Source organism: Orcinus orca, chromosome 17 (assembly GCF_937001465.1).
Source record: "Orcinus orca chromosome 17, mOrcOrc1.1, whole genome shotgun sequence".
NCBI lineage: Eukaryota > Metazoa > Chordata > Mammalia > Artiodactyla > Delphinidae > Orcinus > Orcinus orca.
Genome location: NC_064575.1, coordinates 57,481,755 through 58,058,470, shown reverse-complemented (window position 1 = coordinate 58,058,470; position 576,716 = coordinate 57,481,755). Strand labels below are relative to the sequence as shown.

General features: G+C 37.0%; 1 protein-coding gene and 1 pseudogene across 2 annotated transcripts; both read left to right on the top strand.

Annotated features, from left to right (window-relative positions):
• Positions 1-148,805: 148,805 nt before the first annotated feature.
• On the top strand, positions 148,806-150,028 carry LOC101278367 (spliceosome-associated protein CWC15 homolog; annotated as a pseudogene).
• Positions 150,029-157,556: 7,528 nt separating this feature from the next.
• ANGPT1 (angiopoietin 1) lies at positions 157,557-409,212 on the top strand. 2 transcript variants are annotated; one of them, XM_004282936.4, is made up of 9 exons: positions 157,557-158,347; positions 312,001-312,156; positions 322,884-323,005; positions 334,932-335,164; positions 353,626-353,753; positions 362,059-362,160; positions 370,376-370,542; positions 394,865-394,995; positions 406,638-409,212. In XM_004282936.4, exons 1-9 carry the CDS (start codon positions 158,051-158,053, stop codon positions 406,796-406,798), a joined length of 1,497 nt encoding a protein of 498 aa, XP_004282984.1. In that variant the 5' UTR covers positions 157,557-158,050; the 3' UTR covers positions 406,799-409,212. The 2 variants fall into 2 exon arrangements, with proteins under 2 accessions (XP_004282984.1, XP_012393293.1); XM_012537839.3 differs by having other exon boundaries at positions 157,609-158,347; positions 334,932-335,161.
• The last annotated feature ends 167,504 nt before the right edge of the window (positions 409,213-576,716 follow it).

The following is a 576,716-nucleotide window of genomic DNA, read 5'->3' as shown; positions in this document are numbered from 1 at the left end:
GCAATCTGTATATCTTCTTTGGATAAATGTCTATTTAGGTCTTCTGCCCAATTTTGGATTGGGTTGTTTGTTTTTCTGATATTGAGCTGCATGAGCTGCTTGTAAATTTTGGAGATTAATCCTTTGTCAGTTGCTTCATTTGCAAATATTTTCTCCCATTCTGAGGGTTGTCTTTTCGCTTTCTTTATGGTTTCCTTTGCTGTGCAAAAGCTTTGAAGTTTCATTAGGTCTCATTTGTTTATTTTTGTTTTTATTTCCATTTCTCTAGGAGGTGGGTCAAAAAGGATCTTGCTATGATTTATGTCATAGAGTGTTCTGCCTATGTTTTCCTCTACGAGTTTTATGGTGTCTGGCCTTACATTTAGGTCTTTAATCCATTTTGAGTTTATTTTTGTATATGGTGTTAGGGAGTGTTCTAATTTCATTGTTTTACATGTAGCTGTCCAGTTTTCCCAGCACCACTTAATGAAGAGGCTGTCCTTTCTCCATTGTATATTCTTGCCTCCTTTATCAAAGATAAGGTGACCATATGTGTTTGGGTTTATCTCTGGGCTTTCTATCCTGTTCCATTGATCTATATTTCTGTTTTTGTGCCAGTACCATACTGTCTTGATTACTGTAGCTTTGTAGTATAGTGTGAAGTCAGGGAGCCTGATTCTTCCAGCTCCATTTTTCTTTCTCAAGATTGCTTTGGCTATTCGGGGTCTTTTGTGTTTCCATACAAATTGTGCAATTTTTTGTTCTAGTTCTGTGAAAAATGCCATTGGTAGTTTGATAGGGGCTACATTTCACTTGTAGACTGCTTTGGGTAGTATAGTCATTTTCACAATGTTGATTCTTCCAATCTAAGGACATGGTATATCTCTCCATCTGTTTGTATCATCTTTAATTTCTTTCATCAGTGTCTTACAGTTTTCTGCATACAGGTCTTTTGTCTCCTTAGGTAGGTTTATTCCTAGGTATTTTATTCTTTTTGTTGCAGTGGTAAATGGGAGTGTTTCCTTAATTTCTCTTTCAGATTTTTCATCATTAGTGTATAGGACTCTACCAGAACACTACTAGAACTAATCAATGAATTTGGTAAAGTAGCAGGATACAAAATTAATGCTCAAACTTGTGTTTTTATAAAATATGAATATTTTTCTATATCTAGAATAAAAAGCTTTCCATGAATATTTTTGTTGATAAACATTGATGAGGGATTAACCCTTTGTTTGTACAGATCTTGGTTGGTTCAGTTGACTTTAGATATGCTCCATTCAAGAGCCTGAATTATTGCTCTCGATTTGCACATGAGAAAACAAAGAAGGGAGAAAATGACCAAGCTGACAGCAGGACGAAAGTCTTTCCTACAGTCCCTTTATTACTTACCATTTTGACTCTTCCACTTAGTCCGTGGAATCTGGGCGAGTTTCCTAGCTGTCTTACTCAGTTCAGGCTGCTGTAACAAAGTATCATTAACTGGGTGGCTTATAAACAACAGAAACTTCTCAGAGTTCTGGAGTTTGGAAGTCTGAGATCAGGGTGCCAGCACTGATGAGTTCTGGTGAAGGCTCTCTCTTGGGTTGCAGAAAGCTGACTTCTCGTATCGGCACTGTGGTTGACAGCAAAAAGGGGAAGCAAGCTGTCTTGTGATTCTTATAAGGCCATTCATGAGGGCTCCACCTTCATGACCTCATCTAATCCTAATTAATTCCTAAAGGCCCCACCTCCTAATACCATCACATTGGGGAGTAGCGCTCCAACATATGAATTTGGTGGTGGTGAGGGACACAAACATTCAGTCCATAACACTAGCATTCTCCTTTTGAAAAAGTTATTGTTGCTGTTGTTATTTTTAAACTAGGATAATGAAATTTTCCCCTAAGGGCTTTTGAAAAGAAAAATTAGATGATAGATATAAAATGGTTGACAGTATATTATCAATAAATAGTGGATCTTATCTGCTTATGCACATAAGGAAAAGTCAGCTTCTGCACTGCGACATCAGGTTTTGGAAAGATTTATTTGAGGAAATATTAATTACACACCTTCTATGTAGTAGGCACGATTTTAGATCCAGAGGATACAGCTATGAAAAATACAGATTAAAAACCCATGGAATCTAATTCCTCAATATAAGTGACATCAATGAACTTGCCATTTAAAAATTTTTTAAATGTTAGGCAACACAACATGAGGAGCCTCCTTGATGTCCCCAGCCACCTCTGCAACCTCAGAGAGAAGGGGTCAAGGGTACTGGTTCAGACCACAATGGCCCCTCTACTTCTGACCTTTAGACACTGTAGTATGATTTGTCACAGCACCCTTATAGAGTAGCTGATATTGATCCTGCTTGTCCCTGAAAGCCAATCCCAGGTACGCAACTTTAACTTCCCAAGGACATACTTGGAGAACAAATGTCTTCCTCATAAAGTAAATCTCATTTCCACAGTAACAAGTAGAAATAGAATTAAAGCATAACATTTCTGGCCATTCAGTGGCTATGAAAAGATGCGCAGTTACTTGAAGCAAACTAGAGATCCAATTGGAGGACACAAAGTACCTTCTGTCCGCCAGGAAAGCATTATGATTCTACAGATTTCCTAGCATGTTTCAGTTGTGCAATTCAAATTACCCTTACACAGAACCAAAGACAACAAAATGTGACTTATTCAATATTTCTTTCTTGAGACTCCTTGATATTTTGTTTTATTTAATTGACAAGGATAAATTGAGTTGGGAAAGGAGCTGTATTTCCCTACTCAGGGAGCATCTGGATGAGTTCAGGAGTACAGAAAGCACCCAACTGGGTAACAAGTGTGCATTTTCAACCTGTGCAATAAAGGAGGAATTTCTGAAACACAATATTGACATTGTCTCTGGTTATTATGCATAAAAATTCAACTTGTCCCCCACTTATTATATGATTTCAGGCATTATCAGATAAGGAGGCATTTAGATTCCCAGGGCACATCTGTAGAGCTCATTCAGGAGGAGCAAAAGACAAATATGATGGGAAAACTTCTGTCCAAACCCTAAATCCAACAATCTAAACTCAACACTTACTGAAAAGTGCTTTTCTTTTTTTTTTTTTTAAGGAGTGAGAAATAAAAACTCTGGCATAGACATGATTAGTCATATCCATTTCTAATGGTTGTACTGCCAACCCTTTCTCCTTAAGTAAATCACTCTGAGTTCTCTGTAAACAATTATAAAGATGCTTATCTTTGGTCAGAGTTTCCCTTCACTGATTCAAATTTTGTCATTGAAATGACCTCCCAGAAACCAGCAGTCTCCTATCATGAGGGTGAGATGTCTTTTATGTTGCTCTTGATCAAACCAAGAGCAAAAGCTTTCCTAAGGCCTTTGGTTACATATTAAGGTAGCATTTTCAGAAGTAAAGCTTTCCTCTTCCCTGTTCATTTCAGCTTTACACATTATAGTTAAATAACAAAATAAGGCTGGCTTAACCAGATAAAAACTGTCACTGGTCCACTAAATGAACTACAACATTTTACTCTGTACTAAGCAGAAATCTGTTCTTAAAATTGAAGGGCATCAGAGGGCCACATGATTTTTCATGTCTGAAGATTAAGCAAAAACATTAAGCATGTTCTAGAGTAAGCAAGAATACTTTGAATCTAAGGCAAATAAAGGGTAAGTGAAGAGTTGGGCAATGTTTGGGGCAAAACAAAAGGCATTTATTGATGTTTCAGTAATTATACAATCTTGTTAATATATTGATTCCTCATTCTAGTGACTGAACTCTTGAGTTGTGTGCTTGTAAGTTACATTTAAAAAGCCAAATCCAATTTGTGTAGTCAGAATGAGAAGTATTTCCTCTATTAGTGACATAGAAATATTGCCAATTAAAAGGGTACACAATAGTGCATCACCAAGTACAAGAAAGTTAGCTCTTTGACTGAATTTCTGATTCCTGCAGAAACAGTTATAATTCATTTGATCAACATACCCTACAGCATGTCATTTTACGGAACAAGTTAACCAGATCCTTTAGGCTTCACTTATAATGGAAATTCAATCCGAGAAACAAAACAAATTTATATACTCATAATCACTTTCAAAAAATTGTTATAACAGGAAGATAATGTTAAACAGACTTAAATTTATTTCTCTATATACTGATATTTACTTTTTAAAGCTCTCTTGTACCAGCACACAAAAAAAGGCTGTAGAATCATTTCATATGTTAAATAATAATAAAATTCTATCTTAATAAAAAGTTAAGAAAATAAGCTAAAAGCTCTACATATTTAGCAGTTTATAAAGACCTAATTTGTAAGGTCAGACAATAATTGAATCCAAATAGTCGTTATTATAATCATGAACATTTGTCTTGAGCATAAATAGGTCATAAAAATAGGCCATAAATATTGGGCTTCCCTGGTGGCACAGTGGTTGAGAGTCTGCCTGCCGATGCAGGGGACACGAGTTCGTGCCCTAGTCCGCAAAGATCCCACATGCCGTGGAGCGGCTGGGCCCATGAGCCATGGCCGCTGAGCCTGCGCTTCCAGAGCCTGTGCTCCGCGACGGGAGAAGCCACAACTGTGAGAGGCCCACGTATCGCAAAAAAAAGATAGGTCATAAATATTAAAATGACCTATTAAAAATAGGTCATAAAAATTTCTAGACTAATCTCTTACGTTTTCCTCACAACACATAATCACAACATGAAAACAACTTGCAGAGAAATTTTTAAAACCTCCTTTATTACACACACAGAACAAGTTATTGGATGTTAGAGAAAATGTGCAAGTAGTTATTTAAACTGAAAACCATTTCTGTAGACTTGATGATAGGACATGCTGACCAGAAATTTTAATTTGCACCTCTACTATGTATGATAGCTTTTCAAAATCTTTGAGTTGAAGACAAATAGGTGGATATTTTTATTTCAATCTGGGGGCTTTTGAGTGATATCTCAGGGTCATTTAATAATCAGTAAAATGTTTCATTAGCATATCTGTATCAATGAGTTTTCTTAAAATTATCATGATACCAATGCCTTATCTTTTTGCTGAAAGGCTTTGCAAACCTGGGCTTGGAGCAGTTTTAGCTTGTATCAAATTTACAGTGACTCAGAGCCTGGGTGTAGACATCTTAGGACACGTAGATAGCCAGATTTATCAAGGAGATGACCTTCTGTGATGCACAAGGCCAACCTGTACTTTTAAGGCAGATATTTCATTGTTTTGTTACTTTTGATGCTATGCTATCAATGCTTTTTCAGTTATATAAAATCATCAGCATAAAACATTTCTATGATACTAACCTCACCTTTATGAGATATATATGAAGGCCTATCGTTTGAAAAGAATCTTTAGAACTGTAACCAATATATTTATCATATTCTGTTGAAAACCATTTAAAAAGAACTTTAGTATTTAAAAAGAACTGTAAGTTTTTTAAAATGATCAACATGATCATTTTCTTTTGTACCAATCAATTAATACTTTCTGGGTACTCCTGAGGTTTCTTTAATATTTTTCTTTTGTAACTAAAATATGGGATTTGGAAAATGAAATTACTTGAGACAAGTGCTCTTGAGTTAATTAGTGAGTTGTGAGGGATTAGGAATTGTGGAGAGTGCAAACAGTTTTGGGAAAGGGAATTGTTAAAGCATAGTCCCTCACTAATAAGTAATATTGTAAAAAATATTTAACAACATGGGAAATATTTACAAGATAAGTGAAAAATGGATATAGAATATGTACAATACAATCTAAAAGCTGGACAAAAATAAGCTAGAATATTAACAATGATGATCTCTAGGTTATGGGAAGGGTGATTTTTATTTTCTCTATACTACATCTCATTTCCATTACCATGTAGTGATTTAAAATATGGGCTTAGAGTTACGTCTTAGTTCTACCACTTACTTTGATGAGTTAAATAACCTCTTTAAATCTTCTTTTCTTAGCATGTAAAATGGACAGTAATATCTACCTTATAGGGTTGTTGTGATGTCTCAGTGAGATATTCATAGAAATGCTTAATGCTGTGCCTTGCCTATAGTAAGTGCACAGTAAATGCTAACTGGTATTATGTACTTTACTGAAACAGATTATTACAACTACAAAATATTTACCACTTCAAAGCATCCTCAAATACAAAGAATATTTTTAATCTAGGTGATATCTAAATAGTAAAATGACCACTTTAATTCAGGAAAATTATATGTATTTTTAAATTATTCTAAGTGAATTTTGCAGACCTATTATACTATTAGTATATACAATACTAATATTGTTTTATGTTAGTATAATAATATACTAATAGTTTATACTATTTCAGAAGCATGTATGTTTGTATGTATGTGTGTTCCTTAATACTAGATATTACATAAAGTTAAAATTACTATCTAAAAATTCCAATTTTTCATTATGATATTATAAACCCAACTCTGTAAAATTTAAAAAGTAGTTATAGAAACATGTAAGTATATAAATCTTTTAAAATTTCCAAAACTTTAGAAAATCTCTATTTAGACATGAAAAACAATTATCTATGTGCTATATCAAAAATCATAAATAATTCATAAAACTAGCCATGAATTATTTATGGTCTTACTGAATACTTCTCAGGATAATAAAGGATATATTCTGATAATCTAGCTGAGTAGCCAGAATTTTAGTTTCTGTGTGAGTTGAAAATTTGAAAAGAGAATTTAAGGGACTGAACTTAGCTTTCACATTCTGCAGCCAGAATGCTCAGAAAGTTTATTCTTTTCAAAGTAGACTTAGTTACTTAGCTATTCAGAGTAGATTGGCCCACATGTGGAATGAAATATGAAATTTAAGTTCTCTTCTGCTTTTTGTTGATGGTAGAATGGGGTCTCACAGAATTAGAACCAGAAATGATGTTATAATCAGCATCCAACAATCTATCTATCACTCCTGCCACCCATCATCCATCCATTTTTTATCCATTTTTTCATTCCTTCTCTAAGTATTAGTTGAGCCCCTTTAATGTGACATGCATTTTGCTAATGTGACATGCCCCTTGTTCACAAAGGTGAATAAGAAACTCAAGGTACCTGACCCCAGGGGACTTACTATCTCTCAGAGGAATCATACAATAAACAAATGGACAAAATAAAAGCTAATAAAGAAATTAACAGGGCTTCCCTGGTGGCGCAGTGGTTGAGAGTCCGCCTGCTGATGCAGGGGACACGGGTTCGTGCCCTGGTCTGGGAAGATCCCACATGCCGCGGAGCGGCTGGGCCCGTGAGCCACGGCTGCTGAGCCTGCGCGTCCGGAGCCTGTGCTCCGCAATGGGAGAGGCCACAACAGTGAGAGGCCCGCGTACCGGAAAAAAAAAAAAAGAAATTAACAGGGTGATATAAAAAAATATATATATATAATATATATTTGTTTGGGTGGGGGCTAGGATGGAAGATACTTCAGATAGGGTTGTCTGGGAAGCTTCTTTGAGTTGTGACCTGAGGGAGGAGACAAGAGCCAGCCAGAAAGAGCTGGAGGAAGAACCTCCCAGACAGGGAAAACCACAAGGCTTGGAGAGTAATCATGATATAATATTAAGTGAAACAATAATGCTGAACTGATTTATTCATACAATGGGACATGGTCAAAAGAAATATCTTGGATTCACATGCATCAACATGGAGAAATCTCAAAAAAACAGTGAATGGAGAAAGGAAGATGCAAAATCGTGTTCCTCATGATACTATCTATGAAACTGTTAAAAGCACAAAACATGTATTTGTTTATATACCTATATATTATAAAGCTTATATACATAAATGATAGAAATATATACCAATTTCAGGATTTTGCTTACTTCTGGGGGAAAAGAGGGAAAAAATGGAGAGTAGGACTTTAAAATGTTTATTTCTTTAAAAGAAAGAAACTTGAAGCAAAAAAACTAAAGTCAAGGGATGATAACGTGTTGGACTTTTTACTCTTTTCTGTATATTTGAAAAGCTTGAGGATTAGAAAGTTTAAAACACAATACAAATTGTATAAATCTAATATTAAAACTAAATTCAAATACTGAGAGTATGATCCTAATGTTCAGAAACTGAAATGAAATATCCTCAAATGTTAATAGTCATTATCTCTGTGTTGTGGGATTGTGAGTGATTTTTGTCTTCCTTATTCTTTGCTCCAAATAGCAGTACACTGCATGGATTAAGAATGTAGGAAAAGGGACTTCCTTGGTGGTGCAGTGGTTAAGAATCCGCCTGCCAATGCAAGGGACATGGGTTCGAGTCCTGGTCCGGGAATATCCCACATGCCAGGGAGCAACTAAGTCCATGCGCCACAACTACTGAGCCTGCGCTCTACAGCCCGCAAGCCACAACTACTGAGCCCACGTGCCACAACTACTGAAGCCTGCCCACCTAGAGCCCATGCTCCGCAACAAGAGAAGCCACCGCAATGAGAAGCCTGTGCACCACAACAAAGAGTAGCCCCCGCTTGCCACAACTAGAGAAAACCCACATACAGCAACGAAGACCCAACACAGCCAAAAACAAATAAATAAATAAGTAAATTGAAAAAAAAAAAAGAATGTAGAAAAAGATACTGACCAAGAGAGAAGTGGGTAGTAAGGAGGTGTATTGCGGAGGAAGAACGAACAAGCTATAGCCATTTTGTCGTTTTGGTTAATGGGAAAATGCCTTATAGCCTTACCCTCTAGTATGTTCCACAGTCTTTTTATAAACATGTTTGTTCATTTGTTATTTTTCAACTTTATTGAGGTATAATTCATATAAAACACACTGCATATAGTCAAAGTGTACAGTTTGATACATTTTGAATTATGTATACCCCCCATAAAATCATCACCATAATCGCCTCCTAAACATATACATCAGCCCCAAACATTTCCTGATATCTCTTTGCCATCCCTCTCTCCCATTTCCTTCTCTTCCCCTCCCCAAAACCACTGATCTTTTTATAGATATATATATAACTATGTGCTCTATTTTTGTCTTGCTTCTTTTACTCAGCATCATTATTTGGAGATTCATCCATGTTACTGAATTTATTAATAGCTCATTACTTTTTATTGATGAATAGTAGTCCATTGTATGGATATACCCCAATTTGTTTATTCATTTAGCTGTTGATAGACATTGTATTGTTTTCAGTTTTTGGCTATTACAAATAAAGCTGCTAATAAACATTTATGTGCAAGTGTTTGTGTGGGCATACTTTTTCTTTTCTCTTGGGTAAATAAAATCTACTTTTTAAATGTCCAAAGTAGAATATCTTCCATCTCACTTGAGATTATCCTGTGACATTTGAGTTTCCATGCTTTACATTACAGCTTTTTAATACCTTACATTAAATTGGACCTAAATTTCCATGTCCTCAAGTCGATACTTGACAAATATCTCTTGGCTATCATCATGCCTTTGGTCACTACTTTGTTAAACAAACTTCATATTCAAGATTCTTGATTGTTTTCTTGGATGAGTTAGTCGTTTCAGTTTTTTAATCTCATGGTTATTCTGATTGATACTTATCAAAATAAATAATATTTGTTTTATCACATCGACAAAGCTGATTATAGAACATGCCTTTATATTGGCAGGAGAATGGGCTCGTTAATCCTTTATCCTATAATTAAACTTAGCTCCTACCCCCAATACTGGCAAACTAGTCAATCCTGGGCTTCCCACATGGGAACAGACTTCCAAGTGCACAGATGGAGCAGTACACAAAACACTCTCTCAGCTGCCTGGCACATCTCAGCAGGAATGAGTCCCATGGAGCATGCTGAGGTATGAGGTACATTTTTGAAACTCCCCATTCAAATATTTCATTTCTCCTTCCCCTGGGGGAAGAGTAAGAAGTGGGAGAAGACAGTGTTCATCTAGGCAGAGTCCTTCAACATAGAAACAGAAGGAATAGGGAATAAATGTCCCTTCTCCCCACAGTAAGAGTTTCCTACAGTTCATGGAGCCCACACCTTTCAGAGTCAGGGAATGATGAATTCTTGTCATATGAAGTGGTTGCATGAGTCTGTGTTCCTCCATACTATGTCCTTTGGAGTCAGGGTCCTGGTTCTTTCTCTTTTTCCCCTCTACTCTAGATAGAATACTCAGCACCACAGAGCACGGAGTGACTTTAAAGTGATTTTATCCTTGAATAAAGAGGATATGGCAAAGAATGGAGATAGAGGAATTTGTCCTTGGTTGTCCTGCCAGGAGGGAAAGCGCTAATCTTAACAAAACATTCCCCTGCTTTCAAAGCTTTCCCTTGGCACTGGAGGGAACCTTTCACTTACTTTTACATTCATTGAGAACTTCCAAGAAGAAGCATGTTTCTTTTCCCTCTGCACGTGAAGATAGCATTCCTGTTTCATATGACTCTTTTTAAACGGAGACAAGAAGATATAAAGGTTTAAAATCTGCCAATTTAATGTGTGAAGCTTTCATGAGTTTGCTCTGCTGAAGTAGTTGATATCAATGGATTGCAAGTCCACTCCATTCTGGAGAAAGGATGCTTGTCTGTTAAGAAATTGCTTCTCTGTATTGACCCATCTGACTTCAGCTTTATCTTTATCATGTTCCAACGTTGATATTCTACAAGGAAGTTTTTAATCCTAAAAAGTGCTTTAATAAGAAACAGGAAAAGAATCAGCGTTTTGACTGAGGGTTACTTGGAATTTTCCCTTGTGAAGCTATCATCTTTAAGTTTGGAAATTTTGGTAGTATCTAACATGAAAGGATAAGTATGTGGACTATTTTTATCCCTTGAGGATCAAATGAGAAAAAGATAAATATTACTGTGATCCATCAATTTGTATCAAATTGAAGAATAGGCATGTGGAGAAGAAGTTAAGTTCCAATCCTTGAGTTATAATTACAATTCATTTTACATGTTATGTAGGCAGAGAGAAAACCTGATCATTCTTACTTGAAAAGCACTTTTTCTCCTAATTTTCTTGTATAATGATTGAAATTGTTTTATCTCTGCTAATATCCTGAATTTTATTCAGTAAAGAAATATGATTTTCATGTTCATGATAACCACCATTAGGGACCAAAATAGTGCTACCAGGTTGCTGTGAGTATAAAATGGCTATTATTTTATTTACATCCACCAAAGTATTCCCCATTTTGCTTCGGAGATAAATAGTCTCAACCCTGGCTCGTAACATTCATACAAAAAAAGCTCTGCACTATGTCTCCTAATGTCACATTATGCTTTTGCTAAGGAGGAAAAACCACAACTTGATATATAGTGTTAGTTCGCTCATCAATTAAATAAGCTTCATCTAAAATGCTTCAGTAAGTTCTAATTGCTCATTTATAAAACAGTCTCTGGCAAAAGTGACATTTCAGATGACAGGCATTAATGACTTACTAGGAGTAGAAAAAAAGTATTCTGATCTTTTTCATGATTCAAAAGCAAACAAATCTCAGGTTTTCCCCAGAAAAAGAAATATGATCTGTTTTAATGTTTTCCTGTACTCACTAATTTTTTTTAACTACAGGAAAACATTGATTTGGATAATTCAGTCACTTATGTCATGGGTACTTCCCCAGGCCAATTAAGCCTGGGAATTTAGTTAGGATACAAAGTAATCAGAAGTCTTTTTTTTCTGTGGTGGTGTCCCATCTTCTCTAGGGTCTTATTTGCTTCTAGCTACCAGATGATCCTAATTAATCTTGGTTCCCAGCTCATGCCCAGAGAGACCACATGCCACAATCCCAACAACCTCCTAAACCTCGTGGCTATTAAAGAGATTCCCCTGTGTAGTTGCGAGACTTCTTCCTCTTCATTTCTACCACTGGCATTCTTGCTCTTGCCTGATGAGTACTTTCTTTTTTCTTCCCATGGAAAAAAATGTACTTTTGAGCAAGGCCATAGTAGATCTCTTAAGAGTTTTATTTGAAGTTAGATACTGATTTTAAGATCTGACAACTATATTAAATGAAGATAGATGAGTCACTTGTTAACAGGCATGTCCCAGCCCATGCAAACACATCGGTTGCTATTTGCTGTCCAGATAGATGCAGAGACTGGATGGAAACAAGGTATTTTTGTGAGGCTTGGAATTGCTATGTCTCTGACAAGGTGGAGATATTTTACGTGGTCGTTAATCCTGGATCCAGGTCATTATTTAACAGACATAGTTATGCGGGCAAACAGGAAACATTATTCTACTTTACACTTAAGTGGGTGCAACTATTATGAACTAACCTGACAAATAGTTAATATTGGTTTATGTCATGAGAGGAGAAACTTTCACTGATGTTATGTAACAAATTTACTGCGAATGCCCTTCATGAGGGCATAATGACAAAGGGTTGATCACTTCAATGGCTCCCCATGAATGTAAACTTCTCTAATCTCATCTGTCTTTCAACTATGAACCCTTTAAACATTGTTTTTACTATCTAAATCTTACAGTCAGTGCATAATCGATTTTTGTTATGGCAAATTATTTTCACTCAATTTTTACTCACTTTTTTCTGCTACTAACAATATATAAAACATTAAGCACACCATTGAAGAAAGTCATACTTCTAAATTGCTCTTTGAAGATTTGCATTGTATTGTTTCCCTTTCTCCTCTCCCTTCACATTCCTTTGTATACCTTATCTAAATATCCTTTTTTAATTGAAGTATAGTTGATGTGAATTATTTTTAATTTAAAAATTTTCTTATTGAAGTATAGTTGGTTAAAGGCTCTTAATTGCACATATAGTCAGCTTTCAGCATCCATGAATCCAAATCCATGGGTTCTACCAACTGTGGATCAAAAATATTACAAATAGGGCTTCCCTGGTGGCGCAGTGGTTGAGAGTCTGCCTGCCGATGCAGGGGACATGGGTTCGTGCCCCGGTCCGGGAAGATCCCACATACCGTGGAGCGGCTGGGCCCGTGAGCCATGGCTGCTGAGCCTATGCGTCCGGAGCCTGTGCTCCACGACGGGAGAGGCCACAACAGTGAGAGGCCTGCATACCGCAAAAAAAAAAAATATATATATATATATATATATATATATAACAAATAAAATTCCAGAAAATTCCAAAAATCAAAACTTGAAATTGCCACACTTAGGCAACCAATTACATAGTATTTACATTGTATTTATGGCTATTTACATAGCATTCACACTGTATTTGCTATTATAAGTAATCCAGAGGTGATTTTAAAGTATACGGGAGGATGTACATAGGCTATACGCAAATACTATGGCCATTTTATATAAAGGACTTGAGCATCCAGGGATTTTGGTATCCGAGGGGGTCCTGGAACCCATCCCCTACAGATACCCAAAGGCAACTACATTTCTTAAAATTTATCGAATATCAACAGTGCCCTTAAGTATGTCCCCAGCTCTTAGCACTCTGCCTGGCACACAGTTTGTGATCCATAAATATTTGCTTCATTTTATTGAAACATAATCTAAACATGCAATTAAATCCTAGCAAATTTGTAAATAGACAAAAATCAATCTCTTTTAGAAGAACATTCAAATATTTATTTAAATATACTTACTTATTGACAGCACAATTTTGGAAGTAGTTTAAGTAAATATCCCTAAACCAAAATTTAGAGACATTAACCAATTACAGTTATTCTGCCACTTTGCTTTCAATCAATGTACATGCAATACAATTTTAGGATATTCATGCTTAATGAACCTGGCTCACTTGTAGGCACACATTTGCTTAAATGAAACTTATGAGAATGTGGCTAACGTTATTTTATTTGACTTTATTTGAAACTCAGTGTGAATTCTATTTAGTTTAAAGATCAAACATTTGGAAGCTCTGATTTTTCTGTCGTGTACACATGCCGTTTTTTTATTTGCACATACCATTTTTTTTCTTAGCTAAACCCAGAAATGGAAAAGGCAAAAATACCGTGAGAACAGCGGTTTTCTTGTGGTATTTCCAGCTCATTGGAAGTGGAGTATACTGGAAATCACAGGAGACAGGCTTTTCCCAGGGGGCTCTAAGTCCAGTGACACTAATCCAAGACATTTGGTTTATTTAAAGCAGTCCTTTTAGGCTCATCTATCACTAGTCTCAAGACCCTGAATAAAACCCCTAGCAGTCCAAGCCATTATACACACGCAGCAGTCCAAGCCATTATACACACGCTCTGGCAGTCTTATTCCTCTATGTTACTTGTCCAAATACACAAACATTTTCCTTTCAACAAATATATAATAGATTTTCATAACTCTGAAAGATGGGTCTCCAAGTATGGGTTCTCTTTTCATGTGGAGGTTTGGACCACTTTTTCCAATAGCAGGATGGAAAGCAAACTACCTTTTAAACCATCAATGCTTTCATTTCTTCCTCTTTCAATTTAGTTGTTGTGATATGACACCACCACCACTAACTCTAGGCCAGGACATGCAAAATAATTTGCAACACCAGGGATGTGAACAGTACAACTGGGGTTTCTCAGTCACCAAAATTTCAATTTTTTTAAAAAAAGTATGTTTTTCTTTTGGCCAAAGAGAAGCAATTGAAGGACAAAAACATGGAGATAGTAAGAAGGAAATTCAATTTGTTTCAATAAACATTTCCTAAACACCTACTGCGTGGCAGGTTCTGAAGATTCTAAAACGAATAAGATAAAAGTAGGTGACATTTGTGAATGCCGACTGTTTGCCAGGACATCTTCTAAGCCCTATATATATATTTTTTCCTATAGATGTCTAACAACAACCCTGTAAGGTAAGTACTAGTATTGACCCTATTTTACAGAGAACATAGGGGTGCAGAGAAGTCAGTTAACCTGCTTAAAGTCACACAGGTAAAAAATGGTAGTGCTGAGATTAAACCCATGTAGACCATTTTTAGAAATTAAGCTTTTAATCATTTAGTCTCAAAATATTGACATTTTAAGGTGAAGGCAGATGTGTAAATTAATTACACAATATAATATGATATGAACAATAATTAAAGTACAATCTAGATATAAAGTAGAAGGGGTGGAGGGTAGAGGAGAGAGTAAGGGAGGCTTCAAAGAAGAAATGATATTTGGGTGGAGATAGAAAAGTGGAAATGGAGTTCACTACATAGAACAGCTTGGGCAGGGTGATAGGATGGAGAAACTTGAGAAGAACAGCACATGAAAAACACAGATACATGAAATAGTAGGGCTATGTTCTGGAAATCACAAATGATGTGGCATTTCTGAAACATAAGGCATTGATGTGGCAGGAAGTGAGTCTAGAGATACAGGCAAGTGCCAATTCACAGGGGACCTCATATGACATGCTAAGGAGACTATATTTTACCCTGTAAATCAGTATTTCTCAAGGTTCCCTTTTATATACCCTTATAGATAGAGAAATAAACTCTGAGGTTGTGGCACTGTAGTCCACGTGATCCAAAGTCCTCAAGTGGGAAAAATTTTTGAAGCCTATGGTTTCGTTTAAAATTTATGCAGATTTGCTTTTGATTATATAATACAGTTGTGCTTATTTTAATATGTAAATTATTGTTTTAAATTATTTCTCACTCAAGAATATCAATGTTTTAGAATGATTTGCATGCTTTATCTATGACAAGGTACCCTGTGGTTGAGAAGTTCAGCTGAAGATGTTGGTGGGGCAAGAGGCAAAGCAATGATATAATCGTATTTGCCTCTTTGACAATATTGAGGGGACAGAGAAGGAAGAGGAAAATACTCAGATCAGATTCGAATTGATGAGGGTGAGCCACACCAAGGCAATGACAGTGGTGATGAAGAAGAGAGAAGTGACTTTAGAAACATGTATAAGGACAATTAGTTAGTTATCAAATGGATGTAAGGGATAATGAAGAGGACCAAGATGAGGCTGTGTATCAGTTAATGACAGGGCAATCTCATCAACTGAGATGGAGAATGTAGGAGGAAGGCTTTCCAACAGTTTTCAAGAACTTCATTTTATGGAAGTCTCAAGACAGAGACCCTAAATCCATGACAATTAAGAACATGACATTCTTAAACTTTTCACATTGAACAAACTCTCACTATGCTATTTTTTATTTTCTTTTCTAGTTTTTGAAAGTCTTTCCTCCTGGAATTTGAAAATACTATATGTGTACTATAAAAAATATAAAATTCAAAGATGTTATTATCAAAAAAACCAGAAAATAATAAGTACCGGTGAGAATGTGGAGAAATTGGAACTCCTGTTCATTGTTAGTAGCAATGTAAAATGGTGCAGTCTGCATGGAAAACAGTATGGAGGGTCCTCAAAAAACTAAAAATAGAATTACCATATGGTCCAGAAATTCCACTTCTGGGTATATATCCAAAAGAATTGAAGGCAGAAACTCGAACAGATATTTGTACACTGATGTTCATAGCAGCATCATTCCCAACAGCCAAAAGGTTGAAACAACCCAAGTGTACATCAACAAATGAATAGATAGACAAAATATGGTACGTACATACAATGGAATATTATTCTGCATTAAAAAGGCTTAAGACTTAAAAAGGTTTAAAAGGTCTCACTTAAAAAGGTTTAAAAAGTGACTGGCTTATTTCATTTTTTAAACGTCTGATGTATGAGACTATGATAAAATTTTTAAAAAGTCAATTTTCCTGAAACTGTTTACTAAATGATTACTTCCCCATTAGTTGATGATGCTTCTGTAGCATGAATCAATTTCATATTTATACAAGGGAATATTTCAGGACCATGTCTTCTTTCATAAGGGCCTGTATGGATGGAGAAGCTATGTAGAGGTAAGAATATTGGCTTTGAGTGAAGTGGCCAGTGTTGAGGGCCAGATCTATACTTTCTAGCTGTGTGGACTTGGGGAAGCTATTTAATCTTTATTAGCCTTGGCCTTTCTATATAGAAAATAAAAATAACAGTATTAGCCATTTTATGGGATTATTGCCAGGCCCGGAAATGGACGCCTTGCAAAGTACTTTGCATATAGCTAGTGCTTAATCAATGTTAGCTATTATTATTGCACTGCAGTTTGGCAGATATATATATATATATATATATGTGTGTGTGTGTGTGTGTGTGTGTCACAAATCTTTCTTGACTCTGCTGTAATATATTTGGTTCCTACAATTTTCAAGCAGTTCATTATAAGGAAGTATCAAGGCTGAAACGGCATGACTGTGTAGTTTGCAGAGCTCTTTTTCATGCGTTATTGATTTTCCTTTTGAGCTACACAATAACTCTAATACAAGATGTTTATCCTCCCCTATGGAGATGTGGAAACTGTTAAAAGTCACAAAAGCTTTAAGGCCAAGACTTGGACTTCAGCTCCAAAGCATCTGACTTCCAAATTCAGTGCTTTTTCTGATTTATCATGCTGCCTTTGGGAATAGAATCTCTCATATCATATAGCTGTGTAAACTGTGAACACACAGTCGTTTTATTTAGGAAAGTCTTAAGCATGAAAAGAATCTTTCTGATGCTTGTAGGGCAGTCCACATGTCCATAACTGAAATATCCCTAACACCTAAAGCATGAACAGGAGAGATTAAAGAGACCACTGGAATGATGTATGTAATGCAACAGGTGCTTGATTTACCCCTGTATAAAATTTCAGGAGGATTAAGGAGTCTTTCTGTGAAAGTGGTGTCAAAACTAATTATAACACCTGACTCAAGACAGACATTCTTCAGACTTCTATCTGTGGGAGCTTTCTTGGCAGCCTGCTCTCATCACAAAAAGGTGTTGCAAGAGGGAGATTTTCCCTGAGCAGCCAAGTTGTACTGAAATTTCCAGAGGAGGAAAAGTGTGTTTAAAGCTTTCCTTGGTTGTTAAGAAGTAACTGGAACCTTCTTGCTGAATGTAAATTGGCCCTTTCTACTTTTCCTGCCCTGGTTTGTCATGGTAACAACTTTTTACTATAAATTAAATCTTTCAATTGAATCACATATGATAAACAAGTTATTTTATATGTTTACATAATTATTAATCATTTAGAATTGCAGTTACATAAAAAGTGCCACTTCTTGCCTCTATTACCCAGAATTAGCCATTCCTCCCAAAATGTTTTCCATATTTTCAACTTACTGAGGAAATTCAATCACCACATTTAAAATATATTGAGACTAAAAGTTTAAGTCAAAGTCTGTATAATCATAAATTCTCTTTGGAAGCTACAGCATGCAGCTTGGAAATAAGTTTCCATTTATTATGCAGAATTCTGAAAATCCGAATCAATTTCAATTTAGCTCTCAAAGAAACCTAATTTACAGGGAAAGATTAGCTAAATCATCATAACCTGCCACAGAATACGTTGATTTACACAGCCGTGAAATTTGTTTACTACAGTGGACAGCTGTTCTTGTCTGGTTTTGGTTTTGCTTCCTAGCTTGCATTAATTCTTCTTTTGGTACCAGTAACTCTATTACTTTCTGAAAAAGTGCCCCTTATACTACACATGCCTCTCTTAGCATGAACTCCATCTCTGGCTCCAGGCATGAGCATGTTATTCAAGCCCAGTTAGTCAGAGCATCTTATTCTCCTTGGCCAGAGTGATTACTTCAAGAATGGTATGTGGCCCAATCAGAGCGGAATGGCATTCAATGAGGATTTTGCTGGGACTTCAGGGACAGAAAGGCACTCTTTTCCACTGGGCTTTCGAAAATGTAGACCTTGAACTGTACACAACCATGTTTGTCAGCAGGAGCAGTCTGAGTGACACCAACATGCAAGAGAGCAGAGCTGAGGACTGGAAAGTGGCGGGGTTCTGGTGACCTCATTTGTAGCCTTGGATCAAGCCGGTACGCAAACTAGCCCTACTCCTAGACGTTAACCTTTTGACTTAATTGCTAAACACTTATTAATTAAGAGTTATTTCAAAGACCTTACAGTATGAAACATAGTACAAATTGGCAAATATAATACAATATGATAAAGATTTGGTCAAAGCAACGTGCTATAGAGGAAATTAGGAGTACCTTGGAAGGGTCAGGCAAGAAATCCAGAAGGAGGAGATCCATTCCAGCTGAGTCCTAAACGAAGAACAGAAAGTAGTGATTATTTAGGAGGTGGAAGATGGTGAACAGAGGAAGGGATAGCCGTGAATGGTCCTGATTAAGGAAATAGCCTGTGCAGAATCCTAGAGAACAGAGTAGTGATGTCAAGTAACATTGAGTAGTTCAGTATGGTACGATCAAAAATTTAAGGAGAGGAGAAAGAGTTTTGAAGTCATGAAAAATCAATCTGGTGGAGTAAGCAGGAGCAAGATGAAGGAGATCCTTATACATGATGTTTCTAAACAGAGATCTTGTGTTTTAGAAATCTGACTCATAGCTGTGTGGAGAAATGGTTTGAGAGGCAACAAAATTGAAGGTCATAAACCTTATAAGGGGAGAGATGGGCTATGTGGTCTTTTATAGTCACGTTGAGAATAAAGAGAATCAGATGGATTTCAAAGAGATTTCGGGTGGCTGAAAAATCAGATCTTCTGATTGATTGGATGTGGAAGAAACCCGGGATGTGTTAGAAGTGATTAAAATACGAGATAGAGGTTTGGTAGTTAAATTCTCCTTCCATATTAAGGTTCTGCTCTCTGTGGAAGGACTGCTCCTTCTTTTCTGACTGTTCATAATAAACCAGCCACACAACTGCTCAAGCCTTATCCCATTATTTATCTTTCTGGCCTTCTGAGTGCCTGTATTACTGTTTTCTGGTAGTCACTGTTGGGGAAATAAAGCAATCCTGACCGTAGAAGTCCTCTCTGTACCAATATACAAGAGAGAGAACACAATTTATTATTGGAAAGCTATTAACAGATTTATTTGCATTTAAGGTAGGATGAAAGTGACTACAAAGTATGGAGAGAATTCCACACAAATTTACACAGTAAAGCAGAAGAAATAACAAGAAACTTCTCTTATTGCCTCAAGAGACAAATGATGGTACCTGTGATTGTTACCTCCTGAAAGACTCCTGTGTTCATTTTGGAGATGTGTGTTTATAGTTCCAAAGTTCAGAAGGGCTGTGACCTTGCATTGCAGAATCAAAAGATTGGGCCTCTTCTTGGGCCTATTATGTTTTTAAGGCGACACCCTAAGAATGGGAGGGTGGGGAGGCAGCCACTTTCCTTTTCTTTATTAAACAAAGAAAATTTCATCACTTTACTCTTGTATCACCAAGCTCTCTCTGCCTGTTATATCCCAGCTGGTTCAGCCTGCCTCTGTGTTTTTCCCTGAATTTAATACCTGAGATTAACTTTGATATTATATAACCCAAATTTCAGGGTAAAAGACATATGAGACCTTAAGTCCCCGACAAGTTCAGAGAATAACAATGCCCCACTCAAGTGGATAGCTGACTTAGAAATTATTGGAGGTCCTATCATACTTGTTAATTGGGTACCTCCATGTGTTTGTTCCAATGTGTTTCCAATCAAGGGATAACATTCAATTCACCCAGGCCATGGATGCTTGTTTTTCCCTCTCTTCTTTTCCGTTGTCTCCTAGTGTCTTAATAAACTGCTGTAATGGCCATGTCCCAGGGAGAAGAAAGTAGCATGAGACTGAGGAATGTTTACTTTGTTCTCCTCTGGTTCATTTTACAAGTACCTTTCAAGGATGTGTATCAGAAAGGAAGGTAGAGAGGAGTGCATCCTCCTCAGGTACATAGAAATTCTTCCCCAAGTCAACAAACCTTCTCACTACAGTGAAATACGGCGGCATCAGTGATCTGCCACCTCCAATGTAGATTGGCCTTTGGGTCCCACCTGATGCCTCCTCTTAGAATCCTAATGGGGATTTTGGCTGTTTTGCAGAAGTTTCTCTGCATGATGGCTGTGGTGAGAAGCTAGGCAGCAACTGCTGCTGTCCCTTTGGGATGTTATGCTTGGCCAAATAACCCCTGGTTGGTTCTTGAGAGGAAAAAAATCCTGGCATTGGGTATTGGCAGAGGTGGTCTGTAGTAATGAATTTACAAGTAAGGACTTTTACTAATGATGTAATTGGGAGACTGAGGAAAGGATTTTATTTGACATCACATAAATATCTTCCTAAAATATTTCTTTTAGCATTCTTGCTCTTTCTCCAAAGTCTTTTGCTCATATCTCTCCTTACCTCTCCATTTCTTTCATCTTCTCTTCCCCACCTCCCTTTTGACAACCCACTTCAGCCTTCTCTCCTTTCTGTTTCCTCTGGATCCTCTATTCTTTCCTTTTCAATTCTATTTATTCCTCTTTTGTCTTCTCCAAAATATATCCTCAACAGTAACATTGCTCAGTGCCACAAAGGATCCACCTTTCTTAGAAGGCTGAAAAGAAAGAATTGTATAAACCTGTGATTTAAGCTTTTCCTATCACTTTAAAAACAAGCTATTCTTGAATCTTACTTTGAGAACCTGTATGAAACTGTTTCTGTCATTATGGAATCAACAAAGACCCAGTAAACTCTAATACCTCTCGTTGGCTTTTTAGAGGGGGGACTGATCATGCAGTGGTATGCTGACCATCTGCAGCTAGCAACTTTTTCAAAGACTGGAATTACCATTGTTAAAATTAAAAGACCTCAAAGTTAAAAAAAATATTATCGTCTTAAATATTTCAGAACATATATGTGTGTGTGTGTGTGTGTGTGTGTGTATATATATACATAATCATTTAGACTTTAGCCTTGATGAGACATGTAGTAATGAAAAATGAATTGCTTATTTTTTGAATACTAATACTTGTCAATCCTGTAGTGTCCTTTATACAAATATAGCAAAACTTTCTCCTACAAAGTTTTTTGCTATTCATCATGTATTAATCAGGCAGTAGAAGGTACCCATCAATCACAGACTGTACTGGGTTTGACTCTCAGCTTGACTTTATCTCCTAGACTCGGTCTTCTTAACTTTAAAGTGGGAGAAATGATCTTCATAGGACTGTTTATAGGACTGAATTTGTCATGAATGTTAATTTCATTTCTTTCTCTGACCTTGATTTGTGTTGTTTGAAAAAAAAAAGTAGGCATTTGGTTTTCTTTTCCCCAAAATCAATGTAAATATAATATGAAGGTAAACTTACCCCATTAGCTGCTGAAACATTTATGCTATCTAACTTCAGATGTTAGAGCTTTAGTCATTGCTGTTGGAGGAGGCGTTCTTTCTTCATAGTCATACTCTTCTCCATGAAAATTTGGATCTTTTTAACTTTATTGCAGCCATTCTGCCTAAAATAACACGATTTGTTAATCTTGCTAGCCCCAATTTATTTTATAGCTGTTTGCTTAGAGTGGATTTCATTTATAAACTCTCAAGATATCAAAGAAATAAGGAAATTTTGGCAGTGTTCTGGATTCATGTTTCAAGTCTCTTCTGAAACTAAATAAATGTTTATTTCTTTTCTTTTTGACTACACCTGTAAACTGAAGGCCTGTGATGATTAACTATTTATCATTTCAGTTTGGATTGCTGATTGTTTTGGTAATTAAAAGCAGATGGCAGAAGCTGGAGAAAAAATGTGTAGCAGCTGATTAGTGGAAGTAAATGAATTTGAAGATATTTAACTTCCAGATAATAGATGGGTCAAACACAGTTTATGCTTCACTGTGTGTACTTTTAAAGTAATTCCATACACGATGTTTGATAATGTATCAAGAAGTAGGTGTTTGTTCTTCATCTTCTTTTGCTTTCTGTCTCATGACAGAATGCTCATTTTCCTTGAACAGCATACATGCCAAACATTAATTTCAGCTCAGCTTGGTTACTTGGGTCACCGGTGGCTTCTTGATAAGGATTTGCCTTGCCTGGGGGATAGCTTGAGGCTAAGCATTATGTGTTGCTCTGATTTTTCTTTATGGAGTTTGTTACTGGTTTTCAAAGCCAGCATTCAACAAAGTTCAGCTACCCTCTAAAGTTCATCTGTCAGCCTAAAACTTTTCATTTTGCTGCTGAAAAAAAGACTTCATCAGGTAAAATTAAGTTGTTCAGCAAGTTAGACATGTTTTAAACATGTTTATGCACTGATCTCCATTCCCTCTCAGATTAATGTTCATTAAAATTCTAATTCCCACTCCCCTGGAACTGTGAAACCAATTTGAATGGTATGGGTGACTCTCTAATTTCAGTAAACCTGTGTAAGGAGTTATTTGCCATGAAGGCTAAAGGATCCAGACCTAAATGTCAACTCACTAAAGCACTGAAAATTTATGTTCAATGAATGAAAGTCACCAGAAATAACCAAGCCTGTTTATAGTTTTCAGTCATTTTCTGCGAAATGTCTGCTGAAGTGGAAAAAGTGAGAGAATCAAAAGATATGCTAGAGATTCTCCTTCGGAGGGTAATCTTCCTTTATTCAAGACTTTTATTAATGTTTTAGGAATAGTTCTACTTTTTTTTCTTTGTATATGTTTGCCTTGATAGAAAAGGGAGTACATAATATCAATTCTGTTATTTATTATTAAAGATTTCTTAAGAACCAATCTGTATGGGTTGAATTGTTCTTCCCCCCTCCCCCGCCAACACTGGCTCCCAAAATAGATGTATGTTGAAGTTCTAACCACCAATACCTCAGAATGTGATGTTATTTGGAAATAGGGTCTTTGCAGCATCAACCAAGTTAAGATGAAGTGATTAAGGTGGGCTCTAATCCAATACAACTCGTGTCCTTACAAAAGGGAAATCTGGACAAAGACACAAAGAGAGGGAAGATGATGTGAAGGTAGCCATGCGATGTCAGAGATTGTACTGATGCAACTGCAAGCCAAGGCATGCCAAAGAACTGCCCACTACCAGAAGCTAGGAAGAGGCAAGGAAGGATTCTACCGAGTCTCAGATGGAGCAAAGCTCTACCGACACCTGGATTTGGGACTTCTAGCCTGTAGATTTGTAAAAGCATACACTTGTGCCTCTTTTAAGCCACCCAGTTTGTGGTACTTTGTTATGATGGCCATAGCAAAATAATACACAATCCATTACCTGTCATGAAAACTTTTCCTTGAGAAAGACATCTGGAAGAATAGATTAATAACAGAGAATCTAATACTCTGTTTCTCATTAATACATAATCTTTCACTCTATTTTTACATGTTTTTAAGTGTAAGATTTCTATTATAATACAAAAGCCACACATGTTCATTAAGGAAAATGTTAAAAACAGAGATAGGTGGTCTGACTGGGTCCTTCCCTGCCCTATAGTGTATTCTCCACAGAGCAGCTAGGGTGAACTAATTAAAATATCGATCTTGCCTCTTCTCTCATTAAAACACTTCACTGACTTTTTCATCTCAGAGCAAATCTATAGAATTTCAGTGACCTATAATCCATATAAATCATTATAGCAATGGTTCTCAATAAACTGGGAACATTGGAAAACTGCTGCTGTTTGGGCTCCATCCTAAATTCAAACAGAATCTCTGAGGGTGCAGACTGGGCGTGGGTATTTTGAAGACCTCCCTAGGTGATTCTAACGTATTCTAAGATGAAGAACCACTCTGTCACAATTTCTCCTATTCACTCCTGAAACCCCTTCTTTTTGCTCCTGTTATTTCTTTGACCTCATGTCCTACTGCCCTCCACCTTTTTTTTTTACTACACTCTAACCACACTGGCCTCCTTGCTGTACCCTGTAACCCTCAAGCATGTTCTCACTTGCTTTGTTCTTCTTTCACTGCCGCCATCAGGTATTCATTCACATGACTGGCTCCTTCACTTCTTTCAGGTCTCTGCTCAAAGGAAACCTTACCAGTGAAGACTTTACTGACCCCTTTAAAAAATACTCTCCACATCCCATCCTCTACTCCTGCACTAGTGTTCCTTTCCCCCTTTGCCTTCTTTACTTTATGTTATTTACCAACCTCTGACACATTATACACTTGTTTACTTTTTAATTGTCTGCCGCACCCAACTCGAAAAAAGCTCCTTGAGGGCAAGAACTTTGTGTTGTTCACTGCTATATCTCCAGCATGAGCGACAAATAGTAGCCACTCAATATATATTTGTTGAGTCAAGAAATGAATTATGATAGGGTTGGTAAATATTTCCAGATGTGAATGAAATCATGTCCTAATGGATTCATGTAAGTTCTTTTTCAACTCCGGAGTTAACTTTGCCTATCAGAACTGTATTAATCATTTTATCAGAATAAAACAAAATAACACAACAAGAGAAATTCATAAACATTTTGAACTATTCTTGGTATCCTCCTGACATTTCTATTTCTACTCTTCATTTTCTTTTCTTGATATTTTAATCTGCTGCTTTTACTCCTACTTTGAAAACCTCTGGATCAGTCTTACCTACATCCTTTATTCATATCTTGAATATTGGCGTTGGCCCTGTTCTCATTACACCCATCCCTGCATGTTCTTTCCTGCTCCCAGTGGTTTCAGTGGTTCTCACTTTGGCTACCCTTTGGAATATCTAGAGAGATTAAAAAAATACAAATGAATAGTTCCCACCTTAGTCCAACTGAATAAGAATCTCTGAGTTGAGACTCAGGCGTTGGTTTAAAAAATTCCTCGGGGGGATTTCCCTGGTGGCACAGTGGTTAAGAATCCGCCTGCCAATGCAGGGGACATGGGCTTGAGTCCTGGTTCGTGAAGATCCCACATGCCATGGAACAACTAAGCCTGTGCGACACAACTACTGAGCCTGCGCTCTGGAGCCCTCAAGCCACAACTACTGAGCCCACGTGCCAGAACTACTGAAGCCTGTGTGCCTAGAGCCTGTGCTCCACAACAAGAGAAGCTACTGCATTGAGAAGCCCGTGCACTGCAACGAAGAGTAGCCCCCACTCGCCGCAACTAGAGAAAGCCTGCACGCAGTAATGAAGACGAAATGCAGCCAAAAAAAAAAAAAAAAATTCCTTGGGTAATTCTAATGGATAGCCCAAATTTAGAACCACAGATAGATGTTGAAAACTTCTCAGATCACAGTTGGAACTTTCCCTGTGTTTTTGGGGAATAATATAAACAAGATGTAAGGTAACAAGATAGATGATGGATTGTGTAAATAAAAATCAACCAGGGAGAGACTGGAGGGAAGGAAAAGAATCAGCTATTGCAATACTCTAGGCAAGCAATGAGAATGTGAATTGAGGACGTTGGTGATGGGAGAGGAAAGATAGATTGGACAGACACTAGGGAGGATGTATCAGTTATCTATCGTTGCATAACAAACTATCTCCAAATTTAATGGGTTAAAAGACCAACAATTACTGACTTCGCTTATGAATTTGCAATTTGGCTAGACCTTAGTGGGACTGGCCTGCCTGCTTCATGCGGTTTCAGCAGGATGGCCTCAAAGGGCCCTGAAGGATGTACTTTTAAGATGGGTTACATGTCTGTGTCAAACTGGTGTTGGCTGTCACTTTGAACCTTAGCAAGGGCCAAGGCTGAGAGTTTTTTGTTTTTTTTTTGCGGTACGCGGGCCTCTCACGGTTGTGGCCTCTCCTATTGCGCAGCACAGGCTCCGGACGCACAGGCTCAGCGGCCGTGGCTCACGGGCCTGGCCGCTCCACACCATGTGGAATCTTCCCAGACCGGGGCACGAACCCGTGTCCCCTGCATCGGCAGGCGGACGCTCAACCACTGCACCACCAGGGAAGCCCCTGAGAGCTTTTTAAGAAAAATGTTTTAGGGACTTGCCTGGTGCTCCAGTGGTTAAGACTCCGTACTTCCACTGCAGGTGGTATGGGTTCAATCCCTGGTCGGAGAACTAATATCCCACATGCCCTGGAGTCAAAGAAAAAAAAAACATTTAAAATGTTTTAGTTTTTTTGGCTTCACAAGTCTGACAAGGGCCTGGTGGGGTATACATTTGGGAAGATGCCCCAAACTTGGCTCTGAAGGCTCCTCCCGGGGAAGGCCAGCTCTCAGCTGCCTGCTCCTTCTGGGGTCCAAGCCCCAGGCCAGAGAGGTCATCGCCTCAGTGCAGGCAGAGTGACAGGGACAGCAGGTCGGAGGCAGGTCCGGTCCTGGCAGCCTGGTTGGGGCACGGCCTGTTCTCAGGGCTCCCTTCCTGCTGTGCTGGGCTTTGCCTCTCGGTCAGCGCTGGCTCTTGCAAGTACAACTGGCACTGGGGGCGTCTTGGAATGTTTCCTCTTTACCCTTTTGCGGCTGTGTGTGCAGCTAGGCCTCGGGAGAGGAGATCCGCTGGGAGAACGGAGGTTTGCGGGCTTCCTGGGTAAGGCTCTGGCTGGCTTCTCCAGGATGACGCCTCCTCCTCAGACTCATGTCAGGTCCAGTTACTCTGGTTGGGGCGGTCGGGGCGGTCGTGCTGCACCGACTGTCTCTCCCGGCGCAGCTCCCTTGCCGCCTCTCTGTCAGCAACGTCACGTACTCCTAACGGCGTTCCTCCGGGGGCTGCTCGGACGCTCGCTGGCAGGCCTTCTTCCGCCACTCTTTCGGCGTATGGGGAGCCCGTCAGGTGTTCCCGCCGCTTCTCGCGGTAACGAGCGGAAGCCTCGGGCCGCTGCCATTTTGTTTCTCCTCTCAGAGGGCCCCGGCGGTGAAGCCACCGCTGCACGACTCCCGCTCGCCTCTGGCGCCCGCAGGGGTCCAGGCTGAGAGATTTGATACCACTTAAGGTGAGTCTGTCCACGAGCCGCTCGGGCTTCATTAACAGCACGGAGGCTGACTTCCAGGAGCAAGCAAGCCAAGAGAACAAAAGGGGACGCGACTTGCGTTTTCGTGACTGAGCCTGAAAAGTCACAGGGCGTCACCTGTGCTCTTGGTTGAGGCAGTCGCGAAGGCCAGCTGCCATTGAAGGGAAGGGAGCCTAGACTCCAAATCTTGATAGAGGGACAGGCAAGGTTGTAGAAGAAATATGGGATAGGAGATAGTGCGTTAGGCATTTTAGGAAATGACAGTAAGCCACAATCTTGCGGACTAATTGGAAGGGGACGAAGGGAAAAAGTGAAGATGGAAGGGCAGAAGTCATTTACGCAAAAGCAACTTCGAAGGTATGCTTATTTGGATTATTACGAAAAATAAAATAATATCATTAGCTAAGGATGTGGGGAAATAGTTTGTAATATACGTTTCTAAAGGCTAGATAGTAATTGTTTCATTTGCTTGTTTGAGTACCTAGATTGGACATGGACAAAGCTTTTGTAGGGCGATGGTAGTTTTCTAAACGCTTTTGGAGACCTTTGTTACTTAGGCTGTTTTTACACGTTCATCCTGTTAAGTTATTTGAATGCACACTTCAACTCAAACAACTGGTAAGGTTAGTGAAAAAATAAAATCAAACCAAACCAAACTTAAAACCATTTACTGAAACTTGGGTGACTTTTCTTTTAAAAGGAAAAGGTCATGACTTTTTTCTTTCTTTCTTTCTTTCTTTTTTTTAAATAAAATAGGAAGCCAGTCCTTCCAACTCACTATTATTTTAAGGGATTAATACAGAGAATTTCCTGACTTAACTGTAATCCATCTTCAATTATATGCTTCCAGGGTTGATAATACAGAATGGGCCCAGTGGAATCACATCTTTGTCTTAGGTAAATTTGTCATTGGTTAGAAGGGGCAGCTAGAATCATTTTGAAAAATGACCTTCTTGTGGTAGTCCCAGGGTCAGCTGCAATAAATATTGTGTGGTAACGGTGACTGTGATGAGTGGTATCTAAGAGAACACAGAACAGTGTTTTGGGTTCCTTTTGGCTCTTTTATTCCTGTTGGCAAACGCTCCAGAAGAGAGGTTCACACCCAGCTCTGCCTTGTCCATGTGAGTTTTTGGTTCACATAGTATGTTAAGGCAGAAAAATGAAGGAAAAGGGCATTGAGAAATCTTTTTTAATGGCTTCATTGCAGAGCTAAGTGTACCACACACTTTGGTTGCATTTTTTCCCTAGAATGAACTACTCAAACTGCTGCTTAGGTTTGTTGTTTTGCCAGAGCTCAAACTGTGTGAATCATGTGAAAGGGACATAATTAAATGTATCGGATATTTTAATACTAGGAAAACAGGTGAGTGGCAAAGCATATTAATGCATTTAGGAGAGAGTTATTAAATGCCTCCTATGTGCAAAACACAGTGCTAAATGAAATTAGAACGTTGTTCTGATTTGGATGAGCTTTGGATTCAAGAGTTGATTTTTGTAGCTGTCTTTTTTGTTAGTTCAGTATTTCACTTTTACTCAGCCGAGTTTACAAAGCAGCACATTGCCTACAGTTTGACTCATCAAGTGGCAGATTTTTATTGCTGCTTTCTCTTTTCTCAGTCTTTTCATTGACTGCCTGAATACACATCATAAAATCAGCACCATTGGCTTTGACGACATTTATTATAACAATGCATTTGTGAGAGGAAATGTTATGAGACCTGTGGCTTACAAACTCCTTGATCTATTTACTCCAGATGATTGGATCCTAATCCTTGCAGGGTGGGACAGGCCCTAAAGCTTACAGGGTGGGATGAGAGAAGTTTTAAATTATCAATCACACCTGGAGTGCACTGCTCCCTCTCAGTTATTATGATCCTCATGTTTATTACTTTTGTACCTTGTTCTCGCTCTGCCCAGCAGAAAGTTAAAAGTGTGCCGTGTGTTAGGTAGTTCTCTCGGAGGAATGGCCTATAACCACTATAACTTGAAAGGTATATTTTCTAAGTTGCTAAATTTTAATGAATGTGTGTGTGTGTGTGATCTGTTTTATTCAGATAAAATGTACCAGTCAGTATTTACTAAAGAAAAAGTTGAAGAATACATCTCTCAAAGATGATAGAAGCATAGGAAGAATTTTTCTTAGGTAGTATTCTTATGTTTTGGAAGAAGGCTCAAAATAGTAACATGAATTTTTGACAGAGGAACACCTTCTGTCTGCATGCCAGGCACTGGGTAGTCACTGGAAAACTAAAGATGACCAAGATTTGTCTCATACCCTTGGGGAGGTTGCAGTGAGAGTGAAGAAGAACTTGATTCAGATGTAGAAAAGGCTAATGCCAGCTCATATGCTGTGGTATTTGGTAATCATAACAAATTTTGATTAATTAGGCAGAAAATATTTTGTTTATTTCAAGTTTCATTTCCTATAAAGAAAGAGAAGGTGTAATGGTTAAATGTATTTGCCTGCGGGAAGGATACAGGGAAGATATCCTGGAGAGGCAGATCCTTAAACTGTCTCTTGAAGCATGACTAGGGCTTTTCCAGGCAGGAAGAGCAGGACACTGTGTTCTAGGCAAAGAACAGCAGGGAAAAGGCACCGAGTAAGGAGAAGACACATGTGCAACCAAAGTGCCAAACCCCAGGAAATTTTAAGAGAGTGCTCCACAGGACAGTTGAGGGCAGCCCAGAGAACTTGGATGGTGTGAAACTTGGGGTAGAGGCTGGCAAGGTTTGAGGGTTATTAAGAGCTCTTGAAAAATAAAGAGGGAAAAGATATCAGTGGCTATTCAACAACAATGACAACAGCAGCAACAACAGCATTTCTAAGTCAGACTAGGCAGGGGCAACCTAAAATAAAATCAGAACTTTTTCCCCTTGCCTAAAAGCCCTTGCCTGGTAGGTCTCCACGTATTTTTGTAACCTCATTTCCTGCCCTTCTCCTCCTTACTCACCATGAAGTTTTGTTTTTCACATATACTAAGCCTGATCCCACCTGAAGAACTTTGCTGTAGGTCAGTGGTTCTCAGTCAGGGGTGATTTTGCCCCCCAGAAGACTTTTAGAAATGTCTAGAGACGTTTTGGCTGTAAGGACTTGGGGAGGGCTCTTGGCATCCAGCGATAACTGCTGGACATCCTACAGTGCACAGGATGATCCCCCACAATAAAGAATCATCAGTCCCAAAGTGTTAGTGGTGCCAAAGTTGAGAAACTTCTAGGTGTCCCCTTGGCATCAGGGCTCTTCATTTTGTCACATCCCTGTTTTATTGTCTAAGCAAATTATCACTACCCAGTGATTCTTGTTTATTTGTTTCAATTATTGTGCAGATCCTCTATCAGGACATAAGGTAGGGACCTAGAGTATATACCTAGCTCCTAGAACAGTACCTGGCACACTGTGGGCGCTCAATAAATATTTGTTAAACAAATAAGTGAGTGAGTGGGTTGGCCCTTACCAGCTGTTTGACTTTGGCAAGTTACTTAAATTTTCTAATGTCCTTATATGTAAAATGAATTTTTAAAATATTAATGGTTCAAAAGTGTTTGGAGAAGTAATGAGGTAATATATACTAAAGTACCTCACGTAAAGCAGGTGCTTAATAAATATTCTCTACAGTACTTGACAGTGAACCAATTATACAACATTGTAACAATATAACAAATTATGATTAATTAGGCAGAAAATATTTTGTTTATTTCAAGTTTCATCTCCTATAAAGAAAGAGAAGGTGTATTGGTTAAATGTATTGACTGGCATCAGATTCCCTGGATTCGAATCCCAGCTACACCATTTACTGCCTGTAGGACCTCGGGCAATTGATTTAATCTCTCTGTGCTTCACTTTCTTCATCTGAATTCTAGGCTAGATGGTGGGAGGGAGGGAGATGCAAGAGGAAAGAGATACGGGAACATATGTATATGTATAACTGATTCACTTTGTTATAAAGCAGAAACTAACACACCATTGTAAAGCAATTATACTCCAATAAAGATGTAAAAAAAAAAATAGTGCAACTACCTCACAACGATTTTAGCTTGGGCTCTCCCAAAATACTGAGTCTTTGAAGAAGGATTGTGTGTGGATGGTTTACTTTGGAAAGTAATTCTAGGGCTTCATTAGATCCAGAATCAGGGAGTGGAAGGGATAAAACAGGCTGGTCCAAGGGGTCATGATTGAGCCAGATCCTGATGTGGAAAATGGTCTGAGATTCTACTGGGCCCTCCTTGTGAAACTGTAAAAGGTAGCTCAGGGTCATCTCCTTGAGAAAAGGGGGATATTTATCCAATAGCTCCCTGGCACCATTGGTCAGGGTTGCCCTAGTGGATGTAACCTTGTACTTCCAATTTTGTGCAGGTGTCAGTGTAGCTAAGAGAGATGCCCCTGGCATCACATTCCGCAGAGGCACAGAGCTCTAGTAAAAAGCCAGAGACAGGTAATGTGGCTGAGGGGAGGCCAGAGAGGGAAGGTGGGCTGCAAGGATGTAAATGAGGAGCATACAGATATCTAGGGCATCTGGCTCTTGTGATCATTGAAAAATAAGTATAGTATTTACAACAATACCTGCCACACCAGTGGTGCTTTATAAGTATTATATTAGTATTTTGATGATTATTGTATATTAAAGTTCCTATTGACCTCCTCTTAAGGGTTGATGATGTTATTGTTTGGTAGAAAGAACACTAGATTGAGAATTGGGAAACTTGGATCCTATCAAGTCTACCTGATAAATCTGTTCTTTCATGTTTTTCAAATATGCTTTGGGTTCCTGCACATTGCAAGGTGCTGAACTTTTGCATTAGACTATATAAAATGATTAGACATGGTCTGCCCTTGAGGGGCTAGAAATCTGTCAGTGGAGATAAGACAAGTATGTACATAGCTCAAACACAAGTCAGAAAGTAACACCACATGTCACTTATTCTAAAATGTGTATCCCCCGTTCCTGCCTTGAATTTAATATCTCTGAAATTGAGTGTATTAATAGATGGCATCTTAATTTGATAAAATAAGGTAAGTTTCATTAGAGAGGTACCAACAAAATTCCATGGGAATCAAAAGAAGGAGGTGATTATTTCTAACTGGGGAGTTTAGGGAACTGAGGAAAGATGTAGAAAGTGACAGAAATAGTAGGCATATTAGTCAACATTAGAAAGTGCCTTTTTTTTTTTCTTTCTAAAATGACAGGCTTAGGCTAAACTAGGATTTCCTCTGTTAGTAATTTGAAGTCTTACCTGATAGATCTGGAAGCTTGTTGCAGCTGCCACAATCCCTATCCACATGTTCCTCATGAAGAGGTTTATCTGGACTTACAATTAGAAAGAGAGTCATTTGGCTGTGGGACTCCTGTGGGGCTTCTGGGTGCTCCCAGGGACTGTTAAATCCCATCATAGTTATTATCAGGCTATGGCATACCTACCAGTGTCTGTCATCTCCATGAGACTGTAAACTCTGTGGGACAGGGACTGTGTCTGTTGGGTGCAAGTTTTGCCCACTCACCAAGAACTGTGCTTGGCATGTCAGTAGACCCTCATTGGCACTAGTTGAATGAATGTCGAAAGGTAATAAATCTCTTACCAGAACCTACTAATACCTTGCTTGGATGCCCAGGTAAACATAAGCACCAGGTAAACTTAGGAAAATGGAAAGGTAGGTAGGTATTTTAGCTACTGTAGTTTGGGGTCTTTAAAACTAGATGATATAATACATTTTTTTCTGCTTTAAGAAATTATTTTTGTTGTTGGTTTTTTACTTGTGACTGACAAGTTCAAACAGACCCTTTTTTTCCTTAGAAAGCATAACTCTAGTTAAGCATTTTAGAGTAACTAAATGGTTAGACTAATTCCAGCCAAACTTGAATGCTCAGCAATGATAGAATTAGTACTAAGTCCAGTGCCAGCCATCTTGGTGACAAAGTAAGGAGAAGTAACTCATGGCTGATTCTTAAAATAATAAGTTTCACAGCTTCCATCTTGGGAAAAAGCCTTATGGATACCTCTGGTTCAGAAACAGTTTGATGAGACAGCGTTAGAGGAGAAAGAAAATGTCACATTTAACTTGTGAAAAATGTTGAGAGATAAACCAGAAAGATTCCCCATTGGTAAAACAAACAAGCAAGAGCTGGTGAACTGGCCCCAAGGAAGCCTGCCAGAGTCAAATTGCCTGAGAGACTTTGTAGACTCTTGTTCATTTCTATTTCATGTCGTTTTCCAATACCTCTATCATCTTTAATCAAGCATAAAATTAAACTGGGAAGCAATATTTTCTGATTTATATTCTATTTTTTCAATCCTCATCAGAGTTTAAAATTACAGCTTAGCAAATATTCATGTCTGCAAGATAATGTTGTGAACTCTTCTAACCATGAGGAGATTGTACATTCTTAGGAAGAATGTTTTGAACAAACCAATATTATTACTAATCTAATTTTTAATAAAATATTATCATTTGAATAAAGCAAATAGTTTGAAAATGTTTGGAGCACTTTTGAAAATCTCTGTGGTACCTGTTATATGGAGCTTGCAAATTAGTTGCCCACGGTACAAATTCGGCACCAAAGTGTTTTGTTTATGTAGCAAGGGTTTTTTTTTAATACAAAATTTAAAATTCCGTATATTTTAAATAAAAATTTAAATTTCTGCCCTTTCTTGAAAAAATACAGGAAGTCTGCTAATCTAGGACCTTTTTATCCTGCATTTTTTCATATAGCCAACAAATATTTCCTCAGTGCCTACTATTTGGCAGGCATTAAATGGAATCACCTGGAAGCTTGTGGCAGCCATCCCTTTTAATAGGCAGAGTGATGGTTATGTGTATTCTTCAGTGTGCCACAGTCCAGGCCACTTCAGTGAGGTCTACTCTCAGTAGCTATTTATTTCATTCTTGCACAGTTGATTTTCTCATAATGGAGAAAAAATGTTTGTATTGATACCTGGCAAAGATAGCTGTCCAGTAATTTTTACTCTCTCAGAGTAGCGTTGCCGTTGGAAAATGGGTTTTTAATCAGGTAATACATTTCACAGTCCCCTTTTTATCTAGGTGATATGAAAAATTCTCACCAGTGGAATGAGAGTGAAGTAATGGGTTTCATTCTTGAGAGGACTTTTTTTCCCCCAACAAATTCAAACTCATTTTATTGAAAATCATTGAGAAGCTATGAGCAGTGGTAGTAAGGAGGATGAATAAAACACAGGCTCTATCCCTTCTTCCTGTGGAGAAGACATTTAAACAACCAATTTGAAGTGATAGCAGAATGAAACCCAGGTGGATAGATAGGACAACCCCTTCTGCAGACTAGTCAGCCTCCCTCCTTCCCCAGCTGCTCCTCTCATTGTCCAAGGAGCTCATGAGCAAAGGTTTGTTTTTTTTGTTTATTTGTTTTTTTGAGAAGACTTAAGAAAAAACTTAGGCTTTCTTCACTCTCTTTTTCCCCTTTTAAAGGCTGAATTAGAATATCCGAGATCTTCAGAACCACAAGATGGAAGGAGCTCGGATCCCTGAGTTCCATGTAAAGAAAGTCAACCACTGAGCACCAACACGTGCATGGACTGATACATTGTGATATATGATACCAACTAGCATTTACTTAGGTAAGACATCATGTTTTTTACCAAAATTGAGAAAACAAAATATTATTCAAGAGGGTGATATGTTTCAAAAATGGAAGAATTACCTGCTCACATCAGTAATTTACAATACCTACCTGACTCCTGCAGTGCTTTGAGTTTGAGAACCTTTCCCTTGATGAAACTATTCAGATCATTGGTTTCCCTGTAATTTCATCTTGGTCACCTTCTCTGTTACAGAGCAAATTTGATCATAACATTCAGAAAGTTGAAAGCAAAGTCTTAAAATTTTAGACAAAATGAAACGGCTTGAGAAATCATTTTCAAGCTTTTTGTATTCATTATTTTATCTATGGAATGCTGTAATGTGTAATGAAATTAAGGATTGATAGAATTGAAGGCTTTTTTTGTGTGTGTGTGTGGTACGAGGGCCTCTCACTGCTGTGGCCTCTCCCGTTGCGGAGCACAGGCTCCGGACGCGCAGGCTCAGCGGCCATGGATCATGGGCCTAGCCGCTCCGCGGCCTGTGGGATCCTCCCAGACCGGGGCACGAACCCGTGTCCCCTGCATCGGCAGGCGGACTCTCAACCACTGTGCCACCAGGGAAGCCCTGAAGGCATTTTAGAACCATCTAACCTTGCCCTCTATATCCAATGTGTGGATTCTCCTCTCAGTTGTTATATTTGAGTCCCACTTTTTTTGTAAGTACTTACATTGATGGGAGCCTCCTTACCACACAAGACAACTTTATCTAAGTTTTTCTCGTTAGAACTTTCTTTATTGTTTTAGATAAAAATCTGTCACCAATACCTACCGCTGACTACAAGAAATTCTGTTCTCAAATGTCCGTGAAGTCACATAGGATAAGTCTGATTTCTCCTCCATGTACCCATACAATAGCTCTTTGGTTATTGGAAGATAACTGCTAAATGTCATGTCCACTACCCAATCTTAATTTTTCCAGACCAAAGATTCTGTTTTTTCCATTGTTACTCATATTTATTATGCTATCACAATCCTGGTTGGCGCCTCTAGAAATACTCCGTGAACTTGTAGGAATATTATTAATTATAGCCTATTTTTATTATCATTTTTCATTTGCTTTGGGTTATCCTCATCAGACAGTTGAAACATATTTGAACATGTTGTCAACCATATACCCTATATTATTCTGGTAAGTACAGCCCACTGTTTGCTATTTGTTGTTTGGTCAGTACAGCCCACTGTTTGCTATTTGTTGTTTCAGCCTAATTTATTAATCCTTCATCTGTCAGTTTGAAATCTTTCTGAAGCTTTCCTACTATTAATACTTAAAAGTTTACAGTTTCTGCAGTTTTGGTCTGAGGAGAAAATTGATTTGATTTCCATGGGAACTTATATGTTTATTCTTTAAGCTTAAACTGAAATTTATAAGCGATTCGGAGGCAACCTCAGATTTAGGATTTTTTTACTGCCATTTTTTGAACAGATAATTATTTTACTATTTCTTCTTCATATTTTTAAATTACCATTAGGTTCCTGCATTTCTAAGTGTAATTTCTTATGGAATTTTTAAGCTTTGTATAGTCTTAACTTTGTTCAATTTGAGGAAAAGACCATTTTGTTTTTCAAAATATCTAATAGGATGCTTCATGGTTGTGATAGTTCACAAAACTTAATGAAATTAAAAAAATGAAACTCATTTTATAACTATACAGACTTTCCTAAAAGAGAAACCTCTTGTCTTATCTAGCTCAGACAACTTATTCTAGATTAGTAGACTAATATTGAAGTTTCTTCAAACAAATATAGGTATTGTAGTCCAGTTTAAAACTCTACAGTACATATCAAGCTTCTTTTCCCTTCAAGGGTTTCCCATTCCTTCTTCGTGATTTTAATTTCTTAAGGTGCGAGAAACCTGTATGGTGTTGGTAGGAGGGGGAATGGGGGTCTGTGTATATGTGTGTATATGTGTATATGATTGCCCATTTGTTAGTACTGGGAGGTAACCCAAATAGTCCAGGAGAGCTTTATGCTGGCTCCAGCTGCTAGTGACCTGAAAGGGTTTGGTGATCAGTTTTTAATGCCCTCATAGCACAGTGACCATAGTGCTGGCTCTATAGTGTGTCATACTGGGTAGTTGGGGTGCTCAGCTGGGCCTCCATGAAATTTCATGGCATAAGTGGTCCTTTGACCTTCACCCAGAGACTCTTCCACACAATTCATGCCAAGGTCCCTCTTGGGGACTTGTGGATTGACTAATGTGCCCAGCTAACATTTGTAGCCTCTTCTAGGTTCACAGAAAATTTAGGATTCTCTTCTGTACCAAATGTAACTTCAGAGAAAACTGTGGTTGGCCCTTGCCCTTTCCACCCTAGACGTGCCTTTGCCCCATCCTTGTGATCTATCCCAGATGAATTTGCAGGTTCTACTGTTAAGCAGCTCCAGGCAAGGAGTGGTTGCTAGTTTTCTAGATTCTAAGCTCTTTCTCCAGTTTCAAGGGAGGGATTTTTTTTGTGGTTCTTTCTCTCTCCCAGTAAGCACCCAGGAAACTGCTAAGGTGAATTGCACTATTTCCCCTCCATTTCCTGTTCATTTTTTACAGCTAGAGAAACACACCAACTTTTCAAGTTTGAATATCTTTCCCCAGTCTCAGCCCGATGAGCTGTTTTTCAAGCCAGGTAGTTTATGCCACCCTCATTTATTGGTTGTATGTAGAGGAGATGGAAGGAAGTATGAGGATGTGGTCAATATATGGCACAAGTTGAAGCCACATCTATCAATCAGTTACATGCATTTATGAGACACAAGATGCTACTAAAAAACTGATGGGTCATGATGAAATCAAAGAGGAAATCAGAAAATACCTCAGGACAAATGGCAATGAAAAGAAAATCTTACAAAATCTTTGGGATGCAGCAAAAACAATTCTGAGAGAGAAGTTCATAGTGATACAGGCCTTCCTCAAGAAATAAGAAAAATCTCAAACAACCTAACCTACCACCTAAAAGAATTAGAAAAAGAACAAACAAAACACAAAGTGAGCAGAAGGAAGGAAATAATAAAGACCAGAGAGAAAATAAATAAAATAGAGTTTAAAAAAAACAATAGAAAAGATCAGTAAGACCAAGTGCTGGTTTTTTGAAAGGATGAACAAAATCTGCAAACCTCTAGCCAGGCTCACCAAGAAGAAAAGAGAGAGGTTCCAGATAAACAAAATAATTAAAAAAGGAGAAATAACAACCATTACCACAGAAATACAAAAAATCATAAGAAAATACTATGAACAATTATATGCCAGCAAATTGGACAACATAGAAGAAATGGAGAAGTTTCTAGAAACATACAGCCTGCCAAAATTGAGTCAAGAAGAAACAGATAATTTGAACAGCTGAATCACTAGAAGTGAAAAAGAATTTGTAATAAGAAAAACTTCCTGCAAACAAAAATCCAGGACCAGATAGCTTCACTGGGAAATTCTACCTAACATACAAAGAACGTATACCGATCCTTCTCAAACTCTTCCAAAAGACTGAAGAGGAGAGAACACTCCCAAAGTCATTCTATGAAGCCACCGTCACCCTGATACCAAAACCAAAGACGTTACAAAAAAAGAAGATTATAGACCAGTATCCTTGATGAATATAGATGCAAAAATCTTCAACAAAATACTAGCAAACTGAATCTGACAACACATAAAAAGGATCATACACCATGATCAAGCTGGATTCATTCCATGGATGCAGGATGGTTCAGCATACACAGATTAATCGCTGTGATATACCACATCAACAAAAGACAAAAACCACATGATCATCTCAATAGATGCACAAAAAGCATTTGATAAAATTCAACATCCATTCATGATAAAAACTCTCACTAAAGTGGGTATAGAGGGAATGTATCTCAACATAATAAAAGCCATTTATGACAAACCCCCAGCCAATGTGATACTCAGTAGTGGAAAGCTGAAAGCCTTCCTACTAAATTCTAGAACAAGACAAGGGTGGCCACTCTCACCACTTCTGTTTAGCATTGGAAGTCCTAGCCACAGCAGTCAGACAAGGAAAAGAAATTAAAGGTATACAAATTGGAAGGGAAAGGTAAAATTGTCATTATATGTAGATGACGTGATAGTCTATATAGAAAACTCTAAAGACTCCACACAAAAATTATTAGAAGTAATAAATGAATTCAGCAAGGTAGCAGGATACAATATTAATACACAGAAATTTGATACATTTTTTTCACTAACAATGAAATATCAGAAAGAGAATGTAAAAAAAAAAATCCCATTTAAAATTGCATAAAAAAATACCTAGGAATAAGCCTAACCGAGGAGGTGAAAGACTTACATGTTGAGAACTATAAAACATTGATAAAGGAAACTGAAAATGGTTCAAAGAAATGGAAAGATGTCCCATGCTCTTGGATTGGAAGCATTAATATTATTAAAATGGCCATACTACCAAAAGCAATCTACAGATTTAAGCGAGCCCTATCATATTACCCATGATATTTTTCATAGAACCAGAACATATAATCCTAAAATTTATATGGAACCAGCAAAGACCCAGAATTTTCAAAGCAATCCTGAGGAAAAAGAACAAAGCTGGAGGCATAAACTTTCCAGGCTTCAGACAGTACTACAAACCTACAGTAATCAACACGGTATTGGCACAAAAACAGACATATAGATCAATGGAACAGAATAGAGAGCCACAGAAATAAATCCACACACCTACACGCTCAGTTAATCTTCGATAAAGGAAGCAAAAATATACAATGGAGAAAAGACAGTTTCTTCAGCAAGTGGTATTGGGAAAGCTGGACAACCTCATGTAAATCAGTGAAGTTAGAACACTCCCTTACCCCATATACAAAAATAAACTCAAAATGGTTTAAAGACCTAAATATAAGACATAATAGTATAAAACTAGAAGAGAACATAGGCAAAGCATTCTCTGGCATAAATTGTAGCAGTATTTTCTTAGATCAGTCTCCCAAGGAAAAAAGAAATAAAAGCAAAAATGAACAAGTGGGGCCTAATCAAACTTAAAAGCTTTTGCACAGGTGGCCAGCAGGCATATGAAAAGGTGCTGAACATCGCTAATTATTAGAGTAATGCAAATCTAAACTACAATGAGGTATCACCTCACACCAGTCAGAGTGGCCATCATCAAAAAGTCTGCAAATACATGCCAGAGAAAGTATGGAGAAAACTCCTAAACTGTTGGTGGGAATGGAAATTGGTGCAGCCACTGTGGAAGACAGTATGGAGGTTCCTTAAAACACTAAAAATAGAGTTACTGTATGATCCAGCAATCCCACTCCTGGGCATATATCTGGAAAAGATGAGAACTCTAATTCTAAAAGATACAAGCACCCCAGTGTTCATGGCAGCACTATTTACAATGGCCAAGAAATGGAAGCAACCTAAGTGTTAATCCCCAGATGGATACAGAAAATGTGGAGTGTGTGTGTGTGTGTTTACACACACACACACACACACACACACACACACACAAAATGGAATGTTACTCAGCCATAAAAAAATAATGGAATACACTGTATTGCCATTTGCAGCAACCTGGATGGACCTAGAGATCATACTGAGTAAGGTTAAGTCAGAGAAAGACAAATATTACATTGTGGAATCTAAAAAATAATACAAATGAATTGATTTACAAAACAGAAACAGACTCACAGACAGAAGACAAACTTAAGATTCCCAAAGGAGATGGTGGGGATAGGGGGGATAAATCAGGAGTATGGGATTAACAGATAAACACCACTGTATATGAATTAGAGAAACAACAGGGGTTTACTGTATAGCACAGGGAACTATATTCACTTTCTTGTAATAGCCTATAATGGAAAAGAATCTGAAAAAAAAAGTGTAACTGAATTACTATGCTGTATACCTGAAACGAACACGGTATTATAAATCAACTATACTGCAATAAAAAGAAATAGTTTCTGTGATTCCTATATTCTGTTCATTAGCTTTTGACGACCTTCTTGCTACACAAATCTAGGCAGCTCTTCTACTCAGTTTACATACTTATTTTAGCAAGGTAGAAAAGATTGTGTAATGGCTACAGTAAAATCATCAACTTGATTTCCTCCATTTGATTCAGGCAGTATTTAGACTTTGCCTCACAGCTGCATTTAGTAAACAGTTTTACATTTTTCAAAAAAAATGTTTATTTGAATGGATTGTCATGCCATTTGCCTTAAATTTATTTCTCAATTCAGTCAAAATGTTCAATTGTAGCTAGCTAGCTAGATATGTTCCTTCATCCAGGAAAAATGTAGCATATAAAATCACTGGAGTATCCTTAAGTTGACTTACTTCTGTATTTCAACACCATCACCTTCAATTCAATGTGTTTCACTATATATTTTTAGAAAGAATTGAGTCAAAGCCTTCTAATCTAAATGTTTTCTCCGGATATTAAAGAAAAATATTATTTTAAAAATAAAAAAAAAAAAAAATCAAGTGAAACACTTTTATTAAAACCACACTTACATCTGAATTTCCTGAATTTGAAAGTTCATGAGGGATTATGCCCTTTTTAGTATGAAAGGAGTTACAATCTAGAGGTGTTTTGGTCAACTTTGTATACATAATAATTCAAACACTCCCAAAACTGGTTTGGTGCAACCCGTCTGCTTTTTTTTACTACTTGTTACTACTTGAATTATTCTAATCCCTGTCATTTATCTACTGATTATATTATTATTTTATGGCATTTATTATGCCAAAGGAATAACAATTAAAACATGTCAAATGATTTCCGTGAAGAATATTCTGGCCAGCCCCGAAGAGAACTCATACCATATTAGAATTCTCTCAGTTCCACAAACATGCCAAACTCTTTCATTCTGTGGGGACTTTTGCTACCCCTCTCTTGGGATTGCCTTTCACCAACTCTCTGCCCTGGTGATTCTCTCATATTGTACCAGAAATGTTGGATCAGTCCAAGGCATTCATGATTACTAGGATTAGATTCATCCCATTCAGTATGTAGAGGTTTCAGAGTGCTATGATATGAACCATTGGTGTATCCTTTGTCACTTTGTGGCATAAACATCTAGATCAGTTTTATGTAGAGATTTGTTTCAGATTGTCTGCTGTTTCTTTGTTCCTCTATCTTGTTTTCTAAAGTGGGAAGCATATTAAATACTCTTCCAGAAGATGAGGCTGATGAGTTCAGTGGGAACATAGACAGCTGAAAAGAAGAGTTGCTCTTTCATATGGTCATTGCCAGGAAAAAGCTCCTTAAAACCACTAAAAATAGACTCATCATATATTCCAGTCTGTGGAGTAACATCATTTTGTGATCCTGCTAAGATTAGGGAAACAGTGTAGCAGTGATTCCTTTGAAACTATTGACAGAAGAATTTGGCATAGAATATTTAAATTATATCTATGACAAGGCACTTGGTATTCATGCCTAGAATCTGAATGTGAATTGTAAATATAGTTATAATAAAATAGTGTTTACACATTTTACTGTACAACTTTTACTGATAAATAAACTATGGACTTAGTTTTGGAATCAGTTCTTTGGGTCAGGCTATTTATTGCTCATTAACAACAATAAGAGACAAAGTCTTGACTTGGAATATATGTTATTATATGTATGACTATGTTAATCTCTCTTTCTCTTTGTGTTTGTAAATATATATTTAATATCCTTTAAGCAATATTTTTGAATTAGTATTTCGCATGTGTTTTTATATCAGCCTCTTAACTATTTAAAACGCCAATACACTTATCTAGAGTTATATGACAATGTCAATAGTAGGGTAAACAAAGCCATTGCAAGTTCCTAGTGATCTGCACATTACTTTTTTTTATACTGAATTTTGCATATCTGATATCTCTTCGGCTGTTCCACCAAAATCCTAGTAATTAGACATGAACAAGGCATCTTGTTCATAAAATCACTGGCTTGATTTTATGATGAAAATTAATCAGTGATGAACGTTTGTTCAATTTCTCTCCCATATAGGGTGATTTCCTTTAGTATATTTTCTAGCGACTCAGGTTATTGCAGCTATATTATTTAAAGGAGATAGTTGCTACCATCCCCAGAAGAAAATGTTTTCTGATGCAAGGTGTGAAGTAGAAAGATCATATAATTTGAGTTGGAACTTCTGGGTTCCAATTCCAGCTTAACTGATGATTAGCAGAGTAGTCATTTAATTATCTGTGAAATGAGGATGATAACGGTATTTCACAAATTTGTAGAAGGGGCCAAATGAAATGTTGAATAAAAAAATATTTGGTAAAGTGCTAGGCATAAATTAATGTCATCAGTTATTTGGCTTATATCTTTTCTGTGTCCCATCAAATGGAATTTTATAGAATACTTCGTTAACAAGGGTGATTTTGCTACCAAAGGGGGGAAGAATTGGTTCTTGGGAGAGGTGAAAAAAATCTTACTCTTTTTTTTTATGTGTAAAACACATATATAAATACAGCACATAAATAGATATACAGTATATCTGTGTTTTTAAAATTTTATGAGGAGTGTAATTAGGGAAAAAAGTGCCTAGGAAGGCTCTTTAGGGGGTGATAATACCAAAAAGGGTGAGAAACATGACTTCATAGTGTTATACAGCAGGCATAAATCTCAGTCTAGGAATTTGGTGAGGAAGAAACATAACTTCTTGTTTCTTGTTCTCTGTGAGCAAACTTGTTCTTTGTTTTATGCTCACCTTCTGCCAGGAGGAATAAAGGTAATCTGAGAAGTTCAGGGTTTCATTTCCCTCCCTCCTTCCATTCCTGGAATCAAGTCTGTGTGCTGGGGAGCTTATGTAATAACAAGGTTTGGGGACTCTGACTCTGCCTTGAATTCTAAGATCTCTGTGGAGTTAGTTCTCTCTCTCAGCTACTTTTGCACCTCTCTAATGCACAGGTCAAAGCTGGCTGCTTCCTTGCTACTTTAGAACTGCAGAAAACTTGGTAGAGTTCTCTGAGGCCTTCTGCCTAGATCCTCCCTCCAGATATTTCTGCCCTGTTCCCCTTTTTGAACATGAGGAATTCATATATTTTGTCCATGTTTTGGGCTTTATCCAAATACAGAAGCCAAGAATTCCTATATATTTAGATTCCTCAAAACTTCACTGATTTCTCTGTTACCACTACCCCACCCCATGTTTCAGCCCAGGGGTAGATGGTAGGGTGGGGTAGGGTATACGCAGTATACATCCCTTTGGAAGAACTGTCTCAAAGCTAGTATCCCTTCCAGGTGTTTTAGAAATGTATTTTGAAGCTTAAAGGAAAAAAACTTCTTTGTATTAATACCCTTGTTGTAATAACCATATCCTGATGAAATAGCTGCGTTGTGGTATTATTTAATGGGGGGAGGGCCACGATATAAAATGGAAGTGTGTGGATAATGGCTGTATGCAGGGAACATGTTAGACTTTATTAAAAAAATATTTCAGAATGTTTCTCTCACTCTGTTCATTCATCATATAGCAAATTATTCTTTTTTAAACAACAGTATTGAGATATAATTTACATATATATAAAACTTATCCATTATGTGTACAGTTGAAAAATTTTTAGTAAATTATATTAGAGTTGTGCAACCATTCAGTTTTAGAACATTTTCATCACTCAATAAATTCTCAAAAGCCTGTTTTAAGTCTATCCTTGTGAGATTTTACTGCTAAATAGTGTTCTGTTTTATGGATATACCACATTTTATTTATCCACTGATCATTTAATAGACATTTGAATTGTTTCCAGCTTTTGGCTATGATCAGTGACTCCTGTGAACATTCACATGGAAGTCTTCATGTGGACATAAATTTTCATTTCTCTTAGGTAGATTTCTAGGAATGGATTTACTGATTCATATGTTAAGTTTATGGTTAACCTTTCAGAAAGTACCAAACTGTTTTCCAAAGAGTGGTACTATTTTACATTCCCACCAGCACATATGAGGGTTCCAGTTTCTTCACATCCTTGTCAACACTTGGTATTGTATGTCTTTTGATTATAGTCATTTTGGTGTGTCTATTGTCATATGTCATTGTGGTTTTAATTTATGGTTTTAGTTAACAACTAATGATGTTGAACATCTTTCATGTGTTTATTAGCCAGTAATATGTTTTCTTTAGTGGACTAGCTGTTCAAGTCTTTTGCTTATTTTTTAATTTTGTTGTTTGTCTTTTTTTATTATTGAGTTATATGATTCATTATATATTCTGGGTACAAGTCTTTTCTTATTTTTATTTTATTTTTTATTTTTTAATTTTTTGGGGGGTGTACAAGTCTTTTATCAGATATATAATTATCAAATACATTCTCTCTCTCTGTGGTTTGTCTTTTCAGTTTCTTAATAGTGTCTTTATAAGAATGAAAGTTTTTAATTTCAATGCAGTCCAGTTTGTCAGTGATTTTTTTAGTGGCTTGTACATCTGTTGTCCTGTCCAAGAACACTTTCCCTAACCCAAGGTCACAAAGATTTTCTCATATATTTTCTTCTAAGAGTTTTATAGTTTTAGCTCTTATATTTCAGTCTGTGGTCCATTTCGATTTAATTTTTGTATATGGTGAGATATAGGGTCTAAATTTTATTTTTATTTTATTATTTGCAAATGTATTTCCAATTGTCCTGGTACCATTTTTTTAAAAAAATTATCCTTTCTCCATTGAATTGACTTTGTGGCACCCTTGTGGAAAACCAATTGACTGTAAATGTAAGGTTTTATTTCTGGAATATCAGTTTTGTTCCATTGATCTATTCTATCTGCCTGTCATTACACCAGTACCACATTATCTTAATTATTATAGCTTTATACTAAGGTTTGAAATCAGGTAATGTAAGTTCTTCAATATTCTTCTTTTTCAAAATTATTTTGGCTATTCCAGGTTCTTTGTATTTCCATATCAATTTTAAAATCAGCTTGTCAATTTCTACAGGAAAGATTGCTGGGATTTTGATAACAATTATGATGAATCTACAGACAAATTTGGGGAGATTTTCAATCTTAATATTGAGTCTTCCAATACATGAATATTGAAATTTTCTCTTATTATTTTGACTTTCTTAATTTCTCTCTACAGTGTTTTATAGTTCTATATTTACAAAATTTTAATTACTTTTGTTAAGTTTATTTCTAAGTATTTTATTCTTTATTGCTACTATTGTATATGAAATTTTTTCTTTTATTTTCATATTGTTCACTGGTCATGTTAATTTTGATTACTCAAGACCCCTGACTCCCATCCTAAAACTCCCTATTAAAGTCTCTGGCTAGTTCACTAGTCTGTTGTTTACCTCATACAGGACTGTAACCTTAGACTAGCGGAGCTGCTGTCTGTCACTCTGCCTCCCACCAGGGTCACCGCTTTAAATGTCAACATCTCATATCAAAGGAACCCATTCTGGGGGAATGGGCAAAGCTAAATGATTGTTTTTGACAGTTTTGTCCAACTATGTAGTTAGTTTTCTGTCAGGCTCAAAGTTGGAAAAAACTTATTTTTCTATTATTTTTTCTCTACATTTATTTCAGGATTTAAAACGTTGGCTATTTTATACTTAGCAACTCTTACTTTTTGTTGTTGTTTAGAACTTTATATCAGAATCAAGTGGTTATACATATTATTTTTACTAAATAAAACCATTTCAAAAATGTGTTTTATTTCTTATATATGATTTTGGATATTTTGTAGTATTTGAAAGATGAAAGTAGTAACTAATGAATAACCAAAAGTAACTACACACCAAAGTCACTCACTATTAATTAGGTGATGTCATTATTATTTAAAAAAAATTTTTTTTATTGGGGTTTAGTTGTTTTACAATGTTGTGTTAGTTTCTACTGTAGGTGAAGTCATTATTAATATAGCTTGGGTAGTGTGGCATTTTTCAATGGTTTATTTTTCTTTCCAAAGTTTCAAATTTGCTATTCCACTTCAGTGTTTAAAAAGCTGTCATAATTTCAGTATTTATTCTAAAAATGAGGATTTTCAGGTTCTTAGCTGTATAATTGATTCATTATATGACTGTGTTCCAAAATCTACGTACATGGATACGGATACTAAGCCAGAAATATTTACACAAGTTTTAGTTTACTTCAGTATTTTCATTCATTGAGATTAACAATTTATACTATTGTATAACCTTTAGGCCAAAGTTTTGAATTCTAGGGATCATAATAAATAAAATAATTTGCTTTATTCTTGACTAAATTAAGTACTTTGAATGTAGATATCACATTCTTTTAATAATAATACTCTAATAGTATTCTTCACAATACTTTACATAAGTAAATTCAGTGTATGCATTCTCCACCCCACTCAGCCCCCCAATGTGAAAGTATCACATCGCATTATTAAAAAATTCGAAACAAAAGATAAAGTTGAAAGTACCTAGATATTAAGATAAATATATAAAACCAATAGCTTTTCCCCCATCTAATCAAAAGATATTTATTCTCTGTCTACATTGTACAACTAACTAAACTAGATGCTGGTGTGATGGTAAACAATAACAAGCATTATTCCTGTGCTCAATGGAGATAATCAACAAATAATGAACAAATAAATAATTCAAATAATTTGACTACTACAAAAGGAATTATCTGGATGAAGCAACAGAAAATAATGGGAAAAACTACTTTGATAGGATGGTTCAGAGGAAGGGCTTTTGACTTTTTCTCCCACTGTTTCACTATTTTCTATTTATTTTTTATTATTTAAAATAAGTTTAAGTAAGTTTGGAATACTTTCAAACTTACAAACATTGCAAAAATAAGTACAAAGAACACATGTATGCACTTTCTCAGATTTGTATATTGCTAATATTTTATAGCATTCTATCATGTTCTCTAAATCTGTCATCTACACCTATCTATCTATCCATCTGTATCTAACCATCTAGCTCTCTTCATCATTTGTTTTTCTGAGTCATTTAAGGCCCATTTGTCACGGGCCATTTAACCTAAATAGTTTAGTGTGTATTTCTCAAGAAGAATAATATTCTCATATATAACCATAGTACAGTTATCAACTTGAGTAAAGTTAACATTGATGAAACACTTTTATCTAAACTAGTATTTCTATTCCTATTTTGTCAATTGACCTAATACTGTCCTATGTCCTAATACTTTCCCTCTACTTCTAGTACAGGATCCTGCCTAGGCTCATATAGTATATTTAGTTGTCATGACTCTTTCACGTCTTTTTTTTTTAAAGTAAATTTATTTATTTTTGGCTGCATTGGGTCTTTGGTGCTGTGCATGGGCTTTCTCTAGTTGTGGTGAGTGGGGGCTACTTTTCATTGCAGTGCGCGGGCTTCTCATTGCAGTGGCTTCTCTTGTTGCAGAGCATGGGCTCTAGGCACACAGACTTCAGTAGTTATGGCATGAGGACTCTATAGCACAGGCTCAGTAGTTGTGGCGCACGGGCTTAGTTGCTCTGCGGCATGTGGGATCTTCGCGGACCAGGGCTTGAACCCGTGTCCCCTGCATTGGCAGGAGGACTCTTAACCACTGTGCCACCAAGGAAGTCCAGGGAAGTCCTCTCTTAACTTCTTTTAACCTGGAACATTTCCACAGGTTTTTCTTTTCTTTTATGACATTGACATTTTTGAAGAATATAGTCCCTTCCTTTTTTTTTTTAAACAATATTCCTTACTTTGAATTTGTCTGATGTCTCCTCATGATCAGATTCAGATTATGTATTCTCAGTCAGAATATGTCATAGGTGATATTGTATCTTTTACAGGCCATTGCATCTGGAGGTACCCCATGTACATCTGCCCCACATTGGTAATACTGATTTTGATCACTTGTGGAGATAATTTCTCTATTTTGCAATAACTGTTTTCCCTCCTTATAACAAATAAGCAGGGACTACCCTGGGGGTCCAGTGGTTAAGAATCCGCCTTCTAATGCAGGGGATGCGGGTTTCATCCCTGGTCAGGAAACTAAGATCCCACATGCCATGGGGCAACTAAGCCTACTGCTCTAGAGCCCACGTGCCACAACTAGAGAGACTGTGTGCTGCAACTACTGAGCCTGCACGCTCTAGAGCCCATGCACCACAAATAGAGAGAAGCCTGCACACCGCAATGAAAGATCCCGCATGCTGCAACAAAGATCCTGCGTGCCACAACTAAAACCTGACACAGCCAAATAAATAAAAATAAGTATTAAATCCCCCCCCACAAAACAAATAAGCAGTCCGTAGGACTGCTTATTTGTCTTGTGGGGGGGGATTTAATACTTATTAGACCATGCAAATATCTTTCTTCTCAGCAAAATATTTTCCTGCATTTAGCTTCCATTAACATTTCTTTCCTGGTTCAGTCTTTACTGAGATAGTTGCAAAATAATGATTTTTTTCCCCCTCCACTGCTCCCTCCATATTCTTCAGTCAGTGCTTGTCATTCTCCTATAAGCAAAACCCATCCTCCTCCTCCATTTAATTATTTATCTGATTATTATTGGTGTGGATTTGTCAATTCCTATTTTTCAATGGTTTATAATTCATTACTGAACTTAATATTGGTGCTCAGATTGTCTCAGATTTGGCAAATAGGAGCCTCTTCCATCTGGTTCCTGTGTCCTTATAACACACCCATCATTTTTTTTAAACTATTTTCTTACTGTCTGGCAGTACAGCTGTTCCAGACTCATCTAGTTACTACCCTGTTTTGTACCTAAAGTCAGTTCTTTCTCCAGAAACCATGGTCAATAGCCCTTACACAGTGAGAAACAACCAATTATAAGAAACATGGGCCATTCGACTCTAAGATCAGCATTTAGAATAAAAGTTACATGTAATCAAAATTACCCCCTGAAAATCCCTTAGGAAGACCAACATATCTTCTAAGTGCTAATTAAACCCAGGAAAACAGAGCAAAAAGACAGATTTCATCTTACCAGTTGAAAATTTGTTAAAACTTGAGACATTTATAACAACATGTTATGGTTCTAGATTCAGCAGGCATAGTACAGTAATAGGAAGGGCTAAAACAGAATAAACAGTGATTTTTTTTTAAAAAGGGTTTAAGAATCACTCATTAATTTATTATAGATTATTCATTGAGTAATGCAATATTTGACTTTTTCCTCTCATTGAACTGGATTCATTTAAATATATTAAAGAGTTAATGTCAAAAAGTAAATTTTAAAAAGAAGTTATATATGAACATTTGAACTCAGGATGACCAAGGACTTTTTAAGTGTAAAAGCAAAAGAAAAACACTCAAGTAATATTTATTGAATAGTTATTCATTTCTACAGATGTTTTACCTTTCTCTTGAATTACCTTCCAAAAGCAGATTATGTCACAAACCTTGGAATGAAAGATTCTAATAAAAAAAGAGAAAAGAATTTGTATATATCAGAAATGTCTCCATGAAGCCTGCACTTTCTGAACCTTGTTAGCTTTATATGTTCACTGTCACTTCGGCTCATTTTCCCTCTAGTGCCTAGCACAGTACCCGACACATGGTAGGGCCTGGATAAATATTTTCTGGGTGAATGAATCAACAAGATGAGGGAGTTGAAATAAATGACTTGTAAATGCCCTTCCAGCTGCTGGATTAAAATGAAGGCTTTCTGACTTCAAGCCCAGTATATTTTCTGTGTGTCATCTGAAGGTGACTTCGTTTGTATCTCTGCCCTGATATTGGCTGTGATGAGCATCTGCAAACGCATTTCATTAATTTGGGCCTTCCTTTGCTTGTCCTAGCATTAGTTTATATGCACATCCTCTAATGGACAGAATGCTAAAGTAGCCTGAGGACCAATTTATTATTTCAAAGAAAATGTGATTTTAAGCCTCCTTCAGATTTCTGAATATCTTGTGCACTCACACCCTTGGGGTGACTGAAGTCTGGAGAAAGAAAAAAGATTGGAAATTACTTTGGAACCCTGGGAGCATGAATGTTACCAGTTTCCGTTCTTTAGTAGCTGTTAGTAATGATAATGAAGAAAAAGAATAAGGCTGCCAGCTTGGGCCTGAGGAAATGCACTGGGAAGCTCCAGGCTAGCAGTGGTTCCTAAAAAGATGTTAATTTGAAGGAAACTTTATAAAATATCCACAATGAAAATATTTCACAGTTCTTTTTTGTATATGAACAGATGAATAATTACAATAATAGTTATTGACTACTATTTTTTTTAAAAATACTGTTTTCTCAGGTTAGACTAAATGTGAGAGATTCTATCTAGTATTTTTTTTTTTGCACACTGCCATATCTGGCTTATATTATTCATATATAATTTCTGTATTTGAGAGGATACCACAGGACATGTGCATAGGTGTATGTTACCTTTCCATTATAAAAGCCTAATGCTGTGAATACTAAAATAATATTGCCAGTATTATACTATTGAATTTTTACAACAAAACTGCTGGGAAGGATTGTTGTGCCCCTTTAATAAGTGAGGAACCTGGGTCACACAAAGCTCAGGCAGCTTGTCCAAGGAACACACATCTGTGAAATAGCAAAGCCAGGGTTTATATCCAGATCTGCCTGTCTTTGCAGCATGGCTGCCCTTGACTTCTCATGGGGTTATGAATTCAGGCTAATTACCCAAATGTATCGAACATGAGTAATTTTTTTTTTTAGGTATAGAAGCCCTCATCCCCACATATTCTCTGTGTGCTTGTTATTGGCCATATAATTATAAATACACACACATCCCTGAGTGGGGAAAAGAAAAGAAAGGAGGAATACTGGCTATAAAACAGTAGGATACCTAAAAAAGATATTTTTAACATGATTACCTGATGTTGCTAGAATATAGAAACTCATGAGTTATAAAATTGATTTTCAGTTAATTTTATGTTAACTCAGATCTTTCAGCTCCTGGCTTAAAACCTGAAATAGCTTCCGTTGTAGGCAGAATAGTGTCCCTCCTAAGATTCCATATCGTAATCCCTGGATCCTGTGAATATGTTACCTTATTTGGGAAAAGGGACTTTACAGATGTGATTAAGTTGAGGATCTTGAGATGGGGAAATTATCCTGGTGGGCCCAATGTAATCACTTTATAAAAGTGAAAGAGGGATATCGAAGAGTCAGAGTGAGAGAATGTGACATTGTAGTGATGGAATTTCTGTAAGGGGTGCACGTGCTAAGAAATATGAATGTGGGCAACCTCTGGAAGCTGGGAAAGAAAAGGAAATGGATTCTCTCCTAGAGTCTCCAGAAGGAACACAGCACTGATAACCAATTTTGGTCTTCTGAACTCAAGAAGTGTAAGATAATTAATTTGTGTTGTTTTAAGTTTGAGATAATTTATTAAAGCAGCAATAGGAAACTAATACAGCTTCCCACTGCAATTAGAATAAAATCCAAATTCCTCAGCCTTGTCTCTAAGCATCTTTAAGATCAAATCTTGCTCAGATCTCCTACCTTAAATCTGAACTTTGTGCTTTATGCTCTGCTCTCCACCAACACTAAACTGCTCAGAGTTGGCTTGTATAAATTCTTGCTTTCTCTGTCTTCTGGCCTTGCTTTTCTCTGCCTCAGCCTGTACCTTCTTCCCTCTTCTCTCTCACACCATCTCTTACCTACCTCAACCCCAATTCTACCCATACCACTGAAACAGGAGGGAAGTGGGCAGGGGACAACCTTTAAAAGAATGACATAGCCATAGTACATGACGAAAACTAATGAGAACAGACCAGGTCCAAGATGGTAGAAGATTCGACTTCCGGTAGACCCTGAGCCTCATTATATATGCTCATTGTAATACATTAGCATGCTAAATGACACAGCCACCAGCACTATGACAGTTTTGAGGCTAACTGTAAAAGGCCAAAAAGTGGGCAGTGGCCCAATTCCTGGAAATCTCTGCCCCTTCCCCAAAATAATTAGAATAATCCTCCCACTCAGCCTGTGAAATTACCCAGCCCATAAAAACTAACCACACCATATTTCGAGACCTCTTGCCTCTTACCTTCTGAGATGGCCCACACTGTGTGGAGTGTGTTTCTCTCTAAATCTGATTCTTACCTGTCACTTTGTCTCCGAATTCTTTTGCGACGAAGAAAGAACCTTAAATTCACCGAGAACACCTTAACTAATCAATACTTACATTCAGCTCAGGCATCATTACTGTAGGAAGCCTTCCCAGTATCTTCCTGTCTCTAAATAAGCACTCTCTTTATGCTTATGTGATTTATAAGAAATACATATTTGGTCATTCAGATGACCAAAACATATTTTTCATATATGTTTGGTCTTTGTACTTGGTTTCTGGCTCACAGCTCCTGAAACGCTTCGGATTTCCTGTGCTAAGAGCAATTAAAAATATGTTTTGTTATGTTAATGAGGTGAGTTTTGGAAAACCCCTAGGTAACTTAAAGGATGGGGGCTGGTTGCCTGGAGAACCAACCGTGCCAACCACATAATTAGAGAGTTGGAACTTTTCATTGCCTCCCCACCCCCTAAACACACAACACCTCTGGGAGAGGAGAGGGGCTAGAGATTGAGTTCAGTTGGCAGTGGCCAATGATTTAATCAATCATGCCTCCATAAAAACCCAAAAGGACAGGGTTCTGAGAGTTTCCGGGTTGGTGAACAAGTGGAGATTTGAGGAGATTGGCAAGCTCTGAGAGAGCGTGGAAGCTCTGTCCCCTTTCCCTATACCACCCTGCGTATCTCTAACATTTGGCTGTTTCTGAGTTATATCCTTTTTTTTTTTTTTTTTGAGGTACGTGGGCCTCTCAGTGTTGTGGCCTCTCCCGTTGAGGAGCACAGGCTCCGGACGCGCAGGCTCAGCGGCCATGGCTCACGGGCCTAGCCGCTCCGCGGCGTGTGGGATCTTACCAGACTGGGGCACGAACCCATGTCCCCTGCATCGGCAGGTGGACTCTCAACCACTGCCACCAGGGAAGCCCCCCTGAGTTATGTCCTTTTATAATAAATTGGTAATCTAGTGAGTAAATGCGTTTCCTGAGTTCTGTGAGCTGCTCTAGCAAATTAATCAAACCTAAGGAAGAGGGTCTTGGAAACCTCTAACTTATAGCCATTGGTCAGAAGTATAGGTAACAACCTGGGCTTGCAACTGGCCTCTAAAATTATGTGTGGGAGGGCAGTCTTGTAGGACTTGAGGGGGAGGAAAAATACTTCCCTCTAACTTTCTAGATTTTTCTGGCTGTTCTAAGAATTAAATTGACATGAGACAAATTAACAAGAGAAAATCAAATTGAATTTTGTACATCCTGGAACCCCACCCCACATATAAGAGAGGTTCAAAGACAGAAAGATCAGACCATTCTAAGCTAAGGAATGGTATAAGTTCCTGGGGCTTCCAAGGACTGGAGGGTAATTCCAGGACTATAAGAAGAAGAGCAGATGTTGGGTAATTAGATGTTTGCCCTGCCATATGGATGGGCCACTCAGAAAAAATTTATCTCTGGTAATAACTCTTTTTCTGGGAAAAACCCTCAATTAAATTCTTCTAGGTAGTTAGGGGAGGGGCAAAATTTTCCTCTTCAACTCACAGGGTCTCAGCTGCCTTTAGTTCAAAATAATCCTTATGCAAAAGTGGCACATTTGGGGGTGGCTCGTTTTGAACCCCATCAGACTGAACCCTTAACCTGTGGAAGCTAAGCTATCTCAGAGTTCATAATGTCAGAGTTGAGTTGAATTGTAGGACATGCAGTTGGTGTTGGTAGTATTGCTTGGTAGTGGTGGGGAAACCCTTCCCCCCATGAGTTGGAACTGGGATCTGGGCACTTTTACTCCCTTAATTCCACCTCCACCCAGTTGATCTTTATGATAGTATCTATCATACTGCATGAAAAAATCAATTTATACCTTTCATGGTTTTGTCCCATGGCCCAACACAGTGCTGCTGGTACATAGCCAATGCTCATGAAATGTTTTCTGAATTAATGTGCTCAAGAAGTTTGCAAACTGAAGGTAACTGAGTTATTTGTAAAGGAGGAAAGGCCTTTTTGAAACTAGTCCTGAAAAAAGCAGCTATAAATAAATAAATAGTTTGATTGTTAGCCTGTACACCTATCTGTGTCCTAGCACAACATTTATGCTCTTGATAGACATAATTTTAAGCTCTTATAAAGGGGAAGGTACAACATACCAACTCATAAGATGATCCACATTCTATAACTGTTTATACCTGAACTATGAATATATCACAACTGATGTATCCAAAATTTTCAGTATGTACAAATAACTATAGGACATTTATCACATATAGCTCTAAATTTCTTTTAAAAATTAATTTTCATTTTAGTAGTATAGACAGAGCTTGGACAGTTCCAGGAAGAAGTGAGAGCCCTTGTCTCTTCACAGTACTAGAGATGACTTCTTAAATAGGCTGGGAAATTAAGGGACCCTTAAGAAAGCTAGAATGCAATGAAAGAGAGGGTTTCACATAAGGGAAGGGTTAGGATCTGCCGGTGAAGACTTGCCATCGTCACACTTGCTACTCCAGAAAAGCCAAGGATAAAAGAAACCACATAGAAATTTTAAAAAATTAGTTTTCTGTTTGGACTGTTCAATTATACTAAGCCTATAGTTTCAGCTGGTAAGAACAATTATAATGAACAGATATACCCTGGAATTAGGGACAATTTATTTATCAGCTTTGCTTATCTGAGTCTGAGTTAGGTCCTCCAATGTTTGAAAAGCTTTGATGCCTCAACATGATGTCTGCCAAAGTGGTGTCTATAATGAGCAGCCAAATTCTGTGTATTTCAGGCACTTTCTTTTAAACTGCCTTTGAAAGAGACTGTCAAGTGTTGCATGCTGTATGTCAGTTAACACTTGGGGAGTGAAATTCACAAAGGGCACTTGTTATACCTTCACAACAAGGATATCTTTGCCAACACTTCAGAGCTATTTTAAGTTTTGGAGTTGTAAGTATCTCACTCTTAGAGGTGATAGTAGCTGACCCAGAACGCCTGGGTTTTAAGTGAGTTTGCACTTTCAAGACCTGCTGGCACACGTTGGTGTTTCAACTGCTTTGCATGCCCAAGGAATTGTGCCTTTTACTAATGTGGTTCCCTTTGTCTATGAGGTTTAATAATAATGACAACAAAATAAACAATGATAAATAACATTTATTGATTGCTTAATTACCCAGCATTGTAAGCATTTATCTCTATGATCTCACTGAATATACATTAGAACCTAGAGGTAGGTATTATTATTACTCCCGTTTACAGATGAGAAAGTTGAGGCTCAGAAAGTTTAAGTAAAATGCCTACGGAAATAGAACATAAGTGGTGAAATTGAGTTTGCTCCCAGGATCACATGACTTGAGATCCTGGACTTTATATTTCTTTATTCTTAGAATACACAAATGGCAAAGGAAGAAAAAAAAAGTGTGTGTGGTTGGCAAGGTGGGGGTAGATGATATAAAAAGTACTTAGGTGCCAATTAAGTCATTTATTTCTCAGTATTCCTTAGTGGTATATTGTGTGTGTATGTGTGTTTACTTGCGTGTTTTTTTGTGTGTGTGTATGTGCATACTGTGTATGTTTTCCTATTTTCCAGTTTTCTTGGGTCCTCAAAAAGGTTGTGAGTACTGATAATGTGTGTTTTGTTCAGGTAACTTGAGGTACTTTTATATTTCTATGTCACTCTTATAATCCATTTTGTTGCTAATATTTGAAGAAGTCTTAGCTCCTGCAGATTGGAGCTGGGAATTTGATAGACAGTTCTTTACCCCACCTTGTTGCAAGTTGACTAGAGACTCACTTTGTACATTAGTGCTTTTGAGAATAATGGAAAAATAACGAAAAATCAAGGATAAATGCGGGGGGTCTAAAGACTGGGAAAATAAGCATCAAGCTCATTTTGGAGACAGTGGTGGATTGGCCTACACATTTCCCTCTGCTTTTCATTCATGTCATCGTTAATTGCTCTCTTCATTTGCTAAACAGATGAGTAGCAAGGAAGACAATAGAATTAAACTCCAAGGATGAGGTCCCTTTTTCCCAATTCCTCAGAGTTCCTTTCAGAATAGGGACATTTAATGATGGGAGGCCTCTTCTGATTATCTGGAGCCCGAGTATTTCTACCTCAGCAGTCATTGCTTTCAGCAAAAGAAGGAAATATTTGTAAAGCGGTAAAGATCAAGTTAATTGACCACTTTGAAGAGAATTAATCTGCCACAGGAAGAGGGAACACTTCAAATTTAATCTCTTCTGTGAAGAGTTATGCGATGAAGTGCTGGCAATGCACTGCCTTGCATTATTTGGAAGACACAAACTTTCTGTGCCCTTAGAGCTTAACAGTGCCTCTACAGACTCCTTGTATATTCTCTTCAAGTACCTGACTTATCGCTCCCTTGACCTGCTTATCCATGTTATTACTTTGCAGAACTGCTGTGATGTCTACCCATTCCTCTCTTCTTGGCTTTATGTTGCTAATTAGCTACCTAGTTAATCTTCTTGAGGTACAGATCTGATTAGGATATTTTGCTGCTCAAAAAACTTGAATGACTTACCTTTGTCTAAACAACAAAAGTCTGATTTTTCTGGCTTGACCTTCAGGACTGTCAGTGTACCTATCCAAACATTTTCTCTCTCTCCTCCCCAACTTCTTTGTTTTATTTATTGATTGTTTGTCTCTGTTTCTGTCTGAAAATTTGCTTCCCTGCAATGGAGAGTAAATTCCTCAAGGACAGGATTTTTGCCTCTTTTGTTTACTGCCGTATCTCCAGCACCAACAACAGTAACTGGTTCCAGGTAGGCACAGGATAAATTTATGCTGAACTGATTGAATGACTAAATGACCTTTTTTCACATTTCCTTGACCCTGTAACTTTATCTCTGCTCTTCTCCCCAAAAAAGGTTCAGGCTTTGTTCAGAACCTGTTAATAAACTAACAGTCTTGTTAAGCAACATCAGATTAGTCAGGATAAATCTCTCCCCTTTGTGAGTTCCAGCAAGTCTTTATATTCCAGCAGTTCTCGATCACATCATTTTGTCACTTTCATCTTTTAATTGTAATTATCTAGATGTATGTCTTATATATTATATTAAACTTAAAGCTCAGTAGAATAAAAAGCTTAATATATATCTACACATATTTATATACATCTAAATTATTTTTTATCTCCCTGTCTCCTCTCCTGCAGAAGGTTCTAGGATACTGCCTTTCATGTAGACACTCAGAAAAGCACTTGGTTAAGAATTTTATATTATAGTATCACTTATTATTTCATTAAAATAGTAAAATCCTTGCAGTGAAAGATATGTCTTTTAGTGCTCTTTTGTTATATCTCCCAGTCAACTGCAGGTTTAATGAAATAAGATGGGTTTCATTAATAGTCACTGAATTATTTATGTATACTGGTAAAGGACTATTACTCAGCATATTTGGAAATAAAAATCATTTATATAAACACCCATAGAATGTACAACACCAAAAGTTAACCCTAATATAAACTGTGTACTTTGGGTGATAATGATGTGTCAATGTAGATTCATCAGTTGTAACAACTGTACCACTCTGGTGGGGGATGTTGATAATGTGGGAGTGTGTGCGTGTTGGGGGGCAGAGAGTATATGTCAACTTTCTATACTTTGCCCACAGTTTTGCTCTAAAACGTAGATGTAGAGAATGGACTTGAGGACACGGTGGGAGGGTAAGTTGGGATGAAGTGAGAGTAACATTGACATATGTACACTACCAGATGTAAAATAGATAGCTAGTGGGAAGCAGCTGCATAGCACAGGGAGATCAGCTTGGTGCTTTGTGACCACCTAGAGGGGTGGGATAGGGAGGGTGGGAGGGATATGCAAGAGGGAGGAGATATGGGGATATATGTATATGTATAGCTGATTCACTGTGTTATACAGCAGAAACTAACACAAAATTGTAAAGCAGTTATACTCCAATAAAGATGTAAAAAAAACTGCTCTAAAAAATAGTGTATTTAAAAAAACAAAACCAAAATATTTATTTATATACCTTTTCCTTTACTGCTTGAGTATAGGAGTACAGAGATTGACGACACACATACACACTCTTTCATAGGAAATCAATATTTATCATAATAATGGCTAACATTTCTGATGCTGAGGCACATACCAGTCATCTTAAACACTTACATTGTGTGATGAGTAGGTTTTCATTTTTAGATAAAGCTTAGAAAAGCTAAATAACTTGCTCATATCAGCAAGCTATTAATTGATGGGTCTGGAACCCAAATTCTGGTAATCTGACGTAGGAGCTGAGCATCGTAAGTACTAGTCTGCTTTCAGCAAGCCATACAAGAAGTTGTCTGGGATTGTGTGCCTCTGCTTTGCCCTCTAACAACAAAACCTTTCTTTTAACACAAAGCCAAGAGGAGTGGAGGATGAGAAGGTAGTAAAATATATTTTTGCCTTTGGTTTAAACTTCCTATATATTCCAGGCAACAGAACAGAGCAACATTAACACTTACTTGGCTGAGGTTAATCTCATATTTATGTATTTCTGGAGAGGTTACAAAAAGGTGTTACAGCACTATCCCAATCTACACAATTTTTTTGTTTTGTTTTGCTGCTTCTCAAGTCTACATATTTAAATATTTTACTGTTTATAGGTACGACCTCTTAGGAAAAAACAAAAAACAAGGATAAATGAAGATCAATTTCCAGCAGGCACATTTATTTAATAAAATAGATGCCTTCTAAGTTATAAGCTCCAATTCCTAAGTTGGTTATTGTCCTCAAAGGCATGCTTCTTCAGGAAGGAACATGTTTTCCTTCAGGCTCCTCTCTTTGTTCCTACCGCACAAGGTAATAATCTATGCAGCGGAATCTTGGCTTTGGTGAGACTTTTCAAGATGTAATCAATTGTAAGCAATTGAAGATTTCTGAAAATGAGATTTTCATGCAGGCTTTAGTGAGTTAAACTCAGTTTCATGGTCTTGAAAGTAAATTATTGTGAGAGTTTCAATACAAGATTGCCAAAAAGAAACTGTAGAGTTGCCAGTGCCTACGTGGTTACCCCTTTTCTCTATTTTCCTTAACTGCTCCACATGGGAATATAATTATTCCTGCTATTGACATTTTATTACTGCTGGGTTTGAAGATGGATTTTTTCCCACAAAATCTCACTCCTTCAATAGGGACTATATGGATTGCCAACAAGAGGGTTCAGCAGGACCCTGTGAGCTCAGAGACCCATATGCACAGGCACCTGTTTCTCCTGAGATGTTACCAGTATCATTGGTGATAAGGAGCATGCTGCTTCCTAAAAAACCACAAAAGAGATTTTGCTTAGATTCTCTTGTAGGAAAAGAAGTTAGAGATTAGATGTACTGAGATTTTTTCAGCTCTGGGAAATTTATTTGTGTGTGTGTGTGTGTGTGTGTGTGTGTATATATATATATATCACTGCCTTCTTAAAATATGGCATTGTCTAAATTAAGTCACTCTATTACCCAAGTGCTATCTAGTTTTCAAATCTAAGTGTAAGCAGAGAGGGGTGACAAATAGATTCAAATATCCTCTTAATTTGAGTACAGAGATTGACAACCAAATGGAGGAAAGACTGAACCTATTGTATGATCCTAAAACTAATCTAAATTCTCCATCTTTTAAATATTTAGTATTTTCAGTGGTGTCCATACCTTCCAGAAATTAAAAAACAAAACCCCCAAACCAAAACAGGACTCTAGTTCTATTTATGGTTGTTCTCACTTCTCCAGAGCCAGAAAACACTAAAAGTATTGCTAAGTCCTACTTCTTTAACACAGTTCCTATAAAATGATAAATATTTAGTTAAACACAAAAGTGCTCATTTAGGTGTTTCAAATATACTGATATTTTGTCAACATAGAAGCCAAAAACTCTAGTTTTCAGTGGTCATAGTTTTAGAAGTCAGCCACACACCAGTAAACATCCATGTAAATTGAGTTTTGCCATTCATATACTAATTTATTTATTTGGTAAAATATATATTCAATGTTTTCTGTATGACAGGTGTTGTGCTTGTTACTGTATCCTGAATAGTGAACAAAGTAGATGTGATCCCTGCCCTCTTGGGACTTATACAGCCAATTGAAGAAAGCATTCTTTAAACAAAAATAAAGAAATGTAATTACACAAGGCTAGAAAATAAATGAGCAAGATTTAAGCACCTGTCATTGTATACAGGTAGATTTAGTAGCATTTCCCCCCTACTCCTTTATTAAAAACAGATATCCATTACCCAGAGTGAACATTTTGTTATGTGGCCCCACAGTATTATAATCATAAGTCATTTTTCTGTCACCTTCATCCTCTCTATAAGCCTCCACAAGTGTTTTGTGTGTTGACCTTCCCTACTTTCCCAGATGATCAAGGAAATTCTCACTCAAACAACAAGATGTGAATAGTCAAATCAAAATGTGCTTTTGACTGGTCAAGGCTGATGTTTCTTTGACCGGCTGCCCAGTTTTCATGTTGAGTACTACATGTATCTCTGCAAATTGTCCTCCTCTATTCACCTCTTCATGGTCCACTTTGTCACCTGCCATCATCTGCTTTCTTCCCAGAGATTTTCTTCCCATCAGCTTTCCCTGCTAGTCAGTTTTTTTCCTGTTTCTAAACATATATCCCAATGTCTGGCATGATCTTCACACTTTTCCCAGTCACCTTACTCAGTTAAACCTGTCTATTTGGCAGACAAGCACTTTGGAACTTCATATCTACTCTTTCTCATGCCACTGACGTATTCTTTTTTTGGCATACAAATGTCAACAGGTAGGATCAAATGGAAAGAGGCCTGAAAGGTTAATTCTCCCGTATCAGCACCAATTATAGGAAATGTATTTACAGAGTTACAGCTAAGTGGAGCTCATCGAATGAGCTGTGGTCTGTAACAACTATTAAATGAGAACATTTCTATCACAATGAAGACAAAGTTAGGTTGTTTCAGTGTTATGAGTCGCTGGGTGAAGAGCAGAGCAAGTCAAGTCTTTGTCCCCCAATAAGAGCCCTTCAAACATGGGAGACCAACGTTACAGACTGTAAAGGTTTAACCAAAGCATGAGCAGCTGTTGTCAAAAATCAAAGGACAGTTTTTTAAACACAGTTATTGGTCTTAATCAAATCCTTATTCAGACATGGCCAATATCAGTCTGTCATGACATATGAAGAAAAATAAACATTATAAATATATAAATGGAATAGCATTGTTCATTTTATTATTCAAGAAATTATATAATCAGTGACTCTGCTTCTAGAATGGAGGCTATGTAATTTTACATTAGGGGGTCTTTTTAAAAAAGTTATAAAGGGAAAATGTCACTTGTTAGTCTAAGTTGAAAACAAAACTCTGAACTCTTTTTTTTCAAAATGGCTCCCATTCAAATTTACTCTCTTTGCAGGCCAAATTTTCAATCAGATTAATTTACAATGGGGAGAAGTTCAATTATGCATGAAGAAGATCTTTCTTAATAAAATATAAGAATTTGTTTAGTGATTGATTTACTTAAACTCATCTTCAAAAAATGATTTTAACTGGCTTATAAAAATACATATAAGTCAAGAAGATAGAAGATAAATGAGAAAAAGATTAAAGAGGGAACAAAAACATTAAAGTAAAGCTGAATCAGGGATAAAGTTAGTGTTCATCATAATGTATAGGGTTGGAGTTTCCTAGTTGCGAAAACTGCATGAGAAGATAATCCATTCATCTGTCAATGGACATTTAGATTGCTTCTAAGTCTTGGCTATTGGAAATAGTGCTGCTGTGAACATTTGGGTGTCTGTATCTTTTTGAATTAGAGTCTTCTCCAGATATATACCCACGAGTTGGATTGCAGGATCATATGATAACTCTATTTTTAGATTTTTAAGGAACCTCCGTACTGTTCTCCACAGTGGCTGTACCAATTTACATTCCAACCAACATTGTAGGAGGGTGCCTTTGTCTCCACATCTGCTCCAGCATTTATTATTTGTAGACTTTTTAATGATGGCCAGTCTGACTGGTGTGAGGTGATACCTCACTGTAGTTTTGATTTTCATTTCTCTAATAATTAGTGATATTGAGCATCTTTTCATGTGCCTGTCGGCCATCTGTATATCTTCTTTGGAGAAATGTCGATTTAGGTCTTCTGCCCATTTTTTTATTGGGTTGCTTGATTTTTGATATTGAGCTACATGAGCTGTTTATATATTTTGGAAATTAATCCCCTGTCAGTAACATCATTTGCAAATATTTTCTCCCAGTCCACAGCTTGTCTTTTTGTTTTGTTTATGGTTTCCTTTACTGTGCAAAAGCTTTTAAGTTTAATTAAGTCCTATTTGTTTGTTTGTATTTCCATTACTCTAGGAGACAGATCCAAAAAAATATTGCTGTGACTTATGTCAAAAAGTGTTCTGCCTATGTTTTCCTCTAGGAGTTTTATAGTATCCAGTCTTACATTTAGGTCTTTAATCCATTTTGAGCTTATTTTTGTGTATGGTGTTAGAGAATGTTTTAATATCATTCTTTTACGTGTAGCTGTCCAGTTTTCCCAACACCACTTATTGAAGAGGCTGTCTTTTCTCCACTGTATATTCTTGCCTCCTTTGTTGTAGTAATTGATTATAAGTGCATGAGTTTATTTCTGGGCTTTCTATCTTGTTCCATTGATCTATGTGTCTGTCTTTGTGCCAGTACCATACTGTTTTGATTACTATAGCTTTGTAGTATAGTCTGAAGTCAGGGAACCTGATTCTTCCTGCTCTGTTCTTCGTTCTCAAGATTGTTTTGGCTATTTAAGGTCTTTTGTGTTTACATACAAATTTTAGAATTTTTTCTAGTTCTGTGAAAAATACCATTGGTAATTTGATAAGATTGCATTGAATCTGTAGATTGCCTATAGTCATTTTAACAATATTGATTCTTTCAATCCAAGAACATGGTAAATCTTTTCATCTGTTTGTGTTATATTCGGTTTCTTTCATCAGCATCTTATAATTTTCAGAGTACAGGTGTTTTGCCTCCTTAGGTAGGTTTATTCCTAGGTGTTTTATTCTTTTCAATGTGATGGTAAATGGGATTGTTTCCTTAATTTCTATTTCTGATCTTTTGTCGTTAGTGTATAGAAATGCACCAGATTTCTGTATATTAATTTTGTATCCTGCAACTTTACCAGATTCATTGATGGGCTCTAGTAGTTTTCTGGTAGCATCTTTAGGATTTTCTATGTATAGTGTCATGTCATCTGCAAACAGTAACAGTTTTATTCTTCCTTCCCAAGTTGGATTCCTTTTATTTCTTTTTCTTCTCTGATTGCTGTGGCTAGGTCTTCCAAAACTATGTTGGATAAAAGTGGCATAAGTGGGCATCCTTGTCTTGTTTCTGATCTTAGACACAATCCTCTTAATTTAATGCTCTGTTTCTATTTCTTCAACCTGTGTTTGTTTGTAGCTAATTTTTTACCTAAAATTCAATAAAAACACATCCTTTGAGTAAAGAGAAGAGTCTGCTATAGATAGAAAGAGGGAGAGGCCCACATAAAAATATACTTTCTAAATATTTATTATAGCGCTGCCATTAAGCAAGGCCTTCTCTATTTTAAAATTGCTGTTATTTGTTGGTTGGTTAGTTGGTTTTCAAACAAATTAAAGTCTTCCTGTATATCATTTTTGATTTCTAACTAGTTGACTGTGAACAGTTATTCAGCCTTTTTGATGTACTTTTAGATCTGTATTCAGTCATTGAGCATGTTTTATCTCCCACTCAGATTCTTATTGACCATAAATTTAACAAGCCCATATCTTTTCCCCGGTTCAAATGCTTGATACATATACTGAACAAGGTGTATCTGTCAACAGAGTCCAGTGGGCATAGACCTTCCACCAAACTGACATTAATACATTAGCCATGACCCTTTTTAAATGTTTGCATTATTATAGATAATCCTGCCTTTTTGGATAAGATATATTTTATAATGATTCCTATATGTGAGAGAAAGTAGGCAAAACCTTGAAGGAAATTTGAACTAACCCAGTGTCATGGATATCTGTAGTTGTTTTGTTTTGTTTTAACCCCTTCCCACCTTTTCTTGGTAGCCATACCTTGTCTTATTTGAGGAAGTACACTCCATTTCTGAATCCTATGATTCCACTAGAGTCTGTCAAACAGTACTTAGCTTTTTTCTTCTTCCCTATCTGCGTCTTAATCACAGAGGGTGATTAGAAGCTTCCACCAGGATTTTTTTTTTTTTAACAGAAGCTAAAGGAAAGTGCCCCTTTCTTTTGTTGGGTTACATTTAGGCAAATAGAGCCTGAAAGTACCAGGATCTTTTTTGAGCTTCTTCTCAAAAGATTAGTTTGAGAGACAGAAGTTAAAACAGAGAGAGGGGCAATTTAGAGGTCAGTGAAAGTTCAGATGGTTTCTCAATTCCTGTTTCCAGTTTTCCTGCCTTTCCTATTATTTGCCGTCATAACTCAATAGATGAACCTTTTGACCTAAGCTAGTTGAAGATAGGTTTCTGTCACTTGCAACCAAAAGAATACTGACTAGAATTTCCAAGAACATTTCAAATAAACATTTGCATCTGAAGAAATACTTGTTGCATACACATTTTCAGAGGTGAACTTGAAAATCTGCAGTGCATGTAGCTGTATAAATGGTAGGACACTTTGAAGGTCTTTCTGATTCTCACATAAACTACCCATCTGCCTCTAGTGAGCCTTAAGTTCTGAGTGTCTATACAAATCAAGGTTCAGAGAAGCAGAACAACTAGGACGTGCGTGTGTGTGTGTGTGTGTGTGTGTGTGTGTGTGTGTATATGTGTGTGTTTTAGCCATTTTATTTCAAGGATTTGATCTAATGCAATTGTGGTTAAGTGGCCTCTGTAAAGCTGTTATTTTCACATATGATGATGAAACTTGAAGTCCTAAGGAAAGATAGTTGGAAAGGAGAGGTGGTATAAAGTGAAAGAGAGCAAGATAAAGCTGGAAACCCAAAACACATAGTGAAGGAGAACAAGAATAAGCCCATGAATTTGTACTGAAATCCTTGCCATTTCTTATTGCCTCTCACCTGGATCGTGTGGGTCTCTTACAAAAACTAGTACTCTTTTTTTGGTCATGATTATTCTTTTTTTTTGAATTTTATTTTATTTATTTTTTCATACAGCAGGTTCTTATTAGTTATCCATTTTATACATATTAGTGTATATATATCAATCCCAATCTCCCAATTCATCCCCCCCCTGCCACTTTCCCCCCTTGGTGTCCATACATTTGTTCTCTACATCTGTGTCTCTATTTCTGCCCTGCAGACCGGTTCATCTGTACCATTTATCTAGGTTCCACATATATGCGTTAATTCATCTATTCTCCCACCAGACATTTTGCAAGAGATGTTAGTAGAACAAAAGGCAGATTTTAGAGATGTTTTTCTTTGATATGCTGTAAAGGTGAAAAATCTTCAAGACAAGCTGCTATTTTGATATTTGAAAGATATCAGAAAGACTCAGGACCACAGAGATTGTAAAACTGCTAGTTTACCAGAGTATGTTTGTTAGGGGCCCACCTCCCCTCCAGGTAAATTAAATAAGGGAGGCATCTTGACTCCTCTACACCAGGAGGTCAACACCGGGGCTCCTTTAAATAGCAGTTTGCCCACAGCTTCTGGGACATGAAGATGTAGATGAGGTCCACGGTGTTCTTTATTCAGAACAGGTGATAGAGATTCAGAGAGGAGAGGAATTTCAGGTTAGTGTTTGAATTTTGTGTTTGAGAAGAGCAGATAACTAAATGCCGTAAAGTGGCAAAGTGGCTTGAACTTTAAGAATGTTCCTTTTCCTTTGTTCTCCCACTTCACCCTGCGATTTTCACATTTATATTAATGATCTCCACAATTTGTATTAGGTTATACAATAGAATCTGAATTTCAAATAAATGTCAAAATCAGAAAATAGGCCTATCATCCTTCACAGGCAGTGATGAATAAAATGGGCTTCTGTTTCTGTAGCATTTTGTCATATAAAGCACAGACCTTATTTTTCAAATACCTTGTCACCAAAATAACTAGCACATCTCATTAAAGACTCTCCAGGGTGCTGGGATTGTTGCAGGACGTGGTCATGTGGAAGAGTGAGCAGTGGACTGACTGGTGGTGCCTGGGCCTTGTCTGCCTCCTGCTGGTTCCAGGGATGACCTGTCACCTGGAAGTCTCTCCCCTAGCTGGACCCATGCTTCTCATCCAGAGAGTGAAGATATTAAACTGGCTGATCTTCAGTGTGCTTTCCAGTATTCATTTCTATCAAAGCTACAGTCATCAAAACAGTATGGTATTGGCACAAAGACAGACACATAGATCAATGGAACAGGCTAGAAAGCCCAGAAATAAACCCAAGCACTGATGGTCAATTAATCTATGACAAAGGAGGCAAGACTATACAATGGAGGAAAGACAGTCTCTTCAATAAATGGTGCGGGGAAAACTGGACAGCTACATGTAAAAAAATGAAATTAGAACAGTAACACCATAAGCAAAAATAAACTCAAAATGGGTTAAAGACCTAAACGTGGTATCGGACACTATAAAACTCCTAGAGGAAAACATAGGCAGAACACTCTCTGACATGAATCACAGCAATATCTTTTTCGATCCATCTCCCAGAGTAATGGAGATAAAAAACAAAAATAAACAAATGGGACCTAATTAAATGCAAAAGCTTTTGCACAGCAAAGGGAACCATAAACAAAACAAAAAGACAACCCACAGAATGGGAGAAAATATTTGCAAACGATGCGACCGACAAGGGATTAGTCTCCAAAATTTATGAACGACTCATGTGACTTAATATCATTGAAACAAACAACCCAATCAAAAAATGGGCAGAAGGGCTTCCCTGGTGGCGAAGTGGTTGGGAGTCCGCCTGCCGATGCAGGGGACACGGGTTCGTGCCCTGGTCCGGGAGGATCCCACGTGCCGCGGAGCGGCTGGGCCTGTGAGCCATGGCTGCTGAGCCTGCGCATCTGGAGCCTGTGCTCCGCAGCGGGAGAGGCCACAACAGTGAGAGGCCCGCGTACCACAAAATAAAAATAAAAAAATAAAAAATAAATACAAAAAATGGGCAGAAGACCTAAATAGACATTTCTGCAAAGAAGACATACAGCTGGCCAAGAGGCACATGAAAAGATGTTCAACATCAGTAATTATAAAGAGAAATGCAAATCAAAACTACAATGAGATATCACCTCACACCAGTCAGAATGGCTATCATCAAAAAATCCACGAACAGTAAATGCTGGAGAGGGTGTGAAGAGAAGGTAACCCTCCTACACTGTTGGTGGGAATGTAAGTTGGTACAGCCACTGTGGAGAACACTGTGGAGAAAACTAAAAATAGAGCTACCATATTATCCTGCATTCCCACTCCTGGGCAAATATCTGGAGAAAAACATGGTCTGAAAAGATACATATACTCAGTGTTCATTGAAGCACTGTTTACAATAGCCAAGACATGGCAGCAACCTAAATGTCCATTGACAGATGAATGGATAAAGAAGATGTGCTACATATATACAATGAAATATTACTCAGCCATTAAAAAGAATGAAATAATGCCATTTGCAGCAACATGGATGGACCTAGAGATTGTCATACTGAGTGAAGAATGGCTGAGTAAAATTTGCAGAGTGGTGCCTTCTATGTATTCTCATAGAAAAACTAATCTCTTAATCATAGAACTAAACCCAAACTCCGTCCTAGGAGTTGAAAGTGCAGAGGATAATACAAAGGAGAACAAGGAAGTACAAACCTCACTACTGCCTCATGTCCATGAGGTGAGGCAGAAGATAAGCAACAATGTGTCTGAACAACAGAATGACCAGTGCTTTACTTCTACCTTCAAAACCTCCCACAAGATCCTCTCTTGTGGACACTGTAATGAAATATGTAGGGAAAGGAATTCTAAGATACATGGATTAGTTAGCTAGGTTGACACATTACAAAGTCACCACAGCATCAAAATTATTGAAATGGTTTGGCATATTCTAAAGAAGTTAAAATGTATGTTGTGTGTGTGTATATTAGGAAGGAAGTGGTGCTGTGAGTCTAGGATAGGGAGAGCAGGAAGTAGGTGTTAATAAAAGAAAAGGCATCTTAATGAAGCAGAGTTATCACTGTATTTCATATTAGAATATCACTTTGCAGAGTGATTCCTTTTTGTATGCATAAATTACTTGATGCTTGGATGAAATATCTAAAAATGTTATAAATACAATGTATTTTTGGAAGAGGATTTCAGGATTTCCTGAAGAAGTGTATTTCACCTTCTAATAATAATTGGAGTTTCTCATGCTATTCTCTTCTGAATTGTGTATACAGAATTTTATGATCATGGTGTTTTGTTTAATTCAGGGATGGGTACTTTTGGCCACAGTTTGAGTAATTTTTACATCTTAAACCTATTGTAGTTTGTTCTAAGTTGGATAAAACGTGTAGCCTGAAGGGGTTTTCGTTTAACTTACAAGCCATGTGCTTTTGATTCGTTTATACTGAAGTCAATAACATGTTGCAGTGTAAGAATATTCTCTCTCTGTCTTTAAAATAAGGCTTTTTTTCTTTAAAAGAGAAAGCTTTGTTTTTCCAAGAGTAAATGAACTTGGAGACCAATGATCTAAACACTGTTTGAAAACTGAACTCCATGAAATTAGGGTAGGCACTTTCCCTATTCGTATTTTTTTCGTGTCAGAGCTGTCAATCTCTATGCTTATTTTTTCAGCTAATTTTATTAACGTCTCATTTTGGTGTGGGATGTCTCCATTCATATACATTTTGTTAAGGACTATCATTATATTATTGTCCTATCAGAATTCTTTTGTTAGATGTGCTACTTACTAAAATTATTATCAAAATTCTTTTATTTTTATTTGCTTTCTAATTCTAGAACACCTCATTATTGCAGAAAGTGCATTTTAAATTCTGTTTTAAAATTATTAAATTGATTGATTAAATTGATAGTATTTAATAATATCTAAATTTCTAAATAAATTTTATATAGAATTTTTTCATTGATATTTTTTCAGAAACTTTTTTTTCATACCATTGCTATAATTACAGTGGAAAATTAAAAAGCATCAAATGCTGTTCTTCCTGTTTAGATCCTGAGTTAAAGATTATATTATTATGGTATAAAATTGTCTTGAGGCAAATTGAAACAAAAAAACCCCAAAACAAACTAGAAATATTATAACAAATGACATATTTAACAATATTTAAACATTTTTATTCTTCTTTGACACACACTTATGTATTGTATATGCATATATAGGTATATATATACATACAGGTATATATACAGTGTATATATGCAGGCATACACATATTCTACTTAGTTTTTATACATGTATATGTTAATATATTACATATCTTTTATTTATATATATATGTCTATATGTGTTATACATATAAATTCTCTAAGAATTATGTATACTTGCTATTAAAAAAAATTAATGCACACACTCAGCTAAACAATTCAAACAGTAAAGAAAAGATATTCTATCTTTCAACCATCATGTGTTGAAGCAGCACCTTGTTCTATAATATTTTTCCATATACTTATGGGTGTATTTCTGGATTCTTACCTGTTCTACTGATTAGTCTATGTCCCGTACCAAAGTATGTAAAACACTGTAGCTTTATAATAAATGTTATTATCTGGCAGAGTGAGTCCCCCATCGCATATTACTTTTTCAGAATTCCTCACCTAGGCTTAGCATTATAATTATTTTTATATACAATTTAAAATAAACTTGCCATAATTTTAAAAGTTATAGTTTGAGGTTTTATTGATATTAAATTGAATTTATAGATTAATTTAGAAATAATTGACATTGGAATATTGAATCTTATCTCAATATTGAAAAATATTATTATATATCCCCTGCATATTTCTTGTTTATTCCTAGTTATTTTATTTTCTCATTTCTATCTTTAAATATATTTTTCTTCTACTTTATCTTCTGACTTTTTTGGAAATACATACAGTATTTCTCATAAGCTACTTATAATGAATATTCTTATATACATGGTTATGGTGCGAAGGAACAAATGAATTAAAATTTTGACTTTGGTTGTTTTTGTGTATGTCTTTGTTACCACAAAACCTAAAATATATACATATTGCAAACATTCTGAATGTTAACTATTATGTAGATACTTATCAGTTGAATAAATGACTTCTTTTTCAGGTGCTGTTTGGAGAATGTATACTCATTGTTAAAATTACCTCAGTTGGCTAGAGTGGATTACAATATAGATTCTCATTCTAACTTAAGGTGGTGTTTCATTCATTATAAATGCCCTAAGGACTAGAAATTTTGAAAGCTATACTTTTCAGTCATCTTGAAACAAATTTTCTTCTAGGAACCCCTTCAACATCTGTGTTATTTATCTAGATTGGAAAAGAATTACATCATCAAGAATTATACCATGTTATATTGTTGAGGTATTTAAAATTAATAAGGTCAAATGTATGAACAGGAAAAGACAATTAGCACATAGAATTCTATTTACATTGTTACTGTGAACGTTATTCTTTTAAAAAGTATGAGTTATTTATTTGAACTGCACTAGTCTTCTTTCTTCACTGAGAAATGTTTTTCCTTCTCAACTCATGACATATTTATTATATTTTTGTTTCAAAAATTGTATTTAAGAGTTTTATGTACTTCATAGTGAAACCAAGATTTAATTGCGTTTTGTATACTAAGTTTTATTGTAGAAAAATAATTTTGCATAAGTTTCTTCAAAGTGGGTTGCATTAGTCTGTTATCCTTTTGTAGCATTATAATTTACTCCTGTTTGTAAATATGCATCAGAATAAAAATACACGAAAACATATAAACATTTCAAAACCACAAAAATGACTAGCTAAAGATTAGTCGTAAAAGTAGGTCAAGACTTGAGAGGGAAAAGAAAGAGGAGTAAAATATTATAAAATAGACATAGAGTTTTCATATTCTTATGCCTGAGCGTATAAGACTAATATGACAGTGTTGATTTAAAATTTTCGTTTTGCTCTTTAGAAATGTTTTGGGAATCAGTGGAAAGAAAATCTTTGATGCTATGATACATTAAAGGAAGTAAGGACAAAACAGATTTAACACAGTAGGTAGAGAAATCAGGTAATTTTTAGTTATTTGTTATGCTTTCACATTTATCTTTCATCAACAATTAGAATTGCTTTTTAAAAGCTTAATCACTCAATCTTCAATTTTTCTTTTCCTCCAAGAAAAGAATAATTATTAGGAAGAACAAAAGAGAAGTAATGTCATGTTTTATGCAGCCATTGAATAAAGTGGGAAACTTACCAATAAATAAATCACTCAGGTTGTATTTGAGAACTTGATGGGATTATTGAAGCAGCTATTATTTTGAAAATAAAAGTACAAAACACAGTTTGTCTAATTCAAAGCACATGACAATAGGAAAATAACTATAAAAATTGCGAATATCTAGGTCAATTTAAATTTTGAAAGCTAAATACATATCAATTAGCACAGAACTACCAAGGAAACCTAAGTTAATAGTAACTAGCAATTAAAGATCATATGTCTTTTAAACCTTTATTGACAATACAAAAACTACGGATTTAATAACTAACGAGGGCAGAATTTAAACATCAGTCCATGTTGCTTTTGCTTGTTTCTCTGACTTTTTATTGTAAATTTAGCATTTGTTTCTTTATCTGATTATTAATTAAATTATACTGCTATGGAGGATTTAAAGAGGCTCCATGTTTTTCTTCTGTGGTGATCTGCAGTCATCTTCCAAAGTACAGTGGATGATCTCAGTTTTCTTTTTAATAGCGTTAAATTTTAAATAAAAATTCATATGTACTTGGGAACTGGTATAACTGCAAGAGAGGTTCTGCTTGTTTCTCTCTTAAAAAATGCTCTTAGTTATGTGTAGTAATGATTTTTCCAAAATTTAAATGCCAGAAAGTTTTAAGAATAAAACAAAATGGTATCCATAGTCCAACTGTGAATACATAATTGAGACTGTCTTCAAAGACTAAGTCTTTAAATGGGAATCTGCTTTAAGAGAACCAGAAAGAACAGTAAGATGTGATAACAATTTGAATTAAGGAGGCCTGGGTGACAGACTATTAAAGAAAAATGGAAATCTTTCACAAAAACCTAAGCTGAAAGTTTACAAGCTATATTGAAGCTGCTACAATATGTAATACATGCTGAGTGTGTTTATAAATTAATGCTCTGCTAAAATACCTTGCTGTTTACTACATAGTTTGTGCATTTTGTTGTTCTAGTCTTGTAACAAAAGTGTTGCAAAAGGCCTTTTAAATTAGTTTGGATGGGAGATAAAACATGAAGACAGGAAGGGTTAGCAGATACAAATTTACAGTCACAATAAATGTTTTTATTTACAATTTTTCCATTATCGTAAGTATAGCTAAAAACTATGATGTGGAGATCAAATATAAATCTTAGTCTCATGATTTTCATGTGCTGTCCATGTGCGGTTATGAAGTAATGCTATAGAAGCTTGAAGCTGTGAGATAAAAATAGTAAAACTCTTTCATTTTACAGATGAGATTCAGGAACTATCAATAACATCATATTTATGTCTGTGAGATAAAGTTGAATTCATGGAGTGAAAAGATGATGAGAGAGAAGTACACAGGCATCCTGTGATAAAGAGCTTTGTTTGCTAAACCAAAAGTCTTTCTCTTTGTCCTGTGATAACTTCAAATGATGGGTAGAGAACTCAGGCTACAAGACTAGAGCATTGTGTGCTATGCTCTCAGAACCTCAGATAGGAGGAAATCTTGTTCAGAGAAGAGTTTGTTGTGGGTGGAAGCAAGGATTTTATTAGTTGGATCCACTTAGTGTATATGTGTATCTTTAAAAATAATCTGAGGATACTTTAAAATTTCATACTTTACAAAGAAGAAAAAGGCTTTGACAGTGACAGACCACATTATAGGATGAGAACTATATAGATATATGGAAATGGATTAATACTATTTAAACTTTTGTATTTTCACAGTTATTTCCTTTTTTACATTGTACTATATTTATTGTGATTTCCTCTTTTATTTTCAGCAGTAATACCAGTTGTTTGTGTCTAACTTATCAACACTTTCAAATAACTATCTTAAGTTTTAACTGATAATCTGTATTTGTAAGTTATTGTTGTTTTTCTCCAGTTATTTCATTTTTTTCATTATTTTTATTATTTTGTTCCTTCTAAATTCTTTGGGTTTACACTGTTCATCTTTTTCTATCTTATTGATTTGAATACTTAGTCCATTTATTTTCAATATTCCTTGTTTTTCAATAAATGTGCAAAGCTAGTTTCCTGTAAATACTACCTTACTATATTCTATATTTTTTTACATGTAGTATTTTAATTAAGCTCTAAGTATTCAGTTACAATATTCCCACTAACCAGTGGACTGTTTTGTAGTATGTTTTTGTGTTTTCTAGACATGTGATATTTTATTTTATATCATTTTATAATTGATTTCTAATTTGCAACAAGGACCAAAATCATAGTCTTTCTGATGCTGTTTAAAATCTGTTGTGGCTTTCTTCATGCGTAGTTTCTGATCAGTTTTTCTTTATAAATTCTACAAGTTTGCTTAAAAATTTGTGTGTTCTGTATTTTTGGGGTTTGGATATGTTCTCTCTATTTATAATATATGTAGATCAGTTATATTATTCAGAACTTCAATATCCTTGTTTATTTTGGCTGCTCAATTTATTAGTTTTAAAGAGAGATGTGTTACCATCTCAAACTAAAAGTACTGTTCACTTATCTCAGTAATTCACAGTTGCTAGTTGATATATTTCAAGATCATATATTTCATGATGCATAATTATATCATGATTGTTACATCGTCTTGAGCTCTCATCCATTTTATTAGTTTGTAATGTCTCATTTTGTCTCTTATAATTTTTTGCCTTAAATATTTATTTCCCTAATATTAAGATTGCTTCCAAGGCTTTCTTTTGTTTATGCTGACCTGGTATATCTTTTTCATTATTGCATTCAACAAATATTGAATGTCTGCTGTCAGGCACTGTTCTAGGCCCTAGATATAAAGAAAGAAATAGGTGATCATCTTGCTCGTCAGGAGCTTGTATTTTAGTAGGAAAACATATAATAAGAGATTAAGAAAAACTAGAAGTAAAAACATATTGTATGTCAGGTGGTGATAAGTGCTACTGAAAAATAAAGCAGTGGAGGAGAAACAGAATTGCTGGAAGTAAGTTGAAATTCTAGACAGTGTTGTCAGGAAAGGCCTCTGTTTTATTTAGGTACCCAGAATTCCCTGCTGGATGCTGGGCAGCTGCCATCCATACCCTCTTTCAAGCATTTATGGATAATAAGAGGAAAGACACATAGGCACCAGTGAGGTAGGAAATAGAGGTTATTACTCATTGTAGTAAGCAGCAAAAGGATTCCCAAAAGAGAATTAACTGAAATTCAATTGGGAGTGAAACAAGAAAGGGACACTGGTGGCTTTGGGTTTTTATTGTGGTTAGTGGATGGAGCCAGAATGGGGGCTGGGAGTCTTGTTGCTCAGATGTGGGGCAGAGGAGTAAATGAAAGCTGGGGACTTGAAAGCTGTCAGCAATGATCAGGCATCAGAAATGGGGTCATTGTCTTTATTATAGCCTCATTGGAGGGGGTGCGGTTGAGGAGACACCTATCCTTTAAAATTTTTTATCCTTTTTGTCATGTTACTGGATTGTTTTTAATTCAAGCTGGATATGTATGTCTTGATCACATAAATTTATTCCATTTCCTATCATTATTACTTGTGTCAGATAGGACTTATTTTCATCTATTTAGTATTTTTTGTTTTCTATTGTCACATATTTTTTTCTTCCTTACAATTTTACATTGGATGTAATTTATTTCATATCTTCTGGCTGTTATCTCTATTGAAATCTTTTATTAGGATATATTTCCCTTTTTGTCTGAAATTTAACAGACTCTGTGGATTCTGTATATTCCCCCAAACAAAATGTGTACCACAGCACACTTTTAACTTCTAGTCTCTCCTGCCCTGAATGCATAGTTAACCCAAAACTACCTCCCATGCTGGTATTTGTTGTATCTTATAAATTTTAGTGCAAATTTATTAAGGATATACATTTTTAAAGATCATCATTTAATTAGAAAAAAGGCCTTATTAAATTCTACATTCACTTTATTTCCCAGATATTTTCTTCCAAGATTAATCTTTCTGACTCGTAGTAAAATCCTCCAAGAATTATTTCAGACAACATCCACATATATTAAACTTGACAGAAAGTATTTTTATTTTACTTGGTATATAAAACTATAGATCATCATGTTTTTTCCTGGCATGCAGTAGATGATAAATAAGTATATATTGACAGTTGAGTAAATGAGTATGAAAGTGTATAAGGAGAATATTTTCATACAAAGCCAGAGAAACTAATGCTTAAATTGAACGAGAATTACACAAAAAACCCAACATATCCCAGTGCTCTTTTCTTAGTTACATTAAGATCCTTAAATAGGAAAATAGATTTATTGTTCTTCATCCACTACAAGTTTCGCAGAAAAATAAAGTGGTATATTTATTTTTAGGTAAGTGTGGTGTAAATAATCTTTAATAATCCTAAATTTTACTTGTAAAGCTGTGGCATTTTTAAAATTTATTTTCTTTTTAAATAGCAGGGAAGGGATGAGTAGAAAGAGAAAGAATATATAAGTGGCCTTTCCTTACGTACCTTTTAAGATTTAATTAGAATATTTTAGGACTGTAAACTCCATGCAATTTTATGCTGCATTTTACAGTCAGAGGACCTCTCAGATTTAGCAACTCCATCTCATGTCCTCCCATTGGTCTTTTCTTATTACCTTTTAATCATTTGTTTGTATGTGTGTCTCCCTTATTAGACCACAAACTCTTTGATGAATGTGCCTTTCTCATTTACTCATTCAGCAGTTATTGAATTTTGTCTCTGTGCTAGGCACTGTCTCACGTATATTCAGAGGTCCTAGCCAGCTATGACATTGTACTCAATAAGAGTCTAAACTGAATTAATGAATCTTCTCTGCCACTTGTTTGGAACATTTCATAGCACTTGGATCATATACATCTTTATTCATACACCTTTTGCTTAGGAAAAGTTCTGCAAATTTACACTAAAAATCCAAATGCCAATTTATTCCTCTACTTCTTGAAATACCATCTACAGAAATGTCTTTTTATCAGTATTTTCCTTAATATTTTTTTTAAAAGTTTCATTCCCAAATTGGTGTATAGAGTCAATGCAATCCCAATGAAAAATCAGGGCAAAATTTTGTAACAAATTGATAAACTGATTATAAATTAACATGGAATGCAAAGGATCCAGAAAAGCCAAAGTATTATCAAAAGAGAAGAAAACGGAGGACTCATGCTACCTTGATTTCAAAACATTATGAAATAACAGTAATCAGTGCATCATAATGTTAGAAAAGTAAATCAATGGTACAGAAATAGACTTACACTTATACTGTCAATTGACATTTGACAAAACCTCCAAAACTATTCAATGGGAAAAGAATGTTTATTCTACAGAATAAGCTGATACAACTGGTATTTTATATGGAAAAAAAATTGACCTTGATTCCTAGTTCAACACAGAAACAAATTTTGAGATGGATCATAGATTTAAACATACAAGCTAAAACTGTAAAACTTCTAGAAGAAAACAAGGGAGAATATGATTGTAACCTTGGGGTAGGCAAAGATTTTTTCGGAAAAAGAAAATCTATACATAAAGAATGTTAAGCTGGATTTCATCAGTATCTAAAACTTACACTCATCAAAAGACACTATTAAGAACATAGATAAGCCCCAGGCTGAGAAAAATATTTGTAATGCATAAATCATATTTATATTTTGAATGTATAGGACTTGTATTAAGAATATGTAAAGAGCTCCTGGGCTTCCCTGGTGGTGCAGTGGTTGAGAATCTACCTGCCAATGCAGGGGACACGGGTTCGAGCCCTGGTCTGGGAAGATCCCACGTGCCACAGAGCAACTGGGCCCGTGAGCCACAACTACTGAGCCTGCGCGTCTGGAGCCTGTGCTCCACAGAGAACAAGAGAGGCAGCGATAGTGAGAGGCCCGCGCACCACGATGAAGAGTGGCCCCCGCTTGCCACAACTAGAGAAAGCCCTCGCACAGAAATGAAGACCCAACACAGCCATAAATAAATAAATAAATTTAAAAAAATTTAAAAAAAAAAGAATATGTAAAGAGCTCCTGTAAATCAAAAATAGAAATAAAAACAATTCAGTAAAACAATGGAAAAATACTTTAACAGACACTTCACAAAGATATATAAGCAGCCAAGCATATTAAAAAGTCCTCAACCTCATTAGAAAGGTGAAAATTAATATCATAATGAGATAACAGTTCACATGCACTAGAATTACTAAAATTAAAAATACTAACACCGAATTTTGACAAGAATGTGGAGGAGCCAGAGATCTCAGGTATTATTGTTGGAAATGTAAAATGGCCTAAAACATTTTGCAATACTGTCATTTTCTTTTTAACTCAGACATATGTTGATGGTCTGATTCAGCAGCTGTACTCCTAAATTTCTCAAGATAAAATAAATTTTCTCAAAACAGGCTTGTACAAGGATGTATATAGTAACCTTATTTGTAAGTGGCAAAGCCCAAAAACCGACAGGAAAATAAGTAAATAAATTGTGATATTTCATGTAATGGGATATTAAAGAATAATAGGAAAGGAATGAGGGATTAGAATTAAAGAAATAAGGAATGAAATATTAAGGAGCAATAAAAAAGGGACAAACTGCTGATATATACAACAGCATAGATACATCTGAAAAACATTCTGAGGAAAAGAAACCAGACACAAAATAATATCTTCTGTGAATCTATATATATATAGTTCTAGGGCCAGCTAAGTCTATCTCTGGTAAAATAAATTAGAATGATGGTGGCCTCTGGGGTTGGTGGTTGGGAGGTGGTTATGTGGCAGGACTGAATAGGAAGGGATATGAGGAAACATTCTAGTATGATGGAAATGAGCTATTGATACATTTGATATGGATATGGGTTACATGAGTGTATGCATTTGTCAGCATTTATCCAACATGTAATAGCTATGCATTTCACTGTATGTGAATTATATTTCAATCTTAAAACAGACATAGGGAATATCTTACTTAAAAACACTTTGAAAAAAATATGTAAGGTATTAGAAGATTTTTGTTTTGTTTTGTTGATTAGACAGATGAGGTAATAGAGGCATCAACAGTTAAATGACTTGTCCAACATGACATGATCTCTGTTAGACATTTTTATTACTGTTGCTTATTGCCAGACCCCTGGACAGATTTCTCCTCCAGGGCTTTTGAGCCCTGCACGGAAGAACTATGCAAGTAGAGAAGAGGAAGTAAAGAGAAGGAGGTTGGCTGTTTTCTTCTATTTAAAGGGAAATAGTAGACATGTAGATCTGATAAAAGGAAGAGTGATTGAGGTAACTTAAGAATTCTGTTTGATTCAAAAGAGATTGATAGCACACGTACCACCCTGGCCTAAACCCTTCAACCAGCAAGCAGAACTTGAAAGAAAATTTTCAAGAGGTTCCTCCAAGGCCGATATATTTTTCTAATGCTATGTTTTATACTCACATTTTGAGATGCATTATTTTGGCAAGATTAAGAAAGAAAACTAATATTAGGAGCTAAAGATGCAGAAAAAGAGAGAAAGGAAACATTCCTTTGCTTAGATTCAAAATGGCCTTCTAGTGGTTACCATCAATCTGAATTGGAATAGATTCTGCTATAGACAAAATGGAGCTACTTGATTGGAGGGGAGCCAGAAAGCCTGCCTGCCCCTCCCAGTGCCTGGCATGCCTATATTAGAGTAACTCTGTAGTGTTGAGAGAGTCATGATATTAAAGGCAGAGACACGATTTATACATACTTTTCCAGCTCTCCTTTTACCCTAGAGCTTTACCTGAGAGACGTTGGTTTATTCTTTGTCCCCTCAGTATTGGCATCTTCGGTCTCCATTCTGATAGGCAACATCAGGTAAGAGGGCATCTAGCAGCAGAGGAAAGGAGAAGAGACAACCTTAAATAATGTCAGAGCTAGGAAATTGTTATTTTTGTAGAGAAAGATGGTAGTAGCTTGGTTAAATTAGAAATATAGTCAGTATATAAAATTTTTATAAAATTATTCAGGTCCTGTACTCACTTATGCAGACCATCATTATTGATATACAGATTAAATAATTGTTTAGAATTCAGGTAAGCATGTTAGCTAGATACCTAACATAGGTCTGAGTCAGAAGATCTGGAAAATAATAAATGAGCTTTAAAACAATTAAACAAAAAGGATATATTTGGTAGTTACTAATTAATAGAAAAATTTTGAAACTGAAGTTATGAAATCCCTAGATTGCTAAGATAAGAATACTTGTGTAATGATACAGCTTTCATAGACTGATATCTCTTTTGATACTAATTTTATTGGCAAATTATGATTTTCAACTGAATGAACAATGAGGGAAGCGGGGTGAATTATGAAATCATAACCAGCAAAGGTCTATTTTTAAAGATTCAGTTTCAATCACCCTTTACTGACATGTATAAATGATCCTTGAAAGTGCCTCTTGCCTTTGGTGTGTGTGGCACTGTGCTAAATTAACTGACCCATCTTTGATGAAAAGAGAAGCTTAGTTTTCTATGAATCACACATACAAAAATTGTTTTTCTAAAGAAAAATGTGCCAGGAAAACTAACCCTCTGGACTTGAGAATTTAAGCCTCTTTTTTTTTTTTTTTTTTTGTAGTACACGGGCCTCTCACTGCTGTTGCCTCTCCCGTTTTGGAGCACAGGCCCCGTGGCCATGGCTCCACGGTCCTAGCCGCTCCGCAGCATGTGGGATCTTCTGGGACTGGGGCACGAACCCGTGTCCCCTGCATCGGCAGGCGGACTCTCAACCACTGCGCCACCAGGGAAGCCCTAAGCCTCTTTTTGAGTCTCAGATTCCCCCCAACATCATTGATGTACCCAAGCAGGAAAAAACGGTGGATTACAAATGCAGGTCTATTCTGAGTAGTGCCTGATGTTAAGGAGTTGGTCGTAGTATTTGATCTCATCCTTCTCTCCTCAGTGCCACGTGGACCGGGTGTTTCTTCCTTACGGATATTCTGAAATAAAAAGCAATATTGCCAACTGCCTCTTAATTAAACAAGAAGTGCAGACTTCTAAACAAAGGATAGTCGTAGTAAGAAAAATAGAATAAGGTAAGTTCTCAGCTTCTTTTTTGAGATTGTCTGGGTCTCTCTGTGTCATAGCCAAAAACTAACTATCAGAGGCAAATGATATATAGAATTTTATAGGCTTGACAGCACTGAATTTTTTGTATGGATCATTTTTATAGTTTTGGCAGGACTGGGCTTGCTGTTATTCGTAGTGACTCCTGGTCACTTATCCCTTGGTTAGTATGGCCATATACTCAACTGCTTCTGTTCTTAGCAGTTAAGGAGGGGATGGGGAGTTCAACTGTTGGTTTAATGGCACTTATTAGGCAAAATCTTGGAATGGTTTCTTCCTTTACAACCTTAGTTGTCATAACAAGCTAGTATGGGAGATACTGCAATTTGATCTCTGAGGTTCAGATCATAGGAATTGTCCAAAGAATAGAAGATAGAGGAGAAGAGTACATCTCAGTTCTTTATTGTCCTCTGAGATACCTGTTATCTCTGAAGCTGGAAATCAGGATCATATCCCTGGAAACCAAGCCTACTTACTGGGCCAGAGCAAAGGCTAGGCATGTCCATCTACATATTCAGAGTAACAAATGTCAAGCCTTATTGTGTATGTGATCCGTATATGATAATCATTGTAAGGGACTTACAGATCTCTACAGAAACAACCATAGCCAGTTAGAATGTAGACTGTGGTCTGACCATGAGGTTGAAGATCTTAGTACAGTTGGCTCCAGCAATGCTCCGACTTACTCCCTTGTGCTTCCTGCTCTATCTCCTTCAAAGGAGATTTGGCTTTAACATCTATTTATCTTTCTGGTCATTGCAACAGTCCTCTGTTCCCTGGTCAGAAATATATTTTTTAAGGTTTTCCAAGTTATTTACACACTGTAATAAAATATGCACCTTTCATTTAAAAAAGTTTTTTTGAAGAGTTAAGAGATTGGACCACATTATCTGAAGGCACTAGTGACATGCTTTGTGTGTTGAGAGTGTTGATGCCTAAGGGAGTGCTCATGCTGGGTAAATTGTTCAGTACTGCAGAATGGTCAGGGAGCCAGTCTCCCTCAGAACAAATCAGGATAACCTTGAGCAAGTTAGTTAAACTTTCTGAGTCTTCGTTTTCTTTTTTTTTTTTTTTGCGGTACGCGGGCCTCTCACCGCTGCGGCCCCTCCCATCGCGGAGCACAGGCTCCTGACGCGCAGGCTCAGCGGCCATGGCTCACGGGCCCAGCCACTCTGCTGCACGTGGGATCTTCCCGGACCGGGGCACGAACCCGTGTCCCCTGCATCGGCAGGTGGACTCTCAACCACTGTGCCACCAGGGAAGCCCTAAAAGAGTACTATTAAACTTATTTCTTGTTTCATTTCTCTCATACAAAAACTATATCCTCAAATATAAAGAAAGACTTAATTATCCTGAAATCAGAGTGCATTTTAGTTTGATTATGGCTTGTCTACATGCAAGATACAAAGTATATAATTGAGACAATCATCTAAATAATTAAGGGCAAATAATAATTTTGTCTTAAATATACAAACAATTATCCAGTTAGGGAAGCACAAAATTAGACAGCCAAATGAGATTCTTAAGTGATATTTTGATGATTTAAGTGTAAATGAATCATAAACATTAGTATTAAATTTCCTCTGAAAGAATTTTGTGTTTAAAATCTATGGAGAAGTATACTTGGCAGAGTATATTTTGAGTTTTGTTAAAACCAAAGGCACGTGAAAATAGTTTGAGATAGTTTGCTGAAACAAAATCTCGGTCTCCACATATAGAAAGCGTGCAACTAAAGCAGCTAGCTGGTGGTTTGAAGATACAAATATATTTGTCAGAAATTCCCTGACCATTACCCAGTCATTTATTCATGATTTAAGTGAATGTTGTTTGAACCCCTACTATGTGTTAGTCATTGTGCGGGGTTCTACATCTATAAAGGAGAACAAGAAAGTCTTGCCTTTCACCTGTTAGGGCTTATAGGTTCTTGAGGAAGTTAATTGGTAATAATGCCACTCCTCAACTCTCTCTGTAGTGGAGAGGGGACTTCACCTCCACTCCAAGGATAGAAAGTTTAGAAAGATCATCTGATCTTTCTTTCTGTCCTTTCTCTGGAAATCAAGGGACTGCCTCTCTTATGAATTGCATTTTATCTATTGAGAAAATAGATTAGGAGTTGAGGTGTAAGGGAGGAATGGCTTGAAGAAGGAATGGTTACTATTGCCATGTGACTCACTTGCTTCTCTCCTATTAGTAGTTAGGGAAGGAAGGAGAGAACTCAACTCTTGATTCAATGCCCAGTTGTGTGATTTACTAAATAGCATTCGCAACCTAGTTGACTTTTCTGGATGGAGATGTTTGCAAGGATAGTGTCAAGGAAGGGGAAGTTTAGAAGTGATGGATCAGAGAGTAGAGGAAAAAGAAGGAAGCAGTGGCTAATGGAGGAGGATGTATAAAGACCTGTGAGTTGGAGTCTAATGAAATTGAAAAGATCTATGGGAAAGTCAGAAAACTGTGGTCTCAAGAGTAGATAGAGGGCATTTCCAGTTTCAGAAGTGGAGCATTTCTGGGTATGTCCATGAGAAGGATAACAAGTGGAGTAAAGAAGATAAGTTCAAAGATGATTCTGTTTAGGTTTGGATGAGTCATGCAGTAGATGATGACATTACTCACAATAGCAGGAAATAAATGGTTTCAACAGGTGCCAAAGATTTTATTGAATCAAGGGAAATGACCAGGAGGATAATAGAAGATAATGTCAGAATTGAGTAAAGAGTGTATAGTCAATTGGGGGGAATACCCTGGTGGTTCAGTGATTAGGACTCTGCGCCTCCACTGCAGGGGGCATGGGTTCAATCCCTGGCCAGGGAACTAAGATCCTGCATGCCATGCAGCATGGCCAAAAAAAAAAAAAAAAAAAGAAAAAGAATGTATGGTCAATTGGCAAGAGCTTCAAGGGAACAGATGTATTATTTGTTTGTTTGTTTATATGAAGATGAGGGACTCATGAGCTGAAAGTTGTTTGGAAACCCCAAAATATGTGGTGTGTTGGAAAAAGAGATTCTACACTTTGGAAAACAGGGAGAACTTATGGAAAGAGTCGGTGTCCAGTTAAGTCAGTCTGAAAGAAATGATCAATTGGGAACAAGTGGTATAGGGGAATTTGTTTAACTAATAGGCAGAGAAGTCCATGTAATGAATGTAGGGAGTAGTAAGGTCTTTGTGGTTTGGGTCTTGAACTAGACTATTAAGTCCCAAATTTACTTTTACTTTAATATCAGGGGAATAAAATCACTAGAGCTCCTTAGCCTGTAATAACCAACATATTGCCTCAATTTACTTCATTTTATAGGTATAAATCTTGCACGAATATCCTGTTCTCAGTATATCATCTGATTTTCAAATGTCTTGGGTTTACTAAAAGCCTAAGTGCATTTTGCCAAGAAAATATCATGAGATTTTAGGCATGTTTATTTTTAGCAGAAATACAGTCCTTGTGTTTATGATTCATTTACACTTAAATAAAAATATTGCTGAGAGAAATCTGCGGTACATCCAAGTTAGTTCTTGTCATTTATGTATCTTTTTAAAAGAAGTTTTCTCTAAGTTACGTAGCTATGAAGATTAAACCATATCTAATTTGGAAAGTTAAGAGGTATGACTTGTCAGTTTAGGAAGTGACACAACCACATCGAACCTACACCACTAGAAGGGACTTTGGGAATCATTTAATCTCCTTATTATAAAAGAAGAAACTGAGACGCAGTGGGGTCACCTGACATACCTGTAATCACATGCAACTTAGGGAAGAACCAAACCAAATAATTTAGGTGGTTTCAATTAATGTTTCATTTAGAGCACATGAGCACTTAGCATAATAGGTGCCAAATGTTCAATGAACAGATCAGTGTCCCTGGGACACCACCTAGCAGATAAATGTGCTCTAGTTTGCCATTTGGCATATTTATTATCATCAAATGAGGGGCCTAATGGGCTTTGTACCAAATTGCCTTATCAGGCACAATTACTGGCCTCTAGAAAATGTGAACTCAAAAATAACAAAGTGAATGAAGTGTTCAAATGTTAAAGAGAGTTATTAGATTAATATATAAAGATATGTGTCATTTTTTGTGGCTACTAATAGGAGAATGTCTATGAATCAAAATGTATACATTACAATAAATAAGTGAAATACAACTGTTTATTACAAGTTCATGGAAAATGTTTATGGAAGAGAAGGATTTGAAAAGCTTTTTCATTAGGCAGTACTGCTCAAGGAAACATTCTGTGGAATCTTTGAGCAAACTGAAGATCTTAGAGCAAGAGGGAGAATTTAAGGAAGTGGACTTAATGAGGAGGTTTACTTCCAGGAAGCAAAGTATGGTGAAGGACCATAGGGTTACAGTGTGAAAATGAGCTAATGGCAAGAAGAAATGTTTCGGGAACTCTAGAAAAGGATTAGAACTTGAACAGAAAGATTTTAATGGTATGATACAGAGGTTTAGCTGTGTGACCTTGGACAAGTTACTTAATTTTAAATATTGTTTTTTTGAGATAATCTTAAAAATGCAGATAATCATACCTCTTTCAGAAGGATTAAATTAAATAATGTTTACTCACTCTACATACAGATCAAATTGAGCCTGGAGATGAGAAGTGCAATGAGATACTGAATTCTTGTGGGTTCTGTCCTTAGTTAAGAGGTGCTACTACAGTTCCTTTTTAACTGTAGATCTCAATCAGAGAATTTTCATACGTAATCATTTTCCTTAGGCCTTTTCGTTTCTGGGAGCAGTTTTTCTATGTGAACTATATTTCACCTGGAATGTTTTAAGGATAAAGTAAGCAAGAGTTATGCATGATAACCGTATTAGAGTGATCCTGACCACTTCCTTGGTGATACATGCTAGATTAGTAGAGTGTAGGTGAGAATGAGGCTATCCTGATGACCTGTTTCTACATGTGTGTTGTGCTAGGAAAAGCACTAGACATAGAGTTGGAAGACCTAGGTTTAAAGAAGAAGCCTGCTTCTGCCACTTGCTAGCTGCATGACTTTGAATCTAATATTTCTGAGTCCTCTATAAAATAGAGATAATAATACGAACCACAAGTGTTGTAGAAATTAGATGACATAGTATATTACAAAAAACCTAGCACAATGCCTGACATTCAGCCAAATCTTAACACATATCCCTTTTCTCCCCCTTCATCCTATTGTTTAATTAAAGCAATCCTCAGATTCTTTAAAGAAGAACATATAAAGCCAAAAAAAGGTGGAGAGGGAGAAATACTTTTCTCTTAATCATCTAAGGGAACAGGAAAAGGAAGCTCATCAAAAAACAATTCACGAAGGACTATCAGTTATTCTCATTACATGTTAAAAAATTACAAACATTTTATACTTTGTAAACTTTAAATAATCTAAAGCTGTCTGATGATGGGTGTAACACTTTGGAATGGTACTTAAAATCACATCATAATTGGGTAACAGAGTCAAGTTGAATGTTGGAAAATCAGATTCTCTTCCAGCCCTGTAATTTTGTGAAATGATACCACAGAGAAATGGAAAGAAATGAAATTTATATATGACATGGGCATGGTAATACAGCATAGTGAGTAATCAAGTATCATAACATCATAGAATATTAGAAAGACATTACTGGAATCTTTTAAATTTCTGCAGTGCCTTCTTAACCACCGAGCTGAAAGTGTCTGTCCTGTTGTCTACATCGCTTCCGTCAAATGTGGGGCTGTTTGGAAATCTAGCCTTAGGAGTGCAATCCTTTCAGATGGCTTTGCCATCATCACTTACTCACCATGTCACTTCCACTAAGTAGGGATTCAGCTCTGCATATAAGCCTGAAACTAAGTTATTGGTTGATTAATTGACAGGTAGCAGGCGAGATTTGTTTTTCAGTTAAGTAAACATCATATGGTTTCTTAGACATATGCATGACAGGATCAAAAACTTTATTTCCAACACTTGGCAAGATGTAATTTACATGTTATCTGGATAATTACAGACGAATGGCCTTTGAAGAATTAGATTGTTTTGGATGATTCAATTCTGAAGTCAAATCTCTAAGAGAACGAACAGTGTGAGGTAGTGAGCTTTTTCTTTGCACCCATAAATCCCATTGATTTAATTCGGTGCTCACTGATATGACTCTATCAAAAAGGCAAAATTCAAACAGTATGTATGCTATCTTACGTTCAAATAGAAGTGCTCCTAAACTGAAACTAGCAAATTCATAGAGAATAAGAACATGTCCAATGTTGTGTGTGTATCACATAATTACAAAAAAGAAATTAAAAAATCCCCAGTAGCTAGACTTTGCATTCCTCATAAACACTGGCCTATAAAATCCTTGCGGGAAGGATTTCTGACCCACCTTTTTTTGCATCCATTATGTAGAGTGCAAAAATTTTTATTCTAGTGTCAGATACTGCAACACTGCAGTGAAAATTGTTCTTAAGTAATTTTTCTGTCAAATATTAAGTGAAGTCTCATTTCCTTCTGATCTAACTTTAACTTAAAGTAACACTTAAATGTGGTAGGTATAATAGTCTTTCATTGGCACTTGAGGTCTATACTTTTACAGTCTCATACAAGATTCACCTTTGTTCTTTGGACATAGTCCCCATTTGAGGATAAAGCTTCATATGTTTTATAATCTGTCTATTGGTAAAGTACAAGCCTCCACTTTTTTATTCAGGTCACATTTTTTAAAAGACATGCTATTTGTTAGATATTCTGCTAGAAATCGGCAGTTCATTGGTGAGCAACCTACCTAAGGCTCTGGCCCTTAAGAGCTTAATAAGTCAGAGGGCAACTAGAAAATCCAGCAGGCTTGGAATTGTCTGAAGAAAGCAGAAATAATAATGGGTGATACTTATCAAGAGCTTCCTATGTACTAGGCACTATTTTAAGTAATTAACAGTTAACTATTTTAATCCTAACAGTAACCTTAAGTCAGTGTAATTATTATCTTCATTTTGTCTGTGAGGAAGTTGAGTCACAGAGAAGTGAAGTCCCCAGCTAGTAAGTGTTGGTTCTGGGATTTGAATCCTGGAAGCCTGGCTCCAGGGTATGTCATTTTAACAACTCATGACACTGCCTCAGAAAGAGAAAGTGATTTCATGCAGCTTATTTTTCTTATAGCTAAGGTAAGAAAGAAAAGTAGTTGGAGATATGTATATATATATTTGCGTGTGTGTGTGTGTGTGTTTGACAAGAGAAATAATATGCTGAGATATTTTTTTCCTGGAAAAAATCTTGAGTATGAATTAATAACATGAGGTTTGCCTAAAGCATATTATGTGACACACTGGAGAATGGCTCTAACTTTAATACCATAAGAGATACAGAAATGCTGTTTAACCAAATAGTTCTTATAGTAGCACTTCAAACAAGCAGAGGGCATTGTATTCAGGCACTTTGCTTCCTGAGGCTGCATAATATGAGGATAGTACTGGGACAATCTAGATTATGAGAAAACAAATACATTATTAGACTGTCTCTCTGAAATATCAGGTGTTTTAGGATTGTACAGGTGCTGGATTTCATTCCATTTACAAGCAAACCCTCTCATTAATACCTTAATTATACATATTCTATATTGCTGACTACCACGAGAACCAAGTAAGAGAGAGGCAAAAGGGACCTTCAGTGTGGGAAGTTGAACAGGTAGACTATTACCTCCTGCACAGAAAAAAGGCCAACTCCCTCAAAGATGGGAAATCAGTAGCATCCTTTGCTTCTTTCTACAAGCCTTTGTAGGCCAGGCCTTATGCTAGATGTTGGGTGTACAGAAATAAATATGATACAATTTCAAAAAGCCTCCAATATTAAGGAAAGCCAACAATCATTTTTCTAAAAAGTTTTACATTGTTTCAAACACTTACACTAGTTATTGGTTAAGAACTGAAAGTTCTTACATCACAGCACGTGACTTTACCCCAGGGTTCCTCAATCTCAGCACTAATGACATTTGGACCGGATAATTCTTCATTGTGGGGGGCTGTCCTGTGCATTATAGGATTTTTAGCAGCATTCCTGGCCTCTACCAATTAGATACCGGTACTACCGCCACCTCCAGTTGTGACAACCAAAAGTGTCTTCAGGTATTACTTGTGGTTGAGAACCACTACTTTAATCTGAAAATATTTTAATTGCAAGATGTTGGGCCCCCTAAAATGACAGTTACAATATGCAAATATAGGGAACTAAAACATATAATTTACTGTTTACTATTATTTTAGACCAACCATTTAAAACATTAGCAAATGCTTAATCCAAATATAGAAGCCAGAGTCTTTATTCAGGGTGAAATTTTCTCCTGGGAATATCATTCCTTTCTCACTAATCATGGTTATTACAAAGACCTGAAAATTCTTAATCCCAACTACTAACGTCCTGAATTATTCTTCTAGCTCCTCAATTCAGATAGATTAGAGGAGGTATAGATGGTGTCACACACCCAATATCTGATTAGACTGAGCTGGGATCACCCATTAAATACATGTTTCTGTTTCCCATAACTGTAAAACATGTGTCCAAAGGTCTAGTAAGATAGCATACCGCTTATAAACTCTTTGTAAAATATAGTAAACACTCAACGAACAATTATTTAATATTTATTTTAATTTAATCATTTACTCCTTACCTTTTTTCAAAAAAGATATAAGGCAGGTTTCAAAAAACACGTACTATAAACAGATAAAGAAAAGAAATGAGTTATTAGAAAAAGGGAAAGCAGTGCTATGAAAAATGAGTTAAACTGCAGCATGAGGTCAGCATTCAAGTTCATATTCTCTCAGTTGCCAACGAAAGGCAACAAATTTGACTTTTAGCGGACAGAGCAAAGAGGAAACCAAAACCAGTTACATGATTCAGAGTCTCAAAATAAAGACAAATTAGTTGCTCCAGAGAGGTTCAACTATTTCTGTTACTCAGCCAGAGAGAAATTTTACCTGCAGATTCTCCTAAAGGAGGCAAGGTGGTGTCCTGAACCATAGCTTCAACTATATTCACATAATAATAGATATAATAATGAGCTTTAAAAGGCAGTGTCTTATACAGGCTTTCAATGTGAGGTGATGGTGTAATGTCAAAGTTCAGCTTAGTAAAAAATTATCAGTACGGCATTAAAACAATGAGTAGTTAAATTGTTTGGTTTAACAATGCTGGCTTGGATGAAGTTAACTGCAAATAAGTTTGGAGGACTGCAGTACTGACCATCTCAGGAATTCACTATTTTTAATAATTGTTTCAACTGATTTTTGCTAAGTTGTGAGTGGCTATGAGGTAAAAGTTATACTGTCTAAGAAGTACTCGGAATGTAGGTACTTTATGTTACAAGTTATTTTCACATTTATATTCTTTTTTTTTTTTGCGGTACGCGGGCCTCTCACTGTTGTGGCCTCTCCCGTTGTGGAGCACAGGCTCCGGACGCGCAGGCTCAGCGGCCATGGCTCACGGGCCCAGCCACTCTGCGGCATGTGGGATCCTCCCGGACCGGGGCACAAACCTGTGTCCCCTGCATCGGCAGGCGGACTCTCAACCACTGCGCCACCAGGGAAGCCCCATATTTATATTCTTAACAGTTAGCCACACTGAGAGGACTAATATGCTCCTTCAGAATCTATGGCCTACCAAGGCAATGTGCCTGAAAAGAAAGTTACCTCACATCTGCCTAATATTTGGCTAAGGTGGGCCTTTGGAATGGGAAAAGAATTTTCTAAAAAGTATAACCAAAACCCAGAACAACCCCCCCCACCCCCCAAAAAAGAGCTTAAGGCTTTAAAAGTTCCATGTCATAAAAATTGGTTACACTAGTTTAAACCTGAACAGTTTTAAAGAAGACATAACTATAAACAACCATTTTTTTCCAAAAATAATATTGGTAAAGCATCAGCAGAATATGTATCTTCGAGCTATGGATCTTCCTGACATATCTTGCAATGTGAATTTGTGTGGAAGATATAAAACGGCCGCAAATTCTTTGCTACTCTTCCCACTGAAACGTGATGTCAAAGTCCTTCCTCTTGTGTCTAATCAGGTCTTCATGTCTGTTTTGACTGATAGAAGACTTGAGAAGTGACATTCTTAGACACCTGAGGTTAGGTCATAAGAAGTCTTGCAGCTTCCACCTGGGCTCCCTTGGAATGCTCCTTTTGGGATCCCTGAGCTGCCTTATATAAAAACCCTGACTACCGATAGACTCCATGCTGGAGAGGCCATGTCTAAGACTGGCCTCAGCAGACCTTAGCCTTCCAGCCATTTCTCCCAAGGAATCAGACTTGAAAGTGAAGCTGTCATGACTCTTCAGAGTAGCCCAATCTGTCAGTAACATGTGGAAGGGAGAATTATTCAGCCAATCTCTAACCGAATTCATGACTGACAAATGTGAGATATCATGAAATGGTATAGTCAAGCCACTATATTTTGAGGGAGTTAACAATAGATAACAGGAACAACTTATCAACATAAATACAAACAGGATTTGACCAGTCATGTATCTGTAAGCCAGCTGAATTCAAAGAGGTAGCATGTCTACTAAAATTGATAATTTGGGTTTTGACTCATTGATACCCTTTTATTATTGAAGAAGACTAATGTTCCCCTTTGATGGTCCCTTTTGGTTCATAGTCAGGGCTTTGATAAAAGTCCCTTCCTCCCTCCCTCCCTCCCTCCTTTCTTTCTTTCTTTTTTAAAATATTTATTTATTTATTTAATGTATTTTGGATGTGCCGGGTCTTCATTGGAGCACACGAGATCTTCGTTGCAGCGTGCGGGATCCTTAGTTGTGGCATGCGGGCTCTTAGTTGTAGCATGTGGACTCTTAGTTCTGGTGATCCAGTGGGGAAGACTCTGCGCTCCCAATATAGGGAGCCCGGGTTTGATCCCTGGTCGTTGAACTAGATCTTGCATGCATGCTGCAACTAAGAGTTCACATGTGCAAATAAGAGTCTGCATGCCGCAACTAAGAAGCCCACGTGTGTCAACTAAGAAGCCTGCATGCCACAACTAGGAGTCTTCCCTTCTTTCTTAATTAATTCTTAATTAAGAATTTCCCTCCAGGGCTTCCCTGGTGGCGCAGTGGTTAAGAATCCACCTGCCAGTGCAGAGGACACAGGTCTGATCCCTGGTCTGGCAAGATCCCACATGCCGCAGAGCAACTAAGCCCATGCGGCGCGACTACTGAGCCTGCACTGTAGAGCCCGCAAGCCACAACTACTGATTGCACATGCCCCAACTACTGAAGCCCGTGCACCTAGAGCCCATGCTCCACAACAAAGAGAAGCCACCACAATGAGAAGCCCATGCACCGCAAGGAAGACTAGCCCCCGCTTGCTGCAGCTAGAGAAAGCACACGTGCAGCAACAGACCCAGTGCAACCAAAAATTAATTAATTAAAAAAAAAAGAATTCCCCTCTTTTTCTTCCTTCCTCCCTCCCTCCCTTCCTTCCTTCTTTCCTTCTTCCTTCTTCCTTCCTTTCTTCCTTTTTTGCTAGGTTATGCTTGGAAAAAGAAATTATGCCAAATCTGACTCTTACTATTTGAGGCTTTGTAATGAAGATCATGCATATATATGATGGTCACTTTTACATAAACAAGCCTGAAGGTAGTCTAAATATAAAAATGTTAAAGAATTGAAAAATATTTATTTTTTTGTTGTTGTTTTTTTCTTTTCAACTATTTCTTTTTAAAAATTTTCATTTTTGTATTGCAATATAGTTGATTTACAATGTTGTGTTAGTTTCAGGTGTATAGGAAAGTGATTCAGTTATACATATATCTGTTCTTTTTCAGATCCTTTTCCCACATAGGTTACTACAGAATACTGAGTAGAGTTCCCTGTGCTATACAGTAGGTGCTTGTTGATTATTTTATATATAGTAGTTTGTATATGTTAATCCTAAACTCCTAATTTATCCCTCCCCCCTACCTTTCCCCATTGGTGACCATAGTTTGTTTTCAAAGTCTATAAGTCTGTTTCTGTTTTGTAAATGAGCTCATTTGTATCATTTAAAAAATGATACAAATTTCACATGTAAGTGATATAATACAATATTTGTCTTTCTCTGTGTGACTTACTTCACTTAGTATGATATTCTCTAGGTCCATCCATGTTGCTTCAAAAGGTATTATTTCATTCTTTTTTATGCCTAAGTAATATTCCATTGCATATATGTACCACATCTTTATCCATTCATCTGTTGATGGACATTTAGGTTGCTTCCATATCTTGGCTATTGTAAATAGTGATGCAGTGAACATTGGGGTGCATGTATCATTTCAAATTATGGTTTTCTCTGGATATATGCCCAGGAGTGGGATTTCTGGATGATACGGTAGTTCTATTTTTAGGTTTATAAGAAACCTCCATACTGTTCTTCATAGTGGCTGTACCAGTTTACATTCCCACCAACAGCGTAGCAGGGTTCCCTTTCCTCCACACCCTCTTCAGCATTTATTGTTTGTAGACTTTTTGATGATGACCATTCTGACCAGAGTGAGGTGATACCTCATTGTAGTTTTGATTTGCATTCTCTAATACTTAGCAGTGTTGAGCATCTTTTCATGTGCTTTTTGGCCATCTGTATGTCTTCTTTGGAGAAATGTCTATTTAGGTCTTCTGCCCATTTTTTGATTGGGTTGTTTGGTTTTTTGATATAGAGCTGCATGAGCTGTTTGTATATTTTGGAGATTAATCCCTTGTAGGTCACAGTGTTTGAAAATATTTTCTCCCATTCTGTAGGTTGCATTTCCATTTTGTTTATGGTTTCCTTCGTTGTGCAAAAGCTTTTAATTAGGTCCCATTTGTTTATTTTTTTATTTTCATTACTCTAGAAGGTGGATCCAAAAAGATATTGCTGCGATTTATGTCAGAGAGTGTTCTGCCTATGTTTTCCTGGAAGGGTTTTATAGTATCTGGTCTTACATTTAAGTTTTTAATCCATTTTGAGTTTATTTTTGTATATGGTATTAGATAGTGTTCTAATTTCATTCTTTACATGTAGCTGTCCAGTTTTTCCAGCATCACTTATTGAAAAGCCTATCTTCCCTCCATTGTATGTTCTTGTTTCCTTTGTCATAGATTAACTGACTGTAGGTGTGTGCGTTTATTTCTGGGCTCTCTGTCCTATTCCATTGATCTATAAGTCTGTATTTATGCCAGTACCATACTGTTTTGATTACTGTAGCTTTGTGGTATAGTCTGAAGTCAGGGAGCCTGATTCCTCCAGCTGTGTTCTTCTTTATCAAGATTGTTTTGGCTATTTGGGGTCTTCTGTGTTTCCATACAAATTGTGAGGTTTTTTTGTTCTGTATCTGTAAAGATTTCCATGGTAAAAAAAAAAAAAAAAAAGATTTCCATGGTAATTTGATAGGGATTGCATTGAACCTGTAGATTGCCTTGGGTAGTATAGTCATTTTGACGATATTGATTCTTTCAATCCAAGAACATGGTAAATCTTTCCATCTGTTTGTGGCATCTTCAATTTCTTTCATCAGCATTTTATACTTTTCAGAGTACAAGTTTTTTGCCTCCTTAGGTAGGTTTATTCCAAGGTATGATTTTTCTTTTTTGATGCGATCGTAAATGATATTGTTTCCTTAATTTCTCTTTCTGACCTTTCGTTGTTAGTGTATAGAAATGCAACAGATTTCTGTATATTAATTTTGTATCGTGCAACTTTACCAGATTCATTGATGACCTCTAGTAGCTTTCTGGTAGCATCTTTAGGATTTCCTATGTATAATATCATGTCATCTGCAAACAGTGACTGTTTTACATCTTCTTTTCCAATTTGGATTTCTTTTATTTCTTTTTCTTCTCTGATAGCTGTGGTTAGGACTTCCAAAATTATTTTGAATAAAAGTGGCGAGAGTAGACATCCTTGTCTTGTTTCTGATCTTAGAGGAACAATGGCTTTTCACCAATGAGTATGATATTAGCTGTAGGTTTGTCATATATGGCCTTTATTATGTTGAGGTAGGTTCCCTCTAAGCCCACTTTCTGGAGAGTTTTTATCATAGATGGGTGTTGAATTTTGTCAAAAGTTTTTTCTCCATCCTTTGAGATGATCATATGGTTTTTATTCTTCAACTTGTTAATGTGGTGTATCACATTGATTGATTTTCATATATTGGAGAATTCTTGCATCCCTGGGTTAAATCCCACTTGATCGTGGTGTATGATCCTTTTAATGTATTATTGGATTTGGTTTGCTAGTATTTGGTTGAGGATTTTTGCATCTATGTTCATCAGTGATATTGGCCTGTAATTTTCTTTTTTCTGATATCTTTGTCTGGTTTTCATATCAGGGCAGTGGTGGCCTCATAGAATGAGTTTGGGAGTGTTCCTTCCTCTGTAATTTTTTGGAATAGTTTCAGAAGGATAGGTGTTAACTCTTCTCTAAATGTTTGATAGAATTTGCCTGTGAAGCCATCTGGTCCTGGAATTTTGTTTGTTGGATGATTTTTTTTTTTTTTTTTTTTTTTTTTTTTGCGGTACGCGGGCCTCTCACTGCCGCGGCCTCTCCCGTTGCGGAGCACAGGCTCCGGACGCGCAAGCCCAGCGGCCATGGCCCACGGGCCCAGCCGCTCCGCGGCATGCGGGATCCTCCCGGACCGGGGCTCGAACCCATGTCCCCTGCATCCGCAGGCGGACTCCCAACCACTGCGCCACCAGGGAAGCCCGTTGGATGATTTTTAATCACAGTTTCAATTTCATTACCTGTGATTGGTCTGTTCACATTTTCTATTTCTTACTGGTTCAGTCTTGGAAGGTTATACCTTTCTAAGAATTTGTCCATTTCTTCCAAGTTGTCCATTTTATTGGCATACAGTTGCTTGTAGTAGTCTCTTATGATCCTTTGTATTTCTTTAGTGTCTGTTGTAACTTTTCACTTTTCATTTCTAATTTTATTGATTTGAGCCCTCTCCCTTTTTTTCTTGATGAGGCAGGCTAAAGGTTTATCAATTTTGTTTATCTTTTCAAAGAATCAGGTTTTAGTTTCATGGATCTTTTCCACTATTTTCCTGTCTATATTTCACTTACTTCTGCTCTGATCTTTATGATTTCTTCTACTAGTGTTAGGTTTTATTTGTTCTTCTTTATCTAGTTGCTTTAGCTGTAAGTTTAGGTTGTTTATTTGAGATTTTTCTTATTTCCTGACGTAAGGTTTTATTGCTATATAATTCCCTCTTAGAACCACTTTTGCTGTGTCCCATAGGTTTTGGATCATCATGTTTTCATTGTCATTTGTCTCTAGGTATTTTTTTATTTCCTATTTGATTTCTTCAGTGATCCATTGATTATTTAGTAGCATATTCTTTAGCCTCCACGTGTTTGTGTTTTTTGCAGTTTTTTTTTTTCCTGTAGTTGATTTCTGATCTCATAGCATTCTTCAGAAAAGATGCTTGATATGACTTCTGTTTTCTTAATTTTACTAAGACTTGCTTTGTGGCCCAGCATATGACCTATCCTGGAGAATATTCTTTGTGTACTTGAAAAGAATGTGTTTTCTGCTGTTTTTGGATAGAATGCTCTATAAATATCAATCAAGTCCATCTGATCTAATGTGTCATTTAAGGCCTGTGTCTCCATATTGATTTTCTGTCTGGATGATCTGTACATTGATGTAAATGGGGTATTAAAGTTCCCCATTATTATTGTGTTACTGTTGATTTCTCCTTTTTTGGCTGTTAGCATTTGCCTTATATATTGCTCCTATGTTGGGTACATATATATTTACAATTGTTATGTCAATGATCAAGGGTTGATCCATTGATCATTATATAGTGTCCTTCTTTGTCTCTTGTAACAGTCTTTATTGTAAAGTCTATTTTGTCTGATATGAGTACTGCTACTTCAGCTTTCTTTTGATTTCCATTTGCATGGAATACCTTTATCTGTCCCCTCACTTTCAGTCTGTATCTAGATCTGAAGTAGGTCTCTTGTAGACAGCATACACAGGTCTTGTTTTTGTATCCATTCAGCCAGTCTGTGTCTTGTCTTTTGTTTGGAGCATTTAATCTGTCTACGTTTAAGGGAATTATCAATATGTATGTTCTTATTGCCATTTTGTTAATTGTTTTGGATTTGTTTTCTGGTCTTTTTTCTTCCCTTCCTCTTTTATTCTCTTCTGTTGTGATTTTATGACTATCTATAGTGTTGTGTTTGGATTGCTTTTTTTGTGTGTGTGTGTGTATCTATTGTAATTTTTGGTTTGTGGTTACCGTGAGGTTTTGATATACCAGTCAATATATATACAAGATAGTTTTAAGTTGCTGGTCTCTTAATTTCAAATGCGTTTTCAATATTCTGCATTTGTACTATCCTCTTCTCACAATTGCTGGTTTTGAAATCATATGTGTGTGTATGATTTCCTACCTTTACTGTATGTTTGCCTTTACTGGTGAGTTTTCCCATTTGTAATTTTCTTGTTTGTAGCTGTGGCCTTTTCTTTTCCACCTACAGAAGTTCCTTTAGTGTGTGTTCTAAATATGGTTTGGTGTTGCTGAATTCTCTTAGCTTTTGCTTGTGTGTAAAACTTTTGATTTCTCTGTCAAATCTGAATGAGAGCCTTGCTGGATAGAGTATTGTTGGTTGTAGGTTTTTCCTTTCATCACTTTAAAATATAATGACACTCCCTTCTGACCTGCAGAGTTTTTATTGAAGAATCAGCTGATTACCTTATGGGAATTCCCTTGTATGTTATTTTTTGCTTTTCCCTTATTGCTTTTAATATTTTCTCTTTGCCTTTAATTTTTGTCAGTTTGATTAATATGTATCTCAGTGTATTCCTCCTTCATTACTCTGAATTCTTTTTCTGTAGATTGCCTATCTTCACTTCACTTAGTTGTTGTTCTGGAGTTTTATCTTACTCCTTCATCTGCAACATATTTCTCTGCTGTCTTATTTTGTCTAACCTTCTTTGTTTGTGGTCTCTGTTCCACAGGCTGCAGGGTTATAGTTCCTCTTGATTCTAGTGTCTTCCCCCTGGTGGCTGAGGCTGTCTAGAGGTTTGTGCAGGCTTCCTAGTGGGAGGGACTGGTATCTGCCTACTGGTGTTTGGAGCTGGATCTTGTCCTTCTGGTGGGCAGGGGCACGTCAAGGGGTGTGTTTAGAAGCTGCTCTGGGCTTGGAATACTTTAGTTTGCCTTTGTGCTGATTGATGGGGCTGTGTGTTCCCTCCCTGTTGGTTGTGTGGCTTGAGGCCTCCCAGCACTGGAGCCTACAGGCTGTTGAGTGGCGCCAGGTCTTGGTGTCAAGATGGCAGCCTCCAGGAGAGCTCATGTCAATGAGTACTCCCTGCTACCTCCTCCAACAGAGAACTTGTGCCCACAGTGGGCCATAGCTGCCCGCTATGTCCCTAGGAGACACTCCACGACCAACAGGTAGGTCTGGCCCAGGCTTCTATGAAGTTACAGCTTTTTCCCTGGGTCCTGATGTGCACGAGACCTTGTGTGTCCCCTATAAGAGTGGAGTTTCTGTTTCCCCCAGTCTATGGAGTTACTGCGATGAAGCCCTGCTGGCCTTCAAAGCCAAATGCTCTGGGGGCTCCTCCTTTTGATGCCAGACCCCCAGGCTGGGGAGCCTGACTTGGGGTTCAGAACTCTCACTCCTGTTGGAGCACCTCTATGATATAATTATTTTCTAGTTTGTTGGCTGCCCAGCCTGCAGGAATGGGATCTGATTATGTTGCCAGTGTGCCCCTTCTCCCATCTCATTGTGGCTTCTTTTTGTCTTCAGATGTAGAATATCTTTTTTGGTAGTTTCCAGTCTTTTTTCTGATGGCTGTTCGGCAGTTGGTTGTGATTTTGGTGTTTATGTCAGGAGGTGCTCCCAAGTCCTTCTACTCCACCATCTTTTCTCCACCTCTTCCTTATTTTCTATACATTTTTAAAATTTATGGTGGGATTATTTTCATTCCATAAAAGCAGCTGACTGCATTTAGTTTCATGATAAATTCTGTTTCAAAGTGATTGTGAAAATTGGACATAGCGATTATCTGGCTGATATTTTTCTGCATCTTAGCTTTATATATGTAATTGTGTTTATTTTGATGCTCCAGCTTGCTTTGATAACAGACTTCTCCAAAAAATAACAGAATTTAAACAGTCTATGTGAACACCTCATATGAAAAAATTAAATGTGATTCTCTTGATTCATGTCTTAAATTGCTTATATTTTAAATTAAAATTTTTTTGATGCCTCTTGAGTCCCACCAACATATTTCAAATTGGTCTTTTCTTGACCCTACTTAATTATAAAAAAATGAGGATAGAATACCAATTTTTGCTGCCCTTTGGATTATGCATATCACTCAACTCTTAAACATTTTATATTTGAGAACTTAGGCTGGAGAATCTGTTCTGTCCTTTTCTTAGTCAGGCCGAATTTTTACTCCTTAAACACATACTACTTAAATTGCTTAAATACAAACTTGCCATGTGAAATTTAATGTAATTTTAAAATAGTTTTTAATGTATGTGTGTTATATGATAACATTACAACTGGCTTTATATTAGAAGTTGAGTCAATTATAAAGACTTGAGAATTATAAATCATTCTTTACCATAGCTCATCAAATTAAATTATATCTCTACTGTGAAATAAGCTTACATGAATTAAGTTATAAATGATATTTTTGGTTTATGGGCAAGCACAATTAAAATTCCTTTCTATTAGTTATTTGTTGTGAGGTGGATGGACCTAGAGTCTGTCATACAGAGTGAAGTAAGTCAGAAAGAGAAAAACAAATACTGTATGCTAACACATATATATGGAATCCAAAAAAAAAAAGGTCATGAAGAACCTAGGGGCAAGTCGGGAATAAAGATGCAGACCTACTAGAGAATGGACTTGAGAAAACGGGGAGTGGGAAGGGTAAGCTGGGACAAAGTGAGAGAGTGGCATGGACATATATCCACTACCAAATGTAAAATAGATAGCTAGTGGGAAGCAGCCGCATAGCACAGGGAGATCAGCTCCATGCTTTGTGACCACCTAGAGGGGTGGGAGGGAGGGAGACACAAGAGGGAAGAGATATGGGGATATATGTATATGTATAGCTGATTCACTTCGTTATAAAGCAGAAACTAACACACCATTGTAAAGCAATCATACTCCAATAAAGATGTTAAAAAAACATAAACAAAAAAACCTGATACCTAAAAAAAAAATACCTTTGTAAAAGCATGTTTAATTATGCCACTATCTTTCTTCCTTTCTTTATTAGTGACTCCTTTTGAAAGGGAAAAATCAGACTGCCTGAAGTTTGAAAAAATTTAAAGTAATTCAGTTGGTTTTTGAGATGCAATTCAGTGATTCTTTTAATTGTTTATAAATCCCAAAGTAAACATATATGCACAAATGTTCACGTAACGGAATTGCACTGAGAGTATTTTTCTTGGAATAATTCAGTTGTCTGTAAATGGTTTTATAGGACTAAATATAATCTTTTAAAAATACATCATCAGAGTTTTCAAAAACAGTTACGTGTATGACTGTGCTTTCTTCCACATGTAGAGCAACTTCTTAAAACCATTTGCTTTGACACATTTCTAAATGTTTAAAATTAAAAATTTTTCACTCTTGTGAAAATATGTGTTCCCTTTTTGAAAGCTTTGCCAAGATAGCTTAGTCCAGCGTAGTGTAGGGACACAGAGATGAAAGTGTGCCAAAGGTTTAGAGACTATTGGAACCCTGGGGTTTAAATTGGTTTCAATGATACAACCAGTTGATATCAATTGGTAATTATATATTTTTGAAAAATGTCAAAGCAAAACATGTAGATAATTATATATTTTTCTGATCTACTTAAAGTGTAATATTCTAAAAAGTCAAACCTCTCCAATAAAAAATCACTTCATTATAATTACAATGGGGATTAATTTTATGAGTAAAATGATTTGAGCTTAATTAAGACTATACTCTCCTGATAACAGTCACAGAATAAATTTCTTATCTTACTTAACTTGAGAAACTTTTGAGGATTCGTTTTTGTGGTTTTAAAATCTCGCGTCTTAGTAGGACATGCCTTCCTTGCTATTAGCTGGGTAAGACAGTAACGTGGATGAAGAGGTAAATGGAATGTTTAATTAGTCTGAAGTTCAGGGCTGAGCCCTGCAAAGAGAGATAGATCTGAGTCTTGGAGCATAGTGATAGGGATTGAAATCAGAAGACTTGATGAGATGGACCAGAAACAACAGGAAAAATAAGGAAATCAGTGACCTAAAAACAGAACTTCAGATACACCAATGGCTAGGGAGTGGACAGCAGATGGACTGTAACAGGGACAAAGAAGGGTCAGAGAAGAATGAGAAGAGATTAAAAATGTATTACAATTTTTTTCTACTATTTAAGAAATTATTTGCTTTATACAGTTTGCTTTGGTTCATTTGAACTTGAGCAGACTTGGGTGAGTTTATATGAAACTCCTTTCCCTTATCTCTCCTTTTCTTCTCCATCTTCCTATCATATTCTTCCCTTAACCAAATGATTTAGTATACTTTCTTGATTAAGGTGGCAACAATTTTTTACAGAGGGCACTGAGCCCAAGGTTTTTTTACAGAGAGCACTGAGCCTAAGGTTAATGCCAAAGGAGATTCTGATTCTTTGGAATATGCACTGGGAATAATAACAACAATTTGCCCTCAAGGAGATTGTTTTCGCTACTGAAAATAATAGAGAGATTAAGGACAGAGGACCACTGAGAATTCTTTTTTCAGAAAGTAGTTCAATATTATGTTTTATGGGAGAATTTATTTTACAGAGAAACAGATCAGTATAATAGATAAAATACTGGGGTGTAAGTTAGGATTCTTCGTTGTTAGGATTACAAAAATATTAAAGGGCCAAGACTGAGAGTGAGGTAGTGGGGATAGAAAAGAAAAGAGAACCACTTTGTATGAAAACATGGCAGAAATTTTGTAATGCCCTTTGGGGGAGAGAAGGGGGAAAAAGAGCTACTTGAATATTTCAAAATCTATATGCTGTGATAATGCTGATGTGATTACTGACTAGGGACAGAGCAGCAGAAGAAAAAGTCAGTTTTCTAAAAAGGTTTAAGATGGCTTTATAGATGGTTTGTTTGAGCCAATAGTGAGATCTATGATAGAAATTTATTATGTATACCAAGATAGATACACAAGGCAAGCAGTTAGATGAGAGGGTGAAATAAGCGATAGAGATCTGAGGCATACCTAAAGAGAGGCATGATTGAAGACTTTGGCATCAAAAACACCTTCAGAGTTAGAATATCAAAGACCATTTTGGAAGCTAGAAGGAGGAAATGAAAAAAAAAGAAAAGCAGTGTTCATAGAGGTAGAAAGGGAAACAGGATTATATAGCTGGATAAAGAGTTTGTTCATCCTTTTGTACCTATATCTGTTTTCTGACAAAACAGACATGATTTAGAGTTGATGTCTCATTGTTCATTTCACATAGAATACTGAAGTTATTTCAGTTCACCAGAGGACACAGAACACAAATGTAACACCAAGAAAGGAGTGATGATAGATTTGAACATTAATTCCCACATGTCACAAGTAAATTTCCTTTTGAGTCCAAATCATGTTGTCTGGTTACTGGAGAAGATTTACTGGCAGCAGTGTAACCCCCTGGACCTAGATGGGCTCTTTCTCCTCTTGCCTTCTTGATCCCAAACAATGGAACCATCACTAATGATTATCCAAATTAGAAAACAAAGCATCATCTTTGACTTCCTCCTTCCTGCTCTTAATCAGTTCCCAAGTCCTGCTGATTTTGCTTGCCAAATATTTCTCAGATCAGTCAGCCTCTTTCCAGCCCTGCATAGTTCTAGTCCTCATCCTCTATTACCTTAGCTAACGCAGTGGCCTACCACTGGGAACAGTCTGTCAACTAGAGGGTGACTCTGGTCCTTTTTATACTCAAAATTATCCACGGAGTTTCAAGAGTGGTCTATGTAAAACATAAAACTCTCCATTGTTTCTTCTCTTCTTAAATGTTTCTGTGGCTTCTTATTGCCTATAGGATAAAATCCAAATCATTAATATGACATAAAAGATCCTTCATAGTATAACCCCTGCTCAAACACCCCTGGTTCCTTTTCTCCCACCACTCAGTGCTTTGCATCTGTGGTCTCAGTAACATAGAAATGCTTGTAGTGCACTCATCAAACCTCACTGCTTCCTGTCTATGTACTTTTAGTTATGCTGTCTCATTTGCCTAGAATGCTTTTCATTATTTTATGCCATCTGTCTTATTCTTCGATACTTAGCTCAGGCATCAATCTCCTTTAATACTTTACTTGCTTTCCTAGTTACCTGTTGCTGTCTAACAGTATTACTACAAATTTAGTGGCTTAAAAGCATACGTCCTATTATTATTATTATTATTATTATTATTATTATTAATAGTTTCTGTGGGTCAAGAATCCAGGCACTGCTGAGTTGAGTCCTTCTTCGGGGTCTCTCATGAGGTTGCAACCAAGGTGTCAACTAGGGCTGAGGTCTCATCTGAACACTCAACTTGGAAAGAATCCATTTCCAAGCTTACATAATTGTTGACAGGGTTCAATTCCTTGAGGCCTGTTGTCTGAGGGCTTTGTCAAAGTATGCAAGCTAAGACTGCAATAGAGAGAGTCTACTAGAGAGATGGAAACCATGATTTTATGAAATACAGTCATGAAAGTGAAGTCCCCTCACTTCTGCCATATTCTGTTGGTTAGAAGCAATTCACAGGTCCCACCCACACTCAGAGCTAGGGGATTACACAAAAATATGAATACCAAAGGTGAGAATAATTGGGGGTTATTTTTTAACTTGTCCACAACAACTGCCCTTCCTACCTGTGTTTCTCCCACATATGGATTAGGGATTACCTTTCTGTGCTTTAAACTCACCCAGTTATTGTATATATAAATCACATTATAATTATACACATTTTTTTCCTGCTAGCATATAAAGTCAGTGAGGGCAGAAATAATCTATCTTTGTCACTTCTGTATATTCATGTAAACTTTTATTGACTGATTGTTCCTGAGGCTATGAATAATTTACCTCTTTCCCCAGTGCTTAGTATGTTGGCTAATACATAGTAGACATTCAAGCAAAGTTTGTCAAATGACTGCTTAGATGAAAAATGCTATTATTGAGATAATTCAGGAGAATTTTATACAGTGAAAAAGAATTTCACTCTTAATTTAACATTCAGAGGCACTCCCTAAAATATCAGTAACCAGGGTTACAAATATCCACACATAAAGATAATTTAACAGACAACATTAGAATGCATGGGCAGAAAAGGATATCCCAAAGAGCAAGAGCTGTTCTGTGAATACCACGTCTCTGCCTTTTCTCATGTAGCTGAAGGTGTTCTGGATTATGGTGAGGAAATTGTACACTTGAAACTTATTAACTTCTCATTGTATGCCAAGGCCCAGCAGCTATGCCTTGTGAAGGAAAAATAAAAACTGTTTCTGCATTCTGCTTTCCATTTCTTCCCAGTCACCTGGCAGATTGCATGGCTGCAGCTGGGGAACTCTCATTTCTGGAGTGGTTATGTTCCCTTGTCCCTGTAAAATGAAGAATATAGTTTCCTGTAGAAACAATAGAATACATTTTGACTGGCTTCTTTGGCCAGCCTATAATAAAGGTCTAACTCATTAAATGACTGAAATATGATCTTTTTTGCATTCAGAGTTCTAGAATGCAATATGTGGCAAATTTGTTTATACCACTGTATTCTAACTACAGCATAGATTTAAATAGATTTCTGTAGACTAGCCTGAGGGCCCGAGCAGTAATTGTAAACCTCCATCTGAAATATGGTTCTCTGTGATATTCATTAATTAATGAACTAATAAACTTTTCTGAAGACTTTTCTATGTACAGCCAGAACATTACCAAGTATGTGGTTGTCATAGCCCTAAGTAGATGACAGTGCCACAATAAGAAGCATCTGTGTAAAGTGATTATTATTTAATGTAGAACTTGTGTCATAGAGGACATTAGCATGCAGTGCTCTGGGACACCAAAGAGGGAGTTTGCCTCATGGAGAAATTGAACCTGTCTTAAAGAATTAGGGAGAATTTATCCTAAGTAGAAGGGTATAGAGGGCATTCTAAGCCAGAGGAATACCACATGCAAAAGCTGTAAAGTTCCAAAAGGCATGTTGTTATTTAGGAATGACCAGAAGAAATCCAGTGGAGATAGACAATAAGAAATGATGGGAGATGTAGAAAATGTTGTCAGAGCCTTGATTGAAAGTTACTGTGATAGAGTTTGAAATGTTTCTAGAAGGGATTCAGTGAAGGTTATGCAGGAGAGTGACTGGATATGATTTGTAGGAGCAGAAATATCCATTAGAAAGCTCACAAAAATGTACAAGTGAGAAATAACTATAGCCTTACTTATGGCAGTGCAGCAGCAGAGTTGCAAAGGAGAATATTCATGCAGGAGACAGTCCTGAAGTAGATGTAACAAACTTTGATGGCCAACTGGGGAGGCAGTGGCAGAGGACAGGATGGCTAATGGTGCTGGAAGAAATGGGGGAAAAATAGTAGAGAATAGTACAGTGATTTGTATTTGAGGAACTTAGGAAATTATTGCTCATGAAATATGGGAGAACGAGTGGATTTGGAGTGATGGATCATGAATAGGTGATGTTTGAAGTGGAATTACAGTTTTAAAACTTAGGAGCCTACATCATTTTCTGAAAATCTCTTCCAAGCATCAGTCTCTCCTTTTACTTGTTTAATATCTTGGGGTCCAATGGAGTGATTGGTTTTCATCTTATTCTCAAATGTACCTTCTAGAGAATAGACAATGATCTCAATTTGAAATCCAAGTCAGGCAGAATGACCATCCCTGCCTTGAGCCCCCACTCTGCTCCATGCAGACAGTTATATTCCACCCATTTGTTTTAATGAAAAGTTGTCAAGACCCATATCTTATATGACATATGATTTTGGCACCTAGAATAAATGGATAAATGAATGAATAAATTGGGTTCTGGTCCAAGATGGAAGTGTAGGAAGACCTTGAACTCATCTCCTCCCAGAGAAACACCAAATCTACACCTACATAAAGAGCAATTCCTCCTGAAAAGTAACTGAAAGCTGATCGAACAACTTCTGCACAAGAAAAGATAGAGGGAGCACATAGAGATGGGTAGGAGACACAGAGAGATGGTATCAATGGGAACCCCACCTTTGACACTGCAACCTGCAGGAGGGAGGGATATCACCGAGGGCCCTGCGTGCAGACTCAGCCACCCTGAGAAACAGTGAAAAAACAGTGGTTTTAAAGGGCATCTAGACTATATGTGAAGGAAATCCATTTACTAACCCTAGAGCATCTGCCAAATGGGCAGGGAACTGCTGGAACTCTCTCCAGGGTTGGAGATGCTGCAGTTTTTGCATTCCTCCTCCACCTTGATAGCACCAGTGGGAACACAGTCCAGGCATTCTGGCCAGCTTGTCAAGGCTGCCCCAGAGTGCCCCAGGGCCCTGGCCCATACCAGCTACAGCCATCCCCCAAAGGCATCCCTGGCACAGCATCCCCTGGGTTCCCCTGCCCATCCAAGCTCCAGCTATCTTGCCAAGGCTGACCCATCAGGGCACACACTAGAATCCCAGGCTTATACCTTTTCTAACTCTAGCCATCCCACCAAGGCAGCCCCAATGCAGCATGCCCTGGGACCTCTGCCCTGGTTCACACCCATTCCGTCTCCAGCCAGCCAAATCTACCCAGAACATGCAGTCTACATGGGGGATGTACCTACACAATACCATGCCTCCAAGACTGGGAGAGGGAGGTAACTGTTTCACCTAATTCATAGAAACAAACACAGAAAATCAAACAAATTGAGGAGACAGAGGAATATGTTCTAAACAAAAGAGTAAGCTAAAACCCCAGAAAAAAACACTAATGAAATGGAGATAAGTAATTTACCTGATAAAGAGTTTAAGATAATATTCATAAAAATGCTCACCAAATTTGGGAGGAGAATGAAGGACAAAGAGTTAGAAAATATAAGAAAGAACCAATCAGAGCTGAAGACTACAATAACTAAAATGAAAAACATGTACTATAGGGAATCAACAGCAGAATAGATGATACAGAAGAATAGATCAGAGATATGGAAGACAATAGTGAAAATCACCCAATCAGAACAGCAAAAAGAAAAGGGAATTTAAAGAAAAAAGAGAATAGTTTAACAAACTTCTGGGACATGAATAAGCATAATATTTGCATTATAGGGGTCCCAAAAGGAGAAGAAAGAGAAAGGGATAGAAAACTTATTTGAAGACCAATGGCTCAAAACTTCCCTAATCTAGGGGAGGAAACAGATATCCAGGTCAAGGAAATTCAGCAAGTCCCAAACAAAATGAACCCAAAGAGATCCACACCAAGACATATAAATAAAATGGCAAAAGCTAAAGAGAGAATTTTAAAGGCAGCAAGAGAAAAGCAAAGAGTCACATACAGGGGAACCCTCATTAGGCTTTCTGCTGATTTTTCAGAAGAATTTTGCAGGCCAGAAGAGAGAGACATGATATATTTAAAGTGCTGAAGGGAAAACACTTACAGTCGAGAATACTCTACCAGGTAAGACTGTCATTAAAAATTGAAGGAGAGGTAAAGCATTTCCCAGGCAAGCAAAAACTGAAGTTCCTCACCACTAAACCAGCCTTACAATAAATGTTTAAGGGCCTTTAAGTGGAAAAGAAAAGGCCATAACTAGAAATAAGAAAATAAATGAAAAAAAGTCTCATTGGTAAAGGCAATTATATAGCAAAGGCAGGGCATCAGCCACACTTAGTATATAAGTTAAAAGACAAAAGTAGTGCAATCAGCTATAACCACAATAAGTAGTTAAGGGATACACAAAATAAAAAGATGTGAAATATGACATCAAAAACATAAACGTGGGGGAGGAAGGTAAAAATGAAGTATTTTTAGAATACATTTGAACTTAAGCCACTATTAGCTTAAAGTAACTGCTATATGTATAGGTTGATACTTATGGACCTCATGGTAACCACAAAGTAAACCATACAATAGATAAACAACAAATAACACTAAACAGATTTGTCAAACCACAAGGGAGGGACCACGAAAAAAGAGAGGGCCTAAATAAAGTCAGAAATGAAAGAGAAGTTATAGTCAATAATGCAGAAATACAAAGAATCATAGGAGACTACTATGAACAATTGTATGCTAACAGCTTGAACAACCTAGAAAAAATGGATAAAGTCCTAGAAACATACAATTTTTCAAGACTGAATCAGGAAGAATTAGAAAATCTGAACTAGACTGATTACTGGTAATGAAATTGAAAATGAATCAGTAATCAAAAAAACTCTCAACAAACAAAAGTCTAGGATCAGATGCCTTTCATTGGTGAATTCTACCAAACATTTAAAGAAGAGATGATAATTCTCAAACTATTCCAAAAAAAAGTGAAGATGAAGGAATGCTTCCAGACTCATTCTATGAGGCCAACATTACCCTGATACCAAAGTCAGACAGACACTAAAAAAAAAAAAAATTACAGGCCAATATCCCTGATGAACATAGGTGCAAAGATCCTCAACAAAATATTAGCAAATTGAATTCAACAATACATTAAAAGGATCATACACCATGATCAAGTGTGATTTATCCCAGGAATGCTGGATGGTTCAGTATTCTAAAATGAATGTGATATACTACATTAACACAATGAAGGATAAAAATTATATGATCATCTCAATAGATACAGAAAAAGCATTTAACAAAATTCAATATCCATTCATGAAAAAACTGTGAACAAAGTGGATATAGAGGGAATATTCCACAACATAGTAAAGGACACGTATGACAAACTCACAACTAACTTAATAATCAATGGTGAAAAGCTGAAGGCTTTTCCTCTAAGAGATGAGGAATAAGACGAGGAGGCCCACTCTTGTCAGTTTTATCCAGGTTAGTAATGGAAGTCCTAGCCACAGCAGTCAGACAAGAAAAAGAAATAAAAGTCATCCAAGTTGGAAAGGAAGAAGTAAAACTGCCACTATTTGTAGGTGACTTGATACTTTTTATAGAATACCCTCAAGACTCCACCAAAAAACTATTAGAACTAGTAAATGAATTCAGTAAAGTTGCATAATTAATGTACAGAATCTGTTGTATTTCTACATACTAATAACAAACTATCAGGAAGAGAAATACCAAGAAAATAATACCATTTATAATTGTATCAAAAACACCTAGGAATTCATTTAACCAAGGGAGTGAAAGACCTGTACTCTGAAAATTGCAAGACATTAATGAAAGAAACTGAAGATGACACAAATAAATGGAAATATATACAGTGTTCATAGATTGGAAGAATTAATATTGTTAAAGTGTTCATACTACCCAAAGCAATCTACAGATTCAATGCAATTTCTATTAAATACCCATGCATTTTGCACAGAACTAGAACAAAGTATCCTAAAATTTGTATGGAACCACAAAAGACCCTGGAAATCCAGAGCAGTCTTGAGGAAGAAGAATGAAGTGGGAGGTATCATGCTCCCTAATTTCAAACTATACTACAGAGCTATAGTAATCACAACAGTATGGTACTGGCACAAAAACAGACACATGATCAGTGGAACAGAATAGAAAGCCCATGAATGAATCCATGCTTACATGATCAATTGAGCTATAAGAAAGGAGGCAAAAATATATAATGGGAAAAAGACAGTCTCTTCAATATATGATGTTGGGAAAATTGTCCAGTTGTATGGTAGGACTACCATACAATTGGACAGCTATATGCAAAAGAATGAAACTAGACCAATTTCTCACACCATATACAAAAATATACTCAATGTGGATTGAGTTAAAACTTAAATGTAAGGCTTGAAATCATAAACTCCTAGAAGGAAACATGGGCAGTATGCTCTTTGACACTGGTCTTGGCAATAATCTTTTGGATGTATCTCCCCAGGCAAGGGCAACAAAAGCAAAAATAAACAAATGGAGCTATATCAAACTAAAAAGCTTTTACACAGCAAAAGAAACTTCATCAACAAAATAAAAGGGCATCCTACTGAATTGGAGAAGATGTTTGCAAATTATATCTGATAAGGGGTTAATATCCAAAATATATAAAGAACTCACTCATATAACTCAATATCAAGAAACAAACAAACAACCTGATTAAAAATTGGGCAGAAGACCTGAATAGACATTTTCGAAAGAAGACATACTGATAGCCAGAAGGCACATGAAAAGATGTTCAGTATCACTAATTATCAGGGAAATGCAAATCAAAACCACAATGAGATACCACCTCATACCTTTCAGAATGGCTATAATAAAAAAGACAAGAAATAATAGGTATTGGTGAGGATGTGGAGAAAAGGGAACCCTTGTGCACTGTTGGTGGGAAAATAAATTGGTATAGATCCTATGGAAAACAGTATGGAGGTTTCTCAAAAAATTAAAAATAGGACTACCATACAGTCCAGCAGTTCCACTTCTGAGTATTTTCCAAAAGGAATGGAAATACTAACTTGAAAAAATATATCCACTTGTTCATTGCAGTATTATTTACAAGAGCCAAGATATTGGTGCAACCTAAGTGCTGAGGCATAGATGAATGAAGAAGATGTGGTTATATAAATATACAATGGAATATTATTCAGCTGTCAGAAGAATGAAATCTTGCCATTTGCAACAAAATCGATGGACCTGGGGGTATTATGCTAAGTGAAATAAGTCACATAGAGAAAGATAAATACCTATGATTTCACTCATATGTGAAATCTAAAAAATAAAAACAAATGAACAAACAAAACAGGAACAGGCTCATAGGTATAGAGAACAAACTGGTGGTTGCCAGAGGATGTGTGCGGGGTGGGTGAAATAGTTAGAGGGGTTTAAGGGGTACAGATTTCCAGTTATAAATAAGTCAATGGGATATAATGTACAGCATGGGGAGTATAGTCAATAATATTGTAACTTTGTGTGGTGACAGATGGGAACTAGACTTATTGTGGTGATCATTCCATAATGTGTAAAAATATCAAATCACTATGTTGAACACTCAAACTTATATAATATTGTAAGTCATTTATACTTCAATTAAAAAAAGAACAGTTATAAACTGCAGGGTTTGCCATCTTCCCTAGGCTTTTAATTCTGTATCAGCCAGGATTCAACTGGAGAAGAAAGAGTAGGAATATAGATTTATTTTATTTATCTATAATACAAATCAAAGGATTAATTACAGGGAATTAGCTTGTGGGACTAGATAAACAGTTCTTGCAGGGCTGTCTTTGTGTCTGGTGCTGGCTTGACATTAACAGGATAGGCAGTCAGAAAGAGACAGTCACCAGCAGACTGGAATCCCATGAGGATGAGCTAGAACCTCATAAGGATAGACCAAAATCCATGTTTGTTCTTGCTGCTTCTGACAATGGGTAGTCTGCAGTAGCTGAGGCCCTGCCTTACAGAACTAAATACACATACCTGACCCAAGTACTGCTTCATACCAATGAGATCAGTCCCCAGACTGGAAAGTGTATATGCTACAAAATGGCTACTGCCTCTCTTTCTCCTCCCAAATCTCCCCTCTTGGCTTTGAAAGGATTTTTTATCCAATCTGGGCATCCTGTTCTACAATTTTCATTATTTTCACAGAAGCAAGAGAAGAGGCCCCTTGTTCTTCAATCACACTTACTTGGTCAATTTCTAATCTTGGTGGGTAAGCCTCATGAAACAGCTTGTTGGTGAAAGCAACATCATTGCTTTCCAAACTCCACTGGCTCTTCACTGCTCATTTCCCAATCTTTTATTATTCCATAGTGATGACATACTACTGTGTCTTTCCAAGGCTTTCTCATACTTCTCAAGCTCTCAAATTCAGCCTCAATCTTCTAACTCTCAGACTATAACCTTGTCTCTTCCATCTCAGAGAATATAGGAAATAAAATCATGTGAAATCTCTGAATTTCTTTTCCTTCCTTGTGGCCTCAGAGCAAAAGTATGCTGAATCCTTTCCTATGCAAGTTACTTTTCTAAAACTGGTAATGGGACCTTACTACCTCAGTGATCTCTTCTTCCTTTTGAATCTTTAATTTCTTCCGCTCCACTAAACTAACAAACATGTTGACATCATCCCTTTCCTTAAAAATGTATCTTGAATCCCACCCCTATTCCCTTTTTTAAACTAGCTTCCACCACAACCACTCTATGAAAAGTCCTAAAACCAAATAACCTCCTAATTGGCAAATCTAGCAGCCTCTTTTTGTTGTCTTCATCCCTGGCCTTTCTGCAACCTGTGGCCAAGTTTCTGTCTTGATACTGTCATCCTGGATCACTCCCTAGTCTCCTTTGCCATCTCCTCCTTCTTTACCCAGCACCTAAATGTAGGCTTCTCTCTAGATTCTCAAGATTCTTTCTTTGGCCTACTTTCTCTAAGCTGATCCTTCTTTGATCCCTTAAGATTTCAAAGGGCTCCCTTATGAGAATGACTAGAATAGTAATGTCCAAGAGAGATAAAATGCATGCCACATATGTGATTTTAATTTTCCTGGAGGCCACCCTACAAAAAGTAAAAGAAAAATTAATTTAACATACTATATTTAATTTGATATATCCATATTAAATATTTTAACATGTAATCAAAATTATTAATGAAATAGTTTACATCCTTTATTTGTACCATGTCTTTCAATATCCAGTGTGTACTTTACACTTAGAGCACATCTCAGTTTGGACTAGTCCCATTTTAAGCACTCAGTAGTCTCATGAGGCTAGTAGGCACTGTCTTGGACATTCCAACTCTGGAATCTACAAGCCTGTCCTGAATTCTGATTACCAGAGCTGGAATCCACCTGCTTCTAGGATCTAGCATTCATCCTTTTGTATAATCTGTCACTCAAAACGGTAGCAATTATCTGTAAAAACACAAGGCAAAGATTTTACTCCATTGCTCACATATCTTTATGGCTTTCTACTTGCCTAATGAAAGGCAGCATGATAAGCATAAATCTTGGAGTCACAGAAAATTAGATTTGAATCCAAGCTTCACCACTAACTTGCATGTAATTTAGAAGTTACTTAAACTTCATGAGATTGTTTTCTCATTTAACATGGGGAAATAATACTTCCTTCTGGGTTTGTTATAGGAAGATGTTGTTATTATTTCTCACACAGTGCACGACCCAGAGTAACATCATAATAAATGGTAACTAGGCCGTTAACATGACGTTCAAGTTTTTCCAGGCTCTGTTCCTAAATACCTTCCCAGTCTTGTGTCCTGCTCTGAGATCCAGCCCTGTACTCTCATGAATCTATGCATTCATTCCTTCATTCTTCAAAAAACATAGCCACTGTGAGCTAGGTCCCATGACTAAAACTTTCTTTAAGGAGTTCATTTATTCATTCATTTGTTCATTCAAGACAAATTGATTAAACATAGACTTTGTGCTATCTTCTTTTTAGATGCTTGTATAAATTACTGAATAAAACAGACAAAACATTTGCTCTCGAGGAATTTACATTTTATTTGGGAAGACAGAAAACAAAGAGTAAATATAATTAATTAGAAAATGATTTAGTGTGGTAGAAGCCTACAGTGCTGTGAGGAAAAATAAAGTAGAATGGAGTAAGCGAGATCGGAATGGAGAGGATTCTTTCACCCATTGTAAGTCCCTGGATACAACAGTTTCTCTTATGCATCCTCAATAGTGCATAACAAGTGTTTTGAACATAATAAGCACTAAATAGAGAACAACTGAATTCAGTGGGAATGCTTGGGGAAATGAGATCTAATTTCTAACTAAACAGTTGTAAACCTGCACTACATGAACACTTTTTAATTCAAATTGGAGCCCTTTTGGTATTTTGTAGCAGGGTTCTTGGAGCTGGCATTTTAATGGGTACCTTTGTTTCCCCACAGTTTTAGTCCTTCAGGTGGGGTATAGCAAAATAAGTATATGAGTGAGGTTACGTATCCTGTGCCAATTGGAACTGAGCACTCATGTAACTATGGATAGTTTTAGCTCCATGTTGCATTATATTAATAAGCATTATGCAAAAAAACATGGTGGGGCTGGTAGTTAGTCCAAAAATTTTGGAGTTTTGGGAGTAAGCAAAGTCGAGCAGCCTTAAATATGTGAATGTATCTTAGACCCTCCAAGAAGACTGTTGCATGTTAACTGTAGAAATCCTGATACATGGAGGAATTAGAGTTCAGGTAAATGCACATTTGGAAATGATATTCTAAAAAACAAATGGTAATGCAGTCAGAAGTGTTTAGACTATAAATAGGATGGTCATATAATTTATCTTCGAAAACAGACATTTTTGAGAATAAAATGTCACTGTTAATAATTATGTCAGGAAAACAGGCATCAACCAGGATTGTCCCCAGTAAATTGGAACATGTGGTCACTGTGTTTATAGTGCATCTTACATTCATATTTTTCCCCAAATACATTTTCCTCTTAGTTTCTCCAGCTCCCTTGGGAGGTGGGTCCAAGGGCAAACCCTGTATGAAAAGAAGTAGTAATAGCTATGCACTCCTTTTGGAGGAATATCTTTTGAAATCTTTAGTAACAAAATGTGCCATAAAAGAGAAAATTAAAACTTTGAGGAAATATGTATTAGCCTTTTCAAGCAAAATAAGGAAATGTATCATCCCTGAAGATATTAATTTAGTGAGACTTTTCAACTTAAGGAATTGTTTTGGTTACCTTTCCAGAGCTATTATAAAATAGGTAATTTTAGCTATATTGATGTATCTGTGGCTATGTTCGATATGGACATACACCACTATCATCAATACCTGTGAAGTAAGGTTTAAACTTTTTAAAAAATATTAATAATAAGAATGTAAAGTTCATGAAAGAGTAAAATAAATTTTTCTTTTCAATGAATATATCAGCACTCACTTTCATATTTACATTTTGTGCATCTCACTGTAAAAATCTACACTAGGGCTTCCCTGGTGGCTCATTGGTTGAGAGTCCGCCTGCTCATGCAGGGGACACGGTTCGTGCCCTGGTCTGGGAAGATCCCACATGCCACGGAGCGGCTGGGCCGGTGAGCCATGGCCACTGAGCCTGCACGTCCGGAGCCTGTGCTCTGCAATGGGAGAGGCCACAACAGTGAGAGGCCCGCCTACCGCAAAAAAAAAAAAAAAAACTACACTAAACTAAGGAACAGATCAAACTCCACTCTTCTGCGTCAAGTTCTATTTCTGTTCTTCATATTAACACACAAAGCCAACCAATAACTTGCCATTCTCAGAGTGGAATTCGGTATTCCTTACACTAATTATAGTCTTCTTTCAGGAAACAATTTTTAAATTCAGCATCTAAATTCAGGATCATTGAGCACTTTAAAAAAAAGAACCTTATTCAGAAGTGCTTCATAGCTAAATGGGGTAATATTTTTATAGAGTTTTGGATAAATGTTTTATGACTCTTGGAAGAGAAAAGTTCTAATTTTATTAAAGAACATTTTGTCCTCACATCTCCTTTCCAAGTTCAATAAATAGAGAAAACCCCCAGTGTAAAGGCATGAAGTGCCTATGTATTCACCAGAACATAATTATTTTAAGGAGACAGTAATATTTGTAACATTTAAGGAAATTCATTATTAAAGTAAAAACTTCTCTGAGTTGAGTTACAGGATAATCACAATGTAGTTTTTCTGAAACAGCATGAACATCATGATTTGCATTTTCTGTTTCCTTTGACCTGATAGTCTGATTGTCTCTAAATGAGGCAACTGGCCTTGACATGTATAGGCAGAGCACATGGTTACCCTGGCAACAGGTACCATGGACCACATGTGACCCCTCTCCAAAGAAAATCTATGCCTCCTTTTTAAAACATAAAACAAAACAAACAAATCTGCTGTCTCCTACTTAAAACAAAGCAAAATCACTTTTTTTAAAACACTAACAGAAAAAGATATTCCCAACCAATTTCAGCTTCTTTATTTGGCAGATTCTTTTACTGTGGATTTTGAAGTGGATCATCATCACTTCTTTGTGTTAATTTCATCACTGTGAATAATCCAGTTGATTGGGCAGATATAAAGTACTAAAACCCCTTTCTGGTATTCACAGTCCAAAGATCCAGCAGAGGGAGCCCACACATTATTGTTGTTTTGTAAATGTCAGTCTAAAATGATGATATAATTTTAAATGTTCTAGTATTAAAACTTTTGATACTTTTGGATTCTAGGATATCTACCCAGCTAAGTATAAATACTCTAATGTTATTTTGTTATTGTTGCTGTTTAAATCTACTTAAGTGCCAGTACTTCTTAACTTTTAATGTTTATGTAAGTAAACAATTTTTAGATCTGTTTTATGCACCAATTCATGATTACCCTGTGGGACAGATCTAACCTTTATTTCAGATTTCCCAAAGTTTTTAGCCATATCCACCGCTCCATACACACACATGCCCCAAAATATGTGGCTACAGACAACCGGGGCACACCCATGAAAAATATCATGGAACCGTTTTTTAACTGAGAACAAAAAGCATGAGGAATCCCTAGTTGGTTCCATAAAAAGAACACAGGTGGTTTACATGGCATTGTTTTCACGTCAAGAAAGACGTCTTTGAAATGACATGTCTTCCATAGGAAGCCATGGGATTCCAGGGCCTGCCTTGCTCCCAGAAGACACACAGAAATTCTGGGTGTTGTTCATCAACCAAGGAAAAATTATTTGCCCAATCATTCCTTCAGAGATATTAATTGATTTCCTTCTCTGTTCGAGTTACTGTTTGAAGTGTGGAGAACATAAACATATTAAAAATAGCCACCATTTATTGTGTTGTTATGATGATATAGATACTACGCTACATCCTCTCTTCTAAGCCTTGCAATAACTAATTTACAGATGAAAAACTACATCTCAGAGAACTTAAATACATTGCCTATGGTCCCAAGGTTGTAAGTACAGAGCTTGAATTTGAATGCAAGTCTATAATTCCCTGAAGTATATACTGGTAACCACTATAAAACATTGCCTTCCTAGACTGAAGAGATTCACAGCCTATCAATTTAACTCTTGCTTCTACTGAAACAAGAATTTCTTGTCCTTAATGCAAAGACTTCTAGAAAGAAAAATAGAAAGTGGATAATATTTGAGTATTTATCATGAGCCAGTTGCCATGCTAGATGCCTTATATATGTCTCATTTAATCTTTATAGCAACCTTCGTAGGTACATATTATCCCCACTTTACAGGTGAAGAAATGGAGGCCCAGGAGATTATATAATTTACCCAAGATGATACCATGAACCCTGAATTTGAATCTAGATCATTCTGATGGTAAAATCTTCATTGTCATCCTGCCTGTACTTACACAATTATTTCTTCCAAGCAGTTCCTCAAAAAAAGAAAAAAAAGGTTTCTCAAGTAGTTATTTGGAGTTAGCTCATAGTAAGAAGTATTTTTAAGGAAACTTTTTAAGCCTAAACTCAAATATTCATTCACAGTTAAGTTTTTTGTTTTTTTTGTTGTTGTTGTTTGTTTTTTTTGCGGTACGTGGGCCTCTCACTGTTGTGGCCTCTCCCGTTGTGGAACACAGGCTCCGGACGCGCAGGCTCAGCGGCCATGGCTCACGGGCCCAGCCGCTCCGTGGCATGTGGGATCTTCCCAGACCGGGGCACGAACCTGTGTCCCCTGCATCGGCAGGCAGACTCTCAACCGCTGCACCACCAGGGAAACCCTCATAGTTAAGTTTTTTGAGGTATATATACATATATATATGCTTACATTAATTTTTAAAAACATGGTTTGTTTTGCTTTCATCAGTTGATCTAAACGTTAACTATTAATTGAAACGAAGAATCATAGAGTTTAAAAACTGCATTGGGCTTTAGTACTCATTTAGTCTGATTCTCTTAGTTTATTAGTGAGAAAGCTGAGACCCAGAGAAATTGTGACTTGGTTGGTTTCCTATCATTAATCAGTGACAACACAGAACTACCATTCTAACCCAGGAAAGTACCATTTCCCTACTTTGTTACAAAAAGAATTTAAGATGAATTATATTAGAAACAGATCTAATCCTCGAGTCTTAACCTGGGTCATAACCTGATGTTGAGTTTAGAAAGTTCAAGTCATTTTTATGAGGCCAGTGCTGGATTGTACTCATAGCGTGAAAATAAAAATTAAGGTAAGTTTTTAGCTGATTCACAGCTCAAAATTTAATAAAATTAGTTTCAAAATTCTTTTAAGATCAAACTAATGAGCCAAAGACAATAAAATTTACAGAGATTTTTATTTGAGTAAAACAGCAAGTTGAGCCAGATAATTAATATTAAAACATTAAGTTCAGAAGACAGTGTGATTATGTCACTGGTTTATAATATTCCACCACTGACTTGAGCTATATATTTATGTATATTGTACGTTTTAATTAAGCATTAAATATAGTTTTTTTTGTGACTCCCTTCTGTCATTTGCAAATGGACTGTTTCCACAGGTAAGTTTCAAAGCACACAAAGAGCACATATGCACAAGTGTACACGTGCACACACATAGTTTTTAAAGCAATCCATGACACCTTTGCCATGTGCTTAGAGTCACAGTAGCAAATTTGGTAAGTGAAGACAGGACAGCAGCTAAATCCTGATGAGATCCTGACCCCTGATATCTTGAATAGTTCTGAAAAAGTCAAGTCTCTTCTGGGGTAAAGCCATCTCGTTGGAAAGACAAGTTAGTTTTTAGAGGTCTTGCTTTCATAAAGGTCCTCTAATCCTGTCAGTATATTCAGATGTCCATGATATGATCTCATGGACTAGTGATCAAGTGTAAGAAGGTCTGACTGAGCCTTAACTATGTTATTGGTTGAGTATATACCTCATAAACTTTCAGAAATCACCTGTGGCAGAGAAAAATTAGTCAACCACAAAGTAATCATTGTATGCTAGAAGCTATTCAAAAGAAATTACGGATACAGCATATAGAGTAGCCTACAAGCCATTGGAGGAAATAAGGCCAATGGAAAAATACCCAAGATCGCAGACATTAAAAAAACAAAACAAAACTTAAAAACAATGTTTTAACTGTATTGTCATCCTGCTTTTAGTTATTTTTTATTTGTTCCCCATAGCTTAGTCCCTGATAATTGTAGACTTTCCATAATTGTTGGTTGAATGGATAAAAACTAGCAGCCAATATTTGCTGAGTGCTTTCTGTGTGCCAAACATTATAGTGAGAACTTCTGTCTACATTATCACACTTAAACCACATGGTAATTCTGTGAAGTATAGTTGTGGAAACTGAGACTTCTGTTACATACTCAAGGTCACCCAGTGAGTGAGGAAGTCAGGATTTGAAGCAAGATCTGTTACCCAGGGTGATGCTTTTAATAACTAGAAATGAGTCCTTAAAGCAGATTAAAGTTGGAGGGTTTCCATCAGGAGCTAAACTGTTGGTGTACTCTCTAGTTCTGTTCACATAAACTTTATTTTTTTTTTCAATGGCAGTGATTATAGCATGATCATACTGTTGCTACAATTTTTACTGGCTTATGTAAGATATTTTATTTGGTTTTCTATAAATGCCTCCTTAAGGAACATAGGGACACTGGACTTAAATGTAATTTCAGGTCACTGGTTGACCCAGCTCCAAAAATTCCTGTGAAAATGTTGCTTCCCACGGGTAAAAGATACATTCAGGATATAGGAACTGGTGTACAACATTTTAATTCTTGCTACAAAGCCCAGAGCTTCTGTGCATAAATGGACTTTGGATCATATTATGTTATAGCAACCTATCACCTTGGCACCTGGTTATTACCTTACTGACATTTAAATTCCAGGAGAACTAGAAAAATTACTTTTTTTTTTCACTAAATAGTATTTTAAACAAAACTTAACTCCAAAGTGGGATTTGGAGTTCACCTCTGAGCTAATGGAAATGTGAAGAAGGTCTAAGACCAAGGTCAAAGTGGTCAAATAGCTTGGAATTTAGTCTGATATTTTTTCCTTGTTAATTGAAAAAGGGATTATTTTCTCTTGCCAGTGAGTGGCTCTTGGGTTGGGAATATTGTATAACCTAAGAAACCATCTTAATAAATTAGTCAGGAAACACATTGTTCGAACAATCTTATTTTTTGGCCTGTGGGGAGAATATATGGCTAAGTGATCCAGGGGGTAGGGTAGGGCAGGAAATTTACAAGATGAATATTGGAGAATTGTATTCTTTGTGCATTCAGGATTCATCATAATTTATTGCACTGATGAAATTCCTATAAAACAACTTCTAGTATGTTGGATCTATAGAAGACAATTATCACCATTTTAGAATAGCTTACTACCTCGAAAAATCATTTGTTACACAACTGGATAAATTAGTATTTCTTCCTGATTCTCCTTCCATGATGCCATACAACAAATTGGCTCTGTTTTTTATCTTGAGTTCCATTTTCTCACAGGATACAAGCTGAGACAAAATATGTCCTAACTAACTGGCTGTTTCTCTGTAGATAACCTCTTTAATTTGTTATAAATATGACTGAGTATCTTGCTTAGTCCAAGTTAGTCCTTTGAAAATAGCCTGGGTTGAATGTGATTTTCAAGAGACAGTCATTTTGAGATGGAATCTAGAAACAACTAGATTAAGCCACCTCTTTAATCACAGAATCTCCTGTTTGAAAGGTACCTCAAAGGTCACACAGTACAACCACATTAACTATAGTTTACCATTAACTACAATCAGTTAATATTCATCGAATACTTGCCAGTACCTATGCTCCAAAGTTGTTTAATTAAAAAATAAACATTTTAATTTTATGTCCTCTGCTTTTGTTGTCACTGCATAACCCCTGAAACAGTTCCTGCTCAATGCTGTTTGATGCAGCATGATAGTGGTCAGGCAGGGAACATGTCTGTGGAAAGTTTGATGGTAGTCTGGCATTGTGTAACCACTGATAAGCTGTTTTGCCTTGTAACCAAGCAAAGGGGCTTCTCAGGAGACAGGCTGTCTGGATTTAAACATGGCTCTGATGTTTGCTAGCTCTGTGATCTCCAGTGCTATACCAATGTCTCTAAGTCTTAGTGTCCTAATATATCAAAAGGGGTAGCAATGCACTGACCTCACAAGCTTGTTGTAAGGGTCAAATGCAATAATATACATACATGACTTAGCATAGCACCTTACCCATTGTATGTACTCAATTCATGCAACTATGGTTTATAGCATTATTACTGTTATTATCACACTATGGCCTTTGTGACAGCATAGTACCTGCCACATGATAGGTGCTCAGCATATATTTATCAAGTGAGTGAATGAATACATGAAGGAGATATCTTCTTTACTATGAGGTAAGTCAGTTAGCATTAGTGAATAGTCAATGCAAACGTTTGTTTTACGTTACACCTGTGGGCACAACCCGTACTCATAAGTAAGTAATAAGGCTGTCAAACTTGGTCAATAATCTCTGCTTACTCTTGGAACTCTAGATCTTGAATACAAGGAAGCTGAGGTTTAAGGGGAAATGTGGCATGAGGTCAGTTTACCCAGAAGAAAAGCTGTCGTCTTTGATGTACAGCTAAACATAGGAAGCTTGGCTCAGACCTGCTTCATGGCCCAAACAGGTTTGGTAGGTTTGAAGCAAATAAAATAAAAAAAACAGCTGTTGTTTAAATAAGGTCATGCAAAGACATGGATTCACTGTCTTTACATTGATTTTAGTTAGTGTTTATATTTCAAGACCCAAAGTGGTGTTGGCTAATTTCCACAGTAGAAAATTGCCCTGGTGAATATTTTCAAGCAGTTTCTTTTCCTTCCTCATTCTTAGTAAAGAAAAAAATATTTAAATATCTGATATGAATGATTGAAACAAGCAAATACAAATGAGAAGGAAAATTTTATTGCAAATCATCAATAACATTACTAGACAAAATGACATTAATTAAAGAAATAAGATGCATACCATAAAGTTAAAAGATGTTTTTCAAATATATTTTTGAAATATTGAGGGATTATTATATTTCATAAATTCTTTAAAACTTTATGTTATTATCTATTACTTTCATTATGTGTTGGTTTATTTCAATTCAACAACTAGTTTTTGAGCACTTACTCTGTACTAATGATTTGGTCCCTGAGGAGATTGCACAAATGGGGGAAATAAAGCTAGTTTTAGTTAAAAGATGGTAAGTGCTATGATGAGTAGGAGGACATTGTGAGAGAAACCAAACATAGGTTAGAAAGGTCAGAAGAAGTTTCCTAGAGGAGGTGAAACTTGAGACATGTTTTGAAAGATGAGTAGGAGTTAGTCAGAAGGTGGAAGTGGGTGGTGGGTTTAGAACAGGGCATTTCAGGTAATGGGAGCCAAAGACACATGGGAAGGAACATGCTGCTCTTGAGGAACGGCAAGTCATACAGGATTCTCAGGATGTGAAATGTAGGGTGGAGAGGGCAGAAAATAAGACAGGAGTAGTGGACTGGGTCACTCCACTTACTTTACTTCCTTCCTTTATTTCAAATCACAATATGCCAGCATTTTCAAACTGTGTTCCACTGCTTGTTAGTAGCGGTTACTTTGGAAAAAGATCATGAGTCAAATGCTCATGGGATATTCTGGGTTATACAATGTTATGTGTTTCTTTACTTCAGGTCTTTTCAGGACCTTTATTATGTCAGTGGCCTTTATGATGTAATAGAAGGATGTAGTATGCAGCATTTTCTAAACTTACTTGAACACAGATCATCTTGTAGGATTTGTGTTTCATGGAATGCACTTTTGACAACCACTGCTATAGACAATAGGGAGTGTGAAAATAATTTAAAATATGGGAGTATAGCTCATTCTAGTAGCAAAGCAGAAGAAGGATGTGAAAGGGGAAAAATTAGATGCATTCATTATGATGTCACTGTCATAGTCCTGGAGTGGCCCAGAGAGAGATGGGACAGGCCCGACCTTCATCAGTAGACAACAATAATGAAGAGAAGGTGATTGATTGAGAAGCACTTAGGAATCTATGGGAAACACAGATCTGATGATTGCCTTCTCCTATTTAATTAGGAGGTTAAAATCAGCAGGATTAGGCAATTGATTGCATGTAAAGGGTGAGGAGAGGATGAATGAATCTATAATGACTCAGGTTCCTGATTTGGGAAAGTTGGTGACAAGTGGTACTTTCACTGAGATCTGAAATACTAGCTAGAGGAACAACTTGGAACTAAGAGTAATGGGAAGGAGACCTTTAGACACATTAATGTGCCTAGGGAACAAGTTGAATATTTAAGTGGATGCGGGAGACATGAGTATACAGTGGTAGTGCAGTCCCTGTGAGTGGATAAGGTTACTCATCCAGGGAGGAACATGTACCATTTTACCAGAAAGCAATTTGCAAAAGCTATGCTTTTCAGGGAATTGCTTTCAGAGAATTAGCCACTTAGAAAATTGCCTTTTGGCTAATTATACATTGGCAAATTGTCTATAGGCAAATTGACCTAGAGCCACCAGGAAAACTGTAGAGCATGCAGGGACTTCAGGAAAAAATGAACCTTTGAATTAAGAGACAGCAGAGAAAAAAAAGAAGCTCATAAAAGAGAAACGAAGGGCTATGGAATGCCACCATATTTTCACCGGTGTGATAATTGGTACTGCCAAACAAATATTTATGTAAAAATGACTGCCTCAACAGAAGAATTAATACCAAACTGTTTTAAGTTGCAAGCTAGCTGGGAAGTTGTGCTTGTTCTGTAATGTGCTTAAATAAATGGTCCAAGGTCAGGATCAACTGAACTTCTTTATTTCTATCAGGAGTCCACTGTAACCCATGTCACCCATTGCTATTATGTATTTTTAACATAGCTCAAACTAAACCTAGATCTTACTGCCTATTACAGTGATGGCCATACGTAGATAGACACATTACATGCGTATAACAGCAGCCAACATGTTTCAAGATGGAAATAATATGACTATTTTATTTTTGAGATCTCTTGTTTAAATAAGAAATGATGATGATTCTTGGATTCTAATTTTGTACTCTTTAGTAAACTCATGGGTTTCTTTAGCAATGGTCAGTTATCTTTAGAATTAACTCTCATATAGCTTCTGCTGGGCTAAGACCTGTTCCTAGGATATCAGGTTATCACCAAAGAATAAGTGTGTGGCCTTGTGTGGGGGTACTGTGTGGCCAGTAGAATAAGCAGAAGACAGGGTTTCTAGTCTCAAGGTTTGCTTATTAAATTAGTTTTATGTAATGTTATTTTATTGTGATAAGAACACTTAACATGAGATCTACCTTTGTAACAAGTTTTTAAGTGTACGATACAGTATTGTTGATTATAGGGACAATGTTGTCTAGCAGACCTCTAGAACTTACTTATCTTGCATAATTGAGACTTTATGCCTGTTGATTAGAAACTCCCCATTTCCCCTTCCTTGCAGTCCTTGGCAGCTACCATTCTGGTCTCATTCTATGAGTTAGGCTATTTTAGGTTCCATGTAAAAGTGAAATCATGCAGTATTTGTCCTTCCACGACTGGCTTATTTTACTTAGTAAAATGTCTTCACAGTTTGGCCATGTTGTCACATATAACCACACACTGGATTGGTTTTAGTGAAAAGGGGGGAAAGGAGTGTATATTGAGTTACTTTTCAAATGGCTATAAAGCAGGAAGGACAAAATAGATCAGAAATCATAGGACAAAAAGCCAGGCATCAATAGTAGCTAGTCATTCTCTGAATTCCCTAAAGTTTGAGTTTCAATTATTTGGATAAATGATGAGGATCCATTCCTTAAATGAAGGTCCTGGGTTGCAAGCATCTAAAAAGATAAGACAAATACTTGGAAATCATGTTTGAATGACATTAACATCTATAAATTAAAGAAATAGTTCTAACACTTTACCTAAATCCAGGCAGCCAGACATTGGTGTCCTATACATTTATTTTGAGAGTGTGGGACTATTTCCTCCACATTGTCTATGTTATGCCGTTCCAGCCCTGGCGTCTAAGGGCATGCTGTGCCCATCCTCTTATCCATTCAAATTCTATCTGTCTTTTGTCGTTTAGCTGAAAATGTCTTTTCTCCATGAAGATTTTCTTGACTCCTCTTGTTAATATCTCATTGCTGTATCATTGGTTCATTCAAAAATATTTGTTGAGTGTCACATTTTGTGTCAAGGCTCTATTTTTGCACCAGGGTTATAGCAGTGAACAAAACCAAGCCCCCTTTCTCAAGGAACTTATTACATGAACTTACTTGACTAAGAAAATAATCTCTAGATAGATAGATGGAGAGAGAGAGAGAGAGATAAATGGATAGATGGATGGAAGGACAGATGGATAAAAAGATGGATAAATAGAGATATAGTTGATAAAGGCTATAAGGAAAAATAATAGGAGATAAATGAATAATAATAGGAGATAAATAAAATGACCGGAGAGTGATCAGCATGTGTGTGGTGGTGGGCTAATAGCCAGGATGTTATTGTTATTAGTGTTTACTGCCATAACTGTAAGCTCCTTAAAGAGAAGCACTCTATTCTACTTCTCTTATCCTCTCATCAGTGCCTGAGCACAGGGCTGGATCTGGGTAATAGGCTTAACAGATATTTGTTTATTGACATAATTTTTCACTTTTAATCCAGATATTTTGGCATCACAGAGGCACAGCTTTAGTTTCCATTGAAATATCAGATTGGTCTAAATAGGCTGGCTTAGGGGTTTGTTTGGTTTCATATTTATATGAAGAGCAATATGCTCTAAATAAATCCAAAGTGATTAAATAACAGTTTTTGGCAGCAGTTTCTCCTTCGTGCTTCTATTTTTTCTTTCTTGGTTTTTTCCCTGATGTCCTCGCATTACTGGGAGATTTCCTAGTGCAATTAGTGTGGCTCTGCCCAGTGACCTTTCACCCTTGCATTGAACAGATGAAAAAGCTAAACCAGAAAGGAAAGGAGGATCACGACAGAGGTTACTGAAGAGCACTCTTTGGGGCTGGGAGGAGTGGGAGTGCATGGGTTACGTTCTCTCATCCATTTATGCCTCACGCCCTTTAGTTCTCAGTAAACCTCTTGCAGAAGGGCACAGACTATGAACAAGAAAAACTTTTGCCCAGGGAGTTATCAGGGGCAGTGCCAGGAAGAAGAAAAACAGAGTGAGAGAGAGGGAGGAGGGACGGGAAAAAAATAAATCTCAGGGGATCAAAAATGAACCAGGCCAAAAGTTTCACCCAGCTCTTGTATCAGACATGGCATCCCCAGATAGAGTTTCTTAAACCCAGTGAACTTTCAGATGGCATTAGAAAGAATTCCATTTGGAGTTTGAGGAGAATTTATAGTATTCTTGGAAAGGGTTTTTAAACATCACTAGTCTGCAAAGAAAAACAACAATCTGATTTTCTCTGTACTGTTTGCATTTCCCCCCCTATTTATTAATGTAGTCTTACTTTATAAAAACAAATGAAAACTGCACTAATTGGGTCTCTGTGAATACAGACCTTCTGCCTGTGCTAATTTCAACCTCACCATGATCCCTGAGAGGGAGACTTCCTGTCACAAAGGAAGAAACCCAAGTTTGAAGCAATTAAGAGCCTTCCCCAAAGCACACAGCAGCTAAGTGTCAGAACAGGGATTTGAACCCAGGTCTTTGGGACCACAGTCAGAGTCCATGAATCTTTTATCTCCTTTAACAAGCATCAGATTGTTCAGGTGAGAAATTATAAGTATAGTATAGTACTGATGGCTGAAAACACTTACCATTCTCCCCGTATCAGTCATACACACAGACACACACACGCACACACACATTGGATATAGAGGGATGTAAATGGAATAAGAGGTCACATTGCCTTATGTCCTTGCCTAGCACCGTACAGGTCTTTTGCTTTATTTCTTTTTACTGCTCTGACTCCTCTTAGGCCATGGGCAAGTAGGCTGGCTTTTACAGTCACGATTATTTATAGTCATGTTTTATTTGGTTTGCCATGTAGGAAATTATCCTGAAGATCTCCAACTCCCTTAAGGTGTCAAATTACCCTACCATGGGATAAGAAGGTACTTTTAATGAAAATCGGGTAAGACTGTCAAGAAAGGGAAGGGAGAAAAGTTTCTACTAAGTAGACTTCAGAAGTAAAGATTAAAAGTGAAAAGTAAAATTTGCTTTTGGTACTTGGATACTGAAATCCTAATTTGGAGCCTGTCTTTCATGATACAAATTATGAAAGTATAGTCAAAATATTATGGTGGTGTTCAGCTGGCTTCTAGTTGAAAGCCACTGTGACCTGGGGAAAATCATTGAGTTATAGTTTCCTTATCTATACAAAATAAAGGGACTTATTTTAAATCATTCAATGCCAGAATTTTATGATCTTTTAAAATTTCCCATGTTTAAAGTTATGTGTTTTTTGAGCCTCCAAAATGACTCAAGTAATATTCTAAATATTATTTTAGAATATTTTATTTAAGAACTACCTGAATCTTAGGCTAATTGTACAAGGGGCCTTAACCTGTACATTGTGTTCATAATTCACCTAGAATTGCATGGATATAATTATCCTTACTGCCATGGCTATTTGTAGATCCATTTGGGGTTCATAAGCCTGAAGTTTGGAGATTCAGGGCAATAATATTTGCTCTCTTGCTAAGGAGATGTTGGTAACATTATGCAGTCCATCTATGTAGAAAAGCCTCCCTTAGGACCTTTACCTAGTAAAATTGACAGAGCAACCGGTCAGGAAGCCGACAGCCAGGAGTAGCAGACATACAGGAAGTGCAAGGAGAAAACATTCTGCTTCTTCTGGTGAATAAATGCAACAGCCTCAACCAGACCATTGGAACAGCTGTCATGCTGAGGTCATAGCACAAGGTTACAGGACATGCCATCCAGGAGGCGTTACAAGGACAGATAGGTAACACTTCAGCAATGACACAAGATCAGAAAGAAAAGAGATTTTTCAGCTGAGTGGAAGACAGGCGTAAGGAAATATTTATAACAATTTCCGCTGTAATCTAGAAATGTTCTGTGGAAGCCATTGAAACTTTGTAGTGAAACTACAGTAATTCTCTGGGCTCAGTTCTTAGTGGGGACTTTGGGTATGCATGAGAAACAGACATTTTTACCAAACTGAGCTCCAGATAAATAAAATTAATTCAGCAGATGACTGTGCATTTCTGAATTCTCAAGTATTTACTGAACATGGCACCCTTATATTTACATAATGTATTCCACTGGTATTAGCGATGCATGCTGTTTCTTACCATAGTGTATAGCAATCTGGTAAGATGTATATCTGTGCTTTTCCTCTTTTTAATAGAGGATTCATCAAAATAATGTATATATTTCTTTAAATTCTGCTGTTTAGAAATGTGTTTATCCTATGGTTTTTATGATCTTTCCTTTTAGAAGTTAACTTGAATAATTTTGATGTCAGAAACTTTATTTTCTTGATTTGATTTTTTAAAAATTTTATTAACATTCTTTCTCCCTTCTGAGTAACCCCATAACTGGGAAAGATACAGAATAGTGTATGTGTGGGATTTGAGGGGCATTGCCACTTTGCTTATAGTAGGTCTTAGAGTGTCACATGACAGTCATACTTAAAATGAATTAACTTTAAAAAATATTTTTAGAGGGAATTTTGGTAAATTTGGGGTTGTTGTCTTTTGGGAAATCTGATACTCATCAACCAAGGCTGGGGATTACTGTTCTAAAATTGTAATTTTGCTTAACAGTGATCTCAGAAAAGGTCTAAAGTATTTGTAGCTGTCCCAGAGTCTTCCTTTTAAATGAAGAATTGGCCAGAATCGAGAGGTGTGGCTGTAGAGAAAACCCCCACAGGCTGGTGATACTTGGGGGAGGAAAACCGGGAGGCATGGGTCCATCCACTGGGAAATTAGACTGCCCACAAGTGGGAGGGCGGGGAGGGAGTAAGGCTGGCGGGAGTGATGAGATGGGGACACCAAGCCCCCTCACTGCTAACCACAGATAAGGGAGTGGAATGATAGAAATTGCTTTCTTATGTGAAGTGCAGTTCCCTTATGGGAACAGGTGCAGGAGACCTGAAGGAAAAAAATCATACCATTCAGGCTGTGGCAAGATATAATCACAGGGTGTCTGCGCCCTACAAGTTCTGGGCTCTCCCTAGCTTCTTAGGAGGAGTTTTCCCCACTCTACACAAGGGGGACCAATGGAAGCAGGAGAAGCCGCAGCATGTGGGAGGCCAATCTGAGGAGCTGTTCCCATGACTCATTCCTGGCGCATGTACTTGGCTGCCTTCCTCAGCGGTGGGAGCCCAGAAGTAGTAAATTTGGTGGAGGAGGAGACAGCAGAGATGGCAAAAGTAGTAGACAGAAATAAGAATATGGTGCTATTGTGGATAGCAGTGGATTCTCTGGATGGCAGCAGGACAGGAGGCCAGAGGTCTCCCCACAACCACCTAGCCACCGAGAGAAGAGAGGCAACTTAGTGACACCCCAGAGGGAAGAATTTTGAGGGGCTGTTGTTCCAGTGACTCAGCTGTTTTGTCCCTACTCTTTGTTCTATAACTGTATCTAGGCCTGGAGAGAAGCTTTTATGAGTAAGACAGAATTTTAGAAAAATTAATAAAGAATTAATGGAGGGCGGCTTCCCTGGTGGCGCAGTGGTTGAGAGTCCGCCTGCCGATGCAGGGGACACGGGTTTGTGCCCCGGTCCGGGAAGATCCCACATGCCGCAGAGCGGCTGGGTCCGTGAGCTATAGCCACTGAGCCTGTGCGTCCAGAGCCTGTGCTCCGCAACGGGAGAGGCCACAACAGTGAGAGGCCCGTGTACCGCAAAAAAAAAAAAAGAATTAATGGAGAATAAGAAGAATGAATAAAGAACTTATACTGAATATTAGAGGGTTCTGTGTCCATATACTTGCTTGATTAGATTGTGCCTTGTTTTGTATGTTTGCCAGCAATTCATTTTAAGAAAACTGAAAATAAAAGGTGGTATGTCTTCCTTACATACCACTCCATGGTTCAAAAGCATTTTCACATGTTTTACATCATCTATTAAAAGGAAAAAAATTTGAGATAACCAAGGTTTGTTTTTCCAATTTCATGGACTAAGAAACCAAGCTCAAGTTAAGTACTGTTCAAGGTTACACAGTCTATAAGTGAATCAGGATTTGACTCCAGTTCTTTGCTTTTATTTTATTATATATTTTTTTGGTTTGGATACTTTATACGTTCATATGATTAAAAAAAAATCTAACTGTAACAGCATTAAGAAGTTCCTGTCCAACCCCTGTCCATGTCCACTCTAGTCACCCCTCCTTTTTTTTTATTCTTTAAATTATACATATGTATTTTATTTACAGTTTGTATTTGATATATTTCATGATAAACAATTTTTTTCCCATCTTAACCAGTTTTTAAGTGTACAGTTCAGCGGTATCAAATGCGTTCATATTGTTGTTTAAAAATCACCTCTGTTCCTCCCCATAACTGTTTTCATCTTGTGAAACTGAAGCTCTATACCCATTAAACAATAATTCCCCATTATTCATTGCTCCCAGCCCCTGGTAACCACCAGTCTGCTTTCTGTCTTTATGATTTTGACTATTCTAAGTACCTCATATAAGTGGGATCATACAGTATGTGTCTTTTTCTGACTGGCTAATTTCGTTTAGCGTAACGTCCCCAAGGTTCATCCATGTTGTAATACTGCAGAATCTCCTTCCTTTTTAAGACTGAACAATATTCCGTTGCATGTATATCGACATTTTGCTTATCCGTTCATCCACTGATGGACACTTGAGTCACTTCCATGGTTTAGTTATTACAAATAATGCTGCTATTAACATGGGTGTACAAATATCTCTTTGAGATCCACTTTCAATTCTTTGGGGTATATGCGCAGAAGTGGAATGGCTGGATCATATAGTAATTCTATCTTTAACTACTTGAGGAAACACCATACTGTTTTCCATAGTGACTGTAGCAATTTCCACCAGTAGTACACAAGGGTGTCAATTTCTCCATGTCCTAGCAAACACTAATATTCTATTTTTTTGTTAGTAGCCATCCTAATGGGTGTAAGGTGGTATCTCGTTGCAGTTTTGATTTGGATTTCCCTAATGATTGGTGATGTTGAGCATCTTTTCATGTACTTATTGGCCATTTGTATCTCTTCTTTGAGGAAATATCTATTCAAGTCTTTTATTCATTTTGAATCAGGTTATTTGGTTTTTTGTTGTTAAGTGTTTTATTTAAAATTTAATTTTATTTATTTTTTTATACAGCAGGTTCTTATTAGTCATCAGTTTTATACACATCAATGTATATATGTCAATCCCAATCGCCCAATTCATCACACTCCCACCCCCACCCCCACCCCCCGCCGCTTTCCCCCCTTGGTGTCCATACGTTTCTTCTCTACATCTGTTTCTCAATTTCTACCCTGCAAACCAGTTCATCTGTGCCATTTTTCTAGGTTCCACATATATGCGTTAATATACGATATTTGTTTTTCTCTTTCTGACTTACTTCACTCTGTGTGGCAGTCTCTAGATGCATCCACGTCTCTACAAATGACCCAATTTCATTACTTTTTATGGCTGAGTAGTATTCCATTGTATATATGTACCATATCTTCTTTATCCATTCGTCTGTTGATGGGCATTTAGGTTGCTTCCATGACCTGGCTATAGTAAATAGTGCTGCAATGAACATTGGGGTGCATGTGTCTTTTTGAATTATGGTTTCCTCTGGATAAATGCCCAGTAGTGGGATTGCTGGGTCATATGGTAATTCTATTTTTAGTTTTTAAAGGAACCTCCATAGTGTTCTCCATAGTGGCTGTTTACATTCAATTTACATTCCCGCCAACAGTGCAAGAGGGTTCCTTTTTCTCCACACCCTCTCCAGCATTCGTTGTTTGTAGATTTTCTGATGATGCCCATTCTAACTGGTGTGAGGTGATAACTCATTGTAGTTTTGATTTGCATTTCTCTAATAATTAGTGATGTTGAGCAACTTCTCATGTGCTTCTTGGCCATCTGTATGTGTTCTTTGGAGAAATGTCTGTTTAGGTCTTCTGCCCATTTTTGGATTGGATTGTTTGTTTTTTTAATATTGAGCTGCATGAGCTGTTTATATATTTTGGAGATTAATCCTTTGTCCATTGATTTGTTTGCAAATATTTTCTCCTGTTCTGAGGGTTATCTTTTCGTCTTGTTTGTAGTTTCCTTTGCTTTGCAAAAGCGTTTATGTTACATTAGGTCCCATTTGTTTATTTTTGTTTTTATTTCCATTACTCTAGGAGGTGTATCAAAAAAGATCTTGCTGTGATTTATATCAAAGAGTGTTCTTCCTATGTTTTCCTCTAAGAGTTTTATAGTGTCTGGTCTTACATTTAGGTCTCAAATCCATTTTGAGTTCATTTTTGTGTATGGTGTTAGGGAGTGTTCTAATTTCAATCTTTTACATGTAGCTGTCCAGCATTCCCAGCATCACTTATTGAAGAGACTGTCTTTTCTCCATTGTATATCCTTGCCTCCTTTGTCATAGATTAGTTGACAGTAGGTGCGTGGGTTTATCTCTGGGGTTTCTATCTCGTTCCATTGATCTATATTTTGTGCCAGTACCGTGTTGTCTTGATTACTGTAGCTTTGTAGTATAGTCTGAAGTCAGGAGTCTGATTCGTCCAGCTCCGTTTTTTTCCCTCAAGACTGCTTTGGCTATTCGGGGTCTTTTGTGTCTCAACACAAATTTTAAGATTTTTTGTTCTAGTTCTGTAAAAAATGCCCCTGGTAATTTGATAGGGATTGCATTGAATCTGTAGATTGCTTTGGGTAGTATAGTCATTTTCACAATATTGATTCTTCCAATCCAAGAACATGGTATATCTCTCTATCTGTTGGCATCATCTTTAATATCTTTCATCAGTGTCCTGTAGTTTTCTGCGTACAGGTCTTTTGTGTCCCTAGGTAGGTTTATTCCTAGATATTTTATTCTTTTTTTGTAATGGTAAATGGGAGTGTTTCCTTAATTTCTCTTTCAGATTTTTCATCATTAGTATATAGGAATGCAAGAGATTTCTGTGCATTAATTTTGTATCCTGCAACTTTACCAAGTTCATTGATTAGCTCTAGTAGTTTTCTGGTGGCATCTTTAGGATTCTGTCTATGTAGTATCATGTCATCTGCAAACAGTGACAGTTTTACTTCTTTTCCAATTTGTGTTCCTTTTATTTCTTTTACTTCTCTGATTGCCGTGGCCTGGACTTCCAAAGCTATGTTGAATAATAATGGTGAGAGTGGACATCCTTGTCTTGTTCCTGATCTTAGAGGAAATGCTTTCAGTTTTTCACCATTGAGAATGATGTTTGCTGTGGGTTTGTTGTATATGGCCTCCATTATGTTGAGGTAGGTTCCCTCTATGCCCACTTTCTGGAGACTTTTTATCATAAATGGGTGTTGAATTTTGTCAAAAGCTTTTTCTGCATTTATTGAGATGATCATATGGTTTTTCTTCTTCAGTTGTTAATATGGTGTATCACATTGATTTGCATATATTGAAGAATCCTTGCATCCCTGGGATAAATTCCACTTGATCATGGTGTATGATCCTTTTAATGTGTTGTTGGATTCTGTTTGCTCGTATTTTGTTGAGGATTTTTGCATCTATATTCATGAGTGATATTGGTCTGTAGTTTTCTTTTTTTGTAGTATCTTTGTCTGGTTTTGGTATCAGGGTGATGGTGGCCTCATAGAATGAGTTTGGGAGTTTTCCTTCCTCTGCAAATTTTTACAGGAGTTTGAGAAGGATGGGTGTTAGCTCTTCTTTAAATGTTTTATAGAATTCACCTGTGCAGCCATCTGGTCCTGGACTTTTGTTTGTTGGAAGATTTTTAATCACAGTTTCAATTTCATTACTTGTGATTGGTCTGTTCATATTTTCTGTTTCTTACTGGTTCAGTCTTGGAAGCTTATACCTTTCCAGGAATTTGTCCATTTCTTCCAGGTTGTCCATTTTATTGGCATACAGTTGCTTGTAGTAGTCTCTTAGGCTGCTTTGTATTTCTGCAGTGTCTGTTGTAACTTCTCCTTTTCATTTCTAATTTTATTGATTTGAGTCCTCTCCCTCTTTTTCTTGATGAGTCTGGCTAATGGTTTATCTATTTTGTTTATCTTCTCAAAGACCCAGCTTTTAGTTTTATTGATCTTTGCTATTGTTTTCTTTGTTTCTATTTCATTTATTTCTGTTCTGAGTTTTATGATTTCTTTCCTTCTGCTAACTTTGGGTTTTGTTTGTTTTTTGTTCTCTAGTTCCTTTAGGTGTAAAGTTAGATTGTTTATTTGAGATTTTTCTTGTTTCTTGAGGTAGGCTTGTATAGCTATAAACTTCCCTCTTAGAACTGCTTTTGCTGCATCCCATAGGTTTTGGATCATCGTGCTTTCATTGTCATTTGTCTGTAGGTCTTACTTGATTTCCTCTTGAATTTCTTCAGTGATCTCTGGGTTATTTAGTAACGTATTGTTTAACCTCCATCTGTTTGTGTTATTTACATTTTTTTCCCTGTGATTGATTTCTAATCTCATAGTGTTGTGGTCAGAAAAGGTGCTTGATATGATTTCAATTTTCTTAAATTTAATGAGGCTTGATTTGTGACCCAAGATGTGATCTGTCCTGGAGAATGTTCCGTGTGCACTTGAGAAGAAAGTGTTATCTGCTGTTTTTGGATGGCATGTCCTATAAATTTCAGTTAAATCTATCTGGTCTATTGTGTCATTTAATGCTTGTGTTTCCTTATTAATTTTCTGTTTGGTTGATCTGTCCCTTGGTGTAAGTGAGGTGTTAAAGTCCCCAATTATTAGTGTGTTACTGTCGATTTCTTCTTTTATAGCTGTTAGAAGTTGCCTTATGTATTGAGGTGCTCCTAAGTTGGTTGCTTATGTATTTATAATTGTTATATATTCTTCTTGGATTGATCCCTTGATCATTATGTAGTGTCCTTCCTTGTCTCTTGTAACATTTATTTGAAAGTTATTTTATCTGACATGAGTATTGCTACTCCAGCTTTCTTTTGATTTCCATTTTCATGGAATATCTTTTTCCATCCCCTCACTTTCAGTCTGTATGTGTCCCTAGGTCTGAAGTGGGTCTCTTGTAGACAATATATATATGGGTCTTGTTTTTGTATCCATTCAGCAAGCCTGTGTCTGTTGGTTGGAGCATTTAATCCATTCACGTTTAAGGTAACTATCCATATGTATGTTCCTATGACCATTTTCTTAATTGTTTTGGGTTTGTTTTTGTAGGTCCTTTTTTTCTCTTGTGTTTCCTACTTAGAGAAGTTCCTTTAGCATTTGTTGTAGAGCTTGTTTGGTGGTGCTGAATTCTCTTAGCTCTTGCTTGTCTGTAAAGCTTTTGATTTCTCCATCGAATCTGAATGAGATCCTTGCTGGACAGAGTCATCTTGGTTGTAGGTTCTTCCCTTTCATTACTTTAAGTATACCATGCCAGTCCCTTCTGGCTTGTCGAGTTTCTGCTGAGAAATCAGCTGTTAACCTTATGGGTGTTCCCTTTTATGTTATTTGTTGTTCTTCCCTTGCTGCTTTCAGTAATTTTTCTTTGTCTTTAATTTTTGCCAAGTTGATTACTATGTGTCTCGACGTGTTTCTCCTTGGGTTTATCCTGTATGGGAGTCTCTGAGTTTCCTGGACTTGGGTGGCTATTTCCTTTCCCATGTTAGGGAAGTTTTCAACTGTAATCTCTTCCAGTATTTTCTCGGGGCCTTTCTCTCTCTCTTCTCCTTCTGGGACCCCTATAATGCGAATGTTGTTGTGTTTAATGTTGTCCCAGAGGTCTCTTGGCCTGTCTTCATTTCTTTTCATTCTTTTTTCTTTATTCTGTTCCACAGCAGTGAATTCCACCATTCTGTCTTCCAGGTCACCTATCCATTCTTCTGCCTCAGTTTTTCTGCTATTGATTCCTTCTAGTGTATTTTTCATTTCAGTTATTGTATTGTTCATCTCTGTTTGTTTTTTAATTCTTCTAGGTCTTTGTTAAACATTTCTTGCACCTTCTCGATCTTTGCCTCCATTCTTTTTCCGAGGTCCTGGATCATCTTCACTATCATTATTCTGAATTCTTCTTCTAGAAGGTTGCCTATCTGCACTTCATTTAGTTGTTTTTCTGGGGTTTTATCTTGTTCCTTTATCTGGTACATAGCCCTCTCCCTTTTCATCTTGTCTATCCTTCTGTGAATGTGGTTTTTGTTCCATAGGCTGCAGGACTGTAGATCTTCTTGCTTCTGCTGTCTGCCACCTGGTGGATGAGGCTATCTAAGAGGCTTGTTCAAGTTTCCTGAGGGGAGGGACTGGTGGTGGGTAGAGCTAGCTGTTGCTCTCCTGGGCAGAGCTCAGTAAAACTTTAATCCACTTGTCTGCTGATGGGTGGGGCTGGGTCCCCTCCCTGTTGGTTGTTTGGCCTGAGGTGACCCAACACTGGAGCCTACTGGGGCTCTTTGGTGGGGCTAATGGTGGACTCTAGGAGGGCTCACACCAAGGCGTACTTCCCAGAACTCCTGCTGCCAGTGTCCTTGTCCTCAGGGTGAGACACAGCCACCCCTCGCCTCTGCAGGATACCCTCCAACACTAACAGGTAGGTCTGTTTCAGTCTCCCCTGAGGTCACTGCTCCTTCCCCTGCATCCTGATATGCACACTACTTTGTGTGTGCCCTCCAAGAGTGGAGTCTCTGGTTACCTCAGTCCTGTCAAAGTCCTGCAATCAAATCCCACTAGCCTTCAAAGTCTGAGTCTCTAGGAATTCCTCCTCCCATTGCCGGACCCCCAGTTTGGGAAGCCTGAGGTGTGGCTCAGAACCTTCACTCCAGTGGGTGGACTTCTGTGGTATAAGTGTTCTCCAGTTTGTGAGTCACCCACCCAGCAGTTATGGGATTTGATTTATTGTGATTGTGCCCCTCCTACTGTGGCTTCTCCTGTGTCTTTAGATGTTGGGTATCTTTTTTGGTGAGTTCCAGTGTCTTCTTGTTGATGATTGTTCAGCAGTTAGTTGTGATTCCGGTGCTCTTGCAAGAGGGAATGAGAGCATGTCCTTCTACTGTGCCATCTTGAACCAATCTCCCATCACCTCTCTTTTATAAACAAAGGATACAATACTATATACCGTATTTTATGAGGTGTTTTTTTTTTTTTAATGCAGTTTGTAATATATCCTGGAGCTCTTTTCTTGTCCATACATAGAGAATTTCCTCCTTGCTTTTTATAGCTGTATAGTACTCTCTTGGGTAGATGTTTTGCACTATATAAATTTGAGTTCGATAACATTTGGGTTTTTTTCTATTACAAACAGGGTTTTAGGGAACAGTTGAAGATACATCTTTTCATACATATGCTTCTGTAGCATAATTCCCTAAAGGAAAATCTTGGGCTATCAAAGGATAAATGCATTTATAATTAAATAAAAATTGCCAGATTTCTCTTCATGGTAGTTGTATACTATTTTTCACTTCTACGTGTAATATATAAGATTGCATTTCCCCATATACTTACCCACAAAATGGCATTGTATAACTTTTGAATTTATGCCACTATGGTTGTTTAGACTGATGACTTGATGTAGTCTTCATTTGCATTTTCCTTTTTTTTTTTGGAAATTTCTTCTTTTTTATTTTAATTTTTAATTGAAGTATAGTTGATTTATAATATATTAGTTTCAGGTATACACATAGTGATTTCAAAATTTTTATTGTTTATACTCCATTTAATGTTATCATAAACTATTGGGTATATTTCCTGTGCTGTACAATATATCCTTGTAGTGTATTTATTTTATACATAGTAGTTTGTACCTCTTAATCCCCTACTCCTAGTTTAGATTTGACATCATGATAACATACAATATTTGTCCCTCTCTGTCTGACTTATTTCACTAAGCATAATACCCTCCAGGTCCATCCATGTTGTTGCAAATGGCAAAAAAATTTTTTATGCCTGAGTAGTATTCCATTTTGTGTGTGTGTGTGTGTGTGTGTGTGTGTGTGTGTGTGTGTGTGTCTGTCTGTCTGTCTTAATCTATTGATGGACACTTAGTTGCTTCCATATCTTTGCTATTATAAATAACTCTGCTATGAATTTTGCTGTGCATGTATCTTTTCGAATTAGTGTTCTCATTTTTCTTCAGCTTTATACCCAGAAGTAGAGTTTCTGGGTCAGATGGTAGTTCTATTTTTAGTTTTCTGAGGAACTTCCGTACTGTTTTCCACAGTGCTTGCACCGATTAACAGTCCCACCAACAGTGTACAAGTGTTCCCTTTTGTCCATATCCTCACCAACATCTGTTATTTGTGGTCTTTTTGATGATAGCCATTCTGACAGGTGTAAGGTGATATCGTTTTCATTTTGTATTTCTCTGATGATTAGTGATGTTGAACATCATTTCATGTACCTGTTGGCCATCTGTGTGTCTTCTTTGGAAATATGTCTATTCAGATCTTCTGCTCATTTTTAATTGGGTTGGTTTTCTTTTTTTTTTGACATTGAGTTGTATGAGCTGCTTATATATTTTCCATATTAACCACTTATTGGTCATATCATTTGAAAATATTTTTCTCTCAGTAGGTTGTCTTATTTTGTTGATGGTTTTCTTTGCTGTGCAAAAGTTTTTAAGTTTAACTAGATCCCATTTGTTTATTTTTGCTTTTGTTTTCCTTTGCCTGAGGAGACAGATTGAAAAAAATATTTCTACAATTTATGTCAAAGAGTGTTCTGTCTGTGTTTTCTTCTAGGAGTTTTATCGTTGATGGTCTTTAGTTCATTTTGACTTTATTTTTGTTTATGGTGTGAGAAAACGTTCTAATTTCATTCTTTTACATGTAGCTGTCCATTTTACCAAGCATCATTTATTGAAGAGACTGTCTTTTCCCCATTGTATATTCTTGCCTCCTTCGTAATAGATTAATTGACCATAAGTGTGTGAGTTAATATGTAGGCTCTCTATTCTGTTCCATTGATCTGTGTGTCTGATTTTGTGCCTGAACCATACTGTCTCGATTACTGTAGCTTTGTAGTATAGTCAGAAGTCTGAGAGCATGATCCCTCCAGCTCTGTTCTTCTTTCTCAAGATTGTTTTGGCATTTGTCTTTTATGCTATGAATTGCAAATAATTTTTTCTCTGTCATATGTCTTTTTATTTTGCTTCTTGTTTTTTTTTTAAATTGGTATTCAGACTATTTATATTTTTTGGTAGTGAAAATGATTAATTAAAATAATTTTTAAAATGATTCTAGATTTTAAATTAGAAAGAGCCTTCTTTAACCTAAGGATATGTTTTCTTCTAATAATTTATTTTTAATGTAAGCTTAAATTGATATGGAGTCTATATTAGTGTATAGTATGAAGTATGAAGCCAACTTTATATTTTTCCAGATGGACACCCAGTTGTTCTAACACCATTTATTTTAAAAAGTTCTTTGCCCACTGATTTGAGATGTCACCTTGCTCATATACTAAATTTGTGTAACTATTTGAGAATATTTTTTGAAACCAGATTTTCTAAAATTTCAGGTTCAACTATGTTTCCCTTTCATCATGCTTCTCCAGGTAAAATAACCTTTTAGTTATTCATCAGTAGCTTTTTTATGCTGCATTTGAATGAAAGAATTGAGAAGGAGGTGTGATTATTTCCCGTATAAGGAAATAATTTAAGGAAAACCATGTATAAGCCCAGAAAAAATAATTCTCCAGATATTATCACTAGAAAATCCCCAAGCAACAGGATTTTTTTCTTTTTCTTTTTAAAGATGTTGCCAAGTCATTTCATACCACTCAGGAGGTCTTCTCCTACAAGTGGTCAAAGGGGGAAAGCCCACAATACTTAAGGGGAAAAAATGAAACAAAAAACATATATACCTCTCCAAGCATAAACCTCCCACTGCTAGTCACTGCCCCCTTTATTAGGAAACTATGAAGTTTTTACCGTAAAAGAGAAAAGTAATTCACTTAAAAAAATCTTATCAAGCCAAGTAAAGGGGTTATACTGCATTCATATGTATATAGTTAGACTTATTTTCTGGCAGCAATACTTAGAGTAAATCTTGCTTATTTGTGCAAGGAGAGTTTAGGATAGTTTATTGGCAAGTACAAAGATATTGTTTCAGTAACTCTACTGGCATAACAAGATATAAAAATAAGACCAAAGCCAATATCTATAAATTCAATGTGTCCAGGTTAGCATGTTTCACACCAGCACTAGTGGAGATCTAAATCTTGTGTCCTCACTTTCCCATAACGTTAGCAGAAAATGCAGTGCAAAACCTTTTTAAATGCTTTATGGGTTCTTCATTCTCCAAGACCAATGTAACTATTTGTAGCAAATCTCCTTGAGAAGGTTATCATCATTTGTTAATTCCAATTCCTCACTTTCCAGACTTTCTTAAACCAACTGTGTTTCTGGATCAGTACCACACATTCCAAGTATTCTGAAACTGCTCTTTTCAAGGGCAGCTATCACCTTCATGTTGCTGAAGCCACGGGTCAATTCTTAGTTCTCATATTACTTGATCTAAATGCTATGTTTGTCATTGATCACCCTCCTCTTTGAAACATACTTCACTTGGTTTCCAAGACATACTTTCCTGTTTTTTTTCTTACTTTATTGGCTACTTTTTCTCTTCAGGTTCTTTTTCTGATTCCTCCTTATATTCCTAATCTTCTGACCCTAGGGCCCTTCAGAGTCCAATCATTAGGCCTTTTCTCTTTCTTATCCACCCTCACTCCCTTGGTGATTGCCTCTACTCTCACAGCTTCTAATACCACCTAACTCTCCCTGATGATATCCAGATTTATATTTCCATTATGGACCATTCCCCTAACTCTATAGTCATATATCCAGCTGCCTACTAGTTGTCTCTTCAATAAATATCTCAAATTTAGCATGTCTGAAACTAAGCTCCTCTTCTCTCTCTTTCCTCAGTCTGTTCATAGTCTTCTCCATCTCAGTTAACAAAACTTAACTTTCCATTTGCTTAGGTCAAAACCTTGAGACATCTCTCACACTCAGCATTGAAGCCACCAGGAAATCCTTTTGGCCTCAGCTTCAAAATATTTACCTGACCACTTCTCATCTCCATAGCTACTGCCCTCATTGAAGCCATCATCTGGATCATTCAAAGAGCCTCCCCACTGAGCTTTAGGCTTTTGTCCTTGCCCTTCCACAGAGCAGCTATCCCTTTACGATGTAAGAGAGATCACATTCCTCTGTTTAAAAATTCACAGTGCTTCCCATCTCAGAATAAAAACTAATATTGTTACACTGGCTACCATGGCCCTTCATAATCTTTTACCTCCACCCCTCCACTCTGACCTCATCTTCTAATACTGTACTTCTCCAGACTCACTGACCTCCCCACTGCTCCTTGATTCATAAGCTCACTGTATTAGTTTTCTATTGCTGCTGTAACAGATTACCACAAACTTAGTGGTTTAAAGTAACACAAATTTTTTATCTTACAGTTTTATAGTTTACAACTTGGACACAGGTCTCACTGGGCTAAAATCAAGATGTTAAGAGATCTGCGTTCTCTTCCGGAGGCTGTAGAGGCAAATCCATTTCCTTTCCTTTTCCAGCTTCTAGAGGTCACCTACATTCATTGGCTTGTGGTACTTTTTGTCCATCTTCAAAGCAAAAAAGATTGCATCTCTCTGATCCTGCTTCCATAGTCACATATCCCCATGACCTTAGCTGGGAAAGGTGCTTTGATTTTAAGGACCCAGTGTGATTAGATTAGGCCCATGTGGATAATTTCTTCATCTCAAGGTTGGTAACCTTATTAATATCAGCAAAGTCTGTTTTGCCATGTAGAATAACACATTTAAGGTTCCAAGGATTAGGATGTGGATATCTTCAGGGGAGGGGCATTATTTTGCCTAGCATACTCATCTCCTTAAATACTTGCTCATATATCATCTTTTCAGTGAGGTCTTTCCCCACTATCCTATTTTAAATCCACCACCACTACAGTATTCCCTCTCTTAACTTTTCTATTTATTTTGTAATAACACTCATCCCCTTATAATATCCAGTGTGGTATATATTAATAATTTAGTTTGATTTTTTGATCTTCCCTCATCAGAGTATAAGCTGTGTAGTATCATGAAAGTTGGTCTGTTTGTTTTATACTCTACCCACAACATCTAGAGCAGTGCCTATCATACAGTATACTCTCAGTAGATATTTGTTGAAAGAATAGGTGAAAGAAAGAGTGGGGATTAAAACACAGGGATCCCACCTTGTTTCTAAGATAGACTTTCCAAATCAAAGGATGAATGGATATCAAATGGATATCCTCATGGATTCATCATAGAATTTAAAACTTACTTTTATCCAATGGACTTTACTATGTATTAAGTAATTGCATTTACTGGTTTTTAACATGTGTATAGTGACATAGTGGATCCTCAGCCCTTGAATGAATAGTGCCTTATTCATAACAGGGAATAGATAACACCTCCCTTGATCTAATTTGATCTATAGTTTATTGATTTCATAACTATCAAGTTGAGGATGATTCCCTCTATTCCTAGTTTTCTGAGAGTTTTTACCATGAATGGGTGTCACATTTTGTCAAATGCTGTTTTTGTAGCAGTTGATGTGATTGGGTGATTTTTCTTCTTTAACCTGTTAATATGGTGGATTATATTGATTGATTTTCAAATATGGAACCAGTCTTGTATCTTTGAAATAAACTCTACTTGTTCGTAGAGTGTAATTCTTTTTATATGTTCCTGGATTTTATTTTCTAATATTTTTTTGCTCATATATTCATGAAGGATATTTGTCTGGAGTTTTAATTTTTGTACTATCTTTGTCTTGTTTCAGTATCAGAGTAATAGTGGTTTCATGGAATGAGTTGAGAAGTGTCCCTGCTCTTCTGTTTTGTAGAAGAGATTGTGGAGAAGTTCTAGCCAGGGGAATAAGGCAAGAAAGGGAAACAAAAGACATATAAATTAGAAAAGAAGAAATAAACTGCCCCTATTTGCAGATTACATGATGGTCTATGTAAAAAAAATCGAAGGAATCTACCAAAAACTTCTAGAGCTAATAAGTGAGTTCAGGAAGTTAGCAGGATATAAAATAAACATTCAGTAATCAGTTATGTTTCTATATGCTAACAGTGAAGATGTAGAAACCAAAATTAAATAAAAATACCATTTATATTCACTCAAAAAATTAAATAGGTGTAAATTTAATAAAATATGCAGTACTTGTATGCTGAAAACTACAAAACACTGATGAAAGAAATCAAAGATCTAAAATGAGTGTAAAGCATAGTAAATATGTCAGTTCTCCCCAGATTAACATGCAGATCCTATAAATATCTCAGCAAGATTTTTTATAGACATAGACAAAGTTATTCTAAAATTATATGGAAAAGCAAAGGAACTAGAATAGCTTATACAGTTTTTAAAAAGAAGAATAAATTGGTAGGAATCAGTCCACTTGAGTTCAAGAATGATGGTATACTACAGAAACCAAGACTGTGGTGGTACTGGTGAAAGGAGAGGCACAGAGATCAATTGGATAGAATAAAGAACATAGAAATAAACCCAGACAAATATAGCCAGTTGATTTTTTTTCTAAATGTGCAAAAGCAATTCAATGGAAGATGAATAATTTTTTCAATAAATGGTGCTGGAGCAGTTGGATATCCACAAACAAAAATGCTTCAACTTAAACCTTACATGTTATATGAAAATTAACTTAAAATGGTTAGTACATTTAAATGTAAAACTATAAACATTTTGAAGATAACGTCAGAAAATCTTTAGTACCTAGGGCTTGGTGAAGATGTCTTAAAGAAGACACCAAAAGTATTATTCATAAAACAGTGATAAATTAGACTTCATCAAAATTAGAACTTTTGCTTTATGAAGACCTTACTAAGAAAATTAAAAAGACAAGCTACAGACTAGGAGAAAATATTTGCAAACCATATATCTGACAGAAGACTCATGTAGAATACATAAAGAACTTCCAAAAATCAATATAAAAAATAATCCAATTAAAAATGGGCAAAGACATGAAGAGAAATTTCACTGATGAGAGTATATTATGGCAAATGAGTGCATGAAAAGGTATTTAATATCACTAACCATTAGGGAAATACAAATTTAGATAATGATGAGATATTACTCCACACCTCTTAGAACAGCTAAAATAAGGAATAGTAACAATACTAAATCAACATTTGGCAAGGATGTGGAGAAAGTGTATCTCTCATATATTGCTGGTGGGAATATAAAATGGTATAGACACTTGACAACAGTTTGGCAGTTTCTTAAAAAATTCTAAACATATACATTTTCCATACAATCCAGCAATCGTATTCCTGGGCATCTATTAAATATTCATTGGAAATTTATGTTTACACAAAAACCTGTACACAATTGTTCATAGAAGCTTTATTTGTAATAGCCCCAAACTAGAAACAACCAAACTGTCCCTTGATAGGTGATGGTTAAACAAACTGTGGTACATCCATACCATGGAATGTTACTCAGTAATAGTAAGGAATGCACACACACAACTTGGATCTCAAGGACATTACAGTGAATGAAAAAAGTCAGTCTCAAGAGATACATACTATATAATTCCCTTTATATAACATTCTAGAGATGACAGAGTTATAGAGATGGAAAAATGGATTAGTGGCTTCCAGGGGTTAGGGTTGGTGTTGAGGAGGGAATATGAGTACAATTCTAAAGGAATAGCATGAGGGGGAGACGTTTGTGGTGGTGGAATATTTCTGTTTCTTGATTGTGGTGGTGGTTATATGAGTCTATACATGTAATAAAACAGAAAAAGCCCAGCAAAAACTTGCTTTCAGATAAGTCTATCTCTGGGATGATGGTGTAAATTGAACCATAGAGTTTGTCCCACCTGGAGAAAAGAAATAGGAGCATACCGTGGAGATATTGCAGGTTTGATTCCAGACTACCACAATAAAGTGAATATTGCAGTAAAAAATTGATATAGAACTATACACGCTCATTGTACTAATGTCCAATTCCTGATTATATTAATTATGTAAGATACGACTGGTGGGGAAACTGAATGAAGATTACATGGGTCCTCCCTATACTACCTTTGCAGTTTCCTATTTATAATTATTTCAAAATGAAAGTGAAAAAAAATTGGCATGTTTTACTTTAGTGCATCCCATGGTAATCAAAAGAAAACACAGATGCCAAATGTGCTTTTTGGAGAAGTAGTGCCAGTCATTTTAAAAATTATCTTCTATTGAGGTAAAATCACATAACATTAAAATTAACCGTTTTAAAGCATACAACTCAGTGGCTTTTAGTACATTCACAATGTTGTGCGATCATCACCACTATCTAAGTCCAAAACACTTTATCAACCTGAAAGGAGACCTTGTACTTATTAAGCAGTCACTCCCTACTCCCCCTTAACCTGCAGTCCCTGGAAAACCACTAACCTACTTACTGTCTGTACTGTGGATTTACCTATTCTGGATGTTTTATATAAGTGGAATCATACCAAACGTGACCTTTTTTGTCTGGCTTCTTAGCATAATGTTTTCAGGGTTCATCCGTGTTGTTGTATGTGTCAGTACTTCATTCTTTTTGTGGCTGAATAACATTCTATTGTAAGGATGTACCACAGTCTGTTTATCTGTTCTTCTGTTGATGGACAGTTAAGTTAGGTTGTTTCCACCTTTTGGCTATTGTGAATAGTGCTGCTATAGACATGTGGTGGCAGTTTAATACAAGAAAAAAGTTATTTCCAAAGTTCATGGTTTCCTTGTGGAAGGTGTAGAGTCCATGCAGGTTATATATCATGGGTTGCGACTAGTAACTCTAAAGCTTTTGTAATTTATTTGGGAAAGATGACTTGTCACTGCGGTTTTCCCATTCATTCATCCCAGGTGAATCAGATATTGGAGTGGTTAGAGATAACAGCACAGGCACTGACTGCTTATTTTGGGAGGAACAAATAAGAACGCTTTATGAGATCAGAGACAAAATGTCATCATAATAGCAATCATAAATTATTAGATGAAAGTCAACATTGTGCTCATCAAGTGATCGAGACATAAATATTTTATTCCTTAAAGGCTTTATAAAAAACATAAATTTAGGAGATAAAGTACTTTAACAACAACAAAACAGTATGAACCATGGAGGTGCTTAATCTCTTGGGTCCAGTTTATTTAATATGTGGTCATCTTTGTGTCCTTAAATGCTTCAGAAATTAGATATATAACACTTTAAAGGCAATAAGGTCACTGTTTTATAATCCTAGAATTCAAGAACTCTCCAGAAATGTTTTTAGGCATATCCAAGTAAGTTTATTCTTTCTCTGTACAGAACAAATCCAGCTCTTTCACAACCTTTCTTCTTGGTTAGCTCTTTCAATTTTAAGCCATTGGTTTTCAATCACACTGCACATTAGAACCACCTGATAACATTTTCTAAAATAGCATTGTCTATGCTGCCGCCCAGATCAACTGAATCAGAATCTCTAGGGACAAGCCCAAGCATCTCATTTATGTAAAGATCTCAAGTGATCCTAAGGTGCTGCCAGAGTAAGGGAGTAGTGCTTTAAACCAGTGGTTCTCAAACTTTATGAGAATCAGAATTACCTACAAGGCTTGTTAAAAAGAAGCTGGGTCCCACACTCAGGTTTCTGATTCAGTAGTTCTGGGTAGGAGCTGACATTTTGCATTATGAACAAGATCCCAGATGGTGCTGATGCTGCCAGCCCAGGATCCAATTTTGAGGATGATGAATTAATCTTGTCCTTTTCACTCAGTGAAGATGAGGACTGGTCAAAGTCCTCCATATAAATACCCTGAAAATGATTCTTTTCCCTTATTTTAGAGAATTTCCTTTAGCATGGTAAGATAATGGGCCCCATAGTCAGAATGCCTCGTTAAAATGCCACTTGTATATAACTTTGGTCAAGTTCCTTATTTTCTAAAGCCCCAGTTTCTTCATCTGTGAAATGGGTATTATATGCTTGTTTTGAGGGTTAAATTTGATAATATATGTAAAATGATTGACATACAGTAAATATATTTGTTAACTTTTCTTGATAGCTTTCATCTTCAACTATTATAACTTTCCTTTGGTCTAATTGGCTATCAAGTTCTGTGCTTCTTATTGGTGTAACAAATAAGGAAATGTATGTTAAAAATCAGGAGGATAGTTAATTTGGGAATTCAACCGAGGTTCTCAGAGAACTGACTGAGAGTTTATATATATGTAATGATTAAAAGCTTCATCTCTGGAGTCAGAGAACCCTGGGTTTGAGTTCTGTCCAAAACTTCTCTGTTTGTTTTCCTCTGAAAAATGATGGTAATAAAAGTTCCCTACATATTGGGTTATTGTGATTGTAACAGAACAGACAATGCAAGTACAATGATTAGCACAGTCCTGGACATATCTTAGGTATTCAATAAATGTTAACTATTATTAAACTGAGGGTAATTGATTCCTAACTGCTCCTTTAAATATTAACTCTCCTTTTTCCTCTTTTGAACTGGTGTGTTTTTATAGCTCTTTGAGGTATGTTAGGAAGGAATGTAAATTCTCCAAGGGGAATGCAACTATTGAAAAGAAATTTGTTTACTATTTCCTCAACACTCTTCTAAATGCAAGACCGAAAAGCAGTGAAGATTTACTTTTCAAACACTGAATAACTTCACTATTATTTCCATTGCCAGAATTAAGAGAAAAGCTGTTGAAACTCCTGGTCAATCATTAGTTTCAATTTCAGGCCTTCAGTTGGGCATTTCTGTCAGTGGACAGCCTTACAAAATAGGGCTGCTGCCAGTTCTCTGCTGTGACTTCCTGGCTGGGATGTAGGGAAGTCCTTCATACGCTCTCTGGCAGTGTAAGTGGAGAAACCTCTATTTCAAAGGCTTCTTTTTTTGTATTTTTTATTTGACTACAGAATGGAAATAATCCCCCAAATACTCTGGACATGATGCAAACTGATCTTGAGGGACTGCAATATAGTCTTTTCCATAGATATAGTGACTGGAGGTATTGTTTTATTCATTTTGCAAGAAAGGGTGACTCTGCTGTTGATAGCAGTAAGTCTTGTTTCCCAAAGTGTGGTACATATTCCACTGGGGATATGAAATATTTGATGGGTGTTGCATGGACAGATGCTTATTTTAATATTTAGTGTTTATTTTAATATACATTAGGAAAAAGCACACATGCTTGTTTTCCCAGATACTCTTGTTTAAGGTAAATCTAAAATACATAGAAAGCTTAAACTTTGAGGTAAGGAAACAGGTAAACAGTAGTATAAGGGGCATGTATGCAGTTTTGATAAATACAGTGAAGGTGAATGTGATACAGATTCAGGAAACATTTTGCAAAACATGCAGGCTGTTTGGTACCTCAGGAGCTAACAGTCCATCTGTATATATCACAAGTAGAAGGAACATTTACCGATAGAGAATGAAATGGCTATGACAATCTTTTCCATTTTCCATTTTTGTATGGTTGTCTTCTATTCTAGCCTTTCTTTCTTTGCCACAATTGTCCCCTTTAAAGATTTTTACTAAAAGTGAGCGGCAGCAGGAAAGCAGACTAAGATGACAACAGCAGCTAGGCCAACTTTTGAACCTGCAAGAGGGGGGAGAGGTAAAGGAGAAGGTGATTTGAGCCAACTCTCAAAGCAATATTCAAGCAGAGACCTACCCTCTCATACAAAGATAAAATATAGACAGACCACTCAGGATGCCCCTGAAGAAGTTCAGAACCGTGACTTCAGGAGAGAGTTGGAAGAGAGAGAGAGAGCTGCTGCAAGAGGAAAAAACAGAGACCGACCAACCTGAGAACATACAACCTCCTCTTCAGTGTCAAAGAAGCCTCGGTTGGACCAGATTCCCGCTGTCAACCTCAATGCAGGCGACCCTCTAACAGATGAGGAAGATGAAGATTTTGAAGAGGGGGGGCTTCCCTGGTGGCGCAGTGGTTGAGAGTCCGCCTGCCGATGCAGGGGACACGGGTTCATGCCCCGGTCCGGGAAGATCCCACATTCCGCGGAGCAGCTGGGCCCGTGAGCCATGGCTGCTGAGCCTGCGCGTCCGGAGCCTGTGCTCCGCGATGGGAGAGACCACAACAGTGAGAGGCCTGTGTACCACAAAAAAAAAAAAAAAAAAGATTTTGAAGAGAAGAGTGATGATGATGATACTGCAGCTCTTCTTGCGGAGCTGGAAAAAATTTAAAAAGAAAGAGCTGAAGAGCAGTCCAGGAAGGAACAAGAACAAAAGGCTGAAGAAGAAAGGATTTGTATGGAAAACATTCTGAGTAGAAACCCTCTCCTTAATCTCACTGGCCCATCCCAGCCTCAGGCCAACTTCAAAGTTAAAAGAAGGTGGGATGATGATGTTGTTTTCAAGAACTGTGCAAAAGGTGTAGATGATCAGAAGAAAGACAAAAGATTTGTAAATGATACGCTGCGATCTGAATTTCACAAAAAGTTCATGGAAAAATATATTAAATAGTACAATTTTATGTGCTTAATTAAAGGCTGTAAAATGTAAACGATATGACTTTATTTTGGTTTTTTTGTTTTTCTCTTCCCCCCCATCTAAATTGTGTATAGGCTTCCCTAATTTTAAGTTCCAAAGTATCTTTTCCTTTATTGATTCCTAACTTGATAAGGACTGGGAATTGGTTTCACCAGTTGCCGTCTCAGTATTTCCAGTCATACGTTTATCTTTTGAATATGGGAAAAGGAATCTGCTTGTAATAAATATTTTTAATAATCTGTGTCAAAAAAAATTTTTACTAATTACAAGAGAAAGATAAAGAGGAAAGAACCAACACACATGTTCAGTGAAAAATAAGGTATACATTTTTTACATTTAATGGGTGCTTCATTTAAGATTACCATTAAAATGATGTCTTTGCGTATCAATTTATGAAGTAAGAGCCTGGTTAAAGCCATTATATAATATTTTCACATGTTTTATATGCCACTGGAATTTATTTTCTAATTTAATTGCCAAATTCCTAATCTGATTAGATTCTTAGGGGAAGCAAAATTAGTATTGGAGAAAAAAATAGATAAAATAAGGTTTTCTTTACTTTTGTGCAAGTCATGCCAGGCTGTATGTTTCATGTAAGATTAATAGAGGAGTGTTTCAGTTCTCTTTCATTTTATCAGAGGCAAACACTTGCTAGTTTATCTTACCATCCCAGGAAACAGAATGGGGTGATATATGCCACAAGTCTAGTCATAAAAGAAGTTCTTGAAAATAAGGTCATCTTGTTGAATTGGCCAGAAATGAGTTGGATAACAAGTCATGCTGATGAAGCCATAAATGGCGTCCACATTGCTACCATGGTTTCCAGAGAATAAAATTCTTATCATGCTACCAAATGTGACTGGTTTATAAGTCTGACCTAATGGTGTCTCTGTGAAGTAGTATATTCTTACTAAATTGTTTCCCACTTGTTTCATTCATTCAACAAATATTTATTGAGCACCTATTATGTGTCGGGCACTAACTGTTGCAGCTGTGGGTGATGCAGCAGTGAGAAAAAACATTGAAGTCCTTGCTCTCAAGGAAACCAGAGCTGTTTATGTGAACTACCATTGCAAACATGGTCACCCTCCTATATGAAAATGTGCTTCTTAATTAAATATTCTGATTTTTAAGAGGTTCAGAAGTGATTTTAAACAATTAAAAAGATGAAATGAGGGGATATGAAGTCAGGCCGTAAGATTCAATTAAACAAGTTTAAAAGCAGGACTATTTTTGAACACAAGAAAGAGAACTCACATTTTCAAACAACAAGAACTAACATTTAGAACACTTGATATGCTCTAGACACTTTGCTCAGTACTTTATATCCATTATCTTATTTAATCTTCACATCTCCCTTATATAAGTGGTACTGTATTATCATCTTCATTTTATGGATCAGCACACTGAGCTTAGACTAATTAAATGTCTTGTCCACTGTAATCCAATATTGTTTACTAGCATAAACAAGAAATAAACAAAACTAAAGCAATCCGTCTCCTACCTTGACATCTATGGAGCAGTTTATCCAATTTGGCGGGAGGAAACAGAAAAGATTAGATTAACACAGAGTATGAATGCAAGACTAAAAATCAAAGAGTGATAGATTTTAGAAAAATTCAGGGATCTTATTTCCCTGAAATAAGTGATTGATCCTTTTTCTTCCTCTACCTCTGACGAGCAGAGGTTGTCACAACTCTCTAATCACAAATACAAAATAACATAAAGTCCTCTATGTTTAAGTCACCGCTCAATGGAGGGAATTTATCAGCCTTGGCTACAAGGATTAGCCACAATCCAAGTGCTGTTGGATATACATGAGTCTTCAAATGGTGATTCCAGCCATTCCTTTCAAATACGTGCTATTTCTTAGTTTCTGAGAACATTTAAAATACGTTTTTTCCTGAATTTGGAAAAGTTAAGACAGAGAGACCTTCATGTTTTTCTCTCATCTAGTATTCAAGACTTCTGTAGGGAAAAAAGAGAGTAAATGCAAAGTGTTTTATATGCTTTTTCCTGTAATAAAATCTCATTTTACTGGATCTTCAATGGAAATCTTTCTCCATTCTGGTATGAGGGGAATTTTGGCATCTGTATTTCTACTTGGTACAGTCTCCAGCTGTTTGTTTACTTTTCTGACTTGGGTACTTGTAGAAGTTATCTCTGTTGTAGAATTAACAAGTAATCTCACTCTGGAAAGTATTTCTGCAGTGTTTCTTGAATGGTTCTTCAACCATGGCAATGTCCATGAGTGGCTAGTAGTGTTAGGTATTATTCCACTGCCACTCCGGGGATTTGCTTTGGAATCCATGGACTCTGAGTCTCTTATGTAGCTCTCCAGAAAGTGAGGTTTGGGGGCTTAGGGAAGATCAGCACAGGAAAACCTCCAAGGGAGAGTGATTCTTCTGTGTCTTCAGATCTCATCATCAAGAATGAAAGTGAATGAGTCAGTCAGACAGTCAGCTGGATCACAAATATTTATCAGTTGCCGCCTATGTGCCAGGAAAAGGGTACAGAGTGATCAAAAAGACAGATAAAACCCTAGGGAGGCTCTAAGCTAGTATGAAAGACCAACATGAAATAAATGACTTTGGGTCAATATTAACAGTCTAAGTAAACCAGATGTTAGTCATTTCTGTATATGGAGCAAGGACCAATGATTCTTCTCACTCGCCCTAAAGAAGTCACTTGCCCAAAAGCATATATTTTACTGAAAATGATGAGAGATTTTTACCTCATAGGAAATGCCGTTTTGCTCCAGATCTCCGTACTTGATATATCTCTCCCAGTTTGTCATAGCCACACAGCCACAAGCTTCCTCTCTCTTTTGACTCTTCTCTAAACCTCTTTGGCTCCAGTCCTCCATTTCCAGATCTCTCCTTGCATCCCTTCTCTCCTTTCTTAGGTAGACAATTAATTCTGTCTCATCTCTTTCCAGCTTGCATAGCTGCAATTAAAAACTGACTTAGCAAGCAGCACACCCACTAATTACCAAGAATTTCTCTCATTAGAAGGCAGGGGAATATTTATATAATAATTTTTATTTCCTCACCTACCTATATATCTCCACCCACTGCAGTGTCTTCCTCACCCCCACCCACTGCAGTGTTTTCACCTCTTTGCAAAGTCTTCCCAAATGGTTTGAGAGTTCCCAACTGATATTTCACATGTCCCTACAAAGTGCTGTCAATCACCAGGTGATATCCTCCCTCTTTTTCTTTTTCTGTTAGCCCCCCGTGGTTTTTTCATCTGTTGTGGATACTTTTGATGCCTACACAGTCACATGAAGGGGTCTTGGCTCTCCCTCCAGGGTTTTCAGCCAAGTGCCCTCCTTTTAGACATAGCTGCCAGTACCATAGCCCCACTGATATTCTTGAGCCCTAAAAGTGCTAGGGCAGAGCCATAGAATATGGTACTCCTAGAAATAGAATATATTCTAAGAATATATTCATAGGATATGTGCTGAATGACATTGTGTTTAGTATGCAAGGAGGGGGAATGCTTTCCCACTCCTTTCTACCTTTCCCACCCCTTGCCATCACAGGGGTCATATGAATACTAGAGGAGTATCTGATGGTGTTTTTGAGAAATAAACTCTTATATTGTATAATTTTATTTTAGCACATGATAATCATGATATATAACAGGTGATATGGCACAGGACTGATCATTCAGAACGGACCCAAAATATAACTTGAACAATCAGATTGGATGTTTGTTAGCAGATAGGACAAGTATATTGGTGCATCCTAGCTTAATATTAGCTCTGTTTTGGAAGATCGTAACATGAATCCATGAAGGCTGTGGTTGGGAAGAGAAGGAGACCAGTCTTAACTATAGAAGCCATGTTATTCCTGTCTCCTAAATTAAGAAATGTTTTCTCTCTGTTTTCTAGTACTCAGGTATTGTTGGAGGCATTATAGTTCATAGGAATGTGAATATAGGCTCCAGAGTTAGATGGACTGAGGATCAAATTCCTGTTCTGCCACAAAAAGATCATGGTCTTGGGCAATTAACCTCTATATGCTATAATTTTCTTATCTGCAAAATGGGAATAAAATGCATAATTATGGGGGTGCTGTAAATATTAAATGAGGAAATTAATTTTTTTTTTTTTTTGCTGTACGCGGGCCTCTCACCACTGTGGCGTCTCCCATTGCGGAGCACAGGCTCCGGACGCGCAGGCCCAGCAGCCACGGCTCACAGGCCCAGCCGCTCCGCGGCACGCGGGATTCTCCCAGACGGGGGCACGAACCCATGTCCCCTGCATCGGCAGGCGGACTCTCAACCACTGCGTCACCAGGGAAGCCCGAGGAAATTAATTTTTTAAGGGTTAAAAAATGTTATGCATTATTATTGTACCACGTTCTTGTGTCTAACTCATTCTTTAGAATAACTTTGGCTTCATCCTGACTCTAGGCTCATCCAGTCAATGCAACAGATGTGGCCAGTCATGTAGTAATTAATTAGCTCATTCACTCATTTCTTTTTTTTTTCTTTTTTCTTTTTTTTCTTTTTTGCCGTACGCGGGCCTCTCACTGTTGTGGCCTCTCCTGTTGCGGAGCACAGGCTCCGGACGCCCAGGCTCAGCAGCCATGGCTTATGGGCCCAGCCGCTCTGCTGCACGTGGGATCTTCCCGGACCGGGGCACGAACCCGTGTCCCCTGCATCGGCAGATGGACTCTCAACCACTGGGCCACCAGTGAAGCCCCCACTCATTTCTTTAATTCTTTCATTCCTTCAACTAAAGGGCATAGTAAGCACTGGAGACCAATGATGAAAATGAGGAGATGACTTTATGAGCTCACAGTTAGAGGGGATACAGACCAAAAAAAGAAATAATTAGAAAGCAGTGTGAGAAGTGCCATTATGGAGATAAGAAGAGAAGGTTATTGAAATGCATCAGAGAAAAGCCAATTATTATGCCTGGAGAAATTAAGAAAGCCTCACAAAAGAAGTAGTAAAGACTTGTTCTTAGGACAGATTTAGGGCCATCAATTTCCCATATAAGAGGTCTTCCCTATCCTACTGGAAATTTCTGGATGAGCGTAACATTTCCTGGGACTATTGTAGATATGAGATCAGAATCTTAAAGCATATACCTCCTTATTCCAGAGCTCTGATAATGCAAATAAAATACAAAGATACAAGACTTTCAAGATTAAGCTACCTTAGTATTCAATTGAATAAAATTATTAATTCTTTAGAACATTTTTAAACTTTTTTTGAGGTATGGTAGAGGAATTTAAAAAAATATGGCTTGTTTTTCATGTTACTTCTTAAATTCTAAAGTCTTCTAAATTGCATCATTTCTGAATAATCAGCAACAACAACCAACAGTATTGCTGCTGGTTAGGTTTAGTCCCTGAAAGCATATGGTCTTTAAAGTATGTCATTAGGATCTTCTAATGCACCCAGTGTCTCCTCAGCTGAAGTCCCAAAACACATAAGTCCATTTTGCATGTTCCTGTGTTTTCCAGTTGCTTAAAATTGATCTTGAGATTTTTTTTTTGGATTGACATCAGTACTTCCAGTGTTACGTTTTTTTGTTTCGTTATTTTTCTGGAAAATAAATCAGTCTCTCTTTCTCTTACTGTTTCTCTGTCCCCTCCTTTCTTTTTTTAATTTTTATTTTTACCTTTCTTAGTTGTCTACTTTCCCCTCAGGAAGTTATGCATTCCTTCTTTTCATTTGTTCAGATTGGAAAAGTTTAAATGAACAAGCATATGTAGATACACACAGACACACACACACACACACACACACACAAGGAGGAACAGATTTTTTAACAATTGTGGCTGTTACAAAACACAGGAGCACTTAAATAGAGATCTCACTACTGCCTTGTGTGTCTTCTGTCAATTTTTGGCTGTATTTAGTTCTTCATGAAGCACTTACAGGTGTTGGTTTTGGACTCTTTTCTTTCCAGGGATAATTTTTGAAGCAAGCAATGTTGGAAAATGTTCTCAGATAATCTGTACTCTGCCAGTGCACTTTGTCCTTGTGGGCCCTTAAAAAATCAGTTTCATGTGGGTTACTTGTCACTTTGTGTGTTTGCTTTTTAGGTACGAAAAAGGATTAAATCACTTTGGTTGTATAAAATGGCTTTTAATCAGTTCTTTTTCTTCTAGGTACAATCACTTAACCTGCTTTAAGACTGTGAATCAGTGCAGCTGGAGCCGTTTTGGAAGCCTTTTGGCTATTGTTGGGTTAGAAAAATAGAGTTGGAATCAGTTGGCCAGAGTTCACATACTGGCACCATCACTTGCTAGCTATGTGACTTGTGACCGATTAGCCTTTCTTTGATTCAGTTTTCCTATTGATAAAAATAGGGTCAAAGGTAATATCCATGTCTTAGGTTTGTTGGGATAATTAAATGAGATTGTGTGTAAGGAATGTTTAGCATAGGCCTGGAAAATAGTAAGCTTTTAATAAGTGTCATTCTTATTATTGCATGTGAGTGACATAGCCAACAAGGAGACATGCAACATCAGGAAGAGGCTACAAAGGCAGTTCAAAGACTATTGCTATGTTTGGTATTACTTGCTTCCATATCTGTCAGTTCAGAAATTTGTTATTTGGTGTGGAAAGGACTGATAAGTCTTGGCACAATGTTTTCCCCCAAGTAAATCACATTTTTTCTGGAATTTGTTTTGCCCTCTCCTCTAACTTCTCTTCACACGCCAGTCTCTAACCCCTACTGCCCTTCATCCACTGCCCTGCCCCTCCATTCCAGGACATGAGAGTCAACATCTGTCGCTTCGTTTTCACACCATGACTGCAGTTGGGAAACTCCGTTCCCCAAAATCCTTCCCAGTTCTTGGTGAAAGCCCCTGGTTATAATTCATGTTTTCCACACACACTTAGTAAAGATTTCAATGCTGTAAAATTAATTCTATAATTATCACCTGTTCTTTATGTTCAAATGTTTACATGCTACATTTAAGAAATCACCTTCTGATAATTTTTATTTCTTTACTTAATAGAAGCACAGCAATTTCTCCCATACAGCACTTTGCTGCCTCATTAGCACACCTGATATGTTTGTTCTCAGATAGTTTGTCTATACATCCACAGGAGAATTTACGTAGAACTTCCATACCAGCATTAAAGATAGCCATAGCAACACCAAAGAGGGCCTTGTGAAATATATGATTACAATGTACCACGGGAATTAATAATTCTCAGGCCACTGTCTTAAATTGTAACCAGACTGTTTTTGTAAGGAAGTTGCTCAGTTTATGTACACAGAACACATAGGGCTGCATTCTAATTGGGGGACCAGTTTTATTTAAAATTTATATCTCAGAAAGTACTTAAATTATTCTATTTAATATGCCTGTGCTATATTTGAGTGATGTTATGAAATGTTTTGCTAATTTGACCCTTCTTGATAATTTCCTAAAAGTCTAAGTGAATACAATGAAAGAATACCATCTCTAAAAATGGTTTTAATATCTTTTTCCCCAGAGTAATGAATAAATTTTTTTTTAAATTAATAATTATAGAAATTTATCATTCACTATAAAAAGTAATTTTACTAGACACTATGTCAGTTTTCTTCTTCGGGTTCCCCAATTAAGTAGAACTTTAAAAACATGCTGTTAGTTTACTAGATTTTAGTAGGTCAGCATGCACACCAAAAGTGTATTAAGGTGGACTGCTCTATTGATTTGCAGTGAATATCCTAAAGGCTCAAGGCAGTTGTCTGCGGAAGGGGCGGGAGGGCCATACATGATCGAGGTCATGCGCATCTAGCCAATTTGTAAGACGATCCAGCCGCTCCAAGCCATCAGCAATTCTTAGCATAGGGGCACACTCATGCATTCTTGTCAAGTCATCTTGTGAAAGGCTGCCTGCTTCCAGCTTGGCTTGGATGTGCAACCTTAATAAAACTCACTGAGGTCTGGGAGAAAATAGCAGATCTGCAGCAGATAGGGTAGAGGAAAGGGTCTAGAATATGTACACGCAGCTGACTCAGGCAGGCTACACGCTGAACGGTTACACTGAGGAAACCATAAATCTCAGCTACTATGCAATAAATATCTCAAGTTTTAACTAAGGAAACTATCTTTACAGTGAAATTAAAAAAATAACATTTTAGAACAAAGCTAACAGATGGCTAGTTTTCTGTGATTCTTCTACAAAAGCTTTCTTTGAGAGGGGAAAAAGTCAAACAAACAAGCAGTTTTACCTGAAATAAAGAACTAGTTTAAAGGTCAGAAGAAAGGAGCAAGTTTTGCGAGAGGCACGGAAAGAGAGTGCTGGCAGTACAATGACAGTTTTCCTTTCCTTTGCTTTCCTCGCTGCTATTCTGACTCACATAGGGTGCAGCAACCAGCGCCGAAGTCCAGAAAACGGTGGGAGAAGATATAATCGGATTCAGCATGGGCAGTGTGCCTACACTTTCATTCTTCCAGAACACGACGGGAACTGTCGTGAGAGTACGACAGACCAGTACAACACAAACGCTCTGCAGAGAGATGCTCCACACGTGGAACAGGATTTCTCTTCCCAGAAACTTCAACATCTGGAGCATGTGATGGAAAATTATACTCAGTGGCTGCAAAAAGTAAGTGATTGCTTTCAGTTTCTAAATGCATGGAGCCTTTTCTGTTCTTGCAGTGCAGCTAACTTAGAGTTCCTTAGGGGAGCATGTGTGTGTTTACCTTTTGCTCCAGGGGGGCAGTGTTTGCAAATGCAAGACGGCGCTTTCCCTGTGACTTTACGGGTGAGCAAACGTTTTTTAGGCTTGTGCAAGCCTCTGAAGGTGTGGTGGCACCCCGTTTTGTATGCCTAATACTGGCACATTTTATCACATTTCTGGTTTTCCCTTATTTAAAATTTAGCTTAAGTTTTCTATCAAAATCCAACTTAAAAAATTGAATAAGTTAGTGAAAAAATAAAGTAATAATGACAATACTAGTTTAGGATCATATCGATTTTACACCAAGAAATTTTCTTCAGCTAGGACAGAAAATCATCACCAGATACTTATTTTTCAACCTCTAGTAAAGTTAATATGAAATGAGAGTAAATACAAAATATGATATTTGATTGGAGAACTTGAATAAGTATATAAAGGTAACAATTTCAGCAAGTAGTAGTATAGTAAAGGACTGATTTCTGTCATATATTTCTTCTGTCCTTGAGAAAAAATCAGGAAGATTTATTTTAATGTGAACTCATCAGGAAGAGGTTGTTTACCCACTATGAAAGGAGAAATTGAGCCAGTGGTGGCTGTTCCCGAAGATATGCACCTGCAGATTTGGGCTGAACACAACATGTAGGCTTTGGTATGTTCCTGAAGTACCTCTTTCCTCAGGACATTGGAGTTAAACACAGTGCAATATGGGAGTCTAAGTATCCAGATAAATGTTAATGTTGAGTATGCATTTAAATCCCAATTTGTAAAAATCAAATTAAACATTTTATTTAGTTATTTCTGTATAAATCATTTAAAAGTTTTTGTTGAAAATATGCCTATAAAGAAATAACATACTTTCTGCAGTTCATTCCCTCTTTACTCTCTGTTTAATTGTGTAACAGGTAAGCAGCAGATAACAAGTGTATTCAAATATATCACTGGAAAGGTGGCAATGTCAATGTCCCGTTTGTGGAAAGCTTCTCCCCCAGGGATCTTTGCTAAAAATTCAGTTGGTGTGTATGGGTAGGAACGCAAGGAGTCTAGTCTTCTTTAAGTTAGTCAGAACAAACCCTTTAAGAAGATAAAAGATAGGGAAAGGACAGATGCTCTATTTTGTTCCTGTGTGGTCACGCTCACTTAGATCATCTCCTGCTGAATCATGCCGAGTAATAGTTATTTTACTTTTTGTCCACTAGGGACTGAACTAAGATCACTGTTATTTTATTTGACAAATTAACTAAAACTTAGTAGTTTTAGAGTTTCCAAACCTGGAATTTTAGTTAATCTTTCTATTGTAGATTACAGGTGAAAAAATACATAGGCAAAATAATAGCAAGCAAGGAGAATTCTGCAGTCTTTTGATAATATAGCTTAAATTTCAGGCACTAATTACAGCAGCAGTTTATAATAGAATATATTTTTTTTCCTTTCACAGAACTTATTTCCGTCGTGAACAAGTGAATTTGGTTGAATAGCTTATTACTATTCTCAATATACCGCCCATATAGTTTTTAATGAGAATTTAATCATAAATTAGTCCGAATTCATTGAGGGAGGTGGAGAGGGAAATTTAGTTCCAAATTGTCTTCAATGAGCTATTCTACCAAAAATGTAATATTTTGTTTGCTTAAAATATACAATCAAAATGGTGATTTAAACATAGTAATGCGTATTTTTTTTGTTGCTGTGCAGTTATTAAGCAGTAGGAGGGTAAATACATGATTCTGCTGGTTTAAATCATGCCCAGGCTTCACATGTTAATGTTTGAAATAAATTTGATTTTTGTTTGCATTGTTTTTGGTCAATGATTATGAGATAGTTTTCAGATTATAGCCAGGCATAATTATGAAAATGTTCTTTGGTTATATTGACCCTTGCTAGCATGAATCAAGCCGAATATATGCTGAAAATGTCCCTGTTGGTATGAGTCAGAGCAGTTTGGCTTGACTATTGTCCGTTTAAATTTGCACGTCTTTTGTCATTGTTAATGTGATTGGTTGGAGGATCAAGAAACCAAATAAATGCATTCAGCAAAGAACTTGCTAAAGGCTTTCATAAATTTCCCTTAATTAGAGGTTTTCCATACTTCAAGTTCTAAATTTCATGTAAGGTACTTATTTTGATAATTCAAATGTAAATCTTTGTTATTGTAACCATTTGGTATGCTTAATACTATAATTTGTACTACTTCTATTTTGATTCCCAGTAGTTGTGTTAGAATAAGAAGCAATGCACTGCAGCAACTGAGGCTATCAGTGTAAGTGTAAATAATTCATCCATTTATTCAACAAAATAATTAATCAAAGCATATGATTATTATGCAGCTCATATCATCACTATCAGGAATTTTTTTGATGCTGAATGTGTATTATCAATGCTAGAAGCAGATCGATGATAATTTATATTAATCTATTACCTTCCTCGATGTTTGGTAAACTGGGTTCTTTTAAATATTCTTCAGAAAACGCTGACTGTCACTATAAGTCACCTTATGAAACTTATACTCTCCAATCTCATTCCTCAACTTTTCTGGTCTTACAACTGAATAAGATGATAAGCAAGGTGGTCAGCAGGGCATAGGATGTGTTGGTCACTGTAAGTACTGGAACTGTTATGGCACTGGTCTCTTGATGCGATGGATTTAATTCTCGGAGATCAGGTTTCCATGATAACTTGTCGATTAACACCAATGTGAGATAGGTTTATAGCATTATCCTTACTTTTCAGATAGGGAAAAGCAATATACATAATTGTTCAAAAAATCACATTTTTATTGGGTGAAACACCTGGGCTATATGTCTAGGTTTGACTCTCTTCCACCATATAGCTCTTTTCAGAATTATTAGCAAACCATACCCATTACCAGAGAGTGACCAGATCTTGGGATAGTGACAGTAAACACAAAGGCCTTTGTGTCTTCACCACTTTCTTTTCTACCTTTCTATTACACAGAAATGTCTGTTGTTTAATGTTTACTCCACATCCTGTGCTTTTTTTTTTTTTTTTTTTGCGGTATGCGGGACTCTCACTGTTGTGGCCTCTCCCCCTGCGGAGCACAGGCTCCGGACGCGCACGCTCAGTGGCCATGGGTCACAGGCCCAGCCGCTCCGCGGCATGTGGGATCTTCCTGGACCGGGGCCCGAACCCGTGTCCCCTGCATCGGCAGGCGGACTCTCAACTACTGCGCCACCAGGGAAGCCCCTGTGCTTCTTGAACTATTGTTTTCTTTCTCTCATATACCGAAAGTTCACAAATATGTGTATTTAAAACATTCGGATTTAAAATATTAGAATTTGGGGGAATGCTTAGAAAGTCTCTTTTGCCTTTGCCAAATGGTGTCTTTTCTTTTTTTGGTTGAACGTATAAATACATTGAGTTAAAAAAAAATATGCCTTGTAACAGAGAACAAGAATCTATCTACTATAAGCATTTCACACTAGCTAAAATTGACAAATTGATTGTTAGTAAGAAATGTAGTTATGAATTACGATCCAGAATATTTTAATAAATGAAATACTTTTAATGAAGTGCTTGGCTAAATTTTTCTATTGACAGCATTTTTTGACTAACAGCATCCTCTACTTGAATATTGTATTCTTTTCTTCAGAGAATTAGTATCTGGCATGCAGTTACCTGAAATATATTAATGATGATGATAATCTTTTTAAAAGCCCTTGTATTACACATATTAACTCATATTAATATCTACTCATAGAAGGTGACTTTCATGAGGCCAGTGATGTGTGTTTGTCCAGTGTCATTTCCCCAGGGCTTAGAGTAGTATATCATCCATAGCAGATAGATAATAAATGTTTGTTGATTGAATAAATGGATGCCTTGTCTATGTGTTGCAATCTACATTTTATTATGTACTGTTAACATTTTGGATATATACCTTCCTTCCCTAAGTAGATTTTAAGTTGTCTTTTAAGCAAGGACTATGTGGAGGAGGAAAAATAATTTTCTCTCTACCCTTCTGGTTCATGGCTGAGACTTTTCTATAATAAAAAACATGTTAACAAGAGAAAAACAAACAGAAGTTTAATAACATGTATACCTCCTGTATACATGGGAGATGCCCAGGAAAATTGAGTAACTCCCCCAAATGACCCAAGCTTCCACCTTAAATACCGTCTCCAGCTAAAGACAAAAGAAGATGTTGGGTAGGGAGAGCCAGGTTTTCAGGTAAAACATAGTAAACAAGAGTATGGTTGTTATGAAGATTTAAGTCCATGCCTTCTCCATTGATAGAGTTGCTAGAGGTTTAGTCATCTTCCTCTTGGAGGTACAGAGAGTGAGACACCCTTACAAATGGAGATCTCCCTTATAAATGTAAATTTCTCTTATAGAAGGCTAATTTCGACTTGGTTTTTAGAGCTTTTCCTATGTCTGCTGTTTCTTAAAAGTATCAGCCTGAAATAATCCTTATGCCAAAAATTCATAATTTGGCATGACAAATTCTGCTCCCCTTCAACTACATCATGCAATTATTTTTGTCCTAATATTAATTAAAAAGATATTGAGTCTAGAATATGTGGTATTAATTATCCAAATTGTATTCAGCCAATGGTCTAGGATCTTAAAAACTTCTATGAATTCATTTGTCTTCTTAATTATTCTTTAAGAGTCGTGTTGTTGTTGGTTTCTCCATGAAATGTACCCACACTCCACTTATCCTCAAAGGCTGAGTTCTCCAGTGTTATCACATTGCATGTATCATGTTAGCACTGCATTTCCATGTTGTGTGGCTGTTGTCATTTTCATTATTTGTTTTGAGGGCTGTTCACCTACTTAGACTGTGAGTCCGTAGAGCGTAGCAAAAGTCTCTTTATCCATCTTTATATCCCCAAAGATGTTTATTAAGTGTCTGAATAATATCTCTGTTATCATAATATAAAAATAAAAACATCACATGTTCAAGTGTGTGGTGCCATGTATAAAATAAAGCAAGTTAAGGGACCTTGCAACTGCTTTCAGATGTTAAAGTTTGCTTCTAAGTTACTTGAGGGTCATCCTGTGGGATGAAAAATAATTTTATACTTCCAGACCCATAGGCAAACAGTTACTGCATACAGGAGTGGCATATATTTACATATATTTGTAATAATAATATGTGAACATGTGAATCTAAGTAACTAACACTTACTTCTCATCTGTGCATTGTTTTTGTGGCTGGTGACTATGCAAAACTAAGCCAGAGAGGATACTCTCTGTTTTATTTGCACATGTGAGGGGATTTCTAGAGTGTGTAAAATGAGCGGACAATTGATCAGTATGTTTTTAAAAATTTGTCACTAAATTTGAAGAAAATATGCATATATGATTTATGCATAGAGATAGAAAAAAATGACAATTGCCAAGAAAGGTTAATAGGAATAATTGTCTTTTAAACTCAGTTGTAGAAATTTCTCCACCAACTTCATTTGAGAGTAACCCCTGATTTTCGAGCTAAGTAGAGCTCTTTAGTTAATGCCTCTGTATTAACTTTTCAATGAATAGTTAGGTTTTATTATTTGCTCGTTATATTGTAGAATTGAAAGATCCAAGAAGGCATAAAGACTTTCTGGGCCCCAGAAGTTGACATTTGGAGCTATAACAGCCTTTTGGATTTCTCTGCAGGAAGGAGCAAGCCTTCCCGCAAACTGTCTCCATTGGTGGATGTCAGGTTTTAGGAGCATGGCAAGTAGGTTCTTTTCTATGGGTGATTGCAGCCTTTCTTACTCCTGACTGTGAGCTTTCACATTGAGCTTTCTTTTAGTAGTACTCATTCATATGTAATTATTGGTTCAATAATTTAAAATGAATGAGAATATACCATTCTTTTCCTTAAAATCCCCCTACATTTTTCCATTACATGAGAAAAGGATCCAGATTCTTTACCATGAGGTCCTATATGATCCGCCCCCACACTCCTATCTGGATTCCTCATTTACCACCTTTCCCTCATTCCAGACACTTAAATGACTTTAGCCTTCTTGTTATATCTCCAGCAGACCAGCTCTTTGCTGTCTCAGGGACTTCACATTCTGTTTGCCTAGCTAGGAAAATTCTTGCCCCAGATCTTGGCATGAATGACTTTTTCTCTTCATTCAGGTCTTTGCTCAGAAATCTTCTCAGAAAGTCTTCACTGAGCACCATTACCTACCACTTTCCCCCACTCTGCTACGTGATTTTCTATCATAATATATGTATTATTTCTTCATGGCATTTACCACTGTGACCTTTTATTGTTTGTCATATAATTTATTCCGTCTACCTCTACTAAGAATGTAAACACAACAAGAGGTCCTTGTCCATCTTGTTGCATGCAGTACACCTTACCCCTAGAAGAGTGCATGACACATAGTAGACTTCGGTAAATATTTGCATAATATATTCTCCCAGACCCTGTATGCTATGAGATAGAGACTGTGCCTGTCTTGTTCACTAGTTCTTATTTATTATTTTATGTATTATTTTGATAGCAGATAGCAGATCTACTTTTCTTGCACAATGCCTGGAACGTAGTTGGAAAGAATACTTTCTTTTTAATGACTAGAGGAATGAATGAATTCCATGGGCATATTTTGACTAAAATTAAATATATGTATGAAAATGAGACTTAACTATGTTCTATACATTACCCTACTAGCTATGTAATGGGAGAAATTTTAATTAGTCCTGAGTTTCCATATTCTGTTACAGGGGTCAGCAAACAATGGCCCTTGGGCTAAATTGTGCCTGCTACCTATGTTTGTAAATAAAGTTTTACTGGAATACAACCACACTCATTCCTTGAGTGTTGATGGATACTGTGCATCCATTTGTAAATAAAGTTTTATTGGAACAGAGCCATACCCATTTGCTTATGTATTGTCTATGGCTGCTTTCTTCCTATAAAGGCAGACTTGAGTAGTTGCAACAGAGACCAGAAGGCCCACAGAGCTTAAAACTTGACATCCAACCCTTTACAGAAAAAGTTTGCTGACCCCTGTTCTATATCACAAAATGAATACAGTATTAACATTGAGACCATTGCAAGGTAAATTGTGAGGTTTGCTGTGTGGGAAAAAGATGACCTTCCAAGAAGCCAAATAATCTTCAGGTCCGTGCCAGTTGGCATAGAGCCTGTCTAAGCCATTTCTTGGTGTGGTATTGGGACATGCTGTGAGGTGACATTTTAGAGTACAGGCAGGGAAATTTCATGTCTTTTTTTCCCCCCCTGCCCATCTTGATGTGAACAGAGAAATAGTCCAAAAACAGACACACGTTAAAAAAGAAAAAGCACCTGAATAACAATACAAATCAGCAGCCTCTGGTTAGATGAGTCTGGGTGCCCGGGGGTCCTCTGCTTTATGTGCCTGTTTCATCCTGTTTGTTGTGGCATTAGCAAGAAGGTTGACAAAATATCAGAGGCATTCTGTTTTCATAGAAATGGGACTCTGACTCAGCCTTTTACATTCAGTCTATTTAGAAACCTTTCCTCCTTCTGTCATTTGTTTTAGATATAAATATGACAAGTGTTCCCACTTACGTAGATGATGAGAGGGGAGAAGCAACAAGTGGGATGCTCAGCTACAAAATACAGAGGTTTATCAGCCCCTGTACTATAATTTGCTAATTAAGGAGGTTTTGTTTTCTCATTCTGCATGCCTTGTCTCTGTGTGGAAACATAAACAGCCTTTTCCTGGGCCTTGTCTTCTTCTATTCTTTTTTTAGTACCACAAGCTATATTGTGTCATTTGCTTACACGCACAACCCTAATAACATTCTGAGTCAGCCTTGCCTTTTGTTCCAATACAAGATTATCGTTTGTTATGAAGTTGGGAAGTTCCAAACTCCCTTTGGTTCTAGCCCCATGGTCTGAGGGAAGGAGGGCCTCTTAGTGTTTAAATCTCTTTACAAAGTGTACAAAAGATGTGCCCCCTCCCTTATCAATGAGGTTTCTAAAGAATGAAGCACTCTGTGGATCATCTTTTCTTATATTTGGAGGCTCTGTCCCTAAACACTCTTCTCTAATTCTTACATAGAAATATTGGAAGTGAGAGGTTTTCAGCCTTGTTTAGTCTTTGTTGCCTATCCAAATGATCTGATTTCTTCCTTTAAACAAATGAAAAGGTAATATTTAACCAAGAAAGTGACGAAAAACATATAAAGCCAGATACGACCCTACTGGTAGCTAATAATTTCATCAATAATGTATTTGGGCATATGCAGATTTTTTCTTTTGGCAGTAAGTGCTGGAGAATATAGAGCAAAATAAATGTAGTAAAGTATATATACTATATGATTATACAGCTTACTTACTACAGGTCTACATTGGCATGTATTGAAGTTCGTGTTGAACTATTGAAAGTGCATGCAAATTAGCATCAAGCTGTGTCTAAAGTAACTCGGTAGCTGAACTATTAATAAAATGCAAATGAAGTGAGAATATCTTGAATTGTTAGTAATATATACATGGAAGCCATCAAACTCACTGGCATCATATCGGTAAAATTACTGTATAGTTCTGTGGAACGGCTGATGATAATTTTGGAAGGTGGTATATTTTAAAGTTTCGTTTTATGTGTAGTTTAACTTATTAGGAAGGTGCACACTTTACAGATAGTCTCTATTTTGTTTATGAAAGCTGAATGCGTTGAGTTATAAAACTAGACCTAAAGATTATTGGAGGGTTTCCCTCCTATGCTGTTGGTGGGAATATAAATGGGGGCAGTCACTGTGGAAAACCGTATAGAGGTTCTTCAGAAAACTAAAAGTAGAACTACCATATGATCCAGCAATCCCACTCCTGGGCATATACCTGGACAAAGCTATAATTCAAAAAGGTACATGCACCCCTCTGTTCATAACAGCACTATTCATAATAGCCAAGACATGGAAACAATCTAAATGTCCATTGACAGATGAATGGATAAAGAAGATGTGGTACATATATACAATGGAATACTACTCAGCCATAAAAAAGAACAAAGTAATGCCATTTGCAGCAACATGGATGCAACTGGAGATGATCATACTAAGAGAAATAAGTCAGAAAGAGAAAGATAAATAACATATGATATCACTTATATGTGGAATCTAAAATATGCACAAATGAACCTATATACAAAACAGAAACAGAGTCACAGACATAGAGAACAGACTTGTGATTGCCAAGCGGGGAGGGGAAGGAGAGGGAGGGACTGGGAGTTTGGGGTTAGTAGATGCAAACTATTACATTTAGAATGGATAAACAACAAGGTCCTACTGTATAGCACAGGGAACTATATCCAGTCTCCCAGGATAAACCATAATGAAAAGAATATAAAAAAAAGAATGTATATATGTGTATAACTGAGTCACTTTGGTGTACAGCAGAAATTAGTACAACATTGTAAATCAGCTATACTTCAATTAAAAAAAAAGGTTATTGGAGGGTTTCCATTCCCAGAGAACAAATAAATATTTTATATATTTATTTATTTACTTATTTATGGCCACGTTGGGTCTTTGTTGCTGCACGCGGGCTTTCTCTAGTTGTGGTGAGGGGGGGCTATTCTGTGTTGCGGTGCGCAGGCTTCTCATTGCAGTGGCTTCTCTTGTTGTGGAGCACGGGCTCTAGGCATGCGGGCTTCAGTAGTTGTGGCATGCAGGCTCAGTAGTTGTGGCTCGCGGGCTCTAGAGTGCAGGCTCAGTAGTTCTGGTACACGGGCTTAGTTGCTCCGCAGCAGGTGCGATCTTCCTGGACCAGGGCTCAAACCCGTGTCCCCTGCATAAGCAGGCAGATTCTTAACCACTGCACCACCAGAGAAGTCCCAAAATAAATATTTTAAAATCCCAAATTTTAATTCATTTCTAAACCTTTAAAGATAATTCCAAGATTTTATAAAATACTTTAACACTGTTCTTATCTTCACTATTACTATAGTGTTGACTAGATTAAAATGCAGTGGGTATTTACTGCAGCTAAAAATTTGATTTGCTGTACCCAGAAGACCTTACATCTACCTTACCTCAAGTGCACAGACATAAGAGGCGAAAATTGTATCTTTATTACTAATATCACCAGTCTTTTCTTTATTTTCCAATTTTACTCAGTTTTTAAATATCAAGAACAGAGCTATAATAAGCAGTAGGTTTAATATAGTATTAATGAATAATTTATTGAATAAATTGAATATTTAATAACTTTTAAATGTCAGTAATAGAGTGAAAGTTTAATATTTTTAACAAATGAGCTGATGAACTGTAAATATTTCTTAGCAGTGGAACCCAATTTCCAAACAAGTTATTAGGCAGAAGCTTAAAATGTAATCTAAATGCAAATCAAGGGGCTAGAGGAGAACTGGAGTGAGGCCCCACCATGACCCTGTTCCTCAGCCCTTTTCTCAGAGACATCCTTCAAGGAACCTTATGTGTACAAAGAAATATATGTTCAAAATAGCTGCAGTGAAACTTTCAAATAATCAAATATTAGGTCGGTAAAGTTGCCAAAACCAATCTACTGGCAGACAGAAAGAAACATAGCAGTTGAAAATTTGAATATTTATTGGCAGGCTGATGTAAGAATGTCCAAATCTGCCATATACAAAGCAGTTTAAGAAAAAACTGCAGGTTGTTCAAAAAAAATAATAAATGCAGGTTGTTCTAGACTCAGAAGTGTTGAGGCCTACCCATATTTAACATGACCCAAATATGTTAAGATAATAGACAATTCTTGGATAATTAGTGGCAAATTGTTATAACTTATCTGTTTTCTAAATTGTCCAATTTCATGATAGTTTATACTTCTCTGTTTTAAATTTAGGAACATGAATTACATTGATTACTTAATATCTCAAGCTGCAATTTTCACTAAGAACAGAATTCATTGTTAAGGATAGTGAAAGGAAATATGAATTTTAAGTAGGCATTTTAGTATTTTCAAAATTTTCAAAGATTCTTGTTAGATCTACTCAGCTAATCTTTGTTTTTATTTATAGTATGTGACACTTAACAGAATTGCCATTTTCTTTTTCATATATGCTGGCTATTTAGCATTTTTAAAGACACTCTCTGGACTGTGAAAGTTAATTCAGTTAAGAATAGATAAAAATCATTCTTGAATCCACTTTCCCCAAAACACCTAAGCTGCAACATATGACAATACGCTGAAAGAGAACAATCATATGAAGGCAATGCCTTCAATTCCATTAACTCTGTGGCACTTTTTCTCTTTCAGAGATGAATAATGCAGAGCCATTTGATATACTGATGGGGTGAAGGCTCCAAAGTCAGGCCTTATATGAATTTATTTTTTTTTTTATTTTTTTAGAAGATGTTGGGGGTAGGAGTTTATTAATTTATTTATTTATTTTTGCTGTGCTGGGTCTTCGTTTCTGTGCGAGGGCCTTCTCTAGTTGTGGCAAGCGGGGGCCACTCTTCCTTGCGGTGCGCGGGCCTCCCACTATCACGGCCTCTCCTGTTGCGGAGCACAGGCTCCAGACGCGCAGGCCCAGCAGTTGTGGCTCACGGGCCCAGCCGCTCCGTGGCATGTGGGATCCTCCCAGACCAGGGCTCGAACCCATGTCCCCTGCATTAGCAGGCAGACTCTCAACCACTGCGCCACCAGGGAAGCCCTATATGAATTTATTATTAACTTGCTTATTATATTAGAAATGAAAGTTCTAATTTTTTTTCTGGCTTCCCAGTGGCCTGCTTTTTCTCAAACACCAGTTTGCCCATTCTGCACTTTGGAGACTTCTGAGGCTTGAAAACCAAAAAAGAGAGATGGTGAGGCAGTCCTCAGCTGGACAGACAGAAGGACTCAGAGGACCTTACTCCAGGCCTGGGTCCTTCTCATTCCTCTTCTTTCCTCTGGTATTGTCTTCATTAAAGTCCTATGTGATGCTCCTTATACTGGCCTTGGAGTGGAAGTGTTAGAACGAGGATGGACAAGAGGGTGGGCGAATGAACAGGGAGACCAGAGACTGTCCCTTTATTGGTGGCTGGAGGGCGCAGTGAGGGCCCACAGGACTATAGTAGTGTCAAGAAGACTGCTTCATAAGAGATGGCAGTGAGTTCTGCCACGGGATTTTAGGATACAGGCATGAGTCATGGAGCTAAGCACCTGCCATTAACAAAGGATAGGCAGTCAGTTAGCCAGTTATCTAATCAAATATGCACTGTGTACAAGGTGGTCTGCTAGGTACTGGGCGACGGCGATAAATCCACTATAGCCCCTGTGGTTGAGAAACCTAAACCCATTGAAATAGACAGACATGAAAGCAAATGCATTGTTTGTGTCCTCTATTTCCTATGTCAAGTCTAAAGACAGTACCACACAGTGATGAAGTATGTTGTACCTCGAGCCAGACTGCCTGGATGAATCTTGACAGCACCACTTCCTTGCTATGTGACCTTAGGCAAGTTTCATAACTTCTCCGTGCCTCATTTTCATTACTGGTAAAATGAGGTAATAATAGTACGTACATTATAGGATGATTGTTAAGAGTAAGCATAAGTGGGCTTCCCTGGTGGCGCAGTGGTTGAGAGTCCGCCTGCCGATGCAGGGGACATGGGTTCGTGCCCTGATCTGGGAAGATCCCACATGCCGCGGAGCGGCTGGGCCCGTGAGCCATGGCCGCTGAGCTTGCGCGTCCGGAGCCTGTGCTCCGCAACGGGAGAGGCCACAACAGTAAGAGGCCTGCGTACCGCAAAAAAAAAAAAAGTAAGCGTAAGTCACATAAATTACTTTGCATAAGTGCGATTGCATAGTAAATGTTAAGTAAATATTAGTTATTCCTTGGGGGCAGTTCTGGGTTATAGTAATAGTTAAATGTTGAGAACTTTTACCAGCTATCAGGCCCTTTGGAAGAATTTTAAATGTATTAATTCATTGAATATTTTCGGTAGATAATATTATAATTTTCCCACATAGCAAATGAGAAAGCTGAGGCACAGAGAGGGGCAGTAACTTGCCCAGCATTGTCCAGTGACTCAATGACAGAACCAGTTCCCAATCCCAAGCAGTCTGGCTCTATGACCTATGCTCTTAACTAACTATGGAATTAGCTACAGCAACTTTTATGATATCTTCTCTTATCAATCTTCAAACCTTAAGTCTATTTAAAATGTTTTTCTGTGGTGGTGTTTGCGTCTAACCCTTAATTCTTTCACACTAAATGAGTTGCCCCTTTCTCAAGTTCTGCTTCAGACAGTCATTTGTCCTCATCCCAATTCTAAAGCTTCGTGGTTAAATTGACTGTGACATGTAGGTTATGCTGCTGATTGAAGCACAATAGCCCAATTCTCTCTGCCCTCCCACAGGTCTGTTAACAGACCAAGGAATCCCACGTCTGCAGTTCCTCCTGCCTATATCCTTAGAAGCACCATCTCTCGAAGTTACAGAGCTTAATTGAATCTGACTATTTATCTAAAAACTTCTAAAACACAAAGAAAGGCTTGCAATTGCTTTACATGGGGTGAAGCTGCCTATTCTAAATATCGTCCATTCAATTTAATGACCTCCCTCTTGGATTTTTCTGTGGGCAATCCTTCTTGGAAAAGCACATCCTGGAACTTACAATATTATTTGCATGTACTTTCTTTTGTGGGTCATTCAGAGAGTTGTAAATATGAGAAGAAAAGCCTTGTTTTCTCAGGCAACGACCTCTTATCTCACTTCCTATTTTATTTATCATTGTCCCAATTAATTAAAACATTTCTGGTATTTTGGTTCAAGATCAAAACACTGCTACTTGCAAGCAATTGTGATGACTCTTCCTCTCTGTTTCCTGATCTCAGAGGCCTGACCACTCAGATGCCTGGGCTTTGAGGGTTGCTGCCTTCATGACGGATAAATATCAATTGCATGAGGTAGAAAGGCTCCAAGTTACCCTAACTTCCCTCTGTCCATTGTTCTTCATGGAGTGCAGAAGAGGAGAGACGACAGAATGGGGTGGGGACAAAATAGAATTCAGACATACCTTTTCATCATCTACCTTTGCATAGTGGGACAGATTAAAAAACAATAAGAAAACAAAACTCACTATGTATCCCCTTGCTTGACCTGAATTCTCCAAGGAGCGCTAAGGATCACCAGTGTGTGGCATGTCGACATTGTAGGTGCCCCAAAGATACTGGTAGGGTATATACAGGAATAAATGCATGCTGTGGTGCTCAAACTATTTGGGGGCAATTTTTTGGTTAGTGAAGTGGTCTGAAGGATTACAGTGCTAATGATGACTAACAAGGACCTTTTCCCAATTCGCAGGAAAGTATTAAGTTAAGGATTACAGCTTTCTCAATTTTAAGATTTTCTTTCTTCATTCTCTCCATATTTTTCACTTTTCGTCTATTGTATCTGATACTTTTCATCTCCTCTCAAACCTAGGGGCAGGATGGGAATAAAGATGCAGACCTACCAGAGAATGGACTTGACATGGGGAGGGGGAAGGGTAAGCTGGGACAAAGCGAGAGAGTGGCATGGACATATATACACTACCAAATGTAAAATAGATAGCTAGTGGGAAGCAGCCACATAGCACAGGGAGATAAGCTCGGTGCTTTGTGACCACCTAGAGGGGTGGGATAGGGAGGGTGGGAGGGAAGGAGACGCAAGAGGGAAGAGATATGGGGATATATGTATATGTATAGCGGATTCACTTTGTTATAAAGCAGAAACTAACACACCATTGTAAAGCAATTATACTCCAATAAAGATGTTAAAAAAAAAAAAGCTGACAATATAGCAAATACCTATTAATAGAAGTTGGGAAGTGACCTCCCATATTTAGTCATATAGATTGCATTTTATCTCGACACACGATTATGGTGTGATTTATCTCATCCATACAACATAACCACATTTCCTGCCTTTGAAATTGCTATTGCTTTGTGTATGAAATAAATCAATCTATCTGCAAAGAGGGCAATGGATATTGGATGTTCTGTCCCAAAAGCAAGTATGAAAATGACATTCTATTAAGAAAGGTGTTTAGTAACAAATAGGTTGTTAATAAATCTACCTTGGTTAAGTAGTATCAACATCCAAACAGATAAGCACATATATTTTTATAAATAGTAGGTATTATATCTATTTTATCTATTTTATTTATTTTATCTATTTTATAGATAAGCAAGCTGAGGACCAATGAAATCAAATAATTTTTACAAGGTTACATATTTACTTTGAGATAGATATAGAATTTGAACCCAGGTATTCTGAGTGGTTAACTCTAAAGTTCTTCATTGTTCATGTCTCTTTCACTTCTCCTTCACAAATTAAAACAAATTTTGAATGATGGAGCATGTGGAAGAGGCTTAAATGAATGATACTTTCCTCTAAGCTTTTAGAGACTATATGCAGAATAAATAACCTTCTTTGGAGATCAGAATAATTTGCCATGCATGTATAAAAATTGCTGTAAGAAAGCTACTGTTCTTAGGAGAACTATTTCCTGGAACCACTCCTGACTGGATAAAAATTTTTATTTAATTTTAAAAATATGTCAGAGGCAAAAAATTAATTCCGGTTTTTACATTTTTCCAAGTAAGTGAGCTGCTTACACAAACTGCCTCAGTTGAGGTTACTCTGATATGACCATACAAATAAAGATAATATTTTAAACTAGTTTATCTACATTTTTGCTTATAAACACAACCTAGTGCTAGATTGTGTTTATTTCAGTTAAAGACCAAACAGGGATAAAATATTTTCAATAGAGGAGATTGCTTAATAGTTCAACACTAGTGAATTAGAGTCCTGTTTGTAGTATTTCTGGGAAAATGACCATATGCCATATGTAATTTTAATTCTAAGTTATTTTATTTTCGTTCTCAATTATATACAAGTAATCATCGATCCCAGGTTTATGCTTAGAAAAAGGAACAGAAAATTATTAAACACTCATGAAGGTGAAACACTCATTATCTCTTACTGACAGTCAAGATAAACTAGTGGACTAAAGAGACTTTGGTTCAAATAAATGATTAAAGTTGACAATAGAAGTGGAAATCCCACACTCAGCCCTCAGAAAATCTCTTAACTGAGACTTGAGTACATATTGGAGCTAAGAAGTCTCCATGTCAGAGAGAAAGGGAAACTCTTTATTTTGTGACCATTATGTTTCATAAGCGACTAAAGCTTACGTACTTCGAGTTCACAAATCAAATATGTGCAGTTTTCTGGGGAAAAGGTTACTATGGAAATTAATCATCCTGAGCATAAAATATCCCTATATATTATTCTAGTTTTTAAAAATGTCTTCCACTGTGTCTAACTTTGAAAGTCATGACCAAAAATGATATCAAGGCAACTAAAATAATTAAATAAAACTCTATAAGCATACTTTAAAATTGTTTGTTTCAAATAATTTACCAAATATTTTGAGGATTTCTCTTCTGTTCAGATACAAAATATCCCCTGTAGAAAATGAGATTAATATATGCTTAGTCTTTTTCTGATTACTGGGCAATTGAGAAATCAATGGCAAAGAGGTGATTTTCTACCATAAAGACACACCAGTCCTACCTGTCCACTTAGTGGACACTCAGAATCTTTGAGGGAGATGTAGTTGAAAAATTTTTAAATAGTTTTAAAATTTAGAACCAAAAAACTATGCAAAGAAAATGCAACTTTTTAATTTAACAAGGTGGAAAAGAGTGTAAGTTGAATAGATAGAAAACAGTTCTGGAGGGTAATTGTTGGTTGTATTTTCCAAAGATGGTTATACTATTGTATGTATGTATGTGTGTGTATATATATATATATAATATTATGTCATAAACAGTATTATGTCTTACATGACATCATTCCATAAAGAATTCTCTTCCCTTTGAATCTGTCTGAGTCATAAAAGGCAGCTCAGTTTCCATCTTGTTCATTACAGTACTCATGCTTGGAACCCTGAGCTGCCATGTTAGAACTCCAACTACCTTAAGGCCACCATATCCTAAGGAGGTCAAACCACATGGAAAGGCCACGTGTAGGTGCTCTGGTTAGAACGTCCCCATTTTTGAGTCATTCCAACCCAAGCCTTAGCCATGTGAGTAAATGAGACTTCAGATGATTCCAGCCCACACTCACTCTGTTACCTCCATATGTGGAGTTAAAGTCCTAGACATCAGGGAATAGGAACAACTCATCCTCTCTGTACCTTGTCTGAAATCCCAACCCGTTAGAGTCTGTGAGCCTAATGAGCATAATTGAATGGTTGTTACAAGCCACTAAATTTGTGGGTGATATATTAGAGAAAGTTAAACATATGTGCAGGGCTTACTATGGTACCCATCACTATGATAATACACTACAGTAATACATTAGACATGAGCTCTGCCTTCCAGAAGCTAGCCTCCCAGTAAGGCTCATGATACGGGTTGAATGTCATAAGTTTTGGTTTTTAAGCCATTACTTTTACTACCTTTCTCTACTCTTGTAAGATAAATATTTCATTTTTACATACATTAAAATTCAATAAATGTAACTTGAAGACTGTGTATATCTTTGTACTCCTTTGAGTAAAATATTGATTAGTAAGGATTTTTTTACCTTCAAAATAGTATTTGTAAAAATCCTCTGAGCCTTTCTAAACTCCAAGTCAACCAGAAGTCCATAATATCAAACTAATGTACTGTATAGTTTATGTGATTCTTAATGCCTACATTGTTTGAAAATTTTCTGATCATTTAAAAATTGTAAACATCTCAGTGAATTTTTGAGAATCAAGGCATGAAGCTATTTTATAACTATATACTACTTAACCTGTCATATTTAGACTGTAAGTTTAAATCCAGATGTTTCTGAAAGCTATTATTGAGCATGGCTGACTGGTGGTCTCCCAAATGTAAAATGAGTTAGCAGCGTTGTTCAATTCCCAGCAGTTTGGAATTTCTGCAATAAAATCCATCCAAGATTTTCCCTTTCTTAACTGATGACCATAGGATCTGGACTTGAATGAAACAGGTATAGGAACATTCTTTAAATACGTGAGGTGCTTTGCTTGTTACATTATATATTGGTTCAAACTTAGTGGAAAACAGCATAACAGTAAATACAAAGAACATAACCATTTTTTAAACCCTTTGACTCAGTAATCCTACTTCTGGGAATCATTCCCAAGTAAATAATTGAAAAGAAGGAAAAAACAATATATGAACATGTTCATTGCAGGTATTACAACAGGAATTGGAAACAATAGATATTATTATTATTTGATATTTACTATGATACTTTGCACACATGATCTCTAATATTAAAAAAAATTTGAAAGGTAAGCAATGTTATCCACAGCTTTGAATGAGGAAACCACACACAAGCTCCTACAAGCAGTAAATGGCAGAACCAGCAGACACTCCAGCCCAGGATCATGTGATCAATGACCATGTCGTCAATGACACCATGACTGTAGCTGTTAAAAATCATATTTTGACAAGGGAAAATTCCTACAAAATCTTGAGTGAACAGGTTTATATACCTGAGTAATTATAGCAATAGAAAATAATAGCTAATATTTTGAGCATTTAGTATGTACCAAGCCTAGAACAGACACTGTAAAGGTGTTATTTTATCTCATCCTCTCAACTCTGTACATAGATACTGTTATTGTTCTCATTTTAGAAAAGCTGTACATATATATTAAAGCCCTGACATAGTGTGGGGAGAGTAGGTGGTGGAGAGGTGGTTGTATATTTGTAAGTACATGCATAAGACCACTGCCAGGAGTACCTCCAAAACATTCACAGTGATTCATTTTTAATGAATGGAATGTTGGAATTGGTATTTTTTGCATTTTTTCTTTTATGCCTATTGTATTTATTGTATAATATAAGCATGTGTCATTTTTATAATCAAGGTAATATAAGCTTTTTTTTTTTTTTTTAAGAAAAATAGATATATCTAGACTGAAGCCAAACACAAATAAGCAGGAGTGAAATGAACATGATGGGGACTTGACCATGTTAAAATTTCCATCACTTTTCAAAGTGTTCTCAGGGCAAGGTAAATATGGATAGGCCTTTAGAAATAGTAATGGAATCGGCAGGTAAAGGAAACCTAGGAGAAATATTATTTTGGACCACAGTTTTTCCTTCAGTAACCACATTTTACCACCCAAGCACTTACCTTTCGATAAGACCAGTTCTGAAACGATTTTTATCATGAGGTTGTCATTTATTTATTTCATACCAATTTTTCTTTCTTACTTTTTTCTCTACTTTTGTGGATAGGTTGATATTGAAAGCTCTGATTGTGAATTACAGATAGAAATTAGGTTGGGGTAGTCCACGATCCTCAGTTGATTTTATTCTTTTTATTCAAAAGAAGAAATATATTTAAAGAATTTTATTTAAGAATTACAGAAAGGTAAGTTATAAAACAGAAGGTGAATGGGTGACCTAGTTTTGTAGAACATAAAACTAGGATTAAATTCTTCAGGATTTGATGTAGCAAAGACAACAGGAAGGCATATGGGAGAGAGATTAAGGAAGTTATATGTCACAATACATATGAAATTACTTTGCAAGATCTTAATATCTATCCCAGTGCATTTACATTGGGCAACCAGAGCTTTACAAAAGTCAAAACCTGATCATACCATTCTCCTGGTTAAAAGGCACCAATGGCCCCAAAGTACCCTCAGAATGAAGTTCAAACTCCATATCTTACTTAAGCTGCGTCTTGCTCACTGCTCTAGTTTCATCTCTCTCAATCTTCTCCGTGGTTCTCTGTGTTCTAGCCATACCTAAATCTAGCAATTCTATTACAATCATGACTTAGTCTTCTTCCTGAACTTTGTTCATTCAATGCTGCAGTAAATTCCTTGCATCTCTCCTGAATAAATGGGTGGAGAGATGGATGATTCATAAGTAAGTGTGATACAGGTCCTGCTACTCACTAGGCAATGCAATTTGATAGGAAAGGTGACAAGATGATAGAAACGTATGTCAAAATTTGAAGGATATAGACATAAACAGTAGTAATGATGAGAAAATGGTTTTGGTTTCTGCAGTTAGTTGCATTATGAGAGGGGAAATGACTAAAAGCTGGGGTGGTAGGGAGAGTGGCTCTCAGTAATTAGAGGATGGGGAAATCAGCTAGAGAATTAGGTAACAGATGAAATCCTACGGGAAAATCATAATAGCGCTTAGGCAAATAAAAATAAAACAGAAATCTTTATCAAAGATAACACTGATATTTTAGAATGGGGGACATTACAAGAGTGCTTTACTCAGGTAATAAGTATTATTGAAAAAATATAAAATTGTGACTGAAAATTTTTATATTTGTGATATCTGGAGCTGTTAACTTCAGATGACTTTAAGAGTAATTCCCAATATTACATAAGATGAGATTGACTTCATTCCCATCTTTTCAAATGAGAGGAGGAAAGGACAATCCTAAGGTGCTTTAAAATTTCTTAATTCAGATAGAGGTAAAGAGCCCCATTCTGTCTTCCATTCATTGGTATACCCCACACATTTACACGTTATATGGTACAGAATGTATTAGAGAATTGAGTCAAATTACTTATTAAGTCTAAGGCTAAGCCTTACATTGAAGCTTTCAACCACTTAAAAATATACACTTGTACTCTCAGGCAAGATGTATACTGCACTATTCTATTTGTGTTATGTACACACTTGCATAAAGGAATGATTTTGTCCTTGTAAGTCTGTTTGATTCTTGCAAATTAAGTGAATCCCACTGAATAAATTAAGCTCCATGGTTCCATTTTGAAAATAAGGCATCTCCTTGAGGAATCGATCTCCTTGAGGAATCGGTTAGGTACCAAGAGCCCTCTCTGTTCAGAGAGGCATTAGGTATATTAAATGATATTTGCTGATTTATATGTCTCATGTGGTATACTTTTTTCTTTTAAGCAACCTGAGTCTGACTTTGTGTTTTCAGTTGGGTCATCCGTAAACATGTGCATTTTGTAATAAGAAATGTGAAATGCTCTTCAGCATTTACCAGGTAGGTCCTGCCTTATCACTCATTTTGTAACTTTGTATATAGCACAGAGAGATTCCTCGTTAACATTAGGAATATATGTGTGCCCTGATAGTCATGCAAGTTTTAGATACAGTGTTTAAATGGAAATCTGGTTCTGGACATTCCATGTTTGCTGAGGAAGAATAATGGTCTTGTAACATGGAACATGTGGATATTTAAGCAAACATATTTATGCCTAGAAATAAGATCTGCTCACTGGGAAATGCACATCTTCTTAAAATATACACTCCTCTTACATTCTCATGACTTGATATATCAAGGAGTCTTATTCATGCAAATGACTATAACCCCTAGAGAACTGGACACCTCAAACCAGGTGACGACCCATTCTAGTGGTAGTGGTTATAGGGAAGCTATTTATGTTCTTTATGATGGAAAACGAATGGGGCAAAATTAGAAATCTCCAATTAGCCCATTCTTCTCTTCTTTAAAAAAAGACAAACCAGAATCTTTGACGTCTTTTCTGCCTTTATTATATATGGAAAGGTGTTATTTCATAATATATAATGACCATCTATATATGTGTATGCACTTGTGTGTATGTACATGCATCTAGTTTAGCTTTCAGTGTGTGATGGACTGCATGTGCGAATTGGGCAGGCTACTTGACCTCTCTTGAGCTTCAAATTTCCCCCGTCTATGAAATGAGAATAATAATACCTTCCTCATAAGGTTGTTATGGTGATTATGAGAAAAGATTTACTGAGCACCTAATAACAAAGTCTGACACATAGCATTATGTTTAACAGATTACAACTATTTTTAAAAAATTTTTAAACATTTTCTTTACAAACTGTACCCAGCAAAGCTCAGTGTGACTTTCTTAGGGCTGCATGGCTTGTTAGTAAACAGGTGAAGACTGTTTTAAGACTCTCATGTTCAGATCCCAGTGAATAATTCTCTTGTGTAGAAGAATTTAAAATAATTTTTATAGATGCTTCTCCCTCAAGGATGTGGAGCATAACTCTCTGCTTCTCAAGTGTGGGCTGTGCACAGTGTGTTCCTTCTAAAGAGTACAGTATTAAAAGGGGGAAAAGAGAAACCTGACAGACATTACCTCAGCCAGGTGATGAAAATGAATATCAGCGGTGATAAGTCATGTTGATGGTATGTCTGCTTATCAGTGTTATGATGATAGCACAGAATGGCACTGTCTTCTGAGGTCTTCTCAAAGCCCAGCCTAATCATGACAGAAACATCAGAAAATCTCATTTTAGGGATGGTCAGCAAAATATCTGGCAAGCACTCTTTAAGAATGTCGAGGTCATCAAAAAAAAAACAACAGGAGCCTAAGGAGACATGATGAGTAAATGTCATGTGATATCCTGGATGGGATCCTGGACCAAAAAAAAAGAATATTAGCTAAAACTAAGGAAATCTGAACAAAGTGTGGACTTTAGTTAAAAAAATGAATGGACAAACAAACATAAACAAATCCTAGTGAAAATGTGTACTGTCTTGGATTTGATAGACATGCATGATTATGTTATGCAATGGATTTCTCTAGACTTTAAGAAGACATATCAGGTAATTCTGTTATATGAATAATTCTCTCAACAAGAATCTGAGGACAGTTCTGCTGCACAGTGCCTCCTCCTTACAGAGAGTTATTTGAAAAGCAAAAACCTGCAAAATAATATATCTTAACTTCCCAGATCTGAAGAATCCTTTAAAAGTTTCCTGAAATAAGAGAGAGAAGACTTTTCCTACCTGGTATAAAAACCTGGGACACATCCTAATGTTTATGGGTGATATGATAGTTATATGCAGAAAATATTGTACTTTTGAAAAGCAAAGTCCTATGTGAACATATAGAAATGAATTTGCCAGGCCAGTGAGGATGCATTAAGTGCAACCTGATGTATTTTATTACCTTCCTACAATAAGGCAAATGAAAAAAATTAGTAAATTTGCTAATAGCACATACTTAACAAAATGTTACAGCCTCTATGACTGTCTTTCTTCCAGGCTCTTGAGGCTACAGGCTTATACCTTTAGTAAGAAAACCTAGGATATAATTTTTCTTACAGAAAGTATATTCATTTCCTTTTATCTATCATTAGAAAGGCTACGAGTTGTAAAAGAACAAGAAATCAGAGCTCTATCATTTTATTGAAATATTTACTGTAAAACAAAATGTCCAGAAAATGTTGTTATATTATATCAGATCTGTAAAGTATTCTAGTTTGTAAATATGGATATGGTTTTGACTCCTCTTTTATAACAGTTGTATGAGCATTACAGATTCTTGTAATTATAGATTGTACACAGATCAATGGTGAAATATTCCCTGCTCATTTTAGCTTACAGAAAGTGGTTAAAGGCACCACTCAAGCAAGTCGGCAAAATCTGCATCACGTTATTCTTTTGTATGCCTCGTGAAAAGGTATTTTTAAGATGTGGTATGGTGTTATCTATATTGCCTGATGTCAGATCTCATTGCTTGGTAACTCAGACAAACCTGTTGTATGTTAGCTAGGAGTGTATGAAGTATAATTTGAAAAACCAGAAATCTGACTTGACTTTCCAAAATACATTGCAGTGATACAATCACATAAAATAGGGATGGAAAAATCCCTAGACTTTGGCCAATTTAAGGCTGATTTATGGGCTGTGTTTATTGCTCTTATTTTTCAGAGATGACACAATTAATGGCAGTGTTCTCCAACAGTGTGAGAATGGTTTTGCCTTAAATTTTTCTGCAAAGCCATTCTTTGTATATAATAAGGATTGTCCTGGAGTTTGTGCAAATGGTTTATAAAGCCTGTGGTTAATCAAAACTTGTTCCCCATGGTTGCATTTATTAATTTGTTCATTCACTGAATATTTATTGACTGGTGTCACGTGTGCCAGCATTGTGCTGAAACTCTGGGGACAAAGGTGAGCAAAGATAGACATCATACCTACCCTCATAGGGGGTACAGTCTAGTGAGGAAATGGATATTAATCAAATTAATCAAATAATTTTAAGTTAATACAGTAACGAAGAGATACAGAAGAGACAAAGACAGTGAGAATATAAAATAAAGGATTGGACTTGGTCAGGATTTGACCTGTTTATCTACTGATGCACTATAGACATTACGAACATCTATCTTAAAAAAAGAAAAAAGAAAGAAAAGAACTAAATGAATGAGCGCAATTTGTCTATATGACTGTCTCTGCGTTTATATCAGGGAAACCCTAGAGTTTTGTGGTTCTACTCCCTCAAGTAGCAAGTATTTGCTCTGGGTTCTCCCAGTTTCTCTATCGTTGCTCCACGCACACAACTCGTGATTACTATTCACTTTTTTACTACCTGAATTTGACTCTGAAACAACTGACAAAAACAGGGGGGAGAGGAAGGAAACTGGTTGTGTATACAAAGCCCATGTGGGCCAATTCTGGGCAACATTCTCCCCTGAACACCTTGTAATTTGATCTCAGTTGGAAGGTTTCCCACCACTTAACCACAGGACTCATGTAAGATTTGAGGAGTTTACATGTCAAGGAGGATGCAGGTTCAAGAAATGGAATAGGACTCTTATTTTCCAATGCCAAACTTTGGCTGAGAGTTTCTTTCAGTTATGACACTAATAATATTCAGAAGTAGCTTGTTAGAGGATCGTTCCGTTCAGCAGCATCAGCCTTCTGCATATGTCTAGCATGGGCAGTGAGAGATTTTGAGGTAACTGTATTCTATAACCTGGTATATAAAGACCTTGTTATTAGTCTTGCTACTAATATGATGTATAGGTGATATTCATAAACTTGCTTTTAAAAATAGAAAACCCAAATGAAATGTGACCAGTCACAGAAATAGATTAACGGATATGTCTATACAGATTAACTGAAACAGCTATTTTAATTGAAGAAATCTGTCAGTTCAGCATAAAAACTGGTTTGAGTGACTTTTTCAGTTTGATTTAATTCGATTTGACCTACATAGTGTATAATACTAAGGCAACAAAAGTACCCCATTTCTCAGAATCACAATCATTAACTTTAATATTGGAAGGAAACCTGAAGGTCAGCTAACCGTACCTCCCATCCAGCACAGAAATGCTTTTTTCTGCAAATTCTATTCCTTACAGTTCCCCTCAGCTTGATCATATGCAGCAAAGGAGAACTTGCTAGTAGGCAGGCAGACAATTCCATTTAATGTAGTTATGAATACTGGGACTTTTTCTTTTTTATCAAGTTGTAGCTTCCATTCATTTCCCTTTGGAAAGAACAAGTCTTTCTCTCTTCTACACAAATGCCTTCAAATATTTAGTATGAAAGTAATCTTAGACAACTTACTATTTCTGAGCATCAGATTCCTCGTCTGAAAAAAGGAGCTAATAATTACCTCCTAGGATTTTTATTTATACAGGAGTCAAAGCAGGCTTGTTTCAAGTGTCTCCAGCACATAGAAAGCCCTACTTGATCAGTGTTGCAGTTGTTATAGTATTGTTGTTGTTATACTGTTTTTTTTTTTGTTTTTTTTTTTTTTTTTTTTGCGGTACGTGGGCCTCTCACTGTTGTGGCCTCTCCCATTGTGGAGCACAGGCTCCGGACGCGCAGGCTCAGCGGCCATGGCTCACAGGCCCAGCCGCTCCGCGCCACGTGGGATCTTGCCGGACCGGGGCACGAACCCGTGTCCCCTGCATTGGCAGGCGGACTCTCAACCACTGTGCCACCAGGGAAGCCCTGTACTGTTATTTTACCTCCCTAACATTTCTTTTTGCCCAGCTGTGCATTCTTTGCCCTTCATTTGTTCTTAATAGACTTCAGTCTATTTTACCTTCAATTATAGAGCTGAACACAGTACCACACGTGGTCCTAACAGTAAAGAAAACCATGGAACTGTTTTGTTCATTGATCTGGACATTCTACTTCTTTTATTTCAGCCTAAATATTACTCATTCTTAGTATCTTTATCACACCATTGGATCATACTATCCCCAATAATTCCTCAGATTTCTTTATGCAAACAATTTTATACCTGTCCTTCCTTATATATCCTTTTTTGTTTGTTTGTTTCATTTTAAGCTAAATGTAGGACTTTGAATTTATGTAAATTAAATTGTATTTTTCTTTGGGTGGGCTTTTTATTTCAGGCCACTAAGAACTTGAAGAATCTTTAACCTCTTATCCAACAAAATTATATTTTAATCATAACTTTTGATCATCTGCACATTTGACAAGTCTGTGTTCTAAATCTTCAGTCAAGCTGTGATTGTTGACTAAGACATGGGTGAGGATTAGCATTTCAACATTGTGTTTATAATCCAGCAGAGGAAATGAAGTCCTAATTTAGAGTAGTAATTGTGGGGCTGGAGAATAAGGGATTGAATATGGATATGATTCCTCAATTATAATTTTTAACAACCAGTGTTCAGGTAAATGCTTCAATCCTTTGGTTTTCCTTGGTTTTAGAAATGATTCTCTTTTCTTAATTATTTTCTCACTCTCACCTACATAGAATGTATACAACATATCAGGTCTGGCAGGTTTAGGGTTGTAGCTGAGAGGAGCAATAGATGACAATAACATTTAGTGGAGGAAAACCTTACTTTAGTAAGAAAACCAAAGAGATTATTCTTTTCAGGCATAGAATCCAGCTTGTCAGTCTCCATGGGGCTGGTTGACAGACTCCTGGAGGCATATCACTTTAAAAGGTATTAATATTCTCTGGTGACGGTGGACACTTTTGAGATTCAAGGGTGCTCTGTTAATAATTTCACCAAGTCAATAGACATAAACAAGACTGTAAAGGAAATGCTCATTTTTCTGACTCATATTTTATACTCAGGAAAATGGATATTTAAGTAATTGAATTGCACTTTAGGATTGAGTGGAAATTTAGAAGTCATTTTGTTTACCCTCTTTCTCCATACAGAAGCCGTCTCAGTCAGCATGACCTCTCAAAATCCATGTTATAACACCCCTGGATTGATGATTTTTTAGTGTGCTCAAATGAATGCTCTCAGTGCCAGGAACGGCACTGTCTGGAGGGGTAATGGAAAAGCTCCCAGAGGGTTTAGCAGTTAGCAGCATTAGAAAGTTTTCCTAGATAGAAGCCCTTTTTGGGACTTGTTCTTAGTAATTCACCTCCTAGCAATCTAAAACTTAAATTGGTGTCTACTTGGTAGCTTCCCAACGATTGGAAGACAGTTATCATGTGGGAAGAGTTAGATGAGTGATGTGACGGCATGAATACCACAATGGACCCTTGCCCAAAATTGCATTTAAAATGCTACCAGTTGGAGAGGCATTTGTGTTTAGGATCAGGTTCCCCTAGAGGAATAATATAGTTATCTGGATTGTTTTTCCCGGCATATCACTGCTATTGGCAACCTCAGTGGATGCTATATTGAATTTATTTCGAAATGGAGATGTATGTGAATGGACAAAGAGCATAAACTTAGATGCCTCAGTCAGTGTATATTGGAGTAAATTTTTAGTTACTTGCTTACCTTTCGGTGAAATTTTGTTATACTTTTAAAATATTTCATATTGAAGTACTTAACTGTGCTGTACCTTCTTCAACAGCTTCTCTTAATTCTTTAATATGAGGTCAAATATTGACTCTTCAGGAAAACTTTCCTGAGGTCTCTATACTGTTTTGCATCCTCCCTTATTTACTGTTCTAGCTCCCTGTGCACTGTGTCTTCCCACCCCTGTTATCATACTTAACTGTGTTTGTTTTCCTGTCTGACTCTCCTCCTGATAATACTAGCACTTATTGAGTACTTACTGTGTTCCAGGTTCTGTCTACAAGGTTTACCTGTATTAAGTCAGTTGATCCTCAGAACAAACTTATGAGGGTGCAACTATTATTATTCCCATTTCAAAGGAGAGGAGACTAGAGCACTGAGAGTTAAGGAAATTGTCCAAATTCATAAAGCCTTAAGTCCCAGAGAGTCTGATTCCTGAGCTTGGGCTTCTAAACATTACCTATACTGCTTCTCTAGATCAGCTCCTAGAATTCAGGAGCAGGCTTTTATCTTATTATTGTCAACATCTAGTATACTGCCTAGAACATAGTAGGGGCTTGATAAATAGTATTAAATGAATGAATAAATGAATGGCTACATGTTTTCTTCTTATTTTAAGTATTTTGAGTGATAGAAGACAAAAATCATCAAGATTTTAAGACTGTAAAGGACTTTAAATACTTGTCTTATTCAAGTTTGTATTTCGTACCTAGAAAAACCATGATGCATAGGGGTAAGTTCTATGTATAAGATCACCTTCATAGTTTAGCTGACATTTGTTTCTTTTTTTAGCTGACATTTTTTTTAACCTTCTACCATATGCCAGAAATTATTTCAAATGCCTTACATGTATTATCCTGTCTAATTCTCATCTGAGTGGATATTCTTATTATCTCCATTTTAGAGATGAGGAAACTGAGGCATAAAGAGGTTGTCCATGTCTCATAGTTAAGTGGCAAAGCAAGGAAAAGCACCCAGGTTGACTGGCTTCAGAATTCATGTTCTTGCCTACCACACTAAATTGGCTCTCATATCTAATCATTGCCAGATCTAGTCCCAAGTGAATGCTAATTTCCAGAGTATCCTGTATCCATATCATGTCCATGTATTTCAAAAAATATACTTATTATAACTTAATCTCAATCTTTACATTGTCTAAATTTTATATTGCACATATGTCTTATTTGAGCTTTTTAAGTCTCTTGATCTTTAGAATATACTTTGCATGTCTACAAATGTTATTGAGAGAAATGCTTATGTAGCTTTTAAAGCAATCCTTTAATTTATCCTAGAGAACTTTCAGTTTTTTAAAAAGGTCATTTATGAGTACCCTAAAATTGTCAGCAGCTGTACATAGAAGTTGAAATGTGTGTGTGTGTGTGTGTGTGTGTGTACACACACACACACACACACAGGTATTTGAATTTTAGAATTCAGGGAAGATAGGGATCCATCTTACAAGACTGCTAAGGGACTGAGAGGGAAACATAGCTTAATGGTAATTTTTCCTCACTCAGTATATAGCTTTCTTACTCTTTAGGTTTTACTTTGGGGGGAGGATTAGTTGATTGGTTAGTTGGTTGTGTTATGCTTGCGATTAGTTTACAGATTGTAAAAAAATAAAAGTTCATTTAAAAGTTTTTTTACCTTTTACTGGGGTTGTATTAAATGTATAGTTGAACAGCAGCTATAAATTATTTTTGCGGGTCCTCGCTTGTAATTCATAAGCCCTTTACTACAAATGAACCTCCAAACTCAAGAGTCACATTTTATTCCTTTATATGTGGAGCCCCAGGTGTGATAGTCTGGTGATCACCTGTGAGATGAGCCACGTGAGCCAATAACTTCAGCTATAAAGATCTTATGTATATAACCCCTCAATTTCTAAAGTCCCCTTTGCTATCTGCTTTAAAGACTCCCTTCTGTGAGTGCATATTTTTCATACTAACACTATGACCCAGTATTTTTTTGTGTGGCTGAACCAAATTATCTAGTCAATGTTGGCTCTTCTAAGAGAGGCTTAAGGATGTTCACATTGCCTAGAGTCAATCTGTGCTGCTTCAGAGATGGTATTGAGAAGTCCTAATAGAACCAATTTCAGTTTTGGTCTTCAGCTTTTGTCTCTATTTCCTTTCTTTCTTCACAGCATTATTGCCAAGGTCACTGTCATTGTCATTACCATCTAAAAGCATGTACTACTTATTTTCAATTAAACAATAAAGTGCTGATAGTTTACTTAACCCCCAAGAAAATGGAATTAAACATAATCTGCATCATCTGTCCTCTTGAAGGTTTGTTGTCGAAAGCAAAGTTCTCATATGGTCATTATACAGTTAGTGAATAAAACTTTTACCACATAGGTGTTCTTAACTAGCAGTTTGTTTATTAAACTGGCACTTCTTGTATTTGTTTGCTGTGTTCTTCAATAGAAAAAAAATGAATACAAATCATACATCTATTGGTTTGTTTTGAAAATAGAATGGTATCTAAAACATAGAGAAAGCACCATGTATCACCAATATACATTTATGTATGTATTTATTCATTCATTTATTTATGAAAATAGAACTATCTACAGGCAAGATAGAATTAGCATCCAGAATTTGTTGACTCCTTACAGCATACATTGGCTACAACATGTATCCCATCTGAATACAGGTTAAAAGTAACTGAATTTTGAAGGGTAGGCTTGGTAACGTTAAATCCATAATAGAGTGGGTTGTTCAAAGATTATTTTAATGTATTGACTCTAAGACACCAGTGATTGTAAGCAGTGTCATTATTTTTGGAAAAAAATACTGACAATTCAACTCTGGCACCATAATTTCTTATCACTTTGATTGTCAGAGGTATACGGACTTGAAGTTAAAATGTGATAGGATTGTATCTCAGGCTGATCAATAGCAATAATTCAGGGATTGAGAAACACAGTCTCTTTCTTTAAGTATCTATTGTGAATACTGACAAGTGTTCTGCTGCTTAGGGTTTCTAAAATTATGGTACCTTTCTCTGAAAATTTAACTTAGGTTTATCCTAGTATAATTAAACATCTGAGTTTCTCAAAGTTTCCCACTGAAATGCTCCTAAGTAGAGAGTATGAAACCCCAAGAGTTTGCAGGTATAGTCTGAAATGATCTAGCCCAACACAAAATTTATAAATATTAGTAAGATAGTAAGAAATGTGCTAAAATATCAATTTTTAAATAGATGATAGTGCTTTTATTTACACATTTTTAAATAAAATTAATTTTCAAAAAGATATTCCATATTCTTCCTGAGTCTTTGTATGTTCTAGGTTTACTGCAATATGCCTCTGAAGTTCAAGTACCCTGGGAGACTCAGGCAACAAGAGGCAATATATAGACTTAGCAAAGGATCTTCATGATTTTTGATTACCCCCCAAAATCTGACAAAAGGCCAAAATACTCATTATAGAGTATTAACATAAATTTTCTGCATTGGACTCCATTCCAGGCAATGCCTTCCTGTGAAGAGTTATGTCTATTAGGATTTAACTGAAAATTATATCTAAATGAGAGAAAAGTGGAATTGCCTTGCTTGATCATAAAAATTTCCTATAATTGAATTGAATGTTAGTTTTCCTCCCTACCCCCATGTGCATTAGTCATGCAGCGAGTTGACTAGCACATAGTGTTCTCTGCATGTCTTTCGTATGTGTGTTGCAGAAATATTTCTTTAGAAAGCCTTTCATTTTCTAGCGAGGATTTAAACTGACACTAGGTAAAAACAGTGGCATAGTTACATCAAGATCTGCAGTTGTTCATTTGTCCAACAGCAGAGAAGTGCTCACTCATCATACACAGATGTTTGAGTCGTAATTTACTTGTTCAGTCTATTTTGTGAGATATTAATCCTATTTCAGTGTTAGTTTTCTTCACAACATCCAAATAGGCAAGCAGTAACCCTTTTTTATGCATCCAAAGACATGTTCTGTACATACATCTCCTGCTTAAATTTTCTCACCCCTGATCCCACCCCCAACCTGATCCCCATTCCTCAACCTTCACATCCCCCCCTCAAAAAAAAAGTTTGGGAATATCTACATGCTGTAGAATATGCTTCTAGATACAGAATTTAAAATAAGCCCTTTACATTCCACCACATGTTGGAATTGTTGAACAAGTCTACTTAGAGGATCACTGGTGTGTTTTATCAAACTCATACTGTGAAAGGCTCAGATGTGTCCTTGTCCCTTGAATGGAAGCATAACACAGAGAGACCTGAATGTCCAAAACGAAGTAGTGAAATTATGGTGATGCTTTCTGCATGTTTTCATAGGGCAGGTCAAATGTGCTGAAAATTACTTTGATTCCATGAAATTTATGACAGAAGTTTTTAGCACTTAACAAACAGTCCTTTGTTCTTAGTTCATTTATTTCTAAAGCAAAGGGCAGAAAATTGAAAATGAGTTTTAGAGTAAATTTGCACTTTCATTCAATTCCCTGTACTGTTTATTCGATGTGTCTTTGGAGTCTGCGTTTTTTTTTTCCTACTACAATGGCATTCTGGAAAGGCAGTTGAGCATGTTTTAAAAGGTCTAAGACTATACACCAGAAATAACTTATTTGTGCAAACTGGTTTGACCATGCAACCAAACAGCCTAAAGCTCATATTAGTTAAAGTGACAGCGATCATCTTTGGGTTATGAATACCGAAGCTGTTGCAAACATTGGTAGTAGGGCACAGTGGGTTTTCTTATTCATGCCCAGTTCCCACATACTATGGGTTGAATTCTAATCAAATTTTCAAATTTTTTGTTCTACTGTCTGAAACATTTTTTACTTAATTAAAATATTTTGTACTGTATTCCCATGTAGTTGCTGGGCACATGGACAGGTTTGCTCTTTTTTTTTTTTTTTTTTGCGGCACACGGGCCTCTCACTGTTGTGGCCTCTCCCGTTGCGGAGCACAGGCTCCGGACGCGCAGGCCCAGCGGCCATGGCTCACGGGCCCAGCCGCTCCGCGGCACGTGGGATCCTCCCGGACCAGGGCACGAACCCGCGTCCCCTGCATCGGCAGGCGGACTCCCAACCGCTGCGCCACCAGGGAAGCCCTCCAGGTTTGCTCTTTGAATATGAAATGAAGCCAAAGATTACTTCATAGGAGATTTAAAAAAAGAGAGTTTGAAAAACCAGGACACAGAGATATACATATCTAGAGCTCTTAGAATAAATGCTAATAATAAATGCTTAGAATAAATGCTCTGATCATTTAAAAAAAATAGAAACTTACTGAAGAGACGGCAAATTTTCTTGGAGTTATGACCACTAGCTTTGAAGTTTGACTATCCTGGGTTTGAACTTGCTAACTATGTGATTTTCTGTTAGTTACTTCACCCTTTGGGCCCTTAATTTTGTCATATGTCATACATAAAAGGAGGATAATAAAATTTATTTCATAGGGTTATTGGGAAGATTAAGCGAGATAATACATGCAAGGCAATTAACATGATGTTCAACCTCCTGGACCCATGTTCAATGTGTTCAATATTTATTTAGTGAGAAGGCAGAGAATCTGAAATTTTATAGAAAAGAATTCACCTTCTTTTTTCAAATTTATAATAAGGGACATATTGCTGCACGAAACATAGCATTTTGATGCATTTGGATTTTTCTTTTAATACTACTTTCTCCTTTGATACAATTAGTTATTTTCACTCACCAGAATAGATATTATATACTAGATATAGTTGCAAAGTCTTGTTCAATATGTTCTAAAATTATTTTTTTGTTTTAGTTTAGAAAATATTTTATACTTTATGATATTTCTACTTTTTGATTAGAAGCATTTCTAACCTATAATTAGGTCAAAGAACTCAGACTTTCTTTTGACATGGACAATTCTAAGAACTTCTGATGAGTTTAAGTTTATTAAAGTCACAGTGCAAATTCACAAGTCAGATTTTCTATTAGCAGTTTTTCTGTAATACATTGAAACAGACAAATGGCAGTTAATGGAATTGCAAAGATAAATAAACTCATTGTTTATTCTTGTTTACATCCTGCATGTTAGAATTCAACATAAAATATTCAAGTCCAAAAGGCCAGTTAGCAGACCACTGTAATTAATGTCAAACATCAGTCAAATCTTGTTTATCAGTACATACTGGAATTTCAGCTATAGATGGACAAGAACTGTTCTAATCCCAACTTGGCCTTCAGTTGCAGAAATTTGCAAGTAATTATTGGATACAACAGAATGTTGTATTCTTCTATTTTATTTTTTGGTTTCACAATCAGTATGAACATAACTTTATATTAAAACTAGCTTTTATAGATAAAGAAGGAGCTGAAATAGATATAATTACTAATTCACTTCCACCTACAGAGTTATTGTCCTAAAAAAATTCCCGTATTTTTTCCACTATTTTGTCTGTGTCTGTGTGTGTGTGTGTATGTGTGTGTGTGTGTGTGTGTATTTGTAACTTCCTAAATCCTGAACTTCTGGGGAGGCATACTGAATGATTTAAACTTCAGACAATGACGTAGATTACTTTCTTCTGGTAAAGAGACTTATCCTCATATTAAGTTGACTAAGACTGTGAGATATAAACAACTCAGCTGGCTGCTTTTAGGTTTAGTGGTAGATCTGGCAGTTATACTTTGCAAGTTATCTCTTGGAAAAGAGAGATTGGGGTTAGCAAAAATCTGTTTATTATTTTAAATTTTGTTTACTGGAACTAATTTGGAGTAGCCTCAATTTTCACCTTAGCAACCACAAAGCAGTCTCATATGGAAATCTGAGTTAATTGATAATCATATTACAGTGTATTCCAGTGATGTTTAATTACCCTTAAAATGGCAGCTTGGTTAGTTGGTTGACTACTCCACACATTAGCATAACTTTGTTGACTATTACTATTATAGTATAGTAAATATTATGGTCATTATCATTATTTCCAAATAAGGATAAGACACATAAGCATGCATGTGACAGTTATATTCTTCTACCATCTCTACATTAGATTTTTGGAAGCATCTTAGGGATTTCAGACTTGTGAATACAAGTCTATGCATTGTTCTGTATGTACATCATTATTGTATAATATACAACCTAATATAGAATATGTATGATAAGTATTATTGAGTAGACTCTGTTATCTGTTGCACTAGTAAAGTTATGATACCAACAATATAGTTGCATTCGTAAAAATGAAATATCATCATACAACTCTATTGAGGAAAAATTATAATTTGAGGCACACCTCCCACTGCCTACAAACCAAAGTAATTTTCATCATAAAAATATTGCTTTATTAAATGCTGTCTTAATCAAACTTCTGAGAAAGTAGGATGTTCAAAATATGTATAATTCAGAGATTTGCTTTTTGTTTTTTACATTTGTATCTCTAGGTTTTATATTTCCATTTTTTAAAATTAAATGTTATATACACTTTGAGTTTTGTATTTCGGAAAAATTCCATGAAAATGGTAGGCCGCATTTAACATTTTTATTTCCAGGCCTTGAGAAAAATTATACAAGCAAGTTTGTTGTGTGTTTCACCTTCTCCTCTGCTCAGTGTTGTGTATAGTGATTTATCTTGTTTGTGGAAACTGCAAACATTTGGGAGCATTTTGGGGAAGATACTGGGTTAGATAGCTAAAAGTTCAAGTTCAGAGATTTAAGTAAATTTGTACTTTGAATCAATATATGACTTTTAGTCATCCATAAATGATTTAAAAGAGAAGTCAAAACACTTAGGACCTTCTCTATAGCTCAGTTTTTAGAACAGGACTTTTGACTTGAGATGCTTTTTATTCAGGCCTTGAACCCAGAATACCACCGAGCATAGAGTTTCTTTTTAAAGAGAAATATGCATGTGGAATGTTGTTGCTACAGAGAAGATTATGCAAACATCTCAACTTTGCTCAAGACATCCAAGTTCACAGAAAACTATTTGTGACTTCAACCGCTACCCCGCTTTCTGTTTTAATGTTGATCAAATGATGTTTGGTTGACCTAATTATAACAGCACGATAACATTTTTGAACCTAAGATTTTTTTTTTACTTCAGTTCATTTGAAGTAAAGGCATAGTGTACCCCATTTTTAATACAGTGATGCTGCTCTCCCATCAGCTGATGTGCTGATGCACACACCAGGTCTCAGGGGTACTTTCCACATGGTAGGCAGAAAACCAATGAAGATCAACTTTCTGACTTCTTGTTCTTATAAAAACATGCTTTTTATGGCTTCATTCCAATTCCAAAGTCATGAACTTTGGGTCTTTCTAAGGCTGTTTCTATGCTTGAAAATGTTGACAAAAGAAACTAATGAGGAGGGAGGTTCTCCAGATTCTTTCTTGAAGACAAAAGCCTTGATTGAGAGTTTAGTTAGGCCCCACTGCCTCTCTTATTGGAGGTATTTTATTGCAAGTTTGGCCACAAAGGTGGGTAGCGGATATTTAACAACAACCATACCCAAATTGGAAACTTTGCCCACAGTGACTCATGAGGACAGGGCAGGAATTACCATAAATGTCTGTTTTCTTATTAATGAAATCTCCTTTTGAAACACTGTGCCCCATTCAAAACATAAGTTGGTTCACCAAGGTGCATGATGCAAACACTTTTGTATTAATTTGACTTTCAATGGAAAGCCAGAGTTAAAACCACTTACGCATCACATTGCTTGGGATTTCGGTGATAGTTATTAATCATAGGATGTGGGAAAACAGGAGATACTTCCTGGAACTGTAAGCAGAGAATTCAGTTAAGACATTTAGCAAGTGACTCGATATGTTAGAGTTTGTCACTTATTAGTTGAATATATGAGACAGCTTCATGTAAAATTAGAAGAATACTGACATGTAAATTTAAACTATAAACTAAAGAAGTATGCTCCAACTTCCAAATGTTATTTATAAGTAAAGGTACAGAAAACAATTTTCTACATTCCTGAACTATTCACATAGAGACAGAGAAAGGACCTGCTCTGCAATGAACTTATTTTGAACCAAAAAAAGTCCTTTGTTAAAGCCATTCTGCTATCTTTCCTAATCATACAATCTTAGTAAAAGGGAGAGAGGCTACACAGTGCCGGTAGCAAGACATCTGGGAGCTATTTTTAGGTTGAGTAAAAGCTTCGGAGGGAGTATTTTGAGAAGGTGGGTAGAGAGAAAGACATATGGGAGCCAAAGGTCAGCGGAAGGAAGGTCAGGAAGAGTGGAACCTATTTCCAAACCACTTCATTTTACAAGCACAGGCAATGTTTTGGGAAAGTACACCTAGACATTTACACCTCTCAGATGGTCCTATTGTATGTTCTTTGCCTTCTCAACAAAAACACACAAATGTATTTTTACAGACCACTTTAACAGTAGTGTAGATGTATTTGTTTGCTTTAAAGACAGAAAAATAAATATTACGTTGAATTAAAGAGCCAGAAAATTAGGCAAGTGAGATTTGTCGGGGAAACCTGACATTTCCATCCTGAATTTGAGCCCCTCCAGAGTAATAAATTAGATACTCAGGGTTGTACACTATATCTCAATCCATTAGTGTATTGTTTAGGCTGGTTAACAAAACATGTAGTACTTACTTGGAGTAGAAAATGCACTACTTCCAACTTAGAGTGTACTTCTCTAATCTATTCCTATACATGTAGAAAGACATATATAGATATCAGTTTGCTCTAATGACTAAAAAAATAAATAGTTGAAAGTTTATATCAAGGCATCTATAACACTAACAGATACTCAGAAGTGAGGGAAAGCTGGCTCAAAACTTGCTCTAAATGACTTGTCTTGAAATTGATTTCTATTGTAACAAATAAACAGAATAGTCAGTCTTGTACAGTGGAAAAGAGGATGTAAATGGTGCTGATAGTGTCTCATAAGCCTAGTCACTCGCCACAAAACTCCTTCTCAACTATTTTATTATTTAGGCTATTTAAGGTCACTCAAGTACATCTATTAAAAAAAATAATAATAAAGGATGGGATTGTAGACCACACTGTATAAGTAACATGTTATGCTCAGTTCTTTGGAATATACCACCAGTGAAGCAAAGAGCAGAAGGGAGATGAAGGGGAGTTGGACTTTAGGCAGTTGTTTTCATTTCAGTTAATGACTCAGAGTTCATCAATGGAAAATTAGAAAGTACACATATAGGCTAAAAGAAATACATCTCATCTGCTATGTTGCAGAGATAAACAGACATTTTTCACATCTTTTAAATAAACTTCCTCAGATTCTTTTTCTTTAGAAAAGTATGAATTCCAAAAATAGGGTCATTCTATATATGGTGTTGCAAGATCTGTTTTTTTGTCACAACAGTATGTTGTGTACATCTTTTCATGTCAAGAAATGTACTTTGCCATCTCATTGTAATACCCAGTTAGAATTCAGTTATTTAAATGTACTCCACTTTACCTAATCATTTCCTGTTGAACATATAGATTTCTAACCATTTTTAATATAATAGTATTGCAGTGACCATCTTTATAAATTAATTTCTGTACCTATTCTTAATTATTTTTTGTCAACATTTTTGGAAGTTGAATTTCTGGATCAAAGGTTATATACAGAGATCCAAAGACCTCTTCAGACAATCTGTAGCAAACTAATGAATACTCACGTTAGCATTATGTGAGAGTGACCACTCCTCAAGAAGTAGAAACACACACCATACAGTTTTTCAAGCTTTGGGCACCATTATTTAAAAATGCACTAAGCCTGTGTCCTTCTGGGATATAAAGTAAAGTTACAGTAAATTTCTCCCAATGCAACCAATTCCAGTAAGAGAAAATAGGCTCATAAATTCTGTATCATAATTTATTTAGTAAACATTTTCAAAATGTCTAGTGTATGTTTAGTGAAGATTTGGTGAGTGAAGATTTCCACAAGGAAGGCTAAGAACAGAACCAGTATTTACTGGGTCTGTACTATGTATCAAATTTATTTAATCTAATTAAATTCTTACAAACACCCAACAAATAAAAAAAATATTCTCTCCATTTCTGAGATGGGAAGCTAAAGCTCTTGGAGTTTGGGGAGTTTATACAGGTTCACAGAGTTAGCCCAAGCTAAGATGGAATGGGAATCCAATCTGTTTAGCTTGATGGTCCATGATCTATCCATAAGACGTTAATTGTGAAGGATAGGAGCAAATTTCATTGCTTATTACATTGTCTTTAGTTTCATTTTTTACTTAAGGGCAAGAAAATTTGGTACACATCTCTATCCATGGGAAATAGTGGAATATATATTATATAAAATATGATGTATTATGGTAGTCATTATGTTGGAATACTTGTTGATTTTGTCTTTCTTAATGTTAATGTCCTATTTTATTCTATTCATTCTAAAAAGAACTTGATGTAGCTAAGGTATACAGACACACACACATACATATATGTATATATGTAAATATGCACATATATACATATTAAGTATAAAATAAAAATTTGGGAATTAGCTAAACAGAAAATAAAGATAGGAAGATAGAATCAGCATGGTAAAATACACACTACTATATAGTCCTTTAAAATTGCTAGTGATGAATCAAAAATTAGACTAAATTTTCTGGCAGTCAAAGATAAGGGGAAGCACACCAGGTATAAGAATTTAGGAATTCAGGAGAAACACATTTTCCCTGATACTCTCAGGTCATTGATCTAAAATCAAAGATCTTCCTTTCTTGCTTAACAATGGATGGTCATAGGCATAGGGTAAATTCCTCAATAGTATCCCTGTTATGATGAGATTTTCATGTCTATTTCCTCATTAGAATGCCCCAATCAGAACCTCTCACAAATCATTGTTCAGATGATTGATAAAATAACAAGTTCCATGTTTAAAGGAGTCACCCATTTCAGTCACTTTGAGAAAATATGAAATGAATAAATGTTACCATATATAGATCTACTTCTACAGTACTAAGGTATTTACAGTGTTGTTAACAATGAACCAGAATCTTCTATTCATAAAAGCTCTTTCCTCATTATAAAGCTCAATATCTGTTAAAGCTTAACTCTTTTAAGGCCAGGGTATACTTTGAAAGGTATTGTGTCTAATATCATAAGGTTAAAAAAATGTGTGTGTGTACTTGCAAGTGTTAAGTTTTGGGAGAACACTGTCTCATTTTTAATTTCTTTCATACACCTGTACTTTATGTACAGTCAATGCTCAATTGATATCTACTGTTGGCAATTATTAGTTTGGAAACAGATGGTAGGAAACAGTTAATGCAAATCCTAGAAGTGATTTATTTTTTTTAATTTAAGAAATACACATACAAAGACAGCTTCATTTGCCCTAATTAGAGGTAGGACCATACAAAGTGAGGACAGCAATTACATCTTGTCAGATATTTTTTACCTAAATGAGGCGTGACTTGAAATAAAAGCATCATGGTGCATTTACAGAACATTCTAGCACATATGCAAAAGGAGTCATAAATTTCCTCATCTGTAATATGATACTGACTGCATGGTGTTATTGTGGTGATTAAACAAAGTAAATCAAGGGAAAGCAATTAGCAGAGTGTCTAGCAGAGTTAGTGCTTAATAAATATGATTTATTCTACTGTTATGGGTATTACTATCACTTTAATACATTTCTATAATTTTCTGATTTAAAATAGGAGCACGTATATATCTATTCCATTTTCATGTTGGCAACACTCTTGGAAATATTTCATTTGGGTCAAGCAATTTTTCAAGGTTTTTTCTTAAAATAATATTAGACTTTGTTTTGTTTGTTTTGGGTGGTTTCACTTTCTTTTTGGATGCTCTTGGCAATTTCATGTGTGTTTATTATTCTGATCCAAACCTAGGAGGAAAATATCCCACAACACTGCATAATTTACAAGACCACACAGTGATTTATAAGGGTTCCCTCCCCCCTATAGAGCTTTTAATGGGAAAAACTCATCTATATTGCTGTGTCAAGAAATCACCACCTTTATCACATACCACAGACATAAATGAACCATATAAAAGCAAATAATCCTTAACTCCTCTACAGGAAGCTAGAGCAGAATTTGAGCTTTAGCAGATGCTTAGAATGTGTAACTAGTTGTAGAAACCATGAAATGTGGATACTAACAAGTAGTTACAGATAGTTTATCTAGTGCAGTGGATTTTAAATCACTTAAAAAATTGAGATCTTTTTAACAGTATCTAATATACCATATGATTCCTCTAAGAACTCAAGTAATTTTTATTTCTGTAACTTTACTTGGATTTAGATAGGGCACTTTTGCCAAACTCTTTTGTTTAATTTTGTGCTTTTAATCAAAACACTAATGCATTTTCATATTTTAAAGATTCTAACAGTGATTATTGGATTCACTCATAAAGCCTGTATTTTAAAATCAGATATACTTAGCTACTTATAAAATTTGTAAGTGTATCCACATTATAACAAATTAAAACAAGGGAAGCCCAACACAAGGAAAATTATTTCATGGGTAAATTTCATGTAGTCTCTACACATTATTCAGGATATACAAAGAGATACACCTAATGTCACTAGACTTAGGTGAGCTAGTACATGTAGATAACTAAGGAAAGTGCATTGTACAAACTAAGATATCAAATATTACAACATGGCCCAAATTCAAAACACTTTTTGCCTAATGCAAGAAATCACGCAAGAGTTGAAAACATGTTGATTCCAAGCTAAGGTACATCTGGTTACATGATTTGATGCAGAGGTAAAGAAATAGGACTCATTTATACTATGTGACAGGTAAAGTATATCCCCATATGAGTAAATATTGTTCAGGTACCAGTGTCTAAACACTGCTGCTTACTTGTTCTGTCATCTTTGGGCCCCATAGTCCTTTTACCAAGATACACCAATTGATTACATTTTGCTTCATTTGCTTTGTTATTCTATCTATCTGTATACAAACATATACATACATACAGATTTTTGTCCCTGAAGTTTTGGAGGGAAGTTGAAGACATCATATCCCTTTACTTCTAAATATTTCAATGTGTATTTCCTAAGAATAAAGATATTTTTAAACATAATTGCATTACAGTTATCAAAATCAGGATATAAAATATTTACACACTACTCTTATATAATCCAGAGTCCTTGTCCAAATTTCATTAGCTGTCCCAGTGATGTCCTTTATAATTTTTTTCCTGGTCCGGAATGCAATACAGGATCATGTATTGAACTTTCTTTTCAGGTTTTACTTGGCTTCTTGATCTTGACATTTTTTAGGAATTCAGGCCAATGACATTTGATTTGGATTTGTTTTGTTTCTTTTTGAGTTGAATAAGGTTATACATTTTTTTAGAGGAAAATTACTAAAATGATACTCAGTTTTTCTCAGTACTTTATATCAGGTGTCAAAAGATGTTTGCTTGTTCCACTGATGTTAGCTTTGATCTCCTGGTGGTGATCGACAAGGATTCTCCACTGTGAAGTCAAAATTTTCACTTTATAATAAGTAAGTAATTTGTAGGGAGATATTTTGAGAATATTTAAGTATCTGTTTCTCATCACACTTTCTACCACTGCTTTTCTATCTATTGATAATTTTCTAAATCTATTATTACTTCTGCATTTATTGATTGACGTTCTTCTATAAGGAAGACATTTCCCTTCTTCATTTCTTTATTTTTTCATTTGTTTATTTAAACTAGATGGTCTCATGACTTCTTACTGTATTCAATAGATATCCATTTTTATAATTATTTTTATTTACACGTGGTCCCAGATTTGGTCAGTAGGATTTCCTTCAAGCTGGCTACTGTGACCTTTTGGGACATCCCCATGGTGCCTTGAGCACTTCCTTACTTTCTGATGTATCAAAATATTCCAGTTTATCTTGTATTTTCCCTGCCTCTGCCCAGGAGTTAGCCATTTATCCAAACAGCTGTGTTTTCTTTTAGGAGAGAATGATTTGTGGAAATCAAGACGTGGGCACTAGTTGTACTTATTGTTACTGATGTAACATTGCTTCTGGGCCCTCTCAGTGAACAGTTAAGAGATCTATCTCTGTCTTATGTTTATATCTTTATTTCTGTATCTACACTGAATCTAGCTGAAAGCATGCATGAATGCACATACGTGTGTGTGTGTGTGTAAACCATTAGTTCACATTTCTGTCTCAAATTCCTTTGTAACATCAGGTGTATTTTCTATATAATCTTCCTTCTTCCCATACATGTAAGTGTCTTCTCCAAAGGAAGAAGCTTAATTTTCATTATCCATAATATATTTACTCATTTGCTTATGACTCAGATATAAAAAAAGTTTCAGAATTGATAACTGATACCACTGTAAAAAGCAAACCCACTAACTAGAATTCAGTATTTCCAATATTTGTTTACAGTTTTCCTTTTTGCAGTAAATTTATATAGTGTTACATACATATCTTAAATGCACAATTGATGAATTTTTGTCACATGTGCACGCTCATATAACACATAACCCTGTATGGTACATTTGTATGACCTCAAGTTTCCTCATGCACCATCTTTATCATCCTTGGGATGGAGGATGGACATGTTATTTATTTTGATTTTTAAAATTTAGGTTTATTGAGGCATAATTTACATACAGTAAAACTCATTTAATTGTGCAGTGTGATGATTTTTTTTGTTTTTTTTCCTCTCTTTTTTATTAACGTATAGTTGATTTACAATGTTGTGTTTCAGGTGTACAGCAAAGTGATTCAGTTATACATATACATATATATATTCTTTTTCAGATTCTTTTCCCTTATAGATTATTACAAGATATTGAGTGAGTTCCTTGTGCTATACAGTAGGTCCTTGTTGGTTATCTATTTGATATATAGTAGTGTGTATATCTTAATCCCAAACGCCCCCCTAATTTATCCCTCCCCCCTCTTCCCCTTCGGTAACCATAAGTTTGTTTTCTGTGTCTGCAAGTCTATATCTGTTTTGTAAATAAGTTCATTTGTATCATTTTTTTTTAGATTCCGCATGTAAACAGTATCATATATTTGTCTTTCTCTGCCTGGCTTACTTCACTTAGTATGATAATCTCTAGGTCCAAATGACTGCAGATGGCATTATTTCATTCTTTCTTATGTCTGAGTAATATTCCATTGTGTGTATGTACCACATCTTCTTTATCCATTCATCTGTCAGTGGACATTTAGGTTGCTTCCATGTCTTGGCTATTGTAAATAGTGCTGTAATGAACATTGGGATGCATGTATCTTTTCAAATTAGAGTTTTCTGCAGATATATGCCCAAGAGTGGAATCACTGGATCATATGGTAACTTTTCGTTTTCTGAGGAACCTCCATACTGTTCTCCAGAGTGACTGCACCCATTTACATTCCCAACAACAGTCAACAGTGTAGGATGGTTCCTTTTTCTCCACACCCTCTGCAACGTTTATCATTTGTAGACTTTTTGATGATGGCCATTATGATCGGTGTGAGGTGATAGCTCATTGTAGTTTTGATGTGCATTTCTCTAATAATTAATGATGCTGAGTACTTTTTCATGTGCCTGTTGGCCATCTGTGTGGATATGCAATTTAAATAGGCTGTCAGGATAGGCCTTATTGAGGTGGTGACATTTAACTTGGAGGAAATAGGGAGTGAGTCATATAGGTAACTAGAAGAGAAATGGTCTAGGCAAAGGGATCAGCATATGCAAAGGCCCTAAGGAAGGAACATGCTTGGTATATTTGAGGAACAACAAGGAGTCTGTAGCAGTGAAAGTAGAGTAAATGAAACAGAATAGTAGGAGAAGGGGATGAGAGATGGAGGGAGGGAATGTGTACACATCATGAGGGATCTAATTGGCCACTGTAGGGTATATTAGGCAGCTATTGCTGTAATAGTGATAAGAAACAACCTCAAAACGCAGTATCTCCAGCAACAAGCATGTATTTCTCACTCAGGAGTCAGCAGGTCAGCTGTGACTCTGCTAAGCTTGGCTTGGATTGGCTGGGCTTGGGTCCAGGTTGCAATTTGAGATAAAGTCCGTCCCATATGTCTCCTCATTCTGGGTCTAGTAGCTGTCTGGGCTATATCCTTCTCATAGTGGATGGCATAATGCAAGAGGGATGAGTGAAAACACCAGATGTCTCGTGAAGCTTTGACTCAGAACTGAAGCACTGTCTTTTCTACCTATTTCGTTGGCCAAAAAAGACATTTGTTTGCCTAGGCCCAAAGTCAGTGGCACAGGGATGTGTACTCTGTCTGCTCTTGTGAGGAATACTAAAAATTCACATGGCAAAGCACATGAGTGCATAATTCTATTATAGAAAGGAAATAATGAGTTGGGAATAGTCTAATCTGCCACATAGTCACTTTGCCTATGAACAAAATGGGGAACACTTACAGGATTTCAGGAAATAATCTGGTTTAAACTTCAAAAGTGCCATTCTGATTTCTGTACTGAAAATATACCTTAGGGGACAAGGGAAGATCAAGGAGACTATGTGGGAATTATCACAGCATTCAGTGAGGGATGCCGGTGTTTCAGACCAGGGTGGTAGCTGTAGAAGTAAAGAGGTCAGATTGTGGATATCTTTCACAACAGTCAACAGGATTTCCTGAGGTATTGGATATGGGACATGAAAAGAAAAAGGAATGAACAATAAGTTTAAATTTTTCAAGCTAAACAGCTAGACTAGACAGATAAAGGGGCATCAGCTGAGATGGGGAAGACTGTGTGTAATGGAAGATTAGGAGCTGAGTTTTCATTATTTTATGTCAGAGTTGCCTACTGTGTATCCAAACGGACAGGTCAGGTATGAAATTGTCAGGTCTGGAGGTCAGAAGAGAGATCTGGTTGAAGAGTTAAATTTGGGAGCCTTCAGCATATTGATGGTATTTAAATCCATGTCCCATATTCTTTGCAGTAGCCACATAACTGGTCTATTTGGTTCTACTCTTCCAATTTTCCAATTCATCTTCCATTCTGCTAGCATTTATATGTTGAAAGAAAAACTCTGATCCGATTACTCTCTGCCTTAAAAACCTAGCCATAGCTTAGAAGAAAATCCAAACTTAATATAGAGCTTCACAATCTGGCCACAATCTATTCTCATTTTACCTAATAAAATTCAATTTATCTTTACAGGCCAGACTCAAATGTCAGCTCTTTTGTTCAATTTTCCTGATGGCCCAGGAAGAATCAATCTTTATTTCCTTATGTTTCCCCAGAACTGTTTGTATACTTTTCCCTGCATTATTCAGTATGGTAGCCACTAGCCACATGTAACTATTGTACACTTGAAATGTGGCTAGTACAAATTGAGATGTGCTGCAAATGTGAAATCAACATCTCATTCAAAGGTTTAGTACAAAAATATATAAAATATACTATCAATAATTTACACTCTTGTGAAATGGTAATATTCTGGATATATTAGGTTAAATAAATTATTAAAATTAATTTCACTTGTTTAATTTTTACTTTTAAATGTGGCCTCCTAGAAACTTAAAAACTGCGTATGTGGGTTCTCATTTGTGGCTTGCAGTTGATTTTTATTGGACAGTGCTGCCTTAGAGCATGTATACCATTGTGTGATTACATCTCTGTTAGTCACGTCATATTTGTTCTTCTGAAAGATTCTGAGTTTTTGAAGAGAGAGATTATGTTTGATTTCTATTTCTAAGACCCAGTAGGATTATGACTAGATGCTTAATAAAAGTTAGTTGAAAGTTGATTGATTTCTGATTGATGCTTGTCTTCACACACTGATCTGTAGACAGATTGCTTATAGCATAAACATAAATAGAATTTGAAAAAGAATCAACCATAGAAGGTCCATAGTATATATTTAAGAAGCCCAAGTACTTTGGCAAAGTCAGTCACAATTCTGGCTAATCACATATTTGTATTACTATTTCAACCTGTTTCCTAAAAGTAGTGCATTTAGGATCAAACTACAAATTAAAATATTGTATTATTTGTGGTAAAGATTAATAGTGTCACATACTTTTATAGCTAAATTCTTCAATTTAATTTTTACAAAGATAGGTTTTTTTTTCTGACTTCAAATTTGTAGGTAAATTCTTATTACAATGACTTTTATTTTTAAACATTTACATATTAAGAGAATCATACTCTGTTATTCTTTTTACTCTGTTGTGAAATAAATAAAATATTATAATATATAACTTTGTATAAACTAAAAATTGTAAATTTTGAGTGAATCCTCAGGACCTAGGAACATTTTCAAGGGATAAAAATAAGGGTCAATTAAGTTTCTTCTCTTCACTTTCATTCTTTCTCTGTCGCCATTGTATCCAAATATATCCATTCTGATTTTGGAAATAAAATTAAAATGAAATATCCACTGAGCAATGAGATTCTGATGAGATCAGGATCCACCAAAATGAATAATCCTGTGAAGAAAACAGTAAAATGCTTCCTGAAGCTCTCTGCCTCTGATATGGTAGGGGATGTGATGTAACTCACATAAGGAGAACACTGTTGTAGAAAAAGCAGAGTTAGAGGGTGCAAATTAGTGTGTATTGTCAGTCCCGTTCAGGGTGAAGTGCATTGATTTGAATGACCGGTACTAGGTGTCTAGACAGAAATACCCCTGCATGGAAGAAGAAGAATATCTCATCAAATAACATGTTAATTTGATGTAAATCTCTCTTTGGCATGCTGAATTTCCCCTTTATGGTTCACTCAGCAGGGTTTTGGTTTGTCATTTGGTCTCAGGAGTGCTCTGCCTTTCAGAAAAGGAGTGGAGGCATTATTTATCTTCCATGATAAATTAATAACCATCATCTGATCTACAAATCATTATCCTATGTGCTTGGTCAGGCTAAATAACTTTTCACTCTTGTAATTGTCGTAAAGTAATAAAACTGATGCCTGCATCTGAGACTAAAGGGAGTCCCTGCTAGAACTCAAATATTTAGGAAACCCTATATGAGCATAGTCCGTCGGTCTGTATGTCTCTTTCTATTTCCTATCAGCTTGACTTAACCAAATTTTAAGGATTCTTCTAGACATTATTGGTGATAGTCTCATAAAATGTTACCTCCATATGCGAAATCTTATGTGCATACAGAGCTATTTCATTTCACTGAGAGCAAGGGGTAAGACCTAATGCTAGAATGTTAACCTCATTTGGGTGCTCAGTAATGTTGTTCAACAAACACTTGGACCAAGTGACAGCAACAGAAGAAGGTTGCTCTGTTAACCTTGACATATAAATGTGTGCTTGAAAAGTGAGTGATTTGCTTTTTCCTCATTACTATGTCTGGCTTCCATGTGAAAGATAAAGATGCTCAAGGTTCAGTTTAATCCTAAAAACCTGTCCTCTTCCCTAGGTATCCTAAGCCAAAATAAGGTGTACTTTCACTACTTTCAATGTTGCTAAATATCTTGATCAACACTTAATAGTTTGAGGTTTGGGGTTTTTTTTTGTTTTTTTTTTTTGCGGTTCTCGGGCCTCTCACTGCTGTGGCCTCTCCTGTTGCGGAGCACGGGCTCCGGGCGTGCAGGCTCAGCGGCCATGGCTCACGGGCGCAGCCGCTCTGCGGCATGTGGGATCTTCCCGGACCGGGGCACGAACCCGTGTCCCCTGCATCGGCAGGCGGACCCTCAACCACTGCGCCACCAGGGAAGCCCCGAGGTTTGGGGGTTTTATGTTTGGCATTAGGCACTGGAGCCAGTGATTCAGGCGTCACGCACCCGCACATAACCTACAGACGTGTTGAGCCAGCGTCTCTCCTCATGGAGATATTCTGAGAGCAATTTAGACAATTCTGGAAGCACATTGACTGTTCATGGGAACTGTTAATTCCATCGCCATCATGCGTAGTAAGTCATACCCAAAAAGTCTGAATCTGTACTTAAAATTTTGAAGACTTTAACCAAAGATCATTTTGTGTTCGTCTGCATGGTAACTTGCATTTTTAACAATAATACTGATGGGCTTCCCTGGTGGCGCAGTGGTTGGGAGTCCGCCTGCCGATGCAGGGGACGCGGGTTCGTGCCCCGGTCCGGGAGGATCCGGCATGCCGTGGAGCGGCTGGGCTCCTGAGTCATGGCCCCTGAGCCTGCGCGTCTGGAGCCTGTGCTCCGCAAGGGGAGAGGCCATAACAGTGAGAGGACCAAGTACCAAAAAAAAAAATAATAAATAATAATAATAATACTGTTGACTCTATCTCATTTTATCTTTTCGGTTAGAATAGTGTGCTAATATACTTTCAAAAATCTCTCATTACTCCCACTACATTATAAAGTACATGATGGGTACTTGAGTACTGGGAATCATAATTTTCAGTCCAATGAAAATGTTAAAGATGATTTAGTTCAACCACATTATTTTAGGTGCCCCTAGAAGTTAATTAACTTTCTCAGACATTGATTAATAACTGAGAGCTAGAACCAGAACTGCAACCCAGATCTCCTAAATTCTAGTCCCCATCTTTCCACTGCATAATTTTATCTTAAAAATTTGAATCTAGAAGATTCACTAGAAAAGGGAAAAGATGTTGAGCTAGGTACTGTTGCAGACCTTTGGGATGACTAGGACATTTCCCCTGCCCTCAGAAAGCTTATGGTCTAAAGAGGGAGACAGCTAACTAAATAAATTAAAGCTTTTACATTCTTTAGATATTCTGATAGACGTATATCAAGTAGAAAAAGGGAGCACAAAAAAGAAATTATCTATTATGCTGGTAGGTGATTGGAACATGCTTAATAGAGAATGACTCTTGAGAATTTTGAAAGAAAGACTGGGCTAGGCATTCCACATTAGGGGAAGAATATTTAATTCTGGTTTCTGACGTGAAGACATTGTGCAGATGTTACCAGAAATATGAGTGTAGCTGAAAGAATGTTTTCTTATTTGCCCTATGCAGAAAAAATGTGGCACCTTCTTACAGATGCTTAACAGGCTCGGTTACTAAGACTCATGGGACATAGTGATATTAGGCAAAGTTTCAGCAATACTTCTGTACTGCACGATTGTGTGTGTGAGTGCGTGTGTGTTGTGTGTGTGTGTTGAAATGCAATTATTGCCAACTTTCAAAGCAGTAGGCTGAAACGACTATATTTGAGGATAGGAGAACTAAGGAAACTAGAATATAAGGAGTAATGGTAATCATTTAAAATACGTAAAGTTTACCCAAGAGTTACCATTATCTTACAGAAGGATATCTTTTCAGAAGAGAAACAGCTCACATTATTTGACAATATTTTAAGGGGTTTGGTTTGCTTATTCTTATATGTTCTTGATAAATACGTTACCTGGCAATGAGACATGCAGTGTCAGATATGGCATTTTGTAAAACCTTTAAAATAAACATAAATTAGAATAGGAAGAAAAGTACAACCTGAAAGTAGGTTAGATGGTAACAAAAAAAAATTGAGTGCACTAACACCAGTTTGTTTTTATTGGTCTATCCTACCTTTGCCAAAATGTATTATTTTTCTTTTTCCTTTTATATTTTTGCTCATTTATATTGCCAAAGATATTCAATATGAATACATTTTGTGAAATTGCAGTCAGCATCTTTTTATGGAAGATGTGTGTGTGTGTGTGTGTGTGTGCACATGTGAAACATGCAAATATTTAAGTACATTTTTAATTCTTGGTTTCTAGATAATACATGATATCTGGTTCTAAAAAGTGATGGGACTCCTCTTTTTAACCGCAAGCATCTGACTCCTGTTAGGGTTGTGAGTTTGATGAGAGCTAGACCAGGCACTGGACCATGTATGATCTCATTTTGTTATCACAACAGGACTCTGAGGTCATTGTTCTTATTTCAAATTTGACAGATAAAAAAACTGATGCTCAGGGAGGTTAAATTGTGTACAAACAAACTGTATTAGTGATGAAGCAGAGATTCAAATAAAGATCTGTTCAACTCCTGAGTTGACTGTCCATTCTACTATGCTGTACCACATTACAGAAGGTCTCAAGTGAACAGGAGAAAATTCTGTGGAGAAAAACCAAACCAATAGAGCAAGTTGCTTAACACAATTCATAGGAGGAATGACCAGGGTACAAAGAAACTCAGAGGGAACCTGGTAACTTTCTTCAAACGTTGAAAGGATTATCATGTCAAAGAAGCTATTATGATTGATTTGCATAATCCCTAAGGGTAGAATATGAACGAGTATGCATGTGTAAGTTGCAAGGAAACATCATTTTATGAAAGAAATTTTCCAAAGAGATAAGGACAGACTGCAGTTCCTTCGAAGCTAATCAGTTTTCTGTCATTGGATACATTCAGTCATAGGGTGTGTAACCATTTCATACATAGTCTATTACCAAAAAAAAAAAAAAATCAAATGTAAAATTTGTAGTTTGACGAAGTTGGCTTTTTAAAAAATTCTGGCTGCTGTCAGTTGAGTAAACTGTGCAGTTAGGATAAGTACCAAGAAAGTGATTGAGTGATTTTCCAGATAAACAACTGAAAGTTGACAGTCTAGATTATAGCCATGCTAGGGTTTCTGCCAGATTTATTTATTTTTTTCCTTTGCTTTTACCCAAGTGTATAAAAGGTGACTTGGAAAGTGTACCTCTTTTTTCTAGTTTTGAGTATTCATATTTTACTTTTCAAGTTAAGCATATAACATGGCTGAAAGCAACTTAAGAAAAATAGTAAACTCATATGTCCTCAAATTGAGGTTTAGAAAACATCCAACTTATATAGTTATATATAGGTTATTCTGACTCCATCTAAAATGAGAAAGTGTTTCTAAATGTGAATGTTTAGATACCATCAGCCTACTGTTTTTAAAGGACATATTAATTTTTGTAGAAAACCTTTGGTTTCCCAGTTATTGTATCATATATGGCTTTGGGTATATATACTTTAACTTAGCACAAGTATGACTAAATTACAATCACAAAAGAATTGACGATTTGTAAATAGTATGCAGGTCAACATAGAATTTTAAACCATCCCATATTTGCACTCATCCATATCTGCATATTTGTACCTATTAAATGAATGAACAAATGGAAACTTATTTACTCAATAAACTTGAGCATTTCACTTCACACCTCTGAGCTTCTGCCTGTCTATAAAAGGAAGGAATTGGATCCGAAATGTCTCAAGTGTTTTCTAGTGTAAATGGGTATGTAAAATTTGGTAATGTAGCAACCCCCAGATAGAATCCAAAAATACTTAAAAAACAATCGTAATTAAAATAGGAAATGTTTTTCATAATCTTGTGGGGTTTGCAACTCATGTCCTCTGTGCAAGTCAGGATGCTTGAGCCCCAAATTTTATTTTACCACCCACCTCTATGCAGACAATTTCCAGATCTTCCTCTTCTGCCGTGACCTTTATATTCCTCCCAGTCACAGAATTCTTTCTGTTTATGAAACATCTTTACTTAGATGTTCTGCCATTACCTAAATCTAAACATGGAAAAAAAAAAAGGAATTCATGGTGTCCCCTTAGCCTATCTATTCTGCTTTTCCTGCATCTTCATTTTCAAGCAGGAACTCTGGGCTTTCCCTGCCCAGTCCCAGTCATTCACATCTGTAGGCTGGTCGCAAGTTCTGCTGATTCCTACTCAGTGTTGTTTCATTCCTGTACTTTTGCATTTTCATAGTCTCATTCTTGTCCATGCCCTGTACTTCCAGACTATTTTAGGGTTTCCAAGCAAAACTGCCTGTCTGTATTCTTTCCTTATTTTCATGGATGCTATGAAAAGCTATAGAATCCTTTTATTCAAATGCCTTTTGAGCAGCAAGACAGTTATTTCCTGACTCTAATAATTTAGCAGCTGGTGTTGCCTTTAGGGTGGTACTTATTTTTATATGTAAGTTCCAAACATAAATGTTTACTTAGGTAAGTTCTGTCTCTCATACTAAATTAAGAGTTGGTTTAAGATCAGAACTGGGTCCTTCCCTCTCTTCTTCGTTTTTTCTACAGATTTTATTGAATAGCAACTTCTGTAAGACACTCTGCCAAGCACTTCGCAGCTACAAATATGGATGGAACATGGCTTTTATCCTTAGGAAGAGAATTCCCACTTCGTAAAGGAAAGGAAACTAAAATTTGTTGACTACACTTAGGTGCTGAGTTTACGTCATGACACAAATTATCTCATTTACGTCTTCTTGAAAGCTTTTTTTCAGCTTTATTGATATATAATTGACATGTAACATTGTGCAAGTTTAAGATGTACAACATAATGATTTGATATATGTATATATTGCAAAATGATTACCTCAATAAGGTTAGTTAACACATCCATCACCTCACATAGTTACGTTTTTTTTTTTTTTGATGGTGAAAACTTTTAAGGTCTACTCTCTTAGCAATTTTCAAATAAATATTATAGTATTATTAACTATACTCTTCTTAAAACTTTGTACAATTAAATTATTATCCTCATTTTGTAGATGAAGACAAGGTTAGAAGAGGTTAAGTGGCTTACCCCAAGGTTTGGTGACTCTGAAGCCCTAGTTCTTAGTTCCATTGGCCTGTACTGGAATCTATATTTAAAGGTTTCTAAATTAATGGCATTAATTCTGGTATTATAAGAGCCTAGCTGTTTTCCAAATGGTTTCTTATAAGTTCAAGTAATTAGTATGCATCTAGACTTTCTTTTTTCTCATAAATAAGTGGCACTAGGGTTACTGACATAAAAAGTTTATTATTTAGATCATAAACACTATTGTAAGCAGTAATCCATGGAATACAAAAGACCCTATGTATGTGAGAAACTCTATAGAATAATAATGTATTATATTTCGATCTCAAAAAATTTCATTTCATTTTTGAATTCATTTAAAAACGTACATTTGTTAGTTAATTAAATATCACATGGTACTTTTTAAAAAGGATGCAGTGTAAAACCATTCTGTCAGGGGAGTCATTTTATTTATTAATCTTGTCCTTCCATAAACCTTGGTAGGGCTATTTTAGGATGCCCATTCTTAAGCCAAATAAGACTCATTTTTTTCCCTCCAAGACTACATACCACATAAAATGGATTTGTGTCTGGCCAGAGTGGTTTTTGTCAATAAATATCAAAGGAACATATCAGATAATTGCTGTGATAGCCATGGCCCAAAATCTCTATCAGGTTGTGATTTAGGTAAAATAGTAAAGATAAACACGTTTTTGTTTTTGTTTTTTTCCTGCCTGCCAATTCACTGCCTTTCAAGATTACTTTAATAAATAATTACAAAGAGCAAAGTCCCTGACCCTGAACCAAGATGGCGGAGTAGAAGGACGTGCTCTCACTCCCTCCTGTGAGAACACCAGAATCACAGCTAGCTGCTGGACAGTCATCAACAGGAAGACAGTGGAACTCACCAAAAAAGATACCCCACATCCAAAGACAAAGGAGAAGCCAAAATGAGACGGTAGGAGGGGTGCAATCACAGTAAAATCAAATCCCATAACTGCTGGGTGGACGACTCGCAGACTGGAGAACACTTATACCACAGAAGTCCACGCGCTGGAGTGAAGGTTCTGAGCCCCACGTCAGGCTTCCCAAACTGTGGGTCCGGTAACAGGAGGAGGAATTCCTGGAGAATCAGACTTTGAAGGCCAGTGGGATTTGTTTGCAGGACTTCGACAGGACTGGGGGAAACAGAGACTCCACTCTTGGAGGGCACACACAAAGTAGTGTGTGCATTGGGATCCAAGAGAAGGAGCAGTGACCCCATAGGAGACTGAACCAGACCTACCTGTTAGTGTTGGAGGGTCTCCTGCAGAGGCAGGGGTGGCTGTGGCTCAACGTGGGGACAGTGACACTGGGAGCAGAAGTTCTGGGAAGTACTTCTTGGGTTGAGCCCTCCCAGAGTCTGTCATTAGCCCCACCAAAGAGCCCAGGTAGACCCCAGTGTTGGGTTGCCTCAGGCCAAACAACCAACAGGGAGGGAACCCAGCAGTAGTCAAGCGGATTAAAGTTTTACAGAGCTCTGCCCACCAGAGCAAGAGACAGCTCTACCCACCACCAGTCCCTCCTATCAGGAAACTTGCACAAGCCTCTTAAATAGCCTCATCCACCAGAATGTGGAACAACAACCACATTCACAGAAAGATAGACAAGATGAAAACGCAGAGGGCTATGTACCAGATGAAGGAACAAGATAAAACCCCAGAAAAACAACTAAATGAATTGGAGATAGGCAACCTTCCAGAAAAAGAATTCAGAATAATGATAGCGAAGATGATCCAGGACCTCAGAAAAAGAATGGAGGCAAAGATCGAGAAGATGCAAGAAATGTTTAACAAAGACCTAGAAGAATTAAAGAACAAACAAACAGAGATGAACAATACAATAACTAAAATGAAAAATACACTAGAAGGAATCAATAGCAGAATAACTGAGGCAGAAGAACGGATAAGTGACCTGGAAGACAGAATGGTGGAATTCACTGCTGCAGAACAGAATAAAGAAAAAAGAATGAAATGAAGACAGCCTAACAGACCTCTGTGACAACATTAAATGCAACAACGTTCGCATTATAGGGGTCCCAGAAGGAGAAGAGAGAGAGAAAGGACCAGAGAAAATATTTGAAGAGATTATAGTCGAAAACTTCCCTAACATGGAAAAGGAAATAACCACCCAAGTCCAGGAAGCACAGTGAGTCCCATACAGGATAAACCCAAGGAGAAGCACGCCAAGACACATAATAATCAAATTGGCAAAAATTAAAGACAAAGAAAAATTATTGAAAGCAGCAAGGGAAAAATTACAAATAACATACAAGGGAACTCCCATAAGGTTAACAGCTGATTTCTCAGCAAAAACTCTACAAGCTAGAAGGGAGTGGCATGATATACTTAAAGTGATGAAAGGCAAGAGCCTACAACCAAGATTACTCAAGCCAGCCAGGATCTCATTCAGATTCGATGGAGAAATCAAAAGCTTTACAGACAAGCAAAAGCTAAGAGAATTCAGCACCACCAAACCAGCTCTACAACAAATGCTAAAGGAACTTCTCTAAGTGGGAAACACAAGCGAAGAAAAGGATCTACAAAAACAAACCCAAAACAATTAAGAAAATGGTAATAGGAACATACATATCAATCATACATTTAATCAATGGATTAAATGCTCCAACCAAAAGACACAGGCTTGCTGAATGGATACAAAAACAAGACCCATATATATGTTGTCTACAAGAGACCCACTTCAGACCTAGGGACACATACAGACTGAAAGTGAGGGGATGGAAAAAGATATTCCATGAAAATGGAAATCAAAAGAAAGCTTGAGTAGCAATATTCATGTCAGATAAAATAGCCTTTAAAATAAAGAATGATACAAGAGACAAGGAAGGACACTACATAATGATCAAGGGATCAATCCAAGAAGTAGATATAACAATTATAAATATATATGCACCCAACATAGGAGCACCTCAATACATAAGGCAACTGCTGACAGCTATGAAAGAGGAAATCGACAGTAACACAATAATAGTGGGGGACTTTAACACCTCACTTACACCAATGGACAGATCATCCAAAATGAACATAAAGAAACAGAAGCTTTAAATGACAAAATAGACCAGATATATTTAATTGATATTTATAGGACATTCCATCCCAAAACAGTAGGTTACACTTTCTTCTCAAGTGCGCACAGAACATTCTCCAGGATAGATCACATCTTGGGTCACAAATCAAGCCTCAGTAAATTTAAGAAAATTGAAATCATATCCAGCATCTTTTCTGACCACAACACTATGAGATTAGAAATGAATTACAGGGTAAAAAACACAAACACATGGAGGCTAAACAATAAGTTACTAAATAACCAAGAGATCACTGAAGAAATTCAAGAGGAAATCAAATAAGACCTACAGACAAATGACAATGAAAACACGATGATCCAAAACCTATGGGATGCAGCAAAAGCAGTTCTAAGAGGGAAGTTTATAGCTATACAAGCCTACCTCAAGAAACAAGAAAAATCTCAAATAAACGATCTAACCTTGAACCTAAAGGAACTAGAGAATGAAGAACAAACAAAACCCAAAGTTAGCAGAAGGAAAGAAATCATAAAGATCAGAGCAGAAATAAATGAAATAGAAACAAAGAAAACAATAGCAAAGATCAATAAAACTAAAAGCTGGTTCTTTGAGAAGATAAACAAAATTGATAAACCATTAGCCAGAGTCATCACGAAGAAGAGGGAGAGGACTCAAATCAATAAAATTAGAAATGAAAAGAAGTTATAACAGACACCGCAGAAATACAAAGCATCCTAAGAGACTACTACAAGCAACTGTATGCCAATAAAATGGACAACCTGGAAGAAATGGACAAATTCTTAGAAAGGTATAACCTTCCAAGACTGAGCCAGGAAGAAATAGAAAATATGAACAGACCAATCACAGGTAATAAAATTGAAACTGTGATTAAAAATCTTCCAACAAACAAAAGTCCAGGACCAGATGGCTTCACAGGTGAATTCTATCAAACATTTAGAGAAGAGCTAACACCCATCCTTTTCAAACTCTTCCAAAAAATTTCAGTGGAAGGAACACTCCCAAACTCATTCTCTGAGGCCACCATCACCCTGATACCAAAACCAGACAAAGATACTACAAATAAAGAAAATTACAGACCAATATCACTCATGAATATAGATGCAAAAATCCTCAACAAAATACTAGCAATCAGAATCCAGCAACACATTAAAAGGATCATACACCATGATCAAGTGGGATTTATGCCAGGGATGAAAGTATTCTTCAGTATACGCAAATCAATCAATGTGATACACCATCTTAACAAACTGAAGAAGAAAAACCATATGATCATCTCAATAAATGCAGAAAAAGCTTTTGACAAAATTCAACACCCATTTATGATAAAAAGTCTCCAGAAAGTGGGCATAGAGGGAACCTACCTCAACATAATAAAGGCCATATACGACAAACCCACAGCAAACATCATTCTCAATGGTGAAATACTGAAAGCATTTCCTCTACGATCAGGAACAAGACAAGGATGTCCACTCTCACCACTATTATTCAACATAGTTTTGGAAGTCCTAGCCCCAGCAGTCAGAGAAGAAAAAGAAATAAAAGGAATACAAATTGCAAAAGAAGAAATAAAACTGTCACTGTTTAAAGATGACATGATACTATATAGACAGAATCCTAAAGATGCCACCAGAAAGCTAGTAGCGCTAATCAATGAATTTGGTAAAGTTGCAGGATATAAAATTAATGCACAGAAATCTCTTGCATTCCTATACACTAATGATGTAAAATCTGAAAGAGAAATTAAGGGAACACTCCCATTTACCATTGCAACAAAAAAATAAAATACCTAGGAATAAACCTACCTAGGGAGACAAAAGACCTTTATGTAGAAAACTGTAAGACACTGATGAAAGAAATTAAAGATGATACCAAGAGATGGAGAGATATACCATGTTCTTGGATTGGTAGAATCAATATTGTGAAAATGACTATACTACCCAAAGCAATCTACAGATTCAATGCAATCCCTATCAAATTACCAGGGGCATTTTTTACAGAACTAGAAGAAAAAATCTTAAAATTTGTATGGAGACACAAAAGACCCTGAATAGCCAACGCAATCTTGAGGGAAAAAAACGGAGCTGGGGAAATCAGACTCCCTGACTTCAGACAATACTACAAAGCTACAGTAATCAAGACAATATGGTACTGGCACAAAAACAGAAACATAGATCAATGGAACAAGATAGAAATCCCAGAGATAAACCCATGCACCTATTGTCAACTAATCTATGACTAAGGAGGCAACAATATATAATGGAGAAAAGACAGTCTCTTCAATAAGTGGTACTGGGAAAACTGGACCGCTACATGTAAAAGAATGAAATTAGAACACTCCGTAACACCATACCCAAAAATTAACTCAAAATGGATCAGAGACCTAAATGTAAGACCGGACACTATAAAACTCTTAGAGGAAAACATAGGAAGAACACTCTTTGACATAAATCACAGCAAGATCTTTTTTGATACACCTCCTAGAGTAATGGAAATAAAAACAAAAATAAACAAATGGGACCTAATGAAACTTAAAAGCTTTCGCAAAACAAAGGAAACTACAAACAAAATGAAAAGACAACCCTCAGAATGGGAGAAAATATTTGCAAACGAATCAACGGACATAGGATTAATCTCCAAAATATATAAACAGCTCATGCAATTCAATTTAAAAAAAATAAACAACCCAATCCAAAAATGGGCAGAAGACCTAAATAGACATTTCTCCAAAGAAGACATACAGATGGCCAAGAAGCACATGAGAAGATGCTCAACACCACTAATTATTACAGAAATGGAAATCAAAACTACAATGAGGTATCACCTGACACCAGTTAGAATGGGCATCATCAGAAAATCTACAAACAACAAATACTGGAGAGGGTGTGGAGAAAAGGGAACCCTCTTGCACTGTTGGTGGGAATGTAAATTGATACAGCCACTATGGAGAACAGTATGGAGTTTCCGTAAAAATCTAAAAATAGAACTACCATACGACCCAGCAATCCCACTACTGGGCATATACCCAGAGAAAACCATAATTCAAATAGACACATGCACCCCAATGTTCATTGCAGCACTATTTACAATAGCCAGGTTATGGCAGCAACCTAAATGCCCATCGACAGACGAATGGATAAAGAAGATGTGGTACATATATATGATGGAATATTTCTCAGCCATAAAAAGGAACGAAATTGGGTCATTTGTTGAGACGTGGATGGATCTAGAGACTGTCAATACAGAGTGAAGGCAGTCAGAAAGAGAAAAACAATATCGTATATTAACGCATATATGTGGAACCTAGAAAAATGGTACAGATGAACCGGTTTGCAGGACAGAAATTGAGACACAGATGTAGAGAACAAGTGTATGGACACCAAGCGGGGAAAGCTGGAGGGGGGTGGGGGTGGTGGCGTGATGAATTGGGCAATTGGAATTGACATGTATATACTGATGTGTATAAAATTGATGACTAATAAGTACCTGCTGTATGAAAAAATAAATACAATAAAATTTAAATATTATAAATAAATAAGTAAATAATTACAGTATAAGATAAAAAATTCTTCAGTTTCCTTTTTTAGAGTAAAAACACTGCCTCTCTACTGTGACCATATTTTGTGAGAACATAACATTTTAAAATTTTACATAGAAATTATAAAATTATTTTCAATAAGTATTTTAAATGTACATGGCTGAACAATCTTTATCAGGAAATACCACTGGAAATATTTAAAATGAAATTAAGACAACCATCCCACCAAAGATGAATTAATATAGAGACAAAGTAGATGCAGATGATGACAAAGAAGAAAATGAAGAAGGAGGGTGGAGGAAAAGGAGAAGGAGGGGAAAGGAAAAGAATAATAAAGGTAAAATATGGGTTTCCACATAAGTCGTTATTGACAGAGGTTTCTGTGATTCCTTGGCCCTGCCTTGTGAAACACCTGCATTTCCTTCTCTCCTAGGCTTAGATAGGAAACCATTAGACAAATAGGAATTAGATAGGAAACTTAGACAAAACCATTATGGATGGTTAACGTTTTATATACCTATCAAGCTCATAGAGTAACTGAGTTAGGTATGGTTTAAAGGCTAAATTCCATACAATAGTTACCAGCACAGCATTTTTCTGACACCAGAGAGGACTAATCATCTACTTGGAGCAGGTCAGAGCATGCTGCAGAGGAATGCCCTCCAGCAGTTCCCTACATAGTCTCATGTCTGCTAAATAGACTTCAGTCTCCAGTACTATCAGTCATTTGCTTTTCAGAAACACTTAATTCAACTGAAATTTTTTTAGTCCATGATAAAAGGATACCTGCCTGTCCTCTTTGTGTCTGCTCTAGCCCATCTGCCATCATCTACTATGCTTGATGATTTATCTCTTCCATAGCTTGTCAATTAAAAGTTCTTACAAAGACAAAATCTGCGATAATGTTTTTAGCATGTTTAATAGAGTTCAGTTAAGTAAACATCCTCAACCAAAGCAGTAGAAGAGATCTTAAAATAAACAGAGCTACTGTGCCAAGTCCATAATTACTTACATATTTAGCACTCTGCCCATCTTCTAAGCACGGTCATTAAAACCAGATTTGTGTACTTAATATAATTGTCTTGAAACCGTAGCTGTTTAAATACTATAGGCCATCTACATACTTGAATCTTTTTTATTCTTGTATATTTCTTTTTATTGGAGTATAATTACAATGTTGTGTTAGTTTCTTCTGTACAATGAAGTGAATCAGCTATATGTATACCTATATCCCCTCCCTCTTGGACCTCCCTCTCCCCCCAACGCCCCATCCCACCCATCTAGGTCATCAGAGAGCACCGAGCTGAGCTTCCTGTGCTTTATAGCATGTTCCCGCTAGCTATCTATTTTACACATGGTAGTGTGTATATGTCAATCCTGATCTCCGAATTCAACCCACCCTCCCCTGCCCTCCCTGTGTCCACATGTCCATTCTATGTGTCTGTGTCTTCTTATTCCTGCCCTACAAATATGTTCATCTGTACCATTTTTCTAGATTCCACATATATGTGTTAATATATGATATTTGTTTTTTTCTTTCTGGCTTACTTCACTCTGTATGACAGACTCCTTGTAGAGTCTGTGTGGTCCATCCACATCTCTACAAATGACCCAATTTTGTTCCTTTTTATGGCTGAGTAATATTCCATTGTATATATGTACCACAACTTCTTTATCCATTCATCTGTTGTTGGACATTTAGGTTGTTTCCATGTCCTGGCTATTGTAAATAGTGCTGCATTGAATATTGGGGTCCATGTGTCCTTTTGACTTATGGTTTTCTCAGGGTATATGCCCAGTAGTGGGATTGCTGGGTCATATGGTAGTTCCACTTTTAGTTTTTTAAGGAACCTCCAAACCATTCTCCACAGTGGCTGTATCAATTTACATTCCCACCAGCAGTGCAAGAGGGCTCCCTTTTATCCACACCCTCTCCAGCATTTATTGTTTGTAGATTTTTTGATGATGGCCATTCTGACTGATGTGAGGTGATACCTCATTGTAGTTTTGATTTGCATTTCTCTAATAGTGATGTTGAGCATCTTTTCATGTGCCTCTTGGCCATCTGTATGTCTTCTTTGGAGAAAAAAAATTTTTTAACATCTTTATTGGAGTATAATTGCTTTACAATGGTGTGTTAGTTTCTGCTTTATAACAAAGTGAATCAGCTATACATATACATATATCCCCGTATCCTCTCCCTCTTGCATCTCCCACCCACCCTCCCTACCCCACCCCTCTAGGGGGACACAAAGCATTAAGCTGATCTCCCTGTGCTATGCGGCTGCTTCCCACTAGCTATCTGTTTTACATTTGGTAGTGTATATATGTCCATGCCACTCTCTCACTTCGTCCCAGCTTACCCTTCCCCCTCCCTGTGTCCTCAAGTCCATCCTCTACTTCTGTGTCTTTATTCCTGTCCCGCCCCTAGGTTCTTCAGACCACTGATAGTTCTTAAACACATTAAATTCGAGAAGCACTGGTCTAGAACATACCTGTCTGTAGTAATTTCTCTATAAAGTGTTATTGGATAAATGACTGCAAGTTACATATTACATTTAGCAGATTCAGCAGATATAAAATCTGCTTTCAGCAGATTTAAAACCCTTAATACATGCACATCATAATGTTCTTTATAGTTTTAATGAAGTATAATTTGCATACCATAAAATTCACCCATTTTAAGTGTAAATCCAATGACTTTTATTAAATTTACAGAGTGGTACAACCAGTACTACAATCTAATTTCAGAAATTTCCATGATTGCCAAAAGGTCCCTTGTGCCTATCTGCAGTCATTCTCCATTTCCAGCTCCAATCCCAAACCCAACCACAATAATAAGGTTATTTTAATATCCACCCGCCATTCCCTGTTTTAGATAGAAAATAACTAAAGGGAGAACAAATATATCTCTTCCATTCACACTTCAGTAAATAAAAGTGATTCTTGAATGAGTTTTACTGTGGTTTAACTTGGCATTCACCACATCTGAATGGAATTGATAAACAGCTAGGAATTCAAATACGGTTCAAAATGGATGTTTACCACTTTCAGGGAACAAAATATTTTCAAATAGAACTTATTGAGCACACATTTATAAGCAAACGTTATTAGTGTAACAAAAACAGAAGCTATAAGAGTTTAGTCTTTTTCTTTAATACGCTAGTTACAAATCATTGCCATCTAATCAGGGTGTCCTAGGCCAGTTTACAATCTTTAACTTAGGTTGCTATTTGATGTTTTGTATTTCTTTAGAAATTTGTGTTAGCTGAGACTGACCACCTTCGGAAAAGTCTCTTTACTCATTCATGTCTTCTACTGAATTCAGGTCCTTAAGCTCTTTCCCCTGGACTTTCTGAGTAGGCCGGTAAATGATCTCATTGGACCCAAACACTCTGGACTTATCCCCTGTATTCTGTTTTCCCAACTCCAAGAGGAGGTATTTCAAAACCTCTGCTTACAAACCTACCATGATTTCAAACTGCCCACAAAATGAAGTCCAAACTCCCTGTCACACATTAGTCCAGCCTATTTTTCCTGTCTCATTGCTTGCCAGTGTTACATTCCCACAGGCCTAGTAGGCATGCTGCACTTCTCACTATCTTCAAAACTTGCCAAGCACATCACACATCCTCTGTATCTTTGCTAAGGCTGTTCGCTCCCTGTTGAATGTTATCCCTTTTTCTCCATTCTTCAGCATTGAAATCATATTATTTAGACAACAGCAAATAGTTCTGTGACCCAGTTTTTAATATTCACCCCTTTCCTCAATCAGAATTGACTCTTTCCACTTGTACTCACTTAACATTATATTTTAACTCAAATTTATTATATAGAAAGATGAAGACTATGCCATAGTTAATTATGTTTTCCTTCCACCTTTCACAATATCTAGGAGCTTAATAAAGAATATATAAATTTATGAATGGCTGAGGGAATCTTTGAAATCTTGCCTTTGAAGATTATTGGACCTGAACTAGTCCTGGCATCTGGATGAAACATACACTTACAACTCTCCAGCTGAGAGTACTTTGTGCTTTTTTGTGTATGTCCTAAAACTTCCTGTTTGAGATAAGGGAAAGCATTAACAAGATGGGATTTTTGTAGAATTGGTCCTAGAAGCCTGGTTTATGATGGAAGTTAATATCCTGTTTCATCCATTTAAAATCACAGACTCTAAAGGAATTGAAAGCTCATTTTTTTCAACCCATTAACTTTCCAGATAAGGACAGTATTGCTCAGTGTCTTTATTTGTACAATTTTCTTTTTCACCTTGCATGGTTGAGGTTTGGATTATGTTTTCAATCCTTCATTCAATATCTCTTTACTAATAACCTAATTAAATGCTGTGCCTGGAAATGTCCTTTCTTTGCACAGGATTTTGAAAGCCACAAAACTATTTCATAAGGCAGATCTGGTTTTCTGGGGAAGAACTCACCACTCCAATCCACTTGCAATAGAATGTTCCTTCCTGAACATTTATTTGCCACTTGTTAGCCATTAGGCTCTGTGTATAATGAAAAAGAATTAGGGGGCTCCAAATGAAAGGTCTGAAATTTACTTCTGTCTGTTTTTTCCCTCAGTGCAACAACTTTGTATTTTGGGAATCATAAAAAAGAACACCTCAATTTCACCTACACTTCCACCAATTGGGCAGTAATCTCAGCCACTATTTAAGAAAGTTCAATGCTTAAAAAGTATTTTGAGGAAAAAAACTATTTTACATGAATGTGAAATATGAATGTTTATTAAATTGAGGGTTTTTTGAACAAATAAAGTCATTATTATTTTTATAAAACCTTTGTAAGGCAAGAATTATAAGTTGCAAATTGGAAGGAATGCATATAGAAATAAATGCCTAAGTAAAAAAGTACAGTTAAAGCTGGAGATTCTATAAAGAACATAGACAGTGAGACACAGCAATTCTCATGTTGTCATGATTACGTATTATTTGTTCAAATAAGCCAAGGTATAAACTATATATATCTCCTTTGAAATAAACATCATTAACAGCATTATGAGATATCTAATATGTATTAAACACTTTATTTAAAATCTGGCAGGTGAGTTAAACACTCCTGCAGACTTCCCTTGCTTTCCTTAGAAAACTATATTTCAGAAAATTTAGCAGGAAAGTAAATCTTATCTCACCTGACTTCCATTATAGCATCATTTTAGAATGGGCATACTCTTAACATAATTTGTTTAAAATAAGGTTTATTTATATCTTTCAACAATGTCCCTGTGGGAAAGTGAAATTGATTTCTATTTTTAAAGGATTTTATAGTTCAGTTAGTGTTTTAATTGCGTAACCTTGTTGTAAATATTTTTTAAAATAAAACCCTTCAGCATCATTACCATTATCACACAGTGGTAAAGTTTTCAATTTTAGGATGTTGCTGTAATTCATTGTGTTGTTTGAGAGGTATCAAGGACTTTTCTCATGCCAACACTGATTTGCCAACATGCTCAATTGATTCGTCAGTTTGCTTACATATGTACCAATACAATCACTTTTCTAGATTAAATTAAGATTAAAATATTGGGTGCAAGGAAGCTTATTTTAAGATGTAAATTTATTATAATTGTGTATAATTGTGGAGGGGTATATATGTTTAAAGTAACTTCAATCACTATATCATCCTCAAAGACTGATTTATCAGATGATCTACTCTTTGATTTTTGTAAGTTGTTCCTCAGTGCCTAGCATGATACTCTGAGATAAAAAAGACACAACGATTACCCTAAAGAACTGGTAGGGAGGTAGGTGCAAACTTTAAGGGGATTCTTACGAAAGTATATTAGGAGAATTGAAGAGTTAGTAACTGGGAGCTTGAAGAGGGCAGGGAAGACTTCATAGAGATTGCAGATTCTTGCTAAGGGAGAAAGGGGTTGGTAGTTGGGAGAAGGAGGAGGACATTCATGGCAGAGGGCACGTGGCATGTGCAAGGCTCGGAGGCTTGGGAGAACATGCTGTGAGAGGAGAGCTACAGGTACTCGAACACAACCAGAATAAAGCTGGATTCGTCTTGGCCTAATTCCTGGTGTTTCCTCAATCTGTCCTCAGTTACCAAATCTCTTAGAAAATTGAATACCTGGAAAATTCCTTCTCATGTATGCTTTGTGACAGTCTGAGTGTGAGACATATGTAAATGGACAAAGCAACAAGTGAGCTAAACACACACACACACACACACACACACACACACACACACACTCTTTACCTTATTTCTCAGAGGAAAAGAAAGCCTGTGATGTAAGAACTATTACTATATCCATTTTACCAACATGGAAACGGAGGTTTTGAGAAGTTAAACAATACCGAGGTCAGCTATTTAGTACGGAGCTGAGATTTGAACCTAGGAAATTTGACTTAAAAGCCCAAGTTTTCATCTTTCACATACTGCCTCTTCTAAGAACCCATGACACCATGAGGTTTATCAGAGGGAAACACAAGAAGAATAAATGATCTTAGTACACCATATAGTAACAGACTGTATCAGTTTCATGTTGCTGCTTTAGCAAATTACATCAAACATAGGATTTTGGCAGTCTGCTTCCTTTCTGGAGGCCCTGAGGGGAGAATCCATTTTCTTGCCTTTTTCAGCTTCTAGAGGCCACCTGCAATCCTTGGCTTGCTGATCACTTCTTTCATCACGCCAGCCTCTTGCTTTCATGGTCACATCTTTTCCTACTGATGTAGAACCTCCTGTCTCCTTCTTCTAAGTCTCCTTTGATTACATTGGAGCAATCCTGATAATCCAGGATAATGACTCTATCCCAAGATCCTTAATTTAATCACATTTGCAAAGTACATTTTACCATGTAAGTTAACATATTCATAGGTCCTGAGGTTTAGAATGTGTGCATATTTGGGGAGGCCATATCACAAAGAGTGATGCAATCTAGGAAAAATTATTTGTTTAAGTTCTAGGTAAGGTAAAGTGGATAGGCATGAACTCTGACCTCAAGGAGCTCAAAGTCTAGTAGGGACTCAGACATGTTAACCAAAAATGAATAAAATGGGGCAAAGTACTACTACAGGGTGCAGAGTGAGTACTTAGCCGTTAACCTGATGATGGTACAGAGAAAGCAACATAGCATTCTCCTGTATTTGGAATATTATCAGGACTCCATAAGACCACTGTCTCAAATTAAATTTCCATTGAGAAAATAATAAACTTAAGTTTAACTTATTATTATATTTATGACTTTTGTGAAATTCCCAAAACATTAAGTATTATCTTAGAAGTTAAAGTTGCTCTCAAGGATATTTTTTAATATATCCTGAAGTTAAAAATTTTAATTCTAAAAAAAAAGAAAACAGAAATCCTTTCAGCACATTCTAGAAACATTCCAGAAGATTCTAACCAAGAAGTTGATTCATATGTATGTGTCTAGCTAGCCTATTACTTTAAATGAAAACCCACATGACAAATGGATTTTTCTTCCTCAGAAATGTTTCCCAGTTATTGACCCAGGTATGTTTTTTTAAAGTTATCGCTTTATTGCTTTTACTTTTATGTGAATCATATCAAACCACCGTAATGTCAGAGTGCCCCAAAACATAAGATTTGTGAAGGCCTGCATTTCAAAAATAATATTGGTCTATAGAAAACTCCTTTACACCATGAAACAAGGACTACCCTTTGACCAAGCTCTAGGAATTTCTCCCTCACCAAAACGAAAGCAATCCAAAAACCGACCAGCAGAGTTGATTCTTTTTGCCCTCCTGGAATTCAGCAATAGGCTTTCACACTTTCTTGAAGCTCCCATTGGCTTTGAGGAGAAAAGACAATTAACCCTGACTTAAGAAGCATTTCACTGTAGACTCTTCCTGCTGGGTTAACAAACATGACTAAGAAAGAGAGCTTCTTGGGAGTGCCTCACTCAGTGTCATTATTGATTAGTGATACCCATTCTCTTAGCAAAGCTTTTAGGAACTTAAGATTCAAGGGAGTTTGATAATTAGAAATGAAGTTTTCAATTGCTTTTTTGTACAAATTTGTTAACTGAACTGTTAAGTGATGAGATGCTGAATAGAGAGCCTTCCTGGGACGTCCTGGATTCACTCACCACGGTAACCAGTCACGCCTTATGTGTGGCTCACTGTGCTCCTTTTTGATTTAAATGATTCTTCCCCTACTTCTCTCATGGTCCTGCAAGGGGTGCCATATCATCTCGTAGAAGTTGTAACATACAAGCATCTATTAATTAGAGGGCTGTGTAGCCAGTTGTACTTGACTAACCTGCTTATCCATTCTCTTAAACAGCTCTAATACTACCTCTGGTTTTTTGACTTTGTTTGCTTGGGTTTTTTAATAACTTCAGACTATGTAACAAGACATGCTCCTTATGATTTAAAATGACAAATTCTGTTGTATCAGAATTTTTTCCTAGCATATTTGGAAACTAATTCAAATTTTCAAAGTGCATGAAAGGCAGTTATTGAATGAAGAGTTTTTCCTTTACCTGAGGGTTTAGAGGAAGACACTTAATAATATGAGGAGTGCTTTTTAAAATATCTTTCTCTAGGCTGGGAATTTTACCAACTTGATTAGAGAATGAGCTAAGAGGTCAAAATAACAGGTGTGATTCTTATAAAGTTTAGTTACTGCTGGTCCCATGGCTATCACCAGTCACTGTCAAAATGTGTGCCCTTGCTTAAAAAAACACCTGGCAGGTGTCTATGATTGTTCTTGTTTAATCTCAGCACAAGGAAAGCAAAACGAACTACTGCCAACATCACCACAACAAAAAGACCACAAGAGATCTGAACTAGAAACTAGGACATTAAAAAAAGAGTATATGAGGTGACCAAAAAAGAGGGGGTAAAGATGGAACCTTGGGAAAATATGCATTTTCTCTGACACACATGATAATAAGATTGTTTGTTTTCCTTTTGGTTGGTCTTTTAATATAGTGTATTACACTTTGCATAGATCGTAGCACATTAAAAAGCCTCATGGGATTTAATCCTGTTTCTCACGTGGCAGACCGTGGACCTCCTATATCCTTTATAATCTCTCAAAGTGCCCTAGCATGGGCTAGACACACACTAATTGAATTTATGTTTACTGAGATACAGTTAATAGATGGCCACATAAAAGATGATGATCGGGCTTCCCTGGTGGCACAGTGGTTAAGAATCTGCCTGCCAATGCAGGGGACACGGGTTCAAGCCCTGGTCTGGGAAGATCACACATGCTGCGGAGCAACTAAGCCCGTGTGCCACAACTGCTGAGCCTGTGCTGTAGAGCCCACGAGCCACAACTACTGAAGCCCACACGCCTAGAGCCCGTGCTCTAGGGAAGAGCCACCGCAAGAGAAGCCACCGCAATGAGAAGCCTGCGCACCGCAACGAAGAGTAACCCCCGCTCGTCGCGACAAGAGAAAGCCCGCATGCAGCAACGAAGACCCAATGCAGCCAAAACAAACAAACAAATAAATAAAAGATGATGACCATCTGGGAAGGAAACCTATATACCATATTTCATTATTTGTAGCTTGTAAGAAAACATTCCTACTCCCTAAACAGCAATTTTAGGTGCTTCATTGTTGGTAGTAAGTGGAGAAAAACCTCATGAAGGGGCAAATGCAAAGTATAGTCCTGCCTGGCCCCTGAAAATTCACCTACTAAACAAGTTGGCTTTCAAAATATGGGTTCTTCAATCTGCAGTTTGGATCCCTTTTCTTTGATCTGTTTGCTGGATATACCCCTTCAAGGAGCCTAGCCTTCTCCAAGTTATGTTATGCCTTGCTTTGTCTCTGTTTTCCCAATTCCAGTATCCTATCTTAGGAGCTGCATTGTCCACATAAATGACTTTGTGGATAATAACTCATTTCCTCTTCCCTTCCTGTTGGGAGAATATGCTGACACTTACCCACAGGAGTTTGCCCTTGCCATAGACCACACCTGGATGCCATACTGAAAGTCTAGAACAAGTAAACATTCATATAGTTTCAAACATACAGTAGTAGAGAGGTCTTCTCTTAGTGATTACAGTTGTTTTAGAGACTCTTACCTGAGCAAAGGAAGAATCAAAGAGTGCAACTTTATGGACCAGGGGATCAGGAAAGATACAGAACACAGGACATTGACTTGGAGGACAGGTCCGGTGTGACCACGTGTCCCGCATAGACAGGAGCATCTTCAGGATGATGTCTACAAGTGAAGGGAGGAAGAAGTGCCTCAACAGATAGCCAGTACAGGATGAAACAGATGAGCAGGTGCTGCAGACATTGGGATCTGCTTCACAAATGGCTCACAGCTGGCTCTCTGATGCCTGAGTTTGGATTACAGTCTGACTGGGCAGGATGTCTGGTAGGGTACTTACAGCCTAACAATGGGATGGTACAGGAATCCTTTCAGGATCATACATTCTCCTGATATAGAAATTTCAAAACAAAGTTCACCCCTTGACCTTAAACAAACTGCTTCTCAAATCCCCATTCCTCCGTAACATACACAAAAGTGCCCTTCACAGTTCTAGAGAGCAGAGACCAATCTTTGCTCTTTAGTTTTAACTGTATTATTGACTAAAGCAGGCTGGTCCTGACTAAGTTAACAGAACTCACCAAGCTCACCATGTTCAGGGTTTTATCTAGATCAGGAAAAGGGAATGTATGGGTAGTAGAGTTTAGACCCACTTTCCTTTTCCATGTTGGAATTCTTATGTGAGTTCTGTGAGAAGTTGAGCTTACTTGTTTTTAATTTTTTTAATTTTCTTAAATATGGGGTGTCATTTTTCTCTACTTAAGAAACTTCCTCTGGATTTCTACCCCACTCCATCCAGCACCACCTTGGTGAACTTTTGGTGACATAGTTCCTATATGGAAAAGGGTAGTGTTTGTTACTCTTGTTAAGCTTTGATGTCTTAAGAGTCTTGGTATAAAAGAGAAAAACCTTGTCATTTGTTATTTTCTACTCCTTCTTCCCTCTCCTTTTTGAGTGCTGTGTTTATTTTAAGGACAAGGACAAAAATCCTGAAAATGGAAAGCATATGCATAGAAGCAGGGCTTTGAAGTGTCCTTCCTCCTAGAAGCTCAAAATCCAAGAAATTGAAAAGAAGGAGGAATAGCACAGAAGGGAAGGAAAACCACATACTTAGCAGGCATGTTCTAGGATTATATGGAGAGAGATTCTCTAACCTGCTACCCCAAGTCACCTTTTCTTCACATTTAAGTAAGGTCAGCTTTCTGTGACATGCAGCTATTTCTTGGGACCATAACATAGTGCAAAGAACTCACACAGTCTTGGGCCCCACATACTTCCTTTTCTTAAGAACACTGATTAATCATCTGGAGAGGGCTCACCCCTCTGAAAAGCTTTTCCAGTACCCAGGGTTGCCCTTTCTCTCTCTTTTGTCCCACTGCCCACTGTACTTTGGACCTATGTGTCGATGGAGGCAGATTTACCTTGAAGCTAGTGAAGCCTGAGCTTCAGGGCCTCTCATTTGCACATGCCTTTCGGTGTCCTAGGAGTTGCTGATTTTTGTAGAGAGTTCTGTGTGGGAAAGGAGGCTAGTTGCAATTAGGAAGCAACCCTATGTAAGCAAAGTGTGGTAAATTACCAAGGACATAATCCTGCAAGGGTCTAGTAACTTGTATTTTTCTCTTTTGTTCAAAATAATCACATTTGTACCTGGTTGTGCATTTTTAGTTTTTTATTCTTTTTCTGAGAGGACTCCCAAATAATATAGTCTTCAGGCCCCACAAAACCTGGAGCCACTCTTGATACCTGCATAGTGAGGACGTTCTGTTAAGAACTGGAGAAACTTGACTGGAGAAACTTGAAGCTTGTTCTAAAGGGATACCCAGATTGCTTCCAGGATCAGCAATAGTAACCACCTCTTGGTGCCTCATGGATGAGAGCTTGGGACCCATTTCTTCTCCGTTTGCCTTGGCTTTATTATTCATATAATGGTAAAATAACTGCCTGCAGGCTCCCATTCACATACTTCCAGATCCAAAAGGCAGGAAACCTTGGTTGGGACAATCCCAGGATAGGCCTCTGATAGACTCGGCTTGAGACTGATGCATCCAGGGATTTAGTTTCTGTGGCAGGTAGCCCCCAACAGCCAGATGGAAAGGATAATGGAGATAAAGGATGTAGAGGGGCAGTGTGATGTCATCTATGAAAGCAAGTAAAACATGCTGGGAAGATATCTGCTAAATTATCTCTACTTTAATTGAGTTTCTTTACATATGTGTCTTGTCCATAAAAATATGGGTTCTGTAAAAGGGATAACCTTTTTCATTTCTTTCATTATTCTCAATATCTTCTATAATATTTTGTCCAAAGTGGTCTGGCTAAACTAATAAATCAGGAAATGAAGAGAAAAAACTCAAGGTAGCATCCTCCTGTAATAGAATTTAGCCATTACATTGTTAACAGAGTCTGAATTCCATACTAGACATCAGATACCAAACAATATTCATATTCCCTTAATGTGATTTCCCAATACATGGAAAATTTAAAAAATGGTCTTTCTAATGTGTCAGAGATACTTTATTTCAATATATGACCAATATGTGAATTGTTTTAGTTTTGTTAAGTTCCTCACAGGGTCCTAAGAAACATTATGTTCCAAATAAAATACTTAATCCCTAGTAGTCATCATTATAGTAATACATAACCAAGAATGTACACAGAATATTATTTTACTGGATGGTTGTGATGGCTGCCCAATGTTTTCCAGCTGTGCTTTGCATTGAATCCTCCCTAGGCATGCATTATGCTCAGGTCCTGTGCAGCCTCTGGAGGGGAATAATGTGGCCATTACATTCAATTAAAAAATTATTTATTTATTTATTTATTTATTTTTTGCAATTGACCAAAGATGGTTTTTAATCAGCTAATCAGATTACTGAGGAAACAGCCTCTTAATTATCCTTCCTGGAACTGTGTTGTTATCAAATGTTCATTAATATTATAACTAAAGACTCCTGAGTGCAACGCCTTAGAAATTACACACGCGTAAGGTTCAGTAATCAAAATTTGACAAACTCTTAAAATTATGTTATTACTTTAGTCAAATTTTACCATTGTCTCCTGACTCTAAAAGGGATTTTTACCATGTAAAATCCCCAAGATATCCATTCAATTTACAGTTGTTCTCTTGGCCCAAATATATACTTCATTCACTTCTAGCATTTTGAAGGGTTAACCATGGTTACAGACAACCATTATTTTGTTGTTTTTCTTTCCGTAGCAGAATCTTATTTTTTTTTTAACTTGAGAAGAGGAAAAGGTACTTAAAACCATTTTTTCTCTATTTCTAACAATTAGATTAGGAACTAAGTAACATACAGTGAAAGAATGATTACAAATATATTATTAACAACTAACGTTTATTAAGCATTTACTATGTGCCAGGTAATGTTCCATGTATGCCTTAGGTTAATCTCCCTGGGAAACAGAGATTTCTGTGTAGTTTTTTGGTGGGGCTGGGTGCTCTCAGGAGCAACACCTGTAAAGGAGAGACAAGCTGGACTGAGCAAAGGGAGAAGTTAAACTGTGATACAATTGAAACAGAGACTTTAGCTGATCCCACAAGAAGCTCTGGAGCTGGAATGGCTTTTTTGGGGACCCAGGTCATCATGTATCAACCAGGCTGTCCAAAGAGGGAGGGGCATAATCTTGGGCAGGACAACTCCCTTCAGCTAAGGACAATTCACAGAAGGGTACAGCTGAGAGGTGCAACACTCCCTGCACCTGGAGGAATGAAGGCACACTTCTTATCCACTATAATGTATTATCTTACTTCAACAGTGTTAGGGTGATAACTGTTTACCAGTTGGCTCAGAATAGGGGGCAGGCAGAGGCAGCCTTGATTTGTAGTCTGTCACTTTCCATGGTGTAAATACTCCCACCATGGCCAATTTCAAGTTAACAACTTGATAGGGAAGAGAGTTGAGAAGTGGGCACAGTCAGCTCACAGAAGTAGGAGCAGGCTCCAGAACATCCGCTTAATCATCAAGCCTTTGATAAAAATAATATTAATTCCATTTGTGAAATGGGAGAGCATATAAGAAACACATTGCTCAATTCTTCTATGTATACAGCTTGCAGACATCCCTGCAAAAGTATTAACTATAGAATTTTCCACAGTAGCATTTAGACCTGCCTACACATCTTCAGTTTCTTAAGTATATGTATTTGAGTAAAACCGTGCTTCTAAGATTTTCCAAGTAACATCTAAATACTGATTTGGTGAGTTACTATAGTTATTTCTTTAGGTTAAGTAAAAGGTTTAAATTAGACTGAGTGCTAAGGAAACTCTAGATGTAAAATTTATGTCAGGAAGTCCAGGCCTTTTTGCATTCCAAGTGTGGTATTTAGAGGTTTCTGAATGTTTGAGACTAAAAGCAAATTAACAGATGCAGGTGATCACATTAAAAACTTTTATAAGAAGCTACTGAAGATGATCTGGATCGGTGAATCAAGATTTCCAGGACCTGACTGAGAACACAAGATCAGTATCAGCTGTGTTCTGATTTTAGCCATAATAGGTTTAATGGGTCCTAGAAATATGTTTATTCTTTTGTATAGGTTATTTTTAAGAAGCTAAAATGAGTTTTTAGGGCAATGAAAATGCTCTTATGATACTATAATGGTAGATACGTGTCATTATACATGTGTCCAAGTTCACAAAATGTACAACTGGAAGAGTGAACCCAAACGTAAAGTATGGTCTTTGGGTGATAATGGTGTGTTAACGCAAGTTCATAAATAGTATTAATAATAAATGTACCACTCTGGTCATAGGTATTGATAATGGGAGAGTCTATGCGTGGGTGGGAGTAGAGAATATGTGGGAGGTCTTTTACCTTCCTCTCAATTTTGCTGTGAACCTAAGAGTGTTCTATCCTAAAAAATAAAGTCTTTAAAGAAATAAAAGCTAAGGTTATTTTATGAACATTGTGGAACAACTGCAATGTAGTATTAAGAGCCTACGTTTTATAGAAAGAGAGACTCAGGTTGGAATTATAACTGCAAGTCCTTGGGCAAATGCTCAAATCGTCTGATCCCCAGTTTTCTCTTTTGTATAAGAGAAAGTAATGTCTCTTGCAGGTTGTTGACAAGTTTAAATGGGGCATCCAATTGCTTGCCATACAAGTGCACAGTAAATTATGGCAGATATAATTAATGTTAGAAGCTGAGCATTTGGAACTGAATATGGAGTTTTCAGTAGACCAAAATAATTGTTGTATGTTTCTTAGAATTTCCCTTAAAATTGGGATAAATTATTCTCATTTGTAAGTAGAAGGTATTAGTAGACTCAGGGAGTATGTATGGGCTTCTTCCCTATAGAACGAAAGAATGAATTCTGAGGTGTTTAACATGCAACTCATTAAAATTCTAAGCAGTGGTCCACAAATGGAACACAAACAATGAATGGAAGCCAGTACAAATAAGAAATGTCCCAGAAAAAAATCAGGTGGCTGGGATAAAGTATTTGAATTATCCTACTTATGGACAACATATAGGAAAACTATTTTAATTGGTTTCAAAGCAAACACTCAAATTATAATAGAATGACAAGCTTAACCATTTCTCACTTGCTTTCCTGAAACTAACCTCCTTCCTATTTAAAGTAATCCACTCCCAATATTGTGTTTCATGTGAAACCCCAATCTGCAGATAGACTCCATTCACTGGAAGAACTCATTAACCAAACAATTCAAAGAGCAGCTTTGCTTTTGTACCAGGCCTGATATTGACAGATGCTAACCTTACCAGCAAGACTCCTCTTTTGTATACTTGTGATGGGGAAGGAGGTTTTCTTTCCTTTTGTAGCTCCTGAGAGGATTGACAGGAGACACCGGAAGTCTCATTTTTCTTATCCTTCAACATGGCTTTAGGATACTTGTAAGTGGTACAAAAAAAAAGTAGACTTTACTGTCTTTTTCTTTTCTTTTGCCAGTTTTACTTTGTTTTGACTTGCATCTTAGTCATATTTTATATCTTCACAAAGGCCATGGGCCATTTTTAATAGGCCTGTAGAGAAATGTTATTTAACTTTCTTATATTGGCATGTTTCCATGCAAACTGTGACTAATATTGCTTCCATTGTTATTTGACAAAAGAATAAAAGAGAATTTTTCACTCAAATTGAAAAATGCTGGCAGCTACTAGGTAAGTAAAGGATATACTCTTTGCCTTTCTATGCTTTCTAAGATTCTTGATACGTAATAGAAAATTAAAAAAAATATATCCAGTAATATGTAATATTGTATTGTCCCTGTCAAAATAAAGTAAAATAGTGTCTTGCTATTTTTACAAGAACTAATAAGATTGAAGTGTCAGAATTTATGACTATCTTTAGAAAAATTCCAAATGGAAGAAATATTCTGGTGGAATTTAAAGAATTAAACATTCAAGGATCATTTTTTCACACATGTTCTAATTTATGTGTTAATCAACCGAAACAAGTGTTAGAAGGAGTAGTAATGAATAAATATAATTTCCATATGAGATCAGTTCTTTTAGTGATTGGTACTGTGGGGACTTGGTACATATCTATATGTTTTTACACTGATGGATATATTTTCAGAACTAAAAAGTGTTTGGACAATAAAAACTTTCATTTTTAATTTTTTGAACTACTTGTGTGTTCTTATGTAGTGAAAGGAGATTTCTAAAGCAAATATGTAGTGATTCGTTCTCCATGGACCATATATAAATGATGATCTAATTGACATATTAGTAACATTTTAGGGCCAATTCCTAATTCCTCCAGGGTTGACAAGAAGAGTATTATATAACTGAGAGGGTGTGAACCCTGAGGCTGTTCTTCTCCAGTGGTTGGGAATGTATACATCTCTAACAACGTAGTCTACCAAGTTTAGGAATGGAAAAGTCAAGTAAATAAAGGAGACAGTAATGACTAACAGCGAACCTGTGATGTTTGCTTGGATACTAGCAATCATAGTTTTAAATCTTGTTGATTCCTTCTCAGACTAAAACAATGGTATCTTTTATTTATTTATTTTTTTAAAGAACTTATGGGCTGTGTCATTTATAGTTCATGATTAATGCAGTCAGGGATTAAAAATATTTTTTACGTTTGAACTACAGCTGAGCCCAAGTGTTTTTCTTTGTTGAACAGAGGCATCATGTCTAATGTTAGCAATCACACTAGCAAGTCCTTCTGTTTTCACTTGTAAATAATTATAGACACAAGCAATTTCATATGGCAAGTTAGATGAACAATTAATTGCTTATCAAATAAACTACTAGGAGTGATGAACAATGATCAGTGTAATTGATCCAATTATGATATGCATTCTGTTAAAGCTTCATGGTTAAGGGCCCTTGGATTCTGAGTCAGATAAACCCAAGTTGAAGTCTTGGCTCCTACCCTTATCCTTTCTAAGCCTAAAATTCCTCTTTATCTGTAAAGTGGGTACATATTAACTCATGGGGTTATTGTGGAGAGTAAATGAAGTCATGAATGTGAAGTGTTTAGCAGTGGTTGACATAGAATAGGGGTGCAATACAGGACATATTTATAATGGCTACTAAGAAACATTATCCTGTAAGACCCTATGAAATCAGTTAAACCTAGATATCTGATCTTTTCCACTCACAAGAAAAGCTTTGAAATAACCCAAAGGTTTGACTGGATTGAAGTTTATCCTCCTGGGTCAATGTGCATGTTTTATTTCCTCCCTCTTTCTCTCTTTACTTGTGTGCATGATAGAATGAGGAGGGGTCGTGATTGATTTTAGACCTAGAAAATATATTACTGATAAATTTATGAATTCTTTCTTTGCTTAGGATATATCTAACTTTCTATGTCAGAAGAGAAATAAAAGATATGTATTTGTACAAATAACTGAATCCATCAAGTAATTCCAGAGGCAAGATATTTTCCCCTTCATTTTGAGAGGACTGTTATCTTCAGGAAGTTTTACAACTTTGTCTGAATAGAAAAAAAAAAAAAGTATTAATTCAGGAACTCTGAAGGAAGAGCTAGAACTCTGAAGGAAGGGCTTTATGGCTGGTGACAGAGTCCAGTATTTTATCCCTGCCTGGTTTCAGCTGGCTCTCATTATGTGAACAAAGTGCAAGCTTTTAGATTGGATCCAAAGTTCCTGTTTTGTGTGAACCAGATGTTTTGCCTTTTCCTCCCTTGTCATTTACGTATGAACTGCTACTTTACTTATACCTTCAAAAGCCATTAGCCTTTTTAATTTCACTGTCTTCCTTACTGGATTTTTTAAGTAGTTTAGCATACATCAACAAATATTGCACTATATTCATACAATTTTCTTCAAATAACTAAATAGAGAAGTATAAAAATTGCCAATCCAGTTTAGCTCGACGTCTCATCAAATCTGTTGGTTCATCCTAGGCCAATACCAATGTCAGTTGAATGTCATGTAATTACTAAGCAACTTGGTATCATCACAAACAAGAGAACACAGACACTCATATGCCCACTTTTTCTAAAGTTTTCTCATCAGATTTTTTTTGATGTTGTCTAAAGAAATGCAGTTGTAAAGCTTTTGGCTTGAAAAGCTTATATTATGCTCAGCTAAATAAATTGTCATGGAAGTGATAAAATTGTGGGAGGGGGATTGTCTAGAGAAGATAAAATAAATCACTGTTTTACATCAGATTTGATTTAATAATCTTTGCTGCATATTTTTGTCTTATGTTCTCTGACTTAAAAAAAAGTCTAAACCTTCTTTCTTATTTAAAAAGCAAATATCTGCCTCATACACATCTCACATAAAAAGGAAAGATGTATGAGGGTGCTTCAGTCCCTTGAAGACTGCAAAGTTGTAATTTTTGGTAAATGATCTGAGGCCATAACATGTTACAGAAGGTAAACATCTACATGCCAATTTGTAGAGACAGAACAAATCTATTTGCCTTGTTTGATGTATTCATTATTTTTACAGGACTCTAGGGAAAATCCTGTCCCCTGAGGCACTCCTTTCCCACTGTAGAATTACATAATTAAAAAATGCTGCTGTTGTTTAAATAGCTTGTGTTTAAGTAGTTTGGGATTGAAACCAACTGATCAAATTCACAGTCACGCAACATTTCTGCCCCATCTCCTAACTTTCCTCGTTTTGTTGAAGAGGGAAAATAGCATGCCTTTCAGATATGTCCTGGTCAGATTTGATTCGCCCAGATGAATTTGCAGCTTTATTATGAGATAAAATTCACTTTTGCTACGAGCAGCCTCCTTTATCTTAGCTGCTCCTAGGATGTTCATGATCTAGTTGAGGGAAATGCAACATTTAAATGTGGACAGTTGCTAAATTCTCTTACCAGGAGTGAAAATAATGGGATGGAAACGATTGATCTGGAGAGGTTTCTTGATTGAAGAGAATTTGAATTAGAATGCTGTGCTTGGAAGCCATCCTTCCAAAAAGAAGAGATTTGGTAAATGCTAATACTGCCCTTTTTAGAGTTCTACATAAATAACCAGGATGTTCCTGGTGTTGTAGCATGTGATAACAATGATATTGGCCTCTAACTAGCCTTTCCATCCATTCTGCCTGACATCCTGATATTGTGTATTTTTCTCCTAAAAGTACAGCTCTATCATGACTTCCTCTTTGCAAAAATCTGTAATGGTTATGGCATGATTCTAAATTAAGTATTATAATATTCCTCACTTCCTCATCAGTGCCCTTCATAATATGGTAACCACTCACCTCTCCATTCTTTCTTCACTTTGCTTCTACTATTACTGTGTGTGCAAAGAAATTGACTAATTACTGTATCTTAAACATAGCCCTCATTTCCCCCATCTCACAATACCTCCAAAGCCCTCTTTTCTGTGTCTACCTACTGTTCAAGATGTTTTTCAAATGCCATCTTCACCTTACATGTTTTCTGATTCCTTCAGACCAATGTGATCTTTCCGTCATTTAGCTTTTTATTTCTCTCATGACATTGGTCATAGGAATCTTGAGTCAGAATTTTGTATTTTTTAGTGAGATTCCTTCTCCTGAACTGTTTATTTAACTCTTAAAATTGGGATTCCTTCTTTCTTTCATATATATATATACATATATATTCACATATATATGTATATATATATACGTATATATATATTTACTTATTTATCTCAGTGGTTAGTACACAGTTACACATAAGTGTTCAAAAGCTCTATCATGATTACATTGTAAGGGGGAGGCTGCCATGGTCATCTAGTACTGTGTTTATGGAACGTTTGGCTTCAAAGCATGCAAAGGATTTTTGATGTGTTAAAATAGGCTGAATTATTGATGCCACATAACATGGGAGCAGACAAGTTTCTTTTCATTGTTTGTCCAGAAAGCGCTAAGTCATGACCCTTTACTGGATCTCCTTCACCTTATCAGTGATATACTCTATTGCTTCCATTGAGCAAGATTTTAACTTTCTTTAAAGCAAAGCATGAACATTTTCAGACTTAAATTACATCATGTAACAGGACACAGGAGATACTTGATATCCATTTGAGTGAGGTTTTAATGGGTAAAGTAAACCTTTTTTTTGCAATGGGGAATACCTTAATAAACTCACACACTTGGTTCAACATACAGAGCTCTATAATGGGAAACTTGAGTATGGTCTTTAAAAGGTTTCAAGTTCATTTTATAAAATTATCAATGGTTTTCACTTAGGCTGGAATGTCACTGAAAGAAATCTTATTTAACTCTAAACACAAGCCTAGATAATGTTAGAGGTTATTGAGTTCTTTCATTCCAGACTGTTCAGAGTGTATAGTCTTGTGCTAAAGTTTTACTCTCTGAGAAAACTCTTCCACTTAGACATGACCCCTTCTATAGTACATGTCCACACATACTTTACCATATAATCATGGTGAACAGAATCACAGACAAGCAAGTAATTTTAGCACTACTGCTTCTTCTTTTTTTTTTTTAACATCTTTATTGGAGTATAATTGCTTTACAATGGTGTGTTAGTTTCTGCTTTATAACAAAGTAAATCAGTTATACATATGACCCCATATCTCTTCCCTCTTGTGTCTCGCTCCCTTCCACCCTCCCTATCCCACCCCTCTAGGTGGTCACAAACCACCGAGCTGATCTCCCTGTGCTATGTGGCTGCTTCCCACTAGCTATCTATTTTACGTTTGGTAGTGTATATATGTCCATGCCACTTTGTCACAGCTTACCCTTCCCCCGGCCCATATCCTTAACTCCATTCTCTAGTAGGTCTGTGTCTTTATTCCCATCTTACCCCAAGGTTCTTCATGACCTTTTTTTTTTTTTTTCTTAGATTCCATATATATGTGTTAGCATACGGTATTTTTCTCTTTCAGACTTACTTCATTCTGTATGACAGACTCTGGGTCCATCGACCTCACTACAAATAACTCAATTTCATTTCTTTTATGGCTGAGTAATATTCCATTGTATATATGTGCCACATCTTTATCCATTCATCTGTTGATAGACACTTAGGTTGCTTCCATGTCTTGGCTATTGTAAATAGAGCTGCAATGAACATATTGGTACATGACTCTTTTTGAATTATGGTTTGCTCGAGGTATATGCCCAGTAGTGGGATTGCTGGGTTGTATGGTAGTTCTATTTGTAGTTTTTTATGGAACCTCCATACTGTTCTCCATAGTGGCTGTATCAATTTACATTCCCACCAACAGTGCAAGAGTGTTCCCTTTTCTCCACACCCTCTCCAGCATTTATTGTTTCTAGATTTTTTGATGATGGCCATTCTGACTGGTGTGAGATGATATCTCATTGTAGTTTTGATTTGCATTCCTCTAATGATTAATGATGTTGAACATTCTTTCATGTGTTTTTTTTTTTTTTAACATCTTTATTGGAGTATAATTGCTTTACAATGGTATGTTAGTTTCAGCTTCACAACAAAATGAATCAGTTATATATACACATACATTCCCATATCTCTTCCCGCTTGCGTCTCCCTCCCTCCCACCCTCCCTATCCCACCCCTCCAGGCGGTCACAAAGCACCGAGCTGATCTCCCTGTGCTATGCGGCTGCTTCCCACTAGCTAACTACCTTACTTTTGGTAGTGTATATATGTCCATGCCTCTTTATCGCTTTGTCACCGTTTACCCTTCCCCCTCCCCATAGCCTCAAGTCCATTCTCTAGTAAGTCTGTGTCTTTATTCCTGTTTCACCCCTAGGTTTTTCATGACATTTTTTTTTTTAATTCCATATATATGTGTTAGCATATGGTATTTGTCTCTCTCTTTCTGACTTACTTCACTCTGTATGACAGACTCTAGGTCTATCCACCTCATTACAAATAGCTCAATTTCGTCTCTTTTTATGGCTGAGTAATATTCCATTGTATATATGTGCCACATCTTCTTTATCCATTCATCCGATGTTGGACACTTAGGTTGTTTCCATCTCTGGGCTATTGTAAATAGAGCTGCAATGAACATTTTGGTACATGACTCTTTTTGAATTATGGTTTTCTCAGGGTATATGCCCAGTAGTGGGATTGCTGGGTCATATGGTAGTTCTATTTGTAGCTTTTTAAGGAACCTCCATACTGTTCTCCACAGTGGCTGTATCAATTTACATTCCCACCAACAGTGTAAGAGGGTTCCCTTTTCTCCACACCCTCTCCAGCATTTATTGTTTCTAGATTTTTTGATGATGGCCATTCTGACTGGTGTGAGATGATATCTCATTGTAGTTTTGATTTGCATTTCTCTAATGATTAGTGATGTTGAACATTCTTTCATATGTTTGTTGGCACTCTGTATATCTTCTTTGGAGAAATGTCTATTTAGGTCTTCTGCCCAATTTTGGATTGGGTTTTTTATTTTGATATTGAGCTGCACGAGCTGCTTGTAAATTCTGGAGGTTAATCCTTTGTCAGTTGCTTCATTTGCAAATATTTTCTCCCATTCTGAGGGTTGTCTTTTGGTCTTGTTTATGGTTTCTTTTGCTGTGCAGAAGATTTTAAGTTTCATTAGGTCCCATTTGTTTATTTTTGTTTTTATTTCCATTTCTCTAGGAGGTGGGTCAAAAAGAATCTTGCTGTGATTTATGTCATAGGGTGTTCTGTCTATGTTTTCCTCTAAGAGTTTGATAGTTTCTGGCCTTACATTTATGTCTTTAATCCATTTTGAGCTTGTTTTTGTGTATGGTGTTAGGGAGTGTTCTAATCTCATACTTCTACATGTACCTGTCCAGTTTTTCCAGCACCACTTATTGAAGAGGCTGTCTTTTCTCCACTGTATATTCTTGCCTCCTTTATCAAAGATAAGGTGACCATATGTGCGTGGGTTTATCTCTGGGCTTTCTATCCTGTTCCATTGATCTATATTTCTGTTTTTGTGCCAGTACCATACTGTATTGATTACAGTAGCTTTGTAGTATAGTCTGAAGTCAGGGAGCCTGATTCCTCCAGCTCCATTTTTCGTTCCCAAGATGCTTTGGCTATTTGGGGTCTTTTGTGTTTCCATACAAATTGTGCAATTTTTTGTTCTAGTTCTGTGAAAAATGCCAGTGGTAGCTTGATAGGGATTGCACTGAATCTGTAGATTGCTTTGGGTAGTAGAGTCATTTTCACAATGTTGATTCTTCCAATCCAAGAACATGGTATATCTCTCCATCTATTTGTATCATATTTAATTTCTTTCATCAGTGTCTTGTAATTTTCTGCATACAGGTCTTTTGTCTCCTTAGGTAGGTTTATTCCTAGATATTTTATTCTTTTTGTTGCAATGGTAAATGGGAGTGTTTTCTTAATTTCACTTTCAGATTTTTCATCATTAGTGTATAGGACTCTACCAGAACAGTACTAGAGCTAATCAATGAATTTGATAAAGTAGCAGGATACAAAATTAATGGCACAGAAATCTTTTGCATTCCTATACACTAATGATGGAGAGATATACCATGTTCTTGGATTGGAAGAATCAACATTGTGAAAATGACTCTACTACCCAAAGCAATCTACAGATTCAGTGCAATCCCTATCAAGCTACCACTGGCATTTTTCACAGAACTAGAACAAAAAATTGCACAATTTGTATGGAAACACAAAAGACCCCAAATAGCCAAAGCAATCTTGGGAACAAAAAATGGAGCTGGAGGAATCAGGCTCCCTGACTTCAGACTATACTACAAAGCTACTGTAATCAATACAGTACGGTACTAGCACTACTGCTTCTGTACAAGATTTCTTTAAGTTGTGCTGATTTAGGATGATGCAACCCATGTTCCTTATCAGGGCAGTGAAAATTGGATTTGACAACCACCTAGTTCAGCAACCACTCAAAGTTAACAGCAAGCAGTGTATTTTAGGCCTACATCCTATGACTATCTGCTTAGTATGTTCAAAGCAGTTTGTAATACTAATATTGTAACCAGTTTGACGAAATGTAGAGAGAGGCAGCTCTGTAGAAGATGAGCATCATACTCTTCTTTCTTTAAACCTCCTCTCACATCCAGTGGCTATTTATATATTTCTCTTCCTTTAGCAGAGAAATGGGATATCCAAAAAAGTTAAAGATTTAAGTTCATGTTTGTAGTTGTATTATGCTTCATTTGGAATTTAGTGCTCAGACAGACACTTGGAGGTGAGAAGCACTGTACTAGATCTCAGTGGTTGATGTTAAGATGATCTTGTGGTTGCCCAGTTTGGATGAGGCTGCTAGTTTTCTGTTTTCTTCCCCAATACCTACTTTACCTGAATTACAACCTTCTTTTTTTTTTTTTTGCTGGGTCTGTAGCTGCCTCATAAGAAAATACAAAGCAAAACAAAAAATTACATTTTCCAGTCTCTTTTTCAGACAAGTGAAACCAACAGAATTCTGTTGAATGGGATGCTGGCAGAAGCATAATGTAGCAGCTTCTAGGAATTTCCTTTAAAGACTGTAGACGTGTGCTTTCTATTTCTTCTCTTCTGCCTTCATCTTATTCTTGGAATTTTATGTGGTAGCCAGAATTCTAGTTAGGACAATGGAAAAAGAGTTTATTTCCAGGGATGACCAGGAAGAAAACTGGAAACAATCTGGGTTCTTAGGACTTTTTGAGCAGAGCTTTCTTTACAGATCTAAGCAGCTCTGTTCTGACTTTTATGTGCAAGAGAAATAACCTGTGTTGTTTACGCCCCTGTTATTTTTGGTCTCTGTTACCTTTAGTCATACTGAGGTCCCATAGAACAGTATGGCACTTAGTAGAGAACTAATAATGAATCACAGAATAGAGAAACTTAAAGATGGAAAGGATGTTAGACTTTGTCTATCTGGTTTATTGTTGTATTCCCAGCGCCTAGAACAGTGCCTGGAGCAGTCAGTATAAAGATATTGAATGAAAGAATTTCTGAACAGTCTGCAAACAATAATATTTTTCTCCCCCTCATTCAAGAGTTCTACTTCTTATTTCTGTTTCACATCTTACTTAACTGGCCAAATATCTAAGTGTGGATTTCGGTTTTCACTTTCCTGTTTACAAAATGGGATTTTTATCATATTCATGTTTTGAGGAGTGTTGATACTTGAGCTGAATGTTTCCTAAATGCTGTTTTTCTGTAATTTTTACAAGATTGTTTTAGATTTTTTAAGTTCAAAGTTTACTAAAACCCTGGGATGATCAATACTTCATCTTAGTTGTATCCATTTCTATGTTGAAAATTTTCCATCCTTACAGACCCTGGCCCCATATATACTTTATATATTTAGGGAAGCAAATTGTTCTTGAATCAATAAGAATCAGTTCTGATCGACTCACATTTATTATTCATAGCCTGAAAAATTTTTAAATAGAAAAGGCAATTGAGAAACATTTTGACACAGAGATTAACAAAGAAAATTATTCAGAGAGGCTGATGGTTCTCTTGGAAAATTGCCTTTAATTCAGATACAAGAAATCCAAGCAAAACAGTGACTTTCCAAAGAAATAATTCATCAGTGAAATCATCTCTATGGTTCATTAATTAATATTATGGTTAATTAATATTAAGATCATTTAATATAATTAATATAATGATTTGTTACAAGATGGTAATAAGACCAATTGAAATATTTAAAGAGGTTTTATTTGCTTGTTTTAATTATATTGAGACTTAATATCCCTAGAGGTATAGAGCAGAGTTAGTAACAGCTTCCCAATTACGAGAATTTAAAGAAGCCATGATCAAGATTATCTCTTAATATAATTATTAATTATGTATATATTTTTGGTACATTATACCTCAAATTAATTTTATGCTCCTTTATAGATTAGTTTATATAATGTATAAAAATTGCAAAGTGGAAAACCATTACAATAATTTCTGAAACTGACTCATAATGTTTTAAAATGTTGATTTTATCATATTTTAGAATTTGTATCCCTTCCCTTATATACCCTAATACATGATTTATTCATGAATTTTTATTATTAACTTATTAGGAGTGGCATCAGAGAGTGAGAGCTTCTGTTACCTAAGAGTTATCAGATAGAATGGTTTAAGATTGATTTCTCTAAAACAGGATTCTTTATACTATTTCCATAAATTTAATGTATTATCATCTATCTTGTCCATATATTATGTAGGTTCATTTAATACCTTACTACATATTGTAGCTAACTCTCCTGAAAGGTGTGCTCCCACCAGTATTATTTATAATCAGGTATTTTGTTGCTAGAGTATTGAGATGTTTCTATAGCCATGAGAGAGAAATCGTGTTTAAAAAATTTACACCAAAATATGTCACAGCCCTGACCTTCTCACTGTCTAATCATAGGAGAGCCTTGGCAAAAAGTTTAGTTAGACTTCTGTAATATTAAAGAAGTGTTGTCTAGTCAGTTGGTTTTTATCTGCTGTTAATCTGCAACACAGATGCCTGAATTCTCAGCCCATTCCAAAGATGATAACTACAGCCTGCCTGTCTGCTGTTTGATTCTTATCAAAAAGTGGATTGAATGAAACAGTGTGAATGGGAAATAATTGTTAGGACATATAGTCCATTCATTCCTTTAGCCAGTCTGCTTTTTAACCTGAATTTTAATCTGCTTTTTAGTCTGAATCAAAATGGACTTCCACAAGCTGTTTACTTGGATTCCATTGTTTTGGGGGCCCCACTTACTTCTTCTCACCAGACCCCAAAGAACTGTCTCCATTGAGTATTCTCCCTTCAGGATCTGTTCAGGGTTCCTGATGTTGCAATTAATTCTGTTAAAGATATTATCATAAACTTTACACCCATGTATCAAGGGCCCTTTGGACGATGAAAGCGTTTCAGGGGCCATAATCTCAACTTCACCACTGTTTTTCCTGAATTTACTTTAACTACCAACCCTGCTGATCTTCCTATGTTCCCTTTCCCAATAATTAGAGTGACTGTACAACTTGCCACATCAGTCAATCATTAATCGTTACCATTCTACCTACAAGGTATCTCTAAAATCCATCCAACTTTCACAAGCCTCACTGCCATGACTTAGTATTACTAATAATCTTCCTTTTGCCCCAGGCTCCAGTATGGCTCACCAAGGCATCATTACTGATGCTGTCTTTATTTAACATTTTGATATTTTGTTCATCATGGATTTTTAAAAATTATTTTTGGTTTAAAAATATTTTCATTTTAAAACCAACACTAATATTTTAATATCAATTTTATAAATAATATTTAATATTTCATTATATGTTATTTATCTTGGTTCTGGAGTTTGGGGTTAAATTTTGTGCCTGAGGCAAGTACCTCACTCACTTTAGTCCCAGCAGTGTTCCCCAGACCCCCATTTCTTGGCTTTGTTTTCATTTTTACCGGAGTCAGGAACAAAATATCTACAAAGGATTAGAGGATGGGAGGCAGGGAGAGCAGAGAGGGAGCAGGACTTTGCCTTCCAGCCTAAAGCTGTTACAAGGGAGGCAGGGAAGAAGACTTAATACCAAGTCAGATTTAAAATTTTAATAATTACCTTGGACTGGTCACTCAATTTCTGGATTAAGATTATTTGCAGTTTAAAGTAACCATAGGCTGAATTACCTAAGAGTTAATGCCCACAATTGTTTCATCTAAAGCCAAGTAAACTCTCCTCCTTCAACTAAGTAAAGGGAAAGATTGAGACAGAAAAATACCTATGTTCTTAGTTACGTCACAAGCCAGGCTTGTTTTACATATTGGCCATGTCATTTATTTGATTGCCGTCTGTTTCTCCTCACTAAGATTTACTTTTAAAATCTAGAATGGTGCCTGACGCATGGTAGAAGCTTAATATTTGGCATGTTTATTCATTTATTCAATAAATATTTGTAAGAATCAACTATGAGCCATCCATTTTTCCATCTGCTAGGAATAGAGAGTGAACAAAGCCAGCAAACCTCAGAGAGACATTCCTGTATTCTTAGGAAGGGCGAGGTTATAATCCTATGGCACCTGATGACATAACAGTCACCATACTTTTCGTAACGACCTCTTTCAATTTTGTCTTCCATAAGTTCCATGAAGGCAGAAAATGGATCTGTCTTGGTCACTACCCTATCTCCAGTACCTAATAAATAGCCTGGCACATTGAATGTGCACGGTGAATATTTAAGTTTATAAGTCAACCACAGTTCTCAGTGTTTTCTCTATGAAGATGTACCCGAGTAATTTCTTTTATATATGCATATCAGAGTCCATCTTGTTTGTTCTGAGGAACTGTTTTGTGAATTTTGTTGGTTGCCTACTCTGAATCCATTATACCTTTGTTTCCTTTTAGTAAAACCCTGATTTTGTTCAGGAATCCACCTTCCCTTATGTAGCTCCTTAGATTTAAGGGAAGCTCCTGTTACGAGGAATTTGACCTAATTAGTTCTAATGAAAGTATTTATTCCCTCCCCCCCCAGCCCCAGTTTTATTGAGGTATAATGCTAATGAAAGTATTTCTAATCTTCTTGGCTATTGGTTTAGGTATGGCCATGCAATTTAGGTCAATTTTATCTGAGATGTTTTCCAAGGGCTTCTGGGGGAATTTTCCTATATGAGAACCTTATCAGTGGTTCTCAGCTGTTGGCAGTTTTGCCTCCCAGGGGACATTTGGCAGTGTCTGGAGACTTTTTTTTTCTTTTTTTTTTTTTTGCGGTATGCGGGCCTCTCACTCTTGTGGCCTCTCCCGTTGCGGAGCACAGGCTCCGGACGCGCAGGCTCAGCGGCCATGGCTCACGGGCCCAGCCGCTCTGCGGCATGTGAGATCTTCCCGGACCGGGGCACGAACCCGTGTCCCCTGCATCGGTAGGCGGACTCTCAACCATTGCGCCACCAGGAAAGCCCTGGAGACATTTTTGATTGTCATAACTTGGGGGATGCTACTGGCATCAAGTGGGTAGAGGCCAAGGATGATACTAAGCATCCTACAAGGCTCAGGACAGCACAATAAAGAATTATTTGGCCCAAATGTTATTAGTGTCAGTAGTGTCGAGGTGGAGAAACCCTGATCCACCATATACAAGGAAGCATGTAGCTTGATGGTTTCCTACCACCAGACAGCCATGGGAAGACTAGCTTTAGGATGAAGCCCTATACCATAGACGTTACAAAGGAGAGAAGGACATGGGTTCTTGATTACATCTCCATGTAGTTGTATCAACTACTCTTAAAGCTGATCTTGGCTTTGGACTTGCAGTCATCTGAGCCAATGTACTTCCTAATTGTTTATGCCAATTTGAGCTGGATTATTTTTTCATAGCCATTAAAATCATCCTAACTTATGTAAACTGGTACACACTTCTTTAATAGACAATGGTAATTCAGTTGCTGATTCCATTTTGCTTTGGTTTTCAACCATAAGATTGTTCCAAGCTTAATAACCATAGGATTTTCTTTCACCTGCATTTTCTGTATGGTCTTTTACTTTAGTTTGATTAATATATTTTTGTACTGAAAATGTGTAGTACATATTTTTTTAAAGTCTGTCAATTTTATTGAATTATATAGGTGAGATAATACATAATAAGGTACTAAAGAGATAATTGTTGAATTAAGAATAAATGTATGCCAAACAATGTGTTTTTTCAATTTTAATATGACATATTTAGTTGGTTTTTATGGTCTTTGAAAATTGTATAGCAGTACTTGAAATAACTTAGAGACAACATGGGAGTCAAAACTCTATCTGTAAGCAGTGTTTTAAGAGATTGAAACCTATAGATTAGCCTCCTTTCTTTTTCTTTTTTTTCTTTTCTCACAAATGGCATGTCTGGCCATTCTCTTCTTGGGCAAAAACAGATATGTAGAATTATGTCAGTTTTCTTATATCATAAATGTAAAATAGATCTTTAAATATTTGCTGAATAGTTGAATCAACATTTCAGGAATTCGAGCTCTTAACCCTCGTTTAGCAATTTTATATTCTCTAATTATCTTCAGATTCATTGAAACAGTTTTGTTTCTCCCACTATATCTCTAAAATAAGAATAATTATAGAGATCTACAAAAGTATGAGAATTAATAGGCACAAACAACTATATAACATTTTACGAAGCTGAAAAGCTTAATAATACTTTATAAGAGATAAATGATAACTGGGCAAAGTTTTTGAGAAACATAACTACAATTTACTAAAGTCTCATTAAAAAAATCTAAGGTATCACCTTGAATAATATGTAGTTAGTTAAATTATAGTTAAATTTCTTTTGCGCTGCCTATAAATTTGTACTAGCAGGAGAAACTACCACATTTCTTCTTTGTTCATTGTGTCAAATCACTTGTTATTCTATACATAATCTGTATGTATTTTATACATAATCTGAAAGTTACTGTTGTGTATAATTAACATAGCATTAGAAGGTTTTAGTTAATCTCTTTTTCACAGTTTCCTTTTTCTAGCTAATTCTCAGGTTCAAAGAAGTACCTAACCTTTTTAGGACAGATTTTAGGTTTAGGACAGATTCAGCTATCAAAACAGTTAGGGCCCAGTTGCAGAATGAGGGAAAGAGAGGTTCAGAAGTTTTGGATATTCGTATTTCACTTGTGCACTGCAGGGATAAAACGGGTTCTTTTGGCACGTTGCCCTGTGTAGAAGAAAGCAGAGCATGGGAGGGAGAGAATTCCAGAGCCTTAGGACCCTGACCTAGGGACTTTCTCTTCAATTCCTAGACCATCAATCCTGAGATCTGCCAATTGTGGTGAGTCAGTGGTGGGGGAGGAAGTGATGGGGTTAGAGTGTCAAAAGGCTTCTTGGCAGGGTAAGTACTGGAGCCTTGAAGTTGAAGGTAACAGTTTTAAATACTTTCAAAGTTGTTGCAAATGTCAGGAGCCAATGATTTGTGAGCTCTGTCCTTGCTTATGCTTCACCCCTCTAACCTTTGTCCAGGGCTGGCCTGCACAAGTGGTGTAAGCAGCTGCCAGTGAAGTGTGATTTGAAGGGCATCAAGAGGCCCTCTTAGCCCTAATTATTTTCCCCTGGGTTTGTCATAACTTCCCCATTACCTAGCATAGCATCTGGCTCAATAAATCTTAGATGGATGGATAGATGGATGGACAGATGGATGGATAGATGAATGGATAAATGAATGAATTTATTCAGCACATATATGTTTAGTAGTTACTGCGTGCCAGGTACTATGCAAAACCCAGAAGATCTAACATTAAATATGATCAATATGTTTCCACTTTTCATAAGGCCAAAAGTCTAGTTAGAAAGAAGGTAAAATAAATACAACAATTTTAAGTGAGGGTTCTGAAAGTTTAGAAGGAAATAAACAGGGTGCTAAGGGAAATGAACATTAGAAGGCATTTCTGATGTGAAAAATAACCCTGTTTGAAATGCGAAGATATCGGCAGGAAGGAATATTGTAACTCATTGCCCCTGGTTATGTGCTTAGAGTTTGCCCACGAAAGAGTAAAAGTAGAGCACTAAGAGCATCGGGAACTCTTGATGGAGGGAAACCATTTCAAGGAAGGAAAAACTAAGTGCCCAGATTGCTGTCCATGCAGCACTGAGCTGAGTGGAGACTGGAACAGGGAGAGCTTTAACAGACCAGGACAGAGCCTTTGAGCCAGTGCTCAGGTCAGGGGACTGAGAAACCTGGAGGAGGGTGTCCAGAACCAATTGGCCAGAGTCCCACTGGGATGCTGCATCCTGGGAATCCAAGCTGAACAGATGAGCTGCAGTAACAAAATCTGAATTCGAAAAATGGTGAGAACTCCATGAGAGAGTGCTTTTTGGATGGAAAGGTGAGACAGTTTATCAGTGAGAGATAAAAGAATTCTTTTGGGGGCCACTGGTTTTCTCTTAACAGTTAAGAGAAAAACCTGAGGCTATTGAAAGAAACTATTCTTTTGCTCCAGGTTAGAATCTTTCTTACCACTTCTAAAGCCATTTAATCTTTTTATCAGCTGCCTTTGGATTAATTAGAGAGAGGAGCTGCATGAATTATTTTAAAATGACCTTTATCTATGATCATAATTACTTTATCTTTCCCAATTTGAGGAGCAACTACCGGTAGTAGAATAATAAGTGAATGAATGAATAAATGAATGTTGAATGGATGAAGGAATGAATGATGGAGTAAGATTTATTATTCTGCTGTCAATGACAATAGCACAATGTGTGCTCTTGTCAAATCTTTCCCACATTCATCTGACACTGTGCTCCTGGGAAAATACAAAAAATAATCTTACTTCAGATTTCTGATTTTTATACAAAGTGCTGTAAGTTTTATTTTTTTATGTGATTAACCAGGCTTCTAAAGCTCCGTTATGTATTCCCGAAGCACATAAGCACAGACTGACATATAAAAGATGAAAGTTCAGCTTTGGGGGTAAGCCTTAAACTAAATTTGCACTGCTTCCTGGTGTCTACTTCAAAATTCCAAAGATAAGAGTCCCTTTATTTGCAGTCCATTATCACTATTTAAACATCTTTCATTGCTGAAGCTGTACTTTCACAGAGTTGGGTGGGTTGATTTTGAACAGTAGCAGTTCATAAAGACAGCAGAGCCCTCACCTCCCAACCTTGTCTCCTGCTCTGTTTTTCTATTTTCAGCATGAAGGCTCTTTTTAGTATCAGATGGAGGAATACATTTTTCTTTCCAAAAGACATCAAGGGAAATGAAGCAAAACCTCAAAAGCAGTCTTCAAACTTGTAAAATTTCCCTCTACAAATCATGATTTCTGCTTTCTAACGATAACAAAAAAGTCTTATTGAACATCAAATACGCCTTGCAAAATGACGTCTTAAGAATATTCAATGTACACGAACTAGAAACATATGGATAAAATAGCAAACATTTAGAAGTTAGGGAATTAAATGGAAAAACACCTCTGAAAGCACATTTTATATTGTCATTGCAAAACCACAATGTTACTAATATTGGGTAAAGCCTAAAAACAGCTGGACTTTGGCTTTCTCTAATTTTATCTGACCTAAATTGCTGTTTTTCTTTTCTTTTTTTTTTTAAAAAAAAAACACAATAGCATTTCTAAATATTATTCTTACTTTCAGAGCTGTGAGTTCTGGACTATATGGAAATGCTTATTGTATTCACTTTCTCCATGTGCATGAATAAATAAGAGTGAGCCTGCAGCCCACTGCTGAGTTTTCATAATAATGAAGGAACAATGGTCTTTGAAAGTCACAGATAATCCTTAATCCTCATTGCCTTCTTCTGTTTCAACCCAACGTTCCTCTAGAACTACTAGCAAGATGCAAAATTGACTGATGATATTCTGCGTTCCCCTGTCTGACCCTACACACATTCCCCCTCCTATATGTGCCGAGGAGTAGTGAAGTGACCAAAAGGCAGGCAGTAGGAGGGAGTGGAAAGAAAAACAAACCAAGTTATCAACCCCCAGCGGCTGAGTGTTGGCTGTTTTCTATTATTCACTCTTTTGAGCTTTCTCAGATGTGTTTTTTGAGAAGACTTTCATGTTATGTTTTCTTTCCTCTCTTAGAGCTAACCACCTTTTTCCATGCAAGGGGCTGGGGGAGCAGAGCACTTGAATGAGGTCCAGGTAGGCTGCCAGATTCTCTGGCTGCTCAAACACAATGTTTCCACCCTCTTTTTTCTAAAAACAGGCTTTTAAATTGTGCATGAAGCCTTGTCAGTGATGAGCAGAAATGAAAGTCACAAAGTAGTGGTAGAAATTTACAGGCAGTTCATCAGTCTTTGGTATTTGCATACAGTTCTAAATATGAGGATGTTTATTGAATTACGTATTTTCATATTTTATACATCTACTTTATAAGGAGCAGCCTGCAGTTTATAAAAATATGATCCCCATTGAGTTGTATTTTGATCTACCCTCTCTATCAGTGTGCTTTTAAATTCTTGTGTCATGAATTAAACATTGGACAGTCTCATTCACTTAAATGAAATCCACCTACCGGGAGCCATATGCATGGTCTGGGTCAAATCTATGGAAGAGACATTGTGGAAAAGAATGCCCTCAGGCCATGTCTTTTCTGTTTCAATTGTCCAAGAGGTAAGAATGAACACCAAAGAGGAAGGAACACATCAATCTGAGTCACCAGTGCTTCAAAAATGCTCATGCTTTCTCAAAAGACCAATACACTGCAGGCTTTCATCAGACATAAACTGACTTAAAAGAGTTTCCCAAAGGGAATAATAGACTTTATGTAAAATTGCTTTTTGTTTGCTGTACAATTTAATGGTACAGGAATTTCTTTGTAAGTAATAAAAATAATTCTAAAATAGTTATTATCATGATCTATGGAGTAACAATTTTGTTCCAGCTTAGCATAATTCTAAGTGCTTTACATAAATTACACAATTTAATTATTTTTAAAAAACAACCCTATAAGATACCTAGTCTTATTATTCATCCATATTATTATAAATGAGGAAAAGGAAGCACAGAGAAGTTAAATATCTTACTGAAGTTAACAAAGCATCATTTGAATTTCCTTTATCTTACTTCAAAACTTAAACATTAGGCTTGAAAAAATATATACTTATACATTTCATTAAGATACTGAAAACTTTCTTGAAGAGCCTACTAATGTTGATGTAGTTTGATTCTAGGACACTCAAAAATGAATTTCATATAATTTTGGCTGTTGATGGTTATTTGAAAATATCATAGTAGAATGCATTTTGGAAGCATGAACATTGCCCATGTATATTTCAAGATTTCTAAACTTAGGCCAATTGTTTGCTATATTTGTTTTCCATTTATATTGTCACATAGTTTTCCTTAAGTTGAATCTGTACCTTATTTATATGGCAGATTTATTAAAGAAGTAAATGATAAAAAATAAAAGAAACCAGAAACAAATGTTAATGTCTTTACTATATAAAGAGATTTTATGAATCAATATGAAAAAACAGACAACTGAATTGAAAAGTAGACAGAGAATATGCCTAGGAAATTCAGTGAAGAATAAATATATTTATATTTAATAAATAGTTAAACACATAAAATGTTCAATATAAATTGTGATTATAGGAATTCTAATTAAACAATAGGATATTTTAATCTATTATAAAAGATTAAAAACTATGTTTCATACCTATTGTTTGAAGCTTATAGAAATATGAGCACTCTCAAACATCACTAGTGGAAGTATAAATTATTAAAAGTTGCACACACATATGCATAGTTTAAAATATAAGTAAAAATCCCAAGATTTAAAGATGTTTATATACTTTGAGCCAATCATTTTTTTTTTTTTTTGCGGTACACGGGCCTCTCACTGTTGTGGCCTCTCCAGTTGCGGAGCACAGGCTCCGGGTGCGCAGGCTTAGCAGCCATGGCTCACGGGCCTAGCCTCTCCGCGGCATGTGGGATCTTCCCAGACTGGGGCACGAGCCCATGTCCCCTGCATCAGCAGGTGGACTCTCAACCACTGCGCCACCAGGGAAGCCCGAGCCAATCATTTTAATTATAGTAATTTATGTGAAGGAAATAGAGAGGAATATAAAATTTAACCATAAGGATTTTTAGCAGATCTTATTTTAAATTAAAAAAAATTGAATAGTTTATAAGTTCAGTGCAAAATAAAGGCCTGGCTAATAAATTTGGGATATAGCCATATGGCAGCCATTTGAAGGCCAATTAATGTAAAAACAAATAGTATTTATAAAATACTGTTATGAGACAAAAGATATGAAATAATATGTACAATATGACCTCAATTTTGAAAACAAATGTCTTCTAATAGATATATGTATAATGTGGCTATATTATATACACATATTATATACATTTATAATTGTATATAATGAATATGAAAAAGTTATTATTGAGTATCTAAAGGTGGTAGAATTACAGGTGATGTTTATTCTTTGTATGTTTCTGTATTAAAAATATACTACAATTAAAGTATATATATGTATATATCTTTTATAATTATAAAAATATAAAGTACCTGAGAGAGCATATTTTTATAAAGTAAAGATGAATATGGCTAATATAATGTGATCAACCCATCGTGTTCTCATGTAATAATAGCCCAGTTTAAATCCAAGCCACAGCTATTAGTATAAATGTTTATTTGTGTAAACACATGAAAGAAGTTCAGCCTCACTGTTAGTACTCACAGTATGAATTAAAACAAATACAACGATATTCCCCACGTCTGTTGATGTTCAGTGCTGCTGAAGATGGAAAGAACAAGCATTTTCAAATCCTGCTGGATGGAGTGTGAAATTGGTACAACAGTTTTTCAGGGTGTTGTGTCACTGTCTATCAAAATCTTAAATGTATATACATTTAAAGTTAGCAGTTTCACTTCTAAAAATGTATACTACTAAACTATCTGTGGAACTGAACAAAACTTGATGTGTAAAATGTTCACTGCAGCATTTTTTATAAAAGCGAAGTATTGGGGATAGTCTAAATGTCCATCCAAAGAAGAGTGTTTAAATAGATTTGGTAGCTCCTGAAAAAAATTTGAGAGAGATCTGTATGTAATGACATAGAGAGATATACAAGACATACTATTATGTTATAAAAAGCACACGGTACAACAATGTGTACAGTATGATTTAGTTAAGGTTAAAAATATCTGAATATATAGAAAAGATCTGAAGAGATAACTCCTATATTTAATAGTGGTTATTTCTTTGGAGGGAGACAAGCCAAAGATTATTGGGGGCAATGAAATAGGAATTTCATTTTTTACTTTTATTCTTTGATGGTGTTTGAAGTTCATGCAATGAGAAGTGTTTATATATTACTTATATAATTAAAATGATTTAAAATGTTCAATTAACCAAGAAAAGTTTTAGCCATTTGTTTTAACCAAACACTAAAATACTGGCCAATATCATCATGCTGTTAAAACTGTGAATTACTTTCCCCCAAATAAGAGTATTTTCCTTCTTCTCTTAAACTATTTTAATTTCTGTGGCCAGCATAAAGCTGATCTTGGCAAGAGTGAAAGGCATTCTCATAAGAGAAGAAATCCATACAGCAATGCCTCTAACATATTAAGTTGCAACAGCCCTTTCTTTAAAGATTTTAGTTGTATCATCATCTCTTAACAAAACATTTTTATTTTTCCACGTTTAAAATTCTCCAGTGACCATTTGCTTGATTTCTCTTTTGTCTTTCTTTCTTCATGACAGTAATGCAAAACAAATTTTGATTAAAATGTCTTGTTCATTTTTTGACTGTTCAACTCTGTGCTTCCAAGCTGAGCCAAAGAACATTAATATTTTGATAGGAAATAATTTTTCTCTTTGAATTATATTGCTTTTCAAAACTGAAAATAGTCTTTTATTATAAAAGCAATTTATGTTAATAATTTATAAAAATACAAAGAAAGTAAAAATACCTCTCTAATCCTATCACAAAGAGATAACCATTGTTAGCTTTTTGGTGTATATCTTTTGTGTACCTCAGATTTCTTATACTTTGATTTTTTTCCTCATGTAAGATACCCCTTACCCATATTATCATTTATGATAGCAGTGCAATATTGTACTATATGGATATTCTATTTTTAGACTTTGAGGTTTCTGGTAGTCCCAACTGGCTGCCCATGCAAGAGCTTCCCCTCTTCCTTTTTGGCAAATCCTCCTTCCCATAATAGCGGCTGAAATGCCAGTTATTCACTTTCTCGATATTCCTTACAGCTAAGGCATAGAGCATGAGGCCTAAACCTGGTCAGAGAGCCCAAATAAAGTTTCTGGAATAGGTTTTCCTACTAGATAAAAAATTGACATGCTTGGAGAAACTGCCCTCTTCTTGACTTTGGTTGTGATTGTGTGAGGTGTGATGCCTGGAGTTGCGGGAGCTTTCTTGTAACCACGAGGAATGAAGCCTAAGAACAAAATTATGCCAAGGATAATCGGGTATGAAGATTAAGATTCTGAATCTTTGACATTCTTGAGCTGCTGAACAAACTCTGGAACCTTCTTTTCAGGAATTCTTATAGGCTAATAAACTATTGTTTAAGCCACCTTAGTCAAGTATTCTGTTACTTCCAGATAAAAGCAAACCAACTGATAGAGGATTGTTTCCAGTTCTTCATTATTTCAGAAAAAGCTGAAATGCTCATTGTTAAATATATAGTTTTGTAAATCTGTCCAAGTGTATTCCTGAGATAAACTCGTCATAGTGGAATTCCTGGCTCGAAGGCTAGGCTCACTTTAAATGTAAATATAAAATAATTTTAAGGTCATTTAAGCCATAATTTATTGCTCTATCCTTTATCCCTTTATTTCCTAGTTGTGGCAGTGGTTTAATTTAGAGAGTAAGATCATGGACTAAGGAGATACATGGCACTGATCGGGTTCCTGCCTGCATTGCTTACTACAGGGTCGATTTTAGGCATTTGCTTAACTTGTTTCTTCCTTAGTTTGCTCATCTGTAATCTGAGGATAAAAAGTACCTACTTCATTGTGTTTTTTGTGAAGATTAGATTGTTAATACCTGTTAAACTATTAGAACTGTCTAGCTCAGTGTAAGTGTTCTTTGTTCCTCTGTGTAGCCTAACATCTTAACCCAGTAATCGATATATATTAGTTGTTTAATAAATATTTATCGACTTAGTGAAAGTAAAAATAATAAGTCTGTGGTTATTACCTGGACTACTATTTTCTCATATCTAAGGGTCTCTAGAATCCACTCTGTTTGCTTTTGCCTCTGTTATTTGTCTTTTTTGCTGGATGATAAATTGAGCTAGATGATAGTAGTACAGTTAGATGAAACATCCTTAGGATTGGCATACTGGATTACAAAAAATGAGTTTATTCCACCCAAATACCAAGTTGCTCTTTGAAAATCAACGTTTTGAGGAAGCATTGCATCTTCAGAAGAGAAGGGTTTTTATAGTCTGTGTAGTCCCGTCTATTGGCAATGAAGCAGTTTGCTCCTTAGCATCCCAGATAGATAACCATCCAATGTCTGACTGAATCTTTCCATTATTATTTTAAGATTCTGGAGGAGAAGCAAAATTAGGATATCCTGCAACATAAGCAGGAAAGCAAAACAAGGACATCACATTTCTGGATATTATAGTTTTAAGTGTTAATTATAGATTCCTTTTTTGTTCAGATCTTTCCACACTGATCTTCCAGAGAAATAGAATCTGTAAAATGAACAATGAGAGCATACAAAAACATGACATATTTTATATACATATAAACATATGTGTTAGTTACAGTGTATGTGTACATACAAATCTGAATTCTACAATGAATTTCACCATAGTATGAAGTGCAAATAGAATAATCCTGCATCAAAGGAGTGTTGAACTTAATGGAAGTTTTATGTGAAGTTCAACTATCTTACCCTTTGGCTAATGACTATCAGTCAACCCACTCACCCTCAGTTATGTATTATCCCTTTGAGGATTTAAAAGCAGGTCACTTCAGATCTTTAGTGTATTATCTCATGTCTCTAATCTACTCAACAGTGTATAAGGCTACCAAAATGCAATGACTGTTCCAACCTGTAGAAAAAGTCAAGATTGTTATGGTGGTTCTTTGATAACTCTTGTACTTCAGCGGTTCTGTGAGAGTAGTTTTATTTGGAAAAAGAAAAAAAACAGGAAGAGAAAAGTTTTATCTGAATATTAAACTTTAAAAAATATAAATGATGACAAGAAAAGGAAAAGAAATGCATATTGCACATTTACTCTAATGACAGATGATCAGTTAATATTAATGAATAACCCAGAATGAACTGCTGAACGGTAGAAAAATTGCACACCAACCACAGGGGCTTAAAATTAAGACTGTTTTGGATATATTACCTAGATCTTGGTCCCCCCAAAACAAAGTTTATAGACTGAAAAGACTGTGCCAGTCAGCAAGCTACAAAGTAGTTCTCAGGAGTACCGGAAACACATTCCATAAAGTAACTTTTTGCAGCAGAATTACAGGTTAGCAACTGGCATTTTATGTTAAAATCAATCATTGGTGTGGGGGTAGGGAGCGTGTCTTCATGTTTCTGAAAAAGATCAGCCGTTTCCTAGCAGGATCTGGTGTAAATCTGTACACTTTCAAGTTACTTTTAAAAGAATTTTTGAGTGAGAAGACCATATTAATAACTGTTCCCTGCTTAGAAAGCTCTGATTTGACCCTTTGTCTTCCTGTGTTTTCTAGTTGACAATTAATGTTTTCTAGATAGCTGTGATTCCTGATGTCTACTGCTGTAAGAAAAAAACCCAAAACTTGTATTCATTTATTCATCAACTGTTTATTGAGGACCTACTACATACTAGACACTGTTGTAGGCATTTAGAATATAGCAGGGAACAAATTAGACAAAACATCTTGCTCTCATGGAGCATTACCAAAAAAAGTACTGTTGAACTCATCCATTTGGCTGAGGGAACAAGATGTGTTCAGTAATAGTCATGCAGCATCCCTTTGGGATGATGACTTAAATTATGAAATATATTTGAAATGTATTTGTGTAAATAATTTGAAAGGAACAAACTCCCTTCTTTCCCGATCTGATATCCCACAAAAGGAGGTTAGAATATCAATATGCTACCTCAGAAAAGTACTTGGAATAAAGCAGATAAACTATGACTAGTAGATGAACAGTACAGGTATGTGTTTAATAAATATTTACATGTTTTAGAAAAAGTTCCCATCCTTCTAATGGTGTACAGATGGCTCTACTGTGTTTCTGGCAGAGGTGGGAGTCTGGAAGGAGAAGGAAGACCTTCTTCTTGAATTCCTGCTTCTTACGCTGGACTCTCGTCTGATGAGGGGCCAGTATTGTTGTGGCAAGATTTCAGCTACCCTAACATTTTCTAAGCCTTTCTACCCCACAAGTGTGGCACCTGGCTTCTCAGGTTATCAGTGAGACCGCCTCTCAGAGCAATGGTGGTGTTTGCTGGTATGTCTAACCACTGTGTCACCTCTTTCAAGTCATGTCACTTTGCCACGTGGGCTGTCAGGATTCACATTCTTATGATGGTGCAGTGGAAAGGGTCTGGTACTGGAACCCTGAGGAGGGAAACCCTGTGAAGCTAGAGCCGGGCTTAACCATTAACCTGAAGCAGACTTTTGGGCCAGCCACACCCTCCTTATCTACAAAGGATCTTGAAAGGCCTTTACTGTTCCATCCCTATGAATTTATGAATCATCTGTATTTGAAATGGTGCACATTTTAATGGGACAAAATTAACAGCCTGAGAAACACAAACAATTTTCAGTTGGAAGTACATATTTCTCCATTTGAATTGATATCCAAAGCAGCACATAATTTTTGATAGTACGATAAAAATTACGATCACTTGTTTTGATAACTTCTTTGCTTAATGTGTTATAAAACCATTGGAATCAACCCTGTTTTCAGGGAAAAATTTTTAAATGCCAGCTATTGTCCTCTTTTTAACTCTTTCCCTCAAGCCTATCATAGTCCTTGACTTATCCTCACTGACCTTCTAAAAGGCTGGTATTGGTGATGGAGAATGTATAGGTCAGAAAGAAAGTCAGAGACGTGAAGAAAAGCTTCTGGAATAGAAGATGGAATGAAAGCTTCAGCCATGAAGTTTTTCTGCTTCCTCTCTCTCCTGTAATTATTGTTCTGTGCAAATGTTGTTCCCTACTTACAGCCACTAAATGTAACAACATTTACATATTGATATATATTTGTTAAAATATTTAAATTAATCCAAACTGAAATTGACCTGGATATTTTGGAACAACAATGGAGGCTTTGAAAAGTGTGTGTTTTTAACTTGTTTGTGTGTTTTAAATACATATTCTAATTTCCTTTACATTTTATCTGATCTTGTTACTTTCTGATTTGGTTAAATACTACAGCTACAGAAACAACTCTGAAAGAATCTTTCTCATGATTTCCCCAGAACAGCTAGAATTATGGAATACTGAAAATGTCCCAGTCAGTGTCTTCTAAGGTCGTTTCCTAGTGAAATAAAGATTGCTCATCCTCCTAATGGTAATCTCCTCTCCTCTCTTCTTTTTCCCATCCCACCCCTATAGTTGCAGATTTGAAAAAAACAGAACAAGAAACATTGGTTTTTATAGTAATACATAAGTTATATTTAGTTTTCTCTGAAAAGTAAAATAAAATAAAAGCTAGGTACCATTCTGTCCAGAACGGTTTTGATTGAAGACTGCTGTGAGCCCAGAAAATGAATTATATAGACCATCAGTAGACCTTTCATGCTGTGAGTACTGCAAAAAATACAAATTCTTTGACTCTTTGATTCACAGGGCATTTTCACACTTGGTAGGAAATTTAAAACTTGTAAAGAATTTTAAACGTGTAGACGATTTACCTTTGCAATCAAGCAAATCTTTGAGTAAAGTCCTGATATTTCCCTTGAAATAATTGGGCTTAAAAGCAATTTTGAACAATTTAAATTTAAATTATATTTTTAAGGTTTACTCGATGGAAATTCTCAAACACATGCAAAATTAGAACACATAGCTTAATGAATCTTCATGTTCAATTGCCCAATTTCAACAACTATTAAAATGAGTTAAATTTAGTTCATAAATTAAATTACAACTGAACAGGGATGCTTTGTAGCACTATGAGTAGGCAATAAAATTACTTACTTGGATAAAATAAGAATATTCCATTACTGTCTCAAATTCAGGTAGTTCATGAGAAAATAAAATGGATTGTTAAAATTGTCACACTTATTAGTATGTTAGGTGGTGTTTTTATGTTCTACATGTCTCATGATCAATTAACAATTGTAAAACTTAAGATCTTCAGTGGAACCAAAGTCCTGACATTAAATGAGAATTAAATTTGTGAAAACTATTTCTATTCTTTTGGGCAAATTAATAGACTATGGGTATTCAGGTAGCTGCATGCTTTAAAGAACATACAAATCCTTCAGGGATACTTAGCGCTTCGATCCCTCCCATAATACCCTCAGAGGCACTGTCAGCATTTGGGAGCAAGCCAGTTCAGGAGAATTCATCTGCCATATGATGAAGGGCAGAGAGTCAGCCAAACCCTGATAATCTGATAATAATTTGATTTAGTTTCATTCCAACTTTGGTATTGGACTCGTAGGAAACCAAAGCCCTTCTGTGCATGGCCAAGTTGGTCTTTTAGGGCATTTGGTGGGTTTGTTGGACAGAATGAAATTGTTTTGACTGCGGAAATGTAACTCTGCTAACTGGGTTTCCATGTGGCGGTTGAGGATTGACCTCAACAGAAGCCAAAGCAAGATAATGGGACTAGAAGGGGGTAGGGAAAATGGAGGCAGGTGAGAAAATGCTTCCAGTGTGAGTGGTTGGTTCGGAGACCTGACTAGTTCTTTTGATCACCTTTCTCAGTATTCCAAGACCTGACTTTAGGGTGGAAGAAGGTAGTGCTGCCTGATTCTGTAGCATAGCTACCATGATCTGTAAGTTGTAAAAGAAATGGTCTTTGGGAACCATTTTAATGACAAAGTTAAGTTCATGAAACACCTGGTATTTTTGTGAGTTACCACAGATTTGTGACTTGTATAAAAGGAAGTAAAGAGGGAAATATTATTTTAAGGAGAGAGTAACTTTCATGTCACCATAAGAAAAAGGAAATATTTGTATGTGTCAGAAGCATCTGGCTTTATTTTATTTGAGCCTCAAATTTTCCAGTTGGCATTATTTTCATATTGCTTGCCATAGGCCTTTCAGATGTCCCTGGCCCATTGCCCTTCTGGACGTTTTCAGGAAGAGAAACAAATAAATATATGTGCATTTGTATCTAGTATCTAGGAAAGATACATTTGTAGTACTCTCCTGCTAAATAAAACAAAACAAAACAAAACCTGCATATTACTCCTACAAATAAGTAATGTCTTTTCTGAAGAAGAGGAAAGCAAGTGATGAAAATTACTTAATTGAGCTTTTAAGTATCCCTTTTAAGGTAGAGCAACATTGTAGTTCCCAAGGACAGGTCTGTAGTTCCCTGCCCAGTGTTTCTTACTTCTTTCTGTTATTAGCATTTACCCACTTCCCTTAATGACAGTCCTCACTACAGAGTAAAAAGGACAGTTGTTGAACTGTCAGTCAACCACTTCTGCCTCCTTTGAGTTCATCTCAAAATATTTAGAAGGAATTAAAACTGTGAGTGCTACTTTTAGTCAGTGTTTGAAAAAATCTAAAAAGGGCTATTTTTAGTTATATTTGAATTTAATTTTCTTACATATCTCCATTATCTCCCATTTCTAAAGATACTAGTGGCTTCCATATTACAATAATTGCATTATTACTCTGGTTGAAAATCTAGACTTCAGTGTCTATTATTAGGGTTTAATATAAAGGGCAAAATGCAGAGATGAATGAAAATAATTCAGCTAATTGGATGGGATAAACAGGCATACAGAAGATAAACAGATGCCTGTCCTGAATTTCCCAGCATGATATTTAGCCAATCTCTGATCCTCTTGCAATTTGCCAAGGTAGACAGGAGCCTTAGTTATTAACTGATGTTGTCACCTAGTTACCATTACCACTGGTACCACCTAGTTACCAGTTCATTCTATCACTACCTCAGGTATAAATAGATCGCTGTCTTTCTTTCCAACAGTAACTACAGAGACAAGCTTTTCTCTGTACTATTCAGATTCTGAAGTTCTTTCTGTCCCAAATAACCGAATACTTTTATTAACAGCTACAGCACATAAGCTTCCATTGTGTTACTGGAGAATGAGGTTGCTTACTAAAGAATGAGGAGGAAAAATACTTTGCTATCCTCCTTGAGATCAATTATTTCATCCCCAGTTTCTCGCTCTATGCATACAATGATTAAGAAGCATATCCTGTTTTTTTTTTTTCTTGGCAACTCTAACAGTTTCCCTGCTACTGAGAAGTGTTGATTCTATATGCCTTTTAATGGTATACACTGATGCAAAGTTAACACGTACATAATTATACATACAATTTTTACTTATTTCCTCATGTATAGTAGTGACAATATATTTTTGTTGTAGAATTATGAAATATCCTGATTTATATAGTTCAGGCCAAAGTGAAATGTTATGAGAGGTATTTACATTTGCCATTTTTATGATTTTCATAAATCAGTGAAACCTTGTAAAGGTGTTTATTGTCATCTTTACATGGCAAAGGTATGGTGGGAAATTATTCACCCATAGAAGATGAAATTATGAAACCAGTGAGTTACACTTGGCCTATTGTCTTCCATTGAAAATTCTGAATTAAAATGTGGAAACATGGAATCAAGAAGCATAGAAATGTAAGAAACTTTAAAGGCCATTGAGTCCAGACTCATCCCCCGGCAGGAACTCCTTTAACCATACGCCTGGCAAGAATCTTCAGGTGCTCAATAAAGGAATGGTGAATGAACAAAAGAAAGAAAGCATCTAGGTTCATCTTGAACATTTCTAGGAATTCCTTTCTGAAGGCAGCCCACTCTATTTTGAATAGTTCCAACATTTCGAGTGTTCTTTTCTAAACTACTTGATGGCATTTATTACTTCATTTATTAGTAATATCACCTTGATATTCTTCAATCTATAGAAAGGGATACCCCACTTGAAAGAAATATCAGGGCCACTATGAGAAACTTTATCACCCTTGGAATTTTTTTTTTTTTTTGCGGTACGCGGGCCTCTCACTGTTGTGGCCTCTCCCGTTGCGGAGCACAGGCTCCGGACGCGCAGGCTCAGCGACCATGGCTCACGGGCCCAGCCGCTCCGCGGCATGTGGGATCTTCCCAGACCGGGGCACGAACCCGTGTCCCCTGCATCGGCAGGCGGACGCTCAACCACTGCGCCACCAGGGAAGCCCCACCCTTGGGATTTTTTAAGGGGAAAAGTTATCCATAAGGAAGATCTAGGAAAAGCCATCTTATTGGCAGTGGGTTATTAATATGCCATATTGTTTTAATATGCTGAGTTATCTTGTCCAAATAATGAATATAAAAATTAATGTAGTATAATGTAAATTCAAGTATAGGGAAAGTTTAACAAAATCATCTGAAGACTAGAATGGTACTAGGAATAAAAATCTGTAAATTTATTCTGCAGTTCAGTACAAGTGGCTAAAAGGTATTAGTGATAATCTGTTAATTCAGGATGGCTCCTATCAGTTTACTTCCAGATAGCCTACATTTTCACAAGTGAGAAAAAGCAGGCACATTGTCATGATATCTCTTAAACCTAGTCTCTTCCCCTTCCCTCCTCCTTGTTCTGACTCTGAAAACTAACTCCTCTAGGATAAACCCTGATAACATTAAATCTGGAGCTGCCATCGGGGCTGTTTCAGTAGATTACCAGGATGAGCCTCCTGTCCCTATGTCTGGGACTGAGACTGGTGCTGGCTCTCTGCAGAAGTGCTCATCAATCTTCCCTTGCTTTTGGGATCTGGTTTTTGAGACATGGTCTAGTTGTTAGCTTGTATATTCTAGTAAGAGTCAACTAGAACAGTTTTGTCCTAAAATGCACTGACAAAAGTAGAGAAAGTGGAAACAAAAACACTGTAGCTCCGTAGCTCTGCCAATTTTAACCTCATTCAGCCTCAGTTTCCTTAAGTGGAAAATTAGTGCTTAGATGCTACTGAGGACCAGACCTCCAGCTCTAACCTCTAGCTTTAGGAAAATGTCAGTATCTTTCACAGTGCATAGAATGCTTGTTGGGAATTGTAATAAAATCTGTGACCCTATGTAAGAGAGTGAATTGCTTCCCTAGGATGATTTCTTCATAAGACAGAAAGTCAAAATGCAACAGTGACAGGAGTGCCTACATTTCCCCCTAAAATTCTGCTTTTGTTTTGTTACAGGGGGTTAAAACAAAGTCAAGCTTGGATTCCAGCTCTGTGTATTGCAGGAAGTAGATCAGGTTTTATCCCCAAAATATAGAAAAAATGACATATTAACATTCATATATTTTAAGTCAAATTTATTAAGATATACTTGGTATATAATTAAATTCACACTTTTTTTGATGAGCTCTAACAAATGTATATGGTCATTTAACCACCACCACAGTCAAGATACAGAACATTTCCAGGTCTGAAGAACTACCCCGGTCACCCTTTGCAGTCAGTTCCCTCTCCCCCCCGCAAACCCTGGGTAACTTCTGACCTATTTTTACTTAGCCCCTATAGTTTTTGCCTTTTACAGAATGCTCACACTCAGATTAAAAAAATACTTATAGTAAATACTTAGGGGTAAAAAGTTAAGACATCAACAAGCACTGATGGAAGAAGTAATTTCAAAGTTACTTGACTGCTGTGAAAGTTTCAGTTCATAGTTTCTGATTTGAACACTAACATTTTTTCTTCTACACCAGGTGTATCTTGTTCAAACATTCACTGTTTCTCAGTATTAGGTCCTATGTGATGAACAATAAGATGGAAGCTGCCATCATAATTAAAACAATACAGTTTGGCTTAGGAATAGACAAAGGTATCAATGGAATAGAATAAAGAGGCCAGATACAGATCCACGCATATGTGGGAACTCAATATAAGGCAAAGGTAGCATTTTGTTTCTCTGAGAAAAAGATCAGTTATTTAAGTGGTCAGTTTGGCAAAACCAGCTCTTCTTCTGGAAGGGAATAAAATTACCTCATATCACACATGAAAATAATTCCAAATAGATTGAAAAACTTAAATGTAAATAATGCTATTAAAACATTAGAAATTAATTTAAGAGAAGAATTGCAGTAGAGAAGATATTCCTAGGAAAAATAGAAAACCTGAAAAACACAGACATATTTGAGTGGCCAAAGATGATTTAAACTAGGTAAAAAAATAAAGATTGATTTATGACAATGAGTTAATATCTTTCATGTATAAAAATTGTCTGCAAACTGACAAGAAAAAATAATCAGCAGATAAGAATAGCATTATAGCAGTAAATTTATAACCCCAATAGCTGGTAAGTAAGATGTTCATCCTCATTACTAGTCAAAATAAAAATTAAAATGACAAAATATAATTAATATCTTTCATTAGATTGGCAAATTTTAAGGCAGAGTAATACCCAGTGCTTTTGAGGATGTAGGGAAATAGATATTCTAAAATACTGGAGTGGGTGCAAATTATTTCTATTATTCTGAAAAGAAGTGGCAAGATTGAAATTTTCCTACCATTTTGGGATTCTGTCCTATTGGATTAAAAGTACCAGTACTCATAAAATTATATACAAGCCTATTTAAAAATTTTTTAATTGAAATATAGTTGGCATACAGTATTATGTTAGCTTCAGGTATACCACATAATGATTTGATGTTTGTGTAATTATGAAATAATCATGATAAGCCTAGTAACCATCTGTGCCTATACAAAGTTATTATGATATTATTAACCATATTCCGAATGCTGCATATTACATCCCCATGACTTATTTATTTTATAACTGGAGATTTGTACTTCTTAATTCCCATCACTTATTTTGTGCCCCCTTACACCCCCAGCAACCGCTCATCTGTTCTTTATCTATGAGCCTGTTTTTAGTTTGGTTTGTTTATTTTGTTTTTTAGATTCCACAAATAAGTGCAGTCATACAGTATTTGTCTCTTTCTATCTGATTTATTTCACTTAGCATAAGACCCTCTAGATCCATCCATGTTGTTGCAAATGGCAAGATTTCTTTTATTAAATAACTGAGTAATATTCCAGTCTGTGTGTACATATATATGTACCACATGTATACATATATACACACCACATCTTCTTTGTCTATTGATGGACACTTAGGTTGCTTTCCATGTCTTGGCTGTTATACATAATGCTTCAATGAACATTGGTGTGCATATATATTTTTGATTAGTGTTTTTATTTTTTTTAGGTAAGTACTCCAAAGTGAAATTACTGGATCATATGGAAATTCTACATTTAATTTTTTGAGGAACCTCCATATTGTTTTCCATAGTGGCTGCACCAATTTACAATCTCACTCACAGTGCACCAGAGTTCCCTTTTCTCCACACCCTTGCCAACACTTTTTATTTGTTGTCTTTTTTGATGATAGCCATTCTGTCAGGTGTGAGGTAATACCTCATTGTGGTTTTGATTTGCATTTCCCTGATGACCAGTGACATTAAGCATCTTTTCATATAACTGCTGGCCATCTGTATGTCTTCTTTGGAAAAATGTCTGTTCAGTCCTCTCCCCATTTTTTAATGGAGTTCTTTGTTTTTTTGATGTTGAATTATATGAGTTCTTTGTATATTTTGGATATTAACCCCTTATCATATGTCATTTGCAAATATCTTCTCCCATTCTGTAGGCTACCTTTTCATTTTGTTGATAGTTTCTTTTACTGTGCAAAAGCTTTTAAGTTTGATGCCCCATTTGTTTATTTTTGTTTATTTTTTACTATGTTGTTTATTTTTTACTATGTTGCCATTGTCTGAGGAGACAGATCCAAAAAATATTACTAAGACTAATGTCAAAGAGTGCATTGCTTGAGTTTTATGGTGTCAGGTCTTAAATTTAAGTCTTTAGTCCATTTTGAGTTTATTTTTGTATATGGTGTGAGCAAGTAGTCAGGTATGATTCTTTTGCATGTAGCCATCCAGCTTTCCCAACACTATTTATTGAAAGGGCTGTCTTTTCCCCATTGTATATTGTTGCCTGCTTTTTCATAGATTAATTGACCATATAAGTGTGGGTTTATTTATGGGCTCTCTATTCTGTTTGTTGATCTGTGTGTCTGTTTTTGTGCAAGTACCATACTGTTTTGATTACTGTAGCTCTGTAGGACAGTTTGAAATAGGGGTGTGTGATACCTACTCCTTTGTTCTTTTTTCTAAAGATTGCTTTGGCAAGTCAGTGACTTTTGTGTTTCCATTACAAATATTAGAATTATTCTAGTTCTGTGAACAATACCTTTGATATTTTGATAGAGGTTGCATTTAATCTGTAGATTGCCTTGGGTAGTATGGTCATTTTAACAATATTAATTCTTCCAGTCCATGAGCACAGTATATCTTTCCATTTGTTTGTGTAGTCTTCCATTACCTTAATCAACGTCTTACAGTTTTTAGAGCACAAGTTTTTTACCACTTTGGTTAGATTTATTCCTAGGCATTTTATTCTTATTGATGACATTGTAAATGGCATTGTTCTCTTAATTTCTCTTTTTGATTGTTATTAGTGTATAGAAGTGCAACAGTTCTGTATATTAATGTTGTACCCTGCAACTTTAATGAATTCAGTTATTAATTCTAATAGTTTTGTGATAGTATCTTTAGGATTTTCTCTATAGAGTATGTCATCTGCAAACAGTGGTAGTTTTACTTCTTCCTATCCAATTGGGCTTACTCTCATTTCTTGTTCTTGTCTGATTGCTGTAGCTAAGACTTTCAAAACTATGTTGGATAAAAGTGGTGAGAGTGGACATCCTTGTCTTGTTTTTGATCTTAGAGGAAATGCTTTCAGCTTTTCACCATTGCATATGATGTTGGCTGTGGGTTTGTCATATATGACCTTTATAATGTTGATATATGTTCCTTCTATACCCACTTTGTTGAGAGTTTTTATCATAAATGGATGTTGAGTTTTGTCAAAAGCTTTTTTTGCTTCTGTTGAGATGATCATATGGTTTTTATTCTTCAACTTGTTAGTGTGTTGTATCATGTTGACTGATTTGCAGATAAATCCCACTTGATCATGGTGTATAATCCTTTTAATGTATTGTTGAATTTGGTTTGCTAATATTTTGTTGAGGAATTTTGCATCTATGTTCATCAGGGATATTGACCTATAATGTGTGTGTGTGTCTGTGTGTGTGTGTGTGTGTCTTTGCCTGGTTTTGGTATGAGGGTGATGCTGGCCTCATAGAATGTACCTTCCTCTGCAATTTTTTGAATAGTTTGAGAAGGATAGGTGTTAACTCTTCTTTAAATGTTTCATAGAATTCACCTGTGAAGCTGTCTGATCCTGGACTTTTGTTTATTGTAAGGTCTTTTGTTACTGATTCAATTTCATTACTGATAATTGGTCTGTTCATATTTTCTATTTATTCCTGATTCAGTATTGGGAGATGGACATTTCTAGAAATTTATCCATTTTTTTTCTAAGTTGTCCATTTTATTGGCATATAATTGTTCATAGTAATCTTATGATCCTTTGTATTTCTGTGATTTGGTTGTAATTTCTCTTTCATTTCTGAATTTATTTATTTGCACCCTCTCTCTTTTTTTCTTGATGAGTGTGGCTAAAGGTTTAATTTTGTTTATTTTTTTCAAAGAACCAGCTCTTAGTTTCATTGATTTTTTTTTTTCTATCACTTTATTTTTTTATAAATTTATTTATTTTTGGCTGTATTGGATCTTTGTTGCTGTGCATGGGCTTCCTCTAGTTGAGGTGAGCGGAAGCTACTCTTCATTGTGGTGCGCGGGCTTCTCATTGCGGTGGCTTCTCTTGTTGCAGTGCACGGGCTCTAGGTGCACAGGCTTCAGTAGTTGTGACATGCGGGCTCAGTAGTTGTGGCTCATGGGCTCTAGAGCGCAGGCTCAGTAGTTGTGGCACACGGGCTTAGTTGCTCCATGGCATGTGGGATCTTCCTGGACCAGGGATCGAACCTGTGTCCCCTGCATTGGCAGGCTGATTCTCAACCAGGGAAGCCCTTCTATTGCTTTTTTAGTCTCTATTTCATTTATTTCTTCTCTGATCTTTATGATTTCTTTCCTCCTACTAACTTTGGTTTATATTTGATCTTCTTTTTCTAGTTCCTTTAGATATATGATTAGATCATTTCTTTGAGATTTTTCTTGTTTCCTGAAGTAGGCTGGTCAGTTGCTATAAACTTCCCTCTTAGAACTGCTTTTGCTGTGTCCCATAGATTTTGGAACACTGTGTTTCCATTTTGATTTGTCTCCAGGTTTTTAAAAACTTTTTCGTTGATGTCTTTGTTGACCCATTGGTTGTTTAGTAGCATGGTGTTTAGATTCCGTGTGTTTGTGGGTTTTGCAATTTTTTTCTCATTGTTGATTTCTAGTCTCAGTGTTGGGGTTGGAAAAGATGTTTGATATGATTTCAGTCTTCTTACATTTTTTGAAAGTTGTTTTGTGGCCTAGCGTGTGATGATCCTAGAGAATATTCCATGTGCACTTGAAAAGAATACATATTCTGCCAATTTTGGATGAAATGTTCTGTATACGTATTTATTAATTCTGTCTGGCTAATGTGTCATTTAAGGCCACTGTTTTCTTATTGATTGTCTATCTGAATGATTGGTCCATTGATGTAAGTGAGATGTTATGGTCCATTGATATAAGTGAGGTGTTAAAGTCCCCTACTCTTACTGTATTACTGTCAGTTTTTCCCTTTATATTTGTTAATATTTGATTTAGGTATTTAGATGCTCCTATTTGGATACATATATATTTACAATTGTTATCACTTCTTGTTGGATTGATCCCTTCATCATTATGTAATGTCCTTCTTTGTCTCTTTCTATAGTCTTTGTTTTAAAGTCTATTCTGTCTAACATAAATTTTGCTACCCCAGCTTTCTTTTGATTTCTGTTTGCATGGAATACCTTTTCCCATCCCCTCATTTTCAGTCTGTATGTATCTGTACATCTGAAGTGAGTCTCTTGTAGGCAGCATATATTTGGATCTTTTTTTGTATCCATTCTGCCACTTCAGGTTTTTTGATTGGAGCAGTTAGTCCATTTATACTTAATATAATTATTAATATTTATGTACTTATTGCCATTTTGTTAATTGTTTTCAGGTTATTGTTATAGTTATTTTTGGTTCTGTTCTCTCTTTCCTTGTGATTTGATGGCTATTTTTAATGTTATGTTTGGATTCATTTCTCTTTTGTGTGTGTATATCTATTAGGTTTTGGTTACTATGAAGTTCATATATAACTGTATGTATATTAGCATATATATAACATATATGTATTAAAACAGTCATATACATGTTTAAGTTGATTATCTCTTAATGAACACATTCTAACCACTCTATATTTTTACTCCTCCACCCTGGCAAGTTTAGTGTTTTTGACATCATATTTTTTTGTGTGGTATGCGGGCCTCTCACTGCTGTGGCCTCTCCCGTTGCGGAGCACAGGCTCCGGACGCACAGGCCCAGCAGCCATGGCTCACGGGCCCAGCCGCTCTGTGGCATGTGGGATCCTCCCGGACCGGGGCACGAACCCATGTCCCCTGCATTGGCAGGCAGACTCTCAACCACTGCACTACCAGGGAAACCCCTGACATCATATTTTATACATATCTTTGATTTGCTTATCCATTAACTCTTACGGTGGATATAAATGACTTTACTCTTTTTGTCTTTTATACTAGCTTTGTAAATGGTTGATCTGCTACGTTTATTGTATGTTTTCTTTTACCAGTGAGATTTTTCCTTTCATAATTTCCATATTTCTAGTTGTGTGCTTTTCTTTTCTGCTTAGAGAAGTTCGTTTAGGGCTGGTTTAGGGCTCTGAACTCTTTTATTTTTTGCTTGTCTCTAAAACTGTTTACCTCCCCTTTAAATCTGAATGATAACCTTGCTCAGTAAAGTATTCTTGGTTGTAGGTTTTTCCCTTTCATCAGTTTTATTATACCGGGCCACTCCCTTCTGGCTTGTGGAGTTTCTGCTGAAAAGTCAGCTCTTTGTTTTACAGGAGTTTCTTTCCCTTGTACATAACTAGTTGCTTTTCTCTTGTGCTTTTTTTTTTTTTTTTTTTAATTCTATGTTATGGTACACCGGCCTCTCACTGTTGTGGCCTCTCCCATTGTGGAGCTCAGGCTCCGGACGCGCAGGCTCAGCGGCCATGGCTCACAGGCCCAGCAGCTCCGCGGCATGTGGGATCTTCCCAGACCGGGGCACGAACCCGTGTCCCCTGCATCGGCAGGCGGACTCTCAACCACTGCGCCACCAGGGAAGCCCTATCTTTAATTTTTGCCATTTTAATTGTAATGAGTCTTGTTGTGGACCTCTTTGAGTTCATCTTATTTGGGACTCTCTGCTTCCTGGACTTGGATGTCTGTTTCCTTCCCCAGGTTAGGGAAGTTTTCAGTTATTATTACTTCAAATAAGTTCTCTGCCCCTTTCTCTCTCTTTTGTCCTTCTGGGATCCCTAAAATGTGAATGTTAGCATGCTTGATGTTGTCCCAGAGAACTCTTAAGCTATCCTCATTTCTTAAAATTCTACTTTTCTTTATTCTGTTCAGCTTGGGTGATTTCCACTACTATATCTTCCAGCTTACTGATCCATTCCTCTGAATTACCTAATCTACTGTTGATTGTTGTGAGTGTACTTTTAATTTCAGTTATTGTATTCTGTAGTTCTGTTTGGTTTTTCTTTATATTTTCTAACTCTTTGTTGAAATTCTGTGTTTATTCATTGTTCTCCCAAGTTTGTTGAGAATGTTTATGATTGTACCTTGAATTCTTTATTGGGCAGATTGCTCATTTCCACTTCATTTAGTTCTTTTTCTGAAGTTTTGTTTTGTTCTATCATTGAGAATGTATTCTTCTGTGTCCTTATTTTGCCCAATTTTCTGTGTTTATTTCTATGTGTTAGGTAGGTCAGTTATGTTTCTCAACCTAGGAGAAGCAGCCTTATGTAGGAGATGAACTGTGGGGCCCAGCAGCACACTCCCCTCTGGTTGCCAGAGTGATATGTTTTAGGGGTGCCCCCTATGTGGGTTGCATGTGCCCTTTTGTTGTGGTAGGGCTGACTACTGTGGGCAAACTGGTAGGTGGGGCTGGCCCCAGCCTGGTTGGCTGTGAAGCTGCACCTTGTGCAGTACTGTGAGCCTATCAGAGGACAGGATAGACTTCTCATGTTGTTGGCTGCATGGCCTAGAGAGTTGGGGTGGGGGCACAGATTTTCTGTTGGCCTGATGGAGGGTGGGGCTAGGTCCCCACTCAGTTGTCTGTGCAATCTGGGGAAGAAGCTCAGGGCTGGTACTGGCCCACTGGTGAGCAGGCCTGGGTCCCAGGAGCTAATAGGCTAGAGGGAGGATTCCAAAACAGCATTTGCTAGCGTTAGTGTGATCACAGTAGAATGAGCTCTACAAATGGCTGCTGCAAGCATCTCTGTCCTCAGGGGGAGTCCCAGTTGCTTTCTGCCTCTCTGGGAAGCTCTCCAAGATCAGCAGGTTGGCCTGACCAAGGCTCCTTTCAAACTATTGTCTTTGCACTGGAACTTGGAACATGTGAGATTTTGCATGTGCCCTTTAAGAGCAGAATGTGTTTCCTATAGATTTCTGGTTCTCTCAAGCCCCTCTTTGTTTTCAAGGCAGACATTCTGAGGGCTCATCTTCCTGGTGCAGGACCCCTGAGCTGGAGAACCCAATGTAGAACTTGGATCCCTGACTTCTTGGGAAGGACCTCTACAATTATGATATTACTCCCTTCTGTGGCTTGCCAACCTGGGGGCGTGTGAGTCTTAACTATACTGTTTCTCCTACTCTCCTACCCATTTCATTGTGGTTCCTCTTTATGTCTTTAGTTGTGGAAAATGTTTCCTGCTAGTCTTCAGGTTGTTCTCTTAGATAGTTGCTCTGTAAGAGTTTTAATTTTTGTGTGTCCCTAGGAAGAGGTGAGTTCAGGGTCTTTGTACTTTGCCATCTTGGCCACCACCCCCACAAGACTATATTCAAAGATATTTACTGAATTATTGATTAAGGAGAGAAAAGCTGAAGTTCTTAAAAGAGTAAAACAGTTGAATAAATTATGACATATCTGCATTTTGAAATATCATGTAGTTCTTAAAACAATTTAATTATATTTATTGGTTGACTCAGATGGGTATCTGTTTTTTTTTTTTTTTGAGAAAGCATATCACACAATAATGTGTATAGTGTGATCCCACTTTTGTAAAACAGGATCATGTGTTTTAGAACAAATACATATTCATATATTTATATGTATGAACATAGAGAAAATTGTGCAGTTATGCATACCAGAATGTCAGGCTATTAACCCAAGAGTGTCAGAGTGGAAGAGATTATTATTTTTAGAAAATATATTTTTAGATTATTGCATCATTATAATGAACATATATAAATTTTGCAATTAATCAACAAATAAATGGGAAAATAAAAAGATTGAGCAAGGCTTCCAGGTGAACAGGGGCCAGATGCAATAAACAGACTGTCACATATACCGAGAAACTTGCTACTCTGTGCTCAAGAGACCAAGACAACCTTATGATGGGAGCCAGAGATGTGAAGACACATACAATCTGAAGCCACAATTACAGACAGAAATCTGGGCTGGGGCTTGGGCATCAATATTTGTAAGTTAAATTTATTCATGATTAGTAGTTATTTTTCTAATTAAAAAAATTCATTGCCATGGTACTTGGTAACTGATCTGCAAATTTTAAAATGCGTTGTTTTTAAAGAAAATCTTAAATATAGCAAATATTAAACATTGGGACTCTGAGTCAAAAGGGCTTTTTGTTATGCCCATCTGTTTTAATAGTAGAGGGAGTAAATAGCAGAGGCATCAGAGCACGCCTTTAGAAGGCAGACTTCCTGGATTCAGAACCGAGCTTGGTCTCTTCTAGATCTGTGATCTTGGGCAAATTACCGAACCTCTCTGTGCTTCAGTTCCTGTGTCTGGAAAATGGGCATAATAATTGTGCCCACCTTAATGGGTTGTTTTAAGAATTATATGAGTTATTATCTGTAAAACACTTAATGACAAACAGAAAATGCTGTGCATGTGTTTAAATAAATGAATAGTAAAAATCTTATTTAATTTTCTGACCATTCTGTACCATTTTCTAAACAATCTTTTGGGAATTTATTCTGGATTCTCTTCAGGATCTTCAAACTACAGATTCTCTGATAATATAATTCCACATCATGATTCTGGTTAGACCCTTCAGACAATGAACAATATCAACCATTTTGTGAGCTTCCTAGGGCTAAGGAACTGTTATCACTAATCTAAGTATATCTGTACTAAGGATAGGACAAGCTGCAGAGCATTCAGTTCACTGTTATGAACCAAACTGAACTGCATAGTCAAACCGTCCTGGTCACAGTAAATTAAGTCCTGCTATCTAACCATAAGCAAGTGTCTGTTCTTGTTTACTCTAGGGTCAGTGTTAGGTTCCAATGCACTCAGTTTCATAAAATTAAAGTCTGTACTTGCAGGCCTCTCTCCAATAACCATATACATATTATATGGGTAAGTTGATAATCAATATGTTTTCTGAGCATGAGATTTAAAATAGGGAACTCTTGAAATCACTGAAGAGTAGATGATGTGGTAAAAATTATTATGGGTAGTTTACCTTATGGTGTGTTTGGCCTGTTGGCCTTAAAGAGAATGCACTTATTGAGAATGCAGTTATTGAGTTTAAAGCCTTTGAAATTTGTAATTTACAACACATTTTGGAAAGGAAGTAGGAACCATGAGATGCTGATTTTGTACTCTCAGAGTGCTTGCTGCAACATGATTTTTTACGGGAAAAACCCTGTTTCAATATTTCTGGCATGTAATAATGTGCAGAAGGGTATTACAGCACCCTTGCCACATTGTCTGGGTTGAAATTATTTTTAGATAGAGGGAATAGCCACAACCATTTTCTACAGCTCTGTTGTTTGGATTTACTCTGTGTATTATATGTAGTCCTAATTATATTTTAAATGTTTCTAAAGAGCTACAAAATCCCTCTTCTGCACAGAGGTTTACTTTGGCAGTATGTAATTGTTTTTATTATATGTTATCCTCTGTTTGGCCTTACTGTAAGCTAAAACAGACAAAAGATGTCCAGGAAAAATTAAGCCAGTTTTCAAATCTGGACATGGAAGAGTCCCCAGGAGAGGATTTGCAATGGAACTAACTGAGACTAAGGATCCTCTTTAATTTGCTGTCCTGTCAAGGTTCTGCCACATCCATTATTATGAAGTGTAAATGTTTTACATATCAAATTTACCTCTCTCAGACCCCTGCAGAATTATCCTTTTCTTCAATTCCCAGGCTAACCTGACTTTGGATAACTGAACTCCAACATGTTATGAAATGTTTATTTAGATATTCCAAAAGGAAACCAAGGACTGGATGTGGGGCATTCCGATACAGCATATATAGCCCTTGCTATGTTCAGACAAACCTGTGAGATAGGTAGAAGACGTGTTTTCCCCATTTTATACATGAGAAAACTAAAGGTCCCAAAGTCACAGTACTAGGTAGTGGCAAAGTCATGATTTGAATCCAGCTCTCCAGGTCCAATAATTCTCCATTTTCTTATCACCACAGTTTTGTTTTAGAAAGTTATATTAATACTGGGTCATCATGACTATAAACTGTATGAAATTTAAATATTAGGTCCATTTGGCCTATCTGAATCCCAAAGGCTGTTTTAATCGTGTGAATGAATATATTCCCACTGTGTGTGCAGTCATTTAGTCATTTATCTGCAAATTAAACAACAGAATAGTACAGCCTCTTCTGAACCAAAGTCTATACTGATCTTTGAAAATGTTCTACCTGGTAATGCTTCACTATTTCACATCACAGAAAATAAAGGACTGGTTTTTTTTTTCTTTGTGCTGGAATTTATACCACATCTACCACAATTTAGTTCATTATTTTAGTTTCTCTCTCTGTAAAATGGAAATAATAGTACCTACCTCATAAAGCTGTGATTATAAACAGAATAATTGTAAGTGCTAAAAACAGTGTCTAGACATTGTAAGAACTCAGTGAATATCCTCCTCCTCTTCTCACTCTTTTGCCCCCTTCCTCTTTGTTCTTGTTTCCTACCTCTTAAGGTAACATGTTAAAATCTTTACCTTTTCGTTTTTCTCTTCTCTTTCTCATAAAAATGTACTCTTTTAATTAATAATTTAATAATTAATATTATTTCTTTATTAAGTTGTGTAGGAACTTTCTAGTTCCTTTCTGGTACTCTAAAGTAGTATTTGTAGTATTAATATAATCCATACAATGCAGAAAGTGTTCTTGGCAGCAGGAAATGCTTCACACTCTGAGCCAGTCAACTCAGGTGTGCCCCCAACTTTTGCCAAGACCTAGAAGGTTACTGCTTCGGTTTCTTTATAGATTCAAGGATGCCCATTGAAAATTCTTCAATAAAGGAGGCCCACTCTAAAAATATGCCTTATATAAAGTACATCAGGGTGGTATACAAGATAGTGCAGTCAGGCAGTTTTGTTTATTCAAATGACAGTGGACTACGATGCTTTGGGAAGGAAGACTCAGAATAAATTTCTATTTACAAAATGGAACCTGATTCCTTTTGGTTATACTGGTCATTGATCATGATATTTTGTATAATATTTTCTTTTAAGAACCTTTGCCCAAGTTATTGCGATCATCATGCGTTCTCGACAATTATGATTTTCATGCAGTCAATGTTGTTAAAAACCAAGTTATAAAAATACAGATTGATTATTTCATAGAAAACCTTCAATTTGTGACTACAAGTTGAACAAGGCTTTTGAGAAATAATCAGTATATACCACTAGTAAATTGTTGTTCAAGTTATTTATTCTCTTAAATAGTAGATCACAGCCAAGAAATACATAACAGATTCCCAAAATTTAGAAAGGAGTTGGGATCCAGGCATTTTAATAATTTATTTGAAAGGTAGAAATTTCTTTTTTGAGTTATGGGAAAAAGTAGAGTTTCAATAGTTCCTCATACAGTACAAAGTTTCATCTTAAAAATTAACCTATATAGAGATTACAGTGTTTCTTGGAAGCAAGTCTTTAAATAACACCCACCATCAGGATCTGAAATACTTCAGCTTTTTCTTTTTCTATGTCAGTGGTTTTTTCAAAATTTAATCTTGCCCAAGATCATGTATAATTGATTACCGATAATATTACAATTCCCCCAAATGATCATCAAGTATAAAAGGTCATTTTAGTGTAAGAACTATCTGCTTGAAAGTTCTTTTGCCCCTATGATTTTGCAGTGCACAGAGCAAAGTGCTTGCTAGCATTTTGGAGCAGTATTATATGTCAATGATGTCTTAATAATGGGGTCAACAGAGAAGGAATTCATGGTAAGAAGTTAGCAACTCCCAAGCCATTTCAATAATGCAGAGATGGGTACAAACAAAGGAATCTTAACTTAGTATCTTTAGGTCATTACATCAATGTCACTGATACTCGGCACCTTCAGTCCATAACATGCTCCTTTCTCTGTCTTTAACATTGCTGGAGGCTTAACTCAAAAGTCACCCTCTTTGTAGAGCCTTCCCCAATAACTCATGGTGTCTCTTACCTCATCTGTTCCTTTGAACTGTGCACACATTTCAGTTACGAGTCCTTTTATTTCACATGTCTACCTAGTCCGCTGGGAACCTCATTGAATTCTTAAAGGAACCTCATTCATTGTTTTAACCTAGCATTTAGCCCTGTACCTGGCACACAATTGGTGTTTGGTAAGTGGTTCTAAAATGAAATAATTCCCATTCAAAAACAATATAATTATGTCATGTAGATCTTAGATTACTCCATTTCTACTACATATTAATTCTATAACAGACTACTTCATAGTCTACCAGAAAAAGGCATCCTGCACATGCATATTAACCAGTTTTTGACTTCTAAAACTGTGTTAGTGTATAATGATAGCAATATTTACTGAGACCGTACTATATTCCAGATACTCTTAAGAACACTGTACATGTATTGATCCTCTCCCAAATTTTAAGATATAATTTCTTAATTACAACGTCATTACCTCGCCCAAAGTTATGTGTTTGAGTGAGATTTAACACTAGGCAAGCTGTCTCCAGAGTCATTCTTCTTAACCATTAGTTAAACTGATTTCTAACAAAAATGCTACTGAAATGCTGCGTATTGGATGCTCCACCTAATGGATAACAGCAGCTTGTGAATGACTTTAAATTTCAAGGTAGTATTTCTTCTTGCTACCCCTTTTCCTGTCATAAATTCGCAGTAAAAAAAATAACAAAACATTGAGACTTGCCACTATTTAAGAAAAAATCCCACAAATCTATAGAATGGAACTATGTATTTATCATTCAAGAAATCTCACTATTATAATGTAAGTAAAAACATTACATAATTTATTTTTCTATTCTTTTTTTAATTTTTTTTTTGTGGTACGCGGGCTTCTCACTGTTGTGGCCTCTCCCGTTGCGGAGCACAGGCTCCGGACACACAGGCTCAGCGGCCATGGCTCACGGGCCCAGCCGCTCCACGGCGTGTGGGATCTTCCCGGACCGGGGCACGAACCCGTGTCCCCTGCATCGGCAGGCGGACTCTCAACCACTGCGCCACCAGGGAAGCCCCTATTTTTCTATTCTTTACAATTAACACAGATAATAAGAAACATATACGTAATATCATTTCTGATTGTGAAGAGTTTCCATATGCAATGTCCGTGAAGCTCTGCCCTACATTCCTGGGAGTTAGATGTTAACTCTTCCTATTTAAGGCAGAAGGTTATAGAGATTCAGAGAGGTTATTTAGAGATTTTCAACAACAGATGCATATTAGAATCACCTGTCTATCTTAAACAAACAAAAAAACCATGCTGACACCTGGAACTCCACTCATGGCAAATTAATCGGAATCTCCGGACTGGACCATGACAGCAGCATTGTGTAAGCACTCCCCAAGTGATTCTAATGTGCAGTCAGGCTGAGAACCACTGGGTTAAATGAATCACCCAAGACTCACAGCTGAGCCTTAAATCCTGGGATTCTGACTGTGCAGGCTGTGGTAGGCATGTTCACTTCCTCAAACACAAACAGCTTTGGGTTTCTTTTTTTAAGGATTACTGACACCCTTAATTACATTGCCACATGTGCAGTGGAAGATTCTTTGCTCATTCTTAAGTTTGGATGAGTAATATCAACTATTGATGGCCTAAACTTCTTCTGAAAATCTCATTTAAATTACAGAAAGATGAGGTGCCAAGGGGAGGTTTGTGGGAAATTTGACACACACACACACACACGCACCCCAAAATCTCAATCAGCCCCTAGAACTTGCCAACTAAATAGTCTAATGTAAAACAGTGTGCTTACTGGGTAGATGCCCCTTAAAGAGAGTTCTAGCCCCTCTTTCCAAAAGTTTGTAGACCTCTAACCCCAAATATATAAAATTCTGAAGTTTCCTCTCATAGTCTAACACTTTCTCTCAAGGTTTTGATGTTGGAATGTCTCTCTTAGGCATCTCCGCAGGCTGAAAAATTTTCAGGATGTGTGTGGGTTTTAAAGGTCTTGTGAGTTACTAAGTGTCTAATTCTGAACAATTCTGGTTGTGGCAGGTGTCACAATAGCACCTTCACACTCAACAACCAATGAGACTTGAAGTATGACTTGCTGCTGTTAATGTTAGGCTGTGGTGAATCTGGAATTGGGTCTGACAAGAGTGAGTCCTGGATATGGATAAGCTCAGTTGAAGCTATCCTCTGGCACAACTGTGTTTGCTCAGTTCCTAAGGCTGGACTTCAGCTTTCGCTATGACTAGCATGCCGGTTCTCCCCATATCTTGCAGTCTTAGCTGTATACCCACCACTTTGTTGGAGCTCTGCCTAGGATCACTCTCTTCTTTGCTGAACTTTCATAACCAGCCTAATGCTCACTGTGTAACTCTCAAGGTGGCTTACTCACTCCCTAAGTAGGTCTCCTCAGGTTCTGGTTAGCATCTTAACATAAACTAGATCACCACATGATTACCTGAAATATAGCCACTTCTGTAGTTAAACTCTATAGCTAATAGTCTTGTAGTTTTCCCTCCCTGTTCTGGTTATCTACTGGTGCATAATAAACTGCCCTTAAATTCTGTGGCTTAAAATAAATTGTAATTTTATCTTATTGTTCTTGGAGGTTAACCTGGGTTCAGCTTAGAGGTTCTCGCTTGGGCTTCTCATATGCATAATACAATAAGATGGCACATGGGGCTGGAGTCATCAAATGGGCCAGACATCCAAGAGGGCCTTCTCAAATGACCGGCAGTTGATGCTGGTTATTGACCTGGCACTCACCTGGGTCTAATGACCAGAGAAACTGCATGTGTCCTCTCCATGTGGCTGGTTTCCCCATGTCCCAAGAGTGAAAGTTCCAAGATACCCAGGTAGAAGCTGCAAGGCTTCTTAAAGTCTGGTTTGGAAATCCCAGAATGCCATTTCTGCCACACTCTATTGGTAAAGCCAGGTCAAAAAGCCATCCCAGATTAAAGGAGAAAGGGAACAGACCTCACCTCTTGATGTTAGGAGTGGCATGCACTTAAAGGGAGAGAAGGGATTAATGGAAACCATCAATGAATGTCTGTCACCCACTCACCATATCCCTTTTTTAATCCCTAAATCATCTCTCTTTAGAATGGTAGTATAGGCCAGTGATTCTGGAACTTTTTAATATCAGAGCCCCTTCACAGTCTTAAAATTATTGAGGCCCTTTTATCTGTATGAATTCTATCTATTGATATTTATTATGTTAGAAATTTAAATGGAGACATTTTAAGTATTAATTTATTTAAAAATAACAATGATAAACCTACTACTTGCTAACATAAATAACATTTTAATAAAAAATATATTTTGTAAAACAGAAACTTCTAGTGAGAGAGGAGTGGCATTGTTTTACATTTTTGCAAGTCTTTTTAATTAAAGACAGCTGGCTTCCTGTAGCTCATTCTACACTATGTTGTTTTGGTTTAAGTATATGAAGAAAATATGACCTTATAGAGGTATGTTGGAAAAGAGAGGAGTATTTTAATAACCTCTTCAGATAATTATGAATATTCTTCTTTAATCCTTTTTTATATGCAAGACCTGTGGAAATTTCTTTAGTGTTCATTCAAATGTGGAAACTGAATCCATGTCAACACATTTTTATACTATTATATTAAAATTCATTGGTCTCTCTTGCACTTTGAATAGATCTTTTGTCAATGTGTGATTTTGTAACATTAAGCATTGGTCATTTTAAAGCTATTGGTTCACTGATTTAAACAGATCATTCAAATATATTTTATTATACAATATTTAAAAATCAGCTTTGTAAATATCAACACCTATTGAATCAGAAGATAAATATTGGAAAGATATCTGGATTAAAGTTGTGGACACAAGGTTTTCAGTGTTCTGATTTTCTCTTGAAATCTTGAATTTCATCTTTCACAACAAATATTGTCAAGTTCCTTTCCTTTCACTGGCAGACTTCGTTCATTTTGAGAAAATGGCTGCCAAATACCCAAGTCCGAATAACTATACCTTGTCCTGTGAGCCATTCACTCAGCGCTTGATGATTAGAAAGGCAGATTCAGCCTGAAAGTCACACAATTTATGAGCACTCCTGGAGATAACCAGTGAACTCGAGTATGCAGCATAAGTACTTTATATACAATTCCCTGTATTCCCACAGAATATTGAAAAATGTGTACTCAAGAAGTAAGACTTAATAAAATTAATAATCTTTACTGCTTCACTCAATGCACTGTTAAGGGAAACTGGCTTTTCTAAATGCAAGAATGCCATGATGACTGATTTTGATGGGTATCATTGCCTTGATTTGCTGTGAGGCTGCAAACTGCTGTTTTATTCACATGGCTTTTGCACCAAGGCAAATCAACACAATGAAAAGACCGGTAACATCTTAAGATTATTATAAAAATAATTTTGACCTTGTATACCCCTGAAAGTGTCTCAGGGAATCCTCAGAAACCAACAATGTTTTGAGAACCACTGATCTAGTTCAAATCTGAAGGAGCCATATCTCTAATGTCACTAAAATAGAGCTGCCTATACTGATATGAGGGAAGCTACATCAAAAGTCTTAGCAGTGCTCTGTGGTTAAACAGAGAGGGTTAGACAGTTCCTGCATGGTATGGAATTGAAGCCAAGAATTTCCAAATGACATGGAAAGAATATGTGGGGTGGGGCATACAACGGGAAGAAGGAAGAATAGCCTTTCAGTATGCACCAGTGCCTGCCTCAGTATATTTGCTTCTATTATTTACCTCTCTTTTGAGAAATGAGAAAAAAACGCTCATTGTTTTTCTTTTGTCATTGTTCAGATTGAGATAGAAAGATGCACAGGCAGATTCTTTCGTTGTATTTTAGTGTAGTCTCGATAGAAAGGGCTCTGAACTAGGAATAATGTAGAGTTATTTCCAACTTAGCCACTCTTGCTTGGCTTGCCATAAATCACACCATTTCCAAGCCTCATTTCCTACTTTAAAAAATTAAGAGTTTGAGATAGAGGATTTCTTAGTTGCCTCCCAGCTCCAGGTATATCTATATATGATGTGCTGAAGCTGGTTTGAACAGGCTCATGAGAGTCAGTTATGCATATCTTCTCCCAGCTCTGTGTTTAGTGACATCAGTTGGTACCTTGAAATCTGCTATGGTGGGAACATTTGTACCATAGTAAGTGGCAAATGCTATAAATAGGGCCATATTTTTTTTTTAACCCAATTTACCAGTACAGCATAGTCTTATCTATTTAATACCCTGTGCTGTGGAGCACATCCATAATAACTGAGAACTTTCTATGGTGGTCAACTCATGGAACATCACAGCAGATCTTGTGATGGGTATGGGATTCACACAGCCTTCAACTTGACTCAGATGTACTTTCTTAATTATCATGTGTGGTTTAGCTAAACTAGTCTGTGTTCTTGTAATATACATTGTTGAAAGAAAAGAATAAAAAGTAATAGGGAAGTGAAAGTTCTATAAACATGTCAAAACTCCTTTTAAATTTTCCTTTTTATTTCTTCAGATTTATGACCAATTGATATGTTTCTTCCATTTAATAAAATTTAAAATTAAGTTCCTTTGTTCTGTCTGAAATAATAACTAACCTGCTGCTTCAATTCAGAATCTAGATGCAGAAATAAATAATGGAGTCAATAACTTAGAGTAACAGTCCCCGACATAAATCAGGTCTGTGCCTCTTACCAAGACTCCTAAATGTCTACCCTCTATGTCTTAAAAAACTTTTATTTGACCACGCAGATGTACAGGAAGAATAGAGAAAGAGCAGGAGAAAGTGGTGAAACAGGCAGAGAAGCAGCGTTAGTTTAATAAAATAAGAAAGTTTAGCTAGTTTTAAAAATCAGTGCCCTGTAGAACATATTTTGTCTTTTGGAAAAATACCTTCTCATATCCCATTCCTGTCATGCTCACCGTCTCGGTACCCAGTTGTCATAACGTCTCAGTGTGACATGGAAAAAATGTTCCAGTTTGCCTTTGGAAATGTGATTCAATCTTGCTGGCAGGGATTCCTTTGAAAGATCCTTGACCCATTCTCAGGATGCTCTCAGTTTGCCAGAAGCAAGCAACAGAAGGGATGGGGTTTCACAAAGAGAGAATTCAGGGGGCTTCGTGAGTGTAATTCCTCTTCAGGGCTGTCCTCACACTTCTGCCAAGACCCAGCAAGGTGCCTTCATGAGGGCACCTAGTCTTCGCTTTCAAACATATCCAATTACTCCGGCTCCAAGCTATGAAGTAGGGCTTCAGTAAGCATGAAGTGGTTCTTGGGAACCTCTAGAGAAGCAAACATTGACAGGTAATGTCACAGCTGCCTATCACTATCCAACAGGGTTGATCTCTGGGCATGCACAGTGTTGCTTTTAAGTCCTGCTGATTTGGATTCAATTTTTCCCTTTTAGCATTTTGCCTGAAATTTCTGTTTGACTTGGAACTCCCCAACCACCAAATTAAATGAAATGAGCATGATAAAAAAAAGTTCATTGAAATTTACCACAGCCATTTGAAGAAACTTCCAATAAAACCAGAAAGAGAGCCAATGGCCATCTGCCCAGTGACATAAAACAAAAAGCTGCCCACTAGGAGATGAAATTAAAACACTAAGGAAACCAGGGACAGGAAGAATCCAACTTTCTTCAGTTTCCACTTATCTAAAATTCAGGCCTTCCCAAGAGTTAGCAAAATCCATCTGGAAGAGTCCTCAATACACTTCCCAACAGAGAGGAACTTGCTTTTATTTTGCCAATAGCAGAGTATTAAACAAATACACATACTACAATCAAACCAGACCCCATAAACGAACACAAATGAGTGAAGAGTTGGGTCTTGTAAGCCACTCTGTCTCACACAGTGGTTGCCAAAGTGAGTAAAATTCAGTTTTTGGCACTCTGTGGCTCTGCTCCACATTAGTAGAGGAGATAATACATAGATAAGATGGGTGTAGTATGTGGTGAAAGATTTTTCTGTCAGAATAATGGTATATCCATTTTTGAAGTACATTTCCTTTTTCATAAAATGAGAAAGGATTGGCATGGCACCAGATGAGTTGGTTAAAAAAAGTAATCTCCTTAATAAAGGGAGTTACAGTATTAGAGGGTGAACTCACACTGGCTGTATCTCTATCACCTATTTAAAAAACCCATACACTGAATAAATTCTGGAGAGCTAATGTGCAGCAAACAAAACAAACAAAAAATAATCACCTTAAGGAATAAAATAAAAAACAAAAAGGTAACTCCAGTGAAAATGTAATCAAAACAGTTAAAACCACATCTAGTCGTTAGTGTTGTGTGCGTATGTGTATTCTCTCTCTTTATACATATGTATGTGTATATATATGTTTGTATGTATAAGTAAAGTGCTCTGCACGTAGTAAACACTCAGTAAACATTTGATGACAAATAACTTGCTGATAAATATATCATGTAGCCCTTACATTCTGCCTTTGTAAATATAATCAAAGACTGAACAATTCATTTCCACATGTCGAATTTTAGTCTCTGGTACATGTGTGCAATAAACCTTAGATATATGGCATTCCCTCTCTATATTCAATTTAATTATTGCATTAACATTTTCCTAATAGTTTTTCTTAGCTATTTGTGTTTTCCTTCTCTCTTGAACCACATTTTCAAAAGTAGGATATCCCAGGGCTCTGGTATCTGATGATAAAGCACATTCACTAAAGTTTTTGCAAACAGTACTCATAGTTATGTAACGTGTGCATGCTTTCTTAGATTTTTTGTGTGGAAGAAGTTCTTTCATCATTTGCATCCCTTTGGGATATCTCAAGACCCCAACATCTGGTTAGTGGTTTCTTGAAAAGACACACTTTTTCAGTACAAAATGTTCTTTTTCTTAAAATAACAATAACAACCTAATTTTCATGTTTTAGTAGCTTAAAAGATTGAATACAATTCATTTTTCCTTAATAAATAGCAGCTTGTATCATATCATACCTGAGTGTACCTGTTCTGAAATAACATGAAACTTTAGTTTAAAAATATATAGCAAGTAAAACATTTGGAAAGTTAATAGCAAAATATGAAAATGTTGGAATACTCAATAAAAGCTAAAGAAATGATTTGGAGGTAGGAGCATGGGTAACATAAAGCGCTTGTGTATGGAAGAGGTAGACTAGGTACAGGTTTAATGTTGATAAACTTGAATTTAAGCCTTAGTTTTATCACTTTGACATTGGATACATTTTTTTAACTCCCTCTGAGACTCAATTTTCTAATCTATAAAATTGGCAGGTTCATACCTTGGACTTTTCATAAATATCATTATTATTATTTTTTTAACAAACAGTGCTTTAAGGCTTACTCGATGCCTGGCACTCTTCTAAGAACTTTCCAAGTTGTGATTTATTTAATTTTCATGGCAGCCTTATGGAATAAGCACTTCTACTTCCTCTTTAAAGATAAGGAGACAAAGACATTTAAGCATGGTGATTTTCACCTAGAAACCCTCAGTCAGTGGGTTATTAATTGTATTGATGCTCACGTTTCTGGGCTCCATTGAATAGGGCTCTATCTTTGGGTGTATCTCCAACTTCAATGATTTTGCCTCCAGCTAACAACCGCATAATCAAACCAGATGTTACAATTGGGGAAGATACCCAATTCCATTAACGTTCTTGACAACATACCAAGAAGATGAAGAGAGTTATAGCAGTCCATAGTACCTTCTCTCTAAACTGGATTTTCCTTCCAGGTTTCTGAATTTCTGGTAGAACTGCACAGAAAGGTTTGATAACTTCTAAAAATTTGATGCCCATGGCGGCGACTAGAGCAGCCCGGCGGGGCCCGGCGACCTCGGCACGGCCTTCGCTTGGGTCCCGCGGCTCGGCCTGCTCCGGACTCGCTCCGGCCCGCCCCTGATGTGATTTTTTTAAATGACAATATCAAAGCTTACTTTGGATGGATGTACATACCCTCTAAGGGTTAATTTAGCAAACATATTAGTTCAGATTTACAAATATTAATCCTTGGGTCATCTTTTCTTCTATGAACTTCACTCATCTGTTTTTATATTCTTGACAAGACTGTGTAATTGAAAGCTTTGGACTTTGAATCAGGATTTTCAGGTTCATATCTTACCTCCACCATTACTTGTTATCTAATATTTGCTTTCACACATATGAGCTTCAGTTTTTTTACTGTGGAAACAGATGGAACAACACTTACATTGCAAGGTGTGTCCTTGCTTATATGGTCAGTGCTCAAAAATGTTACTTTCTTCCCTCACATCTTCCTACTTTCTTCCACTTCTCCGAAGACCAAAATACCTTAAAATAGTCCCATAGAGTAGCAATCTTTAAATTTCTTCTCCAGTGGGTTATTGTCTTTAGAAAGTCCCTAAATAAGACTTAGATAGATTCAATTTCAGTATCTGCAGGTGAAGTGTGGCCTGACTAGCACACAAAACAGATTCATCCAGATGAGATTATGACTAGGAGTCTGTAAATTTCTGGCTATGCTTATGCCAGTGTCATGAGGCATCTGGGAAGGAAATTCTGCCTGTTCACTTTTGAACAAGGCACCAAAAATTTTCCAGTATGTTTTTATTATATAGTTATTTTGGAATAAAAGACAAACAAAAGCTACATTTCAACATTAAAAAGATGTTGATATATACTCAGAATTTTTTGTGTATGCCAAGAGAAATAGAACATTCCCTTGCAAAAGTGTGTATTGAAATGAAATAGAACAAATGGTTCTTTATTTATTTATGTAAGGCGAGACACTGGGTATATTGCATCATTTAAGTTTCGTCCTTACACTTCATTACCTACTAAAAATGAGCCCTGCTTGTAAGTATTTGTATAATCAGTGATGAGCTGTGCTTTGAAATGGAGTGCTGCAGATTAAGCACTGGAAGAAAAAAAAAAAAAGGAAAATTGTACTTGATCTTTTGGAACATCAGAGAATAATTGCTTCGAAATAGGGAATTTCCTAAACTCCAAGTTCAAAAATCTTAGAAGTACTGTATTTCCCCAGTGTACTGACCCACAGATCACATGTTGATAGCTTGGAAATAACGTTTCCAGTTGTTATAACAGATTTTTTTTAATTTTGGAATTTAGGAAGAACCCAAAGTCAGATTTGAAGGCCTTTGTCCTTGGATTTTCTCCTTTTTCACTGGGATAAAATTCAAATTCCCTTTGGCTTAGCGCAAAATACCCACCACAGTTTGTCTGGGCCTACCCTTGCTTCTTACTACTTTCCCTTCTAAAACCCCTGCTCTGGCTGGAGTAGAATATACACTGCTCCCTCCCACCTGCCCCGAAATGAAGTATGTATCTTTGTGGCTTCTATGCCTTTGTAAGGGCTGTTTTACTAGCAATCCCTCTCTATTCCTCCCTAGACTTTCATTAAGTTTGAGTTTAACTTCTACCTTTCCCATGGAAATTTTCATCTCCCCTCTAAATTGCAGCTTTCTTTCCTGCAAAATAAACCCATAGAATTCACATAATGTGTATTGAAATTATTTCTTAAAACTTTGCTAAACTTTACCAGATACATAAATCCTATCATTCCAACCACATGGCATGCAGCTTGGGACAAGAAATATGAATTTGGGTTTTTTCGGTATGCTCGGCATGGTGGTATGAGAAACGTAGGAGCAGAACGGTAAGTGTGGAGGGGGAGCGTTACAGTGCCCCACCTCTTCAGGCTATATGGCGTGTAAGATTTGAGTTTTAGTTTCGGTGGAGCCTTACTACACTTCAGTGCTAGGCTTTATGCTTCAGTACAGTTAATCTGAGAGCTCTGTATTGGAATTTGTCACAAAGCCCCATCTAATTATAATGTGAAACTTAGGTTTCTTTTTTCCACAGTCTCTTGGGTTATATTTTCCTAGGGTACATCAAGGGGACAGGGTTATGACTGGGCAAAAGAAGGATTTAAGCATTTCTTATTCCCCTAGCTAAATACATCTGATACTACCCCCAGTTTCCACCAGAACTTCTAACAGGGAAGAATAGTTATTCCTAGACACTTTTGGGGAGTGAGTGTAGGATCATGTCAGGCTGGGAAATGCAAGGCAACTATTTGGCCTGTAGCCACGTGCTCCCCTTTTCTCTGATAGTCTTATTAAAAGAGAAAGATTGCATCTGGACTATTAGATGAAAGGCAATTTGGGACCTCAGGTAGTCCAAAAGTGACCACCACTAACCCATATAAGAATTTTGAGAGAATTAGAAAATGCCCTGGTCCTGCGCTAAGCACTGAGATTTAGGGAGCTAAAAGAGGACTGATTTCAGCATCCACTCACACCTGTGGCTAGATGCTCTTGGGCAGGACAGAGCCTGCATAACTACTTTGGTGACCTTGGGCCAGAATGTACAGAGCATGTAAATATATTGGTTTAATTTGTTTGTCTTTTTTTAAAGTATATTTCCTCATGAGAACTGCCATTGTGTAAAGTATAATTAAATATAAATATTATACTTTCTAATCTTATAATAATTTCCTGATAAATATACCTGATAAAATAGTCTGTAGCTTATATTACAGTCTATTGCAGTTGGCTCTTTTGGTCTCCTGTTTATTTACCACAACTATATTTGATCACTTTTAGGATGGAAATAACCTGATCTTAATCCTTTGAATAAAAAGAGTTTGGCAAACTTCTTTTATAAGCAAATGAAAAGGGTTTTGCAAGGCAGCATATATAAAGAAGAAACATTAATCCTAACCTGTCACTCTCTTAAATGGGAATTAAGGTCAGCATTCTGAGAACAGCCAACTGAAGTGATGCTAAGTTCAGAAATTCTTTGGAAGTGGAACCAAACAGCTGACTATCACTAGAGAAGAAGCCATTTCAAGAGTTGGATGCTAAACACTGGTGACATCTTTCCAAGTCACTTCTCTTTAACTGGGTCACCTGTCTTTTAAGAGAATAATGAGAGACCATAAAAAAAGAATCACTACCCTCATCTATTTAATTCTTTATTTATACTCCATTATAAGATAAAGTAAGTCAGATTTTTCCTGAAAGCCTAAGTTGTCCCCTAGGGGAAAGTAAGGCAGACTTACTTTAGAAAAATCTAGTAAGTCTTCAGTCCATCAGAAATTAGTTATGCACTAAAAAAGACATTCAAGAGAGCCTCTGGAGACTGTCATACAGAGTGAAGTAAGTCAGAAAGAGAAAAACAAATATCGTATATTAACACATACATGTGGAATCTAGAAAAATGTACAGATGAACCAACCGGTTTGCAAGGCAGAATTAGAGACACAGATGTAGAGAACAAAGGCATGGACATCAAGGGAGGAAAGCGGGGAGGGGAGGGTGGTGGCGATGGTGGTGGTGGTGGCGTGATGAATTGGGAGATTGGGATGACATATATACACTAATATGTATGAAATAGATAACTAATAAGAACCTGCTGTATAAAAAAATAAAATAAAATTCAAAACAAAATTTAAAAAATGAATAACATCAGCAAAGGCCAAAAAAAAAAAAAAAAAAGAGAGAGAGAGAGCCTCTGGAAAGAAAACCTTCTATAAGGGTAGAACATATCAAACTTTTTTTCCCCCAGACTCGAATTGCAAATGGTATCTTTTTAGAGAAGCATTGCTTCTAGGAATGATCTTTCATGGACATCATTTCACTCGTTAAATCTACATCTCATTTCATCTTCCAACATGACAAACATAATCGTACTCAGACACACCATCACTGCATCTGCTCTCCAACTCCCAGAGTGGTCAATTGTCTATTTTTCATGTTCCAGCATATTTCAAAACTCAACTTCTCTATCTTAAATATGATGTTATGACTTACAATACATTGGCAAAAAGATAGTTAGTGTTCCTTTAAAGTTTTGTATATTTTCTTCAGATTTCTCCAAATGCATTCTCCTTTGCACAAAGCTAAATCTGTTCAGTACTTGACTAAAAATAATGTTGAAGTTAATTCCCACTTAAGAGGGTAGGGAATTGAGATACTGAAAAGAACAGTTAGGAATTGGAAAAGGATTTACACTTTGTCAAAGAGCCCGTTTTTAGCACCTTATCACAGTAATAACATAAACTCTTTGTAAATTTAGTTTTGACAGCATTGGGATTATCACTTTTTTCTATCTGAGATAAACTTTTAGTCTGTATTCATCATCTGTATAACTATCTCAAACATTTTAGCATGACAATAAGCAAATTCACATTTTAATCACATTTGATAGTTTACAAAGCCTTCACGTTAATTTGGGTTATCCCTATGTTCAAGATGAGGATACTGAGGCAGAGAAATGTAGCTTTACCCTTGGTTCATGTAAATACATGGCGGAGTTCCGGTAGTCAAGCTCATGTCTTCTACTTGGTGCTTCTAGGTGCATATATAACGTATATAACACACAAACACAGGGAAAATACCTATCACATTCAGTGCTGGTGAGCTGCTAACCAAGAGGAAAGTATTTTTTGTTGTTTCTACCTTACTGAGGAGCAGATGAGGATCAGAGACTTGTGTTCTAGTCTTCAATATGTGATTGAATCTCTATGAGACCTTCTTTCCTCTGGGACATGGTCTTTAAAGACAGGGAATTTCAGGAAATGTCAGCCATGATCCTTTCCAGCCTGCACTTTATGTGAATGTCTGTTTGTGTTTTGTAAATATAGCCAAAGTTAAGTTATCTGATAAATAGTAGAGTTAAAATAAAATTAGCAGTTTCAGTCTCTGCCTTTTATTAGAATGCTGGATAAAAATTAGGTAAATCCATTTGGTTCTATGATATGATTGTAATTTTAGGAGAACCAGGAGAGTGGTCACATCCTAAGTAACCCCACAGCCTTTCCTAAAATCATTTTATTACATCCTCTAACTAAACATACACACACATACTTGCTCAAAAATTGTAGCAATTATTTGTATCAGTGGTTCTCAACTAGGCATGATCTTGACTTCCAGTAAACATTTGGCAACATCTGGAAACATTTTTGGTTGTCACAGTGGGGTTGCTATTGGCATCTAGTGGGTGGAGGCCAGTAATGCTGCTAAACATTCTATAATGCATAAGACACCCTGCCACACACTCACACACAACAAAACACTGTCCTAAATGTCAGTATGCTGAAGTTGAGGAACCCTATTTAAATTTATAAATAATGGAACAACAATCCTAACATCATAAACCAACTGACTTTTTTTTTATAGAAATTTCAGTTTGGGTCCATATGACACAAGTAAGATACATGTACTTTCAATTACGAAACCTTCACTTCAGCTTCTAATGCTCTGCAAGATCCCAAAAGTCAGTATTTAATTTAGTAAACAAGTGTCTTTTAGAAAATTGAAATAGCCGGAAGAGCAGTAAGTTGGGAATCACTCATTCATGCCTTTGTGTGAATTAATGCAACGAGAAGTAATTGTAGGGAAAAGCAGACCTGGGTGAATGCCATGGTAGAAGGGTTTAGGGAGCTGGAGGACAGTATGAGAATCTTGGGCACTCCTTAGGAGAAGGGAGATTCAGGAAGGATGATGGTGATCAGTTTGACTACTTTTCAAATTTCAATGACTAGCCCCACCATAAGCCACAAAGAGTTGCAGAACTCACATGTGTGAGTTTCAATTCTCTTCTCTTTTCTAATTCAGCTTCAAGTGGGAGATGTCAGTGATTTTTAAAATAGCCAATAATTAATTGAGGAGAATAAGAGTAAAGGAGCTGTTGATGAATTAATAGATTGGTTGACAAGTTATTATACTAACTGCTTTGGTTTAGGAGTCTCAATGATTCATAAATTGTATACTAGCTTCTTGTCTAGTCTGTGTAGTTTGACCTCAAAGCCTAATTTAAAACTATTAGATTTCCTACCTCATTCATGATTTAGTTTGCTTCTGTTTTTCCTTTAGTTTTTCCAATCTGAGTATTCTGTTACCTTTCCATTTTTGCTCTTAAAGGTGCTATGGAACACATACAGACAAAAACGCTATTGAGATAGCAAACTGCAAAGTTTATGCTCTGTTTATATTAATTGTCTCTTGTTGCCTAACAAAATGTGCCAACATTTAGTAGCTTAAAACAGCAAACATTTATCATCTCGCATAGCTTCTGAGAGTCAGGGATCTGGGGACAATTTAGCTGGGTGTTCCTGGCTCCAGGTCCTTTGTGAGGTTACAGTCAAGCTGTTGGCCGGGGCTACAATCTCTGAAGACCTGACTGAGCCTGGAGGACCCATTCTGAGCTCATTCACCTGGCTGCTGGCCAGAGGCTTCAGTTCCTCACCATGTGGCCTTCTCCATGAGGCTGCTTATGCCATGGCTTACCCCAGAGTGAGTGGTGAGAGGGAGAGAGAGAGAGAGAGAAAGAGAAGCCATAGTGTCTTTTAACTAGAGCGACCCATCATCTCTGCTGCCCTATTGTCTTAGTCACACAGACAACTCTGGTAGAATGCAGAAGGAGACTAAACAAGAATACGAATTCCAGGAAAAGCTGATTACCATACCGACGTTGTCTTTAAATTTAATAACCAGCGAGAATCCATCCTATTGAAATGTCGATATATAAAACACACAAATAAGCTCTATAATGGGTCACTTAAACTAATGACAGCAAGCTTTGTTGGAAAAAAAAAGTACTAAGAAGTTCTAAGAAGTACTACACTGAGTTTGTAGGACATATAGACAATGATCATAAAAGAACATATGTTAGGTTCTGCTAGTTTCTTTATTGTACAGAAACAGTTTTTGTGCTAATCAAGTCAGAAATATGTCTCTCCTGCCCTGAAATATCAACTTTTGGCTTTTTGGTGGTACAGTGAGTGTGATTCTGAGTGAGAGAAAGGATTGACTTCTAAACCCTGATTTTTCCATTTCCTGGCTGCACAATCAGAGCCAAGTTCTAATCTCAGATGCCTCATCTATGAAATAGACATAATAGCGCTCATCTCTAATGGATGTTTTCAGGACTAAATGCTATGATGTGAACAAACTATTCAGCACGTTGCCTCACACATAGCGAGGACATAATAAATAGTGTTTACGAACATCAGCTTCCAATTCAGTGCTGCTTTGAACATCATGACCATTAATACGTTGTAAAACTAAAAAACTGGTTGAGTCAATTCTTTTTGTAAAAATGAAATAAAATTGAACAGTATAGAAAATATCAAAATCTCCGAGGGTCAGAGACATGGGTTCCAGTTCTTACTGCGTCACTGGAGTAAATATTGTTTATAAAAACTGTTTCTTGTGTGCATGTGCGTGTGGTATTTGTTCCTTGCCCTGATTAAAACTATACCTTTTACTATGGGTCACAGTCAAAGACATGAAAGAGCCACACTACTCTAGCCTCACTTAATGACATGTGTGATTTCTCCTGAGGAGAACCAACCTTATTCTGTTCTAGTGATTGCGTCTCTCTGAACATTTTGGAAATTGGACTACTTTAATGCCTCTTTGCTAGAGAGTCTCTTCCTGTTTGGAATTACATTTAAAGATGAAATCCTAGCGTGCGTAGTGCCATGACCTTTCCGTATGATACCATTAAATGTGCCCCAGACCACTACGCGGCTCATTTCTTTATGCCCAATGGCACAGTAGTTGTAGGTGCATTAATGGTATGCATCACAGGAAGCTCAGAAGTATCAACAGACTTACTCATTTAGAATTTTTTACGTAGCAAGTGTCCACAGGGACTTTTTAGTTGTATGATTAAATAAAGAAGTGCTAAGCCCCTGAGGTTTATGAAATTCTAAACATCAGTCTGTCTCAAAGGAAACATGCTTTTCCTGGAAGAAACTACACTTCAGGCCTTACATTGCCAAGTTTGCCAAATGTCCAGTAGTGAACCATACAAGTAAATGCTGTTTTTATTGTTTTAATATATTTTCTTTGTCTTAAATTTTTATTGATAGTTATCATCAGTGGCTTGTAGTGCTTCGTCTTCAATTTATCAGTCAATTTATCAGAAAACAAAACAAAACTTAAACACTTGCAATACTGTTACTTTCAGATTCCTGTCATCATAAGTAAAGTGATGAATAGTTTCATATTGTGAATAATTTTATACTTTATCTGCTTTTAAGTTAGATGTTCAGCTAGTTGAATTAAGTGTAATGTTTAAAATGTTAAAGAGAAAGACTTTTTTTTCCCTCTCTTTTACAATCTTCCCCCAATTCTGCCCTCTCCTCCCTGGTTCCAGTATTTTTATGAAAGACATCTGGGAACTTTATTCACTGCAGTCTTTCACTTTATTCATTGCTGGCCTAACAATTCAGAATCTTATCATCATCAAAATCATAATTGTAGATATTTCTGGGTGAAACTTGCTCAAGGAGAAAGTTTCCTCTGAAGGTTTGAAACAGCTAGCACATGTTGTACGAGAGGTTTCTTTACACCCTGTGGCCATAACGTCTGGAAGAATTAGTGAATATATATAATAAATGGCTTTCTGACATTACATTAAAATACAATAAAATATTATTAACTGTTCCCAGACATTTTGGCCACCCTATGGTACATAGATTCCTGAGATAATGTAAACAGGAAAGATACAATTCTTTAAGAATGAAGATTTGCAAAACCCTTTAGCATTAGGCAGGCAGTAGTATCAGGGATTGACAATAGACTGTAATGAATCTTCTATCTTTGTATGGCTATGGTTTACAAAATATTTTCACTTTACAAAACTGCTTTGACATAAGTATTATTACATTTACTTTACAGATGAGGAAACCAAGACTCAGAATAGTGAAGCAACTTCTTCATAGTCATGCTAAGTGCTAAGTGTTAGGAAGCTATATCTCTAAGAACGAATTCCTCATTAATGTTTTTTTTTAACTCTACCACACCATCTCTTACATCCATACCTGCTGAGAAAGTTCAAACCCATTTCTTTTCATTAGAAGTTTATTATTTTATTTTTCAGTGTAGGTCTGTTCATATTTCCTTTTTAATCCTTGAACAATACTATGATGTAGGTACATTATTATTCCCATTTTCTAGATGCAGAAGCTGAGACACAGAGAGGGAAAGCAGTTTGCTCAAAGTCACACAGTTAATCAGTTGCCAGTATAAAGCTGTCAGAATCTGCAACTTCCTCTTTTTTCTCATACACTGCTTCTTCTCATATGCTGCTGGCTATAAATCTGAATTTGGTAAGAGAAATAATGCGATGGCTAATTTTAACTGTTAGTTATCTTCTCATTGAAAAATATATATATAAATAAAGTTACACTAGAGAATTCACACTTCTAATAGATTTCCAAACTGCTTTCCCAACTTGTCTCTAGACCAAAGTATAGGTATCTGTCATTTGCATAGCATCTTAGAGCTGATCAAGTATTTTCACACACTATTTCATTGATCATGACAACAAACTTATGAGATACTTAGGGTGGGTATAACTAGCAGGATGATCTTCCCGATGAGAAATATGTATCTCAGAGAAGTAAAAGACTATAAAGTTCATATGGCTGATAAGTGAAAAAAAAAAAACCAAATCACCCAGGTCTCCTGATGACACATTCTGGGAGCTCTCCATAACACTATGCTAAAGATAGCACAACACCCCACAAGATTCCACCTGCTTTTTCAAGTTCACGAAGACCTTTCTTCCTCTTTGGAAGAAATCAGATAGCCCACAGTGAATCTTAACTTCTGATAGGAGAGATCCTTAAAACTGGGCTGATAGGCATGGTGTGTATTAGCACGGACTATAGACTCTGGATTTGGACAAGGTGGGGTGAGAATTCTGGTTCTGCTGTGAGCTCTAGTTCACTGTTTCTTTGGTGGAAATTACCTATCTTCTTTGACTCTCCATTTTACAGATGAAAGAGTTGTAAGAAAACAAATGTGTGATTTCCTGATATGATTGTGGCTTTGTAGCAAACTCACCTGACTTTTTAATATAACATATCTCATGCTGTGGCATGAACACCCTTGACTTTAAGAAGCCAAGAATGTAAAAGACCTCAGCGACATCCTAGGATGTGTAATTTTTGGGTTTCATGGTTTCCCGGAGATAATGATGCTGATATAATTTTAATATAAAAAGGCTATTCTAAAAAAAAAAAAAAGGCCTTTCTAAAATTGTAAATGCTGAGATCAATCAGTCCTGGGTGGGATATCACAGAAGAAAGAGTGATTAAACATATGCTTTTTCCAAATTATATTTGTGCTCAGTCATGTTGAGTTAACTAAGACCTATCAAAAACTCTTTATTTCTTCTCTATGAGTATATGAACTAAAACTGTCATGGATTTCATAAACTTGAGTTACATATTTCACAGTCCTGCATAGGCTATTTCTATTCTAACCGCTACCACATTATAATGATGTTGTCTGCTTGTATACTTGTCGTTCTCAGTAGACAGGGACTAGGCAATAATTGTATATTTTGCATCTTCATATATTCATGGTACAAGGCCTGTTAACACAGAAAACATAAAAGTGACTCAATAGATATTTACCGAACTGAGTTTATCTCACATAAGAAAGTATGTAACAGGTATATATTTATGTATCTATATGTAATATAAATATACATAATTACACACCCACATCTGCGCATGTTCCTGTTTGTCTTTGTTGATATCTAATCTACTATCTGTAATCTTACACCTGCTTGATTAGACATGGCATTTTTAAGGGGAAACAGTCTTCTACTTTAGCGTATATGTTCTAACTCATTATTCTATACAGATATATGTATCTGCAAAATACAGTAAGTGTATTTAGTTGTAAATACACCTTTACTTTTAAGAAGTAAAATTTTTTTGACCAAAAATTATTTAGTTCAGCAATTTTAATTTAGATATAGTTCAGCAACTTGTAATTTAGTAACCTAGAAAACATTTATTTCCAAAAAAGAGGCTTGCTTAAAGATTTTTGATGAAAATTGGTTGGAAAGCTTATTTTAAATCATATTAGAGTACACTCTATGATAATAAGCTTTCAATGAGTATATGAACATTAATTATTCACTTGACGTTTGTGTTTATTTGAAGGAGTGATGGTGTAATGAACAAGAGAATAAGCATGGTACTAATCCGTATGCTATATGAAGATGGTATCTCTCTTTTGGTTGAGTAAGTGAAAGAAAACACTAATACTTGTCAGCAAGGATAATTAATGAGGCCATAAAAAGCATATCATCATGGAGCTGAGGAAAGAATGAGTCACCTTGTCATATAAAATAATTACTTTGTGCTTGGTTTAGGAAGGCTTCAAAGTTTAGATAGGTTTAGGAAGGCCTACTATGTATTGATCCAATCATTCTTTCAGTATTCCTAAGTGTGATAGTGGTTAAGTGGATTTTTCATTGTATTTAAAAAGAGAGAACAAGTGAATAAAGAGTTGTTGTTTTTTACCATTGGAAAATGATAGTCAGATGTTAAGTACTTTTTCGGTACGTGGGCCTCTCACTGTTGTGGCCTCTCCCGTTGCGGAGCACAGGCTCCGGACGCGCAGCCTCAGCGGCCATGGCTCACGGGCCCAGCCACTCCGCGGCATGTGAGATCCTTCCGGACCGGGGCACGAACCCGTGTCCCCTGCATCAGCAGGCGGACTCTCAACCACTGCGCCACCAGGGAAGCCCCAGATGTTAAGTACTTTTATTATCCCCCTTACCTGACACTGGAAGCAACTCTAATGCCTTTAGGATCAGGGCAGCTTACCTTAATAGCTTAAAGGGAAAGAGAGGTAGGCTAATTGGAGACTGTGAGTTCTGGATAAAGACTTGAAACTATACTTAAAAAATAAAGTGCTAGCCAACGAAAACACTTCAGCTGGACAGATTTGGGCAGGAAATGACCTGATCATGATCCTTGCACTAACCAAGGACCTGAGGCCAACTGAAGCGGAAAGAGAATGGACTTGGGGTATCAACAGACTACCACCTCTAGCATTTGGGCTCTGTGACCCTGATCACATCACTTCATTTCTCAGAAGTTTTCCCATCTCATATTGGTGAGATGGTAACAATATCTATTCCAAAGGGCTGCTGTGAGGAATAATTAAAGCTCATTGACTGACACATTGGAAGTGCTCAATAAATAATGGCTGCTGTTCGAAGATTTCCACAAAACCCTTCCCCTTCAAAGAAACTACCTGTGGTTGTTTCTGCTCTTTTGTTTATTTGTTTTCTTTAGTTCTCTTGAAGCCAGGGAGTTGGGAATGGGTGGATAGGGGACAGCACTAAAGGAAAAAAACTAATGGAACCAGTGGGGCACATCTGTGGGTACAGATTTGACCTAAGCCACCACTAAGTTGCCACATGTTTATAAGTTTCCCACTGAGTGAATGCATTCTAATATCTTTATGTCTTTACAAATGTCTTTCTCTCATTCTTTATGTTTTTTTCTGAATATAAAATTAAATTGTTGTTTTCTTAAAGAAAGTGGAAAATATCAAACCATTTCAAGAAGAAAATAAAATTCACCTGTATCCCATCAGCCAGAGATACACATTGTTCATGATTCAGTGCTTCTTTTCTTTTTCCAATGCATACAAATGTGTATCTGAATACACTTACCATAATTGAGAACATACTACATATATCATTTTGTATACTACTTATGTTAAGCAGAAGGGTTTGTTTTTTTAAGCCATGGAGAGCTGGTACTTTTTCATCACTTTATATCTTAAAATATAGGCTAAACAGTTGATTCAATGAAACGCTCCCTAAGAAGTTGGAAGGGCTGTCATTATAATTTATGTCATGGTTATTTTAAAATCTTAATGTAGTCATGTATGTTTGAGAAGGACTGTAGAATCAAGTTTTAGATCTGGTAACCTGTTTCCTTTTTCCCCTTTCTTTCTCAGTCCCCTAACTGCTCTCTCTGGGAAATAACTATTTGCCAAAGATAAAAATTATTGGTATGGATTCTTGAGATACAGTCTGTAAATGGGGGAAGATTCATCATACAGCTTTCTTTCTGCTCCTTAGAGAAGAAGTCCTAGGGGCTTCAGGAGATGCTGAGAAACACTTTGTTCTTTCTTGTGACAGAGCTAGAACTCAGGGTAATGTGTCTATTTAGAGTTTGTACTCCTCTCTTCTGAGTTAGTCAAGCCTTGGGACATGACTGTTTTATTAGCTGTTAAAATTACTAAACCTGACTCCTCCCTGTAATGCATAATAAAACTATACTACTAATATGTCTAAGTCTCAAAAACATAATGTTGATTAAAAAATAGGAGAGTTTAAGGAGCCTAATAATAAGGTAATGTTTTTATAAATCTAGAAAATATACTAGACAGTATATAGCTTATTATTTTAGGTATATACCTATGTTGTATAAGTTCACATCAACTTCAGGATGTGTGTGTGTTTGGAGGGGGTGCTTTTGTTATTGTCCAGATAACATTTTATTTCTTACTAAAAACAAAAAGAAAGAAAATTCAAACCAAATATGTCAAAATATGACATCTGCTAATTTTTTTTGTGTGTGTGTGTGGTACGCGGGCCTCTTACCATTGCGGCCTCTCCCGTTGCGGAGCACAGGCTCCAGACGCGCAGGCTCAGCGGCCATGGCCCACGGGCCCAGCCGCTCCGCGGCATGTGGGATCCTCCCGGACCGGGGCACGAACCCGTGTCCCCTGCATTGGCAGGCGGACTCTCAACCACTGCGCCACCAGGGAAGCCCCATCTGCTAATTTTTTAATGCTAGCTTTATGGTGTCTATTAACAGTGTATTTCATGATTTAAAAAATATTTCTAAGTTTCCAAGCTTTAGACTTTCCAAAAAGTAGACCAGCCTTCTTTCAGTTAGTGAAAAACAAATGGTTTTGAGTGGTCATTGCTTGTTGGGGATGGGATGAAATCAAAAGGAACACTGTGAGGTGGTCTACAGCTCCCAAAACTAGATGAGTGAGTCTTTAAAACAAACTTTTACAGAATTCCTCTGGCAATACATGTGGTAATGGGAGCAGGTATTTTAAACAGTTACTCATGCTTAGTTTCATTCTCTCTTGTGGTGTGAGGTTAATTCTAAGAGAGACTAATTCATTGTAATGGTAATTAGGGCACCCTTCCAATAACACTTGAGATGTAACAAGCATCACTAGGGCACCAAAATGGTCTTTGTGAAAGAAGAAACAATGTCCAGTGTCTGTCATCCTTTGGTCAAAGTGAGGAAAAATGGGGATTTTATTTCATTTATAAGATGTCAGCAATCACTGTCCCTTTCTTATGCTTTGAATAACTATTTCCAGCCTACTAACCTTTCTAGTACTTAGACCAAAGGTAATTTAAATAAAAACTACTCAACAAATATTATTCAGGAAAAATTAGACCTCACACAGAATGCTTTGGAATGTGTATTATACAATGACTTTGACAGTTTTATGACTGTACAAACTTCTTGTACATTCCATTGAGGAATCCCCTATTGTAGGAAAAATACATACATGCACACATGCTCTTACCATTAATTTTGCCACATTTAAGCAGATAAAAGTTAGTTTAAAAACGCCATCATAAACTTAAGAGATATTATAGAAGATAAGGAAGACAAATAGAGCAACTGTATTTCAAAAAAAGAAACAGCATGTGTGGGAAAGTAATAGCCTAAAAAGTCAGAATGTTGAACAGCGGGGTTTTATTGGAATAAGGTTAGATTTTAAGTGCTAATACCTTGCAATTTTATATGAAATACCAGAGTAAAATGATGGCATTTTTCTACCTACTAGTGGTATTCCTGAAAATCTATAAATTCCTTCATTATTAAGGCTTTTGAATTTTTGTTAGTGTGTATCTTATATCATATGCTGAGTACTTAGATTTCATTATTTGTCTTGCAGTGTTTTCATTTAACACAGGAGGTTTCCCTTAAAAAAATGAACATCATAAGTTACTTGTTTGTATCACTGCCGTTTGTCATAGGAGGAAAAAAATGTAGTTTACAGAAGATGTTTCTTAGAATTATTCTGTGGAGTCTCTTTTACCCTATCAGTTGCCCACAACCTACCATCTGTTGGGGTGGTCTCTAGTTCAGATGTCAGAGCTCTTTCTTTTTAAGTGAACCAGAATGCATTTTATGTAATGTGTGTGGGGGGGGTTAAATTTCATTCCAGATAAGAAACTAAAAAGCATTAAATTAAAGGAATTTACGTTTGCAATTTTCTGTTTGAAACAGTATGTTCTTTAGTTTAAAAACTATCACTTTCACTGATACAAAAACCATGTATACAAAATTGCTTTGTGGTTCTTCCCTTTTTTCTGTCATCTAAGTGTAAATTCAGAATTTGGGAGAAAGGTTTCTTAGTTGCTTGGCAGATACTGAAGCTGTCCATGACTGTTTAACAGGCATTATCTATACTGATTAAATCTGACATAAAACATACCTCATCCAGAGGAAAGTGATGCATTAGTTATTTTACTTGAATCTTTAATGAAGTAAACTACAATGAAATGAACAGAACCACAAAGTGTGAATGTAAAATCTGAAACGTGTAGGTTGAGAGTATAAGAATATATGTGTGTGAGAGCATATGTGTGAAAATAAATACACAACATATATATATACACACACACAGAAATGCACTTATATGTTTTATTAAAGGGGTAAATTTTATGCTTAGTGTGTTTGAAAATTTAGTTAAGTGCTAAGGAATTATCTGCCTGAGCTTTCTAATGAATCTCACATTAAAAATCTGATAGCATGCCCTTGCCCTGTGTTTGTGGCCTCAGTGGCATGCCCATGCTTCTGACTGATTTATCTCTTGATTTCCTGAACAGTACATTTCAAGAGATGGTCAGGAAAGTCACCTCACCTTACCTAAGCAAGCACAGTTCCTTGCATGCTGTCATAGTCTTTCTGGCTTCCTTCTTTATCCCCGCATCCTCCAGGTTTTCCAGACCACATTTTTGTGCATTAAGGCAGACATAAGAAATTTGTGCCCTCCCTGCCACATTCATTTGGGATTGCTTCTGGGAAGATGTCCTTGATTCCCTCATTTAGAAGAGTCATTCCTTCCTTCATCCTACCCCAGCAGGCAGGAAGGACATTTGTACCTTCATTCCAGCACTTGTATCACACTTACATTATAAACAGTCTTGATCATCAGAGTCAAGTTTTACTCATTCTTTTGCTTTCATTGTATAGTCCAGTGATTAACACATGGCTCCTTTTCAATGTGTTTGCTGGATTTTACTTAATTTAAATAATTACCCATAACAGAGATGATTGAGAAAAGAAAAGTAGGGAAGATACAGGAAGACAAGATAGGATTATGTGGTCCCATGAGTGAGGATATTTGTCTTCAGACCTATCTACTTTTGCATCATTTACATTGGTCCCATTGACATTCAAAAAGACCTCACTGAAGGTTGGTAATGTGATATTTCATACTTTCAGGAACAAATATAACTAAAAGTGAAAAGTTTCCTTGAGGAGAAAAAATTTGAACTGATATTGAAAATCAGGACCTAACCGAGGAGAAGGGAGGATGAGGTAGAAAAGGAACCTTCCCATCAGAACAAATTATATGCAAAGGCATGGAAGCAAAAGAAAATAATGTATGTTTGGAAAAAGGCAAATAATTTGGTAGGTCTGGAGCATAAGGTACATGTAGGGAGAGGGAAACCAAGTCTGGATCATAAGGATTCTTCATTGCTGATTAAGGAGTTGTGACTTTAGCTGCAGGTGGTGGAAGCTACTGAAAGAGTTTAAGAAGTGGCGTGGCAAGGCCAAATCTGTGTTTTAGATCGATCAAATCCTTTGGTTATGCCACAAATGACAGATTGGAGGAAGCAAGTCTGGATTCTGGAGACCAGTTATTAGGCCATTAACAAATCCAGAAGAAAAATGACAAGAGTCTGCCCTAAGTCAGTGCCAGTGAGGATAAAAAGATATGGCAGAGAGAAGGGGAAGAGGAGAGAGGGATGGACCTAGGCACCCTTCAGGAAACAGAAGCAATGCAATCTGGTGCTGATTAAATACAGAAAATGAAGATAAGGAATAGTCAAAGATGCTTCCTGTGACTTGGATGAATGGGAAGGTGGTGGTAGTGCCATTCATTGACATAAGAAACATAAGAAGATAGCCAGGTTGTGTTGGAGGAAGGCAAGGAATATATTTTGGGCAGAATGGTGCCTGGAGATTAAGGGAATCAGAGGTTCTAGCTCTTTATCTTAAAACAGATGTGCGTGCTATAGAGATTTGATCCATGACTTTTCTGTTGTGTTCCTGTATCATTGTTTTCTAACTGCCACAAGGATATGTACTATATATTTTATAGACATAGATATATCCATCCATATTTTGATTTTCTATAATAAATAAAAATATTGCAGACTCCTGTGCTTTGTAAAGGATTTTTTAAATGAAGTAATTTGAGAGCTTCAAAAGATATTAAAAAGAATCTAAACCAGCCCTTCATTTCTATATGAAGATCTAAAACCCATTTGCTTAAGTGACTTGTCCAAGTTCACAGAGTAAATCAACAATAGTACCTGGATTAAAACACAGATAACCTGACTCCTGGCTGAGTGTGTTATTTACATTTCATCTCCCTTTAAAAAATGTAAGGAGAAAAATTAAGCAGACATTTATAAATATTTTTAAAGTTTCGTGACTCTGACTTTTCCTGTGTGTGAAAAGGTGGGATGTAAAAGAGAGGTTCCAGGCTAGTGAGGTGTGTTTTGGTGCAGGAAACATCTCATCTGTTTATGTGAAGAGAGAATGATTTTCCTGGGTCCTGACACAACTATGGGGCACTATATGTGAAATGGCAACTTTCAGCAGCCACAAAAATGTGGTCTTAAAAGAGTCATAACCAAGAAAATGATTGAAGAAGAATTTATTCATATGGGATTTTTCTGGGGTACTGTTGAAGTTAGCTTCTCCATATGCCTCAGCAAGGGTGTTGCTGTTACTCTTTTGGAGGGGATATAACAAACGTCCCCCCAACATTATTAATTTCAGTAGCCGAGAGCTTCTTCTTATCAAAAAGAGATAAGAATATTTACAGGAAGAAATATAGTCAGAGGTAAACTCCAGAGTATTCACCGTCTATTGAGATGACCCATCTAATAAGCATTTATTTCCGACACGACTCAACCCTTTGTATTGGTAATACCTGGTACCAGACTTAGTGCGTAGGATGCGTTCATCACATATTTGCTAGGACTGAAGTGAACTGATGTAGGGTTAATAAGCCTGAACTAATATAGAGTCTGGTCTCAGTGTTTTCCATTTGTGGGGTGATGCATAGGGAGAATAAAATCAGGGGGAGACTGAGGCTCATTGACTAAGGAGCAGCTAGTGGGCATTAGTGCTGGAAAGCAAGGGTAGAGTCCAGAAAGCAAAGTTAAAACCCCCAAAACTGCTAAGCATGAATTAGTATTGTGAAAGGGTAGCCTCAAATCAGGAGCCATCAGAAGTAAAGCAAGTAGCAGGAAACAAGGGATAGGAAAAGAAATGTGGGGTAGGCCAGCAATACCAGCAGCCGTTGTTGTTGACTCAGCCTGCTGATGTTAAGTCTGAGTTTCCCACACACTGAGTGACCACAGCCCGACATCTGACATTAATTAGTTGTTTCACCTTGCTTTCTATAACCTCTCTGAACCTCAGTCACCACGACTATAAAATGAGATTCTTGGAGCTCATAATATTTAATGTCTCTGCCAGCTCACTTATTCTAATGGTTTTCTTTCTTCTGTAAGTAGTATTCTTTCAGATACTGAAGTGAAAAGCGGGATGCATGTCACACATATCAGTACAAAAGCTGTTTCAGATGTCAGCTAAGTAGATTTATTGTCTATAAAGACGATTAATTATACTTTGCCATTTCATAAAAAAACAGTATACTGGAAATTCTAATAATAGAAATTCTAGCAAATAATATATTTGGCCTCAGCCTTCTTTTTTATAAAACCATAAACCTAGATTTGGTTGCATTTTCAGGATTGCCACGGATTTATGAAACAATGATATTTGATAAAAGCATCAATATTTAAGGCTTTTTTTTTTACATTGCTTTACCTTTTTATTGCTTTCCCATATTTACCCTTTTACTTTATTTCATGGTTGTTTTGCCATAACTGAGTAATACCATATGCAGCAACATTCAATGAGAGTCCACTTAATCTACAACATATTTTAAGTGAACAATGCCTTTGTCAATTTTTATAGGGCTTAAAATGTTATTTTCTTAAGAATTACATGGGGAAATTCTGTTCTTTGTGCTTTAAGATAAGCTGTCGTTTAAGAGATTTAAGAGATTCCTTGAAGTGACCTCTTGAAGTGAAATGATAGAGAATGCCTTTCACATGCAAGACATATCATAATCTCACACAGATTTTGGTTCTCATGAACATGAAGTGGCAAGAATTTTGAGGGCCCAGTAAGAGATCTTTCCCAGAACTCTCTTTTGTAGTGGAAAATGATAGCATTAATTCTCTACTCGTCATTGGGCAAAAGACATGGGTGTGCGATTTATGAGTGAACTACAAATGGATGATAATCTTCACTTCTTAAAAATATTTTTTTCTCTATTTAATAATGCTACTTGTCATACAGTGGACTGTACATTTCCTTTCTCACCACCTATAACATTTCCTAGGATATTACAGCCATCAGTCACTGTGAAAATAATTAAATAAAAAAATGAAAAATTATCTGTCTTTGGACAGTTTCACGTCATCCATTCTGTAGCCTTCAATTTATGTATTCCCTGCATGAATATTGTGTGTTTACCAGAATTTGTCTGTGACATTTGTGATAGTGTGCTTGTGCTTGATGGGTGACCATCCTATAAAAGGAGCATATCCTGAGGGGCCATCTAGCTTCTTTCAAAGCAGCGTAACAGCTCTACCGCAACTTATTATGTGACCACAGATGATTTGCTTAACTTCTGGAGCCTGTTTCCTTATCAGTGAAATGAGAAAAAATAATAGAGTGGCTGGATTGTTACAAGTAGTCAGTGAGATATATCTTTGTAAAACCTGGTACATAACCTAGCTTTGGTAGAGGCTTAGCATATTGTCGTTGTTATTACCTTTGTTATATTTAACAGTAGTTTGTAAGAAATAAAATCAGAGGAAGAAGACACACATATTATTATAAACTGCATACTAAGAAAAAAAGGTAGGCGTTGATGAGAGGATTTTTAATGACCCATTGTATTAAAAGTGCTAGCAAAGTGAACTTTCCAGATACCTGGTCCTAGACCTCTCACCTCATCTCAAATTTATTTGGCATCTAATGTGGTGAAGCAGAGTGAAGTAATCACCCTCTAATGTTGCATGTTTTTCTAAAAGGAAAAAGTAAATGAATTTTCAATGAGCTGGCTAAAACTGAGATCAGTAAATCAATTTAACCAGTCAATCAAATAGCCAACCAATCCAACAACGAAACAGTTCCCATAACTCTGAGGTTAGTGGAACGTCAGAAGATAGATTTGAGTCCTTTCTTTCATTTCTAACAAGACACCTAAGGCCTCTGAGCCTCAATTTCTTAAACCATAAATGGAGTCAATACTTCCCTTGTAACGTTGGTATAAGAATCAAGTCAGACAGTGTATGAAAGCTCTTTGTAAACACTAAATCACTTTACAAATGTAACATTATTTCCTTACGTTAAAATCATCGTTTACCATTTATTATGTCCTTTCAAATCACATCCTACATCCTCTTACTAGTTTTTTGGCCAATACTTTATAAAACTCTGGAGTCAGACACTGAGAGTGACAGTATAGTCAAATAATTTTATGATTCAGATTGGGAATCTCCTACTTTATAACCCATTAGCTCTTGTGGTCAGCAAATTCTAAGCTTAAGATTCACATCTTAGATGTTTATAAAACGTTGAACCTTGAAGTAGCCATCATATTCTGTAAACATATTTTGAAACCAGTACAGAATATATGAAGACAATCAAATTTGTTACAAGTCTTTTCTGAACCTGGCTAGTATAGCACATGAAGATGGATTTCACAGTTATACATCTACAGAGGAATGTCTAGAGATTAAGATGAAAGTAGTCCTCCTTATTAATCACACATTGTATATTTGACTTCTGCCTCTCTCCTCAGCCTTTAAATCAACTACATCTGGTTTTTGCTACTTCAGTGTGCCATTACCTTTTGCATTAAAAAGCAGTTACTCTTAGAGCAGCCCCATTTGATTAAAAAATAATTAGCTAGAGTTAGATTCATGTTACTCATCATGGCAGCCCAAATAAGAATTTTAGGATAGGTTGGAGACCTACTTTATTTCTACAACAGGGTCAGCAGAATTGGGAAGCTCTTTGTGATAAATACTGGCATAAAGCAGATATTTTGCTTTGCTGGTGTTAATTTTTACAGTTTTTTTTTAAAAAGCACAATAATACAGAATAGATGAATAGATAGTATCCAACAGAGATAGGACCACAAAGCAGCTGAACGTTGATATAATAGTCACTCTATGCCAGAGGGTGTCCTCCTCTGTGGAGACTGGGGCACGTGATTATTATTACACCAGAGCAAATCAAAGTCTGGGAACTGACTCCACTAACCAACTGAATAAGAAATTGTTATGTAATTATCAAGCACATCTGTATTGGAGCTCACTGATTAGTGAGTGAACTTTCTCTCAGGAGAGAAATCTGCATAGGAAACCAAGTTGTTATTTGAAATTTCTTGGTAACCAGGGAATCTGGCATAGAATAATTTGATGGTCTAAATCACTTTTACTCAAGGAAATTGCCATTTTGTGAACAAGGTAAGAAGCTAGGACCAGAATGTAAATCAAAGCATTGGAGCATTACTTTCTTTCTTTATATATATATATATATATATATATATATATATATATACACACACACACACACACACACACACATGCATATACAAACACACACATACCCCCACACACACACACACCAGTGTGCTTAGCAACATAGATAATTTGCATTCTGCTATAATTTTCTTATCTCATAGAAGACTGTTCATAAATAGTTCTGATATAGGCAGTTATTCTGTGGACCACACTTTGAGAAGCATTGCTCTTTGCCTGAATCAGAATTACGCTAGGAAGTTTTAAAAATATATAGTTTCCTAGTACATACCCTTGAAAATTCTGATTCAAAGTTCTGGTGTGTTGCACCTCCATCTGCATTTTTAAAATGCTCCCCATGCAGTTTGGATAAACACACAAGGTTTAGCACCTATGTAATAAAATGCATAGGGTAATTAAGTAGTGTTTAAGATGAAAAGGTTAGAGGTTAAAAACCTGGGTTTTGACACTGGGGGTGCCAAATTCTTGTTTGTTCTTGAGCAAGTTGTGGATTTTCTAAGCCTCGGTAGTCTTACCTATAAACGGCTATAACAATACCTACCATATAAAGTTGTTGTGAGATTTAAGCCTTTTGTGAAAGGAAAGCACTTAGCTCAGTGCCTGCCACATGGTAGACAGTGGATAAATGTCAGCTGTAAATGGTAGGTATCATCTCCATGATGGAGACTTATCTGCCATTTTTGAGCATATACACATTTATATAAAGCCCCAAATTCCCTGGATAAGCAAGGAACATACTGCTAATGTGTGCCTGTCTGAGGCTTCCTTCGCTAAGCATCCATCAGATTTATCAGTCAAGACTTTTTTGGTTTTGTTAGAAACTAAATCAATGTGATTGACGCAAAAGAAAAAAAAAAAGTGGGCTGCTCAAGGGGACATCACAGAATTTATAACTGAATGTCCAAGGGTGGATCTGGCTAAAAACATGACAGGACGGAGGTGCTCTAAAAGTATCCTTCTAGCTGTATCACCTGGGCTACGTATCTATCTTTCTGACTTAGCCTCATTCTTAGACTGTCTCTAGTTTTGTGATGGCAAAATGGGGCCTCAACAGTGTCAGGCATATATGTTACCAGCTTACCACAGAGGAAAAGGAAGTTCTTTTGTAGGCTAGTTAGACAAAATTGCATAACTGAGACTTACTGGCCTTGCTCACAGTACCTTTCCATTCTTGAACAATTTATTCTCTCTAAGCAGGAGCAGAGCATTCTGATTGTCAGGCTCAAACATGTACCTTACCCTGAAGTTAGGGTGGGACACCTCCACCCAAAGCATTTGTTCTGAAGGAGGAAAAGACAATTTCCCAAAAGAAAGTTAAGGGAAGTTACTTAGAAAAGAGGGAACATATGATGCAGAATCTAAAACAATAGATGTCTGTTACTCCAACCCACCCTCCTTTCCTCTACCCTTCCACTGTTGTTAAAATATGTTAGTTCAGTTGGAATAGAGCCAAGATTAAATTTACCCTAGAGACCTTAAGTTTTGTTAAGATAATTTCCAGATATGTGTTCTAATCTATTTTGTATTTGTTTTAGAATAAATTTTTGTGAGTTGAAACTTTCCCCCTACTTCTAATTTGGGAAGGGGACTTGAAAGGTTGAAGGGGAGTTACCTTATATTGACCAAGAACAAAGTCAGAACTTATTAATAACAATATGAGTTTGATTCTGACCTTTCATTTTCTTTAGCTTGGGACAGACTCATGTTTGATAAATAGAAATAAGCAAGAAATGTTGTTAGAAAGTGAACTGCCAAAGTTACAAAGAAGAATTTAGTTTTAAGCTATGTTTATTACATGACAATAGTGTTACTATAGATTATAAAATAGTGGATGTATTTTGGTTCACTAAATCAGTAAAAATCACGTAGCTGTTAATAATTTGGAACCCAGCTTATGAAGCACGACTTGGCAGAACTATCAAGTGGTTAGCAGTGTTGGTATGAAAGTTAAGGACTTCAGCACTCAAATCCAAGTCTGGCTGTTTTTGTGGTGTGTGGCCTTGGACCGGACTTCTCTGGGATGCAGTTTCCCCTTATGTGTAATTGGGTAATAAAATGTAGTCACCACACAGTTGTGGGGGAGAATTAAGTGCACTGACAGGGAAGTGCAGGCTTCTTTCTGTATTTTTCAAGCATATGAAAAATATCCTCAGTTTTATTCTCCCAAGTGCCTAACGGGCTCCCTCATAGTAAGTCACTTAATAATTCTTCTTGCCCCCTATGGTACCATTTATTTTACAACCATAATATCCTCTAAGGTGGCACCATAAAGGACTAAACATTCCCCAAGGCAAGAAGGGCAAATGCTGCTTTATGGACCATATTTTCAGTGCCTTTTTTTGAGCTTGCAAAGGAGCACTGATCATAGTTTTAGCTAGCTCTGAGGCTCTGCAGCTCATTTCATATGCTGTTGCCTATACGTTAAGATTCCCTTAAAGGCTTGTGTTTTGGGTATCTGCCCCCCTCCCACTCCTTGTCCCATTTCCCTAACCCAGCATGGTCTTTTATTTTTCATTACAGAGGAGGCTGAATATTTCTCAGAGATAAGTGTTCAATATGGTATAATGAAAAGACCAGAGAACCAAAATTTAGATTTAAATTGTTGTGCTAACTCTGCTGAATTTTTGCTGGTGACCTTAGGCTCATCGTTGACCTTCTCTAATTCTGTTTCCTCAGCTATAAAATAAAAAGAACAGTGAGGTCATCTGTGCTTAACTCTCTATCTTTGCTGTAAGGGTTAAATGAGAAAGCACTATCCAAGTGTGAATTTTCATTGTGATTGTGTTGATTATATATGTGCATCAGTATATTACGGGTTTGTTAGCAACTGTATTCCTGTGTGCTCTGCTCCCATTTCCCCAGCTCCCAGAGATGCTGAGGATTCCTGCCAGATGGCTGATTTGCCAGCTGTGTCTTGTTTTATCATTGTAAATACTACATGCTTCAACTGAAAGACTTTGCTTATAATGTAGTATGTTTTGTCCTTTATCTCTTGCAGATTGAGAATTACATTGTGGAAAATATGAAGTCGGAGATGGCTCAGATACAGCAGAATGCAGTTCAGAACCACACAGCCACCATGCTCGAGATAGGGACCAGCCTCCTCTCTCAGACCGCAGAGCAGACCAGAAAGCTGACAGATGTTGAGACCCAGGTACACCCCTGAGCCAGAGTCGTCAAACTCTTAACCCAGATGATTTTTTTTCCTTTAAGTTACTCCATAAACACAGAGCACATTTCAGCACTGGGATTGGGGAAACATACACATTTTTGTTTATTGGTAATAACAACAATGACTGCCTGACATGCTATGCATGTTTCTTTTGATTTCATGAGAGTTGGTATATTTAGCTTTGTATGTGCTTGCAAAAACAGGACTAGGACTGTTTGTATGTGCTTCCAAAAGCAGGCAAGGGACTTAATCAGCATTTAAATTTCAAATAAACACTTCAGCTACCAACTGTGATATGATACATGTCAAACAGAATAACCATTTGTGTCAAATTGGTGCCTTTGATGTACATTTTTGACCTGTCCTGTTTTATCTCCAGTAGTACTCTAACAGTAATGGCACCTGCAGAGGTTTTGTGCAGTCAGTGGATAGGAAGGAAAACCCCAAATAAACTGATCTGGAATGTGCAGATTTTATTTTTATTCAGCATGATTTTATAATGAGAAGTCAATTAAAACTCTTTGTGTATATGTGTGTGTATATATATATATATATATATATATATATATATATATATATATATATATATATATATCACCCTACTCTGGACAATGATATTTTTATGTACAAATCAGTAAAATTCCTTTTAACTATCACTGTCCCAAGCCTACCATTACAGTTTAATGAAAATATTATTTTTGATGACTGGAAGATGATCTCTTGGTCCCCTTTTAACCATGGAAATGGTTATTCCTGTTACCATTCTGAAATCCAGAGGATGATTCTGTCTCAATGTAATAGTTGATTTCTGGAATCAAAGGTGAAGTATACTGTTAAAAGATAAACTGAGGCACATTAAAATTTTCAAGAGTTTGAGTGAACATTGATTCAAATTGGGCAGCACCTAACTGAAAGTATTTAGCTCTACTGCAGGAGCTAAGGGAAAAGTTTTAATAGAGAAGATGCAGAAGCAAAGCAAGGAAATTATTTGATTGGCTGTAGCTTAAGCAGTTGCCTTATTTGGGAAAGCCTAGTTGGCTGTTTGTGATTGGTTGTTCTTAAATTTTACTTTCTTAGATTCAAGTGCATTGAGTCTGGCTTAGATTTTGCTTTGCTTATGTAGGTTACCAAGACATTAAAGCCATCTCTAATGGCCTTTAATGTTTAACTCTTTTAACAGTATAAATTCAAAAATAATATGCACCCTTATTTCTATTTTGTGTCATTTGTGTTAATGGCATCACATAGATCAAATGTTGATATTTAAAGAGACATAACAATAATAATTTACATGGATAGAGCATTTTATATTATGCAAACCACTTTCCAATGGACAAACGATGTTTGTGAAGACTGTTTAGAACAGAAAGTTTGAACGATTTTCTCACATTGATACAGCTAGTGAATTGAATTTGGTACTCAAAATGATTCATACTCATTTCTTTCTCTGTCCTCCTTGATTACTAATACTAATAATTATCTAATTGAATAAGAGCTTAAATGTGGATCACATTGGAACAATAAATCACATAGGCTTTGGAAAATAATTTTTGTTGCACACAATCATCAGATAATTATGGGGGATGAGGAAGGGAAAATTACGTATTATAACTAAAAATTATGAGACTATGTAATCTATTATCATCACACTGAGCAAGCTTGTTGATCTATGAACCAAGCTTGCTCAGGGGTGTGAAGCTTCTTGTGGTATGAATAATGTGTGTCCTCTCTTATTTTTACTAGCACTGAATGCTCACCATCTCCTACAAAGCATTCTATATATTCAAAGACTGAAATACACAATTAATATTACCCTACTTGGTTGAACATTTGAAATTTTTATGCATTTCTTTTATAAGTTTTATGACATACATGGCAGCATTTTGTTTCATTTTTTTCCATCCCCAAAATTGAGTTGTTTTTATTCTCTTTCCAACTGGGAATTGAAGTTGTCGGGGAAAAAAATCCCATTGTCAGCATACCAGTCTCCAAACTGTTAAGATGCATGCTATGTAAAATTTTAAGAGAGAACAACTTGTTCTGCATCCTTAAGGCTAAGAGATGTGTACTTTATGGACAATAGCACAGAAAATTCATAGAAAATAAACCTATTCCCTGTATAGAGCAGCTAAAGTTGAATAGTCATTAAAGGCTAATGAAAATTTATTAGATGCTCCAAGAAGAATTTTAATATAGCTGAAACCTGGAAAACATCTCAGAAATCACAAATCCATCAGAACTTGCAATGAGAGGAAGGTGGAGATAGATTGTCTGACAGTGGCTCGGACAAACTAGGTCCTACCTTAAGAGTGAGTCCTGGGTGTTCTTTTCATCTTCATTTTAATATCTTCTAATCATCTCTGCTATTCATAGCTGTGCTGCTCCCACCCTTTTTCATGTGAATGTATATCCATGAGGTGCTTATTTGAACCTTTGCAACAGTACATCATCTACTTAGACCTAATCATTCAAGTGCACTCAAGTTCTGATGCAAGGCCAAGTTCACAAAGTGAATCCTGGATTATTCCTTAATCTCAAAATGCTCTAGTATTTAATAATAAGCATTTATAAACCAATAGATCCTTTAGGGCTATCCAGGCATGCTCCCACATTTTTCCTCCCATATTCATTCTACTTTGTTTCTCGTTGGTAAGTGCTGCTTTTCCTAAACTGATTTCAGGTCCTCAGTTATTTTAGGAATTCATGCCAATGGTTTTGCAGTATATTTTAGTGCCCTAGCTTTCACATGATGTTGTTATAAAGATAAGTAACTTATTGCTTTCTAGTCCTCTGCTGACCTTCTTGACTTGAATTTAACAAAAGGTGGTAGAGCCTTAGTTTTATTGCAGTGGCACTTGAAAATATTCTTGTGCCCAATAGGCATCATGATCAGAAAAGAGACAGAGAATGAGTATATCTAAGTAACCCTGCTGGTCATGGTGGTGAGATCAGGAACCAGCACTGGGCCTGTTCCTTCCTCCTTAGTTCAGCTTGCAGTGTTTTTCTTACTCTCTTATCAGTTCATACCAATATCTCCTCTCCTTCCAGTTCCTCTTTCCAAGTGTGCAGTATGAAGGGCTTAGTTTCAGACATTATTCATGTCCCTTCCTGTAGTGTGAATCTATTTCTGACTTCTTCCTCAGGCCAGTTTTGATTAGAGGTACACTAATAGACAAAAAATGACATTAAAATTTACCTCTAATAATCTGAGCTTGACTCTTTTTTAAGCAATTTTACATTTATTAGCTTTTTAATAATTTTTTAAAAACTTGATGGGGTGTAGGTACTATTATCTTCCCTTGTTTAAAAATGTGAAAACTGAAACTCAGAGAGGTAAAGCAACTTTCCCCAGGCGAAAATACTAGTAAATGTTAGAGGGAAGATTTGAACCCAGGCAGTCTGGCATGAGTCTACATGCTTTACCACCTCTCTATCTGTACTGCCTCCCTCTTGTGATTCCTTTCTCTCTCAAAGGCTGCAGACACAACTTGGGTCCAAGCACAGGACAAAATGGAAATAAGATAAAGCAAATTAATGTGGGCCTAATAGTAGCAACTGAATGTTTTCTATAAATGATGAAGATGCAGCTGCTGCTGAAGGTACCACTAGCTATTGGCATTTTACCATGTGTCTGCACATCATTTCATGTAATCCTAGCATCCATTGTTGTCCCTGCTGCTTGCTGGCTGTATAACTGTAGGGAAGTTCTATAGACACTGAGCTTACGTTTCCTTCAACTTCCAATGATTTATATGGAGCCATGGTGTTAGAAATAGAATTTAATAAAAATTTTAAAGCTATATTTTGAGTACCTCCTTGATGCAAGGTATTTTAATAGGTACTAAATAGAATACAACAATAAGTAAAAGTCTTTATCTTCAGTGAGCTTAATTGAGTTAATGTGACAAAACTTTTCTAAACCATTTCTTTCTTGACTTTCCATCAAGTTAATTAGCTATGGAACCTTTCCCCACAGTTATAACAATGCATCTTTCCAGTCTCCTACTGTGTGTGTGTGTGTGGGGGGGTGTAATAGACCAATGGTCCCAGCTGCTGTGCTCTGAAATCCATCACTGTGTTGGTACAGAGACCACAATTCTCAGGGGCCACTTCCAGCCAATGACACATTGTGGCAGTGATACTTAGACCCATTCCTGGGAGCTGCAGGACTCCACTGACACATGACTTGGCTAAGGGCTCTCCATCAGCCTTGCCAAACTTTCGCACAACTTCCCTGCAGGCTACAACTTCCAGTTAGCCTTACTCCCTTCCCTCTCTTCTTCACTGTGGTTCGATCTACATCCCAGTCAGAAGGTGACTCTAGCCAACTCTGGCTTCTTCCCAATTTTCTCTCACAGGCATGTCGCCTAATAAATTTCCTGCAAGTCTAATTCATCATCTGCTTCTTAGAGGTCACAAACTATCACACCTGTTGTTTGGACTTGACTCATACAATTATAAATTTAAGGCAGTCCAGGAACAATTTAATAAATGAGATTGAATCTCTAGGTGGAAACAGGTTTGAAAGGACAGAAAGGGCACCTCTCAAAGTTGAGCCACTATCTCTTTAACTTGATGAGAGGATAGTTGAATAAATATTTAACTTTGGCCTAATTGAAACAGCAGTAAAATAAATTTGCTAAAGGTCATCCAAGGAAAATACCCTGGTAATCAGTTTTCTCAAAAGGTCTGGAAAAAGTGTTTGATAACCCATTAGGAGAGAGCTCAGTGAACCATGATCCATAGGTCAAGTTCGAAATGCCATCTTTTTTTGTTAATAAAGTTTTATATGTTGTATATGGGTGCTTTCTCAATAAAACAGCAGAATTGAGTAGTTGCACCAGAGCCTGCCAAGACTAAGATATTTACTCTATGGCCCTTTACAGAAAAAGCGGGCTAACACCTGCACCAAGAAACAAACTTCTAGAGAGCAGGGATTTTGTCTGTCTTGCTTACTGTTCTATCCTTAGGATTTAAAACAGTACTTGGTACACAGTAGGCTCTCAATAAATACTTATTGAATGATTAAATTCACTGATATTAGTCTCTTAGTTTCTGTATATTTCAGTCCAGTGCTCCCAAGCCAAGGGCAATGTCCTAAGGGTTGTGTGTTGATGGTAATATATACCCACGAATAGTGGATGGGTCAGAATAGGACTTTGAACAGAAGCAGCCTACTGCAAAGATATTCTGACTGACTGAGAACACTGGATGAATGTATTTTCTCTGTACTCTGAGGAGCATGAGAAATTTGGCCATCTTCCTGCCTCGTAATGCTAGTGTAGCATTGGGGTGAGTACTGGAGAGAAGTCAGATGCCCTCAGCCGCAACAAGCAGAAGATCTCCTGGTGATTGAAAGAAATCATTTTGATAGCAGTTGTTATTGACTGAGGTGAGATACCTTTCTTTTCCAGAGGGAAGCTACTTGTGTACAGCTGCATGAGCCTATGGGAAAGAACTCAGACTAGAGACAGATTACCTGGCTTCCATTATGACTCTACTGTGAATTAGCTCTGTTGGGCAAGTTACTTCTACCCAAAATTTCTGCATCTGTAATACAAGAACTATCTCTACTAAACTCCATAACCCAGTGAGGTTATCATTATATTATAAATACATTATATGTTTATATATAATATAAATTAAAATATGCAATATAATTAAAATAATTATATATAGTATTATCTATATATTATTATGACTAAAATTAATAATTCTCCAAGGTTAACTAATTTTCACATTCAAATTTCCTCAATTTTTCTGCCAAAAATTTTATAGACATTTTACTTTTCAAGACTTAATAGTCCCTTTTAATTTGGAGTAATCTTACATTTTTAAAAATTGAGGTATAGTTGATTTACAGTATTATATGTTTCAGATGTACAACATAGTGATTCACAATTTTTAAAGATTATACTCCATTTATAGTTATTATAAAATATTGACTATATTCCCTGTGCTGTACAATATATCCTTGTGGTTTGTTTATACATAGTAGTTTGTACCTCTTAATCCCCTACCCCTATCTTGCCTCTCCTCACCTTCCCTCTCCCCACTGGTAACCACTAAATTGTTTTCTGTAACTGTGAGTCTGTTTCTTTTTTGTTATATTCACTAGTTTGTTTTATATTTTAGATTCCACATATAAGTGATAACATACAATATTTGTCTTTCTCTGTTTGACTTTCTTGTTTTTCTTGAGGTTTTGCTCTGTATACCGTCCCATATTCTTAAATTGTGTGAATATTTCTTTTACTCTTCCATCCACTGTACTTTTTTTTTAAACTGGAAATTAAGTCTACAGGCTTAATTAGGTTGAGTTGAACGTGGTGGTGGGAGTACTTTGTAGAATTACTGGTCACGTCCTATTCCATCTCATCAGGAGGCACAAATGCCAGCTTGCCACCCTCTCAGTGACGCTATTTTAACTTGGTGAGGGTAAAAGGCTTCATAGCTCTCCATTCCAATTGTCCATTTTCCCCTTGGAAATTAACAAGAAAACTGTAGGGTGATACTTTGTCACGTTGCCCATCACTGACCAAATAAATTATTTCATTGATTTTGTAAAATGGTGATCTAACTCTCATTCCATGTACATGTACCAGCCTTCATTCTTCTGTAAAAGTCTGATTGCCAGGACATCATACCTTGTGTTATACATATTTTTTTGAAAGACAGTTAAAGTAAAAGAAAACACAAACCTACGGCAAGGCTGATTGGAAAGTTAATATGCCAGTGAAAGAAATTTTCTTTTGTGGGAGATTTTCCTTTCAAGGAAGATTAGATGCACTCAAGTATTAAAGGGAAGCTGGATGAAATTATCTAGCTCACTTTCTTTAAAAAAAATAGTAATTTTTATTTTTTAAATTTTGCTTATTTTTTAAAGAAAGAACTGAAATTTTATAGTCCATAAATCCGCAGTTCCAAGTCTTATATCTTCCTTACTCTGTGGTATATTCTGAAAAATTTAAGCTTTGAAATTGTTTCTTGGGGGCTTGTGTCATATACTCTTCACTTTCCCCTTTGCTTTGCTTTCCTTCTCCTTTCCTTTCCCTTTTTCTCCTTCTCTCTCTATCTCTTTCTTTCTTTTCTTTCTTTCTGGTATATGCTTTTGGAATGTGTTCAGGCTAAAGAAGGAAATGTCTTTTGTCATTTTAATGGAACACTTAGATTATTGCTAAGCAGCAATTTCCATAGACACACGGAAAGAAAGTGGTCAGTTTATCATAGTTTCCTGTACAGTTCTCATCAGTTGCCTGCTTTTGAACTTCAGACCTATTTTAATACCTCAAGGGAGAGAGCTGAAATAAAGCAGCTATTGGGTTAAGGCGATGGGGAAAGAAGAGAAGGGGTTGGCTTTTGTGAGATGACCTTACACTTAGCCTGGACTTCTGAGATTTGTCGCCCTCTTTCTCCCACATTCAGATGCTGCTTTAGATTTGGGCTGTTATAATTGAAGTCCAGCTTGATATTCACCTGGCCTGCTACCTTCTCTTGTTACCCTCTGAGCATGACGCAACTTGAAAACCGACTCACTATCCACTGCCTAGCGTATCATCTAATAGTTCTGAGTGCCCCAGGATTCCAGGCCCCATGCTGGGCTCTGGCGGTTTGGAGGGCTCCAGATGGAGTAGTCCTGCCTCTGTGCAGCTGACATCCTCACGGGGCAGAAAGGCAGCATATGAGCATACTGACAGGATGATTTCCAATAGTGATGATTTCATAAAGAAAGTAAAACAAGGCCACCTGATGGAGGATGATGGGGGAGCTCCTCTACAGAGAATAGCCAGGAAGGGCCTCCTTAGGTAAGACATGAATGATGAAAAGAAATCAGCCATGCATCTGGGAAGGGGTGGACATTCCAGGCAGGGGAAACTGCAAAGAACCTGAGATGGAGATGAATTTGGCATGTTGGGGTAGCAGAAAGAAGGCCAATATTATTGGAGCATAATAAACAAGGGGGAGAGTTGAAAGGAAGTGAGATCTGAGAAGTAATCAGGGTCCTGATCACATAGGACCTTGTAGGGCTAGGCCAAGAACTTTGGAATTTGTTCTAATTGTAAAGGGAAGTCACTAGCATATTTAATATATGAAATGACATCTGATTTGTGTTTTTAAAAAGATCACTCTGGTTGCTGTGTAGCAAATGGACTTTGTAGGACAAAGTAGAGAAAAGTTAGGAGCTATAGTGTCTCCAGACTTAGATATAGGCAACTTCATCTTCAATTTTGGATGGTTCCATTTTGTTCTCAGTGTTCTCTCATGTTCTTCTCAGACATGGAAAAGAACAATTTTTGTCCTTTGTAAAATAAAAGTTTTGGTATTTGAGAATATCAGGAAGTATGATCAGAGAATACAGTGAATAAAGGAGAAAACAGATTTCATTTAACAGCATATGATATGGTTGATTCAGGGAGACAATGTACAGCACATTGAGGGTCTTCTCTGTGCCAAGCACTGTTCTAAATCTCACTAAAAAATGTAGATGTGTCATCCCCTATTTTATTATTTTATAAATTGCCATTCTAGTTAATGAACAAACAAACAGAAAACTTGCCCAGACAAAAATATGTTTAATAGTTGAAGAAAGTTATATCTTGTGCATCCCTCATCTTTACATTCTCTGCCATTTTTTTCCTCTGGGCTGCTTTTAACTCTGTCTTCAAATCTCAGGTCCTCTTGCTCCTGTGTTTCCTCAAATGAAACAATTCAGGATGGGAAATACTTTTTTAACTCTAGAACACTCCACAAATATGAGTTTTAATTAGTAGTAGTAACTTTTAGACTGGTTTTCAGATCCATATTCATGACAGTTGTATAAATGAATCATAGTAGCTTAAAACTTTCTTAAAGCTAAATGCCCCATCTCAGTATTCTTTTCCCTAACCCCCTGGCCCAACCCCTTCAGTAGGACTGGGGCTAGTCCTGCTGAAGGGGAATGAGAGCAAGTTATGCAAGACTGGATCATATATTTGTAGTAGCATATCCTGTCTTTATTTTAAAATGATATTCTGTTCAACTTGTATTTTTTTACATTAATTTTGATCTTTCAAAATGTTGCATTCAAATATTACTTATCTTGATTATTGAGTTTTTTGACACATCCTTAAATTTTACAACCCAGGCAGTTGCCTCTCTCATCTCACCCTAGTCCCTGTCCTGCTCCCCCTGCAAATACATCCCCTTTCCCCACAACCTCCATTAGCCCAAGCCCAGCCCTGATTGTGTCAGTATATTTTGAAAAGGCTTTTTCTGTGTGCATCTGATATAATTCCAGGTTTAAACCTGCTACAAAGAAGGAGGAAAGTTCTACTGGTGTCATTTTTAGAGGAGGACCCTTTAGATTGATATTGACCCTCCAGAAGGTTTCCCAGGTTCCTTTCAATACATAGTTCTAAAAAAGGTATGGTGGTTTTAAAAATTCTCGAATGACATAGGGAGCTTTTAAAACTATAATTTTACCTTCTTCCTTGCCCTTTTTACCTCCCTTAAAGAAGAAGGAGAAGGGGACAGGACAAAGGCAGTGGCACAGTTTGAAGGCATCTTCTAGGACTGGAATGTGTGTCATGTTTGCTTGGAGGATGGATAAGTTTGGGTTCATGGCTCAGACTCATGTTATATTAAAGCTTGACTAGGGCTTCCCTGGTGGCGCAGTGGTTGAGGGTCTGCCTGCCGATGCAGGGGACGTGGGTTCGTGCCCCGGTCTGGGAGGATCCCACATGCCGCGGAGCGGCTGGGCCTGTGAGCCCATGGCCGCTGAGCCTGCGCGTCCGGAGCCTGTGCTCCGCAACGCGAGAGGCCACAGCAGTGAGAGGCCCGCCTACTGCAAACAAACAAACAAACAAACAAAGCTTGACTAGCAGCATGAGTCTTTGTGATTCAAGATGAGGTGAACATTTACTGTTTCTTGAGGACCCAGCGTAGTGCAGTTGAAAGGATAACTAACAGTCTGTCTTCAGTGCATTCTGGGTTCCTGGTCACTTCATCTCCTCAGATGAAGACCCAGGATGGGTTATTTCTCCCTCTTCTTGGTTTTCTGTGTAAAGCATCAGAATTAGGTCACAGTATCTGGGTTTGAAACCCAACTCTTCCCTTGGTTCCTGTGTGGTTTCTGGCTTCTCTCTGAACTTCAGTTGCCTCATTTATAAACTGATCATAACAATTCCTCTTTTCAATGTGTACCCATGTCCGTGATATGATGACATCTGGAAGGGCTGACATGAACTAACATGATAGGTGTTCAGTAATTGTGATCATGAATCTGTCTAAACTATATCACGAGTTTTTTGCACATTTCTAATTAGTTTTTGCGAGGTGATGGATCAAGGAAGACATGTTTTACATGCCTAGTAGTTATTCTTTGTTACACACAATATCTAAGACCTTGTACTAACATTTATCTTGTACTTGTAAATATCGGAGATAATATATATAAGACAGTTAGCACAGGGGAACATCCTAGGGTTTGAGGAAATGAAAATTGAAATATGAAAATGGATTTAACAACTCAGTTTTCTCATTCAGCCGCAACTTCAATCTTGAACCAATATAATGTTTGAGACATGTAAGGCATTAATTAGTAGAATGTAGACCATTTAATTATTCTAGAAGAAATATAATTTAAAAAGAAAACACAGCTAAATAAAAACCCCAAAATAATTGTTTTGACTCTTTGTAAAGATTGAAATGTTTTTATCTTTTATCTTAAGGTACTAAATCAAACTTCTCGACTTGAAATACAACTGCTGGAGAATTCATTATCAACATACAAGCTAGAGAAACAACTTCTTCAACAGACAAATGAAATCCTAAAGATTCATGAGAAAAACAGGTGAAGATTGTTGTATTCCAAAAATATGTACATTTGTACTTATTTATATCCTCCACCACTCTGCCAACTCTTAAAAAAAGATAGATGTAATTTGCAAAAAGAAAAATACGGAGCCAAATTAATTTTTAATATAAAAAGGAATGAGAGCTTAAGGTGACTACAGCAAGTATGTCAACAATAAGACTAATACTGTTGCTTACACTCTTGAAATATTTCTTTTTATAACTTTTAACACTAATTTATCTACTGTTCAGTTGTTCAAATCTTACCATATCCACAAAAATTAATTGATTCTATGACTAAATCTGGTGACACAAAATATTGACAATTTTCAGCAGAACCAAAAAGTAAGGAAAAGATAGAGCATCTGAAACTCTGTAACTTGAATTGTCACTCTACCAGCCCTAAACCTTGTACAGAGCTACAAGGTTTGAATTCAGAGATCTTTCACGGGAGAGAAGCAAATTTTCTTTTCAGAAAATTATTTCCCTATAAAGCTGATTCAAATGTTGTTTCCCACTTCCATTTAAAGCCATTAACTCTGAACATAGTAAATTTCTTTGGTTAGCTTTATAGATGTGTTTTATAAACTATGAATCATCTCAGGTAAGTGAAAGGGACTTAAAGATCCTGATAGCCAGGATGATATATAGACTACATGATTTTGAAGTCACTGGCATTCATGATGGGCAATTCAGTCAAAGCACTGACCTCTGTAGAACAAATATATTGTATATTAACTGCATTTTCTTCTGGATATTCGGACAGCTTGAAGAAGTTTCGGTTCTTATGCATTATATTGATTTAAAGATCTTTGTGTTGCTACAAACTAATTAAATACCACTGTCTCGGTGGAATCAGAGTTTCCACCATATTCCAAACCAGAAAGGCACCTAAGATGAACTGCTAGTTCTCCTTTTACTGTACAGATGAGGGAACAGACTCAGTGGAAGTGAGTGATCTATCCAAGGTCACACAGCTTGCTGGTGGCACAACTAGGAATGTAATCCAGGTTTCTTTATTCCTAGTCTTTCTCTTTCCACTGTAGTGCATGATCTCTCAGTACTGTCTTCAACCTAGAAGGATTTCCCAACTTTATGCTAAGTGTAGGCCTTAATGACAATGATTATAATTAAACTTTTACGTGAAGAAGATAAACCTGACTTTTGGTTTAGAGTCTGAAAGGGGTCAATCCATGTTTTGTGACTTGTATTTCTAAGTCCTACATTTGTTTATCTTTGTACTATGTCATGGGGTAAACTGTATAACTAAATAACTATAAATAAACTTGACAGGACTTGACTCTGAACTGGTTGCATGATGAAATGTTCTGGAATTGAAAATCCTGTTTAAAAGTACCATTTATCCCACTGCATTTTCACAGTAACCAGACACATACATGGAACAGGTATACTTTATGGCAACTATCCCTTGATTTAGGGGTCCTACCATGCTTTAACTTTGTCGCTAAAAGCAAACCCCATTTATAATCACGTTTCAAGATGCTATTGTGAAAGCTTTGTCTAGGAATGAAGAAGTAAAATAATGACAATTTTAACGTATTCTTAGGTTGTTTTTATAATTCTATAAATAACACACATTTATTGTAGAAAAGTGAGCAGGTATACAAGAAAATTAAAAACCATAATCCCATCACATTGAGAGAGCTTGATATGTTGCTGTATAAAAAATATAAATATGTTTTCTCAAAAAGTTGTGTCATGCTATACATACTGTTTTGCAGCCTGCTTTCTGTGGAGATAGATACCTTTTTTAATCGGTAAAGATCCCTCTAGTATAATTCTTAACAACTACATGATATTTCATTTTATAGGTGTAACCTAGGGTCGTTTTGATTCATCTCTCACTAAGTGTGTGGCCACATATGATTTCTCTATTAAAAAAGTCATCAGCATGAATTTACACTCTTCAATTCTCCTGCTGCTGATATGTGTATTATTTTTTGGTGTATGTCTGACACTTTAGCTGGGAGGCCTGAAAGTGCTCACCCTTAACTACAAAAACAAATGCTTTTCTTAAGTGTCACTTGTACTCTGCTCTCTCCGTCTCTTCTTGTCTCTGTCTCTTTCCCTCCTTCCTGCTCATATTCATTCTTTCTCTTCTTTTCTTTCTTCTTCCCCCCTTTCTTCTCCTTCCCCCACTCTCCCTCCTCCTCTTTCTTCTTCCTCTCCTCTTCTTCTAAATATACCCTACCTACCCTAATTCCAGATCATGTCGGATGCTTTTGTCTTTCCATTATGATTCTTCATATGGCACCTGGTATCATTTCCTTCTATGGTATTCTCACCATAGAATAATTTTTTTTCAACAGCAACTGCTTAAAAAATGTTCTCTCTGTTCCATCAGTAAAGCTGAGTCAAAGTTTGAGCTCTCAGAAGAGCTGCACTGCGGGTCAAGTGTGCAGGGTTTCTCCAGGTGGCAAGACCTCTCAGAGGAATCTGACTCCTGATCCCAAGCACATACATGCCTTCTGCTGATGAGTTTTTCCCTCACTGAATTCTAATTTCTAAGGAAAATTCAGGTTTTCTTATATATACAAATCACACCGTTTATTGATAATGATAACTTTTTTCAAGATTATAACAATTTCATTTCCTAGCAGTATACGTATTTCACAGTGAATTCAGGGATTTAGATTTTAACTTGAAATTCATTTCTGCGCTCATGCTGAAAAAAACTTAGATGCATCTTTTATTCCTACTCTGCACCCCTTAGTTTTTGAGCCTCAAGTATGACATTACCTCACATGTGGTTCCTTGGGGTATTTTTCTATCAAAGTGCTGAATCTCCTGGCATTTCCATATCTCTGTAGTTATCTGTGTCTTCCTATTGACGGGTCCATGTGTATAATGGAGTGTTGGTGCGACATCTCTTCTTAAACCAGGCATATTCTTCCACGAACCATTTAGAAGAAAAGTGTTTTTCTTTATACAAGGCAGAAGTACCCATCTGTGATACACAGCATACTTTCCCTATTATGTTTATTATTATTGTTTATTTTCATATGGGAAATGGAATTGGAGGAACTCTGCCAAGCTCTTTCTAGATCAACAAAGAAACGTGCCCCCCCCATACCATTTAAGTGGATAGAAGGTGAAGGTCAAGCATGAAGCTGTTTATATAATTTAAAATAGTTTATTGATCATCCATACCTATTCCTTAAATGAATCTTAATCCTCCAAATGCAACAAGAAGCTATTTCTACATTGAGGCATCTATGAAATGTAAGAACAACATGCCATTTGTCGGCCAGGTCTGGTTTGGATCAGCTAATACACTTTGCAAAGGGGATTATCTAAATTACGCTTTGCTTCCTCCCCCGGGAATGTTAGGGGTTGTGTCTGGGTGTGTGACTTACCAGTTTTGAGTATGATGGGGCCTCAGCTGCCAAGTCAGTGAACTGGCCCTTCAGAGGGTCCACCACTTCTTTGGCACCACTTCTTTGGCAGAACACAGAGGAATAGTTTATGGACAGGATTATACTACACAATCATGCTGAGGAGTCCTGCTGATTTACATCCTGACAAATTAAATGTATCGCTTGTAGGGTTGAAAACAGAATTTTGGCCTCATTAGGTTCACTTCTTTATCCCCTAAAGGGCCAAAGGCACAAAGCAGGAGTAGGATTAACAACACTTGCTCTGCTGTTTGTTTTCCTAACAATCTAGTTGGGGGTGACTCCAAGAAGCTTCCAGTTTGCTTTTTTTAGGATTTCTTTTTATTGGATGCTATCCTAATCTCAAAACTTGGTTTCATTCCTTACCTCAAGGAAATAGCACTTAGAAGTAAGAGATCAGTAACTGGCCCATATAATTGAAATTATACAACCAAGAACTCAAAAAAGGGGAAGCATTAATATTTACCTCACACAGAGGGTTGGTATGACAAAGTGAGACATGTAATTGTCAACTTTTATTGGATTTCTCCAGTATATTTCTGCTCAAAAAAATAGAAAAGAGAGGTAGACAGGGAAGGATGTCATAATGCAGATCCCTTCAGCTGAGCTAAATATGTAACTGGATCTTCTGGTGTCAAGATTTGGTCAGCTAACTAGGTTTCAAGGCACCTGTCCATCTGTGACTTAACCCCAACTTTTTCCAAGGTTGGAGCATAGCCAGGTGAAAAAAATATTCTAGAACAAATTCTTCTGCCTCACCAGGGTACACAGGAAGAGAAATCAACACTCCATGTGTACAAAGATGGAGGCCTTGGGCTTTCTTGATCAAACTTGTGTTGAATATGCAGAATGAAGATTAGGGAAATCTTCAGTTAGACCATTTAGAGTGAAGTGAAACTACACAAATGGTGGTCATTCTGACATAGTTTCAGCAAAATTATCTGCCTAGTTATCTAATATCAGGCAGGCGAACATCTAAGCCAGGTGCTTTACATACACTACTGCTAATCCTCCAACTAATCCTGCAAACTATCTATTGTTATTTTCATTTTATATGAAGAAACTCAAGTTCAAAGAGGTCAGGTAACTTGCCCATGACCAAACAGCTGATGTATGGCAAAATTAGCATTCAAGTCCATATGATTCTCTGTCTTAATTATTATAAAAATGTTTTTCCAATATGATGCAGCCTCAGGATTAATTGATGTGGTTGTCAAGTTATCCTCAGCATAATCAAATACAAATTTGGAGAAAGGGATAGGCTAGTTGTTTTTGGCCTACTCCTATACAGATTGTTATTTATTCCTCCTAATACTAGAGTAGGAAATATAAACTATTTATTTTACCTTGGGAATTCACTGAACTTATTTGACAAGCTCCATCTATCTTCTAGCTAGAGGTTATGGGAAGCTATTAAGTTAATTTTAAGTTATTGAAGTGTGTATAATTTCAAGATACTAAACTATACCTTGCTAACAAATTTTTGTAATGGAATAGTGAAGTATTGATTTTTAATACTTAATATGCCTAAATAAATGAAAAGTTAAATCACAGTCTTTCTAATCAAAGTTATCCTCCATTTGATAAGTTCTTTACAAAATACTAAAGTAAAGTCACAACGTTATCAGTCACTGTTTATGTTGTCAATTCTATCTTCTAAATGTTTTTCCAATCTAGCTTTTTCTTTCTATTTACTCTGACTCTGTCTTAGGTCAAAATCCTATTAATTTTTGTCTTAGCCATTGCAGTGACCTCTTTGCATGGCTTACACCTCATGTCTCTCAAACCTATCATCCCAAAGTCTGCTAAAGTTCTAAAATTCAAGTCAGATTATTTTTCCCATTTTTTTAGGTCTCCACACACACTAGTTCAGCACAACTTTTAAATCTCTAGATAGCATCTGCCCAACCCTCTTCTCGTTCTCTGTAAGGGACTGAGGAAAGTTCAAGTTCTTTAGCATAGAACATGGTCCATGATCATTATAATCCTAATTTTATAGCCTTACTTTCAGAAGTCTTCTTATATTTTAGAAGTATGGTCTAATAGCTAAGAGCAGGAGCTCTAAGGTCAGACTGCCTGGGTTTGCCTTGATTCTGCTGTAAACAACTCGGCCACATATTACTTGTGTGACATTGAGCAAGTTGTGTAAACTCTGTGCTTTGGTGTTCTCATTCGTAACACAGGGATGATGATGATAGTGGTACATGGAGTTGATGTGAGGATTAACTGAGTTATTGCATATAAAATACTGAGGGAAGTGTTTGAAACACATAATAAGTGTTTAATCATACTAGTTGTTAGTATCACTGAAGACGATGTTTTTTCAGACATGTTTGATGTTTGTCTTGTCTGGAATGCCTTGTAGTCCTTTATTCAACTCACAAACTTCTGTCTCTTCAAAACTCAGTGCAGATATTACCCCTCCAAGAAACTTTCTGACTCTGCCAAATAGATTTGCTCATTACAACTTATGTGATAACACTCTACCTTGTTTTTTCCTCCCATTACTTCACTTATCCCATCACATTGTAATGTGTGTGTGTGTATATGTGTGTGTGTGTGTGTGTGTGTGTGTGTGTGTGTGTGTGTGTGTGTATCTCTACTACTGGGCTGTGACCTTCTGGAACACAGAGACTGTGTTTTATTTATTTCTGTCTTCATGCTCCCAGGCACAGTTCTCTACACATAGTATATAGAGTATTAAATGCTTTTTGAATGTTGACTGATGAACTGGCAAATGAACTGGCAAATATCCCAATAAATGTCATTTATCTATGTACACAGAAACACACATACAATTTAAAAAATATTTTAATGGAAAACAGATCACATAGTTTACATTAAATATTGTAAACATATTCATTGTTCTTAACATAAATAAAATACAGATGGCTTTTATACCAGTATTCTGCATCCCCAAAAGCCCATTGCATGGCAGCCAAGGTTATCAGTGCACATTTTGAGTTCACTAATTCAACCCAATTTTTTCATCTCTAGACAGCATCTTCTCAGACCATTCTAGACTCATGACTATTTACCACATCACTCTGATTGATAAAAAAATCAACACAAACTTAACTGATTTAAATTTTAAATTTTATAGAAGTGTATAAATTGAAATTCAGAGTCCCAAATTCCGTATTCCTCCACCCCCTGCAGAGAATCATCATTAACAGATTGACAGTTCGGTGCCTATTCTTCCAGACTTCTTAATGAATATACTAATTATACATGTGTATATGGAGCGTGCATGTTTATCTGTGTGCTTACAGAGATACCCATATACAATTACACATATGCACAAGTACGTATTTAAATCATATATGTGTATGTGTATAGATTGTAACTATTTTTAAGATGCTGGGGTTTTGTACTTTATAACAATTTATCATAGATATATTACACATGTAGCTATATACACATATAACTCATTCATTGCTCGAGATGCACCAAAATTTACAATTTAGTAGATCTTTTATGTGATTATTTTAAATTTTCGAAGATATTAACAAATTATCTGCAAATTTGACATTCTCCCCAAGTGTGCATGGGCTTTCTGGCTTCCCCAAACCTTGCTAGCCATTTGATTAATCTTGTCTACCCGAGAGGTAATGTTGTGCATCTTTTCCTGGTTATTGACCATTTGCATTCTTCGTCTGTGACTAGCCTATTCATGTATGTTTCTCATTTTTCTATTAGATTGTTTATCTCATATCTTTATTTCCTCATATAAGCTCTTTAATGGATGTTAAAATTTTGTTGTATATGTTGTAAATATTTTCTCTAGTTTGTCATTTATTGTTCAACCTATTTTTTACAGAAGAACTATGATTTTATGTTATGAAGTGTATACATATTTTTTCTTCTTGGTTTCTGGCTTCCACAGTATATTTAGCTTATTCTTATTTACCCCAAACTTTAAAAAATTTATTTGACAATGTTTACTTGTAGTGATCTATGCTTCTGTTCCACATTTGAATTACAGAAATGTTTAACTTCATATTAAATATGAAGTTTGAGAGAAAATTTACTGTGTTCAAGTTAGAAACTTAAAATATAAATTTAACCTGAACTTACTGTGCCCTTGCTTGAATGGGGGAAAAAGATCATTCTTTAAAACCCATATTTGCAACATGTGTTGACACCATACAGATTAAAAATAATTTAAAAATTGAAACATCTGTAAGGAGATTCAGACAGATGAAAATGAGAAGGTTTCTGTATTTTTTTAACATCTTCCTCCTTGTTTGAGGGCTATACTTATATACATAGAGCTTAGGCAACTGTAACTCCTGTGAATTCAGTTGCTGCTATGTTAAGAACCCTATTGTGGGAAACAATTTGAAAGGGAGAGCTTTTTCTGTGAAAGCTTCAAGATGTGTTCAGTGATTTGAAATATTTCCAGTAAGATATGTTGGAGGAGGCAGACTGAAAATTAGGGGAAAAAGTCAACCAAAAACTTTAAATAGGGCTTTATATATACTCAATTAGAGCCTTTTGCTGAAGTTAAAGGCCTAGATTATTTTGTTTATTTTATTCTTCATTAAAGTGCACCTCTGCCTCAAACTAGAAGTTAAGTGCCAAATTCTATGCATGTCTCTTCTCAAAGTGTTTCTAGAAGGATGAGAAACGTGAAGTATTGAGAATCTTGTGAGAAACTCTGTCTTTGGATTTTACGTTCAATTTGAATAGATTTAGGTGCAGAGTTTCATAAATTGTTGTTCCATGGAACACTAATCCTAAAGGATGCATCATGATAAAATTATTTATTTAATTTAGCATTCCCCAAAACTTGACAGTAGAACTCAACAATGGAATGCCTAATAAAAATACACTGAATGCACTCTAGAAAACAGTACACTGGAGTTTGGAATCAACATCCAGGTTTTGGATTATGCATTTAAACCTAAACTAAACTTGCTGCTGAAGGCCATCATAGAGAAAATATGACTACTTTGCCAATTGAATTTAGGACAGTGGAGTTGTCATGTTGTCCTTCAGATCAACCTTTGTATATAGAAGTCTCCGTGCCTAGGTGAGCTGGCCTCTCCCAGCTGACCTGGATAGGGAAAAGTAAGAGAAACAATAAAAGACCTCAGGACAAAATGGGATATGATCAATATATTGAGTAAGAAAATTAAATTTAATGACAGAGGAGTTAAGGCAGAGTGATATTTAAGAAAATCTCAGTTCAGATTTTTTTAAAAAATGGCTTGGCAAAGAAATTTTGTTTTTATATGTGGAGAAGATGGATAGGTTAAAATATTGTGAAAGACAAGCTCCCAAAAATAACCAGATGGAGAGCAGCAAATACTAAAGAGATGTTAAGTTGATGCCTTGATTCTTGGCAAAATATAAGCGGGTGGAAGTAGATAGAGATTATGTTATACTAAATCAAAGAGATGAGACACTAAAGCTAGTTTTCATAGCACTGGGTTGTCATGGGCAGATTTCTAGTCTAAGTTAGAAGACATGGCTTTTTATTTTGGTTATGACACAGTATGTACACAATTTTATACAAGATATTTAGATTCTTACCTATAAACTGGGGCTTATAACATCTACTCACTCTGTATCACTATATTACTTTAAGAATCAAAGGAGATAAGGGTTTTAAAATGCTACACAACTAAAATGATGTATTACAACAATGTGATTAGTAAGTGGAGATGGTATATGAATATTTTCTGGCAGAAGAGTTTTGGATTCAAGCCAGTTTGGATATAGTGAGGAAGGGCTGACTTCCCAAGTAGATAATAACTAATGGATGAGAAGTATCAAAGAAAAGAGGATAGTATTTTTGGAAGCCAGATATGAAGAGAAGATGGAAGGGAGTGATGAGTGGTATCAAAAAGGTATCAGTTTTGCCTGAAGAAGTCTAAAAAGTTGTCATTAATATAAAGGGTATCTCTAGTAAATAAAGTTAATAGAGAATTACTAGAGTACAAAAGTTACTAAAGAGAATCCAAGTGAAGAAATAAGATGAGAAAATGACTAGAAGAGATAATTAACTGGTAAGACCTGCCATTTGGGAAACAGTATGACATGTTTCCAATTTGCTTATAGTTTTTAATGCATATTTATTTTTAATGAAATATTTCATTCCCAGTCCAGTGAGATGTCTGATACACAGCAGGCTTCTTACTTCCCTGAGCAGTCCCTTCTTTATTTTACATGAATATCTATTTTAAGATGACAGGCTATGTTGATATCATTTGATAACTGGTAGTCATGGTGCATTAAGGTTGTTTGGTGAATTATGAAAATTAACATTCTTTCCAACATGCTAAGTGTATACTCCTTTTACTTGGGAAATGCAGACCTTTTCTTCCACAAGCCAGTGTTGAAAATTTTTTCCTTTGGTACCAGGACTTCTTTGATCAACTTTCCATTCTCATCTCTTTCCAAAATATCCTGAAAATCAAAGCAAAACAGACAAAAAACTCCTTTATTGACATCTCAGATAGTAGCCATCTTTTAGTATATGTCTTCTTGAACAAAGAATGCATCAAAAGTAGAAAGTGTCAAAACACATATGCAAAAAAAAAAAAAGTGTTATGTCTGAAATAGAAGTTTCTTATAGCTGCTTTTTTTCATTTGAGGTTTTTTTCTTTCATTTTTTTCATTTCATTTCTCTCTAAAAATGAATCCTTAGAGTAAGAATAGTGTCATTTTACATAGTGCTGAGAGCACTGTTGGCACGTAGCAACTAATAAATATGAATTATAACTATAGCATGATATTTTCCAAGCCAGAATGTTACCTACTAATTAGGAAAACTGAAAGGCCAGTGCTCATCTTATTCAGGAACAAAATGGTAATTCAGAATTTTTATCCAGTATTTTATGACTATACATCCAAATGTTGCTCTTTACATTAAATTCTAAGGTTTCTTGGTAGTATACTATAGCTCTTGTGAATTTAAAAGAAAAATTTCCCATAAGTTAACTGACTCTATTTTATGGGCATTTAACATCTGATCATTACCCTAGGAAGAGAAACAAAAATTATTAAAAAGTAAACTGAGGAAGAGCTAAGGCATCCATTGTGGTTAATTCTCAGATCTGAAGGCCAAAAATTAATGGGCACAGAGACAACCTCCTCTGACATCCATAGCAAGTACACTAATCACTTAAACCAGTGGGTGGGTAAACTTTTTAACCAGTAAAAAGGCTTTTGGTTGTATTTTGTTTAGTTTTGTTTGTTTTTTAACTACTGACTTTTCCAGCAGCAAGTTATTGACACAGAAGAAAACACTATAAGACAATGAATCATGCCTACTCCTTTAGAGGTACTCTCATCCTACTCTGACTTCCTTGCCTGAATTTTTCATTTCCAAAATACTCTTTAAAAAATATAAATAACCATCACATTTTCCCCAAATCACTATACATTTTATGATTTAAGTATTAAGTTTAAAACATTCCCTAGTGTCCCCTTTTTGAAAACTTATAGGAATGATTCAGTGCTATATTTCTCCAAGGTAAATTAAGTGCCCAATCTGGTATGTTACATTTGAATAACACCTTGTAAACTAAGGACTGGTTGAACCTTCTGAAAATGGAACTGAGAAAACTGAATAAGGCTTTTCTCTGAGGGATACTAGTATATTATACACTCTATAAAATGTAAATGCTTTTTATTCCCAGTCAGTTGCTAGGATCCAAGAGTGCTTCTGCATTCTCTATCATTTTTAATGTGTAATAAGCAAAGGGAGTGAAGAGTTCTGAGAGAAGGACGGCTCTCAGTTGAAGACTGCATCACTCTGAGCAAAGCTTCCCAAGTTCTTTTGTAAGACCATGCCACCAGCCTAACACGGTCTTCCTTTTCGGAACCAAGTATTCAGTGATTTGGAACTTGCAGTGCCTTTAGGCTTTATCCTAAAGCTTAGATTGAGAGATAAAGTAAGCTAGTGGTTATGATACAGGACCAGATATCAAAAATCCCAAGAAATATAATTCATTGTGACTTTAGATAGCTTACTTTCTGGTCCTGTGATTTCTGCATCAATTTGCTCTTCCTTGACATCACGAAACTATTGTGAAATTTAATCACTGTGAATGTTTTGAGAATCCCAAATGAATGAAGCAAAGTAAATATCTGTGTTTTGTTCATACATTTTTCTGAACTGTTGTTTCTATTTCTTATTGTACCCATTTCTTTAATGAAAATTATACTATAATTTCTGCAGACAGGGTCCAAGTCAGCTACCCTGGATATAAGATACACCCCAGGAAATAAACATTACTCTAACAATAAGTGATCTAAATAATTCTTCATTTCACATGCTGTATATGTCACTCCTATTTTACATATATATATATATATATATTTATATAATATTTATATTTACATATATATTTTTTTCTGAGTCTCTCACTTAAAAAATATTTCCATGATGAAATACCTGACTAAAGTTTCTCACTTTAAATAAACTCAGGAACTAATTGAATCACAGCTTTTTTTATAGCATTTTTAAAACTAAATTTTATCTTCACTTCCTTGTAGTTTATTAGAACATAAAATCTTTGAAATGGAGGGAAAGCACAAGGAAGAATTGGACACCTTAAAGGAAGAGAAAGAGAATCTTCAAGGCTTGGTTACTCGTCAAACATATATAATCCAGGAACTGGAGAAACAATTGAACAGAGCCACCACCAATAACAGTGTCCTTCAGAAGCAGCAGCTGGAGCTGATGGACACAGTGCATAACCTTGTCAACCTCTGCACTAAGGAAGGTGGTAAGAATTTCTTTCTTACTTTGGTATAGTAAATATCTTATTTAATTACGGAGCAAGCAAATATTCAATATAACTTTCTTAGTTGCATCAGTTGCTGTGTAGAAGCAGCAAAAGAACTTTATTCTTAGAAGCATTTCATGAAGTTACACTGACAATTTTCTCATGTTAACTTCAGAGAGAGTATTCATAAGCTTGAATATTGACTTTACAGCATCTTTCTAAAAGGACTTTCTAATTTCTTCTTTTTTTTACTGGTCTTTTAGCCTTAGATAAAATCTACTATATTTTCATGGGTAAATATTTGGTATCATGATGTTAGACACTTAACTATACAGGACAGAAATTGGCCAATATTAGAGATTAGTTCAGAGTGCTTAGGAGAGTTCCCATTTTAAAACTATTTTTTTTGCAAAGGAGGAGAGGGAAGAGTTGCCTGTAGAGAAAAGGAGATATAGAAGTTCTTAATAACTATTATGAGGAAGAGAGAATATTTGTTACTAAAAGTCTGTATTAAGATTATTTACACAGTCCTGTGTGGAGAAGACCTAACCGGGTGTATGGGCAAATTTATTCTGGGGTGTCTTCATGACCGTGGAAATAACAAATCTTTAATATGACTAGAATATCTGGAGCCATTTAATCATTGGAAATATTGCAGGCCTGTGTCTCTTTAGAAGACATCCATTCATCTGTCCATCCATCCACCCACCAATTATTGAATAAATGCCTCTGTGTGCACTTGTCCACTTCAAGCAGAACCTCACCTGAGCCTCAGGAGAGCTCTTCAAAGTTTGGAGCTTAAGGTCATCTTCTGTAGTTCTGCTTGCTAATCAGCCTTTCTGTTAGTGAACACAGAATGGTAAATGGTGATGAGTGAAAGAGAACACCACTTACATCTGAAAATCATGGTTGTCATTAAGTTGTGGCTTATGTGATCATTCATGTAATGGTTCAGTGTGCATATGCAATATACATAATTGGTGGCTCCTTTAATTTAATAGTGGACTTGAGCTATCTGAAAAAATACTCAGTCCCATACTCTCGTGAATAGATATGAATATAGAGGATAACTCCATATTAAGTGATCTTGCTTTAAAGACATTTCACATTTCTCTATTACACTCCATTACCTTGAGTTATATCTCCTTTAGATAATCTAAACAAGCCCTTAATATACTTTGTAAAGAATATGTTTTAAACAGTGAGTTCCCAGAGCTCCATTTGGGTGTGCTCAGAAATGTGATTGGGAAAGAAAAAACCTGCTAATCAGTCAGAGCCTGACAAAACTTTGAGTTAGAGTCTACTGAAAGGAAAGCACGGTAGAATTTTGCCAGAGAATTTTAATAGAGCTCATGAGTATTTAGAAATTAAGTATTAATATGAGACATATCTATTCTCATATTGAACTGAATACATTTGGGGAAAGATTGAAAACATATTTTTCTTATCATCCTGAGACTCCTGAGACGTAATGCACATGGAGTTGAGTAATTCTTTTTTTTATGATGTTAGAAATATCAAGCCCTGTTGATTCTCACAGAGCTCATATGTCTGCCTGCTTATCATAATTTCACTTCTTTTCTAAGTATTGTCCAATAAATGTGTCTTTAAGCTTTTGGAGGCAGGAGGGTGACTTCAAAATTAAAATTCCTGGCTAGTTTTGGTCTTTGGGTGCAGTGTCAGGCAACCAAACATCTGTTCAATTCAAAAAACATAATTTATTGAACAATTATTATGGCACTCCTGATAGATGCTACCCATAGCATCCGCTCAGGGTATGAGAAAAGTAACTGTGTCTATTCTATGATATAGCACATCCAAAAATACTACTACTACAGAGTGAGACAGAAATTGTCTAATACTTCAGACCTCTAGACATTTATTTTCTTTTTAATGATAAAATTCTAAAATAAATCCTGCTTTAACTATAGGATTTGTAATCTTAATGTAAGCCTATTGCCCTATTATCCAATGAACTCTATGCTCTTATAATCATAGATTTTGTTTGCTTCTTATTAATCTTTTTTTTCTTTAATCCCACAGTTAAGTATTCTACTATTTGGTCATTTAAGAACTCATAAGAGACACAAAAATGGGAAATGTCTCTCACTAAGTTTTCCATAAAGATTTTACTTCTTTGCATATCTTCATTTTCACTGGCACCATAGTCTTCAGTTATGGTGAATTTAAAACTTAAATGAGTGATTTCATAATACTAGATTAAATATCAGTTACTAAAATGAACTTGTATTTCATTCTAATTCTAAAACACATAAGTAAAATCTCTCCCTACTTAAGACCAAAAGTTTATTTATCAAGTAGATTTATTATTTATCAAAGATTATATATAAATGTTCTACTTTTAAATATAAATATATGCAAATAAGCCTAAATCAATACATCACAATAAATGCATCACTTTTCTAAAATGTGTATTTCAAAAATGCAAAGAGTAGTCTTCTGAAGGATTTTCCAGAAACATCATGAACTGTGTCATAATCCAAAAGACTAAAAATTTTAATTGACCTTAAGGGTCCTCTCTTTCTAACTTGACTCAGTCAGTCATTTATGGAGACAGCCTGAATGTAATACTACAAAGCAAGAGAAAAATTTCTGTTGAGGTTTTTCTGTCATTGGCAACTAATGTAATCTTTATGAAGCTGTCTCATCATTTATAAAAAGTCAGGATAATTATATCTGCTTCACAATGATAGTGAGAGGATTAAATTAGATACTGCATATAAAAACTAAAGAATGTGACACAGTTGATTCATTAAACATTAATTCCTTCCTTTTCCTCCAAGTGACAAGATTAAACTAAACACAAGAAAACTTATGATGTGCTATCTATAAGTAAAATTTCTTTCAAAGAAAATGTCTGGATACAAGGCTGTAGAGTTTCTGACTGTTGACAGTCATCTAAGCCCCTTCTTTTTAGCTTCAGTTTTCTAATCTCTAAAATGAAATCATAATACATACCTGATGAGTTTGCAGTAAGAATTAAAAGAGGTTTGTGTAAAACATGTAGTATTTTTGTTTAGTTTCACAGAACTTTTCCTACTAAAACATCTAATGTCATGAGATATATTTAATCTAAATACAGTTAATAAACACATTTTCTGAAATAGTTCAACAAACCTTCCTCTTGTTGTTCTGAACAGGCAATAGTGGTACCTTAGGCAAACAGTCATTACAAACTGAATTGCATCTATTTTTGTAAGACTTCTGGGTAGCACATTTATTTTTGCCTAACCTTTGTCTGCAAAAACTTGGTTGCAGTTATTCTTAGAAACATTAACACTAAAGAAATATTGCTCTCAATGTTATCATTGTGTCAAAGCTTAGCTGATTGCTTCGTGTTTTTGGCAGTTCACAGTTATTGTGGGAATTAAATAGTTTACATTGATAATGGCATGGAAACAAGGTTTGGAATTCTTTGGGGGAGGATAATCAGGTACTGTGACTGTCAACATTCAGCAGTCATCTCTGTTCAGAGATAATTAAAGCATCATCACGTACCTTGAGCATACACCAGACAAAGTTTGCATTATGTGATCAAGAATTTAATTACTAACAAACCTTAAAAAAAGAAAGATAAAAAGAAAATAGTATTTAGGTTCCATCATAAAATTACATTGGCTGATTCTCTTACTGTCCAAATCAACTTGGAACATACTCCTGCTATACCAAGATATGATTCATAAATTTATCATTCATTTAAAAAATAGTTATACAGCAACTGTTTTGTTTCAGATTCTCTTCTGGTGGTAAGGGTATCCATCCATTTTTATTTAACAAAGATTTGCTGAGTTCCTATAATATGCCAGATACTGTTCAGACAATGAGAAGAGAGAAAAGATGTACTGTCCGTGGCTTCAAGAAAACTGGAATTTGGTGGGGAAAGAGATAGGTAAACAAACAATTATATTCTGTAATTGTTTGCTAGTGGTGAAGCCAGGGTGGCAGGGGACTAGTGAAACACACAGGAGGAATATTAAAATCATGATAGAGACAGAAGGATGAGGGCAGAATCCCACATCTGCAGAGTCTTCTTAAGGCTCTTGTTGAATACTTGTTATGATGCAGGCATGGCTTAAGCTTTATGTGTATTAACTTAGTTAGTCCTCACAATAACAGTTTGAGGGAACTACTGTGGTTAGCCCCATTTTATAAGTTCCACAGGCAGCTTGAGTATTTTCCTAAGGTTACATAGCTAGAAAGGTTGATCCAGGATTAGAATGTAGGCAGGATGGCTCTAATGGGGAGACAGTGGCTAAGTCTTCAAAATGAAGAAAACGGAGGATACTCTAGAGAGCATAAACATGCATATTTGCCAGGAGTCATGAGAATGGGTGTGAGGGGTGTACACCTAAATGCATAACCTAATTCTCAGAATCAAAGGCAGGAGAGCAGTGAAAGGCAAGGTTAGAAAGATCCACAGAGGGAGATCAAAGAAGCTGAATTTTTTCCTCGAAAGCAGTGAGGAGTCGTTGTCATTATATAAGGACAATGGTGACCTTATCATTTTAGAAAAATCACCCCAGTCACAACGTAGGAACAATGCATCAGAAAGTTGACAAGCCTGGAAACAGAGGGACCAGGTGGATATTTTGCCATTATTAAAATATTAACAAATACTTAGATAGTATGAGCCAATCTTCTTAGCCCCTTGCATATCATTTAATTATGGTAACAACTCTATAAGCTAAGTGCTATTATTAACCTTATGTGACACATAATGAAATTAAGCACGGGAAGGTAAATAACTCCCAAATATTACAGTAGTAGCAAGTGAACAAGCTGAGATTTGAACCCATAGAGTCTGGTTCTTGAGTCTGTACATTATCCACCATACTATGATGGGGAGAAAAGGTAGATTGAAGGTGGTTTTCATCAGATTCTCAAAAGGATCTTCTGGGAGAGAAATAATGAGGTCAGGATCAAACAAGGGCAAATGGAAAGGCAAGTGAAGGGGAAATTCGTGAATAAAGAAGAATTAGAATCAACAAGAAATAACCACTTATTTAGAAGTAGACTCGAATATATTATAAATTCCAGGTTTCTGGGTTGACTAATTTTGATGATATTTCTTAAAATCAGCAACATGTGAAGAGAAACAGGCTCTGCGGGGAGGATTTAGTTTGAGGCATTGGACTGAGGTGACTATGGGACAGTTAGACTCTGAAAGGTAGGGGAATGGGAGTCAGGAGTTCAGTAGTAAAATCCTGATGAGCATGTAGATTGGTGTGTCCTCAGAGGAGATAATTGGTAAAGCCATGCAGCAAATGAAATCCCTGAAAGTGTGTATAAAGCAATGACTCAGCCATTTAGGGGTTATAAATCCATTCAAGAATCTGATGAAAACTAATCTACCTTTCGTTCCTACTTAGTGCAAATACCCAGGCACAAATCTATGTACAATTTCAGAGAATTTACAGAAATATTTAACATACAGAAATTGCATAATATATTATGAACTCATTTTAACATAATAAGAATGTAAAATCAAAGACAGAAAATTGGGAATTCTTTAAGGGACTGAAAAAAGGAGACCAAAATAGGCGTTATAGCAGAGAGAAAAGACTGTTATGAAGGGTCTTATTTTAGTGGCAAATAAGCAGAAAGGTCAAATGAAAAAACAGACTGAAGTGAACTTTGGAACTGGGTTGTTACCTTCTATACGGAGAGTTTGAGTAAACTGTAGAGCTCAATTGCATAGGTGGAAGACTAAAATGAGTAAGATGAAGTAAAAGCAGAAAATGTTGTCTACCCACATCCAAATGTTGAATGTGAAAGGGTAGATATCAGTTCTGGGTGAGAAGCACAGAGAGTAGAGAGGAATAAAAGAAACTTAAATACCAAGAGACATGAGCATGTTTATATACTTAGTTCCTTAATATGAAGTATAAAAATTTCAGATCATAAGGGGCTTCTCTTGAAGTTTATTTTAAAAGTTTCTTTCAGATTGTCTGAAAGAGATAATGATTAATACTACAAATTTTTAAGTGATCTCAATTATTTGGTTTAAAGTATCTTTCCCAGAGGCTGAATTGCAGTGGTACAGAACGTTTGATCATTATTTTCGGTCTTCTGGCCTTCTGAAAAGGGGAAATGAAGCATTTGCTTCCTTTCCAGTGCTGAGGGGACATTTGGCTCTGTTCTCAGAATAATTCTACCATCTGAAAGGAATTTACCTCCTATGCAGTGTCTACCGAGTTTGTGAAGTAAATCATTCAGTCAAGGGATGAGATAGTTTGAACTCCTGCAAGTCCCTTGAGTTAAGAACGACTCTTAAAAACATCACAGATGATGGGAGGAAATTAAAACTTTTTGAATGTTACTCATATAAACATTGATAAAAATAGAAAATATCATTTTTATTGACTTAGTAAAATACTTGGTTATCGTTGACTACTTGTAATGCACGTTTTAACATTAGGTAGAAAGAGAAAGAAAAATACAGGAAGTCATCTGCTGAACACTACAGTGAGCACTTGTTTCCATTTAATGAGGGAAGTGCTTTATCTTGACAGAAAATTATATGTCAAACATTTACAATTTCCTTAAAATGAACCACACTTCTAGCACTTCCTTTCACAAAACCTAATGGCTTAAGGGGAAAGTGACTATTTATTTTTGGAAATGGTATGTTTCTCCTTTTTGATGGAGCATGTTATCTGCCTTTTGAAAAGCCGTAATTTCCGTAAAAAAAAAAAAAAAAATTGTGTGAATAGCAGATAGCCAAACTAGTGATAACAAAATAAAAAATAATACAGTCCTTGACCTCTCCCATGAACTATTTCTAAACCACATCTTTTGGGGGAGATTTGAAATTTTGTGGTTAATTCTCTTTTGGAATTAGAGTTTCAATTTCAGAAACGAAACTGTCTGAAATGGAAAGGGATATCCCCTGATTCCAGCTGGGCCTGGAAGTTACCAGGGTGAAAGGCCATGAAAAAAAGAGTGTTGCCTTGATGTTCTAACATTACTGTGAACAAACCCTGTTCCTTCTTCTCTTGTGCTTTCATGGCCTGGTTCGCTAAAGCAAAGAAGCACAAAATATTTTGAATATAATTTTAACTAAATCATTTCCTGGACTCATCGATACTCAGGTCCAATTCAACGGGTTTTGTTTTCTAAGTCCAGAGACAAAATGGGACAGTGGATACGAGTTACAGATAAGCTATGGTACTTTGTACTAAGCCAAATAACACCTATAATTACTCAGAGAGAAAGTAAGGAAAAAACATTCTATTAACATCTTTCAGTATGTGTATAATACAGGAACCATAGAGTAAAACCCTTATGAAATCTCTTATGCTTTAAGAACAGAGGAAAAATAAACCCTGAAAAATGTTGCAACTATATGGTTGGGCTTAAATATATATAAACAAAAGATTGACTTTTAGCTTAAGATTTTTCTAAAAGTCAAATGCTAAGAAGCTTTTAAAACTGATGATTAAAAACATTTGTAGAGGGCTTCCCTGGTGGCACAGTGGTTAAGAATCGCCTGCCAATGCAGGGGACACGGGTTCAAGCCCTGGTCCGGGAAGATCCCACATGCTGCAGAGCAACTAAGCCTGTGCGCCACAACTACTGAAGCCTGCATGTCTACAGCCCTTGCTCCGCAGCAAGAGCAGCCACCACAATGAGAAGCCCGTGAACCGCAACAAAGAGTAGCCCCCGCTGGCCGCAACTAGAGAAAGCCCACGTGCAGCAGCGAAGACCCAATGCAGCCAAAAATTAACTTAAAAAAAATTTTTTTAGCTTCCTATGGGAGCTCATCATTTATTTTCAACTAAAGAATACCAACAATATGACTGCTTCTAAGTACATTGGAATCTCATCCTACTACTGGCTTGGATGTTCACATTCTGAGTGGGACCATCTCTGGTAAGGAATCACACTAATATGTGACCTACCAAGAATAGATAAATAAATCATAAAATTTTTGATGAATTTATGATAAAGTTAAATTATTAAATTTAATACCAATTAAATCAAACCTTTTAATTTTATTATATCTTTAAGTGTACTTATAATTAATTTTAGGTGTGAACATTCTGTTTTCACAATCAGTGTGAGTGCCTTTAGAACAGTGAATTTGAACTGTGGGTTTAATTTTAAGTGACAATTTTGTTCGAAAGGAAGGTTTTGCCGGTTGCTTTGGCCCCATATACACACTCGCAAGTGCACAAATAAACCAAATCTCCACCAAAATTAATCCAGCCCATGTCCCTAGAACTAGGACTTAGATTGAGGTGGTTTCCTCACCAGTGTCTTGGAGCAGCTATGACATATGCCATCAAGAGGGCGGGCATGGTAGCCTAGAAAGAACAGGAAGAAGGACAACTGACTTCTATTCCCAGTGCTGCTGCCACGTTGCTTAACATAAAAGTACTGCACACCTTAGAGTTTGCCTGGTGTCCTAGACAAACTCATGCATTTTATGACTCCTATCAATCATTCCATATCTTCTCTTGATTTTATGTCACTCATAATGACTGAGGAAACCCAAAGATAGAGTAGAATCCCATGTATACCCGCAGGTAGTAAAGTAGTATTCGTCAAGTATATCTCACCACAAGAGTAAGAATCAAAGTGACATACCTATGGTGACAGTCAGCCTTTATTTATTTAAAACTTCAAAGTGGCATTTTTTTGGTCAGTTTTCAAAAGCATCTGGCAACTGCTCTCCATGTTTTACAGCATTGCCCAAGGACTTTCATTCCATTTTTAATGGCTTTTGCTGAAATCAATTATTTGTTCACTCAGAGCACAAAAGATGCCCTTTAAGTCTTCCCACATGTGTGAGAAATCATTTATTCAAAATCAGCATATTCCAGTCAGGCTGAAGACATTATATGGAAAATTAAAACACATGAAACACCTGAAATATCTTTGTTAATGAAATGACCTTCTGAACAAATGGCAAGGATCATGTAGCACTCATAACTGCCCATCAGGGTGCCCAAAGGGAAAACACAGAAATGAATTTTATAAAAAGTGAATGATCACTTGATTAAACAAAGATTGTGTGTAAATCCATTTTCAACTTTTAGTAATTTTTTTTCATTCTTAGCTGCTCTAAGTGTAATATGCATTGTATACATTCAGTTACATATGTGAGTCACTTCACATTAGTCGAGTGTTAGAAAATTTATTTAAATGCACTAATCAAACAAAAGTAGAAATATGTAGAATTACTTCACGTTTCATTATTCCACACTGAAACAAGTACCATAAAATTAGCAATCCACGTATGACATAGGGTACTATGTATGTCCACATGGATTTAAGTGTTTGTGTACCTTATACGTCTCAGTAGCACAGGGAGATCAGCTCGGTGCTTTGTGTCCACCTAGAGGGGTGGGATAGGGAGGGTGGGAGGGAGATGCAAGAGGGAGGGGATATGGGGATGTATGTATACGTATAGCTGATTCACTTTGTGATACAGCAGAAACTAACACACCATTGTAAAGCAATTATACTCCAATAAAGATGTTAAAAAAAAATTCTCTGAACAGTTGATTGCAGGGGTGTAGGGCTTATTTTAAATATGACTCCTTTGTAAGAATCAAAAAATTAAAGAGAGATAAAATTTTTTAAATGTATATATTTACCTACAATTATATGTAATGAGTAATATATTTTCCACATAATGTATCTCTTTAAGTAGTAAAATTTTAAGGAAATTTTAAAATATCATAATGGCAAATTTTCTGCAGTGTTTTCATAAAAGATTTTTCTAATAATTTAATTCATTATCATCAGCATGAATTAATTTATACCATAATGCCATGATGCCTTTCTAAAAGTATATAATTTATCCCTTATGTTATATTTTGCCCAAACTATTATCATTTCTTATTTTTGCCTACTTTAAAAAAATTACTATTTTTTCCTCATACCCACAAAAAAGCTTTTAGTTATCAATTTTCTCATTGTTTTCAGGCCTGATTCTAGAAGATGAGCACAAACACAGACATATGCCCACTCTCATCTCCCCAACCAGCCCTCCTCTAAACTTGTAACTTCTAGCAAATGGTCCATAGGCTGGGGGATCAATAATTAGGCTTCTGAGAATAATATCTAAAACTAATGGGGGTAAATCCTGATCAGCATGACTTTTAGGGTATGGACATTATTAAATCCAATGTGGCTGCTCAGGGACCTCTTACTTCCTAATCCTCTGTTTGCTTTTGAGGTTGTGGGCCATCACTGCTTCATATTTCTGCTAAGAGCTCCCATCTCACAGAAAATTCTGCTACCTGTTCCTCTCTTCTATCTTCATCTCAACATTTTTCTTCTTTCTTGTCATTTCTGCCTCCTGTCATTTTCCCATACTTCCTGCTTCCAATGAGAAGAGCCTATACCCATTCAAAATTAAGGCCTGTCCTGATTCACCTAAGACCCAAGGGTGGGACCTTTTCAGCTAAGTATTGCTGGGGATTCACTCTGTGACAAATAACATATTAGAGTTCTGTTTGGGTTTGACGTACTTTAGAAGCCAGTAAGAAGTAGTTTTGGCTTTACAGTTAAAGACTTCCACTACTTATAAGTTTTGGTGAAGTTAGATAGCATCTCAGAGTTTCAGTTTTCTCATATATGAAATGATATATTGACAAATCCATCTCATAAGATGTTTATGAGTGTTAAATGAAATAAAGCATATAAAACATACTTAGCACAAGAAATTCAGAGTTGAGCACATAATTAGTATTCAGTGAATGCTAGTTGATTTTATTATGATCATGATTATTATATTTCCACCAAGATGATAGTTAAGATTTTACACATTAGCTACAAAATATATATACATAAAGAATTTAAATTAGAATAAAAACAGTTCTTTTTATAAAAAATTTAATTAAAATAATAATGCAGCAAGTAAACAATGTTCAAGTGTTCCCTTATACCACAGTTAAAAGGAAAAGGAACAGTAGATTTTTAAAAAGGAAGCCTTTAGCTACTTAACCAAAGACTTCAGATTGAAAGTATTTATAAATATGTTTGTTATATTGTGACATAGCAATTTATGTTTTTTATATATATATATATATTAGATTAAAAAATAGGTAATTGCCATTTTTGTAGGTTAAAAACAATCATGCTGAGATATCAACCCACAGATATTTAGGTTCATATACATATATTTTATATGAAATAAAATACCAATTTTGAAAGTTTTAATTTATAAGCTTAAAACTCGTATGTGTTTATATAGCTATACATATGTGATACGTATTTATGAAATCATCAGTAGGTCTTCCTCGCCCACCCACAAAATATTGAAATATTGAATATTGCCTACAAACCTTTAAACGTATTTTCTACACCCTTGAAATGCAAAATATTACCTTCATCTACTTCTAGAAGTCCTTTCAAGTAAATTAGGATACCAGGGAATTTCTTAAATGGCCTTTCCATGAAATACCCACACACCTGGCTGAAGACTAGAGAATTTAAGCAATCAGTTTTTTGCTTGTTTGCACCTTGTCAGATATGCCATTTTACTCATCTGTACGTTCAGTTACCTTCAGTAACCTGTTGTGTGAAAATCACGGGCTAGGGTCAATTCCTAGTACTATGATCTCCTTAATGCTAATGGCCCAAAAAGTACCACAAGAAATATCCTTAAACCAATAACATGATCTGCATACATTCTGATGTTTGCTAAATACTGGAGATATATGAATGATTATCCACATCTAAGATTTAAAAAGAATAATTGAAGAATTGATCCCTTTATAGCAACTTATTAGGAATTAAGTAGGATCAAGGGCTCCTGGTTTTTATATTGCCTCTGGTAGCAAGGCTAATTGTCTTCTGCATTCTCTACTACGTTTTCTGAGACTCAGAATTACCAATTCCACATTCCAGGAAGTTTTCTCTTGAGGGTTCATCTGAATTGAAGTGACCCTCTGCCTTAGCTTTCATGGTTCTTCCCTCAAGTCAGCCCAGTGGTAGATATGCCATCCGGGTTGGAATTGAGTAGGCAAATGAAGGCAAGGGCCAGATAAAGCTAACAGCTGCTGGAGTCAGCGTCTCAGGTTGCTCATTGGCTGAATGTTGGCTGGTGAAAGACAAACATGCACCTGCTTATGTCCCTGTTCTTTCCCTTTAGATCCCAGAAATTTGGTTGTATAGATAAGGGATGAATAATGATTCCTTCCTAAGACTTTCCTAAGATTTATTTGCTGATATTGATGTGGGTAAAGTCTTTGAACTGGCATACCAAGCTCTTAAAATTTAGTTCAGATAGCTTTTTTACATGTTTTATTCATTCAGGTGTTATCTCTTCTGAACAGCCTTCCCCAAGCCTACCTGGTCAGAAATAGAGTGTAGTCTCTGCACCTACTCTCAATGCACTTGATACATATCTCCAAAACAGCAATTGTGTGCATTATCTCTGTTCGGTATTATATTTAAACTGGTACCATTAGACTGAGAAGCTGTTGCTGGCCATCTTGTGACCAGGTAGAGAGTCAGCAACAAGTGAGTCAAGAAAAAGATAAGTAAACCAATTCCTGATCACACTGTTTGAAACCTGATCATGCTTTCCCTAAAGCTCTATCCTAGATTGTTGAATTACATGATTCAATAAATTATCGTTTTGCTTCAGCCAGCTTGAGTTGGGTTTTTCCCTATCATGGAAGATACTAATCATAGATGTAGCTATCATGAGATATTATGGAAGACCTACTAATGGGTCTTTCTCTCATCAGACTGTGATCACATTAAGGACAGGTTGTGGTTTTCTTATGTCTGTATCTCCATTATCTTGAAAAAGTCATGCAAATAGCAGATGTTTAATCAATATTTACTGAAATTGTTAATATAGGATGGGTTAAATTAAGAAGGGACAGGAGGCAGTCTTTTAAATTGAGACAAATTAAAAGTCTCAGTCTATTTGTCTTATATTTAGGCTTTCATTAATTTTTAATGATGACAACTGAGGAAGGATAGTGGGATCAGTAAGAGAAAAAGAGAATATCGGTTTTGGAAGAAAATATTAGGTAAAATAAACAAATGAAAGTTGGGGTTGCATCAGGAACTGCTCAACAAGCAAGTAGAAATGAGGATCTGGAGGTCATGAGAGAAGCAAATACGTGGTGTCAGAAATGCTTGTATCTTAGAAATCTGTGTGAAAGTTTGAAGCCGTAGAAATTGGTTTGCAAAAAGAGCAGATGAAAAAGGAATAGAGATCCAAGAATAGAATCTTGGTGAGCATCTATTGGTAGGTGGGGAAAGGAACAGAACGCAATGAAGAGGAAAGAGAAAGGACAATTAGAGAAGTAGAAAAGGGACTAAGAGAGCTCAACACAAAAGGCAAGGGCAAAGATAGGCAAAGACAACTTCTGTAGAGGAAAAAGGTAGAGGAGACTTATTTTAAATGGTTTTGATCGTCATAGTAAAACATAAAACAATGTCATATATAAATAGAGAAGACAGGAGTGAGATTTAATCTTGAAAAAAGTAGAAAGATTTGAAATACACTTTTCAGGAAATGTAATAAAAAGTCTGTTAGAAATGACCAAGGGTTTGACTGAGAAGCATAGAGAACACAGCTCAGTTTAGAAAGTACACATTTGAAGGGCATTAAATAGCCTCACTTTAGTGTTTGCAGTCTAGAAATGGGGGTGAGAATGTGAATAAACGTGCTTCCTTGGGTCAGGATTTACCCATACAAGGGGTTAGTGGATGAAAGGACAGTGGAAGGAGGGCACTAGCAATTCCACCCGAACTGTGCTTAAATGCCTCACTCTCAGGCTGAAGGTAGGAAGAAGGAAAAAGGAGGCTAGGAAGAGGCACATAGTAATGGTGGGGATCTAGACTCTCAATTAGAAGAAAGACAAACTCATTAAGAATTAAAGAATGGGAAAGGAAAAAATAAGAGCATGTGATCAAAGGCGGAACTTTTAGATGTAAAGATCATTTTTTAAGAATTCATGCTTTTAAACCAGCTTTTAAACCAGTGTATTATTATAAGTTAAACCACTTTTACAGATATAGCTAAAACACCTGTATCAAGTATCAAGATTGCTCCTCCCTGCTCTGTCCAGTTGATGCTTCTTTTATCTTCTTCCATCAGGTTTTCCATGTTTGTCTCTTGTCATTTATCTTATATTCCTCCAGGCATTATCTTCCATCTTGCTGAATCTCAAGACCTTCTACAAAAATTTATCCTTAGTTCTGACACTTGCAATGTTCAGTTAATTCATCTTTGTTCTTGTCTTTCTGTGTTTTAAAATGTTTACTGTGTGTCCAGTTTTACAATATCTAACCATAACACTGAATTTCAGAATTCTCCAATATTTAACGAAGAAAATAGGCATGAAAATTGAAGCTATGAGATTAAATCTCTACAATCAGCATATGGTATATACATCATATATCATTTCATCTGAAATAATCTTTAATTCTTAATAAATAAAGCTTACAGTATACAGCAAGATTAGATTACCTGGGTTTTTTAGACTTAAACTTAACAATGGTGTGCCTTGATGTAGTCAATGAATGAAATAAGCTAATTATTAGCCCGCTCTGACAAGGAGAGGCCAGCTCATTATAATCCTAAGTGTAACCAGTCAATTGTAACTTCCCTGCATTTCGTCAGCTACAGTATTTATATTTGAGGGTAGAAAACAGCAGCATCCACCACTCCACTGAGTGGGTTGGCTAGCCTTCCACAGCCTGAGTGTCCTTTCCATAAGAAAGAATAAGAATGTAATGTTGCCATTGATGATATCATTATTATCATAACAGCAATAACTACCATTTCTTGGCACTTACTATAATTCAGTCACTCTGCGTTATGTAATTCACATACTTGCCTCAGAGATATGTATAAATTCCCCACTTTATAGATTAAAAAGAGAAAGCAAAACTCTGAAAGTCAATCTACCCTTATAGAAGGGGTCTTCAGACCATAGAATATAATACAAATATTAAAGGTAAGCTCTGAATGAAACTTTTAAATTGCTTTTAAATGCTATATTACTCTAAAATGTAGCCTGGATCAAACTTTCAAGCATAATATTACTAGTTAGTAAGTAATTAAAAACAAGCAGTCTAATCATCTGGAAAGAATGTATTTCAATTTTTCAAAAATATGAAACTATATTTCAAGAAAATGAAACATCTATATCAGATATGTTGCCACAATGACAACAACGAATCCATAGTATAACCATAGCACTAACTGTACGTTTTATGGTAGACTCCTCAAACCATTTTTCCAGTTATAAGACTTAACATCCATAGTTTGAACATTTTTATAAATTAGTTTCCAGAAAAATAAGATAATATCCAACTTTTTCCTTTTCTCTGTGTTATTGAAAAAGTGTGTGAAATAGCTTCCCTCTTCCCCAACAACAGTCTTTTCACCCACTTCATCCTGAAGAGGAAAAGAAAAGGGGAAGGGAGGTGGCAGAGAAGTGGGAAGGGAATGCATTCTCCTTACATAACTAAATAAGGGAGGGCAGGAAGTGGTACATTGAACAAGAAAACGTTTTCTCTTTCTTTAGATAAATGATTATCCCCACCTCTCACCCAAAAAAGAAAAATGGGTTTACCGTTGAATTCCTCTTGACCACATCTTCCTGTTTGTTCATCCTCTCAAGGGATTATAAATTTTAGTTAGTATTTCTTTACATCCTTTTTTTTTTTTTGCATCTGATTTGGTTATTTTCAACAGAAGAGCAAGCATTTAGAATTTAGGAAGGTTTAGTTTTAGAAAAATAATAGTCCATTTAGCTTAAAATAAGTAAGCACAAGTGAAATGCATTGATGTTTTTGAAAACAAGACCTTTGTATAATCCACTGACATGCCCAGTGCCATTAAAAGTAGCTTTTGAGTATATAAATATTCATTTTTAATTGCTATTTGCATACATTCTATGCAATGCTCTTCACCATCATATAATGTTAATCCTCTGATTACTTATTTTGTGTTGATATTGCAATTGTTCTTTTTGTGTGTGTTTTTATTTAAATATTTATTTATTTATTTGGTTGCATCAGGTCTTACTTATAGCAGGTGGCCTGCTTAGTTACGGCTCACCAGCTTCTTAGTTGTGGCACATGGGCTCCTCAGTTCTGGCAGGCAGGCTCCTTAGTTGTGGCATGCAAGTGGGATCTAGTTCCCGGACCAGGGATCGAACCTGGGCCCCCTGCATTGGGAGTGCGCAGTCTTTTTTTTTTTTTTTTTTTAACATCTTTATTGGACTATAATTGCTTTACAATGGTGTGTTAGTTTCTGCTTTCTAACAAAGTGAATCAGTTATACATATACATATGTTCCCATATCTCTTCCCTCTTGCGTCTCCCTCGCTCCCACCCTCCCTATCCCACCCCTCTAGGTGGTCACAAACCACCGAGCTGATCTCCCTGTGCTGTGCGGCTGCTTCCCACTAGCTATCTATTTTACGTTTAGTAGTGTATATATGTCCATGCCACTCTCTCACTTTGTCACAGCTTACCCTTCCCCCTCCCCATATCCTCAAGTCCATTCTCTAGTAGGTCTGTGTCTTTATTCCCGTCTAACCCCTAGGTTCTTCATGACCTTTTTATTTTTCTTAGATTCCATATATATATGTTAGCATACGGTATTTGTTTTTCTCTTTCTGACTTACTTCACTCTGTATGACAGACTCTAGGTCCATCCACCTCACTACAAATACCTCAATTTCCTTTCTTTTTATGGCTGAGTAATATTCCATTGTATGTATGTGCCACATCTTCTTTATCCATTCATCCAATGACGGACACTTAGGTAGGGGAGCACGCAGTCTTAACCACTGTGCCACCAGGGAAGTCCCTGATATTGCAATTGTGATGGGTGGTGTTTAGAAGTAGCTTTTAATATAAGTAGGCAAAACCACTAGTGCAAACAGGAGCTATGTAGAGAACCATAATGCTATTAAATGTTATAATTCTATATTTTTGTTATAGCAACATATATGACATGGATATTTCATTTCCTTGAACCATAGTAATTTTTGAAAATTTGAAATATTTATATTGAGATAGTCATTCTTTCTACAAAGATTAGACTGTTAATTTTTAATTACCTATAAATTAGTAACACCATGTGTCAAATATAAATCAGTTTAGTATTTTAGATTGTTAGAACATTTAAAATCATTTTAAAAGCACTGATTCATAGCTTACCTTTGATATTATTATTTTAAAATACCATAGTGACTCAGAGTGATTGAAAGCAGATAATTATTAAGTAACCAGAGACTTTAAGGGCAAGATTATAAAATATTCTTAGGCTAATGAAACAAATTGCTTAAATAACATGTATTTATTAGAAAATACTAAATCATAAATATTTTATAAAGATACCACCCATATCTTTAGCTGAGGACTAGTAAATGAGGCATTTTTGTATTTTGATCTCATTAATAAGAACTTAATGGTGGTTGAAGCTCAATGAATGAAATAAAGTTCCTCTCAGTGGAGACTATATCTCTAATTAAATTTCTTTTTCCACTTGACTTCCAGCTTTTACTGAGCTCTTCCACCTATATAACTTAATTTCAAATCTTATTATATTTTTTTTTTGCGGTACGCGGGCCTCCCATTGTTGTGGCCTCTCCCATTGTGGAGCACAGGCTCCGGACATGCAGGCTCAGTGGCCATGGCTCACAGGCCCAGCCGCTCCGCGGCATGTGGGATCCTCCCAGACCAGGGCACGAACCCATGTCCCCTGCATTGGCAGGCGGACTCTCAACCACTGTGCCACCAGGGAAGCCCAGCCAAATTTTATTAATTTTTCTTCTTCTATTTGTATGTCATCCACCTGATAGTTTAACTTCAGACCATTAAATAAAAAACAAAGTTTACTTCCCTTTTCATTCTAGATAGTTAAATTGGATCAGGGACTTCTTTCTACCTTTTAATTATTTTGAGAGTTTTTAAAAAATAAAAATTTCTAGGAGCTCTTCAATATAAAGCCACAGAAAAACAGTACAACCTTCTTTTAGCATCTTAAACCTCCATATTATATTTTTATGTTTGAATTTATCTTCACCTCTCCCTCCTCCAAAAATGCTTTAGCATTTTTCAAACTTTCCTATGAAATGTAGGTAAGAACGTTTTAGAAATTTTAGAAACATTGACAAAATTGTTACCAATTGCAGGTATTACATGATCAAATTATTTGTCCCTTGAGTTGATGTTCTGGAAGTGATAGAGAAGAAAACAAGAAATTAAGCAAAATATAAAAAGTATTCAGTTATAAACTGATCACATATTTTTCCTATAGTTTTGTAATTCTGTGAGTCACCTCAAAATCTAGTATTGTTCTTATGATTGATTTTTCAATAAATGCAACATTGACATTTGTTTGGAGGAAATGAAGACTTGCTTACCTATACTTAGAGTCCATTTGGGCACTAATGGTACTGATATTCACATATTGCAATCTTTTTTTTTTTTTTTTTTTGCAGTTTTACTAAAGGGAGGAAAAAAAGAGGAAGAAAAGCCATTTAGAGACTGTGCAGATGTATATCAAGCTGGTTTTAATAAAAGTGGAATCTACACTATTTATATTAATAATATGCCAGAACCCAAAAAGGTAAAACCAGAAGTGTTTGTTTATGAGATGTAAAGCAGATCCTAGTTGAATTGCTGAATAATCAGATTGATTTGTGGGCTTGTTAAACTGAAAATATTTGTGCCTGAGCTCTTTTCTCCCAAAGATACTCTGTTTCCCAGGTCCATAAAAGATGAAAACCCTATTGTACAGACCTCTTCCAACCCTCACATATCCCATCCCTATTTCACACACAGTTTTCCATTTACTCTCTGCTCATTCCTGGAATGTCCCATTGTTCGTAAATGCTTGCCTTGTACAGATTACATGTTGAAGTCACATATACTTCAAGTGCATGGAGATGAGTTAGGAACCATCTTCTAAAGTCCCAAGGACCCAGATGGTACACATCATCTACATTTCAAATACCGTGGAGAGAGAGCTAGAGACATGTTTCTAGAACCACTCCTCCTATTTGGGTAGAGAAACATATTCGATCTTAACTCATAATCTTGAAAGGATTTGCTTTTCATATTTACCTAAGAGAGTGTGTTGGAGGATAGTTTTCATCAGTATATTGAACAGAATCCAAAGTAAACTCTGAAGTAAGAAAACACTGTCTTGCTGTCACACCTCCTCTATATACACTTTCTCCCTATTTATTCATTAAATCATCCATCCATTCCTTCATTCAATACATATTAAGTGTATGTCATTTATTTGTCAGTAAATGACTAGGGACATAATATAAAACAGTTCCCAGTGTAGTGGTGAAGACAGACAATTACGCAGAAATTATAACATACTGTAGAAGTGTAGTGATAGAGGCTGCTTGAAGCAGGGTTTATGGAGAGCCTTGAAGAAAGCCCTGTTTTTCAACGTATAAAAAACTTTAGCCAGATGCTCAAGACCCCAAGAGGACCACCTGCCCTTGCAGTGCTTTATCCTCAAAAGATGGAACAATTTTTCTCCTTTCATTGCCCCACCTAAATTACCAGTCCTTTGTCCCCATTTCCTCTGGGTACTGTGCAAATGCTCTTGGAAGGCTTTCCCCGATTCCCTCAAGCAACTTTGCATGACTCTCTCACTACCAGAATTCTATGAAGCAAGGATTTTACTTTCATCTTTGATTTCCCAGGACCCAGAATAGTTTCTGGCACATAATATGTCCTCAGTAAATATGTGCTGAAATGAATGAATAAATAAATGACCTGCTGATGATAATACCAACACTTCTGTGTAGTATATAGTAAGTAAACCTAACTTACTTAGTCATTCTGATTGTTAGTTTCCTTTGATGGGTGAGAGAAATGGATCATGGAGACCAGTTTGCCAGATGTCACAGATGTCACACATATGTCAAGAGGGAGAGTCTGGACTCTACTATCCTCTCTGCTGATTTCAGTGAAAATTAGTGGTTTAAGTTAGCTCAATGATTTTTCCCTTTGCTGGAACAAAATTTTCTTCTGAAAAGAGGTCTTCCATACTGACCTATAACAGGGGGAAGAGATAGAGAAAGTGCAGGGGGTAAAAAAGGTGGCAGGCAGTTATGGACATTGCTACCTGGGTCACCTACCAGAGAAGTATGGTTTCACTGTATTTCATTTTGGGCTTCTGTGCAAAATTTCACTGAATCGGGTGTTCCATATCTTAAAAAAAAAAAAAAAAAATGTGAAGGTACAATAGCAAGTTTAGGAGTAAAGAGGAGAGGGTAATTTATTGTAAAAATGAGCTTTTTGAATCCTTTGGATCATATGACAGGAAACCTTCCTACTCTGCTTACTGATATCTTAAAATCATACTTAAGTTTAAATTCAATTCATACATGTGCACAGGCATGTATGCACACCCACACACTGACACACCATACAGATGGCATGTGAAGTGTGTTAGAAACTGTCCTGGGGGAGAGAAGTGGAGCTAACATAAAGACTTTCTGCAATTTACCTGTTTTGCTGCCCAAGACCTGACAGAACCCCTAAATGATTGTCACGTCCCCTCTAACATAATGACTATAAAAATAAAGTTAACTAAAAATATTGTGATCTTCCTTTTAAACTGTTAATAATTATATAATTATAATAATTATAATAATTATATGTATGAATATATAAATAAAATAATTTTTAAAGTTTTTAGATTAACTTTTACACTTTCAGAATCTTTTTCAGTCCGTCACCAATACTACCACGTGGCCCTTAGTGAGAGCATTACAAGTAAAGTTTGACCATTCCATTAAATTTAAGTCATGTAAATTCATAACTCTATTCTAGTTCAAAATGTTTTGAGATGCAAATAATGCACAGGCTGTTTGCAGAACCACTGCTTCTGTTAGGGTGGAAGAAAAGTATCCTAACTCATAATCTTGAATAACTCATAAACTTGAATAATAACTCATAAACTTGAACAATAACTTATAAACTTAAATAAATTTGCTTTTTTAAAAGATTACATGAAAGAGTGGGTTAGAGGATCCAGTTCACTAGTTCAGTGGCTGACTTCTATGTTGGTTTCACAACGATAACATGATTTAAATTTACGCCTCTGCAAAATAATGAATTTTACATATTATAGAGCTTCGGTGTTGTTCTTAAAAAAAATCTAAAACATTAAATCAACAAATGCCAAATACCTGCTAAATTAAACTTACTAGATTTAGTCCCAGGGAAAAATATTACCCCAAACAGATTAGCAATCATATCAATACAGGCCTGTAAGAGGCAAATTTTATCACTATAGAAACAGCCCCATGGCGCTTCAGATGGAAGAAGGATAAATTCACGTCATTTGTACTGTCATTAGATTTAGTTTAATTGGAAATAATAGCAGAGCATGGTGAGAGGGGGAGATAACTGACCATAAGGAAGAAAGACTTTGGCCTTCCTCTTGACTTAAGTGTTCATTCCCTTGTTTTATTCTTTCTCTTTTCTGATCATGATCCTCTCACAAGTAGTAATATTGTTCTGTTCTGGAGATGGATACTTTAGGCTGATGCACCTGCCCTTTCTGGTAGGTAGCAAGTTTTGTTTTAAATCCCTTATTATATTCACATAGCTTAACATTAGTGAGAACAAATATTGTGCGAACTTCCCCAATGTAATTTAGAAACTGATTAATATAATAGTTCAAAAGTACTGTGTATTTACAGTTTGCCAGGTTCTATTCTAAGCACTTTAGATATATATCCTCACTTGTTTACTCCTTTCAATAACTCTATGATATAGGTGCTCCCAATATCCCTATTTTAGAAAAATAACTTGCCCAAATCACATAGTAAATATTGAACACAGACTTTGTAACAAAGGAATTAACTCTAGACTGTACCATCTTAAGAGGGGACTAAGTAGGATAATTACTTATATTAGTATTGACTGAAGCCGTACCATTCATAATTTTTTATAGGAACCTATGTGAATGACACGGCTAAGAGTTTATTGTCAGAAAATTATGTTCTGATTGTAAGCCATCCCACTTCTTCATTTTCTTTTCTTATTTTGATATAAATAATTGGTATCCTCTCAGTTCTATAAAAAGTGCTTGGAAAATGCATCTTTAGGACCTTCATCCTTCCATGTAGATTATACTTTGGAGCTATAAAGTTTGGTGCTAATCGTGGATATGCTTAACAAAAACTTTGCTCATTTTAATGCTTGCAGAAGTTCTAGCAAGGGTAAGAAACTCAAGGCAAGCCTATATAAAAACAAAACAAAAAGTTCAATTATGTATGATATAAGATATGGATCAATCAATTAAATTGGCCTATTTAGGCAATTAACAAAAACTATTAATAGGAATTATTAATTTTAGGCAGAGTGAGAGTTGCAAGTATACACAATTGTTACACAGTTGTTTTGACTGACATCATTCCTTGCCAAGAAAGACTGTCTGCAAAAGTTAGAAGAGTGTTATCTTTTCAAATATGACATGGAAGCCAAAGGCAGTTTTCTAGGACAATTAAAATTTTCAAGCAGATAGAAAATGAGAATTAGATCATTTATATATTTATTTTTTACTCTTTTTCATCATTAACGGCTCATGGTTATCTTCCTCTCTGAATTCCCTTCAATGCATGTTAGTAGGGAATAGGATTTTTCCTTTTATTTCATGTTTCTAAAACCAAATGTACTATAACCAGCTTAGTTTCATTCACTAAAACAAACCATTAAATCATAACTCTGATTATCGTAAAATATTTAAAAATTTGTTTCTGAATTTATAATTTCCCTAATTCTTGGAAAAGGACTATAACAAATGTATTGAGCCTTTTTTATTTAAGGTTATGGAAAAATAATTAACACTCACAAGGTTAATCATTCCAACTTGCACATGGCATAAAAGCATAAGAACTATGTGAATCGAATTTCCCCTTTTTGTTTGGGTTTAAATCGTTATATTATGTTAAAGGATATTTAATGCTTGAAAGCTTTGACCTTGCCTGGGATAGGAGCCAGTTCAATCTTTTCTCGAATAGAGTTAAGCCCAAGTCATATGATCAATAAATGCAACAGGCATAGTAAATGTAGTGGGGCCTGTGTCTATAGGAAGGACACTGCCAGATAGCACAAACCATACCATGTTGGCGAAGGAACTTTTCAAGTCCTTTCATATCTCAAATCTTTTGAAACCAACCACCTAATTTTTTTAACTTCCTTCATCTGTTAAGCATAGACTTTTTATTTTTCTTCTGACTAGAAATAACATGGTCTTTTGTGTGTGTGTGCTAGCATGAATCCAGCTTCATATATATATGTACATATACATATATATATATATACATATACACGTACACTAAAAAGCATGCTCAAAGATTGGTGTTGCCAGTATTATTAACAAGAAGCTGGTAATTGTAATCATAAGGACAGTTTATTGAATATCTATATATTTTGGCTTTATATGTTCTATATTATTCATAACAAATTATACATAATAAATTATGTGAAATATATATAATAGCTGTTATTAATATATGAGATATTATATACATAGAGTACATGTGCACAATATAAATACATATTATCTCATCTGTAAAATGCATCTAAGAGATTAATGACAAAGCTTAGTATGTGCCAAACACTGTTCTAAAAACTCCATATGCATTGACTCATTTAATCCTTGCAAAAGATCCATGACATAGCTTGAGAGAGCAGAGGTGGAACTTGAACACAGGCAATGTTGCACCTGAGTCCATGCCCCTAACCAATGTGTCATTCAGTTCTATTGTGTCCACATTCCACAAATGGCAGCTGTTATCCTTGCTGTTATTACTGAGTCCTAATAAGAATTGTAGAGCGTAAGTCTAACCTCTTAAGTTCTCTGCACTTTAGCTTCCAAAGGCTGTAATCTGCCTGGGTAACTTCTCTCTCCTCTGGGCAACTTTCTCTGGGTCTTTACCTAAGAAGTACTCCCAACACATCTTAACATTTTCAAGTCACTAGATACCTTTGTTTAAAAGGAAAGTTGTCTTTTTCTAAAATTAGTGAGTGATTTTAAAACTTTTTAAGTGCATAGAATTTTAATAACATAGATAATAGTAATAAAAAAACTGTAAAGAACAGTTTTCTCTACACACTCTATATTTATAGATGTAGTTATTCCTTTCCCTGACTGTGTTAAGTGGACTTTATAGGTTTGCAAACACAGTTTGGCAAACTTTTAATCAATCAGTGTCCATTAGGAAATCAAAATCTGGAAAAAAAATTCTAGAATAACCAGTCAAGGCAGGGTAAAATATAATTTAAAAACAAGTGAAATTAGTTTCCTCTAACAAAATATTTCCTTGACATTTTCACTCACTCTTATCTGTTTTACCAGTAAAGTTCCATTTGGCCACTTGTGTTGAATCACCAACTATGCCCTCTGTAAACTGTGCCATCTGGATTTTATTCTTATAGAAATCCTTCAGTCTCTCTCTTCAAGGTCACTAATGGCTCCTTCATTTTAAATTTAAGTGTGTATTTTCTTAATCTTTATTTGTCTTGACTTGTCTGGAATATTTGATTAAGTAGATTATTCCCCCAACTCAAAATCCATCCCCAGCTTTCACTGCATTCCATTAATCAAGTTTTCCTATTTTATGTCTTTCCTTATTGCATCTCTAGTTTTTCAACAAATATTCATTTAGTACCTGCTAGGCTACTGTCCCTACTGCTCTAGGCACCAGGGACAGTAGCAAATAAAATGAAGTTCCTGCCTGTCTAAAGTTTATTGGTGTCTTTTATCTCCATCAGTTGTTCACCAAAGCCCATTCTTGGACCCGACCCTCCCCCCACATCTGTTTCCACTTTTTTTTTTTTTTTACTTCTTTAAAATTCCATCTTTGTGCTATCAACTACTGCTTTCAAGAAGATTACCCCTAATATAATTTTGAATTAGGTAAACAGGGGGTTCAAATCCTAGATCCAGTACCTGTTATATTAATAATAACCATTGGTAAGTTGCTGAAATACTCAAAGCCTTAGGTTTTTCATCTGCAAAATGGAGATAATAATCATACCTACATCACAGGGTTCTTGTGAGATAAATTAGAAAATGCGTGTAAAGTGTTTAAATTATCTAGCAGTTAAAAGGCATACTATTGTTATGACTATTTCTTTCTTAGTCCCTCATGCTCTTATCCTTATTCTTACCCTTGATCTACCTACAGTTAGATCATCTCTAACTGATCTATAAACTCCCCCTTTTGGATGACTATGCTATCTGAAACCCTAGGTGTTCAAAACCATGATCATTTTCTTTTCTCACATGTTAGCTCTCTTCCTTAAATTTCTCATTTAGATTACTGACTCTATTATTCTCAGGTCACTAGAGTTGAAAATTGTGGATTCCCACATCTCTTTAACTCTACAGGGGCACTCAGTGTTTTAACTTTTAGGTGTTTTGAGGAAATTATCCGTATTTCGTTCATCATAATATCGCCAGTTGTAACACAGAATCAATGCCCAAAAATGCTTGTTGGGTGAAAAAAATTGAATTAGAATTAAGGAAGACAAAAGACTAGATGGAGGTTATCTTGAGGACAAAGAGCAGGTGCATAGAGGTTAAGGGATTAGTAGAGGGAGAACTTTAGGACAGGGAGAGGAATTTCAAATCTGTGATCTTGGAGGTGAGTCACTTCCTAGTGATAATGAATACATACTGATGGGTGCATGTTCAAATTAGAGGAAGAGCCCTCAGGAGAGCATTTTGCCTATTTTTGTATGCTCACAGTTAAGTATGTACCTCCTAGTTCCTTTTACTCCGAGGAGGTACATGGACAATTTGTCCTTTGAATAACAGTTCTTGCCATTGTTTTCATACCCTTTAGCGATTTGAGCTCCAAATTTAATGCCTCAAGGAAAACACTTGAGGTTTTCCTTTAATCAGGCTCTTTGCCCACACAGCGTGCCTGCTGCTGTTGCCTCATATCTACACCTTTAGCCAGCCTCCAAATTGCTTTAGTAGTCAATTGCCGGGGGAATGATGTTCCCCAAAGCTGAGCCCTTGAATAATCAAGCTGCCACATTTATGCTACATCAATTACAGTGATTGCTCTCCAAAGATAATGCCATTACAGATACGTTTCTCTCCTTGGGTGGACTCTGGGGGAAATGAATCAATTTCTAAGTAAATAGTATTATATTTAGAAAAATTGAAATAAGCATAATCTTTGAAAGATTTGGATAACTTTTCCACATGGGAAAGAAATGCTTCTCACAGTCAGAAGGAATACAGTATGTCATGTTCTCTTCTTATTGTTCGTGACAAAAATTCAAGCAAATAATGTGTTCTCCATATGCTGGGGACCAAATTTTGCCTCTAATGTAATACTGAACCATCAAGAATAATTATTGTTGTATATGAGCATGTAGGAGTTAATATACAATGAAATGTGTAATAGCTAAATATAAATGATTTTTTAAATATTATTTTTCCAAAACCTTTATTATTAGTATATTGTGATTTAACAAATTAAAGATAGAAAATTCCAAATCTTATGTTTTAGCAATAAAATGGTCTGTAACTTTGGAAACTTTTAGTAGCATTTTAAAAAATTGAATATACATAGTGCCTATTACCATTTAAGACAAACTTTCTAAAAATAATTTTTATAGTCTGTGACTGAGACAATTTTCAGCTGACTGATTTAAACCTTTACAAGTAATTTATCATTTGATGGGATTTAATCAGAAACAACTCAAATACAGGAAGAAATAGCCAATAAAATGTCTAAATTAATATTTTCAACATGGCAGTTTTTATTATTTTTGTCTGTAGGCCTATCCATCCTATTTCTGTCCTAAAGCATATCTGATACCTGTTTGTTTAAAATAGACATAATTTTCACTTGACTTTATTTTCCCTTTGTCAGGTATTTTGCAATATGGATCTCACTGGGGGAGGTTGGACTGTAATACAGCATCGTGAAGATGGAAGTCTAGATTTCCAAAGAGGTTGGAAAGAATATAAAATGGTAAGATGGAAGAATTTACATAGTTTTTGATGTTTTATCATGAGATTTTCTTCACTACACTATGTGATAAACTTTTGTATTTTTAAATGTCTTTCAGTTATTTAAAAAATAAAATGATAACGTTTGTGACATTATTCTCATTAAATACAAAACACTTATAAATCTTTTTCAGTAAATGATTTCCACGTGTGCATCAGAAGGAAAAATATATTACTGAAATTATTTAGTGAACTATTACATATTGTCTGAATTTGTTCCTGGTTGAATGAGGGTGGAGGAAGCTAGAATTTAGACCCAGGCTGTGTACATGAGCCAGGACAAGGAAAGTGTGCAGGGCTGTGGGCTGTGGTGCAGGACTGGGAGGTACTACCAATGGCTTCACTCACATGGCTGGCAAGTTGTTGCTGGCTATGGACTGAGAACTCCTCGATGTGGTTAAGTTGGGCTTCTCCCAGTACAGTGATCCAGGGTCATCAGACTTACTAAGTGGCAGTTGACATCCCTCAAGCACAAAAATAGAACCTTCCAGTCCTTTTTAAGATTTATTAGACCCAGAAATGGCATGGTTTCACTTCCACTACATTCTTTTAGTTAAAGTTGATGACAGGGCCAGTCCAGATTCAAAGTGAGACAAGTACACAAGGGTGTGAACTGTGAGGCATGATTCACTGAGGTCTCCAAAATACCAGCAGACATCATCATCATCATCATGATCACCATCATCATATCTAACCCTTTCAATGTTTAATATGTGTAAGCCTCATACATAAATTCTTACGTAATTTTTATATCAAACCTATTATACAAAATTACTTGTGAGAACATAGGATAAAGGTGATGTTGCCGAGCAAGGGCTCGTTGCCTAAGGTTTGTAGAAGCCAATACTATGGCACAGGCTTTTGAGAAAAGAAAGAGCTTTTATTTCGAGGTCAGCCAGTAAGGAGACAAGAGGCAAGGCTCTTCAAGTCTGTCTCCACAGTCCAGGGATCAGGGTGAAATTTAAAGGATCAGGGGAATCTCAAACATAGAAGCTGATTGGCTAGGCTTGAATCAGTCCATATAAGCTGCTGGAACCCAGAGTTTTCATATTAAAAGATTTCTTGCTCTGTGAAGAGCTCCAGGAGCAACATTTCTATTCTTTGAGTTCTGTAGACTGAAGATTCTTGGTTCTGGGGTCACCCTGGAGACATGGCTTCCTGTCTTACACATGCACTGTTCTAGTCTTTACTCTGCCACTTACAAATGGAGTGATTTTTGGCAAATCACTTAACCCATACCTTAACTTTCTCACTTGTTAAAAGAGTACGTTAATAATAGTACCTCATCTGCCTTGCAGGGATGTTGTGAGGATTAGCTATAAGTAAAGCTCTTGGCACATTGAATTGTCAGTAAATAGTAAATATTATCATGATCCAAGATTAAAACATCAAAGACTGCAAATTTTTTTCTTTACTCTGGCAAAAATATTATTTTGCAAATCACCTTAAATCATGATTATTTTCACCACTAAAATGAGACATGAAGCAGTTATCTGAGAATTAGACTATAAATATAGATTCTGGCAAGTCTGAAATACATTATTATTAATACTAATGGTAAAAGAAAATTTGATATAAAGTTGTCATCACAGTGACTTTCCAAAATGGTGACTTACTAGCTGTAAGCATCTGCTGCCTTGGCAAACTAGGCACGTTAAGTAAGAGAGACTGACGTATGAAGGATGGCATTGATTCATGTCTTATAAGCATTTACCAAATGTATATATTTTAAGCAATTTTTTAAATTATTGGAATGCGACTGAATTATTGTTTATTCACAATAACCAAAAGCCCCAAACTTTTGTGAAGTTTACTCCTCTCCCTTTTTTATTTATTTTTTATTTTTTTCCCCTTTTTTAAAGTAGAAAGACTATCATGTTTTATTCAAACTCGAACAATTTATCCTCTGAGTGTCAATTCTGCATGGTCAGAAATGAGATAAACTCCAAACTTCTGAAACATTTTGGCAAAAATGAGTCTGATGATATCTTTTTGTTTTAATTAAAAGAATTTATTATATGTTATAACTTGGTTAATTTTCACCAAAACACATGGTATAAAGTGTTTCTTCCAGAGCTTTTCTTTCACCTAAAGACAAAATAATGACTCCACAAAGAATGGATATAGACCCCTTATGCCAACGCTTATCAGTCACACCCACTTCTGCTCCCTGAATCAGAACTTGCTGCTAGGGTGTACATCCTTTGGGAAAAAGAACTTCTTGGCGTGTACCACTTCTTCCTCAGTCTTCCCTGATGTTTTATATGCAGTAAGATGCTTCACTTCTTTCTCAGGCACTGAGTATAGAAATAAAGTTTTATCCCTTCTTCTTTTCTGCCTTTCCTCCCTCCTTCCCTTTATTCTGGTTGACATCTATGGGCTGCCTCTTGCTTCATAAGGTCTCCAGAACAATATGTTAAAATTACCAACACATGAAATTACAAATATATAATGATAATTTTTAAACCTCTCTCAACATGGAAGATTTGCAATTTATTTGATTCTTAACATTGGCTTTAAGCCTACAAAATCTTTTACCTAAGCTTTGTTTTCACTTAAACTTCTTTATGAGGAGATTAAGCAAAACCTGGTTTATGGATTTGTAAAGATGTTTGCTGAGAGGGAAGTCTGGAGTGGGCTTTTAAAATGAGGCACTTAAGGAACTATATTAACTCCTTCGAGCCATAAGGATACCATTTAGTGGCCTCCAGCAATAACACTTACCAGGAGTACTTTTGCTAATAAAACCCAATCAAGCTAGGAGTTCCAAACAGTACCCCAGTGGCCTAACTTTACAGAAGGTAGTGACTAATGCCCTAGAGACAACCTGTCTTTGTATGGAAAACAATTACCCATATAAACAGAGCTTCCTACTGACAAACAAGTATTTCAGGCTGAGCACAATACCTTCTGGGAGTTCTTTGTTTCTGGAAAGAAATTAAGAGCACATTTTCAACTGCATTTTAAACTCTTCACATTAAAAGGAGAAAAATATATAAGAAGTTTAAAATGCTGAAATAAATCATCCTCTGATCTTTCTTGGGCTGTCTCAGCAGTTAGAGGAGATGCACAATTGAATTGTATACTAAGCACCTTTGGAAAGCCACAGCTCAGTAACCCTGAGTTCTTATCTGTTTTCTTTAATGATTTTATGAAAAGAGATGAAATCTATAGGATACATGGACTGTGTCTGTTTTCAGTTGTTTCAGCTATAAAAAGTCAGCACTTCCTATGAGCATTATCAGACAAAAGAAATAAAGTATCAGGGACAATTATTTTATTAACTTGGAAAAATACAAACCAAAACTGAACATTTCTGCAGATTTTGGCAAAAACTAATGAATATTGGTCTTTCCCCTCTGTGCTTTTTTTTTTTTTTTTTTAGCAAAATGTGGTTTTTAAGGCCAATTTTAAGTCAGTATTAGTTTAAGCTAAATTCCAGGGTCTTTTGCCTTTTATTAAAGAGCTAAAGGAGAATTAAAATTGATTAACAATCTCTCTGAATTATGATATCAAAATCTTTCATACAATTATGATTGACATAACTAAACAGTTTTCATGAAACGATATGGCATAGCATCCTTGGACTTTATTTATAAAAAGGAAGAAATTCTATTTTTATTACTATTGTTTGTTTATTCAATAAGGATTTGCTGCTTTTTCAGTGTCAGCCCTGAATTTTGTATAATATTTTACTTTTATTCTTATGAATGTTGCAAGCTATTTATTTGGAGTAAAATATAAACCTGTGGTAAGCTGTTATGTGTACAATAATGTGTAAACCTTTTTTAGCTTGTTTGTGCATTGGTCATCTCTGTATTTCAGGCATAAGTATGAATTTTTTCAAGGACAGCCCCATAGTACATAATCAACACTTAACTCCTAATATCTTCAATCTGAAGATGAAGTTTTATCTCTTCCCTTGTACCACTTAGGTAATTTGATCTGGTTAATTTCTTTTTTCTCATTTGCACTTGGAATAGTTATTCTACATCATAATCCTATGGTTCCCCACCTTTAGTACACAGCACACTCACCTGGGGAACCTTTTAAATGTACAGATCTCTAAGACCACCCAAGACATACTGAGTCAGAACCTCCATACAGGAACCAAGTCATCTATATTTTGAAAAAGCTCCACAGCTCTTTCTGATATGCACTGCCAATTGAAAGTAAGTGTCAGAACGATCAGTTTATTAGCATGGGCTTAAGATCTCAAAAATTACCTCTTTTGTAGATCCTAAAACTTTTGAAATGTAGTGAGAAAGAGATTAAAAACTATAGGACCACAGTAGAGTTGAAGAAGACAGCTTCTCTTTAGCATTAGGAAAGCAGAAACGAGAGTAAAAAGATAATCTGTAGACACAAACTATGGTTTGTGTCATAGTTTAGCCCCAGTTGCAACCAGTTGGTTTAAATTTCTTGTTTAATAATTAACTTCTCGGATTAAAATGACAGTACTCATTTGTATAAACCAATATTCAACTTGTCATAAGAATACATTAGTTCCTAGCATCTGAAAGCCATTTAAAGAATTGGTTCATATCGATACCCTTATTAATTCTCAGGCTAAGACAAGACCTGGATTATTTTTGTTCCCTTTCTCGTACAGAGTAGAAAAGAACCTGCTTAACATCATATAGCTTATAGTCTCTTGGGAGACAGGCGAGTAAACAGAAAATTACTATATATTATGATATATTCTCTAATTATAGTAAAAACAACTAGATTTTTGTTAAGTGCTTCTCATGCATCAGCACTGAGTTAGATGCTTTAGGTATATTTTCTCACTTTTTTCTCGCAACAGTATATATGGAAATGACATTTTAAATCCTTGTTTTGCATATAAGGAAATGGAGGCTTAAAAGTAACAGCAAATGTGTGGTAGAGCAAGTCTTCAAATTGGAGCAGAGAGAGGGAGTAGAAGTTGTTGAATCAAAGCCAAGTCTTTGTTCCTAGGTGTCAGATTCGTGGCCGGCCTGATAAACTAGCCAGTAGACGGTTTACTAATGTTAGGAACCCATTTCCCCTTCTTTCTTGAATTTTTCATCTTCCTGATGAAATGGTTGTTTCTGCCATCACTGCACTCAGATATTAGAAGGTTTCTTCCCTACACTATCTCTCTAACAGTCATGTTGATTCCTTGTAGCCAATACAGCATATTTAGAAAGTTTTTTGAGAAGGTGCATGAAATAAAATTTTTGTTTATGAAAGCAAATTTCATTGCTTTCCTTTCAGTTGCTTCTTCCTCTATTTTCAGTCAGAAAAAGCAAACTGTTTAGGAAGGGTTGTTAACCTCCGCTTAGAGGGGGGTACAAACCTGCATGCCAAGAGGGGAATGGAGGCTCTTGGAGGAATGATACAAATGCTTCGCCTTTTCTGAGGCTGGCTGGAGATCACTGTACTTTTCACTAAGCTGGAGAGCTTTTATCCTTGCAACACTTTCAACGGCATGGAAATATTTGATCTAAAACTTAACACTTCATCATTCCCACCCTCCTTATTCACAGTTAGTACAATTACTGAATCTCTTCTAACTGGCTACACAAAAGAGGGAATCAAGTGGCTATAGAGAGAGTTTTGACATGTCTGAGCTGAGAAGAAATGCAAAGAGAATCCAAGCAGTCTTCTTTTTCTTCCCAGTGGCTGCTGCAACTGAGAATGTGCTAATTCTTTGACTTTTAGTCCCCTGTAACTTTCTGCTTTGCTTATTCATTGGAGAAGGTAAACTTTACTCTTCTCCCTGGTATGAAGCACCAGCTGCCCTAAAAATGTGTAAAATTCTTAGCACATCTTAAATTGCTCTAAGATTTCCTGCCACTGTGGGACTCTTGCAAAGTGTGACTTGAGCATCTTAGGAACAGAGAAGGGAGGCACTGGAGTATGGACTTCCTCATCTACCTGTACTCTGAGCTACAGGTAGATAGATGATCTTTGGGGATGCATATAACCACTGCACTTTGGACAAAGGGTGTTCAGTTAATCAAAAACTCAGCTAAATTGGGGAATAACCTTAAAAGTGTACCTCTATATGCTAATACATTTCATTGAAATATAAAAAATATACATTCATTTACCCATGTGTTTATAATGTAGGCTCAAAGCTTGGAATTCTGAGTCAGTGGCTCTTTCATAAAACTTTCCCATAATCAAATGCATCAAATTTCTAGCTTCTGTTTTTTTTAAACTAGAGCAAGTAAGGCATATACAAAGTAATGTACATTAAAAATCCTCTAAAGTTTTATTATTTTCCTCAGTCTTTTAGAGTTGTTGCAACAACATATAGCTCAAAAGCGGTTTTTAGTGATTTGCTTTCATTGAGCAAATCTAAATATTTAAATTAGTTTTTATAAAAAACAAAACAGAACAAAAACTCCTCTTTCCCCACTAATATTTAACTTATTTACATAACATTATAAATCTTATCATTACAATAACAGAACTGGCATAAATGAGTTTGAGACCGAATGCAGTTGGCCTTTGGTAAGTCACTCAATTGGCAGACAGTAGTGCACAAATGTATTTAATACTTTCAGTGTACTCTGGGCATCAATATATTTTAAGTAAGGAATGGAGAATAATGATTCATATGTTAAGTTGGTTAAAGGAGAAATCAGTTAAGAACACTTCTACTGTAGTTGTAATTCTGTAAAGTTGATATACATTAAATATGAAAAGAAACAAATATTTTCCAAATTCTATCTTCTGTGTTGAGAAAATAAGGATTGTTGTGATTATTTTAGTACTTCCCTCATACTTCTTCTTAATACAGATAAAATAAAACTTTTGTTAATGAATACCTCAATGAACCAGAATATGTTTCTTTCTGCAACATAAAAGTATATTATGTGATTACTGGACACCTCCAAGTCTTCCAAGCATGAATGTGCACAAGATAAACGGGGAGTTTGTTCAGATTCAGATTTATTGACTGGCTCTCAGATAGCTTGATTCAAATTGGAGCCAGGAATATTTTTTTTCAACTAGTGCTCCAGTGATTATGATTCAGTTGGGCACTTTAAGAAACAACCCTGAGACACAACCAAATTACCTACAACAAGAATTATGTATTAAGGTTACTTCTCTGAATGCAATTGCAGGGTGCCATAGCCTTTGTTTTCTTCCTTCCTCCCTTTCTTCCATTTTCTTTGAACTTCAGTGAAACATATGGAGTGCCCAGTGTATGCCAGCATTCTACTAGTCTTTGAGGATTCACAGATACAACACAGTTTCTGTCCTCAAGGAGTTCATAGTCTGGTCAGTAAAACAAACCCATATATCAAGAATTACACTGAACTTCAAGTTTTACCAAGGAACACTTTCCGAGGCAATTGTGAATACCCAAAATCTAGGATGCCAGTAGTTTCCTAGGGTTTTAAATTTTCCTATCACTAACATAGCCAACATTAAGAGTTAGCTTTCTCTTGTGTACTTTCTTTTACTCCACAAAGAAAACTATTTTGAACACACTAACAGTGACTGGGATTGCCCTAAAGAGAACAGTGGAACCATACTGAGATTCTGGGGCGGAGCAGCCAGCTAGGTTCACTCACTAGCTCTTAAGTGTCAAAATCCTAATCTATTGAGGCGAAGTATTTAAATGATTACAGTTCTGGATTTACAGATTTGCTTATTATTACTTAAAAATGAAAATGTTAAAGCTAGGGAAGTTAAGGGTCTAGTAATCTGTTATTATCTACCCATAATTTGACTTGTGAATAATAATAACAAAAATAATAATAATATTGTTAAATAACTTGTCTGATACTATGCTGATGATATTCATTGAAAAATATTTAAACTATGTTGAAAATATTCCGTTAACTAGTATTTTAGAAACGTTTTCAAAAGCAAGCTGTGATTGAGAAGCATTTACTGGTTAAACCCATTAACCAGATTCATTTAATTCGAAAACATCTCATCTACACAGATTTCTATATCAGAATTTACTGTAATAAAGAGTTAGACATGAGCCTCGATGGGGGGAAACATAGCAGAAAAATACTGAGTGAGTAATTGAAGAAAGTGTATAAAAATATGAAAGAACCAAAAAAAAATATGAAAGAACCATCTTTACTTTTAAAGAATGTTTTTTATTGTTTAGAACATAGCTTAATACTAAACATGGAAAGAGCTTCTCCCTGAACTAACAACTGCATCTCTGTCTTCTTTCACAGGGTTTTGGAAATCCCTCTGGTGAATATTGGCTGGGGAATGAGTTTATTTTTGCCATAACCAGTCAGAGGCAGTACACACTAAGAATCGAGTTAATGGACTGGGAAGGAAACCGAGCCTATTCACAATACGACAGATTCCACATAGGAAATGAAAAGCAAAATTACAGGTAGGTCCTTCTTGGGTGTGGTGTTCAACTGCCTCAGGCCTAGTCATCTAAGAGTTTTAACGGAAAAGTGTGAAGAAAAGAAATGATCAAAGTTATCCTTCAAAATGAAAATCAGGCTGTCTAGGCCTATGACAAAGGGATGCAAAAAACCCCGTAAAGACTTCTTCAAAGCTTTAGATTTCAGTTCTCACAGACTGGTTATTTTTTATTTTTTTTAGAATTTTTTTTTTAATTGGAGTAGAATTGCTTTACAATGTATTAGTTTCTGCTGTACAGTGAGGTGAATCAGCTATATGTGTACCTATATCCCCTCCCTCTTGGACCTCCCTCCCATCCACCCCCCCACCCCACCCTTCTAGGTCGTCACAGAGCACTGAGGTGAGCTCCCTGTGCTAGCTATTTTACACGTGGTAGTGTATTTATTCACAGACTGATTATTTTGATGTTGGCTTAAATTCTAGAGAATATGGAATTAATTCAAACATGATATTGTTGTTATTTTTATTCTTACTGTTATTGTTATGGAGGTGCAGTGAATTTATACATATAAAACTAATGACAGAGAATTGACTCAAACTCAGGGGCTTGAAATAAATACTTTCTTCTATCAAAAGATTTTTTTTACTTATACTTCCCTTATTTACTTTTCTTAAATTATTTTTTACATTATCTTGAAGGTGACAAAAGAGGAGTAAAATTTTATGTTTGAATGATTTACTAAAAAATAAGGTGAGGCATAATTTAGAATTTTTTGGTCAGTAATGTGAGAGACAAAAATAAAGTCCAAGTAATGGCATCAACATACACAACACATCATTGCGGATTAAAAATAGACTATATACTTAATTGTTAACATCTCTGATTTTTTTTTCAATGAGCAGCTTGTACACTAGAAGAAAATGGTTAATCAAGTAATGCAGGGTGGTAAATTCATTTCACAAACACTTATTGTATTACTTCTATGTTCCCGGAACTCTACTAGGCACTGGCAAACTTGCAGTCAGTGATGAGGTCACTAGTCTCCCAGACCTCACAGTTTAGCTTTGTTACAAACTAGGTCACTAAATAACTGGTTGGCCTTCCTTGAGAACAGGAAGTATATTTCAGTTACTTTTATATCAGTACCCATAAATGCAATACTTGGCACATAGCAGGTCCTTAATAATGGTGTGTGACTCAGTTTTGTAAATTAGATAAACAGTAAATTAGGGTTGCAATGATTTTAAACTCTCGATATCATGGCTACTCTACATTGGTCTTGGAAACACGATTGTGTGCATTAAAGGGTTGGCACACTGCTTCAAACAAAATGCAATGACAGCGACCAAGGCCTTATGCTTTTTTTCCAACCTGTGTGGCCATCTCCTCATAGTTCAGCTGTTTCTGCTGCTATTTGTCTTTTTGAAACATGCCATCCTTTAGGAGTTTAAATCTACAATTCTTTTATGAACACATCTCATTTTATTTTAATGGATTATGTGTGGGATTGGATCCTTGGAGACATAATAAGCATTTTCTTAACAAACGGTGATGATGTCACCACAACAGAAGATGAGAAATAGATCTAAAGAGTCGATAGTCTCATGGTGGGGAGAGAGGGTGTGCATATGGCAACTCAAGAAACCAAAGAAGAGACATTTATAAAATTCAATGGACTGTAAGAAGAAATGTTTCCAAGGAGGTCAATATTTTGAGAGTTTTGTAACAAGAAAAACCACTGTAAAACATCAGGGGTACTCTTATGTAAATGTTTTGAGCTGAAACTTGAAACTATATGAAACTTGGCTAATGTCAGACAGCCTGACAATAGGACTAGCAAATAATTAGTCTAGTCTTTTTTCTAGGCTCCTGAAGAATTTGCTTTGGTTCTTTTCCAAAATGTCTCTCAGTTCTTTTGTGTGTGTGTGTGTGTGTGTGTGTGTGCGTGTGCATGTGTGTGTGTGCGCTTATGAGGCTGGGGTGGTATTAAGGGTGCAAAGAGTGGGTAGGTTTAGGAGGGTCGGAGGCATCTGAAGTAGGCTTCAGGGTACATGGTATGAATGGCATCTGCATGAGGAAGGCACACTTATCTCCTCTTAAAATGCCCGCTGCCCTCACTGAGCATTTCCTGGTCCTTGAACATCTTTGTAATTCTGATCTTCACCCAAATAATGCAGATCTGTGATCAAAAAGCCAAAGTGAGGTGTACACTCTGAGATCTCCATTTTTCTCTCTTGAGAGAATTGTGAACCTTGAGAATCAGAATTATAGATCCAGAAGGAACTTAATCATTTAATGCCAAACCTCTGGTTTTAAAGAAAAGAAGGCTGAGGTTCAGAAATATGTAATATTTTTGTCCAAGGAGGGAAAAAGACTTAAATATGGGATGTTTGGCTCCTTCCTAGTTAGGTGTGGTTTCCACTCTGTAATGCTACTGTAATAAAGCTGGTGGCTCTGGCCCTCTTTCCTGCCAAGACCCAGCAGAAAATAGATCCGTAATCATCACCTTCTCATGCAGTTAAATATTAAGATTCACACTGGCATCAAATGAGAAATTAAAACTCATTAAAACATAATGCCTGTTCTGGTGAAAGCTTAATCAAAATAAGCACACTATAAACTGGCATTATTCACTCTTTCAAAGAAAATCAAACAGAAGCTTGAAAAGGGAAGCTATACACCCTTGTGACTTCCCTCTCCACCTCTATCTTCACTCACACCCAGCACTGATTCTCCAGGCCCAGTAACACCACAGGTGGCCTCAAGTCAGGACTCCAGGTATCTAGCTTTGCTTTTCTGTGCTTGTTCTCATTTCTCTTCCCTCTGAATTAGGTGCCTCGTTGTGATAAATTATTAAAGGAATTAATGCTAACACTTGTGTAGTATTTTATAATCTATGAAATGATTTTTAATATTATAATCACTTAATCCTTAAAATGAATTTTGAGCTGGGTATTATTAGACACATTTTAAAGATGAAGAAACTGATGAGGCTTTGGTCAATTGACCTGCTCAAATTCAACTAAATTCCAAATAAAATCAAAACTATGGAATTCGGGCTTCCCTGGTGGCGCAGTGGTTGAGAGTCCGCCTGCCGATGCAGGGGACACAGGTTCGTGCCCCGGTCCGGGAAGATCCCACATGCCGCAGAGCGTCTGGGCCCGTGAGCCATGGCCGCTGAGCCTGCGCATCCGGAGCCTGTGCTCCGCAGCGGGAGAGGCCACAACAGTGAGAGGCCCGCGTACCGCAAAAAAACTATGAAATTCATGGTGGGGTTTTTTTCTTCTGTTTTTACATTTTCTATATTTTTCCTCTTACAAATTAAATTCAGAAATTTTTGCATTTTCTTTTTAAAAATATTTTATCTTAATAGAAATTATATTTTGAAAACTCTTGTAATAGTTGTGGCCATAATGTATAAACCAAAAAAATTTTTAAATAGATCTTTCTCATGCTCTAGACACATATTGATTTAGAGTAAATGTTGTGAATAGATTGATGAGCTTACAAATGTACATGTAATACACATATTTTCCTTTTATTCTCCAAGGAAAGTCCAAATGATTTTCTCAGATAGAAAATAAAATCTGTAGAACCCAAGAGAATATAAATAAGAAAAAAACAATAATGTGAGAGTGTTATGATAAACACATCACGTGCAATAACACACAGTCAACATGAAATTACTAAATACTTCCTCTAGAGAGGCAGTATTATCCAGATCCTCGTCATCTAACACCCAGATGGTTATAAAGCCTTCCTGCCTCCAGTCTTGATGCTCTCAGATATACCTTCCACGCTATTATTGAGATGTTTTTTCTGAAACACAATCTGACTTGGGCTCTGCCATCCTTCACATATTTCAACAGTGTTCAAATATCTACAGGTTAAAGTCTGCCACCTAAAACTCTTCCTGTCCTGGTCCTACCTACTTATTCAGCTATTACTATCATATTGTTCCCCCAACCTCACCCAATCAGATACCCCCTTATTGTGATTATGATCCAGAAACTACTTGCAATTTCCCTTTACCACCCACGCCTTTGTTTATGCTGTATCCTTACCCTATACATATAAACCCAACTTTGGATACATCTTCTAAATCTTTAAGATTTTCCTTTATTTCAGGAAGTCTTCCCTGATACCTACTATGGTATATGCTCCGATGTGCTCATCTATATCCTCCCTTCAGAACTGAAGCACTCCTTCTCCCACTTCCTGGGAACATTGCTGGCTAACACCTTGTAGCCAAGGTCCCCTGCCTGGGTATGCCTATGACTGAAGAAAGTCATCTCATTCAAGGTCACTGCTTCTTCCTACAGACAGATTGCATCCAATGACTGGTCAGTATAGGAGTCTATTAAGGACCACTTGCCCTAATTGAGGACAATTCTGAAGGCTATCCAAGGTCCAGAATTTCACTTGAGATTAGCTGAGATGTTCACTATGATTGCATGTGAGCCCATGCAGCTTCTCCCTCTGCCACTGGAATCGATCCTAAGATCATTCACCTATAAATATCCCTACACTGATTTCCCAGAGAAATGCATCACCTTCATTCTCAGGTCAATTTGGATGCTTTGTGGTCCCATAGATGCATAACAGTCTGTGAATAACTATCCAGTATCCACATTCTATTATGTCATTAACAAGTATTTATTAAATAACTGTGTGTATGATCTGTCCCACTAATTTCTAAGTTTCTAGAATATGGAAACCATTTTTATCAAAATTCAAGATATATACCTAAGCCAGCCAAATTATTATTATTTTTTTTTTTTTGCGGTACGCGGCCCTCTCACTGCTGCAGCCCCTCCCGCCGCAGAGCACAGGCTCCGGACGCGCAGGCCCAGCGGCCACGACTCACGGGCCCAGTCGCCGCACGCGGGATCCTCCCGGACCGGGGCACGAACCCGCGTCCCCCGCATCGGCAGGCGGACTCCCAACCACTGCGCCACCAGGGAAGCCCTAGCCAAATTATTGCTAATAGTTAATAGTTAATATTTGTTGAATACATGCTATGCACCAGACACCTTGTTTTACATAAGAAAATTGAGGTGTGGTATTTCGCATAAGGTCACAAGTACTAATATGAGTAGAAGTCACAATTTGAGCTTTGATCTCTAACTGCCCATCTTTTGGCCATCCCTCAGTAAAAGGAAATCCATCAGTTAATTGCTGGAATTAAATATACTCAAAGCACATATTCTAAGAGATAAAATATGTTTCTTCTAACCCCACTTCTGTCTTTAATAATCTGAATGTCTGCAGACACATTATCTCATCTCTCAATTTTCTGTCCTATAAATTAAAGTATTTATAAAGCTCCTTGCAGCTCAAAACTTATTAACTAGAATAAAATTACTTTTATGTATACATGTCTTTTTTATTTTTTCCCCTTCAATTCTTTGATAAGTGATTAAATTTTGATCTCCCTAAAAATACTTCAGTAAGATTTTCCATCAGTTTAGGGCTTACAATGACCTTTTTCTTCTCATAAAAACTTTGCTGGTCTTTGCTGGTCCTAATACTTAGAGCTAAAAAACAAATACATAACTGCCACCACATCCAATGCTTAAAAGAAATAAATGTTTAATTGTGGGTTTAGGGAGATGCTGTGATCTACTGGAAAGAGCTCTGGAATAGGAATCAGAAGAAGTCTGGCTTCACTATCCATAAAGCCAGTTTGGTTGTATCAGTCAATGTTCAGTTACGGAAGCAAAGCCATGATGAGTATTATGGAAATAAGGGATTTATTATACAAATTCCACCTTACACAAATGTGAGGTGAGCTGGGAAAGTGAAGGTCTGGAAGATGAAGGTGGATAATCAGAGGAAGGGTCACTAACACATATACATGAACCCCAGTGTGGTAGTGGACAAGCTGAAGCCAGCAGGAAAATTCGAGAAACCAGGCACGTCCAGCTACCAAATCCAGCTACCAGCTTAGATCTCACAGCAGGGGAGATCTAAGAAAAGCCGTAGCTACGTTACCTAGGGTTGTGCAATCAGGCATCTGGTGTCGAGTCTGGACAGATTGCCAGCATGGGGGAGGCAAGCTGGATGTAGAGTGGAAGAGAGCACAAGCTGAGAACTGCTGGGCACCTCTGACCCTGAACATCACCATACCTAATGATAATCTGAGTTGGACCACTGCTTTACTTCCACCGTTCAAATCTCATACAAAGTCCTCTTGGGGCCAACTCTAACTTGGAACTGTACAAAGAAGGAGAGTCTGAGAAACACAGTTCTCAGATTAACCAACTTGACAGTAGCACAATCTAGCAATACCTTGGGCAAATCACCTAATACTTTTATACCTCAATTTTCACATCTTTAAGTGGGAATAATGTCCACTGTCCTGTAGTTCTCACCATTTTTTATATGGATCCAATCCTAAAGAATATGCAAACATACTTTGTATTGGACAAACTTAAGTGCCATATGACTATGAAAGATATGTTTTATTATTTAATTCGATTTTTATCACACCCAGGAAGTTTATTATTTATTCAATAAAAATTTAGTATGTTTCTATATTGAAATCTAACCCCCCAACCACGGTCCCAAAAATGTCTTTTACTGATTGGTACTTATCTATTTACTTGTTTGGATTCAGGACCCAGCTCAGGCTCACTCATTGCATCTGCGATCTCTTTAGTCACCTTTTACCTAGAGCAGTTACCTACCACACACTTGCCATTAGTATTTTTTTTTTAATGCAGATCAGTTTTCCTCAGAAATGTCTCTTTATTAATTTATCTGATTATTTCTTCCTGATGAGATTCAAATTAAATCTTTTTGACAAGAATGCTAAATAAACGATACTGTGTACTTCCCATTTTATCACATCGGAAGGTACAGAAGGTCATTTTGTCCCATTATTGGTTGGGTTAAGTTTAATCACTTAAAGTTTTGCGGGGTTTTTTACAATGGAATATGTAGTCTCAAAGAAGATTCTTACAAAATGTCATAAGTTATAAAACACATAAAGCTGAGCTATGTTGATTGAAGTGGTTGTGGGGACTAGCTATAATATCCCTTTGGCCTCCCCCTTGCTAGTGCCTCAGACATTTGTAGAGTACATTGTATTATATTATCATATCTGTAAAACTAACGATTTACGAATTGGAGATAAATTTTGCATGTGATTTTATCAAGTGACTTTACATGTTAATTTTTTCCATTCTTGGTTACAGTTTGTTCCCTAAAGTTAACTCCTTTGTCTTTTTATATTAACTCGATTAATAAATCCTCTATCACAGATAGTATAATGACAAACTTACAGATAGCCCTTCTTTGAACCAATAGAAAATTTGTATTCGCGAAGTCTGAATGATAGTGTTTCACTATTTAATGTACATTTTAGATTATAATTATAATCTTACCATAATATTTATAATGCACAGTTTGGTGATTTTCTTCTCATTTTATTATCTCCTTATTATTTGTTGGGGGTGAATGATACTTTCAGGGTAGAACTATGGCTATGCTACAGCCTCATTCTGGAAGAGATTCCACATGAAGAGATGAATACGATGTTTAAACAAAATTACCAAAAAAAAAAAGAAACCTTGAAAATAATTTGGCCATTAAACATCTTTTTGTACAAAGTTTATTTTTGGCCAGGATCTTTATTGGGAAGCAGTTTTATGTAATGGGTAAAATATTGTATTGGGAATCAAGAGACATGACCTCTAGACTTGGATCTGTAGTTACTTTTCTGAATGACCTTGGACGAGTTACTTTACTTTTCCAAGTTTCAGGTCCTCAGAAGTAAAATGAGGATGTAAGGATGAAGTCTTTTTAATTCCAAAATCCTTTTTTTAATCATTAAAGTATTCCCATGCCATGTGTATATTTCAAGGACAAAACAAATCAGTGTGGATTGAAAATAATTCTCTTGAGCCTCCCACGTAAATTTAAGCCTTGTATTTTCGTAGGTATTGCAAAACTTGTTTCACTTTTTAGTGAAATGTTTTTCATTTCTCTGATCCTCTGGGCTCCACTGTCCTGGCTGGAACCAGTAGCAGATGTGTTGAAATACTAAGAGGAAATTTATTTCTTACAGCAGTTCTGGACTGATCAAGGTAGGCAAAAAAATATATAGGGAATCTCCTGGCAGTTTCTACCCTCTTGAATTTTTAGCCTAGATATCAAACCTAAGGCTTTAAGTAGTTTTATTTGTATTTTCAAATAATTTCTCCAACTTGGGAGGTGTATTACTTTTATTTAGACTATGATTTTTGTTGTGGTTATACTTCCTAAAACAGAGAAGGAATTTTTGTTTGTTTGTTTGTTTCTTTTGCGGTACGCGGGCCTCTCACCGCTGTGGCCTCTCCCATTGCGGAACACAGGCTCCGGACGTGCAGGCTTAGCAGCCATGGCTCATGGGCCCAGCCGCTCCGTGGCATGTGGGATCCTCCCGGACCGGGGCACGAACCCATGTCCCCTGCATCAGCAGGCGGACTCTCAACCACTGCGCCACCAGGGAAGCCCAGAAGGAATTGTTTTATTCAACAAAATTTGTATTTTATACTCCTTGACTGAGATGAAATATTCAAGAGGAAGAAGGCATGGTCCTACAAAGTCACTCTGTACCTTCTTCAGGCCTTATAAAGATCAGGAAATCTCTTGACTTTAATGCAGATTAATGTCAGTCTCTAGAGTCTTAAATTTTTCTAAGACAACAAAAGCAAATGCCTTGGTGCTGCTAGGTCTAAGTATTCCCAGGATTCCAGCTCCAGAATGAGTAATGCTGGGACTCAGACAACTGCTGTCCTAGAAACTTATAGGTTGACAGAAATCGCTAGAATCAGCTAATGCTGCCTCCAGGAAATAATCTAGGGAGATGTCCTGTGATCCCACTGCTAGGGGTCCTCCTAAATGTTGGCCACCACTGAAAAGATGAAGGCTGTATCTTCAATGAAGAAAATATTTATTATTTTCTATTCTGTGCTATCCTAGGGTAAAATATCCAGAGATATTTCAGTACAGTCATGTACGTGTGTGTTCACACATGTCTATACTCGTGTGTGATGGGGCTAGGGGAAGGGATAGACAGTAGACAGACAAACAGGCAATTACAATGCCATGAACATAGTGAGTTTGGAGATAAAGACAAGTATGGCATGAATAGGGGGACCTAACCAATTTTAGGGGCTTGGGAAGGCCTCCAAGGGGTAACCTAAGTTGACATAAAAATGACAAATTGGAATTAGCTGAAGAAATAGTTCAAGTTGGAGATCGAAGAGTGAATAGCGTATGTGAAAGCTTGTAAGTGAGACCCAGCATGTCTTGTTAGGCAAACTGCAAGTGTAAGGTGTTGTTTAAGCACAGAGTGTAAAGGGATAATGATGAAGTATGATGCTAAGAGCAAAGAGGAGAGCCAGACAACTAGTAATATGTGAGAGACTTAGGACTTAGCCTCTAAGGGCAGCCCATCTGCATAGTCTTTTCTCACATCCCAATCAATTTTTTTTTCACTCAGTGTTTTTATTACTCTGTTCAATAAATATGAGTAACAACAATGTGCAAGACACATGGGTGAGACAAATCCACAAAACTCAACCCGTATCCTTCAAGAGCTTAACATCTTTCCTGACTTGATTTTCTTTATCCTTTAAGTCTTAGCTCAGACTGTAGAGCTCTGCTTTTTATACTGGGTAAGGAGCCCCTTCTGTGTGCTCTCCCTGTACTCTATGCCTACCTTTATCAAAGTCCTTATCACACGGGGTTGTAATGGGCTATTTTTCTTATTAAACTGCCACCTCTAGGAGGGCAGGGACCTCTCCACAATGCTTGGCATACGTCTGGAACGGAAGCATTTTCTAATAAATATATGAAAGACACATCAACAAAGGTATCTTTTGTGCATTCAGCAAACACAACTGATTACTATATGACAGTTATTGATATAGATGCTAGAAATTCGGAGATCAAGTCAAATTCCTGCCCTCGGAGGTTTATGGAATAGAATGGAAGCATATGGCAGTTTCCATGTCAGGTTTTTAATAAAGTTCTGTGTCCTTTAGTTTCTTGGATTGTTGTTTGGATGAGATTCATTTCCCTGATCTATTCAACTGCAGTCTCTTCTGTTTATTTATTTATTTTTTACCTGTAAAAGTTAGGCAAAAATTTCTATATTGCATCATGCCAAGCAAATGAAATAAAATAAACACACAGCATACCTTATTCCCTAGGCCAATTAATCCTGGAAAAGGATGCTGTGTTGCTGTCACCAGTAAGTAGTTTGTGGGCTACAAGGACTAGGTACTCTGCCTGCAATTTTGATAGCTGCCACTTGGTGACAGTAAACTTTGATATTTTTAGAACTCGCGGTTAAATAACTGAGAGCTTATCAGAAAGTACAAGATTCAGTTAATTATATTTTTTGAGTAAAAAATTTTTAAATAATGAAAATGACAATATAAAATATTGACTACCCTGTAACTAATACAGTGCTTTTTCTGTCTAGATGATCTATTTCTTTTTGAGAGCCTTTACTCATTTCAACCAGAAGCACTTATAAAACCATTTAAAATAATCATGACAAGTATCAACAAATATCAACATTAAATGCTCAACTATAAATTCTGTGCCGATAGTATCATCATAACAATCAACTTTAACTAATATTAATTGAGCATTTACTCCGTGCCAAATATTTGCAAAGTGCTTTGATATGTCTCTTTTGGTACTAACACTACAAATGCCAGTGCTTATGCTGGTCTGCTCATTCTCTTTTGAAAGAATCAAAAGTGCTATTTTATTACCTGCCTCAATTAGAAGCTCAGCTAAACACTTGGATAAAGAATAATTTTAGTCTTATTCATTTTTAGGCTGCAAATGAAAAACACTTCTTTTCCCTCACATGTGCTTATGATCAATTCTAGAGAGAATTTTCCAGATCTGAAGATCAGAAGTCATTATATAAACAACTGGAGGTCACAACATTGTTATAAAATAATTATTTTAATGAACTATGCTTAAAAATAGCAGATGTGTTAAAGATCAAATGAATAGTTTGCACCTGTTTATAATCTGATTTTTCAACTACACCTAGTATTCTTTCTTAGCAGAATAATTACATCTGAATATTGTATGCTTCTTTAACATCACCTAACCTAGAACACATGCTGATAATTAAAGACATTAAGTCAATATTTCCTTGGCTTGTTAATAATAATTATTAAATATGTAGTTGTCCAATATTCATAATTATTTTATTTCTCTCTTAACTGGATACGGTTTTGCTTTAATTTACATAACTTCACTAAAATTACTCTCTTACAATTCTTTTGAAATCAGAGTCTGCATTCATTCATTTATCCAGCCAGCCAGCCACCAAATTTTTATCACGTTGCTGTTATTTGCCTGGTACTACTCAATTATTTCCAAACTTGAGTGTGCATAAAGTCAACTAAGATGTTTGTCTAAAGTGTAGATTTTTGAATCTCACATCCAGAGATTCTGATCCTGGGATAGAACCTAGGTATCTCAAGCCTACCAAGTATGCCCAGGTGATGCTGATGCAGAAATAACACTTTAATGATACTAAAAGGACACATCATCCTTGCTGGTCTTGTGGAGCTAATAGTCGAAGAGACGGAAGGAAACATGGGAGGGATAGTTGGCTTAAAGTAAAAGTTTCAGCTGCAGTATGTTTTAGCATGCCTGTTTGGTTTTTTGTTTTGTACTGTTTTGGTTTTTGATCAAGGAATCATAGACCTTTTCAAAAATTTGCTGGAGCTACGCATCTTCTCCCCAGAATAAATGAACAAGCACAAAATTTTGCTCACATTTATGTATGATTCAGTTCCACAATAAGAACTCTTGGAATTAGGCTATAGTTGGGCACTAAAGAAAAGCGGTGAACTTGGCTGGGGTTGAGGATGGATTGGGGTACGTTGGAGGAGACTGAAGGGGACCAGGAAAGGCTTCGTGGAGGAAATTCTTGGTTATTTGTGAAGTATGAGTAAGTTCTCGTGAGGCATATGTGGAGGATGGTGGTAGGAGGGAAGTCTTGAGATTCCAGCCAGAAGGAGCAATGTGGACAAAGACCCAGAGGTGGGAGAGAGCCTGCCTTAGTTAGACAAAAGCAAGTGTCTTGTATGTAGAGGTTCACTGTGCTACAGAAAACGAAGGCCATATTACATGATAAGGAGTTTGGACTGTGTCTTACATTAATTGTGGAGAGAAATAAGCACACTGATGATTTTGGTCAACAGAAGAATCTGTTTATGCATGCTGGAGCCTTATTTGCAGAACTTATAGCAACACGTTGTGCAAGTACAACAAGAGAAAGTATTTCCTCTTTGCAAAAAACCTCAGAGTGTCTCTCAATGGTTTTCAGCATTCTACTCACCCCTTCCTCTTCCTCTATCTTCCCTTAGGGGATCCTGGAAATAAAGGTTCTTGCTGCTTTTTAAACAGAAATAAAAATGAGAACAAATCTACCTCCCTTGAACTTGTTTACGCACACACACACAAAAAAAATTACCAGTTTCAATCGTAAGTTTTACAAGGTCCTGACTTAATTTTTAGTAAAAAAGCAAACCCATAAACTCTCTGAGATGGCTGTCAGCCTGGTCTTTTAGGCACCAGAAGAGGTCTGGTCAGTGAGCCACTCGCTCGGAACTGATTCTGTCAGCCACATGTGACGCCAAGGGAACTGAAGTAAGTTTAAGGGACTGTGTGTTCTTTACAGGGGTCTTTAGTGCCATGTAATTCATTTGGCACTCATTTTTTTTAATGTATCCTTAGAAAAGGAAGAAATACTAGAAGAACATTATTTTTATTTAGAACTAAAAACAGAATCACCACAGTGTATATTTCTGAACTTTGAGAAGTATGGTTTCATTGTCACAGCTTTCATGAAAATCGTTTTTTTTTTTTTTTTAATGTACGGAGTAGAGTGTACTCTTTCAGCACTGTGCAAAAGCACTCAGAGACAACAGAGTGTGAGTTCACTATCTTTTTTTTTATGGAGGAAGAATTTATCATGAATTTTGAACAAATGCAATCATCATATCACTGAGAAAAACTGAGAACTGTATTTTACTGGGGTTTTGAAACGAGTCGCTGTTAACAATGTATCGTGTGTCAAGAGTTTGAGAATACCTGGGTGGTTGATAAACTCATTTTCATCAAAGTTCTACATTATATTAATATTTGTAAGTCAAGGAAGGGACATTAAAATATATGTTGTCAAAACTTAGATGAAAAATTTGTGTAAAATTTAAACATGTATAATGAAAGCTAATACTATATAAAACAATCATAATAGAATCAGGGAATAAGTGAAACTGGGTTCTCTGAAGTTTCTCATTATTTGGGGCTTAGGTTTTCTATAACTCTGGAAATGTATCTTTCTTAATCACAACACAGATTCCCATGACCCTTGCTATCTCAGGCATTTTTCACACTTGCACATCTTCCACTAAACATGTTCAAAGTTATCTATCAAATTACATATCTACATCAGGGCTTCCGAAGCTTAAGAAGCAAATAAGGTACTCCTTCTTAAATAATGGTTAGATTAATACACTACACAAATTCTGGGGATTCCCCAATGATTCAATTCCATTTGAGAGCAAATGATGCCAATTAAGGAAGACAGTGTCATAAAGGAAACTTTCAGGAAGTAAAGATGCGAATTAAAGGATAGGTTGGAACGGGTGATCTTTTCAGGGATTTTTCCAAGTACGAATTATGAGTAAAGAAAGGGAAAAAAAATACACGTGCTGCATATATGGAATCTTAAAAAAACGATACTGATGAACCTAGTGGCAGGGCAGGAATAAAGACGCAGACATAGAGAACAGACTTGAGGACACAGTGGGGGAAGGGGAAACTGGGATGAAGTGAGAGAGTAACACTGACATATGTACACTACCAAATGTAAAATGGATGGCTAGTGGGAAGCAGCCGCATAGCACAGGGAGATCAGCTCGGTGCTTTGTGTCCACCTAGAAGGGTGGGATAGGGAGGGTGGGAGGGAGGCTCAAGAGGGAGAGGATATGGGGATATATGTATCCTTATAGCTGATTCACTTTGTTGTACAACAGAAACCAACACAACATTGTAAAGCAATTATACTCCAATAAAGATATTAAAAAAAAATACACGTGCTGGATTCAGCCAATAAAGCACCCTATTATATGGCAGGAAAATCTTAGGATTCTCAAAAGATTGGAATTTTACTTTATTAAAGAATAAACATTTGAATTAAAGGATTGTTATTCAGGCATCTGGGTTCAAATTAATGTAGACCTTAAATTAGGTAGTCAGTCAGCAAAGGGACTCTGGTTTCTTGTTCTTTGTGCATAGTATTCTGCTTGCTCCATATAAAAATGAGGAAAACTTTCAAAGGAAATGGGGCCTATGGATTTGAGAAAATTGGTCCTTTTCATCTTGAATTTCTCCAGCTTATTGCCTACATACATGTCTTAATTAGCTCCATGTCTATCTCACTGTTTTCATCACTGTCTGTATGCTTATGTATGTCTATCAATGTCGTATACATTTTGCTTGTTTAATTTAGACTTATTCATATAGCTCATGTTTACCGTGCTTCTGTGTAGTTTATAGTTATTGGTTAGGGAAGTTTGGTTTCTTTGTTTAATTTTTTATTAATATTCATAAGTACTCTACACGTGACAGTCTTTTCAAGGCTTTTATATGTATTACTTCATTTAGTTATCACAACAATATTAGAAGGACATTACTATTATGAGAGTCATTTTACAGATTAGGCAACTGAGGGTCAGAAAGGATAAGAGCTACACTCTAAACCCAGACAATTAAGCTCCAAACTCTGTTCTGTTATACTATCTCCTGAGTTCTATAGACACACATGTGCAAATACAATGACACAGTCCTACTCTTTAGAAGTTAATGTTGTATATTTTTTTTGTGTGTGTGTGGGAGTGTGGAGATAAAAGGAGGAAAATTTTGGTTGATGACTTTATTGTCAGTTATTTTCTTCATTCATACTTACTTTGTACCAAACCACCTATATCTTCTTTTTTTTTTTTTTTGCGATACACGGGCCTCTCACTGTTGTGGCCTCTCCCATTGTGGAGCGCAGGCTCAGCGGCCATGGCTCACGGGCCCAGCCGCTCTGCGGCATGTGGGATCTTCCGGGACTGAGGCACGTACCCGTGTCCCCTGCATCGGCAGGCGGACTCTCAAGCACTGCGCCACCAGGGAAGCCCTACCTATATCTTCTTGATCTTTATGTCTCTTTAAGTATCTCTCAATCTCTATCACGTCCTTAATTCTTAATTAGTCAAACTGTATGTTATTAGATCTTTTAATCTTCCTACTTACATCCTCTTTTCTTTTGAAACTTCTTTTGAACTTTTCCTTCTACTTATAGATTCATAACTATGAATGTAGATCATTGTCATACAACTCTCTTGTCATTGGCATATGTTCGCTCTTTTTTTTATAGGTGCACCAACTTTGCTTCATATATTTTCCTATCATTTTCTTACATACTCATTGAAAGGCTATCGCAAATAAGTACATAATCCGTTCACCTATGGACAATGGAGTAACAGAATATATCTCCAACATACAAAAAATAGTGTGGCACATAATGACAGATTTATTTAATACAGCCTCCTCCAACAGAGATCACAGTCCTAAGATTCAGCATTGGAAAACAAGCTCTCTGTCCTCTAACAAAGAAGATGGAGGCTTTGAAACAGATCTTTAAAATGAATGCCCTGTTTCTGGAGGGAACTATGCAATAGAATGGACTCATGTATAGATATATTGGGTTGGTCATAAGGTTTGTTCGTTTTCTTCCGTAAGATGGCTCTAGTAGCACTTAGTTGTCTTTGACTTCATTTGAAACAGTTTTGTTAGATTGTATGTGACAGCTGTCATATCAGCGTGCATTTAAAAAAAGACTTAATCAAAACTGAATTTTTGTGTAGCCATTTTAATATTGAAGATGAAAAAAAAGCAACATTTTTGGCATATTATGCTTTATTATTTCAAGAAAGGTAAAAACGGGGCCGAAACGCAAAAAAGATTTGTGCAATGTGTGAAGAAGGTGCTATGACTGATTGAACACGTCAAAAGTGGTTTGCAAAGTTTTGTGCTGGAGATTTCTTGCCGGCTGATGCTCCACAGTCGGGTAGACCAGTTGAACTTGACAGTGATCAAATCGAGACATTAATTGAGAACAATCAATGTTATACCATGAGGGAGATAGCTGACATCCTCAAAATATCCAAATCAAGTGTTGAAAATCATTTGCACCAGCTTGGTTATGTTCATCACTTTGCTGTTTGTGTTCCACATAAGTTAAGCGAAAAAAACCTTCTTGACCATATTTCTGCATGCAATTCTCTACTTAAACATAACAAAAGCCCTCCGTTTTTAAAACAAATTGTGATGGGCTATGAAAAGTGGATACTGTACAATAATGTGGAATGGAAGAGATTGTGGGGCAAGTGAAATGAACCACAACCAACCACACCAAAGGCCGGTCTTCATCCAAAGAAGGTGATGTTGTGTATATGGTGGGATTGGAAGGGAGTCCTCTATAATGAGCTCCTTGCGGAAAACCAAGCAATTAATTCCAACAGGTACTGCTCCCAGTTAGACCAACTGAAAGCAGCACTCAACGAAAAGCATCAGGAATTAGTTAACGGAAAACACATAATCTTCCATCAGGATAACACAAGACCGCATATTTCTTTGGTGACCAGGCAAAAACTGTTACAACTTGGCTGGGAAGTTCTGAATCCTTCGCCATATTCACCAGACATTGCACCTTCGGATTTCCATTTTTTTCGGTCTTTAAAAAATTCTCTTAAGGGAAAAAATTTCAGTTCCCTGGAAGACTGTAAGAGGCACCTGGAACAGTTCTTTGCTCAAAAAGATAAAAAGTTTTGGGAAGATCGAATTATGAAGTTGCCTGAAAAATGGCAGAAGGTAGTGGAACAAAAGGGTGAATACGTTGTTCAATAAAGTTCTTGGTGAAAATGAAAAATGTGTCTTTTGTTTTTACTTAAAAACTAAAGTCACTCTTGGGCCAACCCAATAGATCCCTTTGTCAAACCTGATGGTCTCACTTCTCATATTTTCTTTAATAGATCATTCCATGAGCTGTTTCTTCAAATGTCTGGTGGCAACCACAAACTCATTCCATCCTTATTAAAAGTGTCCCACTGTATGATTTGAGCAGACCATTAGGTCATTAATACTGGACAAATTTCAAATCAGGAAAAAAATGCCCATGGGACTTGAATTGTAAAACATAATTGTATTATTGGAGTTAAAATGTTACTACATATAAAGAATCTCTTGAGATGAGTAAAACTTAAATTCTAAACAATTTGAACGCTTATTTCATAACTGACTCAATAAATATTTATTCAATGCCTGTCATGTATATTATACATGGAGTTTACAAAGACGGCTAAGAGATGAAGACTTCTCATCAAACGCTTATAGTCTGATGTGGAAGAAAAGGCACATTTATAAAGAGAAATACTACGATAGGCAAAATGAGATATGCCACAAGAGAAGCAATTTATCTGTGCAACGAAAATTTGTAGAAGAAAGAAGAGAAAAGGCTTCCCACATAATATTTTGTCTTGAAAGATTGTTGATTTTGGACTTGGGAGAAAGGGATCAGTTCAGTAAAGCTCTGGTCATTTATAAGCCCAGGATACACTTGCACAGTCCTGAATTAAAGAGAATAAAATGTTTATCTTGAAGATGTTATTTTGAAAACAATTAGAAAACATTGTTTAACTAGAAATAATTTTACTATATTAGGAAAGGCTAATATAGAGTTCGTCTTCCCTTGTGCTAAGATAAAATTTATATTCTTGCCTTTATCTCAAGGCTTCCAGCCTTAGTAATTCCCACTGTAGAACTCTGTACTTAACAAAAAGGACATTTTATGAAAATAAATAATTTCCAGCTTCAAATGCTAATAGAAAAAAAGGAATAAAAATCTATCTTAAATGCTTGGTATCTAAATAAGTTCATTGTCTGCCTTTTCACTTGACATTCCCAGCACATTCAAATGACTCATGAATCTCCTTTATTTCTTATCTTTTTTGATCTTAGATAACCTCAATTTAATTGTGCCGTGAATTTCACAGCCCTTTTATTGGAAATATCCTCCTCATCCCTTCCCTAAAGTCCATGTCTTCCACAGCCTCCCAAACTAATCTTTTCCACTAAACGTTTTGAGCAGTTTAGCATCTCCTGAATTTTTCCCTTGCCCTTTTTCCTACAATACTAATTATTTGTATACCTCCCTATGACCTCTTCATAACAGCAAACAAATGCCTAATCTTGCTAGAAGTCTACAGTAAGGCAAACACTGTTTTCTCTCTATATAGCTTGACAAGAGAAATATTGTCTTTACGTTCAGCAAAAGATGTCACCTATATCATTTAAACTCAGTGCTAAAAGACATGCTGTGATATCACTCTTTGCTGGTGCCCAGCCCTTTTAGTAGGGTGGGGGAAGGGCAGGGAGGATGGTTACTGTAGAGACAGCCCTGGAGCAGCAACCAGAAGACATAACAGTGTTGGGAAACTCCGTCAGATTGAGTCATTGCTACCAGGCTCTGAAAGAGAATCATGGGGGTTATTTTGCATTTTCTTCAAGTGATTGTGAAAAAGACAAACTAGTTCCATATGGTGGCAGGGAGAGAGCTCAGAGCCAAAATAAAAATCTGCTCAGCTTGTCAGTATGTGAGACCTTAAAGTTCAGATATCTAAGAGTCTGTCTACTGTTTAAAAGAGCTGAGGCCAAACTTCAATTTGTCAAACATACAACTCCCACTGCCTTGGATAATGAAAGAGACTCCCCCCACCCCCACCCCGAACACAGTGAAGATGTAAAAATGTGAGAAGTATAGCCATCTCTTAAGTCGACAAAATTAGTGAGAAACTAGATGCCTGGGATTGGGCTGCCTATTTTAAAGAAAATAAAGTTATAGAATCACTTGTATGATACAGAGGTATATTTTGAAACCTACTCTTCCATAATAGAGTGCACTGTTGTCCTACATTCATTAAGAAATGTGATTTAGTCTTTCTAGTTACTGAAGTTTCTGTAAGTGAAAGAAAAGGAGTAACTATATTTTCATCAAGAATGACTAGAAAATCATGACCAGTTTCAGTATGCATGTGTTTCATTTTCCCTTCAGATGCTAATTGAAAAAATTAAAAAGCTGACATTCTTTAAAGTCACTGACGAATTGGTACTCATAATTGTTTCCCCCCCCTTAATTAGGAAAAATGGTTTGAAAAGGATAAATGCCATGATTCTATTTTGTGGCTGCCTTTTTGGTCACAGTTAATGGTATTTTTTGGAGTTTCTGTGCTGTTGTTATTTTGGGGTTGGTTGTTGTTGTTTAGGCATCCTTCATGTTTTTGTTCCTAAGCCAGATACTTTGCTCTGTAATAACATTTGGTTTTTATCTCCCAACACATCATCCTTCATGTAAGCCACATCTACACTGGCTGAACATAAGAAATAAATGTCCAAGATTCTCATGGTGTTATTTTGGGGGAAGCATTCTCTCCAGTGACCCACACTTTAAGTCCTTTTCACTATAGTCATATGCAAAGCTGACTTTGCCCCTTCTGTGTATTGACTTCTCTTTTGTAAAGTGATGTTCCATTATCAGAATAGAGAAAGTCATGGATAGTTAATTATACATATTTTAGAAATTAACCAGAACCATTAATAAAAAGAACCACATAAATATTCTGTTTGAGCCTCAATTCAAATAAGTTTTCTTATCTAATTCGAAAAAATACTTGGCATTAGTGAATGGCCAGCTCTTAGTCTGTCCCTATCAGATAACCAGCTACAGTTGTTGGCTTTGGGTCAATAATTGCTATTCTGTGCTAGGTAAGAAAGAATGAGCCCCTTAACTGTGTAGAGGACCTATCCTTGACTACACTGTTACTCCCAGAATCCTTGTGGGATTCCACAGAAGCATAATTGGGCTCATCTGTAAATTGCTTAAACTAGTGTTGAGAAAAATTATTTTTAAGAAATGCCATCTCTATTTCCCAGTGGAAGAGAACAACTCTTCCTTAGAAGAGCATAAGCAGCTCCCTGCAACATGTTAAGGATATAAACATAGAAGGGGTGAATACTACTGTATATAAATTACACGTTCTACTCAGTCTTGTATGGTGAAAAAATCCACTGTTCCTCAAAATACTGGTCTCCTCTACTTTTTTTTTTACTGAGATATAATTGACAGATAACATTATATTAGTTTCAGGTGTACAGCATAATGATTTAATATATGCATATATGTATATATTGCAAAATAATCACCACAATAAGTCTAGTTAGCATCCATCACCACACATAGTTAAATTTTTTTTCCTTGAGGTGAAACTTTTCAGATCTATTCTCCTAGCAACTTACCAATATACAACACAGTATTATTAATTATAATCACCATGTTGTACATTGCATTCCCAGGATTTATTTATTTTGTAACTGGAAGTTCGTACCTTTTGACCACCTACACCCATTTTGCCCACCCTTCACTTCTACTTTTATATCATTGCAACCAATATGTTGTGGTATTTACATTGTACTATCTTGGGACTCTCTATGCTTCTGCTTCTTGTTTTCAAGATCCCTAATCTGGGCAGGCCCTTAAGGAAATATTTTACACCTTATTTGGCTTTTATTTTTTTTCAAAATAATTTTAGCTGAAGAATTTACCATAAGCATATTTTCATTTTGAATTTGTTCTCTGATATCAGTTGGGTATGCACACAATACAAATAAGTCATTCAATAAAACATAAGAACTAATAAGAAGACATAAGTTTTCTTCATTTATTCTACTCGCATAATATATCAGACATGTTTTCATATTCTGGAGTCTCTGAGAAAATGAGAACAAAAACAGAACTGGAAAGATCAAGAAGGGTGTATGTGTCTGTGTAATTTTTAATTATTTCAGTTGGTTGACAAGGAAATGGGATGTTGAGTACCTAGCTAAATGAGATGTAAAAACTATCCTTCTGAAAATATGGCCCAGGTATATTTTGGTTATTAGGATTATTGATATTTGGGTCTGATTTTACTTGCTACCTTCAGCCTACTGAAAATTGATTATACCCGTCATTAGTTCACATCCATAATTTCTTTATTCAGTGAATGTTGAGCCTTTCCTCAGTATCAGACGCTGTTTGTTCTAGATTCTGGTGATTCAGAGTTGAGTAAGACACAGCTTATGCCTCAAAGAGCTCACAGTTTATTACGAGAGAAGACAAGTAAAAAGACAACTAAAATAAAGCACACTAAGTTTCATCATAAAGGTATCCACCTGATGTTCTTTGAGATCATACTTGAAATGAATCTTAAAGGATGAGTAGGAATTCAGCAGTTAGAAAGGCCTTCCAGGGAAGGGCCTTCCTGGGAAAGGGGACAGAGGAATGAGAATGTGATGCTTTGAGAGAACAAGTGTTTGGTAAGCCTGGATCATTATGTATGTGTGCAGGAAGTAAGAGATGGGAGGTGTGGGGTTGGTGTGGGAGGAAGTAAACAAGGGCTAGATCTTCAGAGTCCTCATAAACCACAATAAGGAACTTGGACTGTATCTTTCATGTGCTGGGAGAACAACTGAGGGCTTTTAACCAGAGCAGAGGAATGACGATGAGAGGCATGTTTTGAATGAGCCACATGGAGAATGGATTTTAGGGGGAAGTGGAAGGAGCTAAGCTTAAGACATTGAGACCAGTTGTGAGACTTTTTTAATAATACAGAGAAGAGCTGCCAGGACTAGATGACTGACCTTCAAGTCTTGATTAAGTGGATCTGGAAAAATGTCTCCTTTTACTCACAGACCCTAACATACATTGTTGATGAGTTCTGTACTGGTGAAGGTCAGGACAAAACATTGTAGATGTTTCTTCTACAATTTATTCTAACCCTACCGTACATACTTGCATACATATTTAGAGATATGTAAAGGCACCCTTAAACCTGTGACAATTGATGGTATAGTCATACAATAGCTGCCAGATTATGTTGGAGAAGAATATGTAACGACATGGAAACATAGTCATAAAATCATGTATGAAAACACTGTTAAAAAGCATGTGAAGTATGATTCCATTTATGTTTATACATGAGAAGAAACTGTTTTAAAGGGTACAAAATTGACATAAGTGATTACTTCTAGAGTGGTAAATGAGATGGGCCTGTGGGCAGAAGCTTTACTGGCACTGTTCAAAATGTTTATAGAATATGATCAGGTATTACATGTATACTTACATATAAATAATATTTTCTATTTGAAGAGGGAAAAAAACAAGGAAAAGACTAAGTGTATATAAACCATAATGTCAAGAGTAGTTATATTTGGAGATGAGATTTGGGTTACTTTTTATTTTCTTTTTGCTTTTCTCTACCTCCTAAATTTATAATTATGCATTCCTGTTGCCTTGGTAACACAAAGAAACCATTGTAAATTATGAAGCTTGAATTATAACCCTCATATAAAAGTATAAACTATATTCAGCACATAGCAGTCACTCAGTTAATATCAACTCAACATTTGTGCTAAATTACCTGCAAAATACAGTGTAGAAAATCACTGTGTCCTGGAAAGTCTATCCCCATTAGTGAGCTTAAAGCTACTGCAGGGAAAATGGTATTGACTTACCTTAAGTCAATAAGAAGGAAAGTCATCACAGTTTATAGAGAATCCAAGAAACAGAGTTGGAATTAGCATCCCTCTTGCAAAAGTGCCTGTGGGCTAAATTTACCCACTCCCAGTGGAGAGGGAGATTTCAGGCCAGCAGAGTCATAGCTACTTAATTTTGAAATCATTCATCTTCCCCCAGACTCTGATTCTGTGTTCACCAAGCAAGCAACTTTCTGATTATAATTTGGCTTTCTATGTGAAACTCCCTCTAAGGAGACCATGAGACTGGGCCCTTTATTTTGACTGTAAATGGAGACCTGACATAAGTCCCCCTTAGTTTTGCAAGTGTATGTCTGTCTCTGAGAGGCTGAGAAAGTTATCAAATTATAACTGCAGACCAGATCTAGAAGGTGGTGAATTCACCCAGGTAACATGTCCTAGGACTCCCTTTGGTAACCTCTCACCTTACTTTGCCCTGTTGAAACCCACCTCCACATGGGCTGCCTACAACGTAAAATGTGAATTCCCAGTTAGAAATTCTACAGTTTTGCATCACCAGTGACTTTTAGCCTGACTCTCAGAGTTTTAAAATGTAAGCTTGGGGCTTCCCTGGTGGCGCAGTGGTTGAGAGTCCGCCTGCCAATGCAGGGGACACGGGTTCGTGCCCTGGTCTGGGAAGATCCCACATGCCGCAGAGCGGCTAGGCCCATGAGCCATGGCCGCTGAGCCTGCACATCCGGAGCCTGTGCTCCGCAACAGGAGAGGCCACAACAGTGAGAGGCCCGCGTACCGCAAAAAAAAAAAAAAAAAAAAGAAATGTTTCTAGAGAGTAAAGCAGGGTCTTTGAAGAATGCCATTTTTGAGGTTAAACAGTTGGGGTTTTGAACTTAGTTTTAGGAATACCACCAGAATGTAGGTCCCTCGAGGGCATGGCTTTCTGTCTGTTTTGTTTGCTGATATATCTTAAGTGCTTAGAACAATTTCTGGTATATAGTATGTGCTTAAGAAATATTTGTTCAGTGAATACATAATGACTAATAAGAGCTTGGATTTTAAAGTCAACCATAGTGAAATTCCAGCTTATTTAGCCTCTCTGAGCCTTGGTATGCAAAATTTTGATATTGATACCTGAATCACGGATTTAATATAAAAATTAAATAACAGCCGGAAAGCATTTAGCAGGATGCTTGGCACAGAGTAAGTCCTCCTTTAGCACATCATCAATATTCAATATTAACACAGTGATATATGCTATAGTGACACTCTACAGGGCATTTTTTGTTTAGAGATCAATACTTGTACTAATAAAATAAACTCATATTCCTTTTGTGGATCCTACATTATCAGAAAACCATATGAGTTTAAGTATGCATAGTAAAATAAACATCAAGCACACAAGCCACAGAGAATTTTACCTATATGTAGTTTGATGTCCTTCCTTCCTTCCTTCCTTCCTTCCTTCCTTCCTTCTTTCCTTCCTTCATTCTCTTCCCCCCCAACCCCTTCTCTCTCTTTCTTTCTGTTCAGGGAGCTTTGGTCTTATACCAGTTTGTTGGAAGGGCTGAATTCAGAGAAGGGAGAAACTGATGAACAAGGCGAACATTCAGCAAACCAGTCTTCTGGGTTCTGTTACTCTGTTGAATGGCTTATCTTTCTTTTTTTTTAACTTCAGGTTGTATTTAAAGGGTCACACTGGGACAGCAGGAAAGCAGAGCAGCCTGATCTTACACGGTGCTGATTTCAGCACTAAAGATGCTGATAATGACAACTGCATGTGCAAATGTGCCCTCATGCTAACAGGAGGTAAGTCCTACGGGGCCTTTCTCTGAGTTATGTCTCATTGGTTTGAGGCTTGAGGTTTCTTATCTATGAGAAAAGACTATGATCTTCTGGTCAGGAAACTTAAGAGCAAGTCCCTAGAGATCATTTTGTTCTGCCCACTAATTTACCATATGTTCTTGTGCAAGACATTGCTAGCGTATTTAGAAGTTTGCCTCCTCCCCCAGCATTTATGGTGAGGGTGTGCTAAGCTTGGTTCTGAATAAACTCTTGAGCCTCTTAAAGTCCCAGTTGTTCTGCCTTCTAAATACTCATAATGATACCCATAGTGGAATGAACAGCAATTTGAGGATTCAGCATACAGAAAAAACAAAAAGCCAAAATTTCTTACAAAATGCTTTACAACTGTGTAATAGAGTTCATTGACCATTCTGTTGAAATGGAGTAAGAAAAATAAAGAGGTGTAGCTAGATATAAAGTTATACAATTCAGAGTAGCTATACCAGGGCTTTACATTATAAGGTATTGACCTCTGCAAGACATTTGAGCTGGTATAGGAGATAGCAGATACCATTAAATAATATTGTATCACTGAGTAAGAAAGTTAATCCTTTTGCACTTTTTAAATACTTTTCTAGGCTTCTGATTGTGTCAAAGAGGAATTCTCAGTTTAGTACTAGCTTATCTATAATACTTCTTTAGCACTTACTCAATAATTACCTTTCTTAGCAAAGAAAGAACAAACTCTTCAGCCTCAGCTGAAGGGCCTTGGTTAGGCAATGGCACCTACCTAGAATTAAATAGAATGATTTTGTTTTAATTTTGTTGAGTGTTACGTCTACTTTTATTATAGTAAGTGGTACTGATTTCCTCTTTAAAGGAACGATATAAACTTCATTTTAAAAAGGATTCACAAATATTTGATATTTAACTAATTAATTTAAAGAAAAATATTAAATATTAATAAAAGTTGTAAATGGGCATGGCAAAAACTGTGAATAAGTTGATAAATGACTGATTGAAGTCTAAGAAACACTGAACTAAAACCTGATGGCAAATGATACAGCTCAAAAATGTTACAGGCAAAAAAGGAGTTGGCACCAAATAAAATTATAAAGGAAGCTTTTTCTTCAGTGTTTGTCTTCTTACAGTTTTAGTGTTGTTTCCCTCTCTTAATGGAATAGTAATCATTCCCACCTTCAACTGTTCTAATTCTCTCTCTGTGTTACCCTACAACAAAACATGTTTTCATGCTAATAAGGAAAAAACTCTTTAAATCTAAAATTTTACTTCTCCAAATATGATATTACTATCATTATTATTACATATTATTACCTGTTACTGAATATGTTATACTATCTTCCTTGAATTCCAAACCAACTCTGAGATAAGGAGAAAAACTCAAATCTCCATTTTGTACACAAGGAAAACAAAATTAAGTAGATGTTCACCATTTTATCCTTAACATCTAGCTCAGTAGATTGTGGCACATAGGATCTCAATAAAATATGTGGTGCATGAGTGAATGAATAACCATCTTGGAACCCTTGAAGTCACTTTCAAATTTTGAAACCAATGAAATGAATCATAAGGTTGACATTTTTCTTATCAATTAACAGAGCGTGGAAGAGTATAGAGGGAAAGTTTTGGAGAACTCTTTCCACCTTCATCCCCATTCCTGGTCCCTCCATTACTACCACTACCAAATCACATTCCATACTGATTCCCATCCATTCCACTTATAGTAACATCTTTTCAACGTGAAACCAGCCCTAGTATTACCAAAGCCAGCCTGTTATGATTCTGCCTCTGTTATATCCTTCTCCTTAAGCTTTAAACATGCCATTTTGGCATCACATTCAACCTCATCCAATAGTTAAAAATTCTTCTATATGCAATTGTATGGCCCCCTCCCCCGAAGCAGTTGTTAAAACTTAGCATATTTTTTTACATGGTACCCAGAGGTTAGGTTTTGAACTTTTTTCCTGAAAGAAAATATTTCTTTTCATTACCTCCATGATCCCATAAATGAAACTGTCAGCAACTTTATATAAAGACAGAAGGACTTTGATTGTCCAGTTTTCTGCCTATTTTAATATAGAAGTACACTTCATTTTATCCATGTCTGTTTTTACAGATAATTTTTCTTACCAAATAAATACAACACATGAAAGACCAACAGTAAAATCTTTCAAATGTTTACTTAGAATAGTGTTCCAATCTGCTCATATTCCTGTCATAATAATGAAAATATAGAGCAAAGCAAAGAGGAAACTGCATCTCTTGGTTGTTGATGAGAAAACTTCATTGCTCAGGTTTGTGATTTTATTTCTGCTTCAAATGATTGAACTTTGTCATGTTCCTTCATCCATAATCATTCTTGGACCTGCTTCTTAGCCACCAATAAACACATATGTTGGGGAGAAAAAATTTCCACTTATTGCTTGGGCTGGAATAGTCTAAGTAAATGTGTTTTTGTAATAAATGCCATTACCCTATCAAATATCCTTTTGAAAGAATCCAGGTCTTGCAAATCTATTCACTCTGCAAAACTAATACGTGGAATTTAGATAGCTAAGAACTGGAGAACATAAGGATGAATGTCAATGACAGTCCAGGTAACTTGAGTATTATCTGGAATTTATGTCCTACTTAGTTACTGCCCCCCACCACCACTATTTATTCTCTGTCATAGTTCCCCTTAGAACCATTTTCTCTGTCTGATTATTTTTCCTCTTTTTTTAAAAATAGTCTCTTTTAAGCAGAGAGATTTCATACTCCTTGAAACTAATAATTCTTAGTTCTCTGTCATCATCAATTAAAGCTTTGTTTTATCTTGTTTATTTATATATTTTCCATTGTTTCTTCTAAAAGGAATTAAGGGTAAAGTAAGATTTATTGCCTGCTTAACTGTCCTAAATAGTTTTCTTCAAGTACATGGAGGGATTTTTGTTGGAGAATGTGGTATCATTGTTACCCTTATCTGTCAAAGACTGAAAAACAGGAGATAGGCATAATTGAAAGCAGAAGGTATTTCAGCTAGACATAGGTAGAACATTTTGGCCTTTCTTCCTTCTTTCCTAACATCCTAACTTCTTAACTTCCTTCTATCAACGTAACATATTTTTAATGAGTAACTTGTTAGGAGTCAACAACTATGAGAAAAATGAGCAAGACAGAATAGAGCTCACATCTATTGAGGAAGACCATCAGCAAAAAGCGAACAATAAATAACACAATTTCAAGTCATAACAAGTTCTAGGGACAAAATGTAACAGGTGACAGTTATCGAAGGAAGGGGAAAGCGACTTTAGATGGAGTGTCCAGGGATCAAAGGCTGGAGTGAGTTGCCAGGAAGGATTGTGCATGTCTAGTTATGAACACCTTAAGAAGAGAATAGAAAGGTATTTATCTGAAAGAGTTTACGTATGCCCATCCCTATAGTTGTGGGTCTAGATAAGATTGTCTCTCACATTTTCTTCTGGTTCTATGATTTTATTATTCCATGTACTCATTGTGGCTACAGTAGAGAAAAACAGGTAACATTATTTTTCAGTGCATGGGTTGTAGTTCATAGTAAATTGTTAGTGGAAAGGAGGTATTATCGGACTTAAAAAGCATATTTGCATCAATAGAAATGGACACCACAATGTTTTATACCTCCTTCCCCAGAAGGATATGTACCTATTTCTACCTTACCAGAAATTCTTCCATCCAATTTAAATATTGAATAATTTTTGTTTCATTACACATTTCTTATGGGACCAAACCATATATTTCAAGATCGAAATTGCCACACACATTTTCTATGGAACTGACATCTTAATTAATCATTAGTGATGATTTGTCAGCATACATTTATAAGCCAGAAATATCTGTGTTCTGTGATTCATTGACCTCAAGAAAATTTGTAAGTTTTCTCCTTAAGTTTCCCCCTTTATATAGGATATTACAACAAATCTATATATTTCAGTAGTGGGAGGGATAAATTTAAGAGGTGATTATAGGAAATATTTTCTTAGTCCCACAGGAGAGCCCTTCTTGTGCCCTCCTGAGCCCAAAGAAAGGAATCAGTTTCATTAAAAACTTAATGTTTTCTCTATTATTTAACATTTAGAAAATGAAAATGTAATATCATTCAATTCATGCTTTTGTTTGTATGGATTTGTTGTATATAAACATAAATATGCAGAAAAATCTATGACTCTAAAATTATGAAAATTAAAACCTTTTCTCATTAGATTGTCACAATCAAAACAAACTTCACATTCAAAGAAAACATGGTCTTTCGTACCAATTCAAAATAAATTTTTCTAAAAGTCTGTTAGTAACTACAATTACTAAAGGTTGCCAACCAAAAATTTAAAAAAAAAACAACAAAAAAAAAACCCTAACAAAACATGGTATTGTTTTACATTCTTTTCCTTACCTTTTCTTTCAACACAATTTTCTTATTTGGTATATAATATAAAAGCTATGTAAAAATGTGACCTAACCTTCTGCAGAAAGAATCTGTTGTGGTAAAAACTCGTCTCTTTTCCCACGCATAAACTATGTCAACCAACAGACAAGACTTTGCTAAAGCTAACAAAGGACATTGTCAGTTCAATTCTAAAAGACGGGATAAAGCCATACACATAAGTTCTTAGTACACCCTGGAACTTACCAGATGCTAGCAGTAGAGAGTTGATAAATACTTGCCTTGCCTGCTATATAACCTTGAAGAAGACAAAGAAAATGAAAGAAATTAACAGCCTCTCTAACTGGTTGAAGTGACAAGATCTTTGGGAAAATACAATCATCTTTGAGTTTCTGATAACCCAGGAAGGATCTGCTAACCATTGTCAGATAACTGGCATTCCCTGGGTTTTAAGGCAAAAAATGTTGAGAGAAAAGATCCATATGGATAATTTAAGGTTGACCACAGAAATCTACATTGCATTACTTTATTTCAAAGCAATTTCTTATTTAGTACATAATCTCTAAGCCTATTCCACAAAAATGTACAGTTCTTGAAGACAGGGACATCATGCTCTGCACCACTGTATCCTCAGTGCCTAGCACAGTGCCTGGCACATAGGATGTGCTTGATAAATATTGATTAAATGAATGAATTTGCTATCAGAGACTCTGAAAGGACATTGTAAAGTCACAAATGATCCTGGTGAGAAGACATAGAAATAAATCAATGTGAGTATGAATGTGACTTTTTTGTGAACTTAGATTTAAAATGCCTAAGTATGTATATATGAATTTGCATGCACAAACATGGAACAAAGGGATGAATATTGAAGACTGGGACTGAATTTTAAGAATAACCAAACCCCAGAAGACTAAACTCCAAATTGGAAAACTTTGAGTGTTAAGTTTGTAACTTTCAAATAAAGTTGAACAGCCTAAGTGCAAAATTTAGGACTATACTCCTTTTTTGTGGGAGGAAGTTTTCACTTATTGGAAAAAGAACAAATAATATCGGAAAATATCTTTTAAAAGATCAGTTTGGAAAAAGGTGAATCAGAACTGATAGGCCTAGAGCGCCAGGCTGCCACCAAAGGTTAATAATTGACAGTGGATGAGAAATAACCAATTTTGTTTATATTTTACTCTAATAATAAATAATACAGTGAATATCTATTGCACTCTTAGTGTGTAACAGTCATTTCTTCATTACCATTGACTTATATTTAATAACTTATATGACACTTCCATAAATCCTTTGAAATAGAGATCTTTGGCAAGAATTGAGATACGGAAGAGTTAGATAAGTTGGCTAAGGTCACAGAATTAATGTCAGAAGTAAGATTTGAACTCGAGCTCCAGATAAGCCATTACCTTATCCACTCCTTCTGCTGCCACTCTTAAAAGGAATGGCATTCAAAGACAAGAATTTAGCTCTGTTTTACTGTTTGCAGCACATTTTCACAAGGATTTCCTCATTTAAACGTGGTTGAAAGTAAAATGAAGTTCAAGGGAGGAAAGAGGCAGTAAGAGAATACCTAAAGCATTTAAATGAATTCAAGATTATCAGCCAGGATAAACAACTTTTAATCTATGGAACAAAAAGAAGAGAAAGGAAAAAAAGCCAAGTGCTAGACTCGAAGGGGATGTAGAATGAAATGACAGAAGGAATGCAGACCTCTGGAAAGGTCCTTTGCCTCCCGCACACAAGGACGTGCAGCTGCTCCTTGAGGCTAGTTATTGGTAGGGCTGAATTTGTACACGTGAACTCAGCGAGTGATTTTCATGATGATCCCATTGATAACTATGGCATCAATCAGTTTTTTTTAGCCTCATCCTTAGTCACTAGCTAGTCATCCTTTATCGCTATAACTTAGTCATCCTTTATCACTATCAAAGAGGAAAATTCTTATTCTCTGTGCAGGTTCTTTTGCTTATTGCTGATTAGAATGCGTGCATTGAAAATGAGTGAAAGAATTCCATAATCACAGATATATCTTTTTATTTTGCTGTACTTTTTACCTTAGAAAAGAAGTGTTGAGAGACATTTTGTTTAGGATCAGAAGAATTTGAGTTAGGTTTCCTGACTTTCAAATAAATTTGAACTTCCTGAGTACAGAGTTTAGAATCAAGTTCCTGTTTTCTGGGCAGAGTTTCATTTATTGGTGATAAAATGTGAATTTTCTGCTTCAAAGATAAAAGACTAAAATGATTTTTAAAGGCCTCGGAAGCCCGAGATAGTTATTACAAAACTAAATTTTAATGAGTTAAGTGTAAATGGATTAGAAACATGCATCTCAGATTTCTTATTAAAATATACATGAGGTTACAGGTTATAAAGAAAAATGCTTGGCAAAGTAAATCTCAGCAATTGCCAATCTTAAAACATTTAAGACGTTTTATCAGTTGTCCCAACAGCAGACGGAAGCTGCTGCTTTCTTCCATCTTTGCTTGCATCACTGAGTTCTTTTAAGCTTAAAGTGCCTCTTCTAGATTAACTTCTTTAAGATATTGCTCATCTGTTATTCCCAGGCACTTACAGAACAAAGTACAACGTTAATATTTCCCCAGGATTGTATAAGATATATAATTCAGCTATTTGGTATCTTATCAGAGAGGAACTGTAACCCAGGCATACACTCCTCTATATGTTCACAAGGACACCTTCAATCTGTGCAAACTTGCATATGTTCTGAGTACCCATGAGTACATACGATCATTTATGAATGCCTAAGGGTACCTATGAGTAACCAGGAGTCTGCTGTACTTTTTGCCTGCTTTCTATAAATATGCTTTAAAACCACATCTTTTCAGGATTTTGTTTAAAAGACCTGGTCATGCTTAATTTTTTCAAAGAGAGGTAGAAAGTGGACAAACTGAAATATTTGATACAAAGATGTTCCTTGTTGTTCCTTGTCAGAGAAAACAGAGAATACTTACTTGCACAGAAATAACTGTTTTTGCGACCTTCAAGTTCAGAGTATTTAATAAAGGACAGTACAACTGAAATTGTCATGAGAAATAATTGCCCTTTCATTTCATTTTCTGCCATCTTAATTCATCATTTTTATTATTGTCTATTGCTCTCTGATAATCCAGAGTGTGCATGGCCCACTGGTCTTAAGATAAAGAGATAAACACCTTGACCTCTTTGATTTCCACATGAAATAAAAACAAATCATTGAAAACAAAACCCATAGTAGGTACTTAAATGCCATGTCTTTACAATGCAAGCATTGAACAACTGTACTCATTTGGGTGCAAATTATTTTTGTATTCCTCTAATTAACCCTACCAAGCAAATAAGGAACTATGTTGGCGCTAATGACCTGGTCTTCATTATTAAATCATTGTGATGCCCCGATAAGATCTAATCCTTTTTATTTCTGCTCTAATGTTTCTGCCTGCTTCCTAGATAACTTACAAAAGAGCACTTAGATAGGATTTTATAGGCTTTAATAGTGCACCATCTTACATGATCCTTGCAGCTGTGCTGTGAAAATGGTTGATTAGACATTTATAATCCACATCTTAGGAATGAGGACGTATGTGACTGTGTGACGTTGGAAAAGTTCCTTAAACTACCTGAGCATCAGTGTCTTCGCTTTAGTACTTGCCACACCATGTAGGGCTGTTTGGGTAATAAAATGAGAAAATTCATATAAATATTTTAGCAGAGTCCCTGATACATATTAACTGTTCAGTAAATATCAAATATTATATACACTATTGCCTGAGATCCCTTAGTTATTAATTGGTGAAGTGGGCATCAAAGTCGAGATCTTCTAATTTCTGGTCTGGTACTCTAGGCTCCCCGTTGCCCACAGGAATATTTCTAGAAATACAATAAAAACCTCCATGTTCTTGACCCTCTTTATTTTGCTAGCCCTGAATTCTCCAATCCCTTATCCACTGGCATTCCAGCCAGGCTGCTGGCAGGCACTCTCTCCAGCTCTCCCAGAGTACACAATGTCTTTAGAAATCTCTTTCTGTCCAGTGAACTCACACCCATCCTTCAGCATCCAGCTCAAGTGATGAGTACACCTTATGGACCAACAAACAGGGCATTCCGCCTCTGTTCCTAAGATTTTCTTCATCTCTGTTAAACAGCCATTATCTCATTTTTTAACAGTTTGTTGTTTCTCTCCTATACAAAATTGTGTACTCCTTGAAGTCAGGAATTTTGTTTTACTCAACTCTGACCCCTATGTCTGTCCATTGGTTAATATTTGTTGAATTGATTCTAGCTTCAATTTTCTCCCCTTCATCATGCTGCCGCATATACTCAGGATAGCTTTGGCAGACCACACTTACAGAGTGAGGGCTCTAAATAATATTCGATTAAACATTTAACCTGTCAGATCTGGTTCCCCTGGTTAAATATTGGTTCCCATTCCTAGAGAATGTTCCGCTTGTTCACCTGATGATAGACAAGTAGCCTGGATAAACTATAAGTTTTTCCACATTGTTCAACTTTCCACCAAGATTGCCATTTCTCCACCTTCATTCCCTGCAAGTCTCCCCCTTGTTCACTATATACCAACTACACTGATGTTCTTTTAGTCCCTAAACACTAAGCTCCCTTTCTTCCTCATGGCATTGACATGTGCCATGTTCTGCTTAGAAGAGTCTTTCCCCATCTTCACATGACTGTTTCCTCATCCTTCAGGTCTCATTAAATATCAACTTCTTCCATGAACATGAAAAGTCAAGTAAGTCTCCTGTTATGCTCCGTCATAGTTCCTGATTCTAAGTGCCCCCTCCTCCTTCCCCACCTATCGTCCTTCTCCTCCTGCCCCTCCACTTCCCCCTCTACTTCCTCCTCCCCCTCTCCTCTTCTTCTTCCTTTTCTCCATCATCATACTCATGATTTGTAGGCATTTTATTTATTTGCTACTTTTTTTGGTCTGTTTCTCACATTGGGAGTAAGCTCCACGAGGGTAAGGACCACATCTGTCTTGTTGAGTGTTGTATGACAACAATTCATGATAATTACAAACTGAATGAATAAATAAAGAAAAAATGAATACAGTATATTCAGGTGTCTATATATATATTCAGGTGTCTATCAAATGTAGTTTTTTTAGTAAACTAGACTAATTCAGACCATAGCGGGTTTATAAGGAGAAAACAGTCAATCTGTCAATAAGCCTGTAGTCCCTTCCAGTCATCTGTCAAGCAAACTCCGTTAGATGCAGCACTAAGTATAGGGAGTATAGACCATGCCTTTTCATTGCTCTTAGGATACTGAACAAAAGACTATGTGATTTGGCCTTCAGACCATCTCAGCTTCAGGCTACTGTTTCTCTTGTTAACTTTGACCCAGCCACTCTGGTCTTCTTTCAACATCTCCAAAATGCCATTGTTCTTACCATAGACATTACCCCACTTTACTCATTAGAAAATGTACATAAGATAAATTTATCCTATTCCCTCATGTGCCCCTGTTGTTTCTTGTCTCTTTCCTCAGCTCATCAAAAGTTTCCCAATGAATGTATCCTTCAGCCTGTGCCCTTCATTGCCAGGTTTCTGTTCCAACAGACCTCTGCCTTCCCACACTCTTCCAGAACTCTTATGGCTTTCTATAAACCAAACAAAACCACACGCTTTTACCCTGAGTACCCTAATGTAACTTGGAAGATCATTCTATGGTTTGTAATAGTTCTCGACAGCAGAGTAACTGTGTTTGCTTTAGAGACCATGGTGGATATTTGAAAGACTATGAAAGGCTCATCAACATGATGGAAGAGTGCCTCAAGAAGGTCATAGAAAAGGAGGAGAAAGTTAAAATACCGCAGCAATTAAGTTGAGTTTCATTTTGTCCTTTGAGAGTCTTATGGGTAAATAAATTCCCTAATATTAGAAAGCATCTTGTGATATAAATAGCATATTTTTACTAGTTATACTTACCAAAAAATTTTAAAGGAGTTAATCTTAAGAAGAAAAAGGTGAAATTTTACAGTTTTCTCCTTCCTTGCCAAATAAGAACTTGCTTGTCCCTCATGTTTTGACTGCATTAATTACTATGTTATTTGCATACAGTTGGTAAAACATTAAATATAGTGTCTTTCCAAATTCATTGACATACCTTACTTTTTCCTAGGATGAATTAGCGATTAATACAGCTTGTTAGGCCTCTAGTATGACTTTATAAACAAACCCAGCTGTATTCATCCTCCAAAATTGAAAAATGAGAACTAGCTTTTCTCCATTTAACTTTTTCTAAAGTTTCTGCAAGATGATGCTCGTGTTACAGTTAAACATCAGCTGTACAGCTTTCTCTTTCTTTAGCTATTAGTCCCTTAGGTATAACTCTGTAATCAAAGGGAGGTCAACTGTATCCAAATACAAATATGCCAGAATGTCTCTGGCATAAATCTCTCCCTAAAGATTTCAGCGGTGTTACTTCAGAAGAGGGAGAAAAAGTATGATGTTTTATCTAAAAATCTAAGAACTTAATTCATTTAAAAAATAAAGTACTGAGTTATCCTTGCAGAGAGCTATGTGAGCATAGGATCTCTACGTTACTCATCATTTTTCTTTTTACTACGTTAGAAAGAACTTGAACAATCACAGAAAAAAATACTGCTATATAGGAACTATATGGCTACTATTGCTGAACACTTCCCATAGTGCTATAAGCTACAGAGAGGGCACAGCAATTCAAATTCATAGTCATTTTCTGGTATCCAGTTAATTTCAGAAGCAGCTGAGGGCCAGTTGTTGGCAAAATTATGAAGTAGATGGAGAACATTTCTTTGTATTTAGATACCAGTTGTCTAAGCTTCTGAACTTTATTGCTAATACTTAATTGTTCTGTTCCCAATAACAGGCTTCAGGTAGAATGCCTCTTAAGGGTTTCATTCTACTTGCCCTTTGTATGAATCCAGGCCTGACTGTAGCGTATCTTGAAGCCCAGATGCTTCCCATCATTACATTGCGAATTGAGTCCCAATGGAGTGACACTGAAAGCTGATTTTCATGAAAGCATTCCTCTTTCTGATTGTTTGTACACTGTCTAAATTGGATACCATTTAAAACAATTTCACTACCAAGAAGATATTTATTGAATACCTCCTTATGATTATTTGCAAATAATCATAAGTATGAATAAGTTTCCCCTCAGTTAATGGCATTAATTTCCAAATGTTCAGTTTACTTATGTAATTGTTCCTTCTTCTCTCTTCCGTTATTAACTAATTTTTCAGGCTGGTGGTTTGATGCTTGTGGCCCATCCAATCTAAATGGAATGTTTTATACAGCGGGGCAGAACCATGGAAAACTGAATGGAATAAAGTGGCATTACTTCAAAGGGCCCAGTTACTCCTTACGTTCCACAACTATGATGATTCGACCTTTGGACTTTTGAAGGCACAATGTCAAAAGCAATTTAAAAGGCCACCAAGAAATCTGGAGAAGCCACCAGATGAGAAACTGCTTGGAAACTTCTGAAGCAAACAATATTGTCTCCCTTCCAGCAGCAAGTAGCAGTTATGTGAAGTCACCAAGGTTCTTGACCGTGAATTTGGAACCTTTTGATTTCACAGAAGCCTCTCCTTGGGGTCACTGTGTTCATATGGCTTGACTACAGAGAATGCCACTCACTGTCATGCTTTAAAAAGGGAAGAAACTGTTCAGCTCGCTGTGCTTCAAACTACTACTGGATCTTATTACAGAACTATAATAACCAGATGATAAATATGGTTTATTTCACGTAAAACCGAAGAAAAAGAAGAAGATGAACAACAACAACAAAAAGAGTATACGTGAAGAATAAAAACAGGCCTGCCATAATCCTTTGGGAAAGATGTGCTGCACCAGTGAAATGGTGTTATTTCTCTGCAAACCTACTAACAATAAGTTTGTACTGTTGCACAATTTTAATAAAAGTTTAGGAAGAACAGCATTGTCCTCTGAGTTGGTTAAATGGATTTCAGAAGCCTAATTCCTAAATCACACTTACTAGTTGATTTCAGTTAACCCGTCTTCAAATTTAAATTCCATTTTGGTAAACTATAAAGAATTATAGTGCCTGAAGAATAGCAGTGTGAGGTAGAAAAACACTCCATTTCTCTTTGATTTTTTTGGTACAGTTTTCAGAAAAAATGGACATAATCAAGTATGGACATATAAGGCGAAAAATGATCTCCCCCATGCTACAGTTTTCATTTACTTTAAAAACTGACTGGTATATAAATATATTTATAGCCTGAGTAAAGTTTAAAGAATGTGAAATATATCATCAAGCCCTTAAAATAATATACATGCATTTAATATTTCCTTTGATATTATACATGAAAGCAGTATTTTAGAGTGTATTAAGTTGAAATAAAACCAAGTAAACTGGAACAGTTCATTTTACAGTATCTTCTTGCATGTGTACACTTGTGTCACTTTATTATTTTTAAAATCATTACCTTCAATTCTTCACCCTATTTCATGCTAATTTAATTTTTGCTAATTAACTGAAACTTGCTTTCCAGATTCACTCTGTTCCAGTTTCTATAAAAGACATACTCTGAAGTCTATGAAAAATGAAAGAAGAATTATAAATATCATTGTACATAGCCTGTTTATATCCATAGTAAACCTAATAGCTGTTTAATCTGGAATATGCAACATTGTCCACAGTTGATGCAAATAAACACACTTCCAAAAAAATCTACTATACCACTTTATGAAATATGTTATTTCTTCATATTTTTCTCCCTTGGACCCTGTTTTCTTAGGCAATTTCTGATGTTAATACATTATCATTAGGGAAGAAAATTGGCAAACTTTGTATTATACATTAAGGAAAACACATGCACAAAAAAGAAAATTAATCATAGTCACTTGACTAAGAAAATTCTAATTACTAGCTGCTATAAATCTCTTAATGAAAATATTCCTATGGGATAATCTATTTTAAGTGAATTTGGGGCACAGATTTTTGTGGGAATTTGAAGTTACTACAATATTTCATCAGGAAGTGCTTTCTGCCTCTAAGTGTCCAAGGTTACAAGAGTGAACAGTTTTTATCAAAACATGAGGTGTACTATGAGATAAGAAAATTGAAATCCATATTGAGCCTCCTTTCTTAAAAAAAATTTTTATCAGGGCAACAATACCAATTTTAGACCTGGTGACTTGATCTGTTGTTCCTTTGTGGCTTTCCTCCATTTGAGAAAATAAAGCTACTCACATTTTTAAGAAATTATTTTTTAAAGTTTACCATCAAGTGTTTATACCTTTTGTGTGTGTGTACAAACCTGTTTTGCCTTACAAGTGATATTCGCAGGTATACCACAGTTTTTCTGTTCTTGGAGACTCCTTCACAGCAGCGTTTAGCCTCTCCCTCCAAAAACCTTCTTGTTTGTTTTCATTTAAGTGAATGAAAGTGAGTGTTTTGTTTTGTGTGTTCCTACAGATTTTTTTTTACCGGTCTTTTGATAAGTAATACTATTTCCCAACTCATAATACAAAAATAAAAGGAAATTATGAAAAAAGAAAGAAAGCATGATATTTACTGTTTTGTTACCTGGGTTTGAAAAATGAAATATTTCCAATTATTTATAATAAAGCAGTATAAAATGTTTTATGACTCCATATGTGCACTGTGTAATGCCTACATGTTTGTGGCCATTTAACATGTATATCCTTTGCATTTAATTATTCAGGATAAGATAATTAGGTAATAAGATTTTGTCTTTAAATTTTTATGTTAATTAATTCATGTAGTTTCTATGCCAATTTCTTCACATCAGTCACAGCTTTATTTGATTTAAATAAAATTGAAAGTAACATATTTGTGCAACTCCATCTCATTTTAAATATTTTACAAGTTTTAAAATTAGAGATATATGGAAGTATAGTCTCCATAAGAAAAAAAAAAAACCTGCTAAATGAACTAAAGCCTCAATCTTTGAAAAATTTTCAGTCTTGGATGTGATAAGAAAGCTTAACTCCTTTAGAATGTTAGATCAAAGCAACGGTTCTGAATCCCACATCTCTACTGTATGATTGTTATGTCCTGTCAATTATTATTTTTAAAAATTTCTTATTTTTTTAATTGAATGAAAGATTCTTTAAATGCTATAGTGCTTTACAATTTGCAAAAGCTTCATACACATGATTTAATACAATCCCATAATAGCCCTTTTTTTTCCCCTACCCTTATATTGCCTCTGCCCCTTTTCCTCTCCCCACTGGTAACCACTAGTTTGTTCTCTACATCTGTGAGTCTGCTTCTTTTTGTTTTATTCACTAGTTTGTTGTATTTTTTAGATTCTACATGTAATTGATATCATACAGCATTTATGTTTCTCTGACTTATTTCACTTAGCATAATGCCCTACAAGTCCATCCATGTTGCTGCAAATGGCAAAATTTCCTTCTTTTTTATAGATGAATAGTATTCCATCATATATATATATATATATATATATATACCTATCTTCTTTATCCATTCATCTGCTGATGGACACTTAGGTTGCTTCCATACCTTATCAGTTGTAAATGCTGCTATGAACATTGGGGTGCATGTATCTTTTCAAATGAGTATTTTTGGTTTTTTTGGATATATACCCAGGAGTGGAATTGCTGGGCCAGATGGTAGTTCCATTTTTAGTTTTTTTGAGAAGCCTCCATATTGTTTTCCACAGTAGCTGTACCAGTTTACATTCCCACCAACAGCGTACGAAGGTTCCCTTTTCTGCACATCCTGGCCAACATTTGTTATGTGTGTTCTTTTTTTTTTTCGGTACGCGGGCCTCTCACTGCTGTGGCTTCCCCCGTTGCGAAGCATAGGCTCCGGACGCGCAGGCTCAGCGGCCATGGCTCACGGGCCCAGCCGCTCCGCGGCATGTGGGATCTTCCCAGACCGGGTCACGAACCCGTGGCCCCTGCATCGGCAGGCGGACTCTCAACCACTGTGCCACCAGGGAAGCCCTGTGTGTTCTTTTTGACGATAGCCATTATGACAGGTGTGAGGTGATGTCTCATTGTGGTTTTGATTTGCGTTTCCCTGATGATTAGCAATGTTGGACATCTTTTCATGTGTATGTTGGCCATCTGCATTTCCTCTTTTGAAAAAGTCTATTCAGTTCTTATGCCCGTTTATTAATTGGGTTGTTTTTTTGTTTTTGTTTTTTAATATTTATTTATTTTTGGCTGTGTTGGGTCTTCGTTTCTGTGCGAGGGCTTTCTCTAGTTGCAGCAAGAGGGGGCCACTCTTCATCGCGGTGCGCGGGCCTCTCACTATCGCGGCCTCTCTTGTTGCGGAGCACAGGCTCCAGACGCGCAGGCTCAGTAGTTGTGGCTCACGGGCCTAGTTGCTACGCGGCATGTGGGATCTTCCCAGACCAGGGCTCGAACCCATGTCCCCTGCATTGGCAGGCAGATTCTCAACCACTGCGCCACCAGGGAAGCCCTGTTTTTTTTGTTTTTTGATGTGGAGTTGTATGAGCCATTTATATATGTTGGATATTAACCCCTTATCTGTCATATCATTTGCAAATATTTTCTCCCATTCAGCAGGTTGTCTTTTTATTTTGTCAATGGTTTCTGTTGCTGTGCAAAAGCTTTTAAGTTTAATTAGGTCCCATTTGTTTATTTTTGCTTTTATTTCCTTTGCTTTAGGATGTCCTGTCAATTATTAAATGTTGGATTATTATATGAAAATTAACAATAAATTCTGGGAACTCAGTGTAGAATAATAGGATGCATTCTGAATATCTGAGTTTGGTATAAAAGGTAAAGAGCATAAAGGGTGGTAACATTATCAGCTCTTGCTGCCACAGAACTGGGACTACCTTACCTAAGTTCCTCTTATGTAAGTTAAGTTTTAAAATACGTGTATGCTTCCTACATATGCTGTAAGGAACCAGAAGTGACTTTCGAGAAAGTACTAAAATATTGTAAGTTACAATGGACTTAAAAGAAAATATTACAAGCACACATAAGAATATCTGTGCACTTTAATACAATGCCTGAACATCAAAACAGTGATATAAAAGGTTAGAGAAGAAAATTATTAAGGCTCTAAATTAATTGAACGTTTCCATTAGGAGAAAGGTATAACAATAATATTCATAAGGAGTTTCTGGATTGTAGTTACATAGCTCTCCCTTTAGGAAATTATTTTATAGGCTTAATGGACAGAGGGTGAATTATTATTTTTTAAAACATCTTTATTGAAGTATAATTGCTTTACAATGGTGTGTTAGTTTCTGCTTTATAACAAAGTGAATCAGCTATACATATATCCCCATATCTCCTCCCTCTTGTGTCTCCCTCCCACCCTCCCTATCCCACCCCTCTAGGTGGTCACAAAGCACCAAGCTGATCTCCCTGTGCTATGCGGCTGCTTCCCACTAGCTATCTATTTTACATTTGGTATTATATATTAGTCCATGCCACTCTCTCACTTTGTCCCAGCTTACCCTTCCCCCTTCCTGTGTCCTCAAGTCCATTCTCTACATCTGTGTCTTTATTCCTGTCTTGCCCCTAGGTTCTTCATAACTTTTTTTTCTTTTAGGTTCCATATATATATGTTCACTTACAGTATTTGTTTTTCTCTTTCTGACTTACTTCACGCTGTATGACAGACTCTAGGTCCATCCACCTCACTACAAATAACTCAATTTTGTTTCTTCTTATGGCTAATATTCCATTGTATATATGTGTCACATCTTCTTTATCCATTCATCTGTCAGTGGACACTTAGGTTGCTTCCATGTCCTGGCTATTGTAAATTGTGCTGCAATGAACATTGTGGTACATGACTCTTTTTGAATTATGGTTTTCTCAGGGTATATGTCCAGTAGTGGGATTGCTGGGTCATATGGGTCATTGCAGTTCTATTTTTAGTTTTTTAAGGAATCTCCATACTGTTCTCCATAGTGGCTGTATCAATTTACATTCCCACCAACAGTGCAAGAGGGTCCCCTTTTCTCCACACCCTCCCCAGCATTTACTGTTTGTAGATTTTTTTATGATGGCCATTCTGACTGGTGTGAGGTGATACCTCATTGTAGTTTTGATTTGCATTTCTCTACTTAGTGATGTTGAGCATCCTTTCATGTGTTTGTTGGCAATCTGTATATCTTCTTTGGAGAAATGTCTATTGAGGTCTTCTGCCCATTTTTGGATTGGGTTGTTTGTTTCATTGATACTGACCTGCATGAGCTGCTTGTAAATTTTGGAGATTAATCCTTTGTCAGTTGCTTCATTTGAAAATATTTTCTCCCATTCTGAGGGTTGTCTTTTCATCTTGTTTATGGTTTCCTTTGCTGTGCAAAAACTTTTAAGTTTCATTACCTCCCATTTGTTTATTTTTGTTTTTATTTCCATGTCTCTAGGAGGTGGGTCAAAAAGGATCTTGCTATGGTTTATGTCATAGAGTGTTCTGCCTGTGTTTTTCTCTCAGTTTTATAGTGTCTGGCCTTACATTTAGGTCTTTAATACATTGTGAGTTTATTTCTGTGTATGGTGTTAGAGAGTGTTCTAATTTCATTCTTTTGCATGTAGCTGTCCAGTTTTCCCAGCACCACTTAATGAAGAGGCTGTCTTTTCTCCATTGTATATTCTTGCCTCCTTTATCAAAAATTAGGTGACCATATGTGAGTGGGTTTATCACTGGGCTTTCTATCCTGTTCCACTGATCTATATTTCTGTTTTTGTGCCAGCCCCATACTGTCTTGATTACTGTAGCTTTGTAGTATAGTCTGAAGTCAGGGAGCCTGATTCTTCCAGCTCTGTTTTTCTGTCTCAAGATTGCTTTGGCTATTCGGGGTCTTTTGTGTTTCCATACAAATTGTGAAATTTTTTGTTCTAGTTCTGTGAAAAATGGCCATGGTAGTTTGATAGGGATTGCATTGAATCTGTAGATTGCTTTGGGTAGTAGAGTCATTTTCACAATGTTGATTCTTCCAATCCAAGAACATGGTATATCTCTCCATCTGTTTGTATCATCTTTAATTTCTTTCATCAGTCAATCAGTGTGATAGACCATATTAACAAATTGAAGGATAAAAGCCATATGATCATCTCAATAGATGTAGAAAAAGCTTTCCACAAAATTCAACACCCATTTATGATAAAAACACTCCAGAAAGTAGGCATAGAGGGAACTTACCTCAATGTAATAAAGGCCATATATGACAAACCCACAGCCAACATCGTTCTCAGTGGTGAAACACTGAAACCATTTCCACTAAGATCAGGAACAAGACAAGGTTGCCCACTCTCACCACTATTATTCAACATAGTTTTGGAAGTTTTAGCCACAGCAATCAGAGAAGAAAAAGAAATAAAAGGAATCCAAATCATAAAGAAGAAGTAAATCTGTTACTGTTTACAGATGACATGATACTATACATAGAGAATCCTAAAGATGCTACCAGAAAACTACTAGAGCTAATCAATGAATTTGGTAAAGTAGCAGGATACAAAATTAATGCACAGAAATATCTTGCATTCATATACAGTAATGAAAAATCTGAAAGAGAAATTAAGGAAACACTCCCATTTACCACTGCAACAAAAAGAATAAAATACCTAGAAATAAATCTACCTAAGGAGACAAAAGACCTGTATGCAGAAAACTATAAAACACTGGTGAATTATTTTTTACAAACATAGTGAGAAACTACTCAGCATCCAGATGAAGCATTAAGAAGGTAATAGCAATATAGGTGACTAAGGCATAAGGAAACTTAAAATCAGTGAGAAAAATAAACAAGTTACATTAATGAGCAGTACAACAAAATTGAAATTAATAAAATTAGTATGTTTGTTTAAGCTGCAACAAGAATAAGAGTTGCAACTGAGATAAGAATGATTATGTGCTGAAGGTTATGTTGTGTATAATAATTGTAAGGAAAACAAATGAACTACTACTCAGTAGTAAATTTTATATGTACATGTTTTTAAAATTTAAAGAAACATGTAGGCTTCCCTCAGTTTACACAATACATTTTATAGAAGATGGCCTCTGAGCTTTGTTTTGAAGGTTTATTGGGAGTTTGCAGAGAAACAGAGGAACTGCAAAGGCATAAAGATGTCAGAAAGCATGGAGTTATAGGGAACCCCAAGTTATTTAGTATGAATGGACTGTGAAGTTTATTTGAGAGAGGGGCAGCAGGAGATGAGGCTGGAGACAGGGCTAGATAAAGAGAGAATATAAGTCATATTCCTAAGCTTAGGCATTATTTTGTTGTTAAAGGGAGACAATGAAGGGTTTTGCACACTTTAGAAAGACTATACTTGCTGCAATTAGTCGATGCATTTGAAAGAGGTAAAACCGGAAAAGTCTGGGCTAGTGAGGACACTGTGATACAAGTCTGTTAGAATGAGGACATGATCTATACAGCAGTACAATATGAATGAACTGGATAAGCTGAATTTTGAGTGGTTTTAAGGAAAAAGAATCCAAATAATTTAATGATTAGATGGAAGGTGGAGAGGGTCAAGGTCATTCCAGATTTTTGTCTTAGTTAATTAGATAGAAGATGGTGCAAGTGTCCAAAATAGGGAACACGGGTTTGGGGGAGTGGCTAATGAGTTCAGTTTTACATGTTGAGGTAGAGAGTCTAGTGATTCAAGCTTGACAATGGGATATATGAGTCTGAGCTCAAGCAGGACTAAAGTGGAAGATATTGGGCTCTACATTATCTAGGCAGAAATTAAAATTACTAGATGAGATTATTTCACGAGAGTATATAGTGAAATTGATCTCAGTGAAACATTTGATGGAACATAAAAATTTTAAGGAGCAGGTAAACAGAGAATTCAAAAAGGAGATGATAAATTACAGCTAGACAAGAGAAAAATCATCAGGAGGGAATGGAGTTATGGAAGCCGGTGAGTAGATTGCATCAAGAATCAGGGGTGCCTAACTCACCATAGAGGGTAGAGGCATTGTGATTGAAAAGTGTGCATTGAATTTGGCATTCAAGGGGCCATTGGTGATTTTTGTAAGGCCAGAATTAGGGGTGTAAGGGTAGACACCAGATAGCAAGAGGGTTATGAATAAATGGGAGGTAAGGACAAGAGGAAAATTAAGAGTTCAGACCCTTCCTATTTAGAACGACTTCTAGGATACCGTTATAGGTGAGGGGCTCATTAGAAATGCAGAATCTCAGACCCCATCCCACTACTTAGAATCTTCATTTTAATATGATCTTCAGGTGACTCGTGGACATTAAAGTTTGAGGAGGCTTGGTTTAGATTAGACTTTCAAAAAGAATGCTGAGAATGGAAGGAGATAGGGAGGGAACTAGAGGGACAGGAATGGTTTTTAGGATGACAGGTGTGTGAATGTACATGAAGGCTAAGGAAAGTGAGCCTTTAGATGAACTGAGGTTAAAAGAAGGAACAGAAAGCTCCTTGAGGAACAAGTGTTTTGAGGTTGAGAGCATGGGATATTGGGAGTTTGAACAGGAGGAGAAACATCTCTTCCTCTAGGAGAAGAGGTTAGGAGAGACTGAAATGCTGTAGGAGGAACAGCCACCTAATGGCCTCTGTTTCATAGAGGAAGTGGAAGGGAAGGAAACCTTATGAGAGTGTGGGCAGTTCAATTAAATAGTGTTTGAAAATAGGTTTGGAATAATCACTTAAGGTAATGGGAGAACTAAACGCCCAAAGGAGTCACAACTTTACCAAGTGCTTCTAAAGGTTTAATTGAGACTGGAAATCATGAGTGTGAACAGACTAATCTACTTTTCCCAGTGATTTTCATGTGTGTGAAGATAATGAAATAAATAGCCTCACCTAAAAGCTCACTCCATCATACCTAGGTCACTTACAGCACCTAGTGCCCACTTCAGCCTACAGCATTTGTGCCTGTGAATGTTCATATCCAGGAAAACCGTCTCCTCTTTGAAGTTCACCCAAATTCCCCTAAACTCAATCACCCACCCTCCTTCTGTGCTCCCATGGCATTTTACTTCTACTTATATGAGAGAATTTTCAGTTTGTCTTGTGTTCCAGTCCACTATGAATATACTTGTTCTCTGTCCAGATAATGAGCATTTTGGGTCGGTGATCAAATTTATTTATTTTTTTATTACTAGAACCTGACATTGTGTCTAGAACATTCTTGAATCTCAATTAAGTGTCAGATGATTTGCACTTTTTCTGTTCCAGACTGTAACTTGAGTTCTTATTCTGTGTCTTATTTTACTTTGTGTTTCCAGGAGCCAGTAAAATATGAAGACAGCTTAGATGGTAAGTAAATTGGGTTGATTGGGTGAGTGGGTGGAGGGATGGATAGACCCATGACACACAAATGAAAACTGCAGGAAATCAAAATGATCTATGTCTTTTTTTTTTTTCCTGAGAGGTTATATTTTAAGAAAAATGCCTTTCTGCTTTCAACAAAAAATTATAAAGACACATTTTTTCCCCAAACATCAAAGAACATCAGATTATTTATATACTAATGAGAATCATGTGGGTTATATTTTTTTCAAAATTAAAGCTTTTTTGTTTAGAGTAAAAGGAACAGCCAGAAACAAGAACTGGATCCTAGCATAACAAAAACATTTGCTTATATTTGAGCTGCCTATGTCCAAACTAGTCATAAACACGAGTCTAGTACTCAGAGAGCAACAACGCTGATCTGAGCCCCACCCCAGGAGGGGACAGCCAGAGTGTGGATGACAGCATTTCTGGTGGCAGTGGAACAGGGAAAAGGAGGCGTGGGAATTTCCATTATTGTACCAAAAAACCCCACAAAGCCTCTGCTGTAGTCTCTTCTGGACTATCAGTTTCCGATATTGCTTTTGTGAGGTTGAGAGTAGGAATAAGCCACTTGGAGAGGGTGCCTGGTGTGTAGACAGGGATCAGTAAAAGTGCGTTAACTGACAGTCTCTGGGCCTCAAGACTGGGAAGTCTCACAGCAGACACTACTGGTGCCCCGAGGCACTTTCTCTCCATAGGAAAGGCTGTTTACTGGGAAAACTTGCCATCTGTGATTCTCTATCAAGAGTTATGGGCTTTTGTGGGGGGGGTTGGGGGGTTTTTTTGGTGGAGGGGGGTTGCTCTTGGGTTTTTGTTTGTTCATTTGTTTTGGTTTTGGCTTTGGTTTTGTTTCTTCTGACCAGGAAAGCATGCTCAGCTCCCACACAGGGTGACCTAGAAGTGCTGGATGGTTAATGTCTCAATAAACAGTTTACAGCAGATGACAGACTTCTGTAGATGAACACCTCAGCTTCTTTTCCCCTTGACTGAGGTAACTCTGGGACGTATTCTACACTGTATCCCAGATTCCCCAGTAGAAATAAGCTCCAGTTGCTCACATTGGCAACTAGCTTGGTAGCACACTATACGTTGTCTTATTTTCTTACATGTCTTATCTCCAATCCTTTACCAATGTTCCTGGAATCACCTCTCAAATGAACTACTTGCCCATAGCTCCTTTCCTCATGCTCTACTTCTTGCAGAACCCAAATCAAGAGAAGTCTGTATGTATCAGGTGCATTGTTAATTATTGAGAAACAGAGAGGTGCCTTCAATAAGATAAAGGCCAGTTGAATGAGATCAGTCACAGAGGAGCCTCTATGAGGACAGATGGAGCTGGTGGTCTCTCCAAGCGGTCATCTAAATACCAGTAGTGAATTGTATTTTATTTCTGTTACCTTTATGCTTCCCTTTATAATGTTTTGTTAAATGTGCCAGGCTAGCATCAAATATACCATGGATAATTGAGAGAAGGATTTGTGCCCACTCTGCGATAGAGTAGAAGAATTAAAAATGATTATCCCTGAGGCAATTTTGGGGGTGACCCTGGGGACTGGGAAGTTCTCCAAGGGGAAGGTAAACCCAGAGTGATATGAATTAGAGCAGCTAAGTCATATTGCCCTTCCTCGTGGGAAGATGCTTCTACCACGGTAAACCTGGACTATTTCAGATTAAGGGAATCATCAGATTTCTTTAGGGTGGCCCCCAAATTAAATGCATCTTATACATTCACACAGAACCAAGTTAATGCCCTACTTCTCTATGCTGTACTATTCTTCACCTCTTCTCTGTCAACATTCCTCTCACTGCCCCATCTCCATTGCCCTGCTACCTTTCTACTGCTCCAACCTCATTCCTCCCTGATTATATAGACTCAGAACATTTTTAGTCCTATAAATCATATAACTCAGTCTTTCATGTTTTTAAAAGTGATTAAATGCAAACCCAAGCTCGTTTTCCATATTACTATTTCAGTGGGAAACATGTATCTGGCTTAAAACATTTCAGTATGTTTCGTTGTTTTGCAACATGAAAACCTTATTTGTTTTCTCCAAGAAACATTTTATCAAAATATTTATTTCAAACTGTCACGTCCTTTTGTATTATTTTTCTGAGCTTTCTGCTCAGTGTCTCACAAGGTCAAAATCAAGGCTTCAGCAAGCTGTACCCTCACCTGCAGCTCAGGATACATCTAAGCTCACTGTTGGCAGAATGATGTTCTTGAGGTTGTAGAACTGAAGTCTCTTTTTCTTACTGGATGTGAGCTGGTGGCCATACTTGGCCACTCTCAGGACAGATTATCTATATGCGCTTGACCCAATCACATGAGCCCTGTAAATCTGGGTCTAGAGGTCAGAGACAGGAGTGAAATCCATCACATGCACAGCCCTGGGGATTATACTGGGCAAGTAAAACACAGGGTAAAGAATCTTAGAGGCCAGCAAAGAATTTTGCCTATCATGGATGAGAAACAAACGGTATAATAATGCTCTGCTTATCAGGAAATAGATCTAGTGTTTTGCAAATGGTGCATATTCAATAAAACATTGTCATATATATAGTTAATGTCTCAAGAAAGAATCTTCAACAGAGGACAGATATCTGTAGACAAATATCTCAGGTGAATATATTTCAGAAGATCTAGGCCAACAACCTAGCCCTCATATTTACCATGGAAAATTCTCTTACCTTCTCTGAAATTGTTTCCTCAGCTATTAAACATGGATAATAATAATCTTTACTTGCTTTTTTTTCCTTTGCAGTATCATTGTCAGAATCAATGTGATAATTTAAGTATGTATTATAAGTCTCAATTCACAAGGCCAGACAAGCAAGAAATATCAGAATACTTTATATTGTGGTAATGTAATTATATAATATATTATATGTTTTAATCAGCTTAATTTTATCTTCAAATCCCCATCAAATCAGCAAGGAAATCACTTCACTCACTTTGGGGGCTCCCCTACCACAGCATAGTGTGGAGGTCCTAGAGTCTTATGCAGAGTCAAGGTCATGGAGATCACATCTCCAGTCATACTGCACGTTAGTGATCCCATTGTCCCTATGGCAACATTCTTCATCGACCCTGGGATGCTAAAGTGCTGGGAGCTGGACCAGCAATATACTGCAGCCAGACTGTTGTAAATCACATTCCTCAAACACAAAATTCTCCCCCACCCAAGTCCTGCATTTTTTTTTTTTTTTTTTTTTTGCGTTACGCGGGCCTCTCACTGTTGTGTCCTCTCCCGTTGCGGAGCACAGGCTCCGGACGCGCAGGCTCAGCGGCCATGGCTCACGGGCCCAGCTGCTCCGCGGCATGTGGGATCTTCCCAGACCGGGGCACGAACCCGCGTCCCCTGCATCGGCAGGTGGACTCTCAACCACTGTGCCACCAGGGAAGCCCTATTTGTAAGATTTTTAGCAAGTGAAGAAAATGTTTCCAATATTTCTTAAATGTGCAGAGATTAATGTTTCAGAGTAAACACATGCAAAACACTTTCAGAAACAAAATCATTTAACCTGGAAAAACTTCTTAACATTCTTTTTCAAAATGATTTTTCCATAACAAATATTTGTTTGAATATCAATTTTGTTTAGAATAAATACGTGATTTTTAAAAAATCCATTAGTTGTCGTACTAGTGATATCCATTTATCATCAACAAATTTGGAATACTCTTTTATGTAGAAGAATTAAAAAATGGGCAGAGGATCTGAACAAACATTTTTCCAAAGAAGACATACAGATGGCCAACAGACACATGGAAAGATGCTCAACATCCCTAATCATCAGAGAAATGCAAATAAAAACCACAATGAGATATCACCTCACACCTGTCAGAATGGCCATCATCAAAAAGACCACAAATAATAAATGTTGGTGAGGATATGGAGAAAAGGGAACCCTAGTTCACTGTTGGTGGGAATGTAAATTGGTGCAGCCAGTACGGAAAACAGTATGGAGATTCCTCAAGACATTAAAAATAGACCTACCACATGATCCAATAACTCCACTCCTGGGCATATACCTGAAGAAAATGAAAACACATTCGAAAAGATATATGCAGCCCATGTTCATAGCAGCATTCATTTACAATAGCCAAGATATAGAAGCAACTTAAGTGTCATCAGTAGTCAAATGGATAAAGAAGATGTGGCACACATATATATACATATATTTACATGTATATTATATATATAAAATGGAAAATTATATACATTTTATATATATAATGGAATATTACTCAGCCATAAAAAAGAATGAAATTTTGCCGTTTGCAACAACCTGGATGGACCTGAAGCATATTATGCCTAGAGAAAGTTAGACAGAGAAAGACAAATACAGTATGTTGTCACTTATATGTGGAATCTAAAAAATGAAACAAAGGAATGAATATAATAAAACAGAAACTGACTCACAAATGTAAAGAACAAACTAGTGGTTACCAATGGGGTGAGGGAACAGGGGCGGGCCAAGCTAGGGTAGGGGATAAAGAGGTACAAACTACTATGTAGAAAATAAATTAGCTGCAAAGATATAGCACAGGGAATATAGCCAATATTTTATAACTTTAAGTATAATCTATCCAAATATTGGATCACTATGCTGTACACTTAAAGTAATGTAATATTGTAAATCAACTATACTTCAGTAAAAAAAGAAGTGTGTAGATTAGCTTTAAGTCCAACACTTAGAAGTTTCTTTAAAGTATTTTGTGTTTCCAGTTGTAACATATTTATACAGAAGATTTTTATGACTACTCCCTATCTCAATAGCCAGAAAGAGAAAAACAACTATCATATATTAACGCATATATCTGGAATCCAGAAAAATGGTACAGATGAACCTATGTGTAGGGCAGGAATAGAGACATAGATGTAGAGAACGGACATGTGGACACAGTGGGGGAAGGGGAGGGTGGGACGAATTGGGAGATTAGGTTTGACATAAATACACTACCATGTGTAAAATAGATAGCTAGTGGGAACGTGCTGTATAGCACAGGGAGCTCAGCTCAGTGCTCTGTGACGACCCAGATAGGTGGGATGCAGGGGGTGGGAGGGAGGTCCAAGAGGGAGGGGATATAGGTATACATATAGCTGATTCACTTCATTGTACAGCAGAAACTAACACAATATTGTAAAGGAATTATATTCCAAAAAAAAAAAAAAAAAAAACCAAGGCATCTAGAAATAGTAGACTCTTTAAAATACTTCTTTTTTGTTTGTTTTTATTGGAGTAAGATTGCTTTACAATGTTGTGTTAGTTTCTGCTGTACAATGAAGTGAATCAGCTATATGTATACCTATATCCCCTCCCTCTTGGACCTCCCTCCCACCCATCTAGTCGTCACAGAGCACCGAGCTGAGCCTCCTGTGCTTTACAGCATGTTCCCACTAGCTATCTGTTTTAAGCATGGTCGTGTACATATGTCAATCCTAATCTCCCAGTTCATTCCCACCCTCCCCTTCCCCTTGTTTTTATACAGAGTATATTCTCTAAGAGTTTATGCAATCTAAGCATTTCTGGATTTATGCCCCCTTTTATCTAAATAGCTTACCTATGAAGAAATCAGGAAATGATGTTCTCTCCTCAACATTTCCCTGGAATCCCTTTGAAAAATTCCAGTGTAAAACAGCTGCTTAATCAGTGGTTACAATTCACGGTTATTTCCACAAAACGTTGTTTTTACTAAGGAAATAATTTTCTGCTAAGAATGCGCCATCTCTGCTACATCTTTCCTTTGGTGGTTTATTAAAAAAAAATAGTTCTTTGTGTATTTCATATTGTAGTCTGGTTGTGTGTCTTAGTATTTTATATGTTAGACAAAGGTAGAGATATTTATTTTTATATGTTCTGACGACTTTCCTCAAAATTCCTCATACTAAATGTCAGAGAGTCAAGGCACCAGGGGCCATCTGGATGACAAGTCTTAATTTCTTTGATTGGACATCTTTAGAATTTATATTTTACTGATTAATTTTTTATTACTAAAAAAATTAAAATTGTATACATAGAAACAGAAACAAATGTTTTAGTGTTTCTCCCTGTGATCAAAGTCCTGTTCTACAGATCCTCTGGTGTAGCAACCCCACTTTGAATCAACTCCTCTCTCTTATAAACTCCTCCTAGGCAGGGACGAAAGTTTTAGTCATTTTGTAAACCTACATCCAAGTTCAGTGTTTGGCACAAGCTAAATAGCTGTTTATGGAACTAAAAAAACCTGAAATATTAGATGCTGATTAAGTTATATATACTCTTACTCTTTCAGAAGAGAAAATTTTGCCTGGTTTACTCAATTTATTTTCCAAGTTCATTTCACTCACTTTTTAATGACACTGATTATAGATATAGCAGTGTTTAACAGTAACACAAATTTCATTACGGTGAGCTGTATTTTATTAAAGTTCTTAAGAAGAAGCACTCCCCAAATATCTGAAATCTGATTTAGAATGCTACAAATATCTGCTTTATTTAAAAGGGAGACTCTAAGCATTAAAAAAAATTATTGTACTATTTTCAGTGCCTTTTCCTATATTTAAGGAAGAAGAGTCAAACCACAAAACCATATTGATATGTGTGCTCTCTTAGATATTTAATGACTACCACCAAAACAAATAATATTTCTTTGCTTCCACTTAATAATATTATTAGGTTTAGTCTCTGAAAACATATCTGAAATTTAAGACTTCTCCATTATTAACCACTGTTTATTGGCCTTAAATAATAATAGACTTGGAGCTATTAAAAAAAAAAAAGGATAATTTCTACCTTAAGGGTTTAGGCTATGCGACTTAGACCAGGAGCTGAATGGAATTGATTCAAGGTAGAGATCCAATTTTAGCTTCATTTGTAGTTCACAGTCGCAATTATAAGGAGACAATAACCCCTAGGTTATGACAGTTGAAATTCCAGATTCCAACCAGTCCATATTTATGGAGCACCCATTGTGTGGAAAATGCTGTAGTGGCACCATGGATAGCAAAGAAACAAAGTAAGCATTTTATTACAAGAAATGAACAATTCAGTTGCGACATCACTGTGTCACACCCTCAATATTATGCTAGTCACTCTGATAGGTAATTGAATGGAATATTAATAACTGAACTAACTCAAATATTTTTATTTTTCTGTGATATTAAGGTCTCATCCCTGATTCTGTCACACCCTAAGTGCTGACTGCAACATATTGATGATCCTGACAAAGGTTGTTCATCATTTCCATCCCAGGTCTTTGGAATGCTAAGGCAATTTCCCAGCTTCTATTTGCTTGAAAGTTCTTAGTTCCCTTCCATAAAACAGTGAGTGGGAATTAGGGCCTGGTTCCCAGAAAGCAAACTGAAACTCTCAAATAAGGAAGGAGAAAGGAAAGCTCTTCCAACATTTTTAGGAGGGTGCCTCAAAAAAAAAGCAATAACCAATGATAAGTGAAAGGGCTATCCCCAACTAGAGACTAATATGCATCATTGAGCAGAATATATTACTAGCAAGCATGCCAGGAGTAACTGAAGATCAGGTCTAGAAAGACAAGATTGTCAGGAAACCAGCACCAATTAAATGCACATCCCAAAATGGAAGCAATTACACTAGTGTTGCAAGAAGGCTGAGCATTTATCTGGGTAGATGTGTGGAAGCCTATTTGAGGGAGTTTTGATCTGTGGCTTGGGGGAAGGAGGTATCATATTAACATTTTGGTGGAGCTGGGACAAACAGCAGACTACCCAAATTTATTTTTGGAACTCTCACCATAAACAAGGCAGAATAACTACAAAGCCCAGTCCAGGGTGGGGTAGGGGAGGTGTGGCTGGGAGATCCCAGTAATAAGATGGAAAAATAGTTTTAGGAAGTCGTCATGGAAGATAAACAATGAATAACTGGGGACGGTGTTTCCCCTGAAAGCAGAGGACATTCTCATGTCCAAAACCCAGAGAGGAAGTAGTGACTTAGAAAACAAACATTCATTTGATAAGAGACAAAGCTTTCTCTTTGTCCTTGGCCTTAATTTGGAAACATGGAGACATTAGTGCACTAACTGGCAGAGTGGAAAGAGAGTTAGAAGTCACCTCCTGCAACATTTATTTGTTTTTTTGTTTGTTTATTAATGAATACAATGAATAGACATTATGTACATACAGCCCTAGACTGGGAACAGTAACATATTCTTTACATCACTGAGGTTATATTTTTCTGGGGGAGACTTCATTGACACATAAATAATGTGACTATATCTGAGATATAGTCTCAGATAATGACGGAGGCTATTGAGAAAATAAAGTAAGGTAGGATGTGAGCATGAAGGGGCAGAGGATAAGGAGGCGGGCCATTTCAGGGAAAGTAGTCAGACAATAAGGAGAAGAGGACTTTAAGGGGACTTTAATGTGAAGAAGTGAACTAGGCAGAGCCTCTGGGGACAGAGTGTTCTCGATGAGGAAACAGCAAATGAAAGGCCCCAGAGGCAGGCATGTGCTTGGTGTCCTTGGGAGAGAAGAGGTCAGCGTGGAGGGAGTCGGGCTGGGAGTGGCCAAGGTGGCTGCAGAAGTCTGCAGCAACTGTGTCCTGCAGGTCTTCACAGTGTAGTTTAAGGAACTGGGTTTTTTTCCAGGCGCTGTGGGAAGCAGCGGAGGGTTTTGAGCAGCAAGCAATGTGATCTGATTTAATTCTTAAAGGTTATCTCAATTTATTTTTTTGCTTTGTAATGAGAGCTACAGCTGGATCTCTAATACCCTACATCCCTTTCTTATCACTGATATCACTGCAGCACAGAGCATATGCCAAATATTATCCTAAATATTATTCCAGAAATACAGTCTTTCGCAGATTCTTTACTGAGGAAAATTTTAAGGAGATAATGAATAAAAACAATCCTTAAAGATGAATTCCATGAAGAAAAACTTTCAAGGTATAAAATGTTCCCAAAGATAGTAAATTTCTTCTGATGGTAGAAGATCTAGTAACAATGGAGTATACTTTTCTTTTGAAAAAAAAAATTGATGCCAAAAATTCTTAAAAGATGATCAGAATCAAAATAACCCACTGGACCAGAATTCTGGCAAGAGATGGATGTTTCCTGACTCAGAATCTGTTCCTCAGTGTTCTCTCAGTCACTGTTGCCTTCTTTTTGGCACATTTCCTATTGCACATTTCCTATTGCACTTTTCCTATTGCACATTTCCTATTGCACTTTCGCTATTGTACATTCCCTATTGCACATTTCCTATTGTGAATTTCCTATTGCACTTTTCCTGTTGCGGCCAAGGACACTGCTTATTTGCCCCCAGGTCAGACACGATTATTTGTTTAAAAGGTCCCATTCTACATACTTCTTTCCTTTTCATTCAGGTCAGTCATTTGGCCATGTCTCTATTTGTCCAAACACCTAGTCAATTCTCACTACCAATAAATATAATCTTTTGATCATTTCTGTGCCTATACTAAGAACTATATTCAGGATAGATAACAAGCTCTGGAAGATAACTTTTTTCACGTACAGAGAATGGGTTGAACCCCTCCCACTTAAAGCTGTGTGATGCTGAGCAAATTACCTAACCTGTCTGAACCTCAGTTTCCACATGGGACTAATTCCTACATCATAAGACTACGATTCGGGTTAAGCGGAAAAAATGTACAAACTTATTTTACATTCCAGCACCCTATACATGGTAGGTATACTAAATGGTAGCTTTTATTATTTAAATGGTTAAAATAACAATTACCAGTGCAGCCTCATATTTTGATTAAAAGGAAGAACACAGTGGATCTGTAACCATTTCTGGTCCCTGAACCACCTAAATAAATTCAGAAACCCACATGCAAGGGCTTATGAGAAAGGTCAAGAACTTATATGAACATGTGGATATTTTTTAACCAAAATTTACATAAATTCACCACAAAATAGCTCAGCTTCCAAATATGTATTTTAAGAATTAAACAAAGAACATGAATAATAAAATAATATGATTCAACATTTATGAAAGAGAACAATCTCTCAAGATGACTTCTCTGTGATGGTTAGTTTTACTTACATTCCTCTGTGGGCACATTTAAGTAAAATCTTACGAAACTCAAGAAATTATTTTTCCAAGGTTGGCACCTAGATTATTTTAAAATGACATTTCTTCTTTTTTGAAAGGGATCACTTATTTTTTTCCAAAGGAGTAAAACAGTTCCTTGGCCTTTACCTCTGAACTCTTGCCTTCCCAAAAGACATCTCCAGCAATCTGCAAACCTCCATATGGAATGATTTAATTTGACAAAGGACAAAAATACCAATTAACTTTATTTTAATTGACTTAACTGTGTGATGTCTGGAAAAGATGATGACGCAAAAGAAAATCTGACAAGAATGTTTTCAGATCAGAGGGAAATTGCAAAACTTTTGGCTGTGCACAAAATAGGCAAACTTTGGCAACATCCTGTAATAAACAGCAGGAGAAAATTGTTAAGTATGCAACAATTTATTCAGGACAATTTTTAAAAGGTTTCCATTAGATAAAATGGCCTTTTCATCTTTTCATTTAATCTTGAGTGCCTGTCTGTGTTTAGTATTCTTCACAATGAGCTACTAATTAGAACCAGACCTAGTACAAGCATCTCTGAAATTCCCCCCCATAACTGTTGACCTGTAACACCCTTGTGATTTCTACTGTGGGCCACGATTAGCCAAGCACTTGCCTTTGTAAAACCCTTCCTATATCAGTAGATTAGGACGGAATTGCAAACTTGACTTTTTCCTTAGCATAGAGTCTCCAAACCAGTCAGTATCACATCTGTCTAACATGTGAAAGTTGAGAATACTGAAAAGCTATTTGGTATAATGGTTCTGAGCTGGACTCCAGCACTGATCTAGATTTCCATTTTAATGACAAATTTTCCACTTATTATCTAGGTGACCTTGAGCCTGACAGTTAACCTTTTCAAACCTCAGTTTCTCACCTGCAAAATGGAATTAACAACATTAATTCCTCTAATTTAGACTTATACCGAGGATAAAAAATAAATCATGTAAAATGTTTAAGCACAGTGAGCATAATTAATTACATTAAGCTTTACAGCCTTATCAGTTTAGAAGAAACAAAAGATGCTTTTGTTTACATATTGGGTCAGATATATAACCAGATCAAAATTTTTTTGTTACTTTACGGGGTAATTTAGCTGGAAAAAAAAAATCAATCCCTTCTTGTAAACATTGGTTAGTTTTAACTTACGGGATATATGTGAATTTAGTTTCAGCACTCAAATCAGTCAAAATTGCTGGACCAGTGTTTGTCTGTAAACATTACTTCAGGTAGACTTGATTCTAAAATCACAAAATTTTGTCATTTATTTGTGAAGCCTAATTCAACCACAGTCAGGGAACCGGGAATTACCAACTATAAGAAAAATAATACATTAATTTTTGTTTAGGCTTCTCTTATTATATTTATTTATTCAGACTGGTTTACCCACTTAAAAAATGGTGAAATGGGGCTTCCCTGGTGGCGCAGTGGTTGAGAGTCCGCCTGCCGATGCAGGGAACACGGGTTCGTGCCCCGGTCCGGGAAGATCCCACATGCCGCGGAGCGGCTGGGCCCGTGAGCCATGGCCGCTGGGCCTGCGCGTCCGGAGCTTGTGCTCCGCAGCGGGAGAGGCCACAACAGTGAGAGGCCCGCGTACCACAAAAAAAAAAAAAAAAAAAGGTGAAATGATTTGTAAAGAGTTCCCATGTCTTAAGAAATTTATATATATTGAAAGGCATGAAGAAAATAAAACCACACCCCTAAAAAGAGGGAAACTCTGGGTTCCTAGGTACAGGTGACCTAAAATGATACACTCACTGTTCTCTAAAAGTCAATCAGGGAATTCCAAAGTACAGTATCTTCACACCAGACTTTCCAAAAGTTGAATCCAATTAAGATGAGTGAAATAATTCATCTTCATGGAATGTAAAGGGGGAGCAGAAGTGATCCCAAAGGAAAAGCTTAGATGAAGTTTCTGGATGCTCTTCCAGGGACCTTCCTTCAGCAGTATCCACAAGACTTGGAGAGCTTTGGAAAAGATACTTCAGAGCTGAAAATGTGCAGTACTAAAGAAGCAATTTTTACCTTTTTGACTCCTTGGTACCTCACAGAAATGTATTCAGATGTAGCATTACTCAAGGGAAAATCAAACTTAATCACTACAGAAAACTCTTATTTCCTTGCAAGCAGTTTCATTTCTCTCTCTTCAGATGTTGCAAAATTCAGTTTAGATTTTGTATGTAATTAATCTGAACTCTTAACTTGATACCTTGAAGCATGACATGGAAGGAAAGTTTCAAACCGAAGACTTTATCTGGCTTTATAGCAACAATTCTTCTCAATGATGGTCTGCTTTCTGAGACTTATATCTTGAAGTTTATGAATGTCAAGACAAACATGTAAGTCACGAATGCTTTTGTAGCTTGACATGATAAAAGGAGATGCTCAAAAGGTTTGGAAAATGATTAAGGTATGAATTTTACAATTCTGTGATCCCAAGTAATTTTTTTTGTGTGTGTGTGTTTTTTGTTGTTTTTTTTTTTTTTTTTTTTTTTTTTTTTGCAGTACGCGGACCTCTCACTGCTGTAGCCTCTCCCATTGTAGAGCACAGGCTCCGGACGCGCAGGCTCAGCGGCCATGGCTCACGGGCCCAGCTGCTCCGCGGCATGTGGGATCTTCCCGGACCGGGGCACGAACCCGTGTCCCCTGCATTGGCAGGCGGACTCTCAACCACTGCGCCACCAGGGAAGCCCCCCAAGTAATTTTGATACTACAGGAAAGATGATGGCAGATTTTTTTTATGCACAAGGGACAAATGTGTCAGTATTTTCATACTTTTAATTTGTCTAAAAGAAATAATATGCTTGGCAGAGTGCTTGATATGTTATACATACATACACAAATTTATATGTGACAGAAAGAAATAAAGAAAGGAAGGAATGAAGGAAGGAAAGAAAGGGAGGAAGGGAGGAAGGAAGGAAGGAAGAAGGAAAGGAGAAGAGAGTACAGGAGAGGAGAGGAGAGGAAAGGAAAGGAGAGGAAAGGAAAGGAAAATATGGGTTCAGACCATTTTCCTTTATGCCATGGTTACGAGTTGATAAGCCTTCCCTGGAAGGAGGTTTCTGAAAGACATTCCAAACTTTTACCAATGACTGATGATGTTATAGAATTCATATTTAACCAATTTTCAGATGACACGATGTAAAGGAGGCTATCTAACCCATTGACCATCTGTCAGGTCTCTGCCTCACCACCACAAAAAAAAAAAAAAAAAGATAAATGGGGTGAGGAGTTGAATTTAATAGGATGTTTTAAAATTATATTTTAAATATAGAAAGGCATAGTCTCTGTATAAAACAATTTTAGAAAAATATCAAACAGGACAGAAAGCTGTAAAGTAAAACTTACAGGATTCTTTCCCCTCCTTCTGGACTCCTACTCACTTCTCAAATATAATCACTCTTCAGTGTTCCTTGACTATCCTTTTAGATATTTTCTATGTGAATATAAATAGAATATATAGATACACGTATATGTATATATGTATGCATATAGACTCACGCACTTAATTCTTGTTAACAGTTGCATAACAATCTATTAATAGTGCCTCTTTAATTTCTTATCGATTGAAATTCAGTTTGTTTATATGAAATGCTGAAAGAAACATCCTGATACACAGATCTTTGTACATTTATGTGAAGTTTCAAAAGTGGACTTATTAGATCAAAGGGTAAAAATACAAGTGAGCTACTAGAAAATCCCTAGAAATACCCAAATTTAAATTCAGCTAAAAAAAAACTCCATGCAAGAAATATAGATCTGAATAAAGTAGTCAAAATACAACACAACACAAAAATAAAATAGAGGTAACGAGACATAGAGGATACAGTGAAATAGTCTAACATATCATATTCGAGAATCAGGAAAAGAAAATTCAGAGAATATGGGAGAGGCAACCATTGCAGATAAAATGGCTGAGAAAGTTACAGAACCGAAAAAGGTATAAATGCTTAGATTCAGGAAAGACAGCAAATCTACAACTAGGGTTAACCTAATAAAACTACAGGACACCAAAAAAAGAAAATTTAAAAGCAAGTAGGGAGAAAAAAAATTGACTAATATAATATGGAAATAAAATTAGGCTGACAGTAAACATCCAAAGAGCAACACTGAAGGTAATGCTGAGAATTTAAACAAGAGCATAGGCAAAAAGCACAGGAATTTAAGTTGAGAGTAAACTCAGTTTTAGCCAAAATTAAGAAGTGACTTCCAAAATAAACTAACATGAACTTAGACCTTACTGCTAAAAAGATAGGGACTATATTAGAATAAAGGGAAAGGGTTTAGAACTGGTGTACTATTTACATAAAATTACACTGGGAATGTGGGGCTTAGCTCTGTTGGTACCATCTTTGTTTCAAGTGAAGAAACTCAAGGTTCTGTTATTCCAGGAGCAGGTGAAGGTATTGGGGATATTTAACAGAAGTAACAGATAGAGATCATGATAGTTATTTTTAAATAGTTGTCAATTTGAATGGCTGCCACACAGAAGACTGTATGGGGTAGATTTGAACAATCGCTACACAAAATGGTAAGTAAATATACCCTGTACATGGGAACGACATGTGCATTGTCATATTTTGAGGAAAAATGACCTGATTATTAGAACTAAACAGAAATGTTCGAGTGAACTCTTCCAGAAGATAGTGAGATCCCTATTATTGCAGATATTCAAAGGAAAAGCTAGAACACCCTTGGCGAGTAGGCTATAGAGAGAATTTAAGAAGTATATGAAAAAAAATGAGCTTTAAGTTTTACATTAGTTGGCCTGGAAGGATTTGAGCATCCACTGAGGGGGACTCTCTGGAATAAAAATAGAAGTGAGTGGAAACCAGCTTTCATGAAGTCCCATCTTACCCAGCAAAGACCTCTGCCTGGCTACACCGTCAAATAATCAAAACTATCAAAAAGCAATTGTTAAACATTGGCCTCTTTTCTAAGCTTAAAAGAAAAAAGGGTCCCTCCTATTTATATGGATTTTTAGTTTTAAAATCTGTTAGGTGCATTTACTCAATTTCTTCAGCCCTATGACTAGAGTCAAAGAAAAAAATATCGAAGCTCTAATGGCCAATGACAATATTGGGAGTGCAGATTTCCATATTTTCAATCCGGTACTTTGTGTTCTACAGTATATTATTTCTTTTGATAAAGTTAGATCATTTAGTGGAGCAGAGGAAAGGGCACTTTTTGAACTACTGAATCAAAATTCTATAAAGCAGAGATGGCACTAAACTTAGGAGAGCTGTTGATCTATGGAATCAGCCCTGGATTTTAGTGCTCGCTCTGCCATTTACTAATTTACTAGCTGTGTGACCTTAAGCAAGTTACTTCATCTCTCAAAGCCTCAGTTTTCCTATCTATAAAACAAGGATCATGGTAACTATCTTGCAAGGCTCTTGGGAAGTTTAAACAAGAGGGAAAAATCCTAGCTCAGTTCTAGTACAGAGTTAGTACTTGTCATGTGCTAGTTTTCTTCTCTGCAACTAATTATCGATTTGTTTTTAAACAATGAACAAAATAGTTTCACAAGACTAAGCTGCATGAGGGTAAGAACCAAATCTGGTTGTTTACCATTGCATACTCGGGGCTTAGCACAATGTAGGCCCTCAAAAATAAGCTAATATTTTAATTTACCACATATAGATTATATCACTAATTTGAAAAAGATGTTAAGATTAAAATTTCCCTGCCACTTTATGACTTGAATTAGTATGCTAAAGCAATGATACTGTCTCAAAATTAGGTTAAAAAAGTAGCACTTTTGTACTTTGAATACTAGGTCTCAACAGAAGCTAAATTTTCTTATCTTCCAATGCAAGGAGGCCAAATATTCTATAGGACAACTTCTTGGGACAGGCCAAAACCCCAAGGGCCCTAACATCTGACCAACAAAAGCTGCCTTTTAAGTGTGTATTTGTAGATGTCATTTACAAAAACCAACTTCCCATTTCAGCATGAGTCGAGGACCACGTTTTCGACAAAATCCATCTGGTTTATATTTCACTTCAAAATGTAAAACCAGGTGTCTTTCATGTGTGTTTAATTTTAGAGGGAGGGAGTACCACAAGACACGGAATGATGTGAAGTGGTTTAATAACACAGATAAAGGATACTGTATTGCCAAAATACAATCACTTCTTGTTCTTATTGTTGTTGGTATGGACTGAACTTAAATTTTCTTTCAAATTGTAAGCTTGGGATATCAGACAGTAAGCCTGATTTTAGGCACGAATTGAGCTCACGTACATTCATAGAGGATTCATAGTAGACTGTTTACACTCAATGAGAATTCCTGAAAGTAGACCAGAAAGAAAAAAAAGAGAGAGAGAGAGAGGGAAGGAGAGAGGGAAAGTGGAGTCAGAGAGAAAGATCCTTCACTATAACATCTTTATCAAACAATTAGTCATCCTTGAGGAATGTGGTTCAGTTTCTTTGATAACATGAAATTTAAACAAAAGAATAAGTATTACGCTAGTTACAGAAATCAAGCTGTCTTGGGGGAAAACTTTATGATAAATGAAAAGCAATTTCATCCTTTATACAGAGTGCTATAAAATGATTTCCATTGGGAGAATGAGTCCACTTTTAATTAAAATAGAGCACATGCTTTGAGTCCAATACAGTGTTTCCATTCTGTCTCCCCACCCCCATCATCAGAAAATCACTAATCATATACAGCTCTCCTAGTGTTAACACAGTATATGACATTTTACATGCTAAAGCAAGTACGTACCACCAAGTGACCGCCAAAGAGAGATTTCTTATTTTGTGGAATCACTAACACTCAGAAATATACTTAATTTTTCTTGAAAACGTGAATCAATAATGATATTTCTTGAGTATCCTAAAATAGAAGTTGGCATAGACATGACAGAACAGGCATGTATGATCTATGTGGAATTAGGACAATACTAATTAAGCCTATTTTAACTAATTAATAAATTAACTAACATATTTTAAAAAACTAAAAGTGTGATTTACTATAGGGCAACCAGCTCTGAATCTAAAATTCCCTTTCAAAATTGTCTTGAAACTATATATTCTGCTTTTAAGGGACGAACTTTCAAGAAATGCAGTCCTTAGTTGGCAATCACAAATCCTCTCTCTGGGTTTCTTAGCTGAAAGATAACCCTTCCCAGAATGCAAAGGTCAAGTTTACCAAGCACAATGATTCATATCATGTTTTAAACAATACCTCTTTATTATTTTACTATGTGCTTTGTAAATAATCAATACGAAACCACAAGAAAATATGTTGGTTCAAGATACTTGTGCAGAGAAAGCTCAGATACCTTCTTGCATTGGGTGACATGGTTACCGGATCGGGCCGGGGAGGGGCATGAGAACTCTCTCGAGCTGCCTCTGGGGTGTGTCCATCAGCTTCCACTCGTAGGTTAGAGAGGTGCAGCACCATGTTTCTATGCATTAGTCATAGACCTGGCAGCCTTTCAGGGAGCTCAGCTTTGTGTTCAACTCAACCCTGCAATGCCAGCTCCATGGCTTAGTAAGGATGTGACACTAAGAGATAACTTCACTACTTTGAACTTCAGTAATAAGTATTAGATAAGATAATGCATTACCTGCCCTTAGCTCACTGTCTGGTCCATAGTAGGCAATCATTGTATTAGTCGTAGTACCATTAGTATTATTTTTATTAACCCCCAACCCAAGGTGAAGATTGTTGCTTAATAGGGCCTTATCAGAGTGCACAGGGTCAAGTATAAGCATTGTCAACCAACAAACTCAGACATTTTCAGTCATGTTGAAATTATAGAGTAAAGAAACACACTCCTACAAGCTAATTAAGATTAAGGGTCACATTTCCTCTGAAGAAAAGCAGAAATAAATTGGACTTTTCTGCCTATCCCAGTTTAAAGACTAAAAGCCTTATTAAAAACAGAGTAAGTAATGACTTTTCATTAATTTGATTTATTTAGATGTAAAGAAACTGGAGAAATGCACATCCTGGACTTATTATGTATCACAAACTCCTGAACTGCAGAAAGAATGGAGTAAGTATATAGTCCATACTCCAGAAGCAGGAATCAATGTTTTAAAGGTTGAAACTATTTCACTTAAACCCTAACACATGGAAAGGATTTTTTCCAGATACACAAAATAAAGTTTGATAATGGAAATGCAACACAACCCTAAGGTGAACTTGGTAGGTAAGCCAAGATTCAGGAGGGCAGAGAGTCATTTCCTTATGAGTGATTCCTCATCTACCTAAGTCCCTTGGAGATCTGCAGAGCTTGTAGTAGTCAACCAGCAGCAGCTGGGTTGATTAACAAAGACATTCATTGGATAAACATTTATTGAGTCTCTATTATATAGCCAGATGCTATGCCAGACTACAGAGAAACAAAGATGGCTAAGATGCTTCTGCTGCAGCCACCTTAGAGTGCTACAGCATCCAGTGGCCCTAGAAACATGCAAACGAGGAGTTACTGTACAGCACGGCCACAAGAGTCATCAAAGAGCTGCCAGAAGGCAAGGTGCCAGGTACACCTAAGGTAGGGGCACCCCAGTCTACCCAATGGAGAAAAAAGATTTTGCTGAGGTTGTAGCACTTGAACCAGTAGATTTGGAATAACTATCTAGGAGAGTCTTAGGGGCAGCAGTCTGTCACAAGTGGCTGGCCTGAAATTGTATTTGCATAGCACTTCATAGATTGATAAACTGTCAGGTGTTCACAGAGAGAAAATATGGAAGGGACATGGCCAATATGCGGGCGGGGGCAGTGCCGAAGTCACTCCAACTCTCTCTCCCCTCAAGTAACTTCAGCTGAGTGCTTAAAGATGAATAGAAGTAAGGTTGAAATGATAAGCAAGGGCACCCCTGGCAGTAAGGCAAGACAGAAAAAGAAAATTGAGGAAATTACAATAGTTTAATTTAGTGAGAAGTGGGTCTTATGCTGGCAGTACATTAGAATCCCTGGATACGGTTTTTAAAAATACCAGTGTCTAGGTTTCACTCAAACCCTTAGGCTCTGGGCATGGTGTCGTGGCACGGTCTTTGTTAAGAGCTCCCAAGGTGACTCTAATGTACCGTCAGACTTCAAAACTGTTGCTCTAGCGTAGCGCATGTGGAGGTGGGGGAGAGGGGGGCAGAGGTGGCAGAGGGTGATGCTGGAGGTGGGCACTCCGTCACATTTACAGATGAACATTAGGTCTTGTCATATAAGCAAAGGAAAGAACACGTCAGGAATTTTTTAATGGGGGGTGGTGTGATAGGATGGCTATCTTCTGTCATTTTGGAGGTGGTGCAAAAGTTGAATTATGTGGGAACTGGATAGGAGGAAGGGAGATCAGAGTTCCTTGATTCCAGGCAAAGGATGAAACATGCCCCGGTGCAGGGGAAAAGAAGAAATTAATTTTAGAGATATTTGGGGGCTCATCACCCCTGTGCCTTGGAGTGCGAGGGAAAGAGAAAACTCAAGAAAAGAAATTCATTTCAAATTTGGGCAATCTGATAGATGTTTTTTTTAATCACTAAGTCACCACATACAGAACAAAATAAGAGGAACTAGTCTGGAGGGAAAGATGAGTGAGGCATTGGAAAATTTGGGTTCAAGGTACACAAGGAATAACCAGATGGTACTTTTCGGAGCATATGTGGATATCTGGGGTGGCACTGAGCAGAAAGATCTGGGTTGGAGATTTGGAGATCTGGATATTTGGACATTGGCAGGATAACGATGATAAGTCTCAGGTGAGGATGCTGTCCCCTGGCGTGAATGTGCTGTGAGGAGAAAAGATGGCAGAGGATAAAGCCATGCAGAAACTTTAAATTCCTGGTTCAATTAAAGAAGACTTGGGGCCATATAATACGTCTATTTAAGCACCTGATTATATAAAATATAATATTAAATAAAATGTTGTTGGTTAAAGAATGAGCATTGAAGCCACTGCAAATTAAAATGAGATCCTTTTTTTTATAAATCTAGTTGATTAACCACCAACACCTCTCCTTTTAAATCAGAACAGCAATTATTTTTCTCTGATAGCACATCTTTTTTAAAAACTTAATTATTATTATTTTTTTTTTGGCTGTGTTGGGTCTTCGTTTCTGTGCAAGGACCTTCTCTAGTTGCCACGAGCGGGGGCCACTCTTCATCGCGGTGCGCGGGCCTCTCACTGTCGCGGCCTCGCTTGTTGCGGAGCACAGGCTCCAGACGCGCAGGCTCAGTAGTTGTGGCTCACGGGCCCAGCTGCTCCGCGGCATGTGGGATCCTCCCAGACCAGAGCTCGAACCCGTGTCCCCTGCATTGGCAGGCAGAGTCTCAACCACTGCGCCACCAGGGAAGCCCAGCACATCTTTATTTACAGCTGGTGGGCTTGGTAAAACAATTTTAGACAGTGTCTTAAGGGTATGAGTCAAGAATCTAAAAATAAAACACTTTTTTCTTTCCCTCTTTTTCTTCCAATTTTGTTGAGATAATTGACATACAGCACATACATCATAAAATTTTTACCACAATAAGTTTAGTGAACATCCATCAGTGCATTCAGATAAAAAATAAGAAGAAAAGGAAAAAAAAGTTTCCTTGTGATGAGCTCTTGAGATTTACTCTCTTAATTTTCATATATAACATACAGCAGTGTTAAAATATATTTATCATGTTGTACATTACATCTGTAGTGCTTCTTTATTTTATAACTGGAAGTTTGTACCTTTTGCCCACCTTCGTCTAATACCCCCTCCCTCAGTCCCCCTCCTCTGGTAACCACAAATCTGATCTCTTTGGCTATAAGTTTGTTTGTTTCTTGAAGTATAATTAACCTACAGCACTATGTTAGTCTCAACATAGTGATTTGATATTTCTATACATTTCAGAATGATCACCATGATAATAAGACACTTATTTTGCAACTGGAGCTTTGTACCTCTTAATCTCCCTCACCTATTTCTCTCACTTCCCACTCCCCTCCCCTCATTACAGGTAATCCAGCCTAAGGAACAATTATAAAAACACACAAAAACCTTCATTAAAATGATATTTAATTCACAGTAACATTCACTGCATGCAAGATTTTGTTTATAATAGTGAAAAACCAGAAACAGGACTGCCTCTCATTTGTGTGTTGCACAAAAATTGCATATTTTTATATTACAGTAGTTAAGAGAGCAGGTTCTGAAATAAGTCTCTGCTGCCTGGTTGGCTGTGTGACTGTGGGAAATCACTAATTTCCCTAATCCTTCTTTACATTACCTATAAAAGAAAGATGGTAATACCTGTTTCACAGGCGTGATGTGACAATTAAATGGGGAAAAGATTAAAATTAAAATTTCTAACAGTTATTAAGTGTTTACAATAATCCAGGCATTCTTCCAAGTATTAATATTTTACACATATTTTAAAATTTATTCAATCTTTATGAAACCACAGTAAAACCCCTGTTTTAAAGATGAAGAATCTGATGGGCAGAGGGTTGAACAAGATCACACAGCTGATAAGAGGAGACTATGGCTACTTACCAGGCAGACTCCAAAAGCCTTGCCGTTAACTTCTGGGTGTCTGGCATCTGGAAGGACTCAATAGATACAGATGATTATTACCATTATTATTGATTTAAAAGATCATAAACACGTGAGAAAACAAAGAGTGTTTGTCTTTGGGTGGTGAGCCTATTTTTGTTCTTCTGTTGTTTGGTATTATTTTTTCATTTTTTAAATTATTAACTGCTGACTTTATAGTGCAACAAAATAAGATAAACTTAAAATAATATAAAACAAAACAAGAATTTGAGTTCTGCTTCTGCACTGTCAAAAGTAACTTTACTGAGTTGTATGCTTGAGTGGTTCTTCAGTATTCTTAAACATAAAATAGGAATGATATTTAACAATTATTTCCAATATTTTTAACAATGGAATTATTTGAGAATTTTAGACATCTAATATGGTAAACAACCCAACATATAGTTTCTCTGATTGTACAGCAGGGTTGGGTAGGAGGTTTAAAGAGGGGAAACAGGGCTTCCCAGGTGGCGCAGTGGTTGAGAGTCCGCCTGCCGATACAGGGGACACGGGTTCGTGCCCCGGTCCGGGAAGATCGCACATGCCGTGGAGCAGTTGGGCCCGTGAGCCATGCCGCTGAGCCTGCGCGTCCAGAGCCTGTGCTCCGCAAGGGGAAAGGCCACAACAGTGAGAGGCCCGCGTACCGCAAAAAAAAAAAAGAGGGGAAACATTGAGTACGGAGATCTGGACTACCATCCCCTCACAACACACACACACACACACACACACACACACACACGTACTCTGGGGAGGCTTAGTTATGCTGCAGTAGCAAGTAATCTCTAATTCTCAGTCACTTTGGTCAACAAGTGTTTCTTGCTCATTCTATATGTCTGAGTTAGGTGAGTGAGAGTGATGGGATGTGGGAAAAGGGGGGGGTAGATGAAGGTCCTCACAGTCACTCAAGGATCCAATTTAAAGGGGGTTCCTCCACCTCATTACTTTACTTTCAGAAGCTCATGGACTTGATTACAAGGACAGGGAAAGAAAGAGACTGGATAATTTCACAGACTCTTCATTCCTTTCTCCTTTACCAGGAAGTGAAATGTGTCACTTCGGCCCACATTTCACTGGCCAGTACTCATCACATTGCCTAGCCAACAAGTAAAAGGACTGAGAAGTACAGTCTTCCACGTGCCTGGCAGAATAGGAGAAGCAGTTATTGAAGAAACCCAGCAATGTCCACCACACGCATCAGGGGGTCTGGAAAGGATCCTCAGAGCACAGTTTTAGCACATCACTCAATGAGGTATTTAATCATATCTTTTCCACTCAAAACCTACAAAGACTTTCAATAACTGCCCTTTCTTAACCCTGATATTAAACAAGGGGCATGAATCTATGTTATATTGCCTCATTGACCCTTCCCATCCTTGGATATAAAGACATGTCCATTTCCTTTCTTCATGTGAGCACAACCAATAATATGGTTCTGCACTTTGCTTTTCATTATCATCTTCCATGTGAAAAAATGATTTGATGACAAGAAAGAAAAGTCTGTGTTTAAATAAAATCCAGAAATACTGGATTAAAAAATTAAAACAGTTTATTTATGGCAAAATTACTTGCTTTTAATATGCTAGTATAGTTGGGACTTCCCTCGTGGCGCAGTGGTTGTGAATCTGCCTGCCAATGCAGGGGACACGGTTTCAATCCATGGTCCAGGAAGATCCCACATGCCACGGAGCAACTAAGCCCGTGAACCACAACTACTGAGCCTGTGCTCTAGACCCCGTGAGCCACAACTACTCAGCTGGTGTGACACAGCTACTGAAGCCCACACGCCTAGAGCCTTAGAGCCCATGCTCCGCAACAAGAGAAGCCACCACAATGAGAAGCCCGCGCACCGCAAGGAAGCGCAGCCCCTGCTCGCTGCAACTAGAGAAAGCCTGTGTGCTGCAATGAAGACCCAACGCAGCCCCCCCACCAAAAAATGCTAGTATAGTTATAATTTTCCATGAGGTGGTTATAATATGCAACATTTCCCGGTATCAAAATGCTTTTCTCGTTGAACCGTTATCCAAAAGTCTCAAAACTCATGCTCTCTAGAACACACTTAAGAAAATACCACATATTATAGAAAATATTATCTACAGAACAATCAATGTTATTATGCTCATAGATGTGCTGTGAACCATATTTTGGCTTATCCTATTGTTTCTAACGCCTTCAACAGTCACAGGAACCAAGGCCCCAAATCCCAAATCCCACGTGATACTGGGTGTGAAGTCGCTTAGCAGCAGTGCCCCTGCCATGACTGTAATGGGGCTACATCAAAATCTGTGCACGGTGCTATACAACGGGCGGGCTAGTTTTCAACACTAACTCTAATAAAGAAGTGAGAGGGCTTCCCTGGTGGCGCAGCGGTTGAGAGTCGGCCTGCCGATGCAGGGGCCGCGGGTTCGTGCCCCGGTCCGGGAAGATCCCACATGCCGCGGAGCGGCTGGGCCCGTGAGCCATGGCCACTGAGCCTGTGTGTCCGGAGCCTGTGCTCCACAACAGGAGAGGCCACGGCAGTGAGAAGCCCGCGTACCACAAAAAAAAAAAAAAAAGAGAAGAGAGAAACCCTTCCCATCTAAGGAGGAGAATGTAACCATCACCTGTGTCAGTAGAGCACATCCAGCAAAGAGAAGACAAAAAGAATAGAGCATTAAAGCCACAGAGAGCTGCAGATCCAAGCAAACAAACACAGTACCATGCCTGAGATTAACTGGCACAATCCAACATTTTGCAGAACTTTTCAAAGTAGCAGTTTGAATAAACAAATGGATAAAGACTGGAGAACTTTTTTTTTTTTTTTGCGGTACGCGGGCCTCTCACTGTTGTGGCCTCTCTCGTTGCGGAGCACAAGCTCCGGACGCGCAGGCTCAGCGGCCATGGCTCACGGGCCCAGCCGCTCCGCGGCATCTTCCCAGACTGGGGCACGGACCCGTGTCCCCTGCATCGGCAGGCGGACTCTCAACCACTGCACCACCAGGGAAGCCCTGGAGAACTTTTTGCAAGTATATAAGTGAGGCTGAAAATAAAGGGTCCCAAAGAGAGAAGTTACAGTGTTACTCTATAAGATTCTATAGATTTTTATCCTATAAGTGAGAATGTCATGTGTTACCAAAAAAAAGGTGTAGCAGAATTCAATAGATTAACACACTGTTGGCTAGAGTCTCTTTCCTTAGACACTGACCCAGGGCTTCTGCTAATTTATTCGTGAGAAAAAGGCAGCAGTTTTATCAGAACCATCTCTGAGACAAAGAAGGAAATATAGCCAGACTACAAAAGTGCCCCATCCTTGACCAGATGCCTTTTTCCATCACGGGTCCTGAGAGAGATACAACTTGACAGTCTAGGCAAAAATACTCTTTGTTACTTGATAGGCCTTAGCCCCGAGTCCCTTTTGGTCTTCTCTGCCACATACTAGGCTGGCTGTTGTGAGAGACATATGTTTTCCTTTTGACACTCTTGCTTGAGGCTTGCCTTAGCAGGCTTGGTTGAACCTTTGTCTCAGATCCAAAGTTAGTCCTTGTAATCTCATCGCTGTAAATGGTAAAAGTCACGGAAAGATGAACCAAAAGGAAAATGAGCATATTTCCCTAAAGCCTAGAAGAGAGCTGTCCAAGTTTCCCTACATGCCTTCTTTCTTGTCATGGGCATTATAAGGGTTAGATAGAGGAGTGGGAGGCCCCTTCTGTTAACATGATAACACCATTGTCACTCTCCAGCACTGCAGTCTGATAGGACCCCTGGGGTATGAGTGCATGCCTTCATACAGTGGTTGTATCACATACTGGGCAGCTTTAAGTCCTGTGAGATACGATGGAACAAGTGAATGAGATAAGGCACATCTCCCACTTCTCCTCAGTACTCCCACATATCCTGTGGTCTACCAGTAAGAGAACAGACTATACTTCCATCCAAGCTCCAGGACAGCCTGACATAATGGTACCTGAGCTAGCCTAGTCAATGGTAGACTTCCCAAAGTTGGACCTCAGAATTAGACTGGTTTACCCCCAGTCATAGGCAGTGTTGGACAACCTCAGAACTTCCCTACAACAAAGGCAGAATCTTTTCCTCTAAACTCACCCCTTTCCTGAACCCTTGCTCTCAATAGCCAGGATATTCATAGAGAGAAAAGGGAGCAAAAAGGACAACATTACAGAGAATCAGTCCTTTTTGAAAATTCTATGGATAAGTCATCCTATCTGGCAAGAGGAAGCATCAGTCAGGGAGCAGAGGGAGGATTCAATGCTACACAAATGGAAAGAGAAAGTGGAGGGAAAGGAGGTTGCTTCGTCTAACAATTCACCCAGAGTTAAGCCTTAATGATATCTATGCATTTAAGGGCTAATCAAACACAAGTGTTCATTCCCCTCCCCCGCAGTTTGCTACTCACCCCTCCTATTGCCACTTCTAACTGCAATTACCTCTGTATGGAATCTCATTTTATTGCTTTCTTACCTTGTCTGAACCTCTTTTCTTCTTCTTGTCTCATTTATCTCTTGTCACTTCTCTCACAAACCTCCCAAGTAATGCATGAAAGAATGGCATTTATTGACACCACCAGCCAGCAGAAAGATCCTTTCTGAATGGCAACATAATGACAGGCCCTAAAGATTTTCATTGCCATTTAAGGCATCTTCTTCACAGCATAGAAAGGTTCATTTTAGAAGGCTACTTAAAGGCTAGGACTTGTTATAGAAGATTGAGCTTCCTGGAAAGACAATTCTTGGATAACAGAAGTTCCACACTAGAGCCAAGTTTAATATTGATTCTAGTTTATAGTCAATTACACATGTTATCAAGAATCTTCAGAGTGAGCGCTACCAGCGTTCTCCAAAAGGTGTAAGTGTCTAAAGGGTTTCTACTACTGTGGCTTATTCGTGATAATATATGGCCAACCACAGTACATATTTGACCTGTCTATTCATTTCTGAATTAGAAAGTGGACCTATATAATTTTCTTTCCAAACCATGTGTATCATAATTTTCATGTGAAATGATTACATTTTTTAAAATACAAATTCTATTTTAAATATGTTAAAAACTTCAAAGTTTTTATTATTTCTTAGGATTCCATACATTTGCTCTAAATGCCTATGATTTTCCTCAAATCACCTCTAACAAATTTATGTTTGGAATGCAATGAAATATAGCTACATAGAGGGAAAGAGTGAGAATGATAGTATAGATATAGCTTCAAACAGGAGCACAATTCTCATTTCACAAATGCAGGTATAACAAAATATATGCTGATTCCATGAAGGCAGGAGCCATGTTTGTCTTGCTTGTCTAGGACAGACTCTCCAGTAGATACTCAATAAGTAGTTGTGAATTGTTTAAGCAATTGCCTGGGAAAATAGAGACCTGGAAAACAATTGTTTTTCAGTTCATCTCCACAAAATCTCTACCATCAAAGATAAGCTATGATTAAGAACTTGGAGTGAATCAAACTGCTTTGATTCAAATTCTAACTAACTCCACTATTTAAATAACTATGACCTCAAGACTTAAATGTACATTCTCTCTGCTTCAGTTTTACTCGCCTTTAAAATGGGAAAAACGATATCACTAATTTACAGAGTTAGAATGAGGATTAGGTGACTTTACATGCTAAAGTATTTACTTAGAAAGCCCTGGGTAAATGTTTACTACTATTACTCCTGTGATGATGTTGACTACTATTTTCTATGAATTGCAATTTCCTTATTTATGAAACAATATGTATGGATGATGAATAACTTTCAAATACTTTTTAGTACACCTGTTATGATTCCATTAGAGAGGCATACCTCTTGAAGTGATATGGAATAAGGGACTTATTTTTGGTATTACCCCAAAAAAGTGTGATCTGTGAAGACATGTATGGAAGATTGTTGCATCTGTGTCTGGGAGTGGGTCTGAAGTTGCTGTAGGTCAGCAGAATCAGTCTTTCTGGGAAGAAACGCTGAACGTGAAGCAGAGAGAGCATGCACAAACTGAAACTCTCAAGGACAACAGAAAGCCATGAGGTCAAACTGAAATTTACCTCTGTTCCTTACCACCTCCAACCGTGATGATGTGGGTGCCCTGCAAAAGAAGCTAGCACCCTGCACCATTGGAGAGTTCCATCTTGACAGGCTGAGGGCATGGAGAAGCTGAAGGAGCTAGGGGACGATGTGCTGTCTCAAGCAAACAAAGGGATCTGGCAGATCAGTGACAATGTGTAGGAGCTGGCCCTACCCTGAACTTCAGAGCATCATGATACCTCTCCACTTGACTACCAAATCTAATGCAAACTTCCCTTGTGGCCAAGGCTAACCTGGAATCATATAGGGAAGGGATTTCTGGAAAATGTAGTTCTAGTTAGCCTAAGTTGACACGGTATAAAGCCACTGCATTTAGCAAAAGTAGAACATTAAAAATCTTCATGAAGGGCTTCCCTGGTGGCGCAGTGGTTGAGGGTCCACCTGCCGATGCAGGGGACGCAGGTTTGTGCCCCAGTCCGGGAAGATCCCACATGCCGCAGAGCGGCTGGGCCCGTGAGCCTGCGCGTCCGGAGCCTGTGCTCTGCAACAGGAGAGGCCACAACAGTGAGAGGCCCGTGTACCACAAAAAAAAAAAATAATAATAATAATCTTCATGAAGGTCAGAAAACAAAAACTGCTTGGCTGAAAGGGGCAAAGGTCAAGGACCTTAAACCCTTTGGCTTCTTCCTTATATCTCTCCCACAAGCCATCGCCTCCCCAGAACTCTGCACAATTTGAAAGCTATTTTCAGCTGAGCTCTTTCTTTGGAAAATACAGATCAGTGTGTAAATTGTTGGATATGTCTTATCATATCATAGAGATATATGATGTCAATTAGACATCAGACTGTTAAGTAACATATAATTGGATTTCCAGTCAAGATAATACAAATTATTAAAATTAAGTTAACTCTAGATTCCATCATTTTTCAGTAATGGTCCAACATACCACTCTGAACAATAGTATCAACCGTGTAACAACAAATGTCGTAATAATGACTATACTGATGTTTCAGTTCAATGGTGGGGAATAAGGAAGGAGAATATGGATACTTCACATATCAGTGCAATCAGTTTGTGACCCCAGGATTTAAGTACATTTAACCTATGACATTTATATTTGCACAATATAGGTTCTCTTTAGTTTTTGGGTTTTTTTTTTTAAACTGTCATGGTCTTGATGGTAAATATAGGAAACTGTTTTCCTAATAATTTTTAAACTTGAAAAGATATATTCAAAATATAAAATGATAATTCCCATGAATCAAAGTATTTGGAATGGAAAGTTTTTCATAGAACACACACCCAGGATGCACTGAGTATACGTGTATATGTGTGTGTGTGTGTCTATGTGTGCATTTTAGTAGCCATCTGGGATTTAGAGGTAACTATTTCTGGGGCCAGCAAACTTTTTCGGTAAGGGCAAGATAATGAATATTTTCAGCTTTGTGGGCCATAAGATCTGTGTCCCAACTACTCAATCTGCTATTATTGTGCAAAAGCAGCCATAGACTATACATAAATGAATGAGCATGGCTATGTTCCAGGAAAACTTTATTTAAAAACACTAAAATTTAAATTTCAGATAATTTTCATGTGTTATGAAGTATTATTCCTTAAAATTTTTTTCATCCATTAAAATATAAATATCATTCTTAGATCACAAGATGTACAAACACATCACCAGGCTGGATTTGGCTCATAGGCTACAGTTTGTTAACCCCTGACCTATCTCAATAGAAATAATTAGCCAATTAAGAAAACTAGTTTTGATGAAAAACAGCAAATATTTATTTAAATTTTATCATGTAGAAATACATTTAAGAAACTTGAGATTTCTAAAAATCTAATCAATTTTTTGTCATTAAAACACAGTGACTTGGGCTTCCCTGGTGGCGCAGTGGTTGAGAGTCCGCCTGCCGATGCAGGGGACGCGGGTTCGTGCCCCGGTCCGGGAGGATCCCACATGCTGCGAAGCGGCTGGGCCCGTGGGCCATGGCCGCTGGGCCTGCGCGTCCGGAGCCTGTGCTCCGCAACAGGAGAGGCCACAACAGTGAGAGGCCCGCGTACCGAAAAAAAAAAAAAAAAGACACAGTGACTCAAAACTAAAATCCATTTGGATACTCAAAATAGCAAGGTTTCATTTCCAGTTATACCAAAATGGTACATATGCTTCACGTGCATGTTGTACTGAAAAATCTATTGTTTCATTAAAATAACAAAATAAATGTTTGTATTTTGAGTTTGTTTTTAAATCAATGCTGGCCTTTAGCAAAATTAAGATTACTTCTTGGCTACATAGGAGCATGTCAAGAATAATTAAATAATCTCTGTCACATCATCACAGCTAGTTGTTGAATATCTTGCTTTTTCTATCTTATGGAAAAATGAAAACCTAAGCATTCTGCCAATATGTTTCTTTCCCTAGTGCTTCAAAAGTTTACAAAGCCATCAGTTGCCATAGAAGCAAAAGAATATAAGTTGTAGTACATACAATATGTCCAAACATGGTACGGATTATCGGATCAATCTAGTGTGTAAGAAAGACCTTCACAACCTTCACAGTTGATTATGGGTTTCCTGTCCCAGGGGGGATAAGCTTGGTATTCCATGAGGAAATATCACATTACTGTGTTGATTCCATCGTGTTTATCTTCAGCAAGTGTTCTGGGTAATGTTATCAGAGATAACAATTTTTAAAAAGGAGTTTCAATCTCGTAAGAAAAATTAGACTAAAAGTAAATCAAGGTTTAATTTTCTGTAAAGTGAACCTAGAATAAAATTTAATATATATTTCCAGGAAGAAATAAAACTCTCTCTAAAGTCCATGTTAAATTTCCTTTGTCTTTAGCCATGAATTCTAAAATTTTGTTGATGTTAATTAAATGATGACATTAATAATATACAATGTGAATAAAATAATTCTTCCAAATAATTTAATTATTAGTATAGAAGACCATAGACCAAAAATATTCACATCATTTCATTCTATTTCTCCTAAACTCAGGTTGCTTAAGTTACTTTCATTTTTTTTCCTTAAACTTATATATTTTGGTTCTTTAGTATTTTCTTATTGAAATCTTCCCACATTTATGAGTGAATTGGTTACTATAAATAAGTATTTACTATTACACACCTCTTATTTTAATTGGAAACAAACCATATAAATATTGTTCCTACCAAATAAAAGGAAAAAATGAAAGTTCTTAGGATTTAAAAATAATGCATCAGGAAGTCAGGAATATTCAGAGATTTAAAGTTAAAGAAAGTGAATAAAAGTATATTGACAAATAATAATGGCATTTCAACCCATTCATTGTACTCTTCCACCCATTTATTATAAATGAACTAAAACTAAGGAAATGGTCAATAAAATGCAATTCTTTTATACTGTTCCAAATTCCTTGTTGTTATCCAAGAAGAGCTTTTTGTTTGGAGGAATATATGATAAGTGAAAGTGTATAAGCTTTCACTCTGAAATGTCATGTGCATTCATCAGAAATTCTATAGGAGCAACAAGAAAAGGAGGATGAAAATTATTTTCAAAGAAAATCTGATACCAGCAATGAGAAGTTGCATAATTGCAAGTACAGTCCCCAAATAAATTTTGTTCCTCACCCCTAAGCATAAATATGATGTCTCATTCCTAATCTAAAATTACCTGTCTGTTGCCATCTTTCTTTCTACAAAGTATTATAAAATGACCACTTCTTTTCTCTCCATAGAAAACGTGGTCACCTGTATTAACGTTTCCATTTGAATATGTTTGGTGTATCATCGATCATCTCTGAACTTCAGTCTCTTTATTTGTAGAAGGCACATTGAGCACATCTACATCATCATGCTTGGGGTGAGTCAAATGAGATTATGTACATGAAAATGCTTTTCAAACTGGAAGACACAGGGTAAATCATCTATTATTTGTGTGATCTGTACATACGACATTGCCACAGCTTCCTTCACTACTCACCCACTCCCCACCACCACTATAATGGCACAGTTAAAATAAGTGAATGATGGGAAAATTCAAGTCCCTTTAATGTACTGCATCATCAACATTCTTTTGTATATATTTTTATCCACTTTGATAAAGCTAATCAGGGGATCTGGGACCATGTCTAGAGGGTAGCAGCAATGGAAAGGCAAAGCAGGCAAGTAGAACCTTGTTGAGCACATATCATAGGCCAGGCATTTTGCTAGACATGTTCACATATTTTTTTAATCATTAGGGCAACACATAAATAGAATAATATGCCCATTTTAAAGATAGGCGAAGTGATGCTCAAGGTTCAGCGTTCAGGGCACAGGGTACAGTGTTGTGATATTGGTTCTGCCTCTTCAAGAGACTGGATAAAGAGTTACTTTTTAACTCTTAACGAACACCTACCAAAAAAAGCCCCTCTGTTGATAACTACCCGTCTAAGTGGAGGAATCAGATACGATGCCAAGTGTAGTGAACAAAATCTACTGAACGTCAATTAAACAGGGCTTTTCTGAGGGAAGCTAAAGTAACCCTCGGTGAATGAGTACACAGGTGGTTCAGGGACTGAAAGAAAGGAGCGAGATGTCATTTCTAAATAGCCTTCCCCATCACCCAGAAGTTAATTCCTTCCCAAATCATTTTCTTCAGGCAACTCTCACCCGCCCTTAGCCTTACTCATACATACAACAAAAGTTCCCCTTTTTGTTCCATATACTGCAGTCACTTATCTTTCATCTTCAGTGGAATGAGTTATTTTTCAAAACAACATAGTTACTGTAATAAAATGGCCATGTGATTAGGTTAGCACAGAGCGTTTTTTGTGAAGAATAAACTGACTTTGTTCCTATCTATTATATAGCCAGCATTCATTACCAAAGCCTTAAGTTTACATTTTAGATAATCTAAGCAAAAACTTCAGAAAGGGATTCCTTTATCTATTTTGTCCTTATTTTTAATTGCCCTTATCCCTTTCCAACTGAAAAATGAACAAGCCTCAGTAGGAGAAGGTACTTAACTTTTGCTGATCGTTTTCACTATAGAAAGACTTTGGTTTTTAACAGAGCCCAGGCTCTGAACTCAGCTCTGCAATGGCGACTCAGTAAGTCTATGATCTGAGGTAGAAATCTTCCATTCAAAAGCCCCAATTGCCTCCTGGGAGTAATAATGACAATCTTGACCAATATCGTTGCTGGGACAAGCACATGGGAAGCATGTGTGAGAAAGTCCTCTTTAAATGGTAAAGACCTTGCTTTTGACATGCTGCTCTGACTTGTTCTCATGTAGCCATTTGCTCACGAAACAAGAAATATTTCTAGAGTGTCTACTATGTGTCAGGTGTTGTGCTAATAACTGCAGTGAATGATAGCATCTATTAACACTTGTACAAAATTGGAAAAAGAGAATGCGATTAGTGTCTTTATATTCTAACACATTTTATAGGGAGAGACAACTGTGAGCTGGAAAATTAGCCAAAGACAAAAAAAGGTGTATTTATATTGATGTACTGAAGAATATGAATATGTGTTATGATATGAAAGGAAATGAAAGTTTTGACAGAGTGAACAGCACAAGATATGTTCCAGGAACACCAGACTTGCTCTGTCGTGCTTACAGTGATACCATACGGAGCCAAATGATACAGAACGTTGACAATCAAGCTAAGGAATATAGATTTTATTTCACTAGGAAATAGTGAGTCTTTGACATTTTTGAGTATAATAATATGATCAGAAGTAGGACTTCCAGAATGGTGGTATGAGGAGCTCAGAGAACGCTTTGCCCAATAAAGAAACTGATTACCTGATGAAAATTATAAATGATAATTTTAAAAAACAACCACTTATCTCTGGAAATCTTAAATAGGGAAATATTCATTCAAGGAAATCTATTAACTCTTATTTATTTATTTTTTTAAACATCTTTATTGGAGTATAATTGCTTTACAATGGTGTGTTAGTTTCTGCTTTATAACAAAGTGAATCAGTTATGCATGTACACATGTTCCCATATCTCTTCCCTCTTGCGTCTCCCTCCCTCCCACCCTCCCTATCTATTAACTCTTAATAAGAACAGTGAGAGCCTGTGGCATCTTAGTTACAATCTGCTACCGCACTTCCCTTGATCAGTGTAACAGAAGCTCTATTCCAGGCAGGAGTGGCCAAGAGATGGGCCTCTTCCCCCACCTCCTCCTCTCAGATGACAATTCCACCCCAGGAGGGGCCAGCTGCCCTCTCTCATTCCCACATCCTGTGTTGCCAAAGCCCTTCCAGGCTAAGAGGACTGGAGCTTGCGTCCGCTGACCAACCTCCACTCATAGGGCAGGGTCCCTACCCCAGATGTGTTAGGCCAAGAAGACAAGGCCTCAACTGCCTCTACATCAGTTCTCTCATAGGGAGTAGGATCCATGCCAGAAGGCTCAGCCTGCAAGAACAGGGGCTACCTCCCCACCCAGTACCCTTTGCTGGAAGAGCAGCATATCTTTATGGAAGAAGCAAGCCTTGTGTCTCCGGCCCCAGCTCCATTGCTGTGGAATCGCAGTTCTGCCCTCAGTTTGTCCAGCCATAAGATCAGAGAGCTCTGAAGTTCTCTGTTTCTCTAAGGAAACAGACTTCATTTGGAACAGAGCATGGGGAAGTCTTTGCCTGAAGGTGTGGCAAACATTGGTGACCTTGATTCTGAGCAGTTGAGAAAAAACTGATAGCTCCATAAAACTAGTCTGAGAGAGAAACAGGGAAAGAGACAGCTAAGAGGAGCCCTGCCAGGGTGAAGCTTGTCTCAAAGTCTGGCAATCCCCTGTCCCTACAAAGGGCTGGACATTAATTGGATTAAACTGTGAAACAATTTATGCCCCAGGGCATCCTCAAAAACAATAGAGCAATCAGTTAGCAATTAGCAGAAGCTAACAGATGGAGGTTATGTTGGGGATCCTCAAGACCGCACTGAGTCCCACAATTCACTAGGACAACTCAGAGGACTCAGCATACAGTTGTACTCAGGGCTACAAGTTATTGCAGTGAAAGGTGACAAAGTAAAATCAACAAGGAGAAAACGTGAATGAGGTGTGGTGCAGAGGAAACCAGGTGCAAGCTTCCGAGAGCCTTTCCTAGTGGATCACACAGGATGCATTAATTCCTCTGTCCCCACGTTGTGAGAACACATGTGAAAGTTGTCTAGCAGGGAAGTTCATTAGAGACTGGCTTTTACTGGAGGCTGCTCACCTAGGCACTCTGCCTAGCTTGTATAAAAATTCCAGACTTCCAAACAGAAAGCAGGAGTTAATCGAAACCACATCCTTTGTGCAAACAGTTTAGGCATAGTGAGCCATTCTTATCCTTTCTAGTAATGGTGGGAACCCGCCCTTAACTCCAAGTTCCCCAAGGTGAATTCCATCGCAATAAATCTGTTAAAAATGATGTAATCAAAGTTGAACTTCTGAAAGGTTAATGCAAACTAGTAGTGAACTGTAGGGAGACTAGCATGGAGAAAAACTGAACAGAACAGAGAGGGGGCTTCTGCATTAGTCCAATCAAGAAGTACTAGGGAGGCTTCGCTGGTGGCGCAGTGGTTGAGAGTCCGCCTGCCAATGCAGGGGACACGGGTTCGAGCCCCGGTCCGGGAAGATCCCACATGCCGCGGAGCGGCTGAGCCCATGAGCCATGGCCGCTGAGCCTGTGCGTCCGGAGCCCGTGCTCTGCAACGGGAGAGGCCACAACAGTGAGAGGCTTACGTACCGCAATAAAAAAAAAAAAAAAAAAAAAAGAAGTACTAGGGAGCTAAAGGGCAGAGGAAGCTAATCATCATTTACTGAGCATTAAGTGTACATACAACATGTTTGATATGGCCCAAGCCTTTATTCACAATCTTCTTTTCCATTACTCCTCTTCTCATACCCTATACTGCAGCTGAACTCAATACCCCCCCAGAACTAACGTTGTAATAGTAGGAATGGTAAAGAAGATCATGATGAAAAATATGCAGTTAGTTTTATTTTTTCCATTTCTAATACATAGATTGTACCTGATTGTTCAACAAGTTAAAAAATCCATCACGAGGTATTAAGATAGGCTAGATTATGCTTCTGCAATAGTGTTCAAACTTTAGCTTGTATAAGAATATCCTGGAGGGATTTTTAACTCATAGATTTCTGGGCCCCAAACTCAGAGATTCTGACTCAGTATTCTGGGGTAGGGCCTGAGAATCTGCATTTCTAATAAGTTCCTTTCTGAAGCTGATGCTCTTTGTCCAGGGGCCACACTTTGAGAGCACTTGTGCTATTTTAACCATATGCCCCCCAATCCCTGTGGTTTACCACAACAAAAGGTCATTTGTCTCACATGATACTAGTCCAACACAGGCTGCCTGGGGTGGATGAAAATGCAGGGATTAGGGATGCCTCTGCTTCACAGTCGCTCCACAGTCACAGACAAAGGCTGGGTTCCACCTCTGTAGCTGCACCATTAGAACACACCACCTCCTTGATTGTCAAAGCAGGAGAAGAGAGCCATGGAGATCTCACAGCCACTCTCATGTTTGATCTAGAATTGACACATGTCATGTCTATTCAGGGCCTATTGGCCAGAACTATTCATATGACCCCTGAAGTCTTAAGTCCTTCCAGAATGAGAAGAAAATTGGATATTAGTGAGCTCCAGTTCTCTAAGAATGGAATTAGAGTTAGCTAATTGAACTCAGTGTTTTATGGGACACAGGTGATTTACCTACACACAAAGTTGCTGACCCTCAACTCTTATAGTGGCTGATTAGAATATAGTTAAAGAAAAACTCTTTACAGTAACTAAAAAAAAAACAACAGTGTGAAACTGGCATAGGGCTAGATATATAGACCAATGGAATATAATAGCAGACCCAGAAGCCCAGAAAAAAACTCCTGCACATTTGGTCAAATGATTTTCCACAAAGGTTGCCAAGACCATTCAACGGGGGAGAGAACAAACAGTCTCTTCAACAAATAGTGCTGGGAAAACTAGAAATCCATGTATAAGAAAAATGAAGTTGGACCCTTACCTTACACCAGATACAAAAACTATCTCAAAATGGATTAAAACCTAAATTTAAGAGTTAAAACTGTAAAACTCTTACGCAGAAATATAACGCAAATCTTTACAACCTTTGAGTTGGCAATTGTTCCTTAAAAATAATGCTAAAAGCACAGGCAACAGAAACAACAAAAATAGATAAATTGGACTTCATTAAAATTTAAAAAAAGCAACTCTTTTACATCAAAAGACACTATCAACAGAGTGAAAAGTCAACCCACACAATGAGAGAAATGTTTGAAAATGTTAAATCTGACAAAGGTTTAATACCCGGAAAATATAAAGAACTCATAACAACTTAACAAGAGAAAGACAAACATCCCAATTAAAAAACATGCAAAGGACTTGAATAGACATTTCTTGAAAGAAGATATATACATGACCAATACGCATTTCAAAAGATCTGAACATTATTAGTCATTAGGGAAGTGCAAATCAAAACCACAGTGAGATACCATTTCACACCTATTAGGATGGCTATAATCAAACAAACAAAACCCAGAAAATAACAAGTGTTGCTGAAACATAGAGAAAGTAGAAACCTTGTACATTATTGTTGGGGATGTAAAATAATACAGCTGCTATTGAAAACTGTTGGCCATTCCTCAAAAAGCTCGAAATAGAACTACTATATGACCTAGCAATTCCAAAAGATTGAAAAACAGGGACTCCAGAAGAAACATGTATGTCAATGTTAATTCAGGCATTAAAATTCCTCAAAAAGAGGAAACAACCCAAGGCTCTATCGACAGATAAATGGATAGACAAAATGTGGTGTATACATACAGTGGAATATTATTCAGTCATAAAAAGGAATAAAGTTCTAACACCTGCTACAGTATGGATGAACTCTGAAAATATTATGCTAAGTGAAATAAGCCAGACACAAAAGGATAAATACTGTGTAATTCCACTTATATGAAATATTTAGGATAGGAAAATTCACAGAGACAGCAAGTAGATTAGTGGTTGCAGAAAGGAGTAATAGGGAATTATTGCTTAATGGGTACAGAGTATCTGCTTCAGGTAATGAAAATATTGGAGATGGTGATGGTTGCACACATTGTGAAAATAATTAATGCCACTGAATTGTACACTTAAAATGGTTAAAATGGCATTTTATTATATATATAAATATCAATAAAAAGGAAATACTAATATTATAGTACTTACGTATCATAGTAAAAAAGCAGTAATCTCATTTTTAAATGAATATCTAAACCACGTATGCTATAATATATACCAGGACATGGATCATACTATCAAGTAATAGGAGAAATTATATTTCTCTTATTATTAATCCATTATTATTAAAACCATTTATCTTAATCTTATCATTGCTGATATTTAATGATATCATTAAATTATCATTTATCTTGAAGTTTTCTTCTTTCTTTTTTTTTTTTTTTTTGCGGTACGCGGGCCTCTCACTGCTGTAGCCCCTCCCGTTGCGGAGCACAGGCTCCGGACGCACAGGCTCAGCGGCCATGGGTCACGGGTCCAGCCGCTCTGCGGCATGTGGGATTCTCCCGGAACGGGGCACGAACCCGCGTCCCCTGAATTGGCAGGCGGACTCTCAACCACTGCGCCACCAGGGAAGCCCCAAAGTTTTTTTCTTTTCTTTTTTTTTTTTGCGGTACGTGGGCCTGTTACTGCTGTGGCCCCTACCGTCGCGGAGCACAGGCTCCGGACGCGCAGGCTCAGCGGCCATGGCTCACGGGCGCCGCCGCTCCGCGGCATGTGGGATCCTCCCGGACCGGGGCACAAACCCGTGTCCCCTGCATCGTCAGGCATACTCTCAACCACTGTGCCACCATGGAAGCCCTAAGTTTTTTTGAGAAATACCAGATGGAGTCAAGTAAAGTGTTTATGAGCACAGACCTTGTAGCTGGATTTCTGTGGACTTGAATCCCAACTCTGCCATTTGTTATTTAAGTGATCTTGGGTAAGTTACTTAATTCTCTGTCTCACTTTCCTCATTTTGAAATACAGCTAATAACAGTACCTACCTCTTACATTTTGGAAAGTAGATAAATTAAAATTTATAAAGCATGTAAAACAGTGCCTATTTTATGGTAAATGCTATGTGTGTTTGTTAAATAAAATAAAATTTCCCAGTACAGTAATTGGTTGATTTAATCTGGAATAGCCTCCAGATTCTCAAAGTAATGCTGATGTAGTGGCTATAGTGGTTGTGTCATATCCCTTTGCTTGAAACAGAAATTTCATGGAGGTTATTACAATTTGACAAGTTTTTGTATGGCAGTGATACAATGTAATTACATTTGGTGGAGAGAATAAAATGATTAAATTATGTCAACCCATCCCTGCATCTGAGATCCAAAGAAAATACAATTTACTCTAGTCCTTCTCACTTAGATAGATGGAAGATGATGCCCAAATCTCTCCCCTCAGGGGGCAGGGAAGGTGAATTGCAGTCCTCCTGAGGGGTTCCGAGGGATGGAGACAGAAGGAGCCTTGACATTGAAAGCCCTGGGTCCACCAGCTACAGCTGAGAGAGATACTAACCTCCAATTAGCCAAATCTACGGGCTGTGGGTGGAGAGGGATGGCCATGGACTGAAGAGCCAGAAAAGTGAACCTGAGAATAACAAGTCAACTGTTAACAGGAAGAGGTCTGGGTCAACTGCCTGTAATTTTATTGTTGTCTAAAACTTGCTTTTATGTGCAAACCACAGTCCGGGAACTAGGAGGCAGATTTGGTCATTTGTTCATTCAACAAGCCTTGAGACATACATTGAATCCTCCTCTGAACACTGCACTACACGTGAAACGAGATGCGGAGCATTCAGACATCAGCGATGTACTGTGGTTAAAAAGGAAAAGAACCTTTGTGACCCCAGGGAGCTCTAACATTATTGCTGTTGTTTTTAAAAGGAAGTGAAAAAGGATACCGAATATTTCTTGCATGATGTCCCAGCAAGGAAATTCTTACACCTAGTTTAAAAAAAAAAAAGAAAGAAAGAAAAAAGGGAAGATTAAATCAACTTGGGAATAAAGCTCTTTTGACCTAGTGACTTATTGAAGCAGAAATTCGGTTCCCTTGATGGTCGTTGAGATGCCTTGTTTGTTCTCACTTGATCCCTGGTCTCTTTTACCCTGCCCCCAACTCCCATTTGCTTGAAAAGAGTTAAAAGTCGAAGCAGTAAATCAGGAAGTCTCCAAACCCAGCAGGGTTCAGTTTACAGTACTGCAGGGTTAGGGCTGCGAACTGGAGTCATCTAATTTCCATTTTCAAAGCTGAACATCTAATGGTGGATTATCATTAATGGGAGACAGCGCAGTGTCAAAGGGCTGTGTCGGGTTCCAGACCTTTTCATGCTTTAAATTCCTATGTTTAATCAAAGGTTAACCAAATCATTGCTGGTAGCAAACTGCGGCTTCAAGGTACGGTGGGTGGCCTGTCTTTGCCACTGAGTCAGCCATTGCTGATAAGAAAAAGAATATTCATATATACACATTCCTGGGTGCTCACCACTTTACAAAAACTGTAACAACCAGCTCGTGAGAAATTGGGGCTGGAGAGGCTATAATGGCATTTTGTCTTTAATTGGGAACTAATTTGATTATTTGATTATTGACTTGTTAACTAAACTCTTTAATTTGTTTGGTCAAACAGAAATGGGCACAACATATTTTTTTTAATTTCTCGCTTCCTTCCCAGACCTTACTTCAGCTGCTTCTCCAAGTCACTGGTAATTCTAAGGAGCTTCCAGTGAAGCTCTTTGCTGGGCCTCTACAGACTTGTGAAATTAGGAGAAAGTTCAAGTCAGTCTCAGCCGATGGCATAGAGGAAACCTGGGCCGGCTTCCTCATTATGGTTCGCTTGGGAAGCAGGGATTTAGGAGTCTGAATTATTTGAAGTTGCAAGAACTAAAGAAGATGAAATTTTCCAAAATGTATAGCTGGACCCTTTTAATTGTGTATAGGTAAGGAGGCCATAAACAGTGGTTCTCAAGCTTCAAAGTGCTTACCAGTTACTGGGCTGCATCTTAGAAATGTAGATTCCTAGTGTTAAACCCCTGGGGATTATTTAATCCACTCTCTCGTTTTACAGTTGCAGAAATGGGGACACGGGAGTCAGAGAGCCAAGCCATGTGCCCAAGGGCACCAGCCAGTCAGCAGAGGTGGGATTAGATCCGGCATCCCGACTCTCCGATGTGGGTAAGTATTCAGAGTTGAATGCAACAAGATTCCTGTCCTGAACCTAGACAGACACAGAAACAGAGCACTCAATTCAACTGTGATAATTGTTGTATCAGCAGGGTAAACAAAGGGCTTTGGGACTAAGGTAACTGCTGGGCAGGGCTGAGGAATGTTGAAGGTGTACTTGAAAGGTAGGGGGGTTACCAAAATAAGCGGGTGCCATCAATGACAACACAAAAGCAAAGGTGCATTAAAGAGTTTGATGTGGGGCTTCCCTGGTGGCGCAGTGGTTGGGAGTCCGCCTGCCGATGCAGGGGACACGGATTCGTGCCCCGGTCCGGGAAGATCCCACATGCCGCGGAGCGGCTGGGCCCGTGAGCCATGGCTGCTGAGCCTGCGCGTCCAGAGCCTGTGCTCCACAACGGGAGAGGCCACAACAGCGAGAGGCCCGCGTACCGCAAAACAAAAAAGAAAAAAAAGAGTTTGATGTGGTCAGGAGACTCCGAAAATTGTGCCTTGTCCATAATACTCAGTGTCAGGGTTGGACTGTCGGCCAGGCCAGAGGCTGAACACGACTGGGGAAGTGAGTCAGGAACAGACTGTAAAGAGCCTTGTATGATATTCTAAGGAGTCATCACTGCGTCCTGTAGGTGAGTTGTTCTCCCCTTTAGCATGCGTGAGAATCACCTGGATGACTGTGTAAAACACAGATCAACGGGCCCCACCTGCAGTTTCTGGTTAAGCAAGTCTGGGGCGGGGCACAAGGAGAATGTGCATATTTAACAAGTTCCCAGGTGATGCCAATGCCACTGCCCTGCCGCTGTTCAGGGGGTGACACTGCCATCTTCCGCTGTGGGTGTTAGAGAGCCAGAAGCAGTTTAGAGAAATAAAGGACGTGATAGCATTTAAATTGTAGAAAGAAAATCCAAGGTGGATAGTGAAATTAGGGTGTGCTGGTTGCAGGGAAAAAAAGAGGCCATGTTGTCGGTTTATTGCCATTTACCGTGTGCCGCCTTCTGTGCCAAGAGCTAAATTGCTATCTTTCATTTAACATATTGAAACTACACAGTTGCCAAGTCTTAAGCATGAGGCTTTGATCGGACTGAATGTTAGAATCGCAGCTAATAAATAGCCTTGGAAGGAGAGGAAGAGATACAGGTTGGTGTTCAGTGCTGAGACCAGCTGATGGCTGTTGGTGCAGTGGAATATTTCCACTGGAGTGAATGGACTTTGGGCACAGCTCGCCCTTCATTAGCTGTGGCGTGGGAAGGGACACTCGTCCCCCCTCACCTCTTCTGGGCTCCAGTGGTCCTCTAAGTCAGGAACCCTGGCAGCCTCAATCAGATATCACCCTCCAAATGTAACGGCAATTTACCTGGACCCAACTTAAAATCTGAATTCCTCATCCCAGCTTTCCAAGTTCTCCTTCATCTGGCAAGTGTTAACTCCCACAACCTTTAAACATACACCGTTTATTTGTGAGAGGCCGGTTATCTCACCAGACCTCAAAGATGCCATTTTTAGTCTAATCTTCATGTCATTTCTCATACTAGTAAAGCCTTTCCCCTTCCCTGTCAAGTCAAATCCTACCCATCCTTCAAAGCCCTGCTGAGCACTCTTCCTTGAGCCCTCCCTATATTTTCTAGCCTGCACTGATCCTGCAAATTACAAAATCCTGTAACCGCAATTGACTTGTAATTCACAATTTAGTCCTTAACTATGCCTATTTCTGGTCCCTGCTTAATGTCTCTTCATCAGTCTTAGTTTCTCAGCCAGACTGCCAACTCTTCAAAGTCATCTTCTGTGCTACCCAGGAAATTTGTCAGGTGCTCTGCACAGAATAGGGGAATTCCATTCTCAAGTGCTGATCTGTAATGTCAATCTATAACGTCAGTGAAAGCAAGTGCAGTTGAAACCTGAATCAAACATACATTAGAAGTGGCACAACGGGCTTCCCTGGTGGCGCAGTGGTTCAGCGTCCGCCTGCCAATGCAGGGGACGCAGGTTTGTGCCCCGGTCTGGGAAGATCCCACATGCCGCGGAGCGGCTGGGCCCGTGAGCCATGGCCGCTGAGCCTGCGCGTCCGGAGCCTGTGCTCCTCAACGGGAGAGGCCACAACAGTGAGAGGCCCGCGTACCACAAAAAAAAAAAAAGTGGCACAGTAAGATATTGTAGCAAATTACCTAAAAAAACCAAAACAAAACATAGAGCAGCTTGTTCACTGGGCTCCAGCTACACCAACCTTGTCTCGGTATTTCTTATGCTCCAAGCTCTTTCTCCCCTCCAAGCCTCTACATTGTAGTGTCCCCTCTGCATGGTGTTTGCTCCTTCCCCACCCATACCTACTCCTGGGTAATGCTCCCCACAAACTAGATCTGTTTGATGCTCTCATAACATCCTCTATCTTTCCTTTTTGTATCCATCATGGTTTGAAATTACACACGTGTTGGTGTGATTGTTTGATGACTTCTATTAACCCTACTATGCTGGCAGCATCTTGAAAGCAGGGAGAGGGTTTCAACCCCTTTATATCCTCAGCTCATAGCACAAAGCCTGGGCATATACAGTGTTAAATATGTATTTCTTGAATTTAAAAAATGTGAACAAAAAATTATTAAAAATTAAAGTAACTAAATGTGTCTGATGGACATGCCATTCACCCATTCTCACTGTGCTTGGTCTGTGGTAACATCTCCATTTTCTGTAGGCATGTCCCTATTCTTGCAGGCATCTGTCTTCTCTTTGTTTTTGGTTTTGTTGTTGTTTACTTTTGCTAGTTTCTAAAATGCAAACACCTAACCATAGGAAGAGGCAGGATTCATATAGATACAGAATCTTGAAGCTCCAGCTCCAGAAACGTGCTCTCTGCAGTCTCACCCCAGCTTTCTCTCCCTGTTTCTGGGACCAGCTCCAACTTGGCTTAACTCCTGGATGACATGACACCCAGACCTTCTCTCCCTGGCAGACTCCTACACTTTTCCAGCTACAATGGCAGCATCTTGCAGATCATTCCCAGATCTACCTTTCTAAGCCAACCTTCCTACTCCTGTCCAGACCTACACTTATAAGCTTTCAGATGTTTTTGCCCACATATTTCACAGCCTGCAAACCTATCATCATAAAGACAAACATAACACTTGCTTTAGCCCCCAAGACTGTGCTTCTATCTTCTATCTTGCTTGTCTCCATTGGTAATAGGAGGATCACACCTCTGCAATTCTCACAGGCAGCCAAAGTGAGGATCGTTGTAAATATTTCTCTTGGTTCACTTTTGTCTTCCCGTATTTGGTCCATAACATTTACAACATATCCGCACTTACTAGAAAAGAAGAAATCCATGCCTTGCTACTCACATGGAGGAATAATGGTAATACTGGCCTCCACTTTCTTTGGTCCATTTAATTTGGATTGACTTTTCTGTTCACACTACATGTGGTTGTCAAAGATTCTAACATGATTAATTCATAGACACACACACACCATTTCTCTACAGAATATTATAAACTCTTAAAAAATGAATGTCTTCAAAGGTGCCGCATGTGTGTCCTTATTTGCACCCTTTGTCTTCCTCCTTCCGACTCCTGCAATCAAGATAGTCACTGGCTTCCCTTCAGCCCTTTTATTCTCTTGAATTGCCTCTATACTTTCTTCTGTGACATCCTGAAATCTGGTGCAATCTTTTTCTTGAGTTAGAAATATTTTAGAACCCCTTGTCCTTGAAAGAAGATCAAGAATTGACTAAAGCAGCCTACTTGCGACACCAGTCTTAAAAGGATAGGGAAGCACATTAATTATTTCCAACTTTCCATTAATTATCAATCTAAATTAACCATCCCTACACTTAGCTGAAATCTTTATTTAGATTCTGACTAAAACAGTCTTTAGATTCTGTGTAGGGGAGAAAAAGAATCATAGACTGAACAGTCTAAAAACTTGGAAAGAAGATCTTGATATAAAGGGAGAATGAATAGTGGCAAAAATAGTTTTCCTTCTGATTTCTTTTTGTGTCCTAGCATCTCTCATTATCTTTGATGCACAATAATATTTGATGCTAAATAAATATTTGTAGAATGAATAAATTAACATGAACACAATACATGAAATATAGCGTGCGTTCCTACTGGTTCCAAAGTATGCAGTGTTCTCAGTTCAATATGCTACAGTTTAATTTCTGTGTTTTGAAAACAATCTTGAAGATGCAGCCAAAGAATATCATATAAACTACGTTTTGAAAATCTGGTTGATTTATGTTTCATTTTAGAGGAATGCAATTTCTAATTTATTTCCCAGAGTCTTGTAAAATGGTGGTATTGATTACAGTGTTTTACTTATACTTAGGAATCTCTCTAAGGTTTAAACTCAGCTTGAAAGAAGGGTCATGAATCTGTTCTTGAGTAAGTGTAAGGCAAAGTCGCTATAATCAGATAACTTTAGTATTCATAGTAAAAAATAAAAGTAACATTGAAGTCATTTTAGGTAGACAATTTGGTGTGGCTCCCCTGAGTCCCCTTAAGTAATTTTACATTCCGAGATCTCCGAAACTTTGATTGATGCATTGATAAATGCTTTCTTCTGTTTTAGATAACAAAGCAACCAATGACTAAAACTAAAGCCAAGTTTTGCCTTTAAAATATCCTCCAGTGAATGTCAAGCTATATCAAAGCCTAATTCACACTGCAGTGCATATCATGAATATTGTGCTGATCATAAATTGTGACTTTAAGTCCAGCTCTTATAATGACAAGTCTGCTTTCAAACAGTTATATTGTGGGTGAGATCTCTCTGAAGACTGACTGCAGGGATTACAAGGTCATCCTTGGCTCCAGTGAATTCCGTAAACTTGTGAATAAGAAGCCCTTATTTTTTCAGGGTTTTAAGCGTCATGATAAGGAATGGAATATGTCAATAACCTGCTCTGTAGGTTTCCTGTCTTAGATGTCTGGATTTGATCACATCTCAGGTAATAGTTTTGCCTCATAATTACTTAAGGTGAATCATTTGGAAGCGTGGATGGCTACAGTGACTCAGTAACATTTGAAGTTACTTGGAGCTCAGGTGAATTCATTAATTTCAATCTACTGTTTTGATTAATATCAATCCCAGGATAATCAGCCAAAGTTAGTTGATTTGGAGCACTTCCTTGATGATTTGTATTATTATTAAGTTTGATTGTTTGCCTCAAATTGTTCTTTCATAAGTGAGCTTTAACTGATACCGAACATCCGGTCTAATCCAGATTGCAGTAAGGAAATACACGAAAGCTTTCTCTGCATCAGTTCTCTGGTTAAGAAACTAGAGTTTCTCTCTCACTACAGATGCCATTATTCCAAACCCAAGAATAACTGGTTCCACAGCCACTAGAATGATGCCCTCCTTCCCAGCATGTGTGGCTGACTCAGCCTTACCCTTTGGTGCATGTACTTGATTCTTCTTGTCTCTGTGCCTTCTGCCTTCAATGACTTCCCTTTCCCTTCCTCAAAGTAAAAAATCTTTTCTGACAGTTTCAGCTCCAGGGTGCCGATCCCTTTATTTTGAATTTCCTGACCCTTTTAGCTATTTGTATTACTCTTTATTTCATGTGTCAGTGGCCTGTCTCTCATTCTCAAAAAGGCAGAAACAATGTGTTTTTTTGTTTTATTTTGTTTTTCTTGGTATTTCACCCAGAGCCAACTTCAATACTCAGTATACAGTAGATACTTCAGATTCGGGTGAGTGAAGGGACATCAGTGCAATTTGGGAAAACCTTTCAATAGCGTTGTCTTGCCCCCTCAAAAACTCTTTTTTTTTTTTTTTTTGTTAACCCCTTCAAACCAACTTTTAGGCTGTTTGAAAACAAACAGTAACATGAATTATTATTATTACATCCTCCTACTCTCCTTTCTGATCATCATTTGCAATAGGAACTATCTGGAAGTATATTACCCAACTGCATGCACTTGGAGAAAAAAAGGAAGAAATTCAGGAAAATAGCTCATTTTCAGGTTAATGATTCAGGATTGGTCTTATGGATTAATGATTATAATTTATTATATAGTTCTGAAATTAAAAGAGATTTTGTTTCTTAGTTAAGACACACAGCCTGAAATAAGTCATTCTATTTATAAAATTGTAAGAGGAAGGAGTTAGGAAATTGTGCCTGCTTGGTGCTTTGTGTTAGATTTTTCTAGCTAAGTCATTTCTGAAATAATCTAAATGTGTAGAAGGCTAGTTACTCTTCTGCAAGTCTGATATTATTGTTTCATAGACCTGGTAGCAAAGCAGAAGCAGGCTGTTGAGTTGAAGTGAAGCTGAAACCAAAGGCTTCCTGCATCACACCTGTTAACCACTGTAATGAAAGGCCAATTTAAACACTGCTGGTTGTCAAAAACTGCTTGTGTTACCACAAATTCACTTATGACTCTCTTGGGAACATCGCTGCTGTGAAATCTATAGAATTAGAAACTGCCCGCAAATTCTACTCAGCAGAGAATGCCAACATTTCACTCAAATTCCACTTGTTTGTCAAATGAGCAGCGGCAGGGAAATTGATGAGGGTACTAATTATTCTTGAAAGAGCCAGAGAGGAGTGGAGAACATTCCAAGACTTCACAATGAAGCAAGGAGCAAAGGAATGAATTTCCCTCAAACTTTAAAAGGCTTCAGATCCACAGACAGCAGGGCTGTGAATTAGAAACAGGTCTCCTCCTCTATTGCCATCCTAACATTTCCCTTGTGGATTAAGGCAGTTGGAGTATAAATTTTTGAAAACTGTGAAATTTTCCCTTCTTTCCAACACTGAATATCTATGCATAATAGGAGGATACAGACCATAACTGCTTTGACTCATCTTTTGTCTTCCTGGGTTTTATGAAAATTAATGTTTCTTTCCCCTAAATACCAAAAAGGAGCACCATGATAGTTCAGACGGTACAGGCTTTCAGAGAAAGGTTCAGCTACTCACTATTTAAACTAACTATGCAAATATGAAATTACTCTGGACTTTAAAAAGGCCAAGTAGGATTTGGTTTTTAACCCGCAGATGTGTCAAAGTTACAAATCAAAAATTTCAAGAAGAGCTAGAGCAAGCTCTTTGACTTACTGCACTAAAACACATTGGCAACTATTTTAAGTTCCATGCAAGGGAAAATAAAATATCCAAATTGTCTTCTGCATGCGTCTTTAGATAATAAAGAAGATACTAGAAAGCAAGGACCTGAGAAAGAGAAATACCTTGGGAGAGTGGTACACATTGCCAGAAGACCTTGGGTTCACTCTGCCCACGTGTATTTGCATTTTTAATTAGACATGAGTAAAGATTTAGAAACTTCCAAGCCTAAAGAAATAAAATTGTATTCTTTGGAAATCAAGTGGCATGACTGGTATTTAAGATGGAAAAGATTTAAAAGTATGCCAAAGAAGAATGAGTCGCTTGATATCCCAAAAACATACCAGTGAGATAGCAAAAAATTTTCAATGAAAATTTACCATTTGCTGAGCACTGCTGTTAGGTCCGACGACAACTTGCGCTTGCCTTCAAATTGCTTATGATTCATTAGTGTTCTAAGAAACACATGGCAGTCTTATGCGAACATGTTTAGTTTAAGATACAGCACAGCATAGAAAGAGATATGTGAAAGTATGAAGTTAGGAAAACCAATTCTCCATGCTGAGATGGTGAAGAAAATTTATGATAATCAAACATGCACAGTTACTTGCTTTGCCTAATTGTAGAAACATTCCTACTGGCTGAAGTAGGCTTTTCTGCTTTTGAATTGACCCTAAAGTCTTTCATTATTAATTTAATGGGGAACATAAGCAATCCTGAGAAATCTTCCCATTTCTCACCTTCTATGTCGCCTCTTGACAATCACAGCCCTCTCGCAAAGGGTGGTTGATAGCATCAGAACCAGTTTAGCACAGCGGCCATAATTTCTTTCTTTTATCCACTATAAAGTGTTTAAACTACCCCAGGAACTCAGACAGAGCCAGGTATACCCAGATAAAAGGTAAGGCTTGTTTATTAAAAGAAACTACCACGAGGAGTTATGGTTGGATGACCCCATTGGAAGTGAGGAAATGTGATGGAAACACACTCAGCTAGGACAGAAAAGACATGTTCTTCCCAGAGGCTTGCTAAAGCTTGTTCTAGCCAATACATTTGATCTCAAAGATCTCCCACAACTAGGACTGTGGCTCAATAAAATGGAGTAATACTGTCCTTGGTTTCTGAAAGTAAATACAAACTACAGGTACCATCTGGACATGCAGGTGCAACTGAGAGTCTTGTTCATCCTGTGCCTGTTAAGCCAGGACAGAACATCCTATCCAAGGATGCCCTGACTGCAGCTTCAGAGAGGCGGCCAAAGGCAGGAAACCGTTTCCCAGGCACATGTGTTATTCAAGGGACTTGTAAATGTTCTGGGGTTATTCAATTTTACAACCACCAGGTCTGGATTACAGGAAACTATTCTAAACTAGGGCAGAAAATCTATAACAGAAGCAATCCAGATAGCTTCCAGGATAAGGATAGTGACTCAAATCTTTAAAGAGGTTTTGTCTTTTGGTTTGGTTTTGTTTGTTTACTAGAGAGTGGCTAGATCAGCCAAGCCTAAGTCCATGGAGCAGCAGGGTGAGACCACTATCTCAGGCAGATTATTGATTATTGACAGTTAAAAGATCTTACATAATCTTCATTCTGTTGAGAAGCGTACTTGAGAGCTAATTACATGTGTTGGGCTCCTTTTTTCCCAGCTGTGTCTAAGGCAGGAAATGATAGGTTGCTCTCTGGCTAAAATAATTGTTAAGCAACTAATTGGGTCAGAAAATTTCTGCCCAGTTTTGTGGGCCCAGAGGACCTTAGATATAAGAAAGACTCAAAATGAGAGTGAAGAGGGAGTGGGAGGGCGCTGTCCTTAGAAGCCTTCCTTTGTGACTTACAGGTTATACATTATCTCTCTTCTGCCATTTAGCTCCTCCCCTCTTGTGTTTTCTTTCCCCTTCTTTGAACTTTGGGCAGTAGTCAAGTCTTCAGGCCACGCTGCCTCTTAGAGGTCCCCAGAGGTACTGGGGAAGCTGTAGGTTGAGACTGCCTACAAGTCACCTCACACATTTGCCACGCCAGCCCACTCTTCTCAAAGCTGCCATGTTCTCAAGTCTTCTATATACAAGGACAATCCCCTTTGTTGGAGGAAGATTTTTCTTACCAGAATTTTGGAAATTCAAAAAGCATTTCTTCATACAAACCACTTCAGAAGGACCCAAGTCATTCACAGCCTGTATATGATTACAAATGAAGTCTCCTCTCAGTAGACAGTAGCAGCTCCAATCCTGCACCAGCAAAGCAATATTAGCACACGCTGTAAGCTTCCTCTTTTCTGAAGATGGCTTAGCACCTTCGCTGTAATGATATGCTCAAAAAATTCTAATAAGCCAAGGAATGAGAGCCCCTCAAACCATGGGCTTGCTAAGTGTAGCTCTATTGGATTCCTCAAAAGGCTTGTACAGTTTCTCTCCCACATGAGATTAGAATAGACTGACGTATATAATTCTGAGTAATTTGCCAACCCTTCCCCCCTTTTATCATAATGGGGTTATGTTAATCATCATCTTTATCTTCAGGGATCTCATTTTGAGCTCAACAAAGTTGTGAAAATATCAACTGACAGTTCTCCAATTTCTACTCTAACTTCCTTTATCAGTCTTGGATATATAATGTTTGGCTTGATGCCCTGTCCATTATAACATCTAACACTTGCAGTGTCCCAGCCAAAGCTGTTCACTCAGTCTTACTCTCTGTTTGATATCCAGAGCAACTTAATCCCCACTTTAGGCAAGTCTTACTCCTCTCTGTCCATCACTGATTTTTGGATGGGGAAAGAATGATCATTCTGCAATTTTTCAGTTTCATTGCCCTCATTTCAAAATTATGCTTCTTTCCCCCCCTTTCTGAAATCAGTGTTTTCTATCACTATTTATTTATTGTAATAAAAGAAACCTGATAAACTAAAAGTTTGATGGAAAAAATGCATCCTTCAGCATACCAAACCACCAGGTATCTTGAGGTATAAACATATTTATTGTCTTTGGAGCTGTAGGTTTGAGGAAACACAAGTTAAAACAATAATTTTATGTAATTTGGGCTTATCAACTTGACAAAATAAAAAAAGCATAAATTTTTGATGAAAATATAATTGGTGTACCCTTTCTAAGAAAAAGCAGAAAATATGTATGAAACATTTTTAAATGCACATATGTTTTAAGCGCCTTTAAAATTTTTATCCTGAGATTATTATTAAAATCATGGGCAGATGATTGATGAACAAAATGCATTGCTGAACCATTACTCATTTTTATTTTATTTTATTATTAAAAAAAATGTATTGGAGTATAGTTGATTTACAATGTTGTGTTAGTTTCTGCTGTACAGTAAAGTGAATCAGTTTTATATATACACATATATCAACTCTTTTTTAGATTCTTTTCCCATATAGGTCATTACAGAGTATTGAGTAAAGTTCCCTGTGCTATACACTAGGTCCTTATTACTTATCTATTTTATATATAGTAGTGTATATGTCAATCCCAGTCTCCCAATTTATCCCTCCCCCCCTTTCCCCCTGGTAACCATAAGTTTGTTTTCTACATCTGTGGGTCTATTTCTGTTTTGTAAATAGGTTCATTTGTACCAACTTTTTTAGATTCCACATATAAGCGATATATGATATTGCTTATGTCTGGCTTACTTCACTCAGTATGGCAATCTCTAGGTCCATCCATGTTGCTTCAAATGGCATTATTTTGTTCTTGTTTATGGCTGAGTAATATTCCATTGTATATACGTACCACGTCTTCTTTATCCACTCCTCTGTTGATGGGCATTTAGGTTGCTTCCATGTCCTGGCTATTGTAATAATGCTGCAATGAACATTGGGATGCATGTATCTTTTTGAATTATGTTTTTTTTCTGTATATATGCCCAGGAGTGGAATTGCTAGATCATATGGTAGCTTTATTTTTAGTTTTTTAAGGAACCTCCATACTGTTCTCCATAGTGGCTGTACCAATTTACATTCCTACCAACAGTGTAAGAGTGAATCATTACTTGTAATCAAATGTCTTACAACAGGAGATTGATTAAGTAAACTGGTTATATTTATGGAAGAAAATATGTGAGCACTAAAAATTAGGTTTTAATGTAAAATTCTTATACTTTTAAGTAAAAATTGAGCAGACTATAAAATTTTACATATGGAATGAAGACCTATCTATCTAATCATACATATATTTATACTGAAATGAAAAAATTTGTATCTCTAAAGGGAAAGTTGTTTTGTTTTTCAAGTGTCAAGTTTTTGAGTTTTGCATACTTCTCTTTTACAATAGGTCAGATTATAGCATAATTCACCTACTTTAAAATATACAGAACAATTGTATAAGCATTTTTAAACATAGATTACAAGTATAAAGAGTCAATCATTTGCAGCTGCAACTTTTAAAAACAAGCCCATCACCTCAGACTTCAAAACAAGGCTAAATGAAGTATGTCATATAATATATTATCATAATATGCTTTTTTGAAAGCAGATTACTGACGTTGGTCTAAAAATAGAAAACTAAAATAAATTGTTCAAAGATGATATTTTCTATTATTGAGTTATTGGGTATAAAATATTTTTTTTCTTTTCAAAATACTGTGGCTATAAAGTTTTGCAGAGTGTATATGTGGTAGTTGTCTTTCTACAGCTAATTCACATTATCAGCCAGGTCTCTAGGTGTTAACATGTCTTAAAGGCAGACAGACAGAAGTTGCTCTGGGCTAACACTGCTGCTCTATTTAAAGCATATACTAGAAGGCAAGTTGCCAGCCCCCTTCCAACAAAATAAGCATAGTAATAAATAAACAGTGGACCTTCAATGAAAATCTCTTAATTTCAACAGTTATTCAGTGAGCCTCTGTTACATACCTAACTCTATCTTAATCTTTATATAGATAAGAAGAGATATAAGAATTGTTGCATTCTAAACTCAAGGATTAAAATTTTAACAAAGAATATTAAGGAGTGGCACAAATGAGAACATTAGTAATAATACAAACATATTTGAGCAGGGAGATGGCATAAAAATCACAGACATGAAAAAAATCAGAGAAATAGTCAAAAATGGTATCAGCAAAAGGGTATTAGAAAAGCTGATTATTGTTGGTGGGATTTGAGTAGACTGCAGGAATCAAACTCAAACATCCACAGGGAAGGTAAGTGTACAAGACAAGGCATTGTAAAGATGTAATGGGCAGGGATGGAGACAATGGGAAAATGGAGCAGGGACAGTCACTGCTCTGCCCCAGCAGGTTGTTGTCAAAAGGTCAGTGAAGATCTGGTGTTGTCAGATCTTGGGTTTTTCAATCTTAGTTGCCTGCCTGTAAACAAAAGGAAGTCATGGCCAAGAGAGTGCTGCCACTTCATTCCCTTTACCCGGTCCTAGCCCACAAATGGGTCAAGTTCCAATCAGAAAAGCAGAGCTCTGGGAGATACAGATATAATTTATTATAGGGATTTGACCTTATGCAATCGTCAGAGCTGGTTACATAGTCTATTTTAAGCTGTTGTTTATTACTTGTGTCTCATACTGGAAGCCGAAGCCTAGAAAACAAGTGGTTGAGAAGGGAGAATGGACATGAGGGGGAAACAAGGAAAAACTAGAACCTGTAACATTGAACTGGAGCCCATGAACAAGAACTGGCCCCTGCAGTGGTCTCTCCCTGTTCCCAAGCTTCACCCTCTCATGATGGAGGAGCCCTGCAGGAGAAACTGTGCTCTGAGCTGCTGCCCCCCTGCCAGCGGCGCCAGCCCTTTAGCAGTAACGTGTGAGCTGCAGCAGCATCTTGGGCTCTCCTCTGACCTCCAAGCATAAAAAGTGAGATGCTGCTGCCTGATTCTCTTCAGCTTCTCTACTCTTGGGACAAATGTGTGTTAGCTTATTGACAAAAGGTGCCAGTGTCTCCTGTGGGACATTCCCATCATCAAAGTTGGAGGCTTGGGAGAGTGGAGAGAACTTGGACAAGATATTAAGCAATTTCAGTTCTGGATCTTGATCTTTGCAGATTAAATGACCGTAGACTAGTCACTTAACTTCTTTGGTGCTCAGTTTTCTCACCAGTAAGATGAGAGAATTAGGGTCAACTCTAAACTGCCAGTCTAAGAAAACCAATGATTATGAAAAGGAAAATAATACGCAAAAATTGTACCAGGGAAGACTTCTCACGGCTTTGTTATGTGATATGTATAGGTGCTAAACAGAGGATCTGAAATTAAGAGCACAGGCAGGCCAATTTAGAGGCAATGGCATGAAATAGGAGAGACAGAAAGACAGGGATGTGGTAGAAAGAATAGGATGAAAATGTGGGAGACTGGGACTCTTGTCCTGGCTTCCCCTCAGACTCCTTAACCTAAACACAGTCACTTAGCTTATGAGGGTCTCAGTTTTCTCCTCTGTAACATGAAAGCAGGCGGCAGTGGTGCTCATCATGGCTCACAGTGGAATCCCCTCAGGAGCTTTAAAAAAATATTGATGTGCAGGTCCCATCCCCAGAGATCCCGATTTAATTTTTCTGTGACATGACCTGGACATCAGGATTTTTTAAAGCTCCCCAGATTCCAATACGCAGCTAAGCTTGAGAACTCCTTGTTAGAATTTGCTTTAGTAATGGCAGTGTGATTTAAGGGCTGGGGGAAGTGTCTCCCTCCTAACACACACATATGTGTCCATCACAAACCTGTCAGACTGCACGATAGTTCATCCTTAGAGGTTCATCCCACTGGGTATTGAAGCCTCTTCATTACTTATTAAAATTCATACCCTCCTGCTAAATGTGACACCGTGAACTTAACAATAAGTATATCTTACCTAGAATCATAAAAACTAATTTGGAAAGAATCTCAGAGGTTACAAGTTCAAACTGGCAAGTATTTTTACTGTGATTTTTATAGATAAGGAAGCTGAAACTCAGGGATGTCTTTCTCCAGCATTATTCTTTTCCATAGCATTTATTTTGGTGTGGATGTGGGGAGAGGTTTTAATTAATGTCCTTTTTCTTACATAATATTTTTTAAAATAAGAGGTTTTGGACTGTGATTGTGTGACCATGTATCATTTAAAGACCTTGTGCTTTTATGTCAATCTACCTTAGAGTTTAAAATAAATTCTTTTTGGGTGAGAATCCTCATAAATGATGTTTTAGCCTTTAATATGCCTCATTTATCTAAATCAGCATTTTCTGCTCTGTTTCATCATCGCCCTCTGATTGCTTCCTATGATTTACCTTTCACTCTTCATACCTCTAATCTTAATCCACAATAACTCTACTCTGTTGGCCAAAGAGAATATATCATTGCCAAATTCAAAAGCAAAAAGAGCTCTCCCTTCCATTAAAAGACATAAACAGCTGTCATATAATGTATACGTCTATTCTCAAAGACATGTTGGACATTTTGCATATCTGGGAATTGTTTGAGGTTCCACTGGGGTGAATGAATTAAACCCTATAAATTCGCAACACATTAAATCAATCAGTCCCTAAAGATAAAGTTCTGGTCTAAGCTTTGCCTACTCTAATTGGAGCACACCCTTTCTCTCCCCTCTAATCAGCGTAGTCCTGTCTGAATCAACCTATCTGAATCAAACCGAGGTATTTTAGGACCAGATGTTGGTGAAATGATTTTGCAAAGGTATGATCTCATCAGGGATTCCATGTTCTAAGAGGCTCACACGAGCAGGAGATTATGACCAATGTATTTGTTACTCTTTGCGACCCAAATTCTAATTGGAATCATACAAATCTTGTCAAAATTCTGTTGCTGGTTTACTTCTCCATTGGGGAAAAAACAATCATTTTTCTTTACAAAACAAACCCTGCAAACCTTTAGATAATTAAAAAACTCCTCATAAGCCTGGTGTTTTCCTTCTTTTAATATCTAATCTGAGTATAGAGTTTTAGTATATTATATATTGTTTAAGATATTATTTACATGAGGGACATTGCTGTAATATATTGAGCTGAGAAAATACTTGGTATGATACATTTTGCAACCAGAGAGAGAAGGAATCTTTTAAGATTTTTCATAAATGTGATCAAAATTTCTTCATTGACTGGCCTCATGCAATCATTTTTAAAGAACTGAGAGAATATAATCTTTAATGATACCTATCCAGAAAGAACTAAGAAATGCATTACTTTCACTTGGGAAACTTGCTTATGTGATCTGAGGTGCTTTTTTTTAAAGGTTTTATACTGAAGAAGTCCCAGGAATTTTCTTTGGAACTTGGGAATTTATTCACAAATTAATGACTTTGACTACAAATTTCTATTCTCTCCCCTTCATTTTGAATCAAATAATATGCCAAAGATGTTTTAATAAAATTTGTTTTGTGGATCACACAGTTTTAAATTATAATAATCAACATAGAATGATGTGGTAAACATTCCTGAATTTTAGTCTTTAACTCACCATATAGTTGTTACGTGAAAATTGGCAGTTACCATTTTAAAAAGCTCTAGTATTCTCATTTGTAAAACCTATTGTGTGAGAACGAATGATAATGTATGTAAAATACCTTGAAAAGTGCCTAACAAAATAGAAGCTACTTAAGAGAAAAGAACCCTTTTAAAACAAAACATGTTTATTCATGAGAGACTTGTTATTTAACCAATTACCCCTACCATTAAGGATTCCATCAAGTTTTATCTTCTCCAGAAGGATAGTCCCCCAAATTTGGCAACACCTAGATCTCACCACTTCTTCTTCATACTTAAGGTCTCTTCATACTTTGCTATCTGATTATATTTCATTTATCATTATACAAATATTTTTCTCTATTTAATATTCTCATAGAATCATGTTATTTAACATTAAAGGAATGTTATAAAATGGTCTATTTCTATAGAGAAAGCTGTATTGTATGTGCATTTGTGCACATTTTGTTATATATTTTATTTATTCAAATATAACAGCTTTATTGACATATCATTGAAATATTATCTAGTTCACCCATTTAAAGCGTACAATCCAATAATTTTTAGTATATTCAAAGAATTATGAACCCAGCACTGCAATAAATTTTACAACATTTTCATTATCCTAAAAGGAAACCCAATAGGCATTACCTGTCTTACTCCCCATTTTACCCCAACTTTACCACCCCAGGTAATTATTAATCTAATTTCTGTTTCAGTAGTTTTGCCTATTCTAGACGTTTCATATAAATGGGATCATATATCATATGAGACAAAGATACACACATATCACATTTTGTTTAGGGTTCATTAGATGATGGTTATTTGGGCTTTTCTACTTTGGGGTTATTATGAATAAATGCTATGGATATTTGCGTAGAAGTTTCTGTGAGGACATATGTTTTCATTTCTCTTAGGTGTTTTCCTAGGAGTGGAATTTCTGGGTGATATGGTAACTCTATGTTTAACCTTTTGAAGAACTACCAGATGGTTTTCCATTATTTTACATTCCCACTAGCAATGGATGAGTGTTCTAACTTCTCCATATCCTCAACATCATATATTATTTTCTGACTTTTTAACTAAATCTATCCTAGTGGGTATGAAGTGGTATCTCATTGAGATTTTGACTGTATCCTGCATTTTCCTGATGAAGAATGATGTTGAATATCTTTTTATGTGCTTATTGGCTATTTGCATTTTTTCTTTGGAGAAATGTCTGTTGAATTCCTTTGTGAATTTTTGACTGGGTTGTATTTTATCATTTAGTTGAGAGAGTTCTTTATGTATTCTAAATACAAATTACCTCTCAATGCAATATTTTCTTGCATCATGTGGGTTGTCTTTTCATATACTTGTTGGTATTCAAAAAACAAAAGATTTCAATTTTGATGAAGTTCAATTTATTTAATTTTTTCCTTTTGTTGCATATACTTTTGGTGTTATATCTAAGAAGGCTTTGCCTAACCCAAATGCCAAAAATTTACTCATATTTAATTCCTTTAATGATATTTTCACAATTTTTTTAGTTATTTCTCAGTGGTTGCTTTAGGACTTGGTATATATACTTAAACTTATCAGAATCTACTTCAGGTTTTTACTAACTTTATTTAAATTAGATATAGAATTTATTACTCCTATATGACTTTTCCCTCTTCCCCTTTTTGTGCTATTATTCCCATATATCTTACATCTACATATGTTGCAAACCAGCAGCACATTTTTTTTTAATTTATTTATTTGGTTGCGTTGTGCATGCATTGCAGCATGCAGGATCTTTCATTGCAGTGTGTGGGCTTTTCATTGCAGTGCACTGGTTTCTCTCTAGTTGTGGAGCACAGGCTCCAGAGCGCATGGGCTCAGTAGTTGCAGCACATGGGCTCTCTAGTTGTGGTGCATGGGCTCTAGAGCACACGGGCTTACTTGCCCCACACCATGTTGGATCTTAGCTACCTGACCAGGTATTGAACCCATGTCCCCTGCATTGGAAGGTGGATTCTTAACCACTGAACCACCAGGGAAGTCCCCAGTGATACATTTTTATATTTATTATCTAATGTTATTTTCTGTACTCTAAAGAAACTGAGAGAAGAAAGAAGAGCTAGTATATATATTCATATAGTTTATTATAGTAATTTTCTTATTTAATATTTCTTGATCTCTTCCTTTCTTTCTTTGGATTCTAGTTACCATCTGGTGTTAGTTCCTTACTCTAATATAGCTTTGTTCCCACCCAATTTCTTGGTGCTGTTATTGTCAAATATATTACATTTACATATATTGTAGGCCAGTAACATAATTTTATACATTTTGTTTTATGTGATTGCTTTTTAGATTAGTTAAAAGAAGAAAGGAGACAATACATAATTTTTACTGTCTTTTATAATTATCTACATAATTACCTTTACTTATTTATTTATTTATTTACTTATGGCTGCATTGGGTCTTCGTTGCTGTGCGCAGGCTTTCTCTAGTTGTGGCGAGCATGGGCTATTCTTCACTGCGGTGTGTGGGCTTCTCATTGCAGTGGCTTCTCTTGTGGAGCATGGGCTCTAGGTACACGGGCTTCAGTAGTTGCAGCACGTGGGCTCAGTAGTTGTGGCTCACGGGCTCTAGAGTACAGGCTCAGTAGTTGTGGCGCACAGACCCAGCTGCTCCACGGCATGTGGGATCTTCCTGGACCAGGGCTCGAACCCGTGTCCCCTGTGGCAGGAGGATTCTTAACCACTGAGCCACCAGGGAAGTCCCCATAATTACCTTTATTGGAACTCTATTTTTTTTTCCTTCAGGTGGATTACTTACTGTCTGGCATCACTTACTTTTAGCTTGAAGAACTTCCTTTAGTATTTCTTGCAAGGAAGGTCAGATAGCAATAATTTTTCTAAGTTTTGCTTGTCTTGGAATGTCTTTACTTTGCCCTCACCTTTTAAAGATAGTTTTGCTGAATATAAGATACTTACAGGCTTTTTTTCTTTCAGCAATTTTAACATCATCCTTCTTCTTCGGGCCTCCATTGTTTTTAATGAGAAGTCGTCTGTTAATATTATTGTTTTCTTGTTTATGATGAGTTGTTTTTATTTTAGCTTTCAAGATTTTATCTTTGGCTTTTACTGTTTTCTCTATGATATGTCTGTGTGTGGATCTCTTTCTGTTTATCTTATTAGGAATTCTTTAGATGTGTAGATAAAGTTTTTTTTTTTATCATATTTGGGTAATTTTCTTTGACTATTTTTTCTAACCTTTCTCTTTTTCCTCTTCTTTTGACACTCCTGCTACATGTATGTTGGCAAGTTTAGTGATGTATCACATTTCTCTGAGGCTGTGTTCGTTTTTTCTTCGTCATTGTTTTTCCTCTGTTCTTCAGATTGCATAATCTCTATCCATTTATCATCAAGCTTACTGGTTCTTTCTTCTGCCAGTTCAGATCTACTATGAGCCCCTTATGAATTTTTCAGTTCAGCTGTTACACGTTTCAACTCCAAAACTTCCATTCATTTTTTAAAGAATTTTTATCTCTTTATTGATATGTTCTATTTCATGAGACATTGTCATATTTTTTCTTTACTTCTTTAATCATGGTTTACTCTAGTTCTTGAACATGTTTATAGTAGCTGTTTTTTTTTTTTGTTTTTTTTTTTTTTTTTGCGGTACGCGGGCCTCTCACTGTTGTGGCTTCTCCCGTTCCGGAGCACAGGCTCTGTACACGCAGGTTCAGTGGCCATGGCTTATGGGCCCAGCCGCTCCGCGGCATGTGGGATCTTCCCGGACCAGGGCACGAACCCGTGTCCCCTGCATCGGCAGGCGGACTCTCAACCACTGCGCCACCAGGGAAGCCCTATAGTAGCTGTTTTGAAATTTGTTTCTGGTAAGTTTGGCATGCAGGCCTTCTTACATTACCTTCTATTTTTTTGTTTTTTTCCCTGTGTGCGAGAAATGCTTTTCTGTTTCTTTGCATGTTTCATAGTTTTTGTTGAAAACTGGCCATTTTAGAGCATATATTTTAATGGTTCTGGATATGACAACCACCGCATGTCTACCTCTTCCCCTGGGCTTATTATTGTTGTTTGCTTATTTGTTTAGTGGTCTGGCCGGACTCTTTTATGGAGTCTATATCCCTCGCAGTATGAAGTCTCTGATGTTGTTCCTCAGAGGGCATGGCCTTGGGCATGTGCACAGTCCCCCGCTATGACAGTAGATGTAGCCAGGTCTCTCTTTGACTGCTTTTTTCCCATGATCTGTGTTAAACTAGCTGCCTTTTTTTGGTATCACACGCTGTTGTTAGCTTCCAATCATTGCTGTTTTCTGTATTGTTTTCAATAATTCTCTGGATCAGAAACTACTCCACAGCATGATCCATTTAAATTCAGATGTCTTTGAAGAGGTACTTTTTGAAGCCAGGCTTTGAGGTTTGTTCTGGACACCAAGCGTATTCTTAGTTATCTCTTTTTCTGGTTCTCCCTGGTAACTAGCTGGCCTAGGATTTAGTTTGTTGCTCTTATGGAGCTACCAGCCCCCTCTTTATTTCTTATCACTAAAATCTTCATGGTTTTAAAGAGTGCCATTGGACTTAAAACTTCCCCGTGGTCTGTTCTGAACAAAGTTAATTCCATGGGAAAAACATTGGGACTCTTTGTTATTATGTCCTACCTCCCACCCTTGGTCAAAATCTTTGAGATCTGCCTCCAGAACTGGAGTTACAGTTCTGCTTTATGAGCAGATCATTCAGCAGTGGCAGTAGCATCTAGTCTTCTCAACTAGTCAACTCTCTCAGAGTAGAAACTCTGCCAGAAAAGTGAGCTGGGGTGAGGTGGATTAGGGCCCCAGTTCCTGGGTTGCCACACCTAGAGTAGAGCCTCCACCCTATAAGAAGGAACTGGGTGGAGGAAGCCCCCCTGCCCCCAACTTCTTAGCCTTGCTCACCTAAAACATGACCTCTGCAACAGAAAGCTGAGGGGGATGAGAAGCACTAGTATCGTGCACAACTTGGGGAGATACCATAGCCTTCACTGAGAGCTGGGGGGTAGAAAGGGGGGAGCAGGAATCTTGTGTTCTTGGTTATATTGACCCAGAGTAGAGCTTCCATCATGCTGAGCTGGGGGCAGAGGGGGCAGAGAGTAGGTCATGCTCAAGCACCACAGTTTGCCACTGTTCTTACTGAGACTTAAGAGATGTTCTTGAATAAATGTTTGTGTTTTTTAAAAAAATTATTATTAGCTGTATGTCCCTAGGAAAACTTGCAGAGATTTTAAATGGTTGTTCTTTATAATTTTCATTAGTTATGGTTGTTTTGCTGGGGAGCAGGTCTACAGAGCTTCTCACACCATCAGTCTGGAGGTGGATCACCTATTCAACACATTTTCAACTATACAAGGGGAAGGCATGTTCTTCATCCTACCACAAGCAACTATTGCTAACATTTTGCTCTGTTTTCCTCCAGGACATTTTTTTTTTTTTTTTTTTTTTTTGGTGGTACGCGGGCCTCTCACTGTTGTGGCCTCTCCTGTTGCAGAGCACAGGCTCCGGACACGCAGGCTCAGCGGCCATGGCTCACGGGCCCAGCCGCTCCGTGGCATGTGGGATCTTCCCGGACCGGGGCATGAACCCGTGTTCCCTGCATCGGCAGGCGGACTCTCAACCACTGTTGAGAAGGGCCACCAGGGAAGCCCCAGGACATTTTTATAGACTTAATTTCATTCATTTGTCATTCTTTCTATCCATCCTTCCTTCCTTCCTTCCTGTTTTCTTCCTTCTTTCCTTTCTATTTAAATATTGAAAATTCCTGCTCCCCCTATCCCCACCCCGCAGTTCTCAGTTGAAGGCTGTGGTATTCTCCCCAAGTTGGGCAGGACACTAGCTCTTCTCATCACTTTCAGCTTTCTTGTTGCAGAGGCTGTATTCTAGGTGAGTGAAGCTAAGAAGTTGGCAGGGGGGCTTCCTCCACCCAGTCTCCTCTCATGGGGTGGAGGCTCTCCTCCAGGTGTGTCAGCCTAGGAATTGGGGCCCTAATCCACATTAGCATAGCTCACTTTTTTGGCAGTTTCTACTCCGAGAGAGTTGACTACTCTGTGCAGTTTTATATATTTAATATTCTAAGATAATAATTTTATACATTATTTAATATTTTAATATTCTAGATATATATTAGTAATATTATATTTCTGTCATTTATTGAGCATACATTGCTAAGCATTTTATGTATACCATCTCAACATTCATACTTATATGAGATGGAGGTTCTTACCGCCATCTTATCATGTTTTACAGATAATGAAACTAAAATTCACTCAGAGAGAATAGCCATCAAAGCCATAGAACTAGTTAGGGATGGAGCCAGGGCAATCACAGTTCTGTCAGGTTCTAATTAACATGGTTGTGCATAATTTTTTCTGCCTTTATTATTATTTCTTTTTAAAGGTAGATTGCTAGAAGTAAAACTACTAGGCCAAAGGAAATGAATATTTAAATTTTCTTGATAAGAATTGATGAATTGATTCCTAGAAAATTATTTTTTATTAATTATTTTTCTGTGCTGAAGTTAATGGGGACTAGAATATTCCCTTCAGTTTTTCACTAAAAATAGCATTACATTATCATTTTCTTTTATATTCTGTTATTACTGATATTGAAAATGTTTCAGTTCTCTTAGTATAAATTATTTATTTATACATTGAGATTCTTGGGGCTTTTCTTAGTATTTTTATGAGCCCTTTATATAAAATAATATAGATAATAGCTATCAATATTTGCTGCAAGTGCTTTTGCTTAACTTTGTTTTCACTGTTTTATTTTGGCTAAATACATTTTTTATTATCTAAACAATTTATATGTAGTCATATTTCTGGGAAACTCCCTCTCAAGGAGCTATGCTCAAGATTCCAATTCCAGCAGACTGGGCAATAGATCAACTCTCTCTGCATTTTTTTAAACCCAGACACTTTGGGAGTTGTGATATTTTATATTATAGACTTCAGTTTTCCTTCATCTGGGAGGCACATCTTTCAACTTAGTTGTTGCATTAGCTGGGAGATGCTATCCAGGTAATGTAAGCAGAAACACATTTCTCAATTCTAATTCTCTCCCTCATTTACCTGTTTGAATGAGAACACCTCAGTTCATCTTGAGTAAGTTTATGGTAACTAATCTCCTGAATATTCCTTGGTAAGAGGGTAGCTCCATAGGCCTTCTAAAACATGTACTTCACTATCAATTAAGAATCTGAGGGTCTTCCCTGGTGGCGCAGCGGTTGAGAGTCCGCCTGCTGATGCAGGGGACACAGGTTCGTGCCCCGGTCTGGGAAGATCCCACATGCCGCGGAGCGGCTGGGCCCGTGAGCCATGGCCGCTGAGCCTGCGAGTCCGGAGCCTGTGCTCCACAATGGGAGAGGCCACAACAGTGAGAGGGCTGCGTACCGCAAAAAAAAAAAAAAGAAAGAAAAAAAAGAATCTTAGTTGTTAAGTCTTTCTCAAACAGCATTCCGCAAGTCAGATGCCTCTTGTACATGTCTCCATCTCTTTCCTTCAAGGGGGCAGCCAGATTTAGTTAGTCCCTAGTGGTCATCTGTTTATACAGCTGAACCTAGGTGTTCTAATGACTGTATGCTCTTGGTAAGCTGTGTAGACAGATAACCATTAATGATTACCACTGCCCCCTCCACCCCAAATTCCAACTAACAAGTACATATTCTGCAACTTACCTGCTTTTTATCATTAATTTGAGGTAAGACTAGTGACAAACATGATTTTATTCTTTCCTTAAACTATCTGGCTGGTTGTGGTACTGATAGAAAATATTGATCAAAATAACTAACAGTCCAGTTCATTTGGGAGAAGAATCAACTTCTATGAGAGAATAGTTTTACTTTTGTGGTATGAAATACTATATAATCATATTAATTTAGTCCAGAAATATGTTGAAATTACGTGTTTTACCACCATTTTCCCTAAATACACATCATGGGCTATAATAACTTGCAGTTTTCCTCTGCCATGAAAGCAAAACTTTCTAACTGAAAACTTTAGAATCATATAACCTATATTTTATTGGCAGGGGCAAGGGGTGTCTTAAATAAGAAAATTCCCAACTGGCATTTTCTCAAGAATGCAAAGAAGGCTCCCTTTTAAGATGTGAAATTATCCTGAACTTCTCTGAAATAGCACAGTCAACTGTGCTGTGAATGTATTTGACCTTATCAGTTTACTGAAATTTAAAGCCATATCTGTATATCTGTATAGATATACATATCTATATATACAGATATATGTCAAGTTTTATTGGGGAAATGATAGTCCAAATCTTCAGATATTTAAAACCTCTTCATATGAAAACAGGAGTAATTGTTATTACTAATTGAAAATGCTCTACCTGTTATTATCAGTTCCTCTATGGGTCTTCCCTTCATAAGCAAAAAGATTGAAGACTAAAAGATAAAAACCATAATAACTAATGTTAAAGTCCCTAGAGGATCAACCTTCAAGATGGCAGAGGAGTGAGACGTGGAGATCACCTTCCTCCCCACAAATACATCAAACATACATCTACATGTGGAACAACTCCTACAGAACACCTATTGAATGCTGGCAGAAGACCTCAGAAGACCTCAGACTTCCCAAAAGGCAAGAAACCCCACCACGTACCTGGTTGTGTGGCTGACAGGGTCTTGGTGCTCCAGCCGGTTGTCAAGCCTGAGCCTCTGAAGTGGGAGAGCTGAGTTCAGGACACTGGACCAACAGAGACCTCCCGGCCCAATGTAATATCAATCAGCGAGAGCTCCCCCAGAGATCTCCGCCTCAACGCTAAGACCCAGCTCCATTCAACGACCAGCAAGCTCCAGTGCTGGACACCCCATGCCAAACAACTAGCAAGACAGGAACACAACCGCAGCCATTAGCAGAGAGGCTGCCTAAAGTCATAATAAGTTCACAGACACCCTAAAACACGCCACCGGATGTGGTGCTGCATGCCAAAAAGAAAACATTCCAGCCTCATCCAGCAGAACACAGGCACCAGTCCCCTCCACCACAAAGCTTACACAACCCACTGAACCAACCTTATGCACTGGGGGCAGACACCAAAAACAACAGGAACTACAAACCTGCAGCCTGCGAAAAGGAGACCCCAAACACAGTAAGATAAGCAAAATGAGAAAACAGAGAAATATGCAGCAGATGAAGGAGCAAAGTAAAAACCCACCAGACCAAACAAATGAAGAGGCAGTCTGCTGAAAAATAATTCAGAGTAATGATAGTAAAGATGATCCAAAATCTTGGACATAGAATGGAGAAAATACAAGAAAGTTTTAACAAGGACCTAGAACTAAAGAGCAAACAAACAATGATGAACAACACAATAAATGAAATTAAAAGTTCTCGAGGAGGAATCAATGGCCGAAGAACAGATAAGTGACCTGGAAGACAAAATAGTGGAAATAACTACTACAGAGCAGAATAAAGAAAAAAGAATGAGAAGAATTGAGGAGTCTCAGAGACCTCTAGAACAATATGAAATACACCAACATTCAAATTATAGGGGCCCCAGAAGAAGAAGATAAAGAAAAAGGACTCAGAGAATATTTGAAGAGATAATAGTTGAAAACTTCCCTAATATGGGAAAAGAAATAGTCAATTAAGTCCAGGAAGTACAGAGAGTCCCATACAGGATAAAACCAAGGAGAAACACACCAAGACACATATGAATCAAACTGTCAAAAATTAAATACAAAGAAAAAATATTAAAAGCAACAAAGGAAAAACAACAAATAAAATACAATGGAATCCCCATAAGGTTAACAGCTGACCTTTCAGCAGAAACTCTGCAAGCCAGAATGGAGTGGCAGGACATATTTATGATGAAAGGGAAAAACCTACAACCAAAATTACTCTACCCAGCAAAGATCTCATTCAGATGCAGCAGAGAAATTAAAACCTATTCAGACAAGCAAAAGCTAAGAGAATTCAGCACCACCAAACCAGCTTTACAACAAATGCTAAAGGAACTTCTCTAGGCAAGAAACACAAGAGAAGGAAAAGACCTACAAAAACAAACCAAAAATAATTAAGAAAATGGTAATAGGAACATACATATCAATAATTACCTTAAATGTAAATGGATTGAATGCTCCAACTAAAAGACACAGACTGGCTGAATGGATACAAAAACAAGACCCATATATATGCTGTCTACAACAGACCCACTTCAGACCTAGGGACTCATACAGACTGAAAGTGAGGGGATGGAAAAAGATATTCCATGCAAATGGAAATCAAAAGAAAGCTGGAGTAGCAATTCTCATATCAGACAAAATAGACTTTAAAATAAAGACTATTACAAGAGACAAAGAAGGACACTACATAATGATCAAAGGGATCAATCCAAGAAGAAGATAGAACAATTGTAAATATTTATGCACCCAACAAAGGAGCACCTCAATACATAGGGCAAATGCCAATAGCCGTAAAAGGGGAAATCAACAGTAACGCAATCATAGTAGGGGAATTTAACACCGCACTTTCACCAATGGACAGATCATCCTAAACAAAAATAAATAAGGAAACACAAGCTTTAAATGATACATTAAACAAGACGGACTTAATTGATATTTATAGGACATTCCATCCAAAAACAACAGAATACACTTTCTTCTCAAGTGCTCATGGAATATTCTCCAGGATAGAGCATATCTTGGGTCACAAATCAAGCCATGGTAAATTTAAGAAAATTGAAATCATATCAAGTATCTTTTCTGACCATAATGCTATGAGACTAGATATCAATTACAGGGAAAAAAATGTAAAATATACAAACACATAGAGGCTAAACAATACACTACTAAATAACTAAGAGATCACAAGGAAATCAAAAAATACCTAGAAACAAATGACAATGAAAACACAATGACCCAAAACCTATGGGATGCAGCAAAAGCAGTTCTAAGAGGGAAGTTTATAGCAATACAATCCTACGTCAAGAAGCAAGAAAAATCTCAAATAAACAACCTAACCTTACACCTCAAGCAATTAGAGAAAGAAGAACAAAAAAACCCCAAAGTTAGCAGAAGGAAAGAAATCATAAAGATCAGATCAGAAATAAATGAAAAAGAAATGAAGGAAACGATAGCAAAGATCAATAAAACTAAAAGCTTGTTCTTTGAGAAAATAAACAAAATTGATAAACCATTAGCCAGACTCATCAAGAAAAAAAGGGAGAAGACTCAAATCAATAGAATTAGAAATGAAAAAGGAGAAGTAACAACTGACACTTCAGAAATACAAAAGATCATGAGAGATTACTACAAGCAACTCTATGCCAATAAAATGGACAACCTGGAAGAAATGGAAAAATTCTTAGAAATGCACAACTTGCCAAGACTGAATCAGGAAGAAATAGAAAATATGAACAGACCAATCACAAGCACTGAAATTGAAACTGTGATTCAAAATCTTCCAACAAACAAAAGCCCAGGACCAGATGGCTTCACAGGCGAATTCTATCAAACATTTAGAGAAGAGCTAACACCTATCCTTCTCAAACTCTTCCAAAATATAGCAGGGGGAGGAACACTCCCAAACTCATTCTACGAGGCCACCATCACCTTGATACCAAAACCAGACAAGGATGTCACAAAGAAAGAAAACTACAGGCCAATATCACTGATGAACATAGATGCAAAAATCCTCAACAAACTACTAGCAAACAGAATCCAACAGCACATTAAAAGGATCATACACCATGATCAAGTGGGGTTTATTCCAGGAATGTAAGGATTCTTCAATATACGCAAATCAATCAATGATTAACAAATTGAAGGAGAAAAACCATATGATCATCTCAATAGATGCAGAGAAAGCTTTCGACAAAATTCAACACCCATTTATGATAAAAGCACTCCAGAAAGTAGGCATACAGGGAACTTTCCTCAACATAATAAAGGCCATATATGACAAACCCACAGCCAACATCGTCCTCAATTGTGAAAAACTGAAAGCATTTCCACTAAGATCAGGAACAAGACAAGTTTGCCCACTCTCACCACTCCTATTCAACATAGTTTTGGAAGTTTTAGCCACAGCAATCAGAGAAGAATAGGAAATAAAAGGAATCCAAATCGGAAAAGAAGAAGTAAAGCTGTCACTGTTTGCAGATGACATGATACTATACTTAGAGAATCCTAAAGATGCTACCAGAAAACTACTAGAGCTAATCAATGAATTTGGTAAAGTAGCAGGATACAAAATTAATGCACAGAAATCTCTGGCATTCCTATACACTAATGATGAAAAATCTGAAAGTGAAATCAAGAAAACACTCCCATTTACCATTGCAACAAAGAGAATAAAATATCTAGGAATTAACCTACCTAAGGAGACAAAAGACCTGTATGCAGAAAATTATAAGACACTGATGAAAGAAATTAAAGATGATACAAATAGATGGAGAGATATACCATGTTCTTGGATTGGAAGAATCAACATTGTGAAAATAACTCTACTACCCAAAGCAATCTACAGATTCAATGCAATCCCTATCAAACTACCACTGGCATTTTTCACAGAACTAGAACAAAAAATTTCACAATTTGTATGGAAACACAAAAGACCCCGAATAGCCAAAGCAATCTTGAGAACAAAAAACGGAGCTGGAGAAATCAGGCTCCCTGACTTCAGACTATACTACAAAGCTACAGTAATCAAAACAGTATGGTACTGGCACGAAAACAGAAAGATAAATCAATGGAACAGGATAGAAAGCCCAGAGATAAACCCACACACATATGGTCACCTTATCTTTGATAAAGGAGGCAGGAATGTACAGTGGAGAAAGGGCAGCCTCTTCAATAAGTGGTGCTGGGAAAACTGGACAGGTACATGTCAAAGCATGAGATTAGATCACTCCCTAACACCATACACAAAAATAAGCTCAAAATGGATTAAAGACCTAAATGTAAGGCCAGAAACTATAAAACTCTTAGAGGAAAACATAGGCAGAACCCTCTATTACGTAAATCACAGCAAGATCCTATTTGACCCACCTCCTAGAGAAATGGAAATAAAAACAAAAATAAGCAAATGGGACCTAATGAAACTTAAAAGCTTTTGCACAGCAGGGAAAACCATAAACAAGACGAAAACACAGCCCTCAGAATGAGAGAAAATATTTGCAAATGAAGCAACAGACAAAGGAATAATTTCCAAAATATACAAGCAGCTTCTGCAGCTCAATATCAAGAAAACAAACAACCCAATCCAAAAATGGGCAGAAAAACTAAATAGACATTTCTCCAAAGAAGATATACAGATTGCCAACAAACACATGAAAGGATGCTCAACATCACTAATCATTAGAGAAATGCAAATCAAAACTACAATTAGGTATCACCTCACACTAGTCAGAATGGCCATCATAAAAAATCTAGAAACAATAAATGCTGGAGAGGGTGTGGAGAAAAGGGTACCCTCTTGCACTGTTGGTGGGAATGTAAATTGATACAGCCACTATGGAGAACAGTATGGAGGTTCCTTTAAAAACTAAAAATAGAACTACCATACGACCCAGCAATCCCACTACTGGGCATATACCCTAAGAAAACCATAATTCAAAAAGAGTCATGGGGCTTCCCTGGTGGCGCAGTGGTTGGGAGTCCACCTGCCAATGCAGGGGTCACGGGTTCGTGCCCCGGTCCGGGAAGATCCCACATGCCGTGGAGTGCCTAGGCCTGTGAGCCATGGCCGCTGAGCCTGCGCGTCCGGAGCCTGTGCTCCGCAACGGGAGAGGCCACAACAGTGAGAGGCCCACATACCGCAAAAAAAAAAAAAAAGAGTCATGTACCACAATGTTCATTGCAGCACAATTTACAATAGACAGGACATGGAAGCAACCTAAGTGTCCATCAACAGATGAATGGATAAAGAAGATGTGACACATATATACAATGAAATATTACTCAGCCATAGAAAGGAACGAAATTGAGTTATTTGTAGTGAGGTGGATGGACCTAGAGTCTGTCATACAGAGTGAAGTAAGTCAGAAAGAAAAAAATACCGTATGCTAACACATATATGTGAAATTAAAAAAAAGGTTCTGAAGAACCTAGGGGCAGGACAGGAATAAAGACGCAGGCGTAGAGAATGGAGTTGAGGACACAGGGAGGGGGAAGGGTAAACTGGGACAAAGTGAGTGAGAGTGGCATGGACATATATACACTACCTAATGTAAAATAGATAGTTAGTGAGAAGCAGCCACATAGCACAGGGAGATCAGCTTGGTGCTTTGTGACTACCTAGAGGGGTGGGATAGGGAGGGTGGGAGGGAGGTGCAAGAGGTAGGAGATATGGGGATATATGTATACATATAGCTGATTCACTTTGTTATACAGCAGAAACTAACGCACCATTGTAAAGCAATTATACTCCAATTAAGATGATAAAAAATAGATGAATAAATAAAGTCCCTAGAAGTATACTGTTACACTTTGAGTAAAGAGAAGGAGGTCACCTACCGATTTTGTTTTAGGTAATTGCTATGGCCGCAGTTACCAGGAAAACAAATTCTTCAAAAGCAAACTCGCAGTAAAGACATTTTTCCTTCAAGTGAATTGCACAGAATAGGTATTTGTCAAAGGCCTCACCCAGTAGCTCCACAACCTGCCGGGCTCTGCCAACACATCCTTGCTAGAGCCATTCTCAGTGGCTCAGAGAAAAAAAAAAAAATTCTTCTGAGCAAGAATATGAACCAACAGGTCCAACCTAGTGAAGAATGTTTGGTGATACCACCTTTAAAGGGTTTAATGTTTTTATGAAAGTGGTTTCATAAGCTTTAATATACATTTGTCATACATTTTGCTAGTGATATTTTAAAATAAATAGTCCACCGATTTAGTTTATAAATCCAACTTTTAATAAGACTGAGAAGAAATAAAACCCTTCAAAGGGAAAACATGTCCACCTTTTGTTTTGAATACTCCTAAAAACATCCTATAGAGAATACCTTTAGCAAGCACACTTGGCCCAAACATCTGTGCTCTATTGTGTTTTCCTGAACAAATCAACCCATTCAGGGACTATAAAACAAGAATTCATATAAAAATGCATGTAAGAAAGACACGTTTCTCTTTTTGAAAGCTCATTCATCCATGCTGAAGCTATTAAAAGAAGGTTCAAGTTAACAATAAAGAACAAGGGGTAATTGTGTGAATATCTGTGGTGGGAAGGTCCAGACGAATGGTCATGGGGTTAGAATGACGGAGACCTGGCGACCAGAGAGACCACAAGGATGTCCTCTGGGGGCTTATTTGAGTATAAATAAAGAGAAGGAGATCTACACAGATGTGCCAAAGATTCATGGTAAACAGCTGGCAGACATTCCAGTTAGTGAGGAGAGCGTGGTGGTGGGGCGTGCGGGGGTTAGGAGAGAAGAGGCCAAGCAGAGCACAGGAGTGGCAGTGGCCAGAGACGAGCAGCACACAGAAGCTGAGGAAGAAGAGCAGTCAGAATCTGGAGTACAGCTACAGTGCGCACCAGGGGCGGTGTGTTCAGGAATAAATCTCTGACACTGAAAGGGCCTTGGTTCTAGAGAGAACGGGGTAATGCAGAGACTCACAAAGCAAGGAGTAAAGCACAGGTGACTCTGCTTCTGCAATCGAAGGACCTTAAAAGGATTGTCAGAAATAGAAGGGGGCACGTCTCCCTAGGCAATCCATGTCAGAGCCTGCATGGAGCAAGGGCAAGCCGTCTTCAAATTACACAGTTGTTCTACTCCCTCCACCCTCCACTCTATCATAAGAAGCCACTGTCACCGATAGGAAAATTTCTTATTGCACACGTGTGTTGGGACAAATAAAAAAGGTGGAATGCTGAAAATCACTGAAATAGGGGCTTGGTCATAAAAAAAAAATCAAGCAAGGAGCTCAGTATGGTTCCAGCGTGCAATATTGGAAATACCGTTGCATTTAGGTCAATCTTGAGGCTGAGCTGGGAGCACCAGGCAGCTGGATATAACAGGAAGCTCATGCACCTTGGATTCAAGCTGGCCAGGGTTCAGTTCCCAATCTGCGACAGACCCTGGGCACTTTTTTTTTTTTTTCTCTTTGCTGTACGCGGGCCTCTCCCGTTGTGGAGCATGGGCTCCGGACGCGCAGGCTCAGCGGCCATGGCTCACAGGCCCAGCCGCTCCGCGGCATGTGGGATCCTCCCGGAACGGGGCATGAACCCGTGTCCCCTGCATCGGCAGGTGGACTCTCAACCACTGCGCCACCAGGGCAGCCCCCTGGGCACGTTTTTAAGCTCACTGACTCTTATTTTTTACTACTACTTTAGATTCCCACTACCATGTATTTAGAGAAAAGTATATGTCTAGTGGTCTGACATGGAACTCCAGAAGCTCATTTTCAATACTTTAGCTTTTAAGTGGTTTATAACATCCTTCCCATGGCCCCTGCATAATCTGTCCCTTCTCAGCCAGCTGGAAATGTCCCTCCATTCGAATTCTCTGAGGGCGAGGCTCAGGCAGAGGATGCTACAGAGAGAGCAAAAGAAATTGATGAAGAATAAGCTGGGAGCTGGGTGGGAAAGTAATGATCATAAACCTGGGCTCTCGGCAAGTAGGGGAGCAAAGTGCTAGAGGATCTGGGGCCCATGTGGTGTAAACCCCAAAGTGCAGCTGTTCTGAAATGGTCAGATCACTTCCTTTGTGTTCTTCTCAGGTTCCTGCCACCACTTGCCGTCTGTGACAAGGGTCTCTTTATCCCTCTCCTCCTTGGCTCTCTGAAGAATGAACTCTTGTTTCAGACATTTAAAAATCAGTATATAATTACAAATCAAGATAAGTGCTGAGTAAGGAAAGAGGAGGTTACAATGAGAGAGTATAATGGGGATCTGATTTAAGTTTGAGGGTTTGAGCTGCGAAGTCGGGGAGCAGAATCAGTAGAAGTTAAATGTGTAAAGAGTAGGAGGAAAGGGGTTTCTAGGCTGAGGGAACAGCAAGATTCTATGTTACCATCAGTCGGATAATAACTCTGAGAAGCAGTGTCCGTGTCTGTCTGTTATCCAGGAACCCGACGGGCTTTAGAGCCAATTGACCTGTGAACGACTTGCTGCTTACAAATTAAAAAAAAAATAGAACTGCCACATTTAAATTCTTAAAGAATGAGACTAAATCAGCAATACTATTTAAATAGTAATTGCATGGATATAGTCATTTCCATTGTGATGTAACATGTTTCTATCACTTTTCCCAGGACCCAACATAAGGAAAGGAGAGAGAAAAAGGTAAAATGTTCCAAATTGTCTTCCCCCAAGTTCTCCAACCTGCCATTGGTGTTTAAGGAACGTAGGGCCCTCTTAATTCTTCCAGAACAGTGTCATCAATCCCGTGCAGACTGTCTTACACGTGCTCCATGGATGAGGACTCTCAGCCTCTTCCATCTTCTTCTTCGTTTTCTTCTCCTGGCCAATGAAGCCTGAAGCAGCAGCTCTCCTGTGTGCGCACCTTCATGCCTGCTGGGGTTGCCAAAAGCTGATGGGCGCCAGAGGAAGGCTGTGCCTGCCTGTGATATCTGTCTGGAGGCCATTAATTTCTTATACTGAGGACTCTACTGACTGCTCCTGAGTGCTTTCTGTCTCTATAGAAGCTTCTGGCACTGTTTCTCATCATTGCAAGAAGCTGTTGAAAGTTACTGGTCTCACTGTTTCAAGGAGGTTACACTGACAAATAAACTGGGTTTTCCTCACTCATTTCCATAGAGCTCCTCACACGAGGGTAAACTCACAAGTCCTTTGGCTCTCTGGCAGTAAGACAAGCCCAAATGATCAGCCTTAAGTATTATCAATATGCTCTTCCTTTCACCTTTCTGAATATAAGATTCTTCACCCCCTGTTTCCCCAAAGCATCTGTTAGCCTCAGGGGACATTTGTATATTGTGAAGAAAAAGCAAGTTAATACTTGGCCTCTGAAATCAAAATAGACAGACTATGGTTATGAGACTAGAATTTTCAGGTCCCATTGAGCCGTTGCTGTCCTTTTAGGTTATGAAAATACACTCAGGGGACTCACTGTGCTGTGGAGGGTGTTCTCCATCTGGGTCAAGTGAGTGTGAAGCCATGGCCACACTCTTCAGGCCTAGGAACGTTGTGGGAAGGAGAAGAGAACAGTGAGAGAGGATGACAGATAGGTATCTTCTGATGCCCTCTCTGTGGCAAAGAGGAGAGAACATTCCCGAGAGGTGAGGGAAACACTGAAGGCAGAGAAGGGCTCTGCCCGCTCCACACTGTGGGCTCTAGAAAGAGGTCACCTCTGAAACATCACCACGCTGGGAGGCAGCCACAGCAACTTGGCAATGTGAGGTGGTCAAGCAAGGGAAGACCTCAAAGGTTCACTCTGTGGGGTCACCCGCTGTTTTGAAGCAACTGAGACTCTAGCTGGGGAGCTTATCACACTGGTTAGATCACATGGGTTACTGAGCAGCCTGCAAGGCTCAAGGCCGACTGAGTTAGACCCTGCAAGGTCTATACACAAGCAGCAGCCAATGTCAGGCTCTGTTGCCAGGGAGGCCTGCTCAGCCCTGACCAGGCTGGCAAAGACCAGCTGGTGAATCTGGCCAGCTGCACACTTCAGCTGCAAATGACAAGAGGACCAGCAGACCAGCTGGATGAGGGACATTGTCCTAGAGCCCATGTGACAGACAGCATGGAGCCCGAGGGCCCGGCCCTTTCCATTAACTTAAGGCTATGTGCTTGGCACCCCTTTCTCCATATGCTCAGACACTAACTTAGGGAGAGAAAGAGTGACAAGAGATAGTATTTGAATGACTACTTTATAACACTTAGATGGACTGTTTAGATTAGACTAATATTGATACCATGTGGTTTATTTAGTCTTATTGTTTTTGGAAGATTTTTTTTTGAAAGATGGTAAATAATGTGAGCACTTAATGTCAAAGGTCATGCTTTTTTCATCTTTGCATCTCTTCTAGTACCTGACCATGATTCTGCAAGTAAAGGAAGCTCAAAAAAAAAAAAAAAAAAAAATCCCTTATAAATGAGTAATGACTAAATAGATATTTTTAAATTTTACTGGTTCACAAAATCCTAGAAAGTAGCTTGCAGTATCTTCAAGTGTATCCCTGTTACCACACTTCCCTAACTCAGTGCTCCAGAGAGGTAAATCACCTTGAGTGAGAAAAAACCACATCTATAAGACTGGACTTACTTTAAGAATTTTTCTGCTTCCCAGTCATTTTTGCATTAGAAGGAGGCAGTCACATCTAGTTTGTGAAACCCTGGCTACAAGAGACTTTCAGTCAACACACAAGGGTCCACAGAGGCTGTTCCTTCTAAGAATGATCTCCCAAGGCCCCATTCAGCAATGCATACATATTGCCCAGCTCCCCTGTGCGGAAGCCAGCGTAAGGCCGCAGACACTAAGGAAACTGCCTCTGCATCCAGTCAGCTGATTCGGCAGGCCAGGAGCCAGCGCACAGAGAAGGTCTGCTTCTGTTTGTTTTCCTCATACCTTTCCTCCTCCCCCAGCAGTAAGCCATGGAAAGTTATGGAAAAGCCTGGGAAGGCTCTCTTTTTCCGCAGACCCACTACTTATGAAGAGCCAAAGTTTCTGCTTAAACTGTCTGGGCAATCGTGATTGTGGCCACTGCACATACTGCAAACATGGACTTCTGTAACCCTCACTCTAAACAGAGTCTGAGGAGAGAGGCCTCAGGGTCTTTACTCACTTTGTTTCAGTTTTGGGCTCCTTCTCACAGCAAAATTAAAATAAAGACAACAGCCATTTTATCATGCATTGCCCTTGTCGCCCAGTAGAATCCTAAGGGACATTCTCCTTCTAGTGTCATAGAAAGAGCACCAAAATAACACATTTGTTATCTTAAAAGGACATACTTAGCTTGTGATTCCAGTATGAATAAAGTCACTGGATTTCCTGCATGACCCGGGCCAAGTCCCTTTACTTCTCTGGGTCTGAATTTCTATTCTGAAAAAAAGAGGAGACTTTGTAGTAATGTTTGAAATTCTGTCATATAGGATAGTTTTTAAATTGTTAACAGGATGTAAATCTTGACACTTTGGCCTGAATTACACTTTTTTTTTTTCCAAGAACATTTTAGTTGATTTTCTAAATTCCATTTCTTGAGTTGATTAGCTTGTATTATTCTATAAATAAAAACTTTCCTTCATAAGCTATTTGGATACCTTAAGATAAAATTTATACAGGAAATACAGGATAAATCTTTCTTTCCCATCATAGTACATTGTCTTATCAAAGCCAAGAGAGCCATGATTTATGCCTGGAGTCATTCATTTGTGAGTTCCTCTGTGGAGGTCTGAGTAGCTGCCTCTTCTAGGTAACTGTGTTTTTATGCTAAAGGAAACTGAATGTACTTTGTTGGTGGTATTAGCTGAAATCAGGTATTTCCTGGAAGCTGACTTGGTCCATTTACTAATTTCTGAATTTAAAAAAAAAGTACTAATAGCTTTATTAATCAAAGGCTCTCATACTGAATCATCTTCATTCCTGGCCTTAAAAATATATTTAAATAACCTAGGTAATTTCAATAAGAGAAATGACATATTTGTTAAAGAAGACGTAACAGTATCTTCTTTGTTGATAAGTGAGATATTGAGATGCCAGCTCAAAAATAGTGACTTTGGTGGTAAGAAATGCCATGCAAAAGAGCTTTGCCATACACGTTCAGAAGTATATGTATAAAGTGATCAAACAAAATTGTACCACAATTTGCACTGAGTGCACAAAATGTATGTCAATTTTTTTGAAAACTGTATAAGTAATAGAGGTAGGACATATTTTTAGATATTTTAACAAAAGCATGCTATTTATATTTTGGAAATACTATCTTCTATATATTCTAGACATACTGCTCTATTAGCAATAACCACTTGGTTTTATTAAGTTCTCAAGAATATATATTGGCAACATTCTACACCTACACTCAGGTTAAACAAGTGCAAATATCTTAACAGATCAATAAAGAACATGACCTGGGCTTCCCTGGTGGCGCAGTGGTTGAGAGTCCGCCTGCCGATGCAGGGGACACGGGTTCATGCCCCGGTCTGGCAAGATCCCACGTGCCGCGGAGCGGGTGGGCCCGTGAGCCATGGCCGCTGAGCCTGTGCATCCGGAGCCTGTGCTCCGCAACGGGAGAGGCCACAACAGTGAGAGGCCCGCGTACAGCAAAAAAAAAAACCAAAATAAAAAAGAACATGACCTGTGGAACTATTACTTTTCCAGTTACAGGTGATTATGTTCAGAAAAGAATGCAATAATTCCTTTAATGTTAACTCTACCTAAATGTCCATTTTCCACCTTTGTCCCTTGCCAGAAGCACAAGAATTATTCCAGACCTGAGCTATGCAATAAACGTCTGGGAACAGTTTACTTGCTTGAGCTGTTTCATACTAAGACATAGAACATGTGGTATTCTGCCATCTGGGGTCTTTATATGTAACTTATCCTAGTTCTCCACCAGAGTTAGTCACATGTTCGGAAATACAATAATGCAAATAATGTCATTTCACCTTTGGCTCAACCTATTATTCAAAGAGTCTAAGGAAGTCAACTAAACTGTTCATTTGAAGCAGAATTGAAAAAATGGTATGTTGGAAAATAATGCAGAGAGTGCATTTGTATTTTAAGTTTCTAAAACTATTACCAAAATGTTAGGAGTTTACAGCTCGATGGTAATCCTCTGACAAAAACCAAATAGAAGAGGGGAATTTAGGAGTCAAATGATCACATTTTAACATGTAACCAGGGAGGGTGATGAAAGCATATTAAGAATAAAAAAAAAAGCCAAATACTAACAGATGTGGAATATTGTACAAAGAACTAACCCAATAGGCATTCACATAGAAAGGAATCATGGGAATGGAAAGCTAAAAGGAGTTGGCATTTAGAGGTTGTTTTAGTCTGTTTTCAAGTAGACTGAGCTCAGCCAAACTCGCTGAGAAGTTTGCATTGGTGTGCCCAACTTAGATGCCTGGTAAATAAGTCCTGATGGGAGATAAGTGGTCGGCCCAGTGGGTGGAAGTAGGGACTGGAAATAACAGGGGAGACATTCCAAGTACTGGAATATACATCACTGTGTCCATTATATTACACAGTGGACTCTTGAAAATGAGAAGGCTGGTTCTTCTGGATACTTCTCTGTGGGTAGCAGTCCTGAGAATGGACTTTGTTGAGTTTCTCCCCCGACACTCACCCCAGGTCCCTGCTGAGCATGTCTATACATAATCTAACAAGCACATGATTTCCTTGGACTTATAACCTGGTTTTACTGGTCAGTCACCAGAGCTCTCACAAGTTCATCCTCACAAAGAGCCTACCACTGTTCTTCTAGAGTTTGCTATGACCCACAGGGCTCTCAGGTGACCTGGCCCCAGCCTCACTCACCAAGCTCAATCACGGGCGCTCTGTGTCATCCTCCAGCTACACTGGATTTCTGCCAGTCTCTAAAATATAACAAGCTCTTTCCTGCTCCCTGCCTTTCCCTCTGCCTGCAACGTTTCTTCCCGGGTTCTTTGCACGTTTGAGTTGATCTCATTCTTCAGATCTCAGCTTAAATATAACTCTTCAGAGAAGGTTCTCCTGAACACTAGGTAGAGTGTTTCTACTTTAAGTAGAAAGGAACTGTGTCTGTTAGTATCTATAACAGCAGCCCATTACTCTCCTGATGGTGAATTGGTTTACTTGTTGGCTGTTGGTTTTCCTCACTGAAATGCAAATTGGGCAGGGAAACATTCTGTCTTGTTCATTGCAACATCCCTAATGACTAGTCTAGCTTCTCAAACTCGGCATAATGTTGTTAAATAAGTGAATAAAGAGAAGAATGAAAGGTTTTGTAGTGAAATGGAAAGATAAGAGGAGGTGAGAAACACATGCACACAGTGAAGGAGAGGAGAGAGAGAATACGGAGAAGAGGTGGTGTATTTCCTGTGGGTCATTTAAAACTCCTTCATTTCCCCACAAACCTAACTGACAAGATGAAGGTGTATGTTGTCATATCCTGGAATTCTTTGGGGATATAACTATGGGATTTGACCTTAGAAAGGAAGGGAAAATCAGAGGGGAATATCCAAATTGCCACAAAAACAAAAGTCTTTGAATATTCTATGGGAACTAACTGAGCCTCTAGACTCACTCATAGACTGGTTACCTTAACCATCTACCCTGTTTATAAATTAGGAAATTCCGCTTGAAGATTAAAACTTAAACATCTTAAGCGTATTAACTCAAATGATTAATGAAAATGACAGGCAACAATTGGAACATGGTTTGTTAGAAAAAAAAGAAAAAAGACAGTAAAAAGAATGCTTACTGTAGCCATGTTCTTAAGCCTTTGGGAACAGGATAAAATTAGAGATGTACATGTGAGAAGATGAGTAAAAGTTAGAGCCAGGGCCAAAATGTGGCTGAGGATAACCCTGTGGTGATGTGTACTCAGATCCCCTCAGTTACAGAACACCCACTGCCACCCTGTCGGTTGGTTCAAGAGTTCAGTGACCTTCAGTCGAGCTGTGTTAGTGCAAAGTACCAGTGAGAATGGATGTTTCCACTGCCACTGCTGACAGAGCAGGTTTTTCCTGATGTCTATTAAGTGGAACTTGAACTGTAAAACAATAGCCACAAGAAGAGAGTAGACAACTTAAGCATTTTCCCATAAGTACAAGGCTTTCATTTGCACTGGCCAAGGGCTCTATGTCAGTCTGCATCGAGCAGCTTGCTGAAAACCACCGAGCTGACAGCTGCTGCTGGCCTAGAGCCCACCGTGGACCTGAGGATAATATTGTTCCCCTGCTTCATGTGGAGCTTAAAATAAAGCTGAATCACCGCTTTGGAGATACAGAATGTGTCAGCCTGGGGAGGGCTGAGGTCACTGCTTGCGATCTTCTTGGGTTGGACGATAATAGAGGCCTTCAGAAGATATGTGAGGGCTTCCCTGGTGGTTCAGTGGTTAAGAATCCACCTGCCAATGCAGGGGACATGGGTTCGAGCCCTGGTCCGGGAAGATCCCACATGTCGTGGAGCAGCTAAGCCCGTGCGCCACAGCTACTGAGCCTGTGCTCTAAAGCCCGTGAGGCACAACTACTGAACCTGCATGCTGCAACTACTGAAGCCCGTGCGCCTAGAGTCTGTGCCCCACAACAAGAGAAGCCACCGCAATGAGAAGCCTGCGCACTGCAACGAACAGTAGCCTCCGCTCACCTCAACGAGAGAAAGCCTGTGCGCAGCAATGGAGACCCAACGCAGCCAAAAATAAATAAATAAACAAATAAATAAATTTATTTAAAAAAAGAAGATATGTGAACGGAGCCATATACTGTATTACTTCAGTTTACCAATTTGAATTATTTTCCTGTTTTCTATGCAGAAGATGGATAGATGGATTTTCCAAAGTCAGTTTTTCTTCTCCACTGATTTCAGAAAGTTAAGGATGACTTTCCAGACCTTGAAAAGTATTTCTAAAATAATTCTTTCTGAAAAGAGCCTAGAGATCTCCTAGACCAGCATATTTGTGGTCCTGAATATCTCGGGGCACACAGGCCTCGAGGATAATTAGCAGGAACCCCTCCATTTCCTTCCCCTATTCCCCAAGGTGGTGGCAGAATTTCAAGAAATAGATTCAACACTTATTTTCACAAATGAATTTTGTCAACCAGAGAAAGATGAGGCCATAGCTTTGTAGAATACCCAAATAACGTAATTACAAAGATTTTCTGGGATGTAACTCCCAGAGATTCATCTTCCTTTTTGACAAAGTATTCTTTTTTTTAATGTATGTATGTATGTATTTATTTATTTATAGCTGTGTTGGGTCTTCGTTTCTGTGTGAGGGCTTTCTCTAGTTGTGGCAAGTGGGGGCCACTCTTCATCGCGGTGCGCGGGCCTCTCACTATCGCGGCCTCTGTTGTTGCGGAGCACAGGCTGCAGATGAGCAGGCTCAGTAATTGTGGCTCACGGGCCCAGTTGCTCCGCGGCATGTGGGATCTTCCCAGACCAGGGCTCGAACCCATGTCCCCTGCATTGGCAGGCAGATTCTGAACCACTGCGCCACCAGGGAAGCCCGACAAAGGATTCTTAAGCACATATGATAATTCACTATATATAAAAACTGTGTGTTATCAGAAACAATTTATGAAGCAGTAGGAGGTTGTATATTGTAGTATATTAAACACTTCTCAAATACATAAACAGCTGGTTGTTTTTTTTTTTTCACATGCAAGTAATTTAAGCTTTTTGTTAGTCATCGCATAAAATTTAGAGGAAAATGGATACCACAGAAGAGACTTGGGAGCACTGGAAGATAATAAAACACCTTATGGATACATCTGAGAGACTGGATGATATTTTAATGATGTATATTTTGTTATAGACTGTTTATTTGAAAATTGACAAGCTACTTCTGTTTTTAACAGAGGGATATAGATGGACCAGAGTGTTCCAACCTCTTTCTATTTTTTTAATCATTCATTTATTAAATATTTGTTGACATCTACTCTACACCAGGCAGTGTGCTAGGGACCAGATGTATAAAAGTCAAGAAGGGACAGACAAAATCCATGCCCTCATGCAACTGGTTATCAGAGGAAGCAGATTAATTTGCATATTTAATTATGTAATTATGGCTGTGAAACTCCCCCCAAAAAGAAATGAGTGGCACTAAAAGAACTTGTTACATGATATCCTGAGGGTTCTCTGATGAGGTAATATTAATCTGAGTTATGAAGGATGAATAGTATTAGATAAAGAAGGAGAGGAAGAACATTTCAGGCAAAGCAACAGCGTGTGCCAAAGACTTGGGGTGGAAGGAAGCTTAGCAAATTTAATAACTGAAAGAGATCCAAACGGGCTGGAACATCAAAAGCCAGAAGGAGAGTTATGGGGGATGAAGGTATTAATGTAAGCAGTCTCTTGATGATTTTTTTCATGTTAAATATTTGGGATTTTATCTTAAAAGTCAATGAGAAGCTTTTGACGTATTTGATACACTGGAATGCTATGATTAGAAATGCATTTTTAAAAATCCATTCTGTTGCTATTTTTAAAAATGAATTGAAGAAGGAAGCAAGGATGTATGTAGAGAGATGCATTCAGCAGCTATTGCAGAAATTCAGGAGAGAGAATACTTGCATGAACTTGAGCGGTAGTAGCAGCAGAAGTGAAAAAAGTACATGGCTCTTTTAAAATGAATATTTGACTTACCTGACACATAGTGGACTTCAATAATATTTGTTGAAAAACTGACTGATTAGTTTTACATTTAGGAAGAGAAAAGAATCAAGGATACTACTTACATTGGTTTAATTGAGAACTTACTATACATAAAGCTGTTCTCTATTCAAAGTGTTGTCCGCAGAACCAGCAGCCTGAGCAACACCTGAGAGCTTGTGAGAAATACAGACTCTCCGGCCCACCCAGATCTACCACGAACGGGGCTGCTAATGAGATCCCCAGGGGACCTGTATGCACACTGAAGTTTGAAGTTGGAGAAGAAGTGCTCCAAAGTAGGGCAACATTGGGGCTGAGACATACATGATCTTAAGAGAACAGGTTAGATTCAAAACTGAAAGAAGGAAATGCAGGGACATAATTAAATTATCAATAATAAGAACCTATTCAAGATGGGCTTGATTATATAATTAGGTGAACTTCTTATGGAAACTCATCACCAAATAAGCAAATTAAATTTTCAAATTCCGAAATGTGATAAGACAATGATGACTAACAATAAAAATGATAAGTATAATAGAAATAGTACTTATGACAATGACTAAGACTTGTACAGTTACTCAGTTCTTGATTTTATATACTTTTTTCTATTAGAGAAATTCAAGTTAAAGGGAAAACCCTTAAGAGTATGGGGGGAAATGGCATTGTATTTTATGGTGTGTGCAAGAAAATACTGAAATTCTTCTCTACTCCCATGTATTTTGACAGAGGTTAATTTAAAAAAAAAACAAAACTGAGATCAATACTAAAGCTCTGCATAATAACCTCATAAAATCTGTATGTCCTGTGTACAAGAAAAGTCGTATTGCGTTATTTCTATAGGGTAAACATAGAAATACTGGAACATAGCAAAGAACCAGGATTGCTATATCATTATGAGTCTTGATAGAAACAAAATGCCAAAAATTGTTCTGAGCCACATTCTAACTTGAAGTACCATGCAACCAACTTTACTGTGCTGCTTACCATTATGCGCTAGATCAGTTCCCTATACCCCAAAAGCACAGTGGGCAGGGGAGGGAAGCCACAGTATTTCATGTAGCCTTAATATATTGCCAAAACCAGACAAGGTTTAATTGTGCTCAGTGGCTCCTGAGATTACAGAACATCGTTCTTTTCTCAAGTTGCAGCTGGCAGTGACTTTCCTGTCCTCTCATCTGCTCCCTTGTGTTTATTTTATATTCATGCTCATGACAGCAGAGTTACCGAATCAGCCTGTGCAATCGTGCAATTGTTTTCAGAAAAATGCACATCACAATTATTAGATCAACAATTGAATAATTCAAAGCAGTCACTTAATATTAATGTCATGTGTGCATAACTTGATGAGGGTACAGGGACGGGGAGCAAGAATGTTGCAAGGCCGAAAAATTTGACCTTCAGGAAAGAATGAAAAAGGTAGCTTGTTTGACCTTGGAAACAGGAGGCCGGGGTAGAAATTAGAAGCCTAAGAATACATGAGACCGGCTGTAAAGGGAGAGGGTCTATGACTTGTCAAGAGGGCAGCAGAGGAACGCGGTGGAAATGAACTCTAATGATCATAACAGAAGCTAAGGACAAATCTTCAAGGGATTAGAGGGCCCTAGCAAAGCACTTGATAACACATGGCTTTGGACTCCAATATTCCTGGACTTAAGTCCTGCCACTGCCAGGTTAGAATAAATCTGACCAGAAAACTGTGTTTGGAGGGAGACTGTGGACTACTGTTTTTGTAATGGTTTAGAGAGTGTTAGAGCATAAAAGATGGGGATTAGATTATTTGACTGCTCTTGCAGTGGAAGGTTGGAACACATAATTTTAATCTCTGTTCTTTGTTTTATATTGATTCAATTTCTTGGTAAATTCATTTTTTCTGATTTAGTGTCTTTCTTTTTTTTTAGAACACTGTCTCTGAAGTCACACTGTCTGGGTTTGAGTCCTGTGTTTGAATATTTACTCATTATTGATTCTCTCGAAGTCTCTGGTCTCACACTTATAAAAATAGAAATAATAATAGTATCTACCCTGCATGGTTTTTGAAGGATTAAATTACACCTTTCAGACTGATTGGCACTTAGTAAACTCTCAATAAATGTAAGCTATCTTTATGATTATTCCTGGCTGGTGTCCAGCACTACTTCAGGCCCGTGAAGGATTCAAAGATGAATCAGATAATGGACCTGATGTGTAAGAACTCTTGAAATCAAGTAGGGCAAATAAGACAGGGATTCAAATGAACATAATAAAGAGGAATAAATCTGCCTCAAGAAAGATGCAGGTAATAATAGGGGCATTTAAAGAAGAGAACTGACTTTAAAGGAGCGAGGTGGATATGGGGGGAGTTTGTGGAGAAGGTGGTATTAGAACTGAATTTAGAAACGTATAACCCTCTGGAGATGGGGGCACCTGGAGTTGTGGGAGAATAGTGAGGTATTGCATTCCTAGCTAAGAGGACAGAACACGCCTTCATTTTGCAAGGTTTTCAGATTCTAGTGCTGACTTTGAAGATTTGTTTCAACAGATTTACCCTCTTAAGATACTCTAACGGTCTGCTAAATTTTCAGCAGTCAGTCACACACCGGCCTCAAAAGCAGTGATACATCATTTGTTAAGAAGCAACAACCATTTCAATGAAATATCTCGCATAGCATCAGTACAACCCTCATGAGTTTCCATTGTTATTCCATCATTGAATTTACTTCCACGTTTTATCGTTTAATCATCCACATTGTGCAAGAACAGTAGTTTATTCATGATTGTTAAGAGGAAGAAAAACCTCAAATATTCAAAACACCCTTTTTTAGATTCTAACTGGGTACAAAACTCAAAGTGCATCTTTTTGGAACTGATGTCCCATTTCACACTTTGATTCTAATTAAAATGTAGACAATCATGAACAGCAGCAAATTAAAGATGTTAGAAAAGAATGGATTCATTTTCTGAAACATACAGAATTTATTGGGATTAAAATACTAGAGGGAAACATTCTTGACAAAAATATATTCTTGATTTTCCTTCAGGCAGTTAGTTTGGGAACTTTTGCATAACTAGAAGGGACTGACTCCCAGACATAATTTTTTTTTTTTTTTTTTGCGATATGTGGGCCTCTCACTGTTGTGGCCTCTCCCGTTGCGGAGCACAGGCTCCGGACGCGCAGGCTCAGCAGCCATGGCTCACGGGCCCAGCCGCTCCGCGGCATGTGGGATCTTCCCGGACCGGGGCACGAACCCGTGTCCCCTGCATCGGCAGGCGGACTCTCAACCACTGCGCCACCAGGGAAGCCCCAGACATAATTTTTTTCTCCCCTGTTGCTTCTACATACAATTTAAAAATATATAATTTATATAAATATAAATCTGTTACATTTGTGCATTCTAGCAAAAATCCTATTTGTGTAGCATGGGAATGTAAATTCCTAACTCAACCAAGGGGGCTGTAGTTTCTGAAACTTTGCTGATTTTTAGCCAGTCAGAATTAGGTACAGGGAAGGAAGGATGGCATCACTTCACCAACCTGACCTAATCAATTCAGATAGGCTGAGAGAGAAAGAGAAGTAGGTACAGATTGAAGTAGACCACCTGGGGAACATTCACATGCTCAGCTGAGGTGTCCTAATGAATCAGATATGCTTCCCTAATTAGCAAACAATTGAACTAAGTTTCTCAGTGAAACTTTAACTTTTGGCCATAAGCAGTGGTGTTCCCCCTTCTTTGGAATGGATTGAAGTTTCTTCTGATTTATGGTATCATAAATTACTCAAAATTAAATCTAATGCGTAATCACATTTGCTATGACAAAAATCAAATTTACATTCCATATATATACGTTAGCATATGGTATTTGTTGTTCTCTTTCTGACTTACGTCACTCTGTATGACGGACTCTAGGTCCATCCACCTCACTACAAATAACTTAATTTCATTTCTTTATATGGCTGAGTAATATTCCATTGTATATATGTGCCACGTCTTCTTTATCCATTCATCTGTCGATGGACATTTAGGTTGGTCCCGTGTCCTGGCTATTGTAAATAGTACTGCAATAAACATTGTGGTACATGTCTCTTTTTGAATTATGATTTTCTCAGGGTATATGCCCAGTAGTGGGATTGCTGGGTCATATGATAGTTCTATTTTTGTTTTTTTAAGGAACCTCCATACTGTTTTCCATAGTGGTTGTATCAATTTACATTCCCACCAACAGTGCAGGAGGGTTCCCTTTTCACCACACTCTGAAGTTGGGGTGAAGTGAGAGTAACATCAACATATATACACTACCGAATGTAAAATAGTTAGCTAGCGGGAAGCAGCAGCATAGAACAGGGAGATCAGCTCCGTGCTTTGTGATGACCTAGAGGGGTGAGGTAGGGAGGGTGGGAGGGAGGCTCAAGAGGGAGGGGATATGGGGACATATGTATGCATATAGTTGATTCACTTTGGTGTACAACAGAAACTAACACAGTATTGTGAAGCAGTTATACTCCAATAAAGATCTATTAAAAAAAATCAAATTTGCAATTTCATCAAAATTGATATGAACTGAATCTAATTTAATGCAGAAGAATCCCCTGATTGGGTTATATTTCAATTGATGATATTTGTAACACCCTCTCTCCTTCCTATTTGAGACACAATCTCATTTTTCTTTTTTTTTTAGTAAGAGAAACGGTTCAGAGAATTTCTTAAGTTTTCTTTCTTAAAAAGATAATGTGCAGAGTTTTGATGAATACAATGTCTTGGGAAACACATTTTGTTGTAAATATGAAAAAAAAAAAACTTACATGAGGCTGGACTGTGTACTGTGGGAAGTGGAAGGTCCTGCCTCATGTGTCTGCCATATGAAGTGATAGTGGACGGCTGTGGTCTCCATACGTACTTATCCACACATTAAAAGTGATAGCCATACTCTGCACTCACATTTTCTAAAGAAAACCACATTGAGAATCATCAGATTGTAGCAGCATTCTGAGGTTTATCTAACTTGGGTGAGGACAAAACTCTTCACTGGGGACTTCATTTTATGAAAATATCAATGAATTCTAATTTCTAGGTCATGAGAAATGCCAAGTACTGAGAAAGGAATGCTTCGCTTGTGTGTGTCAAACAGAAGACACCACAGTATTTTTTTTTTCATCGTTACAGGAAGACAGAGAGCACAGTGGAGAGAATGTGAACCTCAGAAACCACTGGGTTTGAACCCCAGCTCTGCTACTTACAAGAATCCTGGTCTTGAGTAAGTTATCTGAGTTCCAGTTTTTTAAACATCTAAGGTAGAAATAATAATGCATATCTTGAATGCTCATTATGGATTATAGATAAGATTATCTGTGTATCCAAAGTCGTTCTTGACTTTCCAAAGCCATAAGCACTGGGGAGTCTCGTTAATCATAACAATGAAGATTTCAGTGTCTCCTGCCCAGTCCTAGATACGGAGGACTTAAGTTTAGTTTATCCAAGTCTCACCTGGTTACTTCTTGGCATTTCCAGAGAGATCTCCCCAACAATATTTAACACCCAAGTGCTTTCCTCATCAATATCCTCTGAACCTGAAGCCTTTCCCGTGTCTATGCTCTTTATGCCCTTCATGAAAAGGCCAGCACATGTGCTAAGAATGTTGGCTTGCGGTGCTGCCCAAATGCAACCCTCTATGGTATTTGAGCCACTGCCTTCCCGTGAATCCTCACTGCACTGAAGCCAGGGTGAAGTCCACTCAGAAGTGAGAAGAGTCTCTCTGTTACTCTGCCTCATTTCACCTGAGCCCCCAAAGCTGCCTGTGCCACCTTGGGTTTCATAGTCACTCACAAAACCAGTTTCTGCACCTTTGCCTGCAGCGTCTCTCTCCGTGAGGCTCAGAGGGATGCACCCAGGTGATAGAGGCCGGCTGTGTGATCTTGCGCAAGTTACTTAACCTCTCTGTACCTCAATATCTTGCTGTACTAAATAGGTCTTATAATAAGATCTACTTATAGGTTGTTGTCACAACCAAATGCATTAATGTCCAGAAAATGCACATTGTAAGTACTACATACGTGCCAACAGTTATTAGAACTTTTACTGTTCTCAGAATTGTTCGACAGTGTAAGCTCTGGGAATATGAAGAAATTACTGAAAGAGGTTAAATGACGACTCAAGCTATTTAATTGAAATATTAAAAGAAGATGTGATTTATACTGTACCCCAAACTGGTACAGTTATCTCTAATCAGAAGATACAGCTTCAAGAAATAAAGTATTAGGGAACATAGGAGGAAAATTAATTTGTTCTGAAGATGCTTGAAGGAGAAGGGAGGGGATTCATGTTGTAGTTAGTATTTCCAAAAGACTTAGAAAAAATTAGTGTGATTAGAGAGGAGAGATGAGATGGTAAAGCGAGACTGACAGCAAGTCATAACTATAGAAAAGGCATGAAAACCAAGCACTGGAGAATGGTGAGTGGTACATGGGGAGATGCAAGTAAAAGAATAGTGAGAGCCCTAGCTTGAAAAGTCAGCAGGGATGATATCGAATGACATGCCCAAAAGTTTAGATTTATTTTTAAAGAAATGAGGAAACACCCAAAGTTTTTGTAAATAGAGCCCTTGGCCATTTTAATATTTTCAAACAATGCTCACTTTCAGCCATTATGTTTGAAAGCCCTATAATTGCCTTTTAGGTTCTAAATTTACATGGTTATACCCCATTCTGTCAATTATCTTTTTGGTGGTAGTACTTGCCTTATAATTTATAAATATGTCAGCATCTTAGCATAGAAATTTTTTAAAGAGTATGTTTCGTTGCATTTTACCCTTATTAGTTTACAAACATGATTACCCCCCCAAAAGTGCTGACATTAGTGATAGCAAGCAAAGATCTCATAAACTTAATAAACTTGAGCAAAAGATGGGAATCATTAGGCTAAACAGAGAGACTCATTGGACATAAACCTGTTCACTACATAAGTAATTAGGAAGAAAAGAACAAAGTAAAAGAATATGTATGACATATAAATTTTTAAAGTCTGTGTCTAAAAGGTGAACTGCAATTAGGAATTTGAGATCAATTTTTAGTCTTCCAGAAAGAGAGTTTTTCTTATAATGCATAATTCCATAGTGGCTTGCATATATTTGCCTTTGATAAGTTTTCAGGAATATTATTCTGTAAGAAAACAGGGGACTATCTGAGACTGACAATTTGGTTAGCTACATGGGTAGGGGAGGAATCAATTTGGGTACGGGAGGAGCCTTTGTTATAGCCCAAATTAAAGATAATGGAGATCTAAGGCAAAGGCAAAGAAAATGAAAAGAGATTCTATAGTAGCTGCTCAAAGAAAAAGAAAAGGCCAGAAAGAAAAGGAGTTGGGATGATAGATGTGGTCTAACTCTTTCCAAAATTTTTCATAATGTTTGCATAAGCTTGAAACTAATACCAGGTAAGGACAAACAGAAAAACTCAAACTTGTGTGTATTATGCATATACACAAAAATCCTAAGAAAACATTGGAAAAATCAAAGATAACAGGGCATTAAAAATCATTACCATGTTGGATTTCTCCCAGGAGTGAAAGAATGGCTTCATATTTTTGAAAAATTAATGTGTATCATCATATTATCAACTTTTTAAAAAGAGAGACATCATTATCTCAATTTGTGCGTAAAAGGCCTTTGATTACATTCAGTGCCCATTCAGAATGTTTATAATAAGAATTTTAGCAAAATAAGTATAGAAGAAAACATACTTACCCTGGCAAATCAATCAGGGTCCAATCAGGAGACAGAAACAGCACAGGAATTTGAACAGGGAAAGCTTAAAGAATTTTAACTGTAACAAGCTATTGGAATAAGTGAGGGATTGGTTAGTGAAAAGTAAAGAGAACACTAAGGAATATGGCAACAGTAAGAGGCAGCACTACCCGTAGAGTTGAGATACAGTTCCCAAGGATGACCCTTCCACTTCTTCCCCTAGCTAAGGTCCTGACTTCCTTAGAGAAAAGGAGGGCAGAGAAGTTACTGTAGTGTCATACCAGTGGAATTTGCTGGAAATATACCCTCTAGAAGTTGCCAAAAACTTTAGAATTTTGGGGAAAGTCATTCATGGGAAGGTACCCTGTTGGAGGAACTGTGCAATGAAACAATACAAGGGGATGCCAGTGGAAGCTGCTAGCCACTAGGTGCTACTGACCTCCATGCACTGTAGGAGGCTAGTGCTGCAGAAGTAGCTTGTGCTGCAGGAGCTGCACATTGGGGAAGCTGCATGTACCACAGGAGCCTGATGTTGGAGAAGCTGCCTGTTCTCTAGATGCCTGGGCTTGGAGAAGCTGTGGTGCTTCAAGAGCCAGATGCTGGAAGAGCTGCCTGTACCTTAGGAGATAGGCACTGGAGAATCCCTGTGAGCTGCAGGAGCGCGTCCAGTGAGCACACGGCAATGCAACCAGGAAGGAGAACCCTTTCCTTCTGCAGCATCTCTCTATTGCCTCTACTGCCTAAGTTTAACGTCATGCCAGCTGTCAAAGGAATAATATTTAAAGGGCCCATCTCCATTTTCAAAGAGCAGGCAATAAAGTATATACTTGGAGCCAAGAGGAAATAGGTTGATAACTGGAATAATTACTAATGGAAATCTAACAAGAATATACAACTATTGTAATTTATTTTAAAGCATTCACTTTACGGTCAAGACTAGAATAGGGATTCTAGCTATTACTGCTTCTATTCAACATTCAAATGGAAGATCTAGCCAGTAAAAAGGATAGAAAATGAAACAAAATATATTAACATTGTAATCAAGAGAACGAAAATGCTAATATTGGCATGAGAAATAGAAAGAGAATATAGTAAGTAATTAGAAAATTAGAATTTATAGGGATTTTAACCTAGGCTGCCAGACTAAGAGCTCATATTTTTAATCACTTTCATATGTTGTCCTTTTAAATAATTTTTAAAGGCAATTGGGGCTTTAAGTATTTGTCTATGGCACGTTTTCAAACTCCATGCTGCTGAGGCTGGAGAAGATACCCTGTGTTCCCCCAAAGACATGGAAATTTGTTAAATCTCCATTAGTATACAAACATGCACACAGGCACATATATACAAATACACGCACACGTACAGATGAATTCAAAAAGGAAAGAACTGGGAAAGCGGATTACATCATCCATGGGGCCGGATTTTCATTTCATCTGGGTATCTGGTGCAGAGCTTATTTTTATGGCTGAAATTCAATATGCAATGTCAACATTCAGTGAGTATTCACTGAGCACACGCCATGGGTCAGTCAACCTTTTAAGATGCTCTGAAAACAGCAGTAAAAAGATAGGTGAAATCCTTGCTCTCTTCAACTCATTCAAATTGGAGAAGTGCTGTGAACTAAGTACAACAGAAGATACACTACAAGAGTGTCTTGGTGAGCTTAGGAAAAGTACTTCTTCTGACAAATCAACTCAATACATTTTGGACTGCTATCATCAGTCTCATAAGTTTAGGTACTGGTTACAAAGCTAAATATGATAAAGCATCCCTTGCCCAGATGCTCCAGCCCATCACTTTCAGGATATAATGCCTCATGGGCTCTTGAATAAGCATACCTCGATTTGAAGTATGGCTTACTACTGATTAGCTGTTCGTAAGACCTGTAAAATGGGGATGATAATAGAAATGACAGTACATACCTCAACACATAACAATGTATAATCTCATAAGGTGGTTATCAGTATTGAATGAAACACTGCATTTAAAGTGCTGAGCATTGTTCCTGAAAGATAGTCAGCATTCAATAATTATTGAAGATAATAATGGTGATTGTTTTTAATTTTCATTAAAAGCCATACAACTTGAATCACAAGAAACCATACAACTTGAATGCTATCAAAAACTTGCAGCCAGTCCAATGATACACCTATCTAAGAGTTACATCCAACTGGGTGAATGAATTTGTTGGTCTTTCTTGGTAGAAGGATTTTTTTCCATTGTTAATCTTTAGAAAGAGGTCACTGTAATATTCCCCAATAGCACCTTAGTGATATCTAGGCAATATTTTATTTATTTATTTATTTTTTTTGCGGTATGCGGGCCTCTCACTGTTGTGGCCTCTCCCGTTGCGGAGCACAGGCTCCGGACGCACAGGCTCAGCGGCCATGGCTCAATGGGCCCAGCCGCTCTGTGGCATGTGGGATCTTCCTAGACCGGGGCATGAACCCGTGTCCCCTGCATCGGCAGGCGGACTTTCAACCACTGCGCCACCAGGGAAGCCCTAGGCAATATTTTATATGAAATATAGAATCATAGAATTGTGGCAGTGGATCTAGTCATTTTTCCTGTCCAGGAGTTCTTCACCTTCCTAATCCTATCTTGATTTCTGTAAAGGGAGTTGTCCTTTCCCCATGTGTGCAGTCTTGGTGGGAAGTAACTTCTGTTTCCTATTACAGCGTCATGGGGACCAGATAACCCCTCTCCATGGCCCATTGCATGCAGTGGGTGTAATGTGATCTTGGCCAATGAGATGCTCTCTTCCTGGACCTGAGTAAATGATGCAAGGACGTAGTCATGGTCAGAGGTTATTCTTTACCACTGTAGTGGTGACAGGCTTCCTAAATTCCTGCTGTATGTCATTCCATCTGTGAGCCCCGGATGTGATCCAAGTAAACCCCTCTTGCTTAAAATAGCCACAGTATATATTTGTTGCTTACAATCAAAAACTGAATTTTACAATTGCGCATTGGAAGAGCTCTTGGAAGTTCTATCTTGGGAAAAGATATAAACAAGGTGAGAGTGGTAACCTGGAAAACAAGATTTAGAAAACCTAACCATGTTAATGTACATCCCCCTCACTCTCCCAGAAAGACTGACAATGGATCTGGAGCACATAATTTTATCAACAGAGGGGAGTTCAGATATCAGCTAATGTGGACTGGACTCACACTAGAGAAGGGAAGTCACACTGAACAGAGAAAAGAAAAGTCAATTCTCAAAAAAAAAAAAAAAGCGGCTTTTTAAATGCTAAGCAAAGGATATAGGATGTAATAAAGGATTTTTGAGTTTCCAAAGCCTGGCTTTTGATTACCAAAATTAAAATCATTGTGTGTAACCAATAGAGTTGAAAAGAATGCATATAACATAAGAGCCAGTTTTTCTACCTTAAGTTGTTTTAAAAATTCAGGCTGAGGCAGGAGAAGAAGAGCCTGAGAAGGGGGCAGTAGGGACTGGGGTTTGGTAGTTCCTGAAGGAGTGAGTCATGTCATCTTCTCCTGATCGTCCCCATTCCAAAAGAGGTGTAGTAGGATCAGAGAGCAGATTTTATGTGCCCAGCCTCTGAGCGAGCCTAAGGAGGCAGGAAACCTTCTTGTGATCCTCACACCCAAGGTGATTCACAGAGGAAATGTAAACACAGGGAAGAGGGGCTGGACGTGCCTACCCCCTCAAGTGTTGATGATATTGGAGAGAGTCAGAAAGTTTCTCTGGTCCTCAGAAGGATGCAGAAGTGCCCCAGAGAGGGTTTTCTAGGATCCAAGAGGATGCAGTGTGTGTGGACCAGTGCCTCCATGTCAGATGGGAACTTGCCTTCTCCACAGATACCAGTGGAGACAGATGCCAAAACACAAAGAAGGATGGAATTGAAATACATTTCAGTGGGCAGAGTAGACACATGAGGAACTTGGACCACAATCCTGGTGGTCCTCCAAACCCAACCTCATAAAGACATGATGTTATATAAGCCCACTGGCATGAGGATCATTTCAGCTGAAAAGAGAGGAATGAGGTGAACAGGGAAATTGCTAATTTGATTGAGTTTACTTGGCATTGAGAAGATTACATTTTCTGACACCGGGGAGAATAGCAGCTCAAGAGAGAATTTATTTTAAATTGTAAAAAAATAAGAAAAATTGTTTTTGGATGGTCAAATTACAGATCAAAAATATTGTACCTAATAAATGTAACTAAGAGTATATCATTTACTTGGTTAAAACCCTTCAAATATCTGATAGAAATATTTTGTGCTTACCTGTCCAGAATCCATCACTTTTTGTTCTGCTAGGAGCACTTAAATTTTCATTTTGGAAAGCCCTCCAACCCCATTCTCTCCATACTGCTCCTGTGAAGCTGACCCCACCCTCTGACACTAGATTATCCTCCCTCATCCTTCTGGCTCTCATCTCTGGGCCTCACATGGCTGGAACCTTCTCATCAAATACGAAATTTTAAAGAGAGCTTTTCTGACCAGTACCTGTTCCCCATCTCCGCACCTCAAATCTTCTAATTTCATCATTTATTTTGAAGTTTATTTTCTTCACAGAAATTTTCAGCATCTACCATAATCTTTTCTATTTGTTACTTTTTCATTGTCTCCCTTCTCCAAGTAGAACGTAAGCTCCATGAGGGCAGGTACTTTATCAATCTTGAGCAACTCATGGCACCTGAGCTTTGGCAGGCACATAATAAATACTGCTGGAACAAATCAATGAATTTCATTTTTCTATTCAGCAATTACATAGTGCTTACTACAGTGTCAGGCACTGTCCTGAAGGTTTTCTAATTACTAACGTTTTTAATTCTCATAACAGTCCTGTGAGGTTAGAATCAGCATTATCTCCATTTGACTGATTATGACTGAGTTACACAGTGGTTAAGCCATATGCCCAAGTGGGAGAGCTAGATAAGATTCACACCTGGCCGCTGGCTCCTGACTCTTTTCTCTCATCCTCTGTGCCATGTTTCCTAAATGACTTATTGAATGATTTGATGAACAAGTTGGCTACTAAGAAACTGTTTATCTCTAGTGGGCTGAGAATGCCCACTTCTGATTTTAAAGAGCAGGGACTGACCATGAAATCTGTGGTTCAGCCCAGATATTAGTGCTTAGATGTACAGCCAATGGCTGCAGGAGCTTCCCTCTCACTTATTTCTACTGCACCACGCATGCTTGGAAGAGCTGTTAATTGGCAGTGGTGGGTTATGTGTGCTCATAAAATATTTAACAGCTATTTAATATTGTTATGTAACTTTGGTCAGTGGAAAAATATACCAGTTAGTTCACTCATGGGGAAAGATTGCTAGGGGTCTCCATGAGGAAAGACCTCAGAGGCATATTTTTGCCATTCTTTATAAAGCAGCCATGTCATTTTACAAAGTTTGATCAACCGTTTTATAGTTACTGCTGTTGAATTTTTGTAGTGTACTCCAAATCCTACTCCCCCATTTTCTTTAGTAATTTTACAATCTTTATGGTCTGACACTACTAATCATCTGGAAATAAGATGAATCACAATAGAAAGGATGTTCTTCATTTAATCTTCAAAGCCATTTTTATGTTAGCCAACATTAAAAAGCTGTGGGTATATTCATTTCTTTCCATTGAGAACATTAATCTTCCCTTGTTACAGACAACTTTTTTTTTGTCCTTCTTTGGGTAAAACTTAATCTTACTGAACAAGTTGCAGCTGTTTGTACAAATTCATATTTTTTTATACTGATAGGAAGCAGTCAGACATTTCAACTATTCCGTTTTGTTTAAAAGTAAGTTAACAGTTCAGTTCACTCTTAAGAAGGCACCGATGAAGGAATTGTACAGGAATGTGTTTGTGGCCAACCGAATGTTTGTGATTAAAAATACTTGTGAAAGCAACCCTGCTAGACTTGAGAAGAGTTATATAGTCCTGCAGCCTGGGAGAAATTCATTGAGGGAGAATCCACTAATGCTTGAAGTGGTAGCTTTTGACCTCTGGCACTGGTAAATACCAGCCAAATGATACACAGACTTCGCTTCTAAATGACTAGCTCTTACATAATTTCCTTTCCCTTCGCAATTCCATGAGTCTCCAGTTTTTAGAATTACAGAGATCTGACATAACAAGATACGTTTTGATAACAGGCTCCCTAATCACCCACCAGTCTCTCCTCTTATCTCTATTCCTACCCCAGAATTATACTGATTTTCTGGAAAATTGAAAAGTATTAGGAAAATCAGTATTTTGTACACTTTCTCTGTATCAGATTTCCCACTAGCAAATCATCTAACCTAACCTTATGAATTAGTGGCTAAAACCATATGCCTGAGGTTAAATGGATTAGTTAGCTAAGGGAAGTCTATTAGAAAGTGGCCTCACCACTAAATAGCTGTCTGATTCAGGATGAGTAACAAAAACAGACATCAGTCAGTTTATTCATCTGTACAAAGGGGATAATATTGGCCACTTCATAAAATGTAGGGGCATTAAAGAAAACAATCTGTTTTTAATACTGAATATCTAATAATTCAACAAAAAAGCCCAGTAGTTACAGTAAATAGTAAAAGCTTAGCTTATGGTCAAACACGTGTTTGACTCCAGCTACCACCAGCTGGTAAGAGTTCGAAATAATTCAAATTAACTTAAGGAAAGAAATGATTGATTAATAATAATTTAAAATTATACTGGGGAGTCTTATAGAACCCCAGGACAGGAATGCCACTGGGTCTCAAGAAGAATTAGAAGAGGAATTTCACAACCAGCAGGGATTTTTCTCTCAACTATTCACATTTCTGAATATCCACTTGATCCTTCTCTCTTCCTTTCTGGTTTCTTGTTATCTTGACCATATGGTGGAAGTCATGACCATTAACATATTCCAAGGCTTATAAGGTCAGCCATTCAAAAGGGAAAAGTTGCTTATGCCATATTCAGATTTCTGAGGAAAGGCTTCACTAGTCCCCTTTGGCTCATGAGCCCACTACTGATCTAGTAACTGAGGCCAGGTTGCTCCTTGCTACAGTCGTGTTGCTGGATGGGGTTAGTTCTAGGAACAATTTAGTTTCTAGGAAAGGAGTTTCACGTGTGGCCATGTCAATCGCCAGCCTTCTCCAGCTGTCCAGCTCTCTTCTTATGCTGGACCATGTGCACTTGAGAGGGAGAGCTTACCTTCTCCCTGAGTCATTTTTTTTTTCCTTCCAGTTTTATTGAAATATAATTGACATACAGCACCATATGAGTTTAAGGGGTACAGTATAATGGTTTGATTTACATACGTCATGAAATGATTATCACAATAAGTTTAGTGAACATCCATCATCTCATATAGGTACAAAATTAAAGAAAAACTTCTTTTTCCTTGTGATAAAAATTCTTGGGATTTACTCTCTTAATTTTCAAATACGACATAAAGCAGGGTTAATTATCCTGTTGTACCTTACATCCCTAGTACTTATTTATCTTATAGCTGGAAGTTAGTATTGCTATCTTTTGACTGCCTTCATCCAATCCCCATTCCCCCATCCCTGCCTCTGGTAACCACTAATCTAATCTCTTTCTAATTGTTTGTTTGCTTGTTTTTGATGTATAACTGACCTACAACCTATCTTAGTTCCTGTTGCACATCATAGCGATTCGATATTTCTATACATTTCAAAATGATCACCACAATAAGTCTAGTTACACTCTGTCACCATACAAAGATATTACATAATTACTGACTATATTCCTCACACTACATTTCATACCCATGATTCATTTATCTGACAATTGGAAGTTTGTACCTTTTAATCTCCCTCACTTATTCTTTTTTATCCCCACATCCCCCTCTCTTCTGGCAACTACCTGTTTGCCATCTGTATCTAAAACTCTATTTCTATTTCTTTATGTTTGTTCATTTGTTTTGTTTTTTAGATTCATATAAATGAAATCATACAGTATTTGACTTTCTCTATCTCACTTATTTCGCTTAGCATAATACCCTTTAGGTCCAACCATGTTGTTGCAAATAGCAATATTTCATTCTTTCTTGTGGCTGATATTCCATTGTTTGTATATGCCACATCTTCTTTATCTGTGCATCTGTTGATGAACACTTAGGTTGTTTCTGTACCTTGGCTGTTGTAAATAATGGTGCAGTGAACATAGAGGTGCATAAATCTTTTCTAATTAGTGTTTCAATTCTCTTTGGTTAAATACCCAGAGTAGAATTGCTGGATCAGATGGTAGTTCTATTTTTAATTTTTGAGGGATCTCCATACTGCTGTCCATAGTTGCTGTACCAATTTACATTTCCAATAACAGTGCAGTAGGGTTCCCTTTACTCCACATCCTTTCCAATACTTGCCATTTCTTGTCTTTTTGATATGGTGGATTCTGATATGTGTGAGGTTTCTCATTATGGTTTTGATTTGCATTTCCCTGATGATTAGTGTCATTGAGCACCTTTTCATGCTCCTGTTGGCCATCTGTATATCTTCTACGGAAAAATGTCTATTCAGATCCTCTTCCTGTTTGTAATCAGGTTGTTTGTTGTTTTGATTTTGAGTTTTATGAGTTCTTTGTATATTTTGGATACTAATGCCTTGTCAATATATCATTTGCAAATAACTTCTCCCAATCAGTAGGTGGCCTTTTCATTTTGTTGATAGTTTAATTCACTATGCAAAAGTTTTTTAGTTTTTTGTAGTCCCATTTATTTATTTTTACTTTTGTTTCCTTTGCCTGAGGAAATATATCCAAAAAATAATTTACTAAGACCAATGCCAAAGAGCTTACTGCCTATGTTTCCTTCTAGAAGTTTTATGAATCCAGGTCTTATATTTAAGTCTTTAATTTATTTTTAATTTATTTTTTTTTGCATGGTGTGAGAGAGTAATCCAGTTTGATTTTTTTGCATGTAGCTATCCCGTTTTCGCAACACCATTTATTAAAGAGGCTGTATTTTCTCCATTGTATATTCTTGCCTTCTTGTTGTAGATTAATTGTCCATATAAGTGTGGGTTCATTTCTGGGCTCACTATTCTTTTCCATTGATCTGTGTGTTTGTTCTTGTGCCAGTACCATACTGTTTTGACTACTGTAGCTTTGTAGGATAGTTTGAAATCAGAGCATGTGATACCCTCAGCTTTGATCTTCACTCACAAGATTGTTTTGGCTATTCAGAGTCTTTTGTGTTTCCATACAAAGTTTAAATTATTTGTTCTAGTTCCATAAAAAATGCAATTGGTATTTTGATAGAAATTGCATTAAATTTGTAGATTACCTTTGGTAGTATGGTCATTTGAACAGTATTTATTCTTTCAGTCCATGAACATGGTATATTTTTCCATCTGTTTGTGTCATCTTCAATTTCTTTCATCAATATCTTATAGTTTTCCAAGTACAGGTCTTTTACCTCATTAGTTAGGTTAACTCCTAGGTATTTTTAAATTTTTGATGTATTTGTAAATGGGATTGTTTTCTTAACTTTGCTTTCTGATAGTTTGTTGTTAGTGTATAGGAATGCAACAGATCTCTATATTAATTTTGCATCCTGCAACTTTACAAATTTCATTGTTCAGAGGGCTCAGAGGGCCTTAAGGCAGCTGGACTGCTGGTGGGTTGAGCCTGGTCCCTGAACTAATAAGCTAGAAGGGGGATTCCAAAGTGGCACTCACCAGCACCAGTGTCCTCATGGTAGAACAAGACTGCCAAAATGGCGACTGCCAGTGTCTATGTCCCCAGGATGAGCTCCAGTTGCCTCCTGCCTCTCTATGAGGTTCTCTAAGATCAGCAGGTGGTTCTGACCCAAGCTTCTTTCAAATTACTGCTTCTGCCATGGGTCCTGGAATGTGTGAGATTTTGTGTGCACCCTGTAAGAGTGGAGTCTCTATTTACCCCCTCGTGTGGGGCTCAGATCCCTTGCCCCTTGGTGAAAAACTTTGCAGTTGTAATTATCCTCCCATTTGTGGGTCACCCACTTAGGGGTATGGGTCTTGACTATACCTTGTCTCTACCCCCTCCTACCCATGTTGTTGTGGTTCCTTCTTTACACCTTTAGATATAGAAGACCTTTTCTGCTAGTCTTCTGGTCTTTTATCATCAATATTTGCTCTACAAATAGTTGTAATTTTGGTGTGCCTGTGGGAGGAGGTGGGCTCAGGGCACTCTCCCCTCCCTGCATCATTTCTTGGTGATCCTGGCTGCCACTGTTGTTGATGTCATTCTACTCCCAGGCATGGAACCCTTCTGCAGTATTTATTTTAGCAATACAGCAACTGCCATAATGCAATTGTACAGGTTCTCAAAATACTTTTCTTATCCATGTGTCTTTATCTCTCCTCATCCCACTGGATTATAGAATCTCAGTACTTGGAAGTGAACTTAGAAAACAGAAATCATATGCACACATGCACATGCAAACATTTTAAGGATGAGAAAACTGAAGCCCACAAAGGTAAAGTCCTTAAGCAATATCAGATAGCAAATTAATAAATCAGGACCAGAAGCCAGGTCTCTGTATACGTAGACCAGTTGTTTTTCCTAAACAATGTTGGATATTTCTTGGTCACCAGTCATTATACATGATCCAATTATTTCTCCACAAAGTGCAGTTGTTTCTTGGTCTGGAGCACTTTTCTCAACATTAAGCATACCTGCCTTTCTCAACCTACTCTAATTACAACTTTGCTGATTTTATCCATCTTCAGAAAAAGCAGCTTCTGCACAGGATTGTGAACTTTAATTGCTTTTGCCTATGGCCAACAAAGTACACCTGAAAGAGATTTAAATTATAGATTGTAATACTCATTTTTGTTATCCATTTTTCTTTCATACATTTCTTGTTATTTGTACATATATTAAGAAGTTAAGTATTCCATTAATGACAGTTTTGAAAGATATTTACAGGTAAGGACAGAAAAAAATGTATAATAATGAAGAGTTTGGACATCATCCTGAGGCTTATTATGAATATGCCTGTTTCTTTGAGGTAATCTGCCTTTTTTGCCCATATCTAGAGGGAAAGGGATCACTGGTTCCTGAAAAAAATAATTGAACACTTGTTAGACAGGGCCTGATGGAAAATTCTTTCATCTACTTTTTGGTGACTCTCCAAATAACCCTAAATATTATGTATTTGAAAAAAATAAGGATTACTCTGTAATTACTGCCTAATGTCAAATATTTCTAAGACTATGTCATGATATACTGAGCTCCATGATTATTTGTGTATATTTTATATATTCTCCCTATTGATATAATATCTGTATGCTTTTCTTCCTCTCATATATAGTTTATATCTACTGGTTTTGGGTTCTCTGAATAGTATTCTAATCTTTAAAAGTCACCCCTTCTCCACTCTAGTCCATATGGTTCTATAGATGATGTCTCCACCCTTAGATGCAAGAGGTGGCATATAACAAAGATATGGCCCATTAGATCACTGAGGTCACCTGGTCATGGTGGTAAGCTCAGGAATAAGCATGTGTCCCAACCAGAGGCTATGAGACTCCATTTTAAGACATTTACTGGAATCATTGGGTAGAATCTTGAGAAGGTAAATTGTAAGTTGAAGTTGGTGGCAACCATGAGGAAAAGAAAATATTTGAGACTTGAGCCAACACAGAAAGAAGCAAAACTGAAAGATGGATAGAGTAAGTTGGAGTTCAGTTAATATTGTTTGAGCCTCTGGATAGCCATGCATAAAGTTTTATTTTTTTAACTTAAAACAGTTTCAATTATTTTTATCTCTCACTTGCAGTGGGAAGAATCCTGACCAATTCTGTGTAAAAACTTCTTTTATAAATCTATATCTCATATAAGCACTCTCTGCTGTATCCATCCTACTTTCAGAAAAGTGGAACTCATTGAAAAGTGTAATTGGAAACAGTGCGAGATACCAAAGTGGAGAATGTCATGTTTTCCAAAATGAAGAGAAAACACTGATAATTAATAATAATGGGTTGGTACCAGAATTTGAATTTTTTTTAAAGTAAACTACAGTGATCAAGATGGGATTTAAGCACACCTTAATTGATGAAGGTGGAGAGAAAGAAATGCAATGTAGAGGTGGGAGAGGAAAACCATCAGCACTTGGTAATAATAGACATTTACCCTCAGGTTTTTGTGCTTTTGGTGATAGGTAGATGATTCAGTGTGTTGGGAGACTAGGGAGTGGGGGCCATTATGAAAGAAAAGTTCACTGTTCCATCTCTGCTGAGTTTCCTTGACGTGGCACCAAGACAGCTAGTTTGAGAACTCTGGGAACTGGATCATAGGTAGATGAGTCCACGTGCATGTCCTGTGTGTAAAGAAGGTGGTTTAATGAGTGTAGGAGGAATTGGTTACATCACAGCTTATAGAGATAAAACACAAGGTCCAGGCTGGGGTGGAGGGAGCTCACAGAAATTGTGAGAACTGAATAGAACCTGCCATGGAAAATCTTAAAAGGTAGGAGAGGTAAACTGAAGAAGGATGTATATTTTTCTGTTTTACCCGGATGATGAGGCTAAGGAAGCTTAGCTAAAAGTAATGTTCTAACTCACAGCCTATGTTTTTTAAGAGGCTCCTTACGTTATTATATAAATTGAGAGAAAGAAATCAGAATTCTTGAATTTTACTTTAATGTGAATTTAGCCATCGTATCAGTCAACTTTTTTCATAATTCCCTCCAAGTTTGGTTTGTTTGTATTAAAAAATAACGTGGCACTTGCAACAACATGGATGGACCTTGAGGGCATTATGCTAAGTGAAATAAGTCAGATGGAGAGAGACAAATACTATATGGTCTCACTTATGTGTGGAATCTAAAAGAAAATAAACAAAAAATATAATGTGGCAGATTAAAATCCTCAGATATGTGTTCGGTGCAAAATATGATACCAAATAAAACATGGCTGTTGTTTTTTTCTTATAAGATACCACATGGTGACTATAGTTAACAATACCATATTGTATTCTTGGCGTTTCTAAGAGGGTAGATCTTATATGTTGAAAGGAAGGAAGGAAGGAAAGAAGGAAGGAAGGAAGGAAGAAGGAAGGAAGGGAGGGAGCGAGGAAGGGAGGGAGGGAGGAAGGAAGGAAGGAAGAAAGAAAGAAAGAGGGAGGGAGGGAGGGAAGAAGGAAAGTGGTAAAGATGTGAGGTGATGGTTATGTTAATTAGCTTGATTGTGGTGATAATTTCACAAAGCATACATATATCAAAACATCAAGTTGTACACCTTAAATTAATACAATTCTTATTTGTTCATTATACCTCAATAAAGCTTAAAAAATGCCATTTCTAAACAACTAGATTCATGGTGAAAAAAATTCTCCTTAAAACAATTAATGTTAATGTTAGTTTAATAATAACTGACAAAACTTTAATATGCTAGTGTCTATTTTTAAATACTTTTACTCTATAATAACTCTGTGCACATTTTACAAAATTGACAAAAGGCCCATAACAAAAACCAGAAATTTCTGATTTTCCAGTCCAAAAACCATTCCTCACAGGAAACAACAATTAATTTTTCAAATTATTTCCTTCAGTATTTACTCTAATTTTTAAAAATATTATACTATGCTATGTTTCCTTAATTTATTGATTTTATAAATTATCTGTTGATATTTTATGATGCTAGATGAGCATGTAGCCTTTCTAGAGTTATCACCCTTTTTTATTCAAATTGATAAATAGTATTTACATTATTATGATGATTATGTAAATATTGTTCAGTGCCATGTAGTGGCCTACTCTTTATTTTACATTTTCTTATTTTCCTTCAGTTATGATTTTTTTGTTTTTGTTTGTTTGTTTGCTTTTTTGTATCACTTATATGGCTCATGGTTACAGTGATAGTCCCAATGAAGCATGCCTCTCCTTTCCATGCCCTTTGCAATGTGACTTGGTTATCTATCTCATTAAAATGCAGAGTTGGGCTTCTCTGGTGGCGCAGTGGTTGCGAGTCCGCCTGCCGATGCAGGGGACACGGGGTCGTGCCCCGGTCCGGGAAGATCCCACATGCCGCGGAGCGGCCGGGCCCGGGAGCCATGGCCGCTGAGCCTGCGCGTCCGGAGCCTGTGCTCCGCAGCGGGAGAGGCCACAACAGTGAGAGGCCCCCGTACCGCAAAAAAAAAAAACCCAGAAAAACAAACAAAAAAAACCTCTTTAGTGATGCCCAGCCACTGATATCATTTTAAAGCTCTCCAGACTATTCTAATGTGATAGATGATCATGGTTAATAACCATTGATCTGGTATAGTAAGGTTATTATCTAAATTATATTTTATGTATTTATTAACTTACTCTGTTTTTCTGGACTTCTCCTGGAATCTTCTACCTCCAATCTGCTCTCACCGTGTAGATCTACAGCCCATACTGGGATTTCATGTTGCTACTCTCGTCAGTCAGTTACACTGTTTCTTGTATGTCAGCATTTTACCTTAATTGGTTTACCAACTTTTGTGAAGTACATTATTCAATATCTTAGTAATAAAGTATGCATGAGAGATTAAAAAATATGTTTAATGCATCACCTTAGCATAATTTAATTAACTAAACATATACAAATATTAATATTCTTACATAGAGTGCAAGAATCTATCATTTAAAACAAAGAATAAACATGGCATAACATTTAAAAGCAACCAGGACATCATGCATGGGATTTTGTATGATTCAGGAAATAATTGCAGCAGTTATATTAATAAGATAACTCTAATAACATTTCCAGTGATGCCCTCTTTACTTCACAGAGCCATGTGACAATTGGTTGTTTACTAATCCCTTTTCTTACAAAATCTAAAGATACAGATATTTAAGAATAAACATCTGTAAATTTTAGATGATAGGAATAAGCTCTTGTAAATCTGGACTTTTACAAGAGCACATCAACCAATAAGATGACACAGGACAACTGATGGATATGTTATAAACTAAGTGTTCTAATACTCAACGATTGCTAAGTAAAAAAGTACAGTTATATAATATTTATGCTTAAACCCATTGGCTTTAAAACTTCTGTACCTACGTACCTAATTCAGAAGGACCAAAAAAGAAAAAAAAAAAGAGAGAGAAAGAAAAAGTACATACTTGCCTTTCTCTTCACTTCTAAAGGCAAACCTAGTTCTGTTCTTTCTCTAGGATGAGAGAGAAATATACAGGGACACAAATATCCAGAATGAAATCAGAAAATGTACTCTAGCCTTGGCTGTCTACCAGTCTGGAAATCCTTAAGAAATTTGCAACAGGACCAGTCTTGTGACTTGAAGCAAATAGGACCTGTTTTTGAGGTGGGAAGAGTAAAACTGCATTTGCCAAACTATTTCCCCCTCTGTTTGACATCCTATTAGGATTCTCTACCATGCACTTCCAACAGCCCCCTTTAAAAGAACTCCCTGAGGTCTCATTTTATCCACAAATTCCGCCCTAACAATTCCTGCCCGTCTGCCCCAACTATTTTTAGACAACAGTCATAAAATGAGGAACAAAGTATAAATGACCAGAAGTGTTAAGCACCCTCTCTAAGACTAAAAATATGTTGCTAGTTGACGTTGTAAGGGTAATAGCTTCTCCTTGACCTGTAGCTTTTATGCAGGCTCCACAGTTTACCTAAGACTATTTTGATCACTCAGACCATATAATCTTCTCATAGAAGAGCATTTTTCCCTTTTATACTTCTAAACTTTGTTTTACATGCTCAGTAGTTTGACTCACTGCCTCTAATAAATTCCAATATTTATTACTATCTTAAAAGTACTCTAGAGAACATTTTGATTAAAGAATCCAACTGTAAAATCATCTTTTATGATCCTGAAGATTTATATTTTGGTAAAGGCATGTGTTATATATACACACATATATGCATACATGTTATATTTGTGTGTGTGTGCATGTGTGTGTGTATGGAAGGGTTACTAACATAATTTCAGTGACATCATTTTAGTGATTCACTAGTCTAGGTAGACCAATTTCCATGCAGATGGAAAAGACCAAAAAAAACAGAAAAGTCATGAATGGAAGTGAATTGTCAGTGGTAGTAATAACAGAAGTGTCCTATTTCACTGTTCCATAATTTTTCTACTTTCTATAACCACCCAGAAGCAACGAAAGCACATTCGTTTGTACTATTTTAGAAACTTTATTGCTCTTCCCTCTTATACTTTTAACAAGAAATACAACATGATTACTTCAAACATATCCACATAATTTAAAACACTAAAATTTTAAAAAATCTGTACTGTAATTTTGATCTCTGCCTCTCCAACCTTGTTCCTTCTTGTAGTATTCATCCTAGATTTATGTTTGAGAATCCAAATAGTCAAGGCTATAGGTTACCTAGGCCTAAACCCATCCACATATCCTGTTACTTTGGTTACTTCCATGATTGGTTTCCAGATGGACACCTCAATGAGAGGTGGCACGAGGCAATGGAATTTTTCTGCAAATGTTATGAAAGAGACTTCTCTTTCCCACTGACATGCAATCTGGGAGCATGTGAGGAGATGATTCATTCCCCTTGCCCCCGCAATGGGAAAATCCTATAGCTTCTGTGGTCATATTAATGAGCCTCAGAATAAAACAAAAACAGGGGCAGGAAGACTGATAGATGAAGAGAAACTGAGTCCTAATAACATTTGAACACCAAATCCATCCATGTTGGCAGCCACCCTTCTCAATGTTTCTGATACTGATACATGAATTTGAACTGGTAAAGTCTCTTTTACTGTTTTCTGTCACTTACAGTCTGAGGACATAATCCTTGGTTAGAGTAGGCAGTATGTTTTCTGAAGATACTGCTCCCAGGAAATTTCTCAGCAAAATGTTTCCATGGTCAAATACAGTTGGGCAATGCTAAATGTAATACTATATTTTTCTTCAGGAAAATGGTATTTTAACACCAGTCCCCTCATTAAAACCTGATTCACTTAAAATAAGAATCTTTCATATAGCCTAGAAGATTCTGCATGAATTTACCCTTCACTATTTCTTCTGCTTCTCCATGGGCCTCTTGTCTACTGTATCCTAGCCCCACTGGTCTTTTCTTCCTCCAGTATAGCAGACTCTCTCCTGCCTCAAGGCTTTGCTTTGCTGTTAGTTCCGCCTGGAATGCCCCTTTTTATCTGGCTAATTTCTACCTCTTTTTGCTTCAGCTTAAATCTCACTTCTTCCCAGAGTCTTTTCCTAAATCCTTCCTCCAATTAATTAGTACCTCTTGTTCATTCTTATAACATCCTATTCCTTCTCTTTATAGCACCATACAATTTAAATATTTATGCAACCTAAATATTTACGTCATTATTTGTTTAATCTCTCCCTTCCCATTACTTCGTAAACCCTGTGAGGATAGAAACCATATCTGATTTGTTGACATTTGTTTGAGCAAAATATGATACTGTTCCTGGCACACAGTAGGGACTGGATAAATATTTATTGCCTGAATGCTGTCTAGAGCCATGAGGCATCTTAACATATCACACAGAATTTCAATAAAGAAAATTTGTTTAAACCAGAATTTCCCAGATTTATTTAAAAACTAAACTTTCTGTGAGTGATTAACATGAATGAATATTCCTGGATACTCTTCTATAGCTCACATGTTAAGAAACACTTTTTACATTGTTTAGGTCCTTTATCATTTAAATACTCAAGACTAATAAAAGCGTAAGCATAGAGTTTTATGAGCATTGGATGGTTCTAAGCTTCAGAGGTTCAGATGAGACATAACAACAAGGATATTTGAGGACATTAACCCCGATCATTTTAGGGAGCATTCTATAACATGCATATGTTACCTTTTTCTATGCTGTTTTTCATGGGGGCCGGATTTTACAGTATTTATCTTAGAAAGCATCAGCATGGAGATCTGTATGATATTAGACTGTAAAGAATTAGTGTATACTCCCTTAGATAAAGAACACAATCATTGTGCATTGAATTATACTGTTCTAGCTTTTATTTTTTAGGCATCCCTTAAGTTAGATAATGACAGTCAAATACATTGTTATAAGGATTAAATACTACCCCAGGGTGTGTTCTAAAGTTCATATGAAAATAGGTTCAAATCTCAATAAGCGGTGATGACTTTAACAATGTCCCTATTTACATTTGAAATGTATATTTTACCAATACGGAAAATTCCATACAAATGTCTTTTTTAAAAAAATCTCTCAAGAACGTTTAAAGCTGGCACTTGCATTGCTTTCCCTACAGAATTTTGAGCTTAACTTTGTAACTGCACTCTGCCAGGAGTATTTCAAATGACCACACGCATCAGCGATCAAATCTTCAAGCTCAGGTCCCTCACTCCAGAGTAGGGGTTAGGAAAGCATTGAAAATGTCCCTTATGCTGAGCAGGTGTAGAGTGAACTATATTATTTGCTCAACCAGCTGGAATCCTGCTCCAAATGCAGATGCCTTCCGAAGGCCACCAGCTCCTCACTAACCACACGCATGCGTGACTTGCTCAAGGAAGGGTTGAGAAAATGTCATGGGCTTAACCTGACGCTCTCTTCTGCCCGTCTAGATCTACTTTCCCAACTTCACTGTAAGCCAATGGATTTCAAACCAAGATTTACCAAGAAATGTTACAGTTTTCCACTTATGTTTTGCCCAACACCATCTGTGATGGCTTTTTCAATGTGTTCAAATCCATTTTCAACAGATGTGAAATGTGAGAGCTTTTCTCTCCTTCTTGCACCCACTGGAGCACAAAACACATCCATCACCCTTCTGGAACATGCACTTAGAAAATCTGGATGGCAAAAGAGAGCCCCTTTTCACTGCACTGGAGAGCAAGATAGTAGACAGAGGGTCTCTTCGATAAAACAGTGCACAGGTATCCCGCAAGAGACAGACCTTGGCTATGCCAAGATTTGTTTATCTTGTAGAGATATGGCACTGAGATCAGACCAGTACAAGTTTTTCTAATTGGCTTCTTTCAATTTCCCCAAACCTCCCTGGATTTGAAGCCTTTCTTGTTTCATCCAGAAGAAAAGAAAAATAGTGGGGACTGCATGGCAGGTATCCCCAGTCAAAGGAGAAAGAGAAGGAATAAGACTGTAGGAAGAGGGAGGAGGTGGTGTGTGAAGGTGGACCTAGAAGGCCAGTGGTGAAGCGGTGGGAGAGAGGAACCCTTAAAAGTAATGGGCTCCCAGGGAGCAGGAGAGGGAAAGACTGTGCACAGGGGAGCATGAAATGGGTAGGAAAACTCCTCCATATTGGCTGTCAGGTGAGACACTCCTGGGAACAGACTGTTCTGTGACAAGGATTGTTCAGTACATTTCTGTAGATGAGTTGTGTCTGATCGACGAGCCAGCACTAATGCATTTTCAGTGATGATTGTACCGTCCCTCTTGTCCAATGTTAAGGTCAGAGTAAGGGGGTTTTTGAAAAGGTTAAAAACAAACACCTCATGCAAACTGGCATACGCAGAAATAAATGTATTCAATTGTTGTTTGTAGAATATGCATATGTTTAAGATAAAATTCTAAATCACTTTACACGATATCAAACTTACATATACCAAGGTATATATAGAATTCCAGAAACATATAAGAAGCTCAATGCATGACAGAATTAAATAAAAAGTGGCTGAGATTCTATACACAACACACACACATCGTTCCCTTTAATAGTGCTGATTTCACTGATTAAGCTTATTAGTATTTTATATTTGTTCTGATGGTGTTTTGAGTTCCTAAGATAAATGTGATCATTGAAAACAGAGAGTTTTACTATTGGACTCCGATATTAAAGTGAGAACAAAGAATAAAGCATTTATATTTCTGGAAGTTCAAGCCAAGTTTTTTAATATATATTAAAGATTCCACTTCTTTGCTTTTCTCTAGGGTCAGTGATGGTCTCACCGGTTGTGGCCAACATGTCTTGAGACATGAGTTGAATATCATTTTACGAGGCTTTAGCTGCAATACAATGAACATGGTCGTTATGTTCATTTGAGAATACAGAACAGATTAAATAATATTTATAAAGCTTCACATTAAGTTTAAGTAAAAGTTGAAATAAAAATATGTCTAGAATAAGGCAGACTGAATTTCTTCTACAAAATCTTTATTCAGTTAATTTTAAAGTATATCAAAAGGGCCAGGGAGTAAATCACCAGAGAAAGTCTTAACAACATTGGGAAAAGGATAAGAAATACAAATAAGCACAAAACATTCTCAGATGAAGAAAACAAAGGAAAAAAGAAGACACAGAAATCAAGAAATTCAACTTTCAAGACCTGAAAATACAATCAGCTAAAAAAAATACAAATAGAAAACAGGAAATTTAAAAACTGATAAAATAGTTTTTTAAATGTAGAAGAAACCACCAACAAATGGAAGAGGAGCTTAATTATATTTAAAGTACAGGAATGAAGGTTGAAGCCAGCTAAATAAATGATAAATGCTTCAATAGAGAAATTTTCAAAGAATAATACAAATCTTTGTATTTAAATGTAAAGCAAATTAAGAGAGATGCAGTAAAGAATGAGATAGAAAGTTATGGTAAAATAAGGGTATAAATATACTTATAAAACATCCAATTTATGCTGTTGGGCAGGCTCCAGCGTTAATTTACACACAGATCTTCAGCCTGGGATTCAGGTATGCTTGGGTATGAAGGGAGGGCTTACAGGATGGGTCCACCAGGAGGCTATTTGTCTGATGGAAGAAAGAGGAACCTGGGAAAGATCTCATTCTAAAGAAGAAAAAGACAGGCATTTGAGATTATCGTGTTAACAACACATCAGTCATCTGAGGACCAGGTCTCTCTGAAAAGAGCACGGTGTCTCTTACTTCGCATCTGCCATATACGGAGTTCTGCCACCAACCCCCTGCAGCTGAAGTGCATCCTGCATTCACCTCCCTGCCCTCTGCCCCTTCCTCTCCATGTGACACAGCCTGCCAAGAAGAAGCAACACCAGGGGCCTGGAGATGAGGGAACCCTGGCATGGCATGAACATCAGAACTGTGTGGTGGGAATATTCAGCAAAGGTACATCCTCTCATGTGGCTTCATAGATGGGTGAGGCCTGGAGGAGGCAGAGAACCTGGCAGAGAAAGTGATACCTGCTACCCATAGAGGAAGTGACTTGTTTGTGGGGAACTCCCAGGGACAGTATAGAGACTTTGAAGGAGAAGCTGGATTTCCATGAAGTTTGTTGGTGGGACTAGAGTCAAAGAAAAAAATGTATGTCACAGAAATGTGTGTCACCAAATTGTAATTCCACCTTGGTCTGAAACTAAAATGGTCTATAGAACTGGGGCCATGCTTCAGATTATAAAAGGCATAGAATGTGCAAATAACACAATCAAAGTGCAGAGAAAAAGAAGTAATGGCATTTAGAATATATGCCAGTTAGTATAGCCAATAAACCCATCTTTTAAGAAAAAGGTCAAAATAAAGACAACTTCAGGTAAACAAAACTGAGAGATTTATTACACAAATATCTTCATGAGAGTAACTTCTAAAGGATGTCCTTAAAGACAGAGATCTGAAACGTGAGATGAATGGTGAGCTACAAAAATTTTAAGTATATGGAAAAATATAATTTAATAGAAATGTATGAAATTTTAACAGTAATGAATCCCATTGTGGGATTAAAAATTCAAGATTGAACTGAATGAAGCATTATCACTACCTTGAATGGATGACTGGAGTTAAGCGACTTTAAGATGCTTGTATTATTCAGAAGAATAAAGGTATGCATTTGCTTTAGAATTTAATAGGTTACTTTAGTATTTTTAAATGTGTAGTGTTAAAACTTTAAAAATAATTTATATTAAAACTATAAACTGTAGAAAACTATAGAGAAATAGTTTATACCTCCCAAACTATCAGAGAAAATATTCAATGGTGGAAGGAAAAAATATCAATCTAAAAGGGCAAGAAAGAAAAAAAAGAAGTGGGCAAATAGAAAGTAGAATATAAGGTGTTAGAGGTTAATCCAAATGTATCAGTAATTATAATATATGTAAAAAAATGATTTCTTCTTGAAAATCAATGACTGTTAGAATGAATAATAAAATTTAATTTTGTATTATTTACAGGAAACAAAAGTTGCAATTTAAAAATGAAGAAACATGCTATGTAAATATAATTCAAAACAAGTCTAGTTTAGCTATATTAATAACACAGAAAATGTATTTTAAGGCAAAAAGCAATATTAGTGATAAAGAGGATCATCACCTGATAAATTTTTAGTTCATAAGGATGATATAGCAATTCTAAACTTTAATGCACTTACGGTGAGACTTTCAAAATATAAAGAGAAAGTATTGGTATATCTACATAAGAAATTGACAAATCAACTGTGAATATTGAACATTTTAATACTTCTCTCAGTATTGATTTACAAGCAGATAAAAGATACCAATAAGACTATACAAATAACACAATTAACATGATTGAACACAATTAACAAGATTGATTTTATGGACATTTGCAGAACACTGGACCCCATCATTGCAAATACATATTCTTTGCCAGCATAAAGTATGTGTGTGTGTGTGTGTGTGTATATATATATATATATATATATATATATATATATATAAATTCATAGTGTATAAGCCCATATAGCATCTCAAAACAAATTTCAAACAGCTTTATATACAGACCTTTATCTATCCAAGTTCAGTTTTAGAAATTAAAACCAAGAAAATACACCTTTAAAAAAATCAATATTAATGTGTCAAAGAAGGCATAGTACCCCAAATTTTTAAATACTCAAAACTGGTTATTAGTTCATAATAATAAAGGTGGCATGATTAGAGATGAAACAAAGACATAAAAGATAAGATAATATTACAAACAACTTTTAGGAAAAATATTGAATATTTAGCGGAAATAAATAAATTCCTAGATTTAAAAAACCAAAATTGTACCTGAGTAATCCTACAACAGTGTAATAATTTTGTTTAGTGGTTTAAATTTTTCTTCCAAATACCATTTCATAGCCTTGATTATTTTGGTTCACATTACTACCAAACAAACTCCAGAAACATGTCTTCTTTATTAACAGAGAGGGATCATCGCTTAGACACACAAAAATATTTTTTAAAAAGTATAATAATTAGAAAGGAATAAATAATACTATTATTTTTTGTAAATTCTATGATTATATGCACACACAGAAAACCAAAATTATAAGTGAACAAACTATTATTAGAATTCACTAGAGATTTTAGCAAGGTTTGTGTATAATTGATACACAAGAGTCCATTGTATTTCTGTATACTGGAGAGAAAATGTTAGACAAGAAATTAAAAAATAATAATTTGCAATAGCAACTGAAAATATAAAGCACCTAAGAATAAATCTAGTAAATGATGTACAAGACTATCTTGGAGAAATTTATCAAACCGTTAAAATAGATATTTTAAGGAAGGTCTATATAATGGAAAGATACAGCATGATCGTGGAATAGAACACAATAGCTTAAAGACATCAATCTGAATTCTATTTAAATATAACTATAAATTGATGTAAAATCCAATTAGAATTCAGTAGGATTTTTTTTTATGTTAAATTTATATGAAAGATCAAAGGACCAAGAAGAGATAAACCATTCCTGAAGAGTTAGCTAGAGGGAGCTGACTTACTAGATATCAAAAAATTTTAAAGCTATAGCGAACAAGAATGTGATAGTGGAAGAGCACTGGACAAAATTTTCCAATGAAATCAAATACAGGGCTTGGAAATAACACAAAATCCATGGAAACAGAAGCAGGGCAGAGATGTATTGGAGATAAGTAGGGAAAGGAAGGACTACTACTCAGTAAATGGTATTGAAAAAAATATCTGTGTGGGGAAAAATGGAACCTCACAATATACACAAAAACAATTCCAAAGTGATTAAGGACTTAAATCTCAGAGACAAAACTTTTAGAAAAATATGTAGGAGAAATTTGATAAGCCTATAGTTAGGAAAGAATTTCGTAAACAAGACTCTAAATATGTAAATTACAAAGTACTTCTCCAAGTCTATAAGAAAAAGACAACTCAAAAGAAAAACAAGCAAGGACATAAAGAGACATTTCACTGGAAACATAAGTGACCAATAAAAATCTGAAAAAATTCTCAACTTTGCTAATAATGAAATAACATTTCAAACTAAACTGACGTGCAAAAATGTTAAATGTTAGACCAAGTGTTGATACGATACAATTGTTGATACGATTATATTCCAAAAGGAATTCTCATTCATTATAGGTGAATATATATAGGGTCAACTTCTTTGGAAGACAACTGAACCTCACCTAGTAATGCTGAACTGACTCTACAATAGCTATTTCACTCTTAAGGCATATACCTTAGAGAAACACTTATACATATTTACACAGAATTAAACAGAACATTGAATGTTCACAAGAGAACCATTCAGATTATTAAAAACACTACTGACAACCCAAAAGTCCATCAAGAGATGAAACAATTTGTAAAGTGGCAATCCAACAATAAAATGTTATACAGACAAGGAAAATGAATTAACCTCACAACAATGTGAGTGAATCACAAAAATAAATGATGAACACCTGTTAGAATGGCCAGAATCCAGAACGCTGACAACACTGAATGCCAGCAAGGATACAGGGGGACAGGAATTCTCATTCCTGTGGGAATGCAAATGGGATAGCTACACTGGAAGACAGTTTGGCAGGTTTTTACAAAACTAAACATATTCTTATCAGACGATCCAGCAGTCACAGTCCTTGGTATTAATAGTTACCCAAAGGAGTTGAAAACTTATGTTCACACAAAAGCGCGCACACAGATATTTATGTCCTTCAGGATGTGAATGGATAAACTGTGGTATATCCTGAAAATAGAATATTATTCAGCACTGAAAGGAAATGAATTATCAAGCCATGAAAAGATATGGAAGAACCTTAAATCCATATTACTAAGTGAAAGAAGCCAATCAGAAAAGTCTCCATAGTGTATGATACCAGCTATATGACATTCTGGAAAAGGCAAAACTGTGGAGACAGAGAAAAGATCAGTGGTTGCCAGAGGTGGGGGGAGGGAATCTAATCAGTGAACATTTAGAACAAACAAGGATACAAGCATGATTACCGCAAAACTGAAAACGATGAACCCCTTAGCTACTCCTACATACATGGGAAAAACCAAACACTGCTTATACTGGAAGAAAATATTTTAGACCACTCAGGTTTCGTTGATATTGCTGGAAAGGGGATATCATTGGAAACCATTATTTTGTTTACGATCTGGTGCACTACAGGCTGCAGTGGCGTAAAGAAATGTAAGATAAATGTGTAAATGTAATTCAGTGAAGATAAATATTTTCCACATTGAGTTACATAACTATTCCAAGTTTTCTTAATCACTAGGTTCTTCATCTTTTAAAGAAAACCACACAAGACAACCTGTATTTGCAAAAATGAAAGTCTATATTGGTCGCTTTGAATTCAGCTGTTCTTGTACAGAGCTAAAATTAACTATGAGCTGAAATTATTAACACATTCTCCAAGAAGCTAACCTTCTTCTAGGAAGACTCTTAATCTCAGAAGAGTAAACCCATCCTGTTTCTGCTACAACAGCTGTAAACTGTAGCTAGTATTTCCTGTCTTTCTCAAGAAAAGGGTGGTAATTAATTGCTGAGATACTTAAAAAATATATGGTTCTGTGGATTAAAGGACAAGCAAAGTATTGTTATATTTGGGCAGTTTTTCCTCTAATGAACTCTTCAGAATTTTTTGGTTGGTATCATTCCAAAAATTATAAATTAGGAAGAAATGTGTGCTCTCTCCCAAAGGGCAGTTGAACTTTGTTCAGAATGCTTAAGAAAACATCCGATGGGATGTTTGCTGATGGAGCTATGTCAACTCATCTTCAAGATTCCCCTTCTAGAATAGTACAGCCGTTATGAGTCCAAATGCCATGAATATTTTAGCATCACTGAAATCTCATATCCTAGTAGCCACGGTACAGTCCTAACCAGCTACTGCTGGAGGCCTGGACATGGTGTCTATTCAAGAGGAAACTGAAGGTTAAAGGATAATGTAAAATTGTAAGAGTTATGGTTAGGCACAGGAACTAAACAAGAGAGACATCAGCAAATGAGAAGTGTGTGTGTGTGTGTGCGCGCGCGCGCATGCATGCTCAATTCTCTTCTATTAAGAATCATTTAAACATTGAACAGTTAATAAATAAAACTGTCTAAGAAGATCTTTCCAGACAAGACCTGAGCCATAGAATATTATGGTATTCGCCGGAAGAGATGAGGTTATTATTTGGCCCAGAGGTTCTGTCCCTTCTTTCTTGTGTCTCATCATCCCCCTCCAGGGTTGAAGCAGCAGGCATTTTTCTGACAGAGGGATTCAGAGACAGGAACAAAGGTCATGAATGTGTGACTCTACAAAGAGAGGAATTCAAAAGGAGATTACTTGGATATTTCTTCTGTGCTTTTGATCTCTTAATCAAATTATATGTAAAAAGTTACATGGCTCAGGCATTCTAAAAACAGCCTTGATTTATTTTTCTTCATTTAATTCCTTTCAGCAAATACTGTTGAGAGCCCATTTTGAGAGTCTTCAACTGCAGACCAACCACAATCACAGAATATCACCAGGTTTAAATATAAATCTGAAAAATTAAATATAAATCAGAAAAAATAAGATTCATTTATTTGTAAACAGTTATTGATCACCTACTACGTGCTCAGCACTGGGGGATATCGTCGTTACACACATAGAACTTACAATCTATACCCTCATCTAGCATCACACAAATATGTATTTAGTAACTGTAAGTGCTATGCAAGAGAACTGTGGTAAAGTGTATGTAGCAGATAGATCTTGATCCAGACCGGGCATCAGGGAAGACTTTCAAAGGAAGTGATGCTTGAGCTTACATCAAGCATGAAGAGACGTTATTTTGGCAAAGGATTGAAAATAAGGGATGCATAAAGATAGCTCTGGGCATTTTCAAATTTTTCAAACTTCAAAAGCAGTGCAGACTTTATGTTTCTTAGGAGTTTTAAAATATGCTCACCAGAGTCATTTATCCTTACCAACCAAATTAAATGTGCTCTAGGCTGAGAAATACTGAGGGCAGAACCCCTCAGCAGTGACTGCTTCTGGTCTTAACATACCCCTGGGCAGGGTCAGCTGCCAGCTACATGGAGTGTTTGTGGAACTTTGTAAGACCCAGGTGCCCTTAAATAGCCTGACATCTTGTTGTCGTCCCATTCCACATTTCTAATAAAATTCCTGACATTAATTTCATTCCTTTGGATTACACAATGTCAATACAAGTAGGGCACTGTCTCTCTAAAGACACATAGACTCGCCATGACTTCTCAAGACCCTGCGTGATCTGGCCCCTTGTCTCCCCCCACTGACCCCCAGCTCACGCTCTTGTTTCCTCTCTCCCGTGCTCAGTACGGCCCAGTCAGACTAGCCTCTTACATAATCTAAATCACCACGGTCCTGCCCACCTCAGAAAGTTCAAAGATTCTCTTCCCTCTCCCTGCTGTGCTCTTCATTTTCTTCTTTTGCAGGTCAATTACTACTTTTCATTTGAATCTCAATAAATATCTCAATCACGTTTTCTCAAGAAAGCCTTCCCTGACTTTCTAGGCCAGGCTACTGCTTCACCATACACTGTGTTAACAACCTATGCTTCTGCTTCTTAATATTGATCACAGTTGAGGTTAATTAATAAACTGAATAATTAACTGGTACTTTGATGCCTATCTTCCTTGATAGTAGACTAAGCTTCAGAGGTACAAGGTTATATATGTTTTCTTCCTGACTCTATTTGCATTAAGTAGAACATAGTAGATATACCATAACAATTCTTTTTTTTTTTTTTTTTGTGGTACGCGGGCCTCTCACTGTTGTGGCCTCTCCCATTGCGGAGCACAGGCTCCGGACATGCAGGCTCAGCGGCCATGGCTCATGGGCCTAGCCGCTCCACGCATGTGGGATCTTCCTGGACTGGGGCATGAACCCATGTCCCCTGCATCAGCAGGCAGACTCTCAACCACTGCGCCTCCAGGGAAGCCCAACAATTCTTTTTTTAATTGGGGTATACTTGCTTTACAATGTTGTGTTAGTTTCTGCTGTACAACAAAGTGAATCAGCTATATGTATACATATATCCCCTCCCTCTTGGACCTCCCTCTCACTGCCCCGCATCCCACCCATCTAGGTCACCACAGAGCACCGAGCTGAGCTCCCTGTGCTATAGAGCTGTTTCCCACTAGGTATCTATTTTACACATGGTAGTGTATATATGTCAATCCCAATCTCCCAATTCATCCCACCCCCCCTCCTCCACCAGTGTCTACACATCCATTCTCTATGTCTGCATCTCTATTCCTGCCCTGTAAATAGGTTCATCTGTACCATTTTTCTAGATTCCACATATATGCATTAATATATGATATTTGTTTTTCTCTTTCTGACTTACTTTACTCTGTATGGCAGACTCTAGGTCCAACCATGTCGCTACAAATGACCCAATTTCGTTCCTTTTTATGGCTGAGTAATATTCCATTATATATATGTACCACATCTTCTTTATCCATTCATCTGTCAATGGACATTTAGGTTGCTTCCATGTCCTGGCTATTGTAAATTGTGCTGCAATGAACACTGGGGTGCATGTGCCTTTTTGAATTATGGTTTTCTCAGGGTATATGCCCAACAGTGGGATTGCTGGGTCATATGGTAGTTCTAATTTTAGTTTTTTAAGGAACCTCCATACTGTTCTCCATACAGTACAAGAGGGTTCCCTTTTCTCCACACCCTCCCCAGAATTTATTATTCATAGATGTTTTTGATGATGTCCATTCTGACAGGTGTAAGGTGATACCTCACTGTAGTTTTGATCTGCATTTCTCTAATAATTGGTGATGTTGAGCATCTTTTCATGTGCCTCTTGGCCATCAGTATGTCTTATTTGGAGAAATGTCTATTTAGGTCTTTTGCACATTTGTGGATTGGGTTGTTTGTTTTTCTTTGATATTGAGCTGTATGAGTTGTTTGTATATTTTGGAGATTAATCCCTTGTCAGTTGCTTCATTTGTAAATATTGAATATTTTCTCCCATTCTGAGGGTTGTCTTTCCATCTTGTTTATGGTTTTCTTTGCTGTGCAAAAGCTTTTAAGTTTAATTAGGTCCCACTTATTTATTTTTATTTTCATTACTCTAGGAGGTGGGTCAAAAAAGATCTTGCTGTGATTTATGTCAAAGAGTGTTCTTCCTATGTTTTCCTCTAAGAGTTTTATAGTGTCTGGCCTTACATTTAGGTCTTTAATCCATTTTGAATTTATTTTTGTGTATGGTGTTAAGGAGTGTTCTAATTTCATTATTTTACATGTAGCTGTCCAGTTTTCCCAGCACCACTTATGGAAGAGCCTGTCTTTTCTCCATTGTATATTCTTGCCTTCTTTGTCATAGGTTAGGTGACCATACGTGTGTGGGTTTATCTTTGGGCTTTCTACCCTGTTGCATTGATCTATATTTCTGTTTTTGTGCCAGTACCATACTTCCTTGATTACTGTAGCTTTGTAGGATAATCTGAGTCAGGGAGCCTGATTCCTCCACCTCCACTTTTCTTTCTCAAGATTGCTTTGGCTATGCGGGGTCTTTTGTGTTTCCATACAAATTGTAAAATTTTTTGTTCTAATTCTATGAAAAATGCCATTGGTAGTTTGATAAGGATTGCATTGAATCTGTAGATTGCTTTGGGTAGTAGAGTCATTTTCACAATATTGATTCTTCCAATCCAAGAACATGGTATATCTCTCCATCTGTGTCATCTTTAATTTCTTTCATCAGTGTCTTACAGTTTTCTGAGTACAGGTCTTTTGCCTCCTTAGGTAGGTTTATTCCTAGGTATTTTATTCTTTTTGATGCAATAGTAAATGAGATTGTTTCCTTAATTCCTCTTTCTGATATTTCATTGTTAGTGTATAGGAATGCAAGAGATTTCTGAGCATTAATTTTGTATCCTGCAACTAAGGAAGAAAAGAAGGGAAGGATGGAGATAGGGAGAGAGAGAATAATACACATGTGGCCCATGAGGTTTGTCTCCCATCATCTTTCCTTTACCACTCCAAGTGGCTTGGGTAGGAGTGGTTCCACTCCAGGGCATGTGGTCCAAGCCTCTCCAAACCCCTGGTTACCATGATTCATTCAACGATGGGCATGTGGCTCAAAGAGATGGATCAATTGATGTTCTTTCCAATATTTCTTCTCCAATAACATGTAGAAGAGATGCTCTTATTTCTTTTTAAATCACAAGATGAAAGGAAAATGCACATGAAGAGATTTGAAGTCACTTTCACTTGCCAAGTGGAAGAAATCAGCAGCGGGAAAAAATCAGGCCAGAAATCAAAATTTAGCAAATTGAAATGTGGAGACAGAGAATGTGTGAAAACATCGTAAAAGCAAGTGAGGTAGACTTTATAACATCTTTAGGCTTCTCATCCAGCCACACGTGAAGACTTGGCTTCCTACTCACAGAGTTTTCAGTTACACAAATAAATCCACTTGATTTAAATTTAATTTAAGTTAAGTTGGATTTCTGTTACTTTGGGGAAAAACCCCTGACAAATACAGGAGTGACGGGTCTGTTTAAAAACAGTCTAACCCTTCTCTCAATATAAATTAATACTTTGTTCTCACATCTTAAGTGCCTAAAACAGTGCCCAGCATTTGACAGCAGCCCAATAAATACTGTGACTGGCTGATGAAATAATGAATGACCTAATAGTAACTATGAATATTTTCAAAGGCACAGGCAGAAGAAAGAAGCTGAGGGAGTATAATTTCAACATGAGATACAGAGCTATTGCATGGCAAGTTTGATGTTTCACCTAAGCATTCACAACAAGTGGACTAGGAACCAGTTGTGGGCAAGTACTGGATTGAGATGTAGAAGACCTGGGCTTATATCTCAGCTCTACTGTTTAGCCCCTACTGGACCTGGGGCAAGTTAATCAATTCTCAAATCCTCAGCTTCCTTATTTGCAAACTGCTTATCATAATTTATCATTAGGAGGACTGTAGAATTGTTGCTAAAAGGAAAACATAAAAATCAATAAAATCAATGAAACTGTTAAAAAAAAAAAAAAACCTTTGTAAATCCAGCCAAGCAGTCCTTAGACACACACACACACACACACACACACACACACACACACACACACACACACACACACACACACACACACACACACACACACACACACACACACACACACACACACACACACACACACACACACACACCCCAGTAGAGTAGGTTATAATTTCAGAAGTAGGTTGCAATTTCAGTTGAACACAAGGCCCCATGGACAGTACTAAAATAAATGACCTAACATTCCCACTGTGATTCCAGAAGGGTCATCTGGAAGCTTTTTACTCCCAGGCCCCATGTTCTAGGTTCTGATTTCTGATTGAGAAGTAACTATGTTTGTGGATTGTCTGAGATGGTAACTCTCCTTTATTTGGGTCTTTTAAACTCTAGGAACACTTAGAATTAAAAATCAAACTTAATCCTTAGTATTAAAAGGTGATGTTACATTCCAGTCTGCGTTTGCTATTTAAGGTATTTGTATGTTTGAGAGAATCTGACATATCAGTTTTGTAATTATTAATGAAGGTTATTAGGGAATTTAAGTTAGCCAAGAGTATTGGCATGACTAAGAGAATTTTATTTTACTGTTAAGTTTACTGTATCAAACTAATGAGAGCTTTGGCACTTATTATCTGTGTGACTTCTAGCAAGTTACTCAAGACTTCGATACCTCAGTTTCCTGAACTGTAAAATGGAAATCAGAATAGTTAGCTCCCTCATGGGACTGATGTGAGGATTAATTAAATGAATATCTGTAAAAAGCTTAGAACATTATCTGGCATAGAGTAAACACTATATAAATATTAGCTGTAAGGACTTAGAAAGTTTTTGCAAGTTAAGTTCATAAGTGTATGCTGTCATATATTTTAGCCACTTAAAATCAAATGATTAAACGTATAAATGCAGATAAAATATTTAGAGGAATTTAAATTTTAAATGTAGTTGGTGGTTTAAGGTGATTTGGTGTGTTCAAATTGAGTTACTTGATTGACATTTTGATTCAGGTGAAAGTGATTTTATTCTCATAGTATTAATCATAGATGTACAGAGAGAAGGTCAAGAGCTATAGGTTGAATTGAAAAGCTAAAAGAAAGCTAAGTTTTTAAAATTTTTCAAACTTAACAAATTGAGTATTCACTTAGATCCCAAGTAACTACAAAGAGGCCTTTTTTTTTTTTTTTTGCTCACCAAGAGTTGCTATTTCTGCCCCTAACCCCAAAAGAAAATTAACAAATAACAGTTTCTATTAGTCAGTGTGAAGGTAAAATAGAATGCTGCCTTTTAACATTTCTCAGACCATCTCCCAATATGTTAGGAAACTATACTGTACGCTCCTCTTAAAGAATCAAGTGCTTGTTAGCATACTGGTAAGCATATTTAAATTTAAATTTATTCATCCTAGTTTCTCAACCTTACTTTCCCAAGAAACATTTTATTTGGGCACGTCTACTATCCATTTAAGACAGCATTTTGTGAACCTTAAGCCCTAGACCAACATAAAGTTTACAAATCAACAGTGTCAGTGGGTCTGAGATGGTAACTCTTCTCTCATCCAGAAGTGAAGAGGGCAGGTTCCTGAGAGCTGAAGGACAGATCTAGGGGGTAGAGAGACAGATCTAGGTGAGTAGAGAGATCTGCAGTTGAAGGAGAAAACCAAGGGGAGGGAAGAGCACTGAGGCACATTTTGTTTATGGACCCCATCTCCAGCCATGTCCCCCCGAATTTTCCTGTAAACACTCCCATGGACAAGATAACAGATTCATCCCTCTCCAGCCCTTCACCCCAATTTCTGTTGCTCCTGGGTAAAATATCTAAAATATTTTATTCATAGTTTTTTTTAATTAATGGTTTTAATAATGTATCATTTCAGTGGTTGGTGTATGAAACTGGCAAAATCTTTTCCCTGAAGCTGTAAAATCTTTTCCCGGTGCGTGTGAGTCCGGCTATGATGGTGGAATCTGAGGAAGTCTTTCTTGGGCGTCCTCCATGCTTTTCCGATATTCATTCTTTAGTCCCCAGGACATTCATCTTTCGGAGTTCATTGGCTCCGTCTGCACTTTGTTGAGGCCCCTCATGTGCGTGCTGTTATACTGGGAAGGAATCTAAAGCTCTTTGCTCCTCGGATCCTAAATATGTCCAGGGAAGAGGGGGCATCTTCCCATTCACTTGAAGTCCTCAACCCATCTCCTTTCCAAACGTCTTCCACTTTAGCTTTGCCAGACCTGGAAGCTGTCTCTTTCATCTTCCCGTGGCGGCTCCCCCCTCCCCCAGTCAACCTTTACTATCTTTCATAAGGAGCCTCCATGATGCATAGCTGTGGGTATGCTATTTTTTGAAGCATGATACTTTACAGAACAATTTTGGCCATAGTCTGTGTTTGCCAAATAAAATTATGCCTCTTTTTTAGTTTGTGAGTATGTGTGTGTTCTTTGAAATTGCACTAACTGATGCTGATTTTGTATAGTTGAGGTTACCCAGGGGAAATTATGGCCAAAAAAAGGAGGACTGTCCATTCGAAGGATTTTTGATCTATGTCTATCTTTTAAATGATTACTTATGATACTGTGAAAACAAAAATGAGGTATTGTTAGAAAATCTGAGAAATAAGAGGCAGTCAAAATATTCATTGGAGAACTACACTTCAGAAATTGAGAATGATGTCATAAAGAATCTGAACAAGATTTCTTGCTTTGAATGTTTATTTGGGGTCACATTAAAGGATTTGAGAGCAGTCAATGTATGTCTTTCAATGTATAGGCTTGAGGCATGTAAACAACAAAATAAAATATAAGCCCCCTTAAAAATAATGTTGGGCTGCAAGCAATCTAAGAGACAGATTTTTGTGCTAACATCTTCACCTAAATCACACATAGGCAAGGGGGGCAATATGAACCCCAATGGGGCAAGAGTTGGCTCTTGCAGGGTAAAAGAAAATCTTAGTTGTTACAGTGGTCTGTAGTTGTGTATAAACAGATAAAGTATATCTGTGGTATTGAAATTTCATGGGAAGAAGAGGCAATTAGGAAAAAAAGTCTAAAAAGGCTCTTTGGCAGGGTAGTGGTAATGAAAATAAGGTAGAGAAACACTAATCTAAATTGAGCTTTGTGATGAATTGGTGAAATTATTTAAAGTTCATTTCTCCAACATTTATCAGTTCTTGTTCTGAAGTTTATGCTTCATAAACAGAATCCACTGCCTGTGTGCGTCTTATTTCTTTGATATTGAAGACTTGTATCATTTCCCACAGCTGTGAAACTTTTGGTGTTTCTGAGATGGCATGTGGGGAGAGGACTATATATGTAAAATTCAAAATGACATTTTCCAATGGTTCAGTTCACTGAACCAAATTTGACCTTTGTGTTGGCCTAAGAAAACCCTAAATGATGGACTACATTGCCACATGTCACCACTCATAATTTGCAGTACTCATAATTTGTAAGAACTCATAATTTTCATGCCTACTCAATCTTCAAGGTCCAAATCAAGCATCACCCTGGTTTTGAAAGCTAAATAGAGCTTCAAGGTCCAGAGAGTAATTTTTCCTTCTTCTGAGTTGGCAGTATGGAGTACATATGTCAATTATTATGCTAACTATATTGCATTATAATATTTGTTTCTCACTTTCTACATCGAGAGCTCCCGTGGGTGGACAGCAGTGCCTTATCCATCTCTATGTCCCTACACCCTGCATGCTAACCCGTAGATGCCCCGGTGATGGGCTGTGGTGTTGCAGCTCACTTGGAGTGTAACACGCAAAGATACCTGCAGTCCAGTGGAAGTGGCAAGAAGCCATGATCAAGGATTCCCTTTGGGGTTTTTTGCAGAACTTTTACAGGAAAGATCTCTCAATTAAACTGTTTCAGTGTCCAAACTGCAACAATCACAGCACGGTAACATTTACTGGCACGTGGCATTGCTATTTTTTTCATGCTGTAAATGTTTAGATTCCAATTTGTTTTCTTCCTTATCCATCTCTGCCCCTCTTCCTTCCCCCTTATTTAAGATAATGGCACCACGATTAGCCCAGTTGCTCAAACCAGAAACCTGAAAGTCAAACTTGCCTCGTCCCAATCCCCACATACATTAATCTCTTTTCTACCTACTTAATATTTCTTTAATCCTTCCTCAACTTTCACTGTGACAGAAATAGCTTCATAAAACTATGCCCCGGGCTTCCCTGGTGGCGCAGTGGTTGAGACTCCGCCTGCCGATGCAGGGGACACGGGTTCGTGCCCCGGTCCGGGAAGATCCCACATGCCGCGGAGCGGCTGGTCCCGTGAGCCATGGCCGCTGAGCCTGTGCGTCCGGAGCCTGTGCTCCGCAACGGGAGAGGCCACAGCAGTGAGAGGCCCGCGTACCGCAAAAAAAAAAAAAAAAAAGTATGCCCCTTCACTGGTTGAAGTATTAAGTTTGCTGTGCATGCAGGGACATTGTTTATTTCAAGCTATGCAGCAGGAAGGGGTGGTGGCCATTGTAGTGTTGCTGTGCAGTAACGTTTGGAAAGGAGTGGACCATGATTTCAGATCAAACTGCAGCCATTTTCGGTGCACACAGGAAGGGAGAAGGCAGGATAAGAGCGCATATTAGCTACGCTGCTTTTGTAGTAATAAAGGATTTTGTTTTTTTAATTGAAGACCCAGTCATTGCTTGTCTAGCCCTAAGACTTCTCCATAAAACACTGCTGCCCTTCGTAATTCCATATGAGGAGGGAAAATAGAACAACTATTGTTTACTTAATTACAATACTATTAATACATGGTGATTATTAGTTTTTTATGAAAATACCAAAAAGTACAAAAAAGAAAATTAAAAAATCCAGAGTTAATGATGATAAAAATGTATGATGATGATAATGTATAACATTATATACACACATTATGTAATATGACAATGCTCATTATTATATAGTTACCACTTTTTTTTTACATAATGTAGTTTCAAAGTGATCATACTTTCCAAAACTACTTTTTCCATTTTTAAACAAATATAAACATTTCCTAATATCCATATCTGTCACACTAGTTTTTAGTGGCTGCATGGTATCCTCAGCTATGAAATTTATTTAATTTTATTTTTCCTTATTTATTTTTATTAAGGTATAGTTGATTTACAATACTATGGAATCTATATGAACAATTTTTCATTGTGCAGCATAAAACTTTTCAATTTTTACATTATACCTAACACTTTGAAGAACTATATGCATAAATCTTAACACACTGTTTTTTCTTCTTCTTATAAATTCCAGGAAGCCAAACTGCTGAGTCATGAATTGTAGGCCTTTTTAAGTCTTTGAATGGATACTGCTGAATTTCCCTTCAGAAGAGTTGCATCAATTCACAGGCAAAATATATTAAAGGCAGTGTTTTAAAACCACAGTGTGACCTACCTTCACAATATGGCACAGATGTGGGCTTCTAGGGCAAACCACAGCAGATTGAATGGCTTGGTGTGTGACAATGAGGAAGGTTCTCTTCATGGAAATGTTTGAGGCAAAGTTACAGAGTAGCTAAGAGCAACACCTTGGATTTAGAGTACAAACCACAAGTACTCACGCCTACCTTGCGTGCTGGTTCCAGTTACATGCTCTTTTTTAAAAATTTTCCCAGCCAGGTTAGCACTGTCATTTTCAGGATCACATGTCAATCCTACAGGACGAAATCAGCAGAGCAGAGAAAGAAATACATAAAAATACACATAGAAAATATCCAATGAGTCTCTCAAATAAGATTCTGAAAGGTAACTTTGCAAAGTATTCCTGTCTGTGTAGATGTTCTCTGCACCTACATGTCAAATAAATTTTAATCTGGCACTGTGGAGAGATCTGGGGATCTAATATTAATCTTGGCAGTCATTTTTCCCCCTCAGAAATGATGAACTAAGAAAGTATAAGCCTTGGACATTATAAAGCCATTTCTTCCCAGTGCTCAGAGCATTTCTGCTAAGTAACAAGCATAATCATTTGTTAATGTTAACTAGGGCCTTCATCTCCATGTAACAGTTTTATCCTGATAGAAACATGTTTTCCAATTGTTGACAATGAGAGACTATCCAAATGGGGAAAATGTCCAAAAGCAGAGACCTGACTTACTGGAGAGTTAAGGTCACCATCAACTTACGGCCCATGGGTCCTTGTGCCAAAGAGGGTATTCTGGTAGAAGATGGGTAATTTGACACCACTGGACCTCAGTCCGTAGGATCCATCAGCCCAGTCATCCTGCACAACTCAATTTATAGACAAAACCCATAAAATTTTGCAGTCAGGAAAGAAACCTTCAAAGAGTTGCATGTCTTCAAAGGATCAATTTTCACAATTAAGCCCCCAATTTAAGGCAGCAGAATATATTTAGTGGGAATGTGGCCTGGTGATTATCTGTACGAAATAAGCAGCTCTCAACACAAAAAGGAACTGTCACGTGCACACTGCTGTTTGTATAAGCAGCCTTCTGTTTTGCACTTGAGGCCATATACTGTGCAGACACAGCTCCTTAAAGCTTTCTGGAGCCACTGTGATTTAGCGGGTTGGTATTCACCTAATGTCAGCAATTACAGTCCAACTGCTGACCTAGGGGCAAATTCAAGTTCTTTATTGTCTTAGAGCTAAATATGTATATCTTAAAAAACAGAGTAATTGAAAAATGGATAGGTTTACAGTTACTCAAAAAATCCAGCCTCTGGAATAATAAGTTTTCCTGATTTGATTCTTTTCAAGTCCACAAGTGACATCCAATCCTCAAATGACCTAAATCTATAAACAATTGTCCCTTTACACCCTGCTTCTGAAATACTAAGCTAAGAGTCCCGCTGTGAACACCTAGACAATGCTTAAAGAAAATTTGTTGGTTCCAAACTGTAATGAGAGAATAAACTGTAAAGAGCAGAAATCACCAAGAGTGGATAATTTCAAAGACAGCCATTGAGCAGAAGCGGCCTCCTTCGTGTATGCTGAACAGAGCCTTCCTAAGGCTACCCGGGCCACTGGATTTGTTTTCTCCCTTTATTTTGTCACATCGCTTTGCTTGTCAAAAATCAGGAATCTATTCTGTAAAGCATCTTCATAGTGCGGATAGCCCTGAGAATTTTCTTTCTTTAAGAACCTCCACAGTTCTTCTAGAACCACGTAAGGTAAAATCCATAAAAATGCATTTTAACCCTTGAGGCCCTTAACAACCTCTACTATTGCCTAGCAAACCTAAGTTGCTCATTAGCTTCTTTCTCATCATGGGAGAAGTCTGTGGTTTACACACAAAACTTTTTTTTAAGTTATCCAGATTTAAACAACTTTATTTCCCTGCTGGAAACTTGGCAACATATATGCCAAGTTTGCATACATAGGATGTACTCTTTAAAAAAATAATCTATGGAAATAATGACTGATTTAAAAGAAGTAATATATCCGTTGAAGCTTAGCTTAACAACACTGAAGCAGCGGTGGGTTAAGGGCGGGAGGATGGTGCAGGAATATTGTAAATCTTTTTTAAACAAAATGACTCTACAATAATGGAGACAGTATATTTTCTTAGAAAACAGTTTTATTAAATAGTTTCTTGAAATTCTAGTGACAGATCTGACTGTTCACAAAGTAGATTAAAAAGTGATAAATGAGAAAAAGCAAAGATAATAGCTAACAGAACAGGGCACTAAAATTTATCATCAGCAATAAGTACAGCTCATGAATCAAGATGTTAATACTCTATATCATAGAGAAAAAAATAGTGTGACTTATCTGTTAATTTCTACACAAAGCAAGATCATTTCATGCATCTTCCCAAGTATGTTTCTAATATACTTTTCTTCTAAGTAGCTAGAACAAATCATTTGATGAATGGTGGGAGCAATGGGGATTTTTTTTTCCCCTGGAGTAAAGTAAGGGTCCAAGGGGTAACGTGAGAATACCAAGAAAGGAAATAAACTTGTTCTTTATTAATTCAGAAGACAGAAAAGGGCAGGAAGTATAGAAAGACAGATTTCAGATCAACATAATCTAAGAAAGAATACTAAACAGCTAGAGTTGGCTAACAATGAAATCGACTGCTTATGAAGCTGTATGTTTTCTGTCACAGGTGATATTCTATGGAGTTCTAGCAGAGTCTAGATGACCAGTCTAGATGACCATTTGGCAAGAAAGTTGTATGAAAGCATCTTGTATTTAACTTTCTGCATATTTATTGATTGCCTACTAAATAACAAGCATGCTGAATTATTAGTACCATGTGCTACTAGAAAGGCAAATCCATTCTGCATCACCACTTGTCACTGGTAAATACCACATCCTACAGTACTGGGGAAAGTGGTCAAGCTCAGGCTTGACCTCCAATAACCCTAAAACCCTTGCCAATGCTGGGAGTGTTGAGCTACCAATTCGATACAGAGCAGGTCAAGCCCTGCCTTTGGAGCCACAATATGTTATATGTCAAGGAATTGGCAATTTAATAGGCTAACAGTCAATAATCCTCTCAAGACCATGCCCTGTGTCTGGACAGAGCTCTTGGCACCACTGGTGTTGTCTACCACTTCTTTCCCATTCATCCTTGGTGTCACCTGGTTAGAAACCTAAGACCACAGTTACCATATATTTTGCTTGGAACAGTTCTGAGTTATGCCTGTCGTCCCAATGTGATAATTAATAGAGCCCACTTTCACTTTCAAACCCATCCCAGTTTGAATAACAAATTCTCACGTACCTGTGACCTGCTGTGTCCTGGAGTAACTACAGGTAGTCATCACTTTGCCTGGTATGATGTTAATGGAAACTCACGCATGTCAGAACTGTTTGCTGGCTTCGTACAGTGGAACCATACAAAACAATGAGCTCATTTTGGAAAGCGCAGGTGTCATTCAGCACAATGCCATGCAAAGTGAGGGCTGCCTGGACTTACTGTGCTTTCTGACAGACTACTTCTAAAGGAATCATATCTGGCCAATTGAGATTACAAGTCTACTCTATCCCTTACTTTAGATGTTGCCCAAATATATGCCTACCAAGGAGACTTTTCCAATTCAGAAGCTAAATATTAGGTCTCACACAACTGTTATTTTGCAATTGACCTAATATCAACAACAACAACAAAAACCCCCGGAGCCTCTGGCCCTGGTCTTCTCTGGATTCTGTGTAGTTAACAATACAGTTTGGTTTACCTGTATTAGAGAATCCTGTGTCTACAAAAAACTGTCCTTCTAGGGTATACTCAAACTCCTCTGGGTAGGCACCTAAGCCAATTCAAACTTCTTGATGCCCATAGGCCATTGTAATGTTGTGTCCCATTAGTCAATGAAGGGTTTACTCCATGAATTCCTGCCCTGGGAAGGATTAGAGTTAGTATGTAATATATTTGGATGCTATTCTAATATACTGTTCAGACTTTGTTGCAGAAATTCTCAATCTACATACAGCTCAGACATCATCAATTTTAAGCTAACCCTAGGCAATATTTCCATCCAAGCAGTAGAGTTCCAGAGCATAGCGTGTCTTAGTCATTCATCAACATCTGCATCTACCCTCTTAGAACAGCAGACTGCTTAGGCTACTATATCTGAAGTTTCTGTGGTTTCAGCAAAACACCATATGTTCCAAGTTCCATTTCTCCACCTTTTATGTTCCATTAATGAACTCATTTAATAGGGACCTCCAATAGAAACTTGGGTCTCTTAAGATGACCCAAGTACCAACTACATTACAAGAAGTTGGTCCCAAATATGGTAATGCAAGTTCTCAGAGGATCATTAATTTAATTCATCATGCTACATTCACAATTCAGTCATCCAGTGATGGAGGTTTGGAGCAGATCTGACTAATCCAGAAAATCTTTCTCTTATGGTGTGACATGGCAGTCTTTTTGGATCAAGTAGATCTGGGTTTATGTACTTCAGTTTACTTTGTCTAAAGCCCCTTTGCCTAGCAGCAGTTTAATGAGAAATGTACCCAATGACCAAATCTCCTAAAACCCATTGTTTTTCTGAGTGTTTCATCATCTTCTTAGATGTCTTAATTTCTTCTGTCATTCTCACACAGGCTTTTCAAGATTTTTGAAAACTAACTTGCTTACATTTATATCCAACCTAATTTTTTATAAATATTTATATTATTTACAGGATTTCAAAAATGAAAGCATTGTTTTGTGTCCTTGTAGGCATCCTTTCTTTTTTTTAACCTTTGGAAACTTAATAATACATTACCTAAACTAAGAAAGAGGATTTGCTCAATTTTTAAATACTTTATTTTACTTATCTTTTTATTGCTTTAATAAATCCTTAAATAATCACCAGAGACTTGTGGAGTTTCCGCCATCCACAGAAATCTACCCCCGAAACTTCCCCACAACAGATTAGCTGAACTTGGAATCACATAGTCTTTATCGGAACACAGTGGTATATCTATTCCAGTTGTGTATAACTGATTCATTTCCAAATTGAGCCAGTATCTGGTCTGATTAGTTGATACTTGTGTTATATTAAACTTCACTATACTTCTCTACTGAGAATATATCATTCTTAAAAATCTTAGCTTCCATGGCCACTGATTCATCCACAACACTATACACCATCACAAAATTGGATGTGAACTGGAAAAATGGCATGCCATGTAGGAAGATTAGAACACACAATCCAATGTACCAACAAGGTAATATAATCAACGCAAACCATAGGTAGGTGGACAGGCATGGAATATCAGGAGAGACAGCGATTTTTGGAAACTTCATGTTATAGAGCTAACAGCAAGAACTCAATTTATATGATACTTTTCATTTGTTACATGAATATCTTTGGAAATGATATAATAATCCTGTGAGGTAGATGCTTCTATTATCCCAGTTTTACTAATGAAGAAACTGAGATTCAGAGAAGTTAAGGCATTTGCCTATAGATCTGTTTACTGATGTAACTTTTCTCAGCTTTACTCAACCCGCATGACTTCTAGTAATCACCATCACAGCATCTGCCATCCACTGCTTCTGCCACCCAACACACATTGCTCGAGCAGCTGCTTTCTTTTGCTTTTTAAAATGATTTTTCTAAACATCTCTGACTTAGCACCAGTAAGGTTTAGCTCTGACCACATGCTGATCCTTTCTTCTGGAAAGTGGGATAATCTCTTAGCCCATCTTATATCTTTCACTCAGCTCTTAAGAATTTCTCTAACTCTTCACTGAAGTCTTTGACTCCTTCCATCTTGATTCCTGGCTTTTCTGAAAGGTTTAAAGATCCAAGAACAAGACGGTTGAATAATTAAGGCTTTACTTTAATGAAATGAGCAAAGTGTATTTAAATATCTTAAGGGTACAAACAGAAACTGACCTCATGTTCTCTAATGAAGTGTGTTGGTATATGTGTGTATAAATATACACTTATATTTGTATGTGTGTCTATACAAATATAAATATATCTATTTTTAGATAAGAAAACATTTTCAGAAAAATAAAATTTAAGGATCCATTGCTTTCCCATGTGTGGCTTGGGCCTCTGGGGAGAATAGCCATCTCTTTCATTGTTACCCTGGTTTATAGACCGCCTTAGTTAAAGACACTTCTTTCTTTTGGAATTTATTAGTTCATGTGTGTAATCAAATGTCCCAGGGCACATTATAGAATACTATTTTTTCTTAAGAAAAAACTAGAAGCAACTAAAGTAGCACAGTGATGACAATAAAACTCAATCTAGAGTGATCCCCAGTCAATTTAAATAAAACTTCCTGTCCAACAAACTTTCCTCAGGCAAAGGCTTGTCTAAACAGAAGATTTGACCTTTCCTTCTTCCTGTCGACTTTCCACTCACTATGATAGAGTTTAAGACAATTAGACTGACATTATAAATTATGTCCTCTAAGTTGCAGATAAAGCAAAAAAAAAAAAAAAAAAAAGCAAAACACATGTACCCGTAAGAGTTCTTTCTGAAGAGAATTGATGGGATATCTCTCTACCCCAATCTAGTGATAACAGTAGGTAAGGCCAGATTAAAGTGTACATAAAATGTGCAGATGTAATTGCCTCTATTTTATGGGTCAATGTGATTTGAGCCTCAGCCACTCCCCTGCGGCACTACTGCAATAGCAAGTGGTGAAAGTCAAGGTGAGACTCCTGTGGACATCTCTATGCCTGCATCTCGGGTGAGGTCTAGACAGCCAGTAGAAAATAAGAATCACTCAGTTTTCAGTCAGTTGTGTTTTCAGCACTACATAAAACTGATTTAACTGATTCTTGCTCAGAGAGTTGGCCAAGCCATTTAGCTGATTTACCATGGGCTTTTGATTCTAAAGTGAAGTTTGAAAATCATTATTTAAACATATTAGGAAAAAAGAGAAACAAATGTTTATATAGTTTATTCTTGGTTGGGTAGTGGAGTAGGAATCACTGGCTGACCACGTGCACCCAGCTGAATGTTCGTAGGTACCAGAGAAGAAAAGTGGTACAAAAAAATGACAAAAATGTACCAAGAATGTTGAACACTAAGCATTTCACTTCCTCAAAGTCTTTGAAAGCAAAAATATATTCTTGCTTTCTCAATCCTTTAAAAGAATTACAGATTTAAATAAATTAGGTACGTTATTCACCAATAGTAATGTAATGACATCTATCAAGAGTAATGATTAACACTTTGTGAAGTATTTCCCAAGCATTCTGAAGAGTAGTCAGTCCTGGCATATAAATATTTTGAAAACATGTTAGGAAAAATTTAGTATTTTTTAAAGGAAAGAGAAATGACACTTTGACATAAGCTCCCTGGCGATTCACATCCTTTTCCTTCTTTTTTTCTTTTTTCAAGTGGTGGATTATATTCTGTGACGTGAAATCTCTGTGGCCAAACCAGATTTTTAAATATTACTTATATGTGTGTCCATACAGAATTCTCACATCCTTTTAATCATTTGCTGGACAAATTAAGTATCGAGTACAAATTGATTTACATGAGCGTCATTACAAATTAATAACTTAAACGTTCCTTAGGTTACACACCCTTACCACATATATTTTCCTGAACATGTTACATTTATTATAGTACTTTCACATGTATAATTGTGATTTTAAAGATCAATGCAAGTCCTCCAATTTTCTCTATAACTTTCTATATTAATAATTATTATTATCACGTCCATGCAGCTTTTGTTGTTGTTGTTAACAATCTAATGTGACTTGGGCTCCTCATTGTTTGGGACTGGACAGGTCTAAATATCTGAATATGAATTCTTCCATCTTCAGTGCTCTTACCTTCCAAATCTCTCACCTACGGTTCCCTGTTGGAAGTTTTCTCCTTGTATGTTAAATACAAGCTTCTCTGACTTTTCTGCATAGCCAATCTCACGTAGAATTATAGGAGCTCTCGGGTTGGATTCAGGCCGTCATCTGTCTCCTGCATGTGACTACCTCAACAGAGCTGACTCTGAGGCAGCTTTGCTAACATCCTGATGACTGGCTTGTTCCAGAATTTTGTTTTTGGTAACCTCATCCTATTTATGTGAAATTGAGCTGAGAATATAGCTGATGCTGGTAAAATGCTTCAGGGATACTATCCACAAAGAATTTTCCACAGAGAGCCATGTAGCTCTCAAATCTTTTGGACTTGGGTTTTTTTTTAACATCTTTATTGGAGTATAATTGCTTTACAATGGTGTGTTAGTTTCTGCTTTATAACAAAGTGAATCAGTTATACATATATCCCCATATCTCTTCCCTCTTGGACTTGGATTTTGATACATCCTTAAGTTACTAATTAAAGGAAGATATTTAATTTTCTAAAATATGATTCTGTTTTTAAACTTCTAAAATGCCAACTAAATAATGTTGTAACAGAATTTTGGGGATGGAATAATAAGGGGTTCTTTGACTAGCAATGTTAAATTGTGGGTTCCCATTTACTTTACTACCATAAGAGAAAGAATATTGAGTTTTGAATGTAGTAATGATTCTTATTATCAAGAGAACCTTTCCATATGTAACTCACTTTGTAAAGATATGTTCCTGAGTCTGTTTTGTAAAATGTATTTCACGCTCTTATTTATGAGTTTCTTATCAGAGTGGCACTCACATCTTAAATAAGATTTGTAATTTAAACTTCTCTAATCTAAATGTGACTATGCAGACTTGAGGCTACATGATCAGAAACAGGCAAATGTTTGCTTCCTTAACATTTCATCTAACAGTAATAAGATGTGTGTCAGTTATGAAACTTAGCCAAATTTCTGGGTAATGTTAAGTTTCAATTTATGTAGAGCTACTTCATTAGATAAGCAGACTTCTTAGAAGCCAGACCTCCCAAACCAGCATTTCTAATAAAGAAAAAAGAGCTGTTAATAGTAATTCTCTCGCTGTTAGTGGTAGAATTTTCTGTTTATCTTAGTTTTGGTTTTTCTATTTTGAGGGGATCTTTTTCATGACCACCAGGGCTAGAAAATATTTCTTATATTGCAATGGAGATTAAAAAGGATTTTAAAAGTTAAGAAATAAGGAAGATCTTCTAATTTCCCTTCTCCAAAAGGTCTATCATCTTATATATAAGGCTGGGAGTTAAAAAAATATCCTTTCATTTATGAAATAAATATCATTTCATTTATTTTCTTGCCCATTATTATTCTGGATAAGAATGGCCAGTAATAATGTGATGGTGATGATGACGATCATGATGATGATGATGATGGTCTAATAACTAAACTTAAGAATTTATATAAATGTTTATATATGTGTATGTTTATATATGTGTGTGTGTGTGTGTGTGTGTGTGTGTGTGTTCGCATATATATAAATTAAAAAGTAGGTATTGTCAGGGAGGTGAGGAGATGAATAATAGTGAAATAATCCACCAATAATAACACTTGAAGTGTGACATTTTGACTGAGGAGTGTGAGGGAGATTAAATCTGTATGTAAAGCAAGAGAAAAACCACTCACCAAGACATAATTTTATGTAAGTGATTTTAGTCCCTCCCATCAATAACTTCTAGAAAGCAGTTTCCTCCTATCATTTTTTTTTATTAATCTTACCTACAGTTTCTGCAATTCTGATGCTTATCTTTACGATGCTCTGTTCTAAAATACAATCATTTTTGGCCCAGATGTTACAGTTGATAAAATTAATTATACCATATTATATTGCCTGAAGGAACACTACATATTTGGTATTCTCAAATTTAAATTTGCCATGTTGAGTATTCCTGAATGACCCCACAGGTACGTGGTATCTGTGTCTGTGTATCTTGGCTGACCCTGAACCTCTTACAAAGGATGTATGGTTGCTGTGCAGAGTGAGCGAGTGAGCCTAGCAACTATAAGCACACACATCTTCATGAGGCTTTGTGTTTGCACACTGAAGTGAGTTATTCCTGAATCTGGACACTGGAGAAAGTCCCTATGGAATAATAATCGTCCATTCTACATGCAGTGATGGATAAGGCCAAGTTAGAGTGAGGAAATACACTGCAGGATCTTAACAGTCCTCCTTTGAAACACTTTGATCTTGACTCAATATTTACCAACAATATTCTTTAATCAAGAAGTCATTCAGGGCTTCCCTGGTGGTGCAGTTGTTGAGAGTCCGCCTGCTGATGCAGGGGACGCGGGTTCGTGCCCCGGTCCGGGAAGATCCCACATGCCGCGGAGTGGCTGGGCCCGTGGGCCATGGCCAATGAGCCTGCGTATCCGGAGCCTGTGCTCCGCAACGGGAGAGACCACAGCAGTGAGAGGCCTGCGTACCGCAAAAAAAAAAAAAAAAAAAAGAAGTCATTCAGGGACCCCTTAAATGCAGTATATTATATCAGAATATATTGAAGTTAGAAATCTAATTCACAACAATTTTAAATTAGGGTGCCAGGTGACAAGAAAAAATGATTATGACATTCAATATAGTCTGCCTTTTTATAATAGACAGATGAATTAGCCTAAACTGTATCTCATAACCATTTCAGTTTTCAATGTAAACCACAATTAAAACCCCTAAAGCTTAATCACAACAACAAAAAGCAAATAGTAAAGTCTCTAATTAGGAGCATCCCTTACATCTATTTCATGAAATGTAAATTTACCTGTATATAATATTGTGCTCTGAATTAATTGCTTCAAAGTTTTTCATTTATCTCACTTGCAGGTATTACAATTCTTCAGTGGAGGAATTATGTCTTCATTTATTCAACAAACACGTGCATTTCTAATTTTCCCCGTGCCAAAATGAACTTCAAATGAAATGAAGTTCAGTAAGTAATGATTGGCTAGGTTTTCCTACATGACATTTTACTAGGCTCAGACAAAACTGTCAAGAATTGACAGGTGTCTTCAAGGCATGGTATCCCACTTAAAGAAATGCATGATTACTCTTAATAATACATTAACAAACCCAAGATAATGTATGTTTTCATTATTCTTCCATGCTAGGGCTATTGCTTCCACTCACCAAATGCAGCTACTTTTTGTAAATATATGTGTGAGTCATTCTCAGAGTTAGTGAGGACAATTTCTTTTCTTCAGGTTTCTTTCTAACCCTCACACATTTCATACAAAGTTGCCTCTCACAGAAGGAAATTCCACTATGTCGTACAGAGAAAAAAATAACAGTGCCAACTCTCAGTGGCAAACAGTAGAGCATTCAACCAAAAATGAATTGGCCAAAGCTTAAACAATTTGAACAACATAAAAAACAATAAGATTGTTTTATAGCCCAAAGAATAAAATGCATATGCATGAGTCCATACTGATACAAATATATGATGAAACAAACAAACAAACAAATGAACTGGGGAGCAGGGAGAGCTCTTTCTCACAGAGGAACTCTAATTAATGAATGTTGAATGAATGAGGGAAGCAGGAGATCACTACTAGATCACAGTAAGAAGACCACAGTAATAACTTCTACAAGCAAGATTCAGGGATGAAGGCTAAATTAAACAGAAACAGGAAATCTGCATAGCCTCAAAGTACCTCCCTCAACATAATTATTGATTACGGTGGTAGTTTTAACATACGGCCACAAATTCTTTTTTTTTTTTTAAATAAATTTATTTATTTATTTTTGGCTGTGTTGGGTCTTCGTTGCTGCACGCGGGCTTTCTCTAGTTGCGGTGAGAGGGGGCTACTCTTCGTTGCGGTGCACGGGCTTCTCATTGCGGTGGCTTCTCTTGTTATGGAGCACAGGCTCTAGGAGCACGGGCCTCAGTAGTAGTGGCACGTGGGCTCAGTAGTTGTGGCTCGTGGGTTCTAGAGCGCAGGCTCAGTAGTTGTGGCGCACAGGCTTAATTGCTCCGCGACGTTTGGGATCTTCCCAGCTCAGGGCTTGAACCTGTGTCCCCTGCATTGGCAGGCAGATTCTTAACCACTGCGCCACCAGGGAAGGCCCGGCCACAAATTCTTTGATGCTCCTCTCTAGGAGGTGAAACTAATTCCCCCTTCCCTTGAGTGTGGTTTGGACTTAGTGATTGGATTTTAAAGAATAGAGTTTGTGAAGGGAAAATTAGTTACAGTAGCAAATCCTTGACCACCTTGACCAAGTGATCAAGGTTAATATCACTCATAATAAAACATTGATAACATGAACCTTCCCAGATGATGATGAGAACACATCTCTATGTTTTCTTCCCCCAAATCCATAACTACAGTCTAATCATGAGAAAACATGGACAGACCCAAACTTAGGGATATATTACAAAACATGTGACCAAAACTCTTCAAAAGTATCAAGGTCATGAAAGAGAAGCCAAGACGGAGGGACTGTCACAGATGGGAGGAGACTAAGGAGATGTGACAACTGACTGCAATGTGATATCCAGGCTTAGACATGGAACAGCAAGAAGACATTAGGGGAAAATGGGGAAATACGAATAAAATCTATAGTTTGGTAATTAGTATTGTACCAACGTTAATATCCTAGTTTTGGTTGTCTTACCAGGCAAGATGTAAGATGTTAACCTTAAGGGAATAAGAACTCTCTGGACCATCTTTGCAACTCTTATTAAGACTAAAATTGTTTCAAAATAAAAAGGTTTTAAAAGCTGGAAGAAATCTTCAGTGAAAAATTGATTCAACCTCCTGCCTTCATTTATCTATTCATTCAATCAATTATTGATTCTTAGAATGCAAGAAATTTATGTGTTGTGTTCACCACCGTAACCCCAACATCCCAGTATAATGTGTGACGAGAGGATTTTTTTTTTTGGATAATCGAACTAAAAGAAGATTTAATGATTTGGACTTATCTTTATATCTTAAAAGTAAAATAATGACCATAACAACAATAAAAACATGCCCTGGATATCGAGTGTTCTCATACTCTTTTTTTGAAAGCTATTAAATTCTCATAAGCCACTTCATATCTTCCTAGTTTGGGGGAGGTGAGGTGAGTTTGCTGACAAGGAATCACACTGTGCCTTGTTTCAAGATTCTTTAATCATGAAGCTAGATATCTCCTTCAGAAGATTTAAGGAAAAGCTACAGTGGCCTGAGCGATAGACGATCAGTCCTATGGAAGGTGATCTGGAAATCATTCCGGATCACCAGGAACTAGTTACATGATGTATTCTGTGACCTGGAGGTTTTTGAGTTAACACCCTGCAGGAAGTTGACAGGGCACAGGTTACACTCTGCTTTATCTTCAAACAGGTTTTAGGAGGAAGGAAAAATTGCAGGGAGATTACAAACACCTCTGGTGAGAATTCTTTCAATGTGAGAGAGTTTCACCCTGCTGTCAGAAAGCTTCATTCCTGACACTTTTCTCTATCTAAACAGAATCATCTTTGGAGTGTTAAAATGACAGGATATGGCTTTTCAGTCACAGAAACGGTAACTATTGGTGAAGCAATTCAACTCCTGTAATCTGACACAAGAAGAAAAAAAAAAATTCTGATCCACATTCGAAATGTGCTACTTTCGAACAAGTACATAAATAATAAATCTGCTTAGCAACTGAATTGGCCAAAATAAATAATATTTTCTTTTCTGCTTCTTACCTCTCCATATATATAACTCTTGCTGAAAACCAAAGAGAACATACCATATGGATTTTTTGTGGGCTAATCTCATAAAATTACAAATAAAACTTTCACAGAATTGTAACATCTGCTTCAGCATTACCCTGGGGAAAAGTCGTCTTCGCAGCATCACATGAGGACGCAGAGTTTAATGTCCAAGTTGCTTTCCACATTTGGCATTCACGTCTTTGAGAGGGCTTGCGGAACATCAGCGATACATGCCAGATGAGCAAAACAAGCCTCTGGAGAGAAAAAGGCTTTTGCTTTATGTTACTGATAGTATGATCGAAATTGAAGTACAGTGTTATTAGTTTGTTCAGAAGAACCTATGTAAGATTTTTAAATACACGTTTTCTTAAGAAACAAATGGCACGACTGAATGTAGAATGGAATGTCCGAAGAGTTTGACCTTTGCTTTCAAACTGGAACTACTTAAAGGGTGTCATGTTAGAAGTCCACTGATGCATTGGAAATGAGCCTGGTGCCTGCTATGCCTTTCTCTTACCTCCGTATCTACTTCCCCAAGGACAGACCATACCTAAATGTTTCTCAAAGGTAACCACGTATTTCCATTCCTACTCCTACCAGCCTGGTCCAGGCCATCACGCTTCCTCTTGTCTCCAGCCTTGCTTAGGTCTATCCAGTGGAGTGCTGGTAAACCAGCTTTCCAGAAAGAACAACAAAACCCAAAACCCTCACTTGTGGTGTTTGCCAATTTCCAACATGTAAATTTTCCCACCATGTTCTACGTCAAACTACCCACAGTTTAACCACCAGTTAACAAAATTCCTGAATATTTAACAACTGGCATTCTTGTGCCCACGTGAGCAGGCTCAAGCCCACCACGGCCTCCATGCATTTTTCCATGCAGCCAGTCATCTGTGGTCTCCTTGCTTACAACCCTCAGTAGCTCCCATTTCCCTGAGCACTAGGGGGCAAACACCTCACTGAATTGACAAGGCCATCCATTGTCTGGCCCATGCCCATCTCTCCAATCTCATTGGATGCCCCTCTTTAATCATACACCAGCCATATTGATTTTTTTTTTTTTTTAGTTCCTTTAACTTATCTGCCATGATATCTCTGGTCATTGGGCCATCAAATATGAGTTCCTTGCTCTCTTCATCTTGATAATTCCTACTTACCCAGGTATCAGTTTAAACATTTATTGTGCAGGAAAACTAACCAGGTAGGCATTTCTAACATATTCTCCTACAGGTTTTTCCTCACATTGGAAAACTCCTGCAAGTCCATCAGGGTTAATTGTTTCATTACCTTTCTACTCTCAAAACCATAAGCTTTCTGAAGGCAGGAGCCATAGCTCTGAGACCATCCCTTTATTCCCAAGGCCTAGAAAAAGCACCTAGTACCTAGTAGGTCCTCAAATACTTGTTAAACAATAAGTAAATGGGGATTTTCATCTCACATAACCTGGCCTTAGGTATAGGTGCATATTTATAAATAAAAGAAATTCATAGTTGTATCCAGAGTTATAACTATTGCCATTTAGAGTCAAGTAATTCCAAAAAAGGAAAGTTCTCTGAATTCTTAAAAGAAAAATATGATTTAAAAAGTAATATATTCTGAAAGCTGAGGTCTTATGAAATCAAAAGGCATGTAGCTTACGGTGATGACTGAGAAATGCCACCCTTGAAGAAGCGTTCTGAGTATAAAACAGAAACACATTCTTTCCTACTCCAGGGCACACACTTCTGAATCTTGATTCAGAGCCTGGAACTCAAAGACAAATTTTTATAAACTTGTCAGAGGTGATATACACTAGATTCTTGCATTAAGAAAGAAGTCAGACTAGGTGATCTTCAAGTCTGCTCCCAATTCAAGGTTTCTAAAATTCCATAAAAATATGAGGGGGTGGGTAGTGGTAGAATTATATAGGTTTCTTCTGTGTCAACTTAGGGTTTTTTGTCCTGGTGCCCTGGCAGTGACCTTGGAAGTTATGAGAAAATATTGTTGCAGATAGGGATACATGTGCACTGAGCAGTGCCCAGAAAAAGGCATAGGGTAGCACTGGGAGAATAATTTCGCTATACAAGGCATCGACCTCTTGTCTAATGTTGGTGTTGGAAAAAATTATATTCAGAGATTCGATGGATTAAAGGTGTATGTACAAACAAAACATAAAATGCTTAAGATATTGTGTCTGTGTATTATTAACCCATATAGATTCCTAAATGTGGTTTTCCACATATATCAACCAAAAACATTAGAGCAGTTTATGAAGAATGCCTTGTAAACATTAAAATGTATTTTTGAAAACTTAATTAAAATTGAAACCCCAGGAATAACAAACAGCCCTTCATTCTTTCAGGATATCAGCACTGAATACGTTCTATTAGGAGCCTAAAATTAGCTCTGCAGGTGGTGATGGGGGTGCCCATCTGCATATGACAGTCTGTGTCCTCAGAATACTCACAGTATAGTAGAAGAAACAGACATAGTGTAAATACTTGTAATTCTGAGTAATGAGTATTGTCATAAAGCTATGTATGAACTGCTGTTCAGGAGCACTGGGTAGATGCCATGTGTTCTCTTTTAATTAGTTCCTTAAAAGGCCACAAAATGTTTCCAAATAGATGTTGGGTTGTATTACACATTCATTCCCCCCCCCCAAATTTTAACATACCTGAAACACTGTTACATTACATGTGCATATTGATTTTAAGTTGTAATCACATTTTCAAAAATGTTTAAAAGAGGAAAATGCATTTGCATAGAAATAACGAGGTAATAAATTGAAGAAAACTGACAAATGACAGCCAAATCCCTCTTAGGTAGATAATTAAGTTAATGGGGAAACATGATTGCAGGTACATTTGATGAGTGATATGGATAGGAAGGTACACCCTCCACCAGTGATTGGGTTCTGGCTGGGCAAAATTTGGGGTGGGATGTGGGAATGGGGATAGCACTATACAATTTAAGGAAATACTGAAAAGATTTGGAAGTTTCCAAGGCAAACCCAAGAGTGAGGGAAGCAAAAATGAAAGAAGGAGAGAATAGAGCAAAGCAGGGAAAAACTGTTTGGGAAATACTGTGAATCTCACCCTTTACATGAGAGTCCAGGAAGTTTCATCTTGAATTCTGAAAGAAGGAGGGCACCTTAATGAAATGTAGGATATAAACAGGACTGGGCTCACGGGTATGCAACCTGTGACGTCACCCCATGCTTCGTTTAGTGCTCTGCTGTTGCTGCCTTGCCATTCTCAACCTTTGCGAGTGTATTTTTGAAGTGAAATCCAATGGGACGATGGAACGTGTGTGAGCAGAGGAGACGTGCAATATGCATGTTGCCATTTCTTGCTGCCTCATTTGCATATAGGGAGGGATCTCAATGTCCTGTGAGCATAGAAATCCAGTGGGTCTGCCACGTGTAGGACTTCGGCATGTCCTGTCTACTACTGAGTAAGTAGGGACACTAACAGCCCCTAGAAGACTCGCTTTCAATTCAAACACAATTTTCAGAAAGTAGGCATTGGCACTCTAAGAAACAGAAATGTCCAAGAAATCCTATCACATACCTTATTTGTGTTGCTTCTCTATATTAGCTGACCACTTTTTTTCTTTTCCAATATGATTTATTACAGGATATTGAATATAGTGCCCTGTATTATACAGTAGGAACTTGTTATTTATCCATTTTATATGTAATAGTTTGCATCTGCTAATCCCAAACTCCCAGTCCATCCCTCCCCCACCTTTTCCCTCCCCCTTGGCAACCACGTGTCTGTTCTCTATGTCTCTGAGTCTGTTTCTGTTTTTTAGGTAAGTTCATTTGTGTCATATTTTAGATTCCATATATAAGTGATATCATATGGTATTTGTCTTTCTCTTTCTGACTTACTTCACTTAGTATCATAATCTCTAGGTCCATCGATGCTGCTGCAAATGGCATTATTTCATTCTTTTTTATGGCTGAGTAATATTCCATTGCATATATGTATACGTCTTCTGTATCTGTTCATCTGTCAGTGGAAACATTTAGATTGTTTCCATGTGTTGGCTATTGTGAATAGTGCTGCTATGAACATAGGGGTGCATGTATCTTTTTGAATTACAGTTTTGTCCGAATATATGCCCAGGAGTGGAATTGCTGGGCAACTCTATTTTTAGTTTTTAAAGGAACCTTCATACTGTTTTCCATAGTGGCTGCACCAATTTACATTCTCACCAATAGTGCAGGAGGGTTCCCTTTTCTCCACACTGTCTCCAGCATCTGGTTTTTGTAGACTTTTTAATGATGGTGATTCTGACCAGTGTGAGGTGGTACCTCATTGTAGTTTTGATTTGCATTTGTACAATGCTGTATCTCCATGATTTAGGCCAGTAACAAGCACTTCATGGGAACTCATTATCTGTTGAAGAGAGGATTAAACGAACACTGGACAATTTATTAACATGCTGTAGGTGCTGGTGAGTCTCCAAGAAGACTGAGTTCTTGTGTTTTGTGACTTTGGGGAAACAAATTTTTAATCTTCTATACCACTGTAACCAGTCATTTTTCTCTATTATTTTTGTTGTTGTTAATTTTACTTTTTTTCCCCACCTCAGTTGTACTAAATCCCTTGTCACTGGAGAGTGGTGAGGTGTAGAGCACCACACTGCAGATACTTCAGGGATTCTAGAGGAGCTGTCAGGGGCTTGTATCCAGCAGCTTAGTCAAGCACTTGCCCTGATTAACACCTTTGGGTATTCTCAGCATGTCTATGGTTTTGTTTTTGGTGATAATGTTGACTTTTCTTGGGGTTCTTAATCCAAGTGGCCTCTTCTGCTTCTGAGGTGCATTTACATATGAGAATTAGTCACTTAGCTTCAATATTAATACTCTTCCTTTAATGCAAGAAAGTCTGATCTCACTCTATAAACTTTAGTCTAGCTATTAATACTAAGGACCTAAAAATTGGAAAATATCAAATATTTTTGTATATATCTTTTCCAACATAAAATTGTCTTTAGAAAATTATAAATGTGTAAAAGGGCTGATTGATATTTTTAATCTATTTAGTCAAAGTAACTTCTTCTGGAAGCCAAACTGTGTATTTTCAGAATTCTTCTAATTGCAAAACAACAGAAACCCATCTCAAACAGTGTAAGAATACAGTGAAGAAACATAAAGATGGCTTCCAGGATATCTGTTTTCAGGGATTCAACTAATACTATAAGATTCTCTCTCTCTCTTTCCTCTTTTTCCTTCTTCAGTCAGTTCTTCTTATGGTACACGAGATAGTTCAAGACAAACCCTGATTCATATCGTGTCAATTTATTGAGACCAGTGGAAAGAGATAGCCTCACTATTATTTATGGTGAAAAGCTAGGGAAGAATTGTCCTGACTGAGATCCCATGCCCATTTCTTAACCAATCTCTTTGGCTAAAGGAAGAAATACTTTGATTGGGGTTTATGACCACCAGGACCACCCCTGTGATAGATGAATGGAGTGACTAGGGTTATGTCAACCACAGAACCATGGGAAAGAGTGCTTCTTATACTGGAAATGTCTGCCATACCACTCAATGTAAGCAATCATAAAGAATTCATTGGACTATTATTTTCAATAACTATTTTAGGAAAGTTTTATGGTTTAGAGCTCTAGAAAGAGAGTGGCTTCCAGAAGCCAGGAGGCATAATTTGGCAGCAGAATGGGTACCCAGGGTGTGTTGATGACTGCTGTTTACAACAGGCAATGCTCACTATGCTATGTGACCATGCCTGCCTTCTCTTTAACCTTCAAAACAATCCTTTGAGATATATGTTATTATTCCTCATTTGATGATTAAAAGAGTAAACTGACCTAGGTCACAAGCTTGGTCACCCAAGAATCAAAGCCCGGTTTTGAACCCAGATCTACTTCTGAAAACCATATGCTTTTCAACATATGGTAATGTTCTTACTTGGAGAATGTTGGTGCTTTGACAAAGCAAGCAGAGGTTTTCATTTTGTTTTGCTTTCCCTCTTCCTTTCCTCCAAGAAAAAAAGACATGTCACCTTTTAGATAGGAACTTTGAGAAAGTGATCCGTTATCAGAATCTAGGAACTGGAGGTCATTAGCATTGAAAGCAGTAAGAAGTAGTAAGAAGGCCTTCGGTGAGGCACTTATGATGGAAACTTTTCTTTTCCACTTATATCATAGCATTAAAAGAATGGAGATTTGATGAGATTTTCTACTTCTATATGTAATCAGCAAGTTTATTATTTGTCATGAATTTTATATTAATTAGTTGGTATGGAAAGTCAGACTGTATTATTCATTAATATAACAACCATTTACTGAATTTTTACTATAAGGTAACATTAAAAAAAGAAACCTAAGGGCATAAAATATCTAATAAAACAGTCAAGATATAAACCAGTTTTAAAGCTAAAGTACAAAAGGAAAGACCAAAATTCAAGATCAACATTCAAAATTCAGCTAAATCAACAAAATCTCACAGGCCACCTCATGTGCTTTGATGGTTCTCATCCTCCTAAATCTAGAGAAAGAATGTGTTACGGCCAAGTTTAGCTCTTGTTCTTCCTCCTACAAAATTACAGTAGACTATGAACTTGTGGTTTTTGTCCAAGTGAAAACTTCCCACGATTATGTTCCTGACATTTTACTATATATAAAAAAAATCTAATTTTGCTGCAGAAAAACAGGATTTCAAAAGTAAACCTGGGAGAGTGAATAGTACAAAATACACAATCTCTCAGTTATTTGCGGTGACCTTTAACGACACTTAGTTGGAGCCACCAAAGAGCAAAGTTCTTCATTTTTAGTTTTTTATTTAAAAAAGGATCTATGTATAAAGATTCAAAAGCCCCAAAGGGAGCTTGACAGAGTTGTTCAATCCAGAATAGAAATCATCAGGATCCACAAATACTTATGCAGAGAAGCCTGCATAATTACTCAATTTCTACAGGAGTAAGTCCCAAATCTTAGGATGGCACACTGCGTTTCTTCTTTTATTTTTTCAGTTTTTTTTTTTTAATTTTTATTGGAGTATAGTTGCTTTACAATGTTGTGTTTCTGCTGTAGAGACTGTCATACAGAGTGAAGTAAGTCAGAAAGAGAAAAACAAATATTGTATAATATTGCTTATATGTGGAATGTAGAAAAATGATACAGATGAACTTATCTGCAGAGCAGAAATAGAGACACAGACGTATAGAACAAACATATGGACACGAAGAGGGGAAGGGAGGGTGGGATGAACTGGGAGATTGGGATTGACACGTAGGCTCACTGAGTTTCCATATTCAGGTTCCTACGTACCTTTACATCTTATGCAAGTAATAATTTCTCACTTTTTCAGAACCTAAAGACCTTGTTATTTCTGAATGTCATGCTGCTTTTTGCCTTTACTTACACTTATCCTTTTGGGCAAAAGTCTTTTTTACACTTTTAGAACAAGCAAACTCTAATACATTCTTCAAAATTTAATTCAAACAAAATTCAGGGTACTGTTACCAATGGAAAAAACTTAACCCAAGTGCCTGTTTTCCCAAAGTGTTTTTAAAAATTTGTTTGCATACCTCTATTACAGCTCTTTTATTACATTAATGTATACCAAATTAAATTAAATTAAGTATATTTAACTATATTTTACTTAGGGTCATTAGATTGCAAGTTTCTCAAGAGCCCTGTTTTATTCATATTTATTCTCTCAAACCCTAAGAATGCCTTTTTTATCACAGCAGGTGCCCAATTAATAGGTGGTTAATTAATTAATTACTTTCTTGAATATCTTAATCTAATATCACATACAAAACACTATTGTAGTCACTCAAGATAAAAAGAGACATAAATAATGCCTCTGACTTCAGGAAATTTGCAATCTGCTTGCAAATGCAAGGTACAGAAAATAATATTAATAATGACAAAAATAATAGAAAGTATTTATATAACACATACTATATGCCAGAGGGTATTCTAAGTGTTTTATGTGTATTAATTCATTTAATCCTCATGATAGCCTCTCAGGTACGGTTAAACCTGTAGAAACTGTTACATCTTAACCACTATAGCTCTGCTTTTATTTCTTTTCTGTATTGAGGCTCCATGTAGAATTTTGTCTACTAGTAAAGTAAAGGTACTTTGAAAAACACTTATATGTGTAAGTAGATCAGATAAAAACAGAAAATAAAGTGGAATGTGCCTTCTGAGATCACATACCTCCCTCTTTCTCCTGTTCCCCATGTTAACACAGACATCCCCACAGCCACTGTCAAGCTCTGGTGTAGTTAAGCTAACCCTTCCCTGGACTAGTTAGGAGATGTTCCCAAACTGTGCCTTTATTGACTGTCTCTGTTCTGGACCTCTCATTCCGTCTCCCTGCCCTAGTCAACAGGATGCTCAAATTTGTACTTGATCGCTTCTATTTCTTTTCTACTAACCCTCATTTAACCTTGGATTTGACACTAAGCACATGTTTCCTAAATCAGTTCAGATAAAACTCCTGCTTTGGCCTTGGACATCACACTGGGGCCAGTCCAGATCACCAGTATTCAGCAGAGAATCAGACATCTGCAGGGCCTTGAGTGGACCTATGGCGTTAGCTTTTCATAGAGGTCCCAGCTTCTCTTTTATAAAGATTCTTGTAAGTTTTTAAAATGAACTGGTGGAAGTTTAAAACACTGCTGGATGTTTGGGCTCCCGAGGCTTATCTGCCAGCACCATTGAAACTGAATTTTCTGACATGTCATCTCTTCCAAACTCATGAAAGAAACAAATACATTGTCACACACCTCTTCTATTTCATTATTCTTTTCCATTTTAGTATCTTAAATATAAGGCTCTATTTGTACATCGTATTGGTCTCAACTCCAGAAACCATGAAGCATGGGCTTTAAAATAGAGCCACATAAGTTAAAATACAGTCAGGAAGTAGAAAATCTAATCAACAAGATCTTGAGACCCTTAAATAAGGTTAAAAGACGAAGTGTCATAATAACATACCTATGCAGTTATCATAAGTAGCATCATATGTAGATTTTTTAATAACCCTTAACAATATTATATGCTTAAGGTAGACTTAAGAATGCAGATATTCTAGTATTACTGAAATCAGGCTTGTGTCTTGTGGAAACACATTTCCACTAGGCTTGAAAACTGAGCAAGAGACCCAAGTACCGCTAGATGGTAGAGGAGATGGGCTGAATACAAAATGTGTAGAAAGGAGAAAGCTGGGAAAGAGACAAGAGAAAAATCGAGTCAGTTTAGCATAAGCATCACATTCTGTGCAGTCAAACCCAGTTGGCAGTCTGTTGTACTCTAAGGATAGTGAAAACCTTTTTGAGACAAGAATCGTGTGGTCTCTAAGGCCACAGTAAGGTGTAAAAACCTCTGTAAGTAATCCCAACATAGGATATCTCTGATATGCATTGGAGAAAGAACTATCAATCACATATGTAGCTTTAAAAAAAAAAAGGTAAATTAGAGGGAATAATCTCAGAAAGATTATATCTTCCCATACAGAGAACACAAAGAACAACATGCCTAATACCGATTCAATTCTTTTTAGGAAAAATTTGGGAGACTCTTAGTAGGGCTTGGAACTCAGGCATCTAACCATATGTATCATCTTACAGTTCTTTAAATATGCTTGTTTACTTTCTCCCTTTCTTCCTTCATCCCTTCATCCCTCTCTTTCACCCTCCCTCCTCTTCTACCTCCTTCAACAAATACTTATTAAATTCACATTCTGGGTTAGGAACTTTGATTGGCAGTTTATGTCTTTATGCACTATTTCCCCAAAAGTAACAGCCCAGCCCACACTCCTTGGTATATATGCTTATACTCAGTTGGTTTTGAAGTCATATAGCCTTGAGTTGAACTGAGTTGAATTGAATTGTGGAATTGAATTCAGCTGTGAATCCAACTTGGGAAAATTACTTAATCATTCACCTGCTATACCCTTCTCTGTAACCTGAGAATGATAGTTACATATCCATCTCCCAGGTGTGGGATAAATTTTAAATGAGAGAATCCATATAAAAAATTTAATATTATACATGACATATAGGAATTGCTCAATAAGTCTTAGCTATTATTATCATTATTGTTTTTAAGATTCATCATGGCCTCATTTTAAACCTCTATGAACTAGCCCCCAAGACTGAACTAACCTTCTTCCAGGGCCCCACAGCATCCTGTGTGTGGTCAACACAGAGATGTACCACTTAGATCTCCCCACAAAAAGGATTTGCTTCCCAGCTTACAGGGAGTATGGCCATCAGACAGCCTTCAGCTGACAGCTTCAGGGTCTGCGTCATCCACAGAGAGCGACCTTCCCCAAGGTCATGCCCTTCCTAGGGCACCCCTACATCTGGCCACTGAGCAAAGTAAGAGATTTAAAGACCCAACCTGGCATGGAACAGTTCTGATGGGCTATTAATACTCGTTCCAGAATGTTTTGCTGTGCTGGCCAACACTTTGGCAGACTGACATCAGTTTGGTTTTCCCCCCTGCCCAATTCTGTTTCCTCCCCCATCCTTTCACAGGTGTTCACCCCTAATAACCATCTTGCACCCCAAAGTCCATCTCAGCACCTGCTTTTACAGAGCCTAACCTGAGACCACATAGTAGCTATGTTCTATTAGTTTACTTCTCTAACTCCCTGATGGACTGTATGATCCTTGAGGACAGAGAATGTCTTATTTAGTTTTGTATCCCCAGCACCTAGCTAGTGGTGATTATATAGGAAACACTCAATTAGGAGTTGTACATTGAATGAATGAAAAAATAACCATGGAGTCAGCTTGAAAGGAAAACTATTCTAATTGTGTTCAGGAAAATTGAATCATCATAAAAATAATTATTCTGTTTCATGTTAACTTAAAATGCTTCCCATGAATGAGGTAGACATTCTTAATAAACTGCATGTACAAAGGTAAAGGAAGCAAATTTTATCTGTGAACTCAACACTGCTCTGGATAGAATCCTCTTACCCTTTTAACAACTGCAGAAACATTTTTTTTCTTTCCAGTGCTTACTACATATACTTGGAGGAATCAAATAACGAACAATGTATGGACGACATCTGGTGGCTCCCAGATAATGTTACATCTACCTTGCCTGGAGTCTGAGCCACAGGGCTTGATGATCATATTCGCCTGAACCTTTTCTTACATTGAAATCCTCCCCAAGATTAACATGGTCTGCCAGTGCTGGGAGGATGGGAATTATTAAATTTACCAAAGATGCCAATTGTGATGACCATTAACAGCCCCATTCTTTAAATCTTTTGATTTATATTGTCTTCAGAATTAATAATCATTCATCCAATTAAATGTTCTTGGTCTGGGCCTCTTGCCAATTTTATGTCATAGGAGGTGATAAGACCCATTAGCTATAAGCCTTAAATTAACCAGCATCAGACCCAAGGGAAGTGTGTTGCCCAAATGACCCACCTCCCTTCTAATTCCAAACCTTCATGACTGATGCTGGAAAATATCTTTATTACATTCCTGTTTCTCTGGTCAACAAGACAGACTTAAATGCTACAATGAATAAAGCTTAAGATCTCATGATACTATTTCAACTTTTGTAAAGTTAGATTTTAAAAACGTACATTTTAAAAATCAAATGTTATATAAACTTATACAAACAGAAAACATCTAGAGGTAGGAAGAGTAGAATAAAACTCATAGAATATGTGCTGTTGATGATACTGTTACAATAACACATTCTGGTGACCAACACGTTGACCTGACTAAAACCTACTCTGAGAAAAGGAAGAGCAAATTTTTATGATTTATTAACAGGTAGCAGGACTACAGGTGAGATTATGTTGATTTGCGTTATTTGGATAATTGACTTTATTTTTATCCTTGATTTTGCATGTATTCTTATAGCTTTTGTTGAAAAAATTTAAATAGCTTATGGACATGTGGCTCATACATCAGGGAAACTAGGAGAAGAATCGAATCAAAATTTTGGAAACATTTGCTAAATAGCTGCAGATTCTTTAGGAAACAAGAGAGACCCAGTAAAGCTAGAGTAATGTTTGGTGCAGTTCACATGGATTTGAGCATATGCTACTTTGTCATGGGCTAAACTGTGGACTTTTCTTTGAACTACAAATCTTCAAAAATAAGAACTGATGAAAAGGGTCAGCAAAGTTAAATCACTATGGAAATCCAGGCAGTTTTACACTCTTCACTTTCAAAGTTGACAAGTGTCATTGGGTTGAGGTCAACATTGGTATTCCAATAAGAATGTAATCTGCATTCCTTATAAATAAAGCTTAACAAACAGTTTTAGAATATTTTATTAATGAAAATTTCAACATAACCTCAATCTTTTGAATTTCCTTCTACTATCAATAAACATGAAGTCTTTTTCTCCAAAAATGATACTGCAAAAGATATCTTTATTGGTTTTCATCTTGGCATATGAATTGGCTAAATTAAAATTACCAGAATCGGGCTTCCCTTGTGGCGCAGTGGTTGAGAGTCCGCCTGCCGACGCAGGGGACACGGGTACATGTCCCGGTCCGGGAAGATCCCACATGCCGCGGAGAGGCTAGGTCCGTGAGCCATGGCCACTGAGCCTGCACGTCCGGAGCCTGTGCTCCGCAATGGGAGAGGCCACAACAGTGAGAGGCCCGCGTACCGCAAAAAAAATAAAAATAAAATAAAATAAAATTACCAGAATTGATTGAGCGTGGATCTAGAGAAAAGCCAGGAGATTTTCTGGATCAGGTTACCTCAAATCTCATGTGTATAATCTCATGACTACAGAGGTGACTATTAAGAGTCTGATTAGTCAAGAGGCGATGGAACAGTTTTTGTGCTTATTGCCTACTTGAACCCATGCTAGAAGTTCAGGGACTAGTAAACTTGTCCAGCTATGGGCATACATGTGTTGGTTTTTAATTCCCTTTTTATTTATCATGCTTATTTATTTATCATGCTTAACATTATTAATGTTGAACTTTGAATTTTAAATCTTTTTCAGAAATTACCCTCATTGCTTCCCATTGTAAACATCTGCAGAACTGAAGTAGAATGAATTTGTATTTCATTCTTACATGCCAGAATTTTATCTTATTTAGAAAAATTTTAATAAATGCACAAAAGTGCAGTTTTAAACGTAGCTAATGGATGACCTCATGAAAAATCAAACCCTAATTCTAATTTTACCATCAAAATTATGCAAAATCAGAACTGAAAAAGAAAATAATACCAACAAAAAACTCCCCACCTTGTTTCTATTTTTAATATATTGTCATTTTATAAAGTAGGTAAAAGAGATCCAGCACAGAAAATTAGCTAGGGAGAGTCTTGCTCTAAAGAGGAGGAACAAGGGCCTAGGCAGAGCAATCTGGGAGAGTCAAGTGCCAAATGAGAAACGTACCATCGTCTGGGAAACTATGACAGTATCCACAGGGGATGGAATCCCCCTGTCAGCTGGGTCTCCCTTAAGGGTCTTTCTCTTCCACCTGTGAAACCACGTGATCTCAGACAAGTTCTTAAATATTTCTGTGCCTTTGTTTTCTGCTCTGTAAAATGGAAGTAAAAAGTCCCAGTGTCTTAGATTATTATATATGGCAGTTCTCATAAGGCATTTAACACTTTGGCCCATAATTGGCACATGAGACCTGGTAGCTGTTATCATTGTGAAAAGAGTTTTGGCAGGTCAAATACTGAACAAAGTAAAAAATAAATAAATAATCAGAAAAGACTTTCAGATAATAATTATGAGGTCGAATGAAATGAAATTTAAAGGGAGAGAGAGAGCTTTTACTTTGAAATTAGGGGGAAAATAATTTGTTCTTTTGCAGATTAAATGAACATATATATATCCTTACCCTAATGCTTGGCAAACAACATATAAACAAATGCTGTCTATCTTAATAGTGTTGTTATTACAGAAGAACAGAAAACTAATAAAGATAAATGGAAAATAGGATGAAGGAAAGGTGTGGGGAGAGAAAAATAAGTACAGAATTAAATCACCTCAGATACCCTAAATTTGGTGCAGATTATATTGGTTTTGGAACTGGCTGAGTTTTCCAGACACTACCTGGGTTGATCTCAGGGAAATAGTGTAGGCCCAGGAAGGCAGTTAGGAGTTGCACCAAATGCACATGAGTGGTTAGCAGCAGACACAATGCCATATGTTCCCTAAACCCCCATCTTTCTTTCCTCCTGACCACACAGCTAGATCTAATTTCCACCATGTCTGACAGGTAGGTGGGGCAAGGTGACTGAATTATGCCGAATGGGGTGTGGAAGTTTTATTGTACATCATGTACATTGTTTCAGCACTATCTCCTTTGAAAAGAGCAAACTATGCACCTTTTCTTCTCTTTTCTCTTTCCTCATCTGCTAGCTGTACACAGAGGATTCAGGGGAGGACTCTGGGGCTCAAGGGGATGACAGAATCATCATTTGGAAAGGACCTGGGTCATACAATGACTGTGTGGATCCCAGTCATCCCTTATTAAAACCTTCATTTCACTGTGTTATGAGCAAAAAAATAAGCTTTCATTGTGCCAAGAGATTGAGGTTTCATGAATAGCAGTAAGCAACCCCTGATGAGAACAATGAATTAATCCCTGGGTTTGGCAGACTGTAGGTAACTGATAACTTTGAAATAAGTTTCTAAAGAATAGTGAGAATGAAAGCATGATTGCAATACATCCAAGAGCAAATATAGAGACACAATTGCTCGGGGAGTTTTGCTGTGAAAGCAGAAAAATTATATATTTATATAATATATACACACACATATAGACATGCATATGTGTACAAAAATCAGTAGCCAATTGATACATATATGAAGGGCACAGTAGGTACAATAATAATTCCCCAAAGAAGTCTACATTCCGATCTCCAGAACCTGTGAATATAAGTAACATGGCAAGGGGGAATTAAGGTTGCAGGTGGAACAAGCTTGCTAATCCGCTGACCTTCAAGTAGGAGGTTGCTCAGGTGGGCCCAATGGAAACGCACACACTTTAAATAGGAGAAGAAGGAAGCAGAAGAATCAGAAGCAGATAGCAGGCGTTGTGAGGAGGGCTCAGTGGGCAGTTGCTGGCTTTGGAGGTGGAAGGGGGCCAGTAGCCAAGGAATGGGTCGGCCTGCAGGAGCTGGAAGGCAAGGCGATAGAGCCCCCCCGTGAGCCTCCAGAAGGAACGCATCCCTGCTGGCGTCTTGATTTTAGCCCACTGAGATGCCTTTTGGACTCTGACCCCAAAATGGTAAGATAATAAAGTTGTGTTGTTTTAAGTTTGTAGTAATTAGTTACAGGGGCACTAGAAATCTAATACAAGGGGGAAGCTCATTATAACAAGTCAACCAAAAATAACATGTTTAAGAATATACCTTATAAGGAATATGCTGCTCCTATATGAAGAAACTTACAAAATTTTACTGCAGATTACAAGAGAAAATCCAAACAATTGGAGAAACATAAAATGCTTCCAAATAGGAAGGCTAAATACTGTAAAGGTATTCAATGTTCTCAGACTAAAATATAGTTTTAATGCAATTGCACTCATACCCTTCAAGGCCCTAGGTATTGCTCAGGACTAATAAATCCAGCTTGAACTAGATTTTTTTAAGTGTTTTGGAAGAGTAAGTAAACTAGAAAACATTGAAAATATGGTTGCTCTCTGCCTCTCTGCTCTTTTCAGGTTAATTTCATTACTTCCTACAGCTGACTGGTTTCTTTCTACTCTTGGAAGGGGGAGGGGCATGGCTTCCCTGAAACATAGTCATTAAGCTGATTGGTCTAGCCTGAGTCACAGAACTGTCCCTGAATGGTCTGTGTGGTAGGAGGAATGGGCATCATAATCATCCTAGTCTAGGACACTTGCCAGTCCTGTAGCCGGAGAAGGTGGGTCTCTTACCAGAAGGAGAGACACAGACAAGAAGATTAGGTACTCAGCACAGTAACTCTACTTCTAGGAATCTGCCATAGAAAAATAGAGATGCAGAAAAAATACTCATGGAGAATGTTTTTCATCATTGTTTCAATAACTTTTATAAATAATACAATCTAAATCTCCAACAGTAATGTGGTAAATTAAATTATGGTCTATCCACATGATGAAATACTTTGCAGTCATTAAAACTATTTTGTATGAGTTTTAGGACTGATAGAATTCAAAATTCATAGGGAAAAACTCATAAAATATTAAGTAACAAAAATGGAATAAAAAGTATGTACATTATGGCCCAATGTTGCAAAAAAAAAGCTATATTTATATAATTCACCAAATACTAACAATATGTATGCCTAGATGGTGAGATTACATTTTTCTTTAGCCTTTTCTGTGTTTTCTAATAAATAGCCTAAAGTAAGTAATTTAAACAGCTTATAAGTTGACCTATAAAACTGCTTTTGTAAACTGTACAAATATGCAACTAGGGTAGGCAGACACATCTCCTGCTACTAGTACCCAAGGCCCTAGTCCAGTGGTTCTCAAATTTGACCAGGCATCAGAAGCACCTGGACAGCTTATTAGAACACAGATTGCTGGGCTACATCCCCAGAATCTCTGATTCACTAGGTCTGTGGTGTGAACTTAGAATTTGCATCCCTAACAAATTCCTGTGTGATGTTGATGTTAATGGTCTGGGGAATCACAGTTTGAGAACCACTGCTCTCATCATGTCTGACTACATGAAGTTCCTTGAACATCCTGTTTATAGGCACTTATGAGCCTTTGTCTAGCTTTTCCTTGTTCAAACACCAACCCCACCACCACACCTTCTTGCCTGTCTAAATCCTCCCTATTCGAGAATCAGCTTCTGAGAGGTTAATTCCTTAACTTCTTAATCAGGATCAGGTGCTTTCTCATCTGCTCTCAAAGCAAATCTAGAGCTGACTTCTCTCAGCCTCCCCAAGGATCTGCAACTCCCCAGTTGTAACCCCTAACATAGCATTGAGTGAATGAATGAACCTGTTTTTTGATCTACAGTTATGTAAGGTCCTTGTTGCTGTTATTCAATCAGATTGTACAAATCAGTAAAACTGAGGCTCACAGAGATTAGTTTACCTTTTCAAGGTCAACAAGATGGTTAATGGCAGGGTCAAGTCTCAGCTCCAGGTTTCCTTGTTGCAAGTCCCATATTTTCTGTATTCTTCCTTGCTGTTCCCCAATCATAGATGATGTAAGCTATGCTTCTAGAACTTTTATTTTTCCACTATCCATTGCTACGAGATCAACTTGGTTTAAAAAGAATGGGTCTGAAGCCTGCATCTTCACAAAGAGCCACCAGTAGCAGGAAAGGAAGAGACAAAAGGGAAGTTATTCTTTTTTTTAAAAAAAAATACTTCTTTGCCTCTGTTAGCTAAATTAGGTGGGGTTTTTTTTTTTTTCCTGGTAACAGGTTTATTGAGAGATAACTTACCTATCACACAATTCGCCCATTTAAGGTGTACAGCTCAATGATTTTTCAGTAATTTGGAGTAATTTGTGCAACCTTCATCACAATTTTAGAACATTTTCATTATCCCCCAAAGAAACCCACTGCCTTTAGCTGTCACCCTCCAACCCCATCTCTCTAGCTCTAGGCAACCACTAGTAACTCTCTAGAGATTTGCCTGTTCTGGACACTTCAGGTAAACAGAGTCATGGAATATGTGGTGTTTTGTGACAGGCTTCTTTCACTTGGCATAAGGTGTTCAAGGTGCATCCGTGTTGTAGCATGTATCAGTAATTCATCCCTTTTCATTGTATAAGATACCATATTTCATCTGTTCATCAGGTGATGAACATTTGGGTTGTGTCCACATTTTGACTCTTATGAAAAATGCTGCTATGAATGTCTGTATAAATTTTTGTGTGGGCATATATTTTCATTTCTCTTGGGTATATAACTAAAGAGTACATTTGCTGGGTCATATGGTGACTCTAATCTTTTGAGGAACTGCAAGGCTGTTTTTCAGGGTGGTTTCATCATTTAAATTAGTGTTATTTATTTATTTATTTATTTCTGGCTGTGCTGGGTCCTTGTTTCTTTGCGAGGGCCTTCTCTAATTGTGGCAAGCGGGGGCCACTCTTCATCGCGGTGCGCGGGCCTCTCACTGCCGCGGCCTCTCTTGTTGCGGAGCACAGGCTCCAGACACGCAGGCTCAGTAGTTGTGGCACACGGGCCCAGTTGCTCCGTGGCATGTGGGATCTTCCCAGACCAGGGCTCGAACCCGTGTCCCCTGCATTGGCAGGCAGATTCTCAACCACTGCGCCACAAGAGAAGCCCTAAATTAGTTTTTTTTTTTTTAAGTGAACTTGTTCAAACATTTAATAAGTTTTATTTGGACTGTGCGAAACCAAAATTAACCAGATACTCACTTTTTGTTCAGTTGTGCATTGTCAAATTAATACAACTGTCAGTCTCCTGGGTCTCTCTAGGGTAGGACTTCTAAATCATTCCTGCCTCCCTTCTTCTTCATCCTATTTCCTGTGGTCCATCCATCACCTATGGCTGATTTATCATTTCACTCAATGCCTGTCACTAGCCTGACCATTTCTTAAAGCCTGGAATAAGGCCTAATTGAGCAGGTATAATAGTTCATATAAGAAATTGAAACTGCTTTTATATGAGTAATTTCATACAAGAAATTGAAAAAGCCTTAGTGAAAATATGTGAGTTTACTCAACCAGCAGACAATGTTTGACCCTGATTTTTCACTGGTAATCATGTGTAACCTCCTGACGCATTTCTGCTGAATTTATGGAAAGTATCACGCCATTAGAATGTGATTCCCACTGAAAAAAATATTTATGTGTTATCACATAAAGGTTGTTCTTTTATTCATGTTTCAATTAGGCTTTTAGGTCTCTTCTGAAAGAACAGAACTCTGGGATCTTGTATCCTACAGGAGTAACTCATCATTTCTTACCAGAACTGCTGGCCTTGGGCATCATCTGCTGGTTTTATTTGGTTTGGCCAAGAATCTTGCCAAGGTTTCAATCTAGGCCTCTTGCTCTTTGTGAATTCTTGGGAATACTCATGTTCAGTGGGAAGAATGAATTCTCAAGTGGTGTTTTTTTAGACATGGTATGATTCTTTCACAACAAGGGCTTCAGTTTAAAGGATGTGTTTCTTTAGGGCTTCCCTGGTGGCGCAGTGGTTGAGAGTCCGCCTGCCGATGCAGGGGACACGGGTTCGTGCCCCGCCGGGAAGATCCCACATGCCACGGAGCGGCTGGGCCCGTGAGCCATGGCCGCTGGGCCTGCGTGTCCGGAGCTTGTGCTCCGCAGCGGGAGAGGCCACAACAGTGAGAGGCCCGCGTACCACCAAAAAAAAAAAAAAAAAAAAAAGATGTGTTTCTTTAAAAGAAGCCTTGATAAACAAGAGTGGGAGTGAGGAGGAGGCTAACTGGACTTTGAAACTGGTGGCTCTGTGTTCTGGAGTAGGGGAGGGAAGGAGAAACATGGAAGTTTTCTGAACTATTCCAAGTTGTGCCCTTTGCCCTTTATCAGTATCCTTAATTTCTCTCCTTCCCTCCTCCCCCAAGACTTCCCACTAACATATCTTATCAGTTGTGAGTATATAGACAAAGCAATTTCCCCAATAAATGTATATTTATGAATGAATGAATAGAAAATCTAATTTGCAAAATGCTTCAGGTTAGGAAAAAAGTGGGGAGGGCAACTTATGAACGTATTACACTGAGATTTAAGTTTAGAGTAAATCTAAAATAAGCCATTGAAATTATGATATTCAACTCGTGAGAAGCTGGTAATACTATTTAGGATTTTAATACTTCTCAAAGAAAATAAACATCCTATGTTTTACATCACAGGCTTTAGATTCAGATACTTTGGTCTGAGTCCTGATTCTGCAGCCTCCTAGCTATGTGATTATGTAATTATATCTCCCTTATCTAGTTCCCTTGTAAAA

Bases quoted from the DNA above. Each gene is read 5' to 3' on its own strand.
- ANGPT1 (XM_004282936.4), top strand. From the start codon at position 158,051: ATGACAGTTTTCCTTTCCTTTGCTTTCCTCGCTGCTATTCTGACTCAC. The intron at 323,006-334,931 runs GTGAAGATTGTT...ACTTCCTTGTAG, and splicing joins AAGATTCATGAGAAAAACAG to TTTATTAGAACATAAAATCT. The intron at 362,161-370,375 runs GTAAGATGGAAG...CTTCTTTCACAG, and splicing joins GTTGGAAAGAATATAAAATG to GGTTTTGGAAATCCCTCTGG.